The sequence below is a fragment of the Gorilla gorilla genome, chromosome 5, assembly GCF_029281585.2.
Source record: "Gorilla gorilla gorilla isolate KB3781 chromosome 5, NHGRI_mGorGor1-v2.1_pri, whole genome shotgun sequence".
Classification (NCBI taxonomy): domain Eukaryota; kingdom Metazoa; phylum Chordata; class Mammalia; order Primates; family Hominidae; genus Gorilla; species Gorilla gorilla.
In genome coordinates, this window is record NC_073229.2 from 147,378,279 (window position 1) to 147,954,994 (window position 576,716).

General features: G+C 35.3%; 1 protein-coding gene and 3 long non-coding RNA genes across 52 annotated transcripts; 3 read left to right on the forward strand and 1 right to left on the reverse strand.

Moving 5' to 3' along the window:
- Positions 1-23,799: 23,799 nt before the first annotated feature.
- On the reverse strand, positions 23,800-443,643 carry TRDN (triadin). 49 transcript variants are annotated; one of them, XM_031012505.2, is made up of 41 exons: positions 443,091-443,643; positions 377,075-377,284; positions 355,194-355,352; positions 354,076-354,108; positions 337,254-337,313; positions 322,799-322,858; positions 318,983-319,042; positions 310,453-310,635; positions 303,934-303,993; positions 273,136-273,213; positions 247,478-247,537; positions 246,598-246,657; positions 202,095-202,148; positions 196,961-196,990; positions 190,547-190,576; positions 189,819-189,839; positions 186,299-186,331; positions 186,150-186,176; positions 184,038-184,064; positions 174,223-174,270; positions 160,564-160,611; positions 145,618-145,668; positions 139,892-139,942; positions 124,501-124,539; positions 86,406-86,432; positions 85,666-85,695; positions 81,978-82,007; positions 80,674-80,700; positions 80,298-80,345; positions 78,470-78,517; positions 77,184-77,201; positions 75,035-75,079; positions 72,715-72,735; positions 68,033-68,059; positions 67,045-67,083; positions 63,292-63,327; positions 62,505-62,549; positions 59,842-59,865; positions 31,524-31,562; positions 28,931-28,969; positions 23,800-26,201 (listed from the first exon to the last, which is right to left on the reverse strand). In XM_031012505.2, the coding sequence occupies exons 1-41, from the start codon at positions 443,110-443,112 to the stop codon at positions 26,062-26,064; spliced, it is 2,187 nt and encodes a 728-aa protein (XP_030868365.2). In that variant the 5' UTR covers positions 443,113-443,643; the 3' UTR covers positions 23,800-26,061. The 49 variants fall into 49 exon arrangements, with proteins under 49 accessions (XP_030868365.2, XP_055247676.1, XP_055247681.1 ...); XM_055391701.2 differs by having other exon boundaries at positions 23,802-26,201; positions 246,598-246,660; XM_055391706.2 differs by having other exon boundaries at positions 23,808-26,201; positions 196,961-196,987.
- On the forward strand, positions 117,255-145,760 carry LOC109027396 (uncharacterized). Its single transcript, XR_002006596.3, has 5 exons — positions 117,255-117,486; positions 139,940-140,041; positions 143,050-143,126; positions 143,939-144,008; positions 145,631-145,760. It is a non-coding gene; the product is annotated as an uncharacterized lncRNA (long non-coding RNA).
- Positions 147,482-148,879, forward strand: LOC129534492 (uncharacterized). The gene is made up of 2 exons (XR_008681099.1): positions 147,482-147,530; positions 148,656-148,879. It is a non-coding gene; the product is annotated as an uncharacterized lncRNA (long non-coding RNA).
- Positions 248,085-303,123, forward strand: LOC109027395 (uncharacterized). Its single transcript, XR_008681097.2, has 3 exons — positions 248,085-248,311; positions 277,043-277,157; positions 296,344-303,123. It is a non-coding gene; the product is annotated as an uncharacterized lncRNA (long non-coding RNA).
- Positions 443,644-576,716: the final 133,073 nt, after the last annotated feature.

Consider the following 576,716-nt stretch of genomic DNA (forward strand, 5'->3'; position numbering starts at 1 on the left):
GAAAACACATAGACACAGACAGATTCCTGGCTTCAGAATCAATATCTGTGGATACAATTTTCTTCTTAAGACTTAATTGAAAACTATTAAGACTGATGATGGAAAACCCAAGGCTTTGATGTATTTAGCTGAAAATAGTAAATAGCCTAACAGTGTAAGATAATGGCATTGAGAAATTAGTATTGTCCATAAATATGCTTGTGAAGATAGCACTTACATAAATTACACCTTAGTTAGGTTGCTTTTATTAATTCTTCCAAGTCAATTCAGCTCTGAGTATGGGGATAGGAGAATGTTTGAATGCCCAGAAACAATTTCCATGAGATATCATTTGAAAGAAATAAATGATGACGTAGTTGTTTCCAACTATGTCAGGAATTGTGTCAGGAATTATGTAAGGAAATATCACGTAGAATCAAAAGCAACTGATTTATGTATGCTTCAGTAGATAAAAGAGTTATTTTAGATCTCGTTTCATAAATGTCATTGATTCCTTGGTTAAACATTCTGAGTGATATTATGTAGTCTTTTTCTGAAATTTAATGGCAATCAATAATTTCTTTATCATGAATTTCACACTCAGGCACCAAAACTGACTGCTTAGAAGCATCTTTGATTAACTACTTCATGTTCCTCATTTCCTCACTACTCCACCTGTCCTTTCACATGGCCCTTTCACACAACAGTAAGACTGTTCCTTCAAAACACCATCACATTACAATTTTCACAACACTAGGCCTTTTCTGGTAATTCTCCCCTTCTCCTGAATTGCCTTCTCCTGCCGTGCCTCCCACCTTACTGCCATTGGGTCTCCCCTTAAATGTCCCCACTTCTTCCTTTTGTGTCACACAGGTCAGAATGAAGCACATCATCCTCTGGCTCCCATAACGGGGTGTGTTTGTGTGACCATTTTATAGGCTTGATATCATTGTTTCCTATTTGCTTACAGATCTGTCTCTTCTTCTTGACCTGACATGCCTGAGCCAAAAACCACAACTTATTCATTGTGGTATCCTTAACCCCTAGTGGCTGTGCTATGGGTCTGGCATGCAATTAATGATCACCAAATGTTTGTAAATGAATTAGTGTGAGATTGTTGCCTAGCATTCTTATTGGAAGACCAACATTATGTTGTATAATCTGTGCAATATATTCCCTGGCAATTTAAAAATAATATTCAGAATGTGTAATGATATCTTTAAAAATAATGACAAAGCTTGGCTTTTACAAATAAATGTGACAGAGTAGCTATTTTAGGACATCATTCTCATAGTTAAAGCTGCCCAGCTAGGACTATAACTTTATAGCCTTCTAATTGAGAGACAGGCTTAGTCACTAGCTCTCTTATTATTCCAGTTTTCAATTTAGGGAAGTTAACATTAACTGATCAACCATTAATCCTTTTGATGGGAAATTTTGGTACAGATGAGGTATTCTCCCAAGAAGGGCAAGAGCAAACCTTATCTCTTCTGTGCTGATAATGATTTTTCTTGTTAAGTTCAGAATGGTTGCAGAGTAATTGGATGTAATTATTTGCTAATTTAATTTAAGCAAACCACTTATCTGATTCATCATTAGCATAATAGAGTTTCCCCACAGCTCTGAAGAAATTGAACTAAATAGGGAGAAAGGTGTTCTTAGAAGATGGCATCAGAGGCAATGGATTGTAAGGGAGCAGAAAATTACACATGCTGATTAAATTAACTTCTCTTAAAAAACATCAGTAGGTAAAATGCTTTGTGGTGGCAACTGCCTGTTAGAAAGGGCAGCAGAGACAAGAGAGTGTAGTATCTCCAGAAATTAAAGGAAAGGAAATGTTAAGAACAAGTACAGCAACTCTAAGACTGAAAGATAGATGGGTGGGAATGAATTGATTTTCAGACATGTTTTGAGCAGACTGGGAGTATTGTTCTCCAACTTAAGTAAAAGTTGATTACTACATGCTACTATGAAAGTTAAAGTCCAGGTAAGAAAGCATTATAGGAAGACATTTGGGATTACATATTTTTTTGGAAAATATATATGAGGTCTAGTAAAGATGTGTCTTTGCTGCTCCCTTTCCACATCTCCTTGTTTTTCACATCAGGAGGCTCTCCCTTATTCCAAAGCTTAAACTCTCCTGAGCACTGTGTTGGAAGTGGTTGCTGGATTCCATGATTTGTTTCCTAGTGAAAAGGCCACTTTGGGAGTAAGCGGCACAGACATAGCCTCAACGGCATGATTTCTGGGTCATGGGCAAGCTATCTTCATCAAAACAATTTATTCTTCCTGAGGTTGATTTTTGGTGGCGTTCTTATTTCTTACCTTTGGGGAAAAAATAAAACAAAAATAATAAATAACCCCCAAGAGAGAAAATGTCCTTAACATTTTTTTTCAAGTCCCTCAAAATGAAGAAAATAATTGTGGAGGGCAGAGGCGGGAAAGGAAGGTGGGCTTGAGAATACAAAGATGGGACGGTGAAAGCAGAGGAATCGGCAGACATAGACATTGGCCAGCACCCCTGGGAACCTGCAAGGTGATACTGGATATTGACTGGCTAAAGTCAGAGTGCTCCTCAAGAATCATATGGCAAAAGAATATCAATGGATCAAATAACAATCGATTGACCTAGACACTGAAAAACAAGGCAGGGTGGATGCTAGGAAATTAAGACCAAAAAGAAGAAATAAAAGGTAGGAATAAAAGAAACTATCCTTTATTGAGTCCCTAGAATAAGTCATCCATGTATTTGATAAATTAAGTTCCCAATTGCCCAGTGAGGCATAACTGTTATTAATATACCTGTTTTATATAAGGAAACTGCTTTTTAAAGAGGTTAAGTAAATTTTCCCAGGGCAAAAGGCAAATAAGATTCAGAACCAGGATTCAAACCTAAATAGGCCTGACTTTAAAGCCAAATGATTTATATTATAAAGTTTTCTGAAGTAATTGGGCTACAAATTTCCAAGTGGGAAAAAAGCCAACAATGGGGCTTAACCCATCTCAGGCCTGCAGGTACAAATGGGCACATTTCACTGGAGGAAAAGAAAGGAGTAAGCGGATTTTTCCAGTTATGGTCTATGAACAATGATACATTAGATCAGGTGCTGGCAGGAGATAAAATAGCATGAAGACATTTACCAAGTGAGAAGGGGGAAGATGTAAAAGAAACACAAACAACCTACTTAAAAAAAAAAAACTGACCATTTTTCCCTAAAAGTGACCCCAAATTAGACTTAAATATAGGCTTATCCCAGATATGGATCCAGAAATACTTATATCAAAATATAAATATGGGAAATTCTTCATTTTTATATTTAATACAATCATTGCTAATGATTCTAATGAGAATACATTTAGGAATAAAATGTGTTTTGTGATTTCTGGAAGAGAGGTCTTATAAGGAAGGACTTTGCTCAGTGTTAATGCAGTTGATATTCAGAACTCAAACAAATGAAACCGTGATGGGACCTGGAGGAGTTCTAATGTCAAGACAGTTATTTGCTGTCTTTTTGGCTGAGTAAGGACTACCTTCTGCATTTTTTCTCAGAGAGCTCAGGCTGGTGCTTCGCCGTAAGCCAGCATTATGTTAACTGTTGTCTTCACTTAATATACTCCAGAAGAACCTGTGTATTGAGATTCACAGCCTTCTACAGCCTGTGCTGTTGACCTATGGTCATGTTTGGATCCTGATCCGACACACACTTCTGAATAGTTAATCAAATCATTTTCCGCCTGGGCAACTTCTGTTTAGTGAGCAACTGTAAAAGTGTCTCATTGCTTAATTTATTATCTCTGAGTTAAAATTGCAGTGAATGCACTGAAAAAGATAACCAATTAGAAAGTTTTTCTACAAAATTTTATATTCAAACCAATTAATTTTAATTTTTATTATGTATCAAATTATAACAAAAGCCATTTTACTTTTCTTTAGCCTTCTAATAGTTATACACTCTTGATAATTAGGCTATTCCCATTAAGTGAATATACTTATAATGAACAATAAATTTATGTAAGGACACAAATAGCTACCCACAAATGACTTTATTCCTAAATTTAGATTTGTTTCCTGTGAAACATATTTTAATATGTTTTCTTCAATTTTTGCTTTTAGCCTCAGTTTTACAGAGCATTAATACTTTAGGGAATAGTGTGAATGAGAATCCATTCATACTTCTCCTTTCACTGTCTGCTTTAATGGCGTAATGGTTTACACTGCTTTAATGGTTTACAAAGGTTCAGCCTAAAAGCAACAGGGTACCTTGGCCACTTCCCTAAACCTTATGTCTTGTTACACCCAACACTCATACCACTTTTTTTCTGTGACCCTGTTCACTCGGTCAGTTCTCTCCTGATATGGCTTTATAGGGCTATGACAATACAAATTTAAGCCCCAAAAAGCTGGTGATGCTGACACTCTCTATAAAAATGTGAAAGGGAGTGGAGATTTTTACTTCCAACCATGATAGAATAACTGATATAGTACTTGTTCTTGCACCATAAACCATTAGAAACCTGATGAATATAAATAGCACAAATTGTCTGTACAAATTGAATGAGAAGCAGAGTAGAACATGGATTTCTTGAAAGAAGAAGACAAAAGCTATAGGAGCAATGATGGCCACATAATTCTGTCTGAAGAAACTTTTCAAGTTGTGGTGCACAGACGGGGAACCCAAGCAGGACACGGCAGGCACACTGCATTAGGTAGGAAAAGAGAAGATTCAGGCAGGCTCAGATGGCAGGAATTTGTACAGCAGAGTATTGAAGAGGAGAGGGATACAAAGAGGGGTTCAGAAATACACATGGAGTCAGATGCTGAATACTAATCCATGCTCACCTAGGGTGAAAATCTAGGATGCAAGGTAAATAATGATGGGGCATTTTCATCTGAATAATTCCCTGAGTTCTCACAGTTCATTCTAACCAACCAAAGTGGAGACTTCTCACTGAAAACCCAGATCATTCAGTGGAGACCACAGATAATAAAAGATTAAATAGCGGATAATAAAAGTGAAAAATAAGGCTTAAAGAAAAAAGTTGATTCATATTTGGCTTATTACCAGAAGAAGTTGAACACTCTTTAAAGGAAGACAAAAATTCCAACATGTAAAAAATGTTCAGCATTAATTAAATATTACTAAACATGCAAAGAAACATAAAACTGTGTCCCATATCAGGAATATCAGTCAATAGAAACAGGTCCAGAAATGACAGTGATGAAGGAATTAGCAGGAAAAACCTTAAAATAGCCATTATAAATATGTTAAATTATTTTTTAAAAAATTATGAACATAATGAGGTAAAAATAGATAAAATAAAATAAAAAGAAATATTTGAAATAAAACATTAACTGGGTCTGCATATCAGCAGATTACACAGTGTAGAAGAAATGGTCATGAGCTTGTAATCATAACAAAAGTAAAATTTTCAAACTGAAATATAGTAAGAAAAAAGGCTTAAAAGATATGAGCAGAACCATAGTGAGTTCAACAGTATAATATACATGTAATTGAAGCCCAAAAAGGATGAAGGGCAATTAAATATTTGAACAAATAATGACTAAGTTTTAAAAATTAATCAAAATTATAAACCCACAGATAAATATCCTCAACAAAACTGAAGCAAGAGAAAAACAAAGAAATTCACACCAAGATACATAAAAATCATATTGCTGAAACAAATGTTAGCAAGAAAATCTTAAATACAGGAATGTCACATGACATACAAAAACCAAAGACTAGAAAATCTGAAGATTTCTCATTAGAAATAATACAAGTCAAAATACAATGAAATGACATATTTAAAATACTTAAAGAAAAAAACAAATGGAATTTTATATTCAGTGAATAAATCCTTTATAAATCAAAGCCGAGAATATATTTGAGGCATAAACAAGCTGAAATAATTTGTTGCCAGCTATATTAGTCTATTTTCATACTGCAATAAAGATATTACCTAAGACTCGTTAATTTATAAAGGAAAGAGGTTTAATTGACTCACAGTTCCACATGGCTTTGGAGGCCTCATGAAGCTTACAATTGTGGTGAAAGGTGAAGGGGAAGCAAAGACCTTCTTCATATGGCAGCAGGAGAGAGAAGTGGGTGTATTGGTCAGGGGAAACTGCCATTTATAAAACCATCAGATCTTGTGAGAACTCTGATATGGTTTGGCTGTGTCCCCACCAAAATCTCAGTTTGAATTGTAATAATCCCCACGTGTCAGGGGCAGAGTCAGGTGGAGATAATTGAATCATGGGGGTTGTTTCCCCCATACTGTTCCACTGATAGTGAATAAGTCTCATGTGATCTGATGGTTTTATAAATGGGAGTTCCCTGCACAAGCTCTCTTTGCCTGTGGCCGTATAAGATGCAACTTTGCTCCTCCTTTGCCTTCTGCCATGATTGTGAGGCCTCCCCAGCCACATGGAACTCTGAGTCCATTAAACCTCTTTTTATTTATAAATTACCCCATCTTGGGAATGTCTTTATTAGCAGTGTGAGAACAGGTTAATATAAACTCCCTCACTATTACGAGAGCACCATGGTGAAAACTGCCCCCATGATCCAGTCACCTCCCACTAAGTCTCTCTCTCTCAAGACCTGGGGATGGCAATTCAAGATGAGATTTGGGTGGGTACACAAAACCTAACTATATCACCAGCCAAACTCCACTTAAAGTTCTTCAGAAGAAAAATAAACAAAAAGACATGGAAACTCATTGGCTATTTTTTATAAAGATAAGCAGACACTTCACTTATGATCCAAGAATTCTACCCTTAGGAGTTAACACAAGAGAAATAAAAACATGTCCACACAAAGCCTTGAACATGAATGTTTCTAACATCTTAATCCATAATAACCAAAAACTTTATACATGCCAATTGTACCTCAAAGATGATTAGACAAACAAATTGCAGTATAACCAAACTATGGAATGAAGTATTACTCAGCAATAAAAAGGAATGGACTGCTGATACAATATTATGGAGGAATCTCTTTTTTTTTAAACTTTAAGTTCTGGGATACATGTGCAGAACATGCAGGTTTGTTACATAGGTATACATGTGCCACAGTGGTTTGCTGCACCTGTCAACCTGTCATCTAAGTTTTAAGCCCTGCATGCATTAGGTATTTGTCCTAAGCCTTTCCCTCTCCTTGCCCGCCACCCCCTGACAGGCCCCGGTGTGTGATGTTCCCCTCCCTGTGTTCATGCATTCTCATTGCTCAACTCTCACTTATGAATCAGCACATGCAATGTTTGGTTTTCTGTTATTATGGAGGAATCTTAAAAACCAAAGCTTCCCAAACTTTCTTGGTTCATAGAGTCTGCAGTGTTTGTCATATTGTTGTAGGCCTTAGACCAAAAGAAATACATTAAGCTACCTAATTTGATTAAGCATTTAAATCCAAACAATTTATAATTATTCATGTATTAACAATTCAGTAGCTGTTTAAAAGTAATATATATTAATAGAAAGAAAAATGATATATTTATATTTAATAGAATTTTTATTTTATTTTTTAAAAACAGCATTTATTTCCATTTGGATTTGTGTATCAATTGAGCACCATATAACTGTCTACACAGGAATTAGACTGGACACTACCACCACCATCCTTTTCTGTTTCACATTAATTTTTGTGTATTGCTTACTTTTTATTGAAGTAATTACTGAAAATGCAGCTTCATAAAGATTTCATGTTATCAAAAGGAATGGAGCACAATTTAACGCTGAAATTGTATATTGCTTTAAGCTATGAGTCCACATAGCATTTGGCAGAAATGACTATGTTTCCCTCAAAAATCTAAAATATGTGGTGTCCTTGTGAATTTCTCCACAGTGTCCCTGCAGAGTTTCGGAACAATGATCAAAAACATTATTCTGAGTGAAAAAAAATAGCCAAAATAGTATGTACCATATAACTCTATGTATATAAATTTCTTGAAAAGACAAAATCAACTACAGTAATAGAAAGAAATTTGTGAATTCAAAACTGTGCTTAAAATGATAATGGCCATAAAACTTCATCTGCAATAGTGATGCCCTCAGTGTTATAGTTAATTTATAGCATTCAATTAGTGATGTACTTCTAATCAGTTATGTTTCCAGTTGCATTAGACCAAATAGGAGAAAGTAGTTTTCTAGAGTAGCTTGAGAGAGTGGAGAAAAGGGTGACACATAGGGGGATTGTAAATAATGGCAGAAGTCTTTATTATTTTTAATTATGAATTGTACCACTGAGGTATGAACCTCATATCTAGCAGCAGATAATATGAAGCCAATAGGACCTTCATTTTTAAAGATGGAGACAAAACAAAGACTTTTTCCTTCCTCAATATTGCTTAGGGCTCTGCCTTGGTTGTATAAGCTTGTCAAGGGACACAATGTTAACATCAAATGCATACCAGTATAATGTCTTTATAATGCTTCTTAAAAGCATAACATTCTTCTTTACCAAAGCATTGGATGTACACTTCAAGTAACATCTACATGTAAAATTATTAAGACATATTTTCAAAGATCATTTGGACAAATAAAAAAGTTGGAGTATGTGACTGCATTCAAATAATGAGAGACAAAAAGAGGGCAGAAAATCAATGCCAAAGGCGAGACTCAAGAGGCACATAAAGGACCAAGTTTTATGCTAATAATGTATTGAGAAAGCAAAGTTTTTTCCTAGATTAGAAACATTACCAAATAAAGGCAAGTGGGAAGAAAATGAAACAAACAAACAAAAAACAGGAAACACCCCAGCAGGCAACACAAATAGAGATCAGGCATGCAGAGTTTAGACCTGAGAATAAAGGGGTTTTAAAGGAAGTCTGTATTAGTCTGTTTTCACACAGCTTATAAAGACGTACCTGGGACTGGGTAATTTATAAAGAAAAAGAGGTTTAATGGAATCACAGTTCCATGTAACTGGGGAGGCCTCACAATCATGGTGGAAGGTGAAAGGCATATCTTACATGGTGGCAGATAAGAGAGAATGAGAACCAAGCAAAAGGTGTCTCCCCATAAGAAACGATCAGATCTCATGAGACTTATTCACTACCATGAGAACAGTATGGGGGAAACCACCCCCATGATTTAACTATCCCCCACTGTGTCCCTTTCACAACACATGGGAATTATGGGAGCTACAATTCAAGATGAAATTTGGATGGGCACACAGCCAAACCATATCAAAATCCAAGTCCATTTTCTATAATCTTCATCTTCATATTGAGAGATGACAACATGCTAGCAACCCTCACTCGCTCTCAGAGCCTCCTTGGCCTCTGTGTCCACTCTGGCCATGCTTGAGGAGCCCTTCAGCCTGCCACTGCACTGTGGGAGCCCCTCTCTGGGCTGGCTGAGGCTGGAGCCGGCTCCCTCTCCTTGTGGGGAGATGTGGAGAGAGAGGCGCGGGCAGGAACCGGGGCAGTGCCTGGTGCTCCAGTGTGAGTTCCAGGTGGGTGCAGACTCAGTGGCCCCGCACTCAGAGTGGCCAGCCGGCACTGTCAGCCCTGAGCAATGAGGGTCTTAGCACCTGGGCCAGCAGCTGCGGAAGGGGCAACAGGTCCCCCAGCACTGCCAGCCCGCCTGCACCACACTTGAATTCTCACTGGGCCTCAGCCACCTCCCGGCAAGGCAGGACTTGGGACCTGCAGCCTGCCATGCCAAAGCACCCCCCGCCCCCACCGTGGTGGGCTCCCGCGCAGCCTGAGCCTCCCCAACGGGCGCCGCCGCACCCTGCTCCACGGCACCCAGTACCATTGACCACCCAAGGGCTGAGGAGTGCAGGCATGTGGTGTGGGACTGGCGGGCAGCTGTGCCTGCAGCCCTGGTGTGGGATCTACTAGGAGAAGCCAGCTGGGCTCCTGAGTCAGGTGGGGTCTTGGAGAACTTTTATGTCTAGTTAAAGGTTTGTAAATGCACCAATCAGCACCCTGTGTCTAGCTCAAGGTTTGTAAATGAACCAATCAGTGCTCTGTGTCTAGCTAAAGTTTTGTAAATGCACCAATCAGTGCTCAGTGTCTAGCTCATCTGGTGGGGACTTGGAGAACTTTTATGTCTAGCTAGAGGATTGTAAATGCACCAATCAGCACTCTGTGTCTAGCTCAGGGATTGTAAACACACCAATGAGCATTCTGTGTCTACCTCAAGGTTTGTAAACGCACCAATCAGCACTCAGTCAGAATGGATCAATTAGCTCTCTGTAAAATGGACCAATCAGCTCTCTGTAAAACGGACCAATCAGCCCTCTGTAAAATGGACCAATCAGCAGGATGTGGGTGGGGTCAGATAAAAGAATAAAAGCAGGCTTTCTGAGTCAGCAGTGGCAACCTGCTCAGGTCCCCTTTCACACTGTGGAAGCACTGCTCTTTCACTCTTTGCAATAAATCTTGCTGCTGCTCACTCTTTGGGTCTGCACTGCCCTTAAAAGCTGTAACACTCACCACGAAGGTCTGCAGCTTCACTCCTGAGGCCAGCAAGACTATGAACCCACTGGGAGGAACAAACAACTCTGGATGGGAGGAACGAACAACTCCAGACACGCCACCATAAGAGCTGTAACACTCAACATGAAGGTCTGCAGCTTCACTCCTGAGGCCAGCAAGACCATGAACCCACCAGGAGGAATGAACAACTCCGGATGGGAGGAAGGAACAACTCGACACGCCACCATAAGAGCTGTAACACTCAACATGAAGGTCTGCAGCTTCACTCCTGAAGCCAGTGAGACCATGAACCCACCGGGAGAGAAGGAAGAAACTCCGAACATGTCCAAATATCAGAAGGAGCAAACTCTGGACAGACCATCTTTAAGAACTGTAGCAGTCACCACGAGGGTCCGCAGCTTCATTCTTGAAGTCCGTGAGACCGAGAACCCACCAATTCCGGACACAATATGAATGCACATGAATAATTTCACGGACTAGAGAAAGGTTTACACTTACAGAAGAATAGTTATAAGAATTTCTTTATATTTCAGAGATATTTGTTATAAATGCATTTATTTGAAAAACAGAATTTCTGGATCATTTAACTCTTAGTAGTTCTGACAACTTGATCTAAGGGCAATAACAATTCCAACTGTACTCCATTATCAAGTTAAAGACTTCAGAATCTTTTTCCAGAAAAATTAATTTACTTTCTTCTAATATATAACCTGGATTAGCAATTATGTAAATGAAGTATGAAGAATTGTGTCTTCTATTAAGATGTACAAAGCTAGAAAAATGTTACTCTGACCCTAACAATAAGAAAAAGATCAGAACACCTTCAGAATTACAACTTTTCTCATACTCATCAAAGAGCTGTAGCTTACCTGTGAAAACTAGCATGCAACCTCAGGAAAGATGGGTACCTCCAAGTAAAGACCAGATGTAATTCTTGGCTTACTAGAGAAGCAGGAGAAAAAATGGTTTCAATACCAGAAAGAAAGAAGAAAAATTCTGTTAATGCCTTAAAAATAAATATAGGCTAGATGAAAGTATTTAAAACCTAAAAGCCACAAGCATAAACACAAGGAGAGTTCACCTTCCTCCCATCACTTTCTTATTTATGGACCTCACTTGGTGCTTTTGAAAAAGATTGAGGCACAGCAGGAGAGTAAACAAAGCTTTGTGCAGAAAGGCAGCCCTGGATCAGGGAAATCAGGACAGGCATAGGGCTCCAAAGTCTTCCCTGAGGAAAAGCTTTAAGACAATGAAGGAAAGGCAGAAAGCTGCTTTTCCCAGGCCAAAGGTGAAGACAGACTGTGTTGGGGTAAATGTAAAAGAAAAAAATTCTACTTCAGAATGAGGGACAAGTTTGTTAGTCTCACCTTGACACCTTGATCTTGGACTTCCCAGCCTTAAGAACTGTGAAAAAAAAATTTCTATTGTTCATAAATTACCCAGTCTAAGGTATTTTGTTAACAGCCTGAATGGACCAAGACAAGGTGACAGTAGAAATGATTACTGAAAACAACAGAGTAAATCGATAAGCCCCAAAGCTGTTTTTTGTGGGGGGGGGGAGGGGGAAGATAAAACTCTAGCCAAACTGAAAGAGAGAGACAGAGACAGGATACAAATTATCGGTATTAGGAATAAAAGATGGGTCATCAGTACTAATCATACAGTCATTAAAAGGACAATGAAATAATGTTACAGTTTTATGTCCATAAATTTAATGACTCAGATACAATGGATAAATGCTTAGAAAATACAAACTACTAAAGTCATGCAAGAGGAAATTGATAACCTAAATTGTTCTATATCACTGAAATGTGAATTTGTAGTTAAAAGCCTTCCAACACTAATAACAAAAGCCCCCAGCCACTTAGGCTTTATTTTTGAGTTCTACAAGACATTGAAGGAAGAAATATTACCAATTCTGTATAAGTCTTCCAGAAAATAGAAGGACTCACCTCTCTACTGACATTGTGAGGCCAGTATTACCCCAAGACAAAAATCAAGCAAGAACATTACAGGAAAAGAAAAGTAAAATTTAATATTTGTCATCAACTTACAAGAAAAATTTCTTTTTTTTTTTTTTGAGATGGAGTCTCGCTCTGTCGCCCAGGCTGGAGTGCAGTGGTGCGATCTAGGCTCATTACAAGCTCCGCCTCCCGGGTTCACGCCATTCTCCTTCCTCAGCCTCCCAAGTAGCTGGGACTACAAGAGACAGGCTAATTTTTTTGTATTTTTAGTAGAGATGGGTTTTCACCGTGTTAGCCAGGATGGTCTCGATCTCCTGACCTTGTGATCCACCCGCCTTGACCTCCCAAAGTGCGGGGATTACAGGCGTGAGCCACTGCACCTGGCCAAGAAAAGTTTCTTGGCAACATATTTGCAAATCAAATCCAGCATAGTATTAATGTAATATAGATATATAGATATCAGTGGAAGAGAGACAATGTTTCTGAAATAGACCCATATACATACATATATATATGTATATACGTATATATATGACCAACTGATTTTGGAAAATGTTATACCAACCAATTCTATGTGGAAAATTTAGTATTTCAACCAATGGTGTAGAAGAATTGGTATTTATTTGCAAAAAGAATATGAACTCTGACCCATACCTTGCACCGTATGAAGAATTAATTCAAAATAGATCACAAACCTAAATGTAAAACTCAAAACTGTAAAACTTCTAGAGAACAATATGATGGAATAACCTTATGGTCTTAAGTCAGGCAAGAGTGTTTTAGGTAAGACCACAAAATCACAATCTATAAAAATTATTGATAAATTGGACTACATCAAAATATATGCTCTTTGAAAAGCACCATCAAGAAGATAAATGACAAGCCACAGACAAGGAGAATATATTTGCAAAGCACTTATCTGGTAAAGTACTTGAATACATAATGTGTACAGAATGTTTAAGAATCAATAAGAAAATAAAAACATTTAAAAATGTGCAACATATTTGAATAGACATTTCACTAAAGAAGATATATAAATAACAAATAAGCATATGAAAAGTTGTTCAACATCATTAATTATTAAAGAAATTCAGATCAAAACCACAATAAGATATCACTACAGACCTATTAGAATGGCTAAAATAACCAAAAACAAAATAAAATAAAATGCATGGCAGTACTTATTTATAACATCCCTATTGTCCTCATACTCCCTCTACTGAAAACACCATTTGATTGAGGTACCCTGTTTGAAAGATTATTAAAGAAAAATGTACAACTTGAGGTCAATAGAAAAATACTACACATCAACGAATTGCTGTCTTAAAGGTGAAAATAAAGAACACACCGCTGAAAATTATTGAATAAAACAGACTAGAAAACTTCAAAGAAATTGAAAAAATTTTAGAAAGCCATGGACATCTTAAATATGGCATAAATATACAGCTTTAATGAACTAATTCCCTAAAATATAGTAAATGGCCCTTCACCATTATCATGTTATTCAATCATATCATCATGGAAAGTAAAACTAGATATGACATTTTTTTAAATTTTGCTGTCTATATATTATCTAAATCATGTATAAGTTCTGCTTTTAACTGTGATTTGGGTAAGTCAGTGAAGTGCTCTGGTCTTTAGTTATCCTATTTGTCAAATTGCAGGATTGTCTCTTCAAGTTCAAAATTTCTACGATTACACATATAAGCTTTCTACTTACGTGTGTAGGCTTTTCTCTAGGCATTTAAGGCTATTCATGTTACACTAGTAACTATTTTTTAAAAATTGATATTATTTTATAATAAAATACTAAACATAATTTTTTAAATGTTCTTTTTAAAGATATGTGGCCAATTGTTTCTGAAAGAAAACAAAAGGTACTCATTTTTGCCACTTATTAAATTGATGTTCCATAAATACCAGCATCTTTCTCCTTGTTAACTTAGTCGGGAGCTTTAATTATCATTTGATTACTAATATACAGATGCTTCTCAATTTACAGTGGGTTTGCATGTTGGTAAACCCAGTAAATATAAGTCAAAAATGTATTTAATACACCTGACCTACGGAACATCATGGCTTACCTAACATGTGCTCATGACACATTAGCCTACAGTGGGCAAAACCATCTAACACAAAGTCTATTTTATAATAAAATATTGAATCTGTCATGTAATTTCTTTAATTTTTTAATTTTTAAAATTAATCTCATTCACCAAACCCAGCATGTAATGTATTGAATTATTGTAATGTATTGAATACTGTATATTGCATCAAGATTGTGATGGTTTCACACATTATAAAGTTGAAAAGTTATGAATTGAGGGCTGTCTGTATCCTAGTAGTTAATCTACCAAAAGATCCTGACATCTTTATCCTAATCTGGTTAGAGTTTTATTTTAAGAACATCTTTGTAAATCTAGGAATTGTTCTGCTAACCGAACAATAAAAATCTTTCAGTGTGTTTCAAGATTATTTTCTCTATTTCCCCAAACTGCCCAATTCTTGACTAACAGTAGTACCACTGAAATTACAGAAAGCATACTTTGTTGCAGTCCTATTTTCTGTAGTAGATAAGTTTATTTCACATTAAATACGTTATTTGTGACCACTTCACACAAGATATAAAGTACAATTTCTATACTATTCCTCAAAAGGAGCTCGTAACAATTATAACATTACGTATGTTCTATTTTTACTCAGTTTTAGCATTATGCTATAGTAAAAAGTGATAGGAAACCACTAGTGAGGCAAACAGAAATCACCAGTTCCCCCAGTTCATAACTAATGATTTGTAGTTAATGATGAAAAAAAAAATTCTGTAACTGGGCTTCCAAAAGCAAATTTCAGTAAAATGGATATCAACACCATGAAGTGAAGTTATTTCAAGTCTTTTTGTGTTTAACAGCTTTTAGCAGAGCTAAGCAGTCTAGCTAAGTCATTTATTTTATTTTATTTTATTTTATTTTATTATTTTGAGACTCTCGTTCTGTTGCTCAGGCTGGAGTGCAGTGGTGCGATCATAGCTCACTACAGCCTCGAACTCCTGGGCTCAAGCGATCCTCCCACCACAGCTTTCTGAGAAGCTTGGATCACAAGGGTGGGCCACCGTGCCTGGCTATTTATTTATTTATTTATTTATTTATTTATTTATTTATTGTAGAGACAGAGTTCCCCTACATTGCCCAGGCTGGTCTTCAACTCCTTGGCTCAAGCAGTCCTCCTGCCCTGGCCTGCCAAAGAGCTGGGATTACAGGCATTGAGCCATCTTGTCCTAGGTGCTAGCTAAGTCACTTTACATAGGCATATGATAAATTTCCTCCTCACTAGACAAGGACTTGCAAACTCTAACAAAACTAAATAAAATGAGATGTGAATGAAAATTTTTATAGACTTTCGGCAAAGATTCTTTTGAACTAAGAAGAACTAAAGACTCTTTCACATCAAAGGTACAATTGTAAAGCTGAGGGTGTTAATGGTGTGAATCATGACCTTTTGATTTCTTTAAAGTATGTTTTATGGGGCTCGTGATGAGATTAAAAATTAGCGTTATTTCCAGAGCTCTGAAAGCAGACATCAGATTTCCTGTTATTCAAAATGACCTACTAGAAAATCTTTGCCTAGTAGTCTTACATTTCTGTAAGTAAATATTACAGATTAAAATTCCTCCATATTCTTCAAAAAAAGGATAATTTCTTCAACCTCAAAACTTTATTTTAAAAGAAACAAACATTTATATTTATAAAAGCTTGTGCAATATATTTTGTTTCAGTCATGCAAAAACTTATCACTAGACTGGTATTACTGCCATTTATAGTTGTCAAATTTCCAGTTATTAAAATATTCAATTTAATCTTTTAAATGAATATATTTCTCATTTTAATGGAAATATGCCAGCTGTGGAATTCTAAATGTTGACACTTTCTGGAAACTACATGAAACAACAAAGAAAACAAAACAAACAAAAAATGATCCAAAAGCATGTATCTTCACCAAAACTTGGAAGCAAAACATAGAGTCAAAACTATATATATATTCGCAGCCAAAATAAATGAGACCAATGAAACCTACATGGGCAGTCGCAAACAGTGTTCAGAATTACAGAATGTGGCAGGACCCTAGACTGGAAGATCTCAAAATCCAACAGTGAACATTCATTCACAGAGGGAGAAAACCTCATCAGAATGCTAACTGTTGTGAGCAACTCTGGGCCCTTAAAAGGAGCAATAACTGGGGATGCTATTGGCAAATGATCACAGCTTATAAAATTACAAATGCATATATTTTTTAATTGAAAATGCCCCTTCAGTGAGTTTGGCCTTATATATTTGTGTGTGTGTGTGTGTGTGTGTATACATGTGATAGTGTCCAAGGTTATTCACTGCAACATTGTCAATAATAGCAAAATAATTGAAAATGACCTGAGTCTGTATAATTAAGGACTAGTTCAATAAATGATGGTATATCCATACATTGAAATCCTATACAATTGTAAACAAAATATGAGAACCATTTTTACTTACAAGCATGATGCAGTAATTTTATCAAACTAATCCTCTTGCTGAAAACAATTACTAAAGCTAGTTGGAAAAAAGAATCCATTTCAAGGAATCAAAAATCAAGTATAGTAGCCAAGAATCAAGAGTCCAAAATTCTAGAGAAGAAAGGAAATATACTGTGGTGAGTTCCATATTCATCTGTTTTGTACATTGGAGGGATTTGACAAGTTACGTAATGAGGAAAGGAGGCCAAGCTAAATCTTTCAGTGGCCTCTATGGGCTGGCAAGACAGAAGTTGGAGTTCTGGCAGCCAAGGTGGTCGAAACTCAAGGGTTCAAGATTACAGAGAATGCAATTATCTGGAGAACACATTTACCATGCAATTTTTTCTCAAAGGCATTTGCTTACTCCCAATCTTCTATATGTAGGGTAAGACACAAGAAATCAAATAAAGTGGATAATCTAGGAGGCTAAAGATTGGAGCACAGCATTCAGCAATCTGTAGTAATACAGAATGAAGTTCAGGTCTCATTAGAGTGGAGATGACCTGGTCAACAACCCAGCTTTCATTGAGAACACAGAAAGGCGATACCCTAGGAGTAACTGCTCTAAGGCTGGGAAATAAACTAGCCCTAATACAGCTAGAATCTCAAATTCAACTGTATCAAAGCAATCTGCTCATGGTCTATATATCTGCCAGAAAAAAATTAAATATTCTGCAACCAGGGCCTCTACAATGTTTCAGGATTTTAAAAAGTAATGTATGAAATAAGATCAAATGCAGGAAAGAAAAAGGATCAAAACCAAATAATAGAAATAGATTCCTTGTAATGCAGATATTTTATTAATCAGCCAAGGAGTATACAGCACTTATTTTTAAATTAATCATATTCTGGGCCATAAAGAATGCATCAGTATATCTCAAAGAATTGAAAATATGTAATGGAATTAAGCTAGAAGTCAAACAGAAAAAATAGCTAGCAAATTAAAAATTGTTTGTAATTCAGCAATATGCTTTAAGTAACCCATGGAACCAAAAAAAAAACAATGAAAATGAGAAAATATTTTAAATTTTATGATAACAAAATGTGACATAAAATGTGTTAAATGCTAAGGCAGACTTTAGAGTAAAATATTATATATATATATATATACACACACACACACCATATACACTTCAATGCAGATGCTGAAAAAGAATTAAGAATAAGAATGAATAATCTAATCATTTATTTTAGGAAGGCAGGGAAAATGACAAAATTTATTTTTATACGTATAAATGCAAATATTAATGAAGTAAAAAACAATGTGCAAGAAAGAATATTAAAAAATAAAGGACAATGAAAATCATTATGAAGAAGCCAAATTGGGATGAGTAACACTACTGTTATTAACATTTACTATGTTACCATAATTAACCCATGTAGTATTGGCACATGGATAGGCAAATAGACCAATGGAACTGAAAAGAAAATTGAGAAGCAGACCCATACGTATAACATTTATCTCTTTTACAATGAAGGAACCCTTACAACATAGTGGAAAAAATTGTCTTTTGAGTAAATGGTGCTGAATTATCTGTATATTCATATAGAAAAAGTCGACTTTTTCTACTTCACATTATATACATAAGATGAATCCTACCCAGATTGTAGACCTAAATGTGAAAGGTAAAACAAAGTTTCTGTAAGTTCATAGAGGAAAATATCTTTATGGCATTAAGATAAGTAAGAATTTCTTAAGTTGGGCTTAATAAGCACTATTTATAAAGGAAAAGATAAATTGGGCTACTTTAAAATTTAAGTTTCTGATAAAGATGGATTTAAGAGAGTAAAGTTACAAACCACAGAGTAAGAGAACACATTTATAACACATATAGCTAATTAAAGACTTGTAATGAAAATATATTAAAAATTCCTATGCAGTCATGTACCACATAACAATATTTTAGTCAATGATAGACTTCATATACAATTGTGGTCCCATAAGATTGTAATGGTGTGTTTTAATATACCTTGTCTGTGCTCAGATATGTTTAGATACATACATACTGTGTTGGTTCATTTTCACTCTGCTGATAAAGACATACTCGAGAACTGGGCAATTTACAAAAGAAAGAGGTTTAATGGACTCACAGTTCCAGATGGCTCGGGAGGCCTCACAATCATGGTGGAAGGGAAAAGACACGTGTCACATGGCAGCAGACAAGAGAAAAGAATGAGTGCCAAGGGAAAGGGGTTTCCCCTTATACAACCATCAGCTCTCATGAGACTTATTCTATACCATGAGAATAGCATGGGGGGAAACCGCCCCCATGATTCAATTATCTCCCACTGGGTCCTTCCCACAACACGAGGGAATTATAGGAGCTACGATTCAAGATGAGATTTGGGTGGGGACACAACCAAACCATATCACATACTTTCCATTGTGTTACAATTGCCTACAGTATTCAGTACAGTAATATGCTGTTCAGGTTTGTAGCCTGGGAAAAATAGGCCATATCACATAGCCTAGGTGTATAATAGGCTATACCATCTGGATTCCTGTAAGTAGTACATTCTGTGATGTTTACACAATGACACAATCAACTAATGACTCATTTCTTAGAATGTATTCTCATCATTAAAGGCCCATGACTGTATTTTTAAAAAGACAAAAATCTAATTAACAGAAGTCCAAAAAGCTTAATCAGAGTCTACATAAAAGAGGATATCCAAATAATCAATAAACATAACACAAGTGTCTCAGTATCACTAGTCATCAGGAAAATCCAACTTATAAGATCATGATGTTCCACTTCATACCCACCAGAAGTTAAAATTAACAAAACTTATAATAGCAAGTGTTAGCAAGGATCTGGAGCAGCTGGAACACTTATACTCAGTCAGCAGAGTATACATTGGTACAACCAATGTATCAGTCCATTTGCATTGCTATAAAGGAATACCTGAGACTGAGGAATTTATAAAGAAAATAGGTTTATTTGGCTCACAGTTCTGTAGGCTGTACAAGCATGGCACCAGCATCTGCTTAGCTTCTGGTGAGGCCCAGGAAGCTTCCAATCATGGTGGAAGGCAAAGGGGAACAGGTGTGTCACATGGTGACAGAGTGAGCAAGAGAGGGAGGGAGGGGGCACCGGGGTCTTTTAAACAACCAGATCTAGTGTGAACTAAGAGTGAGAATTCACTCATTATTGTGAGGATAGCACCAAGCCATTCATAAGGGATCCGCCCCCAAGACCCAAACACCTCCCACTAAGCCCACCTCCAACACTGGAGGTCACATTTCAACATGAGATTTGGAGGGGACAAAACATCCAAACCATATCAAGCAGTTAGAAAATTGTTTGATATTATCTACTAAAGATGAACATTCTCATACTCGATAAGCCAGTAATTCTACTCATGTGTATAATGTCCTCCCCTACTCTGCACACATATAAACGCAGTAAAAGGCACTAACCAGACTGTTTAAAGCAGTGTTATTTTTAATAGACAAAACCCTGAGACAGCGTGAATTACCACACATAGTAGAATGTATAAATAAATTTGTTGGTATATGCATACATGGGTAATATAAGACAATGAAAAAGAAAAAAAATTACTTCTACATGTAACAAAATGAATGAGTCTCAAAGGTGTAATGTTGAGAAAAGAAACTGGGTACAAAAAAGATGTAATTTACTATTTCATTCATACGAAAGTCAAAACAATTGAAACAGTTCTTCAATGATAGAAATCATAACAGTGGTTCACCTGAGGGTATTGACCATGTGAAGCGTGAATGAGGCTTCTGGGGTGCTGTTAATGTCCCACATTTTGATTTCAGTTGTGATTTCATAGATGTATCTGGCTCTACACTTGAGATGTGTGCACTATACTGTGGGTATGAGATCTATCTATATCTGTATCTATGTCTATTGGTATAAATGAGAAAACTTTGTATATACCTGTATACAAATAATCTAGGATACATTGTAAAGAAAAGAAAGCACTGAATAATGCTTGTAATATGTAACATTTGTATAAGAAAAATAAACAGTAAGAATATATTTTTGTTTCCATTTGTATTTTCATGAGACCCTATAAATGTGGTTAGCCGTAGAAAGTATAGGAGTGAATGGGAAAGTGAGGCAACAGAGATGAGGTGAAAGGACACTTTCCACGTCCTCTTATAATACCATTTTGATTTTGAATAAAGTTAATATATTCCTAATTTTAAAAATATTCTTTGATACATGTATGTTCCAAAGATGAAAGTAATTTGTTTGCTAGCTACATTGTTCCTCAAAATTGCTAGAATGCAGTTGTGTTTCCCTTTTCTATAAAGCATTGCTTCCTTTGCGAAGAATGCACCTTCCATTCAGATCATCCATTTAGATAAGTTCATCTGTGCCCATGTTTGCATCAAGTATATTAAATGGTTTCTCACTGAGTTGTGTGTGTGAGTGCACTGAGACACACACACACACACACACACACAGAGTGAGAGAGAGAGAGAGAGGGAGAGATGTTTTTTTCCTAAGCAAACACCATACACTAAATGTTTTAATGTTTTGAGATGCTTCCTTTAGTATTTATTTTAACACTACCTTCACTAACTTAGATTGCTGGAATACCTTCAGACATTTTAGTGAGTGCTCAACCCTTGGCGGTGTCTTGGGGTACATGAGTCACTTTTCCATCTCAGCTCTCATTCAGAGTATCACTTTTCCACAGGCCTCTTACATGGTCCATGTGTTCTGATTCAGTGGGTTGAAGGATATTCTGCTGTCACTGATTTATAGCAACTCTGTGAAAATGACACAAAACTAAATTTTTTAAGCGCAAAATTGTTTTTGTCAGTGTAATGTTCCCATTTTTGTATTTGGTTTGTGTAGCTCTGATTTTTATTCGCTGCTTTGGCTAATTCCACTTGGCAACACTAGGTCTAAAATGCAGGTTGCATTTGGATCATTTAATAACAAAACTGGAAGGAAATTTGAAAGATCTTAGCAATAGTATCACTTTACAAGGTACATTTCCATAATATTCCTTGCCAAAGATGAAAGTCCTTTTGCTGCTGTAGCACTTTTATTTTCATTTGGAGATGAAGTATTGAAGGACAGAGAAGATAAATGACCAGAGTTACTCCTAGAGTTAAAGTCTGACCTTGGGTTTGTGGACTCCTCATCCGGTGGGCTCTCCACCACAGCATGGTTGTTCTGAAAAGACATCTGGCCTGACAGAGCTATTCAGAGGCATGGAGTGTTCTACCGACCTACCATTGTTATTTAAGAGACTTTGAGCTGTGGTGGGTAAAAAATAGTTCTAATGACTTAGTTAGAGTACTTAACTCATGTTAATAGTTCAACAAGAAGCATATATAAGTGAATTGATGACATTGCAGAGGGCAAATGGCCTGGAGCTGGATGTGGCTGTATGAGAAACTAAGAATTTCCTTCTTTTTGTTATCATTGCTTTGATAGCATGTGTTTCTTACTGGAACTTGTATGACTCAAATACTAATATGTAATAATTCACTTCATCAATTATTCTGAGCTCTTCTTTAGAGTTCAAGTGTGTTTTACAATTATTTGTCTTTCTTATTTTATTAACCTGAATCTTCGGAAAAGCTGAATTTAAAAAAGTTGTTTTTGCTTTCTTGTTATTTGGGCCACATTTTTTTTTTAACGACTAATGATTTTTCAATAGTTGGATAGTTTGGGAAAATAAAGGTCTTTATTTTACACACAAAGGAAAGCATCTACAGTAATAACTAAATGTTTCATGGACATATATGATTAATGAGGGGGAAAGGAAAGGTACAGGGTAGAGCTGATATAATCCTGCAAGGAGTGGGGCAAAAAATGTTGCAAGGAGGCCAGCTACTGGGAAGTCGTGCTGAGTTTCTATTTCTTAATTAGTTTGCAAGTAACAAAGGGAAGCTTTTATGATGGTGACGATATCATATGGAGTTACAAAGGGCAGGAAGGATATGAATAGGATTAGAAAAAGATTCGAGCTTTCAATCGCATTTGTTCTGCTGCTTACTAACAGTGTGCCTCTAGGTCTGCCACCTAACCTCTCTGACATTTATTTTCTTTACTGTAAAGCAATTGAATGCAACACACTCTTAAGGCACTTTTCAGCTTTCAAGTAGGAAAAAAGACAAGTCTTTTCATAGAGGGTTACATGTCTATCACCGAGTATAATTTGCAAGATGGATTTGAGGATACTGGAAAAATAAGTCAATATTTGTAATAACACCCTGAAAACTGAAGAACATTTGGGAGTTAGCTGATCAAGGTTCTAGGCCTGGTTTTGAAGTAGTCAGTTACTTTGGGCAAATTTTCAAGTTTCTCTAAGGATTAGTTTCATTTTCTGTATGTGCCACTTGGCTTATATGGTCACTGAGTTTTCTATCAGCAATATTTGTTATCTCCTTTGCTTTTTTCTCCAGAAAAATTACTCAAGGGTACAAGTTAAATCTCTAAAATACACGGTATCACAATACCAGTTTCTAAAATATTTCTGCAAGAAGTTAAAAGGTTTTGAAAAGATATGCCAGAATGAGTCAACATACAGGTGCTTTTGCTAGGGTTCATTAAAAAAAAAAAGAAACAAAAAAAACACTTGCCCCATTTGAATAATGATTTATCAGGCTTTAGGAAAACTAAATATAAATCAAAAACCTAAGGAAAAATCGATTCTTATTTTCAGATCTTTATCTATTAAGAGCGGATGAAGGGTGGGTAAAAGCAGGGATGTAATGGGAGTAGTGTGTACCAATTGTGCAAAATAACTAAAACAATTATGAAATGCTTACATATTCCTGGCCAGTATAACTTGAATTATGAATGAACCATTAAAGACAAAGATTCTTGATCAACGGTTTATCTTTTCCTTTTAAAATGTAAGGCATCAAACTTGGAAGATCTATAACTATTTTATTAGACGGTAATATATAAACAAATGACAGTTCAGATAATATTTTTAAAGTGCTATGATCATTGTAACTTTAATCAGATAAAACGTAATTATTATTAACATTTTTACATTATAGCTGAGTTGTCTAAATTCTAATTACAATAAAATATATCATGTTTTATCTTATCAAATAGTTTTTATATTGAGAGTGAAAGAAACAGTAAAATAGAGGAAAAATTAGTGCCATATCCAAAAGTATTACTTCAGAAATTTACTTTAATATCATATTTATATTAAAATATTTTATTTGTCTCCATGGTATTTCTATGAGATATTAGACTGTTTGTCCCTATATCCCTATTTTACTCATGGAGAAACAAACATAGTATGTTTAGTAAATTTTTCAAGGTCATTCACTATGTCAGAATAGCACTGGGAATCTAATTTATTATATTTTTCTTATACAATACAGCACCTAACACAGTGCCCTAAAAGAGTAGGCATTCAATAAACAGTCATTGAATGAAAGAATTAATGGACAAACCATTCTGTTCTATGAAATCTAAAACATCTATCATATTTGCTATTTCTTTACTCAGTAAATTCAGCAGGCTGGAGGAGCAGTTGAGCAATAAACTTTATGCACTCTCCTACCCACAAGTTTAGATTGTCACCTGAAGGGGCTTTGCAAGATGGTATTGTCTGGTCATTCCTGAAATTATACACTTCCAGGATGTCTCACATTCCCCATAAAGAGAGTCATTAATCTGGTTCATGTAACACTGGCTTTCGTGGTGTGAATGTGGTCCACCAGCTTTTGGCGGAGACCAACTTCTTTCACAAAAGTCTCCAAAAATCCATTATTAGTAATGAATGTATTACTGATACCTAGCCTAATGATTTTTAGTGAAACTGTTTTATATCTTGGTCCTAAAGAACCGTAGTTAGTGGCAATCCTTGAAAATAAATCACTTGGCTAGTATTGGCTCTGGCTATCTCAGGCCTTGCTGATGATAATTACAATGCTAGAAAGGATAACTCAATTTATTTCCTGAGTTAATTTGTCATAAGTTCAGTTGCAATTGTAAACATGATAAAGGTCACAGAGGCATGACTTTTAGAGTTGATAAAAACAATGTGGTAAAGAACACAAGTATTTATATTACCAGGAATATGACAAAAACATAACAGTCATTCCCAGTGATGCACTGTCGAGTAGATTAAAAATTGTTATCCGTGTCATTGGCACTGATGACCAGTTACCTAAAATACAAGTAAGACATCTCACGAAGGCATTTAAGGCTAAAATGAATTCCTTAAAATTTGATGGCATTCATATTTTGCCATTATGAGAAAGAAAAACATTTTACTTCACAGAAAGAATGTATTAAAGTGAAATGAAAATATTTTTATATTTGTCACCCAAATTTAGTGATTGATCTAAAATTTCACCCAGGTGACATTTTTATTAAGACACAGTCTGGAGAAATTTCAGAATTCCACATCTCATTTGCTAATATTTTAAACAAATGATTCACCAGACCTGACTAATTGAATGGTGTATTTCCACTGGACTGAATGTCCTAATTATCATTCAAGACATATCTTAAAGATTTATCAAGCATTTACTCTCCATCTTACCATGTCTAAAGCTCAGAGATATTTTGAGCTCTAAAAGAGTATCACAAGAAATTTATAGCAGTCTGTAGTACAACTATTACCCATTCTTAGAGCAAAGCTACAACTAAAATGGAAATAGACAAAAATAAAATAAAATCATTAAGCATCAACTTATTGGGTAAATTAAGTTTAGATACCCATATGATGCAAAAGAGTCACTTTCATATAAGCTTCCCCATCTTTTAAACTTAGAGCACAGTCTATGTTGTCATTAAAAAAAAAATAGCTCACTGAAGCCAGGAATTCATTTTGCAATTGTGTCAATTATTTTAAAGATACCATTATTAAGTAAACTTTAAATTAGTTTGTGTACAACCTTATAGTGACTGGAAATAAGATAAATACAAGCACCCCCTCCCACCGCAGCAAACACACATAACAGATTCTTGAGACTTAGACCCTTAAACATGTCTGCTCATCACTCAATCCATTTGGCCACCCTTCCCGGCCACACTAGGCCAAAGAGCAAAATGTTTTCACAGAAATTCTCTGGGTTGCATATTCTTAATTGCCTGAACTATTGTGGACAAAACATCACATTTTTAAAATCTTAAAGCACTTGTAAGGGTCATACATGTGTGTTTACTGTCCTTGTTGCTTCTGTCCTGGAGAATTTGCTTGACCAGAGCTCTCTCCAGGGCGGTCTGCAGGAGTGAAAGGAAACTGAAATCCATAGCCATTGTACCCATCCAAGTAGACACACTGGAAGAAACTGATGGGACCTAAGGAACAGAGCATGACAGTTTGTTAAAACATGCAGAACATGAGCAAAAAAGCACAGTGAGGCAGTGCAGTACAGCAGATAAGGTCACAGATTCTGCCATCAGCCTCCGTAGCTGTTGGCAAGTTACTAAACTTCACTTTGTCTTGGAGTCTTTATGTATAACATCAAAACAACGAAAACCGCACAGAAATATTATGACAGTTAAATGAGTTACATGTGCTCTTAAAATTCTTCCTGGTAGATAATAAGCCTTTAATAAGTGATAATAAAAATGGCCTGGCAGAGAAAGTCAAAGTTCTGATCATATAGACATCTGTTGATGTGCATAGCAATCATAGAGACATAGTCACAGGTTTCAAAACATGAGCTTATCAATATGCAAAGCAACAGACTGTGTGTGTGTGTTTTATAATGTCACAGAGAGGTGGTGCCAACATCTAGAAGTTTTATTTGCCCTTACTTTAGAGGCAAGAGCTTTCCTAAGGTGGCTTGGTTGCTCTCTGAGCAACAAAGGTAGCAGCCAGGTAGCAGCTCTGAGTAGAAAGCAAAACAGGAAAGTTAAGGGAATGTGGTGCAAGTAAGGACTCTGGACTCAGTAAGCCGGTGCTCCCAGGTTGCAGCTTTGGTAAAAGATGGCGAGTTTAGCATCTCCTCACAATCTTGGGTGCCTACAAACTTCCAGAGTTTTCTATCCTATCCATTTGCATTCTGTCAACCAGCCATAGATTTTTGCAGAAGGCCAGGAAAGAAAAATGATAATTAAAGCTAGTGGTGTGTGGGAGATAAGGAAGATGGCCAAATCCATATGAGACTAAGGGTTTATGAAGTAGAATAAAGCAAAGGATAGGAAAAAAGGAAGCTGGAGAAGCAACCAGGGAGTATTCTGATTCCATTTCCTTGGGTCACTGGGATGACAATAGTTTGAAGAATCTTGAATTTAGTTATCTTTTCCAATGCATCTCATCTGGAATGATTTCTCTTTTCTTCTATCTTCAAACCGAAGCAATAATACAACTTCCCTCTCTTCAAGTTTGTGGAGGTTATGGGAGCTTGGGGGTTAAGCAGGCTACAAGAGGGACAGTAGTAAAGCTGGCCCTGCACAAGGAGAAATGGAAACCCATTGCTAAAAGGAGAAGGGCCCATCAATGACAGGCTGCCTTCCAGCTGCTTATCAGAAGTGGACACTGTTTTGACACATTTATTTAATTGATGTTGAATAAGCTACTCATAAAAATATTATTATGACTGCAAATATTAGAGCTTAAATTAAAGGCTCATGAATATCAGGCTACAGAACTGTCTTCTTGTAAGATGAAGATAGCAAATATCATTTTGATGCAATAGATCTCCCAATTGAGGTTAGAATATTTGACACCATTTTACTAAAAGTATTTGTGTTTTGTTTTTAATTAAAATTTTTACTTTGAAATAATTGTAGACTCACATGTAATTGTAAGAGTTAATACAGAAAGATCCCACATATCTTCACCTAGTTTCCTCCAATGGTAACATATCGTAAAACTATAGAACAATATTCCAACTAGGAAACTGGTATTGATACAATTCACCTGTCTCATTGAATTATATTTTAATAGTTATTTAAAATATATGAGATTTCAAATGTTTATGTGACATAGCCACAAATTATTACCAGTAGGTTAATAATTGGGAAAGCGTTGCTATATAAAATGAAAATATGTCCATATTGACCTATAATTCTTTTTCTTATGGATTTTGTAATATTACTGAAAGTATCATAAGACTCTGCTTATTTCCCTATATTTCTCACAACCTTATTATATGAAGGATTATAATAAGTGTCTTATCTACTGCAGTAGTTCCAGCATCCAAAGAAGTACTTGGAACATAGTAGGCATTCAGTATCTGTCTAATGAATCACCTATTAATACAGAGTAGGAGGCATTTGCTATTGTAAGGGGCAGTTTAGTAATTTCCTGCACAAAAACATCCAAAAAGCACTGGAGAATCAAGAGACATCATTTCTTCAGACAAATATCTAGCTCTTTACTTTAAAGGCATTATGTGACACAAACTTCAGTTATACCTATTTCAAAAATTGCTTCCTTTATTCTGTTCTGCAATGACTTTAATGCAAATATAGATTTAAAATTTATTGCTTTACCATATGAACAAAAATGTCTAATTTGGAAGAACCGAAATAATGAGAAACTTGGGCATTGAATTTTGTAACTGCATATGAATATTGATTGGATTCTAAAATAAATGATCCCAAAGTTTGAATATTTAGAACCTACCATACATCTAGCAAAATCAAAAAGAATCTTGAATCTTAGAAGTGAGTTTCCAAGCAATTGAATTGCTAAAACCTATTTCTTCATTTTTTTCTACCTGATATAAAAAAATTTGGCATATTACTTCAGCTGTCCTATTATAAAGCAGGCAATAAGACACATTTAAGCATAGATTCAGCCAGAGTACTAAGGATCAGAAATATGTAGAAGGATTTGTGATAAATGCCACTTCAACCATTACTTGTAACTCTTCCAACTATCTGCCTCTTGCCTAACACAAAAGTGATACGCTTCTCTTTAAAATATAAATGACCTACTTTAATGTTATTCTTCATGTCTATGCTAAAAAAAATTTTCTTCGAATACTGGTCTTAAGAGAGTCTAACATTTTTACATAGATGTAGTATCTTTAACATAGAATGATTTATTACTTTTAATCTCATTATAAACTTACTTTTCTGCTTCTTTGTGGGAGACACATCTTCAGTTTCTTCTAGTGGATAGAAAAATATAAAAGTAAATAACTTGTGCATTTACAACTATTATATAAATATATATGGAACTAAGAATGTCTAAACAGAAGCACACTATGAAAGAAACAGGAGTTACCCTTTTTATAGTATACTCCAGATTTGTACACAGATTCTATTCATATTTTCACTGTAAAATTTAATAGGCAAGAGCCAGAGAGAGAAAGGGAACCCATGAAAAAAATGTCATGCTACAAACAATTGTTTAAATAGGAAACCTGGCCCTGATGTGTCAGATATTCATTAATGAGGATAGTTGACATGCATCCCTTTCCTGAGAAGGGATCTTTGATGCTCAGAGTTACAATTTGGTAAGGGTAAAATCTGGCTAAAGATGAACATTTTAGTCAAAATAATCCCAAATTTGGAGGGACATATGTTTTTCGTGATCATCCTTGCCATGAAAGTAGAGCAGCAGCCCAGTATCCTGCATTCTTCCCTTTTCACGTCTGATTCACTGACTATTTATTTATTTTTGCTGTAGTAATATCCATCACAAATTTATGTAGTGTTGGATAACTTGAAACTATTTCTTTGAATCCCTTTCTTCCGATTAGAAGTTCTTAACTGGTATCCACGAATGGGGTTTTGGGGGTTTTTCTATAAAACACTGAAATAATTAGAAGTTGTGAGAGAGTGTGTGTGTGTTTGTGTGTACATGTGTGTTAGTGTGTGTGTTTCATAGAAAGTTAGGTTTACAGATCTTATCAATTTTTCAGTTGGTTCTAGAGCGGTTCCCCTCAGAGTGTAATCTATGTACCACTAGTTTCAGCATCATTTGATTTATTTATATAAATGCAGATTTTTAGGTTCTAACTCAGATATTTAATTCTAAGGAGACCTACAGTTGATCTGTATAAACATTAAAGTTTTAGAAGCACTGGTCTATGAGTAAAAAACCTATTAGGGTGGCTAGTCTTAATAATTCAATTAAAAAATATATATAAAATATAGTATTCAGAAAGGTATCTTAATACAAGTGTAAATCTCAACTTTTATTTGATAAGGTCCCGTCCTGTGTGTCTTTTCTCAAAGCACTATTTTCCACATTGTTGGTTAATTTTGGGCACTGGCAAAGAATTTATACTTCGTTGGCTAGAACAATGCTTAGGCAAATACTTATTGCCTGCAGACAAATTTAGAAGTGGAAGAGAAAATACTTTTTTTTTATATGCAAACTGTGTACCTGACAAAGGTCTAATATCCAGGATCTATAAAGCACTTAAACAAATTTACAAGAAAAAAGCAAACAACCTCATTACAAAGTGGTCAAAGGACATGAACAGTTACTTTTCAAATGAAGACATACATTCAATCAACAAGCTATGAAAAAAAGCTCAACATCACTACTCATTACAGAAATGCAAATCAAAACCACAATAAGATAACATCTCACACCAGTAAGCATGGCTATTATGAAAAAGTCAAAAAATAACATATGTTGAGGAGCTTGCAGAGAGAAGAGAACACTTGTAGACTGTTGGTGGGTGTGCAAATTAGTTCAACTATTGTGGAAAGCAGTGTGATGATTCCTCAAAGAGCTAAAAACAGAACTATCATTCAACCCAGCAATCCCTTTGCTGGATAGAGCTGGAGGTCATTATCCTTGGCAAACTAATGCAGGAACAGAAATCCATATACAGCATGTTCTCACTTAAAGTGGGAGCTAAATAATGAGAAAACATGAACACAAAGATGGGAGGAACAGACACTGAGGCCTACCCAAGGGTTGAGAGTGGAAGGAGAAAGAGGATCAGAAAAAATAACTAATGGATGGCAGGATTAATACCTGGGTGATGAAATAATCTGTACAACAATCCCCCATGACATGAGTTTACCTATATAACAAACATACACATGTACCCCTAAACCTAAAGTAAAAGTTCATTTCTTTTTAACATAATGCCTATTTTATAGCAGCCCTAATGAAAAAGCCAGGAACCTTTCAGAAAAAAAATCAAGTTAGCTGAAGCCCTCACTCTACAGATGGAGAAATTTTGTCCTGGAAAAACTTTATGAAGTTCGTACATCTGGAGATTGCAGGTTTTCCTGACTGTTTGTCCTCTAGCTTGGGCTGGAAGAGTGCAGGGGTTGAGTCCAGCCTTCCATTTCTTCCTTCCTTCCTTCCTTCCTTCCTTCCTTCCTTCCTTCCTTCCTTCCTGATGGTGCTGCTAATATAGGTGACTCATCTCAAGTCTTCTTAATAAAATCATGACATTCTTGTAATTCTTAATGGAATAGTGATTTTGAAGTATTATTCCTGTAGATTGGCATATAAATGCATCTGATAATTGTAAATAAATCAATACCCAACTAGTGTTTTTAATATGTGAAAAGATGTATATTTTCCAAATAATGTTAAAAAGCTGTTTGCTTTAAAAATAAGCCTACCATGTAAATGTTGCCTAGAAAAGCTTAAGACTAGATCAAGAATAGCTAGGAAAAAAAAAAAAGACAGACAAAAACCTTATAGCTTTGAGAGAAAACTTGTAAATGATCCAAAGGCAGCAAACTCACCTTTAGCTTTCTTTGAAGCTGGTACATCTTCAACATCTTCTAGAGTACAGAAAAAAGGCACATAGAATCACAGTCAATTTTTCAGTTTTCCTAGAGGAAGTATTGTATTTAAAGGTTTTTAAGAGTCACAAGATCCCTGAATCTACAAACTCAGCACCTACAGTCTCCATAAATAAGAGCTGTCTGACCAAAACAGGCACTTCTCTGACTTGGAGAGAGGATGTGGAGAAAATGATGAGTGCTGCACTCTGGTAATCAGGCTGGTAAAGGTTACTTAGGGAAAAGGCCTGTGGTGACCTCCAACACCCACCCCCAGGTTTCCCTCCTCCTCTGACTCCTAAAGCTCCTTTCAAAAATCATAATCATTTATAGAATTTAGGAAAGTTAAGGTAAATGGATTCACGAATACAGGCTAGATAAAGAGATCAGTGTCTACCCACACAATTTATTAGCAGATTGATTAGATTTTAGCCTTTTTGACAATTCTAAAAAGCCCAGAAATAAACCCATGCATATACATGAGTCAACTAATCTTTGAAAAAGGTACCAAGAATAAACAATGGGGGAAAGATAGTCTCTTCAATATATACTGTTGGGAAAACTGGATATCTATATGCAAAAGGATGAAAGTGGACCTTTATCTTCCACCACCCCAAAATCAATTCAAAATGGATTTAAAGACTTAAATGTAAAACCTGAAACACTTTTAAAAGTAAACACAGGGGAAGAGCTTCTTAACATTGGTATTGGCAATGATTTTATGAATCTGACACTAAAAGTATAGGCAACAAAAGCAAAAATAAACGATTGGAACTATATCACACTAAAATGTTTGTGTACAGCAAAGGAAACAATGAACAAAATGAAAAGGCAAATTATGAAATGGGAGAAAATATTTGCAAGCCATATATCCAAAGGAGGTTAATACCTAAAATATATAAGACATTGATACAACTCAATAGCAAAAAACAAATAAATGGGCAAAGGATCTGAACAGACACTTTTCCAAAGACATATACAAATGACCAACAGGCACGTGGAAAGATGCCTTATATTATTAATTATCATGAAATGAAACAAAACCACAATGAGATATTACCTCACATCTGTTAGACTAGTGATTATCAAAAAGTCAAATGAGATGTGTTGGTGAGGATTTAAGAGAAAAGGGAACTCTTGTTCACTTTTGTTGGGAATGTAAATTGGTATTGCCATTATAGAAAGCAGTATGGAGGTTCCTCAAAAATTTGTTTGTTTATTTATTTATTTTACCACTAGACAATAGTCATCCTCAACATATTTAAGAAGCTACCATATGATCCAGCAATTTCACTTCTGGGTATATATCCAAATATATATCAAATACATTGTATGCTTGAAACTTTCTAAGAGAGTAGATCTTAAATGTTCTCAGCACACACACACACACACACACACACATACACACACACAGAATGGTGGTAATTACGTGAGGTGATGGCCATGTTAATTAGCTTGATTTTGGTGATCATTTCATAATGTATATGTATATCAAAATACCACATTGTATATCAAATATATATATAATTTTTATTTCTCACTTATATCTCAATAAAATTAGTGGGGAAAGGAAGACACTACATTTGAACTAAAGCTCAAATACATATACAATATCTCTTAAGTTGTATTGTGTAAATCACTTGGTCTTTTCTGCATTCAACTTACAAGCACATATTGGAATAATGTGGAAGTAATTTTAAGTCTGAGGTAATTCTAATGCAATATAACGGAATGATGCTTTAATTTTTAACATTTGAAATTATCTGAAAGAAGGTCAGTTTTGTCTTATTTATTTAGATTTTGCATACCAACTGTTCACTAATAAATGAAAAAGGGGTAAGATAGGGTCAGTATGCAAATTTCCTCTAATAGGAAAGCAATGTGACCTTTATAGAAAAATGCTATTATGTAGAAGAACACAACAGAAAAAGAAACAAAATTACTAGATTTTTTTTACTATATATTATTAAACTTTTGATCTGGTCAGTTGTAAATAATATTTAAACATAGGTTTAACTCAATTAAATACTGGATAAAATGACCATGGTCTTGAACTGCTTAATCAACTGCTATAAATAATGAAACAGTACAAACTGTTATATGATGTTGTGAAATAACTTAATATCTATATTTTAAAAATGATGTCAGTTCCTAAACAAATCAAATAATATCTTAATTGTGTAATAAGTTCCTCTTAATTCCTATGAAAGTTCTGTACAAAAATAAAATGAAGCAAAGTCCGTGTCCACAAGGAACATATATTTTATTTTTGTAGATTATAGCACACTTGAGACTTATTCTTTGGATCCATTTATTACCACTAGAAAAATAAATACAAATGGAAGGAATAAAGACCTCAGTGTCTTCAGATTCTATATTCTGATCCAGCATCAACTGGCTATAAGTGACAAAAGCTGGCAAGAGCTGAGTCACATGTCAATCGCTCAGGAGACAGAAGCACAAGAAAGTAAACGGCAAACCTAGGACAGTTGCTATAGAGATGCATTTTCTGTGGAAGTGACTTAGCAGCAAACATTTACAGAACTAGGAATAAAATTCAAGAAAGGAATAAGGCACTTACTGTCCACTTATTCTTACAACTTGCACATTGAGTGAGTGGTAGTTTTGATAAAACAAATATTTGACTCTGAGAAGGTAGAATCATGGCAGTGAAAGGAGTGTCAAAATGTGCCAATGAAATTTTAAAGAATGACCTGCTTTGTCGGACTGTCAGGAAAATGTTTAATGAAGGAAGTAAAATGTGAAATGGGACTTATAATATTTTCAAGAAGGAGATGCCAAAATTAAAGTGAGGGCAACAATATGAAAAAAGGCTAGAGACAGCAAAGGACAGAGATATTCAGGGAGTAGAGGAGACGTTCTGGAAAACTTGGATAAGATTATCATGTGGAACATCTTATACATCAGGCTAAGTACCCTCAACTAAATTTCATAGCTAGTCAAGGTTGCTCAAGAGATAAATAATGTTTTAGAGATGTACTTGGTAGAAATAAATAAGACTAGAGCATGAGAAAATGAATGCAGAGAATGCAATTTGGCAAGTGTTCTAATAGCACAGAAATAGTACATTCTCCAAGTAGGAGTCAATGAAGGAGTTAAATACAAAAAAAGGCTTTGCCAAAAGAATGAAATAGAATTAAATACAAGTAGGAACAAGAGATTAATACTATAAGGAAAATAACGATATGTTATTTGAGTTTGGAGAAAGACAGTGGTGCCACTCCCAACTACAATGAAGTCCCTAGGGGACACTGATACTTGCTGGGGATAATGAAAAGTTCAATTCTCTGTGGGTTGAACTGTGGTGCTAGGCCAGTCATGCAGTTGCAAATGCTTAGTAGGAAACAAGACAGAGCCGGCAAGATGTCTGAAAAGATTAGAAGTGATATGCATCAAGTTAATGGGCAAAACTCAGTAAATTGTGAGATCATCACTTTTAATTTTTGCAAAATAGTTAATATTTCTTAAGATTTTCTACATGCTAGGCCCTATTAAGTTATTTCATATGTGTTAACACATTTGATCCTGAACAGCAACCATATGAGGCAAGGACTTTTTTGTTTGTTTGTTTGTTTGTTTTTGTTTGTTTGATTTTTGAGATAAGATCTCACTCTGTCACCCAGGGTGGAGTGCAATGATGCCATCTTGGCTCACTGCAACCTCCGAGGCGAGGACTTTTATATTGAATCTACTGTACAAATAGAGGAGAGAGGGGTTAAATGCTGCCCAAGGTCACAAAACTCATGAGTGGCAGAGCCAGAACAAGAACATAATCCAAATCTCCTATATCAGGGCCTCTTGAAAGAGTGTTGAAATTTATCCCATGAATAGAACACCTGCTATGTGCCAGCCACTGTTCTAAGCACTTTATAAATGTTAATACTTTTCACCTCCTCAGAATATCTGTGAGGAATATACTCTTATTGTTCCTATTTTATAGGTGGGACAATTAAAAATCAGAGAGATTCAATGTCTCAGAGCTATAAGAAGTGAAGGAACTGGTTTTTAAGAGTATGGCATTCTGGTTCCAGAGATGGTGCTGTTAATCACTAAGCCATTCTGCCTGCATTAGTTTGTTTTCATACTGCCATAAAGAACTGCCCAAGATGGGTAATTTATAAAGGAAAGAGATTTAATTGATTCACATTTCAGCCTGGCTGAAGAGGCCTCAGGAAACTTACATCACGGCAGAAACAGAAGTCAACATGTCCTTCTTCACATGGTGGTAGGGAGAAGAAGAATGAGAACTGAGCAAAGGGGACAAACCCTTTATAAAACCCTCAGATCTCCTGAGAATGTACTCACTATTGTGAGAATAGCATGGAGGGACTGCCCCCTTGATTCAATTACCTCCCACCAGGTCCCTCCCACAACACGTGGGGATATGGAAATATAGTTCAAGATGAGATTTGGGTGGGGACACAGCCAAACCATATCACTGCCTCTGGAGGATGAACTTCTAAACCCACTTCTCTCTGATTCTAGTACCCATGCATTATGTTGACTAACATACCTGCTGGCAGGCTCTGACAGATTCACGTTATGCATGAGCCACACACACACTTGTGCAGAACAGAAATGAAGGAGGAGGCATTCCACTAACCCCTTAAAATGAGAGGGGGTGCTAAATGTGTCCCTCTGCACTTTTGACAATCTACTCTCCCTCAGTGGCGATGAAAAGTTACTTAGTTGTCTTTAAAAATAAAGACAATGAAGAGGTAAGCATAATATTTTTTCTGTTTGCCTAAACATTATAAGTAGTGTAAGCTACAGTTATTTCTAACATTGAAGAATAAAATTGTACTATCTTGACTTTCAAATTCTAGAGTTCATTCTTCGCTTACATAGAAACAGATTCCAGAGGAATCAGAGATAGCAGTGAATCCATCCTCCTATCCAAGCAGTTGTCTGCACTATAATAGAGTCATGAAAAAATGGGCCATCTTGTCTGTATGGCTGTCATTTTAATCAAGGACTAGGTTTTGTATAACTCTTTAATACTTATTTAATTGGGCCTACTGACACAAGGGTTCTTAAATGGCTATCAGTTTATTAAAAATTAATAAATTTACAATAGAAAGTCCTGGATTTTGTTTGGTCAAGTAGTCCTTGTATTTTCTGGTTAACTGAAGGACTTTCTCCTTTGTCCTAAATCCATGACTTGCCTCATTTCACATAACTGTCTGTTTCAACACTTAAGAAAAGTGTTATTCTGTGATCAAGTGGAATGCCTGAAAAAGTAAGAAATCACCTCTGTTCTCTGCCTGAAAGTTTTTACTTATCTCCAATACTGTTCTGCAGCCATGGGTCAAAAAAGTTTCACGGCCAATGGGATTTTTAACAGGGTTCAGGTGTTAAGTCTTCATCTCTTTGGAGTCAAGGGTGGACTTGGTTCTATGAGGTTGAAGACACAGATGATTTAAAGACTTGATCTGTTGGCATTTAGGAGACTGCGTGTGTATGGACTCTAATAAATATGGACTCTAATTACAATTGGCTGATAAAAATTCCAAGTATATGAGAAAATGTAAAGTCCAGCCTCAGCACCAATGGTAGGTATGGTATATAACTACGTTTATTCTTAATTATATAGGCTTGATAAGTGAATTTGCAAATTTTATACTAAAATGCAGATTTCTCATTCTCAGCAAACAATCTTAGCTTGGTTCTACATTTTATTCTCTAGAGCGGTGGCTTTCAGTTTTTTCTTCACAGAATTCCTTTATAATCTTAAAATATTAAGGACCCCAAAATATTTTTTATGAATTATATCTATCAATAGTTACCATAATTGAAATTAAAGCTGCTATAAAGACACATGCACACGTATGTTTACAGCGGCACTATTCACAATAGCAAAGACTTGGAACCAACCCAAATGTCCATCAGTGATAGACTGGAATAAGAAAATGCAGCACATATACACCATGTAATACTATGCAGCCATAAAAAAAGGATGATTTCATGTCGTTTGTAGGGACATGGATGAACCTGGAAACCATCATTCTCAGCAAACTATCGCAGGGACAAAAAACTAAACACCACATGTTCTCACTCATAGGTGGGAATTGAACAATGAGAACACTTGGACATAGGAAGGGGAACATCACACACCGGGGCCTGTCTTGCGGTGGGAGGAGGGGGGAGGGATAGTATTAGGAGATATGCCTAATGTAAATGACGAGTTTATGGGTGCAGCACACCAACATGGCACATGTTTACATATGTAACAAACCTGCACATTGTGCACATATACCCTAGAACTTAAAGTATAATAATAATAATAATAATAATAATAATAATAATAATAAAAAGAAAAATGATAAAACCACCACTTCTAAATTTGGATAACTGGAATATATTCAACACCCTTATCATATATTTGCAAAACAATTTACTAGAAACATATTCATACCATTTTTCATAGATGGTTGGAATCTCAGTTTCTTCTTCATACAAAAGATTAATTCATAATGTATATTTTGTGATGTAGGCTGTGTGTTTATGTTATAAAAAGTAAAATCATAAACAGATTTTTAAAAATTTCAGTCTAGCTTTACAGTCAAAGTGAATATTACCTTGAAGGTTTCTTATGATTTATTCATTTAAGATAAAGTTACTTTTCCAGCAACAACTATGAGAACTACAATGAGATATTTTTCTGTGCCAGGTATGCTACTAGGTACTAGATTTTACATATGTGTTTTAACCTAAGTCTCACCAATACCCTTATGAATTATGGGGAAAATATCTGTTTTTACAAGAGAACTTTGAGCCCCAAAGTATTTGAAAAGAACTTCCCTGCAGCAACACATTTTAAAAAGTGTTGAAAGAAGGCATGAAGCTAACTTTCCTCAATATCAAGACCCTCACTCTTTCCTCTAAACTATTCTATCTTTACTTGCAAAGCACTTTGCTCTGTGCCCTGGAGGAACCAAAAGGAAATAGGATGCTACTTAGAAGTAATTTACAATCACATGTAGAGAAAATGAAAAAGTACCCAACCAAATAGAAGGGACTCTGAAGTATGAGATAGTATATGACAATTGATAGTATAACTGCGAGGTAGTTTCAAGAGTGAAACTTCGATCCTCTTACGTAGATCAAAGAAGTTTTTATGGACACTCTTCCATTGGTGATGGACTTTGAGCAATCGTAATAAATTGCATTGTTAGAGGTACAAAGAATTGTTCAGGAAAAGAGAATGATGGGATCAAATCTAGGAGGCAGCAGTATTAGGAATATAGAATGTTCAATTGGGCTAGTACCTACAATAGGTATAGAAAATGATCACACACACAAAAAATTTTAATGTAGTTTATACCTGGATTATAGAGGCCCTAGACTCCTGGGCTTAGAAATGTAGAATTTATTCCAAATTTACAATGAAGAAATAGTCAGTGTTTCTCACATATATGGCCCAATCATTTTAAAGTTTGGAAAATTTAATGTCAGTGGACATAAAAAGGAAGAATGACAAGTCAGAAAAGGGCCTGTTGGGGAGTGAATGCAATGGTTTAGAGGAGAAACAGTAAAAGCCTACATGACTTAAAACAAAATTAGGGTCCGGGACAAGTAATACTGATTAGTCAAAGTAGAATTCAAAGTTTTTTGTCTAAGTGACTAAAGAGTGGAAGTCAGATGGCAAGAGTAGAATCCCCTCTTGGGATATGGAGAGGGTGGAGGGATAAGGGCAAGAAGAAGTTTATGATATGAAGATCAGTTGTAAACTTGTGCAGACAAAGGGCGAAGTTAGGAATTGAATGTGACTGGAGCTGAAAAAATAGGTTAAGCTTCAGAAGAATTTTGGGTCTTATCCACAAAGAAGTAGATAATGTAGATAACAAAACTGGATGGCCCCACTGAGGAATAGCACAGAAGAGTAGGAAAGAGAGCTGAGGTTGGAAGAATTCAACCTCTAGGGAAAAACAGCAGAAGCCCAGTACTGAGCAAATAGACTGAAAAAAAAAAAAATCCTATATTATGAAAGCCAAGAGAGGAAAACATTTCAAAAAGGGCAGGCGACCCACAATGTGGAAGGCATTAGAGAGTTTAACAATAGGGGAGAAGTGAGCAAAAGGTAACTCAGCTTTACAATTTGGAACGCTGTGTTGAACTTGAGGTTAGCTATTTGGGGAGACTGTTGGGGCAGAAATGGGGGCAGATATCCAAGCTGCATGGAATTAAACTGAAAGAGTAGAGAGAAATTGCTAGGAGATCTAGTTCAGAAGTGGCTGCAAATGCAAGCAGAGCAAAAAGACAACAGCTCTGAGAAGCAGAAAGGGCAAGGAAAATTTTGTACAAAGGAATATTTGTAGGCAGAGGTAGGAGAAACTCTTATGGTAAGAACTGCAGAGGCATGATTGAGGGAGAAAGCAAGAGAGGATGGAATAAAAAAGGAATACAGAATGTAAATCTTAGGAGAAGCAATGCTTCTTGATATGAGAATGGGAGGCCGGTGATAGGGAATATACAAAAGAGTAAAAAGAGATTGTAATTTGGGGAGAAGGCAAACTTTGAAGAACCCACATTTATGGCATAGATTAATTTTGTTTTTCTCAGTTTTAAACATAAAATTTTTCTGTGTAGTGTCCAGTCTGCTCTGTACGCTCTTAGCAAACACTATAAATAAATCAAAGCCCCCTAAATAATGCATGTATATGTACCAGCTCAGTTACTCTATGTTCATCTCTACCAGCAGTCTATTTTGATTTGTGCAGTTTCAAGAAATCCTCATAAGTAAACATGTGGAATCCTTAGTCATAGATGCAAAAAAAGCTTAGCATGAATATTTGTATTCTTCCTCAGCCCTCTTCCTTTATCAAATTCACTGCCTCTCTCTGTTTCTGCAGAGATACCCAAAGCTCCAAATTATTTTCTCAACTAACTGGCCAAATTGTGTGTAACCGGTTTAACAGAATATTACTTTCTTAGAGTTCACATTTTCCTAAGAAATCTTAAAAACCCATGGTAGTTCAAAGCAACATTTGACAGCCAGTTTATTTTAGCTCTCAGGTGTGAGAAGCTCCTTCTATATGTGCTATTATTTAAAGTAATAACGAGTTTTAAAGAAAATGAACTGCTACACTGAGAACTCACTGAAGATTCTTAAAATTGACTCTAGGGAATAATAAACTATGCAGGGAAATTTCACATTTGGGATTTTGTAGGTAGCACACAGTGAAGCCAGGAGTGTTCAATGAATGTATGCGACCCTTTCTTAGTGTCTGTCCCATCACTCCCAGGATAAACACGGCTCTCTTGAGGGCAATGTCAGAACAACTTAACATCACCCTTAAATGAATGAGGCCACAGTGCTGGGACCCAAAGTCTAATAATGAACAGTGACAAACGTTTCACCAAATGCGCCTTATACACAACCTTTCTCTGGAGTTTAGCAAAAGGGGTGATCAGAGTGGTGAGTATGATCACTGGTACATATTAAGGAGGCTTCAGCCAATTTTTTCTCCTAAAACAAAATCATCGTGAATTTAATCACCCTTGCTTTAAAAAGTGAGATTGTTTTAAATCCAAGCAAAAATAAGAGATAGATGTTTTCTTTTTATTTTTTTATTTAATAATTGTATCCATTTTGACACAAAAGTTTAATAATTGAAATCTGTCCCTTGCTAGGGGAGTAACCCATTGCCATTACATAATCATCATCATCATCCTCATTCTTATAGCTACCAATTAATAATCACTTATCATATACCAATCCCTATTCATGCACGCTACTATTTTATTTTAATCTACCCAAAATTTCTATGAGATGAATATTATTATTCAAAATTTAAAAATAAAGCTATTGAAGCACAAAAATGTTAAGTAATTTTTCCAAGTTATGCAGCTTTTAAGTCATGATGGGAACCAGTACTTCTGAAGCTAGTTTCCCTGGTATCGACTACTACCCTATGATACCATCTGTATACGTATGTCTATTACGAATTTAGTGCTAATTTGTTTAGCAAAAACTACAGTAATGATGCCATTCCATTTCAGCATGTGACCTCTAACAAAACAGAAGTTGTTTTATAAAAACAATCACTTTCAAATCATATATATGTGTGTGCATTTATGTATAGGTATGTGTATATATGTTTATACACACACACATACATTAAATATATATACACCCATGTGTAGCCGGAAATAAGCTTTCATCCATTCATTACAAGAAGACTTTTTTTTCAGTTTGTACATATCTGTATTAGTTGAGAATGGTTTTGCTTTAATAAAAATTAAATTTAGGATTCTATGATGAAGCACTTGCTAAATTTTTAATGACATAATTAGTTTTACAAAATTGTCTAGAACTGGGATGTAAGATATCTTGTTTTTTAATTTAGAAAAAGAAAGGCAATAATCTTGGTTAAAATAAGATTTGCGGATAAAATCTTAAAAACTATTAGACACTAATACTTCTGAAAATATGATAGACTGAATACACTAAAGTGCTCATTCACAGCAACAAAAACTAATACCTTTTGTTGAAGGACTGGGTTTAGAGGAAGTAAAGGAAATCTTCAAATAGAATTGTCCCTTTTGTCCCAGGGAAATTAAAATAAAAAACTAACCCTGCTGATACATGAAAAGTGGGGTCACATTAGGACAAGTGCTTATATTAAAACTGAAATTCAGTAATTAAGTGTGCAAGGAGCAAAACTGGGGTGTAGAGGCTAGGATCGTTTGTTAAGCCAGGAGGGGTGGGACAATGATACAATTGTCCTAGGGGACTGTGAGAACATAATAGCAGTATAGATCTTAAATTTCCTTCATATTTCTCCCCCGAAAATGGATAGAATAGGTAGACAACAAAAACCATGAACAATATTTATAACAAATTAGATGAACCCTAAGATAACTATGTATTGAGACAAATGAATAGTCAAAAATCCACAAGGAATCAAAGTCTGTGGAAGAGGAAGCAGAGGGAAACCATGGGGAGTCTGAGAGATGGTGATCAGTCTCTCAGATAGCCAATAGGTATTTCCCAAAGGAAGTCAGACTGATGAGATCATCAGCTAAAGTTGTGAGGGACTTTGTCAAGTCCAATAGCAGGTAAGCATTGAGAGCTGAAGGTGCTGGAACCATCAGATACCCTGTGACCTTGGGAAACTGACAAGCCAGGGCTCACTTTCAGGATGGATTCTCACAAATGGTAAGGAACTGCTGGGAGTGGAATAAAAGTTGAGCAAGACAGGGTCAGTAAAGACAAAGAAAAAGATAAGGTCAGGTAAGTGAGAAAAAGCAACCCAGCTAGGAAATCTCAAAAAGCTATCTGTCCCAAGTTTTGTACGTTATTTATTTTATTTTTTAAGGTTTATTTTTTAAAATAATCACACAGTAAATTGAGTTTTTCGGTGCAAACTTCTATGAATTTTAAGACACGTATATGAATTTTAAGACACGTATAGATGTGTATGACTACAACCACAATCACCTCCAAAAAATACCTTTGTTCTCCTCCTTCATAGTGACACTCTCCCTCTGTCCCTAACCTTGGGCAACTACTGAGCTGTAACCCAATGGAAGAATCCCATATGCATGAAAACTTCCCGTATGGAACCTTTGGAGCTTAGCTTCAGAAGAAATAACATATTTGAATTCATATAAGTGCTGCACATATGAATTTTTATTCCTGAGAAATATTCTGTTGTGTGGATGTACTACAGCTTCTATATCCATTTGCCTGTTGAAGGACATTTGGGTTATTTCCAGATTTGGCGATTGTGAATATAGCTGCAATAAACATTTATGTTCACATTTTTGGGCGAACATAAATTTTTATTTCTCTCATCCTTCAGGAGTGAGATGGTTGGGTCACAACATAAGCATGTGTTTCTCTTTATAAGAAACTCTCAGTTTTCTATAGTGCCAGTACCATTTTGCCTTCCCAACAGCAATGTATGAAAGTTCTGCTTGTTTCAAATGCTTGCCAGCACTTGTTTTTGTTTTTCCATGTTTTAAAAAGTTACTTATCCTAATAAATGTGTGCTGTTATATAATGGTGGCTTAGTTTGCAATTCTCTAACAGCTAATAATGTCAAATATCTTTTCTGGTTCTTATTTGCCATTCATACATCCTCTTTGGTGAAGTATGTGTTAAAATCTTTTGTTTACTTTTTAAAATTAATTTTAACTAACATTTTATTTCACCCAATTTGTAAAAAACACAAGGCCTTTGTTGGCTATGTAGTCTTTTCCACAGAGCATAGATTTTTAATTTTGAGATGGTATACAATTTATTATTTTTTCTTTTACAAATAGTCCTTTTGGTGTCATGTCTTGTAACTCTTTGTCTAATGTTAGGTCTTAAAGATGTTTTCTCCTAAAAGTTTGATAATTTCATGTTTTACATTTAGAGATATCTATTTTTGATTAATTTTTGCATACTATGTGAGGTTAAGATAGCAGTTTATTTTCAAAAAATACATAGATGTCCAATTGTTTGAGTGCCATTGGTTAAAAAGTCTACTTATTCTCCATTAAATTTTTTCGGAACTTTTATTACAAATCAAATGGTTATGTTATGTGGGTCTATTTCTTGGATTTTTAACACTACATTGATCTATGTGGCTATATCTTTGCAAATCCCATACTCTTGTGATTACTGTAAGAGTACAGTAACATTTAAAATTAGGTAATATGATTATTCCAAATTTGTTCTTTTAAAAAATGTTTTAGCTATTGTAAAAGAGATTTTATGTATTAAGAAATTCTGTCTGAGATTTTGATTGTAATTGCATTAAATTATAGATCAATTTGGGGAGAACTGACCTCTTTGCTATGTTGAATCTTCCAATTTATGAATATGGTATAGCTCTACTTATTTTAGATTTTCTTTAATAATTTTTATCATCACCTTGTGGTTTTCAACATATAGATCATATATACATTTTGATTTATACATAAGTATTTCATATTAGGTAACACGAACTAATTTTTTTTTAATTTTGTTTCCAATTGCATGTTGCATGTGGGAAATAATGAGTTTTCTGTATTAACTTTATACCCTACTACTTTTTTTTTTTTTTGAGATGGAGTCTCGCTCTGTCGCCCAGGCTGGAGTGCAGTGGCGCAGTCTCGGCTCACTGCAAACTCTGCCTCGCTGGTTCAAGGGATTTTCCTCTCTCAGCTTCCCGAGTGGCTGGGACTACAGGTATGTGCCACCATGCCCGGCTAATTTTTGTATTTTTAGCAGAGACAGAGTTTCACCATCTTGGCCAGGCTGGTCTCGAACTCCTGACTTCATGAACTGCCCGCCTCAGCCTCCCGAACTGCTGGGATTACAGGCGTGAGCCACTGTGCCCGGACACCCTACTACCTTTTGAAACTCACTTACTAATTCCAGTTTTTGTGTTTATACAGGTTTTAGATTTGCTACATAGACAATCATGTGAATAGGGATGGTTTTGTTTTTTCCTTTCCAAATGTATTAATTTTTTTTCTTGCTTTTTTGCAGTGGCATAAAGGAGAAAAAATGGAAGAGACAATATTTTGAATAAACAATGGTTATGGATTCCTCAAGTAGGTACAAGAAAATGATAAATTCCTGTGCCCTGAAAGTATGTCACAATAAGAAGAAATCCTCATTCCAACAAACTATAGTAACACTGCAGCAGAACAAAGGCTAAGAGAACATACTTGAAGAAGGCAGAGAGAAAAGATATATTACACAGGAAGAAATGACAATTAAATTGATAACAGCATTCCCCTATTCTATCAGTAGAAAAGAAAACAATAGAGTCGAATAAACATTAAAAGATGCTTAAAAGTGTATAATTGGAAGCCTAGATTATATGACAGAAAAAATAAAAGGCTTTCAGGAATGAAATGATATAGAAAAGCTGTCAAGTAAGTAAAAACTGAGAATGTTTTCTACTAATAAAACTCTACCCAAGGCAATTTCATAGAAGGCACTACTAGGAAAAGTCTGCTATCAAAAGAAAGTCAAAAATGCAAAAGAAATGGTAAACAATTAAACTGGTAAACATATAAGTACAGATAGGCACATACTGATTAAACAAATAATACTAATAAAATTCACATATTCAGGTTTTTGAACAAAATTACCATGTAAGTCAAGATTAGATGTGTTGGAATTTAGATGTTTTCATATTCCTCTCTTGTTTAGAAGGGGTTTTCAAGTAGCAATTTTATACTTTGTTAGGTGGGTATGGTTAAAATGTACGGATAATCACTAAAGTAATAGAAATATGGTCTCCGCAAAATGGAATAATAAAAACATATAAAAGGAAAAAACCCTCAATTTATAAAAGTCAAGAAAGATGATAAAGAAGCATTGAGAGAGCACGAGAAAGAGAAAGCAACAAGACAGTGAGAACCAGACCTAAGATATTAATAATCACGATAAATGTAAATAGTCTACATCCATCAGATTAAAACTAAAGATCATTGTAGTATACAACGTAAAATAAAATTTAGCTCAATATTGTTTGATAGACACATATATAAAACATCATGTCACGAAAGGACATAAAGTAAAGGTTTAATTGAAAATACATTCAGATAAAATATTAACCAAAAGAAAGCTAGAATAATTATATTAATATCAGACATACTGCATAATACTCTTTTTTGTTTTATTTTGTTTTGTTTTTGACACGGAGTCTCACTCTTTGGCCAGGCTGGAGTGCAGTGGCACAATCTCTGCTCACTGCAAACTCCACCTCCCGGGTTCAAGCGACTCTCCTGCCTCAGCCTCCCAAGTAGCTGGAACTACAGGCGCACACCACCACGCCACGCTAATTTTTTGTATTTTAGTAGAGACAGGGTTTCACCATGTAGGCCAGGATGGTCTCAATCTTCTGACCTCATGATCTGCCCACCTCGGCCTCCCAAAGTGCTGGGATTACAGGCGTGAGCCACTACGCCCGGCCATATACTCTTTTTAAAAAGAGCATTGTAAGGGATATAGAAGTCATCATATAAAGATAAATGTTCAATATATCAGAAAGACACAAAATTGCTATAAACTTGCGTATAACATGAAATAGCACCTGATATAAAAATTGATTAAACTACAGGGATAAACTGATAATTTCTCATCATAGGAGGAGATGTCAATATAGTTTATTCAGTTATTGATACTTCAAATATACAAAAAGTCAAAGAAGATACAGGGTAATTAAAAAGACAATTAAGCTTGATTTAATGGCTATAGAATTGTGCTTTCAACCATTAGCAAAGACACAATCTTCTCAGTCATATATACAGTATTTACTGAAACTAATATGTTAGTTCACAAGATAAACACTGAACATATTTCAAAGAAAACACTTTTCCTGTGATTACTACACAATTAAATTGGAGTTCAGTTAAATAAGAATAACGTCAGTAATTCTCATAGGTTTAGAAATTTTAAAATATACTCTATAAATAAAATCTATATAATACACTAGTTAAAATTAATTATAAGAAATTAAATATGCTTAACATTGAATTGTAATGAAAATACTACATATAAAAGTTTGTGGGATGCTGCTGAAATAGTGCTTAAAGGAAAATTTATTGGTGTTACATACATATGTAAAAGTAGAAAGGAAATAGATTAATAAAATAAGCATACGTATTTGATATTTATAAAGGAAACAGAAAAACCTCAGATAAATGGGAAGCATTGCAAATGTCCAACAAGAGTAGAACTGATTAAATTTGTATGTTCACAAAGTAATATACTATATATGGCAGTGAGAATAAGTAAAATATAACTACTCAAAAATACTGATAAATCTGAGAAGCATAACATTAAGTAAAAAATTTCAGAGTATGTTCTACAATGTGCTACACACACAGAGAGATGAGAGACCAATACATGTCATAAAATTAGAAAAAAGTAATCAAGGAAATCATAAAAATGAAACTCATTGTAGTAGTTACTTCTGATAGAAATCAAGGGTTGGAATAGTGAAGTTACAGTATTTGTATTATCCAGTTTTCAAATATATGTTACTTTGTATGTATCAGAAACTACATAATAAAGTATTTTTAAAGAACAAAATAGACTGGAATAATTTATATTAGTAAGAGGGATAGGAAATTCACATTTTTGATATTAATTTGTACATAAATGAAAGCTATGACAAAAAATTATGATCTCTCTCCCAAAACTTTATTTTCCAATAAATTATTTTAGAAATGGGAAGGTCTTTTTTTCTCTTTCTGTTTTTGATTTCAGTATATAATCAATCTTACTTGCCGAAACAATGTAAAAAAAAGCCATAAATACAGTTATATATTTATAGCAATGGATTTTTTTTCACAAACAATATTAACAAAGTAGTAAAAGAGACTTAATAGTCATTTTAGTTTCAGCAATTCGGTTTATTTTTTGGAAACATTTAGATCTAATTATAGACAAATGAATTCAAAACGTAATTGGGCATGAATAACATTATTCAAACTCATTTTGTAAAGTTAAGCAAACAATGTTTAAAGACTTGTTCTATAACTACATCCGAATTAGACTATTAAATTTTCTTGTGCAGTGCTAGATATGGGACTGGCATATGTTGTAAAGCGATAAAATTGATTCATTTATTTAAAAGTTAAAATATTGATACATCATCATTAATCATTGCATATTATTTTTATCAACAACTTAGTCTAAGATAACATAAGTTACTTGATTTTTGAGGTGAATTTACTCTGAAGTAGCTTTTAGATTGAATTTGGTTATGCTAGAAAGTATCATTAATTTAATTATGTAAAAAAGGAAAGCAAAGATGCTATCAACATAAAATGAAGCATATTCTGTTTGTGTTTAAGAATTTCTGTGTTTAAGAAGATTAGTTCTTTTCTGCCACTGAATTATCATTTTATAATTTACTTACTCATTAATAGTAACATTATTATTTGACAAATTGAAATATTACTTCAAATGGGGAATGACATACTTATTGGGAAATTCCAGTTTTCTGAAATTACTGAAAATTTTCAATTTGGGAAAATATAATCAATAAAAATAGGTTATACTTTTATTTATTCATCATTATATATTATAAGGACAAATATGATGCTTTAGTTATGGTTAATTATAGTCATTAAAAGAATCTTTACTAGATATTCATGTCACAGTTTTCTTTTCAGACATAAGATACACTAAACATGTAAATTCAGAAAAAGAATATAAACTTTTATATCTATGAAATCTGTATTTAATTTTATCTTATGCTTAAATTTCAGACTAATTTTCAAAGTGCTTAATTCTGACATCTAAAATATCTATTATACTCTAATATTGAAAGAACTACCTTATTTACTTAGCATATTTACAAAGGAAGGAAAAAATGCAGAACCAAAATACTAAATCAGAATATTAAGAGTTAGAAAGCTTTTGAAAAATCACAAAAGTAAGATAGAAAAAAAGTTGTTTAAAAACATGGAAATCCTAACTACTTTTCTAGCAGGCTTGGTTGAAACTTCATTATAGAGTAATAAACTTCTAGAAAAGACTAAATTTATTATTATGGAGATGTCAAAGTTAAATTTATTATCTTGGACTAATATCAAAATTGTAACTCAAAGATTATAATGATCTCACAACTTGGTGCATTCAGGTAATTTTGATGAAGTGCTAATGGCAAAAATGCTCCCCTGTTCAAGAAAAAAAAATTACAGGAAACATGGCAAAGTTAAACCTCCACATACAATAATCTCAAGAAATGTTCCTACTACACTATTTCACTTGAAATACTCATTTTGAGGATCTAACCAACCTAACTTTATATAAATGTTGACTCCCAGACTACAGCAACAAAATAACTATGCACACCTGTAAAATCTTTTTCTTTGATAAACCAACATCCATTGGGATAAATACCTTGCCAGGGCCATCCCCCTGTCAAGAGCCTTATGACTCTTCTGGTTGAAAAACCTTCCCGCAGCATTGTTTGCCTTTTAAGAATGTATTTTATCATCCCTTGGTTTTATTTCACATTTTGCCTTTGGGCAAGTTCCTGGAAAATAATATTTTAGGATGTATTTTTGCTTTTTTAGAGAAAAAGTTTTCAAAAAATTTAAAATGTTAATATCAGGAATAGATTGTGGTGTTATTTAAATTTTAAGAATGTGGGATTTTTTTGCTTTTAATTTTTAAAATAATAAGTACTAAATATAATACAATCTCACACATCCTCCTCCCAATGTCTTCCTCCAAACTCCATGAGAAGCACATTATTTATCATATATTTACCATATCTACAAAAATAAAGATACAGAATAAAAATCAAATGAATATTTAGAAATTAGAAAGCAAGAGGCTGGGAGCAAGATGGCTGTCTAGATTCAGCTAATACGAGCCTCTTCCATGGAAAGAAACAAAAATATCAAGTAGATAGTCAGACTTTGAATAGATGGTCTAAGAGATTACACTGGAATTCAACAGAGAAGTGATAGGAAGCACCAAAAGCAAAGAAGGAAAACAAAGTGTAGCAGTCTGTCTGGCTGTGATGGGCTGGCAGCCAGGAGAAGCTCTGGAATGTGGGGAAAGTGTAAGTAAGTGTTTCCCAGGGCTCCACATTTCAGCCACAGACTAACAATACTAGATATGGGAGAGTTCCTCAACTCTTGCAGGCCTCAAGATTAACATGGAGAGCTGCCTGAAGATTATGCAAAGGCATTGCTCCAGAGAAGGAACTCATATTGAGCCCCACAGGCTTCTGAGCCCTGAGCAGCTATAGCATGACATCATTCTGAGAGCTCAGCTCCAAAAGGATTGTGTCCTGCTCTGGAGTCAATGCTGCCACTGCCATCTTGACAAGGTCAAGGAGGGAGAAGGAAGGCCTGGCACTTTCATGTGCCCCAAAGACAAATTCCACTGTTGCTGCTGAAGGTTGCTACAGAACCAAGGTGCAAGAAAACTACGTGTCCCTAGTTGCCTGCCTATGCCACTCTACTGAGAGTGGTCCCATCATCCTTAGTGGCAGGCCCACAGCTGTCACCAGTCTGATAGCACAGGCCCAAAGGACTGTGTTCTGCCCTGGGGCTAACATCACCATGGTCACTAAGGAGGGAGAGGGAAGGCAGGCCATTTTCAGACAGCCAAAGTCAAAGCCAAAGTACCCTATCCAAACCAACAACACATACACATCTTTAGGAAAAAGTCCTCTCCTATTAAAGCAAATCCATAAAATTGGAGGAAACAACTGTTACACCAGATGCATAGATAGCAACATAAGGATATGGAAAACAAAACAAGAAAATATGATACCTACAAAGAAATACAATAATTATCTAGCAATAGATCCCAGTGGAAAAGAAAATCACAAAATCCCACAAAAACAATCAAAATACTGATTTCAAAGAAGTTCAGTGAGATACAAGAGAATTCTGAAAAACAATACAGAGAAGTCAGGAAAACAATTTGGGATATGAATCAGAAATTTAAAAAAGAGATAGCTATTTTAAAATAGAACCAAATTGAAATTCTGAAACTGAGGAATTCATTGATAAAATACAAAACACATTGGAAACCTTTATCAAGTAAAAGAAAATCAAGTAAAAGAAAGAAAAATCAAGTAAAAGAAAGAATCTCAGAACTTGAAAACAGGTCTTTGGAAATAAACCGGTAAGTCAAAAATAAAGAAAAATAACTTAATGATGAGCAATTTTTTTTGTTACAGTTAGGATGACATAAAGTGACAGAATATTGAAATTATCAATGTCCCCAAGAGCAAAGAGGGTTGGAAAGGGTTAGAAAATCTATTTAATGAAATAATGGATGAAAACACCTCGAGTCTAGCAAGATACTTGGACATCCAGTTACAGGAGAAAACTAACAGGAATTTATAAAACATTTTGTCAACAACTACAGAATATACAAGTTTCTCCAGTTAGAAAGAAAACTAACAGAAAGCAATAACACCAACATCAACAAAAAGGACGTCCATGCAAAAACCCCATCCAAAGGTCACCAACAACAAAGATCAAAGTTAGATAAATCCACGAAGATGAGAAAAAGCTAGTGCAAAAAATGCTGAAAATTCCAAAAACTAGAATGCCTCTTCTCCTCCAAAGGATCACAACTCCTCGCCAGCAAGGGAACAAAACTGGACAGAAAAGGAGTTTGATGAATTAACAGAAGTAGGCTTCAGAAGGTGGGTAATAACAAACTCTTCCAAGCTAAAGGAGCATGTTCTGACCAAATGCAAGGAAGCTAAGAGCCTTGAGAAAAGATTACAGGAGCTGCTAACTAGAATAACCAGTTTAGAGAAGAACATAAATGACTGATGGAGCTGAAAAACACAGCACGAGAATTTCTTGAAGCATACACAAGTATCAATAGCCGAACTGATCAGAAGAAGAAAAGGTATCAGAGATTAAAGATCAACTTAATGAAATAAAATGTGAATTCAAGATTAGAGAAAAAAATAATAAAGAAGAATGAACAAAGCCTCCAAGAAACATAGGACTATGTGAAAAGACCAAACCTATGTTTAACTGGGGTATTTAAAGTGACGGGGAGAATGGAACCAAGTTGGAAAACACACTTCATGATATTATCCAGGAGAACTTCCCCAACCTAGCAAGACACACCAACTTTCAAATTCAGGAAATACAGAGAACACCACAAAGATACTCCTCAAGAAGAGTAACTCCAAGACATATAGCCATCAGATTCACCAAGGTTGAAATGAAAGAAAAAATGTTAAGGGCAGCTAGAGAGAAAGGTCAGGTCACCCACAAAGGGAAGCCCATCAGACTAACAGCAGATCTCTCTGCAGAAACCCTATAAGCCGTAAGAGAGTGGGGGCCAATATTCAACATTCTTAAAGAAAACAATTTTCAACCCAGAATTGCATATCCAACCAAACTAAGCTTCATAAGCAAAATAAGCGAAGGAGAAATAAAATCCTTTACAGACAAGCAAGTGCTGAGGGATTTTGTCACCACCAGGCCTGCCTTACAAGAGCTGCTGAAGCAAGCACTAAATATGGAAAAGAAAAACTGTTACCAGCCACTGCAAAAACATACCAAAATGTGAAGACTATCAACACCATGAAGAAACTGCATCAACTAATATGCAAAATAGCCAGCTGGCATCATAATGACAGGATCAAATTCACACATAACAATGTTAACCTTAAATGTAAATGGGCTAAATGCCCCAATTAAAAAACACAGACTGGTAAATTGGATAGAGTCAAGACTCATCAGTGTGCTGTATTCAGAAGACACGTCACACATGCAAATACACACGTAGGCTCAAAATAAAGGGACGGAGGAAGATTTACCAAGCAAATGGAAAGAAAAAAAAAAGCAGGGGTAGCAAATCCTAGTCTCTGATAAAATAGACTTTAAACCAACAAAGATGAAAAGAGACAAAGGAGGGCATTACATAATGGTAAAGGGATCAATGCAACAAGAAGCACTATTTTAAATATATGATGCACCCAATACAGGAGCACCCAGATTGATAAAGCAAGTTCTTAGAAACCTACAAAGAGACTTAGACTCCCACACAATAATAGTGGGAAACTTTAACATCCCACTTTCAGTACTAGACAGAACAACAAAACAGAACATTAACAAGGATATTCAGGACTTGAACTCAGCTCTGACCCAAGCGGACCTAATAGACATCTACAGAACTCTCCAACCAAATCAGCAAAATATACATTCTTCTCAGCACCACATAGCACTTATTCCAAAATTGACCACATAGTTGGAAGTAAAGCACTCCTCAGCAAATGCAAAAGAATGTAAATCATAACAGTCACTCAGATCACAGTGCAATCAAATTATAACTCAGGATTAAGAAACTCCCTCACAACTGCAAAACTACATGGAAACTGAACAACCTGCTCCTGAATGACTACTGGGTACATAAAGAAATGAAGGCAGAAATAAATGAGTTCTTTGACACCAGTGAGAACAAAGACACAATGTACCAGAATCTCTGGAACACAGATAAAGCAGTGTTTAGAGGGAAATTTATAGCACTAAATGCCCACATGAGAAAGCGGGAAAAATTCAAAATTGACACACTAACATCACAATTAAAAGAACTACAGAAACAAGAGCAAACAAATTCAAAATCTAGCAGAAGACAAGAAATAACCAAGATCTGAGGAGAACTGAAGGAGATAGAGACATGAAAATCCCTTCTAAAAATCAATGAATCTAGGAGCTGTTTTTTGAAATGATTAGCAAAATAGACCACTAGCCAGACTAATAGAGAAGAAAAGAAAGAAGAATCAAATAGACACAATAAAAAATGATAAAGGGGATATCACCACTGATTCCACAGAATTGCAAACTACCATCAGAGAATACTATAAACACTTCTATGCAAATAAACTATGAAATCTAGAAGAAATGGATAAATTCCAGGACACATACACCCTCCCAAGACCAAACCAGGAAGAAGTCAAATCCCTGAATAGACCAATAAAACGTTCTGAAATTGAGGCACTAATTGATAGCCTATCAACCAAAAAAAAAAAAAATGCCCAGGAGCAGATGGATTCACAGCCAAGTTCTACCAGAGGTACAAAGAGGAGTTAGTACCATACCTTCTGAAACTATTCCAAACAATAGAATAAGAAGGACTCTTCCCTAACTCATTTTATAAGGCCAGCATCATCCTGATACCAAAATCTGGCAGAGACATAACAGAAAAAAAAAAAAAGAAAATTTCAGGCCAATATCCCTGATGAACATTGATGCAAAAGTCCTCAATAAAATACTGACAAACCGAATCCAGCAGCACATCAAAAAGTTTATCCACCACGATCAAGTTGGCTTCATCCCTGGGATGCAAAGTTGGTTCAACATGTGCAAATTAATAAACATAATCCATCACATAAACAGAATCAATGACAAAAACCACATGATTATCTCAATAGATGCGGAAAAGTCCTTCGATTAAATTCAACACTCCTTCATGCTAAAAACACTCAATGAACTAGGTATTGATGGAATGTATCTCAAAATAATAAGAGCTATTTATGACAAACCCACAGCCAATAGCATACTGAATGGGCAAAAGCTGGAAGCATTCCCTTTGAAAACTGGCACAAGACAAGTATGTCCTTTCTCACCACTCCTATTTAACATAGTGTTGGAAGTTCTAACCAGGGCAATCAGGCAAGAGAAAGAAAGCGTATTTTAATAGGAAGAGAGGAAGTCAAATTGTCTCTGTTTGCAGATGATATGATTGCATATTTAGAAAACCCCATTGTCTCAGCCCAAAAACTCCTTTAGCTAATAAGCAACTTCTGCAAAGTCTCAGGATACAAAATCAATGTGCAAAAATCACAAGAATTCCTATACACCAATAATAGACAAACAGAGAGCCAAATCACGAGTGAACTCCCATTCACAATTGCTACAAAGAGAATAAAATATCTAGGAATACAACTAACAAGGAATGTGAAGGACCTCTTCAAGGAGAACTACAAACCATTGCTTAAGAAAATAAGAGAGGAAACAAACAAATGGAAAAACATTCCATGATCATGGAGGGGAAGAATCAATATCGTTAAAATGACCCTACTACCTAAAGTAATTTATGGATTCAAAGCTATTCCGGTCAAGCTACCATAGACTTTCTTCACAGAATTAGAAAAACTACTTTAGATTTCATATGGAACCAGAAAAGAGCCTGTATAGTCAACACAATCCTAAGCAAAAGGAACAAAGCTGGAGGCATCATGCTACCTGACCTCAAACTATACTACAAAGCTACAGTAAACAAAACAGCATGGTACTGGTACCAAAACAGATATATAGACCAATGGAACAGAACAAAGGCCACAGAAATAACACCACACATCTACAACCATCTGATCTTTGACAGACCTGACAAAAACAAACAATGGGAAAAGGATTCTCTATTTAATAAATAGTGTTGGGAAAACTGGCTAGACATATGCAGAAAACTGAAACTGGACCCCTTCCTTACACCTTATACAAAAAATTAACTCAAGATGGATTAAAGACTGAAATAAAATTAAATAAAAGATAAATAAAACTGTGCACTGAAATAATAAAATCAAAACAGCCAGCTAGCCTAAGCAGGAATATAAGAAATAAGATCCAAATAAACTCAGAGGAAAAAGGAGACAGTATAACAGATACCACAGAAATACAAAAGATCAAGCTGGGCACAGTGGCTCAAGCCTGTAATCCCAGCACTTTGGGAGGCTGAGGCGTGTGGATCACCTGAGGTCAGGAGTTCGAGACCAGACTGGCCAACATGGTGAGACCCTGTCTCTACTGAAAATACAAAAATTAGCCAGGTGTGGTGGTGGGCGCCTGTAATCCCAGCTACTCCAGAGGCTGAGGCAGGAGAATTGCTTGAACCCAGGAGGCAGAGGTTGCAGTGAGCTGAGATCATGCCACTGCACTCCAGCCTGGGTGACAGAGTGAGACTCCTTCTCAAAAAAAATAAAAATAAAAATCAGAGACTCATATGCACAACTACATGCTAATTAACTGGAAAAAATATTGGATACTGATAAACTCCTGAAAACATAAAACTCACCAAGATCGAATCAGGAAGAAATAGGACCTGAACAGACCAACTGTAGCAAAATTTAGTCAGTAATAAAAAAATCTCTCATCAAAGAAAATTCCAGGACTGGATGGATTCACAGTCAAATTCTATGAAACAGAGAAAGAAAAACTTAATACCAGTTTTAAAACTATTCCAAGAAATTAATGAGGCGAGAACCCTCCATAACTCAATCTACAAGGTCAGCATTACCCTGATACCAAAACCAGACAAGGACACACAAAGAAATAAAACTCCCAACCAATATCTCTGTTGAATATAGATGCAAAAATCCTCAACAAAATACTAGCAAAATGAATCCAACATCATTTTGAAAAGATACTACACCATGACCAAGTAGGATTCATCCCAGGGATGCAAGGATGGCTCAACATGTGCAAATCAATAAACCTGATACATCACATCAACAGAATGAAGGATAACCCATTTGAAAAGTGGGCAAATGAACAGACATCTCGCAAAAGAATACATACAATCAGCCAACAAACGTGAAAACATACTAAGCATTACTAATTATGACAGAAATTAAAACCATAATAAGATACTATCTTACACCAGTCAGAATGGCTATTATTAAAAAGTCAAAAGAAATATGTTGACGAGGATGTGGAGAAAAGGAAGGCTTATACACTGTTGGTTGGAATGTAAATTGGTTCAATTCCTATGGAAAACATTATGGAGATTTCTCAAAGAACTAAATTAGAACTAACATTTGACCCAGTAATCCCACTACTGCATATCTACCCAAAGGAAAATAAATAATTATATTAAAAAGATACCTGTACTTCTATGTTTATTGCAGCACTATTCACAATAGCAAAGTCATGGAATCAACCTAAGTGCCCATTAAGGGATAATTAGATAAAGAACATGAAGTATTTATACACCACAGAATACTATGAAGCCATAAAAAACAGTAAAATCATGTATTTTGCAGCAACATGGATGGAGTTGAAGCCCATCATCATACGTGAAATAACTGAAACAGAAAATCAAATTTATCATGCATTATCACTTACAAGTGGGAGCTAAATGATGTGTACACATGGACATAAAGGTGGAAATAATAGACATGATGACTTCAAAAGGGGGAAGAATAGAATGTCCTAGCCAGAACAATCAAAACAAGAGAAAGAAATAAATAGAATGTCCTAGCCAGAACAATGAAACAGGAGAAAGAAATAAAAGGCAACCACATTGGAAAATAATTCAAACTATCCCACTTTGCTGATGATACGATCTTATATCTAGAAAAACCTAAGGACTCCACCAAAAAAACTTCTAGATTTGATAAATAAATTTAGAAAAGTTGCAGAATACAAAATCAACATAAAAATGAGTAGCATTTCCATACACCAATAATGAACTAGCTGAACAAGAAATCAAGAAGGTAATTGCATTTATAACAGATATAAGAAAAGTACCTAGGAAAAAATCTAATCAAGAAAAAGAAAGATCTCTACAAGGAAAACTACAAACACTGATTAAAGAAATTGAAGATAACACAAACAAAAGACATGACATGCTCATGGCTGTAAAAGTTGGAGGACCTGGTCCCTGCTAGACAAGAGGTGCAGGCACTAGAGTGGAGTTAGGGGAAGAGAGTGATGGCCACGAAGCACAGCTATTTCATGAAGCTCCTTTAGTTAAAGAGAAACAGATGACTGAAAAAAAAGTCTGAGCCCCAAAACCCACTCCTACCACCACCACTAGCAAAATATACATATACATAATGCTGTAAAAGGATTCGGAAAAAGAATGATACTTGTTTAGTTTCAAATATATATAGTATGCTCTTCTTTATAAATACCTAAGACAGTTTTTTGATGATTGCTCCTAAAAAAGCATAATAAAAACAATAATATGTGCTATAGAGAAAATAAGCTTCATATACTCAGAAAACCACCTTATTAAACAATCATTCCATGATGTCTCTGATCATTTATTTTAATATGGACCACAGAATGATATATTTTAAATGATATATTTTTCTTTCTGATATATTTTTCTTTTCAGTTACTGCTCATAATCTTACTCTTACTACTACTACTGCTATTACTATGAAGCTAGGTGTCCCAATAATTCCTTGACTTTTTACTTCCTTCTAGGAGGAAGTAAACCATAGCTTTCTGTGGCACATTCTAAAATATTTTGGCCTCGAATATTCTCTACCTGACAGTTTCACCCGAAATGTGCTTACTTCCCACTTCTTTCCAACACTACACCTCAACTTCAACCGATACTTCTGATGCTATCTTTCTTTGTCAGTCATTTTTATCCTTTTCTCCAGCTATCCAAATCCTAACCATTCTTCAAGGCAAAAATCTTGGCATTACCTCCTTATGTAGTCAGCTCTCATTACCTTTGGCTGTAGGGGAATGGTGTGGAATAGGGCAGCTTCCAAGGGCCTTTCCTTTTATCTATACATTTTGTCCTTGCCATCAGTGGGACAATTTTGTGTCCTTACAATATCTTTCCTTTTATTAAATTCCTGAAGCAAGTCTATGATCACCTGTAATCAAAGACCTTTGAATGACATGTGGTATCATATTTTAATGGTTCATTTTTATTGTCTTCAATATTAACATTGGGTACAGTAGGACCTTCTCTATCCAATGCTGTAGCCACTGACTGCATGGGGCTTTGGGAAATTGAAATGTGACTAGCACAAGATAAAATGTAGTGTAAGTTTAAAATACACATAAGATTTCAAAATCTCAATACAAAAAAAGAATGTAGGGATAAATACTTTTCTATATTGATTATACATTGAAATCACATTTGTATAAAATAAGTTACATAAAATAAAATATTACTAAAATTATTTTCACTTGTTTCTTTTTGTCTTTTAATGTGTCAACTAGAAAATTAAAATAACATATTAAAATTAAAATTACACATATGAAATTAAAATTACATATATGTAATTAAAATTAAAATTACATATATATCACATTTTATATTTGTATTGGGTGGTACTTATTTAGAATATTTTTTCATAAATATGGAAATAAAAAAGGATAAATTGTTATTTCCTTGAATCTTAGGAACTTGTAAGAATATTTACAGTTATATCCTATATACATAGAATTTCTTTCTGTACCTGGATCCTGATATTCTAGAGAATCTATTCTGGGAGCTGTGGTTTATACTATAGGAGATACATCCATTCCTAACTACGCTGTTTTTCTTAGATACACAATTATATTTAGGTTTCTTAGATATACAATTATATTACAATTTAGGTTTACAATTAAGTTATAACTATACAATTAAATTACAATTTAAGTTTCTTAGATATACAATTTCATTTAGGTTAACGAACATTAGAAAACAGCAGCTAAAGCATCACTGTTCGACCATATGTGGTCTTTGACAAATTTCTAGTGATTGACAGTTTAAGGCAGATACAGAATTATTTTATTTCACTTGAATTTAATCATTGAAAATATTTATTTATTTAAATGCAAGTCATTTTTATTTTCAGGCTTGAGAAAATAATAAGGTATTTCTGTTACAAGTTGTAATTTCAAATAACATAGTTTTTTTTTAAGTTTCAACGTAAGTAACAATAAAAGCTAATAAATTCCTGTCAGAGGATTTAGTTTAGAATAAACTATACTGAACACTTCAAAAATAAAAATATTTTATGAATCTCATCTTAAAATTGATACTATGTATCAAAGAGAACTTGTCATTAATACAAACTGTACTTACTTGATACTCTTGCAGGTTTTTCTGCTAAAAAGAGAAAATAAATAAGTTTTGTTTAACTGAGATAAAATGCAAGGAAATTATAAATCAGTGGACTTTATAAAAATATCTAATTATTTTGTTTCTTGCTTATTATTTAAGAATCAATGAAGAAATACAGTCATCTGTTGCCTGTCAACATAAGTCTTTGTTTTGTGATAATTTTTAATTTTTTAAAATTTTTATTTAGAGATGGGGTCTCAGTTGCCCAAGATGACATGAAGTGGTACAATCACAGCCACAGCTCACTGCAGCCTCAAATTCCTGTGCTCAAGCAATCCTCCTTCCTCTGCCTCCCAAGTAGCTAGTATTACAGGTGTGAGTTACTATGCCTGGCTGATTCTTTGAATATCTTGGTTAATCTATTTTATCTAAGAAAATATGTCAGCTATCAAAAAAGCTATTCATCAAACTGTCACAAAATATTTATGCTTTTTAAATACTCTTACTAAAATCAAGATCTTTGTTAAATTAAGAGTTTGGGCTCAACTATTATTATACTTAGCTTGAATAAAATTACTTTGCATTATGTAACAGCTAAATATTTTCTTTAAAATTCCCAGACTTTATAAAATATATCATTTAGAATTATTTTTCTTTCAAAGATAGATAAAATAAATAATTACCAGACTATAAAATACATCTTAAAAAACAACATGCAAAGTAAGTTTACTTTTCATAATAATTTATTTATTCTAATGAGATGCTATTATTCTTCAAAGAAATGTGCTTTCTTATTAAGCTGTATGTCGGACAAGATAACTAAGGTGAAATTATTGTCCCAAACACTAGAGCAGACATTCTAATTTCTTGTAAAAGACTAGTAACAGTTCCATTCTAACATTAGTCTCATTTAAAGAGCCAGACTAGAAAATATGATTTTTAAACAACCTGTATTACATGGTTTATTTTGAGATTTGTAGAGTTTCTAACATAAACCTAAGGATTAAAATTTTATAAAAATTAGGTTATTCCTATTAAAAAACATTTTCAGCTTGGATACATGTTTTCAGTATTATTAGAGTACTATGCTTCATGCATAAAATTATGAAATAAATAATTTGGAAAACTATTTCACTAAGACTAACATGTTATTATTTTTTTCTTTAAAATACTAGCATTGGTTAGGAAGACAGAAATATAGGGGAAAATAGACTTTCACTGATATAAATGAAGGAATGAATAAGAATATGCCTGCTCTCAATTATCTCTGAGTTGGACCTGTGCTTTCGTACGTAATCATTTTTCTCCACTGTTTTCACAAGATGAAGACTTTAAAACTATAGATTCACAGAACAGAGTGAGAAGTCTGAATCAGAAGTCTGAATCCCTTGTACAGCTGAGTTACGGAGGTTTCCTCAAATCATCTCTCTAATAGATCACTCCCTTGGGGGCAAATTGGGATATACTCTATCCTTGGGCTGCTGTGATTGGCAGAAAACTTTCTCTTGTATTTGCAGCAGCGTAATAGAATACCGAAGTACGAATAGATGGCCTTAACCATTATAGTGTTTGAAAACATACAAACTTGGAGCCAAATCTTGTCTGTACCATATAAATACTCTTGAGATGTTAGATTTTCTTTTATTGCACTTATTTCATCTTTAAACTGGGCATGATAATTGGGCTTTACTAAGAATTAAGTAAACTAATAATAGGAAAAGGTATAACCATACATTTTCTAATTAATTTATTTTTTTCTCATCCTTCTGGCTGATTATCTCAAAGGATATTAAACAATATTTAAAAGAATGTTTCAATATAAAAATTGTGCCCCTATATTATTCTACAAATGTAATTGCCCTTCTATTGAAAGTTTTACCTCTCAATATTAGTGATAATTATGAATACATTAATAATTTTATGTGTAAAAGGTATGTCTAGATATGTCTAGTCATTTCAGGGATACACATTTCAGTGAGCAGTAAAAGGGAGTCAGTGAAAAACAAAGCTCTTTCTCTCCCTACTAGAGATTTATGTATTTGCTGTGAATGAAAATAGTTGTCTTAGTTATGATATGTTTACCTTAGAATGTAAAGCACTTTTTTAAAGTAATTGAATTTGCCTAAAATTATGTTGCCAAGGCTACATAATTTAGTATAAACCTTATTTATAGTTTTATGATAATATCAGCAAAATAGATCATTCTCTTTTTAAGAAAAAAATGTCTGCATTGTGCATGCTGGCATTTGCCTATTTTGTGTCTAGGTTGAATTAATTTAAAGCCCTAATTTATAAGCAATAAAAAATATATTCATGATCTTAACTATATGTTATTTAGTGATAGATAAAAATAAATCCCAGTAATATTTATTTTTACTACCATATTACTTTTGACATTATTCATGCTAAAAAAGTCTTTGTAATTGATAATTTTTCTTCTGATGTGTAACAGAATATTTGTTCATGTTAACGTTGCTAATAGTTCTGATTTCTTCATGTTTTCTTATTTTCTATTGAAATGTAAGCTTTCTGCTAGATTTTCTACCTGTCCACTTCCTCTGCTATTAAGAGAAGTTTGTATCTTCTAGATTTCTTTGTTCCAAAATAATTTAATATTAATATTAAGCAACAACATAATTCATATGTTTTCATACAAACATAGTAGTTATGTAATTCAAGATTACCTTTTGTCACATTGTGTAATTGAAGACTTTCTTTTCTTGTTGAGACTGTTAATAAGGAAAATGTAAATTAAAATATAAATTTTTAAAGTAAATTTCCATAAAAATTTTGTCTCACATCAACGAATGAGGATAATTTAAGTGTTATAAATATTTTCTCAAGTTGGTTTTCAAAAATTTTTCTATCTAACTGGTACCTAACAAAAATAAATGTTAGCACTAGACATTGTTTTATAAACAGAGGTATAACATGAATGTAGGAACAAAATTAACTAGAATCTATGAAAAATGGGTCATTCTGATTAACTGGATTTGGAGATAAACAAAAAAGAGTTATTTTGTTATTGACAATAATTCTGATATGTCTAAGAATGCTTTCCTCCTGCTCCAATAAACTATTTGATAATTAAGACCTTTGTAAGCTTTATGATAATTATACTCAAATCAGTAATTGTCATCTTATATGGTGTAGTTTGTCAAATAAATAAACCCAATATTAAGAAAAACGGCAGCATTGTGATTCAGTTTATACTTTGCTCATCAATGGCAGAACAAATTGACGCTTATTTGCATGGGTTGGCTTACCATCCATTGCTTCTTTGACACTGCCGTTACTACATAACCATTTTTATTGTGTTTTTTATTTACCATATTTCTTCTTTTACTCAGGCTAACACTCATCACATACATTTAGAAAAGTTTTTTTTTCATATGATATAAATACATTTTGACTTAAAATATTTTAGCTTCAGGGCTTTGCATTCTATTTTTTATTCTTTTAAAAAATTACCTTTATCTTCTCTAAGATGCTTCATGTCTGCTTTTTCTGTATAGAAGAAATAGTAACAGGGTAATTTATTTATTTATTTATTTTTAATTATACTTTAAGTTCTGGGATACATGTGCAGAACATGCAGGTTTGTTACATAGGTATACATGTGTCATGGTGGTTTGCTGCACCCGTCAACCCATTATCTACATTAGGTATTTTTCCTAATGCTATCCCTCCCCTTAACCCCCACCCCCAGAGAGGCCCCAGTGTGTGATGTTCCCATCCCTGTGCCCATGTGTTCTCATTGCTCAACTCCCACGTTTGAGTGAGAACATGCAGTGTGTGGTTTTCTGTTCCGGTGTTAGTTTGCTGAGACGATGGTTTCCGGCTTCATCCATGTCCCTGCAAAGGACATGAACTCATTCATTTTTATGGCTTCATAGTATTCCATGGTGTATATGTGCCACATTTTCTTTATGCAGTCTATCATTGATGGGCATGTGGGTTGGTTCCAAGTCTCGGTCACGTGCTATTTCTGGTTCTATATCCTTGAGGAATCGCCACACTGTCTTCTGCAATGGTTGAACTAATTCCCACCAACATTGTAAAAGCATTCCTATATCTCCACATCATCTCCAGCATCTGTTGTTTCCTGACTTTTTAATGATTGTCATTCTAACTGGTGTGAGATGGTATCTCAGTGGTTTTGATTTGCATTTCTCTAGTGACTGGTGATGATGAGCTTTTTAAAATATGTTTGCCTTCTTTTGAGAAGTGTCTGTTCATATCCTTCATCCACTTTTTGATGGGGTTGTGTGTTTTTTTTTCTTGTAAGTTTGTTTAAGTTCCTATTAGATTCTGGATATTATCCCTTTGTCATACAAATAGATTACAAAAATTTTCTCTCATTCTGTAGGTTGCCTGTTCACTCTGATGATAGTTCCTTTTGCTGTGCAGAAGCTCTTTACTTTAATTAGATCCCATTTGTCAATTTTGGCTTTTGCTGCAAATGCTTTAGCTGTTTTAGTCATGAAGTCTTTGTCCATGTCTATGTCCTGAATGGTATTCCCTAGGTTTTCTTCTAGGGCTTTTATGGTTTTAGGTCTCACATTTAAATCTTTTTCTTTTCTTTTCTTTCTTTTTTTTTAGAAAGAGTCTCACTCTGGCGCCAAGCTAGAGTGCAGTGGCATGATCTTGGCTCACTGCAACCTCTGCCTCTCAGGTTCAAGTGATTCTCCTGCCTCAGCCTCCTGAGTAGCTGGACCACTGGCATGTGCCACCATGCCACGCTAATTTTTGTATTTTTAGTAGAGACAGAGTTTCACCATGTTGGCCAGGGTGGTCTCGAACTCTTAACCTTGTGATCCGCCCACATCAGCCTCCCAAACTGCTGGGATTTCAGGCATGAGCAACCACGCCCGGCATGTTTACATCTTCAATCCATCTTGAGTTAATTTTTGTATAAGGCATAAGGAAGGTGTCCAGTTTCTGTTTTCTGCATATGGCAAGCCAATTTTCCCAACACCATTTATTAAATAGTGAATCCTCACTTTCCCCATTGCTTGTTTTTGTCAGGTTTGTCAAAGATCAGATGGTTGTAGATGTGTGGTGTTATTTCTGAGGACTCTGTTCTGTTCCTTTGGTCTATATTTCTGTTTTGGTACCAGTACCATGCTATTTTGGTTACTGTAGCTTTGTAGTATAGTTTGAAGTCAGGTAGTGTGATGCCTCCAGCTTTGTTCTGTTTGCTTAGGATTGTCTTCACTATAAGGACTCCTTTTTGGTTCTATATGAAATTTAAAGTAGTTTTTTTCTAATTCTGTGAATTAGTAGCTTTATGGAAATAGCATTGAATTTATAAATTACTTTAGGCAGTATGGCCATCTTCACAATATTGATTCTTCCTGTCCATGAGCATGGAAGGTTTTCCATTTGTTTGTGTCCTTTTTTATTTCCTTGAGCAGTGGTTTGTAGTTTTCATTGAAGAGGTCCTTTACATTCCTTGTAAGTTGTATTCCTAGGTATTTTATTATTTTTGAAGCAATTGTGAATGGGAGTTCACTCATGATTTGGCTCTTTGCTTGTCTATTATTGGTGTATAGGATCGTTAGTGATTTTTGCACATTGATTTTGTATCCTGAGACTTTGTTGAAGTTACTTACCAGCTCAAGGAGTTTTGGGGCTGTGACGATGGGGTTTTCTAAATATACAATCATGTCATCTGCAAACAGTGACAATTTGACTTCCTCTCTTCCTATTTCAATACCCTTTATTTATTTCTCTTGCCTGATTGCTCTGGCCAGAACTTCCAATACTATGTTGAATAGGAGTGGTGAAAGAGGGCATCCTTGTCTTTTGTCGGGTTTCAAAGGGAATGCTTCCAGCTTTTGCACTTTCAGTATGCTATTGACTGTGGGTTTATCATAAAAAGCTCTTATTATTTTGAGAAAATTTCCATCAATACCTAGTTTATTGAGTGTTTTTAGCACGAAGAGGTGTTGAATTTTGTCAAAGGCCTTTTCTGTATCTATTGAAATAATCATGTGTTTTTTGTCATTGGTTCTGTTTATGTGATGGATTACATTTATTGATATGTGTAGGTTGAACCAGCCTTGCATCCCAGGGATGAAGCTGACTTGATTGTGGTGGATAAGCTTTTTAATGTGCTGCTGGATTCGGGTTGCCAGTGTTTTATTGAGGATTTTCACATCGATATTCATCAGGAATATTGGCCTGAAATTTTCTTTTTTTTGTTATGTCTCTGCCAGGTTTTGGTGTCAGGTTGATGCTGGCCTCACAAAATGAGTTAGGGAGGAGTCCCTCTTTTTGTACTGTTTGGAGTCATTTTAGAAGAAATGGTACCAGCTCCTCTTTGTACCTCTGGTAGAATTCGTCTGTGAATCTGTCCGGTCCTGGGCTTTTGTTTTGGTTGGCAGGCTATTAATTACTGCCTCAATTTCAGAACTTGTTATTGGTCTATTCAGGGATTCAACCTCTTCTGGTTCAGTCTTGGGAGGGTGTGTGTATCCAGAAATTTATCCCTTTCTTCTAGATTTTCTAGTTTATTTACATAGAGGTGTTTATAGTATTCTCTGATGGTAGTTTGTATTTCTGTGGAATCAGTGGTGATATCCTCTTTATTATTTTTTATTGTGTCTATTTGATTCTTCTCTCTTTTCTTCTTTATTAGTCTGACTAATGGTTTATCTATTTTGTTAATCTTTTCAGAAAAACAGCTCTTGGATTCACTGATTTTTTTAAGGGTTTTTTTGTGTCTCTCACTCCTTCAGTTCTGCTCTGATCTTAGTTATTTCTTGTCTTCTGCTAGCTTTTGAATTTGTTTGTCTTGCTTCTGTAGTTCTTTTCATTGTGATGTTAGGGTGTTGATTTTAGATCTTTCCCACTTTCTCTATATCAGAGTAATATATTTATTAACAAGTCTTCTTAAGGTGAGGAATTGAATTTTATGTAGGCAATATTCACAGTTCAGTAGTAATATGAAAAGAAGTCTGTAGTTTTAATTTAGTAGTAACAGGTAGAGTCTGCTTTCAGTTCTAAATTCCTGATCCTTTTAGATATTTAATAAAAATGCAATAACTATATGTTTTGCATGATGAACTGTAATGTACTATAATTATGATATGTGCTATAAAATCAGTGTCTTCATTTTCATCAACTGTTTTTAAATCATATAATTTGTATAAATTTGTTTTTTTGTTCCTCTGTTTTTGTGGCTAATTTGATGTACGTGTCTTAAAATGTCATTTTTACCTTTACTTTCTTTTTCAGATATTTCAGTTTTCTTCTTTCCTAGGGGAAAGAAAAACAACAAGAAACCATCATTTTAAAAAACATGACTTTCTTACTCATTCTTGGAGTAAACAGTTGGAGATGAGACTTAATCTTATGAGTGGAGGGAGTCAGGGCTCTCTCATTTCCTTTTTGTTATGCTTGGTCATTCTGTTTATGTAGTCACCTATAGGGTCAAAATTTCTCCTCCTCCTCCTCTTTGGCCTCCTCTTCCTCCTCTAAGTCTTTTACTCCTCTTCCTTCTTCTTTTCCTCCTCCTACTTCTTTTTTTCCTCCTCCTCTTCCTCCTCCTACTTCTTTTTTTCCTCCTCCTATTTATCTTCTTTTTTTGAGATAGGGTCTTTCTATATGCCCTCAAATTCCTGGTCTCAAGGGATCCTCCCTCCTCACCCTCCTGAGTAGCCTGGTTTACTTACAGGCATGACCCTCCTACCCACCTCCTCTCCTTTTCTTTTATGCTTTGAAGACAAGCTAGAATAAGCCATGCCTCTGTTAACAAGTTTAAACTAGAAACAATAGGAAAAACAACTACATGTTAAATTTTTACCTTTAGGAAATAAGAATTTGCCTGGCATGATGGATTCATAAGTAAACTAATGAATTAAAGCAATAAAAATGTAACATAATATTTCTAAGCAAAATGTGGATCCAGTTTTCAAAGCAGTCTTGGTAAATAATAATTTTCTTGCTACACTTTTTAGACAAAAGTGAGAAGAAAAACAATATTTAATGGGTGACTTGTAAGTTTGTATGCGGTAAGAATGGACACATTGCATCATTTACTCCTTATAACAAGCCTTTTGGGAAGTCATTATGCCTGTTCTGTAGAACAGAATATCTGGAATTTGAGCAGCTAAGGGATTTTCTAAATGTTATACAGCTAGAAACTTAAATTTACATACTGTTTCCACAACTCTATCTTATCTCCTCTGAAAAAGTAAATATTTACCTGATTCTGTGACTTCTGATGTTCCTTCTTTAGAAAAAAAAAAAAAAAAAAGAATGTAGAAAGAAAGGAAAAAAAAAAAGAAGAAAAAGTACAGTTTTTTATTCAGTAGCAAACAATTGAAACTTATCTTCTGATATTTCTTCCTAAATTACAATAGGCACACATACTCAAAATGGCAAAGAAATGTACTGATGATTAATATTTCTGATAGCTGTAACTAGATATTTTGAAAATAGAACAAATATTCAATTAATCTAAAATGGTATATTTAAATATTATAGAATTGGTTAGATAGAATAAACAAGATATAGTACTTGATAAAAAAACAGGCTGATTACAGTCAACATTAATTTAGTGTGTGCATTTTAAAATAACTAAAATATTAGAATTTTTATAACACAAAAAATATGATAAATGCTGATGTGATGGATACCCCATTTACTTGCCTATATCAAAATATCTCATGTACCCATAAATATATACAACTACTAAGTACCTACCAAGTTAAAAATAAAATAAAATGAAATGTAAAAAATTAAAAAACATACGATATAATTAATGAATTCTAAATTCAAAATTGGTTTTCTTAGTTACAAATTATAAACCTGTCACACAAATTTTTAATCTTCATGGATGCATGCAAACATTCATTCATATAATATTTATTAAAGTAGCTTCATTTATAAGATGCTGTCAGAAATGCAATTGAGTGTGGTCATGGGATGAGATTAAAAGTTAACAAAAACAAACTCAGTTCATATTGACTACAGTCTGATAAGTGATAGAAGACATAAAATTATATTTGCCTTTTGCCTATGCTCATACAGAACCATGCTTTCTTCTTGTTCCTTCAGTAAACTTACAGATTAATATTTCTAAGTATAACCTGGCAAGTTTTTTTAAAAAAAACTTTGTGTCACAAATAATTTCAAATAATAACATTTCCAGAAAATAAAAATTCTCTGATAGTTTAAGAAATATCTCATAAAATATCAATGTTTTCTACAAATGTGGTATCAGTTTTATCAGTCTTACACAACTATTTTGAGTAGCTAATTTCAAAATTCAAAAAAATTAAAATATTTTATGACCATGAAGGTACTTTAAAATGGCTTTATAATGATGTTTCATATTAGCATTCTAGTTTTGACTTCCAACCCTTAATTTTGGGAATAGTGTTCATATTAGTAGCAATATTACAAACTATACTAGAGAATATCTCCAGCCTAAAGGCTGTACTTAATGTTTAAAATTGGCATTGAATCCATCATGAAGTAGCCTGTAGCTGCATGATTAACGAATCTGTCATGTGCTGTTAAGAAAACAGGTTAGTTCTGGGTATTAAAACATATAAATACAACATCCAGAGACACTTTGGATTGAAATGCTTGATTTTTAATCCAGGTTACAGTCTGAGTATTCTAACAGGATTAAATAAACAGCTTCACTGTTTACTGTTACATTTTTATTATTGTTTAAAATGTCCAGGAAACCCCCGTGATTTTGAATTACAAAATAAAATGTACCTCAGGGCTTAAAAAAAAATTAGAAAATAAAAAGTTAATGTGTTAAAATTAAATACATTGAGGACATATATTATGTGCTCTTAATTTTTCTCAACCCACACAATAACTGTTAGAAGATCTTCATACTGTGTTTATTCAATACATCCAAACAAACAATTGAAAGTAGATAAGAGAGAGACACAATTACTGTGTCTTTTGTTTTTGTTTTGTTTTGGTTTTCTTTTATTGTAGTTTGTTTGTTTATTTGCTCAGGTATTAGTTATCATTGTAAATGTGTTAGCAAACCAGGTATATCAACAGAAAACATCATAGGCATTCCCTCATACATCCTGGTCCAGTGTCATAGACCTAAGAGGTGCTCAATAAATACATGTTCAAGGATTAATAAGTGTAATACAGGCATACTCATTTTATTGTGCTTCACTTAATTGCAATTCTCAGGTATCACATTTTTTACAAGTTGACAGTTTGTAGCAACCCTGTATGATTAAGCCTACTGGTGTAATTTTTCCAATGGCATTTGCTTCCTTCACATTTCTGTGTCTCATTTTGGTGATTCTCACAATATTTCAAATTTTTCATTATTATTATATCTGTTATGGTGGTCTGTGATCAGTGATCTTTGATATTACTAATGTAATTATTTTAGTGTGCCACACACCACACCCATATAAGGTGGTAAAACTTAATGAATGTGTGTATTGAGACTCTCATTCACCAAGCCCTCTCCCTTTCCTCTAGTCCTATTTCCTGAGACTCGATGGTTTTGAAATTAGACCAGTTAGTAACCTAAAATGGCCTCTTAGTATTCACAAGAAAGAAAGACTTGCACATGGCTCACTTTAAACCAAAAATTAGAAATGATTAAGTTTAGTGAGAAAGGCATGTTGAAAGCTGGGATAGGCTGAAAGTTAGGCCTCACGTACCAAAGAGTTAGCCAAGTTGTAAATGCAAAGGAAAAGTTCTTGAAGGAAATTAAAAGTGTTACTCCAGTGAACACATAAATGCTAAGAAAGGGAAACAGCCTTATTGCTGAGACAAAGAAAGATTTAGCGGACTGAATAGAAGATCAAAGCAGCTACAACATTCCCTAAGCCAAAACCTAATCTACAGCAAGGCCCTAACTCCCTTCAATTCTATGAAGGCTGAGAGAAGTGAGGAAACTGCAGAAGAAAAGTTGGAGGCTACCAGAGGTTGGTTCATGAAATTTAAGGAATGAAGTCACCTGCGTAACGTAAAAGTATAAGATGAAGCACCAAATGCCGTTACAGAAGCTGCAGAAAGTTATCCAGATCTAGCTAAGATAATTGACCAAGGTGACTACAATAAACAATAAGCTTTCAATGTAGACAAAATAGCCTTCTAGGGAGGATCACTTGAGCCCAGGAGTTTGAGGCTGTAGTGAGCTATGATCCCCAAGCTGTACTCCAGCCTGGTGACAGAGTGAGACCCTGTCTTTAAAAGAACAACAACTTAACAAATAGCCTTCTATTAAAAGAAGATGTCATCTAGAACTTTCATAGCTACAGAGAAAAGTCAATATCTGGCTTCAAAGCTTCAAAAGACAGGCTGAGTCTCTTGTTGGAGGCTAGTGAAGCTGGTGACTTGAAGTTGAAGCCAATGCTTATTGATCATTCTGAAAATTTTAGGTCCCTTAAGAATTATGCCAAATCTACTCTGCCTGTGTTATATAACTGGAACAACAAAATCTAGATGACAGCACATCTGTCTGCAGCATGATTTACTGACTGTTTTAAGCCCACTGTTGAGACCTACTGCTAAGAAAAAAGATTCCTTTCAAATATTATGGCTCATTGACAATGCACCTGGTCACTCAAGAGCTCTAATGGAGCTGTACAAGGAGATTAATATTGCTTTCATGCCTGTGAACACAACATACATTCTGCAGCCCATGGGACTAAAGAGTAATTTTGACATTCAAGTCTTATTACTTAATAAGTACATTTCATAAGGCTGTAGGTGGCATATATAGTGACTCATCTGATAGATCCGTGCAAAGTAAATTGAAAGTCTTCTGGAATGGAATCACCTCTCTAGACGCTATTAAGAACATTTTTGACTCATGAGAGGGAGTCCAAATGTCAGTATCAACAGGAGTTTGAAAGAAATTCATTTCGACTCTTACGAACGACTTCGAGAGGTTCAAGAATTCAGTAGAAGAAGTAACTGCAGATGTGGTGGAAGCAACAAAAGAATTAGAAGTGGTGACTGAATTGCTTCAATGTCATGATCAAACTTGAACAGACGAGGAGTTATTTCTCATGGATGAGAAAAGAAAGTGGATACTTGAGATGGAATCTACTCCTGGTGAAGATGTTGTGAACATCGTCAAAATCACAACAAAGGATTTAGAACATTCCATAAACTTAGTTGATAAAGCAGAAGCCAAGTTTGAGATGACTGACTCCAATTTTGAAAGAAGTTCTACTGTGAGTAAAATGCTGTCAAATAGCCATACGAACTACAGAGAAATCTTTTGTGAAAGAGTCAATCAATGTACCAAACTTTATTGTTGTCTTATTTTCAGAATCACCACAAATTTCTAACCTTCAGAAACCACCACCTTCATCAGTCAGCACCCATCAACATGGAGACAATACTTTTACCAGCAAAAGTATTACAACTTGCTGAAGGTTCAGATGATCACTAACATTTTTAGCAGCAAAATACCTTTAAATAAAGCTATGTACATTTTTTAGACATAATCCTCTTGCACACTTAATAGACTAGAGTATAGTGTAAACATAACCTTTATGTGCACTGGGAAAACAAAAAATGGTGTGATTTATTGTGGTGGTCTGAATGAAACCTGCAATACCCCCGAGGTATGCCAGGACAATGACATCTAATTTTCATTGAATTGCATTTTTTGAATCACTAAACATCTCTTCATGTGCTTATTGGTCTAGGGCTTCTTGCTCTACCCATTTTCTTTTAGTTGTGCTTTTTGTCTCCAAGGTATGCCTGTACACACAATATCCTTTGTCAACCAGACTCACTTACGTGGTAATGGTATAATGGCTATTACATTAACAAACACACCATACATATTTAACTTCAGTTATAACTCAAAGAAATTGTGAAATTAAAACAATGAAATAGGACAATCTTAAAATTCTAAAATGGTACACTTACTTGGAGTTGGTTTTGGTTTGTCTAAAAAGGAAAAAAGAAAAAAAAAGAAAATGAGTGATAATTTTCTATCTATGGGTGACATATCAGCCCTTTATATTTCCTATTTTTGCTTTTTATTGTAAAAATAAGACTAAACTTATATCAACAATGAACAGTAGGAAATGTGTTTTTAATAATTTTCATATCATACTCCCAATGAGTTTCCCATGGAGCAGTAAAGCCTGAAAGTATGGAATCTTTTTTGGTCTCTTTTTTATTCCTGTAAACCTCATATTTGATTTGATACAATATTAATCAATGCTCACAAAAATCTGAACTTCTTACTGTTTCTGAAATAGCATAAAATACATATTCTGCCACAGTCCTTTTGGAATACATATTAATATTAATTTATACTAATATTAATTATTAATATTAATTTTTACTAACTCTCCCAATCCAGTATGTTGAACAATAAGGTTCCTTTATAAAATCTCAAGAATGAATGGGTGGTAGGTAAAAAAAATCCTAAAGACATTCTATTTTTTTCCAATATAACATGTCTTCTAAAATATATTAACTAAAAACGTTAACTGTGTCATCGTACATCTAAAGTTCTATTTCTTCATAAAAAGTAGAAAAGATTTAGCTATGATTGCAGGATTGAATCATCTAAAATTAGGTAAAATAACTAATAGCTAACAGAGGGAATACAAATTGATACTTTTTTTGTAGATACATTTTGTGTTTATATATATATAATATATATGATATATATTATATATAATATACATGTTATATATATTATATATTATAATACGTATTATATATTATAATACGTATTATATATAATATATGTTATATATGTTATATATATTATATATAATATATGTTATATATGTTATATATTATATATAATATATATTATATATTATATATTATATGTTATATATTATATATATTATATATAATATATAATATATATTATATATAATATATAATATATAATATATATAATATATAATATATAATATATAATATATATTATATATAATATATAATATATATTATATATGATATATATTATATATAATATATAATATATAATATATAATATATATCATATATAATATACATTATATATTATATATAATATACATGTTATATATATTATATATTATATATAATATACATGTTATATATATTATATATTATATATAATATACATGTTATATATATTATATATTATATATAATATACATGTTATATATAATATATTATATATAATATACATGTTATATGTATTATATATTATATATAATATACATGTTATATATGTTATATATATTATATACATGTTATATATATTATACATGTTATATATATTATATACATGTTATATATTATATATTATATATGTTATATATATTATATATATATTATATATTTGTACTGGTAGATAGATAATGCTAGAAGGATACTTTAAGAAATAACAGTGATTTGGGAGGCCGAGGCGGGTGGATCACGAGGTCAGGAGATCGAGACCATCCTGGCTAACACAGTGAAACCCTTCTCTACTAAAAATACAAAAAATTAGCCGGGCATGGTGACAGGTGCCTGTAGTCCCAGCTACTCGGGAGACTGAGGTAGGAGAATGGTGTGAACCCGGGAGGTGGAGCTTGCAGTGAGCTGAGATCGCGCCACTGCCCTCCAGCCTGGAGAGAGAGACTTCGTCTCAAAAAAAAAAAAGAAGTAACAGTGATTACCTCTGGATATCATCACATATTTTTGAAATGAGAACTGGTAGAATTTACCAAAAGAGAGAGATTTTTGCAGTTAGCTTCCTATATGCCTCAGTGTTTGGACCATGTGAAATATTACATATTGTAAAAATTGAATGACATTTTAAAATAATTAAGCTAACTTTTAGAATGGGGTAACTTCTCTTTTAAGAGGATATATCAAGCTGAAATTCACAATTTGTGAAATTTAGCCTGTGTAATTTGACAAGATATTTTAAAACTATCAACTTAATCTGTATGATAAATTATGTTAATACTGACAACAGTAAAATACTGAATATTTTGGAAGGACCTTGTGAATCATAAAAGCAAATCTAATTTGTTAATTTTGCTCTATCATAATTGCATGTTTGGCAATCCATGTTTGATTGACAACAATATTGCCCTTAGGTCAGATAAACTAGATTACACTACAAAACCACAGGATGACACATTACCAGGAAACACAGAGAAAATGACTTGTATGCATTACTTTAATTTTTGAATATAATAAAAATAGTGAACATAAGACAGAATATAAACCAAAAATGGTAAAATACCTGTTTTTATAGATAGAGGTTCTCTTTCTCGATGTTCAGTTTTTTCTAGAGAAAGAAATCAAAATTCACTGGCAATCTGTGGATTCTTTGTTTGGCAAATATTTCTTATTTATGTATTTGCAAGTGATCCTCAGTTTACCCAAGAGGCATGCCCCAAAGTCATTTTCATGTAATTTGAAACAAAGAAAGCATATTGCCATAAAAAAATTATAAACAGGGTTAGGTTCCTTCTCAGGACAGCCAGGAAAAGGCTTTTTTCTACATTTGGCTGAAAGACAGTATTAGGGTTTTATCCCTTTGGGGGCTGTGTTGTATAAGAGGATAGAATATGGCAAAAAGGAGAATAAGAATATTGTTTCATTTGCTGAAAATTGAATCATTCTTTGGGGACATTTTTAGCGGATGGTATTTGTCTTTGACATTTTACCAACTCCTCTTTTTTCCTCTTTGAATCCTAGTTACCTTCTTGCCAGTTAGAAGCAATGTACTGCTGAACACTAGTTTCTTACTGAAAATTTAAACTAAATCTGCTGTATTCCAGAGAGTGCCACATTTTGTATTTTTATTGACCTGTACCACCCTCCCTTTCCAGGTTTTCTTAAAACTCTCATAGCTGAATCTCAACTATTCTAGGATATGACAAAAAGAAATAAAAATGTATGAGTAATTGACATCCCTCTTAGTTCTCTGAAAAATATTTGAATTGAAAATTTTAAAGAGATCATTCTCTTTCATGAAAAGTGGAATTTAAAGTCAACCATATAGGTGGGATATCTTGAATGGGATTGAGAATATCTGTCAATTGAGTAGGACTCTGGAACAGACCAAGTGTTACCTCTAATGACCTCTATGGTCAGTTCTTCTGAGCTGTTCTTGATGTTTACTTGTCCTTTCTTTCCCTCACTCTTGAATTTGGAGTTTCTCTAAACTTACTACTTTTTCCCCAAATTATGCACCAACACTGAAGTAGGTGGCAAGATGTGGGACTCCAGGTGTCATCAGACTAAACAGATATTTGTAAATTAGGAACTGATGCCATTCAAGAATAAACTTCCATGAACTGAATTTGCATAAATGTTACAGTAAATAAGCATTCAAAATAAAAGAAAATGAAGCCAATATTCAAGGTATTAAACTGTTATAACAGCATTAATAATAAATCAAGGGAACAATAATAATATAAAATATATATTCAAAATACAATTCACAGATTCTAGGATGTGAATATGTTCTGATTAGAGTCATTCATTTGTGCTATATAGCCGAAACCACTTATATGTATTCCTAAGCTGTGTCACACGTTCACCTTTGGGTCTTGTGAAGCTATTTTGCATGCAAGAGCCAGAATATATTTGACCAACAGCCATTCATGCATTTGTCTAAGCTTGTGTTTCACAAATGTGCACCATTCAACGACCAACATCACAATTTTGACACAATATTGAATATATTTACTACCACAGTGGGTAAATATTTATGCCTTCCTGAGTCCAAAAGTCATCTTTAAACTCTTCATCACTATACTCTCTGTGTCACACCTGTACAGTGAAATGAAGGATCTTCAAAGTCCACATTCATAAGGACATTTCATCATTGTAATGGACAAATGGCAAAATGTTTATAATTAAATGGATTTCTAAATGCCAAAGCTACCTACAGTTTAATTAATGCAGCTTAAAGCAAACAAATTAAAAACAGTATATGGTTCATAACACTGACAATTGTATATCATTTCATTTTCTTTTGTTATTCATTACATATGTTTAAAAGATTTCCAACCTACCTTAACTTACTGTGAGCGGTATTTTATAGCCTATATGGATTCCCTCTTTTAATATTAACCATAGTGACAGACTTCTGGATATTTCTTTTGTATAGTTATAATCATTAATTAGTAGTGATTTAATTAATCATTAATTATTAATCATTAATTAGTAGATTGATTTAACAAGAATGTTAAATCAATGCCATAGCAATAACATTATTTTATCACTAACAATTAAATAGCAATAACATTAATTTATTATTTATAGCTATTTAGCCACAGACAACACTGAAAATAACATTTTTCTTAAAAAAACTAAGCAAAATTGTTAAAGCTGAAATGGTCAAGCGATATTTCGCAGGTGTTATTCTATTCATCTCTTACTTGTTGGTTTGGGCTTGGCTGTGGAGAATGGAGGCAAACACATGGCATATTGATGAGTACAAACCATGGAAAAAATAACTGTTTAGTATTTGTATCTACTTAGTTTTAGGTCCCCTCCTTAGCTTAAACTTAACCTGTTTTCTTTGACCACTAATATTTTACTGTCAGCAAATACATTAATCAAACTGCAAAAAACTAGTAAGACACATGCTATGCACATAAAATTTAAAACAATCTATATATTTGAGTCACAAATACATTGAGCTAGCTTCTTCATAATTCCCAAACATCCATACAACTGAATGAGATACTCAGGTGGCCATATTAATACCTTAGGGTGCAAATTAAAGGAACATTTACTAAAATTATAAACTTAGGCAGTGGTTGGAAGAAAGTATAATGGTCATATGAAGTAATGTGAAAATGGCCTTATGAGATTTCTTTCTTTCTACTTATAAACTAGTCTATAATTTCTATGAATAATTAGATCTCTCCTCAATTCTATTATATTTTTTCCTCCAAGAAACTATTTAAATCCTTATTATCTGATTATCTCAGGAGAAAAACATGTTTCACAGAGTTTTTCTTTTGGAATGATTATTAATAAGAGATGGGATTCTCTTAATGGCTGAAGTGGGTAGGATTTCTGTCTTGGAATCAAACAGAGGAAGCTCAGTGACTCAGATGTGAATTGATTTCAAGACTCATAAGTTTTCTTTTTCCTTACAGGAAAAACTTCTGAATTGCAAGAGTATGTGTCTTTTCTTTCTCATATGAACTAATGACAGATGGAGTGTTTTTACTTTAATATTTTATGTTCTGTTGATCATTCTCTAAGGCAGACTTTAAAGTTATATAACCATAACCCTCTCTATGGAGCTTTCATGAAAGTAAATTATTCCAGCTAATTTATAAATAGTGGAAAGTTTCAGACTTCTGTAATTTTAAGATTTGAGGAAATGTGGTTTAAAAATAAGATTAAACACCTAAGTATACATGATAATCAATGCATTATATAGATTTTCTCATGAATTACACATAAGCTTAGCTCAATCACACTTAAAGTTATGCTACTCTAGTTATTATTTTTTAACAAAAATTATATTGAACATATTTTTAGTTATTCACAAGAATTCAGAATGTTAGAAGTTATGGTACTAAAAGCCTACACACTTCAGTGAAGGGGTGTGTGTGTGTGTGTGTGTCTGTGTGTCTGCATGCACACATGAGTGCACCACATAACATATAATGAGACATAGAAAAAAGATGTAAAATACCTTATTTACCTGTTTTTTCTATTGTGACAGCTTTTACCTGCTTGAGAACTTTTTCTTCTGTGATAGGAAAAAATGTTAACACAAGTAGGAAATTTGAATACATCAGTGACATATTTCAACCATGATTTTTGTATTCTTTTGAAATAGTGCCAATGCCAAGAAAAACTTGTTGCCTCAATAAAACAGCAAAAACATCTTCTATTCAAATTGGATGAAAGCACAAAGAAAATCTGTCCAGCTGAAATGTCCTTTGCAGCTATCTTGCTATAGAAGTTTTCCTAACTTAAATTGTTCCCTAACATGCCAATATGAGCCCTATTTTTTGCCTTCACTGTATTTCAGTGTATTTATCTGCCCAGAGGTACTGCTTTATAAAATATATGTTCCCTTACTATTATTAAATTAGAATAGGAAGGAGCAATTTTTGATCTTCTTGTACCGATACCTCCCTGGGAACCCAGGAATAGGTGGAGAACCCAAATTTCTTACAGTGTGAAGCTGGGGAAGAACAAAGTTGATGCCTTTGTGGGATGTCCTCTGTTCTCAGTGATTTTTCATAGTCAAAGATGTTTGGGTCAAAGTAAAGAGATTATTGCCCTGATACTACATGAAATTAAACTTCTCAAGCATTTCACACTGGGTATGAATCAACTGATCAAATATCCTAAGTAGAAAGTTTCACTGGATAACAGAGAATTTAAAGAGCATGATGGTGTAACTGAAGTAAAAGAGTTGTTCCTACAAGACAATACATTTGATGTACACTCAGAGACTAAAGTCTGTCACTTCTCTTTATTTCACCTCAAATTGGCTAATATTTGGGACATAAGAAAATAACAATGTTTCATTTAATGAGGAGCTTCTGAAAGTTGTTTCTAAGGTTCTGCTTTTGTCAATACAGACAGCTCTTCTCACCTCTCCACACTCCAGCCCTGCTTTCCTTATTCCTATATTTTCTGTTGTTGGTGTATCACAGTTTTTTTTAAAAGCATATGCAAAACAAATCGAACAGACTAAAACCCATTGTATACAGATTTTCTAAAGTACAATTTATAAAAGTAAGCAAAGGATTTCCTAAGATTTGTTTAGAGAAAGTATGTTTTTAACTTTTCAAAGATTCTGGCCTAACTATATTCACAAATTGCATACATATTTCAGCCTGGAATGAAAAATAATATTCTACAGAATAATCAGGGCTTGGGTAGCCTCAAAATTAAATTCATATTTAATTAGCTGAAATAAAAACTTGTTTTTATTCTTAAATAAAAACTAACTCATAACCTTGTTTTGATAAATTATGTATCTTTTTTTTTTACAAGAAGAACACATTAGCTTACTTCTGCTTTCTACAAAATGCAAGACCAGGAATAAAAAGAAAATAAGAAAGGGAAGCAAGGGTGAAGAAAATAAAGAGTCAGGAAAAGAAGCATGGAGAAATGTTGACTTCTTCAGCATTTTTGGGACTTGGAGAGTCTAAAATGATCATATTTGAATAAGCCAATCTGAATTACAAGTTTGCTCAGAGTGCCTTGCCCAAATCAGAAAAAAACAGAAAGTATAGAGCCCATTCATCTAAGTGCTGGGTGACTGTGGTTTTTGTGCAAAGCTAACTCTCTGGTGGGAAGGGAAGACTAGTTGTCTAGTTGCATCTCACTGGTTAAGTTCTCAGTACAAAAAAAAATTCTAAAGATGACTAAAATTGGAGATGGTCTAGAAGCTTATGACTTAAGACATGAATTGTCCCAAATAACTTTAGACTTGACTCTAAACTCTTCCTTCTGTTAAAATTAGAACATTGAGAGGTTATTTGAGACTACAAATACCACCTGCAAAATACCTGGTTTACCATGAGAAACAGTCTTTTCTGGTTTCACTATGTCTTGTTCTGAAAATAATAAAAAGAAAATCTTTTTAGGTATTTAGAAGCTGGGAAAATAGCTAGCAGATTTTAGCAAATGTGCCCATAGAGAAAAAATATTCTGAAATCTTCATATCATCCTTGTTTCTATGTAAAACTTAAAGGTTTTAGTTCATGAAAACAATATGCCAAGAATTCTTATTTACAAAATTTTTGAAACTATAGTTTTCAAAACACAGGCTGTAATAAAACATAAATATAAAAGCACAGGTTTAAAATACATGATTTTGAAAACATTTCAATATTTTTTTGTAAAAAACTCTATATAAGCATAAAAGATAAAATTAATACATACTGTGAATTTGTACTTTTTCAGATATAGCTAAAAATAAATAAATAACATATTAGATTAAATTACCTGCAAAATGGAGTATTTAACAATAACAAATATAACTGGTTATTGTAAATAGAACTAGGCATAACTAGCTTTAAATAGTATTGGGTTTCTGGTTAAAGAAAAGTAAAACTGGCAAAAATACAAAATGCTTATATCTGGTAAAACATATCCACCTACAGCAGATAAATATAATCAGGAAAATAAATAATAAAATAATAATAAATCATAATAATATTTGTAATGTAACAAGGCTGTTATGATCCTTAATATATTGTAAATATATCACAAGAGCAACTATATTCAAGCTTATGATCAGTTGCCAGGTAAGTTCTGGTGAGAATTCAGGGGCTGAGGTACTATTGAATATGTGTCTAGATTTGTATTCTTGATTTGTTGATATTGAAGAATCTTGCTAAGTAATCTTTTATAATGAAGAAATAGCTACCATAGAGCCTGAGGGTTTTTTTGAACTTGCCTCAGGTCAATTGCTAGTTGGTACCAGAGGTATGACTTAAACACTAAAAAACAATGTAGACTTGGAAAGGTCACACTTTTTTTAGGTCAATGCTACCTTCTAATAAAATGATAGCATTTTAGGGACAATCTCTTAAGGGGAGTACCCAGGGTTTGGTGCAAATCAGACATGGGGCAGACCCCTAGATTCAACATTGATTAACTTGAAAATCCTGGAATAATAACTTATTTTCTGAACTTGAGCTATTGAACTGCTTCTTCAGATATTAAGTGTAGGTAATAATTGCCATGCTGTCTGTTTCTCATAATGATATGATGAAAGTAAAAATCCTATGCTAGTCCTTAGCTCACAATAGATGCTTAATAAGTTCTTGCTCTCATTCCCTTCAAACCACAACAGTCTATAACTTTATGATTTTATAATTCTGGTATATTACTGGAAATACTTCAGAATTATAAAAACAAAGCCACCAGAATTATGAAAATAAAGCCATAAGTTAAGCATGATTATTATTAATTTCATAAAAACCTTAGAAATGTCTCCAGAAACTTAGAGTCTCTGTTGAGATTTATTTAAGGCCATTTTCTAGGTGTTTTAGTCTAGGGAATATTCCCATTCTCACCTAATCCAGTGCTATAAAATCATGTTGAGCAATGGAGTTGACAAAATAATGAGGAACTTGGAGACTCTGTGCATGTCTCCCTAGTGAGATGTAAGCCTCTTTTAGTACTTAATAAAATAAAGATAATGTCAACTCTGAATCTATATAAAATAAAGCTCATGTTACCTGGTTTTGCTTCTTTTTTAATTTGGGGCTCTGAGGGAGAGAAAAGGCAGAAAATTTAAAACCTGAAAAAATAAACTAGAATACAAATTAATTTTTAGAAATAATTTTATTTGGTTATCATAATTGGGAGGATGAGGCAGGAGAATTGCTTGAACCCAGGAGGCAGAGGTTTCAGTGAGCTGAGATCATGCCACTGCACTCCAGCTTAGGTGACAGAGCGAGGCTCCGTTTCAAAAAAAAAATTTTTTTTACTAAAATTTATTTCAGTTTTACACTGGTTTGCCAATGATGGACTATTAAACACGAAACAGAAACATGCTTTGCACTTGTCTGTGAAATTGTTGCTATAGCTAATTCTTTTAAATCTAAATTTTCTACTTTTTTTCTAAGATGATTATTGCAGAAAATAGTTCCAAAGTCAACAAAAGATAAATTATTTTAACAACAAGAGTTGGAAGAGACTCTTTGAAATAGATGTAATTGGGTACTTACGTGATTTAGGAATTGAGACAAATAGTGTTATGGCTCAAATGTGTTCTCCCAAACAATCTGTTGAGTCCTAACCCCCAGTGCCTCAGAATGTAACCTTATTTGTAAATAGGGTTGCTACTGATGTAATTAGTTAAGGTAAGATGAGGTCATGCTAGAGAAGGGTAGGTTTTTAATCCAATATGACTATTGTCCTTATAAGAAGAGGAGAAGAGACACAAAGAGAGAAGATGACCATGCGGTAATAGAGGCAGAGATTGAAGTCATATATCTTCACACCAAGAAACACCGAAGATTGCTAGAAAACACCAGAAGCTAGGAGAAGCAAACAAATATTCTCCTCTACGGGTTTAAAAAGAAGTGTTGCTTTGTCAACACCTTGATTTTGGATTTTTAACTTCCAAAATTGTGAGAGAGAAAAATTTCTCCAGTTTTAAGCAACACAATTTGTGATATTTTATTGTAGCCATCCAAGGAAACTAATCAATTTTGGTTTAGGAACATAGGTGCTGCTGAAACAAACACCCATACATGTAAAAGTGGTTTTGAAATTGGGTAAAGGGTAGAGTCTAGAATAATTTTGAGACACTTAATATAGAAAGCCTAGATTGCTTTGAAGAGATTATTGGCAGAAATATTGGCATTAAAGGTTATTCTGATGAGGGCTCAGAAAGAACTCAAGAGAGCTATAGAGAAAGCTCTTGTCATTTTAAATGATACATTTCTGACTTAGTCCATTTTGTGCTGCTATAATAGAATATCACAGACTGGGTAATTTACATAGAACAGAAATGTATTTCTTATACTTCTAGAGACCGTGAAGTTCGGGATTAAGGTATTAGCAGGTTTGGTCTCTGGTTTGGAGATAATGCCTTGCTACTGTGTCCTTCAGAGAGAAGGAATGCTGTGTCCTTACAGGGCAAAGCCAAAAGGGGAAGACAGCAGGCTAGCTGAACACTGCATGGAGCCTCTTTTATAACGGCCTTTTTCCCATTCACAAAAGAGGAGCTCTTATGGCCTAATCACCTCTTCAAGGCTCCAGCTGTCAATACTATTTATTACACAGGTAACACATAAATTTTGAGAAAACACATTCAAATCATATAGATATATATTATTGTAAGTAGAAGTAGAATGTTGCTAGAAATATGAGTTTTAAAGATGAGGTCTCAAGAAAATGAGGAACATGTTATTGGCCAATAAGGAAAGGTAATATTTGTTATAAAGTGGCAAAAAACTTAGCTTAATTGTGTTCTTCTGTTAGGTGGAAGATGGAAATAGTAAGTGAATACTTAAAAATTTAGCTAAGAACATTTTCAAGCAAAGTATGGAAGGTGCAAACTGATTTCTCCTTGTTGTTTATAATAAAATGTGAAAAGAAAGATACACATAAATTGAAGAAGAAACTGTTAATCGAATAAGAACTGGCACTTACTGATTTGAAAATTCTCAGCCTATCTAGACAGTGTGCCATGGAGATAGAGCCAAGGTTGTGGTTGGACAAACTTTTGCTAAAGAGATTAGATGTATGACTCATGGAGCCACTTCAGCAGAAGACAGAAATAGAGATGTGGTTATCCAGGAAACATCTGTGGAGGACCCTCTTATCTAATGGCTTAGATGCCCCATGAATTGAATGTGACACTAGTCAGGTTTTCGAGAATTTTAAAGAAGCAAAAACAATGCCAGCCTGGACAGAAAAGGGACAGAGACATGATAAAATGAAGGGATAATGACTCCAAGAGAAAAGCCATGAATTCAAATGCCTGGGTTAATGGGACCTCCTGTGGCAGAGAAGGCAGGGCTGTCAGCACACTGAGGTAAGAGGACAGGGCCACTGTTCCACCAGTCCCAGAGTACAGAGCACTGAGCCAGAAAGAACATTCTCAGGCTTTGAAATATGCTAGGTTTTGGATTTGCTTAGGACTCAGGACCTCTTTTAATTTTATTGCAATTTCTTCCCTTTAAAAGGGGAATGCCCATCCTATACGTATCTCATCATTTTATTTTGGGAGTAAATAATTTGTTTCATGTTTTCACAGGTTCAAAAAGAGAAGAGGAATTTTGCTGCAGGAAGAATCATACTCCAAGTTTTATATGTAACTGATTTAGATGATGAGATTTGGAACTATTGATTGATATTTAGATGAAATTTTGGACTTGGAACCATGCTAGAATGGTTAGGACTTTTAGAAATGTTGGGATGGGGTGAACATATTTTGCACCTATGGAGGACATAAATTTTGGGCCAGCCAGAGAATGGACTGTTATGGATTTAATTGCATCTCTCCAAAAGGTATGCTTACATCCTAACCTCCAGTACCTTAAAATAGGAACTTGTTTGTAAATAGGGTTATTGCAGATGTAATTAGTTAAGATGTGGTCATGGGGCAGTAGGGTGGGTATTTAATCCAATATGACTGGTGTACTTATTAGAGGAGAAGGGTTTACAGAGCTAGAGACACAAAGGGAGAAGGTTTCCATGTGATGATGGAGGCAGAGTTTGAAAGTGATGCATCTACAAGCCAAGGAACACCAAGGATTGCTGGAAAACACCAGAAGATGCAAGGAAGGATTCCTCTCTACAGATTTCACGGAAAGCATGTCCCTTGTGACACCTTCATTTTGGACATCTACTCTCCAGAACTGTGAGAGAATAAATTTCTGTTGTTTTCAGCCACCCAGTTTGTGGAATTTAAGCCACCCAGTTTGTGGAATTTTACTACAGTAGCCCTACAACAATAATACAATTATGAAACATTAAACAAAATTTTAACTGTGTTCAGAACCAGACAGTTGAGTGTTCTTTTGAAAAAGTTTCTACTGCCTACTGTAGCCTTCAGAAATGTTCATCTGACTCAGAAGCCTCAAAAGAGAGAAGGATGAGAGCAGATGTTTTGCTGATTGAATGTCTGTGTCCTACAATAATCAGAAAATTTTGGTTTTGTGGGAATCAATTTAATTACTTAGTTACTTCTTCTGAACCATGTAAATTTCTCAGAGATTTCACCTATGCAAATAGAGGTTTTTCTAGAAATGGGTAGCATAGAGAAATATATATTTTGTTAGTTTTTTTTAAGTTGGTCAAGGATAAAATTTGATAAAATATTTGTACTAGGACATGACATTTGCAAAGAGATATTGTGCTATTTATTCTAAACATGGAAATCATATATGTGTGTAAATAAAATATACATACCTGGCTTCTCTTCTTTTTTTCCTTGTAGTTCTAAAAATATAGATGAACATTAGTAACAACGATTATAGAAAGATATTCATTTCCTATATACTCGTACATATTTATTTTTATATAATTATTTTCTATGTTATTCATTGGTTTCAATCTCCTATTAACTTCGAAAAGTTAATGTCACATTAACCATATTCTTATGATTGTGGCAAACTAGTACGTAACAACAGATTCCTCACTATTATTCCAATAAGAAATATTTTGAGAGCCAGGCATGGTGGCTCATGCCTGTAATCTTAGCACTTTGGAAGACCAGCCAGGTGTGTTGGTGCGTGCCTGTAATCCCAGCTACTGGGGAGGCTGAGGCACAAGAATCACTTGAGCCTGGTAGGCAGAGGTTGCAGTGAGCAGAGATCACACCACTGCCCACTGCCTGGGCAACAGAGTGAGACCCTGTCTCAAAAAAAATTTTTTTTGAGAAAATAATGGAAATGTGAGCTGAGATTTTTAATGACAAGGTAAGGAAAGATACTTCCAGTGAATAAAGGGTTAAGGAAAATTTTGGTAAAAGCATTTTCTCAGAAATACATGTAAGAAAATGAGTACATTGTCTACACAAAACAAACCTTTGACTTTAAGCAAAATATTCAACATGAAATCAAGATAAATAACAGCATGCATTTAAGATTTGTTTTATGTATGTATGTACATATGTACGTATTTGTTTATTGAGCATGCATATAACATACGTGGAGGTTTAGGCTTGACTTCTTTGCCTAGAAAAAAGTAAAAAAATTATTAAAGGCTGAGTCATACAATTCTTATTAAATTGACATTATTGAATGTGATATAATATATTCAAAAATAAAAATCAAACCATATAGACCCCACCTATCCTTTTTTGTTGAACTTCTATAGAATGTGTAACTTATGGCTAAGTTCTTTAGTGCAAGATTGGCAAACTTTTTCTGTAACAGTCAGATAGTGTATATTTTCAGGTTTTAGGCCATATAGTCTCTCACAATTCTTCATTTGTGTGAATATAGAAGTAGCCATAGATAATAATGTAAATAAATATGACTGACTGTGTTCCAATAAAACTTTATAAAAACTAGTGGCCAGTCTGTGGGCCATTTTGTCAGCCTCTGCTCTATTCACAGTCAGTTTTATTTTTCTCTCTCTTTTTGCATCAACAAATATTTGAATAGTCAACACGTTTCTCTGATTCTGTTTTCTTACAAATGCCATCTATTACCCGTCTGTCACTGTTCAACTCAACTTTTTAAGGAATATCATCTTTACTTGTTTTTTCTACTTCTCACTCCCACTTCATCATTAATTCACTGTAATCTAGTTTCTAGCTCCACCATTCTATGGATTAGTCTCTCTGGTCACCAATTTCCCATTACTTTCAAAGACTAATGAACATATTTGACCATATTGATCACTTTCCCTTTCTTTTTAAGTTCCTGTTCACTTGGCTTTTGGGAAAGGTAAACATAATATGTATGCTCTACTGTAATGACATAAATATTAATACTGCCTTCTTTTAATTTCAAAACTATCCTAGTAACTTTTTCTTTTAGCAAAGATAACATAACAGGGGTCTAATTACTTCTCATACTGGAAATTAAGGAAAACAGACAAAATATATAAAACAATGGTTTTAAAGATATTGAACATCAGACAACAAAGAACAGTGATACTTTAGTGATGGGAAACAAATGAGATGTACCCTGTGATTGCTTCCGCTTAGTGCTTGGAGAAAGCTACAAGGCCTTAGTGCAGCAATGAGTTGCCTAGCAACTCAGCCTAGGCAAATCACGGAGCTTATAAGATGGAGCTGGGAGTCTGGAAAGGCCAAGACAGTCAGTTATCACAGATCAGAGTAAGGTAGAGCAGAGAGCAGCAGAGAAGAGGAGGGGAGTTCTGGAGATGTGTGGAAGGTGACATTAAGTCATCAGAAGAGCACTGAACAGCATATACACACAAAGAAACTACTTGAAGCCAAGGAAAGAAAAAATGGAAAGAATTTTAAAACTTTATAATAAGCTTTGAAGTTCAATAGTGTCGATCTTCCAACTTTGTTCTTTGTCTTCGGTACCTTGTTTGCTATTCTAGATCTTTTTCCATTCCACATAAACTTTATATTCAGTTTGTCAACACACACAAAATAATTTTCTGGGAATTTTCCATAATTGCATTGACTCTATAGGTCAATTCGGAAAGAATTGACACCTTCATAATTTTGAATCTTCCTATCCACATATAGTGTCTCTCTATCTAGATGTTCTTTGACTTTTTTCATCATCAGGGTTTAGTCCCCTCACTATTTTCTTTTCGTTCCTCTTCTTTTCTTTCTTTTTTTTTTTTTTTTTTGGCTAACCTCTGCTTAAGGCCTAGTTTAGCTGTCTCTTTCTCAGAAGACTTTTTCTGATGCAGCGGAATTGCTTACTCCTTTTATGTGCTAATACTACTTGGTAGATCTCTTTATCATTTTGTTAGACATAATCTATTGCAAGTATCAACTTCAGTGAATGCCTTCTTTTCTACATTGTGAGATATTTGGGGACAGAGGTCATGTGTATCTATCACTGAATGCAGGGAATTGGTGCGATTCCTAATACATGGTGATAAGATAGGCTCTCATTCTTTTTTTGTTCATTAGATAAATAAGTAAAACAAGGTAAAAAATTGAGAAACTGAGCAAAAATGAATGTAGAAAAATATATAAATTTAGGAATTGTATTAAACACAAAATACATGTTACAGTTACTGCATAGTTTCTTTGACTTGGGTTGCAAATTTACCTCTCATCTTTCTGATATTCAGGCGGAAAAAAAAGCACAAATGTTAAACCATCTACAGTGTTCTTAAGATGTAAATACTTACTCTGTTTAAGAGAAGCAGAGTAATCACTGGCAATGATAACTGAGATAAATTTGTTTCCTGGGTTCTCAGAACAAAAGGCTGTGTAATGTAAATAACAGCCTCAGCAATATTTTTACCCTAAATGTGTGATGGCTTTTACAGAACTCCACCTACTGCTCTTAACATGCACCAGAGATACAATACAAAGCACAGTTCAATAAGAGGAAAGTCACTTTTGGCCCAGTAAATGTGATTTAGGGACATAGCTATGTGCTCTGGCTAAATGTAAGGATAAAATCAAGGTTATGGAGATTCTCTCCAGTGGTATTGGAAAGGATAATACATAGTCATATTTCTTTCTGAGAATCTAACACATGTATTGACACAATCCTCTAAGAAACATGAATGGAAACACCAAAAAACCCTAAAACACACATACAATTGTGTGAAAATATGTGTGTTCAGTTGTGCTCTTAAAGCCCAACTAGATTAAGAAAATGTTGACTTAATAGTTCTGCTATTTATAAAACCAAGTTGTGATAAATACAGGACAACTGCCTATTCCCACAAAGCTGTCCAATTATAAAATTTGGTTTCCAAGTTAGTTGTCTACATGCCATGTCCTATATCAACCTCATCAGCATTCACATAACATCTCTCTAGTTATTCTGCTTTCTCTTTATACTATCTATCCATTAGAAGCTGACTTCTGTCTCCCAAAATACATGTGGAAGTCCAGACGCCCAGTACCTTATGAATGTGCCTTGTGTGGAAATAGAGTTTTTGCAGTTATAATTAAGTTAAGATGAGATCATTATCCTGGGCCCTAATCCAATATGACTAGCGTTATGATCAAAAGAGGAAAAGAGATACAGAGATGGACAAACATAGAGGGAATGTAATATGAAGACACACAGAAAGAATACTGTGTGACAACAGAGGCAGAGACTGGAGGATGGGAGTGATGCATCTACAGGCTCAGCTTCAGAATTTATATATGTATCAATAGTCAGAGGTCTACAATGAACTATATATAGTTCTACATATATAAGTTCTATATATACGTTCTATAAGTCTATATAGTTTAGCCTGTTAACAATTCTAGCTCCACAGTCATTATTGAATAATGTCAATAAAGGCTTGTACATAATCTGTTTTATACCAAATTTCTTCCTAAGATGATTAATCAACAGTGATCAACAGTGAAATAATATCATTTAATAATCTTTCTGATCCACATATCTGTAAATAGATTTAACATACTTTAAGAGATATTTGTCAAATTACTATATTAATTCATTCATAAACTTTCTGTTATATTTATATTAAACTTTATAACTACCTCTACAATGTGAGATAAACATATCAAAAACCAATCAAGAGTGTGCTAAAGCCTATATATTATGTGGTTTAGAATTTTCATTGTAAAAGTAGAAAAAAGTAAACTTTCCAAATACAAGTAACAAACTGAACTTTCATGAATTTATTCACAAAATTCATAATTTGCTTAATTATGTCACAGAAACTGCTCTATTATTAGATCAAATGAGGAAATTAGTCCTGTTCCTCAACAGAGATTTACTATATTTTAACTTTGTCAAGACAATGTAAGTCAGTATCATAAAATTTGACTTTTGTAAAATTTGTAAGTGTAATATTATTTGGGGCATATAACACATATAAAGATCTTCACTGGAAAAACTTTTATTTAGGTGATCTTATAAAGACTCATTAAGTAAGTCCGTTAAAGTTTAATACAAGATAATAATTTGCTATAAGAGCAGTAGGACATTATAGATTTTATAATGCAAAAGGAAAGAATTTTAAAACTGAAAAGATCCTGGAAATCATCGGAATAGCTTTTTTAATGGGCCACAAAACAAGTCCTTAAAAACTTCAGAAAATTGAAATGATAACAAGTACTCTTTCAGACCACAGTGGAATAAAATTAGAATTCAATTCTAAAAGGAACCTTCAAAACTATAAAAATACATGGAAATTAAATAACATGTTTCTGAACGATCATTGGGTCAACAATAAAATCAAGATGGACATTTAAAAATTCTTTGAACTCAATGATAATAGTGAAACAAGCTATCAAAAACTCTGTGACACAGCAAAGGTGGTGCTAAGAGGAAAATTCATAGCCTTAAATGCCTACATCAAAAAGTCTGAAAGAGCACAAATAGACAATCTAAGGTCACACCTCAAGGAACTAGACAAACAAGAACAAACCAAACCCAAACCCAGCAGAAGAAAAGAAATAACTAAGATCAGAACAGAAATAAACGAAATTGAAACAAACAAAAAATATATAAAAGATAAATGAAACAAAAACATGGTTCTTTGAAAAGATAAATAAGATTAACCAAGGAAACAAGAGAGAAGATCCAAATAAGCTCAATTAGATACAAAAATGGGAGATATTACAACTGACACCACAAAAATATGAAAGATTATTCAAGGCTACTATGAACACCTTTACACACACAAGCTAGAAAACCTAGATGAGATGGATAAATTCCTGGAAATATGTAACCCTCCTAGCTTAAATCAGGAAGAATTAGAAACCCCCAACAGATCAATAACAAGCAGCGAGACTGAAATGATAATAAAAAATTACCAACGAAAAAAAATTCCAGGAATTGGGAGGATATACCCAATTCTTTAAATGTCTGATAGAATTCTGCTGTGAATATTTCTGGTCCTGGAATTCTTTTTCATTGGTAATTTTTTATTACCATTTCAGTCTCTAAATGATGAGTTAATGGGTGCAGCACACCAACATGGCACATATATTATATATATATATATATATATATATATATATATATGTAACAAACCTGCACATTGTGCACATGTACCCTAAACTTAAAGTATAATAAAAAATAAATAAAATGCACTAACTCTTGCCCCCCCCACTAAATTGGTACCAATTCTGTTGACATTATTCGACAAGACAGAGAAAGAAGGAATCCACCCTAAATCATTGTATGAAGCTAGCATTACCCTAATACAAACAAGAAAGGGACATAACAAAAAAGAAAACTACAGATCAATATTCTTGATTAACATAGATGCAAAAACTCCTTACCAAAATACTAGCTAACCAAATCCAGCAGCATATCAAAAAGACAATCCATCATGATCACGTGTGTTTCATACTAGGGATGCAGGGATGGTTTAACATATACAAGTCAATAAATATGATATACCACATAAAGAAAATTAAAAACAAAAATCAAATGATCATCTGAATAGACACAGAAAAAGCATTTGATAAAATCCAGCATCACTTTATGATTAAAACCCTCAGCAAAATTGGCATACAAGGGAAACCCCTAAATGTAATAAAAGCCATCTACCACAAACCCACAGCCAGCGTAACACTGAATGGGAAAAAGTTGAAAGCATTCCCTCTGAAAACTAGAACAGGACAAGGATGCCCACTCCCACCACTTCTGTTCAACATAGTACTGGAAATTCTAGCCAGATCAATCAAACAAGAGAGAGAAATAAAGGGCATTCAAATCAGCAAAGAGGAAGTCAAACTGTCGCTGTTTGCTGAGGATATAATTGTACGCCCAGAAAACCCTAGACTTCTCCCAAAAGCCCCTAGAACTGATAAATTAATTCAGCAAAGTTTGAGGATACAAAATTAATGCACACACATCAGTAGCTCTGCTATATACCAGCAGTGACCAAGCTGAGACTCGAATCAAGAACTTGACCTCTTTTACAATAGCTGCAAAAAAATTAAAATACTTAGAAATATACCTAACCGAGGACGTGAAACACCTCTACAAGGAAAACTACAAACAGTGCTGAAAGCAATCACAGACAATACAAACAAATGGAAACATATCACATGCTCATGGATGGATAGAATCAGTATTGTGAAAATGACCAGGGTAGAATCAATATGTGAAAATGACCACATTGCCCAAAGCAATCTACAAATTCAGTTCAATTCCCATCAAAATACCATCATTATTCTTCACAGAACTAGAAAAAAAAATCCTAGAACTCATATGGAACCATAAAAGAGCCACAGAGCCAAAGCAAGACTAAGCAAAAAGAACAAATCTGGAGGCATCACATTACATGATTTCAAACTATATTATAAGGCCACAGTCACCAAAACAGTGTGGTGCTGGTATAAAAATAGGCACAAAGACCAATGGGAAAGAATAGAGAACCCCAAAATAAAGCCAAATACTTACAGATTGCTTTTGACAAAGCAAAGTAAAACGTAAAGTGGGGAAAGGACACCCTATTCAACAAATGGTGCTGGGATAATTGGCAAGCCACATGTAGGAGAATGAAACTGGATCCTTATTTCTTACCTTATACAGAAATCAACTCAAGATGCATCAAGGGCTTAAAATTAAGACCTGAAACTATAACAATTCTAGAAGATAACATCAGAAAAACCCTTCTAGACATTGGCTTAGGAAAAGACTTCATGACCAAGAATCCAAAAGCAAATGGAACAAAAACTATGATAAATCGGTGGGACTTAATTAAACTAAAGAACTTCTGCACAGCAAAAGGAACAGTCAGCAGAGTAAACAGACAACCTACAGAGTGGGAGAAAATCTTCACAATCTATACATCTGACAAAGAAATAATATCCAGAATCTACAAGGAACTCAAACAAATTAGCAAGAAAAAAAATCCCATCAAAAAGTGGGCTAAGGACATGAACAAATATTTCTCAAAAGAAGATACATAAATGGCCAGCGAAAATGTGAAAAAATGTTCAACATCACTAATAATCAGGGAAACGCAAATCAAAACCACAATATGATACCACCTTACTCCTGCAAGAATGGCCATAATCAAAAAATTAAAAAATAATAGATGTTGTCATGGATGCAGTGAAAAGAGAACACTTCTACACTGCTGGTGGGAATGTAAGCTTTATAACCACTTTGGAAAACAATTTGGAGATTTCTTAAAGAACTAAAAGTAGAACTACCATTTAATCCTTCAATTCCACCACTGGGTATCTATCCAGAGGAAAAGAAATTATTATACTACAAGGATACTTGCACAGACATGTTTATAGCAGCAGAATTCACAATTGCAATAACATGGAATCACCCCAAATGCTCATCAATCAATGAGTTGATGAAGAAATTGTGGTATAGGTCGGGCATGGTGGAATACTACTCAGACATAAAAAGGAACGAATTAATGACATTCACAGCAACCTGGATGGAACTGGAGACTATTATTCTAAATGAAGTAACTCTGGATTGGAAAGCCAAACATTGTATGTTCTCACTCATGAGTGAGAGATAAGCTATGAGGATGCAATGGCATAAGAACGATACAATGCATTTTGGGGACCCGGTTGAAAGGGAGGGAGTGGGGTGAGGGATAAAAGACTACAAATTGGGTTCAGTGTATACTGCTCGGGTGATAAGTGCACCAAAATCTCACAAATCACGACTGAAGAACTTACTCATGTAACCAAATACCACCCGTTCCCTCAAAACCTAGGAAAAAATAAAATACGAGGAATTAAAAAAACACACACACACATCAGGTTTCACAAACTCTTCAGCATGTGGGGGAGTGTTGTGTGTCTGTGTTTTCTCACTGAGAAGTCCTTGTCAGTCTAGGTTCTAGTGCAATGGTCCTCAAAGTGTACTTTCCAGAGCAGCAGCAGCAGCAGCAGCAGCAGCAGCACCTGGGGAGTTGCTAGAAATGTAGCTACTTGGACTCCATTCCAGACCTATCAAATCAGAAACTCTGGAGGTGGGGCCCAGGAATTTGTCATTTAACATCCTTCTCAAATGATCCTGATGGCCACTTAGATGTACAAATTATTATTCTGAAGGGATAAAATCATCATTCACCACATATAGTGCATAAAAGGATAATTTATTAGAATTTGTTAATCAACAGATAAGAAGCACAGAAAGAGTGCAAAGAGGTCTTAATAATGAAATCTCACCAATAAAATATAAACATCTTTTAATTCTTTTACATTTCCAGTTTCATGAATTCATATATTCAGTTAAGATACTGGACCCATTTCAAATCTGAAGACATTTTACAGTTAAGCACATATCCAAATATATTAGTGAATACAGTGTCTGTACATGTCTGTCTATCCATGGTCTAAGCCTACATACTCCCTAAGGTCTATATTTAGGCAGCAATAGTAAGCCCAAGAGTAGATTACTGGGGGAGAATTCTGTAAGGCAGTGGTTCTCAAACAACAATATCACATAAGAACTTATTAGAAATGTAAATTTAATCTTCCAGGTGTACCTGATGCATGTTGAAATTTGAGAACCACTGTTTGATAACCGTAGTTGCTTTTTTTAAGAGCATTCATGTAACACAAAGGAATGGCTGTTTGTCACAATTCTGAGTCCCACGTAATTGTATATATTATGTTTCAGCAAATAAGGCTTAATTAGAGTCAAAGAGAAAGTTTTCAGTCTACTGAGACATCAACAGATAAAGCTAAAAACAGAGCATGCTTGTGTTGATCATGGTGTGTCAACTTTTCAATCCCAATGACAGTAATATTCAAATTAGACATTTGTGACTGAGGTCTATAAAATATATGATATGAAATCAAATTTATATAAGAAAAAATATTTTAACAAATAAAATCAGATAATAGACTTGACGTTCTCATGGAGGTAATAATTGGCTGTGTATGATGGAATATGTTTCAAATAGTGAGTAGCAATATAAGAGTAGACACACACACACCCATATATGTTTATTGTAATGATAGGGATTTTAGCCTTATTTTTTATTATAGTTATTATATTTTCTATATTTTCCAAATTTCTTTAATTGCATTAAAAGCAAACAAAATGTCAATGGCATGTTTCCATTTATACCCCTATTATGCATAGATTAATTTTTAAAATAAAAATATAAAGGTCACATTCAATGAATTAGCAAAGGAATTAAAAAGGAAAAATCAAGTGTTCCAAAAACACACAATAGGAAAAGAACAATCTCTTTAATAAACAGTGCCAGGAAAACTGGATATTCACATGCAGAGAATGAAACTGGGCTCTTATTTCACAGTGTATACATAAAATCAACTCAAAATTGGTAGAAGACTTAATATAAGACCTGAAATTGTAAAGCTACTAAAAGAAAACACCGGAAGAACTCCACTGGTCAGAGTAGTTATTTCTCAGGTAGGACTCCAAAAGTACAGGCAACAAAATCAAAAATAAACTAATGGGATTGAGTGAAACTAAAAAGCTTCTGCACAGCAAATGGAACAATAAAAATGAAGAGACAACCTATGGAATGGGAGGTAATATTGGTAAATCATACTTCTGATAAACGGCTAAAAGCAAAGAGATTTGAGGACTCAAACATTTCAATAACAGAAAACAAACACCTTATTTTAAAATGGGCAAAGCATGTGAACAGACACTTCTCAAAAGAAAATATATGAAAGGCCAACAGATATGTGAAAAGATGTTTGACATTTCTAATCATGTGGGAAATATAAATTAAACTACAATAAGATAACACCTCACACCTGTCTGAATGAGTATTATCAAAAAGATGAATGATAAGTGTTGATGAGAATGAGGAGAAAAGGAATCCCTTGTACACTGCTGGTGAAAACATAAATTAGTACAGGCACTTTGGAGAATAGCATGAAGGCTCCTCAAAAAAACTAGAATTACCATATTCAGCAATTTTCAGCTAGTTTACAGCAATTTCACTTCTGTTATATCCAAAGGAATTGAAATCAGGATGTCAGAGAGATATTTGAACTCCCATGTTCATTTCAGCATTATTCACAGTAGGCAAGATACTAAGTGTCCATCAACAAATATATGGATTTAAAAATGTGGGGTGTGTGTGTGTGTGTATATATATATATACACTATACATATATAGTATGTATGTACAGTGTATATATATACACACACACTATATATATAGTATGTATGTATAGTGTATATATATAAAATATGTTATATATATTATATATAATATATACACAATATGTTATATATATTATATATAATATATACACACACGTACACACACAAAATAGGATACTATACAGCCTTAAAAAAAAAGAAGAAAATTCTGTCATTTGCAACATCAGTGGATACTGCATGATTATATGTGGAATTTAAATAAGTCAATCTCATAGAAACAGAGAATAGGAAGGTGGTTACCAGAGGGTAGAGAATAGAGGGAGAGATGGGAAAAGCGATGATGCTGATAAAAGGGTGCAAAGTTTCAGTTAAACTGGAGGAATAAGTTTTAGTAATCTATTGTTCTCATGGCGATCACAGTCAATAATAATGAGGTAGGGGGCAGAACTCAACTCTGGAGGTGGCACTCAGACACTGGACCAGATTGAGGCCTAGCTAAAACAGGGCCCCAGTGAAAGCAGCTTTCAATCAGACACTTCCACTAGCGTACCATGTCAATTTACCATTGCCATGACAACACTCAGGAGTTACTGCCCCTTTCCATGGCAATGTCCTAGTGATTACAACCCCTTTCATAGAAATGTCTGCATAATCTGCACCTTAATCTTCATGCAATTGAAAGTGGGTATAAATATGACTGCAAAACTGCCCTGAGCTGCTACTCTCTGCCTATGGGGTAGTCTCTTTTCCCTCAGAGTTACCCATCTTGAGTCAATGTAGTGAAGTCAGTGTCTAGGATGCCCAGACAAGAGCTATCAACTTGCGGGCCCCAGAGCCAGAATCAGTGTGCCTGCTATGATCAAGAGGGCCATTGACAATAAGAATGTTTTGACTATCCCTGGTGAAAGATAGAAAAAAGTTCTCCACCAACTCCAGAGCTAACTCTTTCACTGTCCCCAGTAAGATGCAAGCTGTCTTGCTCAGGTAAGTTTACTGGGAGTCTTGGACCCAAGACCCAGTGGAAAGTTTCCCACAGTGGCAGATAAACAGCTGCCTGAACATTTTTCTTTAGTGTCTCCACTACTGGGTGAGCTCTCTGGTGCCTTAGGGACTCCGGGATAGTCCCTTGAGTAATGCAGTTCACTCCTTCCCTTCTTTATTTGATGCTATGGAATCCCCTTCCCTGTCTCTTTCTATTTTCCACACCTATTGAGGCAAACAAAATTTAGTCAGGCAGATGGGTCCCAATTTTGTAAATAACTTGAATCCAGTTGTCTTGTATAGGTAATTTTATCTAGTGTGTTTCTTTAGCTCTATCTACAGGCATTGTGATATGTGTTGTGTCTAGCATGCTTTGAAATTGGCTTATAAATAAAAGAGCACTCATAAATTAAATAAAACTAGTCAAAGCTTATTAGTTTGAAGAGAATATTATGTCTTCTAAATTTAACAGAATTTTTATCTAAGTAAATCACTGATGTTCATCGGCTTTAAAATGGTTAAAATGGCTTTAAATGGTGACACATTTTGCATGATATCTTGTTTCTTAGAAGTGGTCTAGATAAAACTGTTAAAAGTGAAAGAATGGAATCGATGCTCAAATAATGAACTTATTGTGTGGTTTAAACTCTTAAAATGATAGAATAATCCTCATCTATAGAATGTCAATGTCTGCTGGGCAGTTCAGGATTTCTTCCTTTCTAGGTTTATATAAAATGTGCCAAAGAAATATATCCTTTATTTGGAAAAAATAATTTTTATCTAATTTGGAAGTTATTAAAAGGGAGGTTCAAAATATGAGGGAACCAGTGAGTAAAAAAGAGAGATGTAAAAAATGTTATGGATAGAAAATGTACTTTCTGGCTGGGTGCAGTGAATCACAACTGTAATCTCAGCACTTTGGTAGGCTGAGGCAGGCAGATCACTTAAGGTCAGGAGTTGGAGACCAGCCTGGCCAACATGGCGAAACTCTGTTTCTATTAAAAATACAAAAATTAGCCAGACATGGTGGCACACATCTGTAATTCCAGCTACTTGGGGGACTGAGGCAGCATCATCGTTTGAACCCAAGAGGCAGAGATTTCAGTAAGCCAAGACTGCAAAACTGCACCCTTGTCTGGGTGGTGGAGTGAGACTCTGTCAAAAAAAAGTATTTTCTTGGCCGGGCGCGGTGGCTCACGCCTGTAATCCCAGCACTTTGGGAGGCCGAGGCGGGCGGATCACGAGGTCAGGAGATCGAGACCATCCTGGCTAACACGGTGAAACCCCGTCTCTACTAAAAATACAAAAAATTAGCCGGGCGTGGTAGTGGGCGCCTGTAGTCCCAGCTACTCGGGAGGCTGAGGCAGGAGAATGGCGTGAACCCGGGAGGTGGAGCTTGCAGTGAGCCGAGATCGCGCCACTGCACTCCAGCCTGGGCGACAAAGCAAGACTCCGTCTCAAAAAAAAAAAAAAAAAAAAAAAAGTATTTTCTTTTGCAAGAAAGTATATAATAAAAGAGTAATTTTATATGAAGAGGGATCTTGTATAGTCAAATTTTGTCCTACAGTAAAATGAGTGGTTATTTAATAAAGAGGTAGTATAGGCTGGGCACAGTGGATCACGCCTGTAATCCCAGCACTTTGGAAGGCCGAGGCAGGTGGATCACGAGGTCAGGAGATCACGACCATCCTGGCTAACATGGTGAAACCCTGTTTCTACTAAAAAATACAAAAAATTAGCCTGGCATGGTGGTGGGTGCCTGTAGTCCCAGCTAATCAGGAGGCTGTGGCAGGAGGATGGCATGAACCCGGGAGGCAGAGCTTGCAGTGAGCCAAGATCACACCACTGCACTTCAGCCTGAGTGACAGAGTGAGACTCCGTCTCAAAAAAAAGAAAGAGGTAGTATAGGACAAGTCAGAAAGTTCAAGCATGTTGTAGACAGTCTGTGTAATTTGTGATAAGATTCATAAATGGGGAATTTATAAAGGGAACTTTGTGTATAATTAAAAACTTTCTACGATTAAAGAAAATTATTTGTAAAAAAATTTCTACAAATGGCCTATATATCAAAACCAAATTTTCTAAAGGTATTAATTTGCTAAATTACCAGAAAATTTTATTTTCAATTCTGCAATATATTTCTTTTGAAAGCTATGCAGATTCATGTAACTCTCTCCTTCAGCTTTTTTGTCAGCTCCTGTTAATTTTTCTCCTCTGTTTATGACTGCTGTTGTGGTCTGATGGTAAAGTGTTTTGTCCTAGAGATCTGTGGGAGCAGTGTTTCCTCCAAATACAGCTTAATTCTATGCTGTTGGTTTTCCTCAATGGGTAATCTCATTTTGGCTTTTGGTTTTTGATTCTTAAGTTGATTAGAAGGGATTTGGGGGGCTAGTGGGTACCTGCTCAACTCCATTCCCTTCAGCCCATGGATCTTGATTTTTGTTTTGTATTACCTCTTTTTGTCATGGTGTGCTAGAGGCAGCATCAATGGCCATGTTTTATTTTGTCCTATGCTGATGACAAGGTCATGTGCTGCCTGCCCTGGGTCCATCATGTCGCTCAGTGGGACCCCCATGGCTGGGGCATTTGGAGTCAGGGGACTTGTAGCCAGTTGGATGTTCTGGCCTGGATCAGAGTGGAAGTGGGTGGACACTTATTGGCCCTTGAACCCCTTTTTAGCAATGTGGGAGCCAGAGACTAGGAGCCAGGAAATGTATTTATAAAAATTACTTGTCTGTGGACAAGTTTAGCTGCTGTGGTCTTAGCTTATAGTAATTAGCTATACAAACTTCCCTTCTCCCTTTTGGAATTTAGGTCAGGTTCAAAAGGCTTTCCACTATAAAAATAAAATATTACTCTTCTTCAGAGAGGAAAAATAGCTCCCCTGTTTAACCAGGAGACTTACTTTTGCTTAAACCTGGAAAGAAGAATCCCCTGAAGATCAACTACAACCAAAATGGAAGGGCCCTTATCAGATGTCATTGAGTACCCCCTCTGCTGTTAAACTTCAGGGAATACCTAGCTGAGTACATCTGTCCAGGGTTAACCTATGTCTTACAAGTCACAGGTACAAAAGGGGGACACCAACACCTACATCTGTGAACCTTTGGGGGACCTCTGCTATTTAAAGAATCAACATCTCAGCCAGAAGTGGTAACATGATGCTGTGGGTGGGAATGGGAGCTAAAATTTTTCTCTTCTTCCTGATTGTAATACTTCCTTTGTATCACTTTAGCCAATCTCTTGGGAAACATCTCTTTTGTCTTTGTTGGGCATAGAGGCCACATTAAGGCCCAGCTGAATCACGATGTCACTGTTCATCCTGTTTGTTCTCCTAGTTACTATGATCCAGTATGGGTGGGAACATAACTCTATAGTAAATATTTCAACAATTATTGCATCAGGAAATCATCTTCACAGTTGCTGCATTTTTCATCAACATTCCCAGGCTAGAGAGGTCTATCTTATAGCTTACTTGGAAAATCACTCACTACAAGTCTCACTTCCCACATCTCACCTGGTTTTTACCCCAGACCTAACTAACCATAGTGATGCTGAAATATTCAAACCCCTACTTGGTAAACAGAACTCTCCCCACTTAATGGATTATACCTGAATCCTCCTGCCACTATTACTTGGACCTGAAAAATTGTGTACCTATATCTCCAGTGCACAAATGAGTTTATCATTTGCACCCACTGTTGTGTTAATGACACAACAGCAGAAGTTTCCCTGTGATTTTTTGATTCAACTACAGTTGGCAAGTTCCCAAGGCTGCAGTAAAGTAAATGGGATTCCACTTGTAAGTTAGGAGACCATATATGGTGCATTCTTCCAGATCACAACATACAAGGGAAAAATCACTGCCTAGTCTGGAAAGGTAGGAGTACCCCCCTTCTGAAAAATAAAGATTGTCCTGCCACCCCCATTGGAACAGGGAAAAAATATAGACACAACTTGGAAGCAAAGGATAAACATCACACCCTGTAGGGCTTCTGTTTGTACCCCCTCTGGGCTCATTTTTGTTTCTGGTCATGAATGGGAAGAAGTCAAACACTGTAACCTTTAGGAACTCCCTAGGGAGTCACCTGTTGTCTTAGGAGTAGCTTTCCCCTGTACATCAAAAACTTGGAACAGAGGTGAATGTACATTGGCCAGCGTTGTCCCCCAGGAGTCACTGTCTATTATTTCATAAGACCCAAGAATACCAGAAGTAAGCTAGCAATAGGGTTGATTCTGACAGGAATCAAGGCAGTGATGGGACTAGCAGCACCTTGGGGAGGCTTTGTCTACCATAAGTCAATCCTAAGGAGCTTGACTCAAACCCTAGAAACCTTAGCCACCAACACGGGTCAGGCATTAAAGGGAATACAACTGTCCTTAGACCCTTTGGCAAACGTAGTTTTTGATAATAGACTAGTGTTGGATTATTTACCAGCTGAACACAGTGGATTCTGTAAAGTTAATAATAAAACATGCTGCACATATATTAACAACTGTGGACAAGTTGAGATTAACATTCAAAAGGTCTATGAGAAAGCTACCTGGTTACATAGATATAACCAGGGCACTGACCCCAGCTATATCTGGCCAACTATCAAAAGTGCCTTCCCAAGTCTTACCTGGTTTTTACCTCTCCTAGGAACTTGGTTGCTATCTTGTTACTAATATTGGCCCTTGCTTATTTAACCTCCTAGTAAAGTTTGTGTCTTCAACATCGGTGGTCTCCAACCTTTTTGACACCAGGGACTGGTTTCATGGAAGACAATTTTTCCACAGCCTGGGGTGGGGGGTGTGGATAGGGGTGATGGTTTCAGGATGAAACTGTTCCACCTCAGATCATCAGGCATTAGATTCTCATAAGGAGCATGCAACGTAGATCCCTTGCACACGCAGTTAACAATAGGGTTTGCACTCCTATGAGATTTAATGCTGCTGTTAATCTAACAGGAAGTGTACATAAGACAATAATGCTCACTGGCTTGCCCACCGCTCACATCCTTCTGTGCAGGCCTAACAGGCCACAGACTAATAACAGTCAATGGCCTGGGGGTTGGGAATCCCTGTTTTGGGGACCCCTGTTTTAGATTACCACGATTTTACCAAGTAAAAACAGTGCTGGCACAAGGCTTCCAACCAATTCCATCTACTGACCTGGAGAATGGAAGTGTCCTGCTTCTGGCCCCTTACAGCAGGTATCTAGAGATTTTTACTCCTCCAGTGCTAGGCAGGGCCTACTCCCATAAACTCAGCAAGAAGTAGTTACAGAAAATGAATCTCACCCTTCTGCAGTCTGCTTAAGATTAAGGAGGAGTATCTAATCTTTGAGGGGGCAGGAAATGAGGAAGGAGACAGGACTTGACTCCAGAGGCAGAGTTCAGACAGTGGACCAGATTGAGGACTAGCTAAAACAGGGCCAGGGCAAAAGCAGCTTTCAATCAGACATGCCCACCAGTGTGCCATGTCAATTAACCCTTGCCATGACAACACCCAGGAGTTACCGCCCCTTTCCATGTGACTCAGTGATGACTACTCCTCCCCTAGAAATTTCTGCATAGACTGCTCCTTAATATGCATGCAATTAACAGTGGGTATAAATATGACTACAAAATTGTCCTGAGATGCTACTCTTTGACTATGGACTAGCCCTGCTCTGCAGGAGCAGTCACAGAGCTTAACATCCCCAGAGCTGTAATGCTACCTCTTCAATAAGGCTATTTTTATGTACCTTTGGCTTACCCTTGAATTCTTTCCTGGGCAAAGCAAACAACACTTGCAGGCTAAGCTTCACTTTGGGGCTCACCTGCCCTGCATCTATAATGTATCATATATTTTAAAATTGCCAAAAGAAAATATTTTTTATATTCTTATTACAAAACAATGAAAAATTGGTGAGGTGATAGGTATCTTAATTAAGTTGATTGACTCTTTCTACAATGCATCCATAAATTAGAACATCACATCGTACCTCATATATATACACAATTATTATTTATCAATTAACATGGTAGCTCATGCCTGTAATCCCAGCGCTTTGGAAGACCGAGGCAGGTGGATCACTCGAGACCAGGAGTTTGAGACCAACCTGGCCAACATAGCGAAACCCCATCTATACTAAAAATACAAAAAATTAGCCGAGTGTAGTGGCATATGCCTATAATCCCAGCTACTCAAGAGACTGAAACACGAGAATCGCTTGAACCCAGGAGGTGGAGGTTACAGTGAAACGAGATGGCGCCACTGCATTCCAGCCTGGGTGATGGAGTAAGACTGTGTCTCAAACAGAAAAAAAAAAAAGATGAATGAATGGCAAATTAAAACTTTTAAAATTTTATTAATTTAAATCTCAAGAGTAAATTGCTTAATGGGGAAATGCGGTTCAGATAAAAATCAACCTGAAATGTTGCAGCATTATTTTCTCCTGGGTTTACTGCTCTTTAAGACATCTATTTACTCAACTCCTGATAGATTTTCTGCTGTGGGAGCATGTTTAACTTTAAGGGCGTATTAACAAATCTTGTTTTTAAGACCAGTGATTCTGATGCAGATATATCTATGCCTACCACTACTTAGAACAGAGCAGAGGTTGACTTTGCTGTAGATATACATCTTAGCCAGAAAGAACCATCCGACAGGCATTTTACCATTTAAATTGACTTGAAGATTAATATCTAAACTTTCTACCACATATATTCAATAAGAAGACCATTAGGGGGATGCAAGAAAATATCATAAGGACTTTAATGGGATGCTTCAATCAGTTTAGAAATGTTACTACATTTTACCTGAAGCCATTATGATTCGGAGACATGTTTTCTGAGATTCATGAAACTTTTAATTATCAAGATTAAAATGGAAATATAAATGTTAAATATATAAAATATAAGACTGTAAGAGAAAATGCCTTCTGAGCTGTGTATGAATTAGAGTTAACAAACGTTCTTTTTTCTTCCTTACTTATAGAGGTATTCTCATATAAAGGCAGTCTCATTTATCAAATGTGCTGTAAAAACTTACTTGAATAAAATAATATAGTTTTATGTATATAATTTTGGAAATATGTTCTTAGGGATTTCACAGATAATGATGTTTGTTAATATTATTTACACAATGCTGAACATCAGGGAAAGAAATGGTAAATGCTTTGAAAATTTCCCTTTAGTCTTTTAAAGGCCATTTGGTAAACAAGAATTGTCTCTGACAATTAGAACAAATTTCTGGAAAAAATTTTGCTTCATGTCAGGATAGATAGAAAAGTGACCTGATAGATAAGAAGTAGAAATATTATTTATGGTGTTTTTTATTTTTAAAAGCAGCAATAATGGGCAAGATAAGAGAGTGTTTGGAAAGTTCTTTAAACAAGATTATCTGTAACAGGGTCTGTGGTTGATATGACTTCTTCATCCTAGTTGGTATGCATTGGCTATATATTATGCTAAGTTTTCTAGGCACCCATTATTTTTAAAGTTTTTTTTTGAGGCTGCACTACAATAATTTCTATGAAATATTTTTAGTTGTTATTCAAGCATCTTACAGTTGACCATTCTGTTCTCACTTTTCATCTCAGACAGTTATCTCATATTTTGCCTCAAATGAGTAGTGAGAAACCCTTTGTGTTCTGCCTCTTGATGTTCAAAGGTGATTAAAGTGATGTTGAAGAGACTGTTTAGTAGCAAATTTTTGTTTGCACCATGATTGAGCATGAAAGATTAGAGGAAGTTAATAGAGAACCAATAGAGAAGTAGATATGATTAATCAGAAACACTACTTCAAAGTTTTTTTTAATGTGGATCTTTGTATAATACTGACATTATACAATGATTATTTAATTATCCAATCATTCATTCAGTAAACATTTAGTATGTGCTAAGCACTTCAGTCTCCCAAGAATTTTTTGCCAATCAGGCTTACCTATCAATTGAAACTGAATTCTTATGGATGAGTTTAATTCTGATCATAGCCACAGAAATAAGATTTGGTTGAAATGTAATGCTACGTATATTTCCTTCAAAGGCCATGCAAAGGGCATATCCATTCCAGACATCACAAATTTCTCTTGAAAATATGGAGAAGAATAGAATATCAACGGATAAATGGACCTTTTCCACTATTGAGTCACATATCTAACCTTCTGAAACAAAGTGGATATACCTCAGGAAATTCAAACTTAAATCCAAAATTGAATTCATGATATACTATTTCATCATCCACACGTTTCCTATATTAGTAAATGATACCATACTTCACCTACTCTTCCAACCAGAAGGTTAGAAGTCTTCTAAGATTCCTCTCCATACTCACACGTGTGAATAACTTCATCATAGGCTTGAAAAATATTTTTATACATAAACATTACATTAATCCATGAAATTGAAAAACAAAAAAACAAATTTGAGCTAAGAGCATTGTTTTAAAAACCAGATAATATATTGAGCATTACAAATAGTACATAAGCATGGTTAGTTAAAAGAAAGAAAAACAGGAGATTAGGACTAGGTTCTAATAATGAAAATAGCCATGTCTATTGTCCATAGAGTCCTGTTGATTCTATTTTGTAAAGATATCTCGAGTATGACCCCACTTGTTTATTTCTTCCTCCATTTCTGCCTTCATTGTAGCCTCAAATATATCATTTTTCCTTTTAGATGTCCTTTCTCTTTTTTGCTACATTTCACCATACCATGCCCATTTACTAGGACTCAGCTCACTCTTCATCTTTCTCTGGAAGCCTTTCCTGACCTCCTTCCACCAAGGGTTAGAGATAATTTGTACTCTCAACATCTTATGTAAGTCACCGTCCCTTTACATTCTAGTTGCAATAATCTGTAATCATTTACTCACTTGTCTCCCCAGATAAAGTAAGAAATTCACTAGGCAAGGGACTGCAGCTATCATCTTTGTATTCTCAGCACTTGCGCATTGTCACACATGATAAACCATAATTGTCTTTAATAAAGAAGTGACAACACCACATAAAATGGGGAATTTATTTATTGAGAAATTTACACTCCAAATACACTTCTGCTAACAATTCATCAAAATACTGCTAAAATATTGGGAAAGGAGTTGCAAAAAAGAGAATTACTCTGCAGCCCTTTACTGAAACATGCCATTAAAGGAAATACTACTTTTTCTCTCCACATAGGAGATTTTTCAAAATTATATCATGGTCATCTAGCTTTGGGATATGTGAAAACAAAACATGTATAAGTTTATATATGAGATTTATCATTAATGTTGGTTATAATTACTTCACCTAACAAACGGAGAAAATTATGCCATGTTTAGGTGTGACTATTGGATAGTTTTGGTCTGGAATAGAAAATGCATCGGAGATAATTTTCTATTGATTAGTACCCTCTGGCACAGCATGCTTTAATTGTTAAGATTTATTAAACTCTGTCATCCTAATCACCTCCCCATCATACCCTGATCCTTTAGGTGGGTCTTGGGGAAAAAATGAGACAATAAGAAATGGGCCCCTACCATGATATAAGACCTGGGAGATCCTGTTCTTGTTTGGAATGTCAGGATATTGGTTAGGCCATGGGAAGGGGGTGAAGGGTTTGTGAGAAGGAGAGCACAGTAAAATGTCTGAATCTTCATGGACATGGCTAAAGTAGTCAAGCATGGCCCTTAAAGGAACCATTATTTCTCTCAGGTTTGCTATTTGTCACATCCATATCAGCACCTGGGCTTGAGAATATTTTGTTCTGAAACCAAGGAAATGAGAATAGAAGAGATGGGTAGTTATTATGTCTTTACTTGCCCACTACACTCAAATAAATAGTCCTGTTTTTCTTTCTTAAGATGTTTTGGGTTATTGAGTGTCGAATTTGAGCAGCAAGTAAAAGAAAAGGGAAGACGTCATACAGGTGCCCACAAGAGGCTTCTGAAACACCTTCCTCTGGAATATAATTTAATTATTAAGTATCAAGCCTCTTTTAAGTATCTCACCAATGTGAAGTACTTCATGATAGACTTGAGAAAATTATTCATACATAAATTCTATTATATTAATCCACTAAATGGGAAAGTAGAAAAAAAATGAGCTAAGAGCATTGTTTTAAAAACTAGTTAATACATTGAGCATTAAAAATAGTATATAAGCATAGTTGGATGAGAGAATGAAAAAAGGAGATTGAGAATAGGTTCAAATAATGAAAAACTAATATATTTTAGAATAGCAAAGAAGATACAAACTAAGCAATATGTTCACATGGAGAAAACTTGTTTCTTTTTAAATTTCTGAACATTCTGTCAGAGGAACTTACAAATTAGCTTAGAAACAGAATCCTTTCTAATACAGTTGACTTCCTAACAGTCAAGTGTTTAAAAAGCTTCCAAGTTTTTCTTTTAATTTAGAAGAACCACAGCATCTGCTTCCTATGTGGGAAGTAATAAGGACTTCTCTAGTGAATGGCTTGTACCACTCTGAAAGATGCAGTTTAATTTTCATTACTACCACCTTCCTGAGTTAAAGTTTAGTTTGGGTTGAAATTGGGAAGGAAGTTTTTCAGTAATTTATTTTTAAAAGGAAAGAAAAGAGCATTATTTTTAAATTCCCATGAAGTACATAAGCAAGAAAATCAGTCTGAAGAAAGCTCAAAAAGTTCAAATTATGGCTTTTGGAGGAGTCTCAAATACAGCCAATTGAAGATTAACAAGACTAACTATCTGAATAGTGGTCAATAACACTGTTTACAGTATATGCATAAGTAATCTTTAGTAATTTTAATGAAGTTATCATCATTCTGTCTTTTTTCTCTTGGAAGAAAGGATGTGTATATTTCCTGAGGATCCACAGAGAATGAATTTCTCTGAGATTTTAAATCAGCTGAGAAAAATTGTGCCTGTCATAGACTGGTTCAGAAGCTATTAATGAGACTACACTTGATTGACTAAATTGGCTAAGAAATAGTTCTTCTAAGCTCCTGAAGATAAATTCAATCAGAAGAAGATTCCAGACTATAGCACTCAAGTCACATGAAATAAAAATTAATTTTAGTTTTGTAAGCTAAATGGCCAATAATAGTGTTCTATTCAGATTTTGAAAGATGTAGCAACATTTAATTCTAGAAAGTTGTCTCATGTACTTACTAGTATAATATATAACTAAAATATTAGATGTTTAGTTTGTGTCCAGAACCATTCTAAGCATTTTAAAAGAAATATCTTACCATTATGTCCATGAAGTCAGTTTCCCCTTTTAACGAATCAAGAAACAGGCTTCCAGGTCCATTTTACTACATAACTTACATATCTTATTGCACTTGATCATTCAAAGACATTAACTGGGCTCTTATTGTGTGCCAGGAACTGTTCCTAGCACAAGAAACACATGAAATGAACCTACAAAAATTTCTACTCTAAGGAATATGGAGTCTATTGTCCTGACAGCATCTACATCTATTATCTTAGCTTTACTTTAGGTTTCCAATTCAAAATAGCCCACAATTCCAAATTTTCCCCCTTTCCTCCTACCCCATTCATCTCTGTTTATATTGAGAATAGAATTGTAGTGGTATTTTTCAAGTTCTATGTTTTGTAGCAAAATAATATGGAGGATATGTTGACAAGAGGAACATACACTGCTTTAAAGGTTAAATTGAAGTAAAGGATAACTATCTGTGACACTGTAAATCTTTCTCTCACGTCCTTGAAATCAAGTTGGCCATGTGAGTAAGGTCATTGATAAGTTGAAAGAAGCCAGGTCATCTATCAACTTTGTAACCTGAACATCCAATTGATCTTTGTGAGTCCACTTCCCTGCCTGTAGCTTGGGCAAAATAATGAAACTTAATGTCAGTTTATGATTTTACATTATGAAATCAATTTATACATGTATGTGAATGAATCCTCTTAATTAATTCATTGATTGCTCCACCAATATTAGTTATTTTTAAATTTTCCAGGATCTGGCTTAGTAAGTACTCAATAAATGTCCTTGAACTAACATGGTTAAAACCATTAGAACTTTCTCAATTTATTGTAAGTTTTCTTGTAATAAACCAACCTCCCAGTACATATATATATGTATGTATATATATATATATATATATATATATACATATATATATTTGTGTGTGTGTGCGTGTGTGTATATGTATATGAATGAAAATATCTGGTGGTTATTCAATAAACCATTTTGTCAGTGATATAAATACTGATTCAACTGCCAACTCATAAATGAAAAATTCATATGGGGGTCTGCGTGCATATTTATGTAGTATTTCTTATCAGTCATCACAGATATTAACTGTTTAATGATCTTTGCATTGATACATTTCTTGAGTGTTTAGGTTATTCACCTATACATCCTCAAAGGCTAGCAAAGCCTAATGCATGATAAAAATTCGATTTTACATATAATATGTATATATATAATTCTACATATTATATTTTATATATATATATGTTTCTCTTGCAGGATCACTATGGTAACTTTTAAATAGATATTATATTTATTCTACTGATGACAGATATAAACTAAATAGAGTAATCAATTAGAAGTTTCTTAAGTGATATGAGCCAAAGAGACTCTGGTGACTGATGAGTACCAGTGCATACTGTTTTTCTTTGAGTAAGTCATTCACCCATTATGTAAAATTTTTAGCCAACTGGTAAAATATAAAGGCAGTTTACCATTGATATACATGTTCTTCTAGCTAAATATGGGTTTATTTATGTCTTTTAAGCTCAAATAAACACACAGGTAAGCCATTGATCCTTTGCATATTCAGTGTCAGAATAAAGGGACAGTTGTCTTCTTTAGTCATTTTTAGGATGACCAAAGTCCAGAAATCACCTATCAAGTCAGTGGGTGGATGATGCCAACCAGTGCTCAGGAATGGCGAAGACCTCACTGTTAGTTAGCAAGCATTGATACAGTAACTTGGTGCATAGTCATTCAACAGATAGGGATAATGGAATAAGTGAATAAAACACTGAAAAGTCAACAAAAATAGGACCAAACACATCCATTTTGAATTAGCCAAGTTAGTGGCAAGAGAGAAACTTGATGTTTTTCTTTCTGGAGATAAGGGCAGTACTGAATGTCTATAAATTTTTGAACAAGGCATCTCAAATTTTAATGTGCATATAAATGACTGAGGACTCTTGTTAAAATGCAAGTTCTTATTCATCAGTTCTTGATGGGCCCTAAGATTCTATACTTCTAACAAGCAGCTAGGTGATGCTGATGTTGTTCTTTGGACCACACTTTAAATAGTAACTGTATAGATTATAACCTTTTATATTTTTCACTTACTTTATTGATATATTTAATATGTTTATAGTTTTTTTAGGCATTTTCATTATGTCACATTTAGATATGCATTACATTGCTAAATTTTTACAATAAATTTGATAGATTGGCTTGGAATATACTGTCAGTAATTCCATTTTAAAGAAGCTGAGACTTAGAAGTTAAATCATGATGTCAAATCACTTAGAAGTTAAATGATGATGTAAACCACTCCATATCAATTGTCCCAGAGCTCCTTCCTCTACATCTTTCTGTCTTCATTGGTCTTTTACACACAGAAAACTGCCTGTGCATGTGGTATATATCATAAAGTCAAGAAACATGTCAAAAACAGATTTTTAAAAAATTATTAACCAGTGATTTCCTTTCCATAAAGATAATGTTGTTGGACCTACTGTGGCTATAGTGGCTTTTGAAATATTTTTTTCTGCCTTAGATATTAAAGACATAACTCACAAAACAAATAATATAGGAGCTAAGACACAAGGTTAGAATAAATCTATGCAACAAACGACATGAATACCACAGGATACATTAGAAGAAAACGTGCAAACAGACCAAGGATAAAGACATGTTTACCGCTAGAAAGTCATGGGCAGGTGGGATAGTTTGTTGATGAGATTCGAGGTTAGATGAATAAATAGGATGTTTTTAGTGAGGGACTGAGTGAAAGGGGAAGATTCAAAAGACATTGAGAAGAGAAAAATTCACAGAACTGGTAATGGTTTTTAAATGTCTGTGTGGGCTTCTGGTGATGGTTGTGGTGGATTAGACAAGTAGAAACTATGGAAATAAATATGTTGAGGGCAGTATAATATAATGACAATGAATGACAGTAACCTAGCACTGTTCCTTACAGATGTCCATGTTGTAAAGATAAGTAGCATAGGCTTGTGGTAGATCTTTAAAGAGAAAATGTAAACAAGATAATAAGTTAATGATTTTGTATATTTATTCAGGGAAGAGATAATAAGAATCAGAAAAAAACAGGTTTTACCCAGAAGAATTAAAAAAATGGAGAGAATAAATTTGGGAGACACATAACTTCGTGCCTACTTGGATGCTGGGTTCTGAAACAGAAAGAAGAGTTGTAAATGACTCAGAAGTTTAAGCCCATGTAACTGAATGGCAAGTCATGACTTCCATGAGATAAGGAGCAAAAGAAAAAAGGACAATGGAAGAGATGTTGAGTTCAATTTTAAGGAAAATGTTTTGCAGACAGAATAACCATATAAAGAAGAAGTTGATTAGCAGTTAGAAATGCAGTTACAGAACTGTGAAAATTTTGTATATGAATATTAATTTAATTTTATTTTATTTTATTTCTTTTTTTTTTTTTTTTTTTTGATACGGAGTCTTGCTCTGTTGCCAGACTGGAGTGCAGTGGCGCCATCTCAGCTCACTGCAACCTCTGCCTCCTTTGTTCAAGGGATTCCCCTGCCTCCCAAATAGCTGGGACTACAGGCATGCTCCATCACGCCCGGCTAATTTTTTTGTATTTTAGTAGAGACTCAGTTTCACCATGTTGGCCAGGATGGTCTGGATCTCCTGACCTCATGATCCGCCAGCCTCGGCCTCCCAAAGTGCTGGGATTAAAGGCGTGAGCCACCGTGCCCAGCTTAATTTTCTTAATATAAAAGTAAGATAAATGATTGCATATTACTTATGCAAGTTTTTTTATAAACATGTTTTTTCTCTTGTGTTAAGTTATTTAGTTTATTTGAAGATTGTCTGACAAAAAACTGTGTTTTTGGTGCACAGCATTAAACACAGGTTTCTGATAATTTTAAATCAATGGACCAAATAAAATTGTACATAAAGAAACTGATGGATCCATGAAACTGCTAATAGAGATCAAGCTGAAAATAAGCTGATTATATAACATTAAATAACTGGTAAAGATAATGTTTTTATGATTGTTATTTAAAATATTATTGGTCCTTTACTTAAATGCTTTGTTTTCCAGATTTCAAAAAAAGTCTTTCTTAAGCAATTTGGTAAAATATAGTTATGTAAACAAAGATAAAAACATTTTTCTTCTTATTTAATTTCTCCAAAAATTTAAAAACTATTTGCAAATATTTTTATGGCAATATGGTTATTTACAAAAGTCCAATAAAATCTGCTCTCTCTTTACAGCAAAATACAATTGAAAACATTGCTTATACTACCAAGGTGCCAAGGCTTCAATTAAAATGTCACATTTTACAATATGTACAAAATTTCTGACTTCAAGAGTTCCCATTCTTACAATAAGTAAATAAAAACTGTCATTTCCTGGAAGGCCCAGGAACCTTAAGACAGTAAGCAAACTCTAAAGTCTGCCTTGGTTTGGCTTCCTAGCTTCAAGAGTTTTTTAAATCCAGGGTTTCTATATGATCAATTAAAAACATGTTTACAAAGAAAAGCTATAATACACCTGTTGTTAGATTGTAACTCTATATATCATTTTTGAGTTATTGTTATCTATCTATAGGCTAGACTAGGTCTTAAATTGTTCTAGGTTCCTCCAATTCAACTTTGTTCCATAAAAGTGGTAAAATGAGAACTGCTCTGTCCTTAAAGCCCTATAAGGTAACGCTAGGCAAGTTCTAAAGAACAATTCTCATGTCTGGTATATGAAACACAGAAAGTTCACAAAACCGCCTGATGCCATGACCAAAGACATTCAAACTACAAACTAGGACAAAAAGTTGCTGTTTTCCACATGAAACAACTTTCCTTGAGATGTTGGAACAAGATTCCGTATTATTATGAGACTCTTACACCCCTCGAGGCTGCCTTTTTCATTTGACTGGATAATGGCATAATTAAAATTTCAGTCGGTAGCTTCTGTTGGTAACTTGACATATCTTGACCTAAGAAATCCCTTTTATCTGTATTGTGAGCAGCTCTGACAATATCCCTATCACAAGTTTTTGTTCAAATTGTACTGGTAATCCTTTTGGTAAAGCTGGTATTCTCTGCTTCAATTCAACCCAGTCATAAACTACTACTCAGTGGGTATAACAAGTCTCAGCAGAATATGTCTGGACTTTTAGATATGTTTTGTTGGTTACCTTCAGAATTAGGTTTAAGCTTTCAAACTATTTATTCAAACTGGATTTATTATATGTTTACTGACTGTTTTTTGTATAATTTTTAAGCTTTGTTTCTATTGCCTGCCTAATCTTTGTAAAGCCAACTCTTCCAACAGGATAATATTAGTTCAATACCTCAAGATGATTGCTGATGTCTGCCTAGGGACAGATAAAATGGAATTTGATGCTGGGATCCAGCCAAATCTGCCCTGAGAACATTTTTCTTTCTGGCCTATTTGTTACTTAAATGTGGCCTAAGTCTCTGATGACCCCAAACATTTCCCCAGACATGGGACAGAGACAACTAGGACAGGTTCATCTTGGCATGAAGGGATAATTAAGCCTAACTGTAAAATGATTGATTAGTGACGCTTTCAGATAAGGATGTTGATCAAAAGGGGGGAAATGTGAAAGCTGATAATCTAAATTGGGTCTTTCTTGTCATACTCAACTAAAACAAAGTCTAGAAAAGCCAGGGGGAGGGCCGGGCGCGGTGGCTCACGCCTGTAATCCCAGCACTTTGGGAGGCCGAGGCGGGCGGATCACAAGGTCAGGAGATCGAGACCATCCTGGCTAACACGGTGAAACCCCGTCTCTACTAAAAATACTAAAAATTAGCCAGGCGTGGTGGCGGGCGCCTGTAGTCCCAGCTACTCGGGAGGCTGAGGCAGGAGAATGGCGTGAACCCAGGAGGCGGAGCTTGCAGTGAGCCGAGATCGCGCCACTGCACTCCAGCCTGGGCGACAGAGCGAGACTCCGTCTCAAAAAAAAAAAAAAAAAAAAAAAAAAAAGAAAAGCCAGGGGGAGAAAACACTCAGGGCACAAAACAGGGCTCCAAGAATGTAATTCTCTGCACATACTTGACTGCTGGAATTGCTTGTTGTAACCTGAAACCAGTTTTATCTATAGCTTCTGAGATAACTTGCTGCAACTCTAGGACTAATTTTGTCCACCTTTGTCACTCACCAATGGGAGCTGGCTAAACTTTCTCGAAAAACAATACATAAAATTTATCCTTTCTTAATAAATCCTCTAATCTTGTCTTTGTTCTTTAGACATAATCAAAGACCACCCAGTCTGCAGGTATGCCATGAATTGCTATTCTTTCTTCCCAAATAAAACATGAAATTTAGAAATTTGTCTTTATATCTTTATTTTTACTTCAAATGCATGTCATGTTTGCCACCATTTTTATAAAGGGGTAAAGAAAGAAAAGAAATTTAGTGTCCAACAATATGCTATGCTAAAAATAAATAATTGTTATACTGTTGCTCCAGTATTTAAAAGCATAGTCATTTTTTGTTGTTTTAATTTTAACCGTTGGGGGTTAAATGATTTAGCTTTGCTAAAGAGAGGATTTTTTCTTTTTCTGAGAAATAAGAGGTGGAAAACATTGTCTAATATTGCTGAGGGGTCATAATAAGCAAGAAAACCATCCTCCGGATTTGGCAACAAATGTTATTGGTCACCTTTATAGGAGAGGATTTAGAAGAAAAGATTACCAAGCAGTACTTCTTCATAAATACTCAGCTTTAATTTAATTTATCTTTTCATTATTCCCACAAAACTCTGGGGAAATTTTTTCTTCCTCTTAATTAAAAAAATTTCCTCCATCTAGAGTATGTATTCCAACACTTCTTATATCTGGGACAGTTCTTTCTTAATTAATATCTCTCTGTGCTGGTTCCTTGCTCCTCCTCTTCATGGAATACTTCACCCTATCATAAACATGAAGACAGTAAAAATATTTCTTTGATTCTACATACAAGAATATCACTTTTGGCCTCCCTTTGACAACAAACTCCTCACAAAAGTAGTTTGTGCATTTTCTTCACTTATGATTGATGCATTTTTTAAATTCCTATAAACTAATTTCTGTTTCCACCACTCTACTGAAAATGCTCTCCAAACATTCACAGGATGACAGGGTTTTTGGTAATATGTATTGGCTTTGTCTCACTCATCTTACCCCCATGACCTTTCTGAGACATTGATACTGACTCCTGACATTCCCACTTTTTCCTGAAAGTGTTTCCACTTTGGGAGGCTGGCACACTGTAGTCCCTGATCTTTCTGGTAACACTTTTTTTCTCTTCACTAGTTATTTTGCTTTTCCAAGAAGTTGTTCTCAGTTCTTTTCTTTTTTCTTATGCTCATTTTTAAAAAATAATTTCAACTTTTATTTTAGATTTAAAGGGTACATGTGCAGGGTTGTTACCTGGGTATATCGTGTGATACTGTGGTTTGGGGTACAAATGATCCCATCAGCAAGGTAGTAAGCATATCACCCAATAGTTAGTTTCTCAACCCTTTGTCCCCTCTCTTTCTCCCATCTCTAGTAGTCCTAAGTGTCTATTTTTGCCATCTTTATGTCCATGAGTATCTAATGTTTAGCTCCCAGTTATAACTGAGAACTTGCAGTATTTGCTTTTCTGTTCCTGCACTGATTCACTTAGGATAACGACTTCCAGCTGCATCAATTTTGCTTCAAAGGACATGATTTTATTCTTTTTATGGCTGCATAGTATTCCATCATGTAGTTGTACCATCTTTTCTTTATCCAATCCACCATGGATGGGCACCTAGCTTGATTCCATGTCTTTGTTATTGTGAGTAGTGCTGTGATGAACATATGAGTGCACGTGTGTGTTTTTTTTTTTTTGGTAGAAAGCTTTTGCATAAATACCCAGTAATTGGATTGCTGGATTGAATGGTAGTTCTGTTTCAAGTTCTTTGAGAAATTTCTAAACTAGTTTCCACAGTGTCTGAGCTAATTTACATTCCCATCAACAATATATAAGTATTCCTTTTTATCAAGTTTGAAGAACTCTCTTTCCTTTGTCTTCTACTCTGGACCTCTCATCTCATAAATACAAAACCCAGCCTGAGGATTCAAAGTGAATGTTCCCAAATTACAAGTGTCTATAGAAAATCTCTACGTAGAGTCTCCACAAGCACTCACCCCACTTGAATTCCCTTTGCAACTTCTAGTTAATCACCTTCATCTTCCCATGCTTCAGACCTTGTAGTTATACAGAACTAATGTCATCAACACCTATTATTTTCATATGAAACAGTTTGATGATTACAAAAGCCTTTATAACACAGTACAGAGAGAATGATAGTCTGTTTAAAGCATAAGTACTCACAGGCCTGAAGGAATATGTAACAAAATGTTATTAGTAGTTTTCAATAGGTTTCAAAGCTGAGTGATTTTTTAAAACTTAAAAAATCATTTACTGAACATTAGTCATGGCTCTAAATAATTTTGAAAGTAATCAATGTTAATTTAATGTAAATATTCCAAGGTCATTACTTTCTCTTTATGCCACCTTTATGTTGCTCCTACTTTTATTTTATAATACCTAGATTGTTATAAAAGATTTTGGTTCAAACTCCTGATTCTAATATATTTCTATAGAATTTCACTCTACATGCCATTATGACTAACAATTCCACCTTCTTCTCGATTATGGCCTCAAGAATCCAAATTTCACTTTAGTCTTCTAAGCCCCCATTCCTGGATTTAAACAGCCATCTTCTTATGGCTGTATCCTACTACTGCAACTTTGCCATCTTCTGCTAGCCATGTGACTCCTGGAATGTCCTTAGTCCTCTCCTCACCTCTCCCACCACTGTTGTGCTCATTCCTGTCTCTAGGCTAGCTCCTAAATATAGCTACCATACTGAAACTGGACCAAGTAGAAAGCATCATTTCTGTTTCATGTAACAAATATGCTAGGTGAGTATGATGAGCTTCACTCAATAGATAAGAAAATTAATGTTCAGAAACATTAAGTAATTTAAGTAAAGTTACACCCCTGAACAAGGGGCAAAGGGAGTAAAATTCATGTATCGCTAGTGTAAAGCCAACAATGGTTCCATCATACTTTATAGTAATTTCCTTGTCTCAGCTGCTCTTACACAGTTGACTCTTGAACAACACAGGTTTGAAATGGTCAGGTTCACCTATACATAGTTTTTTTTCAATAAATACATTGAAAATTTTGGGGAGGTTTGCAACAATTTGAAAAAACACACATGAACTGTGTTGTGTAAAAATATAAAAAAAAAACAGGTATATCATAACTGCATAAAATATATGTAGGTACTAGTCTGTTTTATCATTTGTTACCATAAAATATACAAATATATAAATCGATTATAAAAAGATAAAATTTGTCTAAACTTCCACTATAAACACTTCCAGATCATACAAGGTGCCATGCACAGTCAAGAGAAAGGTAAACAAATGTAAAGACGCAATATTAAAGGATAACTGCATAAAATTAACTATAGTACATACTGTACTACTGTAGTGATTTTGTAGCCTCTCTTGCTACTATTGTGATGAACTGAAGTTTTGTGTGTAGCTGTTTAAAATGCTGTGTGACATTAATCTCTGCATGAGCAGTTCGTCTGTCCAGTAAATTGCATATTTCAGTAAAAGGTGATTTTTTTGTAGTTCTTATTTATCATTTTTAGTGCAATACCATAAACCTTGATTAAAATGATGGGACCAATATGAAGTGCCACTAGTGATGCTGAGAATGCTCCAAAGAAGCATAAAAAAGTCATAACATTACTGGAAAAATTTGAATTCCTTGATAGGTACTATAGATTGAGGTCTGCAGCTGTGGTTGTCCACCATTTCAAGATATATAAATCCAGCATAAGGATAATTATTCAAAAAGAAAAGGAAATTTGTGAAATCTTCATTGCAGCTACACCAGCAGGAGTGAAAACCTTGTACTTATTGCAAAACACTTTTTTATCTCATTTTGATAATGTAGCTTTTATGTGGGTGCAGGATTGCTATAACAAAGTTGTTCCTATAGACTCTATCATAATTGAAGAAAAAATTAAGTCATTATATGACAACTTAAAGAAAAAGAAAGGTGAAGGATGTAAAGCTGGAGAATTTAATACCAGAAACGGATGGTTGGATAATTTTAGAAAGAGATTTGGCTTTTTTTAAAATGTCACAACAATAGGAGAAGAAGGTTCAGCCAACCAAGAGAAGGCAGCAGAAAAGTTCTCAGACACCATTAAGAAAATCATTGAGAAGAAAGGATTTCTGCCTGAACAGGTTTTTAATGCAAAGGAAAGTGACCCATTTTGGAAAAAAATAATACTACAAAGGACATTCATTAGTAAGAAAGAGAATTGAGCCCCAGAATTTAAAGCAGGAAGGGACAAGTTAACTCTACTGTTCTGTGCAAATGCAATTGGGTTTATGACCAGGACTGACTTTATCTAGAAATATGCTAACCCCCAAGGACTGAAGGGAAAGCATAAACACGAGCTTCAAATCTTTTGATTGTACAAGAAGACCTGGACAATGAGAACCTGTATTAGTCTGCTTCATACTGCTAAAATAAATACCCAAGACTGGGTAATTGTATAAAGAAAAGAGGCTTAATTGACTCAGTTCGCATGGCTGGGGAGACCTCAGGAAACTTACAATCATGGCAGAAAGGGAAGCAGAAACACTTTACGTGGCAGCAGACAAGAGAGAGCAAGTGTGAAAAAAGAACTGCCAGACACTTATAAAACCATCAGATCCCATGAGAACTTACTATCATGAGAATAGCATGGGGGAAATCGCCCTCATGATCCAATCACCTCCATCCCAGTCCGTCCCTCAACACATGAGGATTATGGGGATTACAATTTGAGATGAGATTTGGCTGGGGATACAGAGCCAAGACATATCAGAAACATTTTTGTGGAGTGGCTCCATCAATGCTTTGTCCCTGCAGTCAGGAAGTACCTCGCCAGTAAACGGCTGACTTTTAACATTCTCTTAATAATTGAATAATGCCATTGGCCACCCACAACTCTCTTGAGTTCTACACCTAAGGTGTTGAAGTGGTCTACTTGCCCCCAAACAAAATGTCTCTAATTTAGTCTCTAGATCAGTAGGCCATAAGAACTTTTAAGGGTCGTTAAACATGGTTCTTTATGGAAAGGATTGTCTGCTATAGAAGAGACTTTTGACAGAGAGAACATCATGAAAGTCTGGAAGAACTGTATTATTGAAGATGTCATCTTTGTTAGAGGAAAAAGCCATGAAAGCCATCAAGCTTGAATCAGAATGTTTCTGTTGGAGGAAACTATATTTAGATGTTGTGCATGACTTCACAGGATGTATGACAGAGTCAATCAAAAAAATCATGAAATAGACAGTAGATATGGCAAAAAATGTGGGAGGTGAAGGATTTCAACATTCAGGTCTTGGAGAAATTACAGCACTAATACACACCATGCCAGAGGAATTAATAGAAGATAATTTAATGAAGATGAGTACTTCTGAATGAGTACCAGACAAAGAGGTAGCAGATTTGGAAGAAGTAGTACCAGAAACACATTGGCATTAGAGAATCTGACAGAGGGGTTCCAGTTACTCAAGACTGCTTTAACTTATTTTACAACATGGACCCTTACATGAAGCATCGCTTCAGTAAAGTAAATGCTGGAAGAAGGATTGACACTATCTAGAAACATTTTTGGAGAAATGAAAAACCAAAAAAGTTAGACAGAAATTACCATGCATTCTGTAAAGTTATGCTTCTGACCCATTTGCATTTATTCCGCCTCTTCGACTTCTGCCACTCCTGAGAGAGCAAGAGCAACCCGTCCTTTTCCTCCTCCTCCTCAGCCTACTCAACATGAAGACATAGATGAAGACCTTTATGATGATACACTTCCACTTGATGAATAGTAAATATATTTTATCTTATGATATTTTAAATAATATTTTCTCTTCTCTAGTTCACTTTGTTGTAGGAATACAGCATATAATACATAAAACATACCAAATAGTTGTGCATCCAGTTTATATTACCAGGAAGGCTTATAGTTAACAGGAGGCTATTAGTAGTTAAGTTTTGGATAAGTCAAAAGTTACATCTGGATTTTCAACTGTATGGGGGCTAATGCACCTAACTACCACATTGTTCAAGAGTCAACTGTATATTCCTGAATTTCTAGCTTAAATATATTATCTCCATTAACTTTTCACTTACTGCTACTTAGGAGTGGCTATAGGAATGGCTCCTCTCTCTAACTTCCTAGGGAACCCTTCACTAATATCATTTCCTTGTAGCCATCTTTCAATAGCTCATGTCTATGTCCCTGATTACACTCTTTGAGAATGGAAATAATATCTTACCACTTGTTTGTAAATTTTATATCACTAAGCACAACTCTGGACATATGGTAGTGACATTAGCATAATATATGTTTTCAATAAGTTGTTGATTGATCATATTTTATAATAAAAAATGCCTTAATGCTGATTTATCTTTCATAATAGGAAATTAAAAGCAAATATCATATAAAAATAGACATATTCTTTCCTCCACTTGGTCTATTCTGCTATTAATACTTGTGATTGCATTTTTAGATTCTTGTATTGTGTTTTTCAGCTCTATCAGGTCACTTATGTTATTCTCTATACTAGCTATTTTGTCTGTCAGCTCCTACAATGTTTTACCATAATTTTTAGCTTCCTTGCATTGCATTAGAATGTGCTCCTTTAGCTTAGTGAAGATCAATTTTATCCACATTCTGAAGTCTACTTCTGTCATTTCAGCCATCTCAGACTCTGCTCAGTTCTGATCACTTGCTGGAGAGGTGATAATAGTCATTTTAAGGGAAGATGGTACTCTGACTTTTTGAGTTTTCAGCGTTCTTGCACTGATTCTTTCTCATCTTTGTGGGCTTATTTACCTTCAATCTTTGAGGTTGCTGCCCTTTGAATGGAGATTTTTGTTTGTTTGCTTGTTTTTGTTTTTCTTTTAAAAGTCTGGCCTCCTTTCCATAGGGCTTCTGTAGTTTGCTGGGTGTCCACTCCAATCCCTAGTCACCTCAAATTTTCCGGTACCTGGAGGTATCACCAGTGAAGACCACAAAACGGCAAAGATGGCAGCCCTTCCTCTGGGAGCTGTGCCCCAGAGTACAAGGACAGAGACACAGACCAATAGAACAGATTAGAGAACCCAGAAATAAGACTCCACACCTACAACTATCTGATCTTTGACAAAACTGACAGGATTCCCTATTCAATAAATGGTGCTGGGATAACTGGCTAGCCATACGCAGAAAATTGAAACTGGACCCCTTCTTTAGACCATATACAAAAATTATCTCAAGATGGATTAAATACTTAAATGTAAAACTTAAAACTAGAAAAAGCCTGGAAGACAACAGAGGCAATACCATTCAGGACATAGGCACTGGCAAAGATTTCATGATGAGGATGCCAAAAGCAATTGCAACAAAAGCAAAAATTGACAAATGGGATCTAAATAAACCAACGAGCTTCTGCACAGCAAAAGAAACTATCAACAGAGTAAACAGACAACCTACAGAATGGAAGAAAATTTTTGCAAACTATGTGTCTGACGCAAGTCTCACATCCAGCATCTATAAGGAACTTAAACAAATTTACAAGAAACAAATAAACAACCTTATTAAAAAGTGGGCAAAGGACATGAACAGACACTTTTCAATAGAAGACATACATGCAGCCAATAAGCATATGAAAAAAAGGCTTAATATCACTGATTATTAGAGAAATGCAAATCAAAACCCCAATGAGACCATCTCATACCAGCCAGAATAGCTATTATTAAAGTCTAAAAGTAACAGATGCCAATGAGGTTGTGGAGAAAAAGGAACACATATACAACGTTGGTGGGACTGTAAATTAGTTTGACCATTGTGGAAAACAGTGTGGCGATTCATCAAAGACCAGTGTGGCATACCATTTAACACAACAATCTCATCACTAGGTATATACCCAGAGGAATATAAATCCTTCTGTTACAAAGACACATGCACACATATGTTCATTGCAGCACTATCCACAATAGCAAAGACATAGAATCAAGCCAAATGCCCATCAATGATAGACTGGATAAATAAAATGTGGTACATATATACCATGGAATACTATGCAGTCATGAAAAAGAACAAGATCATGTCCTTTGCAGTGACACAGATGGAACAAGGGCCATTATCCTTAGGAAAGTAATGCAGGGACAGAAAACCAAATACCACATGTTCTCACTTGTAAGTGGGAGCTAAATCATGGGAACATATGAACACATAAAGAAGAATAACACACACTGAGGCCAGTTGGAGGGTGGAGGGTGGGAGGAGGGAGATGATCAGAAAAAATAACTAATGGATATTAGGCTTAATATCTGGGTGATGAAATAATTGGTACAACAAACCCCATGACACATCTTTGCCCATGTAACAAACCTGCACATCCTGCACATGTACACCTGAACTTAAAATAAAATTTAAGTAACAATAATAAAATAGACATAAATACTTAATGTATACTAATAATAGGAAATTGTTAGTGCATGTTACTTTTTCTATTATATATCATCAGTAAAATAAAGCATAAAATACAACGCTATGCAAACAGGAAAGGACAACATAATGCACCTTTTATCTGATTAGTGAGTTTTCACTACTCCAGTAAAAATGCTAACAATAATAAAGCAATTTTTTGTACGCAGTTTTTCCTTTTCTGAAGATACATCTGAAGTTCATTTGTAACTTTTGATGTAAACACTCAATACACCATTTTATCTCTACTATTTTTTTTTCTGCAGTTTAAAATTGTTCAGCTTTTCATTGATCTTCCAAAGAATGCATGTTTTAAAATTATATAAAATTACTTTAAATGGGAATGCTCATTCACTAAAAATAAGAAAATAATTTATTTTGATCTGATGGCAATGCTCTTAAGAGAAATGACTTTAATAATTTAATATTTAACATATACATAGAAGGGTGATTTATAATAACTGCTTAAATATAGATAAAATTTGTGCAAATGAATATATGCAAAAATTTTTAGACCCAACAGCATGAATGTCTGCTTTTTTGTAGTATCACTTTCACTCTACAGAGAGATATAGATATAGATATAACTTTCTTTTGGATAGATATAAACATATAAATCTCCTTATAAAGATACAAAATACTTGAATTAGGATAAGCCATAGAAAGACTATAATTGAAATTTTCCTTAGGATTTAGTGTCTTCCTTTTCTACATTTTCCCATATTCTATGATATTCATCCACTCAACCTTCATCAGTAGCCTTGAGTGCCCAGCTAATCTCTTGACTTCTTCCCTTGCAAAACCTGTTTTTAGAAAGTCTATTTTAAAAGTATTTCAGCTTTCAAATTAATGGCCAATAGGTCAATGGATTACTTCTCCATAAAATATTTGCACATTTAATTGTGGGAAAGAAAAGTGTTTAATCTGTTAGGTTGAACCATGTGGGACTCCTTTTTTGGAGATCAAAATGGTTGAAAGTAGGTAAATACAGGTTCATAAAACTCAATCCATGATAATAATAAATTTAGGCATTTGCCACACTCTGTATGGAGCCTCTGACATCTAAGGTGCCCTTTTAGCATTTCATAAACAGTGTTCAATTGTCCAGTAAATAAACAAAGAGCAGCGTATGTGCTAATGGTTCTAGTGCTTTGATAAACTTACCCAAAATCTGCTACCAGAAAGCAAGGAATTTTTGTTAACTTTAGCATACATTTAGTTTTATTGCTTATTACTTGTAAAATATATGGCACATAGCATCAGTATTTTTTTAATGTTTTAGATGTCTAAATATTTTATCCAGCCATGATTGTAAAACTGTAAAACTAGCTTTCTTCCAACCAAACAGAACATCTCCTTGTATGTAAATCTTACAAAATATCCTTACCTGCTTTGGACATCTTTTCATCTTTTTTAGTTTCAGGTTCTGGGGTAAAACGTACACATAAACACGTACAAACAAAAGGGGAAAAAATAACATTTGAAAAATAGTCAGTACAAAGTGGATTAATAGGTAGGCTTCACTGATTTTTCTTGTCTGTTTTCAATTTCAATTATAGTTATATACTGTTATCAAAATATTAATGGAATATGTATCTTTGGTAAATTATAAAGTAACTTAAGCAAAAATACTTTGATTTTAAAATCCAGTTTGCAAAAAAGTTTCATGCTAATCAAGTAATTTGGCTTCTTGTCTTTAATAAAAGCCAGGACTTATAATTTATGCATTCTGAAAATATTGCAAATTAAAAAATTAATAAAAATTGCTCAGAAGAAAAACGTCATAAATTTTCCTAATTTGACCAACTTAAGCAATTTTGTCTTTGACTACCATTTAATTCATGGGGCTCCACCTAGTGGTTAATATAATTATTGTTTTCCTAGTATTTCTATTAGTATCAATTTTATAAAATAAATCAATTTTACCTAAATTTAATATAATAATATAAACAATCGTGACATAAAGTATCTTGTTCTCTTATTGTCCTAGGACAATGTCTTTTGTCCAGAAATTCTGCATTCTAAAAACACCAGTATAGAATAAATTCATACCTTTTTTAAACTATTCAAGTAATATTCATAGCACAACCCTAATCAATAAGATAGTTGACTATATTTTCATGTTGCCAGTCTATCTTTTTATTTAATCAACTTTGCTTAGCCTTAATAATTATCTGTTCTTGGTATAGAGTCTTCTTTTGATTAATGGAAGAGTCCAGGTACATTATAGTTTTCCTCCCTTCAAACAGCAGAAAAAACTGACTTCATAGTTGGAATACCTACTGAGCATAAACTATGTATAAGGGATAGTGCTACCAGCTTTATTTGGGTTTTAGCCTAGCAGTGTCTCATTTTCTGTAGTTATAATTTTAAAAACTAATTTGTTTAACTGCAGAATTTTATATAATAAAGAACGTCATAGACTTTTACACACTACTTCCTATAATACTTGAGTGCACCTTCTGTAAAAAGTAGTATCAGTGCTATTAATGCACTCTAACACTCTTTGGCACATATTTCTCCCCCTTTTTGACACATTCACTTAGCTTGGTAGATACACCCTATTTTAATGTTTTCTATGTGCCACAGTATTATAGAAAATTTTGTTATTGTCTGTAATCACTCTTTAGATTTTAAGCGCCATTAGTGCAAGAACTGTGTTTTGTTTATTACTCAAATATCAGCACTGGGTGAAATATCTGACATGTGGTATATGATCAACAAATATTGTTGAAGGAATGAATGAGTGAACTAAATGGAATATATAGAATGACTAAAGGCTCCCTGTTGGGTATCTGAAGTCCTAGAAGGAATTGATTCATCTTATGACTCTAGAACTAGAGATCAAAATTCAATGTCACATAGCTGTTGCATTTATATTTTATTTTAGAAACTTAAAAAACATAAGTGATGTCTTTATGTGTCCAACGATAGCAAATATGACCTGCAACAATTCAATGATACCTTCAATTATTGGGTTTCCTGGTGCTATGTTTTGTCTCAGTCAGTTCAGGCTAAATTTAATTCCTATCTAATTACTTAGTCTACAATAACACAATTCTCTCTTTTGATGGTGAGTTCTGATGAGATTTTCGCTTCACTGGAAAGGAAACAACTTTTGTTTTTCTCTAATAGTTCTGTCTTTATTGAATCTATGCTAGGTCAACAGTACAGTTTAAACTTTCAAGCAAATTAGCACAATTCTAGTGATGAGAATTATTTTTTCTGGAGTACTTATGGCTCAAGTGCTGGTCAATTATTGACTTGCATTATTCCATTATTTTATGAAGTACATGCTATTTTGATCCCCACTTGGTAGATGAAGTGTCTGAAACTTACAGAAGTTAGTTTGCGGAACCTCATTCAGCTGCTAAGTGGCAGAACCAAGATTCCATTTTCCCAACCTATTTCCCTTCACCTGGGTCATATCCCAAGGTCTGGATAGAATGATCTTGGTCTCCTTCTTAGTTCTGTTTCCGAAGTATGGCTAATTTGAATATTTGGATTTCTTAGAAACGAATTCCCACAAATTTAAATCTTTTCTTCCTAGGACACAGTTCATTAGCATTTTGCTCATCAATAATAGGCATCTATTTGAAACAGCCTTGCTTCCCACTCTGCACACGGCTTTCACTCCTGTCAATCATATTGTAATCTTGAAATGAAATCTTCTCAGCCTTAATGTTTGTCAAACGATCTTTTGGAAAAAATAAAAATTGTGGAGAATATTTTTACCAACTATGGGTACAATACAACCAGAACCAACTCCGATCTTGTACACAGAATTTTGTAAGCACTCTTACGAAAAGGTACTATCTAACGTGTGGCTGTGGGCCCTCTTACTAGAATAGAACTACTGGCTTTAGTGTTATGTGAACAGTAATGCTAAAGATGACCTTAGGACAAGTCCTTTTGGTGTATGAAGAGTCGGTTTTTGGGTTCTATAATCTGACTTTAAAAGCAAGCTCATTTCCTAAGTTTTGTGACCTTGGGCATTACTTAAAACCTCAAGTCTTCATTCTGTCATTGCTAAAATGGAGAAAATAATGTAAAATTGATGTGAGAATTAGAAGTGATGTATATAAAGAGCTTAGCTATTTTTAAATTGTGCTCATAAACTTAAATTGCATGATCTTTCAAAGTAATTTTCTCTTTTTTTTTTAAACAGAATTGGGATTTTACCCTTGAATACTCAAGGCAGGAATTGATATGTGAGAAATTGGCAACGGATTTTCTAAGTTGAGCAGCTCTTTTATTAGGCTACTTGATTTTTAAGAACTCAGTGCACTCATTTTGTAGATGATATTTCTACTGACAGTAAAGTATTTTTTGAGCCATATGAGATTACAGTTTCTAACTGGGATTTATTTCAAGCCATATAAAAACAACTATATATATATTTACATATGTGTGTATATATATAAACTTTATATATGAAGCTTAATGAAAAGTTATAATGAGATGCTTCAGGAAACCAAGGACAGTTGTTAGTTAATACTGGCCATTGGGACTGGGAGGCCAGAGAGACAGCAGGCGCGCATTTATTTTTCATTTCGTCTTCACTGTTTAATTGTTTTCTACCACAATTATTCTTGTATAATAATACAATATCTAATTTCTATAAACATTTGCCACTGAAGCCCTTCGTTTTGGGCTACACGTACAAGCATTGGGGAAATATGGAACCAAAAAGTCCCCATGCTAAGTTGTTGAGGCAGGCAGCCTGCCATTTCCTATGCAGCACTGACTTTTCCAGGCTGTTGATTTTATTTGTGAAATGTAAATTGCTGATGGGCCTGGGGAAGGGAGCTTCATTAGTGATTTTTCAATGTCATCAATAGCGTTTTCAAGTAGAATAAGCAGACCAAAACTTCAGCATGCAAGTGCTTAAGTCAGAAGGGCAGCAGTGGAGACAAACTCTGTTTAGGAGTCTCTGCTTTGTCTTCATAAAAAGAAAAGAAATAAATTTATTCAATATATAAATTCGAAGAATCTGCATTATTTTCAGAATGCCTCTATTTTAAGTACCGTGCAAGGCAAAAGCTAAATATCATTGATTTTTTTCTTAATTTATTTTGCTATTATCACGGTTGTTTCTTTAGCACATAGATATCTCACATGTGGAATAAAATAAAATAATAATTATTATTATTTTGCACCAATGACACTTTGTATTTGCCACATGGTAGTCTCTAAGGTAAGTATATTATATATGTTATCTATATTTTATTGATATAATATTAAATATTCATTTGTTTATTAGCTCTCTAACCCCAGTAGCATATAAACTTCACGAGTCCCGGGATGATTTTTTTATTTTCCCTAATACATGATAGTGCTTAGACTGTTCTTTGCACAAAAGAGAGATCAACAAATATTTGCTGAAAAAATGGACAAATTACATAATCCTTTCCTACCACTCCTATGTGGTAAATGTTATTATTAGACTCAATTTACAGATAGCAATACTGAGACTTAATAATATGTTTAAATATATACTCCCTAGTAAGTGGCAAAACTGGGATTCGAATTCTGTTTTCAAAGTTTTAAGCGCTTCAACACACTTCTATAACTAAAGTTGCTACAGATAGAATTAAAAGCTTTGAAGCATTTAATACATAAAAACTATATAGCACACCACATTCTACTTCTTATAAGTGGTCTGTCTATATTATCTATGTTGTATTATCTACACAAACTACTAATAGTCATTAGGATTATAATTAACATATACAATATAATCACAGAGGTTTCTATTTTTTTTCAAGCCAGTCTTTAAATCATGAATCGTATTATATAGTTTCCTACATTGAGCTGGTAAAACTAAGCAGTCTGAGCATTAATAGAAAATGAATAACTCTCTCACACACTCCTGGAGTAGTATTCAATATTTAATGACATGGGAAGTTGTTATATTTAAAAGCGGGTCACAAAACCTACTCCTGTAAAATATATAAAGGAACATTAGCAGTGTTATCTCTGGTCAACCATAGGTGAGTTTCAGTATGAGGGGGTCTGGAAAACGTGGTGGCTGAGGACATAGGTCTAAAATCAGACTGCCAGACACCAGTTCTGGATCCACATCAGGCAATTGTGTGACCTGGGCAGGTAACTCTCAGTGCTTCCATTTTCACGCTAATGCAAACAGGACTGCTGTGAAAATTAAACACTACACGTGAAGTACTTCGAATGGTGCCAGGTACAAAGCAAACGGTGGAGGTCAATCATTTCACTGATATTTTAAACTACTTTTCTCGCACTTTTCTAACCCAATTTTAAATACAATACGTATTTTAAAATTAAAAAAAAAACATTTTATTTGTTATAAGCAACATTCATATATTTATTCCAAACCCATGGTTTTTCCATCATTTGGACCTTTTTTTATTCAGGATCTCCTGAATATTTGGACTTTGATGAAAACCTGCTGCTACTACTTGCTATTACTACTATTACCACTACTACACACAAAGACACGCAATTTCACAACTTTGTTGTGGTCCTAACTATATTATTATTTAAAAGAAAATGTGATGCACTGTGCATGTGCCTGCACACACACACACTCACACTCTTCCACATTCTGTTTTCTGCATGAGGAAGTACTGCATGGAATATAGAAATACTGTCACTCCAAATAGCTTGACTTCAATGTTTCAGATATGGGATAAGCCTCCCTAAATAAGGCTTAAGAGGAATGCTTATTTTGCAAAGATTCAGTCTGCTATACTAGATGGTATCTGATTTCTTCTGCTGCAGACACAATGCTTTGTGGTCCAGATAAATATAACTGCGAAAAAGACAAGATTTCACTGCCTTTGAGTTTGATTTTGAACTTCTTCAGTTCATAGATTGCCAAAAGAAGAAATTGTTCTAACTTTGGGTGAGGTCACACAGCGAACCAACACCCAGCATCTGCTACTACATAGCTTTTCATCTTATCTGGCTGTACATTTCTTTACTTCAATATTTTACTGACTGTTTAACATTTTCCTTTCTCTTATTTAGCCACATCCATATGGTCTTGACACTTCATGCATTCTCTATGCTCCCATTTTCCCTGATTATCTTTCTGAATTAGTATCATCTTTGCTCATGAACTGAGGAATCCTTCCATGCATAATGAAGAAGCAAGGTGATGATATTCTCAAGTGATAGTTCAACTTCATTCATGTCAAGGAGTTGCAGAGATCATTTTTGCCACTGCAGTTGAAGAAAAACAAACAAACAGGCAAAAGCTAACCAAGCAAACAATTCCTCAGTTTGAAATTTATTTCCTTTTTAACCAAATAATCTAATATGTGATCTCTGAAACTCTCCAAATTTCCATTTTCTTATCTTTTGAAATGGAAACATTATAATTATCTCAGGAATTTGTGGCTAGAATTAGACTAAATGATTTAACAAATATTTCCTGAGTATTCAAGTACTAATATTGAAATAACAGATCTCCATTGATTAGATGAAAATTTGGCCTGCCTTATTGAAGGGAGCATTGGCGAACACTTCGCTTTTCCCCTGTCCCAGCTCTTTTTTTAAATTTATTATTATTATTATTATTATTATTATTATTATTTTTGAGACGGAGTCTCACTGTCACCCAGGCTGGAGTGCGGTGGCGCAATCTCGGCTCACTGCAACCTCCGCCTCCTGGATTCATGCCATTCTCCTGCCTCAGCCTCCCCAGCAGCTGGGACTATAGGTGCCCACCACCACGCCCAGCTAATTTTTGTATTTTTAGTAGAGACGGGGTTTCACCGTGTTAGCCAGGATGGTCTCGATCTCCTGACCTCGTGATCCACCTGCCTCAGCCTCCCAAAGTGCTGGGATTGTAGGCATAAGCCACCGCGCTTGGCCTGTCCCACCTTTTTTCACTGTCTTGTGAGATCTTTGAGGACAGGGAATATGTCTTTTCATCTTTGGAGCCTCACTGCCTAGAATAGCCACAGAACATTATGTGAACACTCAAAAATTGTTACGGATATATAACAAAATTAAAATGCTGTTTCAAAATGACAGGAAAATCAAAATGCTAACTTCATTTTTAGGGTGTTTAAACCAAAATATGAAGCAGAATCCCTTTCTCACTATCCAAAACCCTTACATGTATGGAAAAGCACATTAGAACTGACCCACCAGACGTTGAACCCTGGTGTGCATTATCTTCAGATATTTATATTTAATTTGTCTGTCTAGTAAAATTATTCAGAGTGGCTACACGAACTAATTTGTTTATTGTTAGTTATTTCAGGAAGCAAGAGCCTCAAACTACTGACATCACTGCTTTTCCCATAACACATAGACACACACACAAGCACACCTCCACACACACATGTTCTCTGTCTCTGTCTCTGTCCCTCTCACACACCTCTCAGACCCATTAAGTCAACAACAGAAACAAAACAAAAACAATTATGGTTGATAAGTTTCTGTAGGTGTAGTTCTAAAATGGCTCCAGTTTGTAATGCAGGCGCTTAAGTCATGACTCAATGCTTTATGCCTAAGTCCTGATTCTGCAATCCTTCCTTGGCAAAATTCCCAATGGAGTTTGATGCTTACAGAAAAACTTTGCTGAGTGGACATTAAACACATAAAATGGGCCATAGGGCATTCTCTCTTTTCAGCACAGAATAAATGCATACATTGTCCCTGCCTTATTCTGTCATCATTTCATTTTCATGGTCTTTTGTCTTTTGTATATGCTAAATGCAATGTACCACACTTCTGATAGTGTCACTCTGCTTTTATCTGTTCTTTCTTTTATGCCTACTTATATGGTCCTCATTATTCTTTCCTTCCCTGAAGCTTCCCAGTGTGAAGAGTGTGCATTTAAAATAGGTGAGATATAATTGGAGGTGGCTGCATGCATTTGTAGGTCCTGCAGAAATTGTCAGAATCAGGCCCTGTGATGTTATTTGAAGATGGCAGATGGCGAGTTGGAAATATTTCAACTAATGAGCCTGCTGACTTTAAACCATTCAATGAGTTCAGAAAGTTGTGCAAAAGCTGCTTACCAAGGTAAACAAGCAGGCATTCCTTAGTTTTCCTTTACTGAGGGGAAGTCACTAGACTCTTGCTTGTTTTTCTGGGTACCAGTATCGATTTTCTTGAATTTGAAGTAAGAATAATCAATTAAGTAGATAAAATGTCATAGGTTTAAGTATGAATCATCTTATATCTTATTCAAAAATGTAAAAATAATAGATGACTTACAGTAGAAATAATATATTTTTTAAAATGTTAATGGACAGAAGCCAGGTGTGTGGTGCATGCTTACAATTCCAGGTACTCAGGAGGCTGAGGCAGGAGGAGCTCTTGAGCCCAGGAGTTTGAGGCCAGCCTGAGCAACATAGCAAGACCTCATCTCTGAAAAGAAAAAACAAAAAACAAAACAAAACAAAATAAAACAAAAAAACCTTCAAGGAGAGAAGCATATTAGAACATACGCATAAAATAGCTTGGAGTGATAAGACAGGTTGCAGTGAGATCATGACCCATTCTTTCATTCAATTCTGCCTTTTGAATGAGGGCTGATATTTAAAAAATACCAAGGAATGAATATTGGAGCTCTACACTTAGAGTTGCACGTGTATTTCACCTACATACAGCTGTACACATGTTGCTGTATATTAACATTTTGGATGAAGAATATAAAGATTCTCAGTGCTTGGATACAATACTTTCGTATAGCTAATGCTTGCAGAGAAAATCCTGGCCCCCTCAACTACTTTTGAAAATAATACATGACCTCTTTCCATCCTATCAACTTGGCATTTTGGCATAATGGACATAACAAGAAATGTGTTAGGCTGTAAATTGCTGCTTAAAGTGAACGTGCTACTGTTATGGATCCAACTTTCACTTTAACAATTCTTCAGAAAATGAGTAATCATGGATTTTAAAGGCATCTTCTAAGATTTTATTCTTTAGAATCCTGATTGGTCTTTTTTATTAATCAACAGATTATCTGTAATATTCCTTCATTCCTAGCAAACACAATAAAATTATTACTCAGACAAAAATTTTGACTATGTGTTAGGATAAGTTTTGCTAATATATTCCAATATTGAAAAAAAGAAAAATAAGATTATTTTTAGTGGTTATTAAGTCTGATACTAAGTAGCTAATTCAGCATAAAAATCTTGGATAATCATTTAATCTTTGGGCATCAATTTCTTCACTGTTAACATGATAGTTGCAGTATTTCTCCTTAAAATACTTCAGAGCAGAATTAAATCATGCTAAGAATTTATATTAGAGACTAGGCACCAAAAAACTCAGAAAAAGTACAGAAAAATTAAAATACTAATGTTGATTACTAAACCAAATATTCTAGACCCAGTATTAGACTATGAAAATATTTTACTGAAAGTTCTAATATTTCATAGAGGAGGACAATGACATGAGTGAAGATGACATATGTGAATTGCAATACTATTGGAACATTTTAAAAATTTAGAGTAGTGAATAAAATATATAGATTAATTGAATCTTCTTAGAGTTATCAGTTTCAAAAGACAAAATAAATCCTTGTTATATCAGTTTAAACAGAATCAGAACACTAAATAACTTTAAAACTGGAACTTTGGGGACAAATCTCCACCTTTTTATGTTAATCACTGGACACTGGAATATTTATGGTCTCTAGATGTAGCAAGACAAAAACACTAGTTAAGTTTACTATGGCATATGTTGAATTAACTTATTCTGAAAGGTGCCTTTTGGAATAAGTCTCTGAGACCAACTGTCTTGATTCTTTCTTATAAAAGCAGACTACACAACACATACTCCTTCAATAAATCATTGAGCTTTCCCCTGCAGGTTTGTATCTGAATTAATCAATATTAAAATAGTGCTTATAGAAACAACATTGTACCTTTGCAATGAGACACAAAAACTAGTGACAACTGAACATGCAAAATTACCAATTTCTGTAAAATAAATATCAGAGAGAGTGATTACTAGTATTGGACTTCAAGTTTGTTGGTAGTACTCATGTTAAGAAGAAGGTTTAGGGTTCCTCAATTTTGAGACTTAACTTTATCCTCTACTAACATTATTTCTCTTACTCTTGGCTCTTTCCATAAGAAATCGCACCCATGCATGGCATGCCAACGTCTTCAAATTCAGAATACAGGTTCACAAGTGTATCTCCAACCCAAATATTTTTTCTGATACTCACACCCAAATAGCCAGCTTCCAGCTCTAGATTTCTACTAGAATGTCCTAAAAATACCTCAAATTCAGCATGGTGTAAAAGAGATATAGAGTCTTATATTCTAAGCATGTCCTTTTCTAGTATCCCATCTCAAAGTCCCATCTCATCTCAGTGTAGCATCTCATTTTGATTGAATCTGGCTTCTAACATGTTGAAGCAATTTTGAAATGTATTTCTACTTTTTAAAATATTATCAGGTCCATGACATTGAACTCTGAGTATATTAATATTTCTCTTAAAGTCACCCAAATTTTCTTAGAGACATACACCTGCTATTAATGTTTGGTTTACATAAATGTCCTATACAAAACTTCATGTAGTTTAGATAGATTTCAGCTATTGTTTCTCTATCATCTATTTGAATTGAACTGTGTCATAGAAATAAATTGTTAGTCCACATTGTAAATTAACCAAGAAGTACTGATTACAAATATCACCCACATTTTTCAGTGATCATAAATTTATTATTTGGTCATTTGCTCAATTAGCTATTTTTAAAATAAATAGAAACTGGCAAATTTTAAATTTCAAGTGCTTGCTTTCAGTTTAAAAATAACATCTGCAGATTTTTAAAATATCAGTTATTTTTCTTTGTTCATTATATGCACTGCAATATATTTTTCTAATGTGTGGCTAATCTTCCTCTTCTGGATTTGCTCTCTTTGTGTCTTAAGAAATTCTACTGTAACCAAAAGCTATATATATATTCTTCTCTATTTTCCTGAATGTTTGAAGTTTGTCTTCTAGCATCAAGTCTTGAAGATGTCTTAAATTTCTTTTTGCGCAAATATGAGAGCGGAATTTAAATTTTTTCCTACATGAGAAGCAAGTGTGGTTTTCCATTTATTTTCTCAATGATACATCTGTCATCTAATGTATTTTCCTACATTTAGGGCTTCATTTCCGGGCTCGCTGTTATGTTCTCTCAGTGTGCGTTCCTATACCCGTACTATTTCCATATCATTTTAATTAAAGCAATTCTATAAAAAATAACTATATTTGGTCAGGCAATTCCACCTTATTATTTTTCAAAAAAATATTTTCTTATTTTTGTCCTTTCAAGTTTAAAGACATTTAAGAAAACTTTTTTCTACTCTAAAAATACCGTTGATATTTTTTATATGAATCTATACATTACTTTAAAGGGAAATGATCACTTCCAGATAGGAAAAGGAAATATTGCTTCACTTATTCAAGCCTTTAAAAATGGATTTCAAAATTTTTTTCATTATTTTTACATGAAAATGTCATCAATATTTAGATACATTTATTCTTTGTAACAGAGTTTGTTTCCATTGTGAATAGGGTACCCTGAACGAATAAATTTTTGAATTATTCATCACTTATGTTTAGGAATGCTAAACATTAACTTTCATAGGATGATCTTGTATCCAGAAGTTTTGCTAATTTCTCTTATTCATACTAATATTTTGCTTGTGGGTAAATTTGGAATATTTATGAAGATGGCTTTTCTGCAAATACAACTTTGATTATCCCTTTTCAATTCTTATACCTTTTCTCCATTGGTACTATATCTGATACAATGTTGAAATCAGGATGACATTTTTAGTGTGTTTTATATTTAATATTTAAACGTAAGTACATATGTATAATTTGTAATGCTATATAAATGCATATATGTGATCATATTACACATATTCATGCACATTGATTTTTGCGTTGTTTTGTTTAGTCAAAATCATTTTAAAATGCTTGTATCTCTCCCATAAACCATATTATCAACCTAGTCTAAATCACTCCATATTTTCCACATTTTCTCCATACTGTTATAATAATCTTCAAACATATAGAAAGGCATGTAATGGCAGAAAATCCTGACTAGCCAACACAACTTGTTCTTCATTCCTTCTCTCACCCAGAATCCTCTGCAGTTAAATGTATCAGGAACCTAAATCTTCCCTGGTGGCAAGGGGATGGGACTGATGCATGCCACCTGGCACGCACGCCCTCACACTTCCTCCTCCTTTGTGCTGGCTGCAATGCCAATGCATAGGCAGAACTTGGAACCGTGTACTGAAGATGGCAGAGGCCGCCCCAAATGACCCCATACCCCCAACCAACACCAGCACCACCTGAAAACCTATCTTATTATTAATTTTTTTCATATGATTTGGAATTTCAGGTTATATTTCAGCCTGAGAACTGTATTATTGTGGTTGTTGCCGTTTTTGTTTCTTTTTTTCCTATGAATTGCGATTGTGTGATTCCTTCCTCTCACACCAATCTTTCACTGGGCCTCTAGTCCCAAGTACACTTTGATGGCACCAAAACTTGCCTCATTGTTAGTAGGGATATTCCTGAACAAGTCTCTATTTCAATACATGACTTGCTTCAGGTCCTAGATGAGGGGCTGAGTTTATTTTCTCCACTTTTCTGGGTCTGCACTTTCCTATTAACTGTAGCACCAGAGAACTATTTACGGCAACTGTTTTTCACCTTCTTTTCTTGAATGGGGGTTCCACTTCAGTATCTGGTTAATTGCATTGAGACTTGTGTAAAATCCCTGCTTATTCCAATGAACATTATTGCCTTATGTGATCCTGGTCAGCAAATTCTGTTTAAGGATCCAGAGCCCAGCACCCCCGCAGCTTCTTTTTGGCTTACTACCTTGTTTTCACTCTGTTTTTCAACCAATTAAATGTTTCCCTCTTGATTGCATATGGTTACGGCTTTTAAAATTTATCCATCTATAATTTATCTTTCGTTTTAAGGAATGAAGATGAGAAGAGCCTTCAAATCTTGAAAATGCACTTCCATTTTCCTGGAAAACGAGAGTTAAAAAGCCAGAGTCCTTGTCTCCACTACATGATTACTGAATCAGAATCTTTGGTCATGAGTCCTGAACGACATTTTTATTTTAATTCAATAGGAGAGTTTAGTGCATAACCAGATTTAAGAGAATAGATTAGAACACGGTTCTACCTTTACTCAAAGAAGAATATGCTGTGGCTATTTAAGTATTATAAGATTAACACATAACAGATTAATTTCTCATTTAATTGTGTATGATATTGCCATATTATGTCTGATGCTCCTTTAATGAAACCTTTTAAGGAGCTCTCTAATTACTGAAAGAAGTGTTAAAACTTTAACCTAGAAAATTTTCTTTTAAAGTTAATTCCTGTTACTAAAGATTTATTTGAGATGTGACTGTTCCAATATGTGTGAGATGGTGGTGATCCCCTTTAATGAAAGAAAGCCTAATGAGACAACACCTCCTACAGGTGAAAGTTAAAGTCACTTTGCATGATATGATTACACTTTGCTGATAAAATCTCCAGGAGTTGTCATTCACATTCAGCATCACAGGTCTGAATTTTGGCTGGTTGTTTGGAACAAAAAAGAAGAAGAATTTCAACGCATACAATTGTAAAGCACCATTAATATTCTGGCAAATTTCTAGGAGACATCACTGTCACTCTAAGTGGGAAAAATAAAAATGACAATTAAAATCCTGACAGTAATTTAAGGGCTGAATTTCTAAAATAATAATAATAATAAAATGGGATTTAAAATAATTATTCTGGTTATTACATTTAATTGTCTTTTTGTACAAATCACTGTCTAGTCATAGCCCTTACTAAAAATTAGGAAGAAAATGGTACAATGAAGTAAAACTGAGGATTTAGCTAATGCATCTTCTTCAACATGATATATGTTGCCCCTGTCCCCATCACTAATATCTCTAACGATCCAACCACCTGGTATGGGATTATGGAAAGAAGATACTTGGAAGAGTAGAAGAAGATTCTTTGAGAATATATTTCCAGACATCAGAGACTAAAATAAACAAAAACTAAACTTTTAAAATAAAAATATTGATATATATAATATTCCTGTCTGCACCTTTTAAAAATATTTCCACCTTATATTGGCAAAAGAAATATAGCATCATTGTGTGATTAAATTACTTAATGGTATCTAACCATTTCAACTTACATTGTTATATCCAAGTCAACCAACAGTAAGATCATGTTAAAGAAACCTAGAATTTATTTAAGATGAATTAATGTTTTGGTAAGTCCAGGATATTTTTCTTACCTTTCTCAATTAATTTAAACTTTGAATACTAAAATGTAGTACGATTTATCTGCCTGTTGGACATTTAACATAACATATATGAATCCTCTTGCAAGGCAAAATATACTAATTTACATATCATGTCAAAATAACAAAATAGTGTGCAGCAATAAAGTAACTCTATCATAAAAGCTGATGAAAAGAAAGTTTTAGTTATAATAACACATTTCTAAAAGAAGGCATAAGTTCCTTAATAGGTTTGAAGCTATGTTGCTTTAATTTTTTTTAATTAGATACATATTGGGCTGAGAAAAAAAATCATGTTGTGTTCTTACATTTCATTAAATAACAATTATGTTTATTTTAACATTAGTTGCAAAATTAGGAAAGTATGACTTAAGGCTATAGTTTTATACATTGCTACACTCACTAATGGGGGCTCTCCATGCATCCTTCATTCCTCTTACTGATCTTTCTGTCAGCTTTCCTCTCCCGCTGATCCCCATACCACTTCCAACCCCAATCCATGCTTATGTAAGCTCACCAGAAATCCTTCTCTTATCAATAAAAAAATCCCAGTAAGATGAAAGTTGTACAGCTAAGTCCCTGTACTAAGTGTGGTCAATATTTTACAGGGAAACAGGCTCTTCTTCTAACATTCACAATAGTAAGTACATTACTTGGTTTTTATAATTTCAGTGACTCATTAATATGGGCACAATGGAAAATTTTTAATATTTACTTTGACACCAGGAAATATTAGACAACTCTGAGCACAATGCCATGTCCACAGAATATACTTGGATTAGTTAGAAATTTTATGTTTTACGTTGAATTTGGCAAGTTTATTTGTGTTTTAGGGGACATAATTTGATGTATGGCATATCAGAATCCACCTTACTTCAAGCCTATCACAATGGAAAGGCTAGAGATGCAACACAGCACATTAGAAAAAGAACAGTGCTTGATTTAGGAGATTGAAGTTCTAATGCTGTCTCCACTACAAACTGTAACTTTGAAAAAGGTCTTGACTATTTGGGCTTCATTTGTCTGTAAGACAAGAGGATTGGACTACAGTTTCTAAGTTCCTCTTAGCTATACAATATGTTTAGGATTCTATTATATATGAACTTACAGAATCAAAAGATTTCACTGAGAAATTTTTACTATTTCATTTTATCTTAAATCTTTGGTTTCCATGGCTATTCCTAAGATTCGCTCTTTGGATATTTATAAAATGTAGATTCCTCCATTTCACTACAGACCCATGGAATCAGAATAGCATAAGACTTTTTAAAATTTTTACATTATTTCTGATGCAGCTACACTTTCCTTTTTTGTTTCATAGTACAATTTAGAATTTAATGATGGAATATAAATCTTTTTTCTTTTGCTTAAAAACATATGAAGGCTATGGTTTTGAGAGCCTGAAAATGAAATGATTCATTACTTTGTTGCAAATAACTGAATATGCAAAAGGCAGATCAATGTGGCTTCACATTTCATTGTATAATATTACCTTTTTCCTTTAGCGAAGCTGGAACTTTCTCTTCTTTCCCTTTAATAGGTTCTGAAAAGAAACATCGGACATTTATTTGAAGCCAAGACAAAGAGATTTTCAGATACCTATAAATGAAGTCAGTAAGCTGAAAGTATCAGTAAGCTGAAAGTAAGTGGAAACTTTATAACACACTTTAAAAATGGTTTTACTCATATAGGGACAAAGAACCAACAGTATAGAATACAATAAGCCATAAACTGATCATTTTTCCTTGGCACAAACATAAGTTGTTCAACAAGTTATAATCTACTTGTTTAAGAGAATGAGTATTTGGATGGATAGGACCTTATTTATGTGTAATTTTTAAAAATCACATGACTTCAGCATGCAGAAGTCTTCCAAAACTGTTTAATCAGCACAAAGCCAGTTTATTTCTTTTAGCCCACATTTTGTCAAAAAAATAAACAACCAAATAGAAAATCCTGCACATATCATGTATGTAGCGGTGTTTTAGTCTTCAGACTCAAACTTGAGAATGAGACTAAAATAAAATTTGAGAGACAATTTCAGCTAGGAGACAATTTTACCTATAAACTTTTAAAGTCTTCAAAATGAAGGCCTTGGTTGAAGTAACTCAAATAAAACTTTACTTATTCTACCACCTTCCAAACACATCTTCAGTGTGATTCAGACCATATCATGGGCTCCAGACACATATATGGTCAATGTCTTTAACATCATTATATTCAACAGCCTAATAAAAAATAAAACATAAACACATTTTATGCTTCCTCTGCAACATTAATGCTCAATATAGATTTTATGGATGAAAATGACTTTTAATGCAATTATAAGGGAAAGAAAGAGATCTATCCTTTCAGCCCCTTTTTCTATTCGCACCATATTATTTGGGTGAAAATACAGAGACTATGATGGTGGTGCTTGTAAATGGAGATGCCACTCTAGTAATCACTTAGAATTAACTGAGTCCAGATAGTTTTGGATGTATTAAGAATTGATTTTGAGGTTTTATTAAAAGAACTGCATCTTTCAAAGCAAAATTTTCTTGTCGGGTAAGCTGTAGCTTTAGATATCCATAAGCATGTAGAAGTTTTTTTAATGTCTTTGGTGACAAATAAATGCCCATGTTGCTATTTATGGTGTTGTGTATAAATAGGGCTATTTTTTCCGTACTTCAGCATATGAAGATGAAATCAAGAGTCATGAATTGAACAAACACACTGGAAAGCTTCATTAACTGTTTTTCAAGCTGATGGGGGTAATTTACTGCTCTTGCACTTCCTGGCTAAGCCAAAAGGATTAATGTGTTGTGAAATGAGGAGTGGTGGTGGAAACAGACTCCCAGTGGGGCAGGAGAGTGCAATGCTTCGAGTCTCAGAATTCAGGATTCAGCATGTTGATCTAAATGGGTGTGTATGTTTGTGTGAGGGTTTAGTATTTATAAAATACAGGACCTAGAATGAGATCCCACAGAACTACATTGATTTTAGTGGAGAGAGAAGGAAAGGGTGGAATAACAGATACACTTTTATAGGACATTCAAAGATTGTAAACCCAATACCGTAAGCTTTGGAGAATGATCTCAGAAAATAAAAGTGATTTCTATTTCCAAGTTTGCTACTGGAAAGATGCCTTCGGTTCCTAGGCTGAGTCATCACTTGCACTGACTTTCCTACAGATCATTTATTCTCAGCATCCACTTTGTCCTCAGGGGCTTTTGTCCCAGTTTAGGAAGTCCACAGACTTCTCTGAGGAATCTCTAACTACCCAAGGAAGTGAGGAGGATATTAAATCTGACAAAAAAGTGAAGAAAGTATTACATGGAAACCCTGCACTTCTGCATTAGGAAGGAGAGATACATCAGTGGTTTGAGCCAACTCTTAAGCCACTTTTCAGCTTATCTATCTTGTTTGTCAAAAGCAGAATATTGGAAAACGTTTTTTAAAATATAGTAGTTTCTTTGTGTTTGTCCAAGAGTCTATAGGATGATTTATGGTTCTTGATTATCAGGGCCTATAAAGTGTTTAATGGTGCTGGGATATAAAGTGGAACTCTGTCAAAATTATTGAGGCACGAACATTGTTATGGAAAAATAATCCCTAAGGGATAGGAAAATGGTTTCAGATTTGCCACTGCCTTACACTACCCCCAGAGACAAAGGCAGTAACGAGGAACTGGGTTAGTATCCGTGATGAAGTACAGCATGGTTGGGGAGGAGTTTCGAAGTCTTCAGACAACTTACCCCACCCTTAATTCTAGCTTTGAATTGTTGATTGGAAATGGCCAAGAAAAACATGTTGAGGACAAATGGAAGTTGGGGGATCATAAGTTGCAGGTCCTGAGCATCAGTAAAAGAAGATCAGTTCTGTCAAGATTCCTCTGCCATTATATCCAAACATACACAGACATGGGGTGCAAAACTAGTCAATAATTTTGATGTCCAATTGCATTACTCCAATAACAGAGAAACCTAAAAGTGCTATTATTTTGTTCTCAGAGGAGGAGAAATTACTTAACTACTGTGTTGCCTCTTCGGATTCAGTTTGCTGTTTCTCAGTCCGTAGGTGAATCTTCCATACTCAGATATGTCAGACCAGGAGTTAGAAACAAGTTATCTGGGATAGGGTTGAATGCCACAAGGAAGATAACCAATATCATGGGTCACTAACAGGATTTTCTGTTTTCTGGGTGGTCAAGACCTCAAAAGCAGGACTATGTCCCTGTGGGTGTGTTGAAAAGGCTTAAGTGAGTCCATTGGTCCAGGAAAGTCAATAACTGAACCAGCAACAAAAGTTAGCAAGACATATCATTCTCCTGATTTTTTTTTTCTTTGCAACGGTCATCCCTAGAACTCTATATGTCCTTACTTAAAGGCAAAAACCTAATAATGTATCTCTGAATGCCCCAGTGACTCATGGTTATCACAACTCTGATAAATGTGGCTCCAAATGATTTCCTTGTAATAATGCTGGTTTTAAACTTGAAGCATCATTTTAAAATGAATTTGGATGTACACATGCAGGTGGAATGTATGAGTAACAGGCAAATGTAGGTAATCTCTTAGTGGTTTAATAGAAGTAACTGACAAAATACAACGCTAATAAAATAAGTGAATTTTTAGCAAGTGAAATTGCTGCATTCTGATTCTGCCACAGCTTAGCAGCAGGCTTCAAAGAGACTCTCCAAAAACAACAACACCGCAGAGGCTTTTGAAGTCCCTAAAATCTTATAGGTAATATTAAAATTTTGTCTTTGATACTTAGTAATGATAAATTATATTCAGAAAAAATGAAATTCTTCTAAAACAGTATTCGACTTATATATAATAAAGGCATTCTGGGGGCATTAATGCAGTTTGAATTAAAAAGTAGATATATTTATATCATCCTAAATCAATAATCATATGCTGCAAACCTTTATATATATATTTTTCTAGTGATTGAAATTTTAGAGAAAATAGTAGATAATTTTACATTGAGCAAAAACTTTTCAGTAAGGAATGTCAATTGTAAAATTATCTACTATTTTCTCTAAAATTTTCAATCACTGGAAAATTACATATATAAGGTTTGCAGCATGTGATTATTGATTTAGGATGATGTAAAATATACAATTGCAACAATATTAGAAATTACAAAAGCCTACTTAATGAAGTGGTCAGTGTGGATTTATTTCCTCCAGATAATGTTTTCCAGGACAGATTTTAACAATTATTCCTCCAACTAGTTTAAGCTTTGGCACATGTGAAGATTTTAAGTAATAGTTAAAAGTTTTGATAATTATCATTGCCCAAAGTGTAGCTTTGGAGTTAAGCCCCAACCTTTCTTTTGAGCTGCTTTCATAGCGAACAATAACATGTGGTTCAAGTGTTCCTGTGATATAAGTGCAGACTAAAATAAAGACATTAATGTCCCCAAATGTCTTCCATATGACAATGGAAGAAGAAAATATTTAGATTTTACAAATTGTGAACTGCAAATTATGTATGTATATCTTTTCCTGATAGTATGTTTTCATGACAATTTTGATTTTCACAAAATCAAGGATGCTGTTTTTATTGACTTTCATATTACATGAGAGTGGAGGCTGGGAATGGAACTGTTGCAAAATACAGGTAATCACTAAAGAAAAATAGATTAAGCCCATCTGTGAGAATTAAGTGTAGTTACCCCAATACCAAAAGAACTTAGACTATTTTTCATAGTGTATGTCCAATGTATCTATGCCAAATAGATTTTTTTTTGTTTTTATAAGGTCTACACTCAAAGCAAAAGTGCTTTTGTGAATACAAATATAAGATCCCTATTCTAAGACAAAAGCAGTGTCTGTGTTAAAATGAAAAAATGGAATTTAAAGTAGGGCAGAGATAACTTTGACTCTTACCTTTCCCTATTACCCACAGTGTGACACTGAGTAACTTATATTGCTAGACCTCACATTCCTTGTTCACAAAAATAGAGGTAGCTAGCACATTTTGCTGAAACAAATACGTAAAGTAGGTATCAAGGTGCCTGGCAAAGAGTAGATGCACCGCTTTTGGACTTCCTCCAAACAATTACCACACCTTTAAAGGCAAACTCTTCACCTTCTCATTTACATTTCATATTATTTCTCCAGGAAAAAACTTCCTGGTCACACAAAATTGATCAAAATCTCCTATTACACCCTCTCATAGCATCCTGTATACCTCCTTTATGATTGTTATAATTTTAATTATGTTATTAATACTGTAACTTCTCAGAGATTATAGTCTATGCTTTTTTTGCATCCTTCGTGTCTAGTGAGTATCTGAATTAATTACATCATATTAGATGCAGGATAAATAATTATTGAATATAGCACTGATCAGTCCACACAAAAAATTAAGGTGAATAATATCAGACCTTGAGATTTAAATAGATGAATTTTAGTTAATTTATTATATATACATATATTACACACACTTATATAATAAATTATATGTTATAGTACATATATATAACACATATATACGTACTACAGAATAAATTATAAATATTACAAGTGTGTTAATTCAGAAGAGAGGGGACTCATTGAAGGCTGAAATAGGTAGAGAAGGCTTGATGCTGTATGTGGACATTATTCTTAGGATCAGTTTAAATATTTACATAAGCAAAGAGGAAAAGCAGTTAGTCCATTCAGGAGATGGAAGTTACAAAATTTAATTAAGAATTTCATGCTTTTTCATAGCAATATAGAGTGTGACAAGACTAACGCAGGCAGAATATGCCTCAGAGCACTTGAAAATATCAAAATGCAGAGTTCTAATTACCAAATATTACTTCCTATTTGTAGCTTTGCCATTTTTGTTGTCATCATCATCTCCAATGTTTACCAAGTGATTGGGATATATTATGCACTAAATATATATTTTAGGAATAGAAAGGAGAGAATCAGAGAATTTGGGGACAAGTGCTTCTTAATATTCTTTACTTCTCTATTTTTTATCTTTTTCATTAAAAAAAACCTTTTTTCATTTTTCTTTCTTTTTTTTTTGGGAATTGTAATCAGAGCACTTTCTTGGTAATAATGAGAAGAAATAATTTTAGAGACAAACAAATAAATACAAGTTTTTAAAAATATGTGTGTGACCTCTGCAGTTCTGGTTTACATATTTGCAAAGGGGATGCTGCTAATGTACTATATTCTCAATAATATATATTTCCTAATAAATTTGTAATATTATATTAAATTAACTCTGTTACCTTTATCTTTCAGAATTGAAGAAGTCTTCCCAGATTTTTCTTTTCTAATTTCTGCAAGAGAGATCATGGGAAGAAAAAGTTACAAGGAATAAGAGAGAAAAAAAATGCAAGTCTCTTCATGTGTTTTGTATACTGAGGCTTAAAGATCACAGGGCGTCTGAGTTGATATTCACAATACAAATGTCTCCAGGCATATGTTGTCTATAAGACATTGGACTAAATATGTAAACAATAGAAAATAAGCCCATGAATTTCTATCACAAGTACAGACTATGCCATATATACAAAAAAAGGTACATGTAAACAAACATGGGCTTTCAAGAAGAAAGATATGATAAGAAAGATAGCTAACATTGTCTACTTACTACGTGTCAGGCAATATTCTCTACCATTTTCTCATTCAGTGCTCACAACTCCATGAAGTATATAGGTTCTGTTATTATTTCTACTTTTCACATAAATTGATTAAATAACTTTCCAAGATCTTTAAATAGGAGACCTTGGATTTGAACCACTATATCTATGCTCTCAAGCACATAAGTACTGGCTCCAGTAGTTGCATAATGGGCTCAGTGAAGGATGTAAGAAAGTATGCAGTACTGAGGCAGAACTTGATGAGGGAAAGAAATTAGACCCGCAAACATGAAATGGAAAGAAAGACACATTTTAGAGAAACAGAGAGAGAATAGGAGGCCTGGACAGGGCAGATCTATCAGTTTTCCTCCGTAGGCCATTTACAACCAACAGAAGTGGAGGTGATGCTGTGTGACTTCCAAGGCTAAATCAAAAAAGGTCATGAGGTATTCACCTGCTAATCTAGTGACACCTGCTTTGGGAAATGCAGCTGCCATGTGAGTAATCTAATTAACACCACCATGCTGGAGAGGCTACATCTAGGCAGTCCAACTAACAGCCCCAGCTGAGCTCCCAGCCAACAGCTAGTATCAACTGCCAGCCCTCTGAGAGAGCCAACCTTCACATCCAGGAATCAGTGATTTTACATGACTGCAGCCCAGCCAGACATCTGACTGCAATCACATGAGATAATCAAGTGAAAACAGCCTACTGTATCCTTCTGACGTCCTGACCTACTAAATGATGAACAACATGAAATCAGCTGTTGTTTTACACCACTAAGTTTTGAAATGGCCTGTATGTAGAAATAGTTGTGAAAAGGTAGTTAATCAACAAACAGCAAAATATTCGACCCTGTGAAAAGTACTCCAGTAAAGTTATATAGATAATAGGGAAAGAATTTATTAATTCTAATTTTAAAATTGGGGAAGGTTTTCACTGAGAGTACGCCATTTAGGTTTAGGCTTATAAATTGGGTGGAATTTCATTGGCCAGGAAATGCCATTTTAATTGCATAACTGTAAGTAGATGTATTAGGGTTTTTGTTTTTGTTTTTGTTTTTGTTTTTTTGGTTTTGCTTTGTTGCCAGGCTGGAGTGCAGTGGCGCAATCTCGGCTCACTGAAATCCCAGGTTCAAGTGATTCTCCTGCCTCAGCCTCCCAAGTAGCTGGGATTACAGGCACCCACCAGCATGCCCGGCTAACTTTTGTATTTTTAGTAGAGACAGGTTTTCACCATACTAGCCAGGCTGGTCTCGACCTCCTGACCTCAAGTGATCTGCTGAACTCGGTCTCCCAAAGTGCTGGGATTACAGGCGTGAGCCACCATGCCCGGCCATGTATTAGGTGTTTTTGTTTTTGTTTTTGTTTTTTAAGCTGAGAATGGTTCTTAGAGTTCTTACTTGGCTTACAGTAGGATAATTTCCCCTCACCTGAGATATAAAATGTGAAAAGGAGAGGTCTTTGGAGGAAGACATTATTTCTGTTTTGAAAGTATTGTGTTTCATGTCAACAGGACGCCCAAAAAGGAAACATCCAGCAAGGAGTTGGAAAAAACAGGTGAAGTGCAGATCATTTACAGGTGCTGCAAAGCAACCTACAGTATTCCTTATAAATGAAAACTATCAATATGACTAGTAACTTGTTTTTTTAAAGGCCTCAAATTAATCTTATTTGCTTTGTTCACACAGACTGACTTGACTTATTAAGTAAACCAATTATATAAAAGCAAAATAAACCAGAAAGTGAACAATTATTTTCTTAATAATATGTGACCGGTGAAAACACACCCACACACTAAGACTAGTGTTCTCAGCTGTTCTTTTTACCGGCATGTTTCAAATCCAATCTCATATAATTTGTCTGTATTGATATATCATTTATATATTGGTAGTGATGGCCTTAACTTTATACATTTTGATGTGCTATTGCCAGACCTTTAAAAATTTAAAATACAGATTATGATCAAAATAGCTATAGAAGTCGAGTTTTAAATAATCTGAGATAAAAACTATTCATTTTGAAAATAATACTCGATAGAAATGCATCCAGGAATTTTCCAGTTTAAGTTATGGGCCTGAGTATATTTAACCAAAAATAAATAACAAAGAGCTTTTACTTTTAATTGTATTGTAGAATATAAAAGGTATATATGGCAATAGTGTTTCCTTTTCCTTCCACAAAAATTCTTTGAAAAAAGAGGCTCACGAAAAAGACAAGACAAAAGACTGAAATAGTGGAAAGTCTTATAACAGAGGATATCAGCCCTAGAGTTCTTTCCTGACACAAGCATAAACATTTTGAATCCAAACTACAAGTATTCATCTGTTTAAACGAAACAGCAGTAATTATTAATACCATTGATCTGCCTATTATTTATTATTCATTGCTCTGAATGATCAAGTATAAATTCAGTTTTATCATTAGTGACATTTAATGAGAATGTTAATAAAAATATTTTGTTGGAGCGTTCTGGCTTGGTGTCAACATCGAACGTAGCTAGAACAAAAAAAGAAAGTGAAATTGGAAAGTGTAAAGGATTCTAACAAAATTATCAGGCAGTTAAGATCCCTTGGTTCTATAAAGAACCAAATTCAAAATTCCTAATCTTTCTTACCAAGCTTGCTCTACTGAAGTGCTCAGAAATATAACTTCAAAAACTCTCTCTCTCTTTCTCTTTTGTAGTTATAAGATGCTTGCTGATCTGAGATATTTTTTCACGAACATAATGAATAATACCAACATACCAAACTTTTTGGACTTTTCTTCTGTTGGAAAGAATAATTGTAAAGAACCACCTGGGGAGCTTTATCTGAAACTGCAACAATATCTGATAATTTCCCAGAGTGTAACTTATAATGTACATCATCACACAGCATCAAAAAAGAAAATAAAATTGTCTCATAACATTTTGTGGTTGCTTCCTAATATGATACTGCACTGTTCCTAAAGTTATTTAATAGTGATTAGTTGCATAATTGTTTTAATAGTTAATATGTGAATCCTTTACATGAAAGTCTCTTTGTTTTATTTTAATTCGAATGCAATTTTGATAATCCAGGATATTTTAGAAAAGATATTTTATAATATTTTCAATCTACTACAAACTCCAACATATAAAATTTATAAGTAAATACAGAGACAGAATTTTCAAGTTGCCTAAATGATTTAAAATATTGTGTTTATAATTATCATGAAGGAAATAATAATATATTGATGCTTTATGTAACAGTAAATTTGAATTCTTCTGAAAGATATAACAGACTAATTTTACTGTAGACACTGTTCATTAACTTTGTAATTAAATATAACTTGGTCAGGACACCGTCTTTAACTTTCTCTTTGTCATAATGATACATTTAACTGTTCTTTATTCTATGGGCTAAAGAACTAAATATAGTTTTTTAACATTTTACATTTTTTTCCTGAATATGTGTTTTAAAATCTTTACAGCATTTCCAGCTGAATTATATCTATACATTGCTATCTTTTTAAACTTGGGACTTTCATTTTATTTATTTCATAGTCTTTATGTTTTACTTAAAAAGAATAAAATTTTGCAACCTATGTAATCCTCTATCTCTAACTGGACAACCCAATTAAAAAGCATAATATAAAATTTTCTTGAATGACATCTGAACAATGTTGTCAGTACGTGAAGACTGTGGGAAGATATTCCTCAAGAAATTGTAAATAAGGGAAATTAGACTATTCTCTCAGATTTTAGTTATATATTTAACATATTTAGGGGATGGAGAATAAGTGAATTCCAAAAGCATCAACTAGAAAATACTATATAACACTTTGTAAATACTTCTTTGAAGAGCTTCCTTCAATTACACTTGTATATTCTAGACAAGCTGGGCTGTATCGGCATGTTAAAACAGTGACATATACAAAGGCATAAGAATGCGAAATAACAGCCTTATGCAGTAGTGTCAGTATTCTAGTCTTTTTGATAAGCTCTTCCTTATAGTAGTATAGTTCTTCAAATTACCTTAGCTGAGGGGCTTCTCTTGAAACAATCTAAATAACCTTTTCCTTTGACTAAATTCTGGTTCAATTTCATAATTACTTGGTTTTGAGGCTGTGTGGCTCGGCTGCAAGCATTGGAGTATTCATATATACACACTTTGATATTCTTATCCTTATGCGCCTTAATAATCTGACTACTAATCAAAATTAGTAGGGTGCACTTTAGTTCATCTCTGTCTAGCTCTTTCAGAAAGATCAGCAATATTTAAAGATATAAAAACATAAAATTAGCCCTCCTTTATTTGATAAGAAATTAGATATGCATTCTATTAACTTCTATTTTAATGTTGGGGAGATGAGATGAACTAGGATATCTTAGGGACAGGGTTGGCTACTGAACCACTAAAGAATACTCTTTCAAAGAAAATTTTATTAGTCATGAAATTTTTCTAGTGTAGTCCCATCAATTTAAGATGTCAAAGCTTCCATGTTTAAATTAAGATAATAACTTTATTACAATACTGTAATTTCCTTGAGGGCAGGGCTCAAGGAAATTCCTGTATCCACGTATAATGATAAAGCATTATTTTGTGTAGTTAGGCATTTTTTAACATAAGATCGCTTTAACTTCTCACCTGTCTCCAAAGAGGTAGGTATTATCCATAATTTTATAGATGTGATATCTGAAGCTAAGAGATAAGTAACTTGCCCAAGGTTACAGCTAGTAAATTGGAATGGAAAATTTGAACCCAGGTTATGAGATGACAAAGTTAGGGTTAAATTTCTACACTATGCCTCTGGGAGCATCCTGGATTATAAAGTAGATATCACCACAAATTGTTCCTAAAAGTGAACAGGGTGCCTATCCGAATCACCAAATAACATCAGTGTTCTTCATAACTGCCAGCCTGCCACAGCCTTGCAAATCATATGTCTGAAGCAGGGACTAGGTAGCCTAACACATACTTGAAATTCCACAACTATCTGTTGAATGAGTTAATAAGTTTGCCAAATTTTGTGCTGATCACATTTTATCAGGAAACTTATTGTCAAATCTTTACACAGTAACCTGATCATCATTATAAACATCTTTCACGATTAGCCATTTTCCAATTTGTAATCTTTGTGTGGCAAAAGTGTCAAGTAAAATGAAATGGCCAATATCTGATAGTTTTCCTGGACAAAAAAGAAAATTACGTATATTTAAATCTAATGTTTACCTCACATTTTATTTTTTTGTTATCTAAGAAATTTTGAGTGACTTTCCAAAGTTCAGTAATCTCACACACATATATTACACATTTATGCCCATTTATTTTTTATAATAACCTCTGATCATCCATTCATTTAAGATATAATACATTCTTTATTTCTATAACAATGTTATTATATTCTATATTGTCTTTTGAACTTTTTAAAATGGAAATCCTGTCCTAAAACACATTTATGTGGGATCTCAAGAATCATTATCATTATAGTGTAACTGTTCAAATTGAAACTTAATTTATGATGATATATATTGAAAAATTGAAGAAATATAATTGAATATAAGAAAAAATGTTAACTGAATAATTATTAATATAATCAAAATAAAGGAGGCTTTTAATATATCTTTCTGCTACTCATGGTATAAAATTTCAAAATATACTTCAAAATTAACTTAGTGAACTGGACTAATTCTTCGAGATTTCCATGCACTCGAGTTAGTGGTGCAGCACACCACCAAGGCACATGTATACATATGTAACTAACCTGCACATTGTGCGCATGTACCCTAAAACTTAAAGTATAATAATTTAAAAAAAATTAATAGACCTTAATTTTTAGAGTAGATTTATGATTACAGCAAAACTAATCAGAAAGTGCAGAGTTCCTGTACATTCTTTCTGTAACAGACTGAACGTGTCCCTTCAAAATTCATATGTTGAAATCCTACTCCCAATGTTATGGTATGGCACCTCTGGCAGATAATTAGGTCATCAGCATGGAACCCTCATTAATCAAATTAGTGGTCTTAGAAAAATAAAAGGAACCCCAGAGAGCTCTCTTGCCCTCTTTCTGCATGTCAGGATACAAAAAGACAGCAGTTTGCAATCCAGAAGACGGCTGTCACAGCACATCACCATTCTAGCAGCCTGATTTTAGGCTTCCAGCCTCCAGATCTGTGAGAAATAAAGTTTTGTTGTTTGTAAGCCACCCAGTCTATGGCAGTTTGTTATAGCAGCCCAAACTAATACACCCTCTTCAAGCACACTCAGGCTCCATCACTATCAGTATCCCTCAAGAGTGTGGTACATTTATTACCATCCAAGAAGCAATATTGATACATCTTTATCAACCAAAGTCCATAGTTTACATTAGGGTTCACTCTTAGTTTTATACATCTTATAGATTTTGACAAAAGTATGACACGCATCTGCCATTGTAGTTTCATTCAGAATAATTTCATTACCCTAAAAATTCTCTATGCTCCACCTATTCACCCTTCTCTTCTCCCCAAACCCTAGTAACCACTGAGTTTTTAACTTTCTCCATAGTTTTGCCTTTTCCAGAATGTCATACAGTTGTAATTATACAACATGTTGACTCTTCACATTGGCATATTTCACTTAGAAATATAATTTAAGGTTTTTCTATGTATTTTTATGGCTTGACAGCTCATGTATTTTTCACACTGAATAAAAATCTCATTATATTAATGTACCAGAATTTATTTATCTGTTCACCTACTGAAGGACATCTTGGTTGCTTCCTAGTTTTAGGAAATACGAATAAAGCTGATATAAACATTAGTGTGCAGGTTTTTGCATATACATAAGCTTTCAGCTTATTTGGATAAATACCAAGGAGCATAATTGCTGGACTGCATCGTGAGAGTAAGGTTAGTTTTCTAAGAAGCTGCCAAATTGTCTTTTTGCATTTCCACAAGCAAAGAATGAGAGTTTCTGTTGCTCTACTTCCTCCCCAGCATTTTGTATTGTCAGTGTTTTGGATTTTAGCTATTCTAATAGGTGTGTAGTGGTATCTCATTGTTTTAATCTAATGACATGTTATGTTGAACATCTTTTCATATGCTTATTCCCATCTTTATATCTTATAAGCCCAACTTATAATTTTTTTCTTTCATGGACTTTGTCTTTTGTGTTTTATTTAAAATGTCATTGTCAAACCCAAGGACAACTAAATCTTCTATGTTATTTCCCAGGAATTTTATAGTTTTATGTTTTACATTTAGGTCTATGATCCACTTTGAGTTAATTTTCTTGTGGAGGATGTAAAGACTATTTTTTAGGGTTTATTGTTTTCTTTTTTCTTTTTGTTTATGGATGTCCAGTTGTCGCAACACCCATTTGTTCAAAAGTCTACCCTTTCTCCAGTAAATTGTTTTTTCTCCCTTGTCAAAGATCAGCTGATTATATTTTTGTGAGTGCATTTCTGAGTTCTCTATTCTCTTTCATTGATTTATTTGTCTGTTCTTTCACTAATATCATACTGTCCTGATTACTGTATTTTTACAGTAAGTTGTGAAGTTCAGTAGTGTCAGTTTGCCACTTAATTCTTATTTTCCAATGCTGTGTTGGCTCTTCTGGGTCTTTCGCCTTTTCATATAAACTTTAGAATTAGTTTGTCAATAGCCACAAGATAACTTGCTAGAATTGTTTTTGGAATTGTGTTAAATCTGTAGCTCAATTTAGGAAGAATTGGCAGCTTGACAATACTAAGTCATTCTATCGATGAATATGGAGTATCTCTCAATTTATTTAGTTTCTGTTTATTTTTTTTTACGTGGTTTCCCTCCAACAGGTCTTATACATAATTTAAAAAATATACCTAAGTGTTTATGTTTTTGTGCCAATATAAGTGATCGTTGTGTTTTTAATCTTGTTCATTCAAATTTTCCATTACTGATATAAGAGAGTAACTGACTTTTGCATATTAACTTTGTGCCCTGAAACCTTGTTATATTCTGTGATTAGTTCCAGGAAGTTTTTGGAATTTTCTACATAAATAAGTCATATTTGAACAAATACAGCTTTATTTTTTTCCCAACTTGTACACCATTTATTTCCTTTTCTTATATTGTTGCATTCGCTAAAACTTTCAGTATGATGTTGATGAAGGGGTGTGAAAGCAAACATCCTTGCCGTGTTCCTGACCTCAGCAGGAGAGGTTTTAACTTCGCACCATTAAATAGAATGTTAGCTGTAGGATTTCTGTAAAAATTATTTTCCAAGTTTAAGAATTTTCTGTCTATTCCTAGTTTGCTGAGAGTTTTTAACCATCAATGGGTGTTAGATGTTCTCAAATGCTTTTACCATTACTATTCATAGGGTCATGTGTTTTTTTCTTCTTTAGCCTGTTGATGTTATTGATTACTTAAACACTTTTCAAATGTCAAACTAGACTTGCATATCTGGAATACGTATAATTCGTTTTATGTATTGTTGAATTTGATTTTTTATATTTTAGATTTTTATTAAATTTCTTAAAAATTTCCACACTAACTGTATTGTAATCTTTGTGATGGATATGTACACAGAAAGAAAATTGAGGTCCAAGACTCTCAAAAAGGGTTTGGTTGGAGTAAAATAAAAGCCGATGCCATTTCAACAAACCAGAAACTGTTCTTTGTGTTGTGCTTACCAGAGTGACAGAGTGTCTCTACTGTGGATAAAGAAGTCCAGGACCCCTAGAATCCTTTCTCTTGAAAATGATATTATAAAAGGAGGACACAAGTTTGTGTTTTAAAAGATAAACCATATTATATTTAATAGATATTTGTTGAGTGTCTCTTTTCTACTGAGAGCTGGAAAAATAAGGAAGATTGTGTGGAGTTCGAACTGTGTTGTGATGCAACCACATAGACAGATTAAATACGATGATAGAGGGCTCAGAACTCTGGGTGCATAGCAGAAAGCCTGGCAAACTCGACCTGAGAAAATGAAAGAAGACTTCACAGAAACACTGGCATTTGTGATGGATTCAAAAACTGATAAAATTTGGAATGAAAGAAGAATTAGAAAGGCATTTCAAACATAAAAAAAGCATAAGAATACCATGGAGTGTGAAAGTTCATGTGGATTCTTGAATGGAGAACGTGGGGTAGAAACAGTGAACCTTGGCTGGAAAGTCACACTGAGGCTTGGTAGCAAAAGGAACTTGTGTTACCCTCTAAGGAATTTAAATGTATATGCTTCCAGTGATAAGGATTTAAAGATCCTAAAGCCAAACTTTTTCCTGCCATTGTACCAATGAATTTGCAAAATTTTGCTAAGAGAATATAGTACGTACTGAAGAACTGACAGTACAAAGTCATTATTGCCATGTTGCAAAAATAATCAGAAACCACCAGTCACACACAGTTGTTATCTACATTATCTTATCTCCAGAGACATTAAGTTCTTCTGTTCCATTTTTTATAGTTTTTTTCTGTGTGTATCAAGGGCATACTTTCTATATCCTGTGTGCCATTATTACTAATTCGCATGCTTACAACCTTACTTAAAGCATTTTATGTCATTTAATTTGGTACCCAATAGCATGCCTTATTCCTGAGATATTTTTGAAATTTAAGTGTAATGTAACATATCAGCAAAACTTTAAATATTATCATTCCATTTAGTAGATTTAAATAATATTTTAAGGTATTTTCATTTTATAATCTAAATTGGACTTTCCTGTTGATTGATTGTACTTGCAATCAGAAGACAGCTTGTTCTTCAGCATTGGGGGCAATGTGGAAATGTCTTGAGCATGGAAAACATGTCTTACAAGTGAGAATTGAACAATATTAGAGATGGAAGGTCCTTTAGAGATAGCTTAATACAATAATATTTGCTTATTTAAAAAAGGCAGTGCAAGGCAAATAAGTAGCCCAGTCACAGAACAAATGATTGATAGAGCTAAACTAAGCCCAAAGTTTTATTTCGAGATAGCTCTGTGCTCTATTGTTCAAGCAGGTTAACATTTTATAATTGCCACTGGCTATCATCAATTATTTCTTCTTTGAAGACCAAAGTTGTAAGTGCTAACTCCAAGTTAAGAATTTTTGACCATGGAATGCAATGTAAAGGCTTGAAATGAGAATGCAGATTCTCTGTCTGGGAAATAATTTTTCCTTTTTTTTCTGTATAAAAATCAAGTGAAGTAAAACCCAGACTTTTCAGGTCATAATGATGAAAAACTTTTTAACTACTACTTTGACATTCCAAGATCTGAGTTAAATTTTGACTCTTAAAGCATTGCTTTACAACTAGCTTGTAATATATCACTGGTCTATAAAAATTGGGACAATAATAGTCACAAAGATGCAGGTAAATGTTGTGTAGAATATTGATAAAGTGTTCATTTTCATTACTAAAATTACTTGACCTGAAATGTGTAATTTAATTTACAATGAGAATACAGTAACAATGCATTTTTACATAGGGCTGATGGTTTCAGACTATTTCTGTGATTTAATTTTAGAGTATGAAACTTAAATTTCAGTAATTTGGTCCAGGAACTGGAAAAGCAATTGATGATAAGGAACTTTATTTAAGATAGTGAAAACCAATTCATTTGTCTTTTCATAAATAGGCCTGTAGTGGAAAGCTAATCTGTAAATAAAAGAAGAAAATAAATAAAAAGGAAACAAAATTTCTCAGGAAACAATCTTTGCTCTGACCGCTCAGCTTTATAATGTAGCAGCTTGTAATATACTTTCTATTAAAGATTCTTAAGGGAAAAAGAGATACAACCTACTACGGCTTCAGCATAATAGCAGGAGTGAAGGTAAATATTAATAGATAAAAAATGAAATTAGCAGCTCAATAATCTTAAACTCATAAAAAGTATTTTCTTGCTGTGTTGCATGGTGAACATTATAATGCATTTCTGATTTCTTTTATATAATCTTGTCTAGAATGTCAAAGGGATACATAAAGTTGGTTATTCCCTCACAGACATAATTGACACACATTGCCCATTTTTTGGGGTGAAATTCTCTTTAATGTTGAATAGCAATCCTATCAATGTCTGAATCACATGAATCAAATATTGCATGGCAGAAAGCAGACCTCTATGAGAAATTAATGTTAACAATATGAACTTCCATTGAGTACGTATTATTCTGCTGTGATAAGTAGGATTTAGATCTGTCTCTTATTAAAGGAATAGTGTGAGTGGAAAGAAAGAATTATAAAAGAAGGGACTAGAAAGTAATTTCCCATTAATGAGATAAAATATAAGAATAAATTGTTTTCATAATATTAAGTAAAATAAGAGTAAGAAGAAGTAAAATGTATTATGTGAGTAAGTGAGGCAGTGGAGTGGAGAATTGAGTTGCTAATGGTTCTCTTGAAAATATATAAACTACATAAACAAGGAGAGTATCCTCGTTTTCATGCATTGCCTTCATATAGACCATCTTCTCTCCGAAGCCCATGCTATGCCCCTCACACCCATTCCCCAGCGCCTGGCCAGTTGTGGGCGCTCAATAAATATTAAACAACCAAAGCACGAAGTATTGTCAAAAAGTTTAGAATTCACAGGAATCTATAATATTGTTATTACAATTTAACATTTATTGAGGGTCAACAGCATGACTTAGTCAACATATGCAAATAAGTTATTTTAAAAATACATATTAAGCAAATAATTAAATACAATTGTGTTAACTAAATCTTCTGTTTTACTTCATTGATTTTAAATGTAAAATTGTTTCTGTCTTTTTTTATAACTTTGGTACACCAAGAAATATGAACATTCATTATATTCAAATGGATAAAGTTTTCTCAGGGAAATCATTACTCTTAGATATTATTAGCATTCACTTGAAAGTATGGAATAAATCTACAATCAGTACACATCACAGATTTTAAAAAGACCAGTGCATACACAAAGAAGAGAAGAATCTGATAAGGTGGATGAGGACAGTGACAGATTTACAAAACTTGCAATAGCACTTGGGTTTTGCCTGGTGTTGTGACAATGTAAAACACTATTACAATTATGTAGGGAACCACTGTTTACAGAATAGCATCAAAAGCAAAGAAACAAACTCTTCAAGTGGACACAAATTAGCCCATTTATGAATTTCAAAACATTCCTTAATTTAAGGCAAAGTTGAATATTTTATTATAGTGAAATCTTATACATTTATGATCAACAGGCTCCAACTTTATACTTAATAAAATGTTTACTAACTGTGTTAAAATTTATTTTTTGATGGTTAGTAGACAAATTTTATTTAATTACCTAAAAATATTTTTGTCGTGTTTCTACTTAACTGACTGTCGAAGTGATTTTTAATTGTTAAGAGAATTGAACACTACATTATTCTGTAATAAAACTTTCAACTTAATTTTGAGATACTGGAATATCCATAAGTATTTAAGTCCAGAGATTCAATATGCACAATTATACTCAGATCACAAAGTGTACTTCAACTCTGTTAAGAGTAACAAAAATCATATAATTTTCCTAAATAAAGTCCACATGTTTAAACAAACAAATAAAATAAATATTTAAAGAGGATTTAACTATATTTCAATGAATTATAAACTAATAATAGATTATTTATACTTCTGAAGATAACTAAAAACTATGTAAGAAAGCAAATTATACAAGTCTTAAAGCATTATGCATAACTATTAGAATAATATGAGACAATTTATAGAATGTCATTACTTCTCATATTACTTTATTAAAAGCACAAAATATCTATTTTTCGTATCAGTTATTAGTAATAGATATACTATCATAAAAATATGCAAAATATCCAAATATATTATTTCCTATGATTGTTATGATTGAAAAATATGAGGCCATTGTCATACAATATTTAAAATTGAAATGATTTACTAAGTCAATATAAAAATAGCCATTGAAAGAACCTCATTTTTTTCACACAATCCAAGAGCCTAAGCTTTAATAAGATAAAAGAAGATTTTAGTAAACAAAATTATAAAATCATCTGAAGGAGTAAGATCATATCTCTAAGAACCATTTCCAGTCTCTTGTCCACTAGAGGAGACATTATAAAATTAATGAAACTGACACCAATGTGACGATCAGAAGAAAGAAACAATCTGTTGTCAAATCAATTGTCTGTTTGGTACTATTATTAGTGTGGGTGTTTTATATTCTAGTCAATCTTCTTTTGATATACTGTGGCTATGAAAACAACCTATGAATGTCATGAGTAATCAGCACTTTTATACTAGAGGGGGAAGCTATAAAACTCAATGAAATCAAAGTAATTTGATAATTTATGTCATCTGTGTTGAAACTGATTTTATAAGAAAAAATGCCTAAGTATCTGTTACATGCTTATCTAGAAGTTTACACATTTTCATATCCTTTCACATATGTTTTCATGTTTGCCCTATACAACATCTTCTCAGATGGGCAGATCAGGGATAATTACCTTTATTTTTTAAAAAAATAAATTTAGACTCAGGAACACGCATAAATGAACACACTGAAATTAGGATCCAGTGCTCCCACTTTATATTTCAGAAACTAAAATTCCACTCTTCTTCAAAAAGAAACCAACAGAAACATCTACTGAACTGTAAAATTTCAGAGTCCCCAGAAGCCAAAATAAATTGGAAAACATTTTCCATGCAATTATAATGGGATTTTATTTTGAAAAGCCCAAGGAAATAAATTCTTAACCAATCTTTTTACTTAACTGAATTCTTAACCTTAGTTTACTTATTTGACATGTGAGGGATTGAAGGATTTTCTTGATATATTTATGTCAAAAGATCTTAACTTCTGATATTAGGATTTCATACATTTAATTGCCTCTCAAATTTGAAGGAGAAATCATTTAGACTTTGTTCTTGATAAAATTATTGCAAGTTCTAATTTAATTTATTACAATAAATATAGTATTATTATATGAGAGCAATGACATGAGGGAACGACAATTAAAATTACTAGCACACTTGAGCTCTAAGAGAAGCCACATCACTTTAAATGTTTTAAGTTTAGTGTACTGTAGCATTTTTCTCAAGCAGACTCTGGAGTGATCTATTTACGATATAACTACATAAATACAAATAAAATGCATTAACTATTTTATACCATTATGATTTATAACACTGAAATTTCAGACCTTTTGGGAGAATGAATAGTTGAAGTCATAAAATAGTATATATCATAATATACTCTACTTACTGTTGCCGTTATTTTCTTCATTTTAACTTTTACATATGTTTTTCAAGCAACAGAAATAGTTTTTGCATATATAGGATTGGGCCATGTTTATTTTTCAAATTATAATCAGTAAGGTGGTGTTAAAACCACACATCAAATAGGAATATGTCTACCAGTTCCCCTGGATCATTGTCTTATTCCCAGCAATCTTCAGCATGTCCCCTGAGGTAATTAAACAGTTTGTGGAGTTTCCCTGTTCGGAACTGATATTCAAAGTTTAGTTACACAAAAGAAAGACCAACCCAGATTGCTGTCTCACATTCTCCCTGGCACAGAAAAACATGCAAGGACAGTGATAAAGAGTAATAGACTTAAAGGTTATTGTCTTCTGCCTGTCTGAATCCAGTGCTTTCCTCCGCATGTTGTTGTCTTTCTAAAGAAGATAATGTCAACCTCCTTCATTTTTTTTTACCTTGCTCCACTGTCTTGGTTGTTTTCTCTTCCTTCTTTCCAGGTACAGCTGCAAAACAAAGATAAGGTTTAGAGAGGAGTTCCAGACAGAAATACTGCTTCTGCTCAAAAAAAGCATTTTGGAGTTCTTTCAATGCTAAATCTTTCTTTTACACAAGTTATTTTGAAGCTTCTTAAACATTTCTCATTTCTCTATAATGCAATTGAAACCAGATTTTATATCTAAAGAATTAAAGAAAAAAGTGATAATCCCTTGCATTATTCTGCCTACATTTCTGCAATTCTATCTGTTTTATTCCTTTACACTCAGCTTTGATAAACAAGCTCTACATAGAATTCCACTTGACAGGACTATGATTAATCTACTTACATTCCAGGTTATTGCTGGAGTCATTTAGTGTCTTGTAAATGTCAACTAGATGCTCCTTTATATTCGTGCTTAACATAGCTTAATCAGCTGAAAGAATAGTGTAGTCATGCCTGAGATTCATTTAAATATTAAATGAAACCATCCCAAATCATCAGTAACCAAAAGGGGATTATTTGGGTGCTGTATCCCTTTCTCTAAGATGTTTTGCTCTCAGTGAAGTATTCACTGTTTGCCTATTTACAGTAGTTGACAGTCCAAAAGTAGAACAGTACAAATGATTCATTCGGAATCAGTGCACCCCACTGAAATAATTGATTCAAGAAAATCTTCAGAGTTCATTAGCAACCATTAAATGAAAGATTGATGAGGAACTGATTATTGCTATTGCACCCAAGTATCACCCCACATAAAACTGAAAGAAGAAAAAATACAACTTTAAAATGAAGAAATGTGTCTGTAGCCAACTTAACCCACTGATGAAACTTAGAAACATTCATTCATATCAGGACATCCAGACATCTTTTGCTTCCTGATGAGATGCCATGTGGCATATACAGTATCATCTCTAAAGTATTATTTCCAAGGTATCCAACTGAAATTTAGCTAAGCCAGATTTAGCTTCCAGTTTCATCAAATACAGGATGTATAGAACATTTTAAACCATATTGTGAAGAAATAATTAGACCAATCAAAAATGTCTATAAGGCAACTGGTCCTGATCTTTGTAAAAAGACAGTGTAATTAAGAAGGGAAGAAGGAAGGAGGGAGGGAGGGAAAAAAAGGAGGTGAATTTCACCTTTGATTATATCTGTTGAAAAAAACAGATATCCAAAAATTTGAATATGCACTGGTTAGAAAAAATTCCCTATATTTCCAGGAAAGTAACCTATTATTTTACCCAATTATGACCCAAAAATAGAGCAAACCATGTGACTGTGAAGCAAGGAAGATGTTAAACTAAAAAGCAAATAAATATGTATGAACCTCACAAATCACACCTGTAGATAAATCTTACATAACACAAGATATTATAGGGTAAATACCAATGAATGCTATGCTCTTTATTTTGCTGTTTTTGTTAGATTATGGTCAATATTAGGGTTAGGACAGTGGGAAGGGGTAAGCAAGTTGGCCTTCAATGCTGAAATAAAGGCACAAGTCCCAAGATACTCCTGAGGTGACTTTCCAGAACTGATTTATTACCAGAAAAGAACTGTGCAGTTTAGCCTGAAATTATCAAATTCCCTTGAAGGGCAACCACAGTTCTGGTTATTCTAAGGGATTATGTGTCCTAGAAGAAGAAGCAATGAATGTTTTAGAGTGCACAGTCCAGTTTTGCCACTGAATTACTGCAAAAATGAGTGCACATTATTTTACCTTGAGCCTTATTCTTTTTGTTAAAAATGCAGATAATGCTACAAGAGCTGTTTTAAGGTCTAAATGAAAACAATTTAAGGAAATCAGCCCAGTGGCAGCCACATAACTCATTAAATGGAAGCTGTTATTATTTTATTAACCTTTGCCTAAAACACAATCATCTCACTTTCACAGGCTAACTCCTGTTTATTCATCCAATCTTATTTTAGGGCTGTAATACATTTTCTTTAAAAGGCAAATTAAATCTGAAAAATAAAGAAAATTTCTATAAAAATAACATTAAAATTGTTCATAGATTAGTTAGACATAAGTAATGAGTAAAGGGCAACGTAGAAATACATATCTGAAGAAATAGCCTGGAATTCATCCCAGAGAAACAAAAAGATGGAAAATATACAGGAGGTTAACAGACATAGAAGATATAATTCATCTTAACATACATCTAATTGAACTTATAAAATAAAAGATTAGACAGTGTGAGGAAGAAGCGATATTTGAAGAGATAATAGCTACAACTTCTCCAGAATTTCAGGCACTAGCAATAGGATTCTGGAAGCACAAGAAATCTAAGTAGGGAAAGGATGGGCTAATTTAATTAATATCTTTCCCTTACATTGTAACAATAAAATAAAATAAAATAAAATAAAATAACTATTTTCTTTTAAATTGCACAAATCCTACTACTGTCTCTTAGAAAAATATCAGTCTTTCTATGCAGTAGTGTCACATTTTGGCTTTAATTTCAGTATTTCCTGATACCTAATAATGCCACATGCTTTTGATATACTTATCAGCATTTAGATAACCTCTTCTGTGGAGTGCCTCTTCAGATTTTTGCCTAATTTTTTAATGTTTTTTACATTGATTTGTATGCATTTGTAATATTCTAAATGAGTCTTTTAAAATATATATATACACATACACACATATATACTTATACTGTAAATGTCTTCTTCCACTTACATTTTTTTCTCTCTGGTTTACGTTAACAGGAGTTTTAATGATAATTAAATTCAATGTATCAATCTTTCCTTTGTAACTAATACTTTTTGTATTCTATTTAAAAAGATTTGCCTCCACCACGGTTATAAGATATTCTAAATTTTCCACATTTTTTCCTGGTAGCATTATAATTTTTAATCATTTAAATTTAGAAGTACAATCCACTGAATTATTATTTGTGTAAGGTGTGAGATAAAATTTCACATTTTTCCTAATGGATACCACTCAGTCTTGATTACTCCTGTAGGTTTAAGATAATTCTTGATATCTACTACTACAAACCTTCCAGTTTGATCTTGTTCAGGATTGTCTTGGCTATTCTTAGACATTTGCTTTTTCATATGAAAATCGAGTCAGCTTATCAATTTAAATAAAACAATAGCAACAACAAGAAATCTGCTAGGATTTTGACTGGGATTATGATGAATTAATAGATCATTTTGAGAATTGATATCTTTGCAAAATCAAGTCATCTGATTGGTGAACATAAAATATCCCTCCATTGAGTTTTGTGTTCCTTAATTTCTCAAATATGTTAAAATGTAAGAGATCTTCAAGAACATTATGCATAATTTGTTACATTTATTTCAAGATATTTTATGGATTTGATGCTATTATATTAGAACAGCATTGTAGTCATCTTTCACTTTATTTTCCAAAGTTTTGCTCTTGAATTGTAAAGCAGTTATGTTTCATTTGACATTTTATGCAGAAAACTTGCTAGTCACTCAGTTGTAGCAATTTTCCTCTATAGATTGTTTTGAATTTTTTAAGTGGATAATCATATCATTTGTGAATAACGTGTTTTATTTCTTACTTCTCTATTTGCATATTTACGATTTCTTTTTCTCATTTTACTGCACTGGATGGAAAACCCACTATGGTGTGTGATAGAACTGGTGATTGCAAACATTCTTATTTTGTTTTGATTAGCAGGGGGAAAACCTTTAATTTCCTCCATTAGGTATGATGTTTGCTAATGGTTTTTGCAGATGTTTTATCAGATTAAGTAAGTTTCTATACTTGTGATGAATTATATCAAATGCATCTACTATGATGAATATAGTTTCCTTTTATTCTGGCTAATTACATCAATTTGTGTGTATTTTAATTTTTTGAGCTTGCATTTCTGAAATTAAACCAACCTGACTGCATTTTATCTTTCATACATACTAGCAGACTTAATCTGCTAATATTTTGTTTAGACCTATGCCTCTAGGTTTACAAGAAGCTTATATATATATATATATATATATATATATATATATACACACACACACACACACACACATACATATATACGTGTGTATATATATATATATATATATAGTTGTTGCTCTACTTAAGTTTTGGTATTACAGTAATTCTAACTCCATATAATGAGAGAATATTACCTCTTTTTCTATTCTCTGGAAAATTTGATGTAAGATTGGTGCTAATTTTTTCTTAAATGTTTGAAATAATTCACCAGTGAAACCATCTGGCTAAAATTGAGGGAGGGGAATAGAATTACAATTATAAATTTAAAATTTTAATTTTATTAAAATGTTTTAGTTTATTGGAAAATCTTTTTATTTGCTTATTATCTATAGAATCTGTAGCGATGGTCCCTTTTTATTTCTGATATTGATATTTTGTACCTTCTCTGTTTTTTCTTAATATATTTTCATAAGCATTCATAATTTTTATTGTATTTTATTGATAATAATATTTTGACTTTTCCTGTTGTACTACTTGATTTCTAAATAAATAGCTTTGGCTCTTTCATTTATTTCTCTTCCTTCTACTTTCCTTGGGTTTAATTTTATGAATTAAAAAATATTGACTTCTTAGCTATCTTCTATTCTGCCTTTTTTCTTTTCTGATGAATGTTTCTAAAAGCATATAAATTTTATCATACATTTGTTCATTAGATCTCCAAAATCCCACTTTTTTCTTTGACTTACAGAATACTTAGAAATGTATTACTTACATTTACCATAGCACCTAGAATTGTTCCTAACATAATAATTAATTAATATAGATTTGTTTTGTAATTAATGTATCACTTGGCAAAAGATATGTCTTGATAATAAATATTTTCAGTTGAAAGAGAAAAGAGATCAGTTTCAATGTTAGTGGTTTTCCTGGAAAAGGAGATTTTAGGTATAGCCAATGATATATGAGGAAAGACAAAGGAGTGGCAAAGACTTAGATGTTCCTAGAGGAAGTGTAGTTTGAGCAGAGGATTTCCAGAGAGGAGATAAGGGATAGTCTAAAAATAGAGAATAGGAACAAATGCAGAAACCTTTGAAAGCCAAATTAGAGCTACACTTTACAATGTACGCTATAAGAGGCTAGTAAGATGTGTAGTACCTGAGTCTATTCTATGAATGTTCTGTCTCAAATCAACATGGAAATGAAACACTGACAATTTGTAACTATAATAGAGCCACATAGGTAGGTATTCTTATTCATAATTCTTTTATTCAGAATAATCATTATAAGTATGTTTAGGAAATACACATTTTTTAGTTATTTTAATTGAATCCCTTGAAGGGTACATGTCTCAGAAAACAACTGAAGTGTGACTTACATATAAAGACCAAGTTTTCTTTTCAACTATGGGTTCATAATTTCTGGCACACATATTAAATAGAGAAGGCTAATCCCTTAAAGTGCTATGTTTTTTGTTGCTCAGAAAAGGTCACTGGAAATGCTGATTATCTATACAGAAAAGATGACATTTCACATAAAATGTTGATCCTTTCATTTCTGGTTCTAATGTAAAATTCATCAATTCTAATTCTATGAAGAGCAAACATTAGAAATAAACAGCTCATCAAAGTAAGTGAATTTTTTAACTGCTTGGAGTCAAAAGAAGACCGTCATCAATTTCTCTTTCTATACCACAAGATATCTGGAATATCCTTTAGTGCCGAGTGAAGAAATTTTTCTACCTTTGTAGAAGCGTATTTTAGAAAAAAAAATAGATTCTTATTTCACTACTTCAGAAATCAAAACTAATGTAAAGGAGACAAAGCAGCTAACACATTTGGTATGTAATGCCCAGATTAGGGCTATTCTTTAGCTAAACCCGGAGCTGAGACATTGGTTTTATGTAGTTTTAGGCTTTTATTTCACTATTCTTCCCTACAATTTTCCTTCAGCACCCAATTCTCCAATACAATTGACATCCCTCCCTTTTTTCTCCGTATCACCCATGGGGGCTCTGATGTATGCCCTTTATTAGCAGTATTAGCAGGTGCTTTTTTTTTTTTTTATGGAGTTTTGCATTTGTCGCCCAGGCTGGAGTGTAATGGCGCAATCTTGGCTCACTGCAACCTCTGCCTTCTGGGTTCAAGCGATTCTCCTGCCTCAGCCTCCCGAGTAGCTGGGATTACAGGCGCCCGCCACCATGCCTGGCTAATTTTTTGTATTTGTTTTGTTTTGTTTTGTTTTGTTTGTTTTAGTAGAGACAGGGTTTCACCATGTTGGTCAGGCTGGTCTCGAACTCCTGACCTCAGGTGATCTACCTGCCTCGGCCTCCCAAAGCACTGGGATTACAGGCGTGAGCCACCGCGCCCAGCCTAGTAGGTACTTTTAAATGGAGAAGTGAGACTTACCTAGAGGAGAAGTATGCTAGAACAGTGGTGAGGAAGTGAGGAGTGGTAAGAAAATATTGTGCCGTTTGAAGTGTCCCTCATATGACACATATTACTTCGGAGAGGTAGACCTACAGCCATAGCATGATAAACTATTATTTCCAAAGATAGAATGCTATTATTTCCAAAAATATAAGATACTGCCAGAAATGTAAGAACTGTCCATGATCTATTCAGATTTTACAGGTACTGCCCCGAGAGGTCATTGACTGAAACATTGGAATAAATCACTAATTATGAAAGAAAAAATATTGCATCAATTTAGTCTCCAGATACATATTATGGTGGAAAGTGGAAACAGAGGTTTCTCGTCAATTCTCAGGTGATGTTAACTACTTAATCTGTTCACAAGGCTATCACTTCCTGCTCCAATCTTCCTACAGTCTTCTAACATAGTCAGAATTATGAACATAGCATTATAGGATTGTTGTAGCATAGAAAACAAGGCATGTCTAAAGATGAAGTTGGAAAAGGATATAGGAGCCAGTTCTTGGGGCACTCTATATGCCATTTTAACAAGCTTGGATTTTATCTTATGGAAAATGGGAACAGAGTATTAAATTTTAAGTGGCTTATTCAGTTTTGTGGTTTTACTAAATTATTGTGGCTATTGGGATGTTCTACTAGATGAATATTAGTGGAATAAAAATAAAAAACATGAGGGCAGCATGAGGTTATTTCAGTGGTTCTGGTAGAAGACAATGAAGGCTTGAATTAGTATGGTAGTAATGGCTACAAATAAGAGAAAATATGCTCAAGAAACAGAAACAGTAAGTTGGAAAGAGAAAATGAGGAGTTTAGGTTAAGAAAGATTGAATGTGAAGGGGATTTTTTTGTTTGTTTGTTTTTTTGAGACCGAGCCTGGCTCTGTCGCCCAGGCTGGAGTGCGGTGGCCAGATCTCGGCTCACCGCAAGCTTCGCCTCCTGGGTTCACGCCATTCTCCTGCCTCAGCCTCCCGAGTAGCTGGGATTACAGGCACCTGCCACCACGCCTGGCTAATTTTTCGTATTTTTAGTAGAGACGGAGTTTCACCGTGTTAGCCAGGATGTTCTCGATCTCCTGACCTCATGATCCACCCATCTCGGCCTCCCAAAGTGCTGGGACTGCAGGCATGAGCCACTGCGCCTGGCCGTGAAGGGGAATTTTTTTTTAATTTTTTTTTTTTATTTTAAGTTCCGGGGTACAAGTGCAGGAAGCGCAGGTTTGTTACACAGGTAAACGTGTGCCATGGTGGTTTGCTGTACCTATCAACCTATCACCTAGGTATTAAGCCCAGCATGCATTAGCTATTGTGAAGGTGAATTTGAAGATATTTATTGGGCAGTTGAACATACAAGCCTGAAATTCATTAAAAAATTCTGAGATGGGGACACAGGATTGAAAAAACTTCATGATATAGGGCAGAGTTTCAACTTTGAGAGCAGATATATCTCAAAAGGAAATGGTACAGAATGAGAAGTTCAGATGATTAATAATGAATTATGAGGAACATCAACAATCACGAGGCAACAGATGAAAGAAAAAACACAAAGAAGCCAGAAATAAAGGCCAGTCATATGGAGAGAACCAGGGGACTATATTGTCATGGTAGCCCAACAACAGAGAAGTTTGGAGAAGAGACAAAGTGATAAATGCAACTGAGAAATCTAGTAACATAAGGATGGAAGCATTCTGTTGGCTTAGCAATGATGATGTCATCAGCAGCTTCAGTGGCATGGTAGGGACAGGAGCTTAGTCTTTGTGGAAGGCCAGAGGCAGCGCTAGGACTCCAGCATTCAGAAAGCTGGCTGACATGGGAAGGAGATAAAGTGGTAGAGAGACAGAGAGAAAGAGAGAGAGAGAGAGAGAGACAGGGAGAGAGAGAGAGGTGTAAATCAAGTAAAAGGAGTAATTTTGAATCGGAGAAAAAACATTTCCAAGATGAGGAATAATGCCAGTAACAAGAAAGAGGAGGATGCCACAAAATGGGATGGATGACTAATTTGGAAGGAAAAACTGGAGAAACTGGTCCTGAAGAGAAGGAGAAACACTACCTCTGAGATTAAAAGAGAGATGGATATGTGCCACATTTTCTTTATCCAGTCTATCATTGATGGGCATTTGGGTTGGTTCCAAGTCTTTGCTATTGTGAATAGTGCTGCAATAAACATACGTGTGCATGTGTCTTTATAGTAGAATGATTTATAATCCTTTAGGTATATATACCCAGTAATAGGATTGCTGGGTCAAACAGTATTTCTGGTTCTAGATCCTTGAGGAATTGCCACACTGTCTTCCACAATGGTTGAACACCATAGAATACTATGCAGCCATAAAAAAACGATGAGTTCATGTCCTTTGCAGGGACATGGATGAAAGTGGAAACCATCATTCTCAGCAAACTAACACAAGAACAGAAAACCAAACATTGCATGTTCTCACACATAAGTGGGAGCTGAACAATGATAACAGGGAGGGGAACATCACACACCCGGGTCTGTCGGTGGGTGGGGGGCAAAGGGAGGGATAGCATTAGGAGAAATACCTAATGTAGATGACGGGTTGATGGGTTCAGCAAACCACCATGGCACGTGTATACCCACGTAACAAAACTTCACGTTTTGCACATGTACCCCAGAACTTAAAGTATAATAAAAAAAGAGAGAGAGAGAGAGATGGATATGGGCTAAATAAAAACACCAGCTACTATCCTATTTTTTATTCCCAGCCAACTATCTTCATCATCATTTCTCATATACTTCACTCCCTCTTTCCTCATTCAATTTGTCACCCTTTATGGTTTTTGGATGTCACTCCCCTGAAAATTCTGTATTGAAAATTATTAATATATTACGTACCTGACAAATCCCATGACCACCACCTTCCTATTGAAAGTTTTTTTTTTCTGCAGTTACTGAAGTTATTTTAGTCTGCTTTTATCTTTGATTTTCCTTGTTCTTTCCCCAAACAAATGCAAATATAAATGTTACCTTATCTCATCATGATCAGACAAGCTCAATTACCTCCATGCAAAGGGCACCAATGTATACATCTCCAGCCTATCATTGTCTGGAGCCCTAGTTTTACTTCTAGAACCACCTGTGTGATGCTACCTTCATGTGCTACTAGCACTTTGACTTAAATTTATGTAAAATTAATCTTGCCTTTTCTCTCCAAAGTCTTTCGCTTTTCTTTTTCATTGTTATTAAGAATATTAACAATAATCTTCTAGCAGCCAGTCTGAAGAACGCTATTGTCATTAAATTATTTTTCTTTTCTTCCTTCCCAAAGCTTATCATCAGTTGTGAAATTCCACTGAATCTACTTCTTTATTAGTGCTAACATAATCTCTCACTCTTCCAATCTCATAACTAATGCCCTAGTCCAGGTACTAATACTTGTCACTACATTGTTGAGAATCTTTCTAATCTGCCTATTTCAAAATTTTCCTTTATGAGTTACTTTTCCTAAAGCATATGTTTGAGTGTTATTTATAAACTCACAATTTTTCATCATCTCCCTAATTGCCCATGGAATAAAGTCCAATTTTAAAATAAGGCCTTTTACGGCATTATTAGCCCAGGTTATATTAATTCCTACAATGGTCTTGAGATAATTACTGTTCCTCATATACATACCACAAATTTGTATCACTTTGCCTTGCTCTGAAATCTATGCCCAGGATATTTTTTTCTAACTCATTTACATAGCAAAACCCCATCTCTTATTTAAGGCTTAACTCTAAAGTCATCTTCTGCCGTAAACATTGTCTTTTCCCCAGGTAAGATTAATTTTCAAACTTCCATAGAACTTTACCTGTATTTATGTCTCTACCCTGATGGCTTTCAACCTTGAAATATGGTAATACAAAAAACTTTCATTGACAGTAAAACTTCAGGCCAGCTTAGTGACTTAATAAAGGTTCACCTATTTTTAGTATTTTAAATTGCTCAAGAACAATATTAACATTTAAAATTTTTCTCAATTTTTCATATAATATATAATCCACAAATATATGGTGAGTAAATATGAAAATGATTAGAAAACTGCAAGGTGAAAATCAGATATAAATTAGCAAGCTGCTATCATATTAATGATTAAATACTATGTATCTCCAAATTAAATGACTTAAAAGTAGGCTTAAGATAAGACAATTTATGCTGCAGATAAATTGACACATTACAGTGAACACCTTAAAATATTAAATTATTATTCATCTTCAAAAACATTAAAACAATTACAAAATTAGTAATTTCCACTTAACATTGCACACAGTTCCTAGTTTAAGCCTTGATTTAGAACAATTTTGTAATATCTTAAAAACAAAAAAAAATACTTGCTTATTCTACTCACATGTGAAAGGCTAGAGGTGGACCAGATGTAAAGTATGCTAAGTATTGTGGAATTTGGGAATTGGGTAGTAAATACATGATGAGAACAATATATTTTTTCATGCACGGCTGATTGTCAGTGAGAGGTAGGAGATGAATAAGTTACTTGACAAATGAGAAAAGTATCCTTTGATTTTTGTTTGTAATTTGTCAAATTGGTAAAACCCTTCATGAGTTTCAAAACAGCTATGGTTGCTTTGAAAAGGACACTTATTTCTGTTCGTGCTGTAGTTGCAAATAAACTCAATATGTAGAATTATATTTAAATTGAGAATTGGGGTATGAGATCTATGACCAACTAGAAGCAAAGTAGTTGATGTCAATAATGTATGTGAATAGATAGATAATTTATTTTCTTTCACTTCCCTCTAAGCCTGACAAGCAAGTCTACGTAACCCCAACCAAAATGTTTGGCCATACTCTATAAACTCAGTGACCATTCTTAGCTGAGGACTCTGGTGAGTTCACTAATTGATGGTTCAATTTCAATTCTGTCTATCTGCTAACTCCAATTTGTCCTGATTCAACCCCATACTATGTGAGCTTATATTTCTACCCTAAATACTGTTCAATCAAGCCTAGCCTGAAGTTGCCTCCTTACATATTTTGAGTTTGGCGTAGAGGTTTCTCTGTACATAGTGAACCCAAATGGAGGTAGAAACAGGCTGTAATCTACTCTTGTGCTAATTACCAAGTTTTGGCCAACCAAAGGGAACCAGCTGTTCAAACTGTGTCCAAAAGAGGCAAAGGTCAAGCTGTAACCAATCTAGCTGTTTCTGTATCTCACTTTCTTTTTCCGTATGTCATGTTCCTTGTTCTGTCCATAAATCCTTCCACCACGGGGCTTTGCTGAAGTTTCTCTGAGCCTACTCTGGCTCAGGAAGCTGCCCAATTCATGAATCATTTTTTGCTCAGTTAAACTGTGTTAAATATAATTTGGCCAAGGATTTTCTTCTAAGAATATCCAGGCTCCCACTGATGCAGAGCGCAGAGTCTATGGATCAGCTACCAGGAGTTCAACCTTTGCTTCTTACCTGTGTCTCAAGACTGTCTTCCACAAACATAGATTCACTAAGGCTCTGTATATAAAATCTAATTCCAGTCGGGCGTGGTGGCTCACGCCTGTAATTCCAACACTTTGAGAGGCTGAGGCGGGCAGATCACAATGTCAAGAGATCGAGACCACCCTGGGCAACATGGTGAAACCCTGTCTGTACTAAAAATACAAAAATTAGCTGGGCTGATGGTGCATGCCTGTAGTCCCAGCTACTCAGGAGGCTGAGGCAAAAGAATTGCTTGAGAATTGCTCGAACCTGGGAGGTGGAGGTTGTAGTGAGCCGAGATCGTGCCACAGCACTCCAGCCTGGTGACAGAGCAAGACTGTCTCAAAAAATTAAAAAATAATAAAAATAAAATAAAAATAAAATCTCACTCCAAAAGAAACCTATCTTCTGCTGTTTGGACATCTTGTTGCTTTTAGCTTTGTCTAATTTTTGAACATAAGTTGGCCACACTTTTGTCCTTTCAACATAAATCAGTGCCTTGGCCTTAAGTCCACTTACTGGGCCCATGAACTCTGTATCTATGTCTAGGTTAGTGATTTTCTCTGACATTATATTAAGACTCAGTTTTTTCTTGTTAATACAATTACTCATTTTGAAGCAAACAAGTTTAATCCACATTTCACTTAATACTAATGAGCAATGTCAATTCCAGAATATGACACAGCATTAACAATAACTTCTGATAAATGAATTACTCTGCCATTTATAGTACAAATGGTGTCAATGAAAGACGTATCATGATCACCTAGCTAAAAATTGACATCACAAATATTAGATTATAAGAAAAAGAAATGACTAGGAAACAGATTTTAGCCCTATCTACTGTAAATTCAGAATAATAGAGCTGTATTTGAAAGAGAGCATCTATTAATTTCAATAACTTAATTGCTTCTAATTATTGCCTGCAAATACAGTTCATATCTTTCTTAAAGAATTCACTATCTAATTTTTGTTGCTTTCCCTTAGAGATGTATGTATATATAAAATAATCAATAAATTAATTTATAGAGTAGCTAACATTAATTTATACTGTATTTATCAATAAACATAAATTTATATTAGATATTAAGTTACATTCCTGTATTCATTTATATTCATATGTATACATTGTTTGGGATTGAGTATGTGAATATGTGTCATATATATTTTATATCTCTCTACAATCCTGTTATATGTTTTCTTTATAAAGCATGTGCAATAAATTAGTCTTTTAGGAGAAGTGGTTTTAGTGGAGTATGTGTGTAAGGGTATGTGTGCAGGTTTGTGTGTGTGTATGCATAAGTGTATGTTGAGGATAGGCTTATTAAATTGTCTCTTGATATACTTCCAAAGACATTGGCTACATTATTGACTTCATTTCAGACTTCCCAATATATTTCTTAAAGCAAAATGTCTCCAAGTCAGCATCTCATCTAATACATTTCATAATTTTATACTATTCTTGAACAAAGTGAATCTTGTTCATGTGAGTACTTTTAGTTAAAGTTTCATTTGTTCGATTCCTAATCTCTTAAGGCAGTATGTTGCACTAGAATGCTCTCCAGATGATGGGGATCCTATGGAGTTTAAACAGTTACATTTCTATAATTTTTCAAAATTAACTTGCAATTTGACTAGCCTAACTAGCTTTAATTTATGGTCCTAAAGGAATAAAACTATAGGCTTTAGAACAGTAATGATAAAATCTTGTGCAAAATAGGTTTGTTTCTATATCAACGAACTAGTAAAATCAATAAATAGAGCTCTTCTCTAAGCACAAAACAATACATTGTTAGAAACCTTAGCAGAAATAAGTTATAGTTATGACATCTTTATCTTTAAGCTGCATTTACCTTTTTTACTTGAAACCGCACCAATCTCCTCTTTGGCTCGTTCAGTTTCTGCAAGTTCAGATATTAAAGGAATGAGAAGTGGATATTAGTGATGCCAAATTCACATCTTATACTATTGAGAATAAAATTAAAGATAAAATGTATGTTGCACACGAGAGCAAAGCAAGCTGTAGAGAAAGCCAAAATACAAAGTGCTTATATGATTTTTTCAATTAATAAACTTCCTTAAATAGCAATAAAGAAATTCTCTTCCAAGGTGCAACTCTATTATCTTAAAAATGTAGGTAGTGACCATAAAAGAAGGTGGCCTATTCCATAGACTTTAGATCAATAGTTCTTAAAATTAAGGCCACATTCAATACAATGGGATACTAATTTATTAGTCTACAATTTTTTTTTTTTTTAAACGGCTCTTGCTGCCCAGGCTGGAATGCAGTGGTGCAATCTCGACTCACTGCAACCTCTCCCTCCCAGGTTCAAGCAATTCCCCTGCCCCAGCCTCCCGAGTAGCTGGGACTACAGCCGCCCGCCACCATGCCCGGCTAATTTTTGTATTTTTAGTAGAGACGGGGTTTCACCATGTTGGCCAAGCTGGTCTCGAACTCCTGACCTCAGGTGATCCGCCCGCCTCAGCCTCCCAAAGTGCTGGGATTACAGGCATGAGCCACCACGCCCGGCCATAGTCTATAAATTTTAAGTTACATGAATTATAGGGAAGTGCATTTAAAAGGGCTTCTTTGTTTAGCTTTTAATCATGGTTGAGTCTGCTAAAAGTTGTTTAATACTGATTGCAAGCAAACAATATTTGACCTCAATGAATTAGTTTTACACTGTAAAAGATTAGCTGTAATATTATAGAGAATTTCATCTGAATGTTTCTTCAAGAGAGACAAAGAGAATAAAATGACAAAAAGTGGCCTTTTGGTTTCTCTAAATACTTAGAGTGGAAGACAGGAGAGCTGCCCTGAAGTCATAATCTGAACTGTTGGGGCTAGGACAGAGTATTGGACCACAAATCAAAGCTAGTTAAAGTCAAAGTTTTCTCTAGTCCACAGGAAAATAAAATAATAATAATAATAATAAGCTCGTGAATTTTCACGAAGTCTTATTTCCTCATTTTACAAACTTTTGATTAGTTGAGGTTGTTCCCCTTGGTCATATATATTCTTATTTTTATTCTTATTGGTATTTGTTTGTATCACCCTTCACCCATATATGCTCAGCACTGATGCTCTGAGAACAACCAAATCAAACAAGGCGAGCCTTTACACCCCTCATCCTCTCTGTGCCACAAAACCCGGCTTTTGAAAGACATCAGACATCAGAAGGAGATCTTCATGTCACTTTCAGGTTTTAATTCCACAATGATAGATGCCCCAAGAGTCACAATTTAAACCCAGGCAAGAAGTGACATAAATAACCTCTTCTTCGAGCTATCTCAATACCCTGAGCTTCAAGACTGAACAGACTCCTGGCGGTTTTATACCTTCCAGGTAAAGACTTTAGATCAATGGCTCTTAAACTTAAGCATGCATCAGGTTCACGCTGGAGGGCTATTGAAACAGATGCTGAGCACAAAAGGTCTGATTCAGTATGTCGGAGGCATGTTCTGAGAACCTGCATTTCTAACCAGTTCCCAGGGGATGCTTAGGCTCCTTATTTGGACTGCACTTTGGAAACTGATTACCAAATTTCGCCTATGAATCAGTCAAGACTATTCCTACTGTGAGTCCCCTCCCTACTTACCTCAGTTACTACCATGAGTTTCAGCCTTCTAGCAGAAAACAGAGTCCATATGGCTCTGTATTTCTCCTAGAAGCTGACATACTTCCAAATCCCTTCCTCTGTGTCCTCTGTCCATCAGCAGCACTCACTCCTGTATCTTCAGCCTCTTCTCAGAATGTTCATTTTACTTTCTTCCTTTAATCAAATCCTAGCTCACTAAGGCCACTTATCCCCTCCTAATGGTAGTCTTCTAAAATGGAGAATGCTTGTTTTTCCATCCTCCACATACCAAGGTGTATAGAAGTAATGCATATTTATATCCTCTTTGTTTCTCATTACTCTTCATAGATTATCTCCTTGCTTCCTCCAAACCCCAGTTCTTTTGAAGTACATGCTATCAGGTTGCACCAGCCTCTACTCCTCTTCATTGTTGTCATCAACCAGTCTTGTGGCCTATCCTGACATTCATTGACTATTTTTGCACACAGTTATCATCCGCTCTACTACTACTATGAATATTATTAAGAATCATTCTTAACCCTGTCTGCACCTTAGAATAAGCTGGGGAGTTTTTCTAAGCCTATGATATTCAGATATCTGGAGTGGGCAACAGAGCTTTGAGATTCTAAGTTAATGAGTCTGGCGTGAGTCCTGAGTATTGGTATATTTTTAAGATTTCCAGGATACTCTAACATTTTGCCAGGGTTGGGAGTCACTGATATACACAACTCATACAACTACATGATCTCTGACCTCCTTGGCCTCCTCAATTCAGAAAACTAGAAACCCCACTTCTCTGGCAATTTCCAACTATATTTGTACCCTCAGAATTTTCCTTTACTGCCAGAATTTTGATTTTAAAAATTATATTCTTTGGCACCATTTTTTCTCTTTAGAGCTCACTTACACAAGAACTCCCATTATACGGTATCTGATCCCATTAATACTTCCATTCCTTGTTCTTGCCACTTTCTCATTTTTCAAGATTTTCCTCATATCCTCACTTTACTTCTTACCAAGCTTATGCATAAATGAGCCATAGTTAAATCGCTCACGTATTTTCTGTTGTTATAGTCATCTGCTGTATTAATTTTCTAGGACTGCCTTAAAACTATTGGGTAAATAAATGCAAAACAAATACATTTTTCCACAGTTCTAGAGGCTGAAAGTCCAAAATTCAGCCATTGGCAGGACCCCAGAAAGCTCCCTCTAAAGGATCTTGGGAAGAATCCTTCCTTGCCTCCTCCTAGAGTCTGCTAGTTGCCAGAATGCCTTGGCATTCCTTGGCTTGAAGCTGCGTCGCTGCAATTTCAGCTTTTATGTTCATGTGGCAGTCTTCTGTATGCGTCTGTGTGTCCCCAATTTCCTCCTCTTTTAAGGATACCAGTCATCAGATTGAGGGCCCACCCTAATCCAGCATGACCTCATCTTTTTTTTTTTTTTTTTTTTTTTTTGAGACGGAGTCTCGCTCTGTCGCCCAGGCTGGAGTGCAGTGGCGCGATCTCGGCTCACTGCAAGCTCCGCCTCCCGGGTTCACGCCATTCTCCTGCCTCAGCCTCCCGCGTAGCTGGGACTACAGGCGCCCGCCACCACGCCCGGCTAATTTTTTGTGTTTTTTGGTAGAGACGGGGTTTCACTGTGTTAGCCAGGATGGTCTCGATCTCCTGACCTCGTGATCCGCCCGCCTCGGCCTCCCAAAGTGCTGGGATTACAGGCGTGAGCCACCGCGCCCAGCCATGACCTCATCTTAACTTGAGTATATCTACGAAGACCCTATTTCAAAATCGGTCACATTCATAGGTACCAGGGTAGAGCTTCAACATATCTTTTGGTGGGAGGCACAAATCAACCCACTATGTCTGCCAAAACACCAAATGTTCAACCCACTATGTCTGCCAAAACACCAAATGTACTTTATGCCTACCACCTGAGCAGTCATCGAAGCTGAAGGAAGACCCTCACCCTGCAGCAGACCTCACTTCAAATGTGGATCACATTTATGAGATCACTTAGCACTGGCCAGTAATATTACCACAGACCCAATAAAGTTGCTTTCTCATACTCTTAACAAAAGTTTAAAATATTCTCTTCCCTCCTTAAACATCCTACAACATAAAAGTAAGCTGCTGTTGAGAAATTCATAGACAAAATAGGGGCAGACTAAACTACATCACTGTTCCACTATCATACCAGCACATACTCATCCATTTTTCTTTCCAGTTCCAAAAGGTGATCAGTTCCTGCCCCTTTTTAGTACCAGTCCTTCCATATTTTTTTCTGGATCCCATCTCCTTTTGCCAAGTCAAGGCCTTTGTTCTTGCCAGTATTGCTTCGATCTGCTCCCTCATCAGTTTTCTCCTTCACTGATGCTTTTACAGTGTCTCATGTCACTCTTTAGAGCCACAGACAACCACATCCTTCAATTCTATATGACATTTTCAGCTACCTCATCTCTCTGCATAGAGCTGCTACACTCAATGTCACCACTTCTATCCTCTCACTCTCTGTTTTTTAAACCTGTTTTATTGTGAAAGATATTATATAAACAGAAGGCATATAACATTTGTGCACATTCTAATGAATAGCAATAAAGAATGTTCACCTTTGTAACCTCCTGCACACCTAAGAAATAGAATATCGCCAAGGCCTTTGAAACTTCTTACTTTTCCTACTATCACTGCATGCTTCTCTATCTCAAAGTTACAGTTGTTCTATATTTTGTAATAATTATTTCCTTATTTTTCTATATGGGTTTTTATTACACGTATTTGTCTCTAAATAAAGGTAAGATAATTTTATATAAATTAAATTACAATATTTAGTGTTATATAAATTAGACTGTATTATTTAATTTGTGTGATTTTTTGAGATATAACTATGTTGATATGAGTAGCTGTAGTTGATTAACTTTAACTGCTGTCTAGCATTCCAATGTTTGGTCTACAAACTATGGATTTATTCTCCTGCCAGTGGACACTAGGTCACATCCAGTTTTGTGTTTTCTAAATGATTCTGCTATGAACATTCCTGCACATGTGTCTCCTTTTGCACATGTGCAATAATTTTCATAGAAGTGAAATTGCTAGGCATGTACCCTAGATAAATGACACATTTTTCTCCCTAAATTCTGCATTCACATCAGCAGCATATGTGAGAGTTTCTTTTGCTCCGTGTCACTACCATCACCAGAATAAGCCTATTCCCTAATTTTGAAAATTTAGTCTCATGTAAAATACTATCTTGTACTTTTAAGTACAATTCCGTTATTACTTAGAGGTTGAACATCTTTTGATACGTTTATAGAACATTTGCATTTTTTCTTTTTTTAATGCAGTCTTATATCTAGTGCCTATTTTTTTTTTCTGCCCATTGTCTATCAAGGTCTTTGTCTTTTTTTTTTAATTTTTGGAGTTGTTCATCTATTTTTTGCTATTAATCTCTTGCTATTTAAATATATTACAAGTATTTTTACAAGTTTGTGGCTTGTCCATTATCTTTCTTTATTGCATTTATTGATAAATTGAAGATCATAATTTTAATACAATAAAATGTCAGCTATTAAATGTATGACTAGAATTTTGAGCATCTAGTTTTTCAAATCCTCCCATATTTCAAGAAACTGTATATTTTCCTAGGTTAAAAAAACTATGCCATGTTTTGCCTTTAGTATTTAAGTTCTTGAACCATTTGGAACTGATATTTTAGAACTGTATGAAATAAGAATAAATTATATTTTTGTATTGAATACCAGCTATATCAGCAACATTTAAAAATAATCTATCCACACTCTGACTTTCTGAAATGGCTGCTTTTTCTTATGTCAGATTTTTGCTCAAGTGTGATGTATTTTAAGTCTCTTTTTTTCCGTCCTATTGGGAAATTTGTTTATATCTACACCAATACCATTCTACACTTCATAATACAATATCTGGGGACTGCTTTATTACTAACACTTAGGACACATAGTCCTGATCTCAATAGCTGTGCTTTATAGTGCCATGTTGCTGTGTTCATTATGTTACTTTTAAATACTAAAATTTATTTCTGGTTTCCCATTTGAAATCCTGTCCCTTTCTCCCCTACCTCTTCATGTCTTAATTGAACCTAGATTTTACTTCTGTCAGTATTCATCAGTCTAGCTCTTTGTGTCAACCTTGATGAACATTCTTGGACTCTGAACCATGGCATTTTCAGTTTGGAGCTGGCACTCAGGACACCAACCTCATCTTTACACATAGTTTTAAACAACAAGCATGCCTTACCCTACCACCTAAGGCAGTCCCAGGTCTCTCACATCTTACCTTTCCTGGTACTTAAACCTCATAAAATCATCACTCTAGTGCTGTATGAGTGCTGTTTTGAATATATTCTGGCAGCACCAGCTGTGATACTATTAGTAATTATATAATATATTATACAAAATCGAGCAAGTGAAAAGAGGTGCAAGTAATAATTATTCTGGGACAATATAGTACACCAAGACTGTTCTAACTGACGAAGATCATACATAGATCAACCAAGATTATATTTGGCATGCAGTGTGTGGTCTAGAGACAACTCATTTTATATCAAGCATGCTGGTTCAGGCCTATAGATCTTCCCAGAGACTTTTGCCATTTCCATGCCAGAGTACTTAAACTGAGTCAAAAAAAAAAAAAACATGCAATTTTATTAAGAGCAATTGTCTCCAAATATTCTTCTAACATACATAGCTGAATAAATTCAATGGGACTTTACTTTTAAATTCTGCATACAGATGTCTCCTAAATGATCTTGACATATATTAGTAGATTAGATGATAGATATCTGACTCACATTTAGACACTGAAGTGTGGTTAAGGAGATAAATATAGTCAGGCTCGGTGGCTGAACATAACACCCAATCTGTGCAATGCTAAAATCAAGGGGTGAAAAATGCCTGATTATTAGATCCAGAGTTAAAAATGACTATATTTTGGCTTTATCCTGGGCTTTGGTGGCTATTTTCCTCAAAATTCAAACTGACCACTGGCTGGCTGACCATGCATATGGAATACATGATCCCAGCCCTAAGGTCCTTGAGGTGGAATAAAGTGACCTGGGACAGTGCTACCCAAGGTTCTGAAAAATAGTGATCCTTGATGTGGTCATTGAAAGAGAAAGGGGTGATGCTGTCACATATATTTGGTAAACAATGTCTACTATATTTCTTCTTGAAGATTCACCATATATACAGTGTTAAAGCCATGAAGCACTCTACAGTCTACACATCTACTTGTTGTGTCCTCTTCATGCTTGGAAATGACTAATTTTATTGTCAACCTCTGTGTTGCTATCCAATGTGTGGAGAGGCACATGGAGGGGAATGTAGGTAGGGGAGGTGGGTGTGTTGAGGTCTTTTTGCTCACACTATGATAAAGAAAGGAGTCTTTGCTGACTTGCAGAAATTGTCAGTCTAGTTTCAGCATCCCTGCCTAGCCCAAGGTACACTTTCTTCATCTACACCACACCCTGACACATAACTTTCGATGTGGAAGCATAGAGTGCTCTTCTTTAGCATCGCACCAGTAATCTGAAAGGTTTTCATTTTCTTGAAGCTCATGTTACTATGAGACTCTATGATACGGTTTGGCTGTGTCCCCACCTGAATCTCATCTTCAATTCCCACACGTTGTGGAAGGGACCCAGTGGGAGGTAATTGAATCATGGGGGCAAGTCTTCCCCATGCTGTTCTTGTGATAGTGAATAAGTCTCACAAGAGCTGATGGTTTTAAAAATGGGAGTTTTCTCACACAAGCTCTCTTTTTGCCTGCAACCATCCATGTAAGATGTGACTTGCTCCTCCTTGCCTTACACTATTATTGTGAGGCCTCCCTGGCCATGTGGGGCTGTCAGTTCATTAAACCTCTTTCTTTGGTAAATTGCCCAGTGTGGGATATGTCTTCATCAGCAGCATGAAAAGGGAGTAATATATGCTCTATTCTGAAGGTGATGTACGTCCCAAGCTTGTCCATGTCCTCCAGTATTTTTCCTACTGTGATTTCGGGTGTTTCCTCAGGACCTAGAGTAAACAATCCCATACCACAAACTCAATCCACTTTCCAGTTATTGCCTTTAATCCAGTCTTAATGACAAATCCCCTTTTACTTTTTTCTTGGACTGACTTTAACCCTGTCAATCTCATCTATCCCTTTAAATTCAACATTATGGAATTGCATCACATAAATACATAATTTATGTTAAATCATCTATCTCTATCATTCTCATTTGACCTCACAACTTAACATACTGTAAAATCATATCCCAAATGTGCAGGTTATATACAGAAAACTATGTGCACCATACTATATGGATAATTTAAAGGCTTTTCAATAGTATCTATAATGATATGTAATTTTCATTTTAGGCATTAACTTTATAAGTAGCCTGCTGTATGTAGCAGCTGAGTAAAAATTCTCCTGCTGTATGACTTCAATGCCAAAATACATTTTTAGTTGGGAAAATGGCTGGTCACCTTGTTATCAGATAATTTAAGCAGTTTGTGAATTACGTCAAATTAATTTTTGTGTTGAAGGATAATGGCCATGTCAAGTGCAAATCTCTCAACTGTATAGGAAGTAGAATATTAACTCTTACGAAACTTATATTATGTTTAATTTGGCAAGCTAATTTGCTAATTTCCTGCAAAATATGCTGATCTCTTCAAAACCTGATTGGATAGTCTATTTCATAGATAGCAGAACTTACAGATTTTTTTATTGCAAATGAATATTTTTATCTATATGTCACATTTTTCTAGGAAGAAGATTTTCATTTTCAGAGCAATCTTCAATCTAAAGCTCTCTCCCAGTGCTACAAAATTATCAGATTTGTTTGATATATTTTCTTGATTAAGCATTTCTACAGACTAAGTATCAGCATAGCAAAGACTCCATAATATAGAGTTCCAATCAGCTTTACATTTAACTAAAATTTTTCATGGAAATATAAATGGAATTTTAGATTCATGTTAAACCTCTCTTGTAAAGTTCTCAATGTCTATGTGTATACTTCAAACTGTAACTTTTTTAAAAAAAAGACATTCCTATCAAGCTACTCAATATATTTTTCAATTTTTATCTGATGTATCTACTGACATAATATGTCTCAAAAACTACTTGGGAGGCTTAGGCAGGAGAATCGCTTGAACCCAGGAGGCGGAGGTGCAGTGAGCCAAGATCACGCCGCTGCACTCCAGCCTGGTGACAGACAAAGACTCCATCAAAAAAACAAAAACAAACCAAAAAAAACCCTCAGCACTAAATAACAGGCATTTGTTTTATGTATTAGTAGCATCACCAGTACTTGTTTACCTCTAACCTCTCAAAAAATATATAAGCACATTGATGTCACGCATAGAACTCAGGACTGACCTAAATCCTATATACAAAGCTTATGTATTTCTTCCTAAGGCAAAATATTTTCCATTATGCTTAAAATAACTTTTATTAATAACAGTCAGGTACTTCATCAAACTAAGAAATATCAACAATTTCTCAGCATTTTTTCCTAAGCATATTGTCAAAGTTACCATTGCTGCAAATGCCACGGTATGTTATGGTTATCAGTTAATACTTCACAATCCAAGAATAGAAACCTTAAAAGGGAATTGTCACATTCCAAGAGCAATGGTTAAGAAAATGTTGAGGATATTCATAGTATCCTCAACATAGACAACATAAACATAGACAACATAGACAGGATATTCATAGTAGACAAATTAGGTTGCCTACTGGTTTGATCAACTGATTAATCTTTAGGATAATTCAGTCTGATGTGTACTGAAGAGTTCACTTATTATACTGCAAAATGAGAAATAAAAATGTAACACTTCCCAAAGGGGTTATGATGTGGCCAAATTAACAAATGAAAGCTCTATAGATAAATTTTAATAAGAATGAATTCACGGAAAAGACAGGGATAAGTAATATTGCATATTCAGCACAACAAATAATCATACCAAAAAGCTGGTAAGCCATTCTCAAAATTAGCATTAGCATAGTCTATAGCAGAAAATTCAAATGAGTAAGCTGCCCAAATATGCTCTTCTTTAAAAATTTTGTTCAACATACTTGCTTTTACTTGTTTTTCACTTGGAACTGTTAATGACAAGAAATAATAAGGTCAACAGTAATTACAAATCTGCTTATCTCTTTCCGAAATAATTTTAAGGTTATCTTAATTGTTTAAAGATTGTGTGTATAATATTGGAAGCTAAAGAAAAATAAGATCTGAGAAAAGGAAAATATAATACTGTGCCATTTTTCTGATATAATCCAAATATATTCCATGAATTATAGAATTTTATTGTTTGTTATTCATATTTCTCCCAACACAGAATATTCATTCACAGATCAATCATCTTGCTCTCCATTTTTAATTATCCAAGGATCTCATTTTTTTATATACAGGCAAATGCATTTTCCTCAAAGTCTATAAAATAGTGTGAAAAGAATGAGTTCACTTCATAAATTATTCAAATTGATGGTTTTAATTTTTGAACTACAGCTAGTTACTGCTAAGTTGCTGCACTGTAATCACACACTGAAAAAATAGATAATAATTTCAAGCAATTTATTGTATTTTGTCAGGTTCAATATTAGACAGTAATATTTAACTATTAAAACTGTTAAAACTGGCTACACCAATAGTCATTCTGTATATCTCTCTGTCTTTCTATAATGCACGCACTATCTTAGGTTTCTTGTTACATACGTAAGTGAGAAGATGTGTTATGCTTGAGGAAATGCAACTCTGAACCAACAGGGTGTTCTCTGTAAAGTAGACAAAACATTTCTTCCCAAAGGTCAAATACTGTGAAAATATGAAATGCTGAAATGTGCAATTATTGCATCTTGTAAATTATTTTAAAGTCTTCTGTTTTTAAATTTATAAAAATGTAATTATTCTATTTGGTGTTTCTTCCTTCACTCAATAAGCCATCATCAAGCGCCCAATGTGTCCTGGCATTACAATAGGTGCTCTGAGAATAAAGAGAAAAAACAGTCGGCTTCTTCTAATTTCTGACTATATAAGGTAGAAAAGGGAAAAGATAATACGATTTTAACAGCATATGAAATATTATAAAAGTAAGAAAATGATGCTATGGGAAGTAATTGGACAGACACTTAAAACAGATTTGGGCTGTCTCAGGATATTTTATAATCTTTAAAAATGAATGATAAATGTGGATTCAAGCCTGTAGTTTTCCGTGGTTTGTGGTAGGGTGAGACTACAGTTGGGCCCCTTTGCATGGTTTTTTAAATAAGATTGAGCAGATGCTATTTCCATTTAAATAAAATGAAATGGGAAGAATGACTGATAGGTATTACATAAGGTTATGATCACCCATATACACACACACACACAATACTAAATAACTCAGTGAAGCTCCTTCAGTAGGAGTTAGCCAGGCAAAATCAAGAGGTGATAGTTTTAAATGAGGGAAATATAAATGGTTTCAGAAATTTTCATTTGAAATGATTAATTGGGCAGGTTAAATGCTAGAAAACTTCAAGACAATAATTTGGTATCCACAGCAACTGCACTTTTAGTTTTTGTTGATAGGTTTATTTGTCTTGCCTAGTTGTTTGACTCTCAATCAGTTTTTTTTCTCATCAGAATGTAAATATATTTTGGGCAAAATCTACTTTTGCTCTCACTGCAACTCCCCTGAGCACTCAGGAAATGTTATTAAGTAAGATTATGAATAAGGAGATAATATTTGCTGGAAGTAATTATTCCATATTTTAAAAACAAAGCAATGTATAATGCATTTACAAAAAGTGTTTTGTTCTTGTTTTGTTTTGCTTTTACACTAAACTGTGAAAGAGTACTTCGCAAATACTGCACAGATGAATTCACTGAGGGTCTTGTGAAGTTGCAGACTCTGATTCAGTAGGTCTTGAGGGGGGCCAAAAATCCTTCATTTCTAATAACATTTTGGGTGATTCTGATGCTGCTAGTTCACAGAACACACATTGAGGAGAAAGGGTGTAACATTTGGCTTTCATTTTCTAAAACTGCATTGATGTTATGTCCATGTCAAGAACTTGGAAAAAACACTGTGCGATGGAAGCATTCCCCACCCTTTACTGGTGCTGCCTTACCACCTGTTTGAGGCTACAGCATTAATAAACACTGGACATGAGTATTCGGAATCCAGCAACAGTGGTCTTACTCACCTGAGTGTTCTTTCTTTGGTGACTTTGCTGTATCAAAAAGGAAAGAAAAAAAATCAGCATTCTATGTCATTCAATTGTAATTCAGTATTCAATTGCAAATCAAATAATATTATGAAATTGTGAGAACAGAGGAATTTAAAAACAGTTACCTGGTTCCACATGTTTTTCTTTCTTTTCCTGTTCTGAAACATATTATTATTGTTATTATTATTATCGTTATTATTCTAAAGTTTATGAATCCCAACTTAATTGTTTTAACACAAAGAAACATGCATGTGCTGATGCCAGATTGCAGCAACTAATAATGGCTTACATAAAAAGGCTAAGATTGTATACTTAAAATAATTCTTTTTTCCATTTATCTTGGGAGTTTCCTTATGGGGCAGCATCAAAATATTCTGAATATTAGAGGAATTTGACTTTTTTACAGATGATAAACCAGAAAAATAAAATAGAATCCATAAAGTGTGAAAAAAATTAAATGTGCTATTATATTAGATCGATATGAAATAAATTTGAGTCAAAATAGTAAGTACAAAAGACAATTATTACAGCTTTTTAAGAAATTGCTTAATTTTTTTGAGACAGGGTCTTGTTCTGTTGCCCAAGTTGCAGTGCAGTGTTACAATTCTAGTTCACTGCAGCCTCCACTTCCTGGGCTTAATTGATCCTCCAACCTCGGCCTCCCAGGTAGCTGGGATTACAGGCACACACCACCATGTGTAGCCAGATTTGTAGTGTGTATGTGTGTGTGTGTGTGTGTGTGTGTGTGTGTGTGTGTGTGTGTGTGTGTGTGTAGACAAAGTCTCACCATGTTGCCCAGGCTGGTCTCAAACTTCTGGGCTTAAGAGGTCCACCCACCTCAGCCTCTCAAAGTGCTAGGATTACAGGCATGAGCCACAACACCCCACCTTATTGCAGTTATTTTAAAATAATTCCCAGAAAGATGAAGATTAGCACATTTCATGTGGACTGCCTCTTCTAAGAATCTTCTTACATGGAAGAAATAGCTGTTAAGCTAAGACAAAGGCTTTGTGAGGCATATTTAAGACACTAAAATAGAAAAAGAAGTTTCAGGGTAAAACATTTGCCTTGCTTTTAGGACAAATGCTCCTTTTGGAGTCCTCTTTATATAGCGTTTCTTTTCAGGAATCTACTTTTTTCAATATTGTATGAGACAAAGCATTATTTTGTTCTCAAGATTAAGCTGACATTTACATTATAATAAGTACTAATTTTATAAGAATTGCAAGCACTAATTTTATATGAAGTGCTATCATCTACATTTCTATTCTTATTTATTTTGCCTTGACAACCTTGTCAAATTAATGTAAAAGAAGATGTTCAAGAAACACTTTAACATACCCACATTTTTGTCTGATATTTTAAAGAAGAATGGAAAGATTCTTAAAGTTTTATTTAATGCATAGATTTTGAAGACTAGAATATGTTCATACTGAAAGAACTCTACAAACTATATTTTAAAAATATAGAGTGTCATAGAATGCTACGGTCATCACATCAATTTCCCAAGTATACAATTTTGTTAGTCAGACTTCTAATTAAATAAGTGTGGTATAATGAGCAACTTATCCTCTTTTAAGACAGCCTTTAAGCAGTAAAACAAAAAAATGAAACAAATGGCTTGGCCAAGTGTTGCAGGTCAAAAAGAAGAAGCTATGACGATTTAGCTAAAATTAAACAAAATGAGAACATTATCAAATGTTGTCTGGCAAATGAAGAGCAATTAAATACACTGTTTAATTTATTGCTTAACTGAAGCTCTAATTATAAAACATTTCCAAGAAATTTGTGATGACAGTCACAAACAGTGATAACAGTCAAAAAAGTACTGAAAGCAGATTTGGACATGCATCAAAATCGAATACCAGCTATACATAAGATTAAAAGTTAAAGTCCCCTCAATCTTATCAGAAAGCTGAAAAACAGCTGTGCTAATTTGTTCATTATATAGGATAGCTCATGGTGTAATTACTGAATTACCTTAGTAAATATACATTGATTTACCCTTTAACTCTACAGGGACTGCAAACTCATGTTTATGGTTGATTTTTGAGGTCTCTTTCTTTTACTTTTTATTTTGAAAAAAATTATAGCTCACAAACATTTACAAAATGTACAGGATGGTCTCTTGTACTTTTCATCCTGTTTCCCTTAACCATAATTAAAAATATCTGAAAAGTGAACAACCTTTAAGTTGTGATTATAAGAAAAGTAGAAGCAAAATAAAATATAAAATTGGGGTGTACCATTGAGTAAAGCAACCCTCAAGATAAAAAATCCAAATAAAAGAAATTCAAAGATACAACACTAACAATAATAAAAGCAAGTCTAGATGATAAACCATAGCAAATGAGTGAATTTGAAAAGAATTGATAGGTGTTTTGAAGAAAACTATTTCTTCTCCTTATTGCTGCCCAAGTCACAATCTGCGGACCTTCTCAAGGAGGGAAACAGTTGGGTTGTGAATGAATGCGTGAAAAGGCATGTTTATTTATTAAGTGCATCAGTGCCCTGAAGATTGCCAAGGAGCTGCAGTGTGTGCAGGAACTTTTAAATCTTACAAACTGTAATAAAGGGCCTTAAGGCTATCTCTATATGTACTTTAATACTATTAATACTATTTTTCAAATATCCAGTTGTTCTCCATTTTCCTGCTTGTGCAGCGTTTACAGAGTGCTTTCTGTATCTCTGTGCCAGTACTCATCAGTAGCTCTGCACACACGTAAATCTGGAACTGAGAGAACTCTCTGTAGATGGATTGCTCCCCCTGGCTGAGTCATAGTATAATTTCACGAGTGTCTCCACAGGGCATTTTACAGCATTTTTACAATGTTGAATGTCTCAGCATCCTTGCTTTTTGTAGGGCCAAAACTTATAAATATATTTTAATTGGTATAGATTTTAAAACATTTTTGGTATCACTAGAATCTTAAAATCTATATTGCTGGTAATGTGCTAATTTTTAATAGTGTATTGAATAAGTTTAGGTGTTTTTTTTTTTTTTGCTTTCTTTTGTTAAATATATCTTATATTCTTGAGAGGAGAACCTATATTTGTGAAAGACATACCTTAAGTTATTGAGCTTGACTGAACTGTTAGCACACAGTCTTAATAGTGTTAAAGCAAGAGTGGATGAGGCTGAATAGCAACGCTATTAGACAGAGCTCATAGTGAGTGTAGGGGGGAAATTACGTTATGGGAAAAATGTCATATATCACATGGGCAAGCCAAAATATCTACAGATTACAAAAAGAAAGATAGGAAAAAAGTTGTAAAACTAGCCTGTAAAAGAACTTCTAGTCAATTTTCAAAGGACTGACAACTAACCAGATTAGGACTAAATTTACAAAAGCATAAGTCAGTTTGGGTTAATGGAATGCAGTTTTACTTTTGATTACAAGCCCATCAAGAGTATTGTTAGATGATTGCATGAGCTTGAGAAAGAGTTCTAAAAATGATTACTATGCTTCTCAGTCCACTCTAACCCCCAGACTGTGTATTTTTTCACTTGGACAAAAAACAACTGAGTTCACATGCATAAAACATAGGAAAGGCGGATTCAAAATTGCAGGTCTAAATACAGCAGCAGGCAAATAATAGTAGTAAAAAAAAAAGTACACAAATACACTGCATGCATTTCCTTACTTTTTCCCTTGGGTTGTTCTACTGAAAGAAATACAAACAAAATCATTGCTCTTAAAACTTTAAAGATAAAACGTACTACCCTACATATTGATTAGACTGTAATTTTTCCCACCCCTCCTTCCAATTTTCTCTCCTTAAATTTCACAATGAGGTGAAATTTCACAGTGAGGCTCTGAGGTATTGTTAATTACTGTAGGTGCTTCCATAATTTGATTGGCAAATATTATTTGACAATAAATTAACCCAGGATTATACTGTTTAACCGTTTTAAATTATTTACACCTGATATGTAATAGTCTCTTAAACACATAAAAACACTATGTGAACAAGTCTAGGAGGCACAGGTATACTTGCCAAATGAATTATTCGAGACTGAAAGGAAGAAATCAGTACCTAATTGATGCTAGTCTATCAAAAAGTAATTTAGTGTGTGCTTTCTAGTAAAATAAATGTTTGATACTGAAAATTTTTCAATTTCTTGTTAAGTAAACATTTCTTTGGAAACAATTACTGTGAAAGGATATGCAGTATTTATTTCTATTACTGCGAAATACTTCTCATAGCAGTATTGTCAGAATAGATTTGGCTCTCTCTCTCTCAATCTCAATCATTTTTTCTTCTCCTCTATCCCACACATAATTCCTTCTTCTACATCAATCCTTTAAGAAGGTATGCTGTTTCATGGTTCATCAAACATAAGGCAGAAAAAAAAGAAATATGTTCAGTACCTTCTGCAGGTTTTTTTGTTTTCTTGGAATCTGAAAACACAAAGACAAATTATTAATAAAACAGATACAATAAATCAACAGCTGATTAGCCCACAACAAATTTCTATAAACAATCAAATAAAATTGATTATTCAACAAATTGATCATTTGTATATTTCTAGAACATGAGACTTAGAAACTGTTCTGTTTTGTGGGAATAAGTATTAGAGTGAAGCAGGAGTGGGAAACTCTTTATAAAATATCTTATATTAATAATATTTTATAAAGAATATAAAACATTGAAAAATATAAAGGGAAATATACCCACATATAATTTATAAAGAAATTTTGTTTTGCCTATGTAAGTTAATAACCTGTTAATAGAACATCAAACTGAGTAAATATATGCTGTGTTTCCATAAAGATGCTTAGGAGTTCATGAAGTTAACTTGAAACTTTCATTTGTTCAATCTAAGTCAGTCCAGGTGAATTATGTTGCACTGTCTTTGAATAATCAATACACTTCCAATATAGATATTCAGGCATTCTTATGGTAATGGAAAAGAAATAGATTACTGTTGACTCATGGGTTACTAATGAATACATCACTATATTTATAACTGTCATGTAGTAATGTCTATTTCGTGGTCAAAAGACATCTATTTCATTTATAGTAGATGGGCATTCAGCCTAGATCTGATAAATTTATTATTTTCTATTATTTGGGCCATGAAACTTTCTGCTCCTACCACTTGAAAATGAAAACAAGAGGTTTTTAAGCTCATTTGTTTTAAGATTGAAGCACCTGAGCTTGAATTTTTGCTTAGAATACTTTATTTTTTAATCTTCTTTGTCCTTTTACTGTTTCTGTAAGAATTTTTAAATTCTCTATTACTGAAATTAGAACCATAATAATGAACTATGAATTGATACCTGCAAAAGGTAGCTAAATTGTTTTCTGGCTTACAATTATCTGGCTTGGAACCTAGAACAGTAGACATTCACTAATAGTTTGCAAGTTAATGGATTTCTGTGCCTTACAGAGGTGTGGTGGTATCACGACTTCACTTCCATGATGAAGAAAGGGAACTAAAATGTTTGGATATGACAATGGACTCATTGTCTCTTCACAAAAGGCAGTCAGATGGTCAACAAAATTGTTTTATGTAACAATAATAATCAGTGCCAGTAACATTGTGGTGAAGGTAATGTCCCACTTCCGTAGATGTATAAGCTAGAAACATATTTTAGGAAACAAACTAAGAAAAGAATCCAGGAAGTCAAAAAAATTAACATGCTTTTTGATGTGGTAATTCCATTTCTAGAAATCCAAAGAGAAAAAAAGCAATATTATCATAAAAATAAATATTTAGGGAAATGCTTTTCTCATGATATTGCTTTTCGTCTCTCAGTAACAGGCATATTAAACACTACCCTCTGAACAATAAGAGAGTGTTGATGAATTTGTGGTATATTCACACAATAGAAAAATACACAATTATTCAAATGATGTTTTGCTAATTATGCCACAATGTGGAAAATATTAACTAAATAAGATAAATTAAATAATGCACAATAAAAATAAAAACATAATATAAAATGACTTTATGTGTGCATGTGAGTGTGTATGAAGAAAGATTAGAAGAAAATATGCCAACATACTAATGGTAGCTGTGGACAGATTAAATAATTAGGCAAGATTTTATTACCTCTCTTTCTGAATTTCAAATTTTTCTGTAACACGAATATGTTTTATTTGTAAGGGGAAAAAAAACCCTTGATTTAAAAAATAATCGATTCCTGAGACAAAACATTTGCTTATTCATCATTTGTTAAACACTATTGTGTCCAGCACACTACAATGAAAATAATTTTAGAATAGATTTTTCTTAATTAACCCCAGCTCTGAAAACCAATCTGAAAAATATTCTTGCTATTTAGTTTGTCATCAGGAATTTTAAATTAGTAGGCTACATTTGCTATCTGAAACATATGTGCTTTGCAAACATTTTCCTATTCATTTTCTTCCTGAATAATTATTTTAATTGGATAAGCAAGCAATTCAAATACACAGAAAAAATATGACATAATACAGTTTTATATTAACAATATGCAGTGGCCACTTCTACTTGAAACATAAGAATCTTATAACACAACAGCTTAAGGTATGAACTTGATAGTTCAATGTCCATTGTAAGTTGTCAATTAGTTTGACTCCACTATACTGAAATAGGATTTCTGCCTGCCCAAGCAGTTCTGTGTTCCTCACTGAACAATCTCTTGAGTCCAGAATATAGCCAACAGGAAAAGCACAGGATTATGAAGAGAACATGATCATGTAGGAATAAATTCAACCTAAAGTTTGGGGGAAATGTGGGAACACAGAGAAGATAAAACATGGCATATTAGAACAAGATTATTTCCAATCCCTATATTCTCTGACCAGATACTGGAATGGAATATGTACAGAAAGTTCAATATAATAAATGCAACTATAGAATATCTATAATTTTAATCTGCCTTTCTATTTCCTAATAATAAGAATCAATAATATATTTTATCATATATCAATTGTATTAAAATGAAAGAATAAAACACAATGTGAAGTCCAGGGTCAGGCAAATGAAACTCAAAATGTCATGATAAAGTTATGTATTTTCTTTTGGAGTCAATAGTGCAACAGAAATGTAGAACTAAAATAATAGAGCAACTTAAAAATATAGTGCTTGGAGTCCAAAGATCACATACTGACCCTGAAGAGCTATTAATACTAGCTGGTAATATTCATGCTATTAAACTTCATTATGCCCTTTCAGCATTCTTGGCTCAAACAGCTTAAAACATTACAAAGGCTTACTTGGTCAATATACTTCCCTGCCCAACAACCTGGGCAGTAGTCTTTTAAGAACATTGAGGCTCCCAGCACCTGTGATTTAGAAGCAGTGATGTGTTTGCCATCTGTTCAATCCGTCACTCACTCATCTGTAACAGTGTCTCAAGTAAGGCCTATTATGTTCAAAAGTGATGCCAGATGAAAATGAAATACCAGCCGGGCGCGGTGGCTCATGCCTGTAATCCCAGCACTTTGGTAGGCTGAGGAGTGCGGATCACTAGGTCAGGAGATCGAGACCATCCTGGCTAACACTGTGAAACCCCGTCTCCACTAAAAATACAAAAAAATTAGCCAGGCGTGGTGGCAGCCGCCTGTAGTCCCAACTACTCGGGAGACTGAGGCAGGAGAGTGGCATGAACCCGGGAGGTGGAGCTCGCAGTGAGCAGAGATTGTGCCCACTCCAGCCTGGGCGACAGAGCGAGACTCCATCTCAAAAAAAAAAAAGAAAAAAAACAGAAAGAAAATGAAATACCAATTTATATTGAAGGGAAAAGTTAATTTTCTGATAGCCTACTAGTGCTAGTACTGAAGTATCCTATCTCCTTTGTGGAACCTCCCTGATTGACAACTTTAGTCAATTACAATACTAGGAATTTTGCTTTGTTTTTCAGCATGATTTATCTTTGGGTCTGAATCTGGAAGCCATAGAACTAGGGACTAATTCTCACATGTATTCAGCTCTATTTTCTCTATTTATAGTAAAAAATAAATCTCATATGGCTGGTTCTCAGTGGATTTCTATCTTTCAGAAGATAACCTGGAATTCCTAGAATTCCGGTTGCTAGGAATTCATCACTCAATCTGAGTTTAGATGAATAAGATCTACCTGGATCTGCTCGTAGAATTCAAGGAGCAGCTAGTGATTACACACACCTAAGAAGGACAGTCAATAGCTGATTATAACTTCCCAAACCTAAAAAGCTCACTGGAATATACCTCCTAGTAGTTAAAAAAAAAAATCATTCCTTGCCTGTGGTGTGAGAAAACAGGTACCTATTCATATTTCTTCTGGGTATTATATTTATCTTGAGTCCTGAATATTACTGGTGCGTGCATAGAATATATATTTGTTCAGAAACGTGCAAACCAAGGAAATGTGCTCATCCTCCATAAGGGATAAAAGTTAATTGGACATGGTCCCTTAAGACAAAAGGCTTAAGTCAATTAGAGCAATAGGAAAATAAACACAAGTAACATGAAGTACAAGGTGGCAAGAAATAAATAATAGTGGAGAGATACAAATGGAAGATTATACATGCAGGAAAGTATTTTTAATTGGTAGCATCAGACCAACTTCTCAGAGACAGGAAAATGTATGAATATTCATAGAAGGAAAAAGGATAAGCTCTGTTAGGATAACAGCAAGAACAAAGGCAAGATGCCACATTGTATATGTAAAATAGAGAACGACTTGGTACAGATGAAGATGATAAAGGAAGAAACTGGGTGAGAGTATCGGATAACAGCTCACCATGATGTCCTGGCAACTTTGCACATATCCATACAGGCCATGCAGGTAAAGTTTTGAACCACAGTTAATTTAAGTTTTGGTAGGATGCTTTGTGATTCTCCCAGAACATAGAAAGAAGGGAGGCTTGTAAAGACCTGCTGTGAGATCACCTCCCACATGGCTCCCTATCTCTCCCAGGAGGATGTCAAGAGGCAGCTTCTCATCACCTCCTGATTCCGCCTAAAGCTGCCTGGAATGGAGCTGCAGACCACAAAATCATTTTGCTGTAGTCTGGATTAGCTGCTCAGCAATGACGTGTCCCCAACTTGTGTTGCATTATCTGGCCCCTTTTGTTTGGGCTTCATCGTTTTTGGTGTGTGGGGCAACAACCTTGGAGAGCTGGAACCTCTAGCTACTCTTACATTTGCTATGAAAGTAATAAATTGTCTCAATCTCAAAAAGGGATCATTGCATCTTTACTGTTGGAATTGTTTAGGCCTTGGTCATGACCTTGCCTTGAAGTACGCTTAATAGGCAGTTAGGAAAGACAATTAAGAAAAAGAATTTAAAAACTTTAATTGAAGGTTAAGACTTGTAGAGTACATTCAGTGTACTCTACAGAGTCATTGTAAAGCTGCTCAATATTTTAAATAGGTTATGACATGAAAAGTTGAATGAAATCTGTTGACTATTTTGGAAAGAGGTAATATTAGAGGCAAATTAATTATTTTTGTCAAAGTTTTTCATTTTCATCTCAGGACTCCTTTAAAATCTTAACTATTAAAACTCCCAAACAGCTTTTATTTATGTAGCTTCTTTCTATTGATGCTTATCATTTTAAAAAATTAAAGCTGAGGAAATTTTTAAAATATGGTATTATTTATGCATTTATTAAAAATAATAAACCTGTTAAATGTTAACATAAATAACATTTTTATGATCGATACACTTCCCAATACAAAAAACATGGTGAAATGAGTGACTTTTTTATTACTTTTCTGACTATTATTAATGTCTGGTTTAATGAGAAAGCAATAGGATTTGCACATCTGCTTGGGCGTTTACTGTGTTGTATTATTACCATTGTTTATCCTCTAGAAGTCTCTACTGCAAACTCAAGTGAGAACGACAGTGAGAAAGGCAAATGAAAACTTCCTATCATTTATAAAAATAATTTTAACCTTATAGAACCACTGAAAAGGTCTCAGAGACCCACAGGAGTCCTTGACCACTGATTTTGGAGATTATTGATCTAGTTTACATGAGAAGTTAGTAAAACCAACATGAGGTCACAAATGGCAATGTGAGATCGCAAATAAAGAACTGGATCCTGTGAATGATGATTAGTTGTTCTAATTATTATAGGAAGAATTAAACAAAAGGATAGCTCAGAAAAAGTGAAAATTCTGGAGGACTAAATGTCAGGGGAAAAAGAAAAAAATGGGGTTGAAGCTGATACCAATATTTCAGTCTTGCTGCCTACAAGGAGTGTTTTATGTGTTTTTTAGCTGGTCATGGACACTGGATCTCTTGAATCTACAAAAGCACACACAGCTCATCCCAAGCTCCTCCAATATTGCATATTATTATGGACAATGTTTCAAAAGGAGAAAAAATGAAAAGAGGTATATAAGCCAGAAAAAATAGAACAAAAAAATCCTAGAGGCAGAGCAATGGGAGAAAAAAAAAAAACAGATAAAAAGCTTAAAGCTGTGAAATTGAAACTTGACTACTGTTTTATATACCCCAAAGGCTTAGAAGACTTTGATTTGAATGCCGATGAGAATGAGTCTGTATTTTACATAGTTCTGAAATTTGATAAAACTGTCAACAGAGTAGGAGCCCTAGGATTTTTGAGAAGCTATGTTTTATTCCTTATATCTTGAGAAAGACTAGATTAAAATTACTTTCAAAAAGTAGCTCACCCTTCTGTGTGAGGTGAAGTAGAAAAAGCACATTCATGCAAAATGTATGCACATAATAGATCCAGTTATCCAAGGGGAATATAGACAGAATAGCAGTCAAAACCCAACTCAGGATATTGGTAAATTGTACTCACAAAAGGCTCAGTGGGATTTTGCATAAAACATACCTTCCTTCTTTTCATCCTTCTTAGCTGCTGCTGAAATAATGAAAATAGCGTTAAGGCATATGAAATGACCATTCCTCAGAATACTCCCCAGAATATGAGAATGTATTCCATATATTCATAAATTCAGTGGTCACCTATACACTAATCAATTCATCCAAATCTATGATAGGAGTGTAAGAAGAAAATATTACTTCATATAAAGATATTTGTAAACTCAGAAATAAGCATTAGCAAAAGAAGAATAAAAATATATGGAGTTATGTAGACAAGAAGTCAAATTTATATGTATATGCTTAGTGTAAATTCATTTTAGATTTTAAATTGTTGTATCTGAGGAAACCACAATCTCTTCTAGAAGGTCGTAAAATATAGGCTGTGACTGAATTAATCAAAAAAAGTGGAAGTGATATTCCAAAAATTATCTATGCTTAGCTACTGAGGAATTATATACCAGTCTGCAGTCTACATTTGCATTTATAATAACCATGTATAAAATGCCCAATTTCAGGAAGGGAAAATAAATATTCTACCCTCCTTTTAGCAAACTTATGCCTTCTTTTACATAGAGAAAAAGGTACAGAACACTTCAATCACCTTTGAATTCTGGCTTCCTCTGCGCTGATATTTATCCAATTCTGGACCATGAATCTAAATCTGGATCCACGTTGTTGCTTATGGGTATTACCAGAAATATTTGGGAGAGGTGCTCAACAGGCTTAGAATTGCTCCAAGCAATATGACCCCTGGTTCTGTGTAATGTTCATCCAGGAGCCAAAATCATTCAGAGGTATCTTAGGCCACATTAGTTGAATTTGAGATTGTGCATATTCCAGTATTGTAATCTCACCTCAGTGGGATAGAATGTTGGGGATCACTTAGAAACAACACTTAGAAAACACCTAGAAACAAGTGCTATGGACATTTGCTCTGTGCTACAATTGCCAAAGCTCTTTCAGGTACATCCTCTTGTTGGGTCTTCATCCTGACCTTGTTATAAAAGGCAGCCCAGAGCAGAAAATGAAGCCTCTGAAACATTAAAATAATTTGCAGAGTATAAGCAGCAGAATTGGCTCTAAAAATCAGGAATAAAAGACAGGAAGAAAATGTATTTTAATTTACCACAGGTTATTTTTCTCTATTTTCTAAATGTTATTGATGTGCTATTACTTTTGTAGTAGAAAAGTGAATTTACAAATAAGCTAATTCTACTTTGGGACATTTGTTTCTTTTTGATGTAGTTTTAACTAATAATACACAAAATGTATAGCAGATTCATATTTACAATGTTTTTAAGTTAAGAAATTGTTTATTCCAATGATATAATAAGGATAAAAACAAAGATAACACCGAAAATGAATTAAAGGATATGGACATGGCCTGATGAATTTCAAAGCCATGAGGTTTGATTTTAGTAAGTCTCTGAGTTTGACTCAACAGACTTTGTTGTTGATTCTTTACATTGAAAATAAGAATTTCCTTCAAAAAATTTTACAATTTTCAAAATCATCCAATCATGATTTGGATGGATGGGTATGGGGAACTCTTTAAAGAAAGACAAAATGAAACAACATAAAATTACCCCCTCGAAGGAGCTCTGGTCAATGAATTGCTCTGAACTCTAAAATTCATCAATTTAACCATAAACACACATCTAAAGGGCAACCTGACAAAGGCCTTGACCAACGCCAAAAAGAGGGCTCAGAATGTGAATACATTTAGCAAAACTGTAGTTTCTTACAAATTCTACAGACAAGAAAGCCTCTGAAACTTAAATTCCTTCAAGATTAGTAAAATCTTGTTAAATTACAACAATTTTTTTGATTTCTAAAATACATGAAAAACAATCTGTACATATGCATATAGAGATGCAAGCATGCATGCATGCACATGTATCTTCTTTTTTCCCATTCTTATATATTTGATAGTTTCAGTTTCCAGTTTTCAGCGACAATGGAGATAGTTGAATGAAGGAGTTTGACCTATTCCATCATAACTGATTCTGGTTTCTGTTGTTGCCCTGGATCCCTTGAAGGTGCATGGCTTTTATTTATTGCCAACTGGAAAGCCATGTTATCTACCAAGCTGGATTCCAGGCCCACAAGCTACTCAAAGCCAGGGTCTTGGGATTCAATTGTTTCTAGAACAGTTTTGTAGCTTGTGTTCCATGTGTCCCACTTCTGGTCCTCAAATTCAGCTTGCCTGGTTCTAATCTACTTAACTCTGTTATGGGATTGGATGACTCCTGAATTTACTGAGTAGACATGGTTCTCAATAACGGAGTTTTTGGTTTTCACATTGTAAAAAGACTGGAATGGCTAACATTCTAGTTTTGTTGATGTTGTTCTCTTTCTATGTTCTTCCTATAGTATCCAGGAGATTCTTAATGTTTGCTTCAGGAATCCAGAAGAAAAAAGCCAGTGGAAATACACTAACACAGAGTGCACATACCCCATCTTTTAAGCCGAGTTCCATTATGGCATGTGTTCTCTCTTTGGCATTTTAATATCACTAGGTGTCTACCTCACCATTGCACCTAACTGATTAAAAAAAAAATTCCTCATCTCTCTCCTTCCTTTCCAATTTGGGTCTATATCAATTTCTTCCAACAATTTTTTATGTAGTACCTGTGAACTAGATTGATCCCCCATCTAAATTCTAATTGGCTCCAAAAAAATTATTGTCCAATTATTTTACTTCTGCTCAACATTCATCCACTGAAGAATGAATCATCTTTTCCCTTCAGCTAGTTTTTTCCCTTCAGCTAGTTTCTTCCCTTGAAACTTAATATTTTTGACAATTACCATCTCCTAATTACCCAGTTTCCAAAGCTCAGTATCATTTTTATTCTTTCCTTTGTTTCTTTTGATATACTCTATCAAATATTAGTTCTTCAAAATGTTAATGACATTTGCGCTTTTTTTCTTATGTCATTGCCACCATCCTAGTTGAGGTTATTGTCTCATGTCTTAATAGAAACAAAAGCCATTCCTTATATCTACCTAAATTTCTTAGATCTCCAAATTGGAATTTCCTGTAGTAGTGAGATATTTATTTTGTTGCCTCCTCAGTGCCTCAAAACTTTGTTAAAATAATTTCCTTAAATTATTTTAAAATTCCAAAGGATATATGCTAAATCTTAATAATAGTTATAAATAAATATGAACATATATACATACATATGTATGGAAAGCCAGATTTTTAATATGTCCTTGGTTGTAAAAGTTAAAAATAAATAAATGAACAGATCTAATCTAGCCTTTTACCATGCCACAAAGATCATGATCAATTTTGTCACTTTATACTTCAAAAACATCAGTCTACTATAGGATTATTGCCAATTTTGTTTAAGTTTTTTCTCCACGTGAAGTACTTGCAAATATTAATCATTTCTATGCATAATTTAATTATATGCCTATGGCATTAAAATAAACATATCTAAGAAAGATCTATGGAGGATTTGCAAAGACGCGAATGATATGCAGTTCTGCTTTGGTGTGTCCCTGCATTGGTGTGTCATTTTTATTTCAGTAAACGCATACACAGAATACCTCACTCTTGCCTTGTTCACTGTGCTTCATCAATCTTTTCATCCAATTTCCTTCCAAGGATAATTCTAACAAGACTTTGAAACTCTAGGTTACTATTTCCTCAAAAATAAATAGTTTATTCCAAAACAATAGGCTCTAAGGTTGACTTGTCCAATGTAGTTTAAATCTTGAATGGTTAAATGTAGTTTAAAGAGCCCATGGCCTCAAGCTCAAATATGAATCAAATTTTCAGATATCTCTTCATTTTCCTCCTCATGAATGCCTCTAACATGAGGCTGAAGTAACTAACACAAAATTCCTGCCTCAAGTCATAGTTCCACATCTACACTATGGTCCTCAGAAGTCTCAGTCAAACAGAAGGAGCCTAAGGTGATTGTGGTTTTCTATGAAAACATATATACACTAATAGCAATGATTTCTTAAACTGGTAGTCATTGGCTTGAGGAAATCACCCTGACCTGCATTTTCATGTATTAAAAAACCAAAGGTAATAATATTTGTCCTGCCTTTCTATCGTTCATAATATTTACTATATTCCCTATCAGAACTTTCCTAAAGAAAAACAAGTTTTTCAATGTGAAAACTAAAAATTGGTATCATAGCTTTTAATCATTCTAGCTTATTTTGCTCACAGACAACATCCTCGAGTCAAATGGCATTTAACAAACCCATGTTACCAATATTTTCGGGGGTGATTCTGCATGTTGCTGGGTCCAAGATTAAACACAAGAGAAAAATTTTTGCTCAGATGTAATACATTCGGTCGTACATCATGTGATATGCTAAGAAGTCTGCTATGAGAGCCTTCTACCCCTGAAAATTGTACCGCCACCTATCCACCTATGTGCATCTCCTTTATTGCTTGATATTATATAATCTAGCATAGAAGAGATGATAAAGATCTTCTCCAGTAAATATTGTATCTTTTATTTTCTAAGTGTGTTCCATAAAGTTTTGCCACATAACAAAGGCAGAACACTTGAACCCTTCCCTTATGCTTTCATCAAATTAATCCTCATGGTGTGAGACGAAACTACTTTTGATATCCTGAAGATATTTGTAAATGGTGAAACTAATTTTCTTAGATGGCTCATAAAAATAGGATAATTACTTTGTAGCCATATCTGGAACCCTATTTTTACAGTTTTGATGTTTATGAAGTAATATTGCTTTAATAAGATTCTGATTTTCTCATGTGACATAAATTACAAGGTATACTGAAAATTATAGAAAAGTGTACATTATTTTATATCTGTATCTGTATTTCTTTATGCACATCAATGGATTATTTTTAAAAATATACATAAAGCTCAAATACTGAAACTTGGAGCCAAGACTAGTTCTTGGGTCTTTCGGCAGTTCCTCTGCAAATTTAGCATTACTCTCAGTCATGCTTGCTCCAATAACTAAATAAACACTTGTATTAGAAAATACACTTGAACTGTGTATTTTCATTCAACAATACTTTTTTTTGCAATATCCCAGCAGATGGTGCTATTCTGCAATAAACAGCTTTTGCTTTTGTCAATAAAGTGCTATAGATGTTTTGAAAAAGGCAATGCTTTTTAAAGTGTTTTATTGCTTACCTTGTGCTGCAATTTTTACAGTCCCTTGTTTGGTTTCAGAAGCTTTTCCCGGCTCTTGGAATGAAAAAAACATAAATTACCATGAAGTATGATTTTGGAAAAATATATAAATAAAAAAGGGGCAGGGGAGAACAAACACAAACGAGCATAAAAAGTGTTGCCTTTGACACGAAGAATTTTTGTTAAGACATAAACTTATTAGAGGAATTGCTGAGAATGGAGCTTACTGAAAGAAAAACATGACTGAAGCAATTTAAATCATAAGATAAAGATTCCAAACACTGTTTTGCCTCACTGTTAACTGGCCATGGAATATCACTTTGCATTTGTTGAGCATCTGAATTTGAAAATCTCAGAATTCTATTTAAATTATGTCTGTATTATCAGCCCTTTGAAATCGATGGCACATGTAGAACCAAATAAGATGACTTACTGAAGGTCCCTTAGTGACTAATGTGAGAATAAAGCCTGAAACAACCAATCCCAAGTTCAAGCCTTTGACTCTAAAATGCCCTTCCCTAAACTGCAGTGGCACCAATCACTATTAGTGTGGCCCTGGGCAAAATATGTCCGAAAGAATGAGCAAGCTTCATTATGAATCTTTCTTCCCTCTTGTTCTAAGTTTTTTTTGCTATGTTTTTCTCCTCTGTTCAGAATTTTTCCTTTAAAGAAAAAGGATTTATTAAAAAAAACTTATATGATAAACATTTAAATATACTTAATCAGAATGGGAAATAATGGGTAAATAAAAATTTCAAAAAATAACAGCTCACTTCACATTTGACTTAGCATGGTTTCTGATTGTCTTTACTGTTTTCAATTATTGAATTATTATTTAATAATGGAAAGTAATATTGGGTCATTTGTTTTAGATATTCACTTTCATTCATTCATCCATCACATGTTTAGCAATAATTATGTGTGGACACGAAGTTAGGTGGATATGTAATAGTTGATTCACATATATATTCAATCTTTCATTTAGTTATTGTCAAATGTTGATTATAACTTGTTTAATGTTGATTTGATTTCTAATTCATGCTTTACCTCTTGCTGGTAAGATAATTATTCATTTATATATAAACATGATTATAAAAATTCTAATTTTTATTTGTTGTTACATAAAATAAATATTACTTGATTCATAAATAATTCTAATTACTATAGCTATTTATTCAAAGAAAATATCTTTTGCCAAAACTGAATTCAGTCTACCCTTGATATTTACATAATTAATTTTTTTTCTGGAGGAAAACTGCATGCATGCTAGTACCATCTTTGTCAAACCTAGACTAAATGGTCTCAATTAGTAATTATATATAACTGACATTTAGTAGACAAGTATTAAATAATTGTTGACTAAAACAAATGGAAGAAAAGAAGAAAATAATATGCCCAAAAATTTCAACAAATGAGCACCATTCTGCTCACATGTTTTACTTCTTGGAGATCTCAAAATATTAGAAAATTATACTGCAATTTGTAATTAAATTTTAAAGAAAAAGATTTTAAAATATCAGTAGGTAAAGTACCTTAGAATTTGTAGAAATATTTGCAAAAATTTGCAGCCAATTTTCCTCTTATCTTCTCCTTTCTCCTTTTTCTTTATATCCTCTTAAATCACTGATCCTAAACAACCTCATCACACCTAAGATTCCATTAGAGCACGGAGGTCACACACACCTGCAAATTATGTAGTGCTTTTCCTAGGGCCTTATCACTTCTCCCACAGACTGTTTGGTTTCTCTGTCAGCTGCTTTCTCCCTCAGCGGTCAGGTTCAGAAACATGCCCCTGAGTGCTGAGCTTTTCCCATTTGAGTGTTCCAACAGGCTGGTCATCTCTCAATGGGGTTTACCTCTTTAATAACCTTAGCCTGTCCTGGGTTGGGCTGTGTGCACATAGATTGGGCATGTTTTAGGGTTCCTTATCTATGGGCTCTTCTTTCTACTAAGACTTAGTTCCCTCCCTAAGCCTTCCCTGCACCTCATTGTCCCGCGTCCAACACATGCCAAAGAAAACAGTCCACAAATGCACACTGATGCATTGAAGATACTGTTTCCAGGTACAAGTGTATTTTAAAGAGGTCATTCTACAATGTCGACCTGCAAAAGAATGATTTCAATGGAGGAAAATCTCGAGATCATAGCAGTATCATGTTTGTCCCTCATAACTCCACCTATTCCTTATCTGATTTTAAGCTTTAAAGTTCATTTATGAGGTTGGTGCAAACGCAATTGCAGTTGCACCAACCTCAATTGCGTTTTCACCCCTCTAAAATATTAGTTCACAAACTACTACATGATCTATATCTCAATAGAAATTAACAGTTTAAAAGCAAATGCCATTTCAGTAAGTCTTCCAGCTTGCATCCAACCAACGACAATATCATCCTTGAAACTATTGAGGACACATGCAAAGAAGATCAGATTTGACATCTGCTCTTGCACAGCATTTCCGTTTTCAAAATTGCATGACACTGGGGGAGGAATCGACCCTGAGTCCATACATGTACAACACAAGAAGGCTGCACCAAATATTGTACTACTGAAAACACATTAATCCAGACAGACAAATTTTCATTATAAATAATTTTTATGTCTCCTTTTGATTTCTGCCAACTACAAAAGAAACTACATTTTTGTTAGGGAAAATTCTAAACCTATACAAAAATAAAAAAGACAGGATAATGAACCCACTGTTTCCAACACCTACTACAGTATTTCATCTGTACTGCCTCCACTACACATATTCTAATGAAAATTTCTTTATATCAAATGATTTTATCTTGTCATAGTTTTGTTTATAGCTGTGTTTTTGGAAATAAAGTACAATGACTTAAATAAAAAACAGATGACCATAACAATATTCAACTAAAGATTATACTAATTCTGAAATTGATAAATAGTATTTTGGAGTTTTAAATCAGAGACACGATGGACCTAGATTAAAATGTCAGCATAATTCACTTGGGGGTGTTTTTTCAGGAAATTATCAGAGAAGTTAGTATTTGTAGATCCCTGAAACATGTGGTATTTATATAAACAAATTGTCATGAATCAGATGAGCCAAATGTTTCAATGTCTTCTGATTCCACAGACATGGAACAACCTGATTTACAAAACTGAAAAGATATCATTAGTCTGCAAACATTTTGTTAAAGAGCCAATTTTTGCACAGAGATTTAAATATTAGTTTAATATGATTAACTTTTCATTTCTAGGACACTGTTTATATTTTGACTTCATTTAATGTAAAGTGCAAATCCATTACATTTTCAAAAATAGGTTTCACATAACTTTAGTGGCAAATGGACTGCTACACTGTCAGCAGCCAGAATTGGTCTTTGGCTAACGGACAGTAGATAAAGAATAATAGTATTGCTGAGAAACCTACCCACATCTTACATGTTTTTGAGCATTCTCCCATCTCTGAAAAAAAAAAGTGTATTTATTATGTTTTAATTTTAGAATAAGTTGGTAGAGATCAATTATTACTTCAAAAGAGACAATAAACAATGTTATTCAAATACCTGAATAACATGTAAGTCCCTTACTTATAGTAACAACAAAATAAATAAGAAAGATTCCCCCCAGCTGCAGTGAAGTGGCTGGCCATTAGAGAGAGGAACTGACAGGGGCAGGAGAATGAGTAGCAGCAAATGGTAAAGCAGGTAGTGGGCTCCTATCACACAGACTTTATCCTGGTTATTGACAATACCCAGCCCACTGACCTCCACAGTACAGATTTCCATTTCAATGTGAAATCATATAATTATTTACTCGTACAACTTCCCTTCCTACTACCCTATAAATTATCTGAGATCACTGATTGATTGTCACTTATTCAACTTTATAACTCCAGACCCAACAAACTGCTGGAAAAATTGTCTCTATGAAACAATAAGAAATGGCACAGAATATCTAACTATAAAAATGAAAAAAAAATCCAATTGCTTTGAAATGGAACATTAAGTTCAGGGATCTATTTCACTTTTAAGATGACGCAAAATCTCTTTTTCTCTTTGATCACTGATTACGTGTTATTCAGAAAGTGTATTAACTCTAAATTTTAGAACTAGATTTTTAGTAGAATATATGGTAACCCACATTGCAATTGGGAATTTTGTAAAATTAACTAATTTAGACAAATTTGCAAATTTTTAATTAATTTGCATGGATTTTGTTAAAAGAATAGGAGGAGAAACAAACAACAAAAAATGGAAATATTGGAATTCTACTTAAGAGCATGTTTGAGATAAACATTTTTTCAGGATTCAAATTATGACTCAAACTTATTTTACTAATCTTCCAAAGAAATGAAAACAGCTTTAAAGCTGTCTCTTGCTACTTCATCAATATTACAAGGAACTTAGACTGTTCTTATTTTCTTTTATTTCTTTTGCTTTTTTTTTTTTTTTTTTTTTGAAATGGTGTCTCACTCCGTCGCCCAGGCTGGCGTGCAGTGGCACGATCTTGGCTCACTGCAACCTCCGCCTCCGGAGTTCAGGCAATTCTCCTGCCTCAGCCTCCTGAGTAGCCGGGATTACAGGCGTCCGCCACTGTGCCCAGCTAATTTTTTTCTATTTTCAGTAAAGTCAGGGTTTCACCATGTTGGTCAGGCTGGTCTCGAACTGCTGACATCGTGATTCACCTGCCTCGGCCTCCCAAAGTGCTAGGATTACAGGTGTGAGCCACCGTGCCTGGCCGACCGTTCTTATTTTCTTAGGTAAGAAAACTAAATATAGAAAAGTTGAATGGCTTTTCCACAGATCAGGAGTTAAATTCATGTTTATTAATTCAGCAGCTAAAATTTGACCCAGCATTATAAAACCTTGACCCCTCAAAATATATACTTCCTTTATTTTTTGCATAAGATAGTGGAAACTAATGACAAATTATCTTGCAGTCCAAAGAGCTGCTAAATCAAATTCTAAGTTATTGTTTTCTATTCTTATAAAATCCAGTATTATTTTTAGATATAGATAGTACCAAAATAGAGAAAGGTTAACATTTAAGCTAAAAGTTGCTACATACTTGAAAGCTCTAGGCTAAGCCTCTTGTACTTATAACTCCAGGAAAGCATATTTCATGGGCATTGCTTCATTTCAGTATGATAATTACCCTATTGAGATGAAATTAATCATGAAGCAGCCTTTGGCCATTCTGTGTGACCAAGGGGACTGAAGCCTGAAAGAAGGGCCTATTTGCAGCCAGATATGCAAATTGCAAAAGGTGCACAATGCAGAAATATGAATAATGTATCAAAATAATCTGTTATTGCTAGAGGTTAAAAATCTAAATAAGTTGGCAAAATGATTTACAATAGGTAACATAATTTTGCTAGATTTTTCCCCCAGAAAATCTTCACCTCATCAAGCCATGTATTTTTGTTTTGGAATCTAAGTAGCTTTTACCTTAATAACTTAGCATTATAGCGTTTAATTCAGAAAAAAAATTGATTATTTCACGGCTACTAAAATAATCTATATTTTAATCTAAAAAAGACTATCGCTTCCATTTAACTCATCTAAGTATTTCTTAATTTGAAAAAAGAAAGAATTTGGATGCTTTTACTACATGTAGGTCAAAATCTACCTATAGATGTTACACATAAAATCAGCTTTTTCCAAAAATTAAGCATAGGAAAACAGAAAATGATTGGGAAACATCAATCAGAATAATGAGCATTTCCCCCTCATGGCATTATCTAGCTGTCTGGATAGAATGTGTGAGAATGACAAGTTTCTTAAGTAATCGACAATTTAGGGTTGAAGACCAAGGTATCAATTAATTTAAATGATTAGCAGAAGAAACTTTTTTTAACATAAAGGATAGTTATGTGCAAGATACAGATCATTTGGCCTTTTACTCTTCAAAATATTTGCCATATTAAGGGCAGATTACATTTAGACTAAGGAAAAGGTTTATTTCATGTGTCTAATAAAACAACAGAATGCAATACCAGGGAAGATATGAAGTCCCATTTCTTGAGATGCCAGAGAAAGAAATACCTGTCTTAGACGGGTCCTAGATGTTTTTGCCTAAAGCAAAGAGACAGTACCAGCTGGTCACTCAAGGTTCCTTTCTACCTTCTATAGCAACTTTCTAAAATCAGTGATTATGAACACAGATAAAAGTATTAGAAGAATTTGCCTACATTATTTTTGATGGCAAATTTCTTGATTATTTATTCATTTGTATTATTAAGACTTATCCTGGTAGTCCTCCACTACCATAAAATAAGCATTCCTTTTGCATTGATAATATTTTAAAAGCAAGCATTCTGACCAACAAATTGGAATGATTTCCTTAGGAGAAGAATACACTTTCTAGAACAGTTAGGACTCAAACACAAATGTGAATCCTACTTAGAATTTTAAGTAGAAATTTGACACTTTAGTGAAATAAATGTTATGATTTGGAAAAACTATTGCATTCTCTGTATGAGTGATTCATTTATTGGGCTAGGATTGATTCAGACTCTAAGAAAAATATAGTAATGATTTTAAAAGTCAAGAGCTTATTTTAGAAAATAAGCCATTTTATTTGACATAAAGAATATGTATGTGTATATATATATATATATATATATATATAAACACACACATACACATATACAAACATATAAAGGAAACAAAATTTCTGATTTAGCCATATTCTTCAGTTAAAATTTCAATTTCAAAAATTAAATAAGGTCTAGTTGACAGGGCCTCTAATTTTGACGGTCCCCAACATTTTTGGCACCAGGCCTGGTTTTGCGGAAGACAGTTTATGCTCACAGGGACAGTGGGGGATGGGGGTAATGGGGGATGGTTTTGAGATGAAACTGTTTCACCTCAGATTGTTAGGCATTAGTTAGATCCTCATAGGGAGTACACAACCTAGATCCCCAGCATGAGCAATTGACAATAGGGTTCAAGCTCCTATGAGAATCTAAAGCCCCAGCTGATCTGACAGGAGACGGAGCTCAGGCTGTAATGCTCCTTTCCTGGCTGCTCACCCTCTGCTGTGCAGCCTGGTTCCTATCAGGCCACAGAGCAGTACCAGGGTTTGGGGACCCGTGCTCTAATGCCCACTTTACATATAAGGTAGAGAGAGTGCTTTCCTCATTAAAGGGTGTCATAGAACAGTATGATCTAAATTTAGCACTTAAAAAATCAGCCCCTTTTTTCTAACATTAGTAAGCAGTATATGTGAATATCACCATTCTGTTTTTCCTTTCCTAGAAAATAAGAAACACACACACCACTTTTATCTCCTTACCCAATTCGGAAATGTTATAAACAAACAGAATTGTGTGAATGTAGTCCTCTGAAAATATAATGTAATAAGAATAGTGGAAAGAAAAACTAAGGGCAAAGACTGGCTTTTGTGTACCTTGTATCTCTAACACAGTTCTTGGTACTGAGCAGCCATCCCGAAATGTTATTGCGTGAAAAAGTGAATAATGATTGGGAGACAAGGTGTTTGAAAAGCCCATATTATATGCCTGACAATTCTAAACCAAGTATGTGGCAATTATCCTCACAAAATTACGCAGACTTCTTGAGCCCTTTTTTTCCTCTACAGTTCTATAGATGTCAAAATCTAAAGATGTTATAATCAGATTCAAAGAGAATTTAAGTTTTTTGTAAAAATGGCTAGGTTTGTAAAATGCAGATTACATTGATAAATTACCATGATTTCCAAAGCATAGAAATCCTGAATGGAGAATTCTAAATCAAGCAGCCCAAGGAAGAATACAGAGGTTATTTCTAAGCAAACGCTTTCTGGTAAACTTAGTCCTCAGATTAAACAGGGGGTTAGGGGTTGAACATTATGCAATTTGATTTTAAATGAGAAAACGCGTCTCCAAATAACTACTGAGGTTTGTCACTTACTCTTCTGTATTTATTGCATGAGTGCTTACTGGGAATAAGGCATCTATATTACCTAAACATAAGAATTAGTTCCACCCACAGTTTGCTTAGGAATGCTGTGTGAAAAAATGCTAAATAAAGTGTATGGTACTCTGAGTTTTAGAGATTGGCAATTTTTAAGGAGGCAGGATATAGATAAGATTTAAAGGAGGCCGGGTATAGTGCCTCATGCCTATAATCCCAGCACTTTGGGACACCAAGGTAGGTGGATCACCTGAGGTCAGGAGTTCGATACAGCCTACTGGCCAACATGGTGAAACCCCATCTCTACTAAAAATACAAAAATTAGCTGGGTGTGGGAGTGCGCACCTGTAATTCCAGCTACTAGGAAGGCTGAGGCAGGATAATTGCTTGAACCCGGGAGGTGGAGATTGCAGTGAGCCAAGATCACGCCACTGCACTCCAGCCTGGGCAACAGAGCGAGACTCCAACTCAAAAAGAAAAAAAAAAAAACCTAAAGGAGAGATAAGGTGTAGAGCCACAAAGGGGAAAGGGAAAGAAAGCTGCGGAGTGAATGACAATGTATTCTCCTGGAATTATGAATCAATCCAGCTGGAGCAGAAGAGTCTTGTTTGATGTTAATGAGAAGTAAAACACACGAAATAAGCAGAAGGCCATTGGCCTGAGGCTGTCTTCACATTGTGAGTTCCTACATAATGAACTGCAACCTAACTCAGTATGTAAACAAATTGAAACCTTACTTAAGAGTATGTTTTTTGTAACAGAAAACAGTCTCAGTCAATCACAAACAGCTGAGCTTCAGCCAGTCACAGGCAGCCAACTGATCAGACCACGTCCAAATAAGGCAAATGTCTAGATTTAACCAATCAAGCTATTTCTGTACTTCCCTTCAGTTTGGGCTATAACAGCACACTGTCCACCTGAGCAGAGCTCTCTGAAACTCTTTAGTTTTGAATCGTGCCAGGTTTATGCATCATTTTTTGCTCAAGTAAATTGTTAAATTTAATTTGTTTAAAGGTTTTATTTTAATAAACCAAATGTTGAAGTTTGTTTAAAAGTAAATTATGGTCAAAATAATTGACCTTGAAATCTCAGCAAATAAGATAGACTTTTGTCGTAGTACATTGAGCACTACTGCATTTTTGGGTAGGAAAGTTACACAGCAGTGTTTTGAAGAGATAAAAGTGTCCATGATTTTCTGGGAAAGGGCTTCTGTCCCTTTAGCATAGAAGCCAGGTACAATGTCACTGGAATACTCTGTGTAAGGTGATAATACCTTAGACTAAGCAAATGTTAATGGAAATGGAAAAAAAAATAAGCTAGATATTTAAAAGAAGAATCTAATACAATTTTGAGATTTGTTTGACATATACAGAGAAGGAAAGAAGGCTGTTTGTTCAAATAAGACAGATTTTGGACCTGATAAACAGAATAGGTTTTAACATAATTTAACTAAAGCTTTTAACACATGTTAAGTTTGAAGCGATGGTACAAATTCAAATGAAAATATTGAGTAGACATTTGAAGAAAGGAGGGTCCTTGAAAAGATATGGAGATTCTAAAGTCATGCACATAGAAGTGTAAACTGAAATTAAGAGAGTGAGCAATTTTTCCCAGAGACAGATGAACAGAAGGCTTCAGACTACCATCCTATCAAGAAATATATTAGTTAATAATCTATAAGAAAAATCCAAATGTTGATTTCAACAAGGCCAGGGAAAAGACATTTTTTTTTTAAATGAGGCAATAAAGTTCAGGGTTAAATAAAAAGAAATAAAATTTTATATCTAAGAGATCCCTGGAAACCATTGTGGATATGGTTTTGGAATGGAAAAGAGCATAGAAGGAAGCTTACCTTTAGAGCTGTAAGATGGACAGTAACAAAATAGAAGTGAGTGGAATCCATTCCTGTGACAAATGTGGCAGAGGCCATAGGAAAAAAAGAAACTACAAAGGGGCTTGAAGATGGCAGGAAGATCAAGCAAAGGCTTTTTTCCTGTTTTGTTTGAAGAGAATAAAGAAACACCAAATGGAGAGAAAAATATGGAAAAGTCTGGGAAATGGGAAGACAATTAGGGTAGCAAGATCCCAGAATGTGTGGGAAGAAATAAGAAAAAAGCATAGGTATAAGTATCTGCCTAGGGAGATAAAGTACATCTTAGTCTGGAAATCAAAATTCCCCTATTAAAATAGCAGGAATACATAGCTGTTTCCTAGAAGGACAGTACTCTGATCAATGATGACACCTTGCAGAGCACAAGGAAGAGGTCCAAATTTAAAAAACTCAACATAACTGAAAATAGAATTTTACTAAATAAAGAAAATTTTTGCGAATCAAAATCAGGAATAAAAAAATACAGGAGAAAAGAGGAATTGAAAAAATGTAAGTAATACAAATAGAAAATAGTGAGATAAAAGATAGTTGAAGGGAGGAAAATGGGACAAGATATTTGATATTCAAATTATTATTGAAATGATTCAGGTTTTATAATATATATAATTGGGATACTACATATTATTGGTGAATATTCTAATATATTAAGGTTATAGGGCAGCTTTTCCTTCTCAGACCAAAAAGAACCACTTAATAAATAGTTAAGAAATCTCTAACAAAGACAGATAAGCCACACTTGATTATTTCCTTCTTTCTGATATTGGACTCTCAATCTTCTCCTTGGACTTTCATAAACATTCATTAAAAACAAAGCAAAAATTTGGATGAAAGGACAATTAATTTTGAAGCTATGTACTGTGATAGATGCCACATACTTGATGTCCTTTCCAACCTAATATATAAAAATATTCATTTCTGTAAACATGGAAATATATTGTTTGTTATCTCTAAGATGTGTGGGAAAATATGCAGTTAGTATTTGAGATGTAATATTGCTGAATTACTGAGCCATTTAGATTACAATCTATTTTTAACCTTTTTTAATTTTAGAGACTGTGGACTTTTTGTAATGTGTGGTGAACTATTTTTTGTCTTTTTGTGTTTTGAGAAGTTTCTGTCACCCAGGCGGGAGTGCAGTGATGAGATCTCAGGTCACTGCAACCTCCACCTCCCAAGTACAAGTAATTCTTCTGCCTCAGCCTCCCAAGTAGCTGGGATTACAGGCGTGCACCACCACACCTGACTAATTCTATTAAATAGAGATGGGGTTTCTGCCACGTTGGCCAGGCTTGTTTCGAACTCTTGACCTCAGGTGATCCACTCGCCTCAGCTTCCCAAAGTGCTGGGATTACAGGCGTGAGCCACTGCGCCTCCCATGGACTGTTCTTTAGTTCACGTTTGTGTCATGGTTCTAAGAGTTCAAATGCTTTTACTGTCAGCTCACACGCTAATGCTCTAGATAAATAAATGGGCTTCTCAATATTGGCTTCCCTAAAAGGGAATTTCACCACTTCATTCTCTCCTTTATCAGTGTTAAAAGGAATTATGCACAGCTCTGAGGAACAGTAGTCCCCAATGTTAGGCATGCAGATCTAAACTTAAATTGGTATTTAGCTGGCAGCCTAGTGGTTCTCATAATATTAATACAAGCTAAGGTTACTGAATATTGACATTGCTTCTGGAGCCCACATCTTCACGTATTGCAGCAAATGTATCACTTTCTCTGGAGAACTATTCTGTGAAGCATAATGTGTTTCTTCAGCAGTCAACCTAGAGGTTGCCTTTAACCATTGAATATTCAAAATCCATGCTTATATGCACAAATACCATATTGAGTCAATATTCAAATGCTGGAGCAATGTGCATAGAAGTGTTTGAGAGCAAGTGAGTAAATGCTAGTACAAAAAAACAATTTCCCACATACTGTGGTAAAAGGCAAGTTATTGGTCTTCTAACAAATGGCTCAACTGAAATCTACTTTTATAGCTACTAGGCTTTCCAGTTAGCCCATCTCCATCATCTCAAGATGGTCTGAATTCCAACTAACCCATCTGAAGGCAGTAGAAATTTTTATAAATATGAACTATACGCGGAGTTTTAAAATTAAAGAGTTTGGAAAATTCATTTAAGAATAAAATGTTACAATGTATTCTTCTGTGGATTACATTTTTGAAGACTTTAGCATCAACAAGAAATCTCAGAGGCAAACACAATTGGTTTCTGTATTACATGACGAGGCTGGAAATGGCTAAAGTAAGGGTGCAGTAGAGGTTACCGTGATAAATTCTCAGACCAAAAAGTTTAGTAATTCTCATCTTTCAACCAGGCTCACATGATGATATAAAATTTAAAAAGTCAATTTAATTTAAAAAACAAATAACTGCAAATTTTTTTTAATCAAAGGAGGAATATACCTTTCACCAATGGCCCCATACTAATTGTAATCCTCATGGGTACCTAATCCAATACTTCAAGTACTACAAGCAGAGAACACTCATTAGATTACTTACACTAAGAAAAATCTCCCATCTCTTGAAAAGCAAATGGAAGCTTAACGATAGTCCCTCAGTATTTTGTGCTATAATGTTTTATAGTTCATATTTAATTTATCTTGAGACCATATTTGACTCCAAGTAATAGCTAAAATATGTCTACTCAAATTTCTAAAAAACTGCATTGATTCTTCATCCTTCATTTGTTGAATTTTCTAGAAAACCAGATAAGCACAAATGCACAGATTAAAATTTTAGTCAGAAACATTTTTAAACCAAGTAAAAGCCAAAATAGAATGATGTAGGACCAAAGAAAACTAAAACCTATAAATATTCTGAATGTTATTTTCAACAAAAATAAATTTCACAAACATCAAGATTGTATACCACATTAAATTCAGAAAGTATCTCCAATATACTGAAAAGCTCACTCTACACTATTATTTGAATAAAAAGTTAAATTTTTAAGCACAGTGTTTAAAAAGTCTTTGCATTAATTACCGCACTTGATCTGTATCATTACTCTGTAAGATAGGCCACTAGGCCTGGACTAAACTGCAAGCATTCTGACCCTAGCCCAGAATGTTGTCAATATAACAAGAATTACCACTTCTCTTCAAAATAATGCCATTTTTCCTTGCAATTTTAAACTATAAATTTTAATATAAAGCTTAAAACTTTATATTATGTAATATATAATATTAAATTTTATTTTCCGTCATATGCATGTATATAAAATGAAAAGCCAATATAATTTCTAAAAGGTTTGCTGTGACTCATTGTGATAGCCATATATAAACATAGGAAAATCTTTTACATAAATGTCTCTGCCTTTAAAATAAAATAACAACAATGGCAATTATAACAGCTAATTTCTATACAGCAAATTTATAGAAAATCCCATATTGTTTTACTTAAGAAGAGAAAGTATTATTTCACATAACAGGAAGTCCAACATAGAAGGGTTTCAAGGTTTATTGATTCAAAAACAAAAATTGTCGTCTTTATCTCTGTGCTCTCCCCTTGCTCCAAGCCTAGTGGGTTGGCTGGTAGGGTAATCAATTTCAGGGGCTTCAGTAGAGTAGGAAAAAGAGAAAAGAAACCCACAATACCTTCCCACCTTCAGGCTCCAAGCTCAGGGTGCTTGCTGAGAGGGCCCAAGCTTAGGTGGGGGTGGGGTGGGGGAAATTTTTATTTGAATGAAAGTTGGGAGCTTTGATAATATACTGGATTGGATGTCTTGAAAAAAGACACCATTGTTTTATTATCTGAGTTGAGCATGACCGGGCAAGCTATAGTGTCTGTTCCTGATTTCACCCAAGGGGTGAAGAGAAGCAAGTCTACAGAGTGGGTTTGCATTGGTAGTTACAGAAAGAATAAAGTTGCTTTCTGCTTATACCAACCAAACGGAACAAAACATGTTTTATTAACTCTGTGCATACAGAAACAGAGTCAGGGCTCTTCCCCATGCCCTTATTTGTCTTGTTCTACTTTTCTCTTTTTCTTCACAGTCAACCACTTTTTACCCTCCAAAGTAAATACTATCATTTCTTGGAAACTTTTCTGATCCTCGTAGTGCAATTGTTTTCTCCCTCCTTGGGGCCAACATAGTGCTTCACCAGGACTTTCTTAAGGCATCTGTCCCTTTCTATGCTTGCTTTTGCTGTTCAGAGACATGTTTCTATCTCTCCTCCTAAGTTGCACACTCCCATAAAATTCCCATATGCATCTTGTTTTTTTCTTTTGGCTCATGGCACCCTCTCTGTGACTATGGACAATACATACTCTTTCTCCTTTTTTTTTGTATAAATAATGAACTGAAGGAATAAGTCCCTTGAATAAAAAATGTTTATTATTTTGAAGGATTAAACAGCAAGGGAAAAAAGCATGGCAATATTTTTTTTGTAAAAATTAATCTTAAGGAAGGTAAAAGTAAGGCCTCTGCCTTCTATAATTGCTTGATTCAAAATTGTTATAAACCTTGAAAATTATAGCAAAACATGAAACACTTTTGTAATAAGAAATTATTTTTCCACAAAGACCTCACCACAATAAACCACCTAGGAAGTAGCAATATTGTAAACACATTAAGAGCATAAGTCCTAGAGGTGCCTGGTCTGGGTTTAAATCTTGCTCCACCAATTTCTAATTGTGTGGCATTGGTGAATCATTCAACAGCTCTCTTCCTCAGTTTCCCAAATATGGCTTTAAAATGTATTAACAGTGGTACCTGGTTTTATGCTGGCACTAATCAGTACATTGAAATACAATGAATCAATGCATTGAAAATGCTTATAGGAGGTCCTGGCAAATAGTAAGTATTCAATACCATGTGTTTAGTGCTATTTATCTTGTTCATCCCAACACTGTGCTCACCATACTTCATCATCAAAATCTCTGAATTTCATTGAAGCATCTCACTATACATGGTACTAATTAAGCACTTGAATAAGGTCATATTTTATATTTTCTAATATAAAGTACAAAATTCTCATACCTATGTCTTAGAGAAGTAACTTGACAATAATTGTTTTGGGCCAGGCACGGTGGCTCATGCCTGTAATCCCAACAATTTGGGAGGCCGAGGTGGGTGGATCACCTGAGGTCAGGAGTTTGAGACCAGCCTGGTCAACATGGAGAAACCCTGTCTCTACTAAAAATACAAAAATTAGCTGGGTGAGGTGGCGGGCACCTGTAATCCCAGCTACTCGGGAGGCTGAGGCAGGAGAATCGCTTGAACCCAGGACGCAGAGGTTGCAGTGAGCAGAGATTGCGCCATTGCACTCCAGCCTGGGGGACAAGAGTGAGACTTTTTCTCAAAAAAAAAAAAAGAATTGTTTGGCAACATATGTATATAAATTAATTTCCATACTCTACCGTCCCAGAAGTACCCATTCGAATTCCTTATTTAAATTTACATGGCAGAGCATATCTTTAAGAGTAATAATCTCTGACAAGAAAAATCATTTTACGAGTGATATATAGCACTTTAAAGTGGAACCCATAGAATACTAGTCCAGATAGATGCTCTTCTCCACAAAAGCAGCTCAGGGTCAAATAACACTGGAGAGCACTGCATACAAAATGTTACCCTCCTAAGACTTGACAATATACTTAACATATACCAGACTGAAATTCTGCAGTAGAGAAACCAATCTAAGTTAGGGCACTGATTCCTAAACATACGTGATGATAGAACTTTTCTTTAATGCAACACTCATTAATGAGGAACATAGACTGGGTGATGTTACTCCTGGAAATGGAAATAATAAGTATTCCTTGCTTCTCTTTCACACTAACTACAATAATAATACCATATAGTCACTTAGCGATTTATTTAACAGATGTGTCTTGAAAACCTATAAAGTTCACAGTACTTATGTAGAATATTTACAGTTTACAAGCCTCTTTGACATATATTCTTCAATTTAGCCCACAAAATGGGTAGTAGTCAGCAACACAGCTTTCACAGATTCTCAAAAGCAATGTGGATTAGTGAAAAGAACATAAATATTGCAGTCCGAAAGGTCACGCTTTGAATCTTGGCTTTGCCATTTCGTATTTTCCTTGAGCATGCTTAAGTTTTCAAAGGCTCATATTGCTGTGAGGATTAAATGAGGCGACATATGTAAAGTACCAACCATAATACTTTGAACATAATAGGCACTTGCAAAGGTATTCGTTCTTCCTACTTTTGAATGTTAGCAGAGAAACAGATTCTTCTGCTTATGTATTGCAGTTATTAATTCACCTTAATTTTGAACACAAGCATGACATTCACTTCGCAAAATGTGCCTTGCTCTGTCAGTTAAAACAGATAATGTAATTTACACACACACACACACACACACACACCCAAAACTCAGAGTCTAGTGAGAAACAATTAAATACCCAGTATTGTATGCCATGTGCTATTATAAGGGATAGAGATTTTATGAAATTCATTGAAACAAGACACCTGTCCATCCAGAAGACCAGTAAGGGGTGATATTTTATGAAAACAACAGCTGGTATTCAAACAAAGGGGAGGTGGAGAGAGGAGGATAAGGATTTGAACAAAGAAGCCTCTGAAATAATCATAATTGTAAGAGAGAGTGGGTTGACTTTAAACAATTGGATGGACTTTTATATGGATGGAGCAAAGGGCGAGGAAAGAGTTATCAAGAGATGAAGCCAGAGAAAGATCAGGAAAGACATTGAAACTCTTCAATTAAGACTTTATGCTAGGGACAAAGTAAAGCTTTGGCAGGTTTAAGTGGAGAGTGAAATAATCAGACATGCCTTCAGTGAAATCATTGATGCAGAATATTTGGTGTAAAGTACATATTGTGAAGGAGGATACAGTACTGCTCCAGACTAGAGTAATGATGACCTGAACTAGGACAAAGGCTGTGGAGTCCAAGAGCTGTGGGCAGATATAAGAGATCAAATTGGTAAGACATTTCTATGCCCAATCACATAAAGTAAAATAGAACACCATGCATTTCCTCCCCTTTTGCAAGCACCTAGCATCAGGACAATAAAATATTACTCACTGCACTCACAAAAATTACCAAATAGTTTACAGCAAAACAAAAAGTGATCAACGAAGAAACAAAATGAACCAAAATGTAATGTTAATCATTTCTATAACATTTATTGTATTTTCTCTTCACTTATTGAAACGAAAAGTATTTTAAGTATATATTTATTGTGTATCCACAATAAGTGACTAGGGAATTTATGACAGCAACAGCAACAAATAAACATAGGGTCAGTGAAAATACATGCGGTATTAATTAAATGTACAGTGATTTATACACAGTTTTACTAAAATGATAGTGGATTACATCACTGTTTATACATATCTGGACATCACAAATATTAGTATTTAAGAGTCAGCTTTGAGGGTGAAATAGAATGTGTAATTAAAAGGAAGACAGAGATGAAAGTCTGAATCTTTCCAAAGGTTGTAGCCTTTATTTCTGTCCCTTAGTGTGTTAATATATTTCTAAATTTTGCTTCAAAAATACATAACAAAATGACACCTATTGATTGCCAACATATATCGGCAGTGTGCTAGGCATTTTGAAAATTATTATACCCAATACTAATATAATGAACGGCCAAATTTGATATTTACAAGCAGAAGAGTGCCTGGTGTGTAGCTGTTATTCAATAAGTTTTGTTACATGTATGAATAACTTTCTTTCTTTTTTTTTTTTGAGTCAGAGTCTCGCTCTGTTGCCCAGGCTGGAGTGCAGTGGTGGGATATCGGCTCACTGCAACCTCCACCTCCTGGGTTCAAGCGATTATCCAACCTCAGCCTCACAAGTAGCTGGGGTTACAGGTGCCCGCCAGCACGCCCAGCTAATTTTTGTATTTTTAGTAGAGACGAGTTTTCTCCGTGTTGGCAGGGCTGGTCTCGAACTCCTGACCTCATGATCCGCCTGCCTCGGCTTCCCAAAATGCTGGGATTAGAAATGTGAGCCACCGCACCCAGCCTGAATAACTACTTTCTAAGGAAGATTGATTATGGCAAATAAAGGGTCCTTCAAGCAACAGGATGAGTGTGAATATCAAAAGGAGAGTTTGCGAATAGAGGCTGAAGAGAACTGAATTGCTTTGTATGACCTAGTTGGAAAGTTTGGAATTTCTGGGGGAAATCCAAAACTCAGGGAGTGAGAACAAGCTATGGCAGAAGGAAGGCACCAAAGAGGAGTCAGAGAGATGACGTGCAGTGGGAGGGAACCTGGGAAAGGGCAGTGAAGAGTAGCCTGAGGATATTAAATAGCAAAGATACCCAGTACTTAATCTGTATTTATTAATATTGCCACATAGTGAGATCTTTCCCCATCCCCTCTACCATCCGCAGGTATCTTTTTAAAAAAATTCTATGCTTTGCACAAATGGTTTCTGAAAATGGATTTTACGGAAACTAAAGAAAAGTGCTTTTATGGAAAAAAACAAAAGGCCAGCATACAGAGAATTAAGAAGCCAGTCCATGAGCTGAACCAAGTAAGTAAGAGCAGAACTCACAGAGAGAAGTGATCTAGGGCATGTAAACCTTAGCAACATTTAAGAAAACATGGGAAGGATTTGGGACTTTTACAGAGTATAGGTATATTAGAGACAGTTTGTACCAGCTTATGAGACCAGATAGTTAAATTTTCAGAAATCCTTCTGGCTGGTTAATTTCATGTTGTTAGCTTCAAATTGGCCTTGGTGGAATTACGTACACCACGGAAATCAGCAAACACTATAACGCAGTACTATTTTTATCTCCCCAAAATATAGCTGACCAGCACACCATGGAATCTTATCTAGTTATTAGATGAACACAGGACCTGAACCTTGCCTTAACTAAAACCACAATTTACTTCCCAAGTCTATATTATTGGAAAACAAGGGAAATGGGTGGGAGCTGGGGAGAACGTGGTAAATTTAAAGATTAGGCAGCGCTGTCCAATATGGCAGCCAATAACCGTATTAAGCTGTTCAAATGCAAAATTAAATAATTTAAAGTTAAATAAAACTGAAAATTTGACTTCTCAATAACTAGTCATATTTCAACAGCTAAAGAGCCACCTGTGGCTAGTGGCTGCCACATGCAACAGTACAGACATAAGATATTTCTACCAATATAGAAAGTTTAATTGGATAGTGCTAGAAGACCATCATCACATTTTAAGAAATGTCCTATTTTTCTTCCTAGATTTAGAATTTCATTGTGGTATAGCTGCCTGGTGAGATTATGAATACTCTTCTGGGTCTCTTAATGTTCTGTAAGCAAGATGCCTGATCATCATTGGTTACATCTCTTTATCAACAGACTGTAGGCTCAGCTGGGAACTTACCAAACTCTGATATGTAGCTTTTAGTACCTTCTATGAATAAATATTTTGTGGTAAAAATTTTACAAATTAAGTAAAACAATATCAATTTTTTAAAAAATTCTAAATAATAATGGTAAATCCTAAAACGACCAGAATAATTCTCATCATGTGATAAAATCATAAGAAAAAAATAAAGAAAAATTATGTTCGGTTCATTAGTAACTAGCTAATTTAGACCTTGACAGCTTCCAGCAGATTGGAATCCCCAAAAAATATATAAAATGTTCAATAATTCTCTGTGTTCAAACATAGAACTAAACATGATTACTTAAGGATGAATGTGGTGGACAATGAAAAAATCACATGAAAAAGAAAATAGCATGGAGAAAACGAGGGAAAAGCAATATAAGAAATCAAGATATCATAGTACTTCTTGATTTGAAAAGTTAACACTCTTTAGAAAGTTTGGAATCCATGTAATGTGATTCTGTGAAAAGGTCATTTAATGGTTTCATCTTTCTGTTCTCAACAAATTCCCAGTGTCGGGGCAACAGTAGTAGTAATGTCAACGACATCAGCATCTCAGTCTCTCAGTCTGAATCTTGGACTCAATGTCCTGTGATTGCTCCCAAAACAATTATCAAAAACACTTCAGTTTCAGAGACTTGTATATGTCTGGACTTTCTGGCATCAAACAATCAAATTGCTACTTTAATTAGGATTACATCTGAAATCACACCTTGGTGAAATACCAGAAAGTACTGGTTATAAAAAATAATTAAAATAGTTTTTCTAAAGGGTGTAGAATTGACCATTACTCAAAATTACTTAGGAGTATTTTAAGCACTTAAGGTGAAGCTTTGGTTCTTTATAGTGAGCTTGAATTGATGACTTCATAGCCTGATAAAAGTGAATTCTCCAGGAATAATAGGGCATTGTAAGAAAAAGCACTTGACAAGAGAAAGAGTGGTGTCTAATACAGCCAGTTGGCAAGTGAATATAGTTTCCCAAAAAGCATTCTTGAAGGTGTTTTTTCACATAAAATTGTAACAAATTTCATTGGCTTTGAAGATGTGCTTGCCTATTATAACAAACATGTCAAAAACCATTGACAAATCATGAACAGGCTTCTTACAGATAAAGAGATAGTCAACAGTGTCAAATGCAAAATCTTTTTAGTAATGAGTAAATCCAGAGACTCTCAGAAGAGGATGAAGCCCCCTACTCACCATTAGACATCTCTACCAGATTAAGAGTTATCCATTACTAAGTGTTGGTTAGTAAAGGTTCAAGGGGTAACTAGTTGTCTCTTGCATTCAGTCCATTTTCTTACCTTTTAATCACACATCAAAAGGCACCTTTTCAAATGCTTTGCTACACATGCACCAAGCCTGCACAACTTCTCTGATCTTCAAGTTCGCTATCTGATGAAGAATTAAGGTTAATTTTACATGACTTCTTTAATTTTGATGAACCTATGCCACATCTTTGCATTTAGCATTCCTTTTAGGTTCCAATTAATAATACTTTCTGAAATATTGGTCAAGGTTAACCTTAAGGTTACTAAATCCTTTTTATTGAGATTTTTTTTTAAAAATTCTAGAAACCACTGAAATATCATTAAAACACAGAATAAGTGTTACCTCATGTTTAATGAGAATATACTCCATAGGATTTATAGAAATATGTGAGTTATAGGAATTTTCACATTGCCTTGATATTCTGAGATTCATTGCTTGAGGGAGGCTGTCCATGGAATATATTGGATATTAGTAAGCAGTTGACATTGTCCTAGAGTTCATTTGATAAATAACAAATGCATATATACAAATATCAGCTTTTCTTTCAGTCAGGAAAAATCAAATCTTTTATTCTGTATGTTGTGGAGGTTTTAGCTGAATAGAAAATATATGTGTAATAATAAAGAGTTCCCAATCAAGAACTTGGAAGCAGGAAAATGGAATTGCCATTCTGAGAGTTAAGTCTTAAAACACACATTACATTTTAGGGGAAAAACCACTATATGCAAATTTAGTGATTCGCATAATAGTTTTGCCAAAATTTCTCTCTTTAAGTATTCTGCTCACAATTAGTAATATAAGAATCTTTTGATTATTGCTGGAAAATGAGTACCCTAGGATTATTACTGATTTCATTCTCCTGGGTAAAAATGTAATGATAATACAATTTTGAATATCATTTCAGTTTTACTTACGTCTATATACAGAAACTTTAACATATCAAATTTTATTAAATAATTACATGAATAAGAAGTAAAACTAGATAATATTTATATTTAAGGAGTCCTTTCTAATTCATTCATTAAGCAAATATTAATTGAGCATCTACTCTGTGCCAGATGCCACTCTAGGCTCTGTAAACACAATTATTAAACACTCAGAGGCTTGTCCTTTTGTAGCTTTGCATATTTCTTGGTAATACAAATGTATGATGGATATTCCAGAACAGTGCTTACTACAAATAAGGAATTCAACTAAATGCTTATTGAGTGATCAGGCTGAACTATCCTTACAAAGTAGTTACTTTTTTATATTTAATTTTCCCATGAGACATGATTTGACCTTTAGCTTATCAAATGCTACATACCAAATACATACAAATTATAAAAATATTTACCATGTATTGGATACTTGTAATATTCCAAGTACTGGGCTAGACAGCTTACATAGATTTTCTCATTTAACCTTGACAAGATCGCTGTAAAGTTAGAACCATTAGAGTCTTTCCGGAGAAGGAAACTAAGGCTCATCCATAGAACTTGCAGGTGACTGAGGCAAGGCTCAAAGCCAGACAGTCTAAGCAGGTAGCCCTTAAGATAAACACCCATGTAATGTTAAAACATAGTTCTTTCTATCCCATATGTAAATTTATATTTATTAGGCAAACACTATATAAAAATAGTAAGTGTACTAGCCAAATAATCATAACCACAAATATCACAATAAAAAGAAAATGATGTGGTCTCTCTTTGGATTCAAGACTACTGTTGTAGAGACCTAAGAAAGAAGACCTAATAAAGGTCAATGGTACCTCAGTGATAAGTAGACATTAGGCTAATTTCAACTGAATAGCAATTTATTTATTACCTACTATGTGAACTGCATTGCATATACTGTATAGACAAAAATAACTACTGGGCTAAACTAAAAGATTCCTCAAAGCACAGAACAACATCAGCGAATACTTTAGTCGAGTTTCCATATTCTAGTTTTATATGTGCTCAATAGACATATTTACCTAGGAGGATAAGTATTATTGAAAGTTTTAGCACTGCTGGGCCTAAATGCTTTTGGTTTTGCAAATACTCCAGGATGGAGTATGACGTTCACAACTGCGACCACCAGATGGCACTAGTCTTATCCTTTTCTGAAGAGAATTTCATATGCAAAATTCAGTGACAGCAGTGTCACTAAAGTTAAGGGGACAGAGCAAGAGGCAACTAAACAAATTTTCCAGCCAACAAAACACACGAGAAATGTGTTTATGTTAATTCTAATTGTTTTCACTTTTATAATTGCTTAAAATGATCTGTACTCAGGCCCTTTGAAAGCATCAGACCTCACTCAGGATAATATCTTTTGTGATCCAGATCTCCACAACTCTGTTAACTTCACCTCCTATCACCTGCTCCTCACTCATGCTATTCTATTCCACTGCTTCTTTTCCTGTTCCCTGATCATTGGGGTTTTTGCATTTCTTCTGTGTGAAGCTTGCATTTTTACTGTATGAAACTATTTTCACAAATGTGTGTGCAGCTCACTCCGTTCTTCATCCAAGTCTCTGTTCAGATAGCATCTCCTTAGAGAGGCCTTCCCAGACCACCCAGTGAAAACATAGCACCTTCCATATTCTCTATCCACTTGCCCTCTCAATTCTTCATAGCAAGTATCATTCTCGGATATCATACCACATGCCCTTTATGATTTGTCTCCTTCACTGGACTATGAAGTTCTATAAATGCAAAAACTTTGTCTCCTTGTCACCATTATTCTTTTCCTTTTTTTTTAATTTTTTTTAGTTGACAGAGTCTTGCTCTGTTGCACTCAGGCTGGAGTGCAGCGGCATAATCTCAGCTCGCTGAAACCTCCGCCTCCCGGATCCAAGCGATTCTCTCGCCTCAGTTTCTCAAGTAGCTAGGATTACAGGCATCTGCCACCACGCCTAGCTAATTTTTTGTATTTTTAATAGAGATGGGGCTTCACCATATTGGCCAGGCTGGACTTGAACTCCTGACCTTAGGTGATCCACCTGCCTCCGTTTCCCAAAGTTGTGGGATTACAGGCGTGAGCCACCACGCCCAGCCACCATTATTCTTTAGTACCCAGAAAAGCATCTTTCTCATGAAAGGACTCAATAAGTGAACAAATGAATTAATGAATGAATACCTAAGGAGAATAAGAGAATCATTAAGTCTATACAAATCATTTCTCAAGAATGTGGATTTGCATACCACCAAGGTCACTCTCAGTCCTGCATCTCCTTTTATATCTGTTTCATAAAATTATTATGTTATGATCTCTCCAAATTTGAAATTTTCTCAATTAATTTGAGGTAAGCATATTAAGTCTACCTTTCAGATTCAGGTATTATTGGCCTAAAATCCTACAATATAAAATTTTTTGATCCCTATTACCAAAATCACAGAATGTAATTTGGTTTTACTTTCAGCTAACTGAGATAGGAATGGCTTTCCGTGTTCAGTTCCAGGGATACAAATTATTCTTTATATTCTAATGCAGGAAGACTGGTAGCAATGTATATAAATAACATTATAAAGGGCTATTTCTGTGATTGTTTTGAAGATCAGAAATATGGTCAAAAGGGCTCTTTCGATGCCTTTATAAAGTGAAATCACAAAGGTCAGCCAATGAGAAGAGAAAAGAGGTTTCTTTTTTCCTCATTCCCCCACGTATCCTTGCCCTTTTGTACTGTAAATTGCACAAGCTGGCATTTAAATGCACAATGTCAAAGGCAGAGCACATGCATTCAACCTGTGCAAAAAAGACAGCTGGCTAGGGGCAGAAAGAGAAAAATACCGCCCTAACACCTTCAGGGCCAAGCTGCCAATGATACATCCCACCTCTCCGTTTCTCATATTACAGTATTTGCCCTGTGGACAAAGAAGAAGTAGCCAAAGGAGCACTTTCCTTCTGACAGAGCAGCAGCTATATTCCACCTCTGAGACCAATAACCCCTCCTAGCTGCTTTTGTTAAGCAAAGACACCAGGGATGATGATCCGAACCATTTCAGCCCTTAAATCACGTTTGTAACAGTGGCTATTTTTGTCGAGGGCTAACTCCACATTTTGCTTATTTGGCTCTCACAATTAAAATTACTCATCCAGGACTGGGTAAGTATAACACACAAATGAAAGTGGGATTCAGACACTAATAAGAACATGCTGTAATAATTTTGACCCAGAGGTAGCTTGTCATAATAGGTAGGGTAAGTGTGACCGTTATTTCCCTGGTTTAGGAATACACGCCAGCTGACAAGGAAGGGTGGATGTTTGCACTGTTGCCCTCCAGCAACTCAGTAGGAAAAAGACTAAAAAAATCCATTTGTGCTCACATCATCAAATACATCTTCAGCTGTTGTTTCACGCTGTGTGTGTGTGTGTGTGTGTGTGTGTGTGTGTGTGTGTGTGTGTGTGTGTGGTTAAACTAAGCAGCTGAAAAGCAAGTTACTGAATCAAGTAGTTGCTAAATCCAATCTTTTTTTAATGTTTTGATTTAGAAATAAAAATTCAGGACCATCTACCTAAGTTTCCATTCTTTCTTTTTTCCTGCTCCAACATAGGCAATGATACCATACAACATACTTTCATCCCAAACACTGGCACCCTAAAAGCAGTGATTTTCCAAAAGAACAAGTACCTCTTCACTCACCCTCAGCTCCCATGGAGGTAGGTGGCTACAAGAATCTCAGAATCTTGTTATAGTTTGACAAAGTCTCATACTTTGAGACTTTGCAAGGTACTCTTTCCCCTACACTCAACCCCCAACCCCAACATAAAGCCACTGACTCCATTCCATCTTCTCGGTTTATAAAGAAAAAGCAGAAGCCTGAAACGATGAGGGTTGTGAATCCAGTGGCAGGGTTAGACCGGGTTAGACCTCAGGTCCAAGCTCCCGACTCCCAGCAAAGCATTCTGTTTAACTGCTCGTGGCTGCTTTTTTTATGAGCCTTGATGAGTGTTTTGCTTACCTGGCAGAAGAGAATCACCCAAGGATCATTTTTAAAATACAGTTGTCTTTCTTATCCTTGCACCAGGCCGACTGAATCATAATCGCTGATGGGAAGAGAGATTCTGGTATTCTAAACCTCCAGAGATGCTGTTTCAGGATGAGCAGGTCTATCTATGTGAACCTACTCCCAAAGGCTATGGGAGCTGAGAGGCTAAAAAAAGGAACTGATAGATCCAGTTTCTCTGAAAGAAGCATTTCCTAGGGATTTACAAGCAGAAGCCATGTCTCGGGTAGCTGAGAGGTGGTGGATCCCCGCACTGTTAACCCCCAGAGCCAGGGCTTCTATACCATAGAGAAAGGGTATAGATGTTTCAGAAGGAATTTGCCTATAAGCAGGATTTGTGGTAACTACTTGAAAATAGAAATCTGAGAGGAACTGGGGTTAAGCAGAAGTCAGCATAGTGGATTAGTTTCCATGATGGAGTTGCTTTAGCCTTTACACATACATAATTTTTTTAAAATTTATTTTTTGTTTTAGAGACAGGGTCTCACTCTGGCACCTAGGTTGGAGTACAGTGGTGTGATAACTTACTGCAGCCTCTATTTCCTGGGTTCAAATGATGCCCCTGCCTCAGCCTCCAAAGTAGCTAGGACTACAGGCATGTGCCACGCCCCAGGTTAATTTTTTAATTGTTTATAGAGGGGGGGCAGGTCTCACTATGTTGCCCAGGCTGGTCTCAAACTCCTAGTCTCAAGTGATCTTTTCACCTTGGTCTCCCACAGCACTCGCAAATACATAATTTTAAAAGCTTCTGAGATGGAGTATAATCATCCACACTGGACATCTCTGAGAATAAAAGAAAGTGTGATGAATAATTATGTCAATGCTGCAGGAGAAAACTGGTGTGTATGTCACCTTAACCTTGGGTGATACTACTGAGTACCTCCTGCCTCCCAAGTGCTAATGGTCATTGAAACTTTGACAATCGTTTTAGAATCAGAGAAAACAGATTTCAAGTCCTAATTCCTTCCTACATCAGCAGTAGAAATTTTTACTCTCGAAAACAAATGAATGTGTGCATTTCTGTGAAATGAGGGTGACAATTTTCATCAGTTTTTCTTCAGTACCCAGTGGAGTGATTGAAACCTTGTAAACAGAAGTGAATATTGACACGAATGGTCAAACCACAGGAAAAAGGGGATCCTGAAGTTTTAAGGAGTTAATGCAAGCAAAGTGCTCGTAATTTAATAGGTGGACAATAAATGTAAGTTCCTTTTCCACTTAGGGCTTTAATAAACAAAATTACAATGATCTTAAATGATCTAATTGCTATTTTTGCTATTTTTTGGATAGAAATTATTTTAAAAGCTTATTTTATAAAGCTGTAAGAAAACAAATGACTTTCATAAAGTTTAGAAATGACTGTCCTCTGACACGCACTAGTGGTAAAAGATGGCAGCTGAAATACAAGCAGCCTTTCAAATGCTCTTTCTGGTTCTACTGTTTTCCTGGCAGAGATGCAAGGATTTTTTAAAAAAAAAAAACAGCAAAACTGTCTATTATTCTCTCAAAACAATTAACACAAAAACTTTTGAATTCAGTGAGGGTCAGAGGATTAATAGGTTTTATCTGCAATGTGTTTGAAAAGCTAATTAAGACTCCACATACAGCAGACGAGACTGGGAATACAATATTTAGTTTTTCTCTACATGACCACAGTGAGCAAAAGTGGATAAAGACAAAGTAAATGCAGAAATTCACAGATGGGAGGCAAATCCTTTTTGAAGGATATAAAACTAAAAATACATCTCATGTGATGGAAGATGCTTCCTTTGTTTATTCAATGGGTGGATCCAGCATCTGCTTCATACTGGCATTACACTAGGTGCTAGATACTCAGTGTCGAAAAAAACAGAATGGACTCACTTTTTTTTCTCTAGCCTAAAGATTACTTAAGTAACAAAAGAACCACATTATAAATTAATGGAAAAAATTTTAATTGTTGTTAAATGCCAAAAGGAAAATGGTTTTTGGGTTCCCCAAAATATTGTTTAACAACAACTGAACCAGCCAACTGAAGTGCTCATATGAAAACAGTTATGTTTTTAAAAAGTCATCATAACAGAAAGGTATCTATTTGCCTCTGATTCTTTCTTTTTTCTAACAACATTCTTCTTCCAGTTAAAAGAGAGGAAACAGCAGAGATCACAAAATTCTCTGAGGAAATTTATCTGCTAAAAAGCCATTTAAATAAATACTGATACATGTTTTCTTTTCCTTCCTTAGAAGCTCAGTTGCTATATACTGGGTGAATTTCCTTTATAATGCTTTCCATGGCTCTCTCCTCTCAATCTGCCACGTTGGATTAGGCCCTCCTTACCTGTCACCAGCACTGTTGTAATTGACTTGAGCTCTGTAATATTTATTGATATAACTTTCTAACTACTATTTCTCTTGGTCTCTTGCCTTTGACAGTATATTGGCAGATTAATACTTTTAGGCAAAGATATGATTTTGTCAATCCGTTTCCTTTACACATTTACCTGTCAAATGAAGTGTAAATTATCCAGTTGTGCCCACAAACTTAATTATATCAGCTACCTGATAGGAATATCAGGATCTTTCTTCCCAATTTCATTTCCCACTGTCTCTGCTGTTCTCTCTTCATACTTGACCTGAACTTTTCCTTATCCTCTTCCCACCTAACCTCTTTTGACTTTTTCAGGAGGACTCAGCCATAGAAGTAATTATATACAGATGGCCAACTCTGCATCAATAGGCTTTGCATAGGTGAGCGCCACCATTTTTTGCAGATCAGGAATATTTGGGGCCAGGTGCAGTGGCTCCTACCTATAATCCTAGAACTTTGGAAGGTGTAGGCAGGAGACCTGCTTAAGGTTAGGAGTTTGATACCAGCCTGGTCAACAGAGTGAGACCCTTTCTCTACAAAAAAAAAAAAAAAAAAAAATTGGCCCAGTGTGGCGGCCCACTCCTCTAGTCCCAGCAACTCAGGGGACTGAGCCAGGAGGACTGCTTGAGCCTAGGGGTTTGAAGCTGTAGTGAGCCATAATAGCACCACTGCACTTCAGCCTACAGAGAAAGGTCACATCTCAAAAAAAAGAAATATTTCCAAGAAAACAATAAAAATAACACAACAATAAAAATATATACATAAATTAAAAACCAATACAGAATAACAACTATTTACATAACATATATTTTGTATTATATATTGTAGGTAATCTAAAGATAATTTAAAACATATGGGAGGATGTGCGTAGGTTATATGCAAATATTATCTCACTTTTTATAAGAGACCTGAACATCCTTGGATTTTGGCATTTCTGAAGCATCTTGGAACCAATCGCTGGGACATAACTGTATTCAGTTCTGCCCACACATCTAACATGTTACCCAAGTTTGGCCAATCAGAAAATTCCCTTAGAATTTTGAGTTCAGCGTGTTTTTTCCTTGGGGTTCAGCATTTAATGACTTTGTAAGCCTGACATTTACAGAAGCAATCTTGTTACAAGGTATAGAGTTTTTATCCAAAACTTTAACTAAGCAGGAAAGCTTAGTTAAGGGAGATGGGAAAAGTTATGGGACATGGGAAAAGAGAGATTCAGAGAGAGAGCCATGATAATATCTTTCATAACTCTGAATCCAACATTCCTCCCATTGGAATTCCAAGAAAAGCAATCTAATACATATTTTAAAAACTAATTTGGACTAAATTAATCATGATGAATCAAAGACATAAAAGTTCCCCTACAAAATAGTGGGAATTCCACACATTTAAAAAATTATTGAATGGAATCATTGCTGCTCACAATTTATACAAGTAGTAATTTAGGTCAAAGTGGTTAAATAAAATGGGGCAAATTTATGTAACAAGACTTAGGCCTAACAAAAAAAGTCTTCAGTACTTATTACCTAAGGTTAAGTTCTAGATTGCAAACCCCTCTACTTATCCTCAATGACAAGTATAACAGGTTTTAAAATCTCCTAAATCTGCGTAGATACAGATTATAATAAAGAGGTTGTGTGTTTCCTTCAAGGGGCTACTAGGAAAAAATTAGTAAAAAGGTGTAACAGGAATAAATTATGGATTACTATGTAGCACAAGGGATAGTGGATTTTTTCTAACTATAATTACTAGCAAAGCAGATAAATGTAACAGCATTATGGGTAGCTGTGTCTAATTTGTCTTGGGCTGTCTCCCTGTGTTTATTAATAGTTTGGAGGAATAAACATGTTGTTAATTTTATACTCCAGCTATAAAATGCCATCTTTTCACATTAAACATTTAAAAAAACAGAAGTTAAAGCTCAGAATAAAATTAAAAGAAGCATTTGAATTTTGTTTCCTATTTTATTCATAAGATAAAACCAATGAAAGTTACCCCTGCTTTTAGTTATAAAAATTTTGAAATTTACATTAACATAATGTTTTCTGGCAAGTAAATGCTGAATTGACAAATATATTTTTCTTCCTAAGTCTCATTAAATAAATACATATTTATTCACTCTCTAAACCAGCTACCAAAATAGGCATATTTAAACAATTATCAGAGAAGTTATTTTCCTCCTATAAGAAGTCATGCAGCAAGGTGAGTTATATCAAACATAAAATGTTTTATTTAGTTTGTTATCTCACTCTCATTATTCAAGAGTTTTAAAATTGCTATAACTATTCTAAATCTGTATGGATGTCTATTTGAGTAATAAACATTTAGTTTGAAAATTACAAAATACAAACATAAACTAACTTAGACAAAATGAGGAATTAATTAAATCATGTAATGTAATGTCAGGAGGTCAGGGGAATAGTACTTTCCAGGGATACATGAATCATAGTCTTGAAATACCTTTAAACCTCTACCTTAATATGTTTTTTTGTCTTATTTTATGGGGCAGCATTATTTTCAAGATTAGCTACCACATCAAGGATGTAAATACGGCCAATAGCATTTCTTGCACTCACTCAAATTACCATCTATAAAAATAAATCATCTTCCTTTTTTCCTTTTTACTTAAAGCCTATGGACAGCACTCTGGCCCAACTTGGGTCATGGGCCCACACTCATGGGGAAAGTGACAGGTGGAACAATGACAGTAACTTGAAACCCCATTTGAGCCTACATGGTTAGAGTTTAGGGGAAGGGCCATTCACCAAATGAGCAGAATAAGAAGGAAAGAGAAATGCCAGAGGAAAATTATAACTGTGCATTGTCATTTTTTGTTGATTCAGTCTTTCACTAGGCAAGAATATGAGTTTTTAATCATCGTATTTATATACCCTACCTAGCCACATTCGAAGGCACATATGGAAACTTTATGCCTCATGTTACCAAGGCATCAAACTGAATAAAAAAATGTTTTCTAACCTGCAGTCTTTAACTCCTTCCTGCCTAACTGCCCTTTTCTGTCCCTAATTGGTTATTCTGGCCTACTTCTTTCACAATGACATTCACACATCCATGCCTTCTCATCAAGGCTAAATCCTTTCTATAGAGACCATTTTACAGCAAAGTTGAAGTCACGGCTCTTTTCATATGCATTATGTTTTCACAGTCCCTCTATAAACAAGAAAAAACAACTCATGCATCAATTAGCTCTCTGTCTGCGTTTTTTTTTTAACTTGCTAGTTAAATATTTCATACACTAATTGGTCTTGTCATTTTGATAAAATTTGAGTGAAGCTAAAATTCAGTTGCAATAGGAAATTAAATTGTGCATATACTTTTGAAATCTAAATGCTGAAACCGTGAGTTCTATTGGAAATGGAAGAAATTTCTTCAAAAAACAAATGATTACAAATGGCAAGCATGTGTGATTAGGACCTCAGTTAATGGCTTTGCTGCATGAGAAAGGCTGCCCAGGTGTTATCGTCGCCCTTCAGTTGATGAATAGCCTTTTACACCTTTGTGGAGACTTTAGATTTTATTCTGAGTGAAGTGGAAGCCTCTGTAAAGGTGGAAACAGATGAAGGCAGAGCATCCATCAACCTGGGTGCCTAAGCGACTATGATGAGTACAGCAGGTTTCCCAACTTGTGCCTGAAGAAGAAAAAACGTTCTCATTTTTCAAAGCTGCTGAAATTTTCGGGGGTTTTCATATTGTTGTTACACTATGAACTTGACTTTAGAGGTAAGAGACTATGGTACCAGAACTGAGGTGGTTCATAAAGGTAGTGAGGAAAGTTCAGCTACTAAACATATTTCAAAGGTGAAAGTGAGAGGATTTAATAATGAATTAAGGAAGAGAAATAATGGAGTCAGCAGTGGCTAGAGAGATTTAAGCCTGGGGAAAAAAGGGTGTAGCAATCTTCTAACAAGAGGAAAATACTGAGCATAGAGCCACATTCAGAGGTAGAGGTGTGTGTGTGTGTGTGTGTGTGTATGTGTGTGTGTGTGTGTGTGTGTGTGTGTATGTGTAGATGAGGGGTGTTGTTTGTTTAAAAAAACATGTTAACTTCGAGAAGTCTACTGGATATTTAAATGGAGATGGTGAATAGGCAATTGGATAGATGAAGGTGTGATTTTGGAGTTCAGTGAGAGGCCCCAGTTGGAGACATACATTTGAGAGTCATTATTACAAGAATGGTTTTAAATTTATGAAACTATGAGCTCACCAAGGAAGTGAGGATAGAGAAAGAGAGAATTGAGCCCTAGAGTGCTTCCAATTTGGGATTCCAGAAAGAAAGGGAGGAAGCCAGCAAAAGAAAACAAGAGAGTGACCAGAGAACTTAAAAGGAAAGAATGTTGTCTAAGAGGGTGAGTGAAGAAAGAGATAGGCTGTGAAATGCTCTTGAGAAGGAGTTCACTTTTGGACATGGTAATGTGGAGAGTTGACAAGAACTGTGGTGGAGTTGAAAGCCTAAGTACAGGGGGGATGAGAGACTGGAAGGAGAATGTAGACAATGCTTATGAGGAGTTTAGCTGTAAAGGGGATCTGAGAAATCAGGCAGCAACCTGAGAAGGATGTGCTGTCAATAACAGGATATTTATATAATACACATATCTATCTATCTATCTATCTATCTATCTATCTATCTATCTATCTATCATCTATCTACACACACACAGATACATATGCACACATATGACATAGCACATTTTATGCTGCTGAGAATGACCTTAGAAATCAAAATGAATTTGCAGAGGAGAGAATTGCAGGAGTGATGCTCCTTAGTTAGCAGGTGGGGAAGGCATACTGTGCACCAGTGGAAGGATTTTTCGTAGAAGTATGAACATTGAAACCACTGTATTGCATTGTCTTCTGCCAAGAAGGCAGAGAATGTAAGGAGACAGATGAGACGATGAAGTACATGGTTGGATTTGATGGTCAGAGCTTGTGAGAGATCTCTTCTAATTTTTATTTTCTGAGAAAAATAGGAAGCAAATAATTTGGCTGATAGAGAAGAAGGGTAAAAAGGTAAAGGAGTTTTAAAAAAGGAACAGTTTGGAAAGAGTAGTCTCAGAAAAGAGAGAGTGAACTATTAGGATTCTATTTCTAAAACATAATGGAATCACCAGGCATTCTTTCAAAAGCTAACTTAGGATTGATTTCACAAACGTCCACTGAGCCCCTGCTGCATGTGTGGAATAGTGGAGCAATAGTAAGTAGTACAAATTCCTGGGAATGTTAGTGTCTATACATATTTTTAGAGGGAAGACAGCCCAAGTAGTTTACCATATTCCACTGATAGGCTTGTATCACATGTTCAAGCCATGGTGTATTTTCTTCTTTCTCCTCAGATTTGTATAACATATATTTTCACCTCTACATCAGCATGGTATCTTTCAAGGCAATTATTTTATATGCCTTTCCTTCTGGTGTATTTTAGCATTAACTACTTCATCTGTTAGCATTAGCTACTTCATCATTTTTGACCTTATATTCCAAAATTAATATAGCTAACAGGATATGTGAAAGTGACTAACAAAATTACTTAATTGTTTATACTGACCTAAATTATTTTTTGAAAAATACTGTTCTTAATTGCAGAGGTAATTTATTACATGTGCTCCTCAAGCCTCCTTTAACTACTTACAACAAACAAACTTTCTAAAAAATAACCACAATTCTTATTTTATGGTCTAGAAACTTGCTGTCTGAATCATTTTTCCCTATTTTTTGCATTATAAATAATTATTAAACTTTCTTTCCTACCTTAGGCTTATTGTCTTTGGGGTTTTTCTACTGAGATGTCTCAAGATATTTCTTTGCCCTGAGGACAATTAATCATTATTCCACATGTGTAATAAATTTTATTTTTTTAGTGCCCTTGGTTTATGCAGATATCAATAAAACATTCTATGATAAGATTCACAGTGATGTTTTTTGCTGGAATAGGCAGTCAGGAGAGATGGTGTCAGCTCAGGTTATATATAGTGAACATTTACTATGGCCTCACTTCCTGGAATAAACTCTTGACCACGCCTTTTGTTTTTTTGTTTTTTTTTTTTTTTAATAACTAACCTTCTAGAAGAGTAAGACAAGTGGCTAAATTTAATACAATGATAACAATAATAATAATAACTTCACTTCAAAATTTAAATAATCTAGACATTAGTTTCATTTAGCTAGATGTTTAATTTTGAAAAAATAGAATCTTGTAAGTCTTCTTAAATGTAATGTAATCCTTCTTCTTACAGGATTACCTCCACAAATTCAAGAAAGATACCCACTCTTTCTCTGTTTGAAAACTTCAAATGGCAGTGTTCACTGACTTAAAAGATTCCCCATATAATCTTAAACATCCCACATTGTCTACTTCTAACTTCCACCATGGAGTCCTCATTCTTAGGGATAAAAAAAAGTAAGTCTACACCTAAATAGGAGAGTAGATCAAAGTTAGAAACATGGCTTTGATGTTCTCCGTTTCCTCATTTCCATATTACACATCCACATTTCTGAGCTACTCTCTCCTGAATATAATCTGGTTTATTTCAAAATATCTTTATTAAAATTAAAGACTATTATCCAAGTGTAATTCTAAAACTACAAAGTAGAGGGGAAGGATTTCATTCTTTACTAGACATAATATTTTCATGAAGGAAACCTGCAATTTTGCTTGCTTTTGTTGATCACACTGCTTTATTCTATGTTGGGTTGGTTTTCTAAAATACTTAAGTATTCCCTCCATAGATGACACTAAAATTCCTCCCTTGTGTTATTCTCTAAATAAAAATAAAGAAATCATATCACCTAGATTTTCACCATCTAGAAATGACTTCTTGAAGAGAGTACTTACATTTCTTTTTCAATGTTGTAGCTAGTCCATCTCATCATTTTTTAAACCTAATCTAGGGAATCATCACCCAATCCAATTTCAGCTCGAATGTTTTGGACAAAGTTTATGTAATTTCTCTGCTGGAGGGATAGGACCTGTGGCCTAAGATAAACCAATCAGATTATTCTTTCACCCACACCACAAAGGTTAGTTCAGGAATGGGCCTATGAAGACTGATACTACTCAAGTTTTTGTTTGACCTTTCAGGACACTGATCTATTCCACCCCTACCCCCTTTCCCAAGTCCCTAGCAGGACATGAACAAGAGAGGATATAGGGCAGCACCTATGGCCAATTTACAGCTACATAGGCCAATCCCAAGGGAGTAGAGTCCAAAAGCAGAGAGAGATAAATCTCCTGATGACACTGTGTGACCTCTGCATCAAGCTAAACTCAAAGCCAGTTTACTCCAGAATAGTAGTTGGATAAACTAATAAATTCCTTCTTTTAGATCATCTGCCACTTGCAAGATCAAGTATCTTCAGTGATATACCACTGTTAAAAGTGTATGTGTTCCAGTCTCTATCCTGATTAAAAATAAATATTATATGTGTCTTGGTCAAATACCTAATTACATAGGTCGATGGTGTCCCTGTTCTAGATCTCTAATAGTCACTCACCTACCACAAAAGAGAAGTAATTTCTATACTTCTGCCTTGATTTTTGCGTGAGCCCTTGTATTTACCCTATTATGGTGCTCATGGTATAATTTTTACTTATTTGTTTGCTGAAGTCCTTGGAGACAAGATCTATGTCTATTACACTGATCTATGTCCAACATTAAGCAGATTTCCTTGCATGTATTATGGAATTATTAAATATTTTTTGAGTGAATGAATGAAGGAAAGCATAATTTCCACAAGAAAAGTAAGAGTCAGACCTACAGGATCTCTTCTGCGTTTTTTCCTACATGTTTACCACTGTCTGCAATATCATCCGAAGGAAATTAGCAAAAAAGAAAAAGAGGGAGGAAAAAAATAAGACACTAAAGCAGTCTACCACCATTGTTTCCTAGAATTAGAAGACAAAGTGCTTTTGGGTCCCAAAAGACAGTGAAGCTTTATTTGGTGACTTTCATACTGACTTCACTCTACTTACTGGTGATGATGAGCAAGTAATTTACCTATTCCAATGCTGGGTTTCTCTTTCTATAAAAAGTGGATTATAATGGTTACCTTACAGAGTTGTTATGATTAAATGAGAAAACAGATTTAATAACTGTTGTTATGATTACTCTAAAATGCTGCTGATAAAATGAATCTATACTGGCAGAATTTGCTGTTGTTTCAAAAATACGCTTTTGGGATCCCTAGGGAGGCTGCAGTTGAGGGAGATATCACTTTGATGTTTTTAAAGCTTTACTTGCACTTAAAGGAAAATCTTATAGACTTTTAGGATATATAACGACAAAATTTGCCTGGATATTTCACATCTGCATTATTAAATATGTATCTCAAGTCACAAGGAAAACTCAGGCCACACTGTCACATTATTGTCTAACAAATTGATCAAAATCTCTCCATATTTTTAAATTGAGATTAACAGATTAAAAAATAACTTGTGTCTAACTGACATTCCATTTCTTATGCCACTCTGTGTCATTTTCCCAGGAAAATGTATGATATTTGCAAGAGACTACTGTATAATTACATTATTTTATTTCTTACTTTTTTCAGAAAATAATTTATCCTATTAATAAATATGAACTGGAATTTAAAATAATTTATCTAACATGTGTGCAAGACCTGCTAAAAATTATTGATATATCAATGCATACAGAGAAGAAATATGTGGTCTATTTACTGATATTTACTGATTCTTCTTTATATGTATTTCAATTCTCCCTGTTGAAAGAACTTAATAAAAGATAATACAAGGCTGGGTGCAGTGACTCATGCCTGTAATCCCAGCACTTTGGGAGATGCAGGCAGGAAGATCACTTTAGTCCAGGAGTTTGAGACTAGCCTGGGCATCACAGTGAGACCTCACCTCCACAAAAATAAACAAACTTAGCCAGGCATGGTGGCACGTGCCCATGGTCCCAGCTACACAGGAGGCTGAGGTGAGAGTACCTCTTGATCCCAGGAGGTTGAGGCAGCAGTGAGGCAAGATTACACTACTGTATTAAAGCCAGGTAGACAGAACGAGACCCTGTCTCAAAATATAATAATAATAATAACAATAAAACAGGCTGGGCGCAGTGGCTCATACCTGTAATCCCAGCACTTTGGGAGGCCGAGGCGGGCACATCACAAGGTCAGGAGATTGAGACCATCCTGGCTAACACGGTGAAACCCCGTCTCTACTAAAACTACAAAAAATTAGCCAAGCATGGTGGCATGTGCCTGTAGTCCCAGCTACTAGGGAGGCCGAGGCAGGAGAACTGCATGAACACGGGAGGCGGAGGTTGCAGTGAGCTGAGATCGTGCCACTGCACTCCAGCCTGGTGACAGAGCAAGACTCTGTCTCAAAAAAATAAATATAATATAATAATATAATATAATATAACACACCTCTCAAGTTTAGGGGTGACCTTGTTTTTGTCCTCAGAGAGGGTAGCCCCAAGTCCCCAAAATAAGCATTAAAAAGATTAAAAATAGTCGCATGTATACTAGTCCTCTTTTCAGGCCTAAATATTTTTAACATGAACCTTCTCTCCTTCTGAGTTTATAATATTTATTTTAAAATGCCCATGCCCTTACCTCATTTTTGCATTCAGCCTAAGCTCACTTTTGTATTGTTCAAACCGAAAGTGAATATGTGAAAAGTTATCTCAGATATTCCCACAATAAGTTATAGTGGTAACTCCATCTTACTTTCTCTAAAACAGATTAGCTTCCAGAGCTAATATCATAGTAAGTAACAAGATATCATAGTAAGTAACAAGTCAGAAGACTTTCCACTGTTGGAAAATCTCTTATTCTCAAATGTTTAAACAACTATTGTCTTACCTAAGTTCCATGATTATAAAACACTTGAAAATATACTCTCTTTCCTTCAAAGCCCTTCAAGCATAGCCAATGTCTTTAACACAGTCAAGACGCTGTCATCTGAACTCAGATTTACAACCTAATCTGTTGTGGAACAAAAGGCTAACTTGAAAGGAATCTACTATTGCCTTGTAATTGTGGAGCCTCACTAAGTCAAGGCTGGGAAGTACTGATTAAACCAGGTCTAATGTGTACTAGATTTTCCATTTTTTACTTATCTGAATGAATTTTAAAAAATTTTATCTGGAATATGAAATAATACAACTGCCCCAATATCACTCAAAAGTGTATGAATTATCTACATTTATAACTTGATAGTAACTCCTGGATTACTATCAAATATCCTGAAAAAATTTATCTAGATTTCAATGTCTAACAATACCAATTGGACGCATTTGTTAAATCTTGCCCAAATACACATTTGCAAAACTCCAGAAAAAAGATAACTTTCTAAAACCAAGTGCTTTTCAAATAAGGAGAAAGATGTGGGTGATCAGAAAAAAAGCTATAATCTTCTCAATATACAAGTCTAGAAAATGGAAGGATGTTCTTTTACACTAAAACTTAACATGAATACATATGAAAGATACTGTATGTTATTTTGTCCAATTATAAATGTACACATAAATATTTCAAATAGGTTTCTTTTAGTTACATGTAAATGTAGAAATTTAAGTGATCTGTAGTCTGCCATATATATTATTTTGAGCTAGAACAACTTGTTACAAAAGATTCAAAAGTAAAATACATAATATTCTAATGCCTGGTAGACAATAATATTTAATGGTATATTCAAAGCAATAAGCTTCTGTAAAGGACTCTTTGCAATTTCTCAATGAGAAAAGCAGATTTTGTAGAGAGAAAGCAAATAACCAAAGGTTTTAGTTTGTACAGAATATTATTTGCCCCATACAGTAATTGAAAATATTTGATGGAAATAGATATGAATGTATCCCTTAAACAGCACAAATTCTTTATGAGTTCTATACTAGACAAATCTTACCTGACCAATTCATCACCACAAAGATGTTTCAGTGTAAAGCTCTAATGGGGTATTGTAAATGAATGATCCTTAAAGAGCTTTGCTAAAATACATTTCACAAACTTTCCTCAGTGAGCACAAAAGACATTTTGGATATATCTTTTTCTAAAATTGAGGCTTTTATCTCAGAATGTATTTATTATTGGAGTTTTAGTTTTATCACCAGAGCCACCTAATCATATATTGTATATTTTACAAATGCATGCCTCTCTTTTAAGGCAATCTGCATAGAATCCTAGTCATAATTTGAAAACATCAACTTTTTAAATATCAGAGCACTTGTGGTGTTATCTCCAAAAAAAAAAGAGTAGTTTTCACCACATACTCATCAAACTATGATTGCGCAATTATCTTTTCGATTTCTGCTTATATATTCTGTCCCTCTGAGCATCAATCTCCTACATTCTGTTTATGTACATCAGGTACTAGATTGAACTATTAAAGCAAAACTAGACAAAACACAAAAGACTTTACTCCTCTTACAGCCATAATCCTTCCCCCTTCCCCACAAAATCTACACTTTAGTCTCCATTTTTGCACCTCCCATTCCAACCTGACTTTATCCTTTCACTCCACTGACTGCCCTTGTGTCTTCTGCCCTCGTAAAACAAACTTGTAAATGACATTCACAAAGTTGATAACTTTTTGCTTCTTGAAACATCTATTTCTGAAACATCTATAATACCAAGCTCTTAACTTTTCCTTTAATATCTCTGGCAATTTCTTTCAGCCTCTCTTGCTTTATTTTCCACCATTGAATTTGCAGGTGTTGGACTTCCCCAGGTCTTGATCCTGGATTGTATTCCCTTTTTCTTTTGACACACTGTCTCTTTTTACTCTCATCTATTCCAAGAGCATTAACTACAATCTATAAAGATTCCCATATTTAAAACTTCAGCTCAATCTCTTTCATTACACTTTTAATAAAGTCCAAACACCTATACATGTTCCTGCATATTCTGACTCCTAGTACAAACCACACTCCCCTTCCCCCACACATCATATATATATATATATATACACATCACACAATGATCCAGCAATCAGTGGCTGAGTCCTTTCAATACATCAGATCTCAATTTAAATGCTGTCTCTCAGAGAGGCCTGCTCTAATAATCTTATCTATTTAAATAACTTCCCACCCCAACGCATTATTTTCTATCATTGCCTTAAATTTATTTTCTCCACTGCCCTACTCAGAGTTGAACTTGTGGACATTTTGTCTTTATTCACTGTGTGCCTCCCTTGTCAAACTGTAAGCTCCATTAGGGCAGATCTTGTCTGTTTATCCACTTCTGTGTACTCAGCACCTAGTACAAAGCTTGGCATATAGTAGGCATTTTTTAAATATTTCCTTCAAGATGCATGCATGAATGAATGAACACATTCATTTTTTCTAGTAGCTTATTTCAGAAAAGCTATGTGGTTTTAATATCCTTCTTGTAATTTATAGTTCTATACAGATAATTCCTGAAAAAAATCCTATTGGAAAGTGTGATAATTAAATATGATTTTATACCATTATCAATAGTTATTTTGTCAAAATTATTTTCACAGTTAATAAGTTTATAAACATATAAGATGATGACAAATTTAACTCCAAAAAGTTTACAATTGTAACTATGAAAAGGCCAACCCAAAAGCAATGGGTCATCTTAGCTTTGGCCTGTTTCTCTTGTGTGTCTATGTATTTTGCCCAGGTTATAATCGTTTTGTTATGAGACAAGTCAACTTGTTAATTGTTCAAATATTATAATCTAATCAAGTAGGTGAAACGTTATTTCTTCAAAAATATCACATTGTGGTGGAAGAGAGAAACAATATCCATGCTTCTTTTATCTACAGTGAAGGTGAAGAGCAACATAAACTTCAGGTAAGTGTGCCTTGTGAACACTTGGAATTGCCAAATTTGATCATATTGCTTAGTTGTGTCATCCTTTTCATCTTTTGGGGGAACTCAAAGATAGGTTTCATCACTATAAAGTGTAGGTGTTCAAAAACCATCTCTTATTGTATGAATTTTATCATCTTGGACATTCCTGAAAGTATCATTTTTATAGATACTATCGATAGCCTCTTTCAACTTCCATTTCACTCCACTTCCACTTGAGAAAATTGGAATGCATCTTACAGACTCACTTGCAGCCAGAGTTCTGGAGACATATGAAGTTCCACCAGACTGAAAACAGAAATGGTTTGGCAGAGCAGATGAATGATTTGGCAAATGAAGATGTTAGTAATCTGCTGAGGCTTGCCTCAACATTTCCAGGATCTAGTCTTTGTGGTTGTGAGAAGACAGTGCTGGTGAACAAAGCAGTCTCCTAACCTATTGATCTGCCCTGATGCTTAATAATCCAAATTTTGATTATTTGATTTCAATGATTTTAGTCCTTCAGTAACATTGTAGGTACTCAGTTCCCTGTATAGAATGTCTTCTAGTAGTGCCAACTATAGTGTTTAGTGTTTCTAGCACTGAAGTCTAATACAAACCTAGAGAGATGTTTTTAAAGTCTTTATTTCTTTCGTTCATTGCTTTTTTTCATGGTATTTCTTCAAGTGAAAATGTACCTTATAACATTGCAAAAATACCAAGATTTTTTTTTAATTTTACATAATGTTTTTAAGTGGCAGGTATTTATTTAATTTTTTTGCCATGGATGATTTCAAATATACACTAAATAAAGGAGTGTTATAATTAACCCCAATATACCAATTGCTCAGTTTCAACCCCTATTAATTAATGGGTTGGCAATTTTGTATCATATAAAGCCCACCTACCTACAACTTCCCCAGAGATCACTGGCAAAGTGTGATTTACCAGTGTCATACGGTAGAAGCCCATTTATCACTGAATAGAGTTTAAGCCTTAAGTTTGTCATGTCGGCATAATAATACAATATAAGGGAATAAAATAAAATAATAATATAACATATAACATATAACTAAATGCATATATTTTATAATATAAATAATATTAACATTAACATAAATATAATAAAATATCACAATAACACATATATTAAATAAGCATGTAGGCATATCTTATGCCTTATAAATTTGCTATTTGGGGCTACAGTAGTGAGATCATATGCTCTGCCATGTTCCTCTATTTTAGGAAGAAATGACCTTTGTCCCCCAGCTCTTCAAGATTTCAGGTTATTCTCAATTTCTCTCATTATCTCTGTAAAATTTTACTACTTTCATAATAAGCTTGAAACTTGCTGTTTGTAAACCATACTGCTGTCACATGAAAATATAAAGAACTATTAAACCCTAAAAAGAAACGAGTTAGAAACTAGCACTAACTGAAACTCAATCTCTCTGTCTCTCTCTCTCTCTCTGACACAGACACACACAAACACAAACACACACACACATACACACACATGCACACACTGTTTTGAGTATTTGGGGGTTGAGGGATTGTAAACAAACTCTGCCTATCTTTTATCAGGAAGTTGAACTGATTTGGAAAAATCAGTGGAATTTTGTGTAATCAAAAGTAAAAATGACAAGCATACAAACAGAAAACTGGTTCCAAGAAGGACAAGACTAGCTGAATAGTCCTGCCTAGATGTGCTGAGCAATTACTCAGTTTGGTCTCTGCTTCAGTGGCTGAGCACTGTCCTTGTAGGAAGTGATATTGGCATAATCCGTTCTCTTGCCAGTGGTGCACAACCTCACTTTGACATGACTGCTGGGCTAATAACACAGGTCTCCCAGTGGCAGGGGAGTATCAGATTTTCCCATGAACCATTGCACATAAAGAAGTTTCATCATTTCCCTCAAAAAGCTAAAACCAAGCCAAACACACATGCACACACACACACGCATGAGCACACACAAACACACACAAAATCATTGAGTTTTGCCAAAAACACGTTTTCAGATTTTGCATTTGCATGCATATGAAAAATGCTTGAAAATTACAACTCAAAATTTTCTTCTGCAACTCTTTTAGTAAAATTGATAGCAAGGAAGAAGTATCTTGGTTTATCTTTACCCCTCAATCATGTAATTTTCACAAATCCACTGCTCTAAGCAAGCAGTTTCTCAGATTCATAGAGTCAGAACTGTTTTTCCCTTCTTATGATAAAATACATATTTCATCAGAAAATAAGAAAGTTTTAAAAGAAAATGAGTGAATATTTAATAGAACAATAGACTACAATAATACAGCCTTAATAATGGAAATTTGGATGCAAAGGAATGGGCAATCAACTCTTGGACACACAGAACGTCTGGCTGATCCTTCTTGCTCATTTCATGGGCCACGTAATCATGCAATTCTTAATATTTTACATTTTTTCTACCCCATTTATAGCATGATGCCAGATATTTCTATGCATTTCTATTTGCTGCTTGCTAATCATAATCTTTATATAGTTGACATCCTATGCTCTTCTTTTTAGGGTCCTCACCACCATCATTTTTTCCACATACATTATTACTACTTAGAAAGGGAAAGATTTTCACTAAAATGCCATCTAACCCAGCCTGCCCTCCCCAGACAGTTCCCCACCCTGAAGTTTTCAATCTTCTTCGTTTAAGCTTACCTACCACCTCATGTTCTGGGGTACAATTTTTAGCTTAGTATTACACAGGAAAGATCTGGAAATCTCATTTACTTTAAGTTCTTAATAGCTGAGAGGAATTAGGTTTTTACCCCATATACACAAGCCCTAGAAGATTTGCATTTTAATAGGGGACGATTCCTTCATAACTCAAAGGAATGGAATGGTTCTAATGGTAGAATTTTAAGCATCACTGACATCAGTGGAGGAAATCTTTCAGGTGAGAATGCTTATCACCAAACCATAATACTTGAGATGATTGTCTTTTCCATGTAAACTTAAGCCTAACCTGAATCGAAGCCAATATTCATGTTTGAACAAGAATAGAAACAGAACAAAATTTAAAGCAAAAATCGAAACTGTCAAATAGTTGAATAACCTTATTTCTTAATAGGGTGCATTATTCTTTCTCAGCTTCTTATCTTTGCAATGTGGTATTGTTATTACTATGTATCTCTTCTCAAGTTCATTGTATCTTGACCAAGGTGGTCCTCACCTTGATTAAACTTTAATAGGTTTCTTTCTGACTTTCAGCAGCTCCTGATCTCCCTTTTCTTAGAGCATTTACTTCAGAAAACTGGAAAACTTGTCATTGTAAATTCTTTCTCTACTTTATTGAGATACAGATTTTTTTTTTTTTTTTTTTTTTTTTTTTTGTAAGGGGATGAGGAGACAGGGTCTTCCTCTGTTACCCAGGCTGGAGTGCAGTAGTGCAATTATGGTGCTCACTACAGCCTCAACCTCCTGGGCTCAAGCAATGCTCCTGTCTTGGCCACTCTAGTAGCTGGGACATTTACAAGCCACTTTTCAGTTTCACAACCCATAAAGCCTTTCTCAAGGAACTGAGAGCCATCCCTTTGAAATGTAATCATCAAGAAAGATAGTGCCCCATCTCTAAGTTTCTGTGGAAGAGTAGGAGCCTAACTTCCTTGGACTCCTCGCTCCACATTGTGAAACTACTTCTTACCATGCAGATATAAGACTGAAAGTTTACGTTTTGAGGGGGAAAAGCCAATATGCAAAAACAGATGTCCTGTGATTCCCCATACCAACCATTACAAACACTCCTGCGTTTTTTGGGGGGGGAATTGAGTTCAGACTCAATTCCAGTCTCTCTGTCCTATTGCAATAGCCTTGAATAAAGTCTTCTTTGCCTGTTTAACTTTGTCTAGTGAAGTTTTGCTTTGACCTTCACGTCTTGGGTAGATATAAGTAACTGTGTGCAATTTGTGTATGTTGCATGAGGAGTCTTTCATGAAGCAAACATCCTGAACGTAATCCATCTAAGGAAACAAAGAAAGTGCAATACCTTTTTTTTCCACATCAATGGCAGTTTCCTTCTCACTTTTCTTTTTGACATCTTCTTTTTCTGCTGGTAAAATAAGAAAATTATAAGCCTTTACCTGTTTAACTTGCAAATATTTCAGGGCATGCATGACTACCAGTGAGGCATCTAATTTATCTTGTATAGAGAAATCTTAAATCAGCCATAAGTCATGTCAAATATGAATAAGGTAGCACCTTCATAACAGACTAGTGGCTTAGGTATAATTTCTCTTCAGGAAACAGAATTTTTTTTTTTTGCCAAAGGCAAAAATTATTTAATAACAGTGAAAACATTAAATGGCATTATTAATTATGGTATTATTTAACAGCTTTCCTAACATATATTGAAAAGAATATATTGAATGTTCTCTGAGCTATGAGGTCACCAGAACCATGTCAAAAGTTCTGAAATCTCTGAAGTTCACTTGGGACATCAGATAAATTATTTGAAAACAACCAATTAAAATATATATATGTGTGTAAAACAAACCAATCAAGTATTTTCTGCCCTCTACGTAAAATGACTTTTAAAATTAAACTGAATTAGTTAAATAGTAACCATCATATTCACATATATAGTTAAAGTAAAGTAGTGAATTAGAGAGAATTAAGCAGCTGCTCTTAAGAAAGAAGAAATAATCACAGTAGTAATTTTCAAAAAGTGTTTAGGATTGAATTCTCTTTTTAAAAATTGACAATTTTAATTTTATTTAGAATATCTAGACGTGTTAAGAGTGTTCATTAATAACAATGACAATGCATTTATTAAGGGAATTTCTTTCCTAGAAAATAATAGATTTACCAGTAGTATTATGCATGGACACTAATTGATTTATGTGGTACATGGCTTTTAAATTTCCTACCTTTCTTTTTTGTTTCAGAAGTAACTTTCTTCTCAGCCTTCTTCTTTTCCCCTTCTTTTTCTAGAGAATACATTTAAAATATTTCCTTTAGGGAAATTTAGTATGAAAGCAAAACCAAGGTTGAAATGAAGGATTTTTGTTAAGTCAGTTCTGCCTGCAGCTAGCTTTGTGACTGAGCAAGTAATTTAATCCCACTAAGTCTTATTTTCCTCATTTATCAAATAATAATACCTCCCTCAAAGTTAATGTTTACAAAACACTGTGTAAAGTGCCTGGCTCACAGTAAATGTGTAACGTTGTAGACCGCTAATACTGTTTACAAATAATGAACGTGATAGTTTGAACTTTCTGAACCAAACAATTGTTTATCTAGTGCCTAAAAGTATTGATATATAAAATTAAAACATATTTCTTGGAAAATATACTGCAGATAAACTAGAAGAATTAATATTTGTTTTCTTTTATGCATTTAATTTCATTAGAAATAATATATTAGACCATTAAAAAGGTATCTTTTGATGTAGCTGTTTTTCATATCTGGCTCTTGCCAACAGGCATTTAAGCCTGATGACAAGTGTCTGGCAGTGTGTTGGAGACATAACTTCCACGGTCCTTTCTGAGTGGTTGTATCAACAAGGCTGTTCAATCTTTGCACCCAGAGGTTGCAGTAAGTCTGGATGCCACATCAAACTGTTTGTGGTACTTCTAAACTTCGTGGAAGAGCCCTGTTTCATAAATCTGAGACAGCCTTGGTCTGAGGGAGCAAAGACAGAGAATTCACATGCTGCCCAGGCATAGCCACATAGCAGGTGGACATCCCTGGATACTTTTCTGGTAAGCATAATCATTTTAGATAACAAAGTCCTGTACTAATACATAGTTGTTGAAATTGAATGTTCAGTGGTTTTAGATCTGGGACAATAATAGCTATGGTTAATGTTGTAAATGTACTGATTTTTATCTTCAATTAGCAGCGCTATTTACCTTATATTTGAAATTCCTTTCTCTTTGTCAGTTGTCTCTCATCTCAGGTACAGGTACATTCAAAGACTTCCGTTACCCAGAACTATTATAAGATCATTATTATGCTAAAGAAATTCAATATGTAGTTCTAGAATGAATCCTTAAGTTGTCTACTAATGACTGCATCTTATTAAATAGAGGAATTAACTCATTCCCTTAGGTATAGAGCTTTTTTACCTACAAGATCAAAGACAACACTTTCTTTCAATGTTAGACATATAATTTATAAAGAACCCCTTTCATGATTTCTAGAGATAATCTAATGTCTCAGGGAAAAATGTATTCACACTTTGTCTAAAAGTGTCTACAGCATACTATTACAGCTCATCCAATCAGAAGTAGAAAGTCAAGAAGTCAAATTTTGATAGTTCCAGAGATAGAAATAAACCAATTGATTTCCACTTCTTCTTTTCCTAAAGGTTTATGCATATTAAACATGCAGATCATATTTAAAATTCTGAATGAAGATACTTTCAAGTATTACTACTTTCAGCTTCTCTGGGAGAAATTTTATGTAGTAGTGAATTTTACATCTTCTCTAAATAAATGTATACGCCAGACAATTGAATAGCCATTTGCTAAGCATCACCTCTGATGTCATGTATCAGCAAAGGGGTTAATTAAAATACAAATGACTTGTAAATATTTCTAAGCTCATGCTAAACACTAATGCCATAATAACCATAAGATCAGAACTCAGTATCCAAGTCTCCAAGTTTCATAAGGTTGATGAATAAATATTTCATTAAAAAGCTTGTGCCAATTAGTCAGTCTTACACTGAACTTCACAAAGAAAGTAGATATTTGAACCCAGAATATGGAAGGCATTCATTTATTTTTCAATTTTCTTTTAGAGAATGCTCTTGTGCAACAAATTCTACCCTTCAAATTAATATAGCTGGAATTTTATTGTGGTGATACAGTATTCTTGTCTTTGTCCAAATTGAATTAATGCTCCTATTGTACACTCTGCTTGTGATTACAGTCATACACTGTGAGAGTCATGAATAAGAGCAGAAGTCCACAAAATGCAGATATAAATAATGTCCTTTAATAACATTTTTATGAATTAGACCTTTAAGCTGTAATTATAAGACTTATTTTATTCATGCTGAATTTCATATAAAATGTCAACTTCTTAAGATTCTACATTTCCTCAAGCACTATTGTCTCTGTTATATAGGTGATTTGGTAGTAATGGAATTAAATTTTTCACTTATAAAAACATAACAATTTGATTATATCCTACTTGGATATAAAAATAACCCATGTTTCTTTTGTGAAAACTTCCCTGCCCCTGACTTTTTCTTCCTCAACAGCCAAGAGTGCTCTTCCCTTTCTGTCTACCTGACTTTGAACGCACATAAAAAATTTCCTCTTCCATCTCTTTCTCATTGGTTTGCCATTTTGTTTGTAACAGCTAGAGAAGAATTAGAGCATTTAAGCCCATTGATGTTCAGAAGATAAAAAATTAAATGTATCTACAGGATGTGAAAGTATCAGAATATTACCTTTCCCTGACAAAAGTATAATAAGCCCTGAAACGATGGCTGTATTCTGGCAGGGATCACAGAAGAGTGTGGTTGGGAGAGAAATCTTCCCTACAATGAGCAGCTCTGAGGCACAAATATGTTATTAGCTTCTGCATAAATTAACATCAGATGAAAGAAAAATTAAACGACTTACTTCTTACTTTCTAAGCCCTCACAATGGGCTTTTCTCTTGCTTTTAAATGTTTTTTATGCCATGTCAAAGCCAGACAATACACAATACTTGATTACAATTGTAAAGCTTTCTAAGATGTTGGTTCCACGAGGAAACAAATGCAAAATGTTTTATTTTTGTCTTATGTTTTGTTCCTCCCCTCTTTGCCCTTCTAGTGTAGAGATTATCCTAATTCTGTGTATCAGATGAGTGCTTTTATTCTAACACTGTGGCCAGAACTGATGTATTCCTGGTTCCAGTTAAGTAAATAAGAACTTGTTTCTTTAATAACAATGCATTCCAACATACCTCATCACTGTCACCTTGTTTTCTTAGAGTGGCAGAGATTGGCCTGGAACCCAGCTCACAATATGACCATGGAAAATTTTACATAAGCTGAAGATAAGTTCAATTACACGAGTGATTATTAGAGTTGTCCCATTGTTATCTACAGAGGGGTGTGGAGCACGAGAGAAAGCACAGGTGCTGGCACTGATGACCTTGGGCTGAATTCTGTCCATGACTCTTCCTAGTTGTGTGACCTTGGGCAATGTGCTATGGCACACCGAATTTCATTTTCCTCATTTGAAAAGTGGAGCTAATAAAATCTACCTTGCTTACTTGTGAGAAATGGAGATAACTGGGCTAAAATGCCTGGAACAGAGTAGGTATAGAAAAATAACAATAATAATGACAAGCTATTACTATATTTTACAAATAATAAAAATCTGACCACATATAATCTTTGTAGGTAATTTTTTAGGTGTGACATTTACTGACCTCTTTGAGTAAATGCAACTTTATTCTTATTTTTCTATATCCAGGGAGGGTATGTCTAGAATATTTTGTATTGAGAAACTAAAGGGAAAAAAATACCCATAAGCAAGACAGAAACATGTTATGAAGGGTACTGTACTGCAATGAAGTGGATTCAAGTCTCAGTTTTGCTATAATTAGCAGTCATTACCTTATGCAACTATAGATGAATGCTGTATCTTCTGTCTTCGACCATAAAAGGCAGAGAAATGAGTAGAATGTGTTTGAGTCCCCTTTCACCTGTTTATTCCTTATTTACCAAGTGAAATATGCATCATCTTGCATTTATTTTCTAATTTTCCTGGGAATAGGTAACCTAAAAAGAGTTGCAAATATCAATGGCATGTTGTCTGGTTTTCATATGGCTTAAAATTGTTTAAAGCAAGAGAAAAGTCCATTTTAGAGGCTTAAAATGAATATGTATGTTTATAATATATATATACATATACATATTATATATATATATTTTGGACAAGTGATGATACAGATTAGGAAAAAAAAAAAAAAAGCTTTGTTTTGAAAATTAAGGCCTGAGACCATAGGAGGTGGCTTGGTTTTTTTAAAGGTGGATCGGGGTAAACTTTTCTGAATGGGCAATTGAAAAGATTATTGAAAAAATGGAAGAGCTTTGGGCTATTAGGGAGAAGACTTTTCAGCAGAGGAAAAATACCTGCAGAGACCCTGAAATGACAGCAGGCTAGATAAATTCAAAGAAGAGCCAGGCCTGGCTGGGCACGGTGGCTCACACCTGTAATCCCAGCACTTTGGGAGGCTGAGGCAGGTGGGTCACGAGGTCAGGAGATCGAGACCATCCTGGCTAACAAGGTGAAACCCCGTCTCTACTAAAAATACAAAAAATTAGCCAGGGGTCTAACGTTTAAGTCTTTAATCCATCTTGAATTGATTTTTGTATAAGGTGTAAGGAAGGGATCCAGTTTCAGCTTTCTACATATGGCTAGCCAGTTTTCCCAGCACCGTTTATTAAATAGGGAATCCTTTCCCCATTGCTTGTTTTTCTTAGGTTTGTCAAAGATCAGATAGTTGTAGATATGCGGCGTTATTTCTGAGGGCTCTGTTCTGTTCCATTGATCTATATCTCTGTTTTGGTACCAGTACCATGCTGTTTTGGTACCAGTACCATGCTGTTTTGGTTACTGTAGCCATGTAGTATAGTTTGAAGTCAGATAGTGTGATGCCTCCAGCTTTGTTCTTTTGGCTTAGGATTGACTTGGCGATGCGGGCTCTTTTTTGGTTCCATATGAACTTTAAAGTAGTTTTTTCCAATTCTGTGAAGAAAGGCATTGGTAGCTTGATGGGGATGGCATTGAATCTGTAAATTACCTTGGGCAGTATGGCCATTTTCACGATATTGATTCTTCCTACCCATGAGCATGGAATGTTCTTCCATTTGTTTGTATCCTCTTTTATTTCCTTGAGCAGTGGTTTGTAGTTCTCCTTGAAGAGGTCCTTCACATCCCTTGTAAGTTGGATTCCTAGGTATTTTATTCTCTTTGAAGCAATTGTGAATGGGAGTTCACTCATGATTTGGCTCTCTGTTTGTCTGTTATTGGTGTATAAGAATGCTTGTGATTTTTGTACATTGATTTTGTATCCTGATACTTTGCTGAAGTTGCTTATCAGCTTAAGGAGATTTTGGGCTGAGACAATGAGGTTTTCTAGATATATAATCATGTCATCTGCAAACAGGGACAATTTGACTTCCTCTTTTCCTAACTGAATACCCTTTATTTCCTTCTCCTGCCTAATTGCCCTGGCCAGAACTTCCAACACTATGTTGAATAGGAGTGGTGAGAGAGGGCATCCCTGTCTTGTGCCAGTTTTCAAAGGGAATGCTTCCAGTTTTTGCCCATTCAGTATGATATTGGCTGTGGGTTTGTCATAGATAGCTCTTATTATTTTGAAATATGGCCCATCAATACCTAATTTATTGAGAGTTTTTAGCATGAAGGGTTGTTGAATTTTGTCAAAGGCCTTTTCTGCATCTATTGAGATAATCATGTGGTTTTTGTCTTTGGCTCTGTTTATATGCTGGATTACATTTATTGATTTGCGTATATTGAACCAGCCTTGCATCCCAGGGATGAAGCCCACTTGATCATGGTGGATAAGCTTTTTGATGTGCTGCTGGATTCGTTTTGCCAGTATTTTATTGAGGATTTTTGCATCAATGTTCATCAAGGATATTGGTCTAAAATTCTCTTTTTTGGTTGTGTCTCTGCCAGGCTTTGGTATCAGAATGATGCTGGCCTCATAAAATGAGTTAGGGAGGATTCCCTCTTTTTCTATTGATTGGAATAGTTTCAGAAGGAATGGTACCAGTTCCTCCTTGTACCTCTGGTAGAATTCGGCTGTGAATCCATCTGGTCCTGGACTCTTTTTGGTTGGCAAGCTATTGATTATTGCCACAATTTCAGATTCTGTTATTGGTCTATTCAGAGATTCAACTTCTTCCTGGTTTAGTCTTGGGAGAGTGTATGTTAGACCTAAAACCATAAAAACCCTAGAAGAAAACCTAGGCAATACCATTCAGGACATAGGCATGGGCAAGGACTTCATGTCTAAAACACCAAAAGCAATGGCAACAAAAGACAAAATTGACAAATGGGATCTAATTAAACTAAAGAGCTTCTGTACAGCAAAAGAAACTACCATCAGAGTGAACAGGCAACCTACAAAATGGAAGAAAATTTTTGCAACCTACTCATCTGACAAAGGGCTAATATCCAGAATCTACAATGAACTCAAACATTTACAAGAAAAAAACAAACAACCCCATCAAAAAGTGGGCAAAGGACATGAACAGACACTTCTCAAAAGAAGACATTTATGCAGCCAAAAAACACATGAAAAAATGCTCATCATCACTGGCCATCAGAGAAATGCAAATCAAAACCATGCCAGTTAGAATGGCGATCATTAAAAAGTCAGGAAACAATAGGTGCTGGAGAGGATGTGGAGAAATAGGAACACTTTTACACTGTTGGTGGGACTGTAAACTAGTTCAACCATTGTGGAAGTCAGTGTGGTGATTCCTCAGGGATCTAGAACTAGAAATACCATTTGACCCAGCCATCCCATTACTGGGTATATACCCAAAGGACTATAAATCATCCTGCTATAAAGACACATGCACACGTATGTTTATTGCGGCATTATTCACAATAGCAAAGACTTGGAACCAACCCAAATGTCCAACAATGATAGACTGGATTAAGAAAATGTGGCACATATACACCATGGAATACTATGCAGCCATAAAAAATGATGAGTTCATGTCCTTTGTAGGGACATGGATGAAATTGGAAATCATCATTCTCAGTAAACTATCACAAGAACAAAAAACCAAACACCACATATTCTCACTCATAGGTGGGAACTGAACAATGAGATCACATGGACACAGGAAGGGGAACAGCACACTCTGGGGACTGTTGTGGGGTGGGGGGAGTGGGGAGGGATAGCATTGGGAGATATACCTAATGCTAGATGACAAGTTAGTGGGTGCAGCGCACCAGCGTGGCACATGTATACATATGTAACTAACCTGTACAATGTGCACATATACCTTAAAACTTAAAGTATAATAATAAAAGAAAATAAATAAATAAATAAGTAGATTACCTAAAAAAAAAAAAAAAAAATTAGCCAGGGGACGTGGTGGCGGGCGCCTGTAGTCCCAGCTGCTCTGGAGGCTGAAGCAGAAGAACGGCGTGAACCTGGGAGGTGGAGCTTGCAGTGAGCTGAGATCACGCCACTGCACTCCAGTCTGGGCGACAGAGCCAGACTCCATCTCAAAAAAAAAAGAAGAGCTAGGCCTAGTGAGGCCAGAGTAGAGGACTCAGGAGGGGAGTGTTGAGTGCTGCAGCCAAGATGTAGTAGGGCAGATCTCCTAGAATCTTGTTACTGGTATGAATTTTCCATTTCCCTGTGAGTAACATAGGAAGCCACTGAGAGGTTTAAGCAGAGAAGTTATACAATTCTGAGTGATGGTTTAAGAAAAACTTTGGCTGTTGCTAGGTGGTCAAGTGTCTCATTGGATTTTGTGATCAAATTGAAAGGGAGAAGACTTAGGGAAAAAAATAATTCAGAACAAATATTCTTCTTCTATTTTTTTTTCCAAAAATTTCCTTGGAATTTTATTTGGGACTCCGGAAGGCATGCAACTTTATAGAAACATGGTAAGAGTACCTCCCTTCACATTGTAATTAGGTTGCTATGACAGAAAAGCTTTTTAAATTAAGGACTTCACTTGAGTTATGTGGCATAACTAAGCTGGCCTTTCAGGCTCTGCAACCATTTTTTTTTTTTTTTGCCTTGACTTTTCTTTAGTGATAGCTGAATTATTCTCAGAAGTCTGCTCTTCTCATTATCAACTGTTAACAACAAACAACTAACAAGCAGCAATTCTACAGCACTTTCCAGTGACTACCCGAGACCTTTAGTCATACAATTTATTCACATAAATCAACAAATGCTTATCTAGTCTTATGCCAAAACCCTTTGCCAGTGTTTGGAGTTTTAAAAACCTCCTTCCAGTAATACTAGGTGTGACAGCAGTAAGTAAGAAAGTTCATAATTACAATAAGGACTTTGAGAAACAGTAGACGTGAAGCATGTGGGAATCAAGAGAGACATGCAACTCCCCATGGCTGAGTGGAGTGGAAAGCTACTCCTGGGGGTTGTAATCTCAGACTGAATCTAAAAGGGCCCGTGGGGCCCGGCATGAACTCTGGATAGCACGTGTTATTATAAATGGCAGCTGAAGGAACTGAGGTACAGTCATAGCTCATGTCTTGCAGATGCAGTTGAGAACTCAGTGAAGCTATATCATTCATGAAGTAAATGTTGTAAAGGACTCTAGGTCTTATCTGTTTAAATTCAAACTTCTTCAAGATACCATACTGCAGGCAGTGACCCAAGATTGTGGCCACTGCACTCTAGTCTGGGCCACAGAGTGAGATCAGTTTCAAAAAAAAAAAAAAAAGGTTGTTGTGACTGTTAGCTCCAGATCGACTGCAAGAACAAATCAGCAATCCCAAGAGGACCCACAGACCCTCTGAAGGAAGCAGACTGCTTCTGCAGGACCTGGGAGACACCTCAAATGCCGAGAGTGCCCCAACTGTGGAATTGGGAAAGGGAGACCCTCTTCTCCCGAATACACACCTCCACTGTAGAAAATGATGGGCTGTTTGCAGGAGAAGTTTCCAACTTTATCAGGAGCTGAGTCAATTTGGAGAGTTGAGCAAAATGCAGGGGCAGAGGAAGCAGCAGAAAGACGCTGAGAGCTCGCTGGGTCCCCTAGCAGGCCATTCCTGCCTGGCACCACAGGGATTCATCAGGAGGGTGGTCAGAAGAGCAGGGGAGTAAACACAGGGAGAAGAAAATCTCTAGCTGAACTTTGTAACAATTTGAATGGGGTGAGAAGCCTCCTGGCCAGAACTCCGGGGAGGGTGCAAATCTGGTGTGCAGACTCCACAGGCAGGGGAAGAACCAAGCCCTTTTCTTTTGCAGCTGGGAGGTGGGTAGCCTCGGGCAAGTTTTCAAGCCCATCTCGCCCTCCACCTGGAAACAGACTTGGGCTGTTGGTGGGGGACATGGTGGGAGTGAGACTGGCCCTTTGGTTAGCTTGGGAGCTGGGTGAGGCCTGTGACTGCCGGCTTTCCCCGACTTCCCTGTCAACCTGCATGACTCAGCAGAGGCAGCCATAATCCTCCTACTTACACAACTCCAGTGACCTGGGAATCTCACCCCCATCCCCCACAGCAGCCACAGCAAGACCCACCCAAGGAGAGTCTGAGCCCAGACATGCCTAGCCCTGCCCCCGTTTGATGGTCCTTCCCTACCCAGCCAGGTAGCAGAAGATAAAAGGCCACGCCCACTACTGGTCCCTCTCCATACTACTGCAGCTGATGCTCTCTGGAAAGCACCACCTCCTGCACTTTGGTGCAGGAGGCCAACCAGCACAATAATAGAGCGTTAAACCACAAAAGCTAAGAACCCTCACAGAGTCCATTGCACTCCCCTGCCACCTCCACCAGAATAGGCACTGGTATTCATGGCTGAGAGACCCACAGATGGTTCACATAACAGGACTCTGTGCAGACAACCCCAGTACCAGCCCAGAGCCGGGTAGACTCACTGGGTGGCTAGACCCAGAAGAGAGACAACAATCACTGCAGTTTGGCTCACAGGAAGCCACATCCATAGGAAAAGGGGGAGAGTACCACATCAAGAGAACACCCTATGGGACAAAAGAATCTGAACAACAGCCTTCAGCCCTAGATCTTCACTCTGACAGAGCCTACCCAAATGAGAAGGAACCAGAAAACCAACCCTGGTAATATGACAAAACAAGGCTTCTCAGCACACCCCAAAAATCATACTAGTTCACCAGCAAAGGATTCAAACCAAGAAGAAATCTCTGATTTACCTGAAAAAGAATTCAGGAGTTAGGTTATTAAGCTAATCAGGGAGGCACCAGAGAAAGGTGAAGCCCAGTGCAAGGAAATCCAAAAAACAATACAAGAAGTGAAGGGAGAAATATTCAAGGAAATAGATCGCTTAAAAAAAATCAACAATTCAAGAAACTTTGGACACACTTTTAGAAATGTGAAATGCTCTGGAAAATCTCAGCAATAGAATTGAACAATTAAAAGAAAGAAATTCAGAGCTCTAAGACAAGGTCTTTGAATTAACCCAATCCAATAAAGACAAAGAACAGTGAATAAGAAAATATGAACAAAGCTTCCAAGAAGTCTGGGATTATGTTAAATGACCAAATCTAAGAATAATCGGTTTTCCTGAGGAATAAGAGAATTCTGAAATCTTGTAAAACATATTTGGGGGAATAATCAAGGAAAACTACCCCAGCCTTGCTAGAGACCTAGACATCCAAATATAAGAAGCACAAAGAACACCTGGGAAATTCATTGCAAAAAGATCATCACCTAGGCACATTGTCATCAGGTTATCCAAAGTTAAGATGAAGGAAACAATCTTAAGAGCTGTGAGACAGAAGCACCAGGTAACCTCTAAAGGAAAAACCTATCAGATTAACAACAGATTTCTGAGCAGAAACCTTACAAGCCAGAAGGGATTGGGGCCCTATCTTCAGCCTCCTCAAACAGAACAATCATCAGCCAAGAATTTTGTATCCAGTGAAACTAAGCATCATATATGAAGGAAAGATACAGTCTTTTTCAGACAAACAAATACTGAGAGAATTTGCCATTACCAAGCCACCAGTACAAAAACTGCTAAAAGGAGCTCTAAATCTTGAAACGAATCCTGGAAACACATCAAAACAGAACCTCTTTAAAGCATAAACCGCATAGGCCCTGTAAGACAAAAATAGAAGTTAAAAAGCAAAAACAAAACAACCAAAGTACACAGGCAACAAAGAGCACAATAAATGCAATGGTGCCTCCCATTTCAATACTAACATTGAATGTAAATGGCCTAAATGCTCCACTTAAAAGATACAGAACCACAGAATGGCTAAGAAATCACCAACCAACTATCTGCTGCCTTTAGGAGACTCACCTAAGACTTAAGGACACACATAAACTTAAAGGAAAGGGGTAGAAAAAGGCATTTCATGCAAATAGACACCAAAAGCAAGCAGAGGTAGCTATTCTTATATCAGACAAGAAAAACAGACAAGAAAAACCTTAAACCAACAGCAGTAAAAAGAGACAAAGAGGGACATTATATAATGGTAAAAGGTCTTGTCCAACAGGAAAATATTGCAATCCTAAATATATATGCACCTAACACTGGAGCTCCCAAAGTTATAAAACAATTACTAACAGACCTAAGAAATTAGATAGACAGCAACACAAAAATAGTGGGGGACTTTAATACTCCACTGACAGCACTAAACTGATCATCCAGACAGAAAGTCAACAAAGAAACAATGGATTTAAACTATATCTTGGAACAACTGGACTTAACAGATATATACAGAACATTTCATCCAACAACCACAGAATACACATTCTATTCAATAGTGCATGGAACTTTCTCCAAGATAGATCATATGGTAGGCCATAAAATGAGCCTCAATAAATTTAAGAAAACTGAAATTATATCAAGCACTCTCTCAGACCACAGTGGAATAAAACTGGAAATCAACTGCAAAAGGAATCTTCAAAACCATGCAAATACATGGAAATTAAATAACCTGCTCCCAAATGAGCACTGGCTCAAAAACAAAATCAAGAAGGAAATTTAGAAATTATTTGAACTGAATGACAATAATAACCAACCTACCAAAACCTCTGGGATTCAGCAAAGGCAGTGCTGAGAGGAAAGTTCATGGCCCTAAATGCCTACATCAAAAAGACTAAAAAAGCAAAAATTGACTTCTAAGGTCACACCTCATAGAACTAGAGAAACAAGAGCAAACCAAACCCAAACCCAGCAGAAGAAAGAAAAAACCAAGATCAGAGCAGAACTAAATAAAATTGAAACAACAACAAAAAAATACAAAAGATAAACGAAATAAAAAGCTGGTTCTTTGAAAAGATAAATAAAATTGATAGACCATTAGCAAGATTAACCAAGAAGAGAAGAGAGAAAATACAAATAACTTCACTAAGAAATGAAACAGGAGACATTACAATTGACACCACTGAAATAAAAAAGATCACTCAAGGCTATTATGAACACCTTTATCCACATAAACTAAAAACCTAGAAGAGATGGATAAATTCCTAGAAAAATACATCCCTCCTAGTTTAAATCAGGAAGAATTAGATACCCTGAGCAGACCAATAACAAGCAGCAAGACTGAAATGGTAATTTAAAAATTACCAACAAAAAAAAGTCCAGGACCAGTTGGATTCACAGAATTCTCCCAGACATTCCAAGAAGAATTGGTGCCAATACTTTTGACACTATTCCACAAGATACAGAAATAAGGAATTCTCCCCAATTCATTTTATGAAGTCAGTATTACCTGAATACCAAAACCAGGAAAGGACATAATGAAAAATGAAAACTACAGACCAATATCCTTGATGAACATAAATGTTAAAATCCTTAACAAAATACTAGCTAACGGAATCCAATAACATATCAAAAAGATAATCCACCATGATCAAGTGGGTTTCATACCAGGGTTGAAGGGATGGTTTAACATATGCAAGTCAATAAATTCAATACACCACATAAACAGAATTAAAAATGAAAATCATATGATCATCTCAATTGATGCAGAAAAAGCATGAGACAAAATCCAGCATCACTTTGTGATTAAAACTCTCAGCAAAATCAGCATTTAAGGGACATACCTTAATGTAATAAAAGCTTTCCATGAAAAACCCACAGCCAACATATACTGAATGGGTAAAAGTTGAAAGCATTCCCTCTGAGAGCTGGAACAAGACAAGGATGTCCACTCTCACCACTTCTCTTCAGCATAGTACTAGAAGTCCTAGCCAGAGCAATTAGACAAGAGAAAGAAATAAAGAGCATTCAGATCGGTAAAGAGGAAGTCAAACTGTCACTATTTGCTGACCATATGATCGTTTACCTTGAAAAACCTAAAGACTCCTCTAGAAAGCTCCTAGAACTGATAAAAGAATTCAGCACAGTTTCCAGATACAAGATTAATGTACATAAATCAGCAGTTCTTCTATACATCAGCAACAACCAAGCAGAAAATTAAATCAAGAGCTCAATTCCTTTTACAATAGTTGCAAAAAAAAACATAAGATAGTTAGGAATATGCCTAACCAAGGAGTTGAAAGACCTCTACAAGGAAAACTACAAAACACTGCTGAAAGCAATTATAGACAACACAAACAAATGGAAACACATCCCACGCTTATGGATGGGTATAATCAATCTTGGGAAAATGCCCATACTGCCAAAAGCAATCTGCAAATTCAATGCAATCCCCAACAAAATACCACCGTAATTCTTCGCAGAGTTAGAAAAAACAATTCTAAAATTCATATGGAACCACAAAAGAGCCCACATAACCAAAACAAGACTAAGCAAAAAGTACAAATCTGGAGGCATCACACTACCTGATTTCCAACTATACTACAAGGCCATAGTCACCAAAATATCATGGTACTGTTATAAAAATAGGCACATAGATCAATGGAACAAAATAGAGAACCCATAAATAAACCCGAATACTTATGGCCAGCCGATCTTCGAAAAAGCAAACAAAAACATAAAGTGGGGAAAGGACACCCTTTTCAACAAATGGTGCTGGAATAATTGGCTAGCCACATGTAGGAGAATGAAACTGGATCTTCATCTCTCACCTTATACAGAAATCAACCCAAGATGAATAAAGGATTTAAACCTAAGACATGAAACTATAAAAATTCTAGAAGATAGCATTGGAAAAACCCTTCTAGACATTCATTGCCTTAGGCAAAGATTTCATGACCAATAACCCAAAAGCAAATGCAATAAAAACAAAGATAAATAGCTGGGACCTAATTAAACTAAAGAGCTTTTGCACAGCAAAAGGAACAGTTGGCAGAGTAAACAGACAACCCACAGAGTGGGAGAAAATCTTCACAATCTATACATCTGACAAAGGACTAATATCCAGAATCTACAACAAACTCAAACAAGACAGTAAGAAAAAAAACAGACAATCTCATCAAAAAGTGGGCTAAGGACATGAATAGACAATTCTCAAAAGAAGATATACAAATGGCCAACAAAAATATGAAAAAATGCTCAACATCACTAATGATCAAGGAAATGCAAATCAAAACCACAATGAAACACCACCTTACTCCTGCAAGAATGGCCATAATAAAAACGAATAAAAAAACAGTAGTGGCATGTATGTGGTGATTAGGGAACAATTCTACACTGCTGGTGGGGATGTAAACTAGTACAGCCACTATGGAAAACAGTGTGGAGATTCTTTGAAGAACTAAAAGTAGAACTACCATTTGATCCAGCAATCCCACTACTGAGTATCCACCCAAAGGAAAAGAAGCCATTATTTGAAAAAGATTGAACACGCATGTTTATAGCAGCACAATTCACAATTACAAAATTGTGAAACCAAACCAAATGCCCATCAGTCAATGACTGGATAAAGAAACTGTGGTGTGTGTGTGTGTGTGTGTGTGTGTGTGTGTATGTATATATATACATGATGGAATACAACTCAGCCATAAAAAGGAATGAATTAACAGCATTTGCAGTGACCTGGATGAGACTGGGGACTATTATTCTAAGTGAAGTAACTCAGGAATGGAAAACCAAACGTCGTGTGTTCTCACTAATTTGTGGGAGCTAAGCTATAAGGACACAAAGACATAAGAATGACACAATGAACTTTGCGGACTTGGGGGAAGAGTGGGAGGGGGACGAGGGATAAAAGACTACAAATACGGTGCAGCGTATACCTCTCGGATGATGGGTGCACCAAAATCTCACAAATCACCACTAAAGAATTTACTCATGTAACCAAATACCACCTGTACTCAATAACTGACGGAAAAATGTTAAAAAATGATATCATACTACCTTTTTCCCTTTGAGCCTCCAAAAGGTGTGATGAAAGGATTTTAATAATCACTTTATTTTACATGGTCAAACAAGGTAAAAAAATATGTTTTAGTTTGGGTTGGAACCACAGTAATTTCAAGACAATAAGAAATTATACTATTAGAATAAAGCACATGAGCTTATATGCACTAGAATATACTTCATTCTCAGGTAAAAGTCTACACATCTTACAACCTGTGAGGAAATGGGCTCAGGAAAGATGACGAATGGGGCCAACTTCACAGGTCATATGAGTCGGGGTCCCCAACCCCTGTGCTGCAAGCCAGTATTGGTCAGTGCCCTGTTAGGAACTGGGGTGCACAGCAGGAGGTGAGCAGAGTGCAAATGAGCATTACTGCCTGAGCTCCGCCTCCTGTCAGATCAGCAGCTGCATTAGATTCTCATAGGAGAGCAAACCCTCTTGTGAACTGCACATGCGAGGGATCTAGGTTGCATGCTCCTTATGAGAATCTAATGCCTGATGATCTGAAGTGGAACGGTTTCATCCTGAAACCATCCCTCCTCTCACCCCTGTCCCCGGGAAAATTGTCTTCCAGGAACCAGGTTCCTGGTGCCAAAAAGGTTGAGGAATGCTGATGTAAGTGACAGAACAAAATTTAAATCTAAAGATGATCACAAACCCTGTTTCTCTCCTGCAACATGGATAATGAAGCTTGAGATAGATATACTCTGTGAAAAACTTTCAAGCTGATTGAGTCATGGGCAGAAAAGAGGTGCCACCTTTTACTTCATCAATGCTAAACTTATCTTTCAACGGTCTCACAACCAAAGTTATTTGACTTCACGATTTTTTTTTCTTATTTCTGAATTTAGTACGCAAAAGGAAAGGTAACGAGAAAGATTATTCAATACATTTCAAATTGCAAAAAATGTTTCTATGTTAATTAAACTTAGCATTTAAAATGGATAAGGTAGATTTCTCCCAAACCTTTTGAAAATGATAAAGCTTTTTACATGAGTGATTGCATTTATTTAAAATGGGTTGTGTTTATATAGCTGAGGGGTGCCACATCTGTTCTTTCTCACTTTCTATATAGAAGTGAAACAAAAAAGGCAACCACTGTGTGTGTGTGTGTGTGTGTGTGTGTGTGTGTGTGTGTGTTAGAGAAACAAAGAGAGAAGGAAAGAGGAGCGAGGCGGGAGAAGGAAAGGGAGATGCTATATTTTATTTTTCCACTCAGTGCTTTTGCATTTCAGAAGGCAAATGCTCAAAGTTTACTGACTTGGACTCAGAGGAGAAGCTCAATTCACATGCACTTATCTCTTTAGATAACTCCATAAATTACAAATGCTTTTGTTTGTTTGTTTGGTGTTGCTGACATTTGGAAATTCCTAAAAAACTCTTTTAAATTTTTATGCAGAATCATTGCTTACTCAAGATGTTTTATTGTAAGCTTTCCCAAAGTGTCTTGTAGAAATAGTAAAGAAAACATAAATATAAGTTTCTTTTCTAACAACTTTTCATTTACAATATCATGTTACTTACATAAAATTACTTTTTCCATATTTTATCTATATGTTTTTCTACATTTTTCTGTAATTGGAAATGGATTGCAAGAGTATTTCATTACATTTAAAATGTCAAGGATGCCTAGAAACATTAGAAAATTGAGCTTTTTCTTTTCATGACTAAATTATCAGTACAAGAAAAAGTTGGTTGCAACTCAAAACCAAAACATACATTACCTTAAAGTACTATTTCAAAGATACTGCTATTTTTATAACAGTTTTGGACTTGATTTATTAAATAAATTAATAAGACCCAATAGCTATTTTAAAATATGATTTGACTTTAAAATAAAAAATTACTAGTATATGGGACACATGTGTAAGTCTGATTTTCAAATGAAGCCTTTCAATTTTTTAAATTTGCCTAATGGATATCCATTCTTAAAATAGAAGCAAGTGCCCATATAAAGACCACAACTTTTTAAGTTGTAATCATTTCAATATGCTGAGTTCAGGCTTATTTGAACTGATGCACTACATGAGAGATTTTACCATCTCTTATGGATTAAAACAAACTAGTAACACATTATGTCTTCTACTTCTTAATATAAGTTTTATTCTAGTAAATTAAAAATGTTTTTATATAAAATTCTCATTTAATTGAAGCAGGCATTTTTTTTTCTTTTTTTGAGACAGGGCCTCACTTTGTTACCCAGGCTAGAGTGCAGTCGTGGGATCTTGGCTCACTGCAACCTCTGTTTCCCAGGCTCAAGTGATCCTCCCACCTCATCTTCCTGAGTAGCTGGGACTACAGGCATACGCCTCCATTCCCGGCTAATTTTTATATTTTTTGTAGAGATAGGGTTTCGCCATGTTGCCCAGGCTGGTCTCTAACTCCTGAGCTGAAGCAATCCACCCACCCTGGCCTCCCAAAGTGTTGGGGATTACAGCATTCCTTATCCTTTATTAAATGAGCGATTTCCAAGACTGTTTACTCCATCTATGTAAAATACACTTGGTCTTGAAGATGCAGCCACTTTTCTCACTCATTCTAGAGAGGGAAAGGATGACGCCATTTGGAATTGTAACAAGCTGGTATAATAGGAAGAACTATTTATGTCAAACAGACCAGATCGCAAACAAATGTTTTATAAGGAAGAATTGGTACTTGTAAGCAAGAGCATTGGAGGAAACATTCTTTTTAATAAAATGTTTTATGAGAAAATTTGCTGACACAAGGAAGTTTCACTTAGAATTCCATAACAAGAAAGCCATTAGATCAAATTCGCTCAAATTCACAAACTGTGTCACCCTTCTTCTTTGGTCTTTTACAAGTCAAAATGCAAGTAAAAAACCATTTCTTTTATACTAGCATTAACAGTTAGGAAAGGGCTGTGAAGCAGGAAACTGGCCCTGATCTCAATAGAAGGCCCTTTTCCTGTTTCCCGCATCATGGGGAACATTCTTGGTCTTCAAAGTAAATATCTCTTGATACTGAACAGTCAAGACAGACAGATGCCCCTATCTATCTTGGCAGATGTAGAGGGTAAGAAAAACAAAACTGCTTCCTCTTATGGATAGGACAGTGAGAAAAAGTTAATTGTTTTCACAAAAGGTCTTTTTAATAATCAATAACAGGAAATCAAAACCAATATAACAAAAGAAGAAAGTTGTAAGTTTAGAGATACAAGTTTCTTGTCTATTAAAATATATTTATAGCTCATAATTCATGGGGAACTCTCATTTCTTTCCCTTTTCATTTTCCTTTTTTTTTCTTTTGATGCTTTGCCACCTATTTGTTTTTGTGTTTTTAAGAAAATTTACTCAACAGTTATTAATACTTACCTACTTTTCCATGACACTAAGCTGAATTATACTTGTTTTAACATATTAACTGAAATATACCTATGTTACCTCAGGCCAAGCCCTAGTACAGTGTTTCAGTTAAAAAAATAAAAAACAAGAGTCTAAAATTCTAAGAAAAAATTGAAAATATGTTTAAATCTTTATTGAAATATCTCAAATAGTCAACATCATATGACCCAAAACAAAATATTCTAAAGATTCCATTCTTAATCTAGTTTCCCAAGCCTCCGCCATCACAGCTTTCTCTCCAAAATTCTTTTTTCTTCCGAAAGCACTACTAAATCCTACTAGTAAATATCATCTGGCAGATGAGGAAACCCAGTCTTTCAGAGATTAAGGGAACTAATAAAAATCTTACAGTTGACCCTTTAGTTCAAACTCATGACTACTGCATCCTCATTTATATGTAGCAGAGAGAAAATTTAGAGTCAAGAGTAGATGAGCATAATTTTCTAATTGACAAATCTAAATTTTCCTGGCCAATCTTTGTGTTATCCATCTCTCTGGAGCACTGGGGCCTGTTATACCCTTTTCTCTTTCATATTCTCTCATCCTTGGCTTTATCAGTTTGTATTCTAATGATATTTGTGATAGCTAATTTTATGCATCAATTCGGGTAGGCTTTGGTAACACTTATTTGATCAAAGATAAGTCTAGATGTTTCTATGAAGGTAGTTTTTAGACGTAATTCACATTTAAATCATAGACTTTGAATAAAGCAGATTACCCTCTGTAATGTGGGATGGGCCTTGTCTAATCAGTTGAAGGCCTTAAAGAGAAAAGACTGAAGTCCCCCAAGGAGGAAGTCTTCTTTCAGACTGCCTTCAGACTTAAGACTGCGAAATAAACTATTCCCTGGGCCCTCAGACTGCCTGCATGCCCTGCAGATTTTGGACTTACTAGCCCCTGCAGCTGCATCAGCCAATCCTTTAACATAAATAATATTTTCTCAATAAATAGATAGAGAGATAGATGTCTCCTACTGGTTTTGTTTCTCTGGAGAATGCTGACTAAATCAATGTGTTCTACATTTCCTTTCTCGGGTCTATGCTGTGTTCTAAACAGCCTCAGATTCATGGCTGACCTGCTCTTTAGTTATGTTTGAAGCTAACCTTTGTATGACAGTGTTTTTGAGATCATTTGCTCTTTAGGAAATTGATGAGTATTATCAGAAATAGAAATATTTCTGTGATTAAAAAAAGGGGAACACTGGTTTAAAAAAGTTAAACAGATTTCCTTAACATACAGAATTTTTGGATCCTTTGATATATGTGTGACTGCATTGTGAATGCAAAAGAAAAAATATAATATATTAAGCTGCCCAAAAGTGTTTTGTCATGAAAACTGTTTTTAACAAATAATATCATAACTAGAGTTTCTCATAACATACTCCAAGAAATGCTGTGCCACGGCTAACTTATGACCTCAATATCTATATCTCCCTCATTTGTAAACTCCTGACTCATATATTCAGTTGTCCACTGCAGATTGCCACTTGTGTGGATCAAGCTCAGCATCCTGACTGACATGTAGTCTCCATGTTCTCTCCAGGTCCCTCTCCACCCTGACCCTTATGGGTTACATTAATCAAGCCCCATGTCCTCCGAATGTGGGCTGTTTTGTCCTATGAGAGCAACATCCAGAGATAATACAGTAAAACAAAGAGAGAGATCTGGGCATCTATTCTCTAGTTTCCTCCCAGGCTCACTGAGAATTTTACATACATCATTTTACAGAGTGTTGTTTGGTGGTTGTGGTCCCCTACTGAAGGACACGACCTTCAGATGTTCTGATTGGACATCTATTCCCTAAAGCTATAAGGCTTTCTGGATGTCTAAACCATTCTATTCTCTTGCCTCTTCAGGCATAGGAGTGATAAAGGCTTCCTACTTTGGCTAGCTCTTGGGGGCTCCACCATAACCCTGCAAACCTTTAAAAATACTATATTCATTAAACTCTTTTAATCACTCATGCAAGGGTTTCAGGGACCCCAATACACCCAGCAAGCCCCAAATGTAACTCATTATTATCTCTCAAAACCTGTTCTTATTCTTAATGCCATGCAATTAACCAAATCAGATAAGAACTTTAGCAATTATACTCAGCTCTAACACTTAATTGCCATTTTAGGATAATGGAAATAGACTGAGCCTTGGTAGGAGACACCTGGCTTCCAATTCCAGTTATACCATTTTTAGAGCTGTGTTATCTTAGGCAATTTACTTGATTTCTCCGATCTTCTCTTTAAAATGACATAAATCATATTCACTACTTGTAGTTGTTTTGAGAGTAAAATGTGATTGTTTAAAAGAAAAGTAGCATAAGTTTTCCCATGGGCAGTATTCTCCTAAATTTGTCTTATACTCCCAACTCTTAAGCTCACCACTCACCAGTTCATCTTTTCTATAGTTGACACATAATCTTGAAGACAAAGTTAATCATACTACTGTCTGCTCAATTGCTTAAGCAGTACCACACAGTCTATCAGGACATGTAAAAGTTTTAGCTGTGTATACAAAACATTCCAAGATACAGTTCCAGTCCTGTATTGAAAAATTATATTAGAGTTTTATGTATACTGACCAATGTCATGAAAGCAATCACCTTACTAGCTTCTGTGGATACCAATAAAGAGATACCATAAAATTAATGGTTTTTATATGTATAAGAAATTTCCTGATATAAAAAATATTAACAGCAACCAATGGTTGAGTATCTAACTGTGCTAGAAAATGTGCTATATTGTTATTAGCAACTCTTTAAGTGAAATAGGTGGTAAAAGTAGTTTGGTTTATATATTTTATCATAATTTGTAACTAAAGGGCAATCCTATTAAAAATCACCAAAAGATATGACTTTATTTCTCCACAAAGCAAAGAAAAATATAATATTGACCTGAAGTTCAATAAAATCTATTGTGTCATGGAGTTAATGAAATAAAAATTGAGGCCAAATTTCTATTTTATTATTTTATTTTATTCTTTTACTTCTCAGGATATATCTCACTGAGGAGCTAAGGTAATAAAGTTCTTGGTTTAATAGAATTGTAAATAAAACCTTACTAGCTCCTGTAGAATATTGTCTTTAGATGCATCCTACGGTAAAAAATTATCTTATAATAAATTTTATATAATGTTCCTTTCTCCTCTGTATCTATACAAATTCAACTAACTTACTCTTTATGGCTCAATGAAAGACTTGCAGTTTCACTTGATAACCTTGCCTCATTTATATCTCATCTTCCTCCTTTTACAGACTTTATGATTTATGTAACTTATTTTCGTGTTTCAATAAATAATGCTTCATAGTATTATCCATTGTCCCAACAACTTTAACATCTCTATCATATCTACAGTTGCTATTTAACCACTAGGCAAAGCTATGTAGGGTTCACTCTGTTCTTCTGGCAATTTATTACCAATCTACCAGCCTGAGAAATACAGGTGTGAAATCTTTGGGTATAAAAGCATAGAGGGACTTTAGAGACTATTTAAGTTTGGTTCATAGGTGAAGAAATTGAGGCCCTAAGAAGTCAACTGATTTGTCAAAGACCATGCAACTCATTAGTATCAAAGCTGAGACTGGGCAGGACTCTGGTCTTCTCTCTAGAGTTCTCTTGTTCACATACAAGTGTTAGCATTTATAATATTATTTATAATTGCAAGACTAAGTACTAGTTATATATTTATTCAACAAGACATAGGGTACTTGATAGTAATTCACCTTTCTCTATTCGACTTCATTCATGTAAATTGCAGCTGTTTAATGAAATATTAAAAGTAATTTAAGTATAACTTAACTTCTTCCTTCCACATCTTTGCCACAACAGAGGAGTCCTGGTAATTTTATACTAAATGCCCAATAATTACATGTGGGTGAAAGTAGTGGGAAAGAAATTATCTGGTATTGTTGATTAAAGATGAATGGAATCATATATGGTAATTTTGCTTATACAAGGATTTTATGAAACAGCTTTTCTGCCTTCCTTGGTAATTGGGAAGAGGGCGGGTAACATTGCCTGAAGTTGTTCTGCTTAACCACTGAGGATTCTGAGAAATACAGTTCTTGAGGTAAGAGGTTAGCAGAGATGCTGAAAAACATTTGATGATAAAGGACCTTTCATGCTAAGAGCTAAAATCACCTATAATGTTAATATTATAAGATACTATTTGATTTGAGGAAAAACCTCACATAAGTCAGCCCCATTTTTGAAAGAAATGGATAACTACAGTGTCCCTTTGAACTTGTAGGCGTTTCAGCCCTAGTAAGAGCTCCCAATAGACATGAGAATTCAAAATTGCTTAAAAGATGAGAATTAATATTATATTTACATTAGGTTCATTTTAAATTAGTTTCAGTTATATCCATAATTAAATACAAATTTACAACAATGACCACAATGATGATGTGAAGTGGTTATTGTACAAGATCTTTTCAAAACCTATTGTAGCCAATTTTTCCTGGCCAAACAAATTCTAAAACGTAAAATAAGAGTCAAAGGAAATAAATGATTTAATATATAATTAGTCCCTTTGTATCAAAAAATGCAAAGTAATAAAAACTTCATTATGGCAGACAAAGCATGCAATGTGGGGACAACACAGAAATCCAAGAAAGGCAAGACCAATTTCAAGGCACTAAATAAGTGGACTGAGACAAGAAGTACACAGATACTTCCCAGAACAAAGTAAGTACTGTGGAAGTTTTGTCTCTTACGTGCTATGAAAGCACAAAGAAGGATTTTATGGGCTTTAAAGATGTGTAGTATTGGCTTTACAGATTTGTAGTATTCTTTTACCCATAAACAGAGCCACATTTTTTTTTAGATTTCTACTAATGAAGTTTTATTTGTTTCTAGTCTCCTGTGAACAAATTTAATAATCTAGTCTCTATATGAGCTCTACTTTTAAAAAACATTAAAATTGAAATATGTACATTCTCCTACATTTTGACCTGATATAATTGTATTCCTCAAATATAATAGCATACTTTAGTGCCACATGAAAGTTCCTCCTTTTTACATAAAGCCTTTATTTTTTTTTTCTTTTTGCAGCTTGGTTCTAAGGAAGTTCCAGACTAAAATAGTGCATCAAGAGGACTGGCATAATCAGCCTCACTAAAAACAGCCTGATTAATACTAAATATGTCCTAGCTCCTAATCAATTATGTTAATGAAGTCATAGGCAGAACATCTGCAAGCCCTGACAAAGCCCATGATCTCAGCATTGCCTGATAATATGGACTCCCCGAGCTGCTCAGGGTTAGCAGCCTTCGAGCTTTCAGAGAAGACACTGACAAAGGCTTGTGATCCTCAAACCTTGTTATTTTATTCACCACAGCCTATTACTAGGTTCTGGGATGAACTGTCAAATTACATTGCTCTTTAAATAAAATAACAGGAGCTCATGCCTGTAATCCCAGCACTTTGGGAGGCCAAGGAGGGTGGATCACGAGGTCAGGAGATTGAGACCATCCTGGCTAACATGGTGAAACCCCGCCTCTACTAAAAATACAAAAAATTAGCCAGGCATGGTGGCGGGCGCCTGTAGTCCCAGCTACTCGGGAGGCTGAGGCAGGAGAATGGCGTGAACCCGGGAGGCGGAGCTTGCAGTGAGCCGAGATGGTGCCACTGCACTTCCAGCCTGGGCAGCAGAGCGAGACTCCGTCTCAAGAAAAAATAAATAAAAAATAAATAAATAAATACAATAACAGAACCTAAGCATCCTACTTAACAAATGACACATCCTTTTCCAAGTGACAGATTGCTAAGCAAAATATTTGCTACTTGGTGTTCTATGAGCCTCTGCTAGGAGATAACTTGGCATCAAACACTTGAATAATCTGACTATCAAAGTCTCCCTCAAGTTGGGAAATCTGAATTCGTTGCTTTATATCCATCTGGAAACAACAACAGAATTAGAATCCCATGAAAAATTAAGGCAACGCTATTATTTATAGGTGTTGTCTTGTCCAATGAACATTTTGGCGAGTGAGATAGTTTTGTGTCAAATTCTCTTAAGTCATGTGAACTATTATAGTCCAAATGCCAAAAGAAATGTAATTCTGATTTTTTTGGTCTATTTTCTTTCTTTCTTTTTTTTTGGACTGGTTGTTTCTAAATCACTTGTTTACTCTCTAGGTAAGTGATATACAATAGTAACCTCTTCCTGGATGAATCCTCATGAGTGTCATCACTTAGTCTCAAGGGATGGCCAAAGCCAATGGGCAGTTGTTGAGCTGAGTGGGAAGATCTTGAACAAGCAGGCTGGAGTGACCACATTGCACACAGAAGATCCTTTCCAATGTGGGACTGAGCTAGGGGTTTCTACCCCTTTCTAGGGTGGCTGTGATCTGAGGAAGACCTCCATTTGTACTGTTGTAAAAAATTAATGATGTTTTAGCTTTAAGTACTGGTGTTTTATATAGGCAAATTGAGTCTTGACAGAGAAGGAACTGTTTTCTATTCATCTCTGAATCCCCAGTATTTTGGACAATATCTGAAATGATCCCATGTTTGGGATTTAATAAAAGTTTAAGAAATGAATGAAGACTTAAAGAAATGACTTTAAAGTTCCTGCAAAATTTATTACAATGCTGATCTTGAGACATCATATTTTCAAGAATTATTAGTAGTATTAACTACCAGTTGTATATAGTACTTATAAACTATACATATACATAAAACAGTATTTGTGTGCGTGTGAGTGTGTGTGTATATATATATTTCAATCCTCACAATAACGCTAGGAGATCAGTGCTCTCCTTATATCATCTTAGAGATGGCAAAACTCATGAAGAGTTAATTTAAATAACTTTCCAAATTTACAAAGCTAGGAAAAGGTGGAGCTCAGTTTCAAACCCAGGAACTCTGGCACCAGCCTCTTCAGAGACTAAATTGATCAAGTTATGGTAAAACTCCAAGAGTTGCAAGGCATAGCCTTATCTATTTGTCCCTATATTTTTTTGCTTGATTCCCAAAGTGCTAGAGTGGGCATCCTTCTGGAAGCTGAGGGTCACCAATATAGAATCTTAAGAGGACATTTTTGGTTTTCTAAAAGAAGCAAATTGCAATTTTAGGAAAAGTAAATTATAGTTTAGACATCATAAAAGTATTTAAGAAAATATTGGATTTTGCTGTTGCTTTGTGACTATTTTTGTTGTTGTTGTTCCTCTACATTCTATTTTATCTACAATAGAGATCTTTAAGAAAAAAAAAAAGTACTTGCCTTCAAGGGCAGGTGATGCCGGAGTGGGTCTGGAAGCTTGTTCTGTCGGTAATGGAGGTGGAATGGCTGGGCTTTGTCCTATACAATGTAGAAGTAGGAATTGGAAAAAAATAAAGTATTAACAAATCTAATATCCACAACTAAAAAGCTAGATCTGTCCCCTACATGCATAATTCATAATACCAAGCCAAATATAAATCATATTATTATGCAAAAAGAAAGCTATTATTAAGTGAGATCTTTAAGAAGACACCTTCGCAGATTCAGTTATCTTCAGAGCCATTTCTGAATATATTATTTTCCATAGATGGATATGCAATGTTAAATATATCTACTGGACTTCATTAATGGAAAATGTACATGTACTCAAATTAAGCAATTTATTTTTAATATACACACTAAATTATGGAAACTAAAATCTCAGAAGCTGAGGGGAGATCTTAATATAAAATTAATCACTATTTTTTCCATTTAACTAAAAATTCTCAAATGATATAATATGAGCAATAAAAGAAGGTTGAAATTCACAGGCCTTTTGATATTGAACAGATACATTTTTCCCTGTCATAATAAATGACCTGTAGTTAAGTAAATAATGAGCCAAAGAGAAAATATATTCAGTTTTATAGAACTTTGAAAGCTTCTCTCAAGTCTCTGTCTGAGCTTATTATGAACTGCAAAAAAAAAAAAGAGAGAGAGAGAAAGAAAGAAAACCCGCAATCATTTCCAAGTACTTCTTTATCCCAAGTGATTTCTTTAATTAACCAATACCATCCAGGCCATGAACTCTCAACATTAGCTATCATATGATCCCATATACATTGCTTGCAAAACATTTTATCACTACTTTTCATTCCATAAACTTCTGCTGTGTGTTTTTTATCCAGAAATCAACATGCAACATGGGCATGTGTACCTTCTAAAATCTCACTGACAACTAGATATTATCAAATGTCAGCAGACCTGCCTTACTGAAAGTTTTCCTTTTTTAGAATTCACCAAAATTAGTTATCTATGGTGTAATATGGTTTAGCAAGCAAAGTAATTAGAGTTGCACAAACACCACATTTCGGGCCTAGCCCTCATGCCACATGGAGCTCTGTTCATTATATACGGTTCTTGTAGCTGTTACACCCATACAGGTTGATTACTGAGCATGTTTAAGTATGTATAGAAGCCAAACATATTGTTTCATAACTTACAGGCCATATGCCTAGAAAAATATCCATTCATAATATTGTTAATTTCTTTCATTATGGAAGTAAAGATTGACTTAAACATAATATAACATGGAAGTTAATTTTTTCATTAGCAAAGAAAAAATAAGGCTGGGAACACTAAAAAGAAGGTTGATCCACATTATCTTTCTTTCCCTAGCTAACAATTATATAGTGTTTACTATGTGCCAAGAATGATCCAAATGGTTTTCCTGCATTAAGTAATTTAATCTTCACAAGCTCTTTGGGATGTGCATATTAGTCTCATTTTATAGTTTTTAAAACTGAGGTTAACCAGAGTTTAGGCTTCTCAGCTCCTAATAAGTGGAATTGGATTTCAATGCAGGTTCCCAAGTTGCAGTTCTTAAAGTTCCTCTCAGATTGCCTATGCCTAACAGAATGGTCATCTATCAGGAGTCCATGATTATAGCTGACGAGGGACAGAGGAGTGAAGCCTCTTCTCTAAGTTTGTACTTTCTCAGTGGGTCAAAGGGATATATATACTTGGAAAGATCTATTCCCCAACCTTGTTTGAGGGCCATTCTTGAAAAAACAATTCTAAGGTACGGTGGTATTTTGTAGCTTTGAAAATAAGCTACAAGGACAAAGAAGGAGTCAGTTAAATGACCAAACTTTTAAAATACAAGTGTCCATGAATATACATCAATTGTTTCTAAATACTAAGATAGATCGATATCTTCATAGAATGGTGCCTGTTGAGTCTAAGCTGCTTTCTACCCTGTCATATACCTCGGTGAATAGTAGTGGGTGTATAATTATAGTCTTTTATAGTCTTGTTGAGTTATTGAGGAACTTATTATACTATATATAAAATTATTTCCCTGGAAATTTCACATAATTTACACTATTACATATATTTAGATTTATCTGAAGGAAATGTAAAGTTATTATTTTATTTAAAACAACTTTATTGCATACTTATTATATACCAGCACTGAAGAATTATTAAACCCCAACCCTGCCTTCAAGAAGTTCCCAACATACTGGCTGAAACAGACCTCTAGACAGATCATTACATGATAGTGTGTTGAAGGAAAATCATATATACAAACGATATACTGCAGAAAGAGTCTTGCAAGAGAGTAAGTTAACAGCCTAAAAGGAGCCTGCCAGGTAAGGAAGGATGGGGAAGACGGAGGGATTCCAGGTGGAAGGTATGTGGTAAATTAAAAAAAAAAAAAGCCTGGCTGCCAAAATATATATATTTATTAAAACACACAAACTGGTGCTTCTGCAGCATAAAGTGCAATATGCAGTTGATATCAGAAATTCTGCACAACTATAATGCTCTTTTTATTCTGCTCTCTAACATGGCTGATGGCATGGTTGTAAGGCAGTGGACACAATGGGTACAATGGGAAAGTAAGACCACAAGCAAAAAAAAATTAAAAAAAGAAAGGAGAAGCCAGCTGGCTGCCTGTCTCCATAGTGACAGTGATACTAGCCCTGGCAGGGAATTACTAACTCAGGACAAGTTTTTGTTGTGATAGGGTGCACCAAAACAAATCAGATGGGTCATACTTGAACATGACACACGACTTTGGTCCTGACTCACATAATAAGTAATGTCAGAGAATCTTATTGAAATCACAAATCGTTTTGTTAGGTGAATGAATACATTATATAACATATATAATAATACATAATGAATTATATTAAATGTAATATTATATTTATAATACAGCTCTACAACAAAATCAGAGTTGTTTAGTATAAAGACTGCATGCTTAGGAGTCACATGGGTGTTAAGTGATAGCTTCAGATCTGTCACTTAGAAGCTGTGTACATTTGAAAATCTCATAACATCTCCAAGCTTCAGTTAAGGTGTTTATAAAATGTGGATAGCTGTAGGGGTGTTATAGAGATTAAGTGATGAAGCACCCAGTGCATGGCAGATACTCAAAATATTAATTCTTTTCCTGATAATGTATTTACAATTTATATCCCATCTAATTTCACAAGAAGATTTGAAGCTGACTTTTGAAGAAAAACAAAAACAAAAACAAAGAAAATTGAACATGACAGAAATAGCAGAACTCATTTGCAGAAAAGAGGCTTATAATTTTATTAGGAATATATTCTTTTGGAATTCCTGAAGATTATTACTCTCTGAAGGAAAGATTTAGGCTGTTGAAATTTACATTCGAACTCTAAAGGTGCCCTTCATTTTACAAGCTATTACCTGAAAATCCCTCTGACATTCAAACACAGTAAGTTGGCTTCATTTCTGTTCCTTGAGTGATTTGGGCTGGCTTATTTCCATAATACCTGAATGGTAGGTTGGCAAATTGCTAATACTTTATTGTTCTGAGTTCTTTTCCATACAAGTCAATTTGGCTGTTTTTGATTTAGTCAAATTCTTTTGGGGCTAGTGTACAGTGTGCATTCATTCTAATGATCTAAGTTACTGATGTTTTCTTTACTTTGCTAGAAATGATGAATGAGATTACTAAAAATCTTGTCAAGGTAGGAGGCTATGAGCTGAATTATGATTGCATGATGGAAAAAAGCAATTCACTACACTGAAGTTTAATCTATCTAGTTTCTTTATGAATGAGATTCCCTGATTGAAAACCATTTCTGAACAACCGAAGCCTACTCCCTCTGTCTTGTAACAAATGTTAAGGCTGTTTTTTTCTCTAACATCTAATAGAGATTTTATGTCATAGACCCTCACTGGATTTTCCTGGAAGTACGGAGAGCTACATCCAGAGAACTCTGAACATTTTGGAAGGACCCCAATCCTGCAAACAATGAATGGCAATAAATCCTGGGACTGGAAAGGTATGAGGACCTCCGAGTAACCATTGAGTTAAAATTCCTTTACATTAAAAACACACAGTATATGAAATCATTACAAATCCCTGTGTCAATTTGTTCTTTCAGGTTCATAGAAGGCATTTGTAAATCTATGACTAAAAGTAAAGTGAGAAGATGTGAGTTTAATAAGGAAATGATAGTCAAGTTTATTAAAGCAATAATATTGCTTATGTATTGGTATAAGTTTCCTAGACTACTTTTGTAAGATGTGGAATATTTTGAAAGTTTGGAACTTAACAAATACTAAAATTAAATGAAAAGATGGTTTTATATTTTAGGCTGAGACATGTGATTGTGCTAAGGTTGTGTGTTAATAGGGACACCTTGACCTTCATGCTTCCTTACTATCACTTGCTTCTGTCTTGTACTTTTGGACCACTTAGGGATGGAAAGAGGAGACCCTAGAGATATGGAGTGCTAACCACTCCTCCCTTTCCCAACCCCATCTATTAAAAATAATTGAATTGCCACTCATATAATAATCAGAGATGTTCAAATTTGCCTATTAAACAAAGACCTCTCCAACTGGGAATAATCTGAAGAAGTTCAGGAGTTTGTGTGAGGTGGGCAGGCACAGGATGTTTTTACTTCAAACAGACATCCTTATACCTTCCATTTGTGTATTGCTAAATGTCACCACTGTACTTTGCATTTCCTCTTTCCAGGGGCTTCTCAACCCCAAGGCAACCATAAAGTCCTATACAAAGAAAGATACAGCAGTGTGAAAGCGGCCTGGATGAAAATACAAAGACAGAGCCAGTGAGCCAGAGCCAGAGCCAGAGGACAAGAGAGAAAGGCAGAGAATGGAAAACACAGACAGAGAAGGCAGATGCATAGAGAGACAGAGATTCAATGAGAAAATAAGGAAGGAAGAAAGAAAGAAAACAAAAACGTTCTCAGCACTACAACTTCTGCCTTGTTCTGTTCCAGAACAGTATGAGCTCAGTACTTTTTCAGACTCTCAATTTTCTACAACTAATAATTTGCTCTTTCAGTTAGTGGCAAAGGCTTAATGACAAAGGTTCATCTTTAATATTAGAGAGGCACTTTTAAAATTTATGATGCTAAGCCTTTTGTTCTGGATATGGTATGTTGCACAGGTCTAGGGACTGGGATTTCAGATGTCTAGTCCATACCCTTATTCTTTTATTTATTAAATCTTTTAGTGTGTATTTTTTTCTTTCTTCTCTTCTTTTATTAGTATGTATTTCTTGAGTCATTAACATACAACATATATAGGACTTCCTCTGAGGATACAATAATGTATATGATGGACAAGATACGTAAAAGTGCCTTGAAGAGACTTGGTCTTGTGAGGGGACAGACAGGAAACAGGCAATTATCACCTAACTTAGATCTGTTGTTTCAAGGTAAAATAAGAATAATAACATCTGTGTTGGCTGGGATGTTGTGAGTGTTTGTGGAGATAATAGTACAAATGAAATTACTGAGGGACAATGGTGAAGATAGGGCCGTATCATGGAGCTTACACTAGTGATGGAAGGAGATGGGAGATACAAAAGCAAGACAATATTTCAGATTTCATAAATGAATGGCAAGCATAGAGCAGTGAGGCAGAGAATGACTGGAGAAAGAGACTATGCTAAACTGGATAGTAAAGGAAGAGCAGGACCCCACTAAACTATATGGAGTTTTGTGCAAATCACATGAACACACGTAGAACATTTTAGGCTGCTCATGTGACTTTGGATTTGTCCTAAGGGCAATAGTAAGCCTTTGAACTGCTTTAGCATGATAGGATTTTAAAAGATCACTGGCTGCTGTGTGAACAAAAATAATGTTGTAAAGAAAAGGATATTAGCTGTATCAGATCAGTTGGAGACTACTGAAATAACCCAAGCTGGCTTGGACTACATAGGAGTAGTGTAAACTCATTCATTCATGCAAGAAATACTTATTGAGTGCCTACTCAGTACCAGACCCTTTTCTAGGACATGGAGTTATAGCAGTGAACAATATAGAAAAAAATTCCCGAATTCATGGAGACTCCAGTGGGCAGAGACAAAAAAATAGCAACTAAATAAGTTAAAAGGAATTGAGTACCCTATAAAAATTTATCAGGGAAATGTTATAACGAATGCCTTTCGGAGTAATGGGTAGAGATCTTAAATGTATGGTCAATGAAAATCAGAAGTTGTAGAGAAGTGGATAAATTCACAGTACGTTTTAAAGTAGACCTAATAAGACTTAATGAATTTGATGTGGCAAGTGAGAAAAATACATCAAGGATGATGACTTTTATAATTTGACTTGAGTATCTGGGAACAAACAAGTACAGTGCCATAATAAGGGCAGAAAATTTTCCATTCACCCAGCAACTTATGAACTCATTTGTTTAGTCTTTATTGCCTCTTGCATTATATAGTTTTCACTTTGCTGGAGTACTTGTATAGAAGATCACCAGTGAAGAAGCCAGAGATGGCTCATTTGGTTATCCCAATAATACATCTTATTGTTAATTAACTCTCAAGGGTTTTTTTTTTTTCACAATTTTAGAAAAGTTTTAAGCAAATGAATTATTTAACATGAATTGGCTATGTGACCCTACTATAAGGTGTTTAAAACACCAACAGCTTAAACTTCTTAGATCAAAGGACATCCTCCAGGCCAAAATGTTTCCACTGGAACGGTTTCTTTGCTTCCTGATTAAAAGCTTCCCTAATATATTTCCACGTGTTATTACATATTTTCGTATTCACTTTGATGGAAAGCAAGAATAGCAGCCAAATACATATTTCATGCATTCTTTTGATTAAAAATGATAAAGGTAATATTAGTGTTTTTTTCTTTCTCACCTCCAATTTATGAAGTGGAAATAATTTTCCATGGAATGGCCAACTAAAGTAAATATGATAAATTCAGATCATACCATTGTTCCATTTATCCTTGTACCCTGTCTGTGACAGAATACCTGATGTTTGGGATATAACAAAAATAGATGCATAGAATCATAGAGTTTAAGAATGTAAAAGACTTTTGAAATCAGCCATTCTAATACCCTAATTTTTAAGATAGACAAAAAAATGGTCTCTGGAAGGATAAATAGTCTAACAAAGGTCACGCATTGAGAACAAACCTAATATGAGCCAAGATGGCCGAATAGGAACAGCTCCGGTCTACAGCTCCCAGCGTGAGCGACGCAGAAGACGGGTGATTTCTGCATTTCCATCTGAGGTACCGGGTTCATCTCACTAGGGAGCGCCAGACAGTGGGCGCAGGACAGTGGGAACAGCGCACCACGCAGGAGCCGAAGCAGGGCGAGGCATTGCCTCACTCGGGAAGCGCAAGGGGTCAGGGAGTTACTTTTCCTAGTCAAAGAAAGGGGCGACAGACAGCACCTGGAAAATCGAGTCACTCCCACTCGAAGACTGCGCTTTTCCGACGGGCTTAAAAAACGGCTCACCAGGAGATAGTATCCACACCTGGCTCAGAGGGTCCTACGCCCACGGAGTCTTGCCGATTGCTAGCACAGCAGTCTGAGATCAAACTGCAAGTCGGCAGCGAGGCTGGGGAGGGGCGCCCGCCATTGCCCAGGCTTGATTAGGTAAACAAAGCAGCCGGGTAGCTCGAACTGGTTGGAGCCCACCACAGCTCAAGGAGGCCTGCCTGCCACTGTAGGCTCCACCTCTGGAGGCAGGACACAGACAAACAAAAAGACAGCAGTAACCTCTGCAGACTTAAATGTCCCGTCTGACAGCTTTGAAGAGAGCAGTGGTTCTCCCAGCACGCAGCTGGAGATCTGAGAACAGGCAGACTGCCTCCTCAAGTGGGTCCCTGACCCCTGACCCCCGAGCAGCCTAACTGGGAGGCACCCCCCCAGCAGGGGCACACTGACATCTCACACGGCAGGGTATTCCAACAGACCTGCAGCTGAGGGTCCTGTCTGTTAGAAGGAAAACTAACAAACAGAAAGGACATCCACACCAAAAACCCATCTGTACATCACCATCATCAAAGACCAAAAGTAGATAAAACCACAAAGATGGGGAAAAAACAGAACAGAAAAACTGGAAACTCTAAAAAGCAGAGCGCCTCTCCTCCTCCAAAGGAATGCAGTTCCTCACCAGCAACAGAACAAAGCTGGATGGAGAATGACTTTGACGAGCTGAGAGAAGAAGGCTTCAGACGATCAAATTACTCTGAGCTACGGGAGGACATTCAAACCAAAGGCAAAGAAGTTGAAAACTTTGAAAAAAATTTAGAAGAATGTATAACTAGAATAACCAATACAGAGAAGTGCTTAAAGGAGCTGATGGAGCTGAAAACCAAGGCTTGAGAACTACGTGAAGAATGCAGAAGCCTCAGGAGCTGATGCGATCAACTGGAAGAAAGGGTATCAGCAATGGAAGATGAAATGAATGAAATGAAGCGAGAAGGGAAGTTTAGAGAAAAAAGAATAAAAAGAAATCAGCAAAGCCTCCAAGAAATCTGGGACTATGTGAAAAGACCAAATCTACGTCTGATTGGTGTACCTGAAAGTGATGGGGAGAATGGAACCAAGTTGGAAAACACTCTGCAGGATATTATCCAGGAGAACTTCCCCAATCTAGCACAGCAGGCCAACATTCAGATTCAGGAAATACAGAGAACGCCACAAAGATACTCCTCGAGAAGAGCAACTCCAAGACACATAATTGTCAGATTCACCAAAGTTGAAATGAAGGAAAAAATGTTAAGGGCAGCCAGAGAGAAAGGTTGGGTTACCCTCAAAGGGAAGCCCATCAGACTAACAGCGGATCTCTCGGCAGAAACCGTACAAGCCAGAAGAGAGTTGGGGCCAATATTCAACATTCTTAAAGAAAAGAATTTTCAACCCAGAATTTCATATCCAGCCAAACTAAGCTTCATAAGTGAAGGAGAAATAAAATACTTCACAGACAAGCAAATGCTGAGAGATTTTGTCACCACCAGGCCTTCCCTAAAAGAGCTCCTGAAGGAAGCACTAAACATGGAAAGGAACAACTGGTACCAGCCACTGCAAAAACATGCCTAATTGTAAAGACCATCGAGACTAGGAAGAAACTGCATCAACTAATGAGCAAAATAACCAGCTAACATCATAATGACAGGATCAAATTCACACATAACAATATTAACCTTAAATGTAAATGGGCTAAATGTTCCAATTAAAAGACACAGACTGGCAAATTGGATAAAGAGTCAAGACCCATCAGTGTGCTATATTCAGGAAATCCATCTGACGTGCAGAGACACACATAGACTCAAAATAAAAGGATGGAGGAAGATCTACCAAGCAAATGGAAAACAAAAAAAGGCAGGGGTTGCAATCCTAGTCTCTGATAAAACAGACTTTAAACCAACAAAGATCAAAAGAGACAAAGAAGGCCATTACAAAACCATGATCAAGTGGGCTTCATCCCTGGGATGCAAGGCTGGTTCAATATACGCAAATCAATAAATGTAATCCAGCATATAAACGGAGCCAAAGACAAAAACCACATGATTATCTCAATAGATGCAGAAAAAGCCTTTGACAAAATTCAACAACCCTTCATGCTAAAAACTCTCAATAAATTAGGTATTGATGGGACGTATTTCAAAATAATAAGAGCTATCTATGACAAACCCACAGCCAATATCATACTGAATAGGCAAAAACTGGAAGCATTCCCTTTGAAAACTGGCACAAGACAGGGATGCCCTCTCTCACCACTCCTATTCAACATAGTGTTGGAAGTTCTGGCCAGGGCAATTAGGCAGGAAAAGGAAATAAAGGATATTCAATTAGGAAAAGAGGAAGTCAAATTGTCCCTGTTTGCAGATGACATGATTGTATATCTAGAAAACCCCATTGTCTCAGCCCAAAATCTCCTTAAGCTGATAAGCAACTTCAGCAAAGTCTCAGGATACAAAATCAATGTACAAAAATCACAAGCATTCTTATACACCAACAACAGACAAACAGAGAGCCAAATCATGAGTGAACTCCCATTCACAATTGCTTCAAAGAGAATAAAATACCTAGGAATCCAACTTACAAGGGATGTGAAGGACCTCTTCAAGGAGAACTACAAACCACTGCTCAAGGAAATAAAAGAGGATACAAACAAATGGAAGAACATTCCATGCTCATGGGTAGGAAGAATCAATATCGTGAAAATGGCCATACTGCCCAAGGTAATTTACAGATTCAATGCCATCCCCATCAAGCTACCAATGCCTTTCTTCACAGAATTGGAAACAACTACTTTAAAGTTCATATGGAACCAAAAAAGAGCCCGCATCGCCGAGTCAATCCTAAGCCAAAAGAACAAAGCTGGAGGCATCACACTACCTGACTTCAAACTATACTACAAGGCTACAGTAAACCAAAACAGCATGGTACTGGTACCAAAACAGAGATATAGATCAATGGAACAGAACAGAGCCCTCAGAAATAACGCCGCATATCTACAACTATCTGATCTTTGACAAACCTGAGAAAAACAAGCAATGGGGAAAGGATTCCCTATTTAATAAACGGTGCTGGGAAAACTGGCTAGCCATATGTAGAGAGCTGAAACTGGATCCCTTCCTTACATCTTATACAAAAATCAATTCAAGATGGATTAAAGACTTAAACGTTAGACCTAAAACCATAAAAACCCTAGAAGAAAACCTAGGCATTACCATTCAGGACATAGGCATGGGCAAGGACTTCATGTCTAAAACACCAAAAGCAATGGCAACAAAAGACAAAATTGACAAATGGGATCTAATTAAACTAAAGAGCTTCTGCACAGCAAAAGAAACTACCATCAGAGTGAACAGGCAACTACAAAATGGGAGAAAATTTTCACAACCTACTCCTCTGACAAAGGCTAATATCCAGAATCTACAATCAACTCAAACAAATTTACAAGAAAAAAACAAACAACCCCATCAAAAAGTGGGTGAAGGAGATGAACAGACACTTCTCAAAAGAAGACATTTATGCAGCCAAAAAACACATGAAAAAATGCTCACCATCACTAGCCATCAGAGAAATGCAAATCAAAACCACAATGAGATACCACCTCACACCAGTTAGAATGGCAATCATTAAAAAGTCAGGAAACAACAGGTGCTGGAGAGGATGTGGAGAAATAGGAACACTTTTACACTGTTGGTGGGACTGTAAACTAGTTCAACCATTGTGGAAGTGAGTGTGGCGATTCCTCAGGGATCTAGAACTAGAAATACCATTTGACCCAGCCATCCCATTACTGGGTATATACCCAAAGGACTATAAATCATGCTGCTATAAAGACACATGCACACGTATGTTTACTGCGGCATTATTCACGATAGCAAAGACTTGGAACCAACCCAAATGTCCAACAATGATAGACTGGATTAAGAAAATGTGGCACATATACACCATGGAATACTATGCAGCCATAAAAAAGGATGAGTTCATGTCCTTTGTAGGGACATGGATGAAATTGGAAATCATCATTCTCAGTAAACTATCACAAGAACAAAAAACCAAACACCACATATTCTCACTCATAGGTGGGAATTGAACAATGAGATCACATGGACACAGGAAGGGGAATATCACACTTTGGGGACTGTTGTGGGGTTGGGGGAGGGGGAAGGGATAGCATTGGGAGATATACCTAACGCTAGATGATGAGTTAGTGGGTGCAGCGCACCAGCATGGCACATGTATACATATGTAACTAACCTGCACAATGTGCACATGTACCCTAAAACTTAAAGTATAATAAAAAAAAGAAAAATGTTCACCAAAAGAAAAAAAAACCTAATATAAGATTAAATTTTTTAACTCCATTTTATTTTCCTATTTAATCAACTATTTGGACAGTCAAGATAAATGCCAATTATTTTACCTGTTACCATAAATGACTCATAACCATTGACAAATCTATAGGTATTCACTTCCTAAGGTAAAGAAAAATCATACTTTTTTACATGGTCATTTTCTGTTTAACCTTAGTTAGACGTTGAATGGACTTGATATATCCCACAGAAGAGGCCCAGTACTTAAAGACCAGTCTCCATGTTAGCTGACCAATTTCTGCAGTTCTAGATAGAGTATCAACTGGGATATTTTTTAAACTTTCAGAATTACTAAGTCTTCATTTTTTAAAAATAATTTCTTTTAGTTATCTGAACAATATTTCTTTCAACTCCACAGAAAATCATATTTGCGTATAGGTAAGGAAAATGGGAGATGGTGAAGACAGAAGATATAGGTAAATAGGTAAATATGAATTGTGTTTTTATTTTAGTACAAAGACCAAAGCTGATAGGGAAAGAGATTAATGAGGCAAAGTGGATGGATTAAATTCTCGATTAAAAATAATAAATCTATTTAATGTACCCAGCATGCAATGTCCTAACTTGCCATGGAATCATCCAGTGAAATGTTCAATACATGGGATTTCAAATTTTCAGTGATAAAACTGCCTAGAACTTGGCTAATTTCAGTCAATCCTCAAAGCTTAGCTCTTTTAGCCCTTCTTGGACTCCCCTCTACCCATTCCCCTGAAAACACTTTATGCTCTCAGAGGACCCAGTGTATGCTTTATCCTCTGCTTCTGTGGTTCTCAATACATTTGTTCATTTACAAGTTTGTTTGTTTTTTTAAATCCTCAGTAGACAATAAACAACTTAAAGCCAAAATATGGACCATATTAGGCAATACATATTTAGTAAAGGAAAGAGCATTATTAAAAGTGAAAATTATTGCTTAAATGAGTGAGTAAACAAATGAATAATTCTAAATGTCACTCTGTTTTACTGCTTCTGGAGTGTTTTAATATGAACAGACTGAATTATAGTATTTTTAGAGTGCTTGGTAAAATGTGAAATAGTACCAAAGATATATAACGAAACTTTAACTTATATATTTGTGGTTTTTTTCACCAATCATTTATAGTTCTAGACCAAAGTATTTATTTTCTTTCTTGAGGAAGTTTACTAATTTATGAGTAGAACACTAATCTTTCAAAGAAAGTTATACATTTTTCCATGATTAGTGGGAAAAAGTGAACTAAAGCTTCAAGATGAAGAAAGATAGCTTCATTATTTAAACAGCTCTACTAACATATAGCACTTGTAATATATTCTGAATATCTATAATTCCCCACAAGTGGAAAGACTATGTCAATTATCTATTGTGGTATCTTTCAGCCTAATGAATTCTGCACTCACGTATTAAACTTGAAGAGTGTTTTAGTGCCAGCAGAGTTCACTGAGAACATTGAAAAGCAAACAAAATGGATGACTTGCCAAATTCATCCAACTGACTTACAACTAGGACCCAAGTATGCGGAGTCCCAGTGCAGTGCTCTTATACAACAGTATCCTGTCTTTGAGCTTGCATTTGCAGGCATTTTCAAAAGAGCATAGAGGACAGGGAATGAACAAAACATAAGACAAAATTTTAGAAAAGTGCAAAACAATTTCAAATAATTACAGATAGATATTATATTGCCATATTATGTTTCAGAATTCTAGTTTATATAATTTTAGAATAATAATAAAAATTTAAATGTAATATTCCATAGTACAGTAGGAAGACATTATTGAGGGGCATTTTAACCCTTGTTTTATTTGAGGATAACTTAAAATACAAAGAACACATATTTTCAACCATCAGTTATGGTAACGCAATATTCAAAGTTATAATGAACTCAAGTTTCTGAGATATCTTTTTTCAATGTCAAAAATATTTAACATTTTTTATCAAAATAGAGATGCCTATTCTCTGAGGTGTTGAATGGTAGAAGTGGCTATAGAATAAATATCATTCATTTCATTAGAAATCCATTTTTCTTCATGGCAAATATTTAAAATATTAGATTTATGTATAAATTGTTTAGGTCCATAATTAAATATCATTAAAAATGACTGACTTTCATAACAGAGTGACACTCCATTTCCAAAAAAAAAAAAAAAAAAAAAAGAATGACTTTCAAGAAAAAAACACAAAACTTTAAGTAAAACTTCAAGCTAAAATCTCACGCTTAATTTATATCCCTCGGCATGCCCTTCCCCTCTCACATGTTAACATACGGACTCACTAATAAATAAATAATAACTTTATTCATTTAATTTAATCGATCCATGCTATGAATACAGAAGAGTTATCAGTTCTCATAAGGCGGTTGTTTACCAACGAAGTTTTCACAATGCATATTCCTGAATATGGGTACATTGAATATGTCATAGCCTCTCAAGTTAAAATGTAATAGTTTAGGTTTTATATTCAGTATTACTTTCCAGAGATCCAACATGTATTAATGACTCACTAAAAGACTGAAAATCGAGTCACATTTAATTATCGATTTTTGGGAATGTGAGTGGCAACCAGAAAGGTGAAGAAATAAGAGGAAAAATGGTTCCCAGAGGTAAAATGATTACATTTACAACATGTATTAAAATAATTTATAAATAGAGTAACAAATTTGCTTCTCAAGAGATAGGAGGCTTGACATTTTTGTAAACTACCTAAACATAGAAAATAAATAATGCCTCCTATCTCCTATCTTTGCTGGTTGTTTGACTTTAGGATTCTACTAAAAAGGTTATTGACAGAGAGCAGCTGGCATAGTTGATCGCTAAATCAATTCCCAGACTCCTAGAACCTGTTGTTTTCATTTTAAACAACCTTAAGACCCACCAACAACTCCAGAGATAAATTTACTCTGTGTTCTCTTTCATCTCAATTTGCTGTCACTCTAACCATTAAGAATACAATTTACACTTAAAAATCTAATCACGGAACTGGATGATATTTTATCAGTCCTTACAGTCAGCTTAATGGATACTCACGAAATTTAAAAGTAAACCATATCCAAGACTCTCTCAACAATTTTGGTGATAAACCATTTGTGCTGTGAAGTATGAGATCACAGACAACTCTGCTTGTGGTTTCTATGCCAGATTCCTTTCACTCACCAACCAACAAAGGCAGCTAAAAGCTATCAGCCAATTATCTGCTTTGTCAATTATATTGACAAGGTTTAGGTGTGTATGTCATATTTAAATTATAAGGGAAACAGTGATTATATATTTGTCTTAAATTATAGTACTTAGGAAACAGAGTGAAGAAAAAGGAAAAAAAAAAAACCTAAGTGACAGGGACCCTCTGTTTTTGAAAACATATTTGTAATCCTCCCTAAGTCCTGGAGAAAATATATAGCCATTTGAAAAAATTCTGTAATTTCCCCTGGTTCAATTTCCTAATTTCTGAGTTGAAGAGGTTATAACCCACTTCACAGGGCTTTGTGAGAAATACATAAGATGATCCATACCTAGAACGTAGCACAGTACCTGACATACCATTAGCACTCAGTACCACACGTCTTACATCTACTTTTATTGTCCTCATGTTGTCATCATGATCATCTCTGACAAACAATCTCCAAAACTTCAAAAATCCTTAAAGAGTAGAAGCAGAATAATATATTGAGAACTACCTGAGTTTTCCTCCAATTCCACTTAGCACGCTAGGCCAGGCTGTTTGTAAATTTCCTTTCTCATTATCCTTAAATGCAAGGGGATAATTTTTAAAAGCTATCACATGGCATGTGAAAAAGGGTTGCTTCTCTGTTATTTAGAGATCTAATTCCTAGAAAATAAAATCAATTTGGCACTTTTTAATCACCCTGTTAAACTATTTCCATACTACTTGATATTTGGCAAAAGGAAGGAATGTTGCAACTGTAATACCTCCCTTCCCCTTTGTTTCCACCTGTGGGAAAATGTCTTTCGTTTTTTTCTGTTTTTTGGCTCCTACACATTCAAATATTCTGTGTTCACAAGAAATTCAAAGAGACATGAAAAGCGTAAAGCAGAGCTATACAGCCAATTAAAAAGAAATCTGGTTTTGGAGTTTACCTCAGAAGGAGAAAAAAGAACTTGAGGTTTTACTTTAGCAGAAAATTTTCTACAGGGTACTTTAATAAAGATAATAAAACCACATATTTTCAACTACAGGCATGCAACATAAACTGAAATATTTCGTAGATAGAGGATAAAATGGAAGCATGTTAATAATTGTTATTTAATAGGCTTAACACGACAATTAAATTCACAAATACATTCTCACTTGAATGACACATTTGGAAGTCATCCAATCTCTCTTCCTGCTTTATATTGTGTATAATTGATACTATGTTATTATTTAAAACAGTACACACTGCTTATCCAGTGTCTGCCAAGAGGCTATTTATAATCACATAAAAATAATATTCCTCTGGGAGAAAATCATTATTAATGTAAACATTGTCATGAATTATAGAAAATGGAAAAGGTTTACATCTTAATGCAACCAATATATAAGAGAATATTAAATCATCAATTTGTTTCTAACAGGGAGTTTCCATATGACAATATTGTACTTTTTTCATATCTATTTTCACTCACTTCCTATAAGAAATTGGAATTGGAATTGTGCAAACAAGTCTTCTCTACTAAACAAGAGCTCATTACCCAAACACTGTGGATGGTTACAATAGAAAGTGGTTTATAGGTGACACTTTTTCCCTCAGGAAAGCAGCATGTTAATCACAAAGCAGAAATACAGAATCAAATAGGGCAGTGGGCATTTGTAAGACAGAATATCAATAATCACGTGTGAATAACTAAGGACAGACACAAGTATGAATGGTCTAATTTGGAAGAGAACACAGTGGTACAGATCACATCTATATGGTGCAATGTTTTGTTCAGTTTTTACCTTGGATTGATTTCTCATTTATTATTATTATTATTATTATTATTATTATTATTATTATTATTATTATTTGAGACCGAGTCTCGCCCTGTCGCCCAGACTGGAGTGAAGTGGCATGATCTCGGCTCACTACAAGCTCCGCCTCCCAGGTTCACGCCATTCTCCTGCCTCAGCCTTCCTAGTAGCTGGGACTACAGGCGTGTGCCACCATGCCAGGCTAATTTTTTGTATTTTTAGTAGAGACGGGGTTTCACCGTGTTAGCCAGGATGGTCTCGATCTCCTGACCTTGTGATCCACCCGCCTTGTCTTCCCAAGGCGCTGAGATTACAGGCGTGAGCCACTGCACCCGGCCAGTATTATTAATTTTTAAAAACTACATCTAATTTTATTACCACTTCCTCCCCTATTTTGGATGAAAAAAAATGGCCAAATAAATAGGAAACAATACTAAACTCATTGCAAGCAATTAATGATAACAACCACAATAAAGCTGAAGATAAGCATTGATAAAACACGCCTTGATAAGGCCTGTTCTAACCACTGTGGCCCTCTCTCTGGAATTTTGTAGAGAATATAATCTGCATCATATGATTTAGTGCTTAATTAGCACCTTCTTCTATTTTTCTCCCACAGCTGCCTTATATTATTCATTGTTTTATTCATAATCTCTGACGATTGTTACCTCCTTCTGGTTTGAAACTCTTGTTATGACTGCTAGCATTAAGTACATACTAGAGATTCAATAACTGCTGAGAGATTGATTAATAGAACAACTTTGAGCATAGCAACTCAGATGTTGATGAAGATGTAAACAGAAAAATATACTGTCTTTCAATTGTGGAACAATTATTAGTGCTATGCAAGAATAACAGTATTATTATGTCTTAATGTATGATACTTTAGAAACCAAAATATGAAATATACTAAGCTAGAATAAAAGTCATAGAATTGACTAAAAACTGTTGAGCAACGGGTTGAATAGTCTATAATCAGTACAATCAGTATAATCATCAATGCTACAATCAGTAACGTTACTGTTAATATTGCAAAATTCATTTTTGTCTTCATCTTTTGCAAATACAAAAGCATCCTCTGCAGAAAAAAAAAGCTATAGAAAAGAGATATTGCTTATCAAATAGCTCTCTCTGAAAATAGCCAATTATTTATATCAAAATAGGTATGGGCATATTTATTATTTCCATATTTAAAAATAAGTCCGCTTAAGAAAAGGTATAAGAACTATGCATTTATGGAAATGGTTAGAAAGAGTCCTATTCTCTATTTTGTATCCACTAGGCCACACAAATGAACCTTAGAACAGCACTGGAAGAATATATTCATGTAATTTTCTAGAGTTCTTTTTCAATCTTCACTTGTGCATATAAACTAACAGATAAGATTATTAAAATACATGGTGCATTAATAAATAACACATAATTATTTCAATAATTCTTTGATTAAACCTTAATTTTCCTTGTTTCTCATGCAGCAATTCAAATTACTCTGTATTATTTCTTCCTTTTCAGACTGTATTAGAACATGCTTTTAATAGTCCCAGTGGGTTACCTGAGAAGGAATTTATTCTTGTCTGACAGCAAGTCCATGCCATTAATAGTGACAAGGCTAGACCAAAAAAGCCACTTTAAGGAAAGTTCTCTCAAAGCAAAGATATACCTACAGAACCTGCCTCCTCTTTCACAAGACTAGGAGACAAAATTCTAAAATGAAAAAGCTTAAGCCTTCATTTTGTTTTCTTTTCTGGACATAGAGGATGTAAAGTAATATGAACACTGTATTAAGGGCAAAGTAGTCTTATTCACTAGCCTTCTCCAAAAACCTGAAGCATTTTATCACAATGAAACTGACTGAGAGAGTGGTAACAGCTTCAGAGGAAACCTCCACTCAGAAGTACATGGATCTATTTCTGCGTGTATTCCAGTTACTTACAGTGACTAGAATGTTTAATGGATTGATTTTGACAAATATGACAATCTGATACATTTATCTTGAATAGCTTCCATAGACTTCATATAATCAGAAAGCAACTCTCATGAGGGTATGGCAAGTCCAGGAACTGTGTGCTTCCGTAATTAAGCCTAGGCTCGCTCTCATTTCTTCTTTCATTGTAGCCTAATTCTGTATGCTGCCTGCAGTCTACTCATGCATGCAGCAAACCTGTCTTTGTTAATTCTGAGCTTCTGTCTCTAGAGATATAACCAATAACTCCTTTAAGAAATCTTTACACAGGTCTATTTGCAATGTTTAGAAACCTGTCATCTTTTAAAATAACAAGATTATTTCTACAAATGAATAAAAATTGCTGCTCTGGGATGATCATCAAATTTTTTTTCATTGAAATAAATATTCTACACCCTGAACTTAATTCAACAAACATATCAGGTTTCTGGCAAGGTATAAGGCAGTGGAGATTTAAAGACAAATATTTATTGAAGGTATATATAAGCAGCAGAAAAAGAGTTCTAGGGAGAGAATAATAATGCTACATGAATATTAAATCAGAAAGCTATAAGAAATGGGTAGAAAATCACAATTCTGCTATATATGGGAACCACCATCCACACCAAACACTTAAATAATGCTTATTATGGTTATTATAGTCAAGAGGGTTTTATGTGTATGTATATGCTCATTGCTTAAAATATACATTAACCCTATAAAGTTATCTCATTTTATAGATGAGGAAAGAGGCTCAGAAAGTTAAGTAACTTGCCCATGTTCATTTGAATTTTTTCTTATATAATTAATTCCTTTTATGACACTAATTATTCTATTTAATTCTTTTCTCTCCTATTCATTCCATGGCTTCAACCATTTTCTCTTTTATTTGCTCCTGAAATCCTTGTGCAGCTCATTCTGTGAATGTTGTATCACTAGTGGTTTTGTTATCAGGTAACTGAGGAACCCAAGGACCTGGGCTTTCATTCATAGCAAATTAAGAAGAAGCTCCATTTTTCCAGACTGTAGTGAGTCTGATAAATAGTCAAAATCTTCCATTATTAAATTTAAAGGGCATACAAGTGCAGTTCCAACAGAGGCATAAGATGACTTAAATTACGATAAATGAAATGGATCCAAACATATTTTCTGAAAGATTTTACACTTAGAAAAATGTTGTATATCTAAACGTCTTATAACATCTTGGGTTTTGGGTTCTCTTGGTGTAACTTCTTTTTTTTTTTTTTAACCACTGTTGAATAGTAAGATTGATGATAGGCTTATCGGGTATTTTCCCTCAATTTGGAGATCTAGAATATTTCCTCTGTGTACAGATGCCAATCTATTTTTGCAGTCTTATTCAATAAATTCATTATACTATAGAAGTTGCCGTTTAGCTGATAATTTTGATTCAATTATACTAAGACACTTTTATTGTATTCCCGTTGATCCTTCAACTAAAAGAGTTAATGTTGTAAACATTACCTGAAGCACTTGGCATAATGTTCTGTCTCACAGAATCACATTTCAAGTTTGTATAAACCAAATAGAGCATTTTATTTTTATCATATTTAATAGGGCCAATTACATAACCTTATCAAAAATATAAGCAGATCTACAACTATAGGCATTAATCATATTAATCATTCCTCTAATAATAATAATTTTTTTCTGGATGTTTGTGTATGCTTGATGGCTAGCAATAAGTTCTACATAAATTCTACCTTGGCTTCATGAGGGCAGGTACCATACATATTTTGTTTACTGCTATATCTACATCTACTAGGAAGTTACTAGTACTGTTCCTAGAATTCAGAAGACAAACTACATTTGCCTAAATTCTACAGGGACTACAGAATTTGTCCATATGATCCTCATAACACTACAAATTATGTAATATTATTACCCATGTTATGCGGTAGATAGTAGAACAAAGGCTAGGAGACATCAGATGGCTACTATGGGCAAAATGAGTCTGGTATGTTATTTGTTGATGTGGTTCTGAAAAAATATTTTTCTGTCATTATCAAAATTCTACTCGTAATAGTCATTATATATGTGCTCAAGCACTAAATAAGAGCCAACACTCAGAGAGCCATGTGCTGTAAATGCACTTCGACCAGAAATACAAAAAAACAGGACTCAGCCAAAGGAGGAAAGAAAGATATATTGCTCCATTTCAGGTTATAAACAGGTCAAGTTCTAGCAGCTTCCTTACTGCATTATATTTTTAGTGGATAGTCATGCACATGTCACTGTTGGTCCTCCTTTAAGTCTAGATCTCATTTAAGTATCCACCACATATATGAAATAAAATTGTCAGGATACTTTGTAGAATTTTGAGTTGCAACATTAATTTCTTAAGTCACACATAGTGCTCATCACCACCCATGAATAATGGCTTCCTAAAGTTTACCCTTCCTTCCTTCAATTCTATGCTTTAGACACACCAGTTTTGGCCATATTCTACAATTTTTTTCTCATTTCCGATCCCATAAACAGACTACTACCCATCATGCTTCATGAAATGCTGCTTTCCTTCATTGTTCTGCTTAAAGTCCTTCAAAGACTTCCCTTTATGCCAAATATCACCTCTTTCTGATTGACCAAGTGTTCTATAATCTGTCATCAAAATATATACAACGTATTATTGTCTGATGTTTGCCAATTTTAGTTTATCCTCTTTTCAGTCTGATATCCTCATTGTCTTATAAACACATCAATTTCACATGCACTATAATGTTCGCATTCATTTTCTCCTTCATTCACATACAAACAAAGCAATCCCAATATATTTCTCAGCACTTAGTCAAATATTATCCATCTTTCAAGTTCTAGATCCACTACATCTTTTTTGACAGCAGGAATCACAGATGTTTCTCCTCTGAATCTTAAAACATTTAGAGTTCGTATTATACAATCTAATGCCTAAGTCTAAACTTATTCTACTATTTATTTTTTCTCTTTTAAATAATTACTCATTTCACTTGCTCCAGTCAGGGATCATCTTTTAGTATTCTTACATCCTCTACTATGCTGAGCCTGGGACTGCTGAGCATGCAGAAGATATTTAATATTTACACTCTAACTTATTTTACTCACTGTCCTAGTGACCCCTTCTCTACCTCTGACTTTTCTCCAAAACTCCACACTTGATTATCTAGCTGCTTACTTCAGTTAGAAGTGCTGTGAATTATCATTGCACTATATAGATGTCACAGTTTGCTGTGAGAATTAATGAGATAAGTATGCAAAAAAATGGTAATGACCCTTGGTATTTGGCAGATGCTAAACAAATTATATTTGGACTAGAATCTTCACATACTTCCCTTTTGCAGCTAGATACCATCTGTGGCTTGAAGAATATGTGGTGAATTCAAAGTCTCCCACTTCTCCCGGCCATGTCCAGTCCAGTGAGCAGTGACCCCACTGTATTCCTATACTCCCTACTTAAGGTATCCTTTTAGTTCTTACAGACCAACAGCTTCTAAATAATCTTTTACTTTCCTATCTTTTGATATCTATAAATCCCATGACTCTATCTCTGTGATAGCTCTAAAATTATCTTAATTTTCTCCATCCCATATTCTATGATCAGTCTTTATTTCCTTTCATTGGACTTTTCCTGGTTGATCTTTTTAATTTAATTCTCTCCAAACCATCTTGTACAACATTTCCAATCTTGTTTTTTTTTTTTTTTCTAGATTTCCTGAGCACTAAGCAAAGTGACCTCATTTGCAATTCCCTGTCTATGTCTGGGAAACAGATAGATTTGGTATAAAGATAATACTGAAGACTGTGGAATTCGGCAGTCTTGGATTTGAATCTCCTGTCTGCTGCTTTGTGCCACCTGGGCAAACCACTTAAGCTCTTTGTGTCTCAGTTCTTTTATCTGTAAAACATGGATGATAATATACTCCTTCTAAGGTTGTATTAGGATTATATAAGATTTCCATAGCCTGGTGGAGAGTAAATATTTAGCAACTGGTACTCACAGAAATCACTTAATATTTTGTGATTCTGTGCTTTAATATTATCACCTTAGCCTTGTATATTTTTATTCTAAATTTCACACAGACATATCCTACCAATATCTCAAGGTCTACTTCAATTGCTATGTCTTCCATACCATCTTCTTTGGTCTTTCACACTACGAGTACTGTTTTTTTTTTGCAATAAATATTCATAATAAAAGAGAAAGCAAAAAAGGGATTTGGGAGAACATGTACATATATATCTTTTAATCATTTAAACAATCTTAAGTAATAAATCTTATAAATAAACTGATATTCAAAAGAACAAAAAACACAAGGGAAGGATTTAAATCTTGGCTTGTGTGACCACCGAGTTTATATTTTTCCCATTGGTTCTCATTAAACTATCAGGGTCCACTGGAGTCAATCAGAGTTTTTTTAGTTTCTTTTGTTAAGCAGTTCTGTTTATAAAAATTAATATTTCTTGACTTATTTGTTTTCTTACAGGTCTTCCAAGAAACAAAAGGAAATTTACCTATTTCTTAAACAGAACAAAACCCATTATATCTTATCATTACCATGTGACAGCATTGGACAATTTTAAACATGTAAGGCACTTTATGGAAACTTCTTGATCTTTTTTTTCTTATATTAAGCATTTTCTATTTCATCAACATAGGGACTGTTTCATCATTACTCATCAATCGTTCCTAACAATGCTTAAAACTAAAACAATAAGGAAGCAGAACAATGATGAAATTGCCTAGAAAGATGATGCAACTGCAAAATATATCATTATTGCCCCATCATCACTATGATTGTTTATAGTGTCGACTGAAGTATTACATCATCATTCAAGAAGATATAAAAGAAGCCTGGAGACATTTTTTTTTTGAGACACCATTTTTACAGCCTACTTTGTTTCACTAAACACAGTTTATAATTCAGAATTATTTTTTCCATCCATAACTTCAAATAGAAGAAAAGTGACAGAGGAAGATATTTCAAAATTATTAAATGAATCAGAAGATGAATGCAAAAAGACAGAGAGCAGTAAGCTAGACTCTAATGATTAGGGTAAAATTGAAATTGATTATACAAGTGAAATCTCAGACTATGAGTCTTCATAAGACAATGGATTTTCTTAAACTATAGAACCAATGAGTGAACAATGCATTTCAAAGAGAAAAAAGGAAATATACTACAGTAGTTCCCTCTTATCCACAAAAAAAAATGTATTCCAAGATATCCAGTAGACACCTGAAACAATGAATAATGCTGAATTCTATGTATGCTGTGTTTTCTTGATCTGAAAACCGAGATAGCTAATAAGTGTCTCACAGACAGGTAGCTTAGAGAGCGTGGATATATCGGACAAAGGGATGATTCACATACTTGGTGGAATAGAGCGTGATAACATGACATGCTACTCAGAATGGTGTCCAATTTAAAACTTGTGAGTTGTTTATTTCAGGAATTTTCCATTTGATATTTCCAGACTGTGGTTGACTGTGGGTTACTGAAACTGCAAATAGCAAAATCATGGATAAGAGGACACGACTGTATTCTCATCTAGTTAGCCCTTTAACAGGAAGGAATTTATCCTGTTATATTTTGTGACAAGAACCTGAACCATTTCATTTTGCTAAAAGAGCATGTCACAGTACTCTTTCTTTATAAAATTCATGTGCCAAAATCTGTGGTTTCTAAGTGCACAAATGCTAAAGAAAGAGAAAGGCAGGCATCCAAAAGAAATGGACAATGTGAATTTAAAAATAATTGAATGCATTATTGTAATCTGTTTGTAAATACAAAAATGAAAACCTGGCCAGGCACAGTGGCTCACGCCTGTAATCCCAGCACTTTGAGAGGCTGAGGTGGGCGGATCACGAGGTCAAGAGATCAAGGCCATCCTGGCCAACATGGTGAAATCCCGTCTCTACTAAAAATAGAAAAAAAATTAGATGGGCACGGTGGCCTGCACCTGCAGTCCCAGCTACTCGCAAGGCTGAGGCAGAATTGCTTGAACCCGGGAGGCAGAGGTTGCAGTGAGCCGAGATGGCAGCACTGCACTCCAGCCTGGTGACAGAGTGAGACTACATCTCAAAATAAATAAATAAATAAATAAATAAATAAAGAACGAAAGAAGGAAGGAAGGAAGGAAATGTTTTATTATGAAATGAAGATGACATTTTCTTTTCAACAAAATTATGGACCATCAAGGATTACAAAAATGAAAGTACTACATTTTGATGATGCACGTTCTAGAAAAACCAGAAGTAATAATATATAATAGAACCTATTAAAGATATATTCAAAATTTGAAATTGGTATCTGCAAGATGAATACACCGAAGGCTCATAGATGATAGCTGATGAGCTGTTTGTTTCTTTCTGAAGATATTTCCCATTTGAAGTATATACATCTTTGAAAACAGGGAATATAAGATAGAAACATTTTGTTTTACTATATTTAAATTCTTATCAAAACTTTCACTTTCCCTTTATTCCTACTCCTGTAAACTATTAGAAAAACTAAATAATTTCTTTTAATAATTAAAACTCCAAGAGATTGATAGAGAAAATTACTCATTCCTGGTATACTGAGATAAAAATGTATATTTTCTATGTCTTCATTGTATACTTATCAAGTTATCCTTTTTCATACAATTATTTATGTCTTAGCTTACCTCTTTTCTGGACCACCAGCTTGCTGAGAGGATTCAACAACTACTTACTGAATAAACATTAAAATTCCCGAAACTTTTGTTGTGTGAAAATAATTAAATGATTGGAATTAGAGTGAATATGTTTTTATGGAACTATGCCTACCTTGGAGCAGGATTTTTTTCAGAAGTCTAAAGCAAAGCTAAATGGTACCTAGTCTTGTCTAATACAAGCAGTGAGCTCTGAAATACATTAAACCATTAAATAACAGTGACTATAATGCAATTACATTTGACCTCTTCTCAGCGAGATTTAACCAAAAATATAGTTAAGCACCACCAAAGTTCAAGAAAAGGATCTTAATAAAATGAGAGTACTAACTTATTCCTTGAGGCTCTTTCTAGCTATGGACTTAAAACCCATTGAATTGGAATACAGGCTGCCAAAGAATGCCTTATTACAATCAGAGAAGATTTTGATAGGTGAGTACCCTCAATTTAAAGAAAACAAATGACACAAAAAGCAGAATAAATTACCGTGACATAATTCTTGGCTCAAGTAAAAGTCAGACAGTAGCTGAAATTTTAATAGTGGAATATCTTCTAAGGGATAAACTTTAACTTGTATTAAACTTTAATCATAATAGTTACAGAGATGAAAGCTAAAAAAAATTATTAAAATTACTAAGCACAAGCACACTAGCCCTGGTCCTTGTACTGGACGTTTAAATTGGTTTCTTTATCTATAGTGAATATAAAGAGGTCTGTGAACCATGTGATTTCTTCCTTACAGAAATTTGTCTCTTTAACTTGGGTGACTCTGCCCAGAAACCCATGCAATTTATTAAGCCCAGATAGAAGTTGGTGAAGAAGGAATATGAAAATGCCAAGCAAGATCCTGATGTGTTTTCTTAAAAATAGTCTACCTAAATGAATAAAATTATCAGTATAGCTGTCACTTAAGAAAAATGTGCTAAGCCACACAAAATTGAAAAGGAAATTGGAATTACTGGAAGGTTGATAAAGATAAATAAATCTGGCGGAATATACCTTGACCATCTGTACTATCAATTTCCAAAAAAAGAAAAAGAAAAAAACCCATAAATTGTGTTTTGATGTTGCAAATAATGTCTGTCTTGACCAGTTTTAATAGTTCTCTTATGACTAAGTGACAAGTAGACTACTTTAAGCCCTAGGAAAAAAAGTGGAGGTTAATCAGTTTCAAGACAGCTACCATAAGACGAATCAATCTCTTTCTTTCTGTCTCAATCTCTCCCCGACCCTCATCTCTCTGTCTTCCCTAAGGCAGGTTATGAGTTATTAAAACACATCCTGTATAACACTGACCATCTGCACAACCAAAGATCTCAATATGAAGATGTTAGGTCATTAAATGGAGAAAGTATTTCTGGAGAGGGGAGATCTTCGATGTTCACAATATACCTAAAATTATGAAATGTACATACAGGTCTATGCCAGTTGCCCATAGGACCAGTGTTGATAGCATGCATTCACTTCCTAGATTTAAATATAATTTTCTTCATGTTTCAACTTAATATAGAGTAAGTCAGTACAAGAGAATTTTGATTCAGTACAACCAAATAAGCAGATCTTTATAATTTATACTGGTTTATTAAGATGGTCCCTATAATTGAAGTGAGGATTATCACTGACCCTAGGATAGTGCATATTCACTATTCACAACATAAAATCAGAAAGAGCAATTCAATTAATCTTCAGGTTTATAGACCAAATCTTAGCTAAAAATTTTAAGAATATCTTAGAAGCATTTTATTTGATGGGATAAAAGGCAAAACTTGGGACTTATTCATAGTGTCAGCACATTTCATCAGCAAGGGTTTTCAAATTAGAACTGCAATTTGGGTTACTTTTGAGGGTGTGACAGTATTCTACAAAGGAAAAACTGAATCCCAGAGGGAAAATAAAATTATAGTTTTGAAAACTCATTACCAATAATTAATAGTGAACTCTAGCTAAACAATACAGGTGTTCCACTAATCCCAAACAGAAACAGATGGAAGCACAAATGTTTTATAAATAGTGGATACATGCAGAGCAATAAACTTGGCAAGAATTGTCTTATTCTTTAATTGTCAGTCAGAGTCAATGTCTCGCCACTTACATTTTCTCTAAATTAATATGCCCAGATTAAATCTGTGTTTCTCATTCCTTATTTTTGAAAATGCAAGCCATATTTAATGCTTTCTCACTCCATGTTTTGTATTGCCACACTGACAAAGATAATATTCCTGAATTTTGTTTAGGTACATTTACATAACATCATATAGTTTATTAAATGAAACAACAGGCATATTACATAGGCTTCCCTTCTCTCCCTTCTTCCTTTTCAACTCCTGGACAAGAAATAACTCGCTTTTCAAGTATTTCTTTCATTTCTTAAACCTTCAAAATAATGAATGTAGGTAGATGAAATAAATTAAGAATTCAATTAGTAAGTCAATTAATGGTACAAAGAAATCTAATCCTATAGAACTAGGAATTATCTTGAGGGGTTGCAATACTCTATAATGTTGTAGGTCTGAACTTAGGACTTTTTAGAGTATGTTTGCATATGCCTCTAGAAGGGCTTTCTCTGTGTGGTCGTTAACAAAATCATCTTTAATTCATGCACAGATGATTTTATTATTTCTTCTAACCTTACCCTGTTGTTAGATTTTCAGAAAGAAATGATTGGTATTGCGACTATTAAACTACTAGCATCCCTCACTGAATTTCTTAGTGCATGGTTCTCTGTGTCTTGAGACTTTCTTAGGAATTATATTTTATGATCAACAAATAACTACTATGAATGATTTCAGTGGGACGGAAAACAGATTATTTTCTTCAAGTAAAGAAATTTTAAAACTAATAGAATATGAAGAAAATAATGCATGTTAGTCATTTATTAATTCATGCTCATCAACAACATAGATTCATCTCATCTCATATGTAAGTAAACACCTAGTTGACTCTATAAAAATTATGTGTAGAGTATGAATTTCTTGAACCAACACAGGTGAACAAAATGGTTAGCACACCTTTGACCTAAAATTGAACTTTTTGTTTTTTTGAGATGGAGTCTTGCTCTGTGGCCCAGGCTGGAGTACTGTGGCGAGATCTCGGCTCACTGCAAATTCTTTCTCCCAGGTTCAAGCAATTCTCCTGCCTCAGCCTCCCAAGTGGCTGGGATTACAGGCACCCACCACCAAACCTGGCTAATTTTTGTATTTTTAGTAGAGACAGGGTTTCACCATGTTGGCCAGGCTGGTCTCAAACTCCTGACCTCAGGTGATCTGCCCGCCTCAGCCTCCCAAAATGCTTGCATTATAGGCAAGACCCACCGGGCCCGGCCAAATCGAACTTTTTAATTATTTATTTATTTTGAGACAGGGTCTCACCCTGTAGCCCAGAATGGAATGTGAGCCATCATAGCTCACACACCCCTGCAGCCCCAACCTCCTGGGCCCAAGCAATCCTCCCACCTCACCCTACCAAGTAGCTGGGACAATGGGTGCATACCACCATGCCCAGATAATTTTTATAATTTTTTTTTGCCAGTTGCAGTGGCTCATGCCTGTAATCCCAGCACCTTGGGAGGCCGAGTCAGGCAGATAACCTAAGGTCAGGAGTTTGTGACCAGCCTGGCTAACATGGTGAAACCCCATGTCTACTAAAAATACAAAACTTAGCCGAGTATGTTGGCAGGGGCCTGTAATCCCAGCTACTCAGGAGGCTGAGGCAGGAGAATCGCTTGAACCCCGGAGGCAGAGGTTGCAGTGTGCCGAGATCACACCATTGCACTCCAGCCTGAGTGACGAGAGTGAGTCTCTGTCTCAAAAAAAAAAAAAAAATTTGTACAGATGCGGTCTCCATATGTTGCCCAGGCTGGTCTCAAACTCCTGGGCTGAAGTGATCCTCCTGCCTCAGCTTCCTAAAGTGCTGTGATGACAGGTATAAGCCACCACACCCAGCCCTAACATTGAATTTTTGATATATATAGACTGAAACTTGTAAGTATTGAGAGGTTCTCTTCATGTAGGGAACTCACCAGGCAGGTAGTGGTGAAATGAACAAATTAAAGTTATAACATTTTGTTTGTAGTCACTAGATGATTTGTCAACAATGCAAGGTTGTGACTGTGATCTTTATTTTAAATGTAAGAACACTAAAAATGAGGTAGAGTTCAATTATTTGCTCAAGACCTAATACTAGAAAAGGATGGAGTTAAGAATTATCACCGTATTTCTGTCCAAAGCCTTGTCTTTCCACCATATCACACTACCTTCCTGAAGGTTTATTTCCAATTATGCTATGTTACTATACACAAACATCGATAGTAATTAGTTTCACCTATTAAGTTATAATATTTAGCGATTTTCCCCCTCATTTAAATTTCTTACTGAAAATGTAGAAGGAAAAGGGGAGGAGGAGGAAATTATTTAACTAGAATAAATTACTGGGATCAACAACATTTTCTGGAGTGCAAAGGTTCTCATTGGTCTAGTTTTCTAGAGCCTAGATGTGTTACCTATTTGTTTTAGAAATGACATGTCTCTTTGATGACATACACATAAATTATAATTATATATTTTTGAAAGGCTTTCACAAAAATAGTTAAGAAAATAAAAATATAGCTGGCTTTAAGCAATTAGCTTCATTTATTCTAATATAAATGAGCTCCTTCCATAACAATACTGTCTTCTTGGAAACGTTTTCCCAAACATGAACATAGTTCTGTCAGTTTTTAAATCTGCAAAAGGCATAGTACAAGCAATCAAGTTACTCATGCTCAGTTCAGATGTTAGTAAAAAATACCTTTTTATACTCTGGGCAACAATTAAAGATACAAGACAAGGTAGATATATTCATTTAACTCAAAATCCTTCCCCATTGTTTTGAATATTAATTCCAAGATTATCTATCTCCATCAATAGTTCTTTGGAGTGGCTAAACCAAGTTCATGTATAAGGGAGAAAATTTTAAAGTTTTGGAAAACAAAGCATAAATATTTGAAATGTGATGATTTTAATATGAACTGTGTTCACTACTAAGAAAAGAAAGATATTTTCATTGTCATGGGTCTTTTCTTCTAAGTTTACCAAGAATAAAATAAGATGATTCACTGCTTCACTTCAAGACATTATTAAAGATTTTAGCATTCCTTATATAGAGAGATATTAGCACATATTTTACATTTCAACTGACTTCATTTGCAATAGGCCATGCAGTGACTGAAAGTAAAATTAAGACCTTAATGCCAGTTATTACCGCTTTTTATTGGTTTTATTCTAGATCTACACATGCATTATGCAATTTTTAAAAAATGAAAATACAGTTAGGTACACAAAAAGCCCACAATCTTAGAAACAAAGACTATTAAAACAGACGAGTACAAGAATTGCTTGGAATACCTGGTTTTAAATCCCCATGGACAAATATGTCAATCATATATCGACAGAATGCATACTGATCTGACAGAGTAGAAAGAAAAAGAGCAATGAAAAAATGTCATCAACACTTCATTTTTCTACAGAGAAATAATTTAACAAAGCAAACAAAATAGCACAATTCTATTTTGGTTATTACAATATTTTCTGTAAAAAAAATAATTTGCACTTATATGAAAATACAGAAGGAAAGAAAGATGACAAATGTAATGCTTCATTTCTTCCATAAAAAAAATAACCTCAAAAATTGAAAAGGACTAGTTCACGGTAATCTTATAGTGGTTGTTTTCAAAATAAAAACCTATTTTGTCAAATAATTGATTACAAAAGTCATATTAAAGCAATTTTTCCCATTTGTCATTTTATAAACTTTCAATAATGAAACAGAAGTTTTACAAGAGGAAATTGTTTCCAACTTGGAGCGTTTTATCAAATACTCAGTTCCAGCCCTTCTGCTAATTGTCTCTATGGAGCAGCAGAATGTCTTTTCCAAAAGACTATCAGGAGAACTAACCTCTTTGCAACCTGTTAGGTGGCCTCTGAATAAAAATGCTCTTTAATTGGGAGAGTAAATCAAGAACAGAGTAACAGAAGCAAATGATATTGTTGTTAAACTAATCAAATGAGTAATCTTTTTAAGATCATCTTATGATCTTGACTAGTTTATGGCCTATGGTGAAAGTAAACAAACAAACAAAAAAACCATAGTATGTAAACATCATTTTGGGCAGACCTGGTCTTCAGGAGTTGGTTTTTTTCTATTCCCTCTAGATTAAAGACATTGCACTTAACTTTAAATCCTCACAGAACTTTAGATTCTCCTGAGGTCAATCCAACTCAAAGCTCAATTGGTGAATCTTTACCGTATCTGCTTTAAAGCATACATATTATGAAATAATTTACATTTCAATATTCCTGAAATATGCATTTTATTAATCCACCAAATCCAAAGGCAGCTTTAGGACCAAGAGAGTTTATTGAATTTAAGCAACATGTTACATTCTTAATTGCTCCAAATTATGCATATCAAACATATGAAATAACAAAGCTTGTTACTAAACAGATACATCTCTAAGGATTTTTGTAAATCTCATTCTTTTTAGAGTAGTAACAGCATTTTTAGAGGAATCCATTTTATTATGAAATTCTGTTAGGTCTTTAAAAAATAAATGTAGTTATTGAAGAAGATATAAAAATATAATCTTTTTCATTAATACCTAAATAAGGGCAGGCCAAAACTCATAAAGTTCCAAAAATTTAGATGTATTTTAGTTGTTGAAATTGGAGCACATTTTCCCACAGGAGAGGTAGGGAATGGGAAGGAGGCTAGTCCTCAGGTCATTCCATGCATTGATTTGCCCTTTGATGTACTGGCAGTAATAGCTGGAGTTTCTGATCCCAGGACCTGGGAACCCTATGATTGGGAAAGACATAAGGTTAAGGTAGAAGGTATTTTCTCTTTTCTAGACACGAGATTGTTTTCCTGAACAAAACTGTAGAACTGGCAATTTGACTCTAAGACAAAGCAAGATGAAAAAGTACATTTCCCTTAAATGAAAAGTTTGAAGTCAGACCAGTGTGGACTTCCTGAAATTGGCAGTATGTTCCCTTTATTTCAGTACCTTAAGTGACTGTACTCTTTTTAGATTTGTTCTGCCTATACTCTAGGAGTAGTTCTCAAAGGGTAACTTAAACATGAGAAAGAGAGAGGAGCTGTCAAAATACAGATTTTTGGGCTCCATCATCCAAAAAAAATTAAAATGCCATGGATCTGGACCCTAGGAATATGCATTTTATACAAACTCCTTAGATGAATCTAATTAGACTGCATTTACAGAATCACTGATCTAAAACCTTTCATTCCTTTTTCCCAAAATAATTACTCTTAGAGGCACTATAGACTCCCATGACAGCAAATAAGAGTGTTTGTTTCTATGTATGTTGGAAGTTTAGAATGCAGGGACTATTTGTAATATAACATCCGCTCCAAATGAAATATTATCTGCCCCATGTTGTGATGGGATAGTTATATACATAACATGTTGAAAAGTGTACTGCATTAATTAAAATCTTTACACTTCAGAGAGTCTTCTTTAGCTGAATGCTGACAATGTAATGAAACTTTTCAGCTTGTATGTTGAAATATTATCAAAGTACAGTCAGCCTTCCATTTCCCACGGTTCCACATTTGAGCATTCAACAAACCACACGCCTGTAATCCCAGAACTTTGGGAGGCTGAGGCGGGAGGATCACTTGAGGTCAGGAGTTCAAGGCCAGCCTAGCCAACATAGTGAAACCCCATCACTACTAAAACTACAAAAATTAGCTGGGCATGGTGGAGGGCACCTGTAATCCCAGCTACTCCAGAGGCTGAGGCAGGAGAACTGCTTGAACCCGGGAGGCAGAGGTTGCAGTGAGCTGAGATTGCGCCACTACACTCCAGCCTGGGCAACATAGTGAGATTCTGGCTCAAAAAAAAAAAAAAATATATATATATATGTATAGTTACAGCTACCATGGTTGGGTCTGTACTGAACATATACAGACTTTTTTTCCTTATCATTATTTACTAAACAATACAGTATAACCAGTATTTACAAAGCATTTATTAAATATATTAGGTAGTATCGGTAATCTAGAGATGATTTAATGTATACAAGAGGATGTGTATAGGTTATATGCAAATATTAGCCCATTTTATATAAAAGACTTGAACATCTGTGGATTTTGGTACCCGCAGGGAATCCTGAAACCTATCCCCCACAGATACTGTGGGACAACTGTACCTTACTTATATTTCTTATATTTCCTAGATCCAAAAATCATTCATTTAATTAATACACCAACAGCCCAATGAACTTCTAATTGTAAAAAGGAAATTTCTTATGAATTCAGAGGATGTTTTCTAACCTAGAAAATTATTTGTTACAACACTTAGAAGATTTTGTTATATGTAAATAGTGCTGTGATCTTGTATTCTAATGGTACCAATATATCAATAGGAATATGAGAAAGATGTTTTTATTCCTATCAAAGCTGATAGGAATTTTCAAATATTTTAAGTTAGGATGCCCATTTCCACCTGTCCTTGGCAATGACCTTAACAACGTATAAGAATTCTAGGTAGATATGTGTTGGGAAGTCTGCAGTTTATCTGCTTAACCTATCTAAGAATATCGAAAAACCAAGCCTTCCTGATTTTGAAAGATTTGTTTTCTAAAAATGTTTCTTTAAACCCAACTTAAATATTATAGCAGAAAATTTTTCACAAAGAAAATCTAAATTGTCCTGCCATTCTAACTTTTATAGTTCTGAGATAATAATTTATATAATGTTAATTTGCTCATCATTGTAAGTACTTTTTCCCCAAATAAACATCCTTCTTGGAATAACACATGCTGTCCATTTCTCTCCTTCTTGATTCTCAGGAAGCAGTGATAGATGTCATTCAAATGATACCTAGTTGGTGTTCCCTGTGGAATAGTAACCAAGGGAAAATACATTCTGGGTGCAGAATGTCAAGAACAACAAAAAATTTTTAAGAAACCTCTAATGAGGATGGGGCACATGTGGTCCAGTACTCTATAACAGATTCACATTAGCTATACTTTCTCTGCCTGCCACAAATATCAAATAGTTGTTTAAAAAGAAAGAAAGAATGAGTGAAGGAGCAAAGTGTGTGGCAGCTGGAAAATTCGTTTCTCCTTCCCCACAGACCTCCTAGAGGTCATCAGAAAACTAGGGAGCAATGTCTGACTATGCCAACTCTTCCTACTCTACAAACAGATTTAGATGGGTTCATAAAAACTAGATTATTTGATGGGTGTGTGTGTGTGTGTGTGTGTGTGTGTGTTTATGGTAGGTGTGTATATACATACGCATCTTATCCCTAATGCTTTAAGCAGAAAAAGAGATGTATTATTTCCATATACGATATTGAGAGTAACTACATTGAATATATTCATATGTATACTATGTAATTAAATAATTACTAATAAATATGTGCCCCATGTGAAAATCTGTTTCCAAGTGAGTAAAGGACCTATGAGCCTTATTTCTTTAAAAAGAAGTACTTAGAAATCTATATGAAAACAATGCCTCAAACATATTAGGTCTAACTTAACTATGTGAATGAGTATTCTCTTGTCCAAAAAGCTAACTCAACAGTTAGCTTAGTTGAGCTAACTCAACTGAGTCATCATATAAAATTTTCAAAACCAAAGCCTCAGAAATTAAAAAAAAAACTATATCTTTATCTTGCTTAGCTAAAATCATAATGTAATTAGTTTTCTTTAATTTAAAAATGCTCTTAATTAAATCTTTGCTTAGTAACAAAAAATGAAAAATAAAATGACATATTTATATGTCTGATCTGCCATTAGAGGTTAAGTTTTGAATACTTACCTAATGATACATTTATATAATTGATGGCAATTGTTCTCAATACTGAGACTTGTTTTAGCAATTGCAATTGTTTAGCTGATAAAATCACATTTGTGCTTTTGTTTTAAACTCTAAATGATATTTGAATGTCCTTTTAATAGATAAATAACTCTTTGTGTAGAAATAAAAATAGTAGACTGAAAAGGGATATGGTAATATAATGCTGTCTTTAATAAATCTGATTACTGATAGAAATGAAATACAATATTTGTGTCCTGGAAAATAAACATTATTTTAAAGTGTTCCGGTGATGAGTTTTTATCAATAAAATGTGGCTCCCAAATCCCCAAAGATATGAAAAATTAACATCAAAAAATACATTCACATTCCTAGTTGTTAGATAAGTATTTTGACATTTCCAAATATAACTGGCATCAATTTTTACACTCTGTATTTATGGTTAAAAATTAGAATGTACTTTGTAGGTTTTCACTGATTTCATGTGATTATTTTTCTTTTTGAACAGCAATCTAAAGTGTAAAGGATTTTAGGATCTAAGTAATCATACCAGTGAATCCAAAGATTATTTCTGCTGTTTTTTTACCACAGTAAAATATTATATTCAACGTATTTTCTCTTTACTTACTTCATCCTTTTTGTCTACCAAAATATTTCATTAATGACATAATTTTGATAGAAGTAATAATTAACTTTTAAATTTTTTTCATGGTGATATAATCACCTTGAAAATTGGAAAAAGTTTTAGAGCTGCTAAGTTTTAATATGACTTATATCTTAAAATAATAAATTAAAATTATCTAAATTTAAAGGTTTGTAGATCACTAAAAAAAGAAAAAATCTTTCCTTTTTAAAATATATAGTTTTAAAATATGTATCTTTTGTCATATAAATCAGAGTTGACAAATACTACATGTGAATCAAAGTTTACAAATGCAAATTCAAGAGAAAAAAGATGAAAATACAGTACGAGTGCATTGCAAATTTCATTTCTTGTGACTTATGAGGAAAAATTAATTTCAGTTTCATCCTCCAAATAGCCTGCTCTGTAACAAAATTGTAACATTTCTTAAACCAAAATCTAATAGAAACCAATTCTTTGATACACTCCTTAGATAACATTAGTCAAAAGTGCTACAAAGTAAAGAAAAATTTGGTTTTGCAATGCCTCCAAGAAACATCAATTACAGGAATAGTCTCTAAATGTTAGATCCCCGTATTCTATAAAGGAGTCTCAGGATTATACAGCAACCTGGAGTCAGGAATGGACTTAGGAAAAGAAAGATTCAATAAGTGCCAGAGATGTGGTATGATAAGACCCTTAGTTGCCCTCCTAAACCTTCAGCTCTGTATATTCACGTAGCAACCTTCCATAAAATAAAAATTCAGGTTTATATGCCACCTCCATTGAAGTGATATATTTTTGCAAAGTGGGGATGTAAGTTTGACATCACTCGTGCTGAAGAATGGCAAAATATGTCACATTCAGAGCTTTATAAAGTTAGAAATTTCGTCAATGGAAACGGAAAAAGAATCTTGAGAACTGTCTTCTCTATAACATCTTGCCTATTAAATAAATTTAATAATTGGATGTATATTCTAAATGATGTGCTCTTGCCAATACAACAGTAACGTATGGATAGTTTTTATGATATTTACTCTATATGATTCCAACATGTACCCCTTCACAAACTCCTTAGGAATTGCTGTCATTTTGGGGGACCACTTTCCTCCAAAGAGTATGACACATACAATCTTTATTCCACCTCTTAGTAGACATTCCATATCTCAAAAATTCAACATTTATCCCCAATTTTTATATGATTTCGGATGCTACCTCCAAATCCCTTTTAAAAATACTTCAAAATGCCCCTTTAGATATGTGAACACATTTTAGTATTTTTATAAATAAATATTAATTCCCAATTTACTGTATTTCTTTTCTGATATATTTACTTTAATGTCTTTTACCCCCATTTGAAGTCTGATTTTGGTCTTTTTCAACTTTTAATTTCACTGCATGTGCTTCTTGCCCAATATTCTCTTAGAACCTCCGGCAGCCTCCTGCTCTGAATGTTTACCTTTCTGTTCATGCTTTGACACAGCTGCTTTCTCTTTGTCCTCCTTTTCTTTGGGTTTTGACGGTGTTTTCTGTACTTCTTTTACTTTTGCAGCTGTTTGCTTCACTTTCTCCTGTTTTCCACCTTTCACTTCCTTTTTAGTCTTTTCTTCACTCTTTTCTGCAGTCTTAGCTTTCTTCTGGTCTGTATAAAGTTAAGAAATGTTGAAATACTTTTGTTTATTTACAAACATAATGTTTCATCTGTACTATGTCATTAAGGAAAATTGGAAAAGAAAGAGGGAAGAAAGGAAAACAATGAAAAATACTGTTCTTAACATAAACACTTGTGACTTACCAGAGTTTTATACAGTTTATGAAGTGCTATATTAGATAGACTACTAAAAGTGTTATGGCTTTTAATTTGTACATGAAAACGCTATTTTTTAAGGCAATAGTAACTTAGCATGTCAACAAGGAGGCATTTGTAGTATGCAGGGGATGGATGTACAGGAATTTCTGTGAAAGACAATGTCCATACCAAACAGCCCAGTGAAGTAGTCTCCTTTTATAAGCACGTGATCATTTTGCTCGATAACTGAAAGATCTTAAGGGTCATTCAAGAAACTGAAATGCCAACAAAGTCTTTTTTAAAGACAACAATTAGTAATGCAAGTGTAAAATTATCTGCATTGGTGTTGACTAATAGAAATAAAACAATGAAATCCATTAGAAGATAACTGAAAGACCTATAGTCTAATGATTTGGCTTTAGAAAAACTGAAAGTGAAGAAATTCAGATATTGGCTCCTGTTTATCTTAAGTCAGCAATAATTCTACTAGTTTTTAAAGCCCTTAAACATATTGTGGGAAATTCAAAGGGCTATAAATAAAAATATATATGAATAGATATATAAATTAGAACATATACATATTATACACATATATTCTTAATTTGATATTATCCGTATTTTGGAAGAGGAGAGGGAACTGGGATGCAAATAACTAGTCTGTGGATCATTCAAGCATCTTTTAAAAAGCAGTAATAATGTAGCACATAATTTGTGGAAAATTGTTCATAATAGATGCTGCATATTGGACATTCCTTTTTGTATGTGACTACACATAACCACTATACACCACAGCAACTCTACTGCAATGTTGGAATCCTCTATGCCATTTGCTAATGTACTGTGTAGCCTTTGTTGTCACTCATGTTAAAGAATTTGATGAAGGCCGGGCATGGTGGCTCTTGCCTGTAATCCCAGTACTTTGGGAGACCAAGGCGGGCGGATCACGAGGTCAGCAGATCAAGACCATCCTGGCTAACACGGTGAAACCCCGTCTCTACTAAAAATGCAAAAATTAGCTGGGCGTGGTGGTGCATGCCTGTAATCCCAGCTACTCAGGAGGCTGAGGCAGGAGAATCATTTGAACCAGGGAAGTGGAGGTTGCAGTGAGCCGAGATTGCGCCATTGCACCACAACTTGGGCAACAAGAACAAAACTCTGTCTCAAAAAAAAAAAAAAAAGAATTTAATGAAAAAATGTAATCAAGTTTCTTGACTTTGGTACCCTAAATGATGATTTCAGGCTAAGCCAAGATAATATCAGAAGGTCCCACTGAGAGAATGAAAATGATAATGCCAGATGCTGGTTAGCTTGCAAAACAAAAATCATCTGTGGTATCGCACCTAACTGACTATGCCAGCACTTCCCAAAACACTGTTTCTCAGATACTTCAGATATTTACAGGAAGATGTTGATACTGTATTAGGTATTGGAGAATATACTTATGGCCGAATTCATTTGGCAACAATAAGCTAACCTGGTCGTTTAGCTTGGACTTTCTCAAAGCTGAAGTGTACTGAGAATTTTTAAGAAGGAGAATTATGATACACACATTATTCAATATTGTTTAATCATAAAATTCTCATACAAATATTACTCAATTACTCTATAAACTTTTTTTTTTTTTTTTTTGAGCTGGAGTCTTGCTTTGTCATCCAGGCTGTAGTGCAGTGGCACGATCTCGGCTCACTGCAACCTCTGCCTCTCAGTTTCAAGGAATTCTCCTGCCTCAGCCTCCCAAGTAGCTGGGACTACACGCGCCTACCACCAAGCCCAGTTAATTTTGTATTGTTAGTAGAGAAGGGGTTTCACATGTCCATAAACTTTTCAACATCTTTGTGGCTTCTGTAACTACACTCAGGGGATTTTCTTCTTCCTATAAATCATTTCTAAACCTCCTTTGCTGGTTTCTGCTCTTTCCTGCAGTAAACTCATACATTTCTGTGACTGAAACCAGCAGCTTTCTGCAGATGACTTTAAATTGAAATCATTCCAGAATTCCACACTGGAATGTTTATTAGTGTCTGTCTGGAAAGAAAGTTTCACTGGAATGGTCAACAGCACCTCGATCTCATGCAACTCATTCACCTAAAAAACACTTCTAGAGAGTCTATGTTGACCTGGGCTTACAGCTAGTTGCTGGAGCTCTAAAAATCAGCACAATAATAAAACTACCTGAATAAATTTTAGCACAGCAAAATTAAAACCGTGCAATATCTGGCTTCCTCCTATCTCCCATGTTACAGCATTTTTCCAAAAATTTATTCCTCTACTGGACTGCTTTCTTTCTTTTGAATATTTTATGTATTTTTCCATGTGTCAAATGTTGTCAGACTGCATTCTCTATATTTTCTATATTTTTCCACATATTTAAATTTCTTTCTTTCTTTTTTTTTTTATTTTTGTCTTTTTGTTTTTTTGTTTAGATAGACTCTCGGCTCTGTTGCCAGGCTGGAGTGCAATGGTGCAATCTTGGCTCACTGCAACCTCTGCCTCCCGGGTTCAAGCAATTCTCCTGCATCAGCCTCCCGAGTAGCTGGGATTTCAGGTGTGCACCACCAAGATCAGCTAATTTTTGTATTTTTAGTAGAGATGGGGTTTCACCATGTTGGCCAGGCTGGTCTTGAACTCCTGACCTCAGGCGATCCACCCGCCTCGGCCTCCCAAAGTGCTGGGATTAAATTTCTTCATGGTCAATTCACATGCAAAAAAAATGGCTCTCCCATTTGAATTAATAATGTCTTCCCATGAGCTTCCATTTGTCTGAATTTTTATTAAATTATACATTTTATTCTTTATTATATATCTTGAAATATAGATAGTTTGATCTATCTGTCTTCCCTACCAGACAGACAGTGCTTAGGGGCAGGAATTCTATTATTATTTTTGTATCACCATAGTGTCTAGCACAATGCTTCTTTCAGAGAAAACACAGGATAAATGTATACTGGATTAGCAATTTTGATGAAGGAGAGAGTAAATATTCCACTATACTCAGATCATATGTATAATATAGTGATATAGAGACTGCATTATGTAAATATGTGTTTAGAAATAAACTTGTCTAAACCTGTTAAACTTGCCAACTTTTTTTTGTTTATACTAATTTGTATGAAATTGTTATATTTGCTTACTCTAAATGACAGCTATCTACTCCTTGTAAGTTACAGTTGATTTAACCTTAACTTTATAGTATGGAACTATAGATGTGTGAAATTCAGATTTATTTTTAATGCCATTATAATTTATAAGTGGGCAATGATTATTTTCTAAGAGGTAGAACCACATATATAGCCAACTCATTATAATCATTGACTTTAAGTATAAAAATAATAAAATATTTTCTACTATTTTAGACACTCTTCAATCACATTCACCCTGGAAATAGATAACTTTGCCTCATAGTAGAAAAAAATGAGTGACAACTAAACAATGATGTGGCTATAATAAAGAAAATATCATGAAACTAAAGCAACGCCCAACTTCTATTTACTTTTGAGTACACATTCTTCAGTTTTGTGCCAAAATATTTTTCCTGATTTTTCCCTAAAATAATTTAAGTGATGAAATGTATTAAGGAATGAAAAAAACAAAAAGTATTGCCATGGGTATTCAAATCACCCAGTTTTATTTAGGAAGACATTTTATTCATGCCTTTTGTCAAATGGAAAACAAAATGGCCTAATCAAAAAAAATGACATCAGCATATTTGATTCAGTCTTGGAATTAGCATGATCCATTAGCTACTGCATCAGATTCAGAATGTCTGATGCCAAAGTATTAAATAGAATAGTATCCCTCAATAAACATACTACACATATTGGGAGTTAGAAAATAACAAATTTTCTCTCTCATTCCATAAAGAACTGCAAACTGCTTAACTTCTCTCTGCTTCAGTTTCTTTGCATTAAAAAAAAAAAGAATTGCCACTATAGCTGCCTCTTCCTCTATGGAAGCTGTGGAGATGAGTAACACTGAGCAAAATAACTTTGAATTCTGCAAAATAAGTATGTAAACATTTCTAATATTATAGCTGCATAATCTGCATGTCTAGAGCTCTTGGAGTTTCCCTAGAACTTATCCAAAGTTTAATGTACAGCAGGAATTACTATTTCATTATTATTTTACATTTGAAAAATCTAAGTATCAAAAAGCCATTTATCAAAGATGGTGCAACTAAATGAGTTAGGAGTAGAAAGAGTAGAATCAGAATGACTAACCCAATTTCTAATCACAGTGAATTGCACACGCATTAATATTAACCTAAAAAGATGATACAAAAACTGTATTTTAAGACATATAAGGGCAGATATAAATATACATGAACCATGTGAAAGCGATAAAATGTCTTCCTGAAAGTGACCAAGGCAGCAATAACCTCTCCCACATCATCAAACACACAGACATCTGAAGGTCACACTGACATCCACATCAATTAGACAGCCTGGCCCAAACTTGGCTCACCTCACTCAACTTCTCTTTTCATCATTGTTTTCTTCTTCTTCTTCTACCCTGTCTCTGTTGTTTTTAATGAACTACAGAAATAGGCTAGTTTTCTCAGTGGATATGGGGTCCTACATATGTATCAAGGTAGACATTAAAGGTCTACTCTTCCCCAGGAGGAATCCCTGAAGTGTTCTAACCAATGGCTGCCTTTCAGCAAGCAGTATGCAACAGAGCAAGAAACATGCTGTGTTCTATGCAAGTGCCTCCAGAAATCACAGCTCTTCAAAGGGAGATTCTACTTTAACTGGTCACACCTTTCAAAGATACTTTATAATATTTTCTATCTTTAATGTCACATAGAAGGCTTAGGACTTTTTATCTTATTTTGTTTTACCAGAAACCACCTATTATATAAAGAACACTTTCTATTAATTTCTTATAATACATACACATATAAAATAAAAATAAAAAGTATATACTGTATACAAACATCTATACACATATACACACACATATATATGTTTTAAACAGACTCATATATACATATGCATACGTATATACACACATATATGTTTTAAACAGACACATATATACTTATGCATACATATATATACACACATATATATGTATGTTTGTGTGTGTATGTGTATGTGTGTGTGTGTACCTCCCCCAGACGAATGATGTAAATATTTAAATGGAAAGTATTTATGGCAAGCAGACTCAAAATGGCCCCCAGTGACTCCCAACTTGTGGCATTCATATCCTTGTGCAATCATCTTCCCTTCAATATGGGTTGCCCTAGGAATTTGCAGCTAACCCATAGCATATACTAAAGGTGATTGAATATGACTTCCATGATTAGTCTAGATAAGATTGTAATTTCTGTCTTCCTGTTTCTCTCTCATTAGGTTTAATGAAGCCAGCTGTCATGTTGATGAGACTCATGTGTCAAGGAACTGAAGATGGTCCATAGCCAACAGCCAGCCAGGAACTGATTGGCTAGTAGTCCTTGAGGAACTGAATCTCACCAACAACAATATAGTGAACTTGCAAATGGTGCTTCCTCAGTTGAACCTTCAGATGAGACTGAAGTCCTAGTTAACACTTTGTTTGCTGCCTTGTAAGACTGTGAAACAGAGGCCTGAGCTAAGCCATGCCCAGATTCTTGATCCACAGAAATTGTGAGATTAATAAATGTGCATTGATTTAAGCCTCAGATTTTGTGGTAATGCTTTACAAAGCAATAAGTAACTAATGCAGTATTCAACAAATTTTTTGAAAAAAAAAAGATGCTTGAAGACCTGTATTTAATTATTTTTGTGAAGAATACTCAATGGATACTGACTGCACCTGGGTTTTTAGTCTTAACCCAATCATATAGTAGTTTTATGACCCGGCAAAAATTTTTTTCTCTCTCCCTAGAGGTCACTTTCTTCATCTGTTAAACGAGGTAATTAATTTAGATGATCTTTAAAATGTCCACTAGATTTCATACATCTATCACATGTGATTTCATGTATATGTAATGAAAATAAATTTTATATATATACAAAATTTATTTTCATTTGCATTTATGAAACAGGAGAAACAAAATAAAATTACATTTATTTATTTTAATTTAATCTTGAAAGTAAATTCATGTTATCTTCTAAAAATGTTTCAATTTACAATTCATCCATATTAACTTTAATAAAATGATATTTGGTTATCTAATGGAAGATTGAAAATATATCTCCTTCAAATATCTCATTATTTTACATTTAGTAGATAAACTAAATCTTAAAAATGCTTCTGAGTTTTACCTAAACGGGTATTTCTTAAAAATACTGAATTGAGGCCTCTAGCTAATTGCCTAAAATGTACATTTTAAAAGATAAGGAAGAAATTTAAATGTAGGGAATAAGATTAAATTACCAAATAAAATCCATTTTTTCTAGTAATTGGCAGATAAATTTAATACAGAAAAACTTTGTTATTCAATATGCCAAAATATCTAATATTAAAGTGATATACTAATAAATATATTTGGCATATTATTATGGTACTTTCAGTTCTCAAACTTTTAAAGTAAAAATATTGATCAAGATTTATGCATGACCACTTTTTTTTTTTTTTATTTAGACAGTCTCATTCTGTTGCCCAGGCCGGAGTGCAGTGGTGCAATCTCAGCTCACTGCAACCTCTGCCTCCAGGTTTCAAGGTATTCTCCTGTCTCAGCCTTCTGAGTAGCTGGGATTACAAGTGTCTGCCACCACACCTGGCTAATTTTTTAATTTTTACTAGAGACAGGATTTCACCATGTTGGCCAGGCTGGTTTTGAATTCCTGACCTCAAGTGATTCACCAGCCTCGGCCTCCCAAAGTGCTGGGATTACAGAGGTGAGCCACTGTGCCCAGCCAATTATTTCTTTTTGATGCAAGAAAATCATTTATGGTGCAGAAGTTGTCTATTTGTCTATTTTTGCTTTGGTTACCTATGCTTTTGAGGTCTTACTCAAGAAATCTTTGTCCACACCAATGTCCTAAAGTGTTTCCCCAATGTTTTCTTCAAGTAGTTTCATAGTTTCAGGTCTTACATTTAAGTCTTTAATTCAGTTTGATTTGATTTTTGTATATGGTGAGAGATAGAGGTCTAGTTTCATTCTTCTACATATACAGTTTTCCTAGTACAAGTTATTGAAGAGACTGTCCTTTCCTCAATATATGTTATTGGTGCTCAGTAGCAAAATAGAATGACTATAGTTAACAATAATTTATTGTATATTTTAAAATAACTAGAGAGTGAATTTGGAATGTTCCCAATGCAAAGAAATAATAAATGTTTGAGGAGATGGACATCCCAATTACCCTGATTTGATCATTATATATTATATGCTTGTATCAAAACATCACATGTACCCCATAAATATGTACAACAACTATGTACCTATAAATATTGAAAATAAATAATTTTTTAAAAAGAAAATTCTGAATTTGAGATTCTAAAATCAAATTCAAGGTATAATACTGGTCAAAAATTGTGAACCAAATATGTTATTTTAGTTTTTTTATTGCTGTGGTAACAAATTACAACAAACTTAGCCACTTAAAATAATACCCATTTATTATCTTCCAGTTTTTATGATTCCAAAGTGTTGGCTCAGCATGGCTCTACTGAATTCTCTGCTTAGGGCCCACGAGGCTGAAATCAAGTTGTCACCTAGGCTTTGTGTTTTACTAGAGGCTAGAGGAAGGAATTGGCTTTAATGCTTATTCAACTTGGAGGCAGAATTCATTTTCTTCTCACATTTTCAAGACAGCCAATGGGCAAAAGTACTCATACTTCAAATCTCTTTGTTCTCTGCTGAATCTGTCTACATTTAAAGACTCATGATATTACATTGAGCCCACCTGGATAATCCAGGATAACCTCCCTATTTTAGAACAATCTTCACTGCCTCTGCAATTTTTTTTTTCTCCATGTAATATAACATAGCCATAGGGATGACACCAAGGGGTGAATGAGGGTTATAGGGCTCAAAATTCTGTCTACCACATATGATGGAGCTCTTCATTTTCCTCTCACATTTTGAGATTCTCTATTAAGTGTTCAGTTTAATTATTCTTTTAGATATTAAATTTTAAATGTAAGACCAAATTAACTTTTTAATATAAATAAAATGATAAAAGTTTACAAATATCCAACTATCTGTTGCCCAAAAATTAATCTTTCAGAGTAAAAAGAATTTAGTTATGGATATAATAAATTGAAAAGTTACCTTTCGCCACTGTCTTTGTTTCTGGTTTTTCTTTTTTCTCAATTTTTTCCTTGTGAGTTGCTTAAACAGAAAATTTTACATTAGTACACATTTTTAATAGATTTCAAAACCAAGCTTTCTTTTGACCTTAGTTTCACAAGTGCTAAAACCTAATCTGTAATATTTTGAAAATTTATGACACTAATAAGTCTAATTCAGAAATAAAGAGTTACCAGTGTAATAACAGTTGTATTGAATTCAATGTTAAAGTCTAGGCATTAAGACTTAGCAAGCTTGTTGAAAATCAGATCTACTCTTTCTCAAGTCATTATCTCAAACAGGTAAAGCTTTCAGGGAAGACAAACTGAAAGGGAAAATTTTCTATAAGAATTTGTCAAAAAATATGTCATTATGTGTATTTTTAAATTTGAATTATATTAAATTGTGTTGTTTGGTAGTTTCCCAAATCATCATACATTTTTCAATATTTACATACTATTTTTTCAAGAATAACAATGGTAATTAAATAAACTACGAAAATTACGTAGTAAAATATGAGATTTAATTGGGCAGTTAACAAAGTGTATGCACTGATTTGCTAGAGAAAAAAATTAGTTCCACATATTTCCATTTCTCCTACTTCCAACAAGAATAGTAATAATGTACATCAGCTTTACTTACATCATTAAGAAATGCTTACAATATGTATTTAAAATCTATTATTTTTAAATACAGTTGATAAACAGTGTCCTCCAGAATCTTGGAGAGATGATTTAAGCCTCAGAAAGCCTAATATTCAGTTGAAGAGCAAGTGTCCCTAACACATGCAGAGCTGCTGAGAGACCAGGTGCCTCCTCCTCCAGAGTTTCAGCCTCTCCACCACTCAGGCCTGCCCACAGGTACCTCCACTACCACTTGGGATTATGGGTAATAGCTTAGACAATGTTAACAAAAGGAGCATTATGCTAGGCTAAGCAAGGCACTCACTATTCAAACAAGGTCACAGGACTACATTATAATAACATATCTCCTAAAAAGCAAATATCCTTCAATTGGCGTAAGGTAAATAAAAGAGCACTTACAATGCAGCATTTTATTTCTGCTTTTCAATTTGAATACATTTTTTTCTGCAGCACTTATAATTTAAGGGCAAAAATTCCTAACTTTTTTTTTAACAGAAAACATTTAGCTACTGTAAAGTTTGGAAAAAAAATCACAAGAAATAGCAGATTATTTCACTGAGTCAGAATACACAGATCCTAGTGCTAATAATTCTGCTTAACCCAATATCAGACAAGAAATGGTCACCTATTTCTAGAACAGAGAAAGGAGATGGCTATATTGAAGTTCATGGAAATTGAACATGAAGAAAATAAGATAAGAAAATAAGAAAATAAACATGAAGAAAATAACAATTATTTAATTGAAATTTTCTTTTTTTCTGTAGGTTATTGGGGTCCAGGTGGTATTTGGTTACATGAGTAAGTTTTTTAGTGGTGATTTGTGAGATTTTGGTATTTTCAAGTGTAAATATACCATAAAAAATATTGAAGCATGTTTCAACTTATCTGATTCCTAAATGTCATAATGTGTTCTACTTAACTGGAGTGTTTAACAAAACAAAACACTTCAGCAGACTATGCATACTCTGGATGCATAAATCAGCTGAAATCTGGCCCAGCTATCCTAGACACAATCCACCCTAAAACAATGGCAAAAATTAAGTTAGAATCTTACTTCGTATCATACACTGAGATGGATTTTTGAGGAATTAAAGTTAAATTTAAAATGTGAAACAATCTTTTTTGGTTGGGTGCTGTGGCTCACACCTGTAATCCCAGCACTTTGGGAGGCTGAAGTGAGCAGATCACCTGAGGTCAGGAGTTTGAGACCAGCCTGGCCAACATGGCAAAACCCCATCTCTACTAAAAACACAAAAATTAGCTGGGTGTGGTGGCACATGTCTGTAGTTCTCATGCTGAGGCATGAGAATCTCTTGAACCCCAGAGGCAGACGTTGCAGTGAGCCAAGATTGCACCACTGCACTCCAGTCTGGGTGGCAGAGTGAGACTCTGTCTCAAAACAAAAAAACAATCTTTTTTAAACTTGAGGAAAATATTGGTGGCTATTGAATTAATTCTTGAATGAAGATTCAAAGCCAGAAACACCACAAGAAAATGTCAGCATATCTAACCACCTAAAAATTCAAGAATCTAAATATATGCACACATGCACACATATATACATGAACTCACACATGTCCGTTCACAAAGACAGAAAGCATAATATTAACTGTAAAACAAATTCAGAAAAATATTTGAAAATAAGTTATAGATGAGGGGAATACATACCCAAAACACACACACACACACACACACACACACACACACACACACACACACACACAGATATCATTAGGAGAAATGCGCAGTGAGTGTGAACAGTTACACATGATATATACATTGCTAAAAACCATATTTGAGTCTTTCAACTTATAAATAGTAAGCAGTTAAAAATACTTCGCAGAGACATGGATGAAGCTGGAAGCCATCATTCTCAGCAAACTAACACAGGAACAGAAAACCAAACACTGCATGTTCTCATTCATAAGTGGGAGTGAACAATGAGAACACATGGACTCAGGGGTAACATCACACACTGGGGCTTGTCAGGGGTTTGGGGGCAAGGGGAGGGAGAGCATTAGGACAAATACCTAATGCATGCAAGGCTTAAAACCTAGACGACAGGTTGATAGGTGCAGCAAACCACCATGGCACATGTATACCTATGTAACAAACCTGGACATGTATCCCAGAACTTAAAGTAAAATTTAAAAAGAAGAAAGAAAAACTAAGAAAACATGACACCTTCAAAGGCACACAATAACACACCAGTAACAGGCCTCCAAAAAAGGGAAATCTATGAAATGCCTTTCAAAATAATAATCTTAAGGAAACTCAGAGAGAAAAAAAGAGAACACAAATAAAAAATACAAAGGAAGGAGAAAAATAATTCATGATCTGAATGTGAAATTCAGTAAAGAGATAGATATCATAAGAAAGACCCAAACAGAGATCCTACAAATGAAGAACTTAATGAATAAAATAAAAAATAAAATTAACTTTAACAATTAACTAGATTATCAGGAAAAAATACAGTGGAAGAACATTCTCATTTAAACACTATGCAGCTTTTTAAAGAGAATGAGGACAATATTTAGTGATATGAGAAGATTTCAGGATATATTGTTAAATTGTAAAAGTCAGATTATATGACATACTAGATTTTGTGTAAAAATAGGGAGGAAAATAACATGGATTATCTGGAAAACATACAGTAAAGCTCTGGAAGGATGCATGTAAAATTCACATGAGTGGTCTACTGTATGTGGGTTTGGCATGAAATGGGAGCCAGTAGGCTGGGAGCAAGGTGAGAGGAAGGTTTTCACAAAGTATCTTTAATAAGAAATTAAAGCAATCTAATAGATAATCAAAATATGCAAGTTATAATAATGAGATCTACTTTCTTACCTATCAAACTGACAAGTATTTCTGATATAATATCCTCATTGCTGGCTAAGGCAGTCTCAAAACTGCCAGAGGAAAAACTGACGCAACATTTCTGGAAAGTTACCACTTTCCAGTTCAACAGTTCTTAACAGTCTGAAGTATTTTATTTCTCTCAATCCAGAAATTCCTTTTTTCAGATTCTATTCTGAGAAAATAATCCTAATTTAATTTGTAAAACGTCGTGGTCATCTAGAATCTGAATGTAAAGAGTAGGAAGTCAATGGGAAAGGACTCAGTGTGTTAAACAGTAATAAAAGTAACTTCATACCTTTCTTTTCAGGTTTTTCTTTTTCTCTTACTTTTTCTTTTTCTTTTTCTTTGTGTGTAACTGAAAAGAAACAGATAAATAGTTTTCATTTAAATAACAGGAATAAATGAGGAGATGTTTGCATGGCAGTTTTTGATGTCAAAATTTATTTTCTATTTTTAGAAATCTTTCTTTAACTGGATTCAGATTTTATGTAGTTAGAGGTTTAAACTTCAACATAATTACAGATTTATTTCTTATTTCTATTTTTATTTCATATCCAAGCACAAACTAGTACCCAAACCAAGTCTGATTGCAAAGATAAGAATACCCCCGTCAGCTTTTCCAAATCTTTAAATGAAATAATTGGAAAATTTTAAAAAATTATTATGCCATATGCCAAAGGAGCCCGGCTTTGATATTGGATGAATGCTTGAAATATGAGGATGAAAATATAGAGACATAATTTTCTGATCTTGAAGCAAAGAACAATCAACCTAAACAGTATGTGTTAATCTTCTACAGAAACATTCTACACTAAATGTTTTAAAAAATATACTGGAATAAGACTATAAAATACCAAATCTTTCAACAAAAATAAAATTTAATTTAATATGAGCAGTGATCTCCTCCATTATTACAACAGGACTAAAATTTAAGTCATAATCTTACCCCATACCTTAGTCATAATTCTTATTCATTATCCATGCTAGAAACATGAGACTCATCCCAATTTGTCTTTCTCTTTTATTTTTCCTTTTCATTCATTCACCATGCTCTTTCAATCATGCCTTTTTAATATTCCTCTTCCTCATTTTCTTTTATCCAATATTATTTTCCCTAACTATCATTTACTTATACAAGAATATAGAAAGAACACCTGCTATGTGCTAAAGACTCTCCTCAACAAGATAGAGTTCATTCCTGTCGCCATGATGTCAGTAAGCTAATGATTAGTGAATGCTAAGCAAATAATTACAAAGGTGGGTAACTGCAGGGAGTCGAATTGCTATGAAGAAAATGTGTAAGGTGGAATGTTGATGTATGAAATGACCTAATCTAATCTGTTTGTTAGGGGAAGAGCCCTTGGCAGAAATGACATTTAAGAGTACGAGAAATGAGAATAAATTAGCCTAGTAAGAGATTAGGAGGGAAAAGGGGAAGAGACCAATTTCCAATTCAGAAGTTGAAGCAGGATGTTTCTTTTGGGCATATTATTATACTTATCACAATATTATAATATCCTGACTTCTCTTTTGAACCTTTAGATTTTAGATTTTTATGTCTCATATTAACCTTTCTAACATGAAAATTCGATATCATTGACTCCTCTGTTACAAATATTAGTGCCTCCTCACTGCTTAGTATATCTGTCACATAGTGGGTGCTATATCAAAATAAAAATATTTTACTGCTCTAGTGATCTGACATTTGCTTACCAACCCCATGTTTACCAACCCAATGTCATCTACAAAGAATTTCTCCTTGAACTTTATATTCTCATTATAACTAAATGCTAGTAGCTCCACAAGCACACCACATGCCCTCATGATGCCTTTATGTCTCTGCCTGTATGTGTCTTCCACCTAGAATTACCATACCCACATTCATTCATTTTCCTTTCCCTATTCCATGCACTCTTTCATCTTGGTTCAAATGCCTCCTTCTCTGTAACATTTTCTTTGATCTCTACTTATTCCATTCACCAATTGCACCATGTACATAATTATATTTCAGCAATTCAATAATAATATTGATATTGTTAATATCTCTACTCAGTAAATGAAATCCTTAGGGGCTACATCATATTTATTTTATTTTATTTTTTTACATTTCCAGGTCATCACAAGGTCTCAGTCACATAGTGGACTCTAATATTTTTGAATAAGTGAAATTCTAAAATATTTTAAGAGCCAGTTTTATCGTCTAGTTAAATTCTATTTATGGATGATGTGGTAGAGCTATAATAGACACTGCTTGCTTCCAATTATGTGAAACTTTTGACAATTTATTGAAATTTCTCAAATAATCAAAACCTAATGAGAAAAAGGAGAAAAAAACTCAGCTTAAAACATTGAGATATTATTTTTTTCCACATTTAGTGGCTCTTTTAGTTGTTTATTAGCTACTCAGTTCAATATAAATAGCTCGCAAAATAAGGCAAGGAAATCACTATTCATAGTGACCACAAATGGTTTATTTTGGTTCCTTTGAATCCCTATTAATTAAGCAGAAAACCAAGAGAAAATCTTGGCAAAAACAAAGCGTCTTTTAAAGTTTCTCTGAGGGGGAACCAAGTTTGTGTGAGATAAGCTGTGCTTTCAGAGCCCTGATTGGAAAGACCCACAGGGGAACACCTAATCTGTGTCTCTGTCTCTGTAAGGAATGAGGACTCACCCACCTTGGACAGCTGGTTGTCCATTCCACTAAAGGATTTTCAGATTGACGTGTGCAAAGGCATAAATGGGAGAATTAACACAAAATCAAAAGAGCAAAGGGACTGAATTCGGACTGAAATTAGCATATTAATGCCTCATTCCTGTTACCCTAGGGAGAAATCCAGTTCCTCCCAGTTGAAGTGTTGATTTACAGACCCTGTACTGTATGCTAGCATTTTATTATCCCCCTCAGAAATGGCATCACAACACTTCTTAGTGAAGCAGCTGGACCCTTGGGCCCTAGGGAGCTGTTCATAATGGCAGACAGCCACTGAAGCTCCTTGGACAGAAACTTCAAACTTTGGCAAGACTGCTCAAATACCAAGTTTTGAAATGACTTTCAACACAGCAATGCAACAATCAGCAACTGCCTTGGTAATCACTCTAAAATAAAAATCACCTGATAGAGCAGCTGCATTCGCTTGAGCGTCTCTGCTTAGATCCCACAACCAGGAGTTTTCATATGGAAGAAGAGTACCTCCTTGTCACCAGCCCTATTTGGCAAGTTATATCTTAGCCAGGACAGTTTTTAGCTCACGACAGAATAAGCTTCTTGCACCTGCTAGAGTTTAATTTGTTTGTCATCCTTATTTACAAGAAACAAAAGTCCCTTCGGTATGCTGATAATTAAAAACAAATGGAATCCACCAGTTGGAATGGCCCTGATGTCTGGCATCTGAGTTGGCATGGGCCTGCTGTTCCTGCCCTTGCCCAGACTCTGACCTTTCCCTGACCAGAACATTCAGCTCAACTGGACCCAAGCACATCTCTCACCCTCCCATCTGGCCCCTTTCCAGCCCTCCCCAAGCTGTGCTCTGTGTTTTTGTTTTTGACCCTGGCAGTCACCAGGCAGACTATGTCTTTTTCTCAAGTATATCAGAGCTCATAATCTGCCTGACCCTGTGGTTTTTGTTTTTGTTTTTGTTTTTGTTTTTTAAACAGGGAAAACACTCCCTTGGGGTCAAATCATGGGAGCCAGGATATCAGAGTTCTTTACTTAATCGTCCTGTTCTTAGGTTGAAAATCAAAAATTGTAATGCCAAAATTTGTAAAGTACTGATTTGTATAGGCTACTACATTCTTCAATTGATGGCTAGCAAATCAATTTAACCAAACTCTAGAACATACTTGACTTTAGACTACTGCACAGGACTGATCTTGAGTACCCAACCAAAAAAAAAAAAAAAAAAATCAGATGGATAATCAGGTAAGCATTACACCTTTTCATTATTAACAGAAAAAATCTTTGAGGAGCATCATTACCTGTAATAAATTTTACTGATTTTTCTTTTAGCTAATTCCTCTCATTTTCACATTTCTTGTGCTTTTTTGTTAGGTATTAGTGCTAAAATACTCTATAGACTTTAAGTAGGTGAACATTTCAAACAGCTTCATAAAATTCATATATATCTATATTTTAATTTGTAATGTTTTATGAAAGAGCATGATACACATTCATTTTAAACCCTTAAAAAAATTCTGTTTCAGCCACCATTAAACAATAAGGCCAGATCTCTTGGTTAGTGTGTATGTCTTTGTGTGTATGTTTCTTTTTTATTTTTGGTAGCTAATTTGTAGAAGTTCAGTTCTGTGGTAAGGCAAGATGATCTCTATGCTTTTTAAGAGACAATCATGAACTTAATAGAAATGCAATATTGAGTTAAAAATCTTAAATATTATATTATCCATTTTTCCTAAAGGAAGAATTTATTATTTTAACTTTAATATAAGCATGCAATTTCAGAGCTGATAGGAATATAAGAAGTAACTACCCTGAACTTCTTTGTCCGTGGATAAGAAAATATGCTCATAAGAGTCCGTGACAGACCAGGAAAAGAATGTAGTTATCTAATTGCTAAACCAGTACTCTCCTTCAAAACTACGCAGCCCTGTCTGTCCCAGGTTCTGTGCAGACTATAAACTTGTTCTCATGAGCCAAAATGTGCTGATCGAATTCTCCAAGCACATTATCTGTGATCTACCTTCCAATAGTGCACATACTTCTTTTTCATAATAAAAGTACTTTCATTTACCTATTAAAGTGAAGATTAGGCAAATTACCCAAAGTTGTAAAGCTAATCTGATACTTACGCGTTAAATCACAAAAGATATTTTATAATTCTAAAATATTAGTTTTATTTTCAAATTCAATTTAAATGTATGGACAATTTCCCCTTCTCCTGGGGCTACATAGCCATAGTAAGAACTGTAATCGCTTTCTCATAAGTGAACATTCACTATGGACACTGTGATGCATAGCTTTGTGCACACTCTTCTGGTTTCCTTGTCCAGGTTTATTTTTCACGATTGCCAGAGAGGGAAAGAAAATATATTTTGTACTTTAAGGAGTTAATGAAGTGCAGCTAAGAGAAGACAAAAGTAAAAGTTTATACAGTACAGGATGGCTAAATGAATTTGTGGGCTTTAAGAGCATTTTTATAAAGGGCTTCAGGATATTTAAATACATTTTAATGTATTTGATTGCATTTTGACTTTTGAGCCTCACCATCAACTAAATCCCTTGTCAGCCTATGACCCCAGTCCTGCAATTGTTTCCCAAAAACTGAAGGAGTTCTAGACAAATCAGTGTTATTATTCTGAATCACCCTTTTTAAAAACATTCTTTTGATTTTTTTGTGCATATGATATTGTTATGGGTTGAATTGTGTCTCCCCAAAAATATATGTTGAAGTCATTAGCCCCAGAGCCTAAGAATGTGACTTTATTTGGAAATAAGGTTTTTACAGAGACAATCCAAGTTTAAGTCATGAGGCTAGTCCCTAATTCAATAGGACCGATGCCCTTACAAAAAGGGAAATTTGGGTCCAGAGAAGGATATGCACAGAGGGAATGCATATCCTGTGAAAAGACAGAGACACAGGGAGAGCATCATTTGAAGATGAAGGCAGGAATTGGAGAACTTCATCTACAAGGCCCCAAAGCTTGCCGGCAAACCTCCAGAGGCCAGGAGAGAGGCATGGAACAGATTCTTCCATGATCTGGAACAGATTCTTCCAGATCACAGCCCTCAGGAAAAAACTCATCCTGTGCAAACCTTGACTTTGGACTTCTAGCCTCAGTAAGGTAATATTGAGGCTAATGTTAATAATAATAGTAATAATTAGACTTCTGTTGCAGCCCTTGAACCAAGTTCCCACCTGGTTCCTTGAGGACTGACCTCAGCTTAGCTTTTGTGTCTTCCCTGTTAAGTTTCAGAGTCCACACCTGAACCAAAAACCACTAATTCCTCTGAGGTCCTTCCAGAAAACTGCAGACAGACTTACTCAACAACTGAGGTTGCCAAACCCCAAACTACATCTCTCCTCGAGGACATCTCTGTGAAGTACTTACTACACGTGGTATAATTGTGTATTTACTCTTTCAAATTTATCATTAACTGGATCTTATTCATCATGGAATTTGTAGTGCCCAGTATGGTGTTTGGCACAAAGTAGGTACTGTGAATAAGTGAATGTGTATTATCACCTAGTGGCTGTGACCACTTTTTCCATTTACACTATCTGCCTGCCAGAATATACCCTATTCCCGCTGTCTAGCCCACTCTGAAGCTGACCATATGCTGTCTCTCCAGTATACATTTCTGTTAAGTAAACTTCTCCATTTTTGAGGTCACTTTTTCACCCAACCACCTGACAATACAGGTGGATGTAGCAGAAACCTACTGTTTTGCCTGCCTACCGGGCCGTCCTATTGTCTAGGAGCCTTCTTGGAAAAAGTTCACATATTTAGTTATATGTTTACCACTGGGTTCCTGTCTTTTCTGATTTGTTCTGTTCTACAAGTAAATTGACATGTTTATTAGTTAAATAGAAGACGAAATCTTATCTAATATCACCAATAAAATTCACAATTGCAAAAAAATAAGGCAATATACAATAAACAAATAACTACATGGGGGGCAAAGCCAGAGGAAAATTAAAAATACATTACTATTTTTCTCCAGATAATTGGATTGTGGGGGTGCGGTTCCTCTTTTTTTTTTTTTTTTGCATTTTTCCAAATCATCCATATTTATCTGTATTATTATAATTTTTGTTGTTTCAGTGTGGGTGTTTTCAGATTACATATTACAGAAAGTTTTTGTTTTACTATGAAATTGTTCATTGCCATTAACCACAGAAATTTGACTTAAATTACAATGGCTTAATTAAAGCTAAATGGAAAGTTGTCTGTAGGAATGTCAAATGCAAAGTTGTCTGTAGGAATCCAGTAGAGATTAACAAAACAGAAGAATACTTCATTCACAAATTAAATCATTATTTCAGTATTTATTGAGTGTGTTGGGTACTGTTAGATGTTAGAATGATTTTTAATTTGATATAAGCATACAAATTCAGAGCTGGTGAAAACCCGAGAAGACTATGAGCCCATATCCCTTTGTTCATGGATAACAAAACAGAATCATAAAAGGGAGTGGCAAGGCTGCCCTAGAACATACATGAAGACAAACATAGTTCCCTCCCTCAGTTAGTTAGATCGACATATACCCACAATTAAAATATGTTGTCAAAGTGCTTGGAAGAGCAAAAGCTGGGGTGGAACAGCATGGACAAAGTGCTTAAATGCCCCCAGTGAAGAACAGCAGTGGGGACTTCTTAAAGGAACTGACACTCCATATGAGAATCAAAGAAATAAGCAGGCTTTTGCCGAGGGACTACACAGGAAGGGCTTGATGGCTGGAGAGAAGAGAGCATACAAAAAAAGTGAACAGTTATGAGACAGTGACAATGCCTGCTCAGGGACTACTCAACAGCTCAGCCTGCCTGCAGTACAGGGGGCATCAGTGGGATCTGGAGTGCTAAGGGTGGCAGGGAGGAGGAGGCTGTATCTGTGAGAAAGCTTGGTAAGGAGGTAGCAGAACAGGGAAGACGTGATAAACTACGAAGCTGGAATGCTGTAGGGGTAGCAGTGATCAAATGCCAGATTGGAAAATGTCACTTTTATCTCTTAGCACTGGGGCACCAGCAAATGGATTTAAGCCCGTAAGTGACTGGATTAGCATGGATCTGAGGGGTTAATGCTGGGAAATCAGTTAAGAAGTGACTGTCACAATTTAATTGAGAGATGATTCTGGAGAAGATAGCAGTTGGAGAAGAGAGAAAGTAGACTAAATTATAGTACAGAGGAGCTAAGTAGGGTTGAGCTCTAGTGCTGAAAGAGACCAAAAGGTCTATGGCAGGGACAAGCTTTGGTGTTGAAAGAGAACAAGAAGTCTATGGCAGGAACTAAAATTCAAATGCCTTCATAGATGAGACAGGTAAATTAACAGGTACCCCAGTGGTGAAAGAGGGAGTGGTGGAGACTGTCGTAAACAGAGGGTGCAGGCCCCACTTAAAGGCATCCAGTTGCTCATTATCTAAAACACTGGCTCGTCAAAAGAAACCACTGTGGGATATATTTGAACTCTAAGCCATGAGTTCAACAGACAGTGATTCTAACCCCGGCTACTCATTTGAATCATTAGGGCAGCTAGGCCCAAACCCTGGCATTACTTCTCAAACATTAATGGCCCCAGGATGGAGTATGAACATAGATATATATTTAAAAGCTATCCTGGTGATCTAAAGTGCAGTCAGGGTTGAGTACCACCCCTGGAAACAATGGCTTCTAGATGTTTAGCATGAATAATTTGGGTGGACAGTGATGTCAGTCATTAGGACAAAGAACACAGACAGGTGAAGACATTTTCTGCAATAGATGTTAATATGGGCTTGAATACATTAGATGAAAGAAGTCTGTTAGTTACCTGTGTAAAGTCAGGTGGGAATTTTATAAGAAGGCTCAGAGACTTTATATTCTATACTTTCAGCCTTTTCAAATATCAAAATTAATTAACCACATGGGATCCTAAATTAGTTGATGGCTTAAATAAAATGCTAAGGGATTATCCAATTAAGAAAATACTCAGGATATTCACGACATTCTTAAGATTTTATTTAAGATATGTGCACATTAAAGATGCATTTTTAATGAGGAATTTATATCTTAAGGGAATGATGGCACTACATTGGCCATACACAAACTGTGTTCTATTGTCAAGGTGACTAAGCTCTTCACATATAGTAAGAAAAGCAAAACAAAAACAAAACAAAATTTTAATACCACCAAAAAACAAAAGAACTCATCTTGCTGCCTAAGGAAAAAGCAAAATTAATAGTTATTCTGACTTGTTCTGATCTCTCAAATAATGAAATTTTGAAATTTCAGAAATGTTCATAAACCTGAGTTCCATAAGCATAGTAACTTTACATCTTACTTTTGCTATGCTGATATCTGAAGATATACAAAAGTCTTTGTGATAATGCTGCTATTTTTCTACCATGAACTGTAAACTTGGTAATATTTGCCATTTTGTGGTTTCTATCTTTAAATACTTTTATCTTTCTATTGACAAACATGAAAAATTGCTTAACATCAGTAACCATCAGAGAAATGCAACTCACAACCACATCGAGATATCATCTTACATCATTCAGAATGGTTACTATTAAAAAGTCAAAAACAACAGATGTCATGGATGCATAAAATAGAGAACACTTACACACTGTTAGCGGAGATGTAAATTCACTCGACCTCTATGGAAAACAGGATGGGGATATCTTAAAGAAGTAAAAATAAAACTACCATTTGACCCAGCAATGCCACTATGAGGTATCTGCTCAAAGGAAAAAAAATCATTATATAAAAAAGACACCTGCACTCACATGTTCATCACAGCACTATTCGCAGTGGCAAAGTCATGGAACCAACACAAGTGTCCATCAGTGGCTGATTGGGTAAAGAAAATGTGGTATATATACATCGTGGAATACTATTCAGTCATAAAAAAGAATGGAATTATGTCCTCTGCAGCAACGTGGATAGAGCGGGAGGCCATTATCCTAAGTGAACTAACTCAGAAATAGAAAATCAAATATTGCATGTTCTCACTTGCAATTGCTACACATGGACATAAAGATGGAAATAACAGACACTAGGGATCTCAAAAAATGGGGAGACTGGAATGGGAAGTGAGGCTTGAAAAATTACCTATTGAGTATTATGTTGAATATTTGGGTGATGGACACACTAGAAGAGCTCAATCCCCATCATTATGCAACATACCCAAGTAACAAACATGCACATGTATCCCTTGAATCTAAAAGTTTTTTTAAAAAAACTTGTATTTTTATATTTAATTATCAGTCCCTCTAAACTCTGACTGGCATGCATGCTTGTCAAGACTTCTTTCTAAATGGGGCCTTTAAGTAATCCTTTGACTCCACGATGCTGTTTAAGTAATTAGATCTGGTGATTTGAAGTTTATTTATTGAAAAGACAGTGGAATAGGCCAAATAATGGCCCTCTAAAGCATAACTATATCCTAGTCTCTGGAATCTGTGAATGTTACATATATATATGGACTTTGCAATGTGATTAAGTCAAGGATCTTGAGATGGTGAGATTATCTTGGATTATTCAGGTGGGCCCAGTTTGTGGTAATTTGTTACAGCAGCCACAGAAAACTAGTACACCTATGACAAGCCATCTGACACATCTACCAAGATAAGTACTGCCACATCTCATTTCTCAGTTGTGTTAAGACTGAAAATAGTAGAAACGGGATTTAAAGATGCATACAGTCTATGCATCTTTATATGGTGTCTACTATACAGGTAAGCTATTAGAATTAGGTAAGCCCACATCAGGCTACGTGGCACACAGACTGATGGGAAGAGAACAGAGATGGTATCTAGGAACTGATAGATATGTACAAATGCAAGCAGATCAGTGAGGTCAACCAGCAGGAAGCAAGGTTCTAACCACAGGGTTTCAGAGACAAATTCTAGATCCTATGGCTATGAGCAAATTCTGGTGCTACAGACTCAGCAGGCAACAAAGAACAAAAAGAAGAAAGAAAATTGGATATAGGATATACTGGAAAAGCCACATGTTCTTACGTTAGAGATAACAGGCAAAAATGTGGCTCTACAAATTACTAAACTTGACACAATGATTGAATGCAGGTAAACCTACGTATTCTTAGTTTAAATGGAATTATATCTACCGTGTTAGATTGTTCTATGAAGATTAAGTGAAATATTAGACATAAAAAATTATATACAGTATTTCATCCATAGTAGATAAACACTCATACAATATTAAATTTTTAAGAAGGGAAACACAAATATAGAACTGACAAGGCAGTAAAAGTAGTTTAGGGTTGTTACAGGAACTTGGGATGACACATCTTATATTTGTTCAGCCTATGATCAGACAGATATCAAATGATACTAAAGATAGAGAAAAAAGGAATTCAGATAAGAAAACTGTAAGGGACTCTCATCCAGTTAGAGGTGGTTAGGATGATTAATTAATTAACTGATAGTTACTGTTTAAAATTAGTCAATAATTATTTTAAGAATTTTACAAGTACATTTCATAATTATTTAATCCTTATGACAACTCTATTATCCCCATTTTACAGATGAGGAAATAAAGGCAAAGAAAGATTAATTATCTTGCCCAAGGACACATAGCCAGAAGTTACCAAATTTGGATTCTAACCCAGATAATTTAATTAAAGACCTTTCTAAAAGTATAAAAAGGTTATGGTAATATTACCCTTTATGAAAATCACACACCATGCTCTTAGTTTATTTATTAATTAGAATATCTGAGTATTTACCACGGGTAAAGGAAATGTTCTTTAATAATCATGACTTGGACCTTTTATTTATGACAAATAACATTCTCTTTAATTCTTTGAAGTTAGTCTGTATATATCTTTTTATTTAAAACATCTGGAGGCAGAGTTATTTATGATTACAAAGGAAACTCAGACTGTTGACTGCTAGAGAAGACTGGTTAACATTTCTTATCATTCCACATGTGGACCTACATCTGACCATGGGTATCCATTGTTGGATATAGTTTTAAATATGATTATATTCTGCAAGATCATTTTGACCTATAAAAACTTTAATTTGAAACCATCACCCTAATGTGGAATCAGCGTTCTTGGAGGTAACTTGTACTAGAGCACTCTGCTTGGTACTCAAAACTACTCCATTGTGGTTAACTCATTCTGCCTGTTCCCCAGGGGCCATTTATATGAGTCACAATTTAGTTAATGATATGTGGTAACCCAAAAAATGTTAAATTATGGTTGGAAGTTTTTTCTAAGCAAATGTAATGTTCCACTATATTACTATATAAATTCAGAACAAGGTCACATACAGTATTCTGATTATATTTATAAAATAAAATAAATTTCTACCTCTTTTATGAGGTACTGTATGTGACCAATACAAGGTCACATGCAGTATTCTGATTACATTTATAAAATAAAATAAATTTCTACCTCTTTTATGAGGTACTGTATGTGACCAATACAAGGTCACATACAGTATTCTGATTATATTTATAAAATAAAATAAATTTCTACCTCTTTTATGGGAAAAAATCCAAGGTTAACTTAGTTCAAGGTAAACCTTAACTAACATGTCAGAGCTTGTGTCCTAAAAACATAATAAGTATTCATTGCCTGGTTAACATTTAAAAGGCATATTCTTTAGCTCCATAAACTGCTGCATTCTTCCCTGAGGAAAATATCAAACAAAATAAACAGAGGGACAAAGTAGAAATAAAAGTTAGCTTGATATGATAAAGTAAAATTATTTAATGTGGTTGCCTATAAAAGTACCTAATTTCTTAAGAAAAAGAGTCAGAATTGAAACTCATTATTTGACACTATAAAATCAATTAGCATATTAATATAGAATTGTTTTAGAAACACATATCCTGTGGGATTACATATTCTGTGTGATTTTTTTTTTTTGGATCCTACTTGATGGGTCAATTATATAGGTGTAGACTCCCAAGGCTCTCCCAATGAGTTCCATGCTTCTAAAACCTTTTAGAATATCATATTGTCCCTTGAAGGGGAAAAAAACTATAGAGAAATAGAATGTGATCTAGCTTCCACCATAACGAAAATCTTTTGTCATCCCACAAAACACACCAGCTTGAGCATAATGAATCTTTTTAGACTCAGATATTTATTGACTCATTTATAATCATCACAGACTACTACTACCTTTCAAATACCTTATCTTTTCTTCTAAGGGTTCAAAATGCTTTGATAATAACTTAAATTCCTAACTATCCATCACATACAACCATAACTGACATGGAACATGGCATACAGAAAACAGTATTTATCCACATACAAGAGCAGTTGTAAAGCAAAACATTTATTTTCACTGAACTATTTGAGAATAAAGAGCAGGCATTAGTCTACCTCATTTACAGATAGGAAACTAAGCAATAAAGTGAAATCTTTTGTTCATATTCACACAAAAAAACTGTGGAAAACATAAGCTCTCTCTGATTTCCAGCTCAGTGTGGAACAACTGAAGCTCTACTTTCACTTTCTTGAGAAATAGTTACTTTTACAAAACATATTTGGTCTACTCAAGAAATATATTCAGGTTAATAATCTCCAGCTCAGTCTTTGAGAAATTTATTTTAGACTTCAGCCAAATTCACTGTCTTAATTATGGAAGACTTGCTAGTTTAATAAACCCATTCTACAGCCCACTGCTCAGTCTTTGACATCAGAATTCTAATATAGCCAGGTCCAAAATGCAAATGGTGCCATCTGCATTACTACCTCCACTCCAGCAGCACTGTTATTAAATTAATAGCACAGTCTGCAAGAAAAAAACAGCAGGGACCCAAATGGTGTGGAACCAGTTGAGTTTCTGTTTAACCTTCAGCAGATAGAAACACAGAGCCAGTTCAGTCATGGTTCGCTTAGTCAATCCATACTCAAGAGCTGTGTCCAACTTCTATGATCAAAGGAATTAAGAACCAAAAAAAGGAAAGAGAACAGTAAGGAGACATTAGTTTCCTAAGTACAAATATAAATAGGTTTCAACTGAGTGAGCTTCAATGTTCTGATTGTTGAAGAATTGGCTGACCAATCTAGAATGAATTCAAACATTAGGATTAAAGACATAATATCTGTAGAATGATTTGAGCCCTTCCCAAAAAGAAAGCACATGAAGTATATTTTAAAAACAACAGCAACAACATGGCATTGTATTAATATAAATTCACGTGCTAGTATAATTTACTTGGTACTTTTATTATTTGAAAATTTACTATCTGCAACTGTGGTATTTACTACAGATAATTTTGTATTAGCTGGTTTATGACATAGTAAATACTGGATAAAATTCCATTTTTATCTCAGAAATAAATTATCTCATTTTCTGTCTGCATTATACAAATATAGTTATTATGAGATCTTTATTTTTGCCCTGGCTCATTCAAAATCATGTGAAACTGACCATTGGGAGAACCTGGGCATGCTTAGAAGAGTATATTTTTGAATGTCTTGCTTCCTATTAGTTTCTTTAAAGTTTTATGACTATCTCTGTCACCCACAGAAAAGTTATGCTTATAAGATAAGCAATACAATGCTGGCCTTTCTTAATTTGCTTCTGCTGCAAGATTGCCATTACTGGATTCAGTTCAGCTGAAAGTGATATTAATCATCATGTTGTCACTGTCCATCTACCTCTTGAGGCTGTGCAGGAAAGCCGTGGGGCTTTCTTACATGACCTCTGCCATGAGGTCATATAATGACTCTGCATTTCTACACCAAAGATTGTAAAGATATTGCATGACAGAAGGAATTCAGGTAAAAAAAAAATAAACTCTGACTTGTTACATTAACTTCTTAAAAGAAAAAAAATTATTTCCTCAGTAAGTCAATATGTATTTGAGCTACTCTCTTAGTAATTGTAAATAATTTAAAAATTATCACACATTTTGAAGTTACTTTGATTTCAACTATTAAATATTATTTATGTTATTTATACATTTATAACTGAAATTAACTGAGGAGTAAATTTACTTATTTAATATCAAAAATGTTACAAAAACACTAAACATGAAATTTTTTCTCCCATATGAATACACAAAAATGTATATCTAAATGAAGAATAAACATAAAATGAAATGTTTACCTTTAGTTTGTATTTTCCTTTCAGGTTTCTCTTGTTTTTCAGTCTTATCTTTGTGTATTTCTAAGAAAAAATAGAATTTATAATTTTAAAACTCTGAAAATGTATAAAATTTAAGCCATAGCTATGACCTAAACTTTATAAACCTACCACAAAGTTTAAATTATTATACAGTTACTAACAAGTTTATTGGAGTCTAAAAGAGTCTTTGCAACATATTGCTAAACAAATCACTTATTTATTGAAATAAGGGAAAAACTGGAGTTATCTCAAAATTAGGGTTATTTGGAAAAGCTTAAACATTTAATAGACAGAGCTATGTTGTCACCATTTTCAGTGCTAAAATTGGTCACAAACTATAATTATTTTTATTTCAATTACTCTCAATACAAATCAAGAATCCTTAATAAGAATGTCATTTAGATTTAGGAAGATTTAGTTTTTACATATTAAATTAAGAATTTGTGAAATGAACTGTAACAACTATCTAATAGGAAATATATCTCAGAAGTATTGACTCTAATCTATGTTTATAATCAGCATTTGGCATTACATTTAACCAATAATTACTGCAAGCAGATATGACACATTTCATAGAATAAGTTAGTTGTACGTTGTTTTCTAAACATCAGGTTTTAGCAAATATATTCAATTTTCTGCTAGCTTCAGTATACATACATTACCGAGGCTAAGAAAATGAAATTAATTCTGAATTTACAGTTAATTTGGATAGAAGTAAATTTGAGATTAGAGTTTACAAATATGATTACTACCTTTGAAAAGTGACTTAATCTTAAATATAATGTTTTTTCTTAGAAAAATGCTAATGAGGTTTACTTATTTATTTATCACAGCTTTGTTCCACAGATAGTCTGAGATGGTGTTAATTACTGTACACATTTTAAATTCTCCATTTGTAAATCTGCATTTGCATTTTTGTAATTTTTCCAAAAGTCTACTAGATTAAGATCAACCATGGAAACACCCTAAATATCTTCAGAAAAGACAGCTACTAGCTTTCATTCACCTGTTAAGGAGGTAACCACCATTGTGAAGGTTTTCTTCCTAATTTTTCTCATTAATCAGTTACCTTACTATTTACAGAATCACTAATCTACTCTTAACTGTGACTTTGAATATGGTGATGAAGATATGAACAGGTAAGGCACTCATTCTTTTCTCTGAAAACAATTCTCCAAAATGTAAGGAAATATCTCCAAATGATATAGGAAATGCCCATCTTCCTGTCTCTCTCACCATTTTGTTTATTTCTTCTCTAGTCCCCAAATTTTACTCTACAGCAGGGTTTCTTACATTAGCACTTTTGACATTTTGAATTGGGTGAAGCATTATTTTGGGGAGGGGCTATTTTGTGCATTTTAGGATATTCAGCAGCATTCCTAGCCTCTACCTTTTAGATGCCAGTAGCCCCCATATCCACCTCCCGATCTTGACAATGAAACATGTCCAGAGACTTTGCCAAATGTCTCCTACAGGGCAAAATGAATCCTAGTTGAGAACCACTGCTCTAAACTTACATGATAACCAGAGTAATCACTATCACTGTCTAGACCTATACTATCCAATGCAGTAGCCACTAGACATTTGTGCATATTAAGGACATGATATATGGTTAATCCAAATTGAGATGTGCTGTAAGTATAAAATGTACACTAGATTACGAAAACTTAGAATAAAATATAAGTAAAATACCTCATTAATAATTTTTATATGAATTACATTTTGAAATGATATTTTGGTCATATTGGGTGTGATGGTTTTATTATTGGCTCAGTTTGGCTAATCTATTATCCCAAGTTATTTTATTGAATACTAACCTAGAGTTGCTTGCAGGTATATTGCAGATGTAATTAAAATCACTAATTAGTTGACTTTAAGTAAGACGATTTTGCAGATTTTGTATAATTTGGATGGGCTTCTCTGATTTCTTTGGAAAGCCTTAAAAACAGGCCTGAGATTGCCCAGGGCAAAAGGAGAAATTCTGCCTGTGAATGACAACTTTGGTTGACAGCTTCTAGGCTCAACTTGCCTGTGATCCTCCCTTCCTGACTTCCTGTCATATGGGTCCAAAAATGCATGGCCAGTTCCCACAATCGCATAATCCAATTCCTTGTAATAATTTTTTAAAAGTATAAAAGTATCTCCATAATCTTCTACTGGTTCTACTTCTCTGTTTAATCCCTGACTGATACATTGAATTCAATAAGATATATTATTAAAATTAGTTTTATATTTTTCTTTTTACTATTTTAAATGTGGCTACTAGAAAATTTTAAATTACATATGTGGCTTCTATATATTACTACTAGACAGGTCTAATGCACGTCTAATCCCAGGGGGAGCAAAGGACCTTTATAAAACTTTAGGTCATCCACAGAGACAAACTGATTTCAAATGAACTGAAAAAACAAACTTGATATTCTCTCCTGTCAATACTGTTTTGCTTGCTCCCTCCTCTCCAAGCCAACAGATGCTATGAAGAAGATTGGTGATTTGTTTAATTCAGGTCCATAAAGCAAGTAAAATATCAAAGATTTAGACTGGTCTTTGGATGTACTAAGGGAGTTGCCTTTAAGAGATCATTCCTTACTCCTAGTAGGTATTAATTGGAATATAGAGATGGCATGAAATTTTTAAAATTGAAAAATTGCATGGAATGCTACATTCACCATGTAATGGGGAGGCCTTAAAATTGTCATTTAGAATAATATTTTTTTTAGAGGTAGGGGTGTGTGCATATGTGTGTACATATACATGTGTGTCTTCCACGGATACCAGCTGACCATTCAAAAGAATAAAGAAGGGATTCTGGAGCTCACACAGGAGAATAAGATGTGAGTTAGACTCTTCCATAGAATCCAGAGCTGAAGGCCATCTTGCCTGAAAAAATCCTGTCAGAGCCTCCTACTCTAACTTAGATTTTGGAGAAAAGACTGGACAGAGTTGTGGTGGTTTTGGGGACTAGAAAGATGGTCCTTGTTGATCATAGGAGGATTTCCTGCAAGGTAGGTGTAAGTTTGCACATTGGAAAACAGATGAAAGAAGTACTAGCAGGAGCTACCTTGCTCCTCTTAGCTCTTGTGTACTCAGCCATATCCTGACAAAGGAAATGAGTGCTAGGTAGTAGCAGTAACTGAAATGAGCAAGGGACCATCCTGAAAAAAAAAAAAATAAAGACAAATCTCAAAGACTAGGGTCAAGACCACCACTCAGGAGAAGGGAAATGCTAGGGTAAATGTATTATCTCCCTTTCCCAAATATATGAAGGGGAGGTAACTCTAAAGTGAAAGGTAAGTACTTGCATGTTGGATATGCTTCATAATAAGTTTTACTTAAGCAAAAATAAAAATAAATCAAGGAAAATTAGACCGAAAAAATGGCAATTTATTTCAGAGCAGTTATTTTTTACTCTATGGTAAGCAGAGTAGATGCAACCCAGTTCTACAACTTAGGTCAATCTCACAGGGAAAGCCTCATTTTTTATTTTCCTGATTCTGCACTTCAGCCTTAGAACAAACTAAGACAACCTCACTGCTGTGGGCAGATGCAGGCAGTTGTTTTGCAAGCAGAGGTCAACCATTTTTAAGAAGATACACACACAGTAAAGTCTCTAGAGCTCACAATAAAGTATACAAACTTACATAGGCAGATTTTTGTTTTACAGGTACATTATCAACTATTTTTAGCTGAAATATTAATATTTCTACAGAGGCAAGCATGGAAAAACACAGCAGAACTAGTAAAGACATACACACACCTACATTTATTTGCCCAGGAAGACAAAAAATTATTTCTGATGATTCAGACTTAAGGAGAAATTAAATGTTTCTGTGCATGTTTTATTGCAACTTTGCGTTCTCTTTGGGGACTGGATTCCATCACTGGTGTCACTGACTGTGGATATCTGATGTCAGAAGAATCCAGTAAAGCCTCCACATGGCGTGCCAGTTCTGTCTCCTTACACTTTAGCCAGGAAATGATGCTATTCAAGCTCCTGTCCAATTCAGTAACATGTTACTAATTTAGACTTTGGAAAGGTATTTTTCTCATAGGGAGGCAATGCCTGATTTGTTACCTTCAATTGCTCTTTCCAGCTAAGGCTATATTTGTATAAATTGCAAAATCAAATTTAAAAGATTCGAGTCATTAAAGGTAGAAATTTATTGTCCAACAATCTTAAAATAAAATTAAGTTTTCTATATTATGTTAATACTAGCTTCTGGTTATTTAATAATTTGCAAAGATAGGTGAATGTCTCCACTTAATATAACATGAAATAATGTGTAATAGCATAAAATTTTACTTAAACATCATGACATCTTTTGAGGACCAGTTCACTTAAACCTGAACCAAACCTGGATACAAGAGACTTAGAAGAAAGGCAAGGCAGTCATTATTCACCTCCACATATATGTCCTTTGCAATTAGGTGGATGTCCAATGTCTCTGAAAAGGTGTTAAGTCTCAGCACCAGATGCTAGTTGGAATCATAAGCCATATTTGTAACCGGTAAATCTTAAAAATTGTTTTGTGTCTTAGAAAGCACAGAGGTCAAAGTATCTTAATCCAGGTGTGAGTCTGCCCATAAATTCTTAAAGGTATGAGTTTCTATTTGAATTTTGAGAAGGGAAGAAGGGAAAAAGACATGGAAAAAAAAGTTACAATTATCTTAATGTGTTAGGAGGCAACAAAGGGAAATCCCTTTGTTCTACTGAGTCACTGGTAGCTTTGCCTAATAAGAAAGAATTAGCACTCCACTAAAGTTGCCGGTGTCAGTAATGGTTTCAAGGGCACTGAAGGATTTAAGAGAAGCGCAAATTAATTTCAAAGAATGTAGGAAGTGTATTTCTACTTCTTTTACTACTCCTGACTTTCCCCTAACACTTTTCTGGCGGCTGGTACGGAGGTATGAGTGAAGATAAGGGAGGAAAAAGTAGTATCTCCTCTTAGATCCTTATCGCTATTCATCTCTCACTCCAAGACTAAAAGCTTTTGAAATCCAAAGAAAACATTATCATACTGGGCTTTAAATGTATTTACAACTTTCTTTCATTAAGGAACTCAGAGAATTTAAACTCTGACTTTCATGGTTTATCATTCAATGGCGATAGCAATGAAATATATCTTCCTCACACAGACTGTTTTTCCAAAGTACAATGCCAAACAGAGGAGGAGTTATAATAATTTATTATGGTGTTGAGAATAAATAAAAACTAGTCATATTTTTAGATTATTCTTTATTTCAGGATTCTGATGATCTGTCAAGAATTATTTTAATTATTTTAATAATCATCATATGAAAGATGTTATAAATCTATAGTATACTAATATAATTAAAATATCATGCATTTTGATAGGAAAATGTAGACATAGATAAAACTATTAAAAGATCTATACAAAAATATGTGCATCTCTGACATCCATTAAAATACAGCTTAATGTTGAAGTTAATTAACACTGGAGTCAATCTGCTCAATTCAAATCTGATTTCCATACTTACTAGCTGTGTGAACTTCATTTCCTCATCCATAAAATAAGATTAACAGTAGTGTCTACCAGATAGGATTATATGGGGATTAAAATATGTTAAAATGTAAAACATTTAGAGCATCATTTGTGTCAAGTAAGCATCATGTGAATGCCAGCTATTATTATTATTTGTCTCTCTTTCTCACTAAATAACTAAATTTGATGAGGGCAAGAATTATGTCTATTTTGTTCCACATTAAATTTTCAATGCCTAACATGATGACTGGAATATACTAGCCACTTGAGAAATGCATACTACTTGAAAAAATATTCAACCATGATTATGAGTTATCAATTCTTGCATATTTTAGAAGGTGGTGATGGATCATATTTTACTTATTTTTTATGATACAACTTTCAAAATACTATTTAACTACTAAAATGATTATACATGAAAATTTGAAAAAATATTTTATTTCTAAATATTTTAAATTTCTATTAGAAATACAAGGGAAAGTTGCAAGATTTTACTACTTGTGGAAATAAGATATGCCAAAGGTACTTATAAACTGCAACGATTGGCCAGGTGCAGTATCTCACACCTGTAATTCCAGCAATTTGGAAAGCTGAGGTGGGCAGATTGCTTGAATCCAGGAATTCAAGACCAACCTGGGCAACATGGTGAAACTCCATCTCTACAATAAATAAATAAATAAATAAAAATGAGCTGGGTGTGGTAGTGCACAACTGTAGTCCGGCTACTTGGGAGGCTGAGACAGGAGGATCCCTTGAGCCCAGGAGGTTGAGGCTGCAGTGAGCCATGATGGTGACACTGCATTTCCACCTGGGCAACAGAGTAAGACCCTGTCTCAAAATAAATAGAAAAATAAAAGAGAAAACAGAAAAGCAACTGCAACAATTGAAAGTTTTTTATATTTCAGAAATTTTTTTCATGTACTGTTTTTTCTAGAGCACTGAAAAGCTAAACTGTAATTATATTAAGGACATTAAGCATGTTTTTAACATTGCTGTATTTCAAAATTTATAGATGCTCATACAAAAACTAGATAAACTATAAGTAAGTATATTATGCCTATAATAAAATGTTAATAAAATATAACTATTTCAACAGAAAAAAACTGAGAGCAAGATTTAAAACCAAGCTTAAAGGAAGGAACTTAAAATTTCTATTCCCTTTGTTCTGCAGATTTAATATTATTACATTTCTCTAGCATTCCTTATTAATGATTAGGGTATTTCAGTGATAATCTACATTCTATTTTGTCTTATAACACTTGTCTCTATATTTATGGTATTCTATATGAAGAAATTACAAAATTTAGCCATTTACTAAATATATTTATGCTGGACATTTGAAAGGACAAGGATAGATTTTAATGATCCTCTTGGTAGTCCAAGTTAGAGTTTTCAAGTATAATGGAGAATTTTCTTGTTCTCATGACGTGTGCTGAATGTCCCATAGGAACATACAATTACTCAAAGGGTGTAATCTCTAAAACTTCACCAAACTCCAAGTGAAGATTCACTTCATTAGTTTCTCTTCCTCCTCATGAGGCCATTTAATTCTGTCAAAATGTTACATAAGGTCTATGTCTACCACAGTGCCAATGGTAATCATCAGGTCAATACATTTTCCCCAGACTCTCGGAGCTCAACTTCCATATGTAACTGGGAAGAACAGCCACAGGTATTCAAAATGAGAAGGCTGGTAGTAGCAGCAACCAATGGAACAAAAATCAGTGAAAATAGATTGTATCAGTGATTCCTATGAATGAGCTGATTTTGTAGTGACGTATTTCTAAATTGTTTTGTTATATTACATGTGTTTTGCTTATGATAGTTTTTATCTACTTATGATTATACCAAATCTTGCTGTTGAGTAGACAGATAGTTTGTAATTTTGTCTAAGACTTACATGGCCAGTTTAAAGCATGCAATTTTTCTCTATTAATATGGCAAACTGTTAATAAATTCAGAATGTTATCAATTGAAGATTTTCAAATGACAGATTCAAGAAGTTAAAAGAATAATCTCTGTCATCAAGGCAATCATCCTGATTCTTTTAAGATGACAATTCTGTTTACTAAATTATTATAAGCGTTGTGTATTTCAAAGAATGCCTCTCATTATGTTTTCTCTAGATACCTCACAAGCACCAGATAAAATAAAATGCCTTCTTACATTATTTCCCATTTTAATATTAAAAAAACAAATTATTTATTCACTTAAACATAGAATCTTTATAAGAATCTGCCAATTGTTATTAGAGCACAACAGATTAATTGTAACAGATGAACAAGCAAATCTTGTTATCTATTTAGTGGCTAATTAAATAATGCCAAACACAGCTGTTTGCTGAATTATTAATATTTTAGATAAATATTCCAGATTATCTGTAGATATCTGTATATTCTTTGATTTTCTAAAACTTTTTATGTTTCATTGGTAAACAAATATTTCTGGGGAAAGCGTACTACTCACCATTAATGAAGACTATAGAAAGGAATACTCTCTCCCCCTTGAAGCACCTAGTATGTGTATGACTTAATGGGCAACCACTCCAGATACAGTGATAAGAAGATATTAAGAACAGTTTCTTTCAGAGATGTTGAAGCCCATAAAGGTAAATTATTTTGGATCTTTATTTTATCGTGTTTGATTACTTGGTAAGATAAGCTGAACTTTTTCCAGAAAAAATAATAGATTCAACACTGTATACTAATGATCCTTAAAAATTTTCAAAATAAATATACTAAGATGATATCTACCTAATCTCATTTTTGCCATTAAATTTGTTATCTCAGGTTAATTCATTTTTTCTCTTCGAATTTTATTTTCTCCATCTATAAATGAGATATCATTTCCCATGTGTACATAAACCAGACAGTAGTACAAATGATTGCAAATAATACCTTTTATAGATTATCAATGGTGAAGTTTGCAGATTTGGAGATTTGAATAAGATTTTGGCTGTATTAGCGTGTTTCATATTTGATGATGTGCTAGATAAGACCGATGTGTCTGTACATGAGAATTATCTGGGGAGATTTTAAAACATATTCCTGAGCTACTACTCAAATGTTATTAATTTGTCTCTCATGGCAAGGAAATTTTTAGAGATCTACAATTTAAATAAACTCTCAGGTAATTTCAGAACCACAGTCCAAAGTGAAACTACTGTCTTGATCAATGTTTCTCAAATTTTAATGTGCATAAGAGTCATTAGGGATCTTAAAAGGCAGATTTTAATTCATTATGTCTAGATGGAGCCTAGATTCTGCATTTCTAAATAGGTCCCATATGATGCTAACATTGCTGGTCCACGGGCCATGCTTTGAATTTCAAAGCTCTAGTCCAGATGAAACTCTTGATAAAATTATCAATGTATGGCATCACAATTTAATCATAGAATCGTAAAATATCATAGCTAGAAAAGACCTGGACATCAGTAAATCTGGCAGTTTTGTTTTACAGGTGTGAGAACTGAGAGCCACTGAAGTGACTTGGCCATAGCTGGTTAACAGCAGAAAGGGAAACAATACCAATACCTCCTTGTTGCATTCATTCAAGCTTATCTGTCATGTTTAAAATTTTGATATGTTTAGATGATGAGCATCAACTATGAATAGTTATTCCAATGGCTTAGGTCAATGCGACAGTGATATATATATTAACTTAGTTTGCATCCTATCATTCATGTTTTGGGATTTTGTTAACAGTAGATTTATATACATTAGTCATTGTGTGTAAACAAATTATGCAGTTATTCACTTATCCTTGACTGTCTAACTCACTGGCCTCAGGATGCATAAAATTCCCTATTTATAGCATTACTCTTTTGGGTTGCAATGGCTCTCACTCTGATTGTGAGTTAGAATACCATTGTGGAGATTTTAAAAATTCAACTATTTAAGGCTTGACCCCTACAGATTGTTATTTAGCAAATCGGAGATGGGAGGTAATCTAGAATTCTGAATTAGAAACAAAAATTAGATGATGTAGACATTTGTGGCTTTCCTGCTAGAATCCAGTATTCCTGATAATATTCCTCTTAATTTTGGGAACCACTTTTTTCCCCATGCTAACCCACCCTTCATTTCCAAGGGTGGGGGCCCATTTCATAGGCCTTGATAAAGTGCATATTTCATCTCTCTGTCCAACTGATTGTCTCCAACAAGGATATGCTACTAAATCCAGATTAATGGGAGTGAACCAGATGCTTTCGCAGAGGCATTGAGGAAGAGAACAGGCTCTTCTACTGAGCTGCTAAAGTAAGATAATTTTGGCCTCAACTTTCTGGTCCCCATAATAGCTGCTAGGAGAGAAAAGCCTGCCTGCGACTGAATCAAATGAAACAGAGGAAGGAAAGCAGGTTCCAGAAGTGAAGAAAGAGGATTTACTAATAACATGATTAAAAAAAAAAAACTATATCAAGTCATTTCAGAAGCCAACTCTATATATGCCTTTCAATCACTTGAACAGAAAAAGTGTTTTTTTGTTTGTTTGTTTGAGACAAGAGTCTCGCTCTGTCACCCAGGCTGGAGTGCAGTGGCGCCATCTGGGCTCACCACAGGCTCCGCCTCCTGGCTTCACGCCATTCTCCTGCCTCAGCCTCCGAGTAGCTGGGACTACAAGCGCCCGCCACGACGCCCGGCTAATTTTTTGTATTTTTGGTAAAGACGGGGTTTCACCTTGTTAGCCAGGATGGCCTCCATTTCCTGACCTCGTGATCCGCCCGCCTTGGCCTCCCAAAGTGCTGGGATTACAGGCGTGAGCCACCGCCAGTGTGAATTGGATTTTGGTCTCTCACAAGCAAAAGAGTTCTAATTAAGACATCACTTTAATCTGACACACAGAGTTGAGAAGCATTGGTAAGGCTTCTGTTATGCTTTTTGTTGTTGTTGTTTATTTTATTTTTCAACAGACCCTTTCTAAATGAAAATCTATAATTTAAAATAGGTAAAGCTTTAAGCCATCTGCATTCAACTAGCACATTAGTTTCTCTTGAATTTGAAACAGGAAACATACAGAACTGCAGAGGTATTATTTTAGAATAACTGTATTCTGAAATACATTAGACCTAACAGCTTCCTCCTCACATCCTTTTCTCTATTACTCATCTTAGGTACAGGTAGAAATATAACACCAATGAAATTATTCTTGCTCCAAGAGGAACTACATAAAATGGCTGGGCCTGAGTTGAGTTGCCTCAGAGACTCTTTTAATTCCTTCTGATGTTGGCACCAAAACCTGATCTCTTGCTTTCCTTGGCCTGTTAATTCAGGCTCTGGTTTGACCCACCATTATTTGTTTCATCCTGGGTCAGTTTGCGTGCGTTAACAAAGATGAGCTCTTTTAGTAGCACGAAGTACTACAGTTGCCTGAGTCAGTGGGCTCAGAGTTTACTCCTTAGCAACTACCTGGAGAAGTGACTCGATCCTAAATCTCCTTTGACCTCGCCCTCCTCAGCCTTTTTCATTTTGAGCCAACCTCCACACCTACTGTCTATTCTCTCTGGGCTTTGTCCCCCTCTCACCCCCATCACAGGTCTGCTCCATGCTTGGGAAAGATAGGCAGAAGATAAAGCTCTAAGCTCCTCATGCAGCCTGAGAGCGATATGCAATGGTGCAGTTATGGAGATGAGCTTTGATCTAGATTTATTTAGAGGAGACGTCCAAAGATAAATGTATACTTAACAATGTTACTAGGGCTACCTAGTAACCAATATTCTGAGGCTATGAATTTTAACAAGTTTAGTCATCTTTCCATTCTCCTTCCTTTTTTCATGCACCGTATTTTTCAGACACTTAATGTTCAGCCTGGTGTAAACCACTGAATCTGCTGGCAAAGATGGATGCAATGAAAGCTCTGACACACATACGTCTATCCATCTTACTCCCGATGACACGATACAACCTTCTGAATGGCCTAATCCTAAAGTCTTGAATATTTATGATGCTTAAATTTTCTGGCTCTTTCTCATTCGCTCAGACTGCAAGAGCTATTGTGGATTGTAATAAAGTAAGAAAAATACACAGTGAAAGAACTGAGTTAAAATTTACCAGGCAGCTCTTTTCAACTTGCAGAGCTTTAGGGAAATTTAAACATGCGACTATAGGGGGAATTGTAATTTGTTTTGCTGTAAGTGAGGAATCTCTTCCTCTGCCATTGACATGCATCAAGTACAATCTCATAGAACATCATCCTCTATATTGGGTCTAGCTTATCCTTAAGGACAATTTCTTATTTCAAAGAGCAAGTAGTTAGCAAGAAAGGAAATTAAACATAATGTAGATTGGCTTCTGGTGTTTTCCTCTAAGGCAAGAGGTAAACCTATAGCCCATAAGGCCACCATGCTCCTAAAATTAAAGATCAGTTTCTCCTGTCCAAAAAACTAAATGTGCATAACTCTGAATGACTACAATTATTCTTTCCTAACTTTAAAGCTAGATGTCAGGAAAAGACATTACAAAACCTAATTCCTTGTTAGGAGCCTATTATTATCTTCTAAAATTACATATTCCAAAGGATATAAATGCTGTAATGATTATTCTTATATACAGATATATTATAGATGGAGGTTTAAGTGAGAATAAACTGTAAAAAGGAGGTAGAGATAGGTGCATCTGTTAAGTTGCACTTAAAAGTGTTAGTACCAGTATTTTATTAGTAAAATAAACCACTAATAAACCAGTATTTTATTTTTGAACATAGAGAAAAACACTAAGATACCTATGCTGAAAAAACACATATTATTTAACTTTGCTTTAAGACTTTTGGGTTTTCGCTCTCTCTCTTTCTCTCCCTCCCTTTTTCTTTCTCTCTGAGTGTGTGCATGTTTGCGTGTGTGTGTGTGTATGTGTGTGTCTGTCTGTCACTGCGTCTGGCCCTGGTTTTAACTTTAACTTTGGGTCTTTATGAATAATTAAGGGAATTAAAATTAATTTATATTTCTAAAAAATAGATATCATTACTATTATTCATATTTTCATATGCTTTCAGTTCAATTTATTAATGATAACATCATATAAAGATTTACCCTCTTCTTTATCAAATATACAATGCCCCAACTATTCTATCTTATTTACTGCCTTATTTGATCATGTATTCATTAAATTTTTAACTGTGGTATTTGCAGGACATTTTACTAAGTAAGGTGATCTTTTACACCTTTGCAATTACGTAAGCTATAAAATAACATGTTGCATTGATCCTGATGCTAGCAATACCACATCAAAACTCCATTACCGTCATTTATTATTTTATTTAATAAATGTTCATCATTAGTCTTTGGGAATGTGGTAAGCAAATAGTACATGTTCTCTTCCACCAGCTCATTGCTTGGCTCATAGAAAACACTTGAAAAAGATTAATTGAAAAATACATTTGTTGATTGAGTTTAATCCCAGAAGGCATAAAACATGTCCGAATTCTGTATTAGTGATTAGCTAAGGATATACGTTGTACCATCGTGAATCTTAGACCTCTGTGCTTTGCTCTCACTCAGAAACCTAGGAGTTACCCAGAAAGCAAAATGTTTATTTTCTATTACAATCATGCTCAATTTTTTCCCTTTTATATTTCTTAGAAATTTTGCTAAACTCTGCATCCCTTCCTACAAGTTCTAAAATTTTTCATCATAAGTTGAAGGATTACAAGTGATATAATTTATAGATTATTGTAAATGTTGACATTTAAAAATAAAGTTGCCATATCCCTTTTAAAAACTGAGTTGATGGACTCCAAACACTATAATATTTTTAGATGTCATTATCAACTTAAAATATTTATCAAAAAATTATTTCTTAACATTTGGAAGGTTTTCATCTTTCTCTTTTCTCTTTGAATTCATATTTTCATTCCACCTCTCTCACAAAAATTTTACCCAAGAGCTACATTATGATTCTCTAAGGAAAAAAGTGTACATATTGAAAATTTTAAATTTCCTCCATATTCTGTGATTTCACATCCTGTAATATATTAACCTTTAGACTATAAGAATCTAAGAATCTAAAGGTTAATATATTGCAAATCTTCATAAGTTATTATTAAACCTGAAAAATGAATTTTTTTTAGAATGCCATCTAGTGAATGGAGTTTTAAAATCACCTATCTGTGGATTAATATATTTTACAGTTAGAATGAGACAGCGTTCATCAATAAATCTAACCCTATATTTTACTTTTAAAGATACAAGTATTGAGAAGCCTTATGCACATCTGTACACACACACACACACACACACACACACACACACACACACACACAATCTTATTAGGGCAATGTTACTTAATTTTTTTGTCTCCTTCCAAGTAACGTTGAATACCACAAAGAACCAACAACAAATTTATTTATATTTGAAGTGGAAATAGTACGGTTGTAAACCGGGCATGCTCTCAAGCAGATCAATTTTAGGAAAACATTCAAATGACATTCAATTCCTTTAAATCTCTCTGCACTTTTATACCCCTTAGAAAGTGAGGTGCTAACAGATCCATGATGTATACCCTGGTGTGAAAAATATTGCTTAAAAGCACACTTCCAGATGTGCAAAGTATATCACTATACACAACAAATAATTTTTTCAGAAAATGTGATTTATGATAGTATTTGGTTTTCATGGTTATAATTTTTAGACAACTATGTAATAAAATATAGTATTTTCTAAAGATTCAGTGCCTTGGGGTCTCATCATGAAGTGTTTAGTAATAGAACTCAGTATTTTAAAATTTTGACAAGTTGAAAAATATGCATGAAGAATACAAAGACACTAGGTACTACATGTAATACCCTGAAGCTATATTTATATATAACAACAGATTCCACAGGCTAGCAGAATCAAATATTTCATCCATATTAATAATCTGTTTAATAATCAATACTGCAACCCTGAGATTAGTCGACTACACCATTATTCCATATCAAATTAAAAACTGCAAACTTCAACCATAAATAACAAACTGGCCGAATTTTTATTTTGTTAAGAATAGCAATAACTCAACAAATAAAACTAAGTGTATTCAAATAAAATGTTTTAGGTAGATATAGGGCAGTTGAATAAAAAAATGCTACAGCCTGATAATTTAGGCAATATAAAATGACTAAATATTATTGAATATATATGAATTTAGAAGGGTATTAATGAAGAGTCATTTAGATGTGTAAAAATCAAATGTTTTAAAAGACTATCATTCTACATTGCCCCCAAATTCCTTCTTAAACCAACATTTGTAAATGTAAACATGAGTAAAATAACTTATAAGACAAGAATAATTTATAGAATTTCTCCCCTAATAATAATGTTAAAAGTATACTTAAAATGTAGAATATGTATTATAAATGTTTTATAAAATATTACCTACTGCTTTAAAGCTCTCATTGCTTCTATACTTCCATGAAAGAAAAGCTTACACATAAAAAATAATAATTACAATGAAATAGATCTTCTTGAATTCACTTTCAACTAAGGTTTATTATTACATAGCCTCTGTACCCAAGATAGAGCATCTGAGATTTTTACTTAAATGACAATTTTTTTCATGTAACTTTGTGAATAATACTATTAAGAAAATATATTCAGGTGATTTAAAGTCAATTCTCCTAATTTTGAGTATGTAATCTTTAAGGACATTAGTGCACATGTGTTGAAGGACATATATCCCTTAGACTATTTTTGACTAATAAACATTTCTAACATTTTTAAAAGTACCCTAAACAACTATTTAATAGTTTTTCTGGCAAAAATTTGATTTGCTGAATCAAGGAAATAATTTAAGAAACAATAGTAAAACAGCTTTGTATGAATTTGCAGTTTATACTAATTACTATATGAAGCTTAATTTTAAAATAATTTCAAAGAAAAATTTAAATCAAAAGAAAATATTTTTTATTAAATAGTAAATATCAATTTATGAAAAATATGGCTTTATAATAGTCTTATGGAATTCAGTTTATAAGTATAAATGAGCAAACATTATTTATCTGTTTTCCCTTCTTCCATTTCCAATGAAAATAAACGTGCATAAGCTGTTATTTCCAGATAATGACTAATAACTCACTTAAAGTTTGACTATGTTCACTCTCTATGGGAAATCAGCTATAAATCTCTTGAAGTTTATAGACAGATCTAGAATCTCTAAACCTGAATTTGATGGCTGAAGTCTGTCTTGAGTACTTGAGTTCTCATTCTGGATTTGCAGGTGTATAAACCCTTCCTTTCTCCTCACAGAGCTTTATAAACACTTTCATTTCTGGATGCCTTTGCCATAGTTGAGTTTGACTGGCTTAGCTCTTTTTTGCTGCGTAAGTTACAAATCCAAAGTTTCTAATTTAACATACACTAAGTGGATTTTACCCCAGATAGTGTGGGGTAGTCATCATTTTCTCAGGGAAGGCTGAAACTGTAAGTTTAGATCCCATTGTTTGAATCCACAGTAGGTATTAGGAGAGAGCAACAGAAGCCAGGGTTATCTTCCTGGGTAAACCCTCAACAGCCTGCCTATGTGTAGCAGTAACTAAAACACTGCAATTGTTTTAAGTCTGGCTTGAATATTTGGCTGTTTTCTCACAACAAATGTACCTCAAGATGGTACTACCTGCTCCCCAGTGCCCCTTCCAGATGCAGTTCCTACCCCTTCCTGTCAAAATCCCTGTCTTCTGAAATTCCTGTCCCATTGCTGTCCTCCTTTGTCCTAGGTTTATCGTTCTTATCATTCAGATTGTGACCACTTCACTCAGTCACCTTATCTATTCCTGCAAGTAATTCCTCTACAGCACATCCAGGCACATCCAGGTAACTCCACTCCATGACAGTGACACATCACACATACCAACTGGATATGCCTTTGCCTCCTACACTGTTATGTCCCTCACCGTCTTGTTGTCCTGGCCCATAGTCATCACCTAACATGCAAAATAATGATGGCAAAAAAATTAAAAGGAAAAGAATAAGAATAAAAATTTAAAATAAATAAATCTGACCATGGTGAGAATAAATCATGGGTGTCATTTTCTGGGCCATTTCTAAGGCTACAGAATTCTCCCCTCATTCCTCAAATTCCAGCTCATATTGGTCTGTGTATAAATGAATCCATACAAATCTACTGAATAAGGCATTTAAAAAGTAATCAACAGAAAAACAGTGAGATCACCTTCATTGGAAAAGAAATTGAGTATTTTTTTTCTGACTATAAATCTTGACCTAATTGTTAAACAAAACATTTATATTAAAATAAGTAAAATATATTTGAACCATGCTGAAAACCAATATTACCATAAGATAAAAATAATTATTATCAAAGGTGAAAACAACTAACCTTTTTTTCTCAAGGGAGGCTCATCTATTTCTCCTAGACCAAGATTAAAAGAAAAACAATATTAGAAAATATTTTAGCATAGAATAATATGACATCATTATTTTCCCCTCTTCTTTGTTTATTTAAAAAAATCTATTAGTTTTAACAATCATAGTCTTTACATTACTTTGCTTCCCAAATTCCAGTTTTTAAGTATAAAGTTTGTTTATATACATTTATATAAGATTGTTTCGTTTTTATGAATTCAATAAAATTGTGGCAGTGATCCAAATTATACATTATAGGTTATATATCATGTTAATTTCAATTCTCTATTGTTCATGTTGAACTCTTACTGGGGCCAAAACAAATATAAATTCAGGAAAAGTTATAAAAATACTCTAATAATAAAAGCTTTCCTGGTAGTCAAGGCTGAATACATGATTTCTGATTACTAAGACTGACCCTAAAAAGTGTTATCTAATAGATGGAATCACAGTGCTTTGTTCTTTTCATACTCATTCAATGGCAGTTTTTATGTGGTTTGAGTTGGCTATTTCCTTTTATTCATTAATATATATGAGAGAGCACATAGGTTAGCTGCATAATTGTTAGGACATTTAGAATGTGTCCTTCTATTCTACACCACCATTTGGTCCAATAAATTTACTCTTTAGATTGTACTTTTAATAAGATTGCTTTCTGCTATTTGACTATAAATATGACATATGTGTATAAAACACTTATATGTATTTTTAGTTTTACTGTTTTTATTTTAATCTTCCTAGAGATAAACTTGAAAAATAACTGTTTTTTCCAAAGAAGCATATAAATGTGAGTTTGTATTGTGGTTTTATAGCAGTGCATAATGTGACTCTCTTTGCTGTAATGATACATTAATATTAACATTTAATTTTGACATCTTTGCCATAATGGTAGATAAGCTATAAGATGAAAATCAAATGAAGAACAATTTACTGTGTTTGGCAGCCTGTTGATATGCTTTTAGCAGTCAGAAGTGTATTCATTTTGGTTTAGCTTGACCCAAGTGCTCATTTGAATTTAAACTGAGGCAAGCCACTATAATACATATTTAATGTTGCTCCTAGCAGTTAGATATATCTCTATGTTCTTTGTACCTTTATGAGTATCTTCGTCACCATCATCATCTTCTTCATCTTCAGATGAGATGATGTCAGATAACAAAGAAAAGAAGCCATAGATCCAGTCCGTGGTTTCCTCCACAGCATCACGTACCAGTTTTAAAGGATCTGAGCCAATCTTGGCAATAGAGCTTGCTAAAAGTAATTTAAAAAAAAAAAGAAAAAATTAGTGATCATTTCCAAATAACTTAAGAAAAGCTGTTTTTACTGATTTGTTCTTTTGACAAAAAGAATATGTCAATTTCAACATTCTAAATATCTCCTGGCTACAATTTTTTGCTCAGAAATAGAAACTTTATCTTGCTATAATATGCATGCATGCCAAGAAAGAAAATGCCCTTGGGAAGTTTATAATCCAAATAAGAGTTAGCACTGGAAAAAAATTAGGAATGAATTAAAATAATGTGTATTTATGTTACCCAGAGTGCAAATAAACCCTATGTTATGGATGTTCAGGAATGGAAGAAATAATTTCAGCACATATTGTATGGGACAGCATTATAGAAAAGATGACTCTGTAAGTTTTCAGACAAATAACAAGTTCTGCAAGTTGACTAAGGTAGTTGTGGCTAAATTAAGACTGATAGGCCCATTTATTCTAATTTGTGATACCACAGGAAGAATCTGGAATAGTCAAGTTAGTGATCATATCAAGCTCTAGTTGGAATAGATTGGATTTATCTGTTAGTCATCCCTGTACATGAAATAAAAAAGTATTTGAACTGCTAGTAACTTCAATGGATAGAATCTATAAGTCTTCCCTTTTCTATGTCCTAGGAGATATAAAATGTTTGCTAAATGAAAGATTGAATCATAAAAAATGCAAGCAAATAGATTAGGGATTTCCTAAATTTTCTTCCAATCATATGAAAACTGCTCTGAAGAGGCAAGCATAGCCTTTAGGATGTGATTACAGAGGTGATCTATCTAGAAATATGGTATAAATTGCATCTGATTTTTTATCAAGCTGTAATTAAATTTTAGAGCTGTGTTTTCCTTAATTTTAAAAACTATTTTAGCTTTTCAGAGATTCTTCTCTCTTTAATGTATTTAAGAGATGAGAATTATATCAATGTATTATACTACCTAAAGGTTAAGTACATCTAATTAGGCTTTTACTGTGACTGACATAGTAAGTCATTGGAAGATTTGAGCAGAAAGATGAAGTGATTTGACTTCCTTTACTGTGTTGAAGATTGAAAGGGTGCCAGGCTGGGAACAGGGAGATGACTATGAAGCCAACTGAAATAATCCAAGAGAAAGATGATCATGATTTCTATCAGGGTGGTAACAGTGTGTGTGGTGAGATGCAATCAGATTCTGAATGTATTTCAATGACAGAATTAATAGTAGATGCTTCCAGTGTGGCTGTGATGTGAAAGATAGAAATCCAGGATAACTTCTAAGTTTTTGGTGTGAGAAACTAGAATGAAGGAAGGAAATGCTCTGAGCTGGGGGAGGACTGGGGAGAAACAAGATTCTTGTTGGGTGCGGGTGGGGTTGGGAGTAGAAAAGTAGCTGAGTTTTAGACTTTCAAAATTTGGGTTGCCTATTAGATACTTACATCAAGATGTAGACATTTGTATAATGCAACGTGATTTACAAAAGAGAAGCTCTAACTGAAAACAGAAACTTCAGAATCCAACGGAAGACAGAAGGTATCAAAGCCATAACAATGAGTGAGATCACCAAGGAAGTTGACCCAGAGACACTTTAACAAATGTCAGGGAGATAAGTCAGAGAGATAGGGAGGAGCCAACAATGGATTCAGAGGGGAGATGACAGAGTGAGTGACAGGCAGAGCAGGAGTGAGCAAGAAAGAGAGAGGGAGAAGGAACCAAGAAAGTGTAATGCACCAGATACCAGGTTAATACATTGTTTTTGAGGAGGACAGAGTGATCAACTGGAAAATGCTATGGATAGGTCAAGAAAGTTGAAGACTGAGAATGGACCTTTGGATTGGATGATGAGGATGTCACTCATGACCTTCAAAGAGCAATTTCAGTGCAGTGCATTCAAGACAAAATAGAAAAATTTGGAGGCAGTGAGTATATTTTTATGCATGTGACAGAGATTGAGTAATACTAGAAGAGGAACTAGGATCATAGTGAGTTTTTCTGTTTTTACCATTGTTCAAATAGGAAGAATATCCCATGGTTTATACTGATGGGAAGATCTCATAGAGAGGGGAAAAATTATATGAAAGAGAGGATTTCTGGGGAAATTTTTAATTTTATATTCCATTCTGAGGGATTCGTGGAGCACACAGACCATTCAGTGACCCCAGGAATAAAATGCTGCTTTCTGGGAAGCCTGTCTCCATGATTCATTGATAATGTACTTTCACTCTTTGCACCCCATTTTACTACACTCCAGAGAGTTTCATGTGAGCAAGAAATGGTCGCTTGAATGGTGAGATTAAACCTTAGACAAAGGAAATGAAATGGAATTTTATAATTGCAATTGAGGATTTTAAAAGAATCATATGTAAGGAACTGGATTGTTCTGGCACCATTAAAGGCATTTTTAGCAGTGGTATATTTTATACCTAATGGAAAAATCTGCAAATGAGATTTTTATGATGAGAATAGATTGAGACTATTTCTCCATTTCCCTTCTTTCTAAGTGTTAACTGAAGAGCTTAGCAATAAAATCCAACAAAATTGGGATCAGTTTAATTATCCTTATGCTTAAATGCACTGTATGTATTTTGCAGATATATATATATTGACTGGTTCTAAAATTGTCAAAGCATGCTATTTTTATGAAGTTATCATTGCTAGCTTGAGATCAGCTTCTGATTTTCTGATTTTCAGCCATGTGGACCACTTCTTCCAAAACCTAAATACACACACACACACAGTTAAATAAGACAGTAGTCCTGAGGTTGATTCTTATTCTGTCTTTCAGACCTCACATCCAAATCCAGATCATATCAATGGAAAAAATATTATTCAACGCAAACTAAAACTTTTATTTATGTCTTTTTTTAAGGAGATACTTAGGTAATTGTATTTTCTTAGCTTTCATGTTTCCCTAAGTTTAATTATATACATGACTGTGAGAATCATCTTAAAAATAATAGTCAGACACCATTATAAAAACTTTACAGGTATTAATTCACATTTTCTTCTCAATAACCCAATGACATAGGTATATTATTTTATACCTTTTTTAAAAACATAGGCAAACTAAGGCACAGATAATTTAAATAAGATGCCTCAGGTTACATAGTAAGTGATGGAGCCACATTTTACACCCATTTTAGGCCACCAAAACAAGATTCTTAACTATTGTGCTATATGCTGTTAAACAAAAAACATAAATTCACAATTGATTCTAGGGTCTCATTTTGGGTGGGGAGATTTTTGAAGGGGTTTTCTTGCTCTTAAAAGGAAGAACAAAGACTTTACTGCATGGGAATAAAAAAGCTTGCAGCTGCTTCAGTCATCTTGTAACCATGAGAACAGTAGCTGGCTCTTTGAGAAAGGCAAGGATTAAAACTGGAAAAAAAAAATGAGTCCACGATGACATTGCTAAGGCCTTGAAGTATCCAATGTTGAAATCACTCTACCTTCAGCACTTCTGTTATATGAGATAAGAAATGTTTCTCAGTGTTCAAGTCATTCTTAATTGTATCCAAGGTTTTTTCCAGAAAAATATACCACTGAATGCTGGGAAAACTGCTTTAGGTTACTCGTGGTCAGTAATTGGATTCTTGGCACTGATGAAAGAGTGCCAAGAGAGACAAGAGAGGCCAAGAAAAGTTTAAATAAGATTTTTATTTGTCCTCTGGTTTTGAAGCTAAACTATGCACGTACTTAAGTTTCTAAATGGGACTATACAAGAAAAATAATCATTTTCTCTGCTTCCCTTCTAAAAAATCAAGTCCACAGTTTCACTGTTATCTTTGGCCATCAGTCTTAGAGTCTGTAGGTAATATTTGACCCTTCTTTATTTTTCATATCTTGAGAAACATCAGCACACAATGGTTACAAGCTTGGGTTTTGAGTTCAGACTGATAGCATTCAAGTTCAAGCTTCCTACCCAGTGCTGTGCCAACTATATTGAAACAAAAGGAGAAACAGTAATAATCATTCTGCCTTTGTTTAAAATGTTGATATTTTCTTCATTATATATTTTTGCATTAATTTTGAAAATTTAAACTCTGCCTGAAAATATTTTTTTTCAATTTTTGAGTGTTTTGGAGGACTCCAATTTTGCACCCATGGTACTTAACTCACTTTTCTCTAGTCCTGGTACTTCCCCAACCTATTAGCTCTATGATATTGAGAAGATTAACTTTTGCCATGTCTATAAAATTTATCAATGCCTTGCTTTCCCAAAGTCACTATTCCAAATCAAGACTTCAACCTTCTAGTGCCTGTTATTCCTCTATTCAACCTCTCTGTACTCCAATTTAGAACATATTCAGTTAGTAGGAAAAAGGATAAAGTACTCTGTGCTTCCATTTGCTGAACCATAAAATGACAATAAGACTGCATAAGGATCTTATGCGTAATACATGAGATAATATAGACAAATCAAATGGTACGATGCCTGCTAATTAGTAAACATCAACGTGAAGAAATAAGCAAGATTGTCTGTTGAATGACCAAAATGTTCTTTTCAGCTTGCTAGCCAGAACTAATAGCTTCCCCTCCCCTCAACAGGAGGCCTGTGTATGATCTCAGTTTCTCCCATACTCTTCAAGTGCTACACAACTGGTGTTTCCAGCATTCCCTGATGCACTTAGCACCTAAACTCTGACTGCATAGCGCTCAAACCCAAATGATTAACCCCAACCTTAATGCTACCCTCATGCTTTCCTTCCAAGGAAAGAACAACTAAGAGGTGGAGTCTCTAGATTTGCCCATCTGCATCTGTCTGATCCACTCCACAGGAAGGCAAGAAAACAGGGGTCCCAGGAATCTTCTGCCCTTCTGCCCATGACTCTGCCTGCACCAGATGACACTTATTGGTGTTCACTCAAGCACAGTGTATGTAAACTTTTTGGTGTAAAGCATGTGTATTAGTCCGTTTTCACACTGCTGATAAAGACACACCTCAGACTGGGTAATTTATAAAGAAAAAGAGGTATAATGGATTCACAGTTCCACTTTGCTGAAGAAGCCTCACAATCATGATGGAAGGTGAAAGGCATGTCTTACATGGTGGCCAGCAAAAGAAAATGAGAGCCAAGTGAAAAGGGAAACCCCTTATAAAACCATCAGATCTTAGGAGGCTTATTCACTACCACGAGAACAGTATGGGAGAAACTGTCCCCATTGATTCAATTATCTCCCACTGGGGCCCTCCCACAACATGTGGGAATCATGGGAGCTCTAATTCAAGATGATATTTGGGTGGGGACACTATCAAACCATATCAGCATATAGGGCAGATAATATGGTTTAATAAATGTTAGATAATTATCAGTTTAATTTTCATGACCATTTACCTCAAACATACAACGCTCCATAAATGCAGGCTGCTATAAATATTAGCATGAGATCACTTAGTCACCACGCCCTCATAGCGAACCTTGGTAAGGTCCATGAAATCCAAAGACTGTTTTCATTGGAACTCATGAAACAACTAATGTTTGCCCCTGACCTCCCAGAAAATATTCAGATCCAAATATTTGGAACTAAATTGAGGTAAAGGTTTTTTTTAATGTCATGAACGCTACCCAAACCAGGAACAATTAAACTTGGTATATGTTGCTGTATGTACCTTCTGTATGGTAGTACTCAATATGAGGTTGGCTAAGCAAAACAGAGATTTCTCTTTTACAACAATTACTGAGCACTGATTATGTACAATATTCTAAGTGTAATATATAATTGATATCTAGGTGGTTCTAATTTTGGTATGTGAGGAAAGTTATTTCAAAATACATAGAGATAATTTTCTAGACCTAAAGAAATAATTTTAAGTAACCAGTTTTTCTCCCTTTCTGCAAATATGTATATGAATATTTTTGGTTCTGTTGGTGAAAATTTCATCAAGTTAAGAAAAATTTTAGCAAATTATGTATTATTTAATATGCCCTGAGTTACATGTCAATTTTTGCTTAAATTACTGTGAAATGACTTAGTCTTTGTCTTGAAGGTAAACAAATGTCTTTAGAACTTTCCCAATGCCAAATGAAACTTCAGATGTGTTTCCTCATTCCCATCCCACCGCCTAAGTTGGGAAGAAAGAAAAAACAGATAGGAAAAACACAACAAAAATGTTTTTAAAATCTGAAGTGGTGGGTCAGTATATGCATAAAACAATGCTCTCTCCACTAAGTCAATAGGTTTCTTAGACTCAGAAATGTATCTGAGAGAATACAAAGACTTATGAAACAGTTTGGGCTCAAGGTCTGGCATTATTTGTTAATAGTCAACTATTTCTTAAGGGTATAGGGTAGAAATGCTAATTTAATTTATTTCTAAGCAGAATCCATTGGAAACAAGAAGCTTGCACAGTGAATTTAATGGTCTTCTGAGACTTTGGGTCCTGGAGTTTTCAGCATCAACAATACTAGGCACAGGTGTTTACGAATAAACAAAAATATGTGCTTATACATTCACATTGAAATTTGGTGTCTTCATTGACCTGATGTTTACTGAAGACATTATACTTTAAAGCTTTTTAAGTCCAAACAGTTTCTCATAAGTTGGGTCACTTGTCCTGGGTATGTTTGGTTGACTTCACTGATGTTAGAACTGCCGTTTTTAATTTTGTCATCACGGTGGAAGAGATTTCAACCTCTTAGAGCCAAATGCCTTTTTTTCTCCCATGAATTTATTGCTTTCTTATTTTCTGTTTTATTTCAAATTGAAAGTAAAGACAAAATTAGAGACATAAGTAAAACATCCAAGGAAGTCAAGAATTCAAAAAAATGTTTATTGCAACACCTTTATTCCTCTGTATTTAACCCCTAAGATGAGTTTATATCCTGCCAGTGGACGTTTCTAAATGTATAGTACTGGAATTACATATTTTCTTATTATTTTTTCTTGAAAAATGCAGGAAGGATGGCTATATTTGTATATATTGCTTCAGTTCCAGAAGCAACACTTGATATTTTGGCATCTTATAAGCCACTTTTGTTGTAACCAAAATAGTAATAATTTATAGTCCTAAAACCATGTTTCAAAAATAGATTTTCCGCACAGAAGCATTTTAAGAGAGGCTCATTTTTTGAGATCCTCTTTTTATATTCACTTATATTGACCCTTTAAAATTATTTATACTAAAATAATAATTGGGGAAGAACTGGCTAACTGATAGCAATTTGAGAGGAACAAAGGTAAAAATAATAATGAAATGCAGAGGTGGAGGCCAATGAAAATTGAATCCAGCTACTGGGCTATAATCTTTGCATTTGATAATTTTGTTTACAGTATAAAAGAGTATTTCAAGGATCCTCACATGGACAGAAATGTGGAATAAAAGCTATGCTGTAAAATTTTCTTGAAACTAAATATGTAGAATAAAATAAATTTTTTATTTAACACTTTAGCAAGATATACAAATATTGAATAATTAGATTTCAGACTGAGTAATCAGATTGTAAAATAAATTATGAGATGCTTCTATAGAGCACCTTTCAGATGCTTTTGTAAAGAGAAGAGTATAAGGAAACCGCATTTTCATATATTTAAATGCCTTACTTTACAAATGAGTGAACACTTTGCTATTGCCATACTTAGGAATAAATGTTCTATTTTAAAAATAGAACATTTAAATAGTTGTATACAATCACTTGAACAATAAATCAAAATTATATAAGTGATTTAACTTCAAAACTAAGTGTCTGAATAGATTTTCATTCAATGAGATTTTTAACATAGAGACCATATACATAGGTTGAAATTTTCTGGAGTCTCTTATCTTTAGCTCAATGAACACTCCTCAAAGCATGATGACATTAAAAGTTGGGTTAATAAAATTCCCATGGTGCTTCTAATATTAACCTCACTTGGAGGGTTGATTTTACAAAAATTCTAATTGCAATATAATTTTTTCCTGTTCTTTTTTCCTGTTCAGTCTCTCTTTCTCTATTTCCTCCTCTTTCTCTTCCTTCTCCTCCTCCTCCTCCTTCTTCTTCCTCTTCCTCCTATTCCTCTTCCTCTTCTTCTTCTTCCTCTTCCTCTTCTTCTTCTTTTCTCTCTCGCTCTCTCTAAATCTCACTCACTCTCTCTCCTTATGACTTCTGGATAATACCAATATTAGACTAAAATGACCAGTCTGTCCCTCTCCTCTAGTGACTTCTATGGTCTACATGTCTACGCCCCCACAAAATTCATATGTTGACATCCAAATCCAAAAGTGATAGTGTCAGGCCTCTGAGCCCAAGCTAAGTCATCATATCCCCTGTGACCTGCACGTACACATCCTCTTTCTCTTTCTTGGCGCCACACTTCAATCTCTCCCTTCTCTTAATTTCAGTTCCTTTCCTTTTCTGGTAGAGACAAAGGAGACGCATTTTATCCATGAACCCAAAACTCCGGAGCTGGTCATGGACTCGGGAAAACAGTCTTCCCTTGGTGTTTAATCACGTGGGGACAACTGCCTGATTATTCACCCACGTTTCAGAGGTGTGTGACCACGCGGGAACGCCTGCCTTGGTCCTTCACCCTTAGCAGCAAGCACCACTTTTCTGGGGGGCAAGCACCCCCAACCCCTTCCCTCCATGTTTCTACCCCTTCTCCACTTTCCTGGGGGGCAAGCACCCCCCCCACCCCTTCTCTCCATGTCTCTACCCTCTCTTTTCTCTGGACTTAGCTCCTTCACTATGGACAACCTTCCACCCTCCATTCCTCCCTCTTCTCCCTTAGCCTGTGTTCTCAAAGACTTAAAACCTCTTCAACTCACACCTGACCTAAAGCCTAAATGCCTTATTTTCTTCTGTACTGCCACTTGACCCCAATACAAACTGGACAGTGGTTCCAAATAACCAGAAAACAGCACTTTCAACTTTTCCATCCTACAAGACCTAAAAAATTCTTGTCGTAAAATGGGCAAATGGTCTGAGGTGCCTGACGTCCAGGCATTCTTTTATACATCGTTCCCTCCCTAGTCTCTGTTCCCAGTGCAACTTGTCCCAAATCTTCCTTCTTTCTCTCCCACCTGTCCCCTCAGTCCCAACCCCAAGCGTCACTGAGTTTTTCCTCTTTCCAATCTTCCTTTTCTACAGACCCAATGACCTCTCCCCTCCTCCCCAGGCTGCTCATTGCCAGGCCGAGCTAGGTCTCAATTCTTCGTCAGCCTCCACTCCCCCACCCTATAATCCTTTTATCACCTCCCCTCCTCATACCCAGTCCAGCTTACAGTTGCATTCTGTGACTAGCCCTCCCCTACCTGCCCAGCAATTTCCTCTTAAAAAGGTGGCTGGAGCTAAAAGCATAGTCAAGGTTAATGCTCCTTTTTCTTTATCCCAAATCAGTCAGCATTTACACTCTTTCTCATCAAATATGAAAAACCCAGCCCAGTTCATGGCTTGTTTGGCAGCAACCCTGAGATGCTTTACAGCCCTATACCCTAAAATGTCAAAAGGCCATCTTATTCTCAATATACATTTTATTACCCAATCTGCTCCCGACATTAAATAAGACTCCAAAAATTAAATTCCGGCCCTCAAACCCCACAACAGGACTTAATTAACCTCACCTTCAAGGTGTACAATGATAGAGTAGAGGCAGCCAAGTAGCAATATATTTCTGAGTTGCAATTCCTTGCCTCCACTGTGAGACAAACCCCAGCCACATCTCCAGCACACAAGAACTCCAAACGCCTGAACTGCAGCTGCGAGGGATTCCTCCAGAACCTCCTCCCCCAGGACCTTGCCACAAGTGCCGGAAATCCGGCCATTGGGCCAACGAATGCCCATAGCCCAGGATTCTTCCTAAGCAGCGTGCCATCTGTGTGGGACCCCACTGGAAACCGGACTCACCCGGCAGCCACTCCCAGAGCCCCTGGCACTCTGGCCCAAGGCTCTCTGACTGACTCCTTCCCAGATCTTCTTGGCTTAGCGGCTGAAGACTGACACTGCCCGATCGCCTCAAAAGGCTCCTGGACCATCACAGATGCTTTGGGTAACTCTCACAGTGGAGGGTGAGTCTTTCCCCTTCTTAATCAAAATGAAAGCCACCCACTCCACATTACCTTCTTTTCAAGGGCCTGTTTCCCTTGCCTCCATAACTGTTGTGGGTATTGACGGCCAGGCTTCTAAAACCTCTTAAAACTCCCCAACTCTGGTGCCAAATTAGACAATACTCTTTTAAGCACTCCTTTTAATTATCCCCACCTGCCCAGTTCCCTATTAGGCCAAGACACTTTAACTAAATTATCTGCTTCCCTGACTATTCCTGGATTACAGCTACATCTCATTGCTGCCCTTCTTCCCAATCCAAAGCCTCCTTTGCGTGCTCCTCTTGTATTCCCCCACCTTAACCCACAAGATTAAGATACCTCTACTCCCTCCTTGGCAACTGATCATGCACCCCTTACCATCTCATTAAAACCTAATCACCCTTACCCCAATCAATGCCAATATCCCATTCCACAGCATGCTTTGAAAGGATTAAAGCCTGTTATCACTCGCCTGCTACAGCATGGCCTTTGAAAGCCTATAAACTCTCCTTACAATTCCCCCGTTTTACCTGTCCTAAAACCAGACAAGCCTTACAAGTTACTTCAGGATCTATGCCTTATCAACCGAATTGTTTTGCCTATCCACCCCGTGGTTCCAAACCCATATACTCTCCTAACCTCAATACCTCCCTCCACAATCCATTATTCTGTTCTGGATCTCAAACATGCTTTCTTTACTATTCCTTTGCACCCTTCATCCCAGCCTCTCTTTGCTTTCACTTGGACTGACCCTGACACCCATCAGGCTCAGCAAATTACCTGGGCTGTACTGCCGCAAGGCTTCACAGACAGCCCCCATGACTTCAGTCAAGTCAGAATTCTTTCACAAGAGCCCGGACTGCGCCCTGTAGCCTTTCTGTCCAAAGAACTTGACCTTACTGTTTTAGCCTAGCCCTCATGTCTGCGTGCGGCGGCTGCCGCTGCTTAAATACTTTTAGAGGCCCTCAAAATCACAAACTATGCTCAACTCACTCTCTACAGTTCTCATAACTTCCAAAATCTATTTTCTTCCTCACACCTGACGCATATACTTTCTGACCCCCTTCACTACCTCTCAGCAAGCCAAACTCATTGCCTTAACTCGGGCCCTCACTCTTGCAAAGGGACTACACATCAATATTTATACTGACTCTAAATATGCCTTCCATATCCTGCACCACCAAGCTGTTTTATAGGTGAAAGAAATTTCCTCACTATGCAAGGGTCCTCCATCATTAATGCCTCTTTAATAAAAACGCTTCTCAAAGCCGCTTTACTTCCAAAGGAAGCTGGAGTCATTCACTGCAAAGGCCATCAAAAGGCATCAGATCCCATCACTCAGGACAACGCTTATCCTGATAAGGTAGCTAAAAAAGCAGCCATCAAAAGGCATCAGATCCCATCGCTCAGGACAATGCTTATGCTGATAAGGTAACTAAAAAAGCAGCTAGCATTCCAACTTCTATCCCTCATGGCAGATTTCCTCCTTCTCATCTGGCCACTCCCACCCACTCCCTCACTGAAACTTCCATCTATCAATCTCTTCCCACACAAGGCAAATGGTTCTTGGACCAAAGAAAATATCCCCTTCCAGCCTCACAGGCCCATTCTATTCTGTCATCATTTCATAACCTCTTCCATGTAGGTTACAAGCCACTAGTCCGCCTTTTAGAACCTCTCATTTCGTTTCCATCGTGGAAATCTATCCTCAAGGAAATAACTTCTCAGTGTTCCATCTGCTATTCTACTACTCCTCAGGGATTGTTCAGGCCTCCTCCCTTTCCTACACATCAAGCTCAGGGATTTGCCCCACCCGGGACTGGCAAATTGACTTTACTCACATGCCCCGAGTCAGAAAACTAAAATAACTCTTGGTCTAGGTAGACACTTTCACTGGATGGGTAGAGGCCTTTCCCACAGGGTCTGAGAAGGCCACTGTGGTCATTTCTTCCCTTCTGTGAGACATAATTACTCGGTTTGGCCTTCCCACAACTATACAGTCTGATAGTGGACCGGTCTTTATTAGTCAAATCACCCAAGCAGTTTTTCAGGCTCTTGGTATTCAGTGAAACCTTTATATACCTTACAATCCTCAATCTTCAGGAATGGTAGAACGGACTAATGGTCTTTTAAAAACACACCTCACCAATCTCAGCCACCAACTTAAAAAGGACTGGACAATACTTTTACCACTTGCCCTTCTCAGCATTCAGGCAGGCCTGTCCTCAGAATGCTACAGGGTACAGCCCATTTGAGCTCCTGTATGGACACTCCTTTTTATTAGGCCCCAGTCTCATTCCAGACACCAGCCCAACTTGAACTGCACCCCAAAAACTTGGATAGAGCCTAAAAGCTCACCAACCAAGCAAGTAATTATGCTCAACCCCCTTGAGCACTCTCTAATTGGATGTCCTGGGTCCTCCCAATTTTCAGTCCTTTAATACCTGTTTTTCTCCTTCTCTTATTCCATTTAGTTTTTCAATTCATACAAAACCGTATCCAGGCCATCACCAATAATTCTATATGACAAATGCTTCTTCTAACAACCCCACAATATCAACCCTTACCACAAAATCTTCCTTCAGCTTAATCTCTCCCACTCTAGGTTCCCATGCCGCCCCAATCCCTCTTGAAGCAGCCCTGTGAAACATCGCTCATTATCTTTCCATACCACCCCCCAAAAAATTTTCGTCGCCCCAACACTTTACCACTATGTTAATTTATTTTTCTTATTAATATAAGAAGACAGGAATGTCAGACCTCTGAGCCCAAGCTAAGCCATCATATCCCCTGTGACCTGCATGTACACATCCAGATAGCCAGTTCCTGCCTTAACTGATGACATTCCACCACAAAAGAAGTGAAAATGGCCGGTCCCTGCCTTAACTGATGACATTACCTTGTGAAATTCCTTCTCCTGGCTCATCCTGGCTCAAAAGCTCCCCCACTGAGCACCTTGTGACCCCTGCCCCTGCCCGCCAGAGAATAACCCCCCTTTGACTGTAATTTTCCTTTACCTACCAGAATCTTATAAAATGGCCACACCCCTATCTCCCTTCGCTGACTCTCTTTTCAGACTCAGCCCGCCTGTACCCAGGTGAAATAAACAGCCTTGTTGCTCACACAAAGCATGTTTGGTGGTCTCTTCACACGGACATGAGTAAAATGTGAAAGATAGTATTTGGAGTTGTGGCCTTTGGAGGCAATTAGGTCCTGAGGGCAGAGCCCTCACAAACAGAATTAGTGCCCTTATAAAAGAGGCCTAAGAGCTCACCCCTTCCATGATGTGAGAACACAGCAAGAAGCCTATGAGCTACAGAGTAGGTTCTCACGGATACTAAAACTGCTGGCAACTTGATCTGGAATTTCCCAGCCTCCAGAATTGTGAGAAATAATGTCTGTTTATAAGCTATCCAGTTTATGGTATTTTGTTATATCAGCCAAAAGAGACTAAGAGAGTGAGACACATGCAAAAAGTAAAATAAAATAAAGGGTAGGATGCAAAACTCCTGAAGTACATTGGATTCTAAAAGATAAAATCCATTTGATTTGCAATTTTGAAAAAATAAAATACTTGCATCTGCAAGTATTGTTGGATATTTAGATGCTTTTAAACCAAAGGAAAAACTAGGATCCTGATTTAAAAGCACTTTTGGTAAGCTAATTGTTTTATTGACTGCAGAAGGAAATGACTGTCACTTTGCTAATCTACATTTGAATAGTCATATTGTAGCTCCAATCCTCGCTTTTCAATATCTGAGGCATGGGCATTTTCCCTCTGCTTTAAAAAACTTTCTCAATTGAAATTTTTCCACACTCATCTTTACTATTAACTTACTTCAGTAGTTTAGAAATGTGCACTTGTGTGGGACCTAATGAAATTAAACACAAACATCCCTACTTACAATTATATGGTTATTTCAGTATATAATAGTTTATGGCAATGTAAAACTAAGTTTACTGATACTCAACTATTACTTCTGGAGGCAAAAGGAACATTACTGAATGCAAATAGATGTATATTTCACCTCTCTTACTCAGTATGACCCTAATCAACCAATTCTTTACCAGCAAAATTGTGCGACAGATGTTTAAACCTGGAATATTTCCAGCTAACTGGAGCTAGACCTATGTCAAATAATGGGCACTTTATATTTCAAAGCAAAATAAAAAACTACTTCTGGCTTCTTTTATCTCTGTCAAGTATCCAGATGAAAATTAGGGCATCATGTTGTACTTTTATTAATAAATATGTATAAAAGGTGTGACTATTGAATTTGCTTTTCTCTTCTTAAAAAAAGCCCATGTTAAATATAAACAAGATTCGAATCTATGCATATAATAAGAAATGGGAACACATGGTTTTTTGTAGGTTTATAGATTTCCATAGATTTGTTTCCAAGCTATGATTCAACAGAAATAATTTTCTGGTGGCATAAAAGTCAAAATATTATACTACTCCAGTTGGATGATTTACTTGGATCACTATATTATAAACTTAACAGATTAGTGGAGAAGAGATAATACAGCAATTAACATATTCTGACTAATTATTTAATACGTATTTGTTTAATGAAGTTGAGGTTTAGTTTTGGAAGCTTTACTTTTCGTTTGTTTGTTTTTGTTTTTGTTTTTGTTTTTGTTTTTGTTTTTAAGATAGGGTCTCACTCTGTCACCCAGGCTGGAGTGCAGTGGTGCAATCTCAACTCAGTACAACATCCGCCTGCTGGGCTCAAGTGATTCTCCCACCTCAGGCTCTTGCCTTTATTAAAACAACAATAAAAACAATATCCGGTTTTACCACAATTTCAAAAGAGAATTTTAAGACTAAAAATGTAGGAACAATATAATCTAAGAATTAAGAACACTTCTTAAAAATGAATACTTTTTTTCTTTATCTTTTTCCTCATTTCATGAAGAATTGATACACTTTTTATTAGAGTCTGGGAAATATTGAATTATAGAACTCTTTGCTTCCTTCAGGTACTCATAGACAGACTGAAGTTGCGTAGTAAAATGCATCTTTTTAGGTGTAATGACCAAGAGGACCAAATAGGCCTGGGGTAGTGAGCAGAAAATATGGAATTTGAGATAAGACTTGAATCAGAGTAAGAGACACACAAAATGTCCTTCTTGAAAACTCAGTACACATGAGAGTTGATAGAGTCCTAAATGTTGCATTTAGTGTTTCAGTCTTCCATGTTTCCTAAAAAGTAATAACATATTCATGTGTGTGTGTGTGTGTGTGTGTGTGTAAAATTAAATATTAAATTCGTACTTTCTGACTGACTTTGGGCCTTCCCTAAATGATTTTACTCTGCTAAACTCATAGCCTGACAAACCGTGCACCTGCTTAACTGGGCTAAGTGCCAAGAAAAGAAAAAAATCAGGAAAATTAATTTCCAAGAGCAGTAGATAAATGGCACACCTCATTAGAAAATCTATTTAAAAGGCACATCAGGAGATGTCTGCAAGACTTTTCATAAGAAATTGATGCTTCCTACTATTATGTCTTTGCTGGCTCTCTTCTCAGATTACAGATCTTACTTCCTGGTAATAAGATTCAAATTCAAGTTACATTTAATGAGTCCCTCCTATGTGCCAGGCATGTATGTTTTACATAGATTATTGTATTTAATTCTTACAAAATTGGTTTGAAATAAGTATATTTTGTGGAATGCTTGCAAAAATTACCAAGTGTGCTTTGAGACACGCTGGTACGACCATGTAATGATGTTTTTCCTCTAATGGATGAGGATGCTAATGAATGATGATCCTTGTTCTTAGGAAGGAAAAGAGTTACCACACTCTATTGCTGTACATTCTGACCTAGAAGAAAATCATCAACATCCACTAATGCCTTAGTTTGTAGTCATTTCTTTATAAATCCTATTTGTTTGCACTTCTGATTGTTTAGAGAGAAAGTTGTCACTTCATAAATAAAGCAAAAGAAATTTGTAAGAAATTTCAACCAAAGCCTACAAATTCTGGCCCCAAAAGATCAGAATACATAATCAAGGCACCCCTTCATTTTCTGAGAGGGAGGTCTTTCTGGCTGAATCTGCAGAAGCTTGAAGGGAAGATCTCCGGCAGCCTTTCTAAGCCCCTAGCCTCAATTACTAAGAGAGCAATGTTTCTCTGTCCTCCCATCCCCCACTTAGGGTTTCCAAAATCATTCTTCTTTGAGGAGAGAACTAAAGTCAATGTGGATAACAGAGCGATCGACCATACACCTTGGTTTGTGTCTGATGTCCTGAGGTAAATCTTAATTGCTCTCCATTTCACTCTCACGAGTATCCTGTTTCAGCTGTTAGATGATATTGTTGTCCTATATGAAGACTTTGCACACTGTCAAAGCACTAAGCTGGAACTGTCTTCCCAGAAATCCCGTATATGTATGTTTTCAGGTAACAGTTGGAAACAAGACATTTTTGCAAGTTTTGGAAGGCACGAATGTGGCAATAATGAAGCCATTATTTATTGTCTGAAGGTTGGTGTAGGGCAGGTGCTTTTGCAGCTCACGCTCATGATCCCAGAGAGTCTAGCTGCCCTTGTTGTGTGGCAACAGCCGCCACATCTCCAGCGCACACTCGCTGGCTTCTTCAGCGTCTCCAAATCCTGGCCAGGTGCGCGTGCAGTTCCGTGGGGGAAAGGCGTCAATTTACCCTGCAGCTCATCCGCATAATTGTAATTTGTGGTGGTGAGAGACAAACAAGTCTTCCACTTTGTTCTTGTCAGTTTCAGTTTGTCCCAAGTCCCTCCCATTCTATCCATCTTCCCTTCCCAATTTCCACCCTGACTACTTTCCACTCAATACCAGATGCATTGCGACAGCCTTACATAGATTAATCAGCTACCATGAATTCATAAACGATATAATAAACCCTTATTCTATGTAATTCAGAGTAGCTTTCAGCTATTGTGTCAAACATTGACAGATAGGCATAGTATTGTTTGAATATTATTTGGATGTTACATTAAGTAAGAAGTGTGGTGTAGGTGAAATACCTTTCCCAGTCTGTTTATTTGGTGCCTTAAAATTTGTCTCATTTGATAAGAAGAATCAAAGTCGAAAATTTTGCAGAATAGAAAGCAAGATGTTATCCCCATTTCACAGATAAGTTCCTAGTCATGTTAGCTTGTAGGTTCATAGAGCTGAACAATGAACCCAAATCATCTAAATGAAGCACAAATAAAAGCCAATTCTGCATGTCCCCCACTAGTAGCAAATATATGCATACATCAGACAGAATTCTGAAAATAGGGAATTGTAAATGTTGCCTAGAAGAGAATTATTCTTCTCAATCCAGTACAGTATTTGCTTATAAAAACAGATTTTCATTTCTCTATGAACAACCTTTTCATGGCTTCACAGCATTTACCTACTTTTCTAAACTTCCAGAGAGTAACTGACAGCTGCCCTGACTTTCTGGCCTCCAAATCATTTCCAGCTTCTTTCTTTTACCACTAGCCTTGTTTTGTAAATACTAACAATTACGTATTTCAAAGATTATCACATAGTACAAAAGATTCATCATGATAATACTAATCCCTAACAAAAGTTTGAATTGTGTCTATCAAAATTAACATTAAATATGTGAGTATAATTTACATTTTGAAACTGTTATTGAAGCCATAATTTATATAGTTCTTTCATTTTTATAATACACATATTTCAAGAATTGCATATAAATCAAATATTTGTAAAGTTAACAATGTACAAGTGTACTACAGAAATTATCATTGAAAGGAATTTGTTCTTATTTTATAAAATGCACAGCTACCTATAATTAGATTTTTAGATTAGATTACTTCAAATAAGGCATACTTATAGTTCACAGTAGAGCTTCCATTGGAGCGCTGCGATTAATTTCTATGGGCAATGCCTATGTTACTGGCATTTCATCTGATAGGGAAATACTTCAGTCAATGCAAGCTCAAGGGAAATGAAATTTTGTAGAGTAAGGTAACCAAGTGTCTTTTACTTAAAACTCTAGTTCATAATTTACATTATAGACATTACAACTGTGTATATTTTAAAAGCCTCTATTACACAATAAACTATGTATTGCCTGTTTAGGTTAGACATTTATGACTCTGGATAAATAGCCCTTTTGCTTTCATTGATATCATGGGACTTTTCTCTACTTGTTAGATGATGCTCACTTTAGTCCAGCTACCAATGGTATGCTGGCAGAGTCAACTCAATCACACCTTGTATTAGGTTGTTCCGGCATTGCTATAAAGAAATACCTGAGACTGGGTCATTTATAAAGAAAAGAAGTTCATTTGGCTCACACTTCTGCAGTCTGTACAGAAGCATGGTGCTGGCATCTACTCAGCTTCTGGTAAGGCTTCAGGGTGTTTACAATCATGGTGGAAGTTGAAGGGAAGGGGTAGCAGGCAGGTCACATGGATGGATGGCTAGAGGAGGAGCAAGAGAGAGAGTGGGGGGCGGGGGAGGTGCCACACACTTAAAAAATCCTATCTCACAAGATCTCATTCACTATTGTGAGGAAAGTACCAAGGGAATTGGCCAAACCATTCTTCAAAAATCCATCTCTATTAAACAATAATCTTCCAAGAGGCCCCACGTCGAACACCGGGGATTACAATTTGACATGAGATTATATGGGACACATATCCAAACTATATAATTTTATCTCTGGCCCCTCAAATCTCATTTTCTTCTCTCACTGCAAAATACAATCATCCCCGACCAATAGTCTCCCAAAGCCTTAACTCATTCTAGCATTAACTCCAAAGTCCAAAGTCCACAGTCTCATCTGGAAATAAATTCCTTCCACCTATGAGCCTGTAAAATCAAAAGAAGTTATTTACTTCCAAGACACAATGAGGGTATAGGCATTGGGTAAACATTACTGTCCCAAAAGGGAGAAATCAGCCAAACGAAAGGAGCTAAGGCCCCATGTAAGTTGAAAACCCCACAGGGCAGTCATTAAATCTTAAGTTTCCAAAATAATCTTTCACTCTGTGTCCCATAACCTGGGAACACTGATATGAGGGGTGGGGTCCCAAGGAATTGGGCAGCTCTACCGTTGTGGTTTTGCAGGGTTCAGCCCTGGAGGCTGCTCTCACACATTGTTGAGGGCCTGCAGCTTTTCTAGGTGCAGGGTGGAAGCTGCCAGTGGATCTATCATTTTGGGGTCTGGAGGACAGTGGCCTCCTTCCCACAGCTCCACTAGGAATGCCCCAGTGAGGAATCTGTGTGGGTGGGTCCTCCAAACACACATTTCCCCTCTGCACTGCCCTAATAGAGGTTCTCTGTTCGGGCTCTGCCACTGCAACAAGCTTCTGCCTGGGCAACCAGAATTTCCCATACATTCTCTGAAATCTAGGTGGAGGCTGCCAAGCCTCTTTAACTCTTGCACTCTGCATGGCTGCAGGCTTAACATCACATGAAAGCCACCAAGGCTTACGGCTTGTGCCCTCTGGAGTGGCAGCCTGATCTGCACCTGTGGCCTTTTAAGCCACAGCTGGACCCAGAGCAGCCAAAATGTAGGCAGTACTCTTCTGAGGCTGGCCAGGGCAGTGGGGCCCTGAGCCTGACCCAGGAAACCCTTCTTACCTCCTAGACATCTGGGCCTATGATAGGAAAGACTGTTGCAAGGGTCTCTGAAATGCCTTCAAGACCTTTTTCCCATTTTCTCGGCTATCACCACGTAGCTTCTTTTTAGTTATGCAAATTTCTCTAGCAAGTGGTTTCTCCACAGCCTGCTTGAATTCCTCTCTCAAAAAAGCTGTTTCTTTCTTTGCCACATGGCTAGGCTGCAAATTTTCCAAATTTTTACACTCTGCATCCCCTTTAAAGATAAGTTCCACTTTAAGTCATTTTTTTGTTCCCACGTCTTTGAATAGGTTGGTAGAGGCAGCCAGGCTACATCTTGAATGTTTTACTGCTTAGATATTTCTTCCAGCAGATATACTAGGTCATTACTCTCAGGTCCGTACTTCTACAGATCCCTAGGGCATGAAAAGAATGCAGCCAAGATCTTTGCTAAGGCATAACATGCATCACCTTTGATCTAGTCTCCAATACATTCCTCATTTCCATCTGAGACCTCATCAGCTTGGACTTCACTGTTCATATCACTATCAGCATTTTGGTCTCAACCATTTAACCAGTCACTAAGAAGTTTCAATCTTTCCTTCCTCTTCCTATCTTCTTCTGAGCAATCCAAACTCTTTGAACTTCTGCCCATTACCCAGTTCCAAAGTTGCTTCCACATTTTCTGGTATCTTTATAGCAATATCCCACTACTGGTGCCAATTTTCTGTATTAAGCTCTTGCATTGCTATAAAGAAATACTTAAGACTGGGTAACTTATAAACAAAAACAAAATAGGTTTAATTGGCTCACAGTTATACAGGTTGTACAGGAATCATGATGCTGGTGTCTTCTTGGATTCTGGGAGGGCTTCAGGAAGCTTGCAATATGGTAGAAGGAGGAGAGAGGAGCAGGCATGTCACATGGCCAGAGAAGAAGCAAGAGGGAGAGAGTGGAGCGGGGAGGTGCCACACACTTAAACAACCAGATCTCATGAGAACTCACTATTGTGAGGACAGCACCAAGGGGACAGTGCCAAACCACTCACTAAAAAATGCATCCCTGTGATCCAGTCACCTCCTGCTAGGCCCATGTCCAACACTGGGGATTATAATTCATCATGAGATTAGAGGGAACACATATCCAAACCATATCACACCTTTATGCCAATAAACCCAAACAACAGAGTTATATTTTCATAATTTTATATTGTATTTCTTCTTGACGTCTGTGGCATAGCCATTTCCTGACACAAAGAATACACATTTGATTGCTGAATGAGTAAAATTCCATAATGAGAAATAGGAGAACCCTGAATATGTAGAATGCAATTACTAGTATTTATACTGTCTGGGTCCTACTGATTCTACTCCTGTTGGAGAAAGAAAAAAAGGGAGGGGAGAGTACATATGAGAGAACACATTAAAAGATTAATGAAGTGTTTTGCTTATGGTAAAAAAGTGATAAGAATAAATTCACTCATCTAGTCATGTAACATTTACTGAGCGCTTGGCTGATTCCTTTCCTTAGGGAGCTCACAGTCAATAGAGGGTGTCATATGTCAAAATAGATAAATACGGTTTAAAATATATAAAATATCATTGAACAAAAAATGAACAATTATATGTAATTTTGTGAAAAACTCTCTTTATTTTCAGGAACTCAAAATAGGATGGCCAGTGGGAGAAGCAAAGAGTTTGTCTGGCAAGGACGCTTAGGACCAGATGACAGCAGGGCTTAAAAATACTTTAAAATATTTTCCATTTGTCCAAAAGTTTTTTGATTGGTTTGGTTTTATATTGCCAAGTGTAAAACCTACAAATTATTCCTTATTAATGCTTGATAAAGTGGCAGTTCCAAATGAAATCTTCACCCAAGCTTTTTAACTATTATTTTTATGAACTGCAACATTCAGGCTTTGTTCAGCTCTTGCAAATAAGGATATGAATTTCATTGGAAATCAATAAGTACCACCGACAAAGAAAGAGAATAGGAGGAAAAAGAGAAAAATGAACCAGATTTCAGTGATCCTCAAGCACATTTGTGGGGTGTTTCTTCCTCACACTAAGATGAAACAGAAACCAAGCAGGAACTGGAGGAGACACTGTTTCTTTCCATTTGAATTAATTTTAATTTGAAAGCCAAATTTCATGGAACTTACCTGAAAAGTTTTTGTAATCCACTAAATCAAACATAACGATGGCAACAGCTGACCACGTGATTATCAGGGCAATGACCAGAAGCCAGGCTGCAGGGGAGCTGAACGTCGTCACTATGTCTTCTGTGACTGTCCTCTTCAGCACTTTTCCGGGGGATTTGGGCACAGATCCATTTTTGCTGTCTATCACAGTTGTGGTCGTAGATGCATTTCCTAATCAAACATTCAGAAAGGAAAATATAATTTAGAGATTCATGGTAAATATTGATGATAAGAAACACTGACTATATGAGTGCTGAACCTGTTTATACCGCTTTCTAGAGCAGCACAACTCCTTAGTGGCAGGACAAAGCCTCCCTGCCCACTAGCACATTAACTTTTCCTCAGCATTTACTATTCTCCCTAAAACTCGTGCACTCATATAATCAGTGTTTCTCATCTCCTAAGTCCTCTGAGGGAGAATCAACACAAGTGATAAAATGGTTCAAATGGATAAAACTTCTTCTGAATATTTTAACTTAATTGTATAATTGACCCATCTAGTGAGGTCATCTAATGAGGTCATTCATGTTTTGTTTGTTTGTTTGTTTGTTTGTTTGTTTGTTTGTAGGGGCACAGAAGATCTAAGACACTGATGTTAGAAAGTCTTACTATATCCAGTACCTCTTTTATTCCTGATTTTAAGAGTCCACATGTTCATGAGAGAAAATTCAAAAAATATAAAAATAAAATAAATAGATAAGCAGATAGATAGTTTTAATCTCACCACCCAGAAATAACCACTGTTAATATTTTGCACGTATATTTCTGTACATACATATAAATATATAAATACGATTTATCTGGTTTTGACAAGTCATTAGCACATTGTCTTTTACTTTTTTTTACTAGGCAATATATCAGAAGTGTGTTTTATTGCCATTCTGTATTTCTCAAAATACCGTTTAAATGGCTTCATGACATGTAATTTTATGGCTGTGCGTAATTTAATCAAAAAGTTTTCTATCTTGGGATAGGGCAGAAATTTTCTCAGCACATATTATTATTTATTTCTTTAGGAGAAAGTCCTAAATATAGAATTCCTGGGACAAATAACATAATCACTTTTATAGCTTTGAGAATACATGCACGTATTTGAAAGTTAGTATCTTTTAAAAATTGTGCATGCCAGTAGTTTTGTTACCTTATCCTTCACAATACTATCAGTGATGTTTAAAATTTTGGCAATAAGAGAAGATTTGAATTTTATTTGCAATATTTGATTACTAGAAATGAGCTGTTTGTATGTTTGTTTTTCCTTGGTATTTCTTTTCTTGTGGGTTATTCCTCCATTCTGTAAACCTCCTTTTGGTGGTTTATAAAATTGCATACATACACACATATGTAAGATAATAACACTTTAACCTTTATGTTGCTTTTTTTGGGTGACTCTTTACCTTTTCTTTTAATGCTATTTCAATATACAGAACGTACATCTAACAATGGTGTAACTCATTCTTCTTCTATAAAATTGATGCTACTGTATGGCTAGAAAGCCTCCTGGATGGAGAGAAGACATGTCTGATTATCTGGGCTACACTTGACTCACAGAAAGTTAAATCTCGAAGTAACTGAGAGATCATCTGAAACAACTATTTCAGGTTACATTTAAGAACAATTGCAGACCTACCAGAAAATTAAAGTCATGTTCATAGCACTTTAAATCCCAAATTATACATATGTGAAGTAAGTAATTGAATACTTAAGGGAAAATAAAATTCTACCAATCCAAATATTTTTGCCAAAAGCAAAGTTAAAAAACATATTTTTGTGTATTAAAATATAGACCACATTGTCTATAATAATGTAATAATTACATGCCAAGAAAGAAAACTTTGATTCAATATAAAATACATGATTACATTGTTTCAATTTTACTATTTATCTCAAAATTGCAACATCTCTATGTGATGGATACATAAGAAAATCTAAATTTTCAAATTTCTTTAACATTTTTCACAAAGTAAATTTTACCCAACTGGAAAAAGTAGCTGTAGTTTCTTTAGAATGTGTCCAATAATAATTGAAAGATTTTAGCCTTTGTGCTCTTTGAAGACAGGGTGGAATTAAAGTGCTTCTTTCCATCAGTCTCTTGCTCTACCATCACAACTCTTCCTTTCAGGTATGTCCAGCTTTTCCATGGAAACAGTCAAGCAAAAAAGTTATGCTTTGGGCTTCATAGATAAGAGATTGGAATTAACTCCTGGCTTCTCTCTGCATTACCCAAATGGCTAGAAGGTCACTATTACACTACATCTCTGAGTGATAAGCATCTATATCTGATGAATGAGATTGGTAAGACTCAATTTGCAGGTGTGCGATCGTGGAGAAATCTCATGCAAATTGTTTGACACATTTCCTGGTACATGGTAGTCATTTAATAAATGACAATACAACTACTACTGAACTATATCATAATCATTATTATCATCACCACTATTTTCATTTATTACATCATCACCTTCATTGCTACCAGAACAACTATAACTCTGACTACAACTACAAATATCACTCTAAGAAAAGGCTAGAAAGGGAGGATTAACCTCGGAAACAAAGGTGGAAGCACCAACTCTTCAATAAATGCAGGCATTTGTTTCCATTTAATAAGCACACACATGAGGCTAAGATATTTTCAGGGAATCAAAAAAGGATTCTCTGACTTCCTTGGTATCCTTTCCAATCAATTAATTGACTGCTTGTAATACAGTCAAAGAGGAACATACAGTATAATTTATCCATACAAGCAGAAGCTGTTTTGTCCCATTAGCAAAATTAGGAAAGATGATCTATGGCAAATAGAGTTATTTCATCACGGTACAAACATTATCACTATAACTGAATTCTTTAAATTAGAAAAATAATATTTGAACCCTTCAAACAGATATGTACACAGGATGCTTGTAGTATAAGTCCAGTTTATAAGATAATTTTTAAGTATTGGAGAAAGAAATAACACTGCCAGCAAAATTAAATACTTCAGTTAATAAAGTCTTACTCTTCTGGTTTCTTTAGTCATAAAATAATACTATCCTTCTCTTTAAAAAATGAGATAAATAACATGAAATTCTACGACTAATCAGGAAAGAAAATCAAATGCATTCAAGAGCACATACTAACAGGTAGTAGTAACCAAACAAAATTAGTTTTTTAGTTATTTTTTAGATAACAGTGATAAATTTTGCCCCATATTTTCAAAAAATTCAAAAGCTGATAAGGAACATTGGAGCAAAATAATTTAATTAAGATGTTTAAATGGCTTTAGGTAGAAATTAACAATAGTGACAACAAATCTCTTTTCGGAAAAAAAACTGTGGAACACATATCCAAAGTTCTTGAACTTAACTTAGTGAAAATGATAGCAAGATAAAAAAAATACTTCTAAAACCCAGATTTCACAAACTGCACTTGAGGTGGTGCTCAAGAAGGAAAATTTTAAAAGGACTCATATACTATCTTCTCATTGATTATTGTGCCAAATTCACATCACTCCTAATGGTAGTTCTGAAAATGGATGAATGATAGGAGTGCTTTGAAATGCAATTTAAGACCCAAGTGGGGCTACAAGTGAATCAAACCTTTGGAATAATGATTTGCAGCAAAGTAAACCAATTATGAGTGTTTAGGACTGGCCCACCTGAAAGTTGATATGTTGTAATCTGCAGTTTTTTAACCACTGGAAGCCTTCCTACTACCTCTAAGCAGAGAACACAAGAATTTGCTTTTGCACTTCAGATTCACTGTATTGAGTTGTATATTAGAGACTATTTCTGTAAACAGTATTACACATACCTGCTTTGTATACCGAAACTCAAGGAGTAATTTTACTGAGATTTGATATGAATTAGTTGAATCCTGGTCACATTTTAAAAAGGCTAAACATTTAAAACAGAACATGAATTTATATATACATATATATACACATATATTTATATATACATATATACATATATTTATATATGCATATATATACATATATTTATATATACATATATATACATATATTTATATATACATATATACATATATTTATATATACATATATATACATATATATATACACACACATTTTCCTTTCTTTGATCAAAAAATTGAGAAAGTATAAATATTCAGAAATGCAAGCTCTGAGTTAAAAATGAATTTTACGTTTTCTAAACAACTGACATGATATGAATTCTAAATTTTTATTCACTTAATGATCCTTCCAATCCAATTACGGTACAATTTTTAAATGGATGAAAATGATAAATTAATACTGTTATGCTGTTATGTTTTTCATTGTCCTTTTTTTAATCTTCACACCCTCAAAATTTCCACTTAAGAATTAATCATGACTCAAAGATAATGAAAATATGTTCTGAGTATATAACCGCAAAGCTATAAGCAATTTGAAAGTAATCTGAAGGTCATCCTTCTTAAAGAAAATTATGTGTTGCCCTTGTTATGAAACACATTAAGTTGTACCTTTCAATTTCCATTCAAATTTACTGCAGAAGCCACACAGCCAAGAGGAATAAAATCGAGAGGGAATAAATTGCCTTCTCTGACAGCTGGTCAAGATAAATGCAAAGAACAGAGTATGTGATCTGAGATTATTTAATGTTTGAGGAGCACTTTAAAGATGACAAGAGCTAGTTATTGATATGGCAGAAAAAATGAGAGGTAAATATTACGGAGCAATTTGACATGGGCTATGCCTCTTGAAAGTTGGTATCTCAGAATTGGAGCAGAGCAGCTAGGATATGTAAAGCACTTTCCAGGCCTGCTTTTTAATTCTATTCATTTTGATTTCATACAAAATTTTGATTGTCAGACAGAATCAGCCTCAAAAGAAGTAGGGATCTCACTTAATGGCCATGTGACTCTTTCCTATAGAGTAAAAGGAGGGGTTGCTTACATAATGGATCCAAAGACTGGCTCTAGAGTCAGGTTATACGCAGAAGAATAAGCCATAAGCCTCCTGATAGAAGTCACTTAACCTCATGATGCCTTATCGATCAGATGAAGAAACTGCCAAGTGCACTTCCATATTATTATTCTTTATTTTTGCTATAGGACACTGACAATACAATCTCTTTCAGGATGCTCAAGGAAGACACCTACATTCTAGAATGGCATAAATGAAACATTGCATTCTCATTACATAAAAGCATTAATTATGATTTTGCATTTCACCCTGTGATGTGGTTTGTGTAGTACTCTTACACTGTATCTCTCTTTCAAGATGTGTAGAGCAAATGAGAGAAAGGAAGTATATACTACTGATGGCATTATATGTGTTATTCCCAAATTACTTTAAGAACATAATTCCCAATCACATGAAAAAGTGACTCTTGCTATATTGTTTGTGTTCCAAAACACATACATGTAAATAAGAACTTCATAGAAATTCAAGTGGAAAGACATTTGGGCAGATAAAGCTCAAACATAATAAATTCATTATTTAACTTAAAATGTTTTTTACCAATTCTAGTGTTTACAAAATGTAAACTAGTCTCTGGACACTTTTAATGAATGCTCTAAATTGCCACCTTTTCTCCCAGGTTTTTGGGATATGATTATCATAATGCAATTTCAGAGGATGTTTTTGCCACTTAATCTGTCTGCTGAGGTTGACATATGTATGGTTTCTCTTTTTTAATTTATTTTTATTTTTATTTTATTTATCTATTTATTTTAACATTATCTGGCACTCCTTCCTACCCACCCACTCCATTCACTGTTCCATTGAGTGGAACGGGTGAGGAGTCTCTCCCAGGCCGCTTTTATAAGGTCACTAATTCCATTCATGGGCTCCACCTTCCTGCCCTAATCACTCCCCGTTGGCCCCAACTCCTAATGCCATCACCTTAGGAATGAGGATTTCAATGTGTATTTTGGAGAGACATAAACATTCAGACCATAGCAATGAAGGTCTACTGCCAGGAAAGGGAGGTCTGGGAAACAAGGGCTAGTTCCATTTCTAGTCCCACCACTAGAAAAAGAAATTCACTTAATGGAACAGTGGATTGAGTGAAATTCACTTAATGGAACAGTGGATGGAGTGGGTGGCAATTTAGGGCTTTCATTAAAAGTGTCAGGAGACACGTGACATCAGTTTACATATAACTCACCTGCACATGTACTGCCAAACTTAAAATAAAATAAAAAAAAAAGAAAATGCAAACTTCATAAGGTAGGGGAAAAGTGAATTTACAGGAGTTAAAATAAGAAGGAACATTAGCACTGTTGAGAAGTAGGCTATCAAATCACAGCAAGTGTCTTCATTTGCTCAGGCTGCTTTGACAAAATACTATAAACTAGGTAGCTATCAACAAGAAATATTTATTTCTTACAGTTCTAGTGGTTTGGAAATTGCAAGGTCAAGGCAGATTTCATTTCACGGGGGTTTGTTGTACAGATTATTTCATCACCCCAGTACTAAGCTTCGTTACCCAACAATTATTTTTTTTCTGCTCCTTTCCCTCCTGCCACCCTCCACCCTCAAGTAGGCCCCAGTGTCTGTTGTTCCCTTCTTTGCATTCATGAGTTGTTATCATTTAGTTCCCACTTATAAGTGAGAACATGCGATATTTCATTTTCTGTTCCTGCATTAGTTTCCTAAAGATAATAGCCTGCAGCTCCATCCATGTTCCCACAAAAGACATGATCTTGTTCTTTTTATGGCTACATAGTATTCCATGGTGTATATGTACCACATTTTCTTTATTTAATCTGTCATTGGTGGGCATTTAGGTTGATTTCATGTCTTTGCTATTTGATAATGCTGCAAAATATTTGCATGCATGTGTCTTTAAGGTAGAATAATTTCTATTTCTCTAAGCATAGACCCAGTAATGGGATTGCTGGGTTGAATGAGTTCTGTTTTTGGTTCCTTGAGGAATCACCATACTGCTTTCCACAATAGTTGAACTAATTTATACTTCCACCAACAGTGTATAAGTGTTCCCTTTTCTTTGCAGCGTCACATCTGTTATTGACTTTTTAATGATAGCCATTCTGACTGGTGTGAGATAGTATCTCATTGTAGTTTTCATTTGCATTTCTCTAAAGATCAGTGATATTGAGCTTTTTCCATGTGCTTGTTGGCTGCATGTATATCTCCTTTTGAAAAGTGTCTTTTCATGTCCTTTGCCCACTTCTTAATGGAGTTGTTTGTTGTCCTCTTGTAAATTTAAGTTATTTATAGATGCTGGATATTGGACCTTTGTCAGATACATAGTTTGCAAAAATTTTCTTCCATTCTGTATGTTGTCTGTTCATTCTGGTGATAGTTTGCTTTGCCGTGCAGAAGCTCTAAAGTTTAATTAGATCTTGTTTGTCAATTTCTACCTTTGTTGCTATTGCTTTTGGTATCTTTGTCATGAAATCTTTGCCCATTCCTATGTCCAGGATGGTATTGCCTAGGTTGTTTTCCAGAGTTTTTATAGTTTTGGGTTTTACATTTAAGTCTTTAATCCATCTTGAGTTGATTTTTGTATAAGGTGTAAGGAAGTTGTCCAGTTTCAATCTTCTGCACATGGCTAGCCAGTTATCCCAGCATCATTTATTGAATAGGGAGTCATGTGACATGAGTTTACATATAACTTCCCCATTGCTTGTTTTTGTCAGCTTTGTCGAAGATCAGAGGGTCGTAGGTATGGGGCCTTATTTTTGTGCCCTATATTCTGTTCCATTGGTCTATGTGACTGTTTTTGTATGAGTACCATGCTATTTTGCTCACTGTAGCCCTGTAGTATGGTTTGAAGTTGAGTAATGTAATGCCTCCATCTTTTTCCTTTTTGCTTAGGATTGTCTTGGCTATTTGGGCCCTTATTTTGGTTTTATACATATTTTAAAATATTCTTCTAGTTCTGTAGAGAATGTCACTGGTAGTTTGATAGAAACAGCATTGAATCTATAAATTGCCTTGGGCAGTATGGCCATTTTAATGATATTGATTATTTTTATCCATGAGCATGGGATATTTTTGTTTGTTTTGCCTTCTCTGTTTCCTTTGAGCAGTGTTCTGTAATTCTCATTGTAGGGATCTTTTACCTCCCTGGTTACATGTACTCCTAGGTGGTTTTTTCTGTGTGTGGCAATTGTGAATGTAATTGCCTTCCTGATTTGGCTGTCAGCTTGGCTGTTGTTGGTGTATAGGAATGCTACTGATTTTTGTACATTACTTTGTATTCTGACATTTTCCTGAAGTTGTTTATCAGCTTAAGGAGCTTTCAGGCCAAAACTATTGATATTTTTAAATATAGAATCATGTCATCTGCAAATAGAAATAGTTTGACTTTCTATCTTCCTATTTGGATGCCCTTTATTTCTTTCTCTTGCCTGGACAGGACTACCAATACTATGTTGAAGAAGAGTGGTGGGAGACAGCATCATTTTCTTGTGCTAGTTTTCAAGGGAAATGCTTCCAGATTTTGCCCCATCAGTATGACGTTGGCTGTGGGTTTATCACAGATGGCTCTTATTATTTTGAGGTATGTTCCTTCAATACCTAGTTTATTGAGAGTTTTTAACATAAAGGAATGTTGAATTTTATCAGAACCTTTTTCTTCATCTATTGAGATAATCATGTGGTTTTTGTCTTTGGTTCCATTTATTTGATGAATCAAATTTATTGATTTGCATATGTTGAACCAACCTGGCATCACAGGGATGAAGACTACTTGATAGTGATCGATTAGCTTTTTGATGTGCTGATGGATTTGGTTTGCAAGATTTTGTTGAGGATTTTTGCATCAATGTTTATCAATAACATTGGCATGACATTTTCTTTTTTTGTTGTTGTGTCTCTGCCAAGTTTTGGTATGAGGATGATGCTGGCCTCATATAATGAGTTGAAGAGGAGTGCCTCTGATGTGGTTAGGCTCAATGTCCCTACCCAAATCTCATCTTAAATTGTAATCCCTATAATCCCCACATGTCAAGAGAGAGACCAGGTGGAATTAATTGAATCATGGGGGCAGTTTCCCCCAGGCTGTTCTTGTGATGAGTGAGTTCTCACAAGACCTGATGGTTTTATAAGGGGCTCTGCCCCATCCCTCACTCAGCACTTCTCCTTCCTGCTACCCTGAAAAGAAGATGCCTTACTTTCCTTTCACCTTCCACCATGATTGTAACTTTCCTGAGGCCTCCCCAGCTATGCTGAACTGTGAGTCAATTAAACCTCTTTCCTTTATAAATTACACAGTCTCAGGCAGTTCTTTATAGTGGTATGAAAAGGAACTAATACACAATTTTAGAAGGAATGGTACCAGCTCTTCTTTGTATATCAATTAATAATAGAATTCAGCTGTGAATCTTTCTGGTCCCGGGCTTTTTTTGGTCAGTAGGGTACTTGTTACTGACCATTTCAGTCCATTTCAGAGCTCGTTATTGGTCTTTGACTTTACATTTTCAATTTAGCACGTCCTCACCATTCAGAACACTATTTTTTCTACAAATAGTAAATTGAATTTAAAGGTGAAAAGCAATGATGAGAGCATAACTATGTAAAATCAGTAAAATTTAAAAGCTGGAATTTAAAGGCTAGTAAAATTTAAAAGCTAAAATTTAAAATTTAGAACCCCCAAAAAACACTTTAAGCCTTGAGAAAGATGGGACTGTGATCTGAGTTACCTAGAGTTACAACTTCTCAGATTATAGATTAACTCACCTGCATATTTTTCTTGTTCTCTGCAATGGCTAGACAGAATTAAATGACATCAGGAAAAACCTCTTGCCTTCTAATGACATTGTTATAGATTAACTTCCTCTTTGTTGTCCTTGTTTGCTTAGAACAGATGACAGAAAACTGTGATTATTATATCCTTTATAAAATATATATTAAATGTACCGTGTCAAAAAGAGACCCTGCCTATCACCAATCAAATAGCTGTAACTATGCAACAACCTTGTATAAATAATGTTGGAAAACTGCTTAGAGTTCTTCTCTATGTAAATAAAGCCTCAACCGCTCTACTTTGGAACACTGGCTTCATTCCTTTGCAGTTGGTGTTTCCAAGTGGTCCATCCTCACAGTTTGCACTTGAAGAAACTCTCTTTAAATTATTAGATTATGATACTTTTAATTATTTTAGGTTGAAAACTGGAATTCATTTCTTAATTTAATTTTTTATTATTTCTAGAGACAGGGTCTCACTGTATTGCCTAGGCTGGTCTCAAGCCCCAGCCTCAAGTGATCCTTTCCCAACAGCCTCCCAGGCATCTGAGACTACAAGGAAGAGCTGCCACACTTGGCTAGAATTCATTTTTTGAAGCCAGAGATATTGAATTCCTGAGACATTACAGGTGAAGCCCATTGCATTTTACTAATTTAAAGTGGCCAGAAGTTCCTGATGAATCTGTATTTATTTTTTAAAAAAAATCTTATTAAATTCCCACTGTTTAAATCTAACTCCTCTTCCAAGATTTACCTCAGATATCAACTCCTTGACAATATTTCCTTAATCTTTTGACCTGAACTCCACTGTTCTTACTTGTAATACTATAGCATTTTTTGATGAATACTGTGATGTGAACAAAATTATTCTGACTTTTTTTATAGATCTTTGTTCTTCAACAAGGCACTAGGTAGGGATCAAGTCATCTACCCTTTCAGAGCACTTAGCACAGCACATTTTGCACAGTTAAGGCCCCAATAGTTATTAAATATGAGAAATATTAGAAGTGTTGCTACAGGAAATCAGCTTTAAAAAGTGTCATGTTAAATAACCTCAATATTTCTGCATATAGAAGGTTATGCGGTATATAGTGACCTCTAATCCAAGAAATAAATAAGTAGCAAAGAAAACATTTTCATGATATGAGAAAACGTTGAGATGAGAGGTATGCTAGTGGTAGAAGTAAAAATATGTCTGTTCAAGAGAATCTCATAAGAACTGCAAAGTTTTGCTGGTCCAAAGAAGGCTACAACAGTGGAGGAAAGACTAGTGGGTTAGAAAAAAATGACAGAAAGAAAGCATATATTCAGTAAATAATGCCAATCATTAAACAGAGAAAACTTTTTGTAAGGAGGCAATTTCAGATGCTATTAAAGCTTTTAAATTTCCAACTGGCAACATCTGGGACAGGTTTCTAAAACCAGATTGAAGAGATTAAATGGGTAGATAGCCAATCAAAAAGAATCAAACTCTGTAAAATAAATGAATGGATTTATTCTGTGCCAAATATAAGTGACCAAGGCCCAAGGCACATCTCAAGAGGTCCCAAGAACATATGCCAAAGGTGAATGGGTTACAGCTTGATTTTACACATTTTAGGGGGACAAAAGTTACAGGCAAAACCAATAATCAATACATGTACCCTATACATTGGTTCAGTTCAGAAGAGTGAGACAACTCGAAATGGGGGGCAGTTCCACTCGAAGTGAGGGGCAGATCATAGGCAGATTCAAAGATTTTCTGATTGACAGCTGGTTGAAAAAGTCAAGTAAGAGTTAGGTTATTATCTAACAACCCAGAATCAATAGACAGGTGTGTCTGGGTTAAGATAAGGAGTTATGGATTTCATGCGCGTCCGTGTGAAGAGACCACCAAACAGGCTTTGTGTGAGCAATAAAGCTGTTTATTTCATCTGGGTGCAGGTGGGCTGAGTCCAAAAAGAGAGTCAGTGAAGAGAGATGGGGTGGGGCCATTTTATAGGATTTGGGTAGGTAAAGGAAAAAGGGGGGTTGTTCTCTGGCAGGCAGGAGTGGGGGTCACAGGTACTCAGTGGGGGAGCTTTTGAGCCAGGATGAGCCAGGAGAAGGAATTTCACAAGACAATGTCATCAGTTAAGGCAGGAACAGGCCATTTTCACTTCTTTTGTGGTGGAATGTTATCAGTTAAGGCACGAATCGGCGATCTGGATGTGTACATGCAGGTCACAGGGGATATGATGGCTTAGCTTGGGCTCAGAGGCCTGACATTCCTGTCTTCTTATATTAATAAGAAAAATAAAATGAAATAGTGGTAAAGTCTTGGGACAGCAAAAATTTTGGGGGATGGTATGGAGAGATAATGGGCGATGTTTCTCAGGGCTGCTTTGAGCGGGATTAGGGGGGGTGTGGGAACCTAGAGTGGGAGAGATTAAGCTGAAGGAAGATTTTGTGGTAAGGGGTGATACTGTGGGGTTGTTAGAAGGAATAGTTGTAATTTAGAATTATTGGTGATGGCCTGGATAACAGTTTTGTATGAATTGAAAAACTAAATGGAATAAGAGAAGGAGAAAAACAGGTATAAAAGGTCTAAGAATTGGGAGGACCCAGGACATCTGATTAGAGAGTGCCTAAGGAGATTCAGCATAGTCCTGCCAGCAAAGATTATTTATTTACTTCAAGAGTTAAGAGTGGCAGTTTGGGGATAGCACCAGGAGATATCAGCTGTGATGGCTTGGAGAAACAGTGTAAACCGGCAGTGTAAACAAGAGCAGGGCATGTATGAGTAGTTGAGAACGGTGAATAGGAGTATGACTAGACAGAAGATAGTAGGGATGACAAGTTTTTTGGGGGCACAGTCTAAGTTCTGGTGTCTGGAATGAGACTGGGGCCTAATAAAAAGGAGCGTCTATACAGGAGCTCAAATGGGCTGTACCTTGTAGCATTCTGAGGACAGGTCTGACTTCTGAGAAGGGAAAGTCATAAAAGTATTATCCAGTCCTTTTTAAGTTGGTGGCTGAGCTTGGTGAGGTGTGTTTTTAAAAGACCTTTAGTCTGTTACTTTTCCTGAAGATGGAGGACCGTAAGGGATATAAAGGTTTCACTGAATACTAAGAGCCTGAAAAACTGCTTGGCTGATTTGACTAATAAAAGCTGGTCTGTTATCAGACTGTATTGAGGTAGGAAGGCTAAACTGAGGAATTATGTCTGACAGAAGGGAAGAAATGACTGCGGTGGCCTTCTCAGACCCTGTAGGAAAGGACTCTACCTATCCAGTGAAAGTGTCTATTTAGACTAAGAGGTATTTTAGTTGTCTGACTCGGGGCATGTTGAGTAAAGCTAATTTGCCAGTCCTGGGTGGGCGCAAATCCTCAAGCTTGATGTGTAGGGAAGGGAGGGGGCCTGAATAATCCCTGAGGAGTGGTAGAATAGCAGATGGAACACTGCGAAGTTATTTCCTGGAGGATAGATTTCCACGATGGAAAGGAAATGAGAGGTTCAAAGAGGCAGGATAGTGGCTTGTACTATAGCATAGCCTGCCTTTGCTGGTGTGTGGCGATTAGGCCTAGTGGAACTGCCATCAATAAATCAAGCGTGATCAGGGTGAGGAACAGGAAAGAAGGAAATATGGGGAAATGGGGTGAATGTCAGGTGGATCAGAGAGATACAGTCATGGGGGTCAGGTGTGGTATCAGGAATAATGTGGGAGGCTGGATTGAAGTCCGGGCCAGGAACAATGGTAATTGTGGGACTTAACAGAGTGAGTACAGCTGAAGGAGCTGGGGAGCAGAAAGTATATGCGTCAGGTATGAGGAAGAAAATAGATTTTGGAAGTTATGAGAAATGTAGAGAGTAAGTTGAGCATAGTTTGTGTTTTTTGAGGGCCTCTAAAAGTATTAGGGTGGCAGCAGCCACTGCACGGAGACATGATGCCTAGGCTAAAACAGTAAGGTCAAGTTGTTTGCACAGAAAGGCTACAGGGTGCGGTCCTGGCTCTTGTGTAAGAATTCTGACCGCACTAACCATGCTTAGGAAGGAAAGGAGTTGTTGTTTTGTAAGGGATTGAGGTTGGGGAGATTAATCGGACACGATCAGCAGGGAAAGCACGTGTGTTTTTATGAGATTATGCCGAGATAGGTAACAGATGAGGATGAAATTTGGGCTTGACTGAAGTCATGGGGGCTGTCTGTGAAGCCTTGTGGCAGTACAGCCCAGGTAATTTGCTGAGCCTGATGGGTGTCAGGGTCAGTCCAAGTGAAAGCAAAGAGAGGCTGGGATGAAGGGTGCAAAGGAATAGTAAAGAAAGCATGTTTGAGATCCAGAACAGAATAATGGATTGTGGAGGGAGGTATTGAGGATAGGAGAGTTATATGGGTTTGGAACCATGGGGTGGATAGGCAAAACAATTTGGTTGATAAGGCGCAGATCCTGAAGTAACTTGTAAGGCTTGTCTGGTTTTAGGACAGGTAAAACGGGGGAATTGTAAGGAGAGTTTATAGGCTTTAAAAGGCCATGCTGTAGCAGGCAAGTGATAACAGGCTTTAATCCTTTCAAAGCATGCTGTGGAATGGGATATTGGCATTGATTGGGGTAAGGGTGATTAGGTTTTAATGAGATGGTAAGGGGTGCATGATCAGTTGCCAAGGAGGGAGTAGAGGTATCTTATTCTTGTGGGTTAAGGTGGGGGAATACAAGAGGAGCACGCAAAGGAGGCTTTGAATTGGGAAGAAGGGCAGCAATGAGATGTAGCTGTAATCCAGGAATAGTCAGGGAAGCAGATAATTTAGTTAAAGTGTCTTGGCCTAATAGGGAACTGGGCAGGTGGGGATAATTAAAAGGAGTGCTTAAAAGAGTATTGTCTAATTTGGCACCAGAGTTGGGGAGTTTTAAGAGGTTTAGAAGCCTGGCCATCAACACCCACAATAGTTATGGAGGCAAGGGAAACAGGCCCTTGAAAAGAAGGTAATGTGGAGTGAGTAGCCTTGGTATTGATTAAGATGGGGACAGACTTATCTTCCACTGTTAGAGTTACCCGAAGCTCGGCGTCCATGATGGTCTAGGGGGCTTCCGAGGCGATCGGGCAGCGTCAGTCTTCAGCCGCTGAGCCAAGAAGATCTGGGAAGGAGTCAGAGCCTTGGGCCAGAGTTCCAGGGGCACTGTGAGTGGCTGCCAGGTGAGTTGAACAGTCCGATTTCCAGTGGGGTTCTGCACAGATGGGACGTGGCTTAGGAGGAATCCTGGGCTGCAGGCATTCCTTGGCCTGGTGGCCAGATTTCTGGCACTTGTAGCAAGCTCCTGGGGGAGGAGGTTCTGGAGGAACGCCTGGCCGCTGTGGTTCAGGCGTTTGGAAGTTCTTGTGTGCTGGAGATGTGACTGGGGTTTGTCTCACAGTGGAGGCAAGGAATTGCAACTTTTTTCTATTATTGTACACCTTGAAGGCAAGGTTAATTAAATCTTGTTGTGGGGTTTGAGGGCCGGAATTTAATTTTTGGAGTTTTATTTAATGTCGGGAGCAGATTGGGTAATAAAATGTATTTTGAGAATAAGACGGCCTTTTGACCTTTTAGGGTATAGGGCTGTAAAGTGTCTCAGGGTTGCTGCCAAACGAGTCATGAACTGGGCTGGGTTTTTCATATTTGATGAAAGAGCCTAAATGCTCACTGATTTGGGAGAGGTCTGATAAAGTAAAAGGAGCATTAACCTTGATTATGCCTTTAGCTTCAGCCACCTTTTTAAGAGTAAATTGCTGGGCAGGTGAGGGCTAGTCACAGAATGAAACGGTAAGCCGGACCAGGTGTGAGGAGGGGAGGTGATAAAAGGATTATAGGGTGGAGGAGCGGAGGCTGAGGCAGAATTGGGACCTAGCTTGGCCTGGCGAGGAGGGGAGAGGTCAGATGCATCTGTAGAAAAGGAAGAGGAGAAAGACTCAGTGATGCTTGGGGTTGGGACTGAGGGGACAGGTGGGAGGGAAAGGAGGAAGATTTGGGATGAGTTGCATTGGGAACAGAGACTATAGAGGGACCAATGTGTAAAAGAATGCCTGGATGTCAGGCACCTCAGACCATTTGCCCATTTTACAACAAGAATTATTTAGATCTTGAAGGATGGAAAAATTGAAAGTGCTGTTTTCTGGCTATTTGGAACTACTGTCGAGTTTGTATTGGGGTCAAGCGTCATTGCAGAAGAAAATAAGACACTTAGATTTTAGGTCAGATGAGAGTTGAAGAGGTTTTAAGTTCTTAAGAACGCAGACTAAGGGAGAAGAAGGAGGAATGGAGGGTGGAAGGTTGCCTATAGTGAAGGAGGCAAGCCCAGAGAAAAGAGAGAGTAGAGACATGGAGGGAAGGGGTTCGGGGGTTCTTACCCTCCAGAAAAGCGGGAAAGGGGTCGGGGCACAGAGATACGAGGTCAGGGCATGGAAATAAGGGATTGGGGTGCAGAGATATAAGAGGTTAGGGCACGGAAATAATGGATCAGGGTGCAGCGATATAAGAGGTTGGGGCACGGAAACAAGGGATTGGGGCACAGAGATACGAGGTTGGGGTACTTGTCCCTCCTCTAGAAAAGCGGGACTTGCTGCTCAGGGTGAAGGAGAAGGGGTTGGGGGTTTCTTGCCCCCCAGAAAAGTGGAGAAGGGGTAGAGACACGGAGAGAAGGGGTTGGGGTACTTGCCCCTTCCCCAGAAAAGCGGGACTTGCCGCTAAGGATGAAGGACCAAGATAGGCATCCCTGCGTGGTCTGACACCTCTGAAACCTGGGTGAATAATCAGAGAGGTGTCCCTGCAATGATTAAATACCAAGGGAAGGTTGCCTTCCCTAGTCCATGACTGGCGCCAGAGTTTTGGGTCCACGGATAAAATGTGTCTCCTTTGTCTCTACCAGAAAATGAAAGGAATTGAAATTAAGAGAAGGAAGAGATTGAAGAGTGGAAAGGAGAAAGTGGTTGAGGGACAGTGAGAGAGGTTGGAGAAGAGAGTAAGAAGAGGCCGCTTACCTGATTTAAAATTGGTGAGATGTTCCTTGGGCTGGTTGGTCTGAGGACCTGAGGTCGTAAGTGGATCTTTCTCACGGAGCAAAGAACAGGAGGACAGGGGATTGATCTCCCAAGGGAGGTCCCCCGATCTGAGTCGTGGCACCAAATTTCATGCGCGTCCGTGTGAAGAGACCACCAACAGGCTTTGTGTGAGCAATAAAGCTGTTTATTTCACCTGGGTGCAGGTGGGCTGAGTCCGAAAAGAGAGTCACTGAAGGGAGATAGGGGTGGAGCCGTTTTACAGGATTTGGGTAGGTAAAGGAAAAAGGGGGGTTGTTCTCTGGCAGGCAGGAGTGGGGGTCACAAGGTACTCAGTGGGGGAGCTTTTGAGCCAGGATGAGCCAGGAGAAGGAATTTCACAAGACAATGTCATCAGTTAAGGCAGGAACAGGCCATTTTCACTTCTTTTGTGGTGGAATGTTATCAGTTAAGGCAGGAACTGTCGATCTGGATGTGTACGTGCAGGTCACAGGGGATATGATGGCTTAGCTTGGGCTCAGAGGCCTGACAATGGAGATCAAGGTTCTTATTATGTAAGTGAAGCCTTCAGGTAGCAGGCTTCAGAGAGAATAGATGGCAAATGTCTCTTATCAGACCCCAAAAGGTGCTAGACTCTCAGTTACTCTCTCCTGCATCAGGACAAGATCTGGAAAGGGAGGGAAATTCTCTACAGAATGTAGATTTTCCACAAGAGAGAGCCTAATAAGGCCATTTCAAAATATGTCAAATATATTTTGGGGTACAATATTTTTATTTCTTGTAGGGTCTGCTATCTATCACATGATGCTGTACTAGTCAAGTTGGAATCTGGTATCTTATTGCTACAAAGAGTCTGTTTTGTAACTCTTAAAATCTCTGTTTTAATGTTAATGCTGGCAAGTTGCACCTGAATTCCAAAGGGAAGGAGATATAAGGAGACATGTCTACACCTCCTTCCCATCATGGCCTGAACTAGTTTTTCAGGTTTACTTTGGAATTCCCTGGGCAGAGAGGAAGGAGCCATTCAGTAAGTTGGGGGTTTAGAGTTTGATTTTTACTTTACAAAATGAATAAAAATCCTGATCATCAATTTACAAATGTGTGATGATTTATGTTCTCAGTCTGCTTGGGCCGCCATAACAAAATACTATCCCTAGTGTGCTTAAACAGGAGACATTTACTTCTGAGAGTCTGAAGGCTACTCTAAACTAATTACCTCTCGAAGGCCCCTATCTATAAATACCATTACATTAAGGGTAAGGATTTCAACATGAAAGTTTTATCGGGCAGGGCTGAATGCAAACCAGTCCATAGCATGTATCTTTTTCTTGGAATGTTTAAAGAAATGCTGTAAAAGACTATTAGTATATGTTAAACTTGATAAGCTTAGCTATTTTAATAGAATAAATATCTTTCATGTTAAAATAACAGAAATCATGGCCAGGATTCCTTATTACCTCTACATGCCCAAGTAGCCTAAATCAAAATGTCAGAGGGCACTATGTACAGTGGGACAGATTAGGGATAAAAATTAACAGGACCCATGAAAAGACCTTTTACGAAAATAAATTTGACAGGTTGAATCAGTTTCATTGTAGAAAAATTATTCATCTTCCTCTCATGAACCCAGGAAGTCTCATGCGGTAAGATAAGCCATTCCAGGATTTGCCCAACTTTGTGAGTTAGAAGTTTGCAGAAAGAATCTGCAGAAAATCTCCCAAACTATGTGGGTTCAATCTCATGGATATAGTAGCAAGGCTCTGGTTCTTAGCAAATATCATTTGAATAAGATAAACATAAGATCCACGAACTATACTCAGTTCATTTGGGAAATTAATTTTCTAGTAATTTATGTTTGTGCTGACACATTTTCTTCCTGGGCCAAGTTTGCACAAATAAAACTTTACCTAGCCCCAGCATTCCTCCTACTAAATTGTCCCATTGTCATTGAATTGCAAACCCACTGAAACAGAAAAGCCTTGAGTAATGACATGCCATTTCAGTTTGGAAAAAAATACTAAGCTGAATGCTTCAGAATCATGAGCTTTTCATGATTTGTTGACTCTAATGTGCGTTTTTTACTTTCTCTTTCCTAAAGATATTTTCATGGAAATCAGCTCTTCCTTAAGAATTAATCATTTCCTGCTGCTTTACCCCACATGGAGTCATAATCATACTATTGTGTCACAGTAGATTCTATTCTATTATCTGTAAGAGAGTTTGACAGCCCCCCTCCTTCAAAGGCACACAAGGTAACCATAAGTTCATGCAAATGTATTCACTAGTAATGATAAATACTTCATATAAAGCTTCTGCTTAAGATTGTAGGCAGAAAATTGTAGATTCCTCATATTGCCAATAGCTACTTTCAGGAAATTTATGGAAGTGCAAGGACTAAGACCCAAGTTTCTTTTTTAAATTTTACTTCTTTCAGTATTCAGGCAAATGTGATGAAGCAACCTGTTTTTTAAAAATATATTTAAATATAAATGATAGTAGTCCTATATTTTCTACTTATAAGGAAATTTCCATCCATTAGTTGGAAAAGTAGTGACAATTTAACAATTACAATTTTTAATATGTATATGTATATGACTAGAGATATGTTACAGCTGGAGTCCCCAACCCCCAGGCCACGGACCCATTAGGAACCAGGTCACACAGCAGGAGGTGAGCAGCGGGTGGGCAGGCAACACTTTACCTGTATTTACAGCCACTCTCCACGGCTTGCATTACCACCTGAGCTCCATCTCCTGTCAGATCAGCAGCGGCATTAGATTCTCATAGGATCATGAACCCTATAGTGAATTGTGCATGGGAGGAATCTAGGTTGTTGGTTCCTTATGAGAATCTAATGCCTGATGATCTGTCACTGTCTCCAATTGCCCCCAGGTGGGACTGTCCAGTTACAGGGAACACACTTCAGAGTTTCTACCAATTCTACATTATGGTGAGTTGTATAATTATTTCATTATATATTACAATGTAATAATAATAGAAACAGGGCCAGTCGCTGTGGCTCACACCTGTAATCCCAGCACTTTGGGAGGCTGAGGTGGGCAGATCATGAGGTCAGGAGTTTGAGACCAGCCTGGCCAACATAGTGAAACCCCGTCTCTACTAAAAATACAAAAATTAGCCGGGTGTGTGGCACACGCCTATAGTCCCAACTACTTGGGAGGCTGAGGCAGGAGAATTGCTTGAACTCTGGAAGCAGAGGTTGCAGTGAGCCAAGACCGTGCCCATTCTACTCCAGCCTGGGCGAAAGAGCGAGGCTCTGTCTCAAAAAAAAAAAAAAATGATAGTAGTAATAATAGAAATAAAGTGCATGATAAATATAATGCGCTTAACTCATCCTGAAACCATGTCCCCTGCCCTGGCCTGTGGAAAAATTGTCTTCCACAAAACCGGTCTCTGGTGCCAAAAAGAATGGAAACCACTGTTTTAAAATATATAATCAGTAAACAGGGAAATGACTGAATTTATTGAGTAGCCCAAGAGCTTTGATATAAAAAATTATAATAAAATATGTCTACTTTCATGCATCTTTAATTATCAGTAATATAAATTTGTCAGTAATATAAATTGACACTTTCTTTAGTGACTCCAGAATTAATGCTATTACCACAATTGTGTAGAAAACAAATCCATAGAGTATTTTTCTCTCTCATATAGTAAAATATTTAAGAATTTTGTGAGAAAAAATATACATTTAAATATGGACACCACTGTATTAACATATCATTATGTTTGTTTTACCTGAACCCAAATATTTTTTTTTTCTTTGAGACGGAATTTCACTCTTGTTGCCCAGGCTGGGGTGCAGCGGCACGATCTTGGCTCACTGCAACCTCCACCTCCTGGGTTCAAGCAATTCTCCTGCCTCAGCCTCCTGAGTAGCTGGGATTACAGGCATGCCCCAACACGCCCAGCTAATTTTTGTATTTTTAGTAGAGATGGGGTTTCACCATGTTGGCCAGGCTGGTCTCGAACTCCTGACCTCAGATGATCCACCTGTCTCAGCCTCCCAAAGTGCTGGGATTACAGGCATGAGCCACCATGCCCAGTCCCCAATCTTTATTAAGTTATTTAAAAGGTTTAGAACAGATCATGATAGTTTTGCCCAAACCTCTATCTTTCTGGATTGAGTATACACATCTCATGAAGGAAATACACATATTTTAAGAAGAAAATGCAGCCTGAAAATTTAGAGAGATAAGGTTTCCTATGTGTTTTGTTTTTATCATTTAATCTATGAAGAAAAAAACCAGCAGCTTCCTGTGCCTTTCAAAGGACTTTTAAATGAGCTTGAAGCTCCTTTATGTGCTTCTGAAAAGAACATTAAGGTATTCATGCCCATATTTCAAAAGAGCAAGCAATTAGGTAAACACAAATAATACTTTATACAACACCTTTCTTCTAAAAAGCTCACAGAGTTTTAGAAACAGGCCGATAAAGCTGCATCCACCTAGAGAGTGGGGACAAGTATTCTTTTCCTCTTTGATATGAAAGGAAACTGAAAAAGAAGAGTTAAAAAGAACCAATTTTCTGAAGTCTACTCATTATCAGAGTTTTCAAAGTACTGTGTATTGCTTAGTCTTCAACATTCTCATCCTGCTCGTCCAAATAGACCTAAGATGGGGGTCTTAAAATTTTTGTGAGGAAGAAATGCCACTCATTGGCAACTAATAAAAGGCTTTTTCTCTGGGCAATTGCATTGCTGATAGAAACTGACTTTTAAAAGCAAAGATATAAATAAAATAATGAATGGACTTTTTCTATCTGGCCCCTTCACACTGCTTAACATTTCAGTTTTTACTAAGCAGGAGAGCAGTCATTTTATTAAGTATTCCCAAGATAAAATTACATCCTCAGCATCTAAAGGAGGTTAAAAAATAAATGAAAAATGAGACCCTTGTCCTCTAAGAACCAATTTGATATTTACTGTCAGGGGCACTCAACCTTGTATTACTGCTGGAGACAGGCAGGACGTCACTTTCCTTGGGGTCAATGCAGGGTGGACTCTAGGCACTGGGACTGTCAGTATTACAAGGAACAGTGAATTCCCTATCGAATCATCTCAAATAGCTTATCTGAATAGGATTTTACTGGGAAAAAAAATGACAAGCCCATATTTCTGACATTTAAATCACTCAAAGCAGTAATTTCTGTGGAGTGAGCTTCATAAGCTTTATTTGACTAAGCTTATTCAAGCATTACAACTGCATTAGTGTCAGCAAGCCATAGCTGATTCAGTAAAATAGGCTTTATAAAATTGTGGTTACTTTAGAGCTCATGTTTTTGGAAACTACTAAGCAGCCTCCCTTGAATAGTATTGATCTAGGGTTATGCTCTGCAAGATATCTGCCATTCAATGTCTGCTTCTATCTTAGAAGAAAATAAGAAAAATGAAAAACAGTTTAGGAATCATTTTTTTCTTGCATAAAAATCACTTTCTTTTTTAATCTGATAACAACAGGGATACACATTATATATTCAAATTTGGATATTAAACTCATTGGTTCAGCGTTAGAGGAAGTTCTTCAAAAATAGCATCAATTATTTTACCCATGTTACTTCCAATTAAACATGTCTTCTTTCAAATACTCTACAAATCATAAAAAGAGCCAGATCACTAAAGAGTTTTGCTAAGGCAGTTTTCATAAGAAAACTACAATAGTTAATATGCTAGCCCCAAAATTGATCACAATTACATTGCTATAGGCTTATATAACATCTCTGCACCAGTGAAACTGAAAATCATCACACAAGCCAGATTTCTGGAGGTATATATGACTTCCTGAGAAATATTCCATCATTTCAGAAGCCACAATGACTCAAAGAGCACTTCGGTAATAAAATGAGGCCATCTTATGAGTAGGGCTTAACAAAACTTAACCATGGATGAAAGCTGACTTGTCATTTGGCAAAATATAAATGCTATGTTAGTTTGCTAGGGCTGACATAACAACATACCACAAACTGGGTGACTTACACACAACACAAATGTGTTGCCACACAGTTCTGGAGGAAGCGGAAGTCTGAAATCAAAGTATTGATAGGGTTCTTTCTGAGGCCTGTGAGGGAAGAATCTGTTTAAACTTCTCTCTTTGGCTTGTAGATGGCTGGCTTCATGTTAACATGGCATTCTTCCTCTATGTGCTTCTGTCTCCAAATTTCCCCTTTCCATAAGGATACCAGTTATAATGGATTGGATCACAGCTTAATGACCTAATTTTAACTTGATTACCTCTGTAAAGACACTATGACCAATTAAGATCACACTCTGAGTTTCTGGGAATTAGAACTTCAACATAAGGTTGTGGGAAGATACAATTCAACCTATGACAAATGCTATATGGTCTCCTCACCATACAATAAAATTATCTTTTAAAAGTTTAAGTTAAATATACACCTAAGGCATTACTATTAATGAGTTGTGTAAAATAAAATTTTGATTAAATTGTAGAGGAAATTGATTCCTTCTCAAATTCCAGATGTAGCTGAAAACTGAAATCATCCAAGGGATGGCTTCTGGTCATAATTAGGTTGGCTGGATTAAAAAATATTTGTATGTAGAAAAGTGTGTATTTTAAAAGATGTATGCATGTGTGCACATACATGCAAACACCGTAGGTCAGTGAGGCACATGCCATCAACATATTTTAATGAAATGATAATGTCAGAATTCAGCGTAACTACAATTTGACCAGAAATTAAATGCAGCTATTTGTCCAAATTATTCATTTTTTCAATAAATTGAAATATTAGATTCTTTAAATAAGATTTTAACATTCAAATAACCCTATTATTTATATCTTATGAATCTATAACTGTAAAAGACCACATATTTTATTCTTTCATCAAAAATCAATATTTGTGGATGCCTAATCCAGCCTAATCCAGACCAAGGCACTAACTCTCCTCAATTCTGTGAAGGATAGAGCTTTCAGAGAAAGCTTTACTATAGGTTGTAGCTTTTATATAATTTAATTACATCATGTCATTTTAAAAATTGTTAAATTAAAATATTTACAATAAAATGTTTCTCCAAAGGAAACCCACTTTCTTCACTTATCCCAGAAAAAGAAAATTTTTATCTAATGATTTAAAAATGTCTAAAGCATGAATGTTACCAAACAGAATGAAATTCTGGTTATAATGTTTGTTAAATGATTCTACAATAATTTATTCAACAAAATCCACTACCCTCAGAACCTAAAATACAGGGATCATTTTAGGGTTAATAAACAACTGAAAACTTATAGTATGAAATGCCAAAAAAAATGCATTTTAATACATTTTTAGTATTATTTAGGTAGCATGACTTTAGTTTTAAAAAATCAAGCTTATTAAATTTATCAATTAATCCTGAGAAATTCTAAGTTGTGAAAGGATCAAACCCCATTCTCTAGCAAGAAGGCCTGATATTTGAAACTAAAAGCAAACAAGCAAGTGAAAAAAAAAATTCTAGAACATGGCTCCACCCAGAATATGCCTCTGTGGTATGCAAATAGCGTTAAGTTGTGCCATCTTGAGACTCACAGTTCCTTATACAGAAAATAATGACCATTTTTGAGTCTTTGGAATTCATAATAACGTTAAAATGTGTGTTATAGCAAAATAGCAACATTTCCTGGTGTCCTGCAAATTATTTCTCATGAAATTTAAACTGAGAATAATCTATAACATCTAAGTCTTAATTATGTAAAGCAGAACATTTTAATGAAATCACTTATTAATTTATTCCATTGTTCATTTGTACTTCTCATAGTTCTTTTGAATAAAAGTCTTTTACAAACCTCATTATTCTAGTAGTGTTCCCTATGAAACAGGATTTTATTATTTTTTATATGACACTTTCTGCAGTCATATCCTTCTCAGACTCTACGATCTAAAGCAAGCTCTTGGTAAATGGGACAAAGCCAATTTGCCCTGCAGTGGATCCTGATGAAAGACTGACTAGTTACTAAGTGAACTTACCGTAAAGAGATTTGGAAATCGAAGTGAGAAATTAAAAGCATACAAGTAAAGGCATACTACCTTTTATTGTGCTTCACTTTATCACATTGCAGATCCTGCACTTTTACAAATTGAGGGTTGTAGCAACCCTGCGTCCAGCAAGTCCATTGGCATCATTTTTCCCATAGCATGTGCTTGCTTCATGCCTCTGTGTCACATTTTGGTAATTCTCACAATATTTCAAACTACTCCATTATTATTACATCTGTTACAGTGATCTGTGATCAGTGATTTCTGACATTACTGTTGTATTTGTTTGCACCCATTAATTGTTTATAGGCTCCATGAATCCCACCCATTCAAGAAGGTGAACTTGATTGATAAATGTTGTGTGTGTTCTGACTGTTCCATTAACTGGCCATCTCTACTCTCTCTCCCTCTCCTCAGACATCCCTATTCCCTGAGACACAATCAAAATTAGGCCAGTTAATAACCCTACAATGGCCTCTAAATGTTCAAATGGGAGGAAGAGTTACACATCTCTTCTTTTAAATCAAAAGCTACAATGATTAAGCTTAGTGAGGAAGCCATGTTCAAAGCTGAGCTAGGCCAAAAGCTAGGCCTTTTGCACCAAAGAGCTAAGTTGTGAGTGCAAACGAAAAGTTATTGAAAGAAATTAAAAAGTGCTACTCTGGTGAGGACATAAATGATAAAAAAGCAAAACAGCCTTAATGCTGATCTGAAGAAAATTCAAGTGTTCTGAATAGATCAAACCAACCAAAACGCTCCCTTCAGCCAAAGCCTAATCCAGACCAAGGCACTAACTCTCTTCAATTCTGTGAAGGCTTAGAGAAGTAAGGAAGCTGCAGAAGAAAAGTTGGAAGGTAGCAGAGGTTGGTTTATGAGACTTAGTGAAATAAGCCATCTCCATAAGATAGAAGTGCAAGGTGAAGCAACAAATGCTAATGTAGAGGATATATGCTGCAAGGTGTCCAGAAGATCTAGCTAAGATGATGGATGAAAATGGCTACACTAAACAACAAACTTTCAATGTGGATGAAACAGCCTTATATTGAAAGAAGATGCCATTTAGGATTTTTATAAATCAATTGACTCCTAGAGAGAAGTCAATGCTTGGCTTCAAAGCTTCAAAGGACAGGCTAACTCTCTCATTAGGAGCTAATGCAGCTGGTGACTTTAAGTTGAATCCAATGCTCATTTACCATTCTGACAAACCCAAGGCTCTGAAGAATTATACTAAATCTACCTTGTCTATGCTCTATCAGTGGAACAACAGTTTTTTAATCTATCAGTGGAATGACAAATCCTGCCTGACAGCACGTCTGTTTACTGAATATTTCAAGCCCAATGTTGAGACCTATTACTCAGAAAAAATATATGTATATATTTCTTTCAAAATATTTCTGCTTATTGGCAATGTACTTGGTCACTCAAGAGCTCTGATAGAGATGTTTAAGGAGATTAATGTTGTTTTTGATGCCCCCTAACACAAAAATATTTTCTGTGGCCCATGGATCAAAGAGTAATTTTTATTTCTAGAGTTATTTTTTAAGAAATACGTTTTTGTAAAGCTATAGCTAGCGACTCTTTTCTTGGATCTAAATGAAGCAAATTTACAATCTTCTGGAGGATTCACCATTCTATATGCCATCAAAAACATTTGGGATTCAAAGTAGGAGGTCAAAATATCAACATTATCAGGATTTCCTTAACAGTTGATCCCAACCCTCTTGATCACTTTGGAGGGTTCAAGACTTCCGTGGAGGAAACAACTGCAGATGTAATAGAAATAGGAAGAGATCTAGAATTAGAAGTGGAGCCTGAAGATGGAACTGAACTGCCGCAATCTCATGATTAAACTTGAACAGGTGAGGAGATGCTTTCTTATGGATGAGCAAAGAAAGTGATTTCTTGAAATGGAATCTACTCCTGGTAAAGATGCTGTGAACATTGTTGAAATGACAACAAAGGATTTAGAATATTTTATAAGCTTAGTAGATTAAAAAACTGGCCTAGTTGTAGAGGATTATCTCCAATATTGAAAGAAGTTCTCCTGTGAGTAAAATGCTATCAAACAATGTTGCAGGCTATTGAGAAATCTTTTCTGAAAGTCAGAGTCCATCGATGCAGCAAACTTCATTGTTGTCTTTTGTTAAGAAATTGCCACAGCCACCCCAACCTTTAGCAACCACCACCACGATTGGTCAGCAGACATCAACATCAAGGCAAGACACTTTACCAGCAAAAAGATTATGACTCACTGAAGGCTTTGATGTTTGTTAGCAGTTTGTAGAAATAAAGTATTTTTAAATTAAAGTGTGTATATATTTTTAGACATAATGTAATTGTATACATAATAGACTACTCTATAGTGTAGATATAACTTTTATATGTACTGGGATACAAAAGAATTAGCGTGATTTGTTTTAATGAGATAATGGCTTTATTGCAGTGATCTGGACCTAAATCTGAAGTATCTTCAAGGTATTCCTGTATTATTTTTTCCTTTGAAGATGACTTTAGTTCCTCTGAAAGTAAAGAATAATTAGAAAAGATCTTATCAGATTATTTTAATAAGGCATTAAGAATATGCCATGGCTCCACAGCAAAAGGTTGTGGATGGAGCAGCAAACTGGGTGCTGGAAGAAGAGTTTGCTGGGGACCCTAGAGGTATCACTTCATTTGTCTAAAAACTAGTCATTTTCTGCAAATGTAAATCAGGGACTGACCCTCCCTTCTACAGTGACCAAGATCAATGGAAAGTGAAAGCATGTAATATTCAAGGTAAATAGCAGTACTCAGTAAGTGCCCTTAAGGGAATGTACCCTATAGCAAAATCCTAAGTGCAATAGACACGCTATCATGAGGTTGAAGCAAAAATAACAGATCGTATTGTAGGTATATTTTCCACTTCCATATTTAAGGCCCTGTGTATAGTCTCAACATTACAAAAAAAATGAAGTATCAAAGATTGCACACTACGTTTAAGAAACCCTAGCTCCCATTACTCATCCCTTCTAGTTGTATACTCCAGCAAACCCAAAACCTGTGTGAATCCTGGGACTCACAGTGATCTCTCAGTTCTTATGAATTTGAGTATTCTGCATCTTAAATCTGAAATAAATTCACCTGATTGTCTACCTTGCTACCTACTCCCTTTGCAGGACTCAAGTTTATTGGAACACAGCCACACCCATTCATTTTCATATTGCATTTTGTCTATTGTCTATGCGTTCCTCCCACAGTGGCAGAGTTGAGCAAGAGTGATATAGACCATACAGCCCACAAAACCTAAAACATTTACTAACAGGCCCTTTACAAAAAGAGTTCGCCAATTTCTGCTCTTTTAATCTAGAAAAGTAACTGACATAGTAAAAACTTTAAAAAGTATTACATGTTTTTTAAATTTGGTAGTAATAATTTAAGCCAGCATTTCATAAATATGAATCAGACATAAGAGAGGCATATGGCACAGGAAATAAAAGTAGTGCTAGGATGGGACAGTGCTGGGTTTGAATCCTGACTTTGTACTAGCATCTACACCTCGGTGTTCTCTATAAAACAGATCATTAAAACTACCTCATAGGATGATCATAAAAAATAGTTGCAGTACTTAGCAATATGTCAGGCACAATAGCTGTTAACTCTTCCCTCTACTGACAAACTCCCTATTAATTGATAACAATGATAAATATTCTTACATATAAATATGGCTTTCTACAATGTCTCTCTGAGGGGAAATTACTTCAGCTCTATCCATTTATTCTTTGCTCTGTACATGAAATTCTAAAATTCTGAGACTAAACTGCTTTTTCGTGGATATGATAATTGGGGTTATATAACTGAGAATATAAGCCCTGGAGGCTGAGAGTTTCATTTATTTGAAGAGCCTTTACATTGCAAAGTACACAACTGATGCTAAACTCATTCATAACTACCATTGCAATAAAGCCATGAGATGTAAACAATTCAGAAATTTATTTCTTCAACCAATGTTCAGAATGCATAATAGGTAAAACTATGCATTTTCATTCATGTAAAAATCATACTGTTTTTAATGCATTCACTACCAATTGCAAAAAAGCACATTATTGCCATTTTTTTGTTAATCCCTTTCACAATTTGGTGCTATTTTTTTTTCTAAATAAGCATTATGTCCTGAAAGATTTCTGTAAGGTGGTTATTTGGAGCACAAATGTATTTCCCCATTTTGATTAAAGAATGTATGAGGGTTGGTTATGGTCTCAGTATCAAAACCTTTTTAATATTATGCAACCTACCAAAACTTTTTAGTATTATGCAGCTGAATTGTTACACAAATAAAACTCTAGACATCCTCACACTTTTAAATATGTTTGCATTTTATCTAGTGTGGAGCAAGTGCTAGTCAGCTCAAGCTTCAGTTCTTTCAGGAAGCCATGGATATATGCCTCCGAGATGAGATAAATGTCCTTCCCGGATGTTTCCAGAATACCCTTTTTGCACATATTGGCATATTATATTGCAATTGCCTGTTTATGTTTCCAGATCTCCCATTAGAACATAAGCTCCTAGAAGCTTCTCATACTCATTTGTATACCTCTGGTGCCCAGCACAATGACTGGCACTAAGCAAATGTTATTGAATTGGTGTGCAGAGTTGAATACTGAATGCCGCATGATGCCTTTTATGGAATAGATGCTCCAAAAATGTGTACCGTATTAGAAATGAACACCTTTGTGCCCTTTTGTGTTACCGTTCCCAGGCATTTATTCCAGGAGCATGTTTTGTATCTGAACCTGTATCACCAGATCCTCACGGTATCTGAAGACTTATTAATGTGAATAAGTAGGGTGCTCTCCCTTCCCTTAAGCTAAGCCCCCAGAGGGTCTGCATGTAGAACACCATTGAATCTTAGCCACTGCAATCGAATCTCCAGGAGTAGGAGCTGAGAAATGAGGAATGCCCTCCTCAGAATGGAACCCGGGTTGGGTGTGTAAAGGGGAAAGATTTAGCTTCGGACTATGATGATGGAGCTGTGCAGTGGACAATGGAGAAAATGGGTGGAGTCCTGGCAGTGGGGGCCTGAAAAAAGGGCAGGAAGCTTTATTATGGGAAAGGGATGGGGACATAATTTGAGGGAACAGAAATAGTGGTAGCTGTTCTCAGTTTTTCTGGGCCCTGAAGTTTTGTTCTGGTAGAGATACACGGGGATATGAAGTGCATTCAGTTTTGTGTCCAAAAATATTGACCGCTCTGGTTATACAGCAGTTGGAGAGGCAGTAGAACATTCATCATTCAAAATCACAAATAACTATAAGTATTGTTGAGAGACGTTCATCAGTACAGGGATAATTCTACTGTCCAGTTTTTGCTTCCCACATTTAAACTCTAGAGAAAATAATTCTGCCTTTGTTTAGCACAATTACATCTATTGAATAGTATTATATGCACTTATGGCTGTTAGCAAATTGTTTTAAAAACAAAAAAATTATTATTTATATGTACTTATCAGTTAAATACTGAACATAACTGAAAAGTTGCAAATATGAAAATACTTGGAAAAACATACATGTTGTATCTACCTAATTCCTTATTTTTTCCCCACTCTCTCACCAGCAAAAGTAGACAATTTATCTGTGTTATTATACAAGGCTGGCCAAGAAAGGCTATTTAAAGTATACCATAATCAATTTTGTGATGATGACTATTAAATATATGCACATCCATTTTTAATAAAGATATCAGTATTAAAGTTTTATATTTTTCTGGATGCACAGCAGAGATAGAATTTAAGTAGGTAACAAAATGTCCTGCATTGACAAGTCTGACTTTTGAGGACCAAAATTTATCAACTTTCTATGAACAGCATAATGCTTTACCTTACAACAGGTTAAAGAAACTCAGAGTGATATGTTGTCATCAACACCTTTTGTTCACCCCTGTGGTATGCATACCCATAGGATTTAAGAAGGACAAAGTTGCAGCCCTTTCTGTACATTGAATAGCAGGTTTCATTATAACAGGGACTATATTTTTTAACACTAAATCGAATATAATGGAGAATCAATGGTGATCTTTGCCATGGCTCCAGTTACTCCACATGCCCCATTGGTGCTAACTGGTAAAAGGAGTTCCCTCCTCTAATCAGTCAGGGCTGCTACACCTGAGCTCAGGGTTTCTTGCAGAGAGAACATGTCAGATTTGCACACATTCTCACTTCTTTGTCCAGGCATCCTTCTGCAATCTGTGGCAGTCCCAGTTTTGATCTACATGAACTGGGAAACTCTAAGCTGGCAGGTAACAAAAGACCACTTCAAAGGTTTTTACTTGTTTGTTAGGTTAACAATATTATATTAATACATTTGTGCAACACTTCAGTTTGTTACACAATTCACATACATCATATCAACTGATCTACTTGAGGTTGGTTGGCAGCTAGTCTCATTCTCACTTTAGAAAGAGGAAATAGGCTCAGAAACATGTGATAAGTACTGGAAAATGGTGGTATCAAGACTAGGACTCAAAGAGCTAGACTTTTTCAATTCTATTAGCTGGAACTAAGGTATCAAGAATAATTGTAAATACCTAATGAATGGTAACTATATGTCAGGAACCCTTCTAAACACTGGCAGTATAGTCCCTGCTCTCATGACATTTACATTCTAGTGAGGAGAAGTTGCTTTTGAATCTGTTTTTTTAAAAATAAGTTTGAATAAAAATATATAACCAACCTAAATGCCCATCAACCAACAAATGATAAAATGTGGCATACATACCCCATGGAATACCACTCAGCCATAAAACAGAATCAAGTAATGGCCATTCCAGCAACTTGGATGGAGCTGGGGGCATTATTCTAAGTGAAGTAACACAAGAATGGAAAACCAAATATCATATGTTCTCACTTATAAGTGAGAGCTAAGCTATGAAAATGCAAAGGCATTAGAATGATACAATGGACTTTGAGGACACAGAGGGAAGGGTTGCGGGGGGGAACGAGGGATAAAAGACTACATATTGGGTACAGTGTACCCTGCTCAGGTGATGAGTTCACCAAAATCTCAAAAACAACTACTAAAGAACTTATCTGTGCAACCAAAAACCACCTGTACCCCAACAATTATTGAAATAAAACTAAAAAATGAGTTTGAAGAGCAAAGAGAGGTACCCCAACTCAGCTGACTCCAGGAGTTACCCTATCTCAATGTATTTCCTTCCATGTGAAGGGTACTGCTGACAACACAGAGAAACTGAACTCCATGAAAATCATACTACTTAGGATAAACTTCCCTCTCTCTGCACTTATGGTGGAAAGAGCACCTTTTAAAAGGAAGCTCTTGTGATTTCCATATGTCAGTGGACTAGCACTCACAGCCCAGGACAAAATCTCAAACCAGCAACAAAGTAAAAACAACTTAATTACTGTGTTATTCATACACATCAACGACTTCATGCTATTACTTCAGCCAAAGGACAGTTATTTAAAAAAAATCAGTATGTGATTTAGATTTACGAGATTATGCAGCAGCACTAAACTGAATTTTAATGTTGGATGTATTATTTAATCTAGCATTAGTTCTCACTTAAATTTCAGATATTTAGAACTCAGACCTTTGTTATTCCAAGGACTAATGTATAACAAATGGATAAATCAAAGAACTACTGAAATCCAATCACAACCATAATAGTATTTATTTTTACTTTTTTCTGTGTGCTAGTTTCCTAGTGTAATCAGCACCAAAAAAAAAAGGCATTAAAGAAGAGAAGAATGCTTGTGTTTCTGAGTTTGTTTTTTCATGAATTGTACACATAATCTAAACTAAGATCACAGACACACAATTAGAACTAGAAATGAACAGGCTGATTTAGTCTTAGTCTTATCTCAGAGGCCACAGGAAAAATGTCAACACTTGATTTTTATCTTTCTAATCAAACCCAATGCATATCTTATCCTTTACTGAAACTATAGTACTATAAATTATGTTCAGAGTTATCTCCCTTCCTCTCAAAACTTCTTTTATTTACATATATACCTGTTTTACTTTTTTTTTTTTTCTGTATTGAGGTTTGTGATGATTTTTCAAGACACTTTATTTTGGTATTTGTTTTGTTTTTATACCACAGCTAAATATTATAAAATGGGATCAGTTTATTTACTTATTTATTCAATTATCCCTCCAACATTCATGCATTTATTCTTTCATACATTCATTTATCAGATGTTTACTAAGCACTTACTATGTTCCAGACATTGTTTCATGTTATGATAATGAAAAAGAAGGACCTAGACTCTATACTCCTTAATTTTTAAAGATTTGAAATTCTTTATACTTTGCTTACTGCCATTGTCCATGTTCCATAGATTCTGAACCCTTTGCTGATAATGACAACTGGAAATTCCCTTGGATATCTACTCTGCAATCATTTCGTAAAAGTTAGATCTTTCCAGAAATTTTTACCTCACAGCATGCATTTCTGAAGATATCATTGGGCATAAACTGAAATTAGCAATTCACATGCATCTAATAATCTACTTTTCTCAAATGCATCAGTTCCAATAATGTACTCACCCCTACTGATATTTTCTTATATGTTGTTTAGAAAATGTAATTAGAGTTAATATTTTTATCAAAAGGAATAACATTATACCTGTCTGGAATAAATAGATGAGTTACTGAAAGATTGCTACAACTAACTCAACTACTGAATTTGTCCCCTTTTATCATTTGACAAATGAATATTGAGTGCTTACCATGACAGTGTTGGACACAGAAAGACAAGATCTGATCCTTCCCTCAAGGGTCTTAGAGACTGCTGAGGCAGACAGAGAAGTGAGCCATAATCACAGCACTGTTAATTGTGTGACCCTGTCACGCACAGGCTGCTGTGGGAACATACTGTGAGGAGGACAACTAAGCCAGGGAAAGGGGCAGCATGTGTAAAAGCTTAAAGAATGAAAGAAGCCTCCATTCATGACATTGCAGGTCTATTCACATTGCCGGAGGCAAAGACACTTATAGCAAAATGGAAAGGGAAAAGGATAAAGAGATAGGTAGGCAGAAAATACATTTACAATGCCTGCGAGTGCTGAAATGAAGAGGCTGGACTTCATAACAAACAACACAGCAAGCCAGAGCTAAATATTACGGAAGGATCTTAATCATATTTGTATTTTGGAAAGCTTATTTAAACAGCTGCGCACAGTAGTTGGGGTAAGACTCAGAAGCTAAATTAGAAGATTTTGCAGAAATCTAGGTTTTTGTGATAAGAGGCCAAACTCTCAGAATGACACGAAGAATAGAGAGAAAGAGATGGAATTTAAAAATATCCAGGAAACAGTGTCTGCACGACTTAAATTGTTTGATGATTAGAGAGTGTTTGTGTTGGGAGGGGTAATGATATGATAAATTGAGGGTGGGGAAGGTCAATGATTTGATTATTAGTGTTCTATTTCTAGAAAGTGGGTAAATAAACAGACAGTGGTGTCATTCACCACTACGGGAAATCAAGGAAAACAAGTAAGTTTGCTGGGGAAAATTATGAATTTATAGTCACTAGAATAGATTAGTACCTAGATGGGAAAAATAACGGTCATTTCTTAGTTCTTAATATTGTATATTATTGACAAATATGCCAAACATGTAAACACTCACACATATCTCTTTGTGTGCACAAGCAGATGTGATTTGCATATTATTGTTGACTAGATGCATGTAGATATATTTGTTTACAAAATAAGATTTTAATTTGAGAGGTAAGCTGTCATCATTGTGACTCTTGTAACAAAGTAGCCAGATGGTATGTTGCCTTCTATCCTCATTTTATTCTAAATTATACTTTGTCAAAAATCAATATTTTAATAATTATTTAATAATTATTTCCATCAAATAATTATTTATATATAAATATATATTTATATATATTTATATATAATACATATAAACACACACATATATATAAACATATATGTATAAAATATACATTAACTCTTTCTAGGGCTAGGCAAAACTCCTCTGAACATATTGGAGAGAAATAAGCAGATATTTTAGAAGAAAGCCTGAAATAATTGACATAACACATCAGATGTGTAAGATGATTCATATGATTCAAGACGGTTTAGTGATGGCAGCCAACAACAAATAAAGATGTTTTTGGGCCAGGCGTGGTGGCTCATGCCTGTAACTCCAGCATTTTGGGAGGCCTAGCATTTGAGACCAGCCTGGGCAATATGGCGAAACCCTCTCTACAAAAAAAAAAAAAAAAAAAATTAGCCAAGCGTGGTTGTATATGCTTATAACCCAGCTACTCAGGTGACTGAGGCAGAAGAATTGCTTGAACCTGGGAGGTGGAGGTTACAGTGAGCCGAGATTGTGCCACTGTACTCTAGCCTGGGTAACAAAACAAGGCTGTCTCAAAAACAAAAACAAAAGCTTTCTAATAATAAAAGATTGCATTCCTGAAGAAATTAATATTTGTAAAATTTATAACCATAGTTTAATTAACTTTTATGCCTATTAAGCCTCCTATTTTGTTTTTGATGGTTAGCATCACTGAGTAAAATGTTCAAGTTTAAGTTTCAGTGGCATGGGCAGAGACTGGCCTCATTATCTCTGTGAAAGAGGAAGCCAAGCCAATGATCATTATTGGAAAATCAGTCCTTTCAAATGTGTGCTCATTCAGTGTTACCAAACTGAAGTTTATCTCCTAGTTTCCTGTGAATAAAGAATTTGCTAAATATATTTATAGTGCAAGCAAGATAAAAATGGCATTTAATGAAATTATAAAGAACAAAATTAAATAATTTAGTAGAATGAGAAAGACCGTAAAGAGATTTTTCAGTAGTTTAAGTATCAACTTTATTATTTCTAACATAATCAACTATCACTCATATTATTTTTAATATAATCTGAAAAATATTTTAATGATTTAATCCATACATACATATATATACATTTTATATAAGTGCATAAATACATCTGACCAAATATAGACTTCTATTGAACAAGCACAGTTTTTTCCCCTTTGTTTCCTATTTGCTTTGTTTATGCCATAATTTGTTGTACCATAGATTTTGTGTGTGTATGTGTGTGATGGACATATGAATATGTCCATCTTATTAAAAAATATATCCTAAATTTTCATTCTCAGGAAGTTCCTCATCATTAGGCTTTACATAAAATTTTCTAGTTTAGTCAACACTTTTATTGTTTTATTTTTATATTTAAGATGTTATTCTTTCAGTAGTTACTCATATATGGTAGAAACAGAGGGTTCACTGATTTTCTTCCTGATATATAAATGTGTCCATGCAGTATTTATTTAATAACCCATTTTTAATCATAAGCCAAATATTCTTTGTTATGTATAAATCTACAATATTTTAAAAACTTTTATTATGTAGCAATTTTCAAAAAATATAGCTCATCTAGCTATAGTTATAAATTATGGGTTAGATGTGCTAGTTATATTGCTTCTAATAAGTATTCAAAGAAATGTATGACTATTAAAATAGAAATGCTCATCTTTATACTATATACAATCATCTTTACCATTAGTGGCACATGCTACATGTTGGCAAGCACTAATCTAGATACTGAGGTCCCCTGGGAACTTGTTGCCTCTGGGAGTCCCCCCACACATTGATAAGCCTGAGTTTTTGCCTTTGCCTCCACTGAAAGAATCTGGAGGGTTCTCTTCTTACAAAACAATTTGAAAACACTGCAAAGCTTTCAGACACAGTCACAAGTGGTTCTCAAAAAGAAACTGAATTCAATTACAGTACTGGATTATTGTATTAATTAGGGATTACTTTATTGATTCATTTTCATAAATTATTTCTTAATGAATTTCTGCTTCCATTATGAGGTACATGGTCTTTAACATTTTAATTCTGCTAATTTGGAAATGTGAAAGTAAATATGCTTCATAGACTAAACTCAATAGGACTTATAAAAGCAGCATTGTGCTGGAAGGACATAAACTCACTATTGTTGGTAAAAAATAAAATAGGTTATTAATGTTGATATATGCCTATGAAGAAACTCAGAAGAAATCTCAAAAGAGATTCAGAAACTGTGATCGTGTACTTTCTCTATATATACAGATTACATTAATTTAGAAGATTACTGGGCCTTAACATGTGGAGATTGTATTTTCAGCACGTGGCCCTCTGCTATATCAAACAAGCGTTTGGATAAAGGTTGCAGTCTCTCCACACATGGCTTGTGTTTGAATTTACAAACATGTCGTTTGTGTTGCTGCAGCAAGATTTTGTTTTTAATCGTCAGATGCTCTCCATATAGAAATTATACAACTTGTGGATTATGTTTATTTGCTATATTCATAAATTCTGATTTACAACCTGAAGATACTTTCATTTGTAAGGAAAATATTAAAGCCTCTTTCCTTTACTGTTAAGCTATTCCATGGCTTCACAGTCTACTATGTTCTAGACATGTAACTTTATTAATGGCACATTCAGATTTATGCTTTCTCTTTTCGTCTTTTTTTTTTTTTTAAATTAGAGATGGGGCCTTGTATGTTGCCCAGCCTGGTCTTGAACTATTGGCCTCAGGCAATTCTCCCACCTCGGCCTCCCAAAGTGCCTGGATTATAGGCCTGAGCCTCCAAGCCCAGCCCAGACTTATAATTTCAAAATAGCTTTTACTATGAAGAAGTGCCAATAAGGTGTCAACTATACTCCAAAATTTACTAACTGCAAGTGAAAATAATGATATTGAACTTAGGAGCCTGAGATAAATGTGATACTTCAAATGGGCAAACTTATATACATATATCATATATGAACTCAGACAACATGGGCTCAATTCCTTTCTGTACATCTTACTAACTGATTGACTGGGTAAATTATTTAGTATCTCTGTACTTTAATTTCCTTATCTTTAAGTTTCATTATTAATATGCTCTATCTTCTAGGGCAGCTATGATAATTTAATTTAAAAAATACTTGTCAATCACTTGCAATTCTATCCTGATCCGAGCACGGTCTTCAAAAGTGTTATCTTATTGCCAATTTCACTTTAGCCTTCTTAAAACATTTTCACGAGAGTTGTGTTTATCATAAATATCTTAGTGAAAAAATGACTAAATCAGTGAGAATTGAAAGCAACTTAGTAAAGGGCTATATATTTCAAATATATGGTTATAACTCATTTGAATTTGGCAAAATTTATCCTGAAATGTGTAGGCAATTCACAAAAGAAACAATATTGAACAATAAATGATAAACCTCAATCTCATTATGCAACTTTAAAAATGATATGTTTTTTCTTATATCATCAGAAAACATTCAAAAGTACATTCACAGTATTGGAAAAGGTATGAAGAAATGAAGATTAACATATTGAATATGGTTGTTAAAACTGGGATACGTTTTCTGGGGAAAATTTATCATTACGTCAAATGCTTAAAATCATATGTCTTTGAATCAGCATTTTAAAGTTTTACAAAGGAATGAATCACTGAGCAAAAATATGATCATTTCTGTATTGTTTATACTCATGAAAAAAAAATGGAAGCAGGCTGGGCTCCGTGGCTCACACCTGTAATCTCAGCACTTTGGGAGGCCGAGGCAGGCAGATCACTTGAGGTCAGGAGGTCATGACCAGCCTGGCCAACATGGTGAAACCCCGTCTCTACTAAAAATACAAAAATTAGCAGGGCATGGTGGTGGGCGCCTGTAATCCCAGCTACTTGAGAGTCTGAGGCAGGAGAATCACTTGAACCCAGGAGGCGGAGGTTGGAGTGAGCCGAGGTTGTGACACTGCACTCCAGTCTGGGTGACAGAGGGAGACTCCATCTCAAAAAAACAAAAACAAAAAGAATGGAAGCAGTATTCAACAAAAAAGGATCAGCTAAGTAAACAATATAATGAAATACAATATATCCATGCATACATATGTGGAGTAAAACTTATATTTACTGATAGGAAAAAATTCAAGAAATTTTTATTAGAGAACTCATCGTAAAACATTAGTCAGCATAACCCCATTTTTGTAAAAATATATAACATACATGTGAAAAGAAATTAGAGGAGCATAATATAGTTGTAATGATGAGTGTATCTTTTTTCTGTTTTCTGTACTTTCTTTTATAACTCAAGCATATGTTATTTGTGTATTTATAAAAAAAGAAATCCATCTTGCCAATCTCTAACTGCTTGATAAACACTTGTTTATTAATTACATGAGAGAATTAAATATAAGTTGGCAAAACACAGATGGAGCAAAATCAGGGAATTAATCACTTCTCTCTTTGTTCTTCTCCAAACTGACTTGAATTGGTTCTTAAAGACTTCACTCAGGTATCTCCTCTAAATAGAATTTATTCCTGAGAATGTTCCCACTTTTGTCCCTAGCCTATGGGCTGGTATCCTACTTATGTGCTATCATGATATTACGTGCATGAATCATAATTGTTCTCATATAAAGTTTATAGATATATTACATTAAAATTCCTGTCTTTCCACCCTACCAGTCTCTATTCCTAGCTCCTTCTACTGTATCTAGCTAAAAAAGGAGGCACTCGGTATATGATTGTTCAGTGGATGGATGATATATAAGAAACTTTCCAAATAATTAGAAGTAAATTCATACTAGAAGTCCTGAAATAAGCTTTTTCAATAAACTAAAGTTACAACTGGAGAATAATTTTATATGGAACAACCACAAGTGATTTCAAAAATAGCTTTAATTTTCACCTGTCCAGTTGACTTCACAAGTGAACGGAATGATTTCTTGCATGCAATACCTATTAAGACTCTCCAAAATATACTGAAGTTTCACAAGTGCCATGTCTAATGATGCCTCAGTAAATGCCAGGGTATTAAAAATGTTAGAGAAAATAGAGATAAAAATGAATATACCAAAGAACAACATGGCTCAGCCATAGTAATGCACCATTCTCACTGTGAATTTCTTTCTTCCCTTAAAACAGGTGCCAGCTTCAAATCAATGCAGCCTCTATTGCTTCCTGATGCTTGGTAACATCACTTATGTGGCCCAGGAAGAGCTTTGAGTTACTGATGACTCTCATTCCATGTGGCTATGTGTTCATTCACTCTGCAATGATTTACTGAATGCCTACTATGTGCCAAGCACTCTGCCAGGTGCTTGGGTACAAAAGGTAAGCAATTTTTTTCATAGTCGCTGTCTTTACTGGGCCAAGAGTAAGTGACAGAGATATCTATTAAATAATCATATAAATGAGCAATTGTATCTGTGACAAATGCTACAAATGAGACATATCCATGCTATGAGAGCCTATAATGTACCTTCATTTTAAACAGCGACAGTTGGACTATGAGTAGAAGTTAATGCAAGACCAGACACCAAATGCATCCTCTTTTTCTTTTAAGTATGGGGACTCTCTGGAAACAAAGTTAAATGAATGTGGTCCCTCATGTTTTTCATAACATTTAACAAAAGAAAAAAACTGCATTAAGTTTATTTGAGCACCAAAGTGGGACTCCTAGAGTCTAAATACATCTAGGAGAGCAGATCAGATCCTAAAAATGTGCCACAGATTTGAGAGGCCCCAAAGTAGAAGACCCAGTTAAGTCACACCCAGACTCCTGACACAGAGAAACTGTGGGATAATCAAGACTGCTACTTTAAGCTGCTGAATGTGATAACACTGTAGCACAACAATAGAAAAATAACACAAGGGCCCAATAAGCTAAATGAACTCTGAGAAGACTATTTACCTTAGTCATTTGTGAGCATTCTTAGAGCTGAAAGAAGTAATTTACTTAGGAACTTCATAATTCGTGTAAAATACTAAAATGTGATTAGTATGCAAATGAAAATTGAAAAGTAAAACCTCAATGTATAAAAATAAGGTTTTACTTTAAATTCTAAATCTGATAAATGCAAATGCGAATACTTTTGGAATAACCAAGAGAACTGAATTGAGTAGAACAAAAATTACACTGTATTCACAAGATATGAGAGGGCAAAAAAGAACAATGTAACAGTTGCCCACACTGTAGTCTGCTTAAGTTAGAGGGACATTATAATCTTTACTATTATGAATAAATAAAAATGAAATAATTTTTATGTATTATCCATTTTATATACGTATGATTCATGCATACACCTATGTAGATATATAATTCTTTAGAGCTCCCATAATGTTGTTTGATCAACATAAGATAAAAGAAATAAATTCATATTTATGATGTCCTATTATGTATAAGACGGTGCTGGTACTTTCATATATATAGTATATGAACTGTCATTGTAATCTTCCTATCATAGATCAAAAAAGCTGCATTTCAGAAAGATAACATGGATAAGTCACATTGTGAGTACAGGATTTTAGATCTATGATTGTCTGACTCTTCATACAATTTTTTCACCAAATATTCTTGATACACAGAGCTGATATTTAGTCAGTAAGCACAAGCACAGAATCAAGGCTGGCATTCCATCTAATTAGTTTGGTGGAGATTTTTGGATCAGTCAGAACCTTTGCTGTATCTGATAATAAAGTTTGAAATATCACATCTACGCATTCCCAAAATACACTATTGAGATTTGCGCATAAGAAGTTAATATGACTAAAAGTCTGGAAATAATATACAGCATATGAAGAAAAGTTTTTCTTGGTTCAAACCTTTCAACTTAAGTCAAAAGCTAAGAACGATGTTTAAGATTAGTGTTCTACAAAACAAAGAATCTCTATAAAGACAGTGGTGATCTGCCATTTTCAAGTTCGAAAATAGAAGAGGGGGCCGGGCGCGATGGCTCACACCTGTAATCCCAGCACTTTGGGAGGCTGAGGTGGGTGTATCGCCTGAGAGGTCACAGAAGTTCGAGACCAGCCTGGCCAACATGGTGAAACCCGGTCTCTACTAAAAATACAGAAAAAAAAAAAATTATCTGGGGTGGGGGGAGGGGGGAGGGATAGCATTAGGAGATATACCTAATGCTAAATGACGAGTTAATGGGTGCAGCACACCAACATGGCACAAGTATACATATGTAACAAACCTGCACGTTGTGCACATGTACCCTAAAATTTAAAGTATAATAATAATAAAATTTAAAAAAAAGAAAATAAGAACAGCAATCCAAAAAAAAAATTATCTGGGCATGGTGGTGGCGAGCGCCTGTAATCCCAGCTACTCGGGAGGCTGAGTAAGGAGAATCACTTGTGTTAAATCTTAACAGGAGAGATTTAGGAGAGGACATCTTTTAAGTGCAGTGGCTGTTCACATGCCTGATCATCATGTATCACAGCTTTGAACTCCTGGCCTCAAGGGATCCTTCCGCGTCAGGCTCCCAAATAGCTGGGACTACAGCCACGCACCACTGTGCCTGGCTTAGATGAAGACATCTTGACATAAGTATGGTTAGGCACAAGTAGTTTTCTAAGGAAAATATTGAGTACCAGTGCGTGGAAATATTTAACTATAGGGTAGATATTAATTTTCTTTGACTTTCTCACAGTTTAAGCATATTCCTGCCTAGGGACAGTAGACAGACTAGAAGTAGTCTCCAGGAACGTAATTTTTTAACATGAATAACACTTGTGTCTTATATGAAACTGCTTGAGATGGCCTTCAATTCATTCCAACTCTATTTTTCTATAATACCACCTACTTATTATCATGACATTTCTTTCTCATCATAGAAATAAAATCAATAACTGAATACAACATAAAATTAGATGTTTCAAATAAGGAAAAGTGGTATATTTGGTTAATGACCTAAAATAAGTACAAAGGACGCATCATCCTTCACTTACCAAAGCATTGGGAAATTTTATGCATTGAACAAATCTGAGGCTCATATTGTGTGCCAACAGTATCCTAGAAAACAGACTCATGATTTGGGAATGGTCAGCTAATGCCAAACTTTCCATGAGCAAAATCCCAACTTACATTAAAACTGGGAAACATTTCCAATTTCAATTAAAATAAACGTAATGATTTGGTATCAGTTTAATTAATAAATACATTTCAGCATATATTTGCACGTTTTATGTTTCCTAATTATTACAAGGAATTAAAAATTTATCACTCTTAACAGAAAGAGAGATGAGCATATTTTTCAACACTAATCCATTAAAGGTAACACTATTAATTAATCCACTATTTTATTCTGCTCAACGAACTCAATTATTCAGAGCTTGGTTGAAACTTTTTTTTTTAAATTAAGCATGGAGACAGCTTGCAGTGCCTTGTAGAGAGAAATGTGTTCAGAAGTGTCCAACCTAATATAAGACACCAGATGATATTCAGTAAATATAAATTGATAGTAATTGATAATTTAAGTGTTAAAAAGCATCAAAATAAAATGTCTTACAATTAATATCCATTTAAAACATCTAAGCCTTCCAAAGCCATCATAAAAGTATCATTGAAGGGTGAAAAAATTGTTTTTAGATTTGGCAGGATTGAAACTATTTGATACCACATAAACAATGAATATGAGTTGGATGGCACACAAATAACCAGTATTGTGAACTTTCCTTCTTAAAAAGGCTCATATACATTCTTTCAAAAGTCACATAAAAGATAAATGATAAAAGAAAATCTTCTTCCTCTGGTCCTTTCTCACAGGATATCCATTGGTTTATTCATTTCAGTTGAAACCTAGAGACTGGAAGCTAAAGCAGAGTTATTTTCTAGTCACCCTTTAAGATGCTCTAGGATATTGCTACTCAAACTGTGGTCTAAGACCAGCACCTCCTCAGTACCTGGGGGGCTTGTTAGGAATGCAGGTTCTCAGGCTCCATCCCAGAACTACTAAATCAGAACCTGCCTTTTGACAAGATCCTCAAGTGATTCATATACATGTTAAGGTTTGGGAGGCATGGCTGTAGGTATGTATAAATCACTTCCTGCTTTAAACTCCCCACCATATGATGAACATAAGAATGTTACCGTGGGACAGTGCTTCATTAAAAAAAAAAAACAAAAAAACAAACAAAAAAAACCCTCAAATTGACCCTTTTAATATGAATTCAAAGATATACAAAATGTAAATTTAGAAAATAAAACATACTTGCAATGTTATTCTAGAATAGAAATATTAAAACTAGCTACTGACTTTAAGCTACTGTTATACTATTACACTATTATATATAAAAATACAATTTTAGAAAATTATTTTTAATTACACTTATTGAAGATATTTATATCAATATTATAATTGCAGAATGGTCAAATATTTTTGAAAAATGTAAGTGTATTTAAAATTTTAATTGAAATTTATTTTAAATTAAAGTTTAATTTTAAATTAAAATTTATACAAAAATTAACTCAAAATGGATTAAAGACTTAAATGTAAGACCTGAAACCATGAAACTACAGGAAAATTTAGGGGAATTCCTTTAAGACACTGGTCTGGGAAAAGATTTTATGGAAAAGACCACAAAAGCACAGGAAACAAAAGCAAAAATAGACAAATGGGATTATATCAAACTAAAAAGATTCTGCACAGCAAAGGAAACAATCAACATAGTAAAGAAATAACCAACAGAAAAGAATAAAAGATTTGCAAACTATTTGTTTTATAAGATATTAATGTCCAGAATATACAAGAAACTCAAACAATAGCAAAAACAAATAATAAACAATTAGTGTGATTAAAAACCTGGCAAATGAACTGAATAGACATCGCTCAAAAGATAACATACAAATGGCCAATAGGTGTATGAAAAAAATACTCAACATCACGAATCATCAGTGAAATGTAAATGAACGCCATAATGAGATATCTCACTCCAGTTAGAATGTCTATTATCAAAAAGACAAAAGATAATAAATAATGGCAAGGATATGGAGAAGGGAACTCTCACACACTGTTGGTGGGAATGTAAATTAGTGCAGCCATTATGAAAAATAGTATGGGGCTTCCTCAAAAAACTGAAAATATAACTACCATTGATCCAGGAATCCTACTACTTGGTATATATCCAAACGAATTGAAATCAGTATGTTGAAGAGATATCTGCACTCCCGGGTTTAGTGTGGCACTATTCATGATAACCAAGATATGTAATCAACCTAAGTATCCATCCACAGATGAATGAAGAAAGCAAATGTGGTGTATGCGTCTGTGTGTGTATATATGAATAATGGAATGTGTGTGTGTATGTGTGTGTGTGTGTGTATGTGTGTGTGTGTGTGTATGTGTGTGTGTATATATATATAATGCCCATTCACGTTTGAAAAACATGTATACACACACACACACACACACACACAATGGAATATTATTTGTCCCTAAAAAAGAATGAAATCCTGTCATTCACAGCAACGTGGATGAGCTATGTCAAGTGAGATAGGCTAGACACAAAAAGACAAATATTATTTGTTCTCACTCATATGTGGAAGCTATAAAAGTTGATCTCATAGACGTAGGGAGTAGAATAGTGGTTACTAGAGGCTAGAAAGTGTGGGGATGTGAGGATAGCCAATTTGGTTAATGGATATAAAACTACAGCTAGATAGGAGGAATAAGTTCTACTGTCCTACAGCATTGTAAAGTGACTATAATTAACAACAATTTTTTGCATATTTTTAATAGCTAGAATAATGGATTTTGAATATTCCCAACAAAAAGAAATGATAAATATTTGATGCGATGAACATGCTAATTACCCTGATTTGATCATTATACGTTTTATGTAAGTGTGGAAATATCACATGTAACTCATATATATGTGTCAGTTAAAAATATATAATAAAGCAAAAAAGACCTATAAAAATTAGGCTGGGGGCAGTGGCTGAAGCCTATAATCCTAGCACTTTGGTATGCCGAGGCAGGAGGATTGCTTGAGGCTAGGAATTTGAGATCAGCCTTGGCAACACAGTAAGATCCTGTCTCTACAAAAAAAATTAGCTGGGTGTCGTGGCATGTGCCTGTGCTTGTAGCGACTTGGAAGGATCCCTTGAGCCCAGGAGTTTGAGATGCAGTGAGCTATGATCATGCCACTGGACTCCAGCCTGGATAACAGAGTGAGGCACCATCTCAAAAACGAAAACTATATCCATAATATACATTATACTTTACATTATTTATAAAGCAGGTTTGCAAAAAAAAATCAAATGTTTTCTTTTAGTGCTTCATGCAGTGTCTGATATATTGTAGGAACTCAATATTTATTAAAATCTTTAATTTCACATTTTATTCTGTGCATCACAAATCAAATATATGTATACTTCATATTTATTCATATGCATTTATACTGTGTAAATGCTGTATAAATATGTATGTATGATTTCTTACCACTTACAATTTTGCTCTGTTGTTATTGTTGTTTTCCTTCCTGAATATTTTCTTTTAATACTCCTCATCAAAAGTATGTCTACATTCTGCCCTTTAAATAACATCCAGTATTTCCAGATCAAACTGACACAACTTGCTTTCCTGCAAACCTAACTTTATGCTTATTCCAAATTTCTATTTCTAACTTTTATTTTTACAACAAATTCAGTTAATCACCTTGTCATATCTTCTTGTATCCCACATTCTGATCCCCATTTTTTTTTCTCTAAGTAGTCTTATTTGGAAGATGTTTAAGCACAAAGATTGTTTCAGAAGTTTAAAATCTGCATGATTTTATGCAAGGATTAGAATTCCTAGACAAATGAAAAAATATTTCATGGTGCAAATATAAAAGACATATTTATTTGAGTTTGAACAACAGAGTGATCACACATCCTTCACCTGCCTCCAACAGATCATATTTAGCTGACATGACTATGGGTTTCATGAAATTAATCTCTGACCTGATTTTTTTTAACCACAGCAGTGTCAGCTTTCTATTAATAGGCTCTTATCCAGCTGAAAATGTACATAGCTTCCTGATGTGTGCCAGCCCAGGAAGGTGAAGGATACCCATTCCAAAGTAGGGCAAGGTGTCCTGGTCTAAGAACCAGAGGGGTCGTTTTTAAAAGTTCAGTTTAAAATGCAGATAATATGTATTATATATTGCATGTAGGTGGCTGAATATATATACAAACACCATTGATTATAGAACAAGTCACAGTTTGTATTTCAGAAATGCTTGTTGAGTTGAATGGAAGCAGGTTCAATGTAGCAATATTAAGAAGAAATAAATATTGCACAAGCTACAGTCTCTCTCCTAAGGTTTTCAAATATCCATTAGTGGAAAAAAAATAAAGTGCCTCTCTAATTTTGCTGATTATTAGCTGGAAAATGTTACTTGCTAGATAACTTCATTTCTTGTCTTGAAAGTCATTGCTACAGAAAGAATAATCTTGTTCGCCAATGTATCATTAGTTGTCACAATCATGAGCTCTGTGACCTTGATAAAGGAACTCCTTTTTAGTTTCAGATGGCTAATATAAAAGGGGGACTATTTATTTTTAAAAAGATTTATGTAAAAATATTTCATGAAAAATAAATTTGTTTGTTTTTTGAGACGGAGTTTTGCTCTTGTCACCCAGGCTGGAGTGAAGTGGTGCGATGTTGGTTCACTGCAACCTCTGTCTCCCGGGTCCTAGTGATTCTCCTGCCTCAGCCTCCAAGTAGCTGGGATGACAGGTGCCCGCCAACACACCCGGCTAATTTTTGTATTTTTAGTAGAGATGGGTTTCGCCATGTTGGCCAGGCTGGTCTCAAACTCCTGACCTCAGGTGATCCGCCCATCTCAGCCTCCCAAAGTGCTGTGATTACAAGAATGAGCCACTGCACTGGGCCCAGGAAAAATAAATTTGCCATTCTCCTATGCTAATTTTATATGAGCCCTCTAAAAATTTGTCTTCTAGTGAGTAAGAGAGAGTTATAGTAATCAGATACACACTGGTATATTAGTTTTCTACTGCACCATAACATAGTACCACAAACTTAACACAAATTTATCTTACAGTTCTGTACTTGGAAGTCCAACATGGCTCTCAAGGAGCTAAAATCAAAGTGTCTTCAGGGCTACATTCCTTTCTGGGGCCTCTAGAGAGAATCCATCTCCTTGTACTTTCTACCTTCTACAGGTTGCCACATAACTTGGCTCATAGCTTCTTCCTCTATCTTCAAAGCCAGTGCTGGCTGATTGCATCTCCCACTGGCCACCAACAGAAAAAGTTCTCCAATTTTGAGGACTTCCATGATTTTATTGGGCCCACCTAGATAATTCAGGGTCCTCTCTCCCACTCGAGGTTCTTAATAAAATCACATCTGCAAATTCTCTTTTCCAGGTAAGGTAACATATTTACAGATTGTGGGGATTAGGACATGAATATTTGGGGGGACAATTATTCTGTATACCACAACCAATATTCTCACTACTCTTCATCAGTAGACATTGTGTGAGCACTCTCTTATGCACAGTTTGTTTAGGCCTGCTCAGTGAAATTAAGTATTGCTCAAAATCCATGGCTCACAACCGTGTATCTTTTGGGCATTCTAATTTAAAAAATGCCCATTCACATTTGCAAAATTGTCAAGTTGTGTGACAACCTTAGTTGAGAATCTGCTTTTTTCTCTCCTCCTCCTCCTCCTCCTTCTCATCCTCTTCCTTCTTCTCCCCTCTCTCCTCCTCTTCTTCCTTGTTCTTTTTTATGAATTTCTCTCCAGTAACTCAAACATTTTATTATAATAATCAACATTTATTAAATATATTTTACTAAAGGAATAAATGTGTAAATAAATCAATGATGAAACTGAAGAAGTATAACAATTATAAAATTGCCTAGCGTCATGTTGAATTTGGCTGAAACAACTGTACACTAAATAAGTTACCATTATTCATTGGGTAATGTAGTATTATGAACTTAGTGTGCAAGATTGCAAGATACATTAGAAGTCAGGAGATTACAAAGATGCTAATATAATGTATTATCTGTAGCTGCATAATAAAAGATTCCAAAGCTTAGTGGCCTAAAACAACTATAATCATTTATTTTGCTCAGAAATTTGTAATTTGGTTAGAGTTCAGCAGGTATGGCCTGCCTCTGCTCCACAGTTGTCACATGTGGTGACTCTACAGGGGACTAGAGGATCCATTATCAAGATGACTCATTCACATTGCTGGAAAGTTGGTGCTGGCTGTTGGCTGGAAGCTTGGCTGGGTTTGCAGGTCAAGGTCTTGGTCTCTTTCATTATGGGCCTGCCTCCAGGCTGCTTTAATTTTTTCACAGCATAGTTTCAAAAGCAGATATCCCAAACTAGCAACCTGGATATGTCTGGTATTTTTATGATCTAACCTTGGAAGTCATTTTCACTGTATGTTCTTTGTTGAAGCTGTTATACAAGTCTGTTTGTGTTTAACGGGAGGAAAAATAGACCTCACCTCTCAAGAGAAGAATAGTCAAGATCACAGTATAAGAAGAACACATGAGATGGGAAATCTTGCTGCAGCCACTTTTGAAAAATACAATCTGTCACATACAGACATCCATATATGAAATAACAGGAGTTTAAATTAGAACAGGAGTTCTAATTTAAAAAATAACTGGAGTTTAAATGAGAAGAAAAAGGAAAAGGTGAATATAAGAAATGAGGACTCCAAAGTTTAGAGACTGTGCATACAGATGAAAAAACAGAACCCTGCAGGTCCAGAGAAATAGCTGATTATGGGGAAAATTTCATGAGTTTCAGTGTGCACATGTTGGGCTCTTGACCTCCACACACTTTTGCTCTCTTCCAGGCAAATAGTTTCTCTCTTTGATTTCTTTTCCTCCATCTCCATTCTTCAGATTTCCATTGCCCATGAAAAGAATCTTCTTGTGCATGATCATAAATTTATCATGAAAAGAATCCTCTGTTATTGTGAGTTTTAAGCCACTATACTACATGATTGATTTGGATCTTTATCCCTAATTAATTGGAAGCAGTAAGGAATTTGTTTTAAAAGTCTATATGTAGTTAACTAGGGTTGTGGCTCTCAAACTTCAACATGTGTCAGAATGATCTAAAAGGTTTGTTAGAACACAGATCACTAGGCCATACTCTCGTCTTACAGTTTATGATCCCAAAAGTCTGAGATGTATCCCAGTAATGTTCCTTTCCAATAAGTGCCCAGGTGATGCTGACACTGCTGGTCTGGGGACTACACATTGACAAACTCTGATCTGGGAGAATAAAACTTATTCGGAATTTTCTCAAAGTTGTTATGTCCATATAGCTCACATGCATTCATACATTTTGACCCAAATCAAAAAAACAGAAAAGAATGTCTAGTATACCCATGCTCTTCATAAAGTTTTACAAATAGAATTTTTTTTTTTGTTTTTGGAGGTAATACAATATAGATAAATGGAGATAGATTATCTTTTAATCCTTTTCTCACACACTGAGGCAGAGTTAGGCTTTCTACCTCAGTAAAACCTCCTTCCGTTAAATTGAATATTGAATAATTTCTGAGAGCTTAAGCTAGCAAACTAAACATAAAGTGGACAAAATTAACTGCCTGAAGTTGTCACCTTTTAAAGATGGGCAATCTTCATCTAAAAGCAGGAAGAGTAGAAGTGGAAACCTAAGTTTTGCCTGAATGTTAACAATAGCAATATTCTAATAAAGCCAGCAAGTCAAATTAAAGATGATGTCCATTGGATAAAAGTGTACCAAGGATCCTAGAAGGAGGAGCCTCAACAAGTAAAAACTCAGTTGCTCTCACCAGTGCCCAGGACAGCAAGGTGCAGAACCTAGTGACAATGGAGATTCTAGTCATGGAGTGTTCTGACAGCAGCAGGAAAATAGGGACCTTTTTTGTCCACTGCTATTGGTCCAGCTCCAAGTAAAATGCTTGGCAATGAGGACATGACATTCAATCAATATTAGTTGAATGCCTCACTCTACATGTCAATTTTTACATTGCTGCCCATACAGTCTCAAAAAGGGGTTGCTATACGGTGAGGATTACTATCTCAGAGACAAAACTCTGAGAAGTCCTTAGGATTCTATTCATTTTCTCTCTGCTCCTCCAAACATCCATTTTATATATCTTGTGAGACTAGATCAATTTCTTCTAAAAAACAGGACGTTTCTAGGAGACACCCACAAGGTCACCCTTTCTCCACATTTTCCAATTAGATTTAAACAATCCAGTTTGAGTGAGCAAGGTGTCTTCTTCATGCTGAATTCAACTTTTCACCATAGAACATAGTGCCATGAAATAAACATACATTGATAATAGAATAATAGATATTAAAACTAAAAAAGAACATAAAATATCATTCATCATAGCCTCCCCCAATTGAAACAAAAATCTATTGGATAAACAGTGACTTTTATGCAATGAAACACTGTACAGAAAGAAAAATAAACTCTAGCTACATACAACAACATAGATGACTCTTATAAACAAAATGAGGAATTAATGCAGCAAAACACAGAACAATACATGCCAGGTGCTCCATTTATATAAAGAACAAACTTAGCAGAACTATGTTGTTTATCGATGTTGAGGTCATAAAACTATAAAGCAAAGAAAGAAAACCATTACCAAAAAAGTTGGTTCCCTGGAGAGGAAAGTTCAAAGAAAGAGGAGCCTTAATTGGGAAGCCACACCAAAGTGAGAGTCAAAGTATGGATAGATGAATATGGGCTTCCCATGTGCTGGAAATAGTTCCCTGATCTGGGTGTTGGTTATGTGGATATCAACTCCATTACTCCTTAGTAAATGATATATAAAGACAGTTGACTCTTGAACAACATGGGTTTTAACTGTGTAGTTCCACTTACGTGAGAATCTTTTTTAATGAAAGTTATAGCGCATATGTCTGGCTCTCTGGCCTCCCCTTCCAACTCCTTAACCTCTTCTGCTTCTGCCACCACTGGGACAGCAAACCAGTCCTTCCTCTTTTTCCTCCTCCTCAGTCTACTCAATGTGAAGACGATGAAATTGAAGGTCTTTATGATGATCCAGTTCCACTAAATGAATACTAAATATATTTTATCTTCTTTATGATTTTCTTAAAAAAACATTTTCCTTTCCCTAGCTTATTTCATTGTAATTATCTCTCTCTCTCTCTCTCTCTCTCTATATATATATATATATATATACACACACACACATGCACACACATATAACATACAAAATATGTGTTAATCAACAATGTTTTTGGTAAAGCCTCTGGTCAACAGTAGGCTATTAATAAAGTTTTGGGAGGAGTCAAAGTTATATGTGAATTTTCAACTGGTGAGTCGGTGTCCTTACCCTTGTGTTGTTCAAGGGTCAACCGCATATGTGAGTTATGAACCTTTCAGAGTCTGTATTTTACTAAAATGAATTTTTAAGAAAAATATTTTAAAAATTATGATGACTCATAGTATGTTTTTAAACACTGAACTGAGGAGACAGCTGTTCTCTTGAAAACTAAGCGGGACAGCATTATTCAGTAATCACCACAGTGTCCTAATTCTTTTTACACTTGTATATACAGTTCTTACGCATTTTGGCCTCTAGCTCAGTATTACCTAACAACTTAATTTTAAGCAAGTTTTTATATGATTTGAAAATACATTTGCCATCATGATAGTATTGCAAAGGATTAAAGAAACACTGGAGGTACTCTAAGCACATATAGAGTTCAATATGACACAATATTGGGTGACTCTCAAGTAAAAGAAATGTAATCCACCTTGAGGTTTGCTATTTAGCTTGTGTAAAACTCTATCGGGCAATTTTGCAAAGCACTCTCTTTCACTTTACCCATCAGAACTGCTTCCACCTGTGCCTCTCCTCAAATTCTGCTGTCACTTTTCAACTCATTAGTTAGCTCAAGGACACAGAAAATAAGTCATCACCTTTCACTGATTTTTCTCAAGAGGGAAGTATGTCATTCCATTTAGTTTGTGAATCTTTTTGCCCTATATTTCCCTGAGGTTATTGTCTTTTTTTTCCCCTTTCTACTATAGAATTATAAGTAGCAAATTGAGGCAAACAGATAACTGATTGGAGAAGCAAAATGAACTTCTCACCAATCCAAATCCCCTCTATTGACATAAAAAGAATCTTATATATAAAACTGAAAGATAACTAAGCTTAGAGTTTCTCATAGTTGAGGATTTCAATCCCATCTCCTTTGAAGCTACCACTAACATCTATACTCATCTTTATGTTCTTGTTAACTGTGGTGTAGTTTATCATCTCTGATAGGAGATGTTTGGGGGATGTTTATGGAGTCAAAATTATGGTGAGAGGTGCTACTGGGTACTAATTATTTTGCAATCTTTAGGGAAGATCGTTGCAACAAATTTTTCCACCCTGAATGCCAATAAAGTGTGTCTCCTTCAGCTTGGTTCACTGAACCCAAGATCACCATATTTATTAATTTAGTTTAACAAATCAAATACTTGTTTCTAAAATGAATTAACCTGGAAGTTTTAGGATCTAGGGATGTTGTTAAAAACTTAATTCTTTGCTCTTTCTTCTGTGTTCCTGTCCTTTAATTTAGAAATATTCTTCAAATGTTAACATAAGTTCTCCTCCTTTATGTCAGTCCCTGATCAACCAAATCCATCCATTCTCCTAGCTTCTTAGATTTTCCCAATAGTAATATCTCATCAGTTGATTTGCTTATTTGTTTTATATTGATTCATTCCCTAATAGCTTTATACATGTAAACATTGTCTATTTTAAATTTGACGAGAAACCAAGAAACCTATCTCACAATTTTTGTACATAACTTTATACATACTTCTTTCAAGAAACTTTGAACTGGCAGCCCAGTATCAGAGAGTTACATACACAATTATCTTATCATTTCTTGAGGACTAGATTTCTGTATATTTTATATTTCATCCTTAGAATTAAAACTGTACCTGGCAAAAGTAGATACCAAAAATATATACAAGTGATGTTTATTAGGTGCATGATTATCACTCAGGGGGTCAGACTTTTCGTTCCTCTCCATCCACAGGTAAATGACAGAGTGATAGGAAGAAGATAAAATACTATGTCTCAAAGCACCTGGGTATTGAGAGCTCACGTCCCTCAAAAACAGAGACCCATACCACGATAGTATAGCACATCATTCTAGCCAGACCAACAAGACACTTCAAGTCCTGAGGGACTGGGCAGAAACTGAGCAGTGAAATCTGGTCTACTTAATTCAAGAGGTAGCCAAAATTTTCCGGAAACTGTCAGAACTATTATTTCTAATATAACTCTCAGTCACTATGAACAAAGGCCCTAGAGAATTCTGCTGACTTATTGCCTTAATCTAGTCATTACTGCTACCCTAAGTACTTTCTGCTCACATTTTCAGAGGCTTGGTCTATGGACCCTGTCATGCTTTTACAGCAACTCTTGACAAGACCACTGGCCTGACCACTAGTTCTCATAGTATTTAGAACAACTCTGCCAATAGATTTGGTTTTACTTTAGCAACTGATTCTTCTTTGTAAGCCTGAAGAAACTCGTTTAATGATTACCTTTCTGACAGTTGGTATTTTTTTTTTTAATTTCTTCATGAACTGGAAATGGTCTCTATACATACAAAGTAAGCTCAAAGTAGCGTATGTGGGGATGGAAATCAGCAATAGAGGTTCAAATAATGGGAGAACACTCAGATGGGATGACGGAACTAGGAAACATAATAACTGTTAAAAACGAATCAGAAACATGAAACATCCAGCTTTTATAGTATTATAGCAACAGTGTGCCTGACCGAAAATTTAGTATTTAAATCAGGAATTTTACCCAATTTCTTGGCAAGGTAACTTGGTATCCCAGTCATCCCAGGGCTGCATCCCACAGACTACTAATTCTCACCTACTTCCTGTCTCTTTTTTTTTTTGTCATTTCTGCATTGATCAAATGTACTCTTGATCTCCTTACTCCTTGAAAAATCATTACACCTTCACAATAATGTCATGTGCACTGCGAATTACCAGTGTTAAGAATAGGACATTCTTTAGTTATACTAAATTATTTTCAGCAAGTTTCAAAGTGAAATAATTAATCATAAGATTTATGAACAATAATATGACATTCTTTACATCAATCACCATAAGGCACACCTTGGAGATACCATGCAATAAAGCAAATAATTGCAAGAAAGCAAATCACACATTTTTTTCTGTATCCTAGTGTATATAAAAGTTATGTCTGCACTGTATTCTAGTCTATTAAATGTGCAATAACATTATGTCTTAAAAAGCAATGTACAGGCCTTAATTTAAAAATACTTTGTTGGTGGGGATGGTTAATGGGTACAGAAATATAGTTAAAAAGAATAATATCTAGCATTTGATAGCACAGTAGTGACTACAGTCAACAGTAATTCATTGTACATTTAAAAATAACTAAAAGAGTATAACTGGACTGTTTCTAACACAAAGAAAGGATAAATGCTTGAGGTCATGGATACCCCGCTTATCCTGATGTGATTATTACTCATTGTATGCCTGTATAAAAATATTTCATGCATCCCATAAATATATACACCTACTCTGTGCCAACAAAATTGAAAATAAAAAATACTTTATTGCTAAAAAATACTAACAATCATGTGAGCCTTCAGTGAGTCATAATCTTTTTGCTAATTGAAGGTCTTGCCTTAATATTTGTGGCTGCTGACTGATCAGGGTGATGGTTGCTAAAGGTTGGAGTGGCTGAAGCAATTACTTAAAATAAGACAACAGTGAAGTTGGCCACATCGATGGACTCTGCATTTCATGAAAGATGTCTCTGTAGTATGTGACATTCACTGTTTGATAGGATTTTACCCATAGGAGAATTTCTTTTGAAATCGGAGTTAATCCTCTTAAACCCAGCCATTGCTTTATCTTCTACTCTATGTTATATTCTAAATCCTTTGTAGTCATTTCTACAATGTTCACAGCATCTCCATTAAGAGTAGAGTAGCTTCCATCTCAAGAAACCACTCTCTTTGCTCATTCATAGAAAGCACCTCCTAGGCCAGGCATGGTGGCTCATGCCTGTAATCCCAGCACGTTGGGAGGCCAAGGTGGGTGGATCCCTTGAGACCAGGAGTTCAAGACCACCTTGGCCAACATGGTGAAACCCGTCTCTACAAAAACATACAAAAATTAGCCTGGCAGTGTGATGCACACCTATAATCCCACTACTCAGTGGGTGAGGCACGAGAATCGCTTGAACCCAGGAAGCAGAGGTTGCAGTGAGCCAAGACTGTGCCAGTGCATGCCGAACTAGACACTGGCTCAAAAGAAAAAAACAACAAAAAAAGTCACTCTTCATCCATTCAAGTTTAATCATGAGATTGCAGCATCTTCAGCTTCCACTTCTAATTCTAGATCTCTTGCTGTCTCCACTGCATCTGCAGTTACTTCCTCCACTGATGTCTTGAGCCCCTCAAAGTCATCATGAGGGTTGGAATCAACTTTTTACATAATGGTGATATTTTGACCTCCTGCCATGAATCAAAAATATTTTTTATTGTTCAATTCCCCATGTACCCAGAACTTAAAGTATAATAATAAAAATAAAAATAAAAAAATTTGTAATATAAAAAAATATATTTTTTAATGGCATCTAGAATGGTGAATTCTTGAGAAAGTTGTCAATATAGTTTGCTTGGATCCATAAGAGGTATTTCTCCCTATGTCACCTATAGCCTTACAGAATTTTTTTTAAATTTTTTATTATTTTATTTTATTTTATTTTATTTTATTTTAATTTTAATTTTTTGAGACAGAGTTTTGCTCTTGTTCCCCAGGCTGGAGTGCAGTGGCACGATCTCAGCTCACTGCAACCTCCACCACCCGGGTTCAAGTAATTCTCCTGCCTCAGCCTCCCATGTAACTGGGATTGCAGGTGCCTGCCACCACGCCCAGCTAATTTTTTGTATTTTTAGTAGAGGCAGGGTTTCACCGCATTGGCCAGGCTGGTCTTGAACCTCCTGACCTCAGGTGATCCACCCACCTTGGCCTCCAAATTGCTGGGATTATAGGCATGAGCCACCGAGCCTGGCCCACAAAATGTATTTCTTAAAAAATAAGTCTTGAAAATCAAAATTACTTCTTGAGCCATGAGCTGCAAAAGTGATCTTGTGTTAGGCACGAAAACAACATTAATCTCTTTGTATATCACCATCAGAGCTCTTGGGTGACCAGGCGCATTGTCAATAAGCAGAAATACTTTGGAAGAATTTTCTTTTTGAGTAGTAAATCTCAACAGTGGGCTTAAAATATTCAGTAAACTATGTTGTAAACAGATGTGCTGTCATCCAGGCTTTATTATCTCATGATAGAGCACAGGCAAAGTAAATTTATTATAATTCTTTAGAGCCCTGGAATTGTCATAATGGTAAACCAGCATTGGCTTCAACTTGAAGTCACCAGCTGCATTATTTCCTAACAAGAGTCAGCCTAAACTTTGAAGCTTTGGAGCCAGGCATTGACTTCTCCTATCTAGCTCTGAAAGTCCTGGATGGCATCTTCTTCCAGTAGAGGACTGTTTAGTCTACACTGAAAATGTGTTGTTTAGTGCAGCCACCTTCATCAATGATCTTAGCTAGATCTTCTAGATAACTTGCTGCAGCTTCTACATCAATCCTTGCTGCTTCCACCTTGCACTTTTATGTTGTAGAGATGGCTTCTTTTCTTAAACCTCATGAACCAACCTCTGCTAGCTTCCAACTTTTCTTCTGCAGCTTCCTTACCTCTCCACATCTTCACAGAATTGAAGAGATTTAGGGCCTTGGTCTGGATTAGGCTTTGGCTGAAAGAGAATTCTGGCTGGTTGGATCTTCTATCCAGATGACTAAAACTTTCTCCACATCAGCAATAAGTTTGTTTCACTTTCTTATCATTCATGTGTTCAGTAGCACTTTTAATTTCCTTCAAGAACTTTTCCTTTGCATTCACAACTTGGCTGTTTGGTGTAAGAGGCCTAGCTTTCAGCCTATCTTGGCTTTTGGCATGCCTTCCTCAGTAAGCTTAATTATTTTCAGCTTTTGATTGAAAGTAAAGATATGCAACTCTTCCTTTCACTTGAATTCTTAGAGGCTGTTGTAGGTTATTAATTTTCCTAATCTCAATATTTTTGTGTCTTGGGGAACAGAAAAGCCTGAGGAGAAGGAGAGATAGTGGGAATGTCTAGTTGTTGGAGCAGTCAGAACACACATATTTATTGATGAAATTCACCATCTTATATAGGGGCAGCTTGTGGTGACCTAAAACAATTATAATATTGATATCAAAGAGCAACGGTCACAGATCACCAAAACAGACATAACAATAATGAAAACATTTGAAATACTGTGAGAATTACCAAAATGTGACACAGAGACAGGAAGTGAACGCATGCTGTTGGAAAAATGGTGGTGATAGCTTTATTCTTTTTCTTTGAAAAATTCAATATCTGTGGCATGCAATAAAGCAAAGTGCAATAAAAAGAGACATGCCTGCAATTCAAATTGGAATCAAATGTTTTAAAATCTGTCCAGTCTTTATTCTCACTATTATTTTTTGCTCTTTTCTTTTTGTTTTGCAATGTAGCAGGGACCTTTTATTATTCATTTATGTGTCCACATTGTCAGTCATTCAATTTGGTACGTAATAGGTATTAAAATATTGAATAAAACCAAACCTCTGGCATGACATACTGCTTTATAAATCTACATCTAGGTTGATAATTAATACCATAGAATCTAAAATTTTGTTATATTTCAGATGGAGGTAACTTGTCTTTTTCTAAATGCAATGCCTAATATTTCTGCAGATTTAAATTCACAAACTTGGCATTTTACTATACTGTAGTAACTTTCAGATTTTACAGTACGCTTTTTCCCCTAGGCAATAATATATAGGTTAAATAAGAATAACCATGGGCAAAAATAATAGCTCCAGCAGTGAATGTCAGAGAAGTGCCACTTCATATCTCTTATTTTTGTCTTGACATTATATTAAATGTCTTCTTTAAACAGAAAATTCCCCTAATCACATGATAATTTTATTTTCAAAGGCAACAAACAATTTTCCAAGGAAAGTTTGCTAAATATGTATTTTGAATGTCTGTATAAATGGAAACTGAATCTCTCACATCCACGAGCTCACTAATGCCCTAGACCATATTAAAACTAAGTTTGAAATACTAAGAGTTTTTCCTTCTTTTGTTTTTCTCAACACTTTAGTAACCTGTGTCAGGGAGGGGAGAATGATGCAGCAAATGCATAGCAAAGATAAAACTGGTTTGTCACAATGAGTTCCAGCTTCATGCTGTCTAAATGAAACCAAGTTTCCCTTATAAAGAACAGGTTGCTCCATTTAAATTATCTTTGTTCTTATAGGTCAAAATATCATGTCTTTAACTTGTTTGGGTGAAAACCACATGCCCTAGCTTCTGGCACAGATAACAAATTAGAAAATATCTAAACCACATATATTTAAATGTAATATTTAAAGTACATTGTAAGTGAGATAGAGTCTGCAGTTTATGAGGAAACAGCTCATTTACATACCAAAGAATCTCTCAAAATTGTAAATTCTGTGTGTCTTTGACAGCTTCACTCCAGGCATGGAGATGTGGAGATGTTTGATGTTTAGAGAGCATTAACTTGTATAGAGCAGAGCAAGACTTTATTCATTGCACATTTGCCAAGGATACTCTTTTTGGTTTCCTTTGAAGATAAAAATTACTATCTGTTTGGACCAGGAAGTTCATCTGTCTCTGCATAACCCTCACTAAGGGTAATATATATTTACATGACAATCAAATAAGTATTCTCTGTAAAAAACCAAGCCTGTCATTCATATTATCCAGGGCAGGTGGGAACTGGAGACAGCAAAAACTTAACCTTGACAAATCTTCCTAGAACTTTAAGTAAAATGGAGCCTGAACTCCATAAAGTTGACCTTATTGTATGATGTTAATGCATAGTTGCCAGATGAAGATTTTTCCCCTGCTTTGTTCTTTTTAAATATGTTACATTAGATAATATGTATTTTTTAAAAATACATTAAACATGTCCCCAACGGGTTTCTTTTTGTTTGAAAGAAGAAAAGAATAATGTTTTAATACTGTCTTTAAGCTCCAACTAAGCATAACTATAAAACCAAAAGCTTTACTGGAAAATCTTAACCATTTTCTTTTCAAATTGATATATTCAACACAAAGGTCAATGTAGATGATTTTAAAATTGCTTAGTTGCACTGTTTTATGTTTCTCTCATATTAAATATTGTTAACTGATTAAAAATTAATGCCAACAGTATTGGAGGCCTTAAGTCTCTATGGATTCCTAAGCCTTTAGTATAATAACTGAATAGCCTCAATTCATTTTTGCATTGTAAAAGTAGCATGAATTTTAAATTACAGTCACAATGATAACCAAAAATAAATAGGAAAAAAAATAAGAAACATTTAAGCTGATAAATGGAACATTTTCATGGATACTATGTGCTTATGGGGTGGGGAGAAAAATAGTTCCTATTACAAATAATAATAAAAACTACAAGAAAAAGCTTCTTAACGAAACCTAACAAGGGCTGACACTACACAGCTATATTTTCTGCTCATTGTCACTGCAAATTTTGTATTATGGATGATTTGAACAATTTAAAAAACATAAACTTAATTTGCCAAATAGCATGATCTTGTAAAATTTTAAAAAATTCCTCTGGCCATATTATTTTTAATTAACCAAGTTCATGACCCTTCTTTTGAGGCCCCATCCTCCCCAGGCCAAGAGGGGTTGAGTAGTGGAGATAGTGCCTGAACCCCAATTTCTGACTTAAGTAAAACTCCATGCACTTACTCCTCTATCACACTCTCTTTTCTTAATGCTTCTTTCTCCCAGCTCTGCACTATATTTTCTCTCTGATTTTCAGTGAACTGTACTCTCCTGGTTTTCACAATCTGCTTTTTTTTTTTTCTATTTTCCTAAAGTGAACTTGAGCAGTAAAGAATAACAAGAAGTTTCAGAGTCAGACTAATCAGGTTTATGTGATACCTGCCTTTCACAGTTTTTGTGATATTTCAAAGAGATAGTCATACAAAAGCTTCATACTTAATACCCTGTCAATAAATGCAATGTTCCAAGCCATAGCACTTTTTAGAACTATTGTTTCTTGCATCATGTTGACTTCTTAGGCTTTCAAATTGTTCTCAGGTTTTCCCATGACCTATCTCGAAAACAAACTGTTTCTAATTAATGTCTCTAATTAATGTTACCAATAATATGAAACTAACCTCCAGATTCCCATATTATAATAGATATTAAAAATGATTACTTCCTTGTCTGCTTTTACAAACATATTTCCAGACTACTCTGCTTAATATGAGCATATTTGGTTTTCATTTCAGTAACAACAGACACTGTTCAATTTAGAGAGTAATTTGCACTTACGAATAAATTTGGTGACCAGAGAATTCACTGACCCATATATGTTATGAAAATTAAATTCTTATTAAAATATTTACTAACAACATCAACTGTTTTTTTCTTAACTCTTTATTGTGAAGAAGCTTAAATAATCCCAAAAGTAGACAATATTATAATGAAATTTAATGTACCCATCATCAGCCTCAACATAATCAACTAATGGCCAATCCTACCCCACCCACACCCCAACTACTTTCCTCCTGGGCATATTATTTAGAAGCAAATTTCAAATATCACATCACCCCCTTCATAAATATTTGAATGTGTATCTCCAAATAATAACTAATTTTAAAAGACAACCACAATACGGTTATCCCGCTAAAAATATAATTATTCATTAAGGTTATCTAACATCCAGAGTATATTAAATTTTCACTTGTTTCATCAGAATTTTTTAAGGTTGTTTGCTTGACTCATGATCCAACCATTCCATACATTGTGATGGGTTGCTAACTTTTTACATTTCTTCTCATCTGTTCTCCAGATTTTCTTGTTCTTATTCCCAGGAACTTATTTGAAGTAACTGGGTTGTTTGTACTGTAGAGGTTCCCAGAGCCTACTGCCTACTATGGTGTAGATTTTGGCATATTCCTCATCCCTCTATTTATTAAAAATTGGAGGCTGTGTATTTCCTTTTCCTTCCCTCCTTTCTTGCTTTCTCCTTTCTTTCTAGTCAGAAGAGTCAGTTCTAGCTATCATTTTAATGGTTGGTTGGGTTTTGCCTTGTATTTTGCCAATAGTGTGACTTTTTTGTGACTTCCAGACTTTTATCCATGGGTCTGTGCATTGCCCTCAAGTGCTACAAAATGAAAAAATCCAGTCTTCTACTTAAACAAACCATGCACAAATCTTTTCATTTAACTGTGCCTTTCACCATCGTGGTACTCCTCTTTTGAATAGGCTAGCTTTCTAATGTCAGTTTTAAAATGTACTTATAAGACTAAAAATAATATATGTGGTATGTTGCTTTATCAGGAAAATCAAGAACATCTCCTGGAAGTGACCGGGCCTTGAAACTAGTGCTACATCCCTTTGTACCCGCAGCTCATCCCCACTTAAGCCAGAGCAGCTGCCCTTTGCTTTGATGAGGTAAATGCAGAAACATAGGTTGGATCGCCTCATAATTTCACCATCTGTCATGCTACATGATATAACTTGTTTGCCTAGTTGTTAAGTAGTCTGGCTGTGAATTATTGATTTTTTTTTTTTTCTTGAGAGCAACAGTGAGTAATCTTGTGCTGCAGACTATGGGAGCAATGCGGTGTGTAGAATATAAATGACCATTTTTGCTCTAAATTTTGAATATCAAATCTTCTCATGGGTTTGATTGTTACAGAAGCAGTGGAACGTGATTCAGCTAATGGTAAGGAAATTGCACACTATGTGTGCAATAATTCTTCTCCTGAAGCCTGAGGTTATGTAATAGTTTATAAGTTGAGAGTTTGACATAAGCTCTTCTAACATTTTAAATAAAAAGCTTTCTTGAACTAAGCGTTCTAGTAAATACTAAGTTAATTATATATGGGATTCCCAGCAACTTGGATACATTACATTGCAAGGAAGATAAAGGACTATTTATAGCCCTAAACCTGTGTGCTGTTTGAGTGTAATCCAGTCTGGGCCTGATTCAACCTACCTAAATGTAACATGGTCCTAGTGTAGGCTCCAACAAAAACGTAATTGACCAACCTAACAGTCTCACACAGTAAGAAGACATAACCAATATGACTCTGTGGTCAGGCATGGGTACGAATCCTAGCTATATCACATACAGTTGTGTGAATTCTAGCACATTCTTTAAACTCTCTCAACCTCAACTTCCTATTCTCTAAACAGCAATAATATTAGCCTTTATTCTCATTTGGTGGCCCTGTAGATTAAACGAATATTTATCAAGCTTAATACAGTGCTTGACATCTTATGTCTTCAGAATAAATATGTTATCATTGCTGTTATAATTATCTTTATTAATTTATTATGCCAGAATCAAAGGTGTTATTACTCTAAAATCCTTTGGAGTTCAACTTTGTCCTATTTCTAATTTATCTATTGCTCTGTACCTGAAACACAATTCTGTATTTAGCATTATTTCCTTTCTTCCACTGGATGAAGTAAGCCAGCTTGGAACCTGCAGTGGAAATTGACGTGAGCAACTAGGTGAGGTTATAGGCACGACATGCACTGTAGTTGAATAAGCACTGGGATGAGCCACAGGAGGCATGAAATGTATCCTCAGATCTCTCCTAATTTCCCATGACCATGAGAGAGTCATATAATCTGTATGAGCCTTGTCTTCCCAAAACCTGAGATGAGGACAGTTGACTAGAGCTTTCTAAGGTAATGAGTTATCTCTTATATTCTTAAGTGCCACAAACTGTTGTGTGTGTGTGTGTGTGTGTGTGATAAATGGATGGAAAAGGTAATTGACTGATAGGTGGCATAGGTCTACTGATAGAGTGCTTACATTTCAGTAATGTGTCCAAAAGTGATTGCAAGCCCCAGGCGTGGTGGTTCATGCCTGTATTCCCAATGTTTTGGGAGGCAGAGGCAAGAGAATCTTGGCTTAAGGCCAGTAGTTCAAGTACAGCCTGGTCAACATAAGGAGGTTGTGTCTTTACAAAAATAATAATAAAAAAAAAATTAGCCAGGCATGGTGGTGCACACCTGTAGTCCTAACTACTTCTGATGCTGAGGTAGAAAGATTGCTGGAGCCCAGGAGTTTGAGACTGCAGTGAGCTATGATCATGCCACTGCATTCCAATATGGGTGACAGAGAAAAATTCTGCTCTAAAAAAAATAAAATAAATAAATAAATGGTTGAAAAAAATATAGCAGATGAGATAAAATAAGACTATTTCAGGCTCAGAAAATAGCCTGTACCAAGGCACTGTACAAAGGTATACCTTTTATAAAAGACTGGAGGAAGGCAATTGTAGCTAGGGCACAAAAGGTGAGAATTGCAAAGATAACATGAAACTGTGTTAAAAAAGTGTGAAGAAACTTTGGATATCCTCAAAGAATGACTGTGCTTCCTTAAAAGATGAGTTTATTTGAGTTGGCAGTCTAATTTTCATTTGAGAAATATTATTAATAAATCATTCCAGAAAACAAAAAAAATGCATAATTGATGTTCAGATAACATAGATCCTATGAACCGTTAAGGCCCGGAAGTGGAAAATGACCATCACCCAAGAATAAGATGGTATTTCTAATTTTTAATTTTATTACTAATGTAATTATTTTTATGGGTAACTCCAGAAGGTCTTCCAAGGCCCTTTTAAACCCCCGCAGAGCAAAGGCAGAAACAAAAGCTCTATTTCATAATCAAGAATTTTCCTGTAAAAAGTCTTTTGAATCAAATGCAAGTTCTACAAAACAATCCACAAGCAAGCCCAAGATGGTTTAGTCAACTGACCTCCTGAATCACCTGGGAGCCCAAACCCTGAACAGAGGTAGAGAAACAGAAGATTAAGACGCTCATAGCTATCTTAATAACTTGTGCAGAGCTAAGCAAGAAGTTTTTATACATAGCTTTCTTTAAGGCAAACTAAAAGCAACATGACACAGAATAAGGAATAGGAAAAATGCTATTTATATTTAGTTAGCAAATTCTGAACTAAAATTGGTAAAGAGTAAACCTGATATCCTCTGACAGAAAAGAAAACACACACACACACACACACACAAACAAGATTTAAAGGGGCTGGGTTTAAATGTTAGTAATGCTGGTCTTGAGCAAGTCACAGAACATTTTTGTTACAGTTCCTTTTTCTGCCAAACTGAGATAATAATGCCTACTTAATTGAATTGTGTCAGTTTTAAATAAGTAAACACACATAACATTCTGAGCAAAATACCTAACACGTAGAAATCTCTCAGTAATTGTTATTAATATGGGGTGTCAGACTGAATTTCTCAGTGCAAGGTACAAATAAGGCACTTCTTATAAATATTGACTAAAAATCTCCAACAGAAATTACTGTGTGTCCATACTAATTTCTACCCTCAAAAATAAAAACAAATATTCTATTTTTCAGCTGTATTATTCAAAGCAAACCAGCACAGCATTTAACTTGGAAGTTGTTAAGAGCACCACCTGTCTGATTTTCTTACAGCTGTCAGAAGCAAATTTTAGATCCACCTCCAAAAGTTTTACCTCAACTAGAACCAGACTGTGTCTGTATTCAAAGTAATTTAGTTTTGAAGATTTCCTTCATTCTAAGAAATACGTACATATATATATGAAGTATATATGAAATATAAATATATATAACTAGCAACCATCAAATAGAAGATATGTATTATAGTATGTAGCTTTCAGTAAAGCATTGAAACAGAAAATATTTATTGTAACATAAAGATAGAATTTACCATTTAGAGGAAAATGAAGAATGAATTTACAAAAAGAACCAGAATTCTAACACTTAATTGCTTTATTTTAAAAATCATATTGATTCACAGTAAGTTTGTGGAATTCCAGTCTTTATCTTTGAATTTCCATTAATGGTCAAATAAATACAAATTCTGTGGGAACACTTATGTCTTAAATTGTATATAAATCATATATATGTATGTGTGTTTTACATACCCTAGTAGGAAAGGAAAAACAAATTTAAGGTCTCCATTTAAAAATATCATAAAGCAGAAATGCTTCAAATTACTTTTTAAGTTTAAGTAAGCATTAGTGTAATATTTTAAGTTCATCATGGTCTCCATCCTTGAAAACTTCGTAATTTTTGCTGGATAAGATATCGGCCATCATGTTACATGACCATAGCTATTTATAGAGGTGTGAGTAACAACTGTTAACTAGTGGGGCCTTTGGTATAGCAGAGAACAGTTTCCACATGCAAAATTTAAGAGAAATCTCTTTTTGCTCCCCCAATATACAGATCTGGCAGCCTCTCAGCTCCTAAATCCACTTCTCAGATCCTGTATAGAATCATTGACCAAGGCAATTACCTTAAAGCAACATTTTAAATGGACACATCGACAGTTAATGTGGCTGTCAATTTGCATATTTTTTTTCCTTACTTGATACTATCGGAAAATGGTAGCAATACCTTCAGCAGTGATCTCAGTCATGGTGGTCGTCAAAAGTAAAAGTCAGTTGAAAAGTTCCCGTCAAGTTGCACTTTGCAGAGTATTTGGGGATTTGCGAACTCTGGTGGAGGGTTCTGTGTCAAAACCTGGGGGCTCTTCGTTTTCCTGGCTGTTTCTGCTGCTTCTTTGTTGTCCTGTTGAACTTTGCCTCTCCTCTGCAGAGTTCTCCCCCTGGAAACAACCTAAGCCCTTTCCAAGCAGCACTTGTGGGCTCAGCTAGAAGTATCAGCTTCAAACAAAAATAGCCTCATCTCCCTAGGACTCTTCAGCAATTTTTTTTTTTTCTTTTTTGGCACTCTAGAGGAACACACACACAGACACACCAGCTCTTCAGCCCCAAAGAGAGAAAGGCAAAAAAAAACAAAAACAAAAAAAACAAATGAACTACAAAGTACCATCTAAGCCCCCGCAGTTTCTCCAAGATAATTACAGATCCTGGGGTCTGTGTCAGAAAACATGAAATAAAGAGTTGAAAGTAATCTTATCCGTGAGAGCTCAGATTTATTCTTAGGGCTCTTAATGCTCAGAACATTCTTCTTTCCCTTATTTGGTTTGGGGAGGGTCCCAAATGTCTACCACAGGCAAAAGGGAGGGTAGTCTTGAGTAATTTTCTAAAAGTTATGTTCCTGTTGATACAAATCCACTTAGCAAGTGCAGTTATTTATATAGGGCTACACTTAAAATTGCAACTATTAAATCTTGAAGCTTTCTTTTAAAGTAGTCATATTGTAGAAGATTAATATTTTCTGAACACTGGCCAATAAGAATTATGTAATGTGAATTTATAGTGTGATACTTGAAAAACATTGGATTGATGAATTACTATCTTTTTAATTCTCTCTACTACCTTACTAAGAACTAAATATCTGCATTTATCCATGCAGTAAAAAGGAAGGGAAGGTGACATAAAGTTTAGTAGTCCACAACCAATATTTAAGTAAAGTATTTCCTTATCTCAACTTAAAAAAATAAAGGATTACAGCAGCCACTAACAATTAACCAAATTGGCTAATTAGCATTTCACCTTCCCACTCCTAGACAGGTGTTAATGAGCAAAAAAATATTCAATAGTTGGTAGTTGGAAGCAAAAGGAGAATCGAAGGGCATTGATAATCATAAACTCTAGCCAATCCGTGAATAATCAAGGGTTGACTACACTTTTATTTTATTCTCATATTCAACCTAATAAATGCTTGTAGTTTAATCGTTTAGCTTGAACTTGATACTTTTCATTTTCAGACCTCCCGAATTCTTGTGGTACTTCATAGATCATGAAGCAAAGCCATGTTTGTTATTTTTAAAATTCAGGCTCAGAAGAGTGCTGCAACAGCTATTTCCATAGGCAATGACCTCCTTCCTGTTAGTGGTTCTGTCTTAATCTACTGCCCCCATTCCTGACACAATATAAAGTTGCTCATTTACCAGCTGAATACATAAATTAGTAACAAATCTTAATTTACAAGGAGGAAATGATTACATGATTACATTCATGATTTTATTCAATTCCTATATCTAGGACTGGGCCTAGAGCCTTTTAACTACAAGTTTGCTATCTTCCCCAAGAAATGAGGCCTTGTTGCAGATACTATGACTTAAGGTAAAGGGGGTCACTGCAAATTAGGCCCGCTAGCGGGATGAAAAGATACAAAATCCTCAAGAGCAGCTTCCCAGAGCTCTGGGTTGGTCTAAGGAGGTATCCTAAGAGAAAAGCCCTCCTTACGTTGCCCCCCCACAAAGAATCTCCAGTCAATAGTGCCACAGCAGTTCCAATTGTTTTGAAAAACATAGCACTTCATATCTCCATTCATCAGTTACTTTCATAATCTTTCATTGTAGTTAACTGAAGGAATGACATCTTATGTAACTCATTAAGAATTTTCATGGGTCAGATCCTAAATAAAATTAGGCTCTGGAACAGGAAAAAATTCAACTTTTCAAACTAGTTTTACTCAATAAAAAGTTAAAATAAGACTCTAGAAAAGAAATACTAAATTCCTAGTATTGATGTTACTCTTAAGTTCCCAATTACTATTTTCATGTTAAACATACTAGAAGGAAAAATAAAAGAAAACATATTCTAGACAATAAACATGTTTTGAAGATAATAGCTTTCTCAAACCTCTCTGTGAGATGAGTTGATGAAAGTCATTAGGCAGTGAGAAATTGGCATGGTTCTCATTTTGAAAAGTTATTAGGACTCTTTCAATTTATCTGAAACTCCATTCATGAGGTATGTCTTTGAATTCCAAATGGAACCCTGCCAAGCTTTCTGAAACCAAGCAACTGACATTCTTACAAGTGTTTACACCTACTCTTCAGGGAACTCAAAGAATAAAACATTACAAACAATTCATTTGCCCTTCTTCATTTTTAAAGGGTCTTCATTTTTAAAGAGATGTTACCAGTTCATTGAGCTCTTTCAACAGGACCCAAAAGTGATAGTGCTCTCTTCTCAGCAATAGCTCCTGGAATAACTGTCACGTTCCGCTTCTGCACAATCAGCACAGGTAGACTTGTCATAGTTTTGCATACAGGGATATTTATAAAATTAGGACATTAATAACTGAGCTAGTCTATATAAGTAAATGATAAACTGTGAAAATTTGTTCTCCTATTAATGTTGCATTTAGGTCAAGGGGCATCTCCAACCTGATTATACTGATCATTACCCCTTGTAATATTCACTAGGTATTCTAAATACTCAAGTTAGTAGATAAAAATATTCTCCCTTAGAGAAATTTTTAAACCTTGCTCCTGTGTCTGCTATTATCATAAACACTCAATAAGACATGTATTCTATTTAGCTATGAGCAAAATACTGTCATCCACACCAAGTTTCAAAATGGCAAAATATTTGGGAGGCAATCAGAGAAGTTTTGTTGATTTGTTTCCACCATAATAAAATAAAATTAATTAAAAAAATTCAAACCATACTGCATTACCTCTTTCAGTGCTGATTTGTTTTTTCTATGATGTGCAAAAAGAGACATAGTTGGGTGTAGTTTGGTATTTACCATTACTCACTTATTTTCTCAGGGACTGGGGATATTTGAGAGAAAGTAAATTTTAGAGTTTATTGTCAAGGCTTTCTGTTTCTTAATTTACAGACACAAATGGCTTATACACTTTGCTAACCTACACACAAATTGGTGGTAAGTGGCAATAATGGAAACACACTTTGTACAATATAGCATGTCTAAACAGAGTGCAAATAAATGTGTAGGATATACAATTGGGAGAGAAAGAGCTATTTACTTGGATTTAAAAATAATAATTGCCATAACTTCCACATAAACCTAAGGTTTCAGGTTCATTTTAATAGGAGACAAAAATAACCAACTGGAATGATTTCAACAAAGAGAATGAGAGAGCAGAGTATCACGATGCAAAAAACTTCCATAATTAAGAGCAAACAAAATATAAGTTACTGTTTTAGTGCCTCAGTTGAAGTAGCTCACAAGGGAAAATAGACAGAAGTTTACTTTCAGCTTTGTAGGTGAAGAAAAACTGGCAAACACAATTTAAATTTGTAAAGAATAAATGTTGGCATTTTAACCCTTGAAATGAAGAAATATGGAAGAAACTAGGAATAGTGGAAGTGAATGTGAGACTATTTGCCTTCATTTGACCTTGAGATAGCATTAAATAACCTAGAAATTTCTCTGACGCTTGCATTTAATAAACTTAGAATTCAGAATCACAAGCAAAGCCTCTATTGAACTATTATTTCATTAATCTTACTTCATCTCAGCACTGTTGTTCACTTCGTTTTAAATTGTTTTGTATTCTATTTGTGTCACGGAAAATATCGTTCTGTCCTTATTACTATCTCTAAATGGCCTGTGCTCATTTCTTTAATCAAGGTTGAAAGTCATTCCATAGGTTTGGCTTACCATCTGATTATTTAGAAACTGTGTAATCCAGATCGTTTCAAATGACAGAAGGCATTCCAGTGCAATTAAAAACCTTCCTCTCTTTAACTCTGACTCATGAGTAGCTGTGTCTCCAATATCAGGCTTCTTTCCTCACACACATTTGACATTGTCAAACATTCTCTTAGAAATTTTTCTGTCAATCTGGTTTTTAGTTAACAAAGGCCATCGCCTTTGTTGCCCCTTCCTTCTTAGAGATTCCATTCTCTGAAGAGCTGGCATCTGTCCACTACCATTATCCTGTTTAAGAAGATCTGCTGTATCCTGCATTAGTTGGTCCCTGTGGAGTCCATAATTCAGGTTACTGCTTTCTATTCTGCAGTCGATCACATATGACCTTCAGTCTGTGTTCCTGGTTGCTATTCAGAAGCAATTTATCATTTATACTTTTTCTATTTTCTTATAAAATCACAAATGCTTTTCTTATAAAAATAAAATATCTGATGACCAATTCTTAGATACAAATTTTTTTCTTTTAAATAATTTAAACGGATATTTCTATTTCTAATTTTGAAAAAAATTATAATGTCATCTTGTTCTTGGCATTTTGCTATTTCACATTATCAACAATGTGATCTGCTGCATCTGGTGTATCATTACTAAATACCTCCAAGAGTCACCAATTTTGTGAGCTTACTTATTAATAATGATGCAACTTATTAATCCCCTTCTTCAATAAATATATATTAGCTATTTGCTCTGGGCACTAGGCTAGGTTCTAGTGAAACAAAAATTAAGACAGGGATTTTTTTTTTCTTCAAGGAGTTTATAGTCTAGTAAGAGAGTTAAACATTATAATGCAGTGTGTTAAATTCTAGAATAAACTCTATGCATTTTGGGGGCAGAAAAGAAGTTGTAACAGTCCAGGAAAAACTTCAAGAGAAAGGAAATACTGGAGTTGAGTCTTGAAGTATAAGAAGCTACTTAAACACATGGTTGATTGAGGATGTAATTTCTAAGTAGAGGAAACAACTGAGGAAAAATTAGAGAGACCTAAGCATCATGAACTTTAAATAGTTCAGTAACATTTGGTCACAAGGTACTTGTAAGGAAACTACAGATAAGGAAATAAGAGAATAAAAAATGGATGGATACTAAAGTATCTCATAAGTCATACTAAGGTGTTTGGTCTTAACTCTGATTTAGGATGACAGTAAAGTGTTTTTAAGCAAGAACATGAAGTGATCATATTTACCTTTTAAAAGGACTGGATACGGCAATAAAATGGTCATCATACTTTCCTTAAGACAACTTCAACGCAGTCTTAGATATAGAAGCCAAATTGCAGGATGAAGGGCAAATGAGAGACCACACGATGAAGAACGGAACTAAAATACACTTTAAGGAAGTTTTTGGAAAAGCAGGGAAGTGACATGGATTAAGAATTAGATGGGGATACAGGCTAAATAGGGATAATTTAGGATACGGTCTAAATTTTTAAAGATCAAAGAGTCTTGATCATGATTATCCTTTAAGGGAAGAAATACAGGAATGAGGGAGGAGAGATTTATAATATCAGAGAGAGAAACTATAAGAAATAGAGAAGGAGCTTGAAGCAGATGGAAGGGTAAAATTAGAGCTCATATGGAGAATACTTTTAAAGAGAAATAAAATTCTTCATAAATCTAGAAGAAAAGAAGTAAGATTTGGCACAAACATGGATAATTTTTTAGTTGTGAAAGGAGAGAATTAAAGGAATTCATGCCTTGTGGCATTATTTTCTCTGTAAGTCAATGTAATCTGCTGAGAAGCAAAGGGTGAAAATGGAAGGATACCTTGAAGAGAGTTCTGAAAGTTTCAAAAAGCTGCAGAGGTAAAGCAAGAAGCAGCTCCATAATGGCTGCACAATGCTAGTGAGAGGCCACTGGGCTTAGAGACCATACATTTGTAGTAACAAATCCAGACTTGTATTAATTAGGGTAAGTCAAGTGGAAAAACCAAGAAGACCTTTAAATACACCTCAAAAATAAAATAAAACTTACTTCCGTCTCCTGTTGACACTCAATCTACCAAGAATGAAACCATTTCTATGATTGGATATCAGGGTATTTGACTTCCATTTTTAAAAGTATTTTTTAAGCATTTCTTAATTCAAATCTCTTCTCTCTTTCTCTCATTTTATTTGGAGAGGGGAGTGGACTACCACCTGAATGTACCCCTGCAGAGTGTTGCAGCAATTCAAACTAAAGATGTATTTTACAGTCATTACAGAAGTCCAAGGAGGTATTCCAGGTTCGAGGGCAGCTATTCCCTATAGGGGCATTTAGAGATACAGGATATTGGCACTTCTGCAATCAATTATGTGACTTCCCAAATTGCTCTGGACATTAACACTCCAGCCAGAAGAAAGGCCATGAGAAAGGGCATGTGAATTGAGCCTGGAAGTGACATGAATTGCTACTGCTCCAGTCCATGCAGAAAATTTGATTCTTGGTCATACTTAACTGTAAGTGGGTAGAATTGTGGGATGGCAGTGACATCCTATTAAAACCCTGTTACTAGCAATGAAGTATCCACCACCCCACTGTTTTGGGGTTCTCCGTAGCTGTGATAGTAGATTGAGCATGAGAACAGATCATTAGATGGTTGAAACAAAATCTTTAGAAAGTTTGGCCTTCAAGAAAATTTTAGCTAAAGTTCAACCGAGGCAAGGAAATGGGAAGAACAGTACAGATATGAGAGTTTGGGAGAAAATACATACTCTAAAGGGCCTTTATTTAAAGTAGTATCTAAGGATTACAGTGCATATTTATAAATCAATCCTTTTGCATTCAGAATGAGGATTACCCTTGTACTTCTAAATACATGAAGAGCTGTGGCAGCTTATGAATATTCATGTGAATGAAGAACAAAGACGTACCTACCAAGAATGAAATCATTTCTATGATTGGATATCAGGGCATTTGACTTCCATTTTTATAAGTGGTTTTTAAGTATTTCTTTATTCAAATCTCTTCTGTCTTTCTCTCATTTTATTTGGAGAGGGGAGTGGACGACCACCTGAATGTACCCCTGCAGAGTGTTTCATCAATTCAAATTAAAGATGTATTTTACAGTTGTCACTGATATATGACTTTGAGAATATGAACTGCTGTATAACTGTTAAATGTTCCCATCCTCATGAAAATCACATTTCACCTAAGAGCCGTGTCTGGTTTTGTTATTCATTATTCATTTGCAGTCAGAATTTTTCATTTTCAATATTATAATTAATTTGAATATTATTAAGTGTTGTCACAACTGGCAGATTGTCAGCTTTCCTTGACCTCTTAACATGTATTCACTCTCATTTTAAATACTTCATTTTTATTCTTAATCTCCTTCAAAACAAACCAGAACCATTTACTCTGTCTCTAAAAATTCCATTTAACAAAACAGATCTGCTTCTCTTTCCTCACTTCTTATGCTTTTATTTAACAGGAGTTATTTTCTGTCTTACACGCCCCCAACAGTGTCAGCCTGACTACCTCAAAGTCAACGCATGTAGGATTTGCATTAGGAAAAATGTACGTGTTTTGTCAACTTTACATCCCACACAGAAATCGTGGGCTTTAAGTTTAGAATATAATTTCAAACCAATATGAGTGATATTTCACACTGGGAGCAAATTGGAGTGGTGAACGACACTGGGGATATAAATCCATGCTGTCCTGGATGGTCAGTAAGTAGAATAGATGGTTGGATATGAAGAATAATGTAGAAAGTGACCTTGTCCCAAAATGTGTCACCCAGTAGAGAAGCCTGTTGTATACAAATCAAAGAGTCTGTCTTGTAATTTAAAAATTAAATTTGAAAGCTATTTTCAATCAAAACGGGAATAACATTTGGAATACAAAATTAAGTTAGCAACTGTATGGCTTATCCTGCCATACAAGCCCTGGTTTTCAGGCTTGTGCCCTTTACAGATATTGCTTATTTATTGTAGCATCCTCTCTCAAGAGTCTGGATACTGTCTTGAAACCCTGTCCAACATCACAGTCCATGCAGCCACTACAGCTTACCTGTTGGTCCTTATGATGAATCGCAGTGCCATGAGCTTGAAAAGGGAGTCAGAGGGACTGATTGAGAAGGTTGAGATCTCACTGAAGGGACAAACAGGGGCATTGCCAATGCCAAACTTCACAAACCTCTAAATTAGGGTAGGGGCTGCTGTGTCTTTACGTACATAAGTGCTCAGCATTATAATCTGCAGAGACAATTCTGACAATTCACTATATCATTCCAACTATAAAAATCAGCAGTTACTTCAGCTGGTTCAAATTAGAAAGATCTATAATTTTGTTTTTGCTTTGGAAATGTTGTGGACTACAGACATGTTTGATTTAGTCACTGATTGCATTTACATTCCACTAGATTAATCTAGCAGCATTCTATTTTTTTAACAGAAAGCTTAAAAGCAAAGGAAATGAAAAGAAAAAATAAAATATTATTATCAAAAAATTATTAAGTTTCTACCTACTCACAGGTGGCACTTATTTCAAAGTATGATTAGTTTAGAGATGTTTAGAATATGCACATTTACAGTTTTAAGGATATTAGAAATAGTTAAAGCTAATGTTGGCATTTTACAGGGGAAAGAATTAACGCTTGGAAAGGCGCTAATTTACCCACATGTATATAAATTATTAAAGAGCCTAAACTAGAATCTTAGCCCGGTGATCTTTACATTACTCCTTGCTGGGTTTCTTACACCCTTATCCAGCCTTTCTGGATTTGAACAAGAATCCCATTTATCATAAATATAAATCCCCTTTGGTCTACTCTGAATCCTAAAAAGAGGTGGGTGGTCTTACATATCATTGAAATAAAGGATGTGAATGATATCACCAGTTCTTTCTCCATTTTTCAGCTCTGTTTCTATCTATATATTTGCTCCATTCACATTTTTTAAAGACATTTTCTATGTGATGGGGCAAGTTATGGGCATGACTACAGATAGCCCCAGGTTCATTCAGATCAATCAAGATTATTATCTCAGAAGAAAGAGATGATTATCTTTTCCAAATCTCTGTATCTAAAAATTATAAAAATGGGCCCTTAGTGATGGTCTGGCTTAAAATATATGTACATTTCCCAATCAATATCTTGACCAGGAGAATGGAACACTTTGATAGGCCCAAGCCAACCAAATCTTATGGCCCGTGGGCTCAGTGCAATGATTGGCAGCCTCTCAGAAGTGTCCAGCATAGGGGTATGAGGGAAGAGCAGCAGCCCAAGGAGGAGATGTTATTGCCAGAAGATAGTGACCCTTGAACAACCTGAAGTTTAGGTGCACCGACCCCTATACAGTCGAAAATCTGCATGTAACTTTGTCTTCCCAAAACCCAACTACTAATAGCTTACTGTTGACCAGAAGCCCTCCCGATAACATACAGTTGATTAGCACACAATTTGTCTGTTCTGTATATTATATCCTGTATTCTACAATAAAATAAGCTAGAGAAAAGAAAATATTGGCTAGGTACGATGGCTCACACCTGTAATCCCAGTGCTTTGGGAGGCCGAGGAGAGTGGATCACAAGGTCAGGGGATCAAGACCAGCCTGGCCAAATGGTGAAACCCTGCCTCTACTAAAAATACAAAAAAAAACTAGCCAGGCATGGTGGTGGACACCAGTAACCCCAGTTACTTGGGAGGCTGAGGCAGGAGAATTGCTTGAACCTGGGAGGCGGAGCTTGCAGTGAGCCGAGATCACACCACTGCACTCCAGCCTCGGCAACAGAGTGAGACTCCATCTCAAAAAAAAAAAAAAAATGTTACTAAGAAAATCATAGGGATATTTACTATTTATTACATGAAAGTGGATCATCAAAAAGGTCTTCATTGTCTTCATGTTGAGTGTGCTGAGGAAAAGGATGAAGAGGGGTTGGTTGATCTCACTGTCTCAGGGGTGACAGAGGTGGAAGAAAGTCCACATATACATGGACCCACACAGTTCAAACCCATGTTGTTCAAGGATCAACTGTACTAAGCCAACAAAACAGATGTTCCCTCTTTATTGCATATATGAGAAAACACACACATACAGTCGTGTGTACATTTTTCAGTCATATATATGTGAAATGTCCTGTCCTTCCAACACAACTATCCCACATACAAGTAGGACGCATTTCACCTCCTCACCAAAGGGCTGAAACACAAAGTCATGTCAGTTAATTCATCTCTGGATAATGGACAAAGCTCTTGATCTGGTCTAGATGTTTTTATTTTTATAACCCTGAACCTAGAGTTAAATGATACATTTAATCAATCTATAGTCATTTAATATACAATGGTAGAGAGAATAATCTCTTTAAAAATGAAGAAAAAAAGGAACATGTAGTTATCCCTGGTTCAGAATGTCATACATACTTTGAAAAGAAGCGAGAACTAATTGTTTTCACTTTCCTGAAAAACTACACATGAAAGATGCCACAGTACCATCTTAAAACCATAGTGTATTAGTTTGTTCTCACATTGCTAATAAAAACATACCCGAGACTGAGTAATTTATAAAGAAAAAGAGGTTTCATAGACTCACTGTTTTACATGGCTGGGGAGACCTCACAATCATAGTGGAAGGCAAAGGAGGAGCAAAGGCACATCTTACATGGTGGCAGGCAAGGCAGCATGTGCAGGAGAACTGCCCTTTATGAAACCATCAGAGCTCATGAGACTTATTCACTATTACAAGTACAGCACAGAAAACTGCCCACATGATTTAATTACCTCCCACTGGCTCCCTCCCATGACATGCAGATTATGGGAGTTAAAATTCAAGATGAGATTTGGGTGGGGACATGGCCAAACCATATCACATAGTCTGTTCTCCACAAAAGTCTCATCATTTTTGTGCTCTCTTTACCATTACACTTTCATCAAGGACTGACCATTCCTTGAGGATACCTTTTCTCATGCAGTCTGTCAAGCAAGCAATATTTTATCTTGTACCTTAATGCCTAGAGATATTTTGTGGGGTCTGTCTTACTTCTCATTATCTTTTTAGAAAGGTTTCTCCCTCTTCTTCAAAATTCATGTATTTACTATACATACTCCATCTTGTCACTGCCATCTATGTCCCCGCAAACCCTCTCATTCACTGGAAATGTTAGCACCCATCAATGTCTCCTCCATTTCTGTTTTCATCAGACAGTCAAGAAAGTGCTGTACAGAGCCATATTGGAGCTTGAGGCAAAATAAAAATGTGCTCCTCTATGTACCTATAAAAACGTCTTCCCATATTGTTTTAGTCTATCCAGGCTGCTATAACAAAATGCTATAGAGTAGGTAGCTTATAAACAACAGAAATTTATTTCTCCTAGTTCTGGAGCAAGTGTGAGAAGTCCAAGATCCCTCTTTCCTGGTTCTTAGGTAATCTTGTCTCACTGTGTCTTCACATGCTGGAAGGGGCAAGACAGCTTTCTGGAGCAGCTTTTATAAGGCATTAATCCTATTCTGAAGGATTCTGCCATGTTATGACCCAATCACCTCCCAAAAGTCCTCAATATCACCTTGGAGGGGTCAGGATTTCAACACATAAATTTGGGCAAGACACAAACATTCAGAACATAGCATGTATTTTGAACCAAGTAGAAAAGTTAATAAAAGTTAACAATCAAAACACATGACTACACAGAGCCCTCCCATTGCCTAATCTGTTTGCACGTTGTTGCTCATTTCCATAAATTACTCAGTAGGGACACAAGTCCACAAGGGCCTAGGTATTGTCAGCTCTTTGGAAATGGCTGTGTATACTGATACATAAAAACAGTGTTTGAATACATACTATATGCCCAGAACTGTGCTTTTTACCAGTTATCCATTTAATTACCAATAACTTTTTACCAATTATCTCATTTAATCCTAGATGTTTTCATCATGTCTCTCTAAACTTCTTTAGAACAACAGCTTTGTCTATTTTGTTCACACAGCCACATTGTATCTCTATAACTAGCATAGTTCCATGCCCTTGGTATGAGTTATAGTAACAATACAAATATTTAAATAGAACTGAAAATGAACTTGGAGAAAAACCTTCAGATGACATCTCTTTTCCAATATTTGCCTGAACCCTTTAAGACTGGATAGTTTTGGATGGTTTTGTGTTTGTAAAAAGGCTTTCCTAATTAAGTTAGAGTTTTCTGTTAAACAAACAAGGCCTCAAGAAATTGGATTCAGTTTTAGTGGCTTTAAACTGTGTAGATATTTTTGCTTATCTGGCATAATGGGTTTATATAGGAAAAGTAATTCCACTTCTAGTAATGCCAGATGAGGTAATTTGCACCAATTCTCCCACCAAAGACAAGAAAATCTTGGATAACCAGGAAAACATATATTTTAACACCTGTATTTTAGAACTAGTGAAACAATGATTAATTGGCAGTAATCCAGTGACAAAGGAAGCCCAATTTATGAGCTTCTCTTCCTGTGGGGTTCTTTCTTATTTCAGAAGGAACAGATGAAAGTTGAGACAATGAGTGGTACTTTTGACAGTGTTCATGCATGAGAATGAGGATTTGGAGTACAGGTCCTCACAAAAGAGAATGGAACTTCTGAACTTCTCTCACTGAAAGGCTAGGAGTAAAGTTGTACCCTAGGAGTAAAGTTGAATCAAAAACAGACAGGCTCCAGAGATATAGAAACAATCTAAGCACCCCTTAATAGATTAATGAATGGATAAAGAAATTTGTGGTGTGTTGTGTGTGTATGTGTGTGTGATTTGTTATATATTACATAAATATAAAATGAAATATTGTTCATCCCTAAAAAGGAGGAGAGCCTGCCATTTGCTACAACATGGATGAACTTAGAAGACATTATGTTAAGTAAAATAAGCCAGATGAATGAAGAAAGAAAATAATGCATAGTCTCACTTTCAAGTGTAATCTTAAAAAAAAATACATACTGAATACAGAGAAATAGTAAAACAGCAGTAATGCAGAGGGTAGGAAGGGATGCACAGTTGTAGGTCAAAGGGTATAAAACTGCAGTTTTATAGGATACATAAGTCTAGAGTTCTAATGTACAATATGAGAACTGCAATTAATAATATTGTATAATATACTGATAATTTGCTAGGAGATGTTAGGTAGTCTTAGCACAAGAAAGAAAAGAAAGCTAATTATATGAGATGATGGGTATGTTAATTTACTTGACTTTAATAATCACTTCACTATGTATACCAAGCTAAGTACACGAAAATACCATGTTGTGCACCTTAAAAATATATATATACAATAAAAAGTTACCAAACCAAAAAAGAGAAAAAAGAAAAGAAAATAGGGTCCTACAAGGATGGCAGCTCAAACTCACGTAATATTTAATCCAGAAATTGTATTAGGATAATTTCGAAAAGCTGTTTCCCTAAGATACCTGGCCAAAGTAATAATAATAATAAAATATAAATCCTCTCTGGAGGAAGATAATATTCTATGCCAGAGTTTATTTTTACCAAATGCTTGCAAATACTGTTCAAAGACACAGTTTAAAAATAGGCAATAGAGACACAAGATAACATGAACACACAGAAGCAGAAATAACAGTGGAAGAAGTCTCTAAAAGCCTCTGATATTGGAGATATCAAATATTGATTTTAAAATAATTATACTTACTATGTTCAAGGAGATAAAAGACAAGAGGGAGAATTTTGAGGGAGAATTTTTAAAACTACCGAATTAAAGGGAATCCTAGAACTGAAAAAGTCAATAACTCAAATAAAGGATTCATTGGATAGTTTTAATAGCAGATTAGGCTCTGCCATAGATAAGTAACTATATATATCTCCAGACTAAAGCTGAGAGAATCAGCTGGAAAATACAGATGATGGGATGCAAGACAAAGCTGATCGAGAGAATGTGTATTAGATATAAAATTGGAGACGTGATATTTTAAAATATAATGACTAATAACTTTCTAACACTGAAGAAGGTCATCAAGTAAGTCATAGATTCATGAAGTATGAGAAACTGTACAGAATGAATACAAAAAAACTTCTCACAGGCATATCAGTAAAACCACTGAACACCAGGGACAAAAAAAAAATGTAAATACTGCAAGAGAAAACAAGAAAGGTTATCTTAGAAGGAGCATCAGTTAGATTTAAAACTGACTTTTAAGCAGGAAAATGTAAGCCAGACAAGAATAAAATTACTTCTTTAGAAAGCTGAAAGAAAACTGATAACTTAGAATTATATTCCCAACTATGAATATCTTTTAAAAATGCAGGTAAAATTAAGACCTTTTCAGGAATATAAAATGTGAAGACTTAATCATGAGCCTGCCTATAATGAAAAAAATTCTAAAAGTCACTGTTTAATTGCATAAAAAGAGAACAATTTGAAAAAGAATTAAGAAGCAACAAAAAAGGTAAACATTTGAGAATATCTCAGTGATACTGATCATATAAAACAGTAACAGTGATGCCTTGTGGCCTTCAAAATATAGAACATAATTAAATTACATAAAACAATGACATAGTTAAAGTGTTCCAAGTTCCTTGAGTTGTTCAGGATCAGGGTGAAAATAACAATTAGTATGAGACTTTGGTAAGTGAAGAATGAAGTTTTCTCTGGCGAACAGTACAAGAATCTTAAGACTGCATATCATCCAAGCTAATAGGAGATGAAAAGAAATATTTAAAAACTCAATCTAAAAGAAGGCCAGATGGGAGAGAAAACCCAGAACAGGAAGGACAAATAGAAATGGCTGAGTAAGATGGCAGAGCTAAAAGATATTGGTAATTACATTAAATTAAATTACATTAAACATAAAAATAACTAAATACTCTGTTTCAAAGATAAAAACGGAATTAAAAATACAAAACTCAACTGTATACTCTTTATAAAGCCCTCATCTGAAATACGATACAGAAATATGAAAAGTTAACAGATGAAGAAGTTATACTTTGTACTATTAACCAAATAAGGCAGGTGTGACTATGTTAATATCAAAGACAGCTCTGAGGCAGAAAGCATGGCTAAAAATAAAAAAGGGCACTTCATAATGGAAAAAAGTTAAAATGAACCTGGAAGCTACAATATTAAATTTGTATGCACCTAATAACATAGTTTGAATAATATAAAGCCACAATCTAAACAACTTTATGGGAAAAATAGGTAAACCCACACATCTCTCACTAGCTGATCAAATAAAAGGACAAAAGAGAATCAGAAAGATACAGCAATATAAAATATTTGAACACCATAAACACCGTAATTGGATATGTACCCTACAGTCTACTCAAAGCTACAGAAGAAACATTCTTTTTAAAATGGGACATAATATTAAAAATTGATTATATGCTAAACTATATATAAAACAAATCTCAAAATATTTCAGAGAACTAAAACAATACAGAATATATTATCTGCTCACTAAACAATTAAGTTAGCAACAGCAAAAGATAACTAGAAACCAGTACAGTTTACATATATGACCACACCAAGTCTCATGTTGAATTGTTATCCCCAGTGTTGGAAGTGGGGCCTGGTGGGAGGTGATGAGATCATAGGGATGGATTTCCCTTGAATGGCTTAGCACCATCCCCTTGGTGCTGTGTTCATGATACTGAGTGAGTTCTCATGAGATCTGGTCATTTAAAATTGTGTGGCAAAACCCACCCCCAACTTTTTCTCTCTTGCTCCTGCTTTCACCATGTGATGTGCCTGCTTCCACTTCACCTTCCGCCATGAGTAAAAGCCTCCCGAGGTCTCCCCAGAAACCAAGCAGATGCTAGTACCATGTTTGTATAGCCTACAGGATCATGAGCCAATTAAACCTCTTTTCTTTATAAATTACCCAGTCTCAGGTACTTCTTATAGCAATGCAAGAACAAACTAGTACACAAAACTTTAGAAAAATATAAATTATAAAAGCTAACAAAAGAAGATCTAGAAACTATAGATATCTGGAAAAAATAAATTTAAATCCATAATTGTAAATTTTCTCAAAGAAAAAACTCCAGACCCAGATACCTTCACTTGTAAATCCTACTAAATATTTAAGAAAAAATGAATGCAAGTTTTAACACAAAATCTTCTAGAGACTAGATAACAAATCATTACTCTAAAATATGTTTTAACAGTTCATAATAACCTCAATAAAAAACTAGAAATAATAATCACAAGAAAAAAATTGCAAGTCAGCCAGTCTGTTTATACGTATAGATGCAGAGGTCCTAAGCAAAAAAAAAAAATAGAAAACTACTCCAGAATATATAACAAGATGCTGCATCCATGTCTAATTTGGGTTTACCCCAGGCATATGTTTGGCTTAACATTAGAAAATCATGTATACAATTTATCATATTAACCAAATAAGGGAGAAAACTCATATGACCATCTCAACAAATGTACAAAAATTTTCTGATATAAGAAAATATTATTTGATGTATGTATGCGTGCTTGAAAGCATTAAGGACCTTTCTTAATCTGGCAAATGGCCCTTACACCAATGTTATAGCAAAGAACTCATCTGATTATTAAATGTCAAAAGCTTTCATTGTGAACCTGGGAACATAACAGACTTTTCTAACCAACATGTCGTGAAGATGATGGTCTTATTGTAATAAGGAAATAATAATATGTCAAAAGATTTGAAAGGAAGAAATCCAAATGTCACAAATACAGTGGACATCATTATGTACATAAAAAATGCACAATAATTTCCTGATACACCATTAAATTTAAAAAATTAGTTTAACATATAAAAGCTGATAAAGCATTTTCAGAAAACCAGCACTAATACTAATTCCACTCTCAAGCACATACCTAATATAAATGCAAGCACATATACCACATGTGCCCAAGAGACTTATTCAAGAGTGGTCCTAGTAGTATTGCTAATAATAGCCAAACATTGAAAACAAATTCAAAATTAATCAGTGGTAGAATGAATAAGTTGTGGTGTATTGATACACTGGATTACTATTCAGTAAGGAAATTAAATGAACTACAGCTATAACAACTTATGTAAATCTCACAACCTAATTTTAAATAAAATAAAGAGACATAAAAGAATACATATTGTATGTGCATCTCTCTATTTGTATCATTTTTTTAAATAGACCAGGTAAGATAATATTTGAGAACACATACTTAGATAGACAGCAATCAAATAAGTCATGGGAACAATTACCAGAAATGTTAGGATACAAGTCAACCTTTCAGAAGGAGAAATGGATCTTTATTGGGAGGGTGCATGAGATGCTGGCAATGTTTCTTTCTTGATCTAGGTGGTGGTTACACGTGTATTTACTTGCTTTGTATTAAAACTTCAAGATGTATACCTTTATTAAAATCTATTTTCTACATGCCCTATTTTACAATTGAAATGATCAGAACAAAAAAACACTTTTTTGTTTTCAAATTTGACCAGGAACACCAAGAAAGCCAGTAATAATAATAATTTAGGAAATAGGGCAAGGATTAGTATGAAAGGAGCAAGACATTTACCTCTGGTGTAAAATGTAAGGGAGAGACAAAAAACTCAGTAATCAGACAAAATAATATTTTAATGGAATATTTTAAAATATTACAATAAACAAAATTCAAAAGGATCAGTAACAAAGCACAAATATGAAGACAGGATTAATATAGACCAGGCCTGTTTTAAGTGATTTACATGTATTAATTGATTTAATCTTTGTGAGAACCCTATGAGGTAGGGTTCATTATTCCCCATTTTGCTAATAAGGAACCTGTGGCACAAAGGAAAGCAGTTAGTGTCTCAAGGTCACCCAGCTGGTCCATGGCAAAGCCTTAGTGCAGACCCAAGCCATTGAATCCGGAGACCATGCTCTTACGCACGACACTCCACCTACCCATTTGCAAGAGTACCCAATGCAGTCAGGTTGTAACAGCCAGTAGTCTCCTTTAATATTTCTCTCATTCTGTCCAAATCATATACTAATATTTGCAATAGATTATTGTTTTGGGAGGGGAGATAAAATTGAATGAAATCTTTATGAAGCCTCTCTTGTCTTGAGTAAGTCTGATTCCCATGGTGTGAGATATGGCAAGCAGCCAAGAGCATCTCTTAGAGTTCTCCAAGTCCTGCTGCTCTAGCACCCCTGTAAGAGTTCTTCAGAAAAGGTAATATTTGAAAAATATAGGTGAACACAAAGTACAAATGTATAGCTATTAATTTGAAAACTATACCACAGTGTATTGGTGTATTTTAAAAGCATCATAGAAAACTATGAAAAATTTGATGGCTTTTTTTAATAAGGATGAGGGCCTGGGAAGAGAGTATGTAGCCGAGGTTTAACCTACCTTCGGATATACCAAGTTATTAATCAACCAACATCATTAATCTCTTGTCTTCTGTTAAAATAAGCTCAGTTTGGGCCAGAAAAAAAAAGTCAGAGAATCAGTTTGATAAAAATGCAAAAAGCAGCTTAAATTTCAAAGGTGGCTCAAAAATGAATGGCTCTTAATTTCCACAAGGTGAAACAGTATGCTTGGAGAACACAGAAAGAAACAGGGGGAAAAATTAGGGAACTAAATAATTCCAATAAATATTTATGAGAGGTGCTTTTCAGGCAGAGTTTTGTGTGTAGAAACGAAATAGAATTTGTGAGAAGGTAAATTTCAATGAACAGTTATTTATAGATATACGAAATGAGTTCAGCTGAATTTCAGTCCTTTTTAAACTATGAAAATGTCCATTTTTTTCAAACAAGTCGAACTTTTCAGAAACAGGGCTTCCTATAGGCTGCCGATATATCTCAGTAGAAGGTGAAAAATCCCATTAAACAACCGCTTTTTAAAATCTTTCCTAAATAGCTACCTTGATGGTTTCACAGAACTATAACTCTTAGTGTGTTTCCTGAATCTTAAAAACTGTCTTTAAGTTTTTCCCCTTCTTAATTTCTGTTTTTTTGTCAAACTGTGGCATAAAATACCACTTTTTAAAAATGAGAATTCTGTTTCAGGAAAGCTCTGTAGACAACGATTGTAACAGAACTGAGAAAGTGAAACCAAAAAGTGGAAATACAACTCTAGTGCCCTGAGGAAGATGGTGAATGAGTTAAGGTAAGACCCAGAGTATCGATCACAGTAGGAAAACTTAGAACTAAATGTTTTAAAGTGCCATTGTGAGAAAGTTACAGTTTTCCCTTCTGAGCTTCAATTAGCAACCTGTGAATTAAATTTCTCTGAGGCTCATTTTGAAAATTTTAGAATGAAAACTAGTAGTAGACAAAATGTCAGGCCCAAAACTTTAGAATAATCTTTGTGATACTCAGTCGAGTCTCAAAGCCTTTCAATTCATCTCCTTCTCATTATTTTTTATAACAAAAGGAGTTATTTTTGACTGTTAGTGTTTCCATGCAACCATCTTTGACTGTTAATGTCAGAGATGGATCTGTCAGGGCTGTCAATATTCTCTGTGTTTGGGATTTCAGCCTTTCATCTGAACATAAATGTAGAGCTCTTGTATTTTGCAGTTTTGTTTTTTAGTGAGCATGAATGCAAAAGAAACTGAACTTAGAATGGCAGCTACAACTCTTCTGACAAAAAAAAAAAAAAAAGATAATGCAAAAAGGACCAATTTTTAAAAAAGGGAAAATGTTTGGGGCATTAGAGGTTTTGTGACTCTTGCAATATGTTTCTCTTTTCTGAATTGTTGCTCATTACTGTCAATCACCACTCTATCCTAGAACTCTAGATCCTGTCATTTGAATTTCCAAATGTAAATGAAAAAATATATGCCTTTTCAATCCAAGTGAACTTCTTCAAGTTTACTTTAATAAAGGGTTTGTTGTTGTTTGTATGTTTTCTGCATAAGGATCTGAGTAAACATAAGCAATACAGAGTTTTCGTCTAGTCAGTCAGGGTTAGAGGAATGAAAGCTCAAATGTTCCAAGAAGATCTAATTATTTGTCCCAAATGTCAGAATATTGCAGTGAGCTGTGCACCACTCTTTCAGGGAAATGAATGATGGACACTGGGGAATATAAATTGACCCTATGAAGAGTTAATAATTGTGTAGAGAGAACATTAAAATTCTCCATTCTACCTCCATAAATTTTCCTTCCTTCAACAAACAGTAATTGAGTCCTACTCAGGTACTGTGCACCTGGGGATGTAATGGTGAACAAGTTACAACCATAGCTCTAAAAAGATTATGGACAGGTAAGGAGAACCAGACTAACACTGGGGAAACAAAGTGAGGTTTCCAATGCCACTACCCTTGTTTGCCCCTAGAAGACAGGGAGTCTATTAACATAATGATGCAGCAGAGTCCATTTTTGAAAGGCAACCAGAAATTGCAAGCTTTGTGTTTTAGCTATTTCATTTTTAAGATTCTGAAAGACCCTGTGCATCACCCATGCATTGACTATATGGGAGATGTCTGTTTGTGAGAACATGTGAGTCCCCTCATCTCACCGAAACAAATGAACCAGTGATCAAACTAGATCACTGTCCTGTTCAAACTCTCCATGACTTCCCACTGCAACCAGAATAATATCCAATCTCCTGCTATGCCTATAAGGCCTTGCACAACATGGCCCTGAATACCTCTCTGATCTCCTTTTCATCTCTGCAACTAATGCTGCTATGACAAGACCCTCGTTTCTGCTTGTGCCAAGCTTGATCTCAAGTCAAGACATTAGTATGTTCCTTTGGCTTGAAATTATCTACCTGCAGATGATTGCATGGCTGTCTTCTCACCATTCAGGTAAATTTACAATTGCCAAAACAGTGACCTCTTCTTGCCCCTTTCTTCCCTTCAGCCCCTCAACTTAGTTAATCTGCCAGAGTTTCTTGTTTGACTGTTTTTAGCATTTACCTGCAGTCTCAAATTATGTATGTGTTTGTGTGTTTACTGAATGTCTTATAATCCTGTAGGCCTTCCAATGTTTTCATCTCCCTATTCCTAGAATCTAAAGTATTGCCTGGCATCATAATAGGTCCTCAAAAAAATATTTGCTGACTGATGCACTGACTTGTTTCAAAGATTTTCAGAAATATTCATGGGAGAATGGGCAATAGAGTTTCGTGGGTACAAGATGTGGGCAAAAACAGAAAATGTGCATTACTGTCAATATGAAGTTAATTTGTATGTACAGACCACAGAAACTATTCGTGTAAGATATATGCATTTCAATATAAGTGCTATAAAGGAAATAAGTCAGAATTTGAGAGGGAAAAAATACCCAGGAAGTAGTGATATTTGAGCAGAGATCTGAAGGATAATAGGATATAGCTAGTTTCTAGAAGAATGGGAGATGAATGGATAAAGGTGTTCAAAAAATCAAAACCCAAAGAGGTTTAACTCTACCAAAAAAAAAAAAAAAAAAAAAAAAACTAGGCCAGGTGCAGTGGCTCACACCTGTAATCCCAGCACTTTGGGAGGCCGAGGCAGGCAGATCACCTGAGGTCAGGAGTTCAAGACCAGCCTGGCCAACATGGTGAAACCTCGTCTGTACTAAAAATACAAAAATTAGCTGGGCATGGTGGCAGGCGCCTGTAATCCCAGCCATTCAGGAGGCTGAGGCTGGAGAATCACTTGAACCTGGGAGGCGGAGGTTGCAGTAAGCCAAGATCGCACCATTGCACTCCAGCCTGGGTAACAAGAGTGAGACTTCATCTGAAAAAAAGAAAAAAAAAGGGAGAGACTTTGAAAAGTGTGAAATGAAAGTAACACTAGCATATTTGTATTATAGATAAATAAATAAGTTGAGACTAAAACTAGGGAACTGAATTAGAGAGCTGCTAAAGAAATCCAGGAGAGAGAGGTGATGGTGTTCTTAAACTTGAATAGATCCACAGGGGAACAATGGAATTGGATAAATAAAAAGACTGAGACATGATATAGACTCAACAAGACTTGGCTAATTAGTTGGGGGCATAAATAAAGGGTGTTTTTTAAATCTAATTTTCCTTATTAGGCATTTAGATGCATGGTGACTCCAGTCAATGACATAGATGATTTTGGAGGAGATTTCAGGTTTCAGTGGACGAGATGATGTTCTTATTGAGCTTAAGTTATTAGAGGAGCAGCTAGGTGGAAATATCCAGGAGGCTGTTGGAAATACATGCCTAGGAGGATACACTTGTGCATCATCAGGGTATAGATGACAATTAAGTCATGGGAGTGAATGAGGTCAGACAGTAATAGAACACAAAGGGAGAAGAAAATAAAACCTCAGCTGAAACCCTGTGAAACACCAGTTTGTAACACATAAAAAGAAACCAGCTATCACATTTACTTAGAGCAGCCAGAAAGATAGGAGAAAAGCTAAGTGTGAAAGCAACCAGAACCAACAAAAGAGAACATTTCAGTAAGAATAACAATTCAACAGTGTCAAGAACTAGGGGAAAAAAATCAAATTAGATTAGGTTTCCAACATGCCCATGAGATTTAGTGAAGTTTCTGATTACAATCACAAGAAGCTTTTATTGCAGTGGTGGTGAAGGTGGGTTTCAGATTGCAGAAATCTAAACAGGAAATGGAAGGCGAGATATGGTCATAATGATTGAAGATACATTTTAAAGACATGTAGCCACTGGTGAGAGAATAATGAAAGATTGGAGCAGAGAGGTGAGGAAATATTGAGGTTATGATTGAAAGTAATGGAGAATGCATAAATGAAGATGGGAAAGAGCCAATAAGGAGGGTGGTCATGAAACTACAAGAAAAAGAAGAGATAATTAATGAGCAAGATTGCTGAGGAAGTAGGAGGAATGATTGTATAAGACTGAGATAGATAAATTATAAGAAGGGACACTTCTTCCCATGAGAGGATTATAATAGGAAGAATATATGTAGAACAAGTAAATTATATATGTGTGGAATAGGAGAGACAAATAACAAGGAAAATGCAGGGAGAATGACAGATGGTATTGATGATATGAATTTTTCAAGGCAGAGTAAGTCTGTGATTTCCTTCAGCAGTGCTCAACTGCTCAATTATAGAAATGAAAAGGTGGTAGTTATATTGGTCAAGATTTGGGGGGCTGTTGGGTATTCAAGTGAAAAAGTAATATAGCAATAGAGTTAAGCTGTTTTGAAACTGTGAACATATGATCTAATATGAACAGGAAATAAAGATAAGAGGTGTTCACAGCCCAGCTGGTAGAATTCCTAAGAGCTGAATATTCTGACATATTTTCCTCTCATTCACTTTTTAACTGATTCCAATAAGACTTTGTCTCAAACACACCATAGAAATGGTACCTGTGAAGAGTATTCATAATTTCCATCATGCCACATACCAATGAAGAATTCTCAATCTTCATCTTCCTTGACCCTCAGTAGCAAGATCAAGAAGAGACAGGGGATCACTCCCTTTCTTGAAACTTTTTCTTTACTTGGGTTCCTGACAACCATTTATCTTCAGATTTACTCCTACCTTCCCAGCCACTCCTTGGTCTTGCTCTCCTGTTCTATCTCCTCTTTCTGAATCATAATTTTGGAAGCACCTAGCACTGAATCATTGAGCCTTTTTCCTTATTCCCTAAGTGATCTCATCCAACTTCAAGGCTTTAAATATCATCTATTTTCTGATAGCTTCAACATCAATCTCTTCTGTTCCTACTCTCCCACCACTTAACATCTCCATTTGGATGTCCAAAAAACAGCTCACACTTCAATTATATAAAACAAATTTTTCATTCTTACCACCAACCCCATTCTTCCTTCAGTTGTTTCCACTTAATAAATGCCATGCCAATTACCAAGTTATTCTGACTAAAAACTTAGCAGTCACCTTTGATTCTTCTCCTTCTCTCACTTCTTATATCTAAGCCATCATCATATAATATTGAAATGGGAGAGTTCCCTTATCCCCCTCACATGGTGTGCAACAGAGGTGTGGCTGCCCGCTGCTCAAACCCCTAGGGGAAGCATGCAGATGGGTGGGTGCAGAGGTCATGGGGACAGCTTTTAGGTGTCTAGGGCTGAGTGTTTACAACTCCCGAAGCCCAAGTGGGCATGTGTTACAGTGTGCTCTTTCAGCTTTGCTGTCTGCAGACGGCTCGTGTTAGCTCAATTGGACTCTCTTCCTATTACAAGGGCAGAGGGCTTTCTGTATCCCAAGTTCTTGTCCAGCGTACTGGAAAAATCAGATCACACGTGGGCTTGGAGGATGAGTGCAAGGTTTTATTGAGTGGTGGAGGTGGCTCCCAGTGAGATGGATGGGGAACAAGAAGGGAGATGAAGTGGGAAAGTGGTCTTGTTCTGGAGTCTGGCCACCCAGAGGCTGGACTCTCCTCCACCCATTCCTGGTCAAACTCACCTTGGCATCCACATCATTCTGTCATTGATGTTCTGCCAGCGTCTGCTGGTGTGTTTCTCTCAACATCCATCTGCTTGTGTCTGCTCCTGCTAGGTCACAGGTTTTTATGGGCACAAGTTGGGGTGTGTGGCAAGCCAGAGTGGTCTTGGAAAAATGCATCATTTAGGTGTGAAAACAGGAGTGCCCATTCTCACTTAGGTCTGTGGCCACAGGCCCGAGGGTGGAGCCCTCACCATGGATCCCACCCTTCTCTACCCAGCACTTCCCTGCCCCCCTCCCATATTAATATGGTCTTGCCAATAACCTGGATCTGTATCCAGAATTCTACTTCTCACCACCTCCACTATTAATATCCTAGTATGAGTCATAATCTTTCTCTCCCTAGTATTGCCCAAAAAACCTCTTAAGTGATTGCTGTCTTTCATTTTTGTCCCCCTTACAGTCATTTCTCTACATAGCTGCTTGTGATTTTTGTTTTGTTTTGTTTTGTTTTTTTGAGACAGTGTCTTGCTCTGTCACCCAGGCTGGAGTGCAGTGTCACAATCTCAGCTCACTGCAACCTCTGCCTCCCGGGTTCAAGCAATTCTCCTGCCTTAGCCTCCCAGGTGGCTGGGACTATAGATGCATGCTGCCACACCCAGCTAATTTTTTGTATTTTAGTAGTGATAGGGTTTCACCATGTTGCCCAGGCTTTTCTGGAACTCCTGAGCTCAGGCAATCCACTCACCTCAGCTTCCCAAAGTGCTAGGATTACAGGCATGAGCCACCGTGCCCAGCTGCTGTGATCTTTTAGAAACAGAAATTTGATTACATATATTTCCTGCTCAGAGTATTTCAAAGGCTTCCGATGTACTTATTTAAAAATCCAAATTTCATGGATTTAAAGATCTATTAAAATTTTATCATTAAACACCTATTGACTTTGTCTTCCACGACTACTCTTCCTTCATTCACCCCATGTTTACCATACCAAACAAACTGTTATTTCTCTAACTTGTCTCTACTTTTAAGTCTTTACACTTGTTGTTTCCGCTACCTGGTATGTTCTGTTCTCAGTTATTAATATAATTTCTTTAATCCCTTATTCAGATCTTAAATGAAACGTCAATGAATTTCCCCCTTTCACTCAAAATGATAGATTGAATAATTGGTCACAACTCTTCACTCTTCTGCATGAGTTTTATATAAATCCAACCTTTCATGGCCTTATGCACATGTAGGTGGCATGTATTTCTCTGACCCTTGATTTAGGGCCAAGCCCTGTCTGTGACTTGCTTTAACCAATCGGGTATTAGCAGACCTGACAAAACCAAGGCTCAAAATGTGATTACCCAATTTGTCTTTCCCTCTTATTCTGATCTTTTGCCATGAAAAGAACATGCATGAGTGGCTACTGACTTAAATGGGTTGAAGAAACAGGTGGAAACGAACTGAACTCAACCTGTAGCATGGAGCCAAGTCAAGGGAAGCCCAGCCTAAATCAAACTTTAGCCAGCCTGCAGATAGGTGTGTTGTACTGAAATTTTGAAGTTACTTTATTTTGCAGCAATATTGTGTCAAGAGCTAATTATTACACTCTTTTTAAAAGAGCCATATATATTCCATCACTTTTCATTCTTTTTCAGCTAAATTTTTGATATCATTCATTGCTACCCAACATTAAAATATGCTTCTTTAGTTTTTCTCCGTCTCTAAAATATTAATGTCTCTGAGAAAATGTCCTGTATGTCTTATTTAGCACATTATTCCCGGTGCCTAGAACCTGGTTCAGTACAGAGGAGGCATTCAATAGATAGTTGTGATCGAATGAATAAGAAGGAAGAGGAAGCCAGATACTAAATGTCATGATAAAGTGGGAAAAAATCTGCTGGAATTAAACAAATGAATGAAATGGAATGTTACATGGCTGAAGTCAGCAAGTTCAATTTTGGATTTGATATTTCAGAGGTGAAACACTTCTAGGTCCATAGATCATATGACAGAAAAAAACAGTGTGAGTGAAGCCTGTGCTGCCTAAACAGATAAATCTCTCTCCCCTCCCCGCACCCCTGACATCCATCAAAATGTCAAACAATCATATTCTGCATTTCTTAGGTCCCTTTTAAAGAGAATTGGATATAATAACTTTGCAATGTGAATAGACAGGGAAAAAATGTCAAATTATTAAAGTCACCACAGGCAGAAAGCAACATAACAGGTGAGTAAGGACATTCTTTTATGAGAGAAACAGGGCACTTGAAACTAAGTGTAGTACTAAAATTATTTGAATTCATCTATTAATATTTAACAAGTAATTCGAGTTGAGAAAGACTTCCTCTTCCTACGTAGTAAGTAACTTTTTAAAAAGCACCTCAGAACATCTGTTTGCATAATGGTCTTCCAGTGTTCTTGAACTAAAATGTCAATTGGCAAGTTACATTTAACATTTTTAAATGTCTGTAAACTTGGGATTTGTTAATTATTTCTCCATTTTTCTGTGATGTCACTATTTTCTTCTTAGAATGCTTCATTTCCTGAAGGCTATCTAATTAATGGTCAGGCGATGAATACATGCTTAGCATTGGAGTGATGCAAAGTCTATTAATCCCGACAGTAACTCCCTAACATCTTTGTGCCGGTGCTACTGAAAGCAGATTGCATACATTGGAAGCTGATAAGAGTGTTTATTCCAAGATTCAGCACTCAGGAATCTGATTGTGCTGGGTTTCAATATATTGCTTTCAATATATTGCGATGGGAGAAAAATAATGTCTTTTATTTTGTTGATGAAACACAAGTATTCCAAATATGTTGAGAATTTTGTCTCAAACACATTATGAGAAATAAGTAGTTTATGTAATGTATAAGGTAGTTGGTTGCAAGCAATTGAAACTAAACTGGGCTAAGTTGGTCAGAAAAGAAATGTACTTTATTTAGGCTTGCTTACTATGGGTAGAAAATCAGCTAAAGGATCAAGCCATTTAAAAGGGCAGGAACCAGAGTAGCTATAATGGTACAGGGCTCAGGAAATTCCAAATTCTGGCTGTGGTTAGAATGAATGAGCTCTCACCCTTTTTACATGTTTCTGTCTCTCTCATCAAGAGTTGAAGTAACAGAACAGAAGTGCCAACTGTCCAAGTTTTGGTCAGGTATCAGCCATGCTGGGAGAAAACAAGGCACAGACTACATGTAATAAAATAGAGAAAAGTCCCCAAAATGCAGTGGGTATGCTGCTACTGAAAGAAGAAATGAATGACCAAAAGCAATGAATATCTATCATTCTCAGGAAACTCGCAGTCCTGATTAAGGAATAAATATCCATAACAATCATTCTTTAAGGGATGCAGTTTGTCAGGTTTTACTTACTATTTGGTCATCAGAATCTTGATTTTCTTTTTAAAGTGGGTAAAAGCAGTTCAACTCTCAGATACAATGAGGCATAAAATATTTTCTTGAGGTTTTTATGAAGATAAAAAATTTCTTAAGAAAGAGTGAAATAAAACTCTGGCTTTATACAATTTACTTTTTGATATGGTTTGGCTGTTTTCCCACCCAAATCTCATTTTGAATTGTAAATTCTCATAATCCCCATGTGTTGTGGGAGGGGCCTGGTGGAAGGTAATTGAACTGTGGGGCGGTTATCCCCATGCTGCTGTTCTTGTTATAGTGAGTGAGTTCTCGGGAGATCCAATGATTTTATAAGGGGCTTTTCCCTTTGGCTCAGCTCTCATAATTCTTGCTGCTGCCATGTGAAGGAGGACGTGTTTGTTTCTCCTTCCGCCATAACTGTAAGTTTCCTGAGGCCACCCAGGCCTTCAGAACTGTGAGTCAATTAAACCTCTTTCCTTATAAATTACCCAGTCTTGTGTATGTCTTTATTAGCAATGTGAGAACAGACTAATACACTTTTATTATAAGCAAAGGAAATTATGGAGTTCTGTGTGTACATTGGGTGCATTACATGCGTATACATAAATATGATTCTATATATAAATTTTTATAAAATTATTCATCTATAAGTTGATATACATCCTATAAATCACTATAAATATTCTTTAATGGAGCTCTGATATACACTTAAATTCTCCTTCAGAGATAACAGGATAATATTAATAGTTCTTAAACAGACAGATCAGAGTTTTCTCTTCTGATTCAATTTTGGCTTTTTGTCTCTTTTCTTTACCTTGGTCCGATGCTCTTGCTTAGCGAATCCCCAGCATTGACCCCACCCCAACCCTGCTTCTGCTTTGCAATAGGATATAATTGTACTCTGAGCCCAGTTACTAAGTTCATAGTCTTTTACTCAGTTTATTTTAAATACTGGGTCTTTATGAGTAGAAGTGCAAGAAAAGCTTTTCTTTTTTTCTGTTCTCTCATAAATTGCTAGGCACTTGTTTTATTTCCCACCAGGAATGAAACTGTGATGCCACAGCTCTGTCTTTCTCTCTAGCCTGAGCAACCAATGGTCAATAATTCATCTTGGGTAGTATGAATAAAGCATTTCAAACTCTTTTTTTAGTAGAATATTCACTTCCACCTGAGTTGCAGGTTTAAAAGTAAATGCATTGTTTGGCAATGGTATAGTACTTCCAATAAATAATTCCATGAATAGTACTTACCAGTAATGCTGGTTAATTAATTTCAACCAATATGAATTATATCACTGATGATAGTACCTGATCGTAGTACTTACCAGTAATATTAGCTAATTAATCCTTTCCTAATTTTGAATGTCATATAAATAGTCTATTATCAAAAACTATTTAATGAACTAAAATATAAAGATATGTTGGGCATTTCTCAGATTCTTTCCAACTTTGTCCTTCAACATTCCTTTTGACAGTTAATAAGCCTGTCAAAATCAACTACATAGCAATTAAATTCAAGACATTCAGTTTGTAAGTACATGATAAAAGATTTTATTGTATCACTTTTTTTCTCAGACACAAGAAGGAAGGTAAGGTATAAGACATATTTAGGAATTAGAAATCTAAATCAATTTAATTTTCTAAGTATAAGTTTATTTTATCATATGGGGTTGGAAAAAATAAAGAAACAGTTTTTCCTTTTATACTCACACCACTTTCAATATTCTCACACTGGTCACCAAAACATTGGATGATTTTACCCATACCAAGTGTATTAGTCCATTTTCATACTGCTATGAAGAAATACCCAAGACTGGGTAATTTATAAATAAAAAGAGGTTTAATGGACTCACACAGTTCCACATGGCTGGGGAGGCCTCACAATCATGGTGAAGGTGAAGGAGGAGCAAAGGCACATCGTACATGTCAGCAGGCAAGAGCATGTGCAGGGGAACTTCCCTTTATAAAACCATCAGATCTTGTGAGACTTATTCACTATCACGAGAACAGCACAGGGAAAAACCCACCCCCATGATTCAATTTCCTCCCACTAGGTCTCTCCCATGACGTGGGGATTATGGGAGCTACAATACAAGATGAGATTTGGATGGGGACACAGCCAAACCGTATCACCAAGCAGTTCCCCAATGCTCAGTGAACAAGAACTGGGTGTGCTACAATTTAACTCAATTCTGACACTATCTACCTAGAGATAACCTCAGATCCTACAGATTAAGAGCTCAGTTTTACAAGACTGCCTCCCACTTCAGAAGTCAAGCACAAGTATTAAGTCCTCAGGTTACCACAACTTCTGTCCCATGTGGCTACAAGCCTGAGGTTCCCACAATCCGCTTCTCAGGTTCAATGATTTGCAAGAGTGGTTCATAGAACCCAGAAAAACAGTTTGGTTACTATTGCTGATTTATTGCAAGGATATTGTAAAGGATACAAATAAACAGCCAGATACAGATACTTACATAGAGGCTACAGTTTAGAAGGGTACCAAGTGCAGGAGTTTCTGCCTCATAGAGTTGAGTGCACCACCCTCCTGACAAATGCATGTCTTGTTGTTCACCAACCCGGAAGCTATCCTAACTTTTTCCTTTTTGGTGTTTATGGAGGTTTCATTATATAGGCATGATTGATTAAATCATTAGCCATTGGTGATTTGCTCGACCTTCAGCTTTTCTTCCCTCCCCAGAGCCAGGGATCCCACTCAAAACTCCAAGCCTTTTTTTTTTTTTTTTTTTTTTTTTCTGAGACAGAGTCTTACTCTGTCTCCAGGATGGAGTGCAGTGGTGCAATCTCGGCTCACTGCAACATCTGCCTCCTGGGTTCAAGTGATTCTCCTGCCTCAGCCTCCCAAGTAGCTGGGATTACAGGCACACGCCACCACACCCAGCTAATTTTTGTATTTTTAGTAGAGATGGGGTTTCACCATGTTGGCCAGGATGTTCTCAATCTCTAGACCTCGTGATCTGCCCACCTCAGCCTCCCAAAGTGCTGGGATTGCAGGTGTGAGCCACCATGCCCAGCCAGTTCTAAGCCTTTAATCACATAGTTAGTTCCCCTGGAAACCAGCCCCTATCCTTAGGGGCTTTCCAAAAGTCATCTCATTACATAAACTCAAGTGTGGCTGAAAAGCGTTTGTTAAGATTAGCAAAAGAACCTCCTTTCACCTTTATGGATCTTATCCTTTAGGAAATTTCAAGGATTTTGGAAGATCTGTGCCAAGAATGGGAATGAAGACCAAATATATATTTCTTATTCTAAATCACAATATCATAGATATACAATCTCAAAGTTTCATGTACATATTGTAACTGGCTGGATCAGCTGTAGTGTGATTTGCCATATGTTTTAACCTACTTTTTAAGGAATCTGATACTGACAAAAAAATCACTTAAATTATAGCACATGGTTTAACTTATTCTTTTACTTTGCAAATATTAGGGTTTCTATTCAGTAAGCTCTTAGAGCCTACCTGGAAATTGTAGCATATGACAGCATTTGAAACTTACTGGCATCAAATGAAAATTATACGAGGTCATTGTTTTGAGCTGTTTCTGTACTAGGCCCAACAGAACAAGCTAAAAATCAATATGAAGTCTCCCGTGTTAAAGTTTCAGGTCACCAAACCCAATCTAAATTGTTATCTGATCTTCTGAGAAAGATACTAACATCCAATTTCCCAAACCATCCAGTTTTAATCTTTTTTTTTTTTTTTTTTGAGATGGAGTCTCGCTCTGTCACCCAGGCTGGAGTGCAGTGGCGCGATCTTGGCTTACTGCAACCTCTGCCTCCCGGGTTCAAGCAATTCTCCTGTCTCAGCCTCCCAAGTAGCTGGGATTACGGGAGCCCACTGCCTAGCTAAATCTTGTATTTTTAGTAGAGACTGGGCTTCTCCATGTTGGCCACGGTGGTCTCCAACTCCTGACCACAAGTGATCTGCATGCCTTGGCTTCCCAAAGTGCTGGGATTACAGGCATGAGCCACCGCCCCAGGCTCAATCTTTAATCAGCATGATAATGAGATTTCCCCTGCTTTAATTCTTACACAAAGAGGTAGCCTGAAGTAACCTGATGTTAACTATTTAGTCACTTTCCTATTAATTTATCTCCCTGTCCCCACCTTATAAGAAAAATAACTTTAAAGAACTAATAACTCTTAGTTACAAATCATAAAATAATACAAAGCCAACTCTTTCTGCTCAGTAGTTCATTGGAACACTTATTCTGTTTTATAGAATGAAGTGTTACCTAATTCTAGATTTGAAAATAAAGCTAATTGAGGTCTTTAAACTAAATTTGTAAAATGGAAACCCATGCCAAATTTTGCATATGTTCAGCATGGTGTGGCTTGTAAGAAAATATTCAACATAATAATGATCTAAAATAGATATAAATTAATGCTAGGATTAGATGATATAACACAAAGAATTCTGATACACATATTTCCAATTTTTATCAAAACAAAACCTAAAACAAAACAAAACTATAGTGGAAGTAGTTAAAAGCAAAACATCTTTTGTTGATGATTTTTAACATACATTGATGTTTATTGCAGCATTAATATTACACGAAAGAAGACTGGATCCAGACCCAAGAGAGGGTTCTTGTATCTCAGGCAAGAAAGAATTCTGGGCAAGTTCACAGAGGAAAATGAAAGCACATTTATTAAGAAAGTAAAGCAATAAAACAAAAACAATGGCTACTCCACAGACACAGCAGCTCCGAGGCTGCTGGATGGCTACTTCCAAGGTTATTTCTTGATTATATCCTAAATATGAGGTGGATTATTCATGAGTTTTCCAGGAAAGGGGCGGGGATTTCCTGGAACTGAGAGTTCTTTTTCCTTTTAGACCATATAGGGTAACTGCTGGACGTTGCCGTGGCACCTATAAACAGTCATGGTGCTGGTGGTAGTGTCTTTCAGCATGCTAACGCATTATAATTATCATATACTGAGCAGTGAGGACCACTAGCCCTCACTTTTCTTGCCATCTTGGTTTTGGCCAGCTTCTTTACTGCATCCTGTTTTATCAACAGGGTCTCCATGTCCTGTGTCTTGTGATACCAGTTCCTCTGGCCTCCTGTTTCATGCTGTGACTAAGAAAGCCTAGCCTCTTGGGAATGCAGCTCAGTAGCTCTCAGCCTTATTTTACCTGGCCTCTATTCAAGATGGAATCATTCTGGTTCCAACACCTCTGACATTAACACTCAAGATTAGATAAATTCCAGTATCAGTGGCATTTGTGGAACATAATCTTTAAAATATCTACTGTTTAGAAATAATACTTATAAGAATAAAAGAAGGCTGGGCACGGTGGCTCACGCCTGTAATCCCAGCACTTTGGGAGGCCAAGGCGGGTGGATCACTTGAGACCAGGAGTTCAAAACCAGCCTGGCCAACATGGTGAAACCTCATCTCTACTAAAAATTAAAATATATATATTAGCCAGACATGGTAGTGCACACCTCTAATCACAGCTCTCAGGTGGCTGAGACATGAGAATTGCTTGAACCCGGAGATGGAGGTTGCTGTGAGCCAAGATTGTGCCGCTGCACTCCAGCCTGGGTGACAGTACAAGGCTCTGTCTCAAAAAAAAAGAGTATTCACAAATATATTGTGTCAAATCATGATTAAAATTATTTCTACAATGCGAATATTTTTCAAATGGATATACACATTCACATAGAAACAAAAGCTGATGGAAAATACATTACTGATTTAAAATATGTATCTCTCTATGAAGAGGATATAGATGACTTTCATTTAATTTCTACTATTTTGTTAGTTTTCTATAATGATCATACATTGCTGATATGAAAAGAAAACTACAGAGAACATTATAAAGCAAAGAAATCATGTCAATTTTGATTCCTAAGTGTTTTACCTATATATTGAGGTTTATACAGAGTTCAATAAAATGTATTAAAGTTACCTTTTAAATAGTCTTTAAAAGTCATACTTTTTACATCAAATTAGACTTTCCTTATGACACAAAGCAGTTCATTACACTTGTAAATAGTATCAACGTTAGCACTTATAATTCTTTCCCCTTCCTCCCCAAAACCTCGGTGAGAATACTATTCAGTATCTGTATAAAGGATATAATTTATTTTAAAAAAATGTATCTCTTACTTTCCCTACTGATAACTAGTCAACAGACAAACCCCCAGGGTGTCATTAAACAGATTATTTAGTTTTTTTATTTAAAAAGTTTAAAACAGAATGTAGAATTTCTCAAGATTGTTGGCAAGAGGAAATTATTTTAAAATTCTTTTCATAGTTCTTTGAAAGAAACATTTCTTCTCCAAAATATAATTGTTTCAATCTAGGATTATTTCAATTCAAGCAATAAGAGTACCACACAGCTCAAAAAAGAGGTATTTATCTCAAGGATTCCAAGCCACTTTCTGAGAATCTAGAGCAGAAATCAGAGGCCAGTGTTGGGAAATGGAAGTGTAGAACCCACAGCCTATTTGCGTCCTGAAAGCCTTTACTCACAGGCTCTCTCTGAGCATCTACCTCTCGTTTCTTTCTCCTTCAGCTGATTTATGGTATCTGTTTGTCGAAGTACAATGGCCTCAAATGGCCTGACACATTTGTAGATTTTAAATTCTCCTGTATACTGAGTCCCAATCCTAAATTCTTGTGCTAAGAAACTGATTTGCATAGCATGATTAAGGCTATCTCAGAGACATATCCCAGTGTGAAAGTAGTTTTTCAACAAAATGGGTAGTGCTTGCAGACGTGCAGAATACTTCCGTAAGCATGATCATATGCTATAACATGATGACCAGTGGGTAAAAGCAGGTACGATAAATGTATAATGTGTTCGTGTATGTGTGCATGTATGTGTGTATAATAGTTCATATAATTTACTCTTGGCAAGAATAAGGCCAACTCATCTATAATACTTATATGTCTTATATACAAACAAAAACACCAAAAATATAAACCCCAAAAATTCATAATTAAAGACAATAAAACTGATTTTCTAAATTTTCACTCTAAAATTGTACTTGTAAAAATTTTAGAGTTAGGAAACAAGGGGGATTAAAGTACAGCTCTGGAGTTAAACTGCCTGAGTTTGAATCCTGACCATTTATTAGGTACAAGCTTTCCATATATCACCCAATTTCTCTGCCCTTCAATTTCTCCATCTGCTAAATGAGAATAATAATAGGCTCAGGGTTGTCCGGAGGATTAAAGAAGTTGCTATATGAAATGCTTAGACTTAGCATCTGCCACATAGAAATGTAATGTATTTTAATTATTAAAATTTGTTGTATGCTTTGTTTTCAGATGACCAAGCCCTCAAGTTTCTTTAGACGTGGACTATTAAAATTGTTTGTGGCCATAAATTTGATTATATGAAGTTGTTTAATAATATAAACTTTGTAATTAACTGCTATCTGATATAAATATTAATTATAAAGAAAATATATATGCAGCACAAATATCACTAAATTAAATGCCTTCCTTTTCATAATTTCTGACTATAAAATATATACTAATTTTAGATAATTTGGAAAATAATATATAATTAAGTAGCAGAGCAGATCACTGATAATCTCATCCCTCAGAGGAAATTACTGTTAAATTTTCTATTTAGTCTTTAAATCTATCCATATTTATAAATTAGTTGCAATCATTTATACAAATAGTTTTGCTTTTTCACTTGCCTCTTGCTTTTACATTTAATGCTAAATAAAGATTTAATAACATAAAACAATGATTGACATAATCACTTTATAATCATATTTTTATGGCTTGGTAAATAGTCCAAATTATGAACCATTTAAAACCAAGACACTTTCTAGGCTGTCATGGCTGGTTTGAAGTCACGGAAGTAATAAAAATATTTCTATTACTCATGAAGCTGAGGCAGTAGGATAGCTTGAGCCCAGAAGCTCGAGTCTAGTCTGAGCAACATATTGAGATACTGTCTCTAGAAAAGTAATAATAATTGAACTAAACTTATTTAAGAATTTTTATCCCAGATTTCCAGGCTAGAAATCTTGGAAATAGATTGCAAACACAATCATCTTTAAAAAAACAATAAAAAGAAAATATTTATACACCTATAACAGTTATGTAACACCTAAGCCATAAAGTCTAAAAGAGCACTTTAGCTACAAGACTTAGCTTGTTCGCATTCTCAGAGGTTCTACAAGCACTTACACAGACAATATTTCTCTATAGCCTCCCACTTCCTGACCTGCTCAGTCAACATATATATGTCATCATATATATATACATATATATATTTCTAAATCACGACACTAATTACCTCTTTTAAATATTATCCCTTTCAGAAATATGAATTTTATGCATACTCAATCATCCTATGATATTCCTGTGTGAGGGAAAAAATTGATTAGAAGAGTAGAAATCTTCATATTAATGATTTCACTGATATAATTTATATATATATATAATCTATATATGTTGTATTAGTTTTTCTTTGTTTCTATAACAAATTAAGTTCTCACTTAACAGCATCCATAGATTCTTGGAAGGTGCTTCTTTAAGGAACACAAGTGTAACAAAATGAATTTCACCGTAGGCTAATTGATATAAATAAGAGTTGAGTTCTTGCAGCATATTTCTGGTCACAAAAACATCACCAAACTTCTAAATAAAGGCCAAAACACTTCTCATATTAAACATTGAAATAAATGTGAAGTATACATACATGTAAGAAAAATTAGTAGAAAAAAATAAGATAATTATTTACTCAATTATTTCAGTTCAGAACAGCTCAGGGGCCAAGGCAGAAACCAGCCCTGGTCAGGACACCATTCATGATAGGGTCAGGATACACTCATGAACACACCCACACTCACTCAGGCTGGGACCACATAGACACAAAGATTCACTGAATGTGCACATCTTTGTGATATGAGAGGAAACTGGAATACCTGGAGGAAATTTCCTCAGACATGGGGAGAATGTGCCAACTCCACACAGACAGTGGCTCTGGCCAGGAATTGACTTTTTCCTCATCAACATTATAATATAACAACATTGAATGAAACAATGTTTGCCATGCAAAGGACCAGCTGTCTACAGGTCTTTTGAAACCTACTACAAACTTGATGGCTTAAAACAACACAAACTTGTTATCTTAAGGTTCTAGAGGACAGAAGTCCAAAATCAGTTTTATAAGGCTAAAGTCAAGATGTTGGTAGAGTTTGTTCCTTCTGGAGGGTCTGAGGGGAAAATTGTTTCCTTGCCTTTTTTCAGCTTCTAGTGGCTATCCATGTTCCTTGACTTGTGGCCTTTCCTCCATCTTCAGAGGACATTGTTCTAACTACTGTTTCTGTCATCATATATAGCCTTCATCTCTAACTCTCACTCCTCTTGCATCTTTCTTATAATGACCTCTCTTGTTATGTTGGTCAACCTACCTAATACAGAATAATCTTCCCTCTCAAGATCCTTCATTTAATCACATCTATAACATCCCTTTTTCCATAAAGGTAATTTTCACAGACTTGAGGATTTAAGTGTAGGCATATTTGAGGGCTGTTTTTTTTACCTACTGTATTAGTCCATTTTCATGCTGTTGATAAAGACATACCAAAGAATGGGCAATTTACAAAAGAAAGAGGTTTATTGGACTTACAGTTCCATGTGGCATGGGAGGCCTCACAATCATGGTAGAAGGTGAAAGTCACATCTCACATGGCAGCAGACAAGAGAAGAGAATGAGAGCCAAGCAGAACAGGTTTTCCCTTATCAAACCATCAGATCTCATGAGACTTGTTCACCACCATGAGAACAGTGTGGGAGAAACCACTCCCATGATTCAATTATCTCCCACTGGGTCCCTCCCACAACATATGGGAATTATGGGAGTACAATTCAAGATGAAATTTGGGTGGGGACACAGAGCCAAACCATATCATTCCACCCCTGACCCCTCCCAAATCTCATGTCCTCACATTTCAGAACCAATCATGCCTTCCCAATAGTTCCCTAAAGTCTTAACTCATTTCAGCATTAACTCAAAAGTCCACAGTCCAAAGTCTCATCTGAGACAAGGCAAGTCCATTCTGCCTATGAGCCAGTAAAATCAAAAGCAAGTTTAATTACTTCCTAGATACAATGGGGGTACAGGTATTGGGTACATACAGCCATTCCAAATAGGAGAAATTGGCTGATACAAAGGGGCTACAAGCCCCATGCAAGTCCAAAATCCAGCAGGGCAGTCAAACCTTAAAGCACCAAAAGGATCTCTTTTGACTCCATGTCTCACATTCAGGTCACGATGATGCAAAAGGTGGGCTCCCACAGCCTTGGGCAGCTCCATCCCTGTGGCTTTGCAGGGTATAGCCCCCCTCCTGGCTGCTTTCATGGGCTTCTGTTGAGTATCTGTGGCTTTTCCAGGCACACAGTGCAAGCTGTCAGTGGATCTATCATTCTGGGGTCTGGAGGACAGTGGCCCTCTTCTCACAGCTCCACTAGGCAGTGTCCCAGTAGGGACTTTGTGTTGGGGTTCCAACCCTACCTTTCCCTTCCACACTCCCCTATCAGAAATTCTCCATGGGAGTCCCACCCCTGCTGCAAACTTCTGCCTGGACATCCAGGCATTTCCATTCATCCTCTGAAATCTAGGTGGAGGTTTCCAAACCTCAGTTCTTGATTTCTGTGCACCAGCAGGCTCAACACCATGTGGAAGCTGCCAAGGCTTGGGGCTTCCACCCTCAGAAGCAACAGCCCCAAGCCATACCTTGGCCCCTTACAGTCATGGGTAGAGTGGCTGGGACACAGAGCACCAAGTCCCTAGACTGTATACAGCAGGGGTACCCTGGAATGGCCCACAAAACCATTTTTTACTCCTAAAACTCCAGGCCTGTGATGGGAGGGACTGCCATAAAGGTCTCTGACATGCCCTGAAGACATTTTCCTCATTGTCTTGGTGATTAACATTTGACTCCTCATTACTTATGCAAATTTCTGCAGCTGGCTTGAATTTCTTCTCAGAAAATGGGATTTTCTTTTCTATCACATCGTTAGGCTGCAAATTTTCCAAACTTTTATGCTCCTTTTCCGTTTTAAAACTCCATGCCTTTAACAGCACCCAAGTCATCTCTTATAAGTGCTTTGCTGCTTAGAATTTTTTTTTTGCTAGATACCCTATATCACCTCTCTCAAATTCAAAGTTCCACAAATCTCTAGGGTGGGACAAAATGCTTCCAGTCTTTTTGCTAAAACACAACAAGAGTCACTTTTGCTCCAGTTCCCAAGTTCCTCTTCTCCATCTGAGACGACCTCAGCCTGGACCTTATTGTTCATATCACTATCAGCATTTTGGTCAAAGCCATTCAACAAGTCTCTAGGAAGTTCCAAACTTTCCCACATTTTCCTGTCTTCTTCTGAGCCGTTCAAACTATTCCAACCTCTGCCTGTTACCCAGTTCCAAAGTCACTTTCACATTTTTGGGTATCTTTTCAGCAGCACCCCACTCTACTAGTACCAATTTACAGTATTAGTCTGTTTTCATGCTGTTGATAAAGACATACCAAAGACTAGGCAATTTACAAAAGAAAGAGGTTTATTGGACTTACAGTTCCACATGGTTGGGGAGTCCTCACAATCATGGCAGAAGGTGAAAGGCACATCTTACATGGTGGCCGACAAGAGAAGAGAATGTGAGCCAAGTGAAATGGGTCTTTCCTTATCAAACCATCAGAACTCATGAGACGAATTCACTACCACGAGAACAGTATGGGAGAAACTGCCCCCATGATTCAATTATCTTTCACTGGGTCTCTTCCACAATATGTAGGAATTATGGGAGTACAGTTCAAGATGAGATTTGGCTGGGGACACAGAGCCAAACCATATCACCTATATGTTTAGTGGCTCATGCCCTTAGCTAAACTGTATGGTATATTTATGACCTCTTTCTATAATTATCATATTTGATTCCTATCTTGGTATTATCCATATCTTCACCTCAATTATTGTTTTTGTTCTACCAAATGCAAATTTTTAATTCATACACCACAACCAAAAACAAGTCCCATAAAACATGATCAAATGCAACAATGCCATACATATTTTTGCATTTTGGAGCACTTGAAAATAGCAGCAAACTACTTTTGTCTAAGTATTCAACTATTTTATATTGTAAAATACTAAAAGTTTTAAACTAGCTTAATCTGTTTCTATTATGCAATCTCATATTTTTTCAATTTTATTATTTTTAAGTGGCTTATGAATGTTTATCTTTTTTGCATATGTATGTAATAATCTCCATATCCTTATTTAATAAAGCTGTAGTTTTAAACAAAAATTATAATAAATTCAAGTACACCAGTCTCAAAAGTCTATCCTGTGGGTATCTCTGTAACCCACAAGTTAAAAAATAATTTATTAAGAGTTATCAGGACAATTCTCAAACACTTCAGTAGTTTTCTTCTATAAAAACTACTCCAAAAAGAAAAGAAAATGATAATTAAAGTACATAATAGCCTGTATGTGACATATAAAGGCTATGACATACTGACAAAGACAGAGCAATGCAAACAAGTGATTATTCCTTTTCTAACTTTTCTTTCAAAAATAATGCAAGTGTCTCAAGAAGTGTGTAGGGAAGATTTGTGGAGAACAGGTTATGCAATACTCGGGTAAATGAACAAACTTTTGGAATAGCATCGGACTTAGAATGTTCTTGAGAATGCTTTGGATTTGGGTCTTTAATTCTGCCAAATTCTTCAATGTCTGTGCATTTATTTAATACTTATGAAAGAAAAAAACATGACATTTTTCTGGCAGTTAATATTTCAATTCACCTCAGAGATATTTTCCCCACCAAAGACAGCCATTTGCTGACATTTTGATTCAGGTATTTGCAATTGCAGACAATTGGTACCTAAATGAGTTGTGACAACTGGAAGAAAAACTTCTGTTTTAAAAATTTTCTTTCACATGTCAAATCATTTCATTACTTAATTTCCAATGACAAATCTAATGGCATTTTTCATCGTGATAAAAGTAACACAATCCAGAAACTGGTTTTTTGACATGCAATGTATTTTGACATAAATCAAAAGACCTATTAAGTTTTTAAATCACATTACATTGTGTGTATCCTGTTCATTGTTTCTCTGTTGCTAGATATCTATGATATATAAGGTCTATTCAAAATATCTGAAAACTCTGACTTTTCTAAGAAAACATGTTTGATGGTTATTTATTTTGTAGAGAAAAGTTTATTCACTTAGAATTCCCTGGAGGTGGGTAGAGAGTGTGGACAGTTGAAAAGTCCCTCTGGCTGCAAGGTTATCCCTACTGGGAATTAAATGCAGTGCACAAGCTTGACGATAAATTCTAATATTATGTATAGCAAGGAAGTTTCCATACCAGGAGTGGGGCTTTTATATGGTTATGAATATGATGAAGAGACAAGCCACAATAAAGAGAAAAAGCAAAGTTGGAAGTCAACTAGAGGAGTGAATCAATACACTTTGTAAGTTACTCCATCTGTTACCTCATCTTGCAGATATTCAGTTAAATCGCTAAAATCACAATGTGTTCGAGACAGAGTTTCTGATGAGGTCAGTAAAAGGCAGGATCCAGGTCAGTCTATTTAAGCTCAGGGACGGAGATAACTGGGGAGCTGAGGAAGTAAGATGAAATGGGTGAACTTAAAGTGAGCTCTCACATACCCTTTGCTGTTGGTGCCTGTGAAATAGCACATGGCCTAGGGATGTGTAGGGGCTAAATTCAGCAAGAAGCCATGTGCCCTGACTCAGCACTCCGTCAGCCTGCTACAAGAAGAAACCATTCTACCTCTGGCTTACGTTTGGTGTAAGGATTTTTGAAAAAACTACCAGAATTAGGAATTAAAATAACCAATTTAGAACTATATCAAGAGTTCATCCACCTCTTTGTTTAATGTATAGTCCTTGGAATACCACTTAGTAGTCAACAAAGTTGTTGGAATTATTCTGAGAGTATTATAGAATTACAGCCTTTGGCGGATGAAATATTTTAGATTAAGTGATTCAGAGAAGTAAGAAAGTTTACTGTATGACTTCTGAAGTGAGTACATCAACTAGAAAATTTCAGGCTGGAGTTTGGATTTCAATCCATCCTTCACTGACATGAACTTCCTTAGGAAATTAGAGTCTTTTCTGGAAGGGGAAAATTAGTTCATTGTGGCAGATGATGATTTTTGGACTGATAATGATCTCTGTCCCGCTTCACCTGATAAAACAGTGGTCCCTTGGGGCTGAAAAGCTAAAGTGTAGCTGGCTGCTGGGACAATTTTTCAGAGCTAAAAACTCATAGGAATCCTAGCAGGGAATTCAGTGCCAGAGACCTGAGAATGTAGAATTGAGAGTCATACTTGTAACAATCTCCTAAAATATTAAAGGGTAGCTCTCAGAAAAGGAAAAAAAAATGATTATGGTGGTCAACAGACAACTCTGAATAATCTAAAAGCCATTGAAGTGTTCATTTTAGATGACTAAATCATATGGTATATGAATTATATCTTAATACACTTTTTAAAAGTGAGGAAGCAATGACCATTACTAGCAAGTTGCAGGATCTGGCAGTAGTACGTGTAGACTTAAAGCCTTGAACTATGCATTAAGTGACTTTCAAAGAAAATAAAATGTAATAACATTAAAAAATTAAGGCCAAAGAGAAAAAAGTGCTGTAGGATAAATACATAGGAAAAAAATTACCATAGAAACATATGAAATAATAATAACACTTATATAGTACTTATTTTATGCCAGACTATTCTAAATGCTTTGTATGTAATAAATTATTTAATCCTCACAGCAATGCTGTGAATTAGATACCATCATTATTTCCACTTTATTGATGTGGGAACTAAGGCTCAGAAGGGTTAAGATATTTGCTAAGAATATATAGAACATACAGATATTTGTTAAGAACATACATATGGATGCTAAGCATATATATTTGCTTAGCAAGTAGAATAGCTAAGACTTGAGCTCTGAGTTTCTAGGTCTAGAATCTTCCTTTAATCACTGTGTATATTATATAAGGTAATACTAGGTGCTATATAGACAAAATGCCAAAGTTTATTAGCTTGAAATAATAGAAATTTATTTCTCACTCATATCAAATGTAGTATGAGTTTTCTTGTTTCAAGACAGCTTTCCTTCTCATGCTCCTTTGATCCTGTGGTTCTGCAATCTTCAGCATTCAGATCAAGGTGGCTGTATTCATTTTCAAGCCAGAGAATGGAAGGAATAAGAAGTTTGGCACATGAATGTTATTATGATCCAACTGTGGAAGTAACATCACTTTCATTCACATTCTATTGGCACTCGGTCACATGACTACATTTAACCACAAGAGAGGTTGGAAAGTATGTACTATCTGTGTGCCCAGGAAAATAGGTAATGATCGGGTGCTCAACCTACAGTCTCCGTCACTATGCTAAACTTTGACTTGTGACTGAATATCTATCTTGAAATATGCCTCTTCTCTGAGAAAATCTCTTTCCCTTGTCCCAAAATTAGGGTCAGGCAATGAGAGATTCTAGTAACACCAACCATTCTGGTTTGCCCTCAGGACCTAGGATTTTCCATTTTAAAACTGGGATAGTTTTGGGCAAATCAACTCCAAGACAATTAGGCTAGTGTTTACTTCTTCCTCCTTGGTATGACTAGATTCTTAGTGGAAGCAAAAAACATGGCAGAGTTTTGCCTGTTGGATGGTGGAGAATGAATCTAGCTGGGTGTTCTGTGTAGGCATGGGAATGGAGTCAGAGGGTTTAATAATGGAGCCATTTGTGAAACATAAATCTCATTCGCTAAGGGCCAGGGAAATCTCAGTAAATATCTCCATGCAAAGGGATTCCATTCATGGGTTCCTTTTGTTTCTATCTTGCCAAATATTTAAGTAATTTCAAAGCAGTTACAAACCATCTTATTTTCTCAATCCCAGCTTCTCAATTCCTTGTATCCACTTATTTTTATAATAAGCTGTCAACAAAACAGGAATTAAATCTATACATAATAAAAGTGAAATGACAACAGTAAATGAGAAGTGAAGTAAGACTTTAAACAGTTCATGTTCGTCCTCTTTGTTTTAGGATAATTTTTTAAGTCATCTGAAACAAAGTTAAATGATCAGTAAACCTTTAGAATTACCAAAAAAAAAAATTATTCTAACTAGCTTTGGGAAAATATAGAACCCATCTCCGTCCTCATTGGCATGGTTCTTCTATGTGCCCTAAAAATGATGAAGTTTGATTTCTTAGGTTACTGACTAAACCTCTTGTCAGCAAGCCTCAGACAGTAAAGATTTATTGGGCATTTATATGTAATTTCTGTAATGAGTACATCGTTTTAAATTGAAACACACTCAGATGTTATTAAATGTTATTTTACAATGTATTTTGATAAGACAAAATATTCAATAAGGTATAATTCTCCTTTCTAAAGGTTACCATGAAACACAGTGCCAACATTTCAAGATTTTGTAAACAGTATTTGAAACTATTATTTTGAGTACTTGAAAATGTGCATTTTGCCACTTGTTTTTAATCTTTTTATTAGTTTTTCCCTTATAAATGTGAATTATATTTTATCAAGTATTTATCTGTGAGCTAAATGCACTGGGTTTTTCAGACACACATGTCTGCAAGATATAAGATATTCTGAAGTATTAATATACCAATAAATTATTTAAAAGATTTATGTAGGATTTTATTCTGAAAAACAAACATATTTGCACAGTCCTTCCTAGAGCCATTAATCTTTCAGTCTTTGACCGGTCTGGAAAAAGAGAATTCCATTATATTGTAAGTTTGTAAGGTTCTGGGTATAAAACTTAATTTGCAGGTCCATCAGCGCTATTCACTCAGCTCCAGGAAGAGTCATACCCTAGTTAGAAAACTCAGTGGAAAAAAAAAATTGAAACCATTTCTGATTAACACTTAATCTGCCTTTAAACCAAATAAAGGAAAACCTGAGAACCATAGAAGGTATGAACCTTCAAACTAAACAAAGATTTACACTTAAGAATACACACACACACACACACACACACACACACACACACACATATATAAATGTATTTTTCTTTTGTAAAAAGAAAAGCATTGGTGCAGTGTTTGGAAGTTGAGAGGAAAAATCACAGACGTACCAAAAACCACCATATGCCCAAGGTCAGTAAATTTTTAAAATGTTCACGATAAAAAATAGTTTGGAGTACTCAAATCTCTCAGGTTCTTTGATATACTATTTTGGAGGAAATATATATTTATATATATATATATATATTCTTGGTGCAAAATATAGATTCGAAATACATCTCTAACCATATCTGAAAATAAATAATAACAGAGATATGCAGAAACTCAGGAGAAAAATTACCCTTTTACAATTGATTAAAGAGCATTTCTTTATGTTACAATGATATTTTTCTGTTGTTTTTCCAAAATTATCAAGGTCAATAACAAACTGGAATCAGCATTAATCATCAGAGGATCTTCAGAAATTTTGATTAACATCAGTAGAGTAAGTTCTTTTTAAAATGAAAGTAGAGTTATGAGGCTCACTGTTTGCTAATAAGAAAAGGGGATTGCAACTTCACTTGTTCTACTTGTATTTTTCTTGATGGTAGACTTGAGATAACCACAGCTGAGAATATGTTGCTTTCGAATTCAAATAGGCAGGTGAACCATATCTTCCCCATCTGATAGTCATTCTATGTCTTTATTGATGTCTCTTTTTAAATCGCAAGTCACATTAGTGTCTCTTTTCCCTCCACAAAAGATAGGCTTTCATATGTCAGATGTGAAAAGATAGGCTTTCACATGTCACATGAGGATTACTGCTGATCTGTAATCCTCAGTGAGCAGAGCCCTGGTAACTTAGGGGTTTTACACCTGCCTCTAATTTAATCACCTACTGTGACTGTTGCTCAACACCAAAATAACTCAAGTAGTCTTCATCTGCTAGGGGGAAAAAAAATTGAATTCTTAAAGAGGAAGCTTACTAGGAGAATTTCAACCACCCTGACACATCTCTAAGAAAAAAAAAGAACCTAAAAGCTATTTTTCAAGTGATTAACACTGATTAATTCACAACTAAAAAGATAATTTGCATAATTTTAGAATATATAATTAACACCATGATTTCTCTGAACACTTCAGACATAAAGAGTTTAGTTTTTCGAGGTTTTCTCCCCCTGAATCAATTTACTATTTATACCTACACTTAAGGTTGCTAAATCAAGATGGTGGTGGTCTGAGAAACGCTGAAGAAGGTTGGAAAGTGTGGATGTTAAATAAGGGGCTTTGGAGTCACAGATCTGAGTTTTAAATTTGGCCCCATACCTACTGTGTAACCTTGGATAAGTCATTTAATCTCTCCAAGACTTTCTTTTCTTATCTGTAAATTAGGGATCAAATTCCAACCTCAGAAAGTTTACTAATTATTAATAACATAATATAGGTTACACATTTAGCCTAGGAGTACATTAGTAATTAGCTCTCCTATAATTATTGCCATAATGCTAATAATTTTTAATGTTTTTTTAATTGCCTTTAGATAGATTTCAAGGTCATGCTACATTTATAGAGCACTTAGTATTTTATTGAGTATCACAAATGGTAAACTGTAGAGGGAGTGAGAGGTGAGATGGAAACAGAAACTGGAGAGCTTGTCTTTCCAGAATGTCTCCTCACTTCTCAAAAGTATGTGCCTAATCATAGTGGTAATAAAAATTCATACTTGACGAAGCCTTTTGTATACATATCTCTGTTTAAGTTAGCATATAACTAGGCTAGCCTTACTGAGAAGATTGGGTAAACAACAAAAAATCAACAAAAGTTACATGGAGCTAACAAAGCAGAGAAGAGACGGTGTGGCAGGGAAGTTGCTACCTCAGCACAAACTCTATAAATATTATAATTAGCAATAGTAAATGGGTGCTAACAATAATAGGAGATATTTATTGATGGCGTATCTGAGGCAGACCCAGGTTTAGTGAGCCCTAAAATTCACATGATTTTGGGGGCTATTTGCAAGAAAAAGAAAACACAAAAATACAAACACAATTTTAGAGGTTTGAAAGGTGTCCACGCAGTTGAGGGTCCTGACGCTTAAGTGTTGTTAGCTTTTTAGTAAATTCGCTTCTGGTGCTTACTATATGTATAGTACTATTTCTACTAGTCAGTGAAGAAGATGCTGTAGCAAATGATACAAAGTAAGACAGCCTCAGTCCAAATCCTGACTCTGTTCCACGCAGTATCTCAATTTGGGCAAGTTTCATTCTTTCTTTTATTTTCCTCTTTGAGCCTAATTTCCTTATTTCAAAGTGAGGATAATGATGTGTGGGTAACTATGCTGTGGTTAGATTGAAAAAAAAAATTATAAAGTGAGTGATAAGTAAATTTCATCATTATTATTATTATTAATAGATTTTGTTTTGTTTTGTTTTTGAGATGGAATCTCGCTCTGTTGCCCAGGCTGGAGTTCAGTGGCGCAATCTTGGCTCACTGTCACCTCTGCCTCCAGGGTTCAAGCAATTCTCCTCTCTCAGCCTCCCGAGTAGCTGAGATTACAGGCACCCGCCACCATGCCTGGCCAATCTTTGTATTTTTAGTGGGGACGGGGTTTCACCCTCGCCGGCCAGGCTGGTCTTGAACTTCTGATCTCAGGTGATCCACCTGCCTCGGCCTTCCAAAGTGCTGAGATTACAGGTGTGAGCCACCACATCTGGCCCTATTAATAGTTTTTAATCATCGTTTTATTAACAAGTAAAACAAATTATGTAATTTGACCACCATCAGATATAGACAATGCGTAAAAGCAGATTCCATCCCAAATTTGTTAGGTGGCAAAGTACATGCTCCTAACTACTATATAACACTCTACTATCTTCAAACTCAGAGTAGAAGTGGATCTTCTGAAAATATCTAAAACTTTGAAGAGAAATGATAATGACATGGTTATTTTCGCGTTCTTTCTTGTTGATGTATAGTTTCCAAAAAGAACTAAACCCTAGAAAGTATACTAGCAAATGCTAATTTACATTCTCAATTCAAGAACCAAGGCCAATTCCACATACAAAAAATATATGGCTATAGACATGCTTAGAGAAAATTCAAATACTGCACTACCACTGAGGAGGTCTTCTTGAATCTCTGTGTATTCATAAATTTCAGTGAGGTCCACGGCACTTCTTCAACATTTTTGTTCCATTAAGGGAAATAGCTATAGTCCTAAATATGCTTGCTTAGAAAATTGGCACAAAATATTTAAAATTGTAAAAATATTAAAATTTTAAGATTTCTCCATCTTGAGATTGATGCAAAGAAAGTATGAGAATGTATCTGGCTGCGGTATAATAAAAACACCTTGCTCAGTTCAGATCCACTAAGGAATTTTGCATTCTCAAACTTCAATATTGATTGTCAAATAGGCCAAAAGTAAATACCCTATATGCTTGTAAGATTATATGACCTATTAGGAAAGAAAGAGTGAGATTTGTGAAGTGTAGAGGCTTTCACAAAGTCTGGGATACTTATAAGTATCTGTTATAACAAACAGTCATAAATTCATCTTGAAATCTATAGGTTAAAATGATTTAAAGCTTTCCAATTTATGTGACTTGTTTCTGTATACAAATTCACCTTATTTCTGAAGTTTGATTAAATTTTTGTATACATAGACTTCCATCAAGAAATTATTGAAATATTGGTCAATGAAAAGAGATACCAGTACATCTAAAGAGAAACTCAGCATGAGGCCCGTTTCCTTTTATTCTAGAGGGATAGAAAGGTTGATGGCAGCATAAGGCTTTGGAACGAGACTATCTAAGTTCAAATCTGGACCCCACCACTCTCAAGATCCCTCACTCTTTACTAGTTATGCAAATTGAGGAAGTTATTTAATGTCTGTTTGTGAGCAGGTTTTTTTAATCTCTAAAATGAATCTTATAACAAATGGACCTCACTGAGTTGCTCGAGGGTCAAATCAGTAAATGTATGTGATGTGCTTACAGCAGTACCTGACACAGGGCTGAACACTCAATAATTATAAGCTCTACTGTCTATTTTGCTACTTTAAATATATTGTTCTTTCCATAAACTACCCTAAAATAAACAAGTAAAATGCAGTTATATGATCAACATTCCAGGTATTTGCTTTGGATGGTTCTGTGTTTATCCTCTCTCTATTTATAAGAGGTTACTTATAAGAAAAAGAACACAAAATAAATACAATTTTAGAGCTTTGAAAGGTGTCCATGCTGTTGAGGGTCCTGACCCTTAAGTGTTATTGACTTTTTGATAAATTCACTTCTGGTGCTTACTGTATGTAGTCCTGCCTCTACAAGTCAGTAAAGAAGATGCGATAGCAAATAATACAAAGTCAGACAGCCTCAGCAGCTCCTTGATCATCTTGCTTCTAGGTTCTCAGACTCTCTTATCCTACTTCCATCTTCTGGGACGGCACATTTAGCTTCTGATCTTGGCTTCCAAATCAACTCTAGTTGTACATTTTTGCCCATTTTTTTTCTCCCAAAGTCTCTTAAGGAATTCTGATAGCAAAGACCCCAATCTGACTTTCCAGGTGTTCTAATGCTTAACAAGCCTCTCTATCTATTACACTCACCACCCCTAACCAGAAGAGCTTCAGGTATGTTTTTAAAAATACAAGGATGATTAAGACCTCTTACTGTAAAAGCTCAATTTAAGAGTACCCGAGGAAGACAAAAACTATTTACTCCCCAAATGCAGAACACACTAGAAGAGAGAAAAACCTCCTCAGATATATGGTTTGAAACAGTTTGAGTTCTGCCATTATGAATAATGACCACTCTATAGTATATCACCATCTAGCAAGGAGTACCAACCATCTAGCAAGGAGAACATGGAACGCAGACCTAAGGCACATACAAAACTAGTGCAAAATATATGTCCAAAGGAGAATGAAATAGAAGGACTAGCTAGTCCTGGATTCGGTATTTAATATAAAACTAGAGTAATCAAGATAAGTTTCTACTGGTGAAAAGGTAGCTATATTGCAATGAAACAGAATAGAGTGCAGAAATAGATTCATACATCTGTGGTCAATTATATTATGACAAAATATCAGGTGATTCAATGGGGAAAAGGAATATCTTTTCAACAAATGGTGCTGGATCAACTATATGTCTATGTATAATTTAGAAAGAACATCACTCCAACTTCACATCATACCTAAACTTGAAAAAAATTTCTAGAAGAAAACATATTTTTTAGAACAACAACAAAAAAGCATAAGCCATAAAATAATAATATATTGAATTTTTATCAAAATTTAAAACTATTGCTCTTCAAAAGACACCATTAAGAAAATAATGCACACTGGAAGAAAATATTCATAATACATTTGTCACACAAAATACCTGAATGCGGAATATATAAAGAACCCTTGTAACTCAATAATATGACAAAAAAAACCTAAATAATTGTCAAAAAAAAACTAAGCACAGAATTTACAACAGAAGATGTACAATAAGCACATAAAAACATCTTCAAAACTATTAGTCATCACAGAAATTCAAATTAAAACTACAATAAAATATCATTACATGACTATTACAATGGCAAAAGAACTGACCATACCAAGTGCTGGCAAAAATATGAAGAAACTGGAACTCTCATGTATTGTTGGGCAGAATGTAAAGTGGCCCAGGCACTTTGCAAAACAGTTTTTCAGTTTCTTAAAAAGTTAAAAAAAAAAACCTATATAAATAATTGTCCATACAAAGACTTGTATAACCATGACCATTGTGGTTTTATTTGAAATAGTCCAAAACTGGAAATGTTTCAAATGTCCATCAATAGGTATATGGATAAACAAATTGTAATATATTGATTCAATGCACTACTGCTTAAAAACTAAAAGAAATAACTGTTCATAGATGTAACAATGTGGATGAATCTCAAAATTATTATGTTAAGTTAAAGTAAACCAGATAAAAAGCAGTACACACTGCATGATAACATTTACATAAGCCTCTAGAAAATGTAAACTATCTATAGTGACAGAAGTATAGTTGTTGTAGAGAAAAATTGCAGGTGGGGGTTTAGCCAAAATATTCCCTTATTGATTGTAGTCATGAATTCATAGGTGCATATGTATGTCAAAACTCATGAAATTATATACCTTAAATAAGTTAAGTTTCCTGTACATCAGTTCTACTTCCATGCATTTGTAAAAAAAAAAAAAAAAAAAAAAAACTTTAGAAAAATTTTGCCCATGTTTTACTGCCTCCTTCTGATGGTAAAGTAGAAGTTAAGAATAAAACTACTAAAACTGGTAGTGCATGTATATAAAGCAGAAAGCCTGATGGAGGTTTTTCCCTTTCTTCTCCAAGATATAAAAATGGCTCTTGAAGAGGCTGGTTCAGGGCTAGGGGGTTGGAGTAGAATAGGAGGGAATGATATGATTTAAGATAGCTCTCTAAGGATGCATTGAAATCCGTTTTTGCAGAGAAAACTGGAACAGTGCATTGTGAGAAGACTAGGAAGAGAAGTGAGTGTGAATCCAAAAGATATTCAGGTAAAGACAATAGGAAAAAAAAATTGGAGTATTGTGAGACTTTGGCCCCATCTCTGACAGTCATCCAAAATTCAGTCTGTGGCCCAAAAAGTGCCAGATCTCATAGCTCAGAAGAACTCTGTGATGAGTCAATATTCAAGTGGTTGGGAATGCACCCAAATAACCAACATAGACCCCAAAGCAAGGGAACAACTGGTCTGACCAGACTGCTCATCACGTGGGTAGAACCATCACAACACCTGAGCCTCAAAACTTCACCCTGCTATGGTGTGAGTAGATCACTACCTGATTGATTCTCTGGGTCAAACAAGTCAAATTGCTGGGCTACCTCCAGAAGTCATATTCCTATCATATCCCAGGATGCTTACAGATGCTCTAGGAATTATTGGGCAGATATCAGGGTGGTGGAAGAGAAAGTTTAAATTCTCATATATTAGGACCAAACTGGGAAAATCTAGGAGTATTCTAAACTTAGAACAGAGGGGTCACCTATTGAATTAATATTTAAAATAAGTTACATAAAACTATACACATTTTAGATAAATTATATAAAACTATACATAGTTTTTCAATACAGGAACAGAAAACCAAATACTGCATGTTCTCTTATAAGTAGAAGCTGAATGATGAAAACACATACACTCAGAGGGAAATAACTCACAGTGGGGCCTTTCAGTGGGTGAAGGGTGGGAAGAGGGAGAGGATCAGGAAAAACAACTAACGGACACTAAACTTAATACCTGGATGATGAAATAATTTGTACAACAAACCCCCATAACACAAGTTTACCTATATAGCAAACCTGCACTTGTAACCCTGAACTTAAAAGTTAAATAAAGAAAATGAAACTATATATAGGTTTTCAACCTGTAGTGTTACTTCAATTCCTTCTAGTTGCTATTTCTGCTATCTTCATAAACTACTGATTTAGGTAGACATCTGGATCAGACAGACTTATTCAACTGGCCAATTGAAATTAAGAATCCAATGGTCCAAATGGCCTAACCAAGTAAGCAGCACACCTTGAAGATTCCTGTCTCATGTAGACTTACTCCTGTCTAGTTCTATTTCAGCTCTCATTTCACCACTGAACAATTGTTCCACCTTTTTAGCTACAGAGCACTCACTCTTCTGGGTTAAAGTTATTTTGTTTAAGAACTTGGAAGATTCTATTTTCAGTAGGATTAACTTATGCTTATTAGTTTATTATTCCTGAAGGTTTCTATCTTTGCAATGAAAACACACATGCACACACGTATATACAAACACGCACACAAATCCACCTAAGGAAGTTCTGTAGAACAAACTGATGGGATGAAACATAAAAAGACACCAGTCATCCAGAAAGAAATACACACATCGCAGTGGGTGAAAAAAATTTGAAATTAGAACTCTTGAGTAACAAACCTTGAACAAAGGTAGAATGTATTGTTTCTGTGGTTTTACCTCTTCAGAACAATAATTTCATACTTTTATTTTATGTTACTATGGGTTTGTTTTAAAAGAACCATTGAAGTTTCTTATCACAAAAGCTAATATAAATGAAAATACAAAACAAAGGAATAATCCTATTCTCATAGTTATGTTTACATCAAAATTCTATTGGCTTTGAAGCATAGTTGAAGTGTTATTTTACATCAATTAAATATAGTATCACTTAAATATGGTTTCCAAAACTGGGCTAATGTGCTGTTGACCACTCAAATTCACTAATGACAGAACATTGTTTTGAAAAATGCATGGGGATTTAGATGTACACAAAAGTGATCATTTTAACTCTAAATTTCATTGTCTGTGTGATCGTGGGCAAGTTCATTATTTTTTTTGAATCTCATTCACAATACTGGGATATTAATACTTATATTAGGAGATTTGTGAAATTTTAAAGGGATAACATATAAAAATTACGCCAGGTGTTGCCTTCTCTTACATCCAGAATTCAGATTTTTGTTTTTAAAATATTTGTTGAGGAATTTTTATGCTGGAGAATTAGAATAAATTCATTTTTAGAGACAATAGAAAGACCAGCATGTGTAGTTACCTCTATCATTCATCATCAGACATCAATGAACATTTGTGTTCTTTTCTCTTGTCTCAGAGATTAAGTGGCTATGTCGCTTCTCTCTTCATAATTAGAAAGGTAGACATAGATATTCTTCTGCTATTTCTAAAACTGCACCAAGATGATAAGAAATATACAGATACTCCTAGTGGTAAAATGCTCAGCCTCTAAAGTCGGCCTCCTGGAACCGAAACCAGCTATACCATGTATTAACACTGTGACCTTGGGCGATTTTCTCAGTGACTTAGTTTCTTATCTCTAAAATATGTAAGATTATTTTTGGGTTAAATTTGTTAACATATGAAGAACAATGCCAGGCACTAAGCAAGTACTCAAAAAATAATTGCTATTATTATTTCTCTTGTAGATTTCTTACCCTCAAGCCAACAATTAGCTTTCACTTGAAAAAGGAATCTAATAACCTGTTTCCATTCTTGATATTAGAAACATTGATGTAGAGAGGGGATACTAAGTGTGCAACTCTCTGCCCTCAAGCTTCATTATTCATTCATTGGGGAAGAGGAGAAGCAAAATAGACTTTCAAAGGGAAAACATGTTGATGAACACAAATACTATTTTGCCATGGTAATGTGGAAATTATTATAATTTGTTTGCTTGTTTTTTAGTTTTGTGATGTTCAGAAATAAAGTAATAGAAAAGGCCATGGGTACTAGTTTGAGAGCAATTGAAAAGTGGGGAGAAGGGAGGGAAAAGCTGCCTCTCTATATTTAACAAAACAATATTTCTGGGGGTAAAAGGTGAGGAAGGAGTGAGGCGACTAGTTGTGATTCTTCTTTTGTACACTCTATTTTCTACCCATCAGTATGTTCTGTCAGCTCTTCCTCCAAATATATTCCAAATTTGCACCTTCTCATTGTCTTTGTTAATTGCATCTGTGGTCCTATTTTTTTATAATCCTGTGGACTTCAGTAGCTCCACTGAGCTGTTCTTCCTGTCTATTCTTGACCCCAGAGTGTATTGCCACACAGCAGCCTGAATGATCTGTCTCAAGTGTACATTAGATCACTTAATCACCCTTGTAAAAGCTCCAGTGGCTGCCAGTTACAGAATAAAAATCTAAACTGTAAAATTCTGTTTCCTGAGTGAGGGCTTTTGCACTTGCTGGTCTTCTTACTTGTAACAGTCTCTCCCAGACTTGTCATGCAACTGCCCGTGTCTCATTATTTAGATCTTTGTTGAAAGGCACCTTGTCAGAGAGGATTTTTCTAACCATCCTACCCAAAGTGTCTTTCCCCACTATTTTTATCTTCTTCATAATACTTCTCTGTACCTGAAATCATCTTATTTATTTTCAGGTTCACCTTCTGTCCCCTTCAACTAGTCAAGCTGCTTGGAAAGAGGGCCAGTCTGCTTTAGTCCTGTATCCCCAACACCTGAAAACAATAGCTATTTGTAGCTTGACTTACTCAGAGCCTGGGAATGGCCACCTCTCAAGGTTAGAACTATTACATCATTGCTGGCCAGGCTCCTCTGGGCTTTACTGGCTCTTCCACCCTTTTTTTTTTTTTTTTGAAACGGAGTCTCGCTCTGTCACCCAGGCTGCAGTGCAATGGCGCGATCCGCCTCCCGGGTTCACGCCATTCCCCTGCCTCAGCCTCCCGAGTAGCTGGGACTACAGGCGCCCGCCAGCACGCCCGGCTAATTTTTTGTATTTTCAGTAGAGACGGGGTTTCACCATGATAGCCAGGATGGTCTCGATCTCCTGACCTCGTGATCCACCCGCCTCGGCCTCCCAAAGTGCTAGGATTACAGGCGTGAGCCACCGCGCCCGGCCACTGGCTCTTCCACTCTTAGACATCATTTTAGAACCTAATAATTACTTTTAAAATGAATCTTGTGTCACTTGTAAGGAGATAAATTTTAAAAGTATGTGCTCTCTTAAAAATTACACAAAAAACTGTAACACAAATCAGATGGATCCCAATGTTTCTGTATCCCTGACCTACTAGTTACCCCTATTCTTGACTAAGGCTTATGACAGGGGCATGAAACATCACATTGAAACATACCTGTAAGTCAAATCTATTTTCAGAGATTACAAAGGGAATGTTTATATGGTAATTAAATTTTTCCCAAAATATTTTATTGTCTCTTTATCAATAAAAACCATATCTGTTTGCTGTATCTACCCAGGCAAAGCTAAGCATAAAATGAAAAATTTTTTTAGTTTTACATATATATGTACATATATGTGCATATATATGCGAATATATGTACATGTATGTGCATATATATGCGAATATATGTACATATATGTGCATATATATGCGCATATATGTACATAGTTTTACATATACACACATAGTTTTACATATATGTAAAACTAAAAAAATTTTCATTTTATGCCTGTAGATATATATACACGCACACCATATATTATATATATATGTATATATGGTGTGTGTTAGTGTGTCGCATGTGTGTATGTATCTTTCTCTTGAAATTGTCAAACTGTTGAGGAAGTACACACACATACACACACACAGATACAGGTATATATATTCAAATTATAAAATTCCACTTCAACTTACAGCATACACTGACACATAACCAGTGACTATATTACTGGGCCATTCTTCTTAAGTAAACCCTATGCAAAGACAAAATTGTGTCAATCCTCTTTCATAGAATTTTTTTTTTCATTTTATGTGAGACAGAGTCTCATTGTTGCCCCGGCTGGAATGCAGTGGCATGATTTGGATTGAAGCAATACTCCCACCTCAGCCTCCTGAGTAACTGGGATCACAGGTGTGCATCACCATGCCTGGCTAATTTTTTTTTTTTGTTATTTTTTGGAGAAATGGGGTTTCACTGTATTTCCCAGGCTGGTCTCAAACTCATGAACTCTCGTGATTCATCCACCTCGGCCTCCCAAAGTGCTGGGATTACAGTCATGAGCCACTGTGCTCAGCCTTATAAAAATATTTTTAGTTACTTAACATCTAAAGGAGTTTTGTTTTGTTTGTTTTCTTGTTTTTAAAGAAGTGAAGTCTTCCCATGCTGCCCAGGGTGGAGTGCAGTGGCTATTCACAGGCATGATCATGGCACATTACAGCCTCGAATTCCTGGCCTCAAGGGATCCTCCTACCTCAACCTCCCAAGTAGACTACAGGAGTGTACTATTGTGCCTGGCTCAAAACAGTTTTCTAACCCATTAAGAGCCACTAGATATTTGCATCCTTTATTTAAAATTTATAGATCTGAATCTCTGACAAATAGATCTATTATTTTTATAAATTACTAATTATATTCCACATTCTTATTACTACCAAATGACCAACATATACCCAGAAAATCTCAGACTCTCTGTTTGAGGTTGAATAATACAGTTACTTACTAATTTCAGGTGAAATTAAGACAAGTTAGGATATCATCGAAGAGTCAAATTAAACCTCAAGAATTGACTGTATAAAAATAATTCAGATTGTGTGGGAAAGTACACTCTTAGAAAACAAGAAATTTCTCCGGGAAAAAAAGGATAACAGAAGACCAATGGGAGGAAATCGATTTGGAGAAAAGCAGCGGTATCTTCCATCTGCACTCTCACAAGAGAGAAGTCTAAACATTACATCGCAGCAGATTTTTTACCTCTCAATTGTGAACACAGAAAAAGCAAATCCTGCTTCTGTAGTTGGTTTATAAACAGCATTCTTTCTGATTTTAATGAGAGGGTTTCAGGAAGAAAGGATCAGACAATATAATTTTGCACCCAGAAGCAAGGCTGCCAAGGGGCTGGAGAGGGTCTTCCGCAAATGCACACTGATAACAGGACCAGGCAGCAGAGAGACCCTCAATGATAATGACCTCATAATTTGAGATACAGTTATTAAAATGAACCAATATGAGAGGGGTAGTCTATTAACTATATGAGGAAAATCCAAAGAAAATTATATATGATCTGCTTTCAGATGGAAATAGTTTTTGTTAGGCAAATGCAATATTTAATAGGCTTGTAAATTGGATTGTGGCATTTACTGGAATTAAAAGGAAATAGAGTGATTAGGTAGCCTGTATTTCTTAGATTTTTCTTCTTATCCCAGGGATTCTATCATATTTGAGGTGGTGAATTAGCATATGAAACAATGTTTTTCTAGCTTCTGATAAGCAGCACCAAACTGACAGAACAGAACATTATGCCCTTGGTCAAAATGTGGTAGAGAGAAAGATGTTTTAAAATGTGATGTTACATGTGTGATGGGGATGAAACGAACAATGCCATATAATACTGAAGGATCTCTCTTAATTAACCAGAATTGCCCTAAGTCACAGAAGTTTTGGTAGAAAATGAGGCAGCTTGTTATACACATTTTAGTTTGAAGTGTCAGTGGAAATTTCAAATTGTATGTTCAGAAAGAGAGGAAATTTGGAAATGAACTTCCTTAGAAGAAAAAAAAAATCAGCAAGGAAATATTTTGAATAAAGATTTTGGATTGCTTCACACTTAGAATATAACATAGCTACCATATGTGAGCATAATGTAGACCAAAGCTTATTTTATATTCCTCTCTTAATTGTCACAAGCATCCTTTAATTTAAGTATTATCCCTATGTCACAGACAAAAATAGGGCAGAGTGAAATGAAAAGCCCTTCTTCAACTACAAGAAACAGAATCAAGAGTTAAGATCAGGTTTTCTGATTCCAAGTTTCCTGCTCCTTCATTTATGCAACAGCTCATCTGGAACAAAGAATAAAGAGAAAAAAGAAAGGAAGGTCAAGGAAAAACCATGGACAAATTTATGACTCAGAATTAAGTTAGCATGAATTTTCAGTCAGCATAATTTTGAGAGTTTATCCAGCAAAGTCCAGCAACCTGGGAATACAACCTGCAAAACAGATGGTAGAGCGATTCACTGTTGAAGATTGGCAAGTTGACACTATGCAAGGTTAAATATGCAAGGGTTTTTAAAGGTGGTAATGAGTACATCACTGGAAAGTGGGGCCATGTTGGCAGAGGAGCAGGTGAAGCTAGAAGGTGATTCATAGACTAAGAGTTTGAAAATGTCTGGCTGCCTCCCTGCCATTATCAAAGCTCAAAATATCAGATTTTCATTTTCTCAGACTCTTGATTCCAGAACATAGGTGCATTGGAGATTTCTAAAGCTGGTTCTGCAAGATTTAGAGAAATTCTCAGAGCTTGCTACTATCCTTTCAACAGATTCCACTTCATCTTAAGTTAATGAGAGGAGTTCCCCCCTTTTTCTTACTAATACAATGTTTGATCAATTTTGGTCTTATTTTGTCTGCCCTTTCTCTCCTCCAAATTCTTTAAAATTACAGAATGCAGTAAAGTATGTGATCTAGCATCCAAGGAATTTGGGAGAAACTCTTAGAAGGTAGAAAATAGATGGCATTGGTTTGACGTGAATAGAGAACCCCACAAGCTTAAAATATGTACATGAGGAAACTACTGGAAAGATTCAGACTACGAACAGTTCCAAAGATGTTCATAGATGTAAGTGTACAAATGGAAGAGAACTGGCTTCCAAACACAATCATTAGGGCAGTTAATGAACTGCCTTACTCACAGCATAACTGGTAAGCCAAGCAAGGTTCTTTCTCTTTCCTCATACCTGGAACACTAGCTATTAGGAGTTGCATTCATCCCCAGGATAAAAAATTAAAACCACACTCTAAGAAAGTGAAACCCCTGCCTAGGGATGCCTTCTTAGAAGATGTTAAGGGGCTGGGAGAGAAGCAGAGGAGAGCTTGGCAGAATGTTGGATGTCCAGGGAGGGAACTACCTTAGATCTTCAAGCTGAAGAAGTGGGAGGTTGTCACCTTTTCTACTTATTACAGGCTCAGCCTCCTGAAAGTGAAGTCAGCTGGTCCACATTTTCCATCGAACTATACAAACCCCACAATCAGTTCTTCATCCAGAACAGCACTCTGGCTACTTCAGCTGCATTTAGCCATAGCAAAAGTCTAAAGAGAGTAAAACATGTCTTTGCATTATTTATATGTTTGTACTCTACCATTTTAGTTTGCTTTAAACTAAATCATTCATAAAATAATCTGATATCAGTTACTTATACTTTATATCTAACTGTTGAATAAATGACCCTTTATAAAATAATTTCTGTAAATAAAACAGGCTTTTTGATGGAAGGATTATCCTAGTTTCTCTAAAATCATCCAAGATCAGTGTCTTCTATATTTTTCCTACAGTGTGAAAAGACAAAATTACAACAAAGTTAATGTAAAGTTCTAATCAGCTTATACTGGTGATTCTAGAATAAAGCAACATCCCATTCTATAAAGGATAATGGATGATCTGATAAGTTGAGTGGAGGTGATGGACTTTATAGGCAGAAAATAGCTGAAGAAAGCAGAAACAGGAAACACCAAGAGGACTGGTTGTTTCAAAGTTACTTTCCTTTTAGGGTAAAACAGAGGGGACTTTCTTATGCTGGCTCAGGAAAACTGGGCCCCTTCTGATTGGCTGCTGTCAATTTCCTGTTTCTTGGAAAACTGGTCCATTTCGAAGCTCAGTTTGATTATGTGACACTTAGCATGGGTTTGTTCTGGTCTATTAGGGCTAGTGCTGAACCTTGGTTCAAAACAATGATCCCCCAGAAATTTTATTTAACAATAGTAATCACCTACGGAACATGTAGGGAAACACACACATACACACACACACATGCAAACACATACACATTCCTGAATCCCACTCCAGACCTACTGAATCAAAATCGTCATTTTAAGCCCATTGAGGGACTTGAAAATCAAAATCTTAAAGAAGTAAGCCAGGTAATTCTGTAATCTTACACATATGGGAAATACTACAGAATATGGAACTATGCACACCACAAGCATACTCATTCACCTGCCCCTACACACCTACACACAAAGCATTTATGCTTTCCTGCAAACCACCTTTCATAAACCTTTCCCATGTTCGCTGTTTCCTAGTGGTATAAACTGAAAGCTATAAGTGTTTAAAAAGAAGGAATGATAACTTCCAGTGAGACTTGTTAATTCTTTTGTTGGCCAGTGTTGTTGTTCTCAAACTTCAGGAGGCATAGGATGTTCTCAAACTTCAGGAGGCATAGGATTATCTCAAAAATGATTCGAGGTGCCCAGCACCAACTTGTCCCATCCCCCTGCAGAATCTCTGATCCAGTTGGTTAGCAACAGACAGGAATCTTCATATGTAACAAGCATCCCTAGGTAATTTCATCACTTTGAGGAACACTTTCCTCCTCTCTCTTTAATTTCTCTGTGTCTCTTAGCCCACTCCTCACACTACTTATTTATCTCCTTTGCTTCATTTCCTCCTCCACTTTCCCTGCCTTAGCTAGCCCTCTTTAAGTGACTGGAAATAAGATGTAATTCACAAGTGTCATACCTATTTGGGTGAAGATTCTCAATACTATTTGCAAATGACATATGTGTTAGCGCCAGAAAAAATAAAAACACTTTTTATTAGTCTGTTCTCACACTGCTATAAAGAATACTACCTGAAACTGGGTAATTATAAAGAGAGAAATCAATGAAAACAAACAGACCTTCCTCAATACCTGCTAAAAAATAAGTGAAGTTTAAGTTGAATTGAGGGTAAATATTTTAGATGAATTAGAAACAGGTGAGTTACAAGGAACATTTAAATGCTTCATACTCCAACAAAAAAGCGGGGAGAGATTAGAGTCAACTCCTCTTTTCTGAGTAAGACCCGGAGAAAGAGTAAAAGGTGTAGCAAGAGATATTTTTATTTTTATGAATGCCTACGCAAAGAGTGAGAGGGAAGTGACAGACAGATGAAAAGTTTGAAATAATCTTGAAGCTCAGAACAGATAGGGGCAACTTAACCAATGTCAAAAGCAAAATTAATAATAAGAAAAATTACTGTCAACAGTATTGAGCCCCAGAGGGCTTGAGGCAGGTCATAGGAGGTTTATATTAAGCATAATCAGAAACAAAACAAAAGAAGACAAATGGAAAGGTTTGCACTGCCAGAATAAACAGTGTTTGGAGACTTTTGTTTGGTCACGCAGAAAGGATGTTACCCAAATGTGAAGGCTATCTTTTGTTTCAACAATAAGGATGTACCTAAATTGGCTGGTTATTAAACATAAAATGTCAGCAAATGTACAAGTAATCCTGAAAATCCACATCAAAAAAACTCTGGAAAATAAGAAAACCTCATTTTTAGAAAAAAAAAATGCAGTTAGGAGAAGCTGTAAATTCAGATAAGTCAACTTATTTTCTTTATGTAGGAAGGTAAGAAGACTCATTTTAAATTCACTCATATGATACTGAGGACAAACATCGGCTCCTCAATATTGAAAAATCAACTCCTCTAAACAAGTCAACCTGAAATGACTTTCCCAGAACAAAATTTTAATTCTAAATTAATCACACTCTTTAATACAATGAAATAATGGCATGTGTGTGCACACCACACACACTTTACCCTAGGTCAAAACATTTTTTCTGGTCTCCACCATCTCCCTTTCCTGTATTACATAGCCTAACATTCTGAAGAGAGAGTGTTTGTAACTTTAAAATGTAATAAAATGAAAGTATATTAAATGAGCTCTATAAATTATGATGCATATGCTATTGTTCTGTTTTCTGACTTTTTAAAAATTTTCATAAAGCTAAAAATATAATTAAAAGCTAAATTAAAAATTAGTACATATTTTGGAGAAACATACCACTACTCCGTATAATTTAATTTTTCCACATGTAATCTTTTTGCTGGATACATCATAATATTGAATGAGAAGGGTAAATACATGTGGGAAAGAGCTTGTTGTGAATTCCTCTACCTGTGTAATACTCCTTCTTGGGCTTTCCTCTGTTGTCTGTGCTTGGAAAAATCCATTGGTTAATTTTAAGTGCACCTCTTACTTCACTGGTGTGAAATCCAATCATATTTATTTGAGTACATCCTCTTCCTCCAATATTGGCTCCATTTAAGCACATCTTAACTATCTTAATGGCTGTAATCCAGTCCAAGTGTGAAGGCCTGAGAAACAGGGAAGGTGATGGTATAACTCTCAATCTGAAGCTGAAGGCCCAGGAACTTGAGGGACCATTGGTGCAAGTCCTGGAGTTCAAAGGCTGAAGAACCGAGAGTTCTAATGTTCAAGTATAGGGGAAGATAGGAACTCCAACTCAGGAAGAGAGAGCAAATTCACCTTTCCTCTGCCTTTTTGTGGTATCCAGGCAGTCATTGGATTAGATGGTGCCCACCAACATAAGGTTTGGGCAGATCTTTCTTACACAGTCCACTGATTCAAATACCAATCTCTTTCAGAAACACTCTCAGAGACATACCCAGAAATAATGCTTTACCAGCTATCTTGGTATCTCTTACCCAGTCAAGTTGACACTTAAAACTAACCATCACAGCTGATGACTATTAAAATACCAAAACTAAGGAGGCATTGTAAAAAGGTGGTCTGGACTACCAGGATGTATGAAGTCAATCAGTAAAATACGACTTGCTACTCTTGGCAGTAAGAATCTGCAGGTGGCCAGTGGTCCAGGAAGGTAAATGATAGATTAGTGATCGTGTAAGTGGCAGATGTCGCAGCAGGTGGAAGTAAAGACCCATAACAGGCAATTATAAGCACGGAAACAGAATCCAGGACATCAAAATCAGGCTCCAAAAAGGCCTTGTGGGAGTCCGTTCCCTTAGGCCTGCTGAGTAACTCAGACTCAAAGACTTACTAGCTTTGTTAACTTGGTCTAAGTTAGACTTGGTTAACTTAGACTTTTGACAATCTGCTTTGCCTCTTTCTTTTTTTTTTTTTTTTTTTTTTTGAAATGGAGTCTCACTCTGTCACCCAGGCTGGAGTGCAGTGACATGATCTCAGCTCGCTGCAACCTCCGCCTCCCAGGTTCAAGCAATTCTCCAGTCTCAGCCCCCTAAGTAGCTGGGACTACAGGTGCGTGCCACCATGCCTGGCTAATTTTTGTATTTTCAGTAGAGACGGGGTTTCACCATGTTGGTCAGGCTGGTCTCAAACTCCTGACCATAGGTGATCCACCTGCCTTGGCCTCCCAAAGTGCTGGGATTATAGGTGTGAGCCACGGCACCTGGCCCTGGTTTTTTATCTTTACTTTTATAGTGCCCAGATCTGCCTTCACCATTATTTCCTTTTCTTGACGTGATCTTATTTTATGTTTCTGAACATTTGGAGGCTGAGGGAAGTTTACTGCCAGGACAGAAGTTAGGTGTGGATGGGTCATCCGGGAACATGACACAGCACTATGATGCAGGTGCAAACCAGAGCAAGAGTGAGGATGTAACATAGAAAAGATACAGAGCACATCCAGAACCTGAGTTATTGTGACATAAGTGGTTCTATAAATATGAAATAATTATGTTAGTGCACATGACCTCAACAATCAATAAGGTCCATAAGTGACTGCCAGGGAATGTTACTCCCAGTGATACTTCTGCTAAGAATATGCCAAGAAAAGCGTTTTCTGGGATGAAGGAAGAGCTTTCACGGGAACTCCTAGACATATCAAGATTCGGTTCTTTTTATCATCATTTTATCCTTTTCTGTCAAATAAACCACAGTCCACAGAAATTTGGAATTGCATTTTTATTCTGTAACAGCCTTGATGTCCTTCAATGGGAAAAGATAGGATCGTTTACTCATGTCAGATTCTCTTACATGTAGTTGTTAGTCTGGCAAGCCACTCTAAGCTAATACCATGCAGATACCACTTCCCTGGATGGGTCTTTGATTTTCTGATCTATATTTGAGGTCAAAATAGGCAAAAAAAAAAAAAAAGAATTAAGTATTTGGATGGCAGAATATGTATTCTGGAATTAAGGAGCATATAGACTTTAAAATCTTTGAAATATGTATAGTGGCCCAAACTGTTGCTATCTGATTTTAGGAACTAAATCTATCTAGAAGGCAAAGTATGCTTGTATACATTTTCGTTTGGGGGCATATATCTTGTATAGATCTATATGCAATTTTTGTTTATTCATTAAAGGGTAAAATATTCGTTTCTATCCTTTTAAGTGTTAGGAATTAAAGATGAGATTGCTTCTGCCAATGTTGATCACATAGTCTGGGATAAGAGGGATAAGTCTGGGATAAGGGGAGTTGACTAGTTGACTGCCATATTGAAGGGCAAAGTACATAGTAATATAAATAGTAACATATAGTTAATCCTAGCCATCAAGATGTCATTAGGTGATTTTGATTATAAACCAAGTTTCTTGTTTTTTTTTTTTTTTGAGATGGAGTCTGGCTCTATGCCCCAGGCTGGAGTACAATGGCATGATCTAGGCTCACTGAAATCTCTGCTTCCCAGGTTCAAGTGATTCTCCTGCCTCAGCCTCCCCAGTAGCTGGGCCTACAGGCATGCACCACCATGCCTGGCTAATTTTTGTATTTTTAGTAGAGACAGGGTTTCACCATGTGGGACAGGCTGGTCTTGAACTCCCGACCTTAGGTGATTTACCCACCCCGGCCTCCCAAAGTGCTGGGATTACAGACCTGAGCCACCACGCCTGGCCCAAGTTTCTTTTCTGATAAGGTTTTTCTTGCCCTAGCTAAACGCAGTCACATGTCAATGTGTCTGTAAGTTACGAGCTGTTAGCTACTAAATGTTTAATGAAGAAAGAAGTATTTCCTAGTTGGAATTTGTGTTATGCAGGTCAAGTATGTGTCAAAATTTTCCTGAAATGGAACACTTATGATCTGAGTGTTTCCTTGTATGTAAATTTTACCTCAAAAGAAGAAATTAGGGCAATAAAGAAATATTAAACTTTAGTTAATGATGTGCATGCTGAGATGTTACGTCTGTAAATAACTTTGAAATGCATCCAAAGATAAGGTGAATTGTTGGATGGACAGAGAGACAAGTGTGTGGAAAATCCAGTATAGTAAATATTAATTTTAGTATCTTATTGGTAGAAATTTACATTCAAAATTTGTTATGCTTAAATTTTGTAAGGAAAAAAGCCCTGGCCCTATTAAAGTTGGGAGCTAAGGAGAGTTATAATAAAATGTAGAGTAATAAAATATAATATACTGGGCATGCATGGTGGCTCATGCCTGTAATCCCAGCACTTTGGGAGGCCAAGGCCAGAGGATCACTTGAGCCCAGGTGATTAAGACCAGCCTGGACAACATAGCAAGACTCTATCTCTACGAAAGATATAAATAAATAGCTGGGCATGGTGGCATGTGCTGGTAGTCCCAGCTACTCAGGAGATTGAGGCAGGAGGATTACTGGAGCCCAGGAGGTTAAACCTACAGTGAGCCATGATTGCGCCTCTACACTCCAGCCTGGGTAACCGAGACCTTGTCTCAAAAAAATAAAATCGAAAAACAGACTGAATTCAGATACCAAGTAATTAAGTAGGCAAAAGAAGTTATCATAAGATTAATGTGAAACTCAGATTCCAACATGAAGTCTGGGTTTAAAGCAAATAAAGGCAAAGGCAAGAGTAGTCCACAGTCCACAGAAGTACTCATTACTGTCATTACTTTTTTGGGTTTTTTTGGCTTTAGACTTTCTTAGACCTTGTCCCTGCGAGTATGTCTTTGTCAATTTTGAATGCAAGGTCCTTTAAACATACTTGCACAGAATTTACTTAATTAACATATATTTTCTGATTGTATATAATGCATTAAGACATGCAATCATGCTTCATAATAAGCTTCCAGTTGGAAAAGACTCAATCACACTCTATCCTTAAAAGAAATCATTTCAATTGAGTAATAAGTGCTCACAATAAGCAGTTTTCCATGATTACAAAAAAAAAGTTATGATTGGGTAAATATGCTTACTATAGCAACCTCTCTGTAGCAGTGACAAAAATTTTCTTAACTTTTTATTCATAATATACACGATTTTTAGCTTTCTACACTTTTATTTGGTTATAAGTCCTTGTCCAAATAGAGAAGGACCTGTATAACTCAAAACGTGGACAATAAAGGGCAGAATAAGAATTGTGTCTAAGAATGAGCAAATCTATTCCCCTTCAGTATCTTCTAGTTATTAAAAAGCTCTAATATCTTTTGGATTTAATACAATTTTTAATACACTTGGAAGTGATTATAACATGAATTTTTCCAGGGGATAAATTCATGTTATATTCATATCATCATGCCAATTCTTTGCCTGGAATTGAGTTGATTTTCAGTCCACGTGGTTAAATGAATGACTGGTTGTCTTAGTCCATTTGTACTATAACACAATACCTGAGATAGAGTAATTCATAAATAATAGAAACTTACTTTTGCAATTCTGGACACTGAGAAGTCCGAGATTGAGGCACCAGCAGGTTCGGTGTCTATGGAGTGTCTGGTCTCTCTGCTTCCAAGATGGCCTCTTGTTGCTGAGTCCTCCAGAGGTGAGGAAAGCTGTGTCTTTACATAGCAGAAGGTAGAAGAGAAAAGGGGCTTTGCTATTTCCCTCCAGCTCTTTCATAAGGGCAGTAATCCCATACATGAGGGTTCTTCCCTCATGATTTGATCACTTCTTGAAGGCCCTACCCTTTACTTCTATGGCAATGGGGTTTAAGTTCAACCTATAAATTTTGGAGGGACACATACATTGAGATTGACATAAGTAGTAAACACAAACATTTGAAAGAAGTACTTGTGTTTCCACATAGTGGAAGCATTTGAAAGAAGGAGCAGACTCCAAATTGCAGGAGGAATAATGCTGAGATTAATAGACAAATATATTAGTTAATATAAAAAAAGAGAAGTACGTATTAACATGTCTATGGGAAGGCAAGAAGGGAGACAACTAAAACTGAGCAATATTTAGCTTATTACTAGAACTACTGTTAAAGATTTCAAGGGGGGGGGGGGTGTTCGATTTCAACATGTTAGTACAGGTTGAGCGTCCCTAATGTGAAAATCCAAAATGGTCCAAAATCCGAAAGTTTTTGAGTGCCCACATGATGCCACAAGTGGAAAATTGCTCACATAAGCACTTAACATGAATTTTATTTCAGGCACAAAATTACTTAAAATATTACATAAAATTACCTTTAGGCTAGATGTATATGAAATGTAAATAAGTTTTGGATTTAGATTTGGGTCCTGTCCCCAAGTTATTTTGTTACATATCTGCAAATATTCCAAAATCAAAAAAACTGGAATTCCAAAACACTTCTTGTTCCAAGCATTTCAGGTAAGGGATATTCAACTTGTATCTCTTTTTTCCCCACCAAATGCTGTTACCTAGTTCTTCCTCCCAACATCACATTGAAATGAACAAAGGAAATGAGCAAAGTCTTAAGATAGTTATCTGCAGGAACAGCAAAAACTGGAAAGGTCTCTTCCCCAGGCCTGAAAATGTGATTAACTCCTGACAGATATGAGGCTTGTGAGCCTTGTAAGGTAAGATTGTTGTGCTGTCAGCTCATTATGCAACACAAGTAAAAAGCTACCCAGTGAAAAAGTAGGCAAGTTTCACCTAGTAAGCATCTGTGTCAAGGTCCTTCTTGAAGCAAGCTATGAGGCAAAATTGGGAGAACCAAGCTAGGGGAGGGGAGCCACCAGATCACAATTTAATCTGACCCTGAGTGAAGGAGAAAGGAAAGGAAGGAAGCAGGATTCACTGAAGTTCAGAGGAAACTTCAGCAAGACCATTGGAAAGACAAAATTGCTGTCAGAGGGGACATGATTCTCCTAGGACCAGGCCTGCCTTTAAATCCTTGCCACACTCACTCACTGGTGAGAGCAGTCTATGGGGAATGTGGCATCCACTAATTAACATGCGGCAACAATGTCCGATCACAGCAACTGGGGGTCTCAGAGAATTCTGCTCCTCGTGGTCCGAGACCTGAGAGGTACAGCCTCATGGCCACAGCATCCACCTCCCCTGTTCTGATATAAGACACACTCCTCTATCGATCCCATGGGCCTCTCTTTCTGAGAGAAATTGCAAATAGGCAAGGCAGAGGGTGTAGGATGAACTATACAGTCCCAGTTGCTGTAGCTCATTTGGGGGTTGCCATTGTTTCTTATCTCTCCTTCTTCCACTATTTGTTTCAAATTCCCCCTCATTTGTCATTGGCTCTCACATTGGCAGGTAATGGTGCTTACATGGTGATATGACCCAAACCTTCATTGCAAAGGGCGTTAAACTCTTGACAATCACACCCTTCTTAGATTAGGGTTGCTACACATGTTTATTCACAGTTACGATGGACCAAGGGAGCAGCAAGAGGTGCCCAGTGGATCACCTGGGTTCTATACATATGCTTCCCTGATGCCACTGTGTAAGAGCAACCCTACCTCTTCCTAGGGATCAGCATCAATTTTGCATGCTGGTATGGCAACTCCTCTTCTTACCTGCTGGTCTGTGGGAACAAGGAGTCCAAAGGGCCCTGGCAGCAGCCATAACATGTACATCAATTGTACCCTTCTAATGGCACAGCATCTCTCTAGTCAGGATCTATTGCTTCTTGCTGGATGAGGCAACAGTTTCTGATGCAATAACAAGTATTACTTTTGTAATATGTTTTTGATGACTTTTTGATTTGAATCTTAGTGCCATGAAATCACTTTGGAGTGAACTATAACTATTTCCTCCTCCCAATGCACACTCAGATTGTTGTTAAGAAGCAAATGAAATAATACATGTAAAAGAGATTAATGGAAAACTTGGAAAAAGGTGGGATCAGATAAATATTGAATATTTATCCAAATCTTATCCAATGATAAGTGATAAGCTATACATTTTAAACACTATTTTTGAAGCATCAGTTATTAATTTAACACACAATAATTGGGGACCAGTTTGTGCCATGCATAGCACTAAGCATGGGCATGAATTAGATGGGGTTTATTTAACACATTTGGAGCTGACCCTATGTTCTTTTGCTCCTCTTTTAAACTCAGCCCATAAAACATGTCACAGTGGCTCCTTTCTTACACAAATAACTTAAACATTACCACTTAACATTTAAACTTATTGGTACTGAAATGACAGCATTAGTTTTTTTTTCAGGGGAAATTACAAAAACAGTGCATTATCTCATCATTTTAATATATTACTTGTAGCTTAGTAAGTAGCACCCTTTTCAACTAGTTCTTAATAGGTGTACATATGTATTGTCATTTTTTTGCCTTAAATTTGCATCTAGGTATTACTCATATTTTGATATCTAGTAAAGCAAACAGATATTCATCTTCCTGACACTTTCTGTACAAATCTGGGGTGTTTTTACAGTATTTGGTTTCTATGGCTGATTAAAACTGTTCATGATATAGCCTCTGTGGTTTACACTACCTGACATTCATTAGCATGTAGAATTTGTTTTTAAAAATAGTGAATAATGCATCTCAATGAAAAATCGGTACCGTCAGTAGGAACACCAAATTTTCCTTTCCTAGAGGCAGAAGAACATTATATTCTTTCTTTGGTATCTTCTTTTGTTCTGTCACAATGTCTTGAATATTTTGTTCTGAATACTGTTCCAACCATGGTGTTCTGTACAATCACAGTCCAGGCTCTATGCTTCTCAAAAATATCAGCTTTGTAGCAATGTTTAGTTTACTGAAAAAAATAGACTAGTTGGGCAATGAAAATTTTCCTTTAAACAATGAAATATATGTTGAAGAAAAAATAGTCAAAATCTTAAATCTTTATAATAAAAAAGTGAGCCAAGTAAAGAGAGTCAGGGGAAGAAATATAAAAGAATGAGCAAGGGAACAAACAATAAGAGAATCAAGAATGTAATTAGCACGAGATATACAATGTTGGGAACATTGTTCAAAGAATTTTGATTCCACATTATAGTTCAAACTTAGCATATAAATAGCAAATTCCAAAAATGGAGTTTTAAGCCATTTTCTCAATTACCAGTTTGGGATTTTGAATGGATGCAATTGTGAGATTGTTTATACTGACTAAAATATAGAAAAGGCCAAGACAAAAGGTTCCTGAAGATCGACTTCAAAGTATTTGAAATGTTTTTGTCACTTTTGAAATGGATATTTTTATAATCATTCTTAAAAATAATAATCCACTCTAGTCCTCCAGAAATATTGAAAATTTCAATTTATTTTATTTGGCACATTGTTATTTTCAGAATAGAAAAATATTGTTCATAATTTCATGATCATAAAATAAATTGATTTATACTGCATTATAATAGATTAGGGCCAGCTCTGGGGACACAGGCAAAAAGGGCAAGCTTTATGGGTGACCTAAGCTGAGAGGCTCCAAAATCTCGCTAATGAACATGTTTCCCATGTCAGCTGGCATGGAACCTGAAACTCCCAATAGAGTCATTGTTAAAGTTAAGCTAACGATTCCAGAAGGCCTCGGTAATAATGCAAATGTTTCACCAGTAGTGAAAATATTAATCTATTATCATTAATTTTTAAAATTATAAATAGCTAGCTGCTACTTCTTAAAGGCCATGAATTACTGAAAAGAAATGACAGGGAAATGCTGAGAGGAGGCAGAAGGAACATATTATTTCAGATGTATGGACTCAGAATGTGACACTGTAAGATGAGCTTTTTTAACTGGGAAAGTTAACAAATTTGTTTTAGGTATTGCTATCTGTCACTCAATGGAATGTTCTACCCCCTTTGTATTTTATGCAGACAATATGGCTAAAAACTCATTTTCCAGATGCCCTTGTGATTAGTTGTCTAGATGAGATTAGCTCCTACCATTGAGATGTACTCATTCAAGTTTGGAGAATAGAAAGGGTAGGAGTTATTCTTCATTATTTTATTGGAGCAGGCAAATAAGCAGGACACAGCAGCTGTTCTATCTGCTGGGTCCAACTTCTTTGAAAATAAATGTAGGTAAGAGGCAGCTGTGAGGTTGGTAGTGGTGGTAACTATTACAGCAGAACTTTCCCGATCACTGGATGGCAGTAGCATTTTTTGACTGCTGACTTATCCTCTAACACAATTTTGCAAGCACCTTAATTCTGGTATTGAATTATTTTCTGCTTGAAAACATTGAGTGATTTCTTTTCTCTGCCATGAATCCTGATGAACAAGATCCAAAGTCAGGAATCAGGAAAATAGATGCTGAGGTCCTATAGCAATGCTAAATAAGAGTGGCCTCAGACAGAGAATTTATATGCGCGACTTAATCAGAAAGTAGCCAATCCCCATGAAATACATGAGAATCCTCAGGACACAGTGAGGAGTGTGAGGGCAGCTGCTAGTACAGGATCTGGGGAGAGGCTGACTTTGTCATAGGTCTGGATCTGAAGAGCTGCCTAAGGGAAGTAGACTGAGGTGGAACAGAACAATAGCCTGGTAGAAGAAAAGAACAGCAAGTCTGTAACTCATTTTCTCCATATGGCTCCTGTAACTTGCTTGTATAATTTGCAAAATATTAGAAATTTTGGTGTTGACCAAGATTTTTGATTCATATCTCTGCTTTGGCAATTCAGCATGTATGGCAAAAATTTGTAGCAGTGTCTAGATTATCTTTCAAACCCAGGACATATTTATGAAAATAGAAGGGAAAGAAACATTTCATGAGAATTTGGGGTCAAGATGGCTCCCAACAAATCCTTGATAAGAAGTGCCAAGAGCCTTGTAGAAGATTCTTGGGACAAGTCTTACCAACTGGCATTGGTGGAAATAGCCCTAGGGAAATTAGCTAAGTGGATTAGAGAGAGAACTCTAAGCTACTACTGGCATCATTGATGAAAATGAAATCTCTAAAGGGTTAACTAGAAATGTGGAACAGAAAGAAATTAAACCATTTTTTCCCTAGTTACCCGAAAAGCATTTTCATGTTACTATGGCTACCTGGTTAGATATTATATTCATCTACAAAGTAATTTGCTTATTATCATTGATCACCAAAAAAGACTACAGTGGGAGTCAAGGGCCATGGCCAGATGTCAGGGACATCCACAGGGTAGGCTGTCTATTAAATAAAGAGCTAGGCTACTTCATGGAGAAATTCTGCAGAAGACTAATGAAACTTGGTTATGTAGATCCCCAGAATAAATGACTAGGGGACTGCACCAATAATTCTAGATTCTGCTGAATAGAAGAAATTACTTGGGTTTACCACAGATAAACAATGGTCTGCACACATTTGTGACCAGCCCCATCATGATGGTTTGACAACTAACTCGATGCAGTGGGTAAAGTTGGGAAGACTTACTTTGAGAATATAACACCATATAGACCCACTCCTTCCGTGACTAAGACATAGAACACTCCTTCCAAAGCACAGGAATATGTGAGTACAGGTGTTCTTAGGTTAGTTGCATGATGATCAAAAGTGGAAACCTAATTTAATGCTGGTAACTGATTATAATACTAGCTGTGAAAGAAAATTCTCCAGTCCCAGATATCTTATATAGGCATGTTCTTGGAGGCCAGGACATTATTCAGATGACAGAATATGATTTATTAGACCTGATTTCACTAAAGGAACTTAGTGATGGGAAGCCTTGTCCTATCCAAAGTAAAGGTGATACTAAGCATGGGGTGAAAGAGGAAAAAGAGAACAAAAATCAGCTTAACTGGGTGGGCTTTTTAGAAGGCTGTTGAAGAATGGAAAGAAAAAGCGGGAAATTGAAAGGATTCTTACTAGAGGATTCATAACACATTATCAACCCTTGGGAGCTAAGAAATCATCTTCAAATCTATCCTTGACTCTTATGCCTCAAAAGAGCCCTGCCAGATTTACTTTATATATCCTGGCTTGGAAAAATTTAGATCTGCTTATTCCATTCAGAATAGGAATGCTAGATCTGCCTTATCAAATAAGATATATCAAAGTCTGCCGTTTACCAGGTTTAAATTGGGCATTGGTCCAATTTAACCGATGGAGAAACTTCGTATTGCTTGAGCCCTCCTTGGTAACAAATATCAAGCACTATAGAACTCTAGGAGGGCAGCAAGAAATTACTACTTTAAATATGGAAATTACTGAAACTAGAGTATGAATTTCCTTTAACTCCTTTTTAAACAGTCCCATCTGACCTACAAACAAAGCAGTCTTGGGACCAACATGGGGTCTGACAGTAGGTTAGCAGAGATTAAATTAAGAAATCCCCCTTGGATGAAACCCTGAGAAGAAAAATATGTTAAAAAATTTACAAATGCTGTGTCCCAGGCATTATTCCTCAAATCTTTTACCTCAATGCTCAGTTGATTTTTAAAGTGTCTGCAAATACATCACATGACATTTGGAACACATGGCAGAAACTGAATACTGCTCTTCATTGGAAATTGCTGGAGTTTTGGATTCAAAAGCAACCTGATCGAGGTTCTTCATATAGTCCTTATGAAGGAGCATAGCTAGCTGGGTTTTGTTAGGATTGCTCCCACTGCAGAAGAACATCAGACAATCCTGAGGTTAAAATGACCTATCAAGTCTTGAATAACATCAGAGAAACAGTATAGAAACAGAGAGGCCAGTAACTCACACCTGTAATCTCAACAGTTTGTGAGGCCAAGGCTAGAGGATTGCTTGAAGTCAGGAGTTCAAGACCAGCCTGGGCAATATAGTGAGACCTCCATCTTTACAAAAATAAAAATAAATTAGCCCAGCCTGGTGGCACACATCTGTAGTCCCAGCTACTTGGGAGGCAGAGTTTGATGCAGCAGCAAGCTATGATTGCATTGCATCCTGGGTGACAGAGCAAGACCCCATCGTTGAACAAATTTTAAAAATTAGAAAAAGAAACAGAAGAGCAGAGCCCATTGTTAAAATACAAATGGTACATTTAAGAACTTGCAACAGGGCTGATGTGAATAAACATGTTGCTTCATTGCCGATGATAGAAGTCACTGAGGTTTTAGCTATTCCCATCACTCTGCAGTCTGAATTCTGATTCTATCCCAACCAAGGTAAAAAAAAAGGCTGCTTAGTTCACTGAAGAGAGGTCCCTGAGGATAAAGGTCTAAACAAACCTTGCAAGTGGACCATATCAGACCCTTATGGGTAACCCCAGGGGTGTATAAGTTTATGTTAAAGGAAATTGACTCCTGTGCTGGATGTGCCACTCGTCTACTGAAGTGTTATCTGCAGGAATTGCCTCAGCTGTAAAGAGCTGCCTCAATAATAGTGTCACACTTCCCAGGGAGGCCCACAAGCAATGAGTGATCAAGGCTGGCATATGAATGTCTGGTCATTTTGGCCCAATTTGGTAAATTCTGACAGTCCAGTTTAGTTGCACAAGTCACTGTGAGGTTGGCCAAATGTATTCTTGTCTTGTATCACAGCTTGACTTCCCATTATGACCAATTCTGCTTCCTTCCTCTTCTTTCCATAGATATTGATCCCAAGGACATTCCCTAATAAATGCAATAAGTGGTAAAATCCATCCAGAATCTGCTTATCAGAGAATGCTACCTATGATCATATCAGAAGAGGAGATTTGCAGGAGCATCAATCATCCGTGATAACCTAGTTAGTAATTACGTCTTAATCACTAATTGTAGGTGGAGAACAAATTAGTAGACTGATGGCAATCTAATCGATAAGTCTTTTGTCAATAGTGAATTGGAATTGTATACTTGAGTAAGGAAATTCATAGTTGACATTTATCAGGTATTGACACATGTGAGGGAAATTGTAACTAAAGGATTTGTATGGGTAGTGCCCACTCTATTGACATTTTCAGAAAACATCATGAAAAAACTTAGAGTGATTAACATGTAATTGAAAGCCAAATGTGAAAGCCAGAGAGCCTTCCTGGTAGCATACGAACAAGGAAGATAAAATAGAAAACTGAGGACCAGACCCACTAATCTCCAGACTGTCTGAGCCTGCAGAAGTTGCCAATTCCTCCATCTTCACAACAAGCACTTCCTTCTTGCCCAGCCCCCTCTCCTTTTGATATCACCGCTTATCTCCCCTGCTAAACACTAGGCTTATAATAAAAGCTTACATCACAGCAGAACCCAGGTGAAAGACCTACCCTAACCTGTACCAGCAAGAACCCAAGAGAATATAAATAGAGCAGATTCTGAGAATTACTGATCAAAGGAGAGGGAAAACAAGATTGAGTAAGGAGAGTTTCTTGATTTGGGTGCAACCTCCTGAAGTATCAGAATTCAACATCCTAGCAAGAACACCCATAAGATATGGTGAGAAGTCCCTAGCAGGAAGGTTCCTAGAGTTATGGAAAAAGAGATAGCCCTTGCTAAATGAGGTTGAGATGTCAGAAGTGCAGAGGCAATGATGTAGGAAAGGATTAAAGGGCACAGAGAAATGGTCCTGCTGGAGTTGGTCGTCTATCTTAGGCTGGAAGAATCACCAAATAATTATGTTCCACTGCAAGGTCCAGAGTATATGCCATTTACTAAAATTTTAACAATATCCAGACTAGAGGAGGACCAGCATCACTAAGTTCAGTGTGGGCTCTCTTTCCTAGGTCAGGGCTGTCAATGGGAGAAGCAAACCTCTATAGAACTAGGATCTCTAATAATAAAGGCAATGGTAGGATACTAACTAACATGGCACATGTATACATATGTAACAAACCTGCACGTTGTGCACATATATCGTAAAACTTAAAGTATTAAAAAATTAAAATAAAAAAATAAAACAGTAGAGGAAAGGTGGATCCAATTTTCCCAGTAAAGCAAGGTTGGAAAAGCAGGCGAGATCTGACCTGCAAACAGTTGTGCAGAAAATTAATAAACACAATGTTTTTAGGGACAAACTAGAAACACGGGCAACCAAAAACTATTTAATTTGTATCATCAGAATAAACCAGGAATGAATGACCAGAAAGCTGAGGGCGCCCAATAACATGTCATGATCCCTTGAACAAGCTGTCAGATCTGAAAGCCATTAATTGAAAAGGAGTCTGAGTCCCAAATAGATCACTGTGCCGACATACTCACGCCTTTAGTTATTTTCCAAGTCTCTAATATATAATTTGGATAGATATATTTGGCTGTGAGCTGAAACTTCACATTAGGTCCTTGTCCCGAGGGGTATGGGTTATCAGATGGAGAAGGCTAAGCAGATAACACTGAAACATCTTTATACAAATAAGCCAAGAGAATGACAAAAACAATATTGCATCCTGAGTGGATAGTGGAAAATAGTACCACCTTTAAGGATCTAAAACAAGAGTTGGCAAACTATGACCCATATGCTAAATCCATCTCACCATCTGTTTTTTGTAAGTAAAGTTTTACTGGAGTCCATCTGTTTACGTGTTATATGTTATAGCTGCTTTCACATGACAACAGCAGAGATGAATTGTTGCAATAGAGATAATATAACCTGAAATGCTTAAACTATATGTTATATGTGCCTTTTCAAAAAAAGTTTACCAAACCCTGTTCTAAAGGGTACAAGGGCAGTAATCTTCATCATATCTCAATTTAATTCACCAGCCTGGCTCCTGAAATCAGACAGATGCAGCAGAGTCACATAGACTACCACGAACTCACAGGTATAGTAGTGCCGATTTCAGCCACCTTGAGAGATAGAGTGCTCTTACCGGAGCAAAGTAATATGGTCTCCAGTATGTGACATGCAACCCTAGATTTGGCAGATACATTCTTTCCTTTACCTGTTATAAAAGAGGATCATACATAATTCACATGAACATGGAATAAATAAAATTATATGTTTATAGTTGCCCCATAGCTATGTAAACTCTCCTACCTTCTGTTGAAAGACAGCATAAAGAGATCTGGATCATCAGAACATTTCGGAAACCATCACATCCATGATGTACATAAATAACATCATGCTAATCGGGCCAGAGGAGCATATGAGAGGCCATGGTAGGACAGTCATGCTTCAGAGGGAGTGAGTTAAATCCCATAAAGATTCAGGGTCCACCATATGAGTAAAACTTTCTAAGGACTGGTGTTTAGAAACAAGCAGGTATATCTCATCCAAGGTAAAAGTTAAGTTATTTAATCTTGTCTTACTCGCAATGAAGAAGATAGTACAATGCCCTACAGGTGTCTTTGCATTTTGGGGATAACATATTCTTTTTTTTTTTTTTTGAGATGGAGTCTCACTCTGTCACCCAGGCTGGAGTGCAGCGGTGTGATCTCGGCTCACGGCAACCTCTGCCACCCAGGTTCAAGCAATTCTTCTGCCTCAGCCTCCTGAGTAGCTGGGATTACAGGTGCCTGCCACCACACCCGGCTAATTTTTTTGTAGTTTTTAGTAGAGATAGGGTTTCACCATCTTGACTAGGCTGGTCTTGAACTTCTGATGGCTCTGTCTCATATCCCAATGATACAAAAAGATGTTGGCTTTCAATTTACCCTAGAGCAGGAAAGGTCTCTGCAGTAAGTCCAGGCTGCAGAACAAGCAGCCCTGCCCTTGGGCAATACATCCAGAAGACCCTAAGGTATTAGAATATATTAATGGGAAAGGTACAACATGAGGAATTTATATTAAATCTCAGTGGGAGAATCCAAATTCAGACCACTGGAGTTCCCAAGAAGGACTTGACATCTTCAGAGGGAGATTACGTTGGGGCTCAGAAAGCAATACCCCAAAATGAAGGCCTCAGTAGCCACCTCAGAAATAAGAGTATTTCCCTGACCTTCTCCTGTTCCCCTCTCTCTCAGTCCCATTCTCCCTGAGACTAGCCATAGAAACTAGAATCCCTCTTCCAGAAGGTGGGTCATAGAAACAAGAACGTCTTTTACCCCAAAGCCAGTCATAAAACCTAAAAATATTACTCTACCTTTCCCTCTGTCCTATCTATGTAAAACTTGGCCATAAAAAGATGATCTGACCTATCTTTTTTGACTGTGTGTCATAAGACCCCCATTCCAGAGAAGTCCTGCCCCACACCCAGAAGGAAGGAATGCATGCTCACAGAGGTCAAGAAGATTCTAGACTGACAAGCCTCACTGGGCTTCCCTCACTCAACCTGTTAGCATTAGAGCATATCTTTTTGTCCAATCATATTTCTACATGGCTGTTTATACTTTGTTGAAGCTAAGCATTAAAATGGGCCATTTCCCCTGGGTCTTTGTGTCTTCATTCTGAAGATATCATTCTGTGTATAGACATTAAATTAATTTGTATACCTTTCCTCCTATTAGTCAATCTGCCTCATATGAGTAATTCTCAGCAAAGCTTGAAGGAGCCAAAGTCTTTGGCCCCTATCTGATATACCTTTTGAGAAATGACTCCTTTTGTTCAACAGTGCCATGAAGAGGCCTTGGCATAGCAGATGTTACAGTCTGATTTTTGAGTAAGTGGTACTGTTGAATCAAATTCTCCCACCAGGGAAGAAGGTTTAGGATAAAATGGGTAATAACGGGAAGCAATAAAGATTATGGCAAGTAGAAAGGAGGCACAAATGAATCAAAACTCCAGGAAAGGAACTGATAATATTATTCCCACAAGAGCATCTTGGAACAAGAGAATAATACTCTCAGCCATTTCTGTCAGATTATATTTTGATGAATGGCCAATGCTGGGAGAAATCACCTGATCTGTTTTCTGCAGAGAAGAAGAATAAAATTCATGCTTATTTACTAGCTCTTGTCTGGACTCCACCTGAATAATTTCGAAAAAGATGTAATACAGTGCCCCCTGGTGACTCAACTGACCAATAGCCAATTATAACTGCTAATTAATTGTAGCTACCGTTTTACTATTTACGGACTGTATTTACTACTTGGTTCTTTTTCAGATAACCAGAGAACTAAATTGCCTGTGAATTACACAAAGCGTGGGTTCACGAACAGTTTAGCATCTGCGCACCGTGTGTCAGTTAATCAAGATGGCAGCACACTGCTAAAGGAGTTGCCTAGGAATTATAAGAAGCACATTGCTCTTGGCTGCCTTGTGTGCCAGAGCTGGCTTTTCCCTTTTGACCATATCAAATATGAATGTAGACTGAATAACTTTCGGGAAAGTAGAAATAGAACCAAGAGAGCCCTGAGGAGAATGAGAAATAGGAATAACATAGTTATATACCATAGAACAACATGCCCATTTGAAGTTTTATGAAACACCCAATATTTTGGGCGTTTATTATGTACCTAAATTGTGCCCATGCTACAAATGCCTGAGAGTAACAACATATATGGTGGCCCAATCAGCATGCATCCCCATCTAGCCAGACATGATGTGGGAATATTAGAAAGTAGTCACTGATAACCGGGTCTGGCAAAAATATCCTTTCTGAAGGCTCATTATTGTGATAAAAAGAGCTGCTAATACAAATTCATACTGCATTACAAGGAGGCCAATAGTAAATGTGGAAAGAAAATGAAGTGATTTGTGAGTGGGATAGAAGTATAATCAAGCTAACAGAACACCTACCCTTTATCAATACTAAGTGAGGACTTATCATCTCTCCCAGTGTTTCAGTTATCTATTACTGCATAACAAACCACCCCAAAACACAGGCACTTCAACATCAATGCTTATCTCCAGTGGTTCTGAGGGCTGACTGGGCTCAGCTATGAAGTTCTAATGTGGGTCTCGTAGGTGGTTATAATCAATTGGTGGCTGAGGCTGGTGTCTTTTGAAGACTAGATGGGGCTGCATGCTTAAGATAAATTTTTACTACCATAGCTAGCACCTTAGCTGGGATGGATAGAAGAGATAGGAGCTATCTGGGGGTCTCTCTCTGCAGGATAGCTATATGTAGCTAACTCAGGCTCTCTCATAGCATGATGGTCTCAAGATAGTCAGACATTATACATGAGGTTGACTTTCCCCAGTGTGAGCATTTCAGCTGAAAGATGCAAGGCTTCTTATGAAATAGCCTTAGGAATCACAGAGTTTTACATCTACCACATTCTGTTGCTCAAGAGTGAGTCACTGGCGTCAGAACTGAACAAATGAAAGACTCTATACTGTGTTGTCTCCGGACAACCTGAAAGTCTTACTCCAAACAGCTGCGTATTATGTCAAACACTATGTTAATCCCTCTGATGCAGTCGTGTGTTTTTTGTTTTTACTAACAGAATTAAATGAAAATCAGTTGGTAATCCCCAGGACACAAAATACTGATTTGAAGCCTGCCACTGATAGAATACCTATGAAAAATGACTTGGTGAAAAGGAAATAAATGGGTAAAAAATTATACACGCACTTTAATAGGTACATATAAAGAAGTTCAAATCACTTTTGATGACTGAAAACTAGGAAGAGAGTATCAACGGGGGATATGGTCATAATTAACATATATTATAAAGATAATTTCAACTCTCTATTGATGATTCACATTCTGGTAATTATTGGGATAGTCATTGATTTATATATTTGTGTTAAAAACCGCAGAAATTTTTGTAAGACTTTAAAAAGAGATTCCTGAGAAACATGAAGCAAGGAGAAACGGATGCAGGTCAGAGGATGGCCTGGGAAGGACAGATTTCACAGGAGGTCTGAAACTATCTCCTCAGAGGTATTCAAACCATCAGATTCTCAACTGGGGAAGGGATAAATTCTAAGGGCAAAAAAAAATCTTACTTCTTATGTATAAAGTACAAATAGTATACAAGATAATAAAAATTGCGGCATAAAAATTTCATGGGTTACGTTTAGAAAAAATGTATAAAAAGTTTCTGTAGATGGGTAGTAATGACAAAAAGATTGAGAAATCAGGTCTTAAGTCAATTTTGCCTTGGACAGACAGCCTTGTATATGTTCTAATGGCATTTAGATTGCTAATTATTACTATACCAGAAATTTATAAACTTATGGAGTTCAGTTGCCTAGAAAGTGGACATTAGACAATAGGCCCTTTTATTTTATTTTATTTTAGTTGTGAGAGTTCTTCGTATGCCCTGGTTACAAGTCTTTTATCAGATATGTAATCTGTAAACACTTATCTCAGTCTCTGGCTTTTTTGTTTCGTTATTTTAGCAATGTATTTCAAAATCAGAAGTCCTCAATTTTGATAGTCTAATTCGTAAATATTTTCTTGTATGGTTCATGCTTTTAATATTGTATCTAGGAAGTATTTGCCAAACCCAAAATTAGAAAGATTTTCTATTAGCTTTCTTCTGGAAGATTAATGTCATTGTGTTTTACATTTAGTTCTATGATACATTTTGAGTTAATTTTTGTACATTATGCAAGATGTGGATCAATATTCAATTTCTTGCATATGAATAGTTGTTCTAACATTATTTGTTAAAAAGCTGTCTCTTTTTCCACAGAGTTGTCTTTGTACTTTTGCCAAATATCAAGTGACTATGGGTGTATAGACCTATTTCTAAGCTTTCTAGCCAGTTTGTTGACCCACTTGCCTATCTTTAGGCAAATTTCACACTGTCTTGTTACTGTAGCTTTACAGTAGGTTGTCCTAGCCTGTTTTGTGCTGCTGTAACCCAATATCTTATGGTTCTGGAGGCTGTGGAGTCCAAAGTCAAGGTTCTAGCAGATTTGGTCTCTGTGCTGCGTCTTCCAGGAGGAGAAATGTTGTATCCTCAAATGGCAAAAGAGCAGGAAAGAGGAATCCACTCCCACAAGCCTATTTTATAAAGTGATATTCATCCTTTCTTCAAAGGAGAGACTTCATGACCTAAACATTTCCCCCAAAGGCCCAACCACCCAATAATAACACATTGGGGATTGAATTTCCAATATATGAGTTTTGAAAGGGAAAAAAAAATCAAAACATAGCACAGGTCTTGAAGTCAGTTATCATAAATCCTGTAACTCTTTTTTTTTTTTTCAAATTTCTTTTGGCAAGTCTAGATTCTTTGTATTTCTATCTGAATCTTAGGATCAGCTTGTCAATTTATTTCCCTGGAAAAGGCTGCTTATATTTTTGTAGGGAACACGTTGAATCTGTAAATTAAATTGAAGGAAATTAACATGTTGGTAATATTGAGCCTTCAAATCCATTAATATAGTTTATTTATCCATTTATTTAGGTTCCCTTTAATTTTTCTCAACTTTTTATGGTTTTCAGTGAATAGGTGTTTCAAATTTCTTTTCAAATATTTCTAAGAATTTTATGTATTTGATGGTATTACAAATGGTCTTGTGTTATAAATTTTAATTATCAATTTTTATTGCTAGTTTGTAGAAATACATTTAACATTTATATATTGATCCTATATTGTACAATTTTGTTAAATTCATTTACTAATTCTAGTAGCATTTTAACACATTCATTAGATTTCCACATAGACAATTATGATCAGGACAGGAGGTAGAGAAATTCTAGGCAGACAGGGGTGGGTCCCTGGCAAAACCCCACCCTCAAGCCTGAAACCATGGCCCAAAATGGGAACTTATTCCGTTTTCCCACCCAAATATTGCTTTTTCCAAAACTACCCATGGCCCTGGCCCCACCCCGCCCCATCCTGTGGCTATGAAAACCCTATACTCAGCAGGCAGAGAGAGGAGAAGTAGCTTGACATCAGAGACTATGGCTGGATGTCAGAGAGAAGCAGCTTGATCTCAGAGGGCCAGCATGATGGTGTAACTTCGGAGAAGAACCCAGCCGGAGATGGCTGGAATTCAGGAGAAGATTACCTTCTCAATCCATCTCCTTGTCAGCTCTCCTTCTGGCTATTAGGCACTTTCATCAGAAATAAAATCCCCCACATTTACCATCCTTCAATTTGTTCATCCAACCTTATTTCTCCTGGACAAAAGCCTGGAAGTCACAAGTGCCAATATAAAAGACAGAGACCCACTTAACACTTAAGTTAACACTTAAGCCATCAGCAGAACGGCAGAGCTAAAAGAGCATTGTAACACTTCTTCTGTGGCTTCAGAGGTTGTGGGTCCGCATGGAGTTTTGCTCCTGCTTGCACCCAAAAGTGCTCTCCTCAGCTCCTGCACCTGCTCACCTGCACACTCCCTCCTGCAAGTGGTGGAATGCATCAGGTCCAGGTCAGTGGAGTTTGCCTCTGCCATAGTGGCTGGCTGCTTCCAAAATTCCCACACTCCAGCTCCTGCCCCGTTCACTTGTGTACTCCCTCCAGCAAGGAATTGAAAACTGCAGGCTGGGTAAACAAGTCACCCCTGTCACAAGTCCCACGAAAGGTCAGGGAAATATCCTGCTTCAATTATGTCGTTTGTAAATAAAGACTTTTGTTGGATTCTTGTTCAGACTGGATGCCTTTTATCTCTCTTTCTCTTTTTTTAACTAATTGCATTGGCCATTACTTCTAGTACAATATTGAGCCAAAGTGTTGAGTGTGGAACTCCTCATCTTTCTTTCTGATTTTGAGAGTAAGCATTCTGTTTTTCACTATTATGTGTGACGTTCATTGTAAGATTTTTGTAAATATTCCTTAACAGGTTGAGGAATTTATCTTCTACACTTAGTTTGCTGAGGGTTTTCCCCTGGAATGACTGTTTGATTTTATGGAATGAATTGTCACTATCTATTGGGCTTTTATTTTGTTTTGTTTTAGTTTTTAAATGTAGCAAATTACACTGATTTTTTTTATTTTAAACACTTCACTTTCCTATGATAAACACACTTGATCATAAACTTTATTTTCTGCATAGTTCAATTACATTTGCTAAAATATTGTTTAGAATATTTCTATCTATGTCCCTGAATGATAGTAATTTGAAATTTTATTTTGTAATATTTTTGTCCAGTTTTGGTCTCAGGGAAATACTGACTTCATAGAATAAGTTGGAAAGTATTCTTTCTTCTTCCATTTTCTGGAAGAGTTTTTAGTAAAATTGGTATGTTTTCTCTCTTAAACATTTGGCCTAATTCACAAGAGAAGCCACTTATGCCTAGAGCTTTTTTTGACAGGTTTTCTAACTAAAAAATTTACTTATTTAGTAAATGTAGGACTATTTGAGTTATCCCTTTCTTCTTGAGTAAGCTTTGGTAGTTTGTGTCTTTCAAGTAATTTATTTATTTATTTATTTATTTTTCTGACTAATCCGAGTTAGTCAAATCCTGGAAGGAATTTCAGGAAATTCCTTCCGTAAAACTGCAAGATCAAGTTAAGGATTAGAGGCATGGGGATGAAGCTGCAGGAGTAGCTGCAAAAGTGAGATATTTGTATAAAACACATTAATATACACCAGAAAGAAGCCCCTATACCGACAGAATTAAACATCCAGTCACTGTAGCCACCTCAGGGCTTTGGCATTTGGGTCATGAATGGAGTAGCCATGGTGATAGAGAGTGAAGCTATGCATGAGCCCACCAGCATAGGCTCCCCCTCGCTAAGGCTAATCTACTTTTCCTCCTGTTAATATGTCCAACCTGTCAGGAACAGAGAGAGACCAATGCTAAGTCCCCAGTATAGTACCCACCCACAAGGAAACTAATCAGACATTTGGTGGATAAATGATGACATTGAACCCCTTCTACCCTCAAAAGGGCAACATTTTTTTGTGATCAAAATTAATATACCTTCTGGATATGTGTTCACCTTTCTTCCTCACAGTGATTCAGCAAGCACTACTACCAAGGTTTCACAGAGTTTTCATCTCCTAATATAATATCCTACATATTAATATCCTACATAATAATATCGCCTCAGACCAAGGGATCAACTTCACCTTAAAAAAGAAATATAATCATCAAATCAATTAGTCCTACCACATAATGCACAGTTGGAAACCACCAGCCTAAGAGAGCAATGAAATAGCCTCTTATAGATACAGCTGAGGTGCCAGCTTGGAGATGCTATCCCCTACAAGCATGAGGTGCTACCATTCCCCATGTGGTATATATTTTATACCAATTGTCATTTTATGGCATGATCCACAATAGGTAGAGAACATGGCTTTAGTAATCAAAGGGGGATGTAGGAGTGGTCCTGGTCATCATCACTTATTCCTAAAGACTTACTTAGAGAATTTTTGTTTCCTGTCCCCACAGGTTTAGGCTTTGCCAGTCTAGAGTTTCTGTTTCCCAGAGCATGTATTATTATGCAAGGATACATAGTTACAGTCCCTCTAGATATAAAAATATGTCTGCTGCCTGGTCATTTTGTACCCCTCATGCAGTTAGAGTATGAGCAGATAAATGAGCTCCCATACTAGCAGGGGTAATTGATTCTGGTCTTCATGAGGATTTAGGGCTGCTGCTACATAATAGGGACAGGGAGAAATATATTTAGCAATCAGTTGGGTGGCTCTTGATAATTTGCATGCACAGTTATAGCTATAAATCAGAAGTGCAGCTATTAAGGCTTGATAGGACATAGTAACAAGGAACCAAACAACTTATGGGTAAGGGTCTTATTTAGCCTCCTAGGCAAGCCGTATAAACCAGTATAAAAGCTAGCCAAAGGGAGGAAGAATCTAACGGAAGAGTGATATATTAAGTATTAATTATGATCTTGAAATCAACTGAAGCTATGGCAACTGTAATTTAATGCTGCTCTTAACAGTTTTCTCAGAAATTTTGACAAATGAGAATACTAGAGAAGTTGTGTCTGGATGTAGAGAACAAAATGTGACCAGCAGGTGGATCTGAGTAGAGCAGGGAGAGGATTGTAGTGGTACTATTGATGTCTGCCCAAATACTCATTAAGGTGAGCAGTACCTATTCCCCAGCTAAAGTGTTGGCTGATAACTCCCACCTACTCCCCCTGTCTAAATAATTTCCCTCAGCTAAATGAATGCCAATCTGACTGGGTAGCTAACCCTACTCCTCTCCAGGCCCCTGGAGTTGAACTTCGCCAAAGACTGAATTGTATGTTCCACTTGCCTCTAGTTTACTAAATCTATTGTACATTTCCCTCCAAATTTCATTGTGGGTTGAGACTAGACACCCCTAAGACCAAATTATTCTTCCCCTACCATATCCTGCTTCCTTCACTCTCTCCCAAGAGCATTCCCACAATAAACGCATGAGGAAGAATCTCTGTACCAAGTTTTAGGAAATGCAACCCGAAAGTCTTGGGAACCAAATCAACACAGGAGACTAAGTATGAAACCAAAGGCAAATGTAGGCAAACAAGAAGCAAATTTCCTTTATTTTGCCCTTTTTTTTATGGGTTTGACGTATGTATATATATATATATCCAGTGGCACTAACTCTAATACATATATATCAGTCCTACAAATATATACAAAAATTGCTGAAGAAATAAGTGAACTACAATCATAGAAACAAACTACTGTAAAAGTAATATGGATACCTTCATTGTATTCAGAATGCTGTTGAGAAATCTTATCAGAGCAACCCCTTCTGGTGTCCAAATACTGCTCAGAGATCATCACAGTTTCTTTGGTTCGCAATTTCTTTGGTTCTCACATGTGCATTTCTTACAAAGCGAAATGCTCGATCTTTCCCATGCATCTTCAATAAATATGCTAATAAATATATAGAAAATCTGTAAATCTAGAATTTTATGAATTCATTTTTTTTTTGAAACAGGTTCTGGCTCTTGTGCCCAGGCTGAAGTGCAGTGGCACAATCTCAGCTCACTGCAACCTCCGCCTCCTGGGCTCAAGCCATCCTCCCACCTCAGCCTCCCAAGTAGCTGGGATTACAGACATGCACCATCATGCCTGGCTAATTTTTATATTTTTTGTAGAGATGGGTTTTGCTGTCTGTTCCTCCAAAGACTGATTGCAATCTATATTTTGAATCAGTTTTGTTTTACTCCATACTGCAAGTCTTTATCTGCTTTTTAGACACAAGAGGCCTTGTCTACTAGCCAAAACCCAATTTTTGTTCCATGCTATAGCCTGATAAATATCACTATGTCTGGTGTTCTCTTATAGACCCCATATAACAGCTTTCCATTACTTGATTTTTATATTATATCACAATTAAAGTTGCATGTTGAGTAAAACACAAGTACAGCTAGCTAGCTATTATTCAACATAGATTTGTGGTATCTATGGATCATAGTATTCTATATAATGAAAAGATGAGTTTGATTGATTTTTTCCATAAAGCATTCTAAGATTATCAAATTTCCATTATAATAAAATAAAATATGCATAATGGCATTATTACCGTTTAGTGTTTTACATTAATAGATTTAGTTTAGATTCATAAAGCCCTCGATTTAAACTATGTTAAAGATGCTATTGTTAACTTCATTGACTACAGAACTTTAGATGTGTGGTTCCAATTAACAGAATGTCAGGTGTCAGATAATTTGCTATGTTATTGTAACTCAATTAAAATAATGAATAATTAGATTCCATAACCAAGCTACAGGTCTGGAGAATGAGCAAGAGTTCTGGCTTCATTCCCAGCTCAGTCAATATCCATTACAAATAAATAATCTCACCTGCCTATTTCATTTTCTCCGTCTATAAATCAGAAATGCTAACAGTTACCACATTAAGCCCTCAGAGCAAGTTGTAAAGATTAAGAAAGTAATGATTGAAAAGCTGTTTGTAAATCTTAAATCTTAAATTATTATTCAAGGGGTTATGATTATGTGGTTTCTACTTAAATATAGAACCATATAAAGTCATATTTAATCTTGAAAAACTGAGCAGATGCAAATGCCATTATAACATCCCCTACACACATTCATAAATGCTAGCTTTTTTCACATTTCCAAAATATATGTGAAAGATATAATATTATTACAAAAGGTAATAATTTCCATATGTTAGTACAAAGGAAAAATGAGAGTAAATTTACCATTTGAAAGTTTGAAGTCACTACCCGATATAAGAAATTTAGTTCTACATAAGTCAAAATCAAAGACTGAATATAGCATTTCTCTGCAGAATCAATGTTTTAAACTATCTACCAATAATCCCATATCAGTTCTACTTCTCCTAGAAAAATGTATTCTCGTTTTCATAAAACACTTTAACAAGTCTTCAAATATATATATTTTATATTCAGGTTCCAAAATATAACATCTCTGACTCCTTTTACTTTAGACCTTGGATCGGCATATCTCTTTACATTCCATTTTTTTCCTTTCTTATGACAAATTTAAATAAATAGCTTTTAGTGATATGGGATATTGGTGATCTGATCAACACCTTGTAAGTTTTAGATTTAAGTCTTTAATCCATTTTGATTTGATTTTTTTATATGGGAAGAGATACAGTTGTAGCTTCATTCGTCTACATATACTTATCCAGATTTTCCAGCATCATTTATTAAAGAGATTGTCCTTTCTTCAATGTATGATCTTGGCACCTTTGTTGAAAATTAGTTGGCTATAAATGCATATATTCATTTCTGAATTCTTTATTCTATTCAATTGATCCATGTGTCTGTTTTTATGAAAGTACCATGCTCTTTGTTTACTATGGCTTTGTAGCATATTTTGAAGTCAGCTAGTGTGATGCCTCCAGATTTGTTCTTTTTGCTCAGTATTGTTTTATGTATTCAGGGTCATCTGTGGCTCTATACAGATTTTAGGGGTTTTTTTTCTATTTCTGTGAAGAATATCATTGTTATTTTGGTATGGATTGCGTTGAATTTGTAGATTGCTTTAGATGGTATTGACATTCTAACAATATTAATTATTCCAATCTGTGAGCATATCTTTCCATTTACTTGTGTCCTCTTCAATTTCTTTCATCAGTATTTTATAGTGTTACATGTAGAGATCTTTCACCTCTGCTGTTGAATTTACTGCTAGGTATGTTACATATTTTTGCAGCTATTGTAAATGGGATTGCTTTCTTGATTCCTTTTCCAGTTTGTTCACTGTTTGCATTTATAAATGCTGTTATTGATTTTTATATGTTGATTTTGCATCCTGCAAATTTACTGAATTTGTTCATCCGTTCTGGTTTTTGGTAGTCTTTGTGTTTTTCTAAATATAGCATCATGTCTGCAAACAAGGAAAATGTGACGTCTTCCTTCCCAATTTGGATGCCATTTACTTCTTTCTCTTGCCTAATTGTTCTGGCTAAAACTTCCAGTATTATGATGAACAAAATGATAAAAGTGGACATCTTTGTCTTGTTTCAGATCTTAGAGAAATCTGGCTTTCAATTTTTTCTCTATGCAATGTGATGTTAACTGGAGGTTTGTGGCCTTTCTTGTTTTGAGGTATGTTCCTTCTATGCCCAGTTTGTTGAGAGTTCTTATCATAAAGGCATGTTTAATTTTGTTGACTTTTTCATTAAAATATTAAATGGTCTATTGAAAAGTCGTGTGGCTTTTGTTCTTGATTCTGTTAATGTAATTGTATCACATTTGTTTATTGATTTGTATATGTTGAACCATCCTTGCATTGCTGGGATGAATTCCACTTGATCATGGTTAGTGATCCTTTTAACGTATCACCTGCCTTTCTGCCTTCCTTCCTTCCTTCCTTCCTTCCTCTCTTTCTTCCTTCCTTTCTTTCTTTCTTTCTCTCTCTCTCTCTCTTTCTTTCTTTCTTTCTTTCTGTCTGTCTGTCTGTCTGTCTTTCACAGAGTTTTGCTCTATCACCTAGGCTGGAGTGCAGTGCCATGATCTTGATTCACTGCAGTCTCAACCTCCTGGGCTCAAGCAATCCACCTGCCTCAGCCTCCTGAGTAGCTGGGACTACAGGTGCACACCACCACGCCTGATTAATGTTTAAAAACCATTTTTGCAGAGATGGGGTCTTGCTGTATGGCCCAGTCTGGTCTCAAATTCGTGGCCTCAGGTGCTCCCTCCACCTCAGCCTCCAAAAGTGCTGGGATTACAGGCATGAGCCACCATGCCTGGACTTGCTTTTTGTTGTTGTTGTTGTGTCCTTGTCTGGTTTTGGTATGAAGTTTTACAAAGCATAGTCTTTTAAAATATTAGGAAGAGATCTTTGAAACGGAATTTGTAAAGATATTACACTAATTGCAGATTTAGATAAAATTAAAGTTTATTAAACTGTGAGAGAATTTTTTATAATGGTAAAAAATTGCAACAAACCTAAATAGATGTCAAAAGAGTGTGAAAATTGTCAGAATGAAAACAGAATCATGTTAAAATATTGAAAAATGGAGCTGGAGATGGTCATGAAGAAAGGGTTCTCATGCACAAACTCCTGATAAGAGCTATTACAAAAGACTCTGCAAAAACCACAATCTTGAACAAAGGCCATCACAACCTTACACACACACACACACACACACAAAATGTGTTGAAGAGGACATCTGCCCAGCAACATCCTGTCCAACCCTGAACAGGTACCACACTTGTTATTGATCCTTGAAGCCAAGAATAATTATCTCAAAACAATATGTAGTCCTCCTCATTTTTCTTTAAAAATCTTTGTCTTCCTTCACCTTCTTAAATACACACATAATTTACTATGGCTTGTATAGTCCCATTCTAACACTTATTCTCAAGTAAATATCATTTTCTTTTAGAGAGTCTCCCCTCTTTACTTGCTATTTAGGTTGACATGAGTAATAGCAAAATAAATTATATTTTGTACATTTAATAGAATTACTATGCAGCTACTGTATTGTTGATTTTGTGTAATATTAATACTACAAAAATGCTTAAACATTTTGTGATGTGAAAATGCAGGATGCAAAGCTATAATACAAGATATTTCAAAGTAAAAAAATGCTTGTGGAAAAGAACAACTGTAAGAAAATATAACAAAATCACAGAGAAATTATCAGTTTTATTTTTATTTTTTATACATCCTTAGATTTCTCTCAATTTTATTGTCAACCATTCTCCATTTCCTTAATATCTTGGGAAAAATGCATCTATGATGAAAGCATGTTGACCAAAATTTCTGCTTTAGTTTTGTAATGTCATTTTGACATTAAATTTTTGTATTTCCATTTGAAATTATTTCTTTAGCATCTATTGTCTTAAAACTTTAAAAATTTTTCTTACGCTCTACTTCAAGAACCATAAGAGTTTTCTAAAATCACCAAAATATTAAAATTGAATGTTAAAAATGAGCTATCCTTTTATCTATGACATTTTGCTCCTCATTTCTCTAATAACTTATAAATGAATTAAATTATTCCAGAAATGTGTGTTAACCTTCTATTATATGCCAGTTAAATTACGGTATGTCACAATTACATTCTGCAGTTTTTGGCTCGACTTTATTTAAAATAACTTTGAGGATGTATTTTGGTGTTTTTTTGCATTTTGTCCTATTAATAACATATTGTTTTAATCTCAGGGGTTGATACTTACATTGGCTTTCTAAGCCTGGATTTCATCCACCTTGTACGTGAAGAGGTTGGAAAGCTAAAACTTAACATTTTCTGCACTTTCAAGTAGCTCATTTCACTAATTTAATGTACTTCCACAAAAATGGGGAAGTGGAAATGAGGCAGAGGCAATCCTTCTGTGATTCTGGGCTGTCACCACTAGTGTGGAAGGTCATGGTTTCTCTGTAATAGGTTCCAGTATTCATTTTCAGGAATATGCTCTGATACCTGGTTTGCAGCTTTGTGTGCCCATGCTCTAATTTCCCTGTGTGCAGACTGTGTCAAAGCGACCAAAACTTTAGACCTAGACTGGTACAACTTGGGTAGTGACATCAAACATGATAGTTCCCTTAGTGTGTCAGCTTTATATTATTATTAGAGTCATTCCAAGAACCCTGCCTGGAAACTGCTGATTTACCCCATTCAACAATTTTGCAAAGTATTTAAACTCTTGTGTTAGTAATATCTTGCTGAAATATCTAGAGTGGTTTTTGTTTCCCACATTAAACCCTGCCTGATTATCTCATTCTTTTCTTTAGCTATTTTATCCTTGATACTCATTAAAATATATTTCAACAAAAATTATAAAGAAGAGAACTCACTATTTTAAAAAAAAGTAAGTTCCTCTGTCCTTCATGGGTAAAGATTTTTTTCTTTCTTTCTTAAAATGTCATTTTATAAATATATATAAATATTACATATATAGTGTGTGTGGAATCATACATCTATGCACACATATATATAAAGAGAAACACATATGTGTATGTATATATATATACATACACATATATACACGTGTGTGTATATATATGCATACACATACATACACATATATACAGTCTCACACAGTTTCCTGTGGCATAAATATAATAATCCTAAAGACACCCATCTTCATGCAAACAGTTGTATAATTCAAATTTCTCCCTGAGATAGGTGAGAGTTCAATCCCATTGAAAAATTCTTTGTGCTTTCTCTGACCTTTGCAGATTTGTGATTGCTGAATCGTCTACTAAAATATTTTAGCATCAGTAAATGTAAGTGAACGTAAAGTAAATGCCAACAAGGTACAGGAGGGTATTTTAAACACTCTACATTAATAACATTACTAAAAAGTCAAAGATTTTATGCACATAATAAACGTAGAGAGATGGTAGAAAAATTAATAGGCAGGTTAAGCACATATATTGACCAACACATCAATACTTATATGCAAACAAAATGTATATTTCTTCTTAAAATTTTAAACCTGTTACAGCCGGGTGCGGTGGCTCACGCCTGTAATCCCAGCACTTTGGGAGGCTGAGGCGGGCCGATCACGAGGTCAGGAGATCGAGACCATCCTGGCTAACACGGTGAAACCCCGCCTCTAGTAAAAACAATAATTAAAAAGAATTAGCCAGGCATGGTGGCGGGCGCCTGTAGTCCCAGCTACTCGGGAGGCTGAGGCAGGAGAATGGCATGAACCCGGGAGGCGGAGCTTGCAGTGAGCCGAGATGGCACCACTGCACTCCAGCCTGGGCGACAGAGCGAGACTCCGTCTCAAAAAAAAAAAAAAAAAAATTTAGATCTGTTAATATTTTAAGTAACAATGGATTTTAATCCTCACCACCCCATTAATTATCAGTTATTCTTTAGAAAGAATAGTGGTCTACATAGTTGACTTATTAAAATAGTATTATGCTGTGGTTTGATCAATCAAATTAAGAATTATTTATATGAGCCGGGCGCCGTGGCTCATGCCTGTAATCGCAGCACTTTGGGAGGCCGAGGCGGGCGGATTACGAGGTCAGGAGATCGAGAGCATCCTGGCTAACACGGTGAAACACCATCTCTACTAAAAACACAAAAAATTAGCCGGGCGAGGTGGCGGGCACCTGTAGTCCCAGCTACTCAGGAGGCTGAGGCAGGAGAATGGCGTGAACCCGGGAGGCGGAGCTTGCAGTGAGCGGAGATCGCGCCACTGCACTGCAGCCTGGGTGACAGAGCGAGACTCCGTCTCAAGAAAAAAAAAAAAAAGAATATTTATATGAAATTGAGTTTCAAATCAAACAAAAAAGGAAGTCAAACCCATAAAAGCCAACAATGTAAACATCAACCAGTAGAATTGATGTCAACGTGTATGATAGCATTCCAAAAAGAAAAACCGCATTTTAAAATATGTGTCACCAAAACTTAAAAGCAAAATATGTATTCTATGCATTCATTGCCAAGCCAAATGTTAATTGGTATTTGTGGACCCCAGCGTCTACAATGCCTCTTTTGGAGATTATCACTTAATCTCTTCCCAAAATTAAATTTAACTTTTATTTTATCTTATTTATTATTTCGAGATACAGTTTCGCTCTTGTCGCCCAGGCTGGAGTGCAATGGCATGATCTCGGCTCACTGCAACCTCCACCTCCCAGGTTCAAGCGATTCTCCTGCCTCGGCCTCCCAAGTATCTGGGATTATAGGCAACCGCCACCACACAGGATAATTTTTGTATTTTTAGTAGAGATGGGGTTTTGCCATGCTGGGCCTGGCTACTCAAGAATTCCTGGCCTCAAGTGATCTGCCGGCCTCAGCTTCCCAAAATTCTGGGATTACAGGCATAAGCCACTGTGGAGGCCATTTAACTTTTTTAATGATCTATTTAAATAAACAGAAATTTATTACACTTCATTCATGATTGATTGTTTGAATGCATAGTTACAAACGCAAACTAACTCAAACTAACTTAAGAAAAAAATAAGGATAAAAGTTACTTTATGTAATCCAAAAGCAAATTGTGGAATTACAACTCAGATATAAATAGGGACAAGAGAAGTCAAGAAACAAGTCTACTGTTTTTAGTGTCACACTTTCCATCATTCCCCCACTGTAGTCTGTTCTATAGTCTATTATCCACAAAGTGACCAGTGTCATAAATAAAATGACACAAATGAAATCATGTCCCAGATCTTCCAGAGGCTTCCCATCTCAATAAAATAGGGCCAAAATTATGGCCATAGCCTATAAGACCTGTGTAGTCATCTCTCTAACCTCATGGCCCACTCTACTTCAACAATACTGATTTCCTTGCTGTTTCTAGAAAAATTGTGCATGCTTTTGCCTCAAGACCTTTGTGGAAAATGCTCCCTCTTGCTGGTATGGTCTTTTCCTAGAAAATTTACTATTGGTAACGTATTATCCCAAAATGTAGTGACTTTAATAAACAAGGGTTTATTATCTCATATTATATCTATGGCTCAGGAATTCAGGTGTGGCTTCATTAGGTGGCTCTGGTCCAGGTCTCTCATCAGGTTGCAATTCAAGATGTTACCTAGTACTGCAGTCATCTGAAATTTTAACAGGACTGGAACTTCCACTTCTAAGGTTTATCACACGGATGGCAAGTTGGTGCAACATATTTGTGATACTCAAAGGAAGAAAATATGAATTGGCCAGGCATGGTGGCTCACACCTGTGATCCTAGCAGTTTGAGAGGCCGAAGAGGGTGGATCACCTGAGGTCAAGAGTTCCAGAATGGGCTGGCCAACATGGTGAAACCCTGTCTCTACTAAAAATACAAAAAAGCTGGGTGTGGTGGTGGCTGCCTGTAATCCCAGCTACTTGGGAGGCTGAGGCAGGAGAATTGCTTGAACCTAGGAGGCGGAAGTTGTAAGCCTAGACTGTGCTACTGGACTCCACCCTGGGCAACAGAGCAAGACTCTATCTCAAAAAAAAGAAAAGAAAAGAAAAGAAAAAAGAAAATACGAATCAAGGATTTTATATCCTGCCAAGTAGTTAACCTTCAAACATAACGACCATAAGAAAGTAGTTATGCAGCTGCAAGAATGTTAGTTTAAAACCAGTAGGAAGTTACAAAGATGAAATCAGAACAAAACTCTAATCAAAATCCTCTGCACTTAATTAATATACTATAATGAGAAAAGTCAAATCTAAAACTGTTTAAACATATAGAAGTAATTTTATGAGGTCACATCATGGGCTCATGTTTGGCCTACTGTTATTAGCAATAATTCTAAAGCACAGCCTTCAACCCAGGCAGCCGTGTTGCAATTATAAAAGTATGAGTGATTTAAAAAGAGCCTAGCAGATATTTGGTATGGGAATGGCTCAGCTAAAACCAATACCCATAACTGTACAAATAACTCAAAGACCTCTCATCTTTTCTTGGGTCAGTGGCATTTTCTTAATCCATTGATAGTGTCTTAATAGCCTAACAAGTGCTTATAGTCTATTATTCTTCTAATAAAGTCTAGGTTTAAAAAAATACAAGGTGACTTTACTCAGAAAAGTTCACAAATAGGACTAACAGATTAAATCATGTAATAATAAGGCAAAATAATATGTAAATAAATATGATTTTTCAGTAGTGACTTTGGATAATGGCGAATTATGAAAATAACAAAATATTCCAAATCTGGGTTAGATTGTTTCTAAATATGTTATAAATTTCCTATCAGTTTATGTGTCTTATCTTTGCATTCTTTAAAGTCCCCAGTAGTATGCCTGCATTGCAACTGATAATGTTAAATATCAATTTAACATTTTGATTGAGAGAGTGGAGGAAAGATGACTTTTAGTCTATAAAATCAATACACCAAAAAATTGCATTTGTTTAAATCAGCAATAAACATAAAATCTAATTTTTAAAAAGACAATGTTGACAATAGCCTCAAAAACTATAAGAAATCTGTTACATTATTGCATTTAACAAAATATGGAAGAGCTTGTTAAAAAAACTTATAAAACTATTTAAAAATCTGAAGAAATGTACATAAATGGAGATGTATCCTATATTTATAGATTAGAAGAATCAATATTGTGATGATGTCAATATTCCACAGATTTTATCTCTAGATTCAAATAAATTTGACTCAATATCCCATTTTCATAAAGCTTAACAAAATAATTGTGAATTTTATATGTGAGAGCAAAGAGCTAAGAATAACTATGACTCTTAAAATGAAAAATGGCAGTGGTATTTTGGAGGGAAGGTATTGCCCTTCAGATGCCCCTGTCAGGGCTAATTATGAGTCTTTAATAATTTAAAATTGTGATAATTGCACAGAGTTAGAGAAAATAGTAAGATGAGTAGAAAGCCCAGAAACACTAATGCAAATTAGAAACAACAACATATGACAAATATAGCATTATGTATCAATGAAGAAATAACGGACAATCATATGCTAAAACAACAATATCCAAAAAAGAAAAGAAAAGAAGGAAAAAGGAAGAAAGAGACGGAGGAAGAAAAGGAAAGAAGAAAGGAAGGAAAGAAGGAAGGAAGGGAGGGAGGGAGGAAGGAAGGGAGGGAGGGAGGGACAGAGGGAGAAGGGGAAGGTGGGAAGGGAAGAAAAAACGGAAGGAAGGAAGGAAGAAGAAGGAAGAAAAATCAGATCTCTAACTTGCACCATAGAATACTACCAATCCAAGATAAATTTTTGATTCAAAGGTAATTACAAGACTTTTAATTTTTTATAAAAAAATAAAATATTTCTGACTTTGACATTGTGAAAAAAGTGATTACCGTAAGATAAAAAATACCCAGTTGGATCACATTAAAATTGAGAATTTTTATCTTTTAACATTTAAATAAATAGATACCATTAAAAATGAAAAAAGCAAAGCCATAAACTGGCCAAAAAATATCTGGAACACCTATAAGTCAACCAATGTTTATTAATTATTTAAGGAACTTCTACAAATAAGAGACAATCTAATATAAATATGTACAAAAGATATAAAGGCATTTCAGATAATGAAAACATATGTGGTCAATAAACATGGAGTGAGGTTCAGCTGCCCTAGTGATCAGGTAAATGCAAATTAATATCATACCAAGATACCTTTTTAAACCTAGTACATAAACAATGTTAAAGTGGATTAAAATGGAAACCAGGCCTGAAGAGTCGCTGAGCAAACAAAGCCAGTGAGGCCTCATAATTGACCTTAACCTTGCTTAATTTGCAAACGTAAGTGAAACTTGAGCTATTACTGATGAATGCCTATATGAAGGAAAAATGAAATAAGATTAACAAATCAGAAGCTACTAACTAATAGTTGTATAACTAGGAACTTACAGCAGGATAGACCAAGTGAAACAAGTGTATAACTGTAACTCATCCAATATTTTCTTTACTTTAATTCCGCATTTGCCCTATGAAAGCCTTCCCTTGTGTTTCCTTAGTGAAGCCTCCCAAACACTTCTGGTTTGCAGCTGCACTGATTCATGAATTGCCATTTGCTCAAATAAATGCTTTAAAATTGTATCATGCTTCAGTTTAATTTTTACCAGCAATAAATAGAAACTTTGACAATATCAACTACTTTAGAAGGTATGGATCAATAGTGACATGGCTAGTAAACGAGTGAGTTTAAACAACCACTGTGGGAAACAAGTTAACATTACTTTGTAAGGTTGATATTCATTCACCTAATAACCAGAAATTCTAAGTCTAGATATGTGCCATGGGAAACACTTGCTCACATGCATCAGAGTTCACGGACCAGAATGTTCAGAGAAGCACAAATTATAATGTCGATGAACTAGACGTAATGCCCACATGTATTATACTAGTTTAAATAACATTAGGTTTAGTCCCACAGTGAAATATTATTCAACAATGAAAATAAAATTAAATGAGTATTTAGATGAAATATTATTTTTGTTATTTAAGAACGCTGTTTATAAATAGATATTACTTGTTTGTCTTAAACGGATATAACCCTAGTTACTAGTTCTTAAATGAATATTACAAATTGTGTTTGTGGTCCAGTGTGGTGGCTCATGCCTATAATCATAGCACTCTGGGTGGCCGAGGCAGGCAGATCACCCGAGGTCAGGAGTTCAAGACCAGACTGGCCAACATAGTGAAACACCATCTCTACTAAAAATACAAAAAATTAGCTAGTCATGGTGGTGCATGCCTGTACTCCCAGTGACTCAGGAGGCTGAGGCAGGAGAATCACTTGAACCCAGGAGGCAGAGGTAACGGCGAGCCGAGATTGTGCCACTGAACTCCAGCCTGGGTGACAGAGTGAGACTAGGTCTCAAAAATTAAAAAAAAAAAAATTTGTTTTAATTGTGTTTGTGTGAATATTCTTGTGCATGGACCCTGATAAGGCTTGGCTGTGTCCCCACCCAAATCTCATCTTGAACTGTGGTTCCCATAATTCCCACCTATCATGGGAGGTAATTGAATCATGGGAGAAGGTCTTTCCCAAGCTGTTCTCATGATAGTGAATAAGTCTCATGAGATCTGACGGTTTTATAAATGGGACTTCCCCTGCACAAGCTCTCTTGCCTGCCGCCATGTAAGATGTGGCTTTGCTCCATCTTCTCTTTCCACCATGATTGTAAGGCCTCCCCAGCCATGTGGAACTGTGAGTAAATTAAACCTCTTTCCTTTATAAATTACTCAGTCTCAGGTATGTCTTTATTAGCAGTGTGAGAACAGACTAATACAAACCCTGATGCATATTAGCAAGTGTTTCCTACAGCATATACCTGGATGTGGAATTTCTAGTCATAAGGTGAATGAATATCAGCTTTACAAAGTAATGTCAACCCAAAAATAAAGTCACATATCTACAGCCAATTGATCTTTGACAAAGTTGACGAAAACTTACACCTGCAAAAGAACACCCTTTTCAATAAATTGTGCTGGGAAAATTGGATTGCCATATACACAAGAATGCAACTGAACCCCTATCTCTCACCATATACAAAAGTCAGTTCAAGATGGACTAAGAACTTAAATGTGAGCCCTGAAACTATAAAAGTACTAGAAGAAAACCTAGAGAAAATTAATCTCAATATTGTTCTAGGCAAATAATTAATGACTAAGACCTCAAAAGCACAGGCAACAAAAAAATAGACAAATGGGACTTAATTACACTAAAATGTTCTGTACAGCAAAAGAAGTCATCAACAGAGTGAACAACCTGCAGAATGGGAGAAAATATTTGCAAGCTATGCATACAATAGGGGACTGATGTCCAGAATTTTCAAGGAACACAGACAATAAAAAACAACAACAATAACAAATAACACCATTAAAAAGTAGGCAGAGGACATGAATAGATATTTTTCAAAAGAAGACACACAAATGACCAACAAGCATATAAAAAGGCTCAACATCACTAATTATCAGATAAATACAAATTATAATCATAATGAGATATCATCTTACAATAGTCAGAATGGCTATTATTAAAAAGTCCAAAATTAACAGATGTTGGCAAGGACGTGGAGAAAAGGGAACAATTATACACTGTTGGTGGGAATATAAATTAGTACAACGTCTGTGGAAAATAGTATGGATATTTCTTAAAGAACTAAAAATAGAACTACAGTTCAATCTAGGTATCTCACTGCTAGGTATCTACTTAAAGGAAAATAAATTATTATATAGAAAAGATAACTGCACTCATGTTTATCACAACACTATTCACAATAGCAAAGATGGATAATCAACCTAAATGTCTATCAATGGACGACTGGATAAAGAAAATGTAGTATATCTATACAATGAAATACTATTTAGCCATGGAAAAAGAGTAAAATCTTTTGCAGCAACCTGGTTGGAACTGGAGAACCTTGTCTTAAGGAAACAACTCAGTTAAGAAAGTCAAATACCACACGTTCCCATTTACGAGTGGAAGCTAAGCAACTTGTAAACGTGGGCATACAGTGTGGAATAATAGAGATTGGAGACTCCAAAAGGTGGGATCGGGGAGAGAGATCAGGGATGAGAAATTACTTGATAGGCACAATAATGGTTACACTAAAAGCCCAGACTTCACCACTGTGCAAAATATCCATGTAACAAAACCACACTTGTACCCCTTACATTTATACAGAAAAAAAAAAAAAGAAATGTTTATGAAGGAAGCCTCCATTAGCCAAAAATCCTCACCTATTTCACCTAAGGTTTAACAAAGCAGTTTTACATCGTCTCTTTTATATACACATGTAAGTCAACTTCCCAACCCCTAACAGATACACACACCCACAAACACACACACACACACACACACACACACACACACCCCAGGCACTTTTTCAGAAATGTTTTTGAATGCACAGGGATTTATTTATTTACAAATAAACAAAATTAATGTTAAAAATTGATTATACATCTTGATGAGGGGAGAGTCACAGTAACAAAGAAAATATACACATGAAAAAAAGTGTATGTAGGAATATTGAAATTCATAGGAATATATGAATTTTTACATTTTGAAAGCCATATGAGCCACCACGATAAACAAGAACAATACATAGCTGAAAGGGGACATAATATATATTTGAAATGAGTCACACGGTTTGTGTTCCTTCTGAATGTTTAACTTACAGACTGGGGAGGGAAGGGTCTCACTTGTAGGACAGAAACAATATGTCTTAGAAACAATGTTGACAAGAAAAAGCACTTCCCAGATGAGTGAAGAGATTATTCATGTTCATAAGGCCTAAGAACAAGCGCAACTGGACAAAATATATTTTATGCGGCTAGAAATATGTGTAAACCTAATTTTATGATTAATTTTTAAAGGAAGGTAATAATTACTTCTAGCAGAGAGGAATGGAGATCAGATAGAGATGGAACACATAATTGTATTGGTAATATATGGTGGTTTCATGCAGGAGAAAAAAAAGAAAACTGGAAAAAATTACCCTTGTGATAAATCTAATAAACTTTTAAATAACCTTTTATTTTAGAAATTATATTTACAGAATTCTTTTAAAGATGTATAAAGAGTTCCCGTATATGCTGCACCCAATTTTTCCTATCATCTTACATTAATATAATTCCTTTGTCATAATTTTTTTTTTTTTTTTTGAGGCAAAGTTCACTCTGTCACCCAGGCTGCAGTGCAGTGGCACGATCTTGGCTCACTGCAACCTCCGCCTCCCAGGTTCAAACGATTCTCATGCCTTTGCCCCACCAAGTATCTGGAATTATAGGCGCACACCACCATGCCCAGCTAATTTTTATACTTTTAGTAGAGACAGAGTTTCGCCATGTTGGCCAGGCTGGTCTCAAACTCCTGACCACAAGTGTTCACCTGCCTTGACCTCCCAAAGTGCTGGGATTACAGGCACGAGCCACTGCGCCCAGTCCATTTGTCATAATTATAAACCAGCATTGATATGTTATCATCAGCTCAACTTCAGACTTTATTAAGAGTTCTTCAGCCTTACCCTAATGTCCTTTTTCTGTTCCAGTATTCCATCCAAAATACCCCATTACATTAGTCATCATGTCTTTTAGGCTGTTTTTTGGTTGTAACAATTTCTTAGACTTTTCTGCTTTTAACTTGATGATTTTTGGTAGTCTTATGGATTACTGGTCAGGGATCTTGTAGAAGGTCCTCCAATTGGTATTTACCTGATGTTTTTCTTGTGATTAGAACGTGGTTGTGGGTTTTTAGGAGGAAGACCACAGAGGTCAAGTGCCATTATCATCATTTTATATCAAGGAGTCTTATTATCAACATGACTTAATCACAATCACTGTTGAAGTTAAACTTGATAGCTGGCTGAGGTACAGTTTGTCAGGTTTCTCCACCATTGATTTACTCCTTTTTTTCTCCCTTTAGAAGAAAGTCACTATGCACAGCTCACACCTTAAAGAGTGGGTTGTGTTCTGCCTCCTTAAAAGCAGCACATCTACACAAATTATTTGGAATTTTTATCCAGGGGAGATTTGTCTATTCTCCTCTATTAATTAATTAAAATCATTATACACTCATAGATATTTATTTCACACTTTGGGTTATAATCCATGCTGTAGAGTAAATGTTTGTGTCCTTCCCAAATGTATATACTGAAATCCCACAATGTAATTAAAATAAGGAGGTAGAGCCTTTTGGAGGTGATTAGGTCATGAGGGCTCTGCCCATTCATGAAATGGGATTAATGACCTTATACAAGAGATCCCAGAAGACTCCCTCAGTCAGTAGTTCTGCCATGTGAGGACACAGCATGATGACAGTCATCCACAAACAAGGAAGCAGGTCCTTACCAGACACCAAATCAGCCAGTGCCTTGATCTTGACTTCCTAACCTTCAGAACTGTGAGCAATAAATTTCCATTGTTTGTAAGCTACCCAGTTTACAGTATTTTGTTACAGCAGCCCAAACAGACTAAGACAAACACCTTGTAGGAAATAAAGACTGTTCAGGGATAATAAGAGATATTGCCTCAGTAACAAAAGAGCATGCTACAAAAGAGGCACATTCAGAGAAAAAAAGAAAAATATGCCTGGACATTAAGATTATAATAACAGAAATAAACAAAAACTAAATAAAAACATTGAAAGATGAAGTTGTGGCATTGTTGCAGCAAATATAGCAAAAAGATAAAGAGATGAAAAATGAGAGACAAGATTAAAAAAAAGAAAAAGAAGAAGAATGACTCCAGTGATCCTACTTCCGAATAAGAAAACCTCAGGATAAAAAAATTTAGAAAAATCTATTGGCACCTTTATCTTGGACTTCCCAGCCTCCAGAGCTTTAAGAAATAAATTTATGTTGTTTATAAGCCATCCAGTTTATGACATTTTGTTATAGCAGCCTGAGCTAAGGCAATCCAATACTACTTTATTTTGTTGCTAAAATTTTCCAGCTGTGGCCATTGGGAAGACTTTCAGTTGACTTCTGTGTCTTTTGAATATACCCCCACCGATTTTTCCAAGCACTTCCTTACTTTCTAGCACCAGAAGATGCTCCAGACATCTTGTATATTTTGTGTCCCATCCTAGAACCAGCCAACTCTGCAAAGAGTTACTTTTCTAAATTGGAGCATGGTGTTAGAAACAAGATACAGTTACCAGGTTTGCTCATTGCTACTGGGGTGTCATTGCTTCTAGGCTTTCTCAGGTGACAGAGCAATGAGACATATTAATATGTTATAATCTGTATACATATATACTTAGCCATAAATATATACATATGTTTATAAATATATAAGCAACAATATCTATCTATATTAAGCTAATAAGTTCATTTTGATATCTCCAACTCTAATTGATTACCAGATGGATCATTTCAGCCTTCTCCCTTGCTTATCTGTATCATTCCACTCTAACAGTGAGAAACCTTGTTCTCACCATCTACTGTTCATTTACTCAATTGTCCAATTCCACTGTATGTACAGTATATGTAATGGTTTCAGAATTGTTAACCCATACACCCATGGGAAACAACTTTATCAAGTAGAGTGTAGTTTTATGTAGAGCTCTCTTTGCCTTTAGCCTCATAGACTCCACTCCCTTCCAAAGTTACTTAGGTCAACTTTTTCCTCCCCCAGTCCCTTCAATGAGATTGTTTTATACATCTGTAATATAGTTAGATTATTTTTTTTCACGTTGTGTATTTCATTTTGAGATCCTTCAACTTCCTAAATGACTTTTTAAATATTTTGATACATAAATTTTTACTTTTTATGCTTTAAAGATCTGTATATTCTGAGACTACAGGTCTTATATTAGGTAAGTGCAAAAGTTATTGAGTTTTTTGCCATTATGTTCAATGGCAAAAACCACAGTTACTTTTGCACCAACCTAATAGCTTGCCCTCTCCTTTACAGTATCATACAGAATCGTTTGACTGCCTCAAAATTATGTTGCTTCAATTTTTAACCCTACCCTATTCCCTGCTGTACCCCTGGCAGCCATTTATGTTTATCATCTCTATAGTTTTGGCTTTTTCTGAATGTTATACAACTGTACTTAAGCAGTATGCAGCTTTTCACACTGGCTCTCTTCACTTAGCAATATGCTTTTAAGATTCATCCATGTGTTTTGTGGTTTAATAACTTATTTCTTTTTCCTTCTTTCTCCTATGTTCTGAATAATGTCTTATTATATGGATGTACCATAGTTTATCCATTTACTTTTTAAAGAATATCTTGATTGTTTTTGATTTTGGGCAATTACAAATAAAGCTAATGTAAGTATTCATATGCAGGTTTTTATATGAACATAAGTTTTAAAGTCATTTGAGTAAATACTTAGGAACTCACTTCTGGATCTTAGAGTAAGATTGTGTTTATTTTTGACAGTTTGAAACTGTCATTGTCTTCCAAAGTGGCTATACATCCCCACCAACATTGAATGAGAGTTTTTATTGCTCTATATCTTCACCAGCAACTGGTATTGTCAGCATTTTTTGGTTTGGTTTGTTTATTTATTTGTATATATTGAAGTTTAGTCATTCTGATCATTGCGTCATGGTAACTCAAAGTTTTAATTAGCAATTCCTTAAAGATAAATGAGGTTGAGCATCTATTCATATACTTAAGTGTTATCTGTATAACATCTTTGATGAGGTGTCTGCTCAGATATTTTACCCATTTTATAATTTATATGTTTTCTTATTAATCAATTTTAAGAATCATTTGTATATTTTGGATACATGTCTTTTATTACCTATGTGTTTAATATTTTTCCCTGTCCTTAGCTTATATTTTTATCTCTTTAACAGTGTCTTTTACAAAGTAGAAGTTTTAGTGAAGTCCAGTATATCAATTATTCATTCATAGATCATGCATTCATTTGGTGGTACATTTAAAAACTTATTACTAAATACAAGGGAGTGTAGATTTTCCTTATGCCTCCTTCAAAAACTTTTATAATTTCCCATTTTACATCTAGGTCTGTGATCAATTTTGAATAATTTTTGTGTCAAGTCTAAAGTCCATGTCTAGATTTGCTGTCTCTGTGTGTGTGTGTGTGTGTGTCTGTCTGTGTGTGTGTGTCTGTCTGTCTGTCTGTCTGTGTGTGTGTGTCTGTGTACCTATAATCTTCCAATCAAATTCCATTTATGTAGATTTAGGCCCAAAACACCATTGTCTCCCCCTCTGAGTTACTTACAAAACTCAGGTTATAAAACTCTCTTATTTGATATGTTATTTATTAAATTCCAAGTTCTAGGGTTCCGGCAAAAGGCCTCAGAACTTGAGCAGGAGCATTTTTAGGAAATACCAAAAATTGTGGTAGGAAAAAGGATGCCTACTTCAATTTATCTCCAGGGTAAGTGTCTGTGCCATGGATATACCACTCGGGGGACATACTTCTTGCTCCCTGGGGCTTATAGCTGTATGTTTTAGATACCTGGCCATCAATCTCAATGTTACTTTATCCTGGTTTTCTTTCAATCCAAAAGCAAGCTGTTCATTGTGAATTCTCTCCCAGTGACCCTGCCAGCATGGCCAGACTTGGTGACCATCTCCTTAAGGAGCTAGCAGATGTCCTTGTTCTCTGATTCTGACATGTAAGTTATCTCCCAAGCCATATAAATAGGCCTGAGAAAATGATATTTATTAGTACTAAAACTCATCACCCTTCTGATGTTTATCCTAAGACAACACATTTCTCAAAACACTTAATTGACAAAATTGACATTTTTATTTGCAATGGCTAAGTGACAAATTCTTGTTAATATCATTTGGTGGATAGGTTTCAATCTCATATCCAATACATTTAATATTAAAAATTGAAGGTACATAAATGAAGTATATACATTTATTTGATTATATATATTTTTGGTAGTCAAATATTGAATTTAGATCATTTATATTATAGTTTATATGTTATAAGCTCACGGGTTCATTAGCATATTTGTGAAATATTATTAGTAAATATAATTAGTCAATTATTCTTCATGCCTTTTGAACCTAAGAACGTTATTATTATATGCTCCTTGGTTGGAATTTTCAAACTAGTTCAATATTCTAGAACACTCTTTTTATAATGTCATTAGATATTGCTAAAAACAACAATATAAGCAACCAAGTAAGTAAAAATATTCTAAACCTCTAAACTAAAAATGTCTGATCAAGTCTGGAATATTTCCCAGAAAGAATCCATTGAATGTAGGTTACCATGGTGATTAGCAAGAATGTGGAATGAAGTTCATTTCATGATAATTGCTACATATTTGCAGCTGAAGTGCATCTTTCAGTTTCAGTCTCAGACTTTGAGACCATAATAATAGCTCTGGAATATGAGTTGTATATTTAAACCTATAATATTGTGCAGGGGCATATCTAATTCTGTGGAGGTTCTTTTTTTGCAGTGACCAACATGGTAATTTTTAAAAGCTTATTCCTGTTTGTTGGAATTTCTGTGTATAGTTAATTGAGATTAGTTTGATTGATTCTTAAAAAACAGAATTTATAATGTCTCCAAATCAATTTAAAGATAAAAGCATTTTATTTTAAAATCCTCCCCCCTTAGAAAGAAAGCTGAATTTAATTTTGAGGCAGCTGAATGCTCTTGCTTTGTAATTATTTCTGAAGAAGTTCATGGTCAGATGCCAACTTTTGTGAATTAATAATAAGTTTCGATAAATTGTGCCAAAATCGGAAAGTTAGTGCTTTGAAAAGCTGTTTTAACACTTTAGGACTAAGCAAAAATTAAATGCAGAATGTAACAAGTTGCTAAGGGATTAGTGTGTGATATTGAAGTGCTATAAAGAAGCCCAATAACAAAATTCTTAAAAATAGACGTAGAATAGCTATGTCAAAATTCCTTTGCTGTGTACTACCACTTTGTGTGATGTTTCCTGCTTACAGAATATTATCTGTTTTTGATTAATTTTTACAAGAGCCTTCCAAATAAAAATAATATCAAAAATAAAGATAGTACGTTTATCGAGAATTTACTGTGTAACAGACAGTATTCTACATATACTAACTCATTCAATCCTCACAATAATACTAAGGAGTAGGTTACTGTTATTATCTTTGTTTTGTGGATGATCAAATCAAGGCACAGAGCAATGCAGTGTTATAATTTGCCCAACATCACATAGTGTAGGGCACAGCAAGAAATCAAATTCAAAGAGGCATCCTCTTAAACAAATGATGCTACTACACCGCTGATCTGAAATATTTTTATTCCCAATGTATAGTACCAAAAATGAAGGTTCAAAGAAGCCAAGTAATGCCAATGTTACATAACCATCAAAAGGCAGAAGTGGAACTCGGGCATTTTTTTCTGATTCTAAATCTAGGGGCCAGTAGAACTCATGGTCATTATGGACTTGAATGTACAATTCATATCCCTTGTTACCTGGCCAACTGGGAGATAAAACAATGTTCGCTCAAATTGCATGTTACACTTAAGAGCCTTAAGAGTGGACTCACCCATCTGTTACCTATACCTGCCCTTTCCATAAATTAAATATATATTGTCACATGTAAAATGTGGAATATATTATTTTATTTATGTATTTGGAGACTGGCAGAAGCAGGTACTTTATTCTTTTTTCCTTTCACTATTGAAAAACCTATGGAGTTAGTGTTTATATGTTAAAAGGAATTTTCAGTCTAGTTACAATAGTCCTTTTAAAGATGAGGAAAAAGTAAAGGGAAGTGTAGCATTGCACAGTTTCAGAGGGTTAGGAAATTAACTTTTCATATGATTAGCAAAATAGAGAGGAAGGAAGCATGTTAGAATACATAAAACTATTATCTAACAAACGCCTACAGAAGTAACCTTACCCATGAAGAAATGGTCACAAGTTGACATTTAGTGTGTGTGTGTGTGCATAAACTAGGAGGAATTGAAGTTGGTGTCCACATTTTTTAAAAGCCAAGAAAACACGAACAAAAGCCACCTCCAGCTCATCCCAATCCTATAAAAGTCTACTGTGGAAAAATAAGCTGAGCATTGTGGCCTGAGCCTGTAGCCCCAGTTACTTGGAAGGCTAAGGCAGGAGGATTGCTTGAGTCCAAGAGTTTGAGCCAAGGCTGGGCAACATAGTGAGACTCCATCTCTAATATATATATATATATATATATATATATATATATATATATATATATAATATTATATATTATATATATATATTATATATATTACATATATTATATATATATTATATATATTATATATATTATATATATATTATATATATATACACACACAGATGTGTACACATATATGCCTATAGACAAAAAGTGTTTCTGACAGAGAAAGAAAAGCACTTAGTGGCAGTAGGCAAACCAGGGGAACTGCTGGCTTATGACTCTAGTGGACATAGCTAATGAAAATAACTTCAATAAATCTTTAAGACTAGAATTTTCATGTTATTTGGAATTTTAAATTTAAATTGACAATAACAATTACATGCATCTAGCAGTTTTTCACTCTGCAGTATATTGCTTGACATTAAAAGACCAGGACACTAGTAAAAATAGCCACCCTTCAAAGAGTCCTGCCAGGGAAAGTTTATGGAGCCTTCATTTAAGGATATCTGTTTACTCTCTGCTTGTGACTCTATGTGCATATATCCAAGCAGCATAATAATTTTGGCCATATTTAAGAAGAAAATTAAGATATTAGAACAAAATATCGTGTCTTTTTACTTATATTAAACATTTTTATAAAATTAAATTATAGCAACATGCATAATAGTAGTACATTTTTATAACTCAAAATGGGTACAAAGATTCAAAATCCTTTGAATTGTAACAGTGAAATAATTGCAAATAGAAACCCTTTTCAGTGCTTATGTAATAAGTAGTTTACCTTTGATAGTTCTATCATTGTCTTATCATTAATGAAGGAATATGGTAGATAGTTATTAAGCGCCAAAGTCTATGAAACATTTTACATATTGTTCCTCACTGACATATAAAAATTAAAACCCCCAAATGAGCAATTTGTCATTATTATAAGTAGTTTGCCATTTAGCTTTTTAAAAAAATTTTCAGTTGTTTATACCCATACAATCTATATTCATTATTGCAATTATTTAAGTTATGAAGATTCTTTAAAAAGAAATAATTAACATGAAAAGCTTTCTGCTTTTATCGTGCCCATTTAGCAAGAATACATTGAGCCCTTATGGTTTGGGAAGTCACTTGACATTGCCTGAGAAAATAACAGACTATTGTGACTCCTCAAATTTGCTAATGATATTTTAATATATACAATTCCCTATAAAAAAGTCAAATATAACTAAATATGTTAAGGAATGACTTCCAATATGTAAGTCACTAAATAAATATAGGATAGAAATTATAAAGTTATGAGTGTTAATTTCACTACTAAAATAGAACATGCTCTATTAAGTACTTCATTATATGATTAGTGTATCTAAAGTTGTCAATTTGTTTTCATGGCACAAGAGTTATTGCTGATTTAAGAAATAATACAGAGCAACAGATCCATGTGTGGCTGTGGAAAGCGAGAGGTCAACAGAATCACGCATCAGCTACATGACTCATTCCCACACACCAGTCTTACAAAGCTGTGATTCAAAGTTGTGCCTCATCAAAATCACAAATGAGTACATATCACAGGCCTTCTACTAGTCACAGAAATAGAAACTCCAAGTGTTCAATTGGAAAATGCCAAGTATGTTAGCAATTGAGACAGTTTCGAAAGAAAAATGATATCCTTCTTGAGTATAAATAATGTAGTTGGAAGGAAGAAGACTTTCATAGAATGCTGAAAACAAGCAACATCCAAATTACTACAAAAATATAGTATGCATTAAATAGTTACATTTTTCCTGTAAGAGTTTTCAAAATCACCTCCTCTGTTAAGTATTCCTGACTTCTCTAGGCAAATTAATATTTTTTTCAATAAATATATGTTTAGTAAATCTTTCTTAGTATCTGTTTCATATTGTTTTTCCTGTTGTGTCTATCCTCAGAAAGAATTCGAGAATGTCAAACAACACAGTAATCCTATCATATTCATCTTTGGATTTCCTAGCACATTGCCTGAAATATATACTTGTTTATCAAATTAATTCAGTCCCTTAGGCTTTGCTGCGCATGGAGTATTGGACATAAATAACTGACCTTCCCCATTTGCACCAAGAAGGCACTTAATCAGGTGTCATCTGTGGATTCAAATCATGAATAGTAACATTTAAATAAATTGCATGCAATTTATCCCACACCTGGGATGCCATGCACAGATATACACACAGAGAGGCCATGTAGAGGTATCATGGTTGGAAAGGCATACACTGATGTGACAGTAGAGGATTCCCATCAGGAGAAGATGTTGATAGTTGATCCTCGTTTTCTGGGTTTCTCTCTAGATGAAAGATCTGCACGTTTACACTTTCAGAAAAGACAGTTCTATTGCATATTTCACTATTCACTGTGTATTTATACATTATATTTTATTTTCTGTCATGATTCAGACAGTTACATTTTTCCCCTCCTGGGACTTCCATATGTAAAGTTGTGATAGCAGAAGTTCTGCTTCTAGTTCTCCTTGTCCATGATAACGCCTTCTCCACAGCTAGCCACTGATGGCTAGGAAAGAGTGATGGTTGGAGCTACTAAAGCACAGAGGTCAGACACACCCTCTACTCCTGAGTTCCTGAGTTCTAGGGCTTTCATCACTAGGGATTCATTGTCATGATTTAATCATTTCTCCTAGTTTTAAAAATAAAAGTTGTCACAGAGAAATTTTTACTGTGAGTGAATTGATCAGATCCCTTCCTTTCTAGATAGGAGAAATCTTAGAGCTTCCCCTGAAAGAACTTGACGCCACAAGAGAACATGAATGATGCGATTTAGCTTTGTCTTTCCTGGCAATGCCACTTGGTCTCGCCATGTTTTGTTTATTTTTTAAAATACCATTAAGGAAAGGGGATCTATGGTATCTGCTTTTAGTATATTCTTCTTCTGTATTTCCCATAGCAGGTAACATAGCGAATGTTACATTTACTGAAAACATCCAATTATTACCTTTTCATCAATTAATCAATATTTGTTTTTTTCTCTTTCAATATGAAAGTATTTTTTTCTAAAATTGTTATTGTAACAGACATGTAATTCTGAGATAATTTCTGTTAAGAGAGTGCTTTCATTTAAAACCCCAGAATGTTGAAGCTTCATTTACCAACTATTCAGAAATCATGCTGAGTTGGCACTTGCTTGGCAGCCTAGATTCAGTTGCACTATTGTAGAACCACTTAGCCAATTTAGAGAGTTCTACAGTCTAGTTCAACATGATATTTAAACAATATAGAGGCTTTTCAGAAAGGGAAAATATGAAGATCTGTATTTGTGTCACACTAAATTATACTAAATATTGATATAATGCCACACAAATAGGAAGAGCTTTTCTGTTCTTATAAACTCTCAGGGGAGTCAGCATTATCTATAAATTCTGTCTTTGAACTGTTTTCAACTTCTGTTCTTCTTGGCTGTAAAACAGATGACTAACAAGGTTTTTCATTGTTGTTCCACGAAGTGTTTAAATGTATTCTTTCTATTGTTGGTTATTTTCAGGAACACTTTCCACATGTATTCATTTCAAAAATTGGTAATAAAAAAAGAATATAAGAACTAACAGTATCATTATGATATATATACACACATTTAAGATGTGAAATCAATATCATACTACTATAAATTTTAAAAGCTATGTATTTTAATTTTAATATCATAAATATGCATCAGCTATTGCTTATATTACCATTCATATGGACTCCCTTAGGTCAAGAAACTTGATAGATATGAGTGTGTGTGTGTGCGTGCGTGTGTGTGTGTGTGTGTATTTTTTAAGTTGCCTTTTTAATATCCAAAGTTCTACTGGCAAAATATCATAGACGGCCAATTAGCTGAAAAGAATATATAATCAGTGTTTTTTGTTGTTTTTATACAGAAGCAATATCTAAGTGAATTATACATCTAGTTTTTAAAGATATAAATAGTATTTAAGTTTATAGCATTTAAACTAAGGTAATGTCGGCTGGGCACTGTGGCTCACGCCTGTAATCCCAGCACTTTGGGAGGCTGAGGTGGGTGGATCACCTGAGGTCCTGAGTTCTAGATCAGCCTGACCAACATGGTGAAACCCCATCTCTACCAAAAATACAAAATTAGCCGGCATGGTGACGCATGCCTGTAATTCCAGCTACTGAGGCAGTAGAATCACTTGAACCCTGGAGGCGGAGAGCCAAGATTGTACCATTGCACTCCAGCCTGGGCAACAAGAGTGAAACTCCATCTCAACAACAACAACAACAAATTACTTACTCAATTTACAAAAATATGTGAAGTGCCTACTATGTACCAGGCATTATTCTAGATTTCGAGGAAACTGCACTGGACAAAACATAAAAATTTCCTGCCTTTCTGGTATTTATATTCCTAATAGGGGGAGACATAAAATAAAAACAAAAAAAGTAAATTGAGATCAATAACTGTCTTGTGGAGAAAAAGAAGCTGAAAAAAAAATGACATTTAATTTTAAAATAAGGTAGCCAAAATATATAGGTCAGATGTTAATTGATATAATTGTAAATATTCTTTGTGGCTTTTTCACAGGTTCTTAGAGACCCAGCTGAGACACAAGATGGGTGTGTACATAAACTCCAATAATGACTGTGAAACAGGATTTTCATTGTTTGCCAGAGTCATCTTATTAAATAGCTATGGAAACAGCTCAGGGCATGAGCAGTGTGATTTTTCTGGTCAGTTATGTTCACCATCAAAAAAATTGTGTACACTTTTTTTCTGGGAGAATCAAGAAAATTTGTCAAGACTGGTTCTGGGGATAGAGGAAGAGGTATAAAATATTTTTTTCTGACATATGGAGGATAGAATCTGATACTTATTTAACCACCAGATCCTTTCAAAAGTAATACTTTTCCATAAGCAGTAAAATTAATCTTGGGTTTCTTTTGCATTTTGGAGCCTAATTCAGTAATGACTAAGTAAAATTTTTGCACTGTTTTGAAACAGAAAATTTTATGGATGATAAGAAATGTATGAGCTGAAAGAATAATAAAAATGAGCTTTAAAAATGAAAGAGCCAGAAAGATTAGTGCCATGATGCATCTAATAGCAAAATCTAGCAGAACAAATTATTTTCTAAGTAAATATTTTGGAAAAACATAGATTCAGAAAACATTAAAATGCTTGTTTAATTTTTTATTTCCGGTACAAAACAAGTTTAGCTTAAATCTTACTCTTATCCTCTTATTTGAATGCCATTGGCAGAGAAAAAAATCTAAGAAATAAGTTCCATGTAGAATTATCTCTTACTCTGACAAGTTATGAGTTAATCATGAATAATAGCAATTATAGTTGACATTTATTTAAGGAATACTATGTACTAGATATAATTACATTTGATCTTGACAGCAACTTTATGAGTTTTGTTTTATTGATGAAGAAATTGAGGCTCAGAATATTGTTACTTGGTCAAAGTCAGGTAGCCAGCAAATGACCGAGATAGGAATCAAAGTATTAATAGATCTAGAGTCCACATTCCTAAGCTATGCAAGTTGACTCTTTTAAGTAACATCCTTGAATCAATTGATATAACAGAAAGAAATATTGAAATCTAAAAGTTAAGAGAGGAAACACACATATTGTGAAGATGGACAGAAAAATAACAAAATTTTTTATTATTTTATTATAATAGAAAATATTAGGATTCTTAGAAAAGTAAAGGTTGTATCATAGCTATACCTTTCCGTTTTTCCTTTTCTTTTCTTCTTTCTCTTCTGCCTTCCGTCCAACATACCTCCTTCCTTTCTTTCTCAAACATTGTAGTAGTGTCAAAAATGTGGCAGTTACTGGAATAGCTAAGTGGAATACAAATATGTGAAGGAATAAGCATATGAAAGCCTTGACAATTTATATATAAGGAGCTCATTGATCATCCAAGACAAAAATGCTAGTGGATCTAGGAGGGAAAATTGGTACATGCACACATATGAGATGAGAACAGGAATGGAGGGGTTAGGACAAAAATGTGAGTCAGAGAAAGGTCACAGATGACACCCTATGTCAGTAGATTATTAAAGGAAGGAACGTGTTTCTCAGACAGATAAGGAAAGGAAGCCATGTTCATGCAGAGCCATTTTCATAAGTATAGAGACATTCATTCATTTGTATAATACTTGTCTATGTAACATCTGAAAGTTACCAATGTTTGTACTAGGAACTGGAGAGACAACAGTGAACATAAATTCTTGTGTTTAATAGAACAGTAGAGAAATTATAGTTAAAAATAATTTATTGTATATTTCAAAATACCTAGCAGAGAAGAATTGTGATATTCTCAATACAAAGAAAAGATAAATATTTGAGATGATGGATATCTTAATCCCAAATACCCTTATTTGATCATTACACATTACACATTTATTAGAATATCACATATACCCCCAAAATATATACAACTATGATACATCAATTTTTAAAAAGCAAAAAGAAATAGGCTATCCTCAGAGTTTACATTCTAGTGGGGGAGATAGACAAAAACAAATTTAATAAAACTATAATTTAAATTTAGTTGCTAATAAAAAATAATGCAGAGCATGCATTTGGAAAGATTTTATTTTATTTTATGCCTGGTGGTCAAGAGAGGTCTGTGTGGAAAACTACTTAATCACATAAGTTGGGGAACTAGCTTTATGGGCAACAGCTCAATTCTGCCTCAGTAACTAGAAAACAGTCATAAACTGCACATAAACAAATTGGTGTGGATATATTTTAGATAAACTCTGAAACCGGAAGACAGACATGATTTGATCCTTTGAGCTGTAGTTTGTAGGCTACTGTTTTGAAGCAATGGTTCTGAAATTTGGCAGCACATTATAATCAACTGGAGATCTTTAAATATATGTATATTTACACCTGAATTGGACACCAACAGATTCTGATTTATTTGGTCTGGGATGTGGCCTGCCCTATGGTTACCAACTGTCCCACTTTGCCCAAAACAGAGGGATTTCTTGTACATGGTTCTTCCAGTGCTATAACAGTCCTTGGCATCAGCTCCACATATAATGTATGCATCCAATATTGATAATCATGTAAATAGGATCATTCTGACCATGATGTGGAGTCTGATTTCATTCTATGTGTGACAGATATCACTGGAGGGTTTTAAGCAGGTGGAGTGGCATAATCTGACTTACATTTTAAAGCCAACCATTACGCTGGCTGTTGACAGAAACTCTAGAGGAGCAAGAGTGGAATATAAGGGACCAGTCAGACGATTCATAGTGAGACCAGGGAGGGAGGAAGATGGTTCAGAGTAGGTTAGTAGTAGGGGAGTGTTTTGTTAGTGTCCCCCCATATGTTGAAACCCTAAACCCCAAGGTAATGGCATTTGGGAGGCAGGGCTTTTGAGAGGTAATTCCGTTTAGATGAGGTCCTGAGGAACTTATGATGGAATTGGTGTCCTTATAAGAAGAGGGTGAGACCAGAGTGTGCTTCTCTCTCTCTCTCCCTCTCTCTCTCTTTATTCCCGCCTCTGTCTCCCCAGTCCCTGCCATATTAGGATACAGCCAGAAGATGGTCATCTGCCATCCAGGAAAAGGACCCTAACCAGGCACCAAATGTGCTGGCACCTTGATCTTGGACTTTTCGGCCTCCAGAACTGTGAGAAATAAATGTGGTTGTTTAATTCACCCGTTCTATGGTATTTTGTTACAGCAATTGAAGTTGATTAAGACAGGAAGTCCGCAAAAATTAGTCTGGTGTAGAATACATTTTGAAAGTTGAGTCAAAAGGATTCATTGCTTAAATAAGTGAGAGAAATGTAAAAGAGAGAAAAGTATAAGTCAAAGATGGTACTTTTGGACTGAGATTAATGATGCAATTCCATGAGTTGGAAACACTTGCCGAGGAGCAGGTTTAGGGAAGGAGGTTGACTATCATGAGAGGAAGACGACTGGATATCCAAATGGCCATGTCAGGAAGGCAGCTAGAGCTGAAAATCCGGGGATCTGGAGAGGATTCAGGCCTGGAGACATACATTTTGGAAACTTTAAGCTATGGGAGACAGTATAGAGAATGACTGTGGCTGCACAGAATCTGAATATGAAGTCTTAAAGACCATCTGAATCTACAGGAAGAGAAAAAAGGTGATATCACAGAAGAGTTTGAGAAAAAAGAATCAACCAGGAAGATAGAAGACCAGAAGACAACATGGGGCATCTAGAAAAAGGAAGAGTTAGAAGACATTAATGAGGAACAGCCTTCTTACTCTTCACTTGTCTTCATCATCAACACTTACATTGTAAAGATTTTCTTGCACATTAAGGCAAAAAGGTATCCAAGGATTCCTTCAGAGAATATGTTTTCTTTTTTCTTTTTTTTTTTTTTTTGAGACAGAGTCTCTATCTGTCGCCCAGGCTGGAGTGCAGTGGCGCGATCTCGGCTCACTGCAAGCTCCGCCTCCCAGGTCCACGCCATTCTCCTGCCTCAGCCTCCCAAGTAGCTGGGACTACAGGCACCCGCCACCATGCTCGGCTAATTTTTTTGTATTTTTAGTAGAGATGGGGTTTCACCGTGTTAGCCAGGATGGTCTCGATCTCCTGACCTCGTGATGGTCTCAATTTCCTGACCTCAGGATCCGCCCACCTCGGCCTCCCAAAGTGCTGGGATTACAGGCCTGAGCCACCACTCCTGGCCTTCTTTTTTTTTTTTTTGAGAAAAAAAAATTTAGATTTTTATTCAGATCATTGTAGTCAAATGCAGTTTCCCCATATTGTAACATCTTGCAAAACTATAGTACAACAGCACACCAGGATATTGACATTGGTATAATTCATCAATCTTGTCCAGAATTGGAAGTTTTACTTGTTACACTCATTTGTGGTTGTGTGTGTGTGTGTATTCAGTTCTACACAATTTTGTGATGTACAGATTCATGCATCCACCACCAGAGTTAAGACACAGAATAGTTCCATCACAAGGTTTCCGTGTATTGTTCTTTTATAACTATCCCTAACCCCTGGTAGCTAGTAATTGGTTCTTCATTTCTAAAATGTCATCTCAAAAATGTTACATAGACGGAATCATACAGCGTGCTAACTTTGGGAATTGAATTTTTTTACTTGGCATGATTTCCTGGAGATTCATCAAAGTTGTTGTGTGTATCAAGAATACATTCTACATTATTGCTTAGTAGATATGTGTAACCATTCACCCATTGAGAAATATTTGATCTGTTTCCAGTTTTTGCCTATTTTGAATGAAGCTTCTAAGAATATTAGCATACCGGATTTTCTTATAAATATAAGTTTTTATTACCAAGAAGAAGAGCACAAGAGCCCAATACCTGGTCATATTATAATTGCATACTTTTATTAAACTACCATACTTTTCCAGATTTGGTGCACTACCTTACATTCCCATCAACAATGTGGAAATGATCCAGTTTTTTGTATCCAGCATTTGGTTTTGTTGCTATTTTTTATTTTAGTCTGTCTGATATATGTGTAGTGATATCTCATTGTGGTTTTAATTTGCATCTCCCTAACGGTGAGTGGAGGAGAATATCTCTTAATGTACTTGTTATTTGTATATCCTGTTAGGTGAAATGTCTCTTCATGTTCTTGCTTATTTTCTAACTGCTTTTTTTTTTTAATGTTGAGTTTTGAGAAGTCTTTATATTTTAGATTCTAGCCCTTTTTCAGATATGCATTTTGAAAATATTTTCTCTCAGTCTGGAGCTTATCTTTACCTCCTCTTCACCTAACCTTACACATAACAAAAATTTTACATTTTGATGGGTTCAATTTCTCAATTCTTCTCTTATGCATTCTGCATTTTGGCATAAATTATAATGATTCTTTGTGTAACTCTAGATCCTGAATATTATTTTCTCCTACCTTACTTTTCTAAAAGTTTTATAGCTTTTTGTTATACATTTGAGTTCATTAATTAAGTTTGAATTAATTTTTGTGTGAGAGTGAGGTCTAGATCAAATATCCTTTTTCTTGCCTAGGGATATTCAATTACTCCAGCATTATTTGTTGAAAAGGCTATCTTTTCTGGATTGAACTGATTTTGCACCTTTGCAAAAAATCAATTGTGTATATTTATGTGACTCTATTTCTGGGCTCTCTATCTTGTTTCATTAATCCACATGTCTATCTCTCCACCTATACCACCTACTCTTTATTACTATAACTATACAGTAAGTCATAATATTTCATTGAATCATTCCTCCCACTTGATTATTTTTTATAAAGAGAGTTTTAGCTATTCTAGGCCTTGTGCATTTTCATTAAAATTTTAAATTAAGCTTGTCTGTGTCTCCACAAATCTCACTGGGTTTTTATAGGGATTGAATTAAACCCATAGGTTAATTTGTGAAGAATTGATATTGATATATATGTAATACCTTGAATCTTCTAATCCATGACTATGGTATGTCTCTCCATTTATTTAAATATTTTTATTGTAATTTTGTAATTTTCAGAATAAACATCTTGTATATATTTTGACAAGTAGATATCTAAGTATTTCATTTTATGTGAAGCTATTATAAATGGTGTTTTACTTTTAATTTTGGTTTCTGCATTGTCATTGTTAATACATAGAAATGTAATTGATTTTTATGCATTCATCTTATATCTTTTTACCTTGCTGAACTTCTTTATTAGTTCTGAGAGTACTCTTTTTAAAAATTGATATTTCTAAAAATGTTCTGCTTAGCAGTCATGTAATCTCCAAATAGAAACAATTTTATTTCTTCCATTTTGATCTATATGCCCTTTTATTGTTTTGTTTTGATCTTGCCGTATTGATAGGACTAGAACTTCCAGTACTGTTCAGTTTGCTGGAACTTCATAACAAATATCATAGACTGAGTGTCTTAAACAATATAATTTTATTTTATGACAGTTCTGGAGGCTTGAAGTTCAAGATCAAGGTAGTGGCAGGTTTGGTGTTTTCTGAGGCTTCTTTCTTTGTCTTGCCAATGGCTGCCTCCTTACCGTGTTCTCACGTGGTCTTTCTTGTGTGTGTGCACAATCCTGGTGTCTGTGTGTCCAAATTTTCTCTTTGTATAAGGACCATCAGTCAAATTAGGTTAGGGCCTGCCCTGACAGCCTCGTTGTTACTTAATTACCTCTTTGAACACCCTGTCTCAAAACACAGTCACATTCTAAAGTACTAGGAACTAGGGCTTCAACACATGAATTTTAGGCAGACACAATTCAACTCATAACAAGTGCTGTGTTGAATAACAGTGATGAGAGTGGACGTCCTTGACTTGTTTCTGATCTTAAAGGGCTATCATTCATTCAGTCTTTCATCATTAAGTATGATGTGAGCTGTGAGATTTTGTTAAATGTTCTTTTTCAGGTTGAAGAATTTCTCCCCTTCCTAAAGGAGTGAGAAGTTGTTTTTTTTGTTTTTTTTTTTTATGAATCGGTATTGAATTTTGTTAAATGCTTTTTTGTGTGTGTGCTAATTGATACTATTATACTATTTCTTATTTTTAGTGTATTGACATGGTAGATTACATTAATCAATTTTCAAATGTCAAGCTAGTCTTGCATACCTAGAATAAATTCCACTTGGTGTATAATATGTTTTATTCATTGTTGAATTCATTTTGCTAATATATTTTGCTTAAGATTTTGCATCTAAATTTATAAGAGGTATTTATCTATGATCGTTAGTTTTATTTTGGGGGACAATATCTTTGTCTGGATTTGGCATCAGGGTAATATTGGCCTCATAAATTAAGGGGGAAGGTATTCCATCCTCCTCTTTTTCTAGAGGAGAGTGTGGAGAACTGGTGTTGATTCTTCTTTAAATGTTTTATAGAATTATCCATTGAGAATAGCTGTACTTGCCAATTTCTTTTTCAGGAGCTTTTAAATTATGAATTCAATTTCTTAATTATTATTCAGATTGTTAATTTTATTTTGTTGAGTTTTGGTAGTTTCTAATTGTCAAGTAAATGATGGGTTTCTTTTTTTAACATTAAAAAAAATTTTTTAAGACAGGGTCTTGCTGTATTGCCCAAATTGGAGTGCACTGGGGCAATCTTGGCTCAGTGCAACCTCTGCCTCTAGGCTCAAGTGATCCACCTCAGCCTCCCCAGTAGCTGGGACTACAGGTGAACGTCACCACACCGGCTAATTTTTTAAATTTTTTGTAGGGAGAGTGTCTTGCCATCTTGCACAGCCTGGTCTTAAACCTCGACTCAATTATCCACCCACCATGCCCTCCCAAAATGCTAGGATTACAGGTGTGAGCCACCATGCCTGGCCAGATACATTTCTTCTAAATTATCTAACTTATGAGTCTAAAATTGTTTGTCATGTTGCCCTAGCCTTTTATTGTTTGCAGGATCTGCAGTGATATCCTCTATCCCTTTCCTGATACCGATGATTTGTTTCTTCTTTCTGTTTAAATTTTTGCCAGACTTGCTAAAAGTTTATCAATTTTGTTTATTTTTTAAGAACCAGCTTTTTATTTTGTTGTTTTTCAATGGGTTTTGCTAGTTTTAGTATCAGTGGTTTCTGGGCTTATCTTTATTGTTTCTTTTCTCCTGCTAGCTTTGGGTTTATTTTGCTCTTCTTTTTCCAATTGCTAAAAGTAGGAACCTAGATTATTTATGTGAGTCACTTGATCATTTCTAACGTGGATGTTCTGTGCTATGTTTCCCTCTTAGAACTATTTTAGCTGCATTCTTCATATTTTAATATGTTGTATTTTCATTTTCATTTGTGTCTGTGTACCTTATAATTTCCTTTGAGAGTTCCTTTTCAATCCATGGATTATTTAAGTGTGTTAACTTTCAAGTCTTTGGAAATGTCCTACTGTCTTTCTGATTTCTCCTTTATTCTCTTATGGTAAGGGAACATGTTCTTTAGAATTTCAGTGTTTAAATTCACTTATGTTTATTTTATGACTCAGAATACGATATATTTTGATGAATGTTTCTTGGGTATTTGAAAATAATGCTTATTCTGATGTTGTTCAGTGAAGCTATATATTTGAATTCAATATATCTGAATTAGATTCTGTTAATTAATTGTATTATTCATATCTTCTATATCTTAGCTGATATTCTATTAGTTCAATTAGTTGCTGAAAGGGCAATGTAGAAGTGTCTAACTATAATTGTGGACTTGTCTGTTTCTCCTTTAAGTTCTATCAGTTTTTACTTCATGCATTTTGAGGCTCTGTTCTTTGGAACATACACATTTCAGACTATTATGTATTTCTTGTAGATTGATTCTTTTATTATTAAATATATCCCTTTTTTGTCTAGTAATATTCCTTGCTTAGAAGTCTACTATATCAGATATCAATATAGCCAAACTTCCTTTTTGTTATGATTGCATGGTATATTTTTCCATCCTTTTTCTTTCAATCTACCTGTCTTTTGAATTTAAAGTGATTTTTTTTGGTAAAAATAGCCAATAGTTGAATCGTGTTGCTATTGTTGTTGTTTAAATCCACACTGCCAAACTCTGTCTTGTGATTGGTAAAATTAGCCCATTTATATTTAAAGTAATTGTTGATATGTTAGATCTTAACTCTGACATTTTATTATTTGTCTTCCTTTTGTTTCTTCTTACTCTTTTTCCTGTGGCTCCCTTTTCTTGCCTTTTAGTTGCTTAAATATTTTTTATAATTCCATCTTGATTTAGTTACAGCATTTTTAAATTACTTTGTATAGATTTTGAGTGGTTGTTCTGGATATTACAATATTCAAGTCTGACTTTTCACCATTTATTGGTATTGATATTTACCACTTCAACTGAAACGTGGGAACCTTACTTCCATTGTGATTGCTTTACTCACTTTTAAATATCAATAATATTTGTTTTAATTATGAAATATTGTTTCTGAAATTAATGAGAAGGATATTCTATTGTATGTACTCATATTTCTCCCTCTTTCTTGTTTCTTGTTTCTTTTTCTTTCTGATGCTCAAAATTTCTTCTCTTTTCATTTTTTTCCATTCAAAGAACATTTCATAGTCATTTTTTAAGGGTAGAATGACTAACAAAAAATTATTAGTTTTCCGTTTTCTGAAAATGTCTTTATTTCACTTTCATTTTAGGAAGATAGTTTTACCAGATTTAGAATTCATAAATGATAGTTCTTTTCTTTTAGCACTTCAACACATTGTGCAATTTGCTTCTGGCCTTAATGGCTTCAGACGAGATATTAACTCAAGATGTTAATTCAAGCTGGTGTTCCCCATACATAATGGGTTGTTTCAAGTTGGCTCCATTCAAGATTTTTTCTTTATTTTTAATTTTCAGAGGTTTAATTATGATCTGTACTAGCATGAATTTGTTTGAATTTTTTCTATTTGCGATCCACTCAGTTTTTTAGATTTATGTATTTCACCAAATTTGGAAATTTTAGCCATAATTTCTTCAGATATTTTTTAATCTTCATTTTTTTTTCTTTTGGATATCAATGTATGAATATTAGGACTTTTGTTATTGTTCCACAAGTTCTGTTCATATATTTTCTATTTTCACTTACTTGGTCATTTTAGGTAAATTCTATTGATTTTTCCTTGATTTCATTAATTTTACACTGTATTATCTCCACTCTACTATCAAGTACATCAGTTAGATATTTTTGTTTAATTTCTATTATCATCGTTTTCAGTTATACAGTCTCCACTTGATTATTTTTATGAATTCTTTTTCTTTGCTGAGATTTTCTATTTTTTCATTTATTTTAAAAGAATTTGTAATTAATTATTGAAGCATATTATGATGATTGCTTTAAAATTTTTGTCAAATAATTGCAACATTTGATCCATCTCAGTGTTTGTTTCCATTGATTTTATTTTCTAAGTTGTGATTTTTCTTCTTCTTACTATTACAAGTGATTTCTAATTGCCTCCTAGGCATTTTGTGTATTATGGTATAAGACTCCGAGTCTTACTTAAATCTTGTATGGGTAGCAGCAGTCACACTAGGTTAAACATGGAGGTTCTGGTCCACTTTTGTGGGCTGTGGTGGCAATATGAAGACTTGAGAGTTTTACTTTGACCTGCTTGGTTTATGTGGTGGCAGTGGAAGTCATACCAGGTCCTTCTGTGGCTGCCTTAAAAAAGGATTTCCCTTGGCCAAGCTGCCCATTGGTTCTCAGTAGGTGAGAGAGGTCTTAGTGCTACTAGAGTGTAGGATACAAACATTTCCTTGACTCTTGGCAAAGTGACTCAGATTTAGTGCACCAGGATTATAGGAATATGAGGCACAAAGTCAATTGAATGAGAGGGCCTTGCCCCCTGAAATTTCTTCTTTCTTCTTTGTGCACTTTTAACTTCATTTTATTCTATTTTTATGACAATTGTATTGCTGCAGTACTTAGGGAAGAACATTAGTGCTTTCTTCTCCCTTTCTCACATTCCCAGGTCTTCTACCCACACAGAATTTAGCATGGTAGAGCTACCTTGGGTTGTTACCATTTGCCCCTATATATACACATAGAACTGAGTAGCTAAAGCAGGAAAGGGGAAGTGTATGTGTATTTTAAGATTTGACAATAATAAGTTTACACTTCTGGGTGGGGGTGCACACACACAAATAAGATAATTTCAGATATAGTAAGTGCTACCTGAACAAGAAAATAAAACAATGGTATAGACAGTGATTGGGATGTGTGTGTAGCTAATTCAGTAGACTTCTGGTAGGACCTCAGAAATGCCCAGACCATGGTCTTAAACTCGGTAAGTGTATTAGTGCATTCCCATGCTGCTATAAAGAACTGCCTGAGACTGGGGAATTTATAAAGGAAAGAGGTTTAATTGACTCACAGTTCTGCAGGGCTGCAGAGGCCTCAGGAAACTTACAAAAATGGCTGAAAGGGAAGCAAACACATCCTTCTTTACATGGCAGCAGGAGAGAGAAAGAGTCCCCAGTGAAGGGGAAAGCCCCTTATAAAACCATCGGATCTCATGAGAACTCACTATCACAAGAACAGGATGAGGGAAATTGCCCCCGTGATTCAATTATCTCCACCTGGCCCCTTCCATGACACATGGGGATTATGAGAACTAACTACAATTCAAGATGAGATTTGGGTGGGGACACAGCCAAACCATATCAGTGAGTTTAAGGACAATAAGAAGGCCAGTGGGCCTGGAGTATAACTTGCCTCAGACCCACAGTTACAAAACAACTCAGTACATTCCCCTTTACCAGGGATCAACATCCCTTTTGCTTATTGGACTTTAATAAACCAGGTCTAATTCATTTCAGATTAACTTTCACATTATATCTTGTAGCCTTAATGCTTTTTGAAGGAGGAGTGAGTTTCAAGTGGCTGTTAAGAGGACTATACCACTTAACGTAGAAATGAGAAGAAGTACAGCAGTGATACACTACAAAAAAAAAAAAAATCCTTGGCATCCTAGACACGCAAAGTAATTCAAAGAACTGAAAAGACTAATGATAAAAATGATAAAAAAGTGTACAAGATTCAAGATTATGATTATAGTCTTAATCATTATAGTTTATAATTCTGTGTATCACAATGGAGATAGTAACCACTTTTCTCTAACATATTCCTGGAAACAGTGTCATGCAGTGGATCAGTTTTTATCTAGAAATGTTCTAATTTGAGGTTTAACATTAACTGAATATATGACAGACATGATCAAACATATATCAGAAAAGTTATTATGTTATGCACTCCTGTATTCATTTAAAATGAAATAGGATGGGCATGGTGGCTCACACCTGTAATCCGAGTGCTTTGGGAGGCTGAAGTAGGCAGAGGACCTGAAGCCAGGCATTCGAGACCAGCCTGGGAAATATAGTGAGACCCTGTCTCTACAAAAAATTTTAAAAAAACAGCTGTGTGTGTTGGCATACACCTGTAGTCCCAGCTACTTGGGAGGCTGAGATGGTAGGATCCTTGAGCCTAGGAGTTCAAGGTTGCAGTGAGCTATGATTGCACCACTGCACTCCAGCCAGGGTCACAGAGCAAGATCCTGTCTCTAAAAACCTTAATAAATAAAATAAAATATTTATGCAAAATCTTCATAATGTTTATGAAGTTACAGAATAGCTTGGCTATATAAGGAATAAAATATATATATATATATATATGTTCACTTATTCCACAAAACTTTATTGAACACAATTATACGCTGAACACTGTACTAATTTTATATATTTTATTTATATTAATCTCCACAAAATGCTTTTGAGGTAGATACTACTATTACCAGGCTTTTTTCAAATAATAAAAGAAATGCACAGCTAAAAATATCAGGGTGGGGATTTAAATTCAGGGTGTCTGAATCCAGAACCTGCTCTGTTCATTACCAGGCTGTATATTTCCTCATTATATAATATTAGTTTCTGATCTCAAAGTGCTCAAATTAATGTAGAAGGCAGACAAAAATGACAGTATCTTATTAAAAATATATTTTATAGGGTGCTACAGAGGCATTTGGAGGGAGTACTTAGTTCAGAGGGGGATTTTTCAGAAAGACTTCCTGAAGGAGGTACACAGAAACGAGATTTGAATAGTGAGTGGAAGTTTGCCATCAGAAGATTAGGTAGCAAGGATATTTTAGGCAAGAAGAGCAAAATATCTATTGCAAAAGTCTGAACCTAAAAGAAAAGGATTGGAGTACTGGAAAGTTTTAGGAGGAAAATGAGGGGAGACAAAGAAGTTCATATTATGGAAAGTTTTATAAATCCTAGCATGCAATTTTAAAAGGTTTGTGGCATTAAAGGATCTCAATTGGTGGAGTTAATAACAAATATGTTTTGACAGCAACATGGGAAATAAAATAAGGGAGAGAAACTGCAGGTACATGGAAAATAATGATCAACTGAGTTAACATATTGGCAACTGGAAGAAGTGGGTGAAGATTCAACAGCTGTTAGGAGGAAGACTCTCTTTGACTTAGAGGTTAAATTGATGGATAATCCACAACAGAAAGAGGATGTAGGATTGAAGAAGAGATTTTTAAGAGAAACTAACTGTCACATACTTATGTGTAAAAATTCAAGTAGTGTTAAAAGTGCTCTTCTGTGGAATCTGTCACACCTGAGCTCAGAAGATGACTCTACGATTCTCAAATTGTATGATTATATGCAAGATACTTAAGTTTCCAAGGCTGAGCTTCTTTATTCATTCTTCCTTAATGTCCTACAGTCAGTCCCCATGTGCTATAACTTCTATTTATTAAAAATAGCTGGAATCTGTATCTTTTAGTTTTCCTAGGCTTTTATCATATCTTGCTTTAATTATTGCAGAATTCTCTTAATTGGTCTTCTTGCCTCCAATATCTTCTCCTTCTAGTACATCTTCCACATGACAGCCAGAATAATCTTTCAAAACAAAGAAAGGAAATATATTTTTCTTTAAAGAGCTCCAGCTTTAGTGAGATACTGAATAAAGGGGAACAAGAGTAGACCAAGGAGACTAGGCGGCCTTATTATGTAGTCTAGGATTGATTTGATGTTTCAGACGTGATTAGAAAGGCAGCCTCAGAGTTGCACAAATGTGGATTTGGAAGAGACAGTTGTGGTGATAGGGGAAGAAAGGGATGTGTAAAGGAAGGCTCCTTAATTTATAATGTGTGTTACTAAGTAGAAATGGATCAAAGATGGGGAGAAAGTTGTGTTTGTTCTTGGACAAATTGAGAGTGAAATGATTTTGAGATATGCAAATGGATACACAGAAGAAGCAATTGAATCTGAGTCTGAGATCTGTACATACCAATGTCATGAGTATACAGGAACCTATGAACTTACAGACATAGATAAAATTGTCAAATAATGATGATGGAATGAAAATGTCAGCAGACGTATGACATCACAAATGCCAACATTTAATGGTAAGTAGAAAAGGAAGAACCGGCAAAGGACACAAGATGCAACCAGAAAAGTAGAAAGGAAGCAAGGAGGATACAGTGTCACAGGAGCTGCCAGAAACATTGTTTCTGGAAGGATATAGTGGTCCACAACTTTGAATGATGCTGAACAAAATGAAGTCTGAAAAGCCCAATGGATTTAGCAATATGATTCTTACTCAGGACATTAGTACATGGCTTTCTCAGGGAGTAATGGGTATGAAAGTGAAGAGTAAGTTGAGGAGTAAGTGTGAAATGAGGAAAAGGAGAAAGTAAGTAAAAACAACTTAAAAGAAGTTGGGCTGTGGGAGAAGGGGAGAGAGAGAAAGTGATTTTGCTCTCAAGGAACACAGGAATAGCCAGAGTAATCTTTCAAAACAATGAAAGGAAATGTATTTTTCCTTGTTATGAGGAAAGAATGCATTTAGTTGTGATGTCTATCAGTGCACAGAGGAGGTTTATTGGACTGAGGGAAAAGCAAACCTGAACACCTGGATACTCTCATCAAAATATCCTTCTGTATTGTGAACCAAGTGTTAAAATAGAAGCTTTACAACAAAAAATAATGACTACATATAAAGCTCCCTCTTGCCCAGTCTATTTACACACCACTGCCCACCCTGGTAACAGGAACCTGGGAAACACTGGTTACTTGGAAGATGACTGTTTTTGTTGCACAATAAGACAGAATGGTAAAACAAGCAACAGCCTATCTTAATTTAAATTTTCGATATTTTGTTCATCATGCATTTTTGTGTATTCTAAAATATTACATTAAAATGGCATTTATATTGATTACTAAATTTATTGGCACCCCCTTATATTTTGCACCTGAATTGTATGCCATACTTACCTCAGTTTAATGCTGATCCTAATCAAAAAGCAAGGAAATCTGATTGACAATTATGATTAATAGTGAAGATAATGGGATTAGAACTATTCATGATAATTTAGGAAGTATGTTAACTGCAGAGGGTTCTTAGAAAAAGCTGTATATAATGATGTAGATAACAAGAAAGCATACCTTAAAGGAGCATTCATTTATTCATTCAAGCAGAAAATATGTTAAATATTCAAAACACTGACTTGAATTTGAAAATATCCATATTTACTTATATGACACAACTCCTTTTTTAAAGAGTCTTGTGGTCTAATTGAATGTATTTTTCTACCACATTTCTTAGGTAAGAAATTATATTTACATGAGTTGAGAAACCTCAAGCTATAACACAGTGTTAAGTGAGAAAAGGGGCTGATTTTCAATATGAATTAGTTAGCATATAGACTAAGTTTAGATGATAATTCAATGTGATTTTGTCATTAATTTTGAGTCATGTCAATAAAATGCCATCTTTTGACAGAGATAAATGCTTTGTGGTTTCCTCAGTATACCAAAACACACCAATTGTACGTAAACTTTTTTCTTTTTTTTCCCTCTCTCTCTCTCTCTCTTTTTTATTTATTATTATCATTTTTTTGAGACAGTCTTGCTCCAGTGGTGTGATCTTGGCTCACTGCAACCTCCCATTCCTGGGTTCAAGTGATTCTTGTGCCTCACCTTCTGAGTAGCTGGGATTACAGGTATGCACCACCCTGCCCAGCTAATTTTTTTTTTTTTTTTTTTTTGTAGAGATGGGGTTTCACCATTTTGTCCAGGCTGGTCTTGAACTCCTGACCTCAAGGGATCTGCCTGCCTCGAGTTCCCAAAGTGCTGGGATTACAGGCTTGAGCCACCACACCTGGCTCATAAACATTTTTTCTTAGCATTTCATTTTGCATGTCTTGAAGGCTCAAAATATCAAGCATTTTTGCTGGGGTCCTTTTCACAGTATTTTCAACAACTTATTTTCATTTTATTTATCTTTAGTATGTCAGTAGAATAATGTTTGGTGTTTAACAAGCATAATATAAAACAAAGTTGGATTAGTGGATTTGTTCCTTTGTAGTTCTCATTCCGAGCTAATACTCTACCTAGGTGCAAAATATTTGTAGAAAAAATTATGTACTTTAAGAACAGATGCTCCTTTCATTAGCAATTCCATAAGTTTATAAATCTAGACTATTCAAAATTATTTGGGCCTATGCCTTCTTTATAGTTTTTTAAAATTTTTATTTATTTATAATTGAGATAATTGACACACATATTTATACATATTACTTAAAATTAAAATGTTACTCAACATCTCCATAAGAAAATCTTTAACTCCTTGCTGTATCTGACATTGTATTTTCAAAGCAATATGGTTTTGGATGGCCCAGCATATGGCCTTCCATTTGCTGGCATTTAAGGAGGGTCAATAAATAATGTTCATATCTTCTCCTCTTGTGTTCAAAACCAGTTGAGAAATAGGCACAGCAGTTGGGCAGATGGAGATAAATATTTTAATTTTTGTCTTTTCCTGATAAATTCTTATTAGAAAATTCTCAATAGAAAATGTGAAAATGGATCATAGTACACTAAAATTAGGCAGACTTATTCACCCAGTCAGAGGTTGCACTGGTCAATCACCAATCTCTCCTGAGGGTTCTTGCCACATAACATTTGTGTCATGAAGAACAGTCCATTTTCTTCTTCAAGTCATCTATTAGGAAATTTATGATTCCCCTGGAAGGGAATGAATGGAAATACACCGACTACAAGAGTTACTTTAAAAGAGTTGTTCTGAAGGTGTGGGTGGAGGATCCCTGCAGCCTCCCCAGAAACCTTTTTGGGCTCTGCGAGGCCCTCTTTTTTCTGACCACTTACCTGTATGAGGCTGGATCCTCATTCTGTAGTTCAATCAAAACAATACAGTGCATCCCAGTGAAGGAGAAACAGATCTGAAGATCCTGCTGTCTTTTATTAAGTCAAACATGAAAGAGATTTGTGGAAATTACAATAGGGCATCTCATTTTGCTAATTTTTATAACAACATAGTTATTTTTCATAAAATGATATCATTTATAGTAACATGTAACCAGAATATTTTTTCATAAAATATCATTTTTCATAAAATGATATTTATAATAGCATGTAATAAGTATAAGCATATTATTTTTACTTTAAATGAATTAATAGGTGTATTACGGCTCTCTAAAGGGACAGAACTAATAGGATAGACGTATATATGAGGGGCAGTTTATTAGGAGAATCAACTCACAGGATCACAACATGAAATCCCACAATAGGCTGTCTGCAAGCTGAGGAGCCAGGAAGCCAGGCCGAGTCCCCAAACCTCAAAAGTAGGGAAGCCAATAGTGCAGCCTTCAGTCTGTGGCTGAAGGCTGGAGAGCCCCCTGGGAAATCACTGGTGTAAGTCCAAGAGTGCAAAAGCTGAAGAACATGGAGTCTGATGTTTGGGGGCAGGAAGCATCCAGCATGGGAGAAAGATGGAGGCCAGAGACTTAGCCAGTCAAGGCTTTCAGCATTACTCTGCCTGCTCTTATCCTAACCTCAATGGGGCAGTTGACTACTTGGTGTCCACCCAGATTGAGGGGGGTCTGCCTCTCCCAGTCCACTGACTCAAATGTTACTCTCTTTTGGGAACACCCTCACAGACACACCCAAGAACAGTACTTTGCATCCATCAGTCCAATCAAGTTGACATTCAATATTAACCATCAAAATAGGTAAACATTTTTAAAATTTCTCAGCTCCTTATACAGTAGATATAACTCATATAAACAAAAGCTCTTTGTTGTCCTCAGAAACATGTAAAAGTGTAAAGATGTCCTGTGATAAAGTTTGAGTCTGGGCACAGTGGCTCATGCCTGTAATCCCAACACCTTGAGAGGTCAAAGAAGGAGGATGGCTTGAGCACAGGAGTTTGAGACCAGCCTGGGAAACATGACAAAACCCCATCTCTACAAAAACATAGAAAAATTAGCAGAATATGGTTGTACATGCCTGTAGTCTCAGCTACTCAGCAGGCTAAGGTAGGAGGATCACTGCAGCCCAGGAGGTTGTGGCTGCGCTGAGCTGAGATAGTGCCACTGCACTTCATCCTAGGCAACAGAATGAAAACCTGTCTCAAAAAAAAAAAAAAAAAAAGAAAGAAAGAAAGTTTGGGAACCATTGCTCTAATAGAAGCTCCTTTGCATGAAAACATGAGAAATAGGTAATAATTATTTCTCACTTTGTTCTTTTTACTCTCAGCTCAAAGTATTGGACAGGATATTTGCTTCACTGCAGACTATTGTTTTAGATGCAGCTAATACTAAGCTAAAGCACAAGCATTCACCAAACATCTTTTTGAACAGAACTTGGCAGTCTTCAATGATAGTAGATTGTATGTATCTGGGGTAAACTTTATTTAAATTTTACTTGCTGACTTGCTTTTCAACCCTGTTTCACTGGCTTAAATGGAAGGACATTATGGAAACAACCTTGGGAAACTTTTGCTTCTTCAAAAATTTTCATAAAAAATGTAATTAAAGATTTTTTAAACTAATATAGTGGCATCTTTGGAACGATTCAGGAGATATATCTTTCAGATATCAACAACAAAGATCATTGTGCTTACTTTAATCTACTGTGTTCTTTACTCATTGTAAAGATTGTCAGTTTAATTCCTATCATCATTCACTCTTATTTGCTGGCTGCTAGTAAGTTTAAGCCCAATTTACAGTCCTCTAGTAAATTTACTGCTTGGTGCTTGGTATTAGCATGTTATTGTGTGCTACCCTAATGATGGACCTCAGTTTAGCTTCTCATCTCTCATTTTGTTTTTGTTCTTTGTTCAGATTTATTTCTACTTACCTTCCCTCTTATTTTTCTTGCTTTCGTGTCTTTAAGCCATCTGAAATCTTTTCTAGAAACTAGGAGATTTTCAAGAAATGGTTTAAAAGAACAATTTGAGTGAATCACATAAGCTAAGGAAGTGGTGCTTTTGAACTTATCCTGTATCTATATTATATGTTAGTTATTATTTTCCCCATAGTCAAAAACAAAAGAAGAAAGGAAACTATGTGAATTTGCAAGGCTAATGCTTTTATACTAATTAAATATGGGGACCTCAGGGTTTTTGGATTTTTTTCCCCATAATTACTCTAGTATGCCTCTGTCACAGAGTGCTGCCACTTTTTCATTTGGAATTTTTACGGATCAGTGATATAAATGCAAATATAAATGAAAAGACTTAAAACATCCAAATCCCTATCTTGATTCATTTAACTAAAGTATTCTCCCATATTGGCCTTTTTTTCTCCCTGTTCACAAAAGGTATTTATTTCTTTATTGGAAAACTCATTACATATGCTTGTGCAATGTCAATTAGCGATGGTGTAACAAGAATTTTATGTTTGAGCTACAATGAATTTCTGAGGAAATCTGTTGTTTTCAAGGCTGAGGCTGCAATTGGAGAAGATCCAAATCATTACCTAAATTTACATTCTATTGTTATGCATGAATCTTTTTACAACTTCCTATAGGGTATTTAGAAATAAACAAAAGTTTGGTTTGTTTTCTTTTCTCCTTGCTTCTATTGTACTAATATCATTTTATATAGCCAGCATTTGGGGGTAAAATCTAAATTAGAAAAAAAAAACACAGAAGAATTACATCTCAAAAGAAACTCTCTACTTCATAAGAAATTGGCTGGTGGAAATCAGAGCTACCTTGTGGCTCTTTGCTTTTACAACAGAAACCAAAACCAAAAGTAATACAATAAAATCTATGTTTTGTTATAAGAGTCTGTTTGCATTACTTTGGGAATTGGTTTAGCCAGTTATATCTCCATATTTTTGTATTTAAAATCCACTTCTTAAAGATTACTGTTAATTTTACATTAACAAATCAAGCAATTGTGAAAATACCACAAAATCCTGCTATCCAATGCCGTGTCCCCAAGGAAATGGCCTCTGAGATTGAGATTCCTGTGTGGGAGGGTTAGCAGGGAGGATGCATCACAAAAACACCTATAAAGGAGTGAAGGAAGCAGGACTGGACAGAAGGAGAATGTGACTGAGATGCAGGCACAACCAGAGGCTTCAGCTGATAAAACAGGGAGCCTTAGATCTAGAATACACCCCCAGAGGTGTCCCAAACCATCTCAAGTTGAGGCAAGAGCTAGGTCTTTGTAAGCCTATATGGTCCGGTCATTAGATGAGGCCTGACTTGTGGAGGGGAACATAACCCTTGCCAAAGCAGCTCCTTTCATCTGAGAGCAATTTTGTGGGAGGAACTCAGCTGTGAATGATGTTCTATCAGAAGGCAACAGTCCTGGTAGTCGGGGTGGTGGTCTGAGTCCTGAAGGGGAGATCTGAGCAGTATATGGTAGCATCCTTGAGCTGCTGGGATCCACTTTGTGTAAGGTCACTCCGTGTAGGAATAGTACCTTCAGGTTTCTAGTTTGTCTCTTTTCCTTGTGATATTTGCAAGAGGTAGATTACTGGCATAATTGCCCAACAGGTTCTTCCTGCCCACTGCACAGGAAACAAAAAAATTCGCTGAGACTATGGTATTACAGAAATGAAAGAGTTTAATTAACACAAGGCCAGCCACCTGGTAGATGTAGTTAGTACTCAAATCAGTCTTCTCAAAAGCTCAGAGGTTAGGGTTTTTCAAGGATAGTTTGGTGGGTGCTGCTGATTGGTTGGGGATGCAGTCATGGGTGTGGAGAACAGTCTTCCTGCCCTGAGTCCACCACTGGGTGGGGGGCTACTGAACTGGTTGAGTCATGAGTCACGAGTTCAGGCAGGGTCAGTCAGTTACCAAAAGTCTGAAAAATATCTCAAAAGATGAATCTTAGTTTCAATAATAGTGATGTTATCTATAGAAGCAATTGGGGAAGTCACGAATCTTGTGACCTCTGGCCACATGACTCCTGAGCAGTAAGGGATTAAAGAAACTACACCTACACTTTGGCAGATTTCCAGGCCCTCCTATAATCCTAATCTTGTGGCCTTTCATTAGTGTTACAAAAGCAATTTCAGCCCTCTAA

Coding starts and splice junctions, on each gene's coding strand:
- TRDN (XM_055391701.2), bottom strand. CDS start 443,112: ATGACTGAGATCACTGCTGAAG. Junction 310,636..318,982: donor AACAAAGACAGTGGCGAAAG/GTAACTTTTCAA, acceptor AACTTTATACAG/ACCAGAAGAAAGCTAAGACT. Junction 202,149..246,597: donor CATTGATGTGGAAAAAAAAG/GTATTGCACTTT, acceptor TTTCATTCCAAG/AGCCGGGAAAAGCTTCTGAA.